The 520,879-nt window shown below is 40.2% G+C and overlaps 4 protein-coding genes, 1 long non-coding RNA gene and 1 other non-coding gene across 19 annotated transcripts; 3 read left to right on the top strand and 3 right to left on the bottom strand.

Moving 5' to 3' along the window:
- Positions 1–91,603: 91,603 nt before the first annotated feature.
- LOC105093564 (KLF transcription factor 7) lies at positions 91,604–297,250 on the bottom strand. Of its 2 annotated transcripts, none has more exons than XR_010380646.1 (6): positions 297,119–297,250; positions 289,788–290,003; positions 288,329–288,380; positions 173,929–173,990; positions 134,571–134,717; positions 91,604–91,732 (listed from the first exon to the last, which is right to left on the bottom strand). It is a non-coding gene; the product is annotated as a KLF transcription factor 7 (transcript). The 2 variants fall into 2 exon arrangements; XR_010380647.1 differs by having other exon boundaries at positions 289,897–290,003.
- A 3-nt stretch (positions 297,251–297,253) lies between these two features.
- On the top strand, positions 297,254–354,874 carry CREB1 (cAMP responsive element binding protein 1). Of its 9 annotated transcripts, XR_004136798.2 has the most exons (10): positions 297,413–297,669; positions 315,620–315,741; positions 321,500–321,646; positions 322,371–322,412; positions 328,930–329,030; positions 332,839–332,981; positions 337,011–337,193; positions 339,099–339,249; positions 346,530–347,119; positions 348,412–354,874. XR_004136798.2 is itself a non-coding variant. In XM_031451915.2 (9 exons), exons 2-8 carry the CDS (start codon positions 315,628–315,630, stop codon positions 338,231–338,233), a joined length of 777 nt encoding a protein of 258 aa, XP_031307775.1. In that variant the 5' UTR covers positions 297,403–297,669; positions 315,620–315,627; the 3' UTR covers positions 338,234–338,250; positions 339,099–339,230. The 9 variants fall into 9 exon arrangements, 8 of the variants coding, with proteins under 8 accessions (XP_031307773.1, XP_031307775.1, XP_064341118.1 ...); XM_031451915.2 differs by lacking the exons at positions 346,530–347,119; positions 348,412–354,874 and adding an exon at positions 338,187–338,250 and having other exon boundaries at positions 297,403–297,669; positions 339,099–339,230; XM_031451912.2 differs by lacking the exon at positions 348,412–354,874 and having other exon boundaries at positions 297,409–297,553; positions 346,530–347,432.
- Positions 354,875–357,619: 2,745 nt separating this feature from the next.
- Positions 357,620–367,379, bottom strand: METTL21A (methyltransferase 21A, HSPA lysine). 4 transcript variants are annotated; one of them, XM_064485051.1, is made up of 4 exons: positions 366,173–367,209; positions 364,515–364,626; positions 358,834–359,150; positions 357,620–358,000 (listed from the first exon to the last, which is right to left on the bottom strand). In XM_064485051.1, exons 1-4 carry the CDS (start codon positions 366,317–366,319, stop codon positions 357,980–357,982), a joined length of 597 nt encoding a protein of 198 aa, XP_064341121.1. In that variant the 5' UTR covers positions 366,320–367,209; the 3' UTR covers positions 357,620–357,979. The 4 variants fall into 4 exon arrangements, with proteins under 4 accessions (XP_064341121.1, XP_031307784.1, XP_010983748.1 ...); XM_031451924.2 differs by lacking the exon at positions 357,620–358,000 and adding an exon at positions 367,216–367,379 and having other exon boundaries at positions 358,507–359,150; positions 366,173–366,352; XM_010985446.3 differs by lacking the exon at positions 357,620–358,000 and having other exon boundaries at positions 358,507–359,150; positions 366,173–366,352; positions 366,791–367,209.
- On the top strand, positions 366,875–426,949 carry LOC116153084 (uncharacterized). The gene is made up of 4 exons (XR_004136801.2): positions 366,875–367,012; positions 369,235–369,349; positions 423,584–423,958; positions 425,827–426,949. It is a non-coding gene; the product is annotated as an uncharacterized LOC116153084 (long non-coding RNA).
- Positions 426,950–429,852: 2,903 nt separating this feature from the next.
- Positions 429,853–467,028, top strand: CCNYL1 (cyclin Y like 1). Of its 2 annotated transcripts, XM_064485046.1 has the most exons (10): positions 429,857–430,468; positions 440,639–440,713; positions 442,609–442,643; positions 447,838–447,938; positions 451,193–451,228; positions 451,856–451,907; positions 452,730–452,849; positions 456,514–456,680; positions 459,970–460,132; positions 461,260–467,028. In XM_064485046.1, the coding sequence occupies exons 1-10, from the start codon at positions 430,243–430,245 to the stop codon at positions 461,374–461,376; spliced, it is 1,092 nt and encodes a 363-aa protein (XP_064341116.1). In that variant the 5' UTR covers positions 429,857–430,242; the 3' UTR covers positions 461,377–467,028. The 2 variants fall into 2 exon arrangements, with proteins under 2 accessions (XP_064341117.1, XP_064341116.1); XM_064485047.1 differs by lacking the exons at positions 447,838–447,938; positions 451,856–451,907 and having other exon boundaries at positions 429,853–430,468.
- Positions 467,029–474,762: 7,734 nt separating this feature from the next.
- Positions 474,763–478,677, bottom strand: FZD5 (frizzled class receptor 5). Its single transcript, XM_031451909.2, has 2 exons — positions 477,990–478,677; positions 474,763–477,693 (listed from the first exon to the last, which is right to left on the bottom strand). The coding sequence occupies exon 2, from the start codon at positions 477,439–477,441 to the stop codon at positions 475,672–475,674; it is 1,770 nt and encodes a 589-aa protein (XP_031307769.2). The 5' UTR covers positions 477,442–477,693; positions 477,990–478,677; the 3' UTR covers positions 474,763–475,671.
- Positions 478,678–520,879: the final 42,202 nt, after the last annotated feature.

Genomic DNA, 520,879 nt, shown 5'->3' with positions numbered 1-520,879 from the left:
AAACAAGAATAGTGGTATCTGCCTTGCCTGGTTGTTATGAACAGTCAAAGTGTTATAAAATAATGTCTGTAATTCACCTAGCCTAGCTTCTGGTGCTGTTAGGTGAATACTAAGTGTTCGCCATCATTATTTCCTGGCTTTAGGTAAGTGAACTAAATAATATCTAAACTAATCAGACCCATGGGGGGATATACCAGAGTCTTGGAGAAAGAGGGAGGTAGAAGCCCTTTGCCCATTTAGAATAAGGTCTCCCTCTATCCCCCTCGAAATACTATTCCAATTGTGTGTGAGGATGGGGAGGAGGCCATGGAGAAGTACTGGGACAGAAGCCATGTTCAAGAGTAATAGGGGAAGGAAAGGAACTTAAACATAGGAAACTCAAGAGGCAAAAAAAGGCAAGGCAAGACCAAAGAATATTATTTGATGTTTGAGACTCAAGTGAACTTATTTTTTGTTTTTGTGTTACACTATTACCATTCTGAACAAATATGACATACCTGTTAACTTATAAGTTTGAAGATTCTACAAATAATAGTTATCACCTATTAAGTACAATATGCCAAGTTGTATGGGCACATAAATGCTTTATATGCAATGTCTCATTTCATCTTCATGACAGCCGCAAGGTAGGTATTTTTATTATCCCCAGCTTTATGGATGAAGATACCCAGGCTTAGAAATATTAAGTTGGTCAAAGTCACACAACCAAGAGGCAGCCAAACAGGGTTTCAAATCCAGGAGAATCTGACTTCCAAGACTGCTCTGCACAAGTCTCTCTGCATGGTGAAAGACTGAGTTCCTTGGTTTTAAATCAAGATTTGTTTATAAAAATTGGGTGTGGAAAAGGGAGGCTTCCACTGAGGTTTATCCCACATATGTATCAGCCATCGAACATACAGAAGAACTCAACCGAAATTTTACAGTGTAAATCCTAAAAGCCTCATTATGACTTTTTTAAATGCTTTATAGATTAGAATTCATTTTAAGAGATTTATGCAACAAGGCACTCCTAAAGGCACATTTTCAATATTAGTCATATTTAGCTACTTTTAATAGCCTAGAGACCCTTGGTTCACATTGCAAAGCACATGCAAAGAATCCGAATGTACAAAATAATCAACAAATTAAGATCACAAGGGAACTTTGGCACTCAAACAAACCAAAAATAAATAGCACTGCTATAGCCACCATATATTGAATGCCTTCTCTGTGCCTGACATTTTACGCATGTTCACATCTGATCTTCCCCACAGACTTGTGAGGGAGCTATCATTGCTCCATTTTCCCAGATGAAGATACCAAAGTTCAGAGCAGGCACACAATTTGCCTATTGTCATATGTCTCTTAAGTGGCAGAAGCAGATTCTGACTCCAAGTTGACTCCAAAGGTTGTGTCATCTACATATGCTTCTTTGGAAGACACTGATAATACTTCTAATGATATCACCCTTTGGAAGTGATCCTATAGGAAACACCTAACAGTCAACAGTAAGTCACCCCCCACCAAGAACTCAGAAATGATGATATTTTATGAACAAAATAGTAAAAATTTAATATGTAAGTAGAAACAATGAAGGGATCAGGCTGTTACTATAGGAAAAGTTTTGCTTCATTAGTAGGAAGTCCTTATTATCCTAGTGTGATTAGCAGTGGGAAAGCCTCCTTAAAGTAAGTCTACTTAAAACAGGGACCAAATTTCAGAAGTTAGTGAAAAAAGGTTTGCTGGGAACTTTTTTTGAAAATAAAACTCTAGTATTAAAATATATTTATTCTATCCTATATTGAACAAAATTTATAAGTACAACTATGTGCTAATTATAGAATGAATAAATAATAAATCAAGATGATTACTGTTGGCTTAATTTTTTTCTACACAGTGTGAAGCACCTTACAACACACTTTATTTCATATTTGACCTTTAGAGAATAATCAAAACGAGGGTCATTTCTGTAAAAATGTTTGAGGGCTACTTCAGTTTTCCCAAGGGTCTCAATTAATTCTTTGATATTCAAACTGTTCTCTTCTGAAGCATCAATATAGTCATCATTCCAGTTGATTTTGCCTTCATTCGTTTGTTTAACTCTATAGGTCTTTGTTTGCTAGTTTTACCAACTTCACTTTCATTGACCTTACACCTTTTGCAAGATTTGCAATTTCACTTTGTAATAGAATTGAATGTATCGCATTGTATTGTAAATGTTTGCCACCATGGGGTTGGTGGCAGTGGTGTTTAAAAGAGATGTTTGAATGGGGGAGTAATTTATAATTGGCCATATCGTTAATAAGTACTTTCATATACTATTGACTTTTGCTTCTTTTTAAAATCTTACTGTAGTGAAAGAAAGTGTGAACTTAGGGAAGAGGCTTTGTATCAGAGAAAACAAGAGTGCCAGAGAAATGGAGGTTTGTAAACAAGACTCTCTGAGAGACAGTTTGAATCTGTAAGAAAATGTATGTGGCCATTATACACACATACACACAACCAGATAGTTATTTTGTGATTTTTAAAAAATAGTGGCAGCTTCATCAGGCCTCTCATGTTCTGGATAAAATACTCCTTGAGAATACATATCTCTTCTTGTTTTCATTCTCTGCTTACTCTCTGCTCATAATTTGGCTTCCTACTTGTTCTACCTACAGGGAAAGAATGTGCTGGTTACAATCACAGGAGCCTGGTGGTCATTGTGACAGTTCTGGTTGTTACTGTCCATGGGGAGTTATTTTAGTTATACATGTGTTCCTTGTGAGTTTAGTTAGCATGGGTCTGACTCCCTGAGTATGTTCAGTTTTGAGACTCTGACATATTGAGGTTTCTGGACATCATGGGCAAAAAAACAAACAACAAAAATCCTGTTCTTGGTAAATAAACCAAAAACTCTTGGTATGTGGCCTACTGATCAGAAAACATCCCAATCTTGCCATTGACTTTTCAGAATTCTATGGGTATGTTACAGTTTAATAAAAACATCTATTTTTTAATCAAATGTTAAAACCAACCCTGAATGTTGAATTTACATTGCAGTGGGTTATACTCAAGGGGTTAAGGGGATACCTGGGGTGCACGTAGTAGGTTGCTCTGATTCCAGTAGTCTGTCTATCGCTTACCAAAAATTGGCTTACTATAATGATAAAGGTAAGAAATTCAAGAATTCAGCAAAAGTTCACTGTCAGGAATGTCCTGTCCAGACCTTCAAATGTTGGACATTTAATGCCCTTATGACCTGTGGTGTATAATTCCTATGGAGATTAATGTCTGTAGTCACTTTTCCAGTCTGGGCTACCAGCACTTAGAAGCATCAATATTCTCTAATGAAGAACAAAATCATCATCTAAATTCAATCAGTCATTCAACATATATTATGCAAGATATTCGGTCATTCAGCATATATGATGTAAAATATTTGGTCGTTTAACATACATTATGCAAAGTGCAGAGGGTGAAAGTAGAATGGTAAACACAGGCACGTTGGCAATGTCAGATAGTAGCACTGCATCTCAGAAGTTAGGAAAAGCACTTGAAGCCTAGTCCTACTTTCACAGATCCACTGCTTCCCTCTGCAACATTCCTTCCAGGAGATGCCCAGTTCCTCCAAGGATGGGGATATCCCCCGCAGGCACTTGGATAAACCACCCTGACTGAGTCTGGCTGGCTAATTTTCCCCATCTGACAATAGTATCACAAGCTATTCAGGGGTTCCTGGACAAAGATTTGGGGGGGGTAGCCAGTAGAAAATGAGAAAAGATTTTAAATAATAAAAAGAATTCCTTTGGCTATGTAGTGATAGAAATGCCAAGACAGTTGTGAAGCTAGTGAGAAATTAAATTGCTAATGTTTTAGGGATTATTATCCTTTGTGAGGGACAGTTTATAGGATTGTGTTGTTTCAATCTGAGCAATATTTATTGTGACATGTTCAATACAGCACAGCATTACTATTAATGTATTAAATATCACCGTCAATGTTTTATCAGGACATTATCACTTTTCTTTTAAACATACTATTTCCAAAGGGTTTGGTACACACTTAATGGGATTTAACAGCAGAATGCAGCTCATATTTGGTAATGGAAATCAATGGGAGAATAAGATTGATTTAATAGGAAGTCTGGACTGCAAACTTTGCTGACAATGACCGTTCCCTTAAGTGAGGGATACCTATTCCACAAGTGCCCAATGATGAGTTTTTATGTGGATGATAGATCTGGGTAGTCTGAAAGATTAAAAATGTCATCTGCAGTTTTTTGCAGTCTGGTTGCTCATTTGAATTTCACTGAATTTTCTTTACCAGAAGGATGCTTATTTGAATGGTTAGAAGGAAGAGTCAGCTGAGTCACAGGTTTTAATACTGGTTGCTGCTTTTCTCAGAAGTAGGCAAGGCAAATGCCCTGACCTCCCATTTATGCAGCCCAAATGTGGGGGAGGATACTTGTGTCCACCTCAGACTGCTTCACAACCCTCTCCCAGCTCTTAGCCTCTTCTCCTACTGCTTTGCGATGCTCAAAGATCCTTCTAAGCAAACATGGCCATGCTTTACACAGGCTTATCTCATTTTGGCCTCGCCCTAGCTGGGCCCCATGTGTGACATGCTCTTCTGCTTTTCTGGGAAGCTAGGGAAATCCCATTTGTTGCAGGCCCAAAGTCTGTGTAACTCAGAGAGGCTCACTCCCTCGACCCAACTTATTCAAATGTGAGATCTGACCCAGCTCTCTCTGTGCCATACATTCACCCACCCTTTGTTTTTCTGCAGTATCGATTCTTCATCTTTGAGGGATGTCTATGTTAAGCCCCTCTTAATTGCTATTGTCCTTTCCACATGTCCATGTGCATCACTGCCCTTTTGAGATTGTAATTCCTAGGGAACATTTGTCTGATCACCTTATAGAGAATCCAATATCTGTTATGATAAGCACAAACTTTTTTAAACCAACTTTTAAGAGATCATATAAAATATGTTTAATAAAATTTTAAAACAATATTACTCTTTCTCCAGTATTGTTTGGACACTTTATTGTTTGTACTGGCTTCTGTTAGGCTGGGGGAAATGGCATTACCTAAAATGATGTCAAATGTGGTTGAAAGAAAATAGATCTAAGGCTCCTAACAAAATTTTCTGTAATTAAAATTACCAAAATCTACATAAAGTATATGAGATATGTTGTCAAAGAGAACCCACTTTACAGAGTTTACAGTGGATTTAGAGCTAATTAAAAAAAAAAAGGTACTACCCAGTCTACCAGGAAACAGCCCCTGTTACTTTTGTTACATTTTAAGAGAGGCTGTAATCTTGAATATTGTAATATTTCACAAAGTGATGTAATAACAGACTTATCTGGGAACTGGTAACAACAATAGCAAAAGGAAAGCTGGAGAACAAGAATTTGTCAAATTCCAGTTTCTTTTATTACTGTCCTGGGGTAGAGGATGCCCTGATGCTAAATGACCTTTAAAGATCAATTAGACAGAACAGAAAGAGATCTACTTTAGTAGTTTGAAAGTAACTTATTTGGCAACCTCAAATTTCCCCTTTCTGACTTGTCTTTACCATGGCAACCTTCTGATCTGCAATTTGGTCTTCTGAGTGGACTTACTTGTACAAGATGGCCCTTTGTAAACACGTAGTTTCAATTTTTATTTGTTTACCTACTTGTTTATTATTTCTTCTACTTCTAGAGAGGAAGTATGAATAAAAACATAGGAAACAATACAGAAAACTATTGGCATTAAAGAAAGACAGACATTAAGTACCAAAGGAAGGAGGAAATATAGTAGGGATCCTTTATCATTCCAGCTGTCTCCCATTAAACACTGATGAAGGTATGTTGTTTATAAATTAGTTTCTTGTAAATTTGCCTAGCATGAACCAATGCACAGAATCTTGCCTCTGTGAACATAATCATTTGTTTTTAAAACTGGCAAAACTGAGCGTCATATTTTTCAGTTCTAGTGGACCCATTAACATGTGCCCAGGTGGTCTCATTTAAAGCTAATTTCATTTACTCAACAATTATTGAGCATCTATTTTGCCAAGCTCTAGGGTTGGGGATGGAGCTAGAAGTATGAGTGAGAGATGATTCTTTCTCTTGTGGAACTGACATGTTAAGTGAAGAGAGATTTAAATAAAAAGTAACATGGGTAATATGGCAGACTAGATTATTGGGACAGATTCCTTTCATGGAAAACAACCAAAATGCTAGGACATAAGGCTTGATGAGCTGACAAGATAATAAGGAATTATTGGGCTAAAATCTAAGTGAAAGCAAGATTCAACATCACTTTTGGCAGTGAGCACTCTTAAACTCAATATTCCCAGCAGTAGCTTTATATTAGAAAGAGCTTTAAAATTACCGTGTGTGCTTCCAGCAAAGGTAGACTAGCTGGTGTTAGATGAACCCCTCCCTTCTCTGCCTCAAAGAACAACTAGAAAATCTAGACAAAATATAAAAATTACATGATGAAGGGATTAGAGAAGTAACAATGCAGAAATAACTCATCAAGCCTAGATCCTGGAGACAAAGGAAGCCCAAAGAGATAAACTAAAAATCAGCATGATTTTATCCCACTGGAAGTAATTACCTAGGAGAAAGCTGAGAGGCTATGAATCTGAGCAGAAAACACAGCTGAAAATCAGGAAGATGAGCAAAAGATTTGGTAAATTCAGAAGGTGGGAATATAAATATTAGAATTTAGAGTTGACCAGGAAGTTGAGGGAGGGGAGGTGTGGAGGGCAGAAATGAACTCCCCCTTACCAAGACAGAAGTCTGACTTTGACATATCACAACATTTGACTGGAATAAAGTCATCTACCCCTAGTCAAGCTGTCTTCAGGAGAAAAGAATAAATCCTCTCTGTAAAAAGATAATCCAGAACCTTGAACTGATCGGCAATTTCTTTTATATTTAATGTCCAGCACTCATTTAAAAACAAATAGGAATGAAAAGGTAAAACTTCCCCCAAATCAGTATTTTAAAAAAGGCAGACAATAGAAACAGATCCATAAGAAACCCAGATGTTGTCATTATGAGACATACACTTTAAAATAACTATCATTAAGGTAGTCAAGAAATTAAATGACAAGATGGAGAAGCACAGAACTGGAGACTATAACAAAAGAATAAAATTCTGGAAATAAAAATCACAATAATTGAAAACGAAAATGTAATAGAAGCATTTGTGATGGTTAATAGCATGTGGCAACTTGATTGAATCGCATGGCTCACAAATATTTGGTTTTAACATTGTTTCTGAATGTGTCTGTGAGGGTGTTTCAAGATGAAATTAGCATTTGAATCAGTAGACTCACTAAAGCAGTCTGGCCTTCCCAAAGTGGATGGGTATCATCCAATCCCTTGAGGGCCCAAACAGAATAAAAAAGTGGAGGAACGAAGAATTTGGCCCTTCCTGCCTGCTTGCCTGAGCTGGGAAATCAATCTTCTCCTAACCTTGGCACTCCTGGTTCTCTGGCCTTCAGACTTGGACTGAGTTATACCATGGGCTTTCCTGGGTTTCTGGCTTCTAGATGACAGACTTTGGGGCTTCTCAGCCTCCATAATTGTATAAGCCAATTCCTTATAATAAATTTATATATACATATACCCTGTTTCTGTACAGAACCCTAACCCACAGTTTAACAACAGATTAGACACAGATAAAGAGAATTTGAAGTTGATTAGAAGAAAATCTTCAGACAAAAGTATCGGGTTGCAAAAGATGGTGAAAAGGAAAAAGAGCATAAATGGCAAGGGGACAAGATGAAACATTCTCTCATATGTATAACTGGATTCCATAAAAAAAGAGAGAATAAGAGAGAAACAAATATTGAAGGGATACAGACTGAAAATTTTCCGAAATTAAACAAAAGATGTCAAAAGTCATGGGCAACAAAGAGCTATAGACCCTGAGATGGGTAAATACAATAAAATTATTTCTAAGAAATTCATAGAAAAATTGCTGACAACCAAAAAGAAAATTCTGAAAAGCATTTAAGTAAGAGAGATTTTACTTTCAAGAATATAAAAATAAGATTGAATTACTTATATAATAGAAACATTGGAAACAGAAGGCAATGGAATGACATAGTCGAAGTGCTGAAAGAAAATAACTGTCAATTTAGATTTCTATACCCAGTGAAAACGTCCAAGAATTGTTGAGGGCAGATCCGCTCTAAAATATTACTGAAGAGATGTCTAAAGTCAGAAGGATAATGGTACCAGATGAAGATGTAGAGATGGGGGGAGTGAATACAAATATTGGTTCTACAAAACAATAATAATAAAGTCTACAAGGTTTTAAATTATGTGGAATTAAAATAGCTCAAAAGTAAGGAAGTAAATGGAGTTAAAATATTCTTATACCCTTGCATGGTCCCAGGACATATTAAAAAGTTCAAATGTGTATCAGACTTTAAAAAAATCAAAGAGAAATGTTATAATTTCTAAGGTAATCGCTAAAAGAATATTTAAGAATGTTAAATAACAAACTAATAAAGGGGGAGGAATAAAATTATTCATCCTTTAGGAGAACTAGAAAGGAGAGAAAAAGAAATAGATTAAGTAGTACAAGCAGAAAACAAATAGTAAGATGGTAGATTTAGGCCCAAATATATCAGTTATTTCAATATCTGAAAAGAGACTAAAATGTCCAATTAAAAGCCAGTGTCAAACTAAATAAAAAAGAAAACTCAAGTACAATAAAATTTCTATTTTTGTAGATCAGAAATGGTCTAGTATTGACAATGTGAAATGCTTCAACCTGAAATGTATGCTGCTTTCGAGAGATACTTATAAGGAAAAAGAAAGGTTGAGAGTGAAAGAAAGAAAAAAGATAAATATGCATATATAATCAAAACAAAGTTGGCTTAGTTCTAAGAATATTAGACAAATTAGACTTAAAGCTAATAAACTGGAGATAAAAAGGATAGTTTATAATATAGTTCACCAAAAAGATAGAACACTTCCAAAACTTTTAATGTAGCCTCAAGATAATACAGTCTCAAAATGATAAAGTTAAATGGAAGAATTAAAGGAGAAGTAGAAAAATTTACAATCATACCATTAGATTGTAAAATTCTTTGAGCAGCAAGATGTCTATCTAATTGTCCAGGAGAGAATATGGCACTTAATGCCTATAGAAAACTTATTTTCAAGTTTATGTGGAACATCTACCAAAATAAACCTTCTGTTGTACCATACGCAAGTCTCAGTGAATTCAGAGTGAAACTATACAGAGTAGGTAATTTTACCATCGTGGGAATTAAGCCAGAAAACCACAGCAAAAAGATCCCGTGTGTTTGGCAATATATTACTAAATATATTGGGTTAAATACAATATCACAAAAAAAATTCTTAAAGTATATTTTGAACTATTTAAATATGGTATGTAGACAGAATATGTAATAAAGCAAGGGTAGCAAAATGGTAATGGTAGAATCTAGATGAATACATGGTTATTCACTGGAAATTTTTGTTATATTTGGCTCAAGTTTCCTTTCTGTCAAAAAATCTAAACCTAAAATGTTCTTGATTTTTGTAGTCTAACACATCTGCTATCCCTCTCAATTAATTCCATGTCATCTACAAATGGGATAGGCCTAACAACAACAGCTAACATGTATGAAGTTTCCCATGTGCCAGGCACTGTTCTGGGTGTTTTACATGTATTACTTCCTACTCATAATAGTACCCTGAGTTAGGTACTGATTGTACACTCATTACGTACACAAAAAACCCCAAGGCACAGAGAGATTAAGTAACCAGCCCTGGGCCACACAGCTCCTAAGTGATAGGCCACATCTGAATCCAAGGCCTGCATGCTTAGTCACTGTCCTATGCCTTGTCCTTTCAAATCTCTGAGGGCAATTTATACAGACAAGACTAGAACGCTGAACACTTTTAAAGACTACTCTCCAAGTTGAGCGCCCTTGGTGGAACTATGAAATCAGTGTTTCGGTTAGCACACATTCTGTATCTTTCATCTTGTCCATGAGGATACATGAAAGATTTCGTTGGCTGCTTTGCATAGATGTGCTGTTTCCACAGTCTCTCTTAAATAGTCTCATCACTTAAACAAGCACTTTGGGCTGTTTCGGCCTGACTCGATCTGGGGCATAGATGCTGGTTCCCAGGGATTGTGGCTTCCCTTTTTGGGTCCATATAAATTATTGGTTTAATAATTAATTCTAGAATTTTGCTAAGAAATGATGTCAAGATTCAAAATACAATCTGACCTAGGAGGGGATTTCATACAGACATCCCTCAAATAGACAGTACTAAGGAAAACTGGATTCTTGGCCATGCGTCTGTCTTCCGCGTACCTTAGCACTGCTTATTAAAATGTAACTAATTTTTAAATAACATGAAAATGACTTTTGAATAACAGATCACTCTGCTCTAATGCCTTCTAGGCAAGTCTACACAATTTATCTATAATTGTCCTTGATTATATGTCTCTCTTTCCAAGTTTTACACATCGATTTAGAAGCTGAGCTTATTGAAGCTACTCTAAGGCAGTCAAGGCAGTGTCTTTAGACTCCTTACATTTTTACCCTTAGTAGAGTCATTCATCAATATGTTGTCAGAATTTCAGTTTGGAAAAATTCCTATCTATCCGTCTTGGTTTCAGCTTCCCTTTCAGTGATGTACATTTTGCTGTTAAAGGAGTGAGTCATCCTTGGACCAGTGGCATTGACAACACCTGAGAGCTTGTCAGACTTGCAGAATGGCAAGCCACACCCCAGGCCTACTGAACTGCAATCTGCATTTTAACAAAATCCCCAAGTGACTTGTGTGCATGGAAAGTATGAGAAGCACTGATACAAGCCAAGGACTCATGACTTCTTTTTCACTGCACTTGTTAAAAATGGCTTCCTGAGGCCTAGAGCCAATTCCATCTGGCTACACCCACCTACCTGACACCTACTTACTCTGAGATAATGGAGTTGTTTCCCATAGTGTCACTACCACTTCATCAATTGGTGCTTTCTTGTTGATAGATTTAGAGGAAATGCTGTTCCCCTTTCACTTCCTCCAAGAGAAGTCTGTTTTGTTCCAACTTTCTTTCATTTCCAAGACACAGAAGCTGAAATATCTCCTTAACTATCTTTTTACATCTGAACAGACTATTCAGAATGTACTGTATGCTAGTTCAAAGGTACTTTCATATCTGCTGTTTCCACTTGTCCTCACAACAGGTTTATGATGTAGCTCGCGTAAAAATACTCAGAACATAGATTATTATTCCCATCTGTGAGATTACAAAGCTGAAGTTTGAATGTTAGTTAAAGCAACTTGTGTGAAACCACATAGCAAGTAGCGGCAATGTCAGTGCTCGTATGCAGACCCCTTGCATTCTTGCCTCTGCTCAACCAGATCTCCAAGGTATTAACTGAAATCTCTGAGCCACGTTGGAGGGAGAGCTACCCATCCTAGCGCCACTTACCAAGCACAATACTGTCTCCTACGGACAATGCTCTTGCTTATCTACACGATGTCCAATTTCCTTTTTAAAATTTGCTACCAGAATCCTAATGCTTTGGTTGGATTATGTTCAGCTACATACATACTAGCTCAGCCTCCCTTATAGTTAGAGGTGGCCAGGGGCACGCTTCTGGCCAGTAAGATGTAAATAGAAGTTTTTTGGAACTTATTTGTTTGCTAGGGCTGTCATAACAAAGTACCACAAACAGGGTGGCTTAAACAACGGAAGTATTATCTGACTGCTGTGGAGGCTAGAAGTCTGAAATCAAGGTGTTGGTAAGGTTGGTTCCTCCCAAGGGCTATGAGGGAAGGATCTGTTCCAAGTATCTGTCCTTGGCTTGTGTTTGGCTGCCTTCCTGTTCACCTGGTATTTTCCCTGTATGAACATCTCTGTGTCCAAATTTCTTCTTTTCATAAAGACATCAGTCATATTGGGTTAGGGCCCACCCTAACGACCCCATTTTAACTAGATTACCTCTGTAAAGACCCTATCTCCAAATAAGGTCATATTCTGAGGTACCTGGGGTTAGTACTCCAACATATCTCTTGTGGGGGGACACAGTTCAACCCTAACATGGGGCAAGTAGGGGTCTCTGGGGAAGCTTCTGCTTTCTTCATAAAAGGGGACAGTCATAGTGTGCCATCTTTCCACCCTCCTTCCTTCTTTCTGTCTTATATACTGTCTCAGTAGCTGGAGCTCCCTGACCTAATTGGTATTAAAAGGAACAGACCCAGAGAACTAAGGAGTTGAACCAACATTAGGAACTGCCTGACTCTTCGCATCTTGTTACATGAGACAGGTTAACCCCTCTGCTAAAAGTCCTTGTGGTGGGCTTTCTGTTATTTATAGCCCAACACACCCTAATATATCACATTCTCCAAAAACAGGCTTTACACGATTTTATCAAGTAATACCAATTAATCCAGAGTAAAAGTGCTTTGTTACAAATGATTTAGATTGAAAACTTGGTTGACTGAGTTGAATAATGAAAATATTGTATGTTTCCAGACATTCTGGAAGACAATGTCTAAGAAAAATATATGTGTTGGAGGCTGTCCACCAACTGCCATCAAACTCCCTTTTGTTGCTAGTTCTTGAAGGTGACTGGGTCTTCCAGCCCCAGTGATATTCTTGACAAGCCAATAAAAAAGATCCTGCTTGCTATTCTTAGCGTTTACACTGAGGCTCTGGTGTGAGAAAATGAGGTCATGACTTGTAGCCCTCAACAGTGGAAGTTTTAGCAAGTCCCTCCATGTACTTCTTTGATGACTGAACATGAGGTCATCTCAGCAGTTACAATTTATGGTCTTAAATGCACCTCTGTTCCCTTTCACATGCAGCATCCCATAATGATCTCTTGGAATTCTTTGGGAAGTTAAAGAAGTCTGAGAGCAGAGGCTGTTGTGTTTCCAGATGCTGTAAGTGTTAAAAAAAAAAAAAAAAAGCGCTGGGGGAGAGGGCAAGACACAGTACCAACGAGGCAGGCAGGATGTCCCACCAATGGGACCGGGACTAGAATAAGGCAAGAGAGAAACCTCGGGAGAAAACTTTAAGGAGGTGCTCAGTCTCAGCACCGGGCAGTGCAGGGTCAGTACCTCTAAATGTTTGCCCTGGACGTTTCTCCTACCTCACCCTCGTCTCAATCCCACCTCCGAGTAAGAATGATGTCTAATGGACACTATTATCTCCTTGGATTCATTTCAGTTTTTACGGGTCTGTTTTTTAGTTCTAACCTGTACGTTTTATTACGTTCAGATGAACAGTTATACTTTCAACTATAATCCTGGTAAGAACACAATCACAGAAAAAGCTAATTTTCTTTTCTTCATACTTAGGCAATTGATTTTTCACAATGATAACTCCAAATAAGTGAGTACCTATGAGTCTAAACTGTATAGATATTTTACATACACCATGGGTAATATGCACTAAGACATCCTACAGCCTAGGCATCGCGTACCCCACGTGGCAGATGAGTCCCAGGGAGAGTAAGTGACTGGCCCCTCGACCCCACAGAAGACAGGGCCCCACCAACAGGACTGCCGTATCTGAACTTGCTGCCTGCACTCTCTGCAGGCCTCAAAATCCCTGCTTTCTAAGCTTTCCTTCTTTAAATTTCCTTAATCACCACAAATTCTACCTCTTTATCTCCTGGTCAGGTTGTTCTTACTTGACTGAGAGATTTTACTATTGCTTTGCTTTTGTGGTTTCTTACTCTTTTCCAGCTTAAAAAAAAATTCATTGAGTTTGAGAGTAGATCAGTATGTCAAGTTTTCTCAAAACATTCTTTAAAGCCATTTTCTGACTTAAATGTCTAGAGGGCAGAGCTAAATGGGGCCACCAGGTAAGAAAGCAGGACGCCTCCACACACTTAGAGGGGATGAGGAGGGAGAAATGGAAAGGAAAAATCTTATTAGGCTTTGTAGGTCAGGGAAATCCTTTCTAGCCTGGATTTTTAAGCCTTCTGAATTTTAATTGAAAGTATTTCTCCAGGGTATTTACTTTAACATGACTGTGCACTCTCAAAAAAGTTCCCTATCCATATTAGAAAAATATTACAAATTCCAGGAAGACAAGATTGGATTAGAAGGAAGAATTTGATGATGTGCCCTTTCTGCTTTGGACAGTAACCATGAAATTGCTGGCAACTACAAAAGCTGCCAGACTTCTACTGAGCATCTCTGCTGGGAAAAGCCTAATGCTCGTGGGTATGATACATAACTATCTGGCCCCCACCTAGGAACCACCATTAATTCTTAAAAGAAATGAGAAATACTCCTTTCAAGAGATTTATGATCATCCACACCAGAAAATGCTCCCAAATTAGACAGTAAAAGATGGGTTTTAAGATACCTGGGAGTGATTATTAGAAAGATATGAAAATTGGTGAACAAAATTTGAAGTCACCTTTTGACTTTGAATGCAAAATATTGCTTATTCTTTGTATAGTTCACACCCACACACAAACACCTCCAAAAGGTAGAAATTCTCAATTGATCCCTTATAACAAATGCAAAATCAAGAGACAGCTAAGTGTTGCTATTCATCTTTTCTTAATTTGTATGTACATTTTTGCCCAAACTAGAAATTGTTCTCTTCCTTCTGCACATAGGCGTATTGCTACAACTGATTATTAGTAATAATGTGGATTATAATAATACACTTATTTAAATAGTACTTTTTGTCTTTCTGACTCAATATATCTTTTTATATAGTATCTTCTTATCTTCATTATGTTCTCATAAAGGAGACTACTTATCATTTCTGATTTATAGATGTAAAAATCAGGGCACTGAAAAGCTGGATGACAAATCATGAGGTCAGTCATGAAAAATTGGTCTTTCAACTCATTTCCTATATTCAAATTATTTAGCTCTCTTTAAAGACAGAAAATGGAGTATAGTCATACATAAGAAAGAATTTTCAATCGAAAGAGTGCTTCAGCATTAGAACGTGTTTCCAAATTAGGGATCTTCCTTTCCAAATGCCTTTAAGCAGAGCACAGAAGACTGGTATTTTGGATGGACCCACCTGAGCCAGGGCATTTAGTAGACAACCTTGTAAGGACTCTTGGGTAGAACCCTTCTGACGCTATGACTAAGTGATCATGCGGTGCCGGCTTCATCCGCCTCTCACTCACACTTTCCCAGCACTCTGCTTGTGAAGAAGCACTTGGGCACCTCCTTGGAAACGTACTTTCCCAAAGTACCTCAGAGTTTTTGCCGCAACACTGCTGTGGTGTTCCCGCTGTGGGATTAGAGGGAAGTCTCCCTTCCATGGGACTCCACGCTGTAACCAGTCTCAGCACCAACAAAGGATGCACAATATGGCCATTGCTCAGCCATCTGTTCTGATCGGAGGCCTTGGGTAAAGGTATTCCTCCTCTTCAGGTTGCTACCTGATTCATTGGAGCCAACTCCCTCCCTCCATTCAACTTTGCTTCTTTTCTGCAGGGCTCAGTGATCTTTGCAGTCACAGGAGGCTCAGAGATAAGAGTATATGGACATGGCCATGACCTCCACTGTCAGCATTTAGAATACAGGATGATTCAGCCTGGCCATGAAATGAAAAGGTGGATGAGGGTAGAGATGGGAGGCCAACCATCCACCATCTGCAACTGTGAGACTGTTAACCTCCCACCTTAGCAGAGGCAGGGTGGAAGGGCACGAATCAATCTATTATGCAGGCTACCTGGGTTCTAACTCTAGCTTGGGTGCTTTCTTTGCTGCAGTTTTCACACTTACCCTAGCAACACTGTCTTCTTGGTAACGACTATGCATCAGGTACATGTTCCCTGCTGGTACCTGTAATATTTCTAGCAGATAGCTATTGAGTTTTGGTTCTCTAGCATCCTGAGTTGCCTGGTTTGATAACCCTACTCTAATTTTCCTCTGAGAACTATCTCTCTTCCTGTCACAGCCTGTGAGCTTCCGGATGTACTCCACCCATTCTCAGCTCCAGGGCTGGAGCATGCAAATTAAACCTGGCCCATCAGAATTTCATATTTCCCTAGATTATGTGGGTGATTCAGGGGTGGGAGGCCAGTCAGAGTGAATCCCAGGACTTCTAGGCTACCTGAAGAGACTTGCTTGAGCTTTATCAATCTGGGTGTTGGGTGTCGTCATGCCAGGAGCCCAGAGTCACTGGGCCATACCACAAAGAGGCCAAGAATGAGCCAACCCAGAGAATCAATGAAGCAGAGCCAAGAAATGGATCCTTATAGCAGCTTTGTCGAGGACTGAATCACACTAACCTGAAGCTGTAACTATTCCTATACTTTAAGTAAAAAAAAAAAAAAAAAAAAAAAAATCCCTTTTTACCTTAAACAGTTTGAGTTGGGTCTTTTGTCACAATGTCATTTTGCATATTTGCATAAAAATTGGTTGAGCTAATACACAATGTTGTTGTAAATAGCAAAATGAGATTAAGGAATATAAGGGAAATTTCAAGAGTATAAACAGAAATATGAAACCATGAGAGATTATTGTTGATCTACCATAAAGGTAACTTCCTCTTGCTCTTTTCTCTCTTCAATCATGATCTTTAAAACCTGATTCCTGTGAAGAAATTGCACAAGCTGATGTATGGAAGAAAACCTAGCTTAATAAAGGTGACTTGGCTGTTTTTCCTTTCATTGTGCTTGGAACTGAGCTCAGTAAAACATAAACCAAGTGAACAAGCCTCTCATCCTCAACTCCTGTCACTCTACCTCCCCGCCTCCTGTAACCAAGTCTATCAAATACTTCCTTAATGCCTACTTAGCCATTCATTTTCTGCCACATCTATTGCCACTCTTGTAAACAAAGTCCTCATTATTTCTTATGTGAATTGCTGAAATCAGATTGTGGCGTACATGTCTAAGGAGGGAAACATGGGGAATTTTCGGTTTTGTCGAAATACTGATTACATAGTTGCTGCATGACCTCAAACTTAGTACCCCAAAACAACTGTAAACATTTATCATTTCACAGTTTCTGTGAGACAAGGTTTGAAAATGGCTTAGCTAGATGGTTCTGATTCAGGGTCTCTCATGAGGTTACAGTCAAAATGTTGGTTGGGGCTGCAGTCATCTGAAGGCTTGACTAGGGCTGGAGATCTCCCTCCAGCTCGGCTCACTCACATGCCTGGCAAGTTAGCACTGGTTGTTGATAAGAGGGGTCTTCCATGCCACACAGTCCTCCCCATAGGGAGGCAGAGTGTCTTCATGACACAGCAACAGGCTTAAGAGAGACCAAGAAAAAAGCCACCATGTCTTTTATGCCTAAGCCTCAGAAGGCACTCTTCACTTTTCCACAATGTTCTTTTAGCTACACAGGTCAGCTCTATCCAGTGTTGGAAGGGGTTTGAGGGAATAAAAATCAAGAGGTGAGGATCATGGGGGTGGGGTCAGCTTGTGGCCTAGCTACCACAGACTGGGACAATGAAAACTTTAGACTGGGATGTTCAGTTTTGAACACAAAGTGCTTATGTAGTGTTGAGGTAGGGATGGATGGACAGTAGAGAGCTGGACTTATGGGTTGTGAATCAGAAGAGAGATGTGCACAGGGAGTCATCACCAAAAAGATGGGGGTGAGTAAGACCACCTAGAAAGAGTGAGAAGAAAGTCAAGTACTGAACCACTGATATCTGAGGATGGACAGAGAAAGAAGAGGCTGCACAGAAGACTGAGAAAAATCAGCCAGAAAGGCAGAAGAAAAGCGAAGATAGACCGAAAACATCAAAACCAAGGGAGTTTCAAGGAAGGAAGATCGCCAGCTTCCCACTGAACTCTAGAATTCTAACATCCCAGTTGATGGTTGTTATGATATTCGGTTTTTCTAAGAGACTGATACGATTGAAGTTGAATGGGAAAAATCCAAATTTTTTTTGGAAGTCATTACCTAGTGGATTAGTTAAATTTCTAATCGTCTTTGCAAACACAAAATAAAGAATTAGGTTGTTTCATTTTTGGTGGAAGTGACAGATTTTTGTCATTTTGTCTTACAAGTTGAATATGTTTATTCTCTACACATTCTGCCCACATTTTTTCTCAAATTCTTTCCTCATTATTAAAAGAATACTCATCATTATCTGAAATACCAGACTTGGTTATCAACCTCTCTTATTCTTCTCCTGTCTCTTGAGGTAGCAATCACTCCATTATGTTCTCTGTGATTTTGAGGATTTCAGAATCTCTAGACCACCTTTCTGGTCTAGACATCATGAGATATCAAAATCTGTAATTCTGTCAGGCTCACAGTTTTGGGTTGGTTGATTGGTGTCCTGGGCATCGATAATTGTGAGAATAAAGCTTTAGGAAACATACCTTTAATAGAAATATGAACTGGTCATGAATACACTACATGTTTTGGTTTTGTTTGTTTGTTTTGCCTTTGAAAGTCTTCAGGTGGGATGTATGTGGTTTAGAGATTTGTTTTGTTTTGTTTAGGACTGTTTTAGTCAATCTATGATCTATTTATCCTGCACCTGACCAAATATATTTGCTCTGACCCATTTCGTAGATAGCTGTTTGCTGTTTACTTTCCAGGGAGAAAAGTGTTTGGTCAGCCAAGGAAAATACTGCAAATGTTAGCAAGAGAATCTTGTGTGACCACTTAGCAAACCAATTGTATTTTGACCCTCTTCTCTATGTTCTAAAGAGTTTAAGTTCAGGAGGAAAATAAACCAAATTTATGTTAATGTAGAAATCAAATTCTTTTCATGAAAAGAAAACCTACAAATAAGATGAAAACTTTCACTCCTAAATACCTTATAATAGTAACTGACAGTACTGTTCCCAATTTTCTTTTCTCTCCATCTCTCATTACAGAAAAGGCACCGGAAACATTTCATTCATTTCTGGAATATGGCCACTTCTGGCATGGAAAGCAGCAAGCTTTATTTAACAGCTACACAATGAAGCATTTTGCAATAGTGTATAAGGACAGTCCAGGCCAAAGAAAGCCACTGTCAAGTGTGAATTTAGCTGTAACTTAGCTGGAATGCTGTCGGGCTGAACTTGGCCACTATTTATGGATTGAGTTGCATCCCCCGCAAATTCACATGTTGAGGTCTTAACTCCCAGTATCTTAGAATTACTGTGTTTGGAGATACAGTCTTTAAAGAGGTAAAATGAGAGTTGAAATGAAGTCACTAGGGTGGACTGGTATGTCCTTATGTTGTATATGTCTTTATAACATGTCCTTAAAAGAAGAAACTGGGACACAGACACACACAGAGGGAAGACCATGTGAAGACACAAGGAGAAAATAGGCATCTACAAGTCAAAGAGAGAGTCGTCAGAAGGAAACAACCCTACTGACACCTTGACCTCAGACCTCGAGCCTCCAGCTTCCAGAACTATGAGAAAATAATTTCTGTTGTTTAAGCCACCCAGTGTGTGGTGCTTTGTATGGCAGCCTAACAAACTAATTCGGCCACAGCGCCAGGCATAAATAGTTCTGCAGCCTGGATTTATTGGGGGATTGCATTTCTGAATCCCAGAAACACAAGACACGTTCCACATGGTGGTTCTCTCCCCTTCTGCCCCCATCAGTTCTGCTCCTGAGTCTCACTTCAATTCACTCTTGAACTTAGTTATTTTTTAAATTCACATCTTAGATATTATCATCGAAGCTAGCCCCACAATAAGTAGCTGGAGAGTTACGTTTCTCTCAGCATGTGCACACACGCACGCAAACACACTTTCTGTGTTAATAACTAATAAATATTCTAGTAAGCGTTCTAATGGCCAACAAGAGGCAAATTCTTAGCAAGCAGAGGTACTCTTGTAAATGAGCTACATGGGAGAAATTCAGAGTCCATTTATGTGATTCCGTTTCAGTCATATATTAAGACACAGGGATTTAATATGAATCTGTCGGGTATAGTGAAAAGCCTCTCCTAGACTTTTTTTTTTTTTTTCTTTTTGGCTTCTCAATTTAACTCAGAATATCTATTTGGGATAATGCCCACAAACATGAATTAAACATAGGAAATGTAGGCCATTAACATATGAACTAAAATAAGTGCTATAAAACAATTTTTAATCTGAATTAAATTACCCCAGTTAAAGCAGATTGTTTATGGAATTTTTGCTCTTTAGGGCAGCAGTGTTCTCTCTGGACCACCCAACTTCTCTGGAAGGGAGGGGCAGAAGGTAAAGGGAGATGAGCTTCAGTTTACAAATAGGGAGACAGAGGCGCAGAGAAAAACTGGCCTGGCTCCCACCACTTAATGCAGGAGTCTTGACTGGGCACACCTACCTCTAGGAAAATTTTAAGTATGCACCCTCAAAGGATATCTTTTTATTCGTTTCTTTGCATGTGATAGATACTTGTTTCACTGCAGTGATATTTTATGTACATTATAAAGCATGCACTAAAAATAGAGATTTTGTAAGGATGAGTTTAAAATTCATTTTCTTGTCACAGATTATCCTGTGTTCTCTCTGCTTTGGAAACGACTGAATTATTGAGTGGGGTGAGGGAGTAGGGCCCCCTTCAATACATCTGTTTGAACATCCTGCCTCTCGTCATAATTTTGTTTGTGCAAAGGAGCACAAGCCATGCACTGCTTGTACTCAGGGCCACAATATCCTGTCTCTAGAAACTCCCTGAGGATCAGACATTTTAACACACACATACGGACATTCTATCCTTCGGGCTTGGCAGTACCTATCCTGATGGTACCAGTATAAATGCTCAAGTTTAACTGGAATCACACTCTAAAGTATAGGCGTATGTTGCACTTAAATATCACATAGAAGAAAATAATCAAGTGATAAGAATGAACTCAGCATTAAATGTTTCAGTCTCTGTACCTCCTTATAAGTGAATGTAAACGTGTGGGATAAACTAGGGTAAAGGTCTCTTCCCCACAGCAGATTCATTGTTAAGCTCAGCAATTCTTTCTGTTTCACTTTGGTTTGTTTTTATTTGTACTGAATTTGAATTAAATTAAAAGCAATTCCTCCTGTTTAAAATAGTAAGTATAATATGACCCAGTGTTATAAAAACATTTCTATTTACCTATTCTCTCTTAGATAAATCATTGATTGCTTTACCTGATTTCTGGGTTGTGAGACTTAGTGTGGTTTTTCTTTGTTTGCTTCGTTTTGTTTTTACTTTCTGCCTTTACTCTTCTGTATTGCTTACAATATCTTAGTAATATAGAAATATACATTGTATAAAAACCATAAAGTAATTTTTCTCTAAAAAAATAAGTCAGATACGCCTATCTAAGTGGATGAGTAAATAAATCTGAGAAATTGGTTGCGTCCAAAATTGAAAGGAGACTTTGCAGATCAGAGCAAAGCAGAGGATGTTGTTCTTTGGGGGTTAGTTGCATATGCTCTCCCTGTGGAGATGAATGCATGGTTAGCTTTGAGGCCCCCCGCACAACAGGGGAGACAGGGTCCACATTTCTGCATTCTTCTGCACTGTCTACATCATGATCAATGGTACCTTCATCTGCAAGATAACTGGCTAGACTTACAAGATACTCTTTCAGCCCTAAAACCAATTTTTTCTTTATATTCAGCTAAATGATTCATGAAAGCCCTAAATCCTAGAAACCTGGAATTTTAAAGCCGGTTGGTATTTCAGAAACCATCAAAGAATGTATTCCCTGTACTTTCCAGGTGAGGAAGTCATAGCCCAGAGAGATGTAGCATCTTGCTCAAGGCCACCAGAATGCGGATAGACCCTGGACCATAACCCTATCCTTCTGACTCCAAGTTCAAGAACAGCTCTTCTGCTAACTCGAGGCTTGGTACATTTCTGGTTCTCTCTCTTTTTTTTTTTCCATTTGTCCTGGCTTATTACTTCCACTTATGGCTTTATTATTGTTGCAATATTGTTGTAAGTAGTCCCAAACCATTTGTGGTAAGAGGTGGGGGACTAAATATTTACATTGTAAAGGTCAAGACAGCTCTCCTAATCCCCAATGCAAATGTTGTCTCCAAAGAGGCTAGCGTGTCAGAAACCTGGGGCTCACTGTTACCTCATGGTCACCGGACAATACGTGTTGTGTGCCCAGGGCTGTGAAGACTTGCAGTACTGAGCCACACGCTGTGCACACTTACAGGCTTCCTTCCTAGTTGGAAATTCCTAGAAAATGATTTTTTTTAAATGTTTTACAGGTTATTCATATATCTACTCAAGAACTTCTTTTTAAAAAGAACTAATTTAATAATTATGAATAAAATTATAAAAGGTGAGAGTAGAAATCTTTGTTAGAAACCATGACAATTAGGATATTTGGAAAATAATAAATAAGCATTTATTGGGGGGAAGGGAAATTTGTATAAAGTAGTTTTGTATTGACTTAAGAACTCAGAGATAAAAGCTAAAAGAGAAACGTTTGTGAAGATGGTTTGAGACAATAAGGGGAGTAGATGTGGTAGATGATGCTTAGAAGACGAGAGCTATTCTTTTTTGGGAATCATATTTGATCTTCTATTCTGACATCTCTTTACTTTCCATGGAAATATACTATGATATCAGAAAGACAGGAAGGTGGAAAATCACAAGGCCTTTGACTGACTACAGAGTCAACAACTAAAATCTATAAAAATATTTATCTATATAGCACTAGAGTGGTGGAAGGATAGGAAAAAAAATCATTGACTATTTCTGACCCTGAAAACACAATTAATTAGCAATAACACCAAAAGGAACAGTAAGTTGAGCTTCCAGGTCTGTTAGGGTATTAAATTAACAATGACTTGCAAAAATTCAGTTATAATCCACTTAATTATCTCATGCTACATGGCTGCTCAAATTGGTGTCAATAATCTTTTAACCAAGGAAACTCAGAAGAAGGAAAGAACCTATTATATTAATATTTCAATATATTTTTATTCTTTGTCTATTTCTACTCTTTGTTTGAAAGGCTATAACTAATGTTATGGATTGTAAACCTTCTATAGACCATTCACATCCTGATAGGAAGTAGTGGCCATCTTTGAACAAACTGCCTTCAACTTACTGGTCTTAAATCAAGGCTGTCAGTCATTGTTGGAACAGAACAAGGTGAATTTGATGCAGTGAACACACACACATTAAATTCAAGTCAAGGAATATAAACTGTTTTAAATAAGGCTTAAACATGACACAGACACTTCCATGGTCAAACACTGAAACAGGGCTTTTAATTATTCACTCTATTGGGGTGGTGGCAGGCGGGTGGTTACATACCATTAAAATCAGATATAAAGAAATGCTGAATTCCAAAGCAAAAATTTTTAAACATAAGAATTATATTGAGGAGTACCAGTTTTATTTTCTAGATTAATATAGAGAAATGCTCATCATCTTGTTGAAAAATAAAAACTTATTATGTTGATTTATTTGATTTAACTGATTTGATTTAATCTCAATAACAAGATCAACAGTAAAAATAATAATTAGATAGTTGTCACACAAAAATTAAAGATTTTAGATATTTTGTTTGTGTTTATTATAATAATCATCATCATAATAATAATAGAACCTCAAGGTGTTGCAATGAAGAATTAGCTTATTTTAAAGTCATTGTGTGGGAGGCAGCTAATAAAATTATACTGACATTGTATACACTTATCTTTCCATAAGAATCATAGCAATCAAGTCAAATTAAATTTAAAAGAATGCACTAAAATAGTCACTGTTCAAAGGTGATCAACAGATCTTTCTTAAGCATCTAACTGTGATAATTAGGAGGACAATGTTTGATTTGCCTATAAAACTCATTATTTCTTTTTCTATTTCTGGGATTCATTTATCTCACTTACCTGTGACCTGTTTAGTATGGATCTGGGTCACTTTTAAATTAAAGACTATGCATCTAAGGGTAATGAAAAGTCCACAAAAAGACTGTGGATATAAATAAAATGCAGGCATTCTCTAAATTACAAATATCCAACTTATGAACACACTCACATATGAGCAGAGCCCTGGAGAATAAAAGGTACAAGTTTTGCTAACCCCAATGTCCACAGCATCGTACAGGTAACATACATGAAGAGAGCTCTCTCTGAATGGAGGCAGCCACTATCCAGGCCACCAAATTGTTGCCACATTGAAAAAAGGAACAACAAATCCACTTTTCTTTATAAAATCTCTGAATGTTTGAATGTGGGACACACCAATTCAAAACTTTTAAAAATACGTCGTAGGCCACACAAAAGACTTCTATAAGCCACTATAAACCTTCTTTAATGTAAAACTGATGATGTTCAAGAGAAATAATTCTCCAGACAATCTTTATTCAAAATGTGTAAATCTAGTCTGTTCTACATCTAAACAAGTTTTCAGAATGTAAAAGAGCTGCTCTGACTGGTAAATAAGGAAACTGTGTTAATAGAACATAAACGACACACTGGTTTTCACAGAGTTTTCTGCCAGCATGTTAATGTTTTGTGTCACATAGTAATAGCAGCTGGATGCAAAGTATGTTAGCCCAGCTCAATGTAGCAAGACACAGAGGAATACGGTATTGTTCCATTTACCCTGATCTTAGAAGTGATCGTTTACAGTTTTCACCAATCTTTTTGTATTTTGGCCTTACAGCCATCATCTGCAGACTCAATACTTTCATCAAGCCACTTTCATTTTTAAAGTCTTATATATGCTATAATGTATTTATGAAGAAATGAGAATGGCATTGATTTATAAAATACGGGAATTTAATTGAAATTACTGTTTTATTAGTACTTGTTTATAATGTTGCCTCAGTGTTACTTGGTCTGCCTCAATCTTATTTTTCCAAAAGCGCTGCTATTTTTGGTATGGGCTTTTGCAGAATACAGGGTTTTTTTAGGAATATGGATATCACATTACAGCAGAAATATTACTCACTGTTAAAATATGGATGTAGGTTTTCAAGTTAGATCTGCTCACTAATTAATATCATTAAACTCTCCTTTTACTGAATGTGATTCACTTTAGGCTAAGCTTTTTATTCTTAGTTCACACTACCATAATAGAAATACCACAGACTGGGTGGCTTAAACAACAAGCATTTATTTCTCATAGTTCTGGAGACTTAGGAGTTCAGGATCAAGCTACCAGCAGATTGGGTATCTGGTGAGAGCCTGCTCCCTAGTTTGTAGACAGCTGCCTTCTTACTGTACCCTCACATGGCCAAGGAGAGAAACAGACAGACAGACAGACATGTGGTCTCTCCTTCCCTTTATAAGGGCACTAACCCCATCATGGGCGCTCTACTCCCGTGACCTCATCCAAACCTAATCACCCCTCTCAAAGGTCCCATCTTCAGATACCATCACATGGGGCATCAACATATTAATTCTGAGGGCACACAAGCATTCAGCCCATAGCACCTTTCCATATATTATTTCACTTAATTTTCTCATCTACCTTACCCACTCAGCAGCTACAAACTGGTTACACATGGTGCCAGGCAGCCTGCCAGGCTCTGGGCACATGGTGGTAGACAAGGCAGATCTGGCCCTTACTCTCATAGAGCCAAGCTCCCTTATCAGGTGGATGTGATAATCCCTGTTACAAATGTTTACCCGCCCTGGACTAAAGGCTTGTCTACGGCAAGGGAGCACTCTAGTCCCCAGAGGCCGGAGAGTGAAGGGCCCGTTACTGAGTTCCCTGTCACTGCCTTTGGAAGTGGGTATGGGGGTTCTCCCACACTACGTACCTCCCCCACACCCCACCCCATCACCTCTACGAAATGAGGCCATCAGCTCCCAGGGACTCTTAGTTGCTGACTGACTCTTGCTTCACTCTGAACTCTCAGCTGCATGACCCTTGCCCTCTGACCTCAGAACTGGTTGTCGGGATATGGTCTTTCTGGGGCTTGAACGTCAGCTTTGCCTGTACCTGTTTAGCCTAAACTGCTCCTCCACTCACGGTTCTCAGCATTTGGTCTTGCCTGAGGCAAGTATCTTCTATTCCTTCTCAGCCCTGCAGAACTAAAGTCTGTGTTTGGTCAAAGCTGGCTCCCTACAAAGAGGATGTTTCGACACTGGGCTCCATTTTTGCCAAGTCTGGGACTCCTACACAAGCATTCCTCATTCCTCCACGATTCCTCCTTGCCAGGCTGTTGGAACAACTGTCCCAGGGAAACAAGGTGTCTAAGCGCATGACTAGTTCTTTCAACTACGTTCAATTTATAACCTAAGAAACTTATGCTTTGAAAGGTGTGGCTTGGAAGGGAGATGTGATGGAGCTTCTGAGCAGTGAGATATCTCATGGAAAACTATAAAAGAGGAAGGAATGAACTTAGGAGGTAGCAGAGAGTACACAAGAAGGAGAAATGTTGATGATTAAAGAGAGGGATAGAGTGAGGGGGTTAGCTGCAGTGAGAGGGAGTTTGTGAGGGAGTTTGTGAGGGACTTCATGTTAGAGTGAAGAATTTGAACCTGTTAATGTAAGCAATAGGGAATTCTTGAGCAGAGGAGTAACATGATGGTTTCTGAACTTGAGGACAGTTGCATTCTAACTGGTTTTAGAATGGGTTGGACCAAAGAGAGGTAAAAATTGGAGTAACAATCTAAGAGGCTGTTGCTATCTATCTACCTACCCACCTACCTACCTTTCACCTACCTATTCCCTGTTTATCACCTATCTATCACTTACATATCTATCTATTTTTCTTTTATCTATCTATCTGTCTGGCAAAGAGAATCCAAACAACCAGGGGAATTTGAAAATTAAAAGGAGTCACAAACTCAAGGGACATTGTAAGTTTTTAGGAAGGAATTAGGAGGAACTTTGTCCTCCAATTATCACTCCATCTTCAAAATGGAGACCTCAAGCTAACGAACCTCTCAGCATTATTCCCATCTTTTAAGACCTTCAGAAAGAGGAGACATGGGAACAAAAGAATTTCCCTAATGAGTGAGACCCTTGGGCCCTTCTGCTCCATGTCCCATTGACCACAGTAACCTGGGATACCCTGAGAGTACCTGCTTCTCCTCTAGGAGTCCAGATGTGGGGTCAGAAGACCACCAAGTGTCTATATACACCCCCAAGGTCTCAGGCTGCTGAGATGCTGAATGCAGAATATGTCAGAATGCAGGCCAGGAAGGCATGTTAAAGGACTCCCACATCAGTGACAAAGTTCCACTTCTTATAACATGAGAGTCTTAGCACCAGCAAAGCAACATCCACTCAGGAAGGAAGTGCAGATACGGAGCTATTTTTTTCTGCTTTGTGCATGTAGGAGGGTTGGTCCTCTCTAAAATCACTACCAATCCATTTCCCTCACTTTCAGCATCTCATCTAAAACTCCATTCATCTAGGAAACTTCCTGAGCTTGGTGTTTCTCCTGGCCCAGCAGCCCAAGTATATGACCTATGTCAAGGAACAGAGTCATACACTTAAGAAATTTTAATATCAATAAGTTAGGCTATAAGAAAATCACTTTACCATAAAGGACCCCTATAAACAGTTATTTTTTAGTGCCTCACAAGATTCAGTGCCCATTCATCTTTTCAAGATACAGCTATTGAACTATGTCTGTGATGCAACTGTGTCTTATTTAGGCATTTCCTGATACTTGTTTTGTAATTATATTCTTTGATCATTTTATGAGTGCCTTCTGTCTAACTATATTGTAAACTCCCTTGAGGCCACAGACCTCCTGTATTAATCTTTTGGTATCATCCACAGTTCCCAGTGCTATTTCTTGGTACACAGTGGGCATTCGATAAATGTCGTTCCCATCAGATCAAGTTGTTAAGTCAGAAGAGAAGTCAAGGGTTTATAGTTAGGTCTAAATCTTTTGTGACTAGAGAAGAAAAGAAATGGGCAGGTATTTCAGCTTTAAAATGGCATGGGAAATTTGTTTTTTTTCTCTGTAGCAATTCAAGTAGATGATATTGGATTTACCATGTAGCAGGCGTCATGGAAGTACAATACAAAACCCAGATGACAGTAGAAAATGTATTTTGTGTGTATTCACAAAATTCCACAGAATCAATCAGCATCCCTTTGACCAAGTTAATATGAACTCCAGTGGCAGTAACCCATGGACCTCTAATAGAATTCACCGATGGGAAATAGTAACAGTTCCCATGGAGGCATTACCTTCACTGCTCACTGTGATCTATGGATGACAGCCTCCCAGAAAACACATTGACACAATAGGCTGTAATGGCTCAGATGGGGCCTTTATGTGATATCGGGCCAGTGATCCGCAGACAATGTCTTGCCAGGAGGTTTCTCAATTGCCTTCTCCAAAGCTTTCCCTCATGCTTTCAGGGCCTGTCCAGGTACTTTCCAGAGCTCCAGGATGTCTGTCTGTGCTCTAAGGCTATCGAAGCTTGCCTCAAGGCATCTCCATTACATTAATGAGCGGCTGCAAAGCCAATGAGAAAATGAAGAATAGCTACAGATGGAAGATTTTCTCCAATTTGCAGTGATGTAGGTGTAGATATGTTTGCTTATAAATTGTAATTAAGCGCTGACAGTGAGATCTGGACCTTATTTCTTATTAAACCCTGTTAACCAGCTTGAAAGCTGCTTTGACCTTACCTAAAGAGGCCCTGCTACCCCTAGGCCAGTTGGTCAGTCAATAAATGTTTGGTAAATGCACAAGCTCATTCATAATTGTGCTAAGCATTGTTGTAGATGTAGGAGAATAATTGGCTTCTGCCCTCAAGGAGCTCCTGACTGAGTTAGAAGTGAAACTGACCCATGCAAACCCATATATAATTATGGCTAAATTGCTAGGTTGGTGTATACTTTGATCTGGACTGTTTTGATGATTATGCATTCCAAGCTGCCTAATAAACACTTGTACTTCACTTGTCAGTGTGAATCCAGTGACACATGGGCTCATGACCTAGCACCGAGCAATAACTCAGGTAGCACATGGCAGGGAAAAGAGTAGATTCACCAGAGGATGCTAAAAAGACCTGAACCTTACATTCTTAGAGTAAATCAAGAGCACATGGGAAAAGGAATGGGGACAGGGAAAGAGAGGGAATAACTGACATTTACAAACATCAGTTATGCCCCCAGACACTTCACAAGTTGCCTCATTTTCCCTTAAAAAGTACCCTGTGAAGTAGAGATTAACATCATTTTATGGATGAAGAATTAGCAGCACAGAGAGATTACCCATCTTGCCCCACGCCGCACAACAAGAAAATGAGTGAACCAGGATTCTAACCCAGATCTGTCTGCCCCAAAGCCCACAGTCTTTCCACTCCCCCATTATCCCTTCATAACTCTATCATCTTGACCAAAGCATATGTATCACTACTGTTCCTCCCACCCTCTTGTGTGAATAGTCTTCTTCAAAATAATACTGGGCCCCTGATTCTGGGTTGGGTGGGAAAAAGGAGAGATCAAGCACAAGAAAACAAAGGTGAGCAAAAGATTTCAGGGAATACCTCCTGCCAGTTCACAAAGTTAAGCCCAGGATTGGTGTCCTGCCAGGATGCCCCAGTCTGGCATAACAGCCAGCATCCATTCTAACTGGTCAGTGTAAAAGTTATTGAGGATATGACATACTGTAAAAATTTCATCCTCCATATATCCTTAATGGGTTTCTGAAATTTGAAGACATTGAATATTGGGTTTTGAGGGGAATAATGTCAAATTCGAAAGCAGCTCTAAGGTTAAAGGAAGGCAATCTAAATAACACTTATTGCTGAGAGAAAATTTGTATGAGAAAAAAAATCAACTCTTTCAGTCATATACTTTATGTATTTTTAAATACCCTTAAGATTATTGGGAAACAATCATAAGGTTTTTATATAAAATTTTAAATACACATTAAAATTGATCTAAACTTATGACATAGAGGGCTTAGATTTTTATTTGCTGTATAGATTTTTAAAAACATAATAACTATTCTTCTAGCTACCCCAATCCATTTCCAGTACCCAACTTCTCAAAGATAAGTACCTTTAACAGTTTAGTGTGTATCTAGATTTTTTCTGTCCATAGAAGAACATAAAATATATTTGGAATATGTGTTTGCTTTACAAAAATTTAGTCATATTACTCTGCAGCTTGTTTTTTGTACATAATGTACCAAGGACATCATTCCTTGTCAATATATAGAGATCCATTTTGTTCTTTTCAATAAGTACATGGTCTGCTTGTGTATGGATGTATCATAACTCAAGCTTTATTGACATATATTTAGAGTGTTTTCAATGTTTTGATTTCTTAAGCAATGCTACCAAAAACATCTTTGTGTATTTTTCCCACTTATGTGAATATTTTAGTAAGAATGATGCACTCTTTTAAATACCCTGCTCTCCTTTTAGCAAATTAATGTCAAATATTCATCTGTGCCCATTTTTATAGAAATTCATACATATATTTGCTATTACTCTATAATTTACTGACATAATTATGCCAACATGATAAATTGGTATTAGGATAATATATCTGATGTGTTCTTGATCAGCTACAACCACCAAATATAGCATTGCACTTATAGTTAACAGCTATTTTCTTCCAGTCACAGTTGATGGGTACCCATTGCTGTGAAAATCAGGCACTATCATAACAGGTTTCAGAAGCACTGTCAGAGCTCAAAATAATAACTCAATGAGAACTGGAATAATCAAAGAAGGTTTCTTGGAAGAGCTGGAACTTCAGCTGTACGTTGAAACATAAGGAGGATTTGGGTAGGCTAAGAGATGGGGGAGCCGAGAATGTAAACCTGAGAAGTCAGGACCACGGACAGAGCAGAGATGGTCCAATGGAAGAGTATATTTTGAGAGGAGCTGTGAGAAAAGAGGTAAGAGAGGAAAAGAGGTAAGTGAGGCTTTATGATGAGGATTTTGAAAAACAGATCAGAAGGTTTACATTTGATGTAGAAATGGGAAATCAGAACCAATGATCAGTTTGGGAGAGTATTTAACAAAGCTGGCCACTATATGAAGTAGGGCTTGAGGAAGAAAGAAAGTGATGTATTAGATCAGTAGGAAATCCAGGGCCCACACTAGGGTAGTAATCCCACAAACAAAAAGAGATAGTTAAGTGAGACATTCCATAGGAAAAACCAGCACAATCCACAATAATGGCTACTGCTTAATTAGAACTTGCTCTGTGCCCAGCCCTGTACTAAGTAGTGCTCATCACCTCATTTAATGCTCCTCATGATGAGTCTGTATGATAAGCAGCCTCATGGATGAGATATGCTGAGACTCAGAGAGGTTAAGTGACTTGCCCAAAGTCACAGAGATTACAAATTACAGAGTCAGGATCCCAATCCGTGTCCATATCTAAAGCCAGGAATCAGAGCTGAAATGTAGATTTATATTCCAAACATTATGGAGGTCTCATTCTATATTAGTTCATAGCTTCAATAAAGGAGATGATCCTTCATTTTCCACAGTATTTCCTTCCTTCCATGGAAAACTATGAAAAGTTTGTTTCCTAAAAAAAAAAATGCCTGAGTTCAATTCACTTCTGGGATAGTTCTACCCAGGCTTATGAAGCCCTTGAGAAGTGAAATAACCTAAATTCTAATACTAGCTTTGTTAACTCACTGAGTTACCTCACATAATGTCACCTAACTTCTTGGAACCTCACTCTCCTCATTCACAGTGAAGGACAGTAGATGATATATAAGGTCCCTGCTAGCTCCCAAATACCATGGTGCTCCTATTCTTTATATTTTTTGTTGCCAAATGAAGCTGGATAGAGGACTGAGCTAACAAAATCTAAATCTTACTTGGTCCCTGGGACTGGATATAACCTCTTATTCTCTTATGCATTCATTAATTTAATCATTTATACAGTAAATATTTATTGAGTACCTACTATATGTTGGACACTTCTCTAGATGCTGTAGGTATAGCAAGGAACAAAATATTGATCTTACCTTTTAGTAGAATAATGATAGCTAACTTTTACAGAGTGTACCCTTTGTTCTTATATGTGATTTAAGTATTAACTCATTCAATCTCTACACCAACACTATAAGGTATTTCTTTACAAGAATGAGGTACAATGAGAGTTAGCAACTTGCCCAAGATGACACAGCTATATAGCAGAATCAGGCTTTAAACCCAGGCAGCTGGGCTTCAAAGCCCTAACTCAACCTCAATGCTCAAGAATCATCACACCTTGTTCCCCGGGGAGTATCCCATTGCCTTAGAGCCAGTACTTGGCCAAGGTAGTGAAACGAAAGCCTTCAAGAAAGGCCATAGGATTCTATGGCTTGAGTTTTGGAATTTCAAGATTACTGAATTCCAGTTTTCATACTTGCTGGTCAAATTCGTGATTTAAATTTCTCTGAACCTCAGTTTCCTCATCTATAACATGGAGATAAAACAGTCTACCCCATAGGGTTGTCATAAGGTAGAGGACTATGTTTAGTGCCACAAAGGGAGTCAGAATAAGTACCCAAAATACTTTAAGTAAATACCCTACCACTTGGGATGTTGGAAAGTATTTATAAATACAGAACTATCTTGACTTAGTCATCTAATTCCCTACTCTGAAGAAACCTCTAGAGTCTAATATGTACTAACTGTAAGCATTTAAACATTGAAGTGCAGTATCATAGAAGAGTAAATTCTTAGGGATTACCCATGCATCCTATAAACACTATAATCTCCAAGAACAAGGGTGAAAATGTGCAAAGCCATGGAACATTCTAGAACTATCCACAATGAAGGGAGGTTAAATTTCCTCTCTGATGGGGACATGCTGAGTATTAAAGATGCCTTATGTTTTGTGTACCATCAGTTGTATAATAATCTCCAACATCTCAGGACCATTGTGCTGGCACCAGAACAGTCCCATAAGGGAGAGAAGCAGAACTATTTTGCACTTTAATTGATTCCTTGAAACATTTCCTAGATGAGGCCATTATTTGCATTTTCCTGATGGCTAATCCAAACGTAGAGTTTGGGGTAAGACACACAATAAGTTTGTGGCAGTGTAAAGTAAAAAGAAAGAGGAATCACAATACCTAGTCCCATTTCTCCAATGCTAGACCAATTTCTCTTCCCAATAACTGCTTATATAAACAAAGAAATAGGCAGGGTCCTGGAAATACAATTTCAGAGTATGAAGAAAGTTCAGCTAAACTTACATGGAAACAGGTAATAGATGAGACATACTCAAAACTCCTCATACTAGAATTATACAATACAAGGCAGAATCTAAATCACAAACATGACTGCCATTTACCCAACCCTTCTAACAGTCTTTAGTAAAACAAGATCTGGGGTCAACAGATTAGGAGTCAAATCCTTATTTTCCAACTCACTAGCTGTGGAAATCACTTCAACAAATTACTTCTCCAAGACTCAGTTTTCTTACCTGTCAAACGGAATAAAAATACTACTTACCACCTGGGGCAATTATGAGAATCAAATGATACAGTGCACGTAAATTGCTCAGTTACAGGGCCTGGCAGATAACAAAAACTCAAACTTGTTCTTATTACTATTTTATATGCATTTAATGTATTCTATATGACACATTAGATCATATACAAATAATGTATTTTATACATTATTTCTGATCTTTAAACAATCCTTCAAAAAAGATGGTGTTAATGCCATTGTATCTATACGCCAATGCAGGTTCGGACCAGCCATGTGACTTGCACCAGATTAAATAGCTGCCAAGTCTCAGAACCAGGTCTTTCTGACCCCAGAGCTCAGACGTTTCATGCTAGGCATTCTGTCTCTCAGTCACCTTGGCCCCCATACAAGCCACCACTCTGACTGAAATGTTGAAGTCACTCCCAGTCTTAGTCAGTGTCCACTGCCAGCCCACTACTTAGCTCTAAGGATGATACTTCAGCAAGGCTCGCCAACAAGGCAAAGAAACGCCAATGTGGACATGTTTACAAAATGTCTTTCAACCCCAGAAACTGGCCACTTTGACAGGCATCTTTTAGCAGGAAACAAGGTAGCTTGCTTTCCAAGGTGCTTGCTTTTACACCTCATAATCAAAGGAGAAGAGCAGCATCTTTTTTTTATTGGCCCATAACTTTTCTGTTAGATGAGTTTGGCACAAACTGACAGTTGTTAACACAGCAGGCCACCTCTTGGCATTCCAGTGACGGCTATATTAGTGCTACCACAGGCCCAGGCCTGTCATAAGCCCTTCGTGAATCAAAGTGCCACCAATTTTCCCCTTATAAAGACCACAAGATGGTATCCAGGCTGTGCCTTTCCATTTATATTGTTCTGCCATGCAGCAGCAAGATCATGAATTTTAAATGCCTACTGTGATTTGGTCCTATAACTGCACCATGGGCCGAGGCCATTACTGAAAGAATGGTGCAAAGGAAGTATAATAGTGTTTCTACAGTAAAATCTACGTACAATAAATCCTGGGAACTGAGAATAAATTTAGGTGAGGATCCTCATTAAATATGAATTCCCTTTTCTCCCCCTGCCCTCGCCTCACCCTCTCACGCGTTATATAAGCCTTACCTTATAGGATGCAGCACAAGACTAAAACAACATCTTACTGCCTTCCATAGAGGCTGATAATAAAGGGGAGAGATAGTGGGGATAAGATAGAGGAGAAAGAAGAACTTCAGGCTAGTGTTGATTGTGGCTTTATTAATAATTCATAATCTGTCTCTCCAAACCCAGGCTTCTTCTTAACTTTTTTTCTCAATTGTTGTTACCACCATTCTCCTAAACATCCAGGCTTGAAACAATAAAACCAAATCTTTGCCTTGTCCTTACTTTGCCAATCACACTTAGTTACTAGGTCTGTGGATACCCCCTTGACAATATCTCTCACCTCCAACCTTCATTTCCATTCCCACTGCCATCCCTCTAATTATAACCTAACAACTGAATTATTGCAATCATCGGTTGATTATAAAGTAGATAAGAATTCAAATTTGGATGCAAAAAAATCTGGGTTCAAATTCTGAACCAGCAACTTACTAGCTGTGTGATCTTCGACAAGTTACTTAATATTTCTAAGCCTCATCAGAAGAACAGAGGTAACAATAAGTGACTACCTCTAGAGTTGTTAAAATAATCAAGATAATACGTCCAAAGCGCTTACGTTATTTAACTATTTTGCATAATCCATTTCCTCCCTCTTTACTACACTCTACATACCTATTTTAAGTTTTTCTCACTAAAATAAAGCAGCAACAGGGCATCTTCTGTTCCAAAACCTAAGCCAAGGGACCTTGCAAGCCAAGGAACCATCTTACGAGTGAAATTGTCTTAGAATAAAGCTTTTTGATTCTTCAGTAACTGATTTCTTTTGGATGCAGTCCAAAACGTACACATCTCACATGACACCTCATTTGAATAATTTCAGAAGAAAATGCCTTTAAACAATGTGAACTTGGACCCAGAAAGGACTGAGAAGAATTCAGTATTCTCAAGGCTGGCTTGGTAGTAGTCAATGGTGACTATCTCAGGCTGAGGCCCTTCTTCAAGGCAGAGGAGGGTTCTTCTCCCAGATGCCTAAGGCAGGTCCCTGGAAACAGGGAAAGGGTTCTTTGGGCTATGGCCATATGTCAATGGACAGAAATAGAATCCTTATCTCATGAGGCAGAGACCAAGGAGCCATAGCCCACCTCACATGTTGAGGGAGCAAAAGGAGGGAACCCCATCTTAGCTGACATCCATAGTATTTCTGTTTCTGATAATGGAGTTCATACTACAAAATATGTTGTTTGAATGGAGACTTTTTATATACAATGAACAATAATGAATAAGAAATAAATAAGGTACCAGTGTGAATGGATTATATTTTATAAAGAGATGAATTGTCTTCACCCTCCATGTCCTTCTTCCACCCTTACTTAGCAAGCCATCTGTTCTTCCCAGCCACATTGAACAAGAGTTTGTCCTGATCCATTTGACAAGTTACAAAGCAAAGTTCCTCATTCCCAGAAGCCACTGACAGTTGGGCCCAGAGTACCAGAGAGTGAACAAAATCAAAACCAGGAATGGACAGAGCATTACCAGGAGCCAGGAGAAAGTGGTAGTAGGTTCTTCTCAGAAATTGTGTCACAGTGGCAGCAAAGGAACAATACAGGAAGGTCAATGGGAGATAAGGTGCCAAAAGCATTCTCATAAGAACTAAATGGTATAACCAGGAGAAGGAAGCAAGCTAACGAAAGGCAAACATATTTAGACTATGATCATTATCATCATCATCATCATCATCATCATCGTCATCATCATCATCATCACCACAGTCCCCTCTCTGGACCGTTAGCCCTAGATGTGTTTTGGAATTCTGAATTTTTGGCCTTTAGATCCATTGATTATATTAATTTTAATGCACCTATATTTCTGCAGCAAATCACACTAAGGGGGATTAAACAGAGCCAATAAGAAATCTCATGTCAGTTCAGGTCAGGATTTGCCACCAAATGAATTTTGACTCCAATTTACAAACAAAGCAACTTTCGTTTTTTAGACTCCAGGGAGTTTCAGAATTATAAATGAGAACTTGGGCTAAGAGAACACTTATGAAGTGTGAAGTTATGAAGGGTGTGAGGACCTCCCACATACCTGGTGGATTGAACCTTGGATTCTGGGCATCATCTCTACTGCAAAATGAGGAAGCCGAGGCCCCAGGAAATTAACAACATTCTCACAGTCATCTCAAACTCTCGGAACTTGGGTAGGTGTAGGATTTAGAGCTAGAGGTCCTGCTTTTATTTTGACTATATAGGTAGTCACATGGCAAAGCCATTTATGTGCAGTGAACCCAGATTTCCAGGAAAATTTTGATTTGATGCAGCTCTATTTAACTATATTCTGGAGTCTATATTCGTCTTATATTGCCACTTTATTGGCATTGCCATTGCTCTTAACGTCTCTCGCTATTTTGGAATTCTTCCTTGATGCCTTTGGGTTGTATTGGAGTAAAGAGGACCTCTTATTCTGATGTTGATCATTCACATCAGTGACTCTGTTTTCTTCTTATGGCCATTTTTAGGGAATATATCTAAAGTTATTTAAAAAGCATTTGATTCCACAATATCACCAGCAATAATCTGGCATCACGAGGTCTGCAAAAGAGAATTTTGTTCAAAAAACTAATTTTTTAAAAGTGGTACAAGAGGAAAAGGAGATCATGTTGAGAGGGACTGGAGAGTAGTCCAAGGGGGAGGAAGCAGAAACCACCCATCTTCCCTGCCTTCTCTCCTATGCCTACTTTCTTGAGCTCCTGGGCCTTCCCATCAATGACCTCACTCTAACCAGGCACCATTCAGAACAATTTAAAAAGCCATGACCCTCTAGGAATTTATCATCCAGAAGCTTCTCCAAGTTTCATGGTGTCTAAACTCCTTCCCAAGATATTTTCACTCCAAAAGTAGACAAACCCTTTTGGAAAATAAATAAATATCTTTTATTTGAGACTTATTTTCCCCAAGTATTGGTTTTCCAGAGTATAAACTGTCACTTGCCACATCTATTTCCCTTTGGACTTGAGTGTTCTGAGAAGTAAGTTGATTTCTCACACTTGAACTTACAAAAATGCAGTCTGGATAGAATGGAATATAGCTAGGCTGGGAGGCGGAGGAGCAGTCCTCTTGCTAATGAGTGTGAAGACTTCCATTTGACTACTATTAATAGTAATGAGGGTGATCTGCCAAAAATCCCTGTGCACTGAGATGAAAATATATGCTTTGGTATAGAGATTTCCTGTTATGCTGTTGATAATTCATTGTATGATGTGATCAACTTATACTATAATAATGGCACTTATACATCACACTTTGAAGATGCCTTTTATTGACTTAATGTGAATATTATTGCCATCGTTTATTACCCAGAAGTATGTTGTAGTAATTGAAATACAATATGGTGTCATTAATCATCCTGAATACAAAATGTTAACTTTAAGCTGGTCACACTGTATTAAATGCTCCTCTACCCATAAAGCAATTTGATTTGCAAGTCTGTAAAAAGCTGGATGTTTAGGATTTAGTGGAACTAGCACTTGGAACACATTTCTTTGTTAGATTTCTCAACAGTTTACTTTAACCGAAGTAAGTTTTATTGTTTTGTTTGGGTAGGTTTTCCTATCCAATGTGTACTTCACTGGATAAAAATGATTGTTTGAAGTCATTCTCACAGAACATAAGAACAGGACTGTTTTCCCATCTCTCTGAATTGACCCTGAGAACTAGTTAGCTACCTTCTCCATATCTGCAAAATTAAAACACAGGGATCTTAAATAAAGAATGTGGTACTGTCAGATGGAAATAATTCATTGAGACTGGAGGGGTGATTAGAGATCTCTGCCCACACATCATTCTAGTGTGCACTGTTCCACAAGCCCTACTTGTTACCGAACTGTGACTGAGATTTTATAAGTTAAATGATTTGGGGCTGTCATGATTTTTTTTTTACACAGCTGAATGTATCTGATTATAAAAATCACTTACAATCTGCAAACCACAGGTACAGGTAAAAAAAAATTCTTTTTTTCCTTTGGCATGAGTAATACACAAAGGGAGAATTGTTTGGTTTTGGATATAATATTTACCTATAATGAAGAAACATTTCAGGCCATCTTTAACTCATCTTTTATATCAGAAAATATTTCTTAGGCAAATGACAATTTATTGACATTATTACCTAGTTCAGCATTAAGAAGCTGCTTTCTTTATTTTAAAAATAACTCCCTGGGTAGTATTTTTATATTTTAAAAATATGTACTGTAATTCCATTTTGGCTGAAAGTCTTTTGTGGATTATGGACATAAAGCATACTCATTACAGATAATCTACAAAATACAAAGAAAAAATTAAATCACCCATAGTGCCTCAAGGCAATATTTTCAAAGGCCCATGTAATCATTTTGAATGGTGCAGAGACATTTAAAACACTCACTGAAGACTGTTGCCTTTCCTTTTTATTTGGAATAAGGCTATAAGCAGTTTAGGACCCGCAGTGTGATAGGTAACAGAGTGATTCTGCGTCATTTTAAATTCAACTTTTGTCAGGAGTACTTCTCTTCATAAGGACATTTATTTTTGACCATTTTGAAAAGAGATTAAAATGAAAATGTATGAAGAGTCCCAGAAGGTAGTCTGCTTTGAAAAGCTGTTTACTTGCCTTGGGCATGATTTGGGAGGGTAAAGGTCAAGGATGAGTCACAGGAAAGCCCCACGGGCTGTCCATTCAGACGTGCTCAATCCTCTTTCATCTTTCTCTGTTTTTGTTGACACCAGCTGTGTCTACCTTAATCCTCCCTGTGAGTTTACATCTTTTTTCTTAATAATCTATAAGGAAGCCATAGAAAAGGGGCATGTGCTGACTAGAATGCAAGGTGGGGGGGGGGGGCAGGTGATGGGAAGAAAAGGCAAAGGAGAAAGAAGTGTAATGAGCAGTAAATTTCTCTTTATGGAATGTCAGAGAAACCAACAGCATATTTGACAAGACTTGTTTTGACCCAGAGCATCAGCAGAAGCTGTGATCATAAATATTATGCAATACCTGAAACAAAGGGGAGTTAATATGCTAAATTTCTTAAAGAATCTCAACATGCTGCCTACAAATTTTCTCTTTTGTAAGCATAATAGATGACAGATATGTTTTCAGGATTTGAAGGCTTTGGTAATCATCAACATAAACACAATTAGCCTGGTAGATTATATGCAATGCAGGTATCTTGTATGTGTGTTTCCAGTAAGTAGAACCACCTAACTAAGATGTTCTACTTTAATCCCCTCTTTCCTAAAACATAAAAAAAAAGTAGGGGTGACATGGCATTTAATGGATTTCTAAACCCTTCAATGTGGGAAGAGTGGGAAGTAGGTGGTAGAAGGAAGATCAGTGCCTCTTAGTCAAAAGAAATATGTGAATGCATTGACAAGATAACAGGAGAGGGTTTAAAAGAGAAAGAAAGGAAAACAAGAACAAAGACAACAAAAGTCCTGAAAATACTGTCATGGCCAACTATCTGAAGAATCCAATTAAGAACATATTAATTGTTTGACTCTAAACTAACACATTTATTTATGGATAATGACCAACTGCGGCCCCACCTGTGGAAGGCAGCTGGTTGGAACCCTGAGTTGAGGTTTATAGAAAATGTGGTGCTGCTGCTGTGATCTACAGGAAAAAACAGAGGGCAACAAAAGCATCAAAGACAGAGATACCCTAGGTGACATCTAGGGAATTTTCAGCATATTATTATTTCATTTTCCTTTCAGAGGAAAAAAAAATCTTTAATATGAACCACCAAGGTGGGGGTGTGATGGGGAAAGAAAAGAAGAGTCGTCTCCCTAGAGAGATGGGGCTCAGCCTGGAAGTGATGGGTAAGGCTAAGATGCTGAGTGCCCTGTGGTAACCCATGGCAACAGCCATTTCCAGAACAGCTGTCAAGCATTGACTTAAATGGATGACCCAAGTGTTGGGTTTGTTTTTATTTGGTTACTTGTTTTTTAACCCTGATAAATGACTTTGAACACTGACTCTCTTTTTTGGAAGAAATAAGCCGGCAAATATTTCAGGTTGAGAAGGTACATTTTCTTAAATACCCAAGGGAAACAATTTCACTTCCAGGAGCACCAAAGAACTAGTTAATATATTACCCTTAAAAGCCCAAATCCCAAAATTTAGTACATGCTTTGTGCAAGTACTATCATTCTAATTAATGTTTTCTGCCAGTTTTAAGAAAATAGTGCTGCAAGGACCATTTCTCCCCTCCTGTCCTAGCCTAGCAGAGGCACACTACCTGGACCCGAGCCTTAACTCCTGTATCAGTTATAAGCTACTTAATTCAAGGTAGCATGGACTTTCTCCACACTTCAGTTTGTGCATCTGCAAAATGAGGGTAATCACAGTAACACTATGAGAATTAAATGATTTAATGCAAGTATAGCACTTAGCAGAGTGCATGCCTTATGATTAATGTCCAGTAAAAGTTAGTTAGCTATTGTTACCATATTTTATCAAATGCAAAATGCCATCATTGTATGATATGCCATTATTTTATGTGCCACTATGAAAAAAATTGATGCCAATAAATATAACACAATGCATTCTTAGTTTTTATTTTATATTTTTGCAAAAGTTCTTTTTAAATTATTAGATATGTATTTTATCATATATCACTCTTTTGCATACATTAAAAGGGAAATGTACATTAAATAAATAATGTATTCCTAAATTTTTTTCGCACTGAAGCTGATTCTACTGAAATTCTTTTTGAATTATCGACGCTCTGTACCTAGACCACCAGGGAAAATTGCTGATCACATAAAACAGAATTTCCTAAATTGCTGAGCAAGAGGAAGCACCACCTTGATCGAGTCTCAGCTGTGTTTTCAAAAAAGGAGTCAGGGAAGGGTAGTTGTAGGATTTAGGGAAGTCTCCGGGTGGTTTGGGGCAGAAGAGAGTAAGCAAGGACTGGGCAGGGATAGGTCAGAATCTGTAATGAGATGAGTTGCTGGAAGTCAGTGGTCTTATTCTGGAATGAGTGGGTCTGAACAAGCTGATATTAAAGCATTTAGTTTGCTGTGTATATCATGGTTTGTACAGTTTATCTTCTTTGCCAATCATACTACAGTTTTGCAAGCTGTGGTTTCTGTTTTATTTTTGACCCACGGTCATCAGTGTCCACATTTTTCCACCCAACATCATGCACTGTGCCCTTAAGAGTGTGGGTGATGCAGTGCTTATCGCCTCCAGGATTTCCTTTGCAGTAGCTGGCACCCACTCTGAAAGTTTCAATGCCGTGTATAGTATTGACAGCCACGTCACAGTCTCTGCCCTGCTGATGGTGATCTTGATAGGCCCCCTGATTTCAGAATTGACAAAATATGAAAAAATTTGCACCTTAGAATCAATGAAATACAGTAATAATTTGACAACAATAAAATCTAATTCTCATCTTGGAGAGTAGAACCAACTGTATATTTATGTTCCCATTAGAGAACTAGCCACTTATGGGACATAAGTGAAAAGATCTATCATAAAATTACAGGACAAGAATACTTATCCATGTAGATAAGCCCTTATATAGCCTCAGTGAGCCTAAAGGGGAGTTTTTATTTTTTGTCTCTTTCTGATCCTTATCATTTTAGCATTAATTTTGTTTTCTTGTTTCTTCAATTTATCAGTTCACTACTTTATCAAATCTTATTCTAGTGAGAAGGTATCTGATCACAGAAGAAACAATTTAATTCATGTAGACAGGAACATTCGACGTGTCTTGCCTATAGAATTGTTATGTCATACAATGAAATTAGAAAAGATAAAGATGCTCAAAGATACATTTTTAATTAGATTTTTAAAGACTGGATGGATTTGAACTTTGTTCCACTGTAACTTTCCCCATGACAAAAACTAAAAATGAGCACAGTGACAGCTCCCAACAAGGTAAGTCCCGAGCAAACAGTCCATCAGGACCCTGACCTCTGACTTCACTGTGATTGCCAAGAAACACTGAGTGAGTATGTGTCTGTGTGTGTGCCTGTCCATGTGCTGGATGGGAATGCAGAGGGAGAGAACTGAAAATCTATTTCTGCTGTCAACATTTTATTTTACCCAAAGCGTCAGGCTTACAGGAAATGGTTACGCCCCCTTATGACTAGAATGGCTCAAGGAAGAAATCTCATCTATTACCAGGGCACACAAAGCTCTTTGGGGGTCCCATATAGTGGATAGATGTTGGGGCTTCCTCTCCTCCCACTTCTGATAGGAATTCAACTTAATGTAACGTAAAGTCAGAAAATAACTATTAAGAAACCCAAAAGTGTCCTGATTTCTTCATGACTATCTTGATAAATTATTTGAGATATAAAAAATCTGTTTTTTTTTCTTTTTTAACGAAAGAAATATGAGCTACCCCTGCATTGCTAATGTCCTGAGCATATGCTTTGTCTGCCTGCTGGGTAATCCACACTGGGTAGCATCCTGGTTTACTTCTGAATCAGGAATTGCTCTCAGCTTTAGGCTGTGCAGAATGAGACATTCAAATAAAACTGTGAACATTCCTTTATGCTGATTTGTAAGCAAAATCCCTCCCCTACCCCTTTCCTAACCCAGTGTCAAATGGGTTATTTCTCCAAGTACAATTCAGATTTTCTTCACTGCAGATTATTCACCCTGTTAGGTTTCTTTATCTGAAATTATCCTGGGGAAACTTTGTGTTTGAAGCGCAAAATGATATGAAAAGTCAAGTTAAAAAAAAAAAAAAAAGGCAAACCTAAAAGCTAAAGGCAGATGTTGGAAGCAGGAAAATCATTCCTTGAACTCCCCAGGAGTTGATCAAAGAGACAGCCACAAATTGCAACAAAGGCAGAGATCTACTCCGCTCTGAAAGCCAGCCAGAAACACTGGAAATGTTTCATTATTTATTTCATTAGTTCTGTGATAGCAATCTCTACTGACAAGATTTGCAAATCTAATCATTTATTAATGAAACGTGTCTGGTGGATTGTGCCCAAGACCATCCTTAGGTCCCAGCCTCTGAATGGCTGAAGCCCTTTGCTAGCTGCCAGCTTGCTCTCTTGCCACAATGTGACATTGGGATTTCCAAGGGCCTCACCGGGGAATTTCTGTCTGAGCTCACAAGGATATTCAAAGATGGCTGCCTGCACAGCCCTGCTCTGAGGACCAGCACGATGGCCACTTTCCAGTATGAGTATAGCAAGCGTAGTTTCATCTACTCAAAGAAAACATTCTCTGAGAATCCCAACATGGTGTGTGTGGTTTTAAGTCATGGGGCGCAGACAGGAGTGGATCTTTCAAGCTGTGTTTGCATTGGTGCTATTCACCCTGATGCAGAGACGGCTTAACCAGACTCTTGACTAAGACATTGATTTTTCCTGGAAATTTCACCATGGTGAAATTTCAGATATTTCCAAAATCTCAGCCTGTTTCCTTGGCAACTGTCTAAGCTTTATTCCCTATGAATCCATGTGGCATGATTCATCAGTAAACAGTGAAGCAGCAGCCACCCAACTCACAGGCTTCCTAAAGATTTCCTGGAAAGTGATCCTTGCCCTGAGCTATTTCACAGGCACTGTTGTTGATATTTCACGGAGTGCAGCTAAAAAAATAATAAAAGTCCCATAACCTTGTGCATGGGGAACCACAGCATTTATGGAGATAATGAAATGCAGAAATGAAAACCCCTCAGCAAAGCCCCTTTAGATGTGCCTAAGCTATGTTCATTAATCTGTGATAATTAGACTTATTTGCAGAGGTTAACAGCAGTGGCACGTGGTAATTAAGCACTCTCTCTCTACCAAAGGGATTGAAAATGCTTCTCGTACGATGCGTGTCCAGTCTTCAAGACATTTTATGTTTGCTTTAGGGCTCAGGTTTCCTATAGGGGAAAGAAATTGTATTTTATACAGCCATGACCAGGTATTACTTACTACGGTGAGTGGCAGCATCGAATTTTAGTTGTCAGCTGTGGAGTGAGAGTGACCTAGGGTTAGAACCATTGCCTCTAATACTGTTTGGCTGTATCAACTTAGCCCAGTTAGTAAACCCTTTTGCCTCAGTTTCCCCATCTGTAAAATGGGGATAAAAATACCTTCTTCAGAGTGTTGTTGTGATGATTTAATACTGACGATGATGATAATAGGGAACATTCACTGAATGTTTACAATATTCATGCACTGTTGTAAGCCCCTTATATACACTCATTAAACTTCATTTTACAGATGAGGAAATTAGGACACAGGAGATTGAGTAGCTTGCCCAAGACCAAGCTTTGGGAGCAAATAATTTAATTCACTGAGAGGCATCTAAGACCCTTGTGAGCAAACTTCTCCAAAATGAGCATAGACTCATTGTTTTGAAAAACACATCTTCCCTCTTTCTTTCAGAATAATAATATTTATGCACTGAAACAGCTTTATCCTTGGCAACAGTCATTATGTGGCTTTAGGCGAGGTGTAGTAGCATAATCCTATCTATGAAGGACTCCATTAATAAAGAATGACTGGAATGCAGAAAAGAGATGTTCCAATTCTCCCCAGTTTTAGTCATTGCACTAAATAAGAAAATATATGCAAAGCTCTTTGTATAGTGCTTCGTGCATACTAAGTACTCAATAAACAGGAGCTATTATTATAGAAGAGTGTGCAGGACAGCTGCACAAAGGGTGAGCCATTTCTCACTTCACATATGCCCATGAATGCGGACTTACTCAAGATTGCAATCATCCCTAAGTTCACACACAATGGGATTTTCACAGTCAAACAGTAGCTAGATCATTTCCAGTATTTAAAAGGACGAAGGAATGAAACTAGACCCCTGTCTTATGCCATACATAAAAGTTAACTTAAAATGGATTAAAGACTTGAATTTAAGACCTGAAATCATAAAACTGGTAGAGGAAAACAGGTGGCAAGCTCCTTGACATTGGTCTTGGCAATGATCTTCTCAGGTTTAAAACCAAATGCAAAGACAACAAAAGCAAACAAAACAAGTGGGACTACATCAACTAGAAAGCTTCTGCCCAGCAAAGAAAACCATCAGCAAAGATATATGATGAACTCATGCAATACAGTAGAAAAAAAAAAAAAAAAAAAAAAAAACCCTCACAAACAACCCAATTTAAAAAAGAGCAAAGGACCTAAATAGAAGTTTCTCCAAAGAAGATGTATAAATGGCCAACAGGTACATGAAAAGGTGTTCAACATCACTAATCATCAGGAAAATGCAAATCAAAACCACAATGAGATATCCCCTCACACCTGTCAGGATGTCCGTCATCAAAATCAAGAGAGAATGCTGGTGAGGATGTGGAGAAAAGGGAATCCTTGCACATAGTTGGTGGGAATGTAAACTGTTAAAAATGTACTATGGAAAACAGTATGGAGACTCCTCAAGAAATTAAAAATAGCACTGCTATAAGATCCACTAATGCCATTTCTGGGTATATATCCAAATAAAATAAAATCACTATCTCAAAGAGATATCTATACTCTCATGTTAACTGCAGCATTATTTACAATAGCCAAGGTGTGGAAACAACCCAAGTGTCAGTCGATATATGAATGGATAAATGGGTGTGTGTGTATATATATACACACACACACACACATATATACACAGTAGAATATTATTCAGCCTTAAAAAAGAAGGAAATCCTATCATTTCTGACAACATGGATAAAACTGGAGGGCATTATGTTAAGTGAAATAAACCAGATACAGAAAAACAAATACTGCATGATATCACTTCTATGCAGAATCTAAAAAGAAAAATTGAACTCATAGAAACAGAGAGAGTAGAATGGTGGTTGCCAGGGACTGCGGACCAGGGAGGATTAGGGAGAGGCTAGCAAAAGTGTATAAACTTTCAGTTACGAGATGAATAAGGTTTGGTGATTTCATGTATAACATGATGACTATAGTGTATAATACTGTATCATATAATTGAAATTTGTAACAGAGTAGAATTTAAGTTTTCACACACACACACACACCTACAAAAGGTAAATATTTCAGATGATGAATGTATTAACTAAATGGTAAAAATCCCTTCACAACGTATATAAATATTAAATCATCATGTTGTACATTTAAAATATATTACAATTTTATCTGTCAATTATTCCTCAATAAAGCTGGAGAAAAATAAGGGAGAGGAGAGGGAAAGGGAGGGAAGGAAGAGAGAAGAGAGACAGAGAGGGGACAGACAGACACAGAAGGAAGAGAGAGAGAGAGGAAGGGAAGGAGGGAGGAGAGAGGGAGAGAGAGAGGGAGAAACAGCTAAAATTAGTAACCAAACTTTCCTGTCCTGAAATCCTGGAAAGAGGCATTTAAAAGGTCTCTGATCCTAAGAAGGAGAAAGGGGTTTTGCCTTTATCTTAAGATGTTATCAGATGAAGTCCAAAGGTAAATGGGCTTAACAGCTGCTTTGCTTCAAGACAAGGTTCTTTCTTTAATATTTCAGGAGCGCCTCACTTTGTCACCCTTGTTCTTTATTCCTGCTCATTTCTCACAGACAGTCTAGAATAAGGATCTGAGCAGAGAAATGAAAGCCCAAAGCCGGAGCTTGGCTGATTTTCCACACACAGCTGGTACATTCATTAGCAGTTCCTGACTCCTCTCTCTGCCCGAGTGTGCAAATGGGCAGCATGGCACTTGTTTTTGCAAATCGTTTTTTTTACTTTTTTTTTTTTTTTTGGCTTTTGAAAGACAAGCATTGACACTTTCCACAAAGAAAGAAAATCCCTTGCAGCACTGAGGAAAGAATTAAATGAGCTCTAAGGAACGATCTGGGAAGTTCTACCAGTCCTCATTCACGTGGGAACCAGTCCCGCACCTTCCTGCACGGATGAGAGCAGAAGACAGTCTCCAATTTACTCTTGGTTTACCCGCACCTCACCTTTGTCATCTGACCTGAATTTCCCCTGCAAGATCAACTTATTCAGCTCGGGGCGTGCTGACACTGCTGTAGAAAACAGACGACACTGACACCAACACAGCCCTGATTGCTTCAGCTCTTTTTGGGGGGCGTGGAGGGAGGCAATTTTCTAAACTGGCAATGAATGGCATCTTTTGGTGGGGTTTTCCATTCCTATATTGAAGGGAGACACAGGATTTAACTAAGTAATTGTTCACGAGGAGGCCTTTTTACGCCACCATTGTGTGATATTGAATAAACTCAGTGTGGTGGAGCGTTCTAAAAAAATCTGTAAATCTCTTTGGATTGCCAAATTTCCAGCATTTGCAGGATTCTTTCCACTTTCTTTTCATTAATTGGACCAGATAGAATGTGAATTCTGACCTTTACCTGCTCTCTAAACTGTCTTCTCATTTGATGGCCCCTTTACTTAAAATTCCTTTTCCCCTCAGTTTATGACAGTGGATTTCGTGATGCAAAATAAGAGATACCCTGAGCCTCACTGGTAAGGTTCTACATGTGATTATTAAAGTAATTGTTGTGTCTTGGGTTTGAATTAAGAGAATCTAAGCTGGAAGGACAAAGATTGAAAGAGATAGGAAAAGATTCCTCCTGTTAAAGTAAATTAATTAGTTGGATTTATAAGAGGAGACAGAAGGGAAGAAGCCAGGCTGTGTCCCATATTAATAACTCACTTGGGAGAAGCCAGATTGGATTGAAAGCAAAAGATGGGGGGAGGGGGGACACTGTGCCACCGTATACAAGAAATGGCCTCGGTTTTCCTCTCTTTGCACTCCATAACCCTTACACACACAAACACACAATCTCATTCCTGACATGAAAATGATGTCATCCTTCTTTTTGACTCACCAACCCGACTACATTAATCCCCTGCAGTGTGAGGGCCAGCAGGAGGCTGCTTAAGGGACTTCAGGCCTGTGAATAAATGATGACCCAGTGGTTAGGGGCGGCAGCCTAGATACATTCAGGATGCATTAAAGCAATTAGCTGGAAGAGGAGTGAGCACAATTTCCAATCCCCAAGAAGGACCAGGCCATGTTTGGAACAGATTGAGGTGCTTTACCGCCGAGGGCTGGTAAGAGCCACTTAGCAAAACGGCTGCACATGAAAGGAGTGTGGAGTTTTCTCCCTCAGCCTTGTTTGATGCTAGAGCCATTTAGAAGGGGATTTCAGGATCATGGGGGCTGTGAAACTACTTCTTCAAATTGGTGGAGACAATTGTGGAGACAAATTGGTAGAACCAGGCTGACAAGATGATTCCAAATCATGGTTTGCAAACCGGTGTGCCACTGGTTGAATCTGGTCCATGGATGCTTTTTGCTTGGCTAGACTGTTCACTTTAGGCTAATACTAAAAAGCCAAGAGACTTCACAAAAAACCAGCAAGTCTGGAAATGCTGCACCACTGTTCCTGCACGATGCTAATTTGCTGGAGCCAAGTATCAGTTTTCCTTTTGTACTGGTCACATGCTCTCCAGTTTGCCACAGTCCTCACCACTCCCCACCACCTTACTCTCAACCCACTTCACTCGTTTACCTCACTCATTTACATCTACCTGGGCCTGGTAGGCATTTGAGCTTGTGACCTCTGGTAAGGCCTCTGAGTTAGGTTCGACTAGAAATGGAAGGTTAAGTTCTAGAGCTCCTAAGCACAGTTTATACACGAATACTCCTCAGTCCCTGCTCCTGCCAGGTTTACCTTTAGCCTTGCTGGGGAGCCCTCAGCTACTTGTGAGGGTGCCACCCTCACAGAGGCAGAGACGCAGCTCTGGCATACACACACCTGGCTGGTTCAACCTGGTCAAGAATGGTGGCCAGGAAGTGGCAAGTAGAACAAAGGGTATCTGAACACGGTTTAAAATTCAGTGATAATCACAGCCTTGGGCAGTACTGATGCCCACCAGAATCCGAACAGTCAAAAACGTCACAAGCTAAATAAAATGCCTGCCAAAAGCAGCCCCAGAGATCCAGAAACTTGGCACGTTTTGTGATGCTCACTTCACAATGCAGCAAGATATGAGTAATAGCCCCTAACACACAAGAACTCCCTAGCCAAAGTCCACAGGTCTATTTCTCTGAATCGGCATTAGCCTCTTTCCATGCTGTTCCCTGCTTTTTTTCTTTTTCAGATGAACTTTCAATTGGAAATGTCATTTAAAGACAAAAGAAAGAGCTCCAATGACATCAGGAAACCAAATCCCGCATCTTCTAATGAAACCTCCGCCCCCTTCCTGCTCCCCTCCAAACTGGCAGATGCTTTTCTCACTTCTTGCTTTCAATCTCCCTTCTTCACCCTCCCAGTCAAGTAGCCCTAACGGGAAAGAAGTGCTAAGTGGCTGCTCCCTCCCTCCTCTTGGCTAGGCCACATTTAGTTCTCCTAAAAGGCATCTTCCAGACTGCTGTTGACACAACAGCCCGTGTCAGCAATCCCTTTGCTTAAAACTGGAGGACCAGGCACGTTTTAAAAAGATGGCTGAAAAATGCGTGTGACTACAGTGCCCCAAAAGAGACTGTAACAGACTGCAGTAAAAACTACGTGGTACAGGGTCAGAAAATGAATAATTCAGTTTCCTCACATGCTGAATTAACCTTGACTTATTTCATGCTTCCCCACCCCCATCACCCTGACTTCTGCTTCTCTCCAAGCTGGAGTTGGCTGGAGTCATTCAGGTGTGCATTTTAATCCCTCTAGGAAACTTCTTCTGCTCTATTTGGATCACAGAAAGTGAGAGCAGTTGGATAAGCTTGTGCTGCGCCTGACAAGAAGCGGTGTCACATGGAAGCCTGCAGTGACAGGGCCCTGGGGGCACCTGCCACACCAGTGGAAAATGACCACCAAATGTCCTTCCACTAATACTGAGAGCCAGAGGCTAAAGCAATTTGGGGTTTACAAACTGTCCCTCTTTCTAGTTTCATGACACTCACTTTTCTTTAAAGACTCTTTTTTCCTCAACTTCCTCCCTCACATTACCGACAACAGCAACAACCACCTCCTTCAGCACCCCCAAAAACGAAAATCCTCTCTTCTCACTCAGCTCTTGGAAGGCGGGCAGAAGCAGGCACTCTCACCAGTTTAAAGTCACCTCTCCCATCTCCCAATACATTACAGAGTGTGGCGTTTCCTTCCCTTCGCTTTCCAGGCACAAAGCCATACAGGGAAGCAAGGGCTATGAAAGCTCACTGTTCACCTACACTGTACTCCCAGGCCTCCCCTTGAACTTGGCCGGAAGAGTGGAGGCTGGTCCAAAGACATGCGTGCACATGTGCAGGGCTGAGAGGAAGGTGGGAGCATGGCTGCGTGTACAGTATGTTTTCTTGGTTATGGTTTGAAATAAATACTATCTTGAAGGCAATGTCATTGCAAGAAGATGGTACAGTCCAAGGCAAAAGGCAGTCTGGGTTTTACCTTTAGAAACGTGTTCTTCAAATGTCCCGTTCTGGTGTGGGATGTTGACTGTGGGGGAGGTGGTGCACCTGTCAGGGGCAGCAGGTTTATGGAAACTCTGTACTTTCTACTCAGTTTTGCCGTGAACCTAAAACTGCTCTAAAATATAAAGTCTATTTTTTAAAAAAAGGAATATGTTCTTGTCATTATGGTAATGTCCATAATAATTCTTTCCACATTGTCCAGTAGGACTATCTGCAATGATGGAAATGTTCTTTATCTGTGCTGTCCAATGTGATAACCACTAGCTACATGTGGCCACTAAACACTTGGATTGTGACTCGTGTGACTGAGGAACTGCTTTTTAAAAATTTTATCTTAAGGAACTTATATTTAAATAGCTACTTGTCGCTATTGTATTGGATGGGGCAGGACTAGATGTCAAGACATAGCCTGTTCTTTGATCAGTTCTTTTGTTGTTATTGTTAACCAGTCTTAAGTGTATCTAACTCCAAACGCTTCCTTCAGAAATTCTTTCAGTATTATCAGAAATGAGGAAAGAAGGAAGCAAACGTTGGATTCACCTTCCTTTAGGCCCCAGGCCTGGGTAAAGTGCTTTGACATGTGAACCCCATTTACATGTGGTTGAAATTTTGCAACTTTGCTCTAAGTGATAATTAGCCCCGTTTCACAGCTGAGGAATCTGAAGGTGCTGAATCTCGGTAAATGGCCTAAAATCACAAGATGAATAGCTTGCAGAACTGGAATTTGAGTCTTGGGATCTAGTCCAGTAGTTGTTCCACCATAAATAAGTGGTGTTATTCCTAATGCTATTCCCATTTCACAGAGGTGGGGGGGCATTAATTACAAAAGAAGAAGTCGGAGAAATTACTATATGAGTGGTAGGTTTGGAGGTTTGTGGTCTTCAGCTACAAGTTTTTTTTAGATCCAAGTGTACGTTGGAAGAATTCAATGAAGGAGCGTACAGTGAACTTGTACGTCTCTGTGCAATGGTGTGGTCTGAAATGACCAGTTCAAAGTCACTTTTATTGCTACTGAAAGATGTTTGAGTCCTGCAAGGAAGAGGAGGCGTGTACTACACAAAACCAGATCAAGAAATTTGGAATACTTCCAAAATGAAAGGTCCTAAGAGTCATGGAGAAAGCACCCTTCATCCAAAATGACTCAGTGCCTTGACTGGGGGAGAAAATAGGACAATTACCAAAGTTTGGGCAAGTCCTGTTGAAAGAGATGTATCTCTCTTTTCCTAGGCTATAGCTGGAATCTCTGGCTACAGTACTAACCACCGGGAGGGTGGTGAGGAGAAAGCTGTTCTCTGCTGGTAGCCATTCACCCAAGTTTCCTAGAAGGTGATTTTGATTGTAATTAGAGCCTTGTCTCTGAGAGGGGGGTTGTCTCAATTCCCAGTCCTGCAAATGCAGCTGGTGGCTGGGAAGCTGCCGCCTGGCACTCTCTCCAGGGAGAGGCTCAGCTGCTCTTGCCGGCTAGAATCATCACTTGGTTTAGTTTCCCAGGGTAGGGGTTGAGTGGGGGTGGGGGAGAGGGAGAAGAGGGGGAGGTGGTGGCACTTCGCCTTGGAAGAAGCCAGTGACCCCCACGTGGGCGGCTTCTCACAGTGTGCGTCTGCCCCTGCCCAGGCAGCGGGCTTCAGTTACTCCCGATCTCTTGCTGGCTGTTCACTTTCTACACCAATAGGCTCTGAGGTGACAAGTTCAATTCCCAGTTCTGTCAAACCTGCATTTTCTTCCCTGACCTACTTTTCCCACTCCGCAGTGTTGGAACAATGCCTCGCTCTGTTCCCTGTTTAGACCCATCTTTTGCCTGAGCTGGTGCAGAAGCCCGGGCCTTTGCCAGGCTTTTTGCCTTGAATCCCTGACAAGTGTTGATGAGAAAAGAAAAAAGAGAAGAAAAAAAAAAAAACCCTCACTATAAAACAGAGTTCGGCTCTCCCACAGATACCCAGATTCCAGCGGGAGTAAATGGTCCTGTTTGGTAAGGAAAGAAAGCAAAAGGTCAGGCTTCTCCATTCACTCCTCTCCCCTTCACCCCCTACCCCCACCCCAAGTTCCCAGGCTTGGTGAGAAGCAACTAAGGCAATGCCAAGAACACTCCTGACCCCATGAGCATCAGAGAAAATGCTGCCGCCTTTGCTGGCTCTAACCGGGGCACCATCCCAGACAGCTCTCATCCACACTCGCACTGCACTCCCTCTGTGAGCTGTTCCATGCAAGGAGCACAGGGCAGCCTCTCACAAAGGCAAAGGGTCTGGCACCACCAGAAGGTTTCTGAGGCTCATGGCCCCCAGGCACTGTAAAGAGAGCGGTGTAACTGAGGAGCCAGAGAGGCAGCACAAGTGAAGATTCTTTGTGATCTGTGAGCGTATGTGAAGATGTGCAAATAAACGCAGGAAAATCTGACACGGGGAAGGGGTGAGAGGTAGAGAGCTCCAACCTTAGTGAGTGAGTGCTGTATGTCCAGATTGTTCTGTGTGCGTTTACGTATACTAAATGTCCGTTTGTCACAAGACTCTATGAGACAAGTACTGTTATCACCCCCACTTTATAGACATGGGGTATAGGACGGTGCATGGCTAGTCAGTGGTCAGGCTAGGATAGGCACTCGCAGTGTCTGCTCCGGTTACATCCAGCCTGGACTCTGCACCTCTGCCCTGCTAACACCATCCTCCCATCCAGCTCTCCCCTCTCCGTCCAGCTTACACTCTGCGGTGTCCTCCCTGGCACTGCAGCAGCCCTCCTCCCACTCCACCAAACCCCGGCCAAGACCCACATGATCCTGAAACAACAGGCCTCTGGACTTCAGTTATTCCATGAGTTTCCCCTCCCAAGAGGACCTGGGCAAGCATGTCACAAATACCCAAGCTGGACAGCACACGTAGAACTCACATCCTCCAGCTCCTCCTCGTCCCTCCCAGTCCAGGCTGCACATCTAGTCAGTCCTGTTCCAGGAGGTGTATGTGGAAATCTGCTGGTGGATTCTGGGGGAAGGTTCTCCTCTCAGAGAAAAGGAGAGTGTTCCACAAGGAAAATGGGTTTGGTTGCATCCTCATTCCTGCTATGTCTGCCGCTGCGAGAGGACAAAGAGCTTAAAACTACGGCGTCTCTCTTGCAGCCACGAGGGAATTCACCTCTGACATACTGGGGATAAAAACGAGGAAAGAAAAGTGCCAGGAACTTGATGATGCTGTTGAGCTACTGCACCAGCCTTGGAGCTGACAACTTTTTGATGTAATGTTTAAAAAAAAAAAACTGTAGAATTTTTATTATTAATTGACCACCAGTTAGGTAATCTGTTATTTACAGCCCAAAGCACGTAACTAACAGAGATACCTATGAGCAGCCCTCCAGAAAGGGTGTGAATGACTTATTCTCAGTGCCAGTCCCGGTCCCTTTGTGACGCACCCTGACTCACGTCTGCTCACCTTCCTAGGACACTCCAGGAAAGATAACTTGACCATCACCCTGCCTCACTTCCTGGCCTTTGCCATCACTACTCCTTCTGCAGAGAAAACCTCTCCCTAGGTCTTCAAGGGGCTGCGTTCTCCTTTTCCCTCAAATTTGTCCTATACACTCTGTGTTTCCTTCACAGAACATCTCATGCTATGTAAGTATCTTAACTGTTTGTTTAAAATCTCTCTGCACTCGACGGTTTGCCCATCTTACTCACCTAGAACGTTACCTGGCCCACAGCAAGTGTTCAGACATGGGTGTGCAATCCCCAGGTAACCCTTCTGTGTTTGCTAAGGTGTCTCAGTGTGTCCTTCTCCTCCTCCTCCCACGCCTCCCACGCCTCCTCCTCCTTCTTCTTTTTCTCCTTCTCTTCTTCCTTTTTAAAAAATCTCCTTCTTTCTTCTCTTCCTTCTTCTCCCTTGAATCTGACAGATGCCTTTCATCCTTTTCTGTGTCCTTTGGTGGTACCGATGAGCTCTCTTCCAAATTAATCTTCCCAATTTTTTAGAATCATTGCTCGTGTTCAACAATTGAAATCTCAGTTTGATCATTTCCAGCAAGGCTCGGGTTTTAGGGTACCGTCTCAAATTGGGATGCTTTGATGGAATGACAAGGATGTTTTTAAGCTCCTTGCATTAATTTCACTATATCATTATGGTGGTTTTCAGTCTTTCAGACATTTTAATCTATGCTTAATTATGCTCCTTCCCAGAGGCTCCTTAAAAGCAAATGACACATTTTTTTTAATCAAATAAATAATACACATGAGGCCTGCTAAGACTAGATAGAAGCTTGTCTGATCAGCTGAAAAGGATGACTGTGATCAGAGGGCCTGAGAAACAGGGGTTTCTGGAGAGTCATCACCTTCCTCTCTGGCATTTCTAGGCACTCAAGAAGAATCTTCAAAGCCTGGGAAGATAGTTTTAGCCAGCTTGTACCCTAGCCTCTCCTCTCAGCTGGGATGGAATCTGCTAAACCTGATTCTTCTTGGTGGTCAATTTTCTATACAGAAGGGTAAGTGAGGTTCATCTTCCTTCTGGTGGAGGCAACATGGAGTCCATCTGGCTACTCTGGGAAAGGGGGAAAGAGGTTCTGTCACAGTCAGTCCCAGCTGCTATAACAGCCTGGGTGGCTTAAACTACACACGTTTATTTCTCACAGTTCTGGAAGAGCCCAAAGACTCTTCCAAGCAGACTGAGGAGTCCAAGGTGAAGGTGCTGGCACATTTGGTGTCTGTTGTGAGCCCTCCTGCTGTTTTTTAGGTCACTGTCTTCTCATTATGTCCTCACATGGCCTTTCCTTGATGTGTACACATGGGGGGAGAGATCTCATTTCCGATCCTCATTTTATAAGGGCATTAATCCCATCATGAGGGCCCTACTCTCATGACCTAATGTTAATTATGTCCCAAAGTCCTCACCTCTGAAAACCATCACACCAGGGATTAGGGCTTCTACATATGAATTTGGGAGGGGCGTAAACATTTAGTCTATAGCATACTCTCCTGCTACTTTGTTGTAACGACAAGAATCAGTACAAGATGAGGGTAATGGACATCCCTTTCTAGGGCAATCTGGAACCTTTCAGTTTGTGATGGGCATCTTCTGGTTTAGCCTGTCCAGAATTTGTTGCCCTTCCTCTGCCACACATTGCACTCTTCCCCTGTTGTGAACAGTGTTAGAAGGACCATCAGTTAAGGCTCCTCACCTTTATCTACCCACAAGGTTGACACAAGGCCCAAGCTGGGTCAACCAGATTCTCCTGGGAATTTTAACCTTGAACAAAACAAAGATGTAGATTGAAGATGACTCGAAACAAAGATGTAGATTGAAGATGTAGATTGAAAATGTAGATTGAAACTTCCCTAAAGAGACTGCCCATTTACTTCATGCTACCTAAATTATCTGGTTCTAATTATTTTCTGGTACTTGGTCTTCAGCTTTAGCTTTTACCAAATGACTACTACATATCCTTCAATTAATTGCTTTCTTCCCTTGTGAGCTGCCCAGTTAATATCTGTAATGTACAATAAAAGGACCCTAAGTTATAGACTTTTTAAATGATGAAGACCAGAGCTCTACACCTGCTCCCACCACTGAGGCCTCATAGTATGTGTATGTTACAGGTCCTCTTCTAACTGGTAATCAGTGTGAAAAAAGGCCCAAATAATTTTAAAAAACAAACAAAACAAAAACAAAAACCTGGGTCACTATCACTCTGGTCTGCCATATCATTCTCGAGTAGAAAACAAAAATGGCAGTCCCAGAAGCTAAGGGGAAAAGAGTCTTTAAAAAAAAAATCTTACCTGTCTCCAAAGCCATGAATGAAATAAAGGAAACTGTGTTCATTGTACCTGACTCACATGATTACTGTGGGTCAGCCATCAATATGTAGACAGAAACAAAATAATTGGCATAAGCTCCTTGAAATTTCTGCCTACAGCCTCCCCAAGGAGGCCTTGGGGAGATTCAGATAGCATTTGAACAGCCAGGGTTTCGTAATGAGAACTGACATTCTAGTGTGTAGTACAAAAGACACTTCCCTCCTGGAACCATGAAAAGTACTTTAATCAGCCAAAAAGTTGTTACTGTTAAAAAGGGGGGGAGGTGGGGGGCAAAATAAGCCCCTCATTTGTTGTTTCTCCGCCACTGCTGTGCCTGGCTCCTTGTGGCGGTCCCAGCCCCTGCGGTATCATCTATGCCTTCCTCATTAATGCCACTTGCTCATTGCTAATGCTAGAAAGCCCAGCTGATTAGCAGGAAACCCTGAGCTGAAGGTTGCCTGGGTTTCAAGTTACTTGTGCACACAATTCACACTCCATGTGTTAGGAGTCCCCTCTTCTCCTCAAATCACTCAGTGAGTCTGGAAAGTGGGAAATCGCCTTTGAATTGTCTCTGGCTTCTCACTGACTGGTCAAACCCCAGGGTGCCTGTGGAATATTTGATTAGTTGTAAACTCAAAACAACCACCACAAAGAAAGATAAAAGGTTAAAACCACAAGCAAGGCACCCTAGAGTGAAAAGCCGGAAAGATTGGAAAAGGTAAGCTGAGAAAATACTCAGACCCCTCTTGCAGAAGCTGAAGATAAAACGAGGCATGTTTCATGCCCAAGGCAGAAAATTAAAAATTGAGCAGGATCCATTCCATTCTGAGAGGTGTATTGTAGGTGAGGTCTCCTCCATACCCTACACTCAGCCCCTGTCATCCTCTCTGGAGTCTAGTCTTACCTGCTGGCATGCTGTGTTTTCTTTTGTCCCTTCACTTCTAATTAAGATAAATACCCTGCTACCATATGTGTGGTTACCAATGTCTTCCACAAACAATATTTTCAAGATAATAATCATAGAAAACCTTAGTAAGACATCAGATCCTGAAGGCTTTGGGTATGCACCTGTGGGTATATATGCAGACCCCTCCATCAAGTGGCCAAATGCATCCCTGAATACAATTTCTAAATCTAAAAGCTGGAACATGACCATGGTGATGCCACATTCCTGAAGGCATCCTGCATCAATTTACTGATCCATGTGGAGTACAAAGGCCTGGCCCCCTTGCCTTATGTCAGACATCTCTGGAAAATCCATTCCAGCCCCAGAGTGCCCTATAAAAAATGGTAGAAAAATGCTGCGACAGCATTGCAGTTCAACATTTCCCTCTCCTCAATCCTGTTTTATTTACTCCCTCAACAATGTTGATCCTGAGAGTATTCCCTCAAAAATCTTATTGCAGTAAAAAAAAAAAAATTTTTTTAAGGTAGAGTAGAATGAAGGGGTCTTGAATTATAACTTCTTACCCAGTCACTGTAGAGATCCCTCTTGTGATATCCTTAAGAGAGAATCCAGTGGACTTTTGCTGAAACTTCCCAGTGTTTGGGGTTCTGCATTCCCACCCAGGAGTTAAGAGGAGGTGGTGCCACATTGGAGAGGCCAATCTCTGACACCAGGGTAGCCATGGAACCTGGTAATGTGATGAACTGTGGGCCAGAAAAAGAGAACAGCTTCTTGGAAGGGGCAAAAGGATGGTATGTAAGGGTATTAAAATGTGATAGTCCAGTAAATATGAGTGTCCAAAAGCTAGCAGAAAAATAAAAACATCAAATGGTACCCTGGCATCCTTTTCCTTACAATGATGAGCTAATAGAGGAATATAGTGGGCCATCCTGCCAAGAGTGGTATAGAAACAACACAGGGAATTTATGATAAAAGGCCAAGGAAATGGGCAAGAAAAAAGGAGCTAAAAATACAAGGACACTACAGAGAGAACCGTTAAGTAAGCATCATGCCCCTGGCTTATCTCCTTTACACACTGAGATCCCAGAGACTTCCAACAGAGCTCAGCACAGTGAAGACTGACACACAGAGGGTTTCACTTGTCACATATCTAGCAAGGCAGGGAGAAGTGAAGGAGAGCCTCTGAAATACGGAGTCAGCCAGTTTCTAGTAGTCAATCAGGATGCTAATTTTTGCAGTTATTATCTGCAGACACAATCATCAGACTTCATGATGGTGGTCTAAACTCCCTCGGGCAATGCCAAGATGAAGCCTAAGGGAGCTGGTGATGAGTTGGTGTAGGTCTTCTTTTGGTGAGAGAACCTCCATACAGTAGTTTCTACTGACATCAGAGTATGTATGGATTGTTAAACTCCAAAAAGGGGACAGGCAGTTTGCATACGGGTGTCATATGTACAGGACAACAAGGAGGGCTGAGAGCCGTGGACATCTCCTAGGCTTTACCTGGCAAAAACATTTTCAAATACTTCACTGGCTAAACTATTATGTTTGTGGCTGAATTTGACTCCCAGGCTGCCAATTTGCAACCCCCATTCAAAAAGATGAAGACCTTCCCAGATTATCTTAAGCAATCACCTGCTGCTACCATTGCTCACACTCACAATTGAATTGGTCATCTCACAATTAGGTTTATGTTTATTCCATCTCAAAGAATAGCCTCCCACAGACCCTTTTCTGTGTCTTTGCTGCCAACTTCCCTATCACCATTTCTAGCTAATTAAAGTAAGTTAATGTAACTGCCAAAATGGAGGGGGAAGAAATTGATGAAGTGGAAAAAGAAAAATGTTGAATAACATTAAGCAGAAAAAGTGAAGGGCAGGGTGAAGACCTCTAAGATGGTTCAGACAGATGTAATTTCCCATCTCTTTATTTAGAATCAGACCTCAGCATCTAAAGTTGGCTTCCTCCTTCTTAAAGAAATGGAAGACATGAACGTCCATTGAATACCTGGACTGTGCCAAGCAAACGCCAGGTATCTTACCTAGGAACCAGAAGAAACTAGGGTGTGGATGGGACTATAATCTACATTTTACCTGTGGGCCATGCAGACTCTGATTCTCAGGCCATGTAATCAGCAGCTGCCCAGCTGATTTTCAGTATTTTACAAGTTATTATGCCCACGAAAGCAGGAATGCAGGAACAGTCTATACAGTAAATGTTTGTAACAAATAATAATACAGAACAAAACTAACACAACGTAAAAGCGGAAACTGTGAGAACATGAGTGAGAAATTTATTTCTATTCCCGAAGCTCCTAAGCAAGGGTTTGTTTGACTGATGCTGTACGCTGTTCAGTTCTCTGAGGCTGTGATCAAAGGGCCGTCCAGGCACCAAGAGGAGATGGAAGTGGGAGGAAAGGCAACGAATTCAAAATCTAAGCCAAATGGAACCACTTCCAGTGGGACCACCCACACCTCACACTGGAAACAAAATGGAGGATTTTTTTTTAAAGCAGAAGGATCTTCCAGATTGCTTCCCATTCATTTTACAGACAAAGGCACTGAGGTCTGCAGTGGTCACAGGACGAGGCCAGGTTTACATGCCAGCTACTGCTCCAGAGGCAGAGGACACTGATCTACGGCATAGCTTCCGCTTCAGACTCCAATTTGTTACATAATTTTGCCTCATTCCTGAGATTATTTGGGCCTCGGCCTCTCTCTTATTTTTAAACACCCCTTCAAATCCAATTGATTTATTTCACAAAGACGTACTGAGCACCTAATGTATACCCAGCTCTCTTCTAGGTGCTGGAGATAAAGTAGAGAAGGGTCGGTGGAGAACAAGGCAGAAAAACGAGGACTTTGTGTTCCAGAAGGAAGACGTCTGGCAGCATTAGTTGGCCAAGAATATCAAATTTATTAATAACCTTACGTTGAAGTCAAGTTTTCCATGTAACTTTAATCATCGTACTTCTTTACATAGGAGTTCTTACATAAGAAGAACTCAGGCTTTCTTTATAAACTAGATCCAGACTTAGGATTTCTAACATGTAGCAGTATTATTGTTTTCACAGTAGTAAAAATAATTATGCTAAAGCAGGTCACTGTCACTGCTTGCACCCACCCCATGACTTCCGAACATCAGCCTACATTAGAATCTAGCAATGTCTGGAACCCATCACTGATGGGAAGGGTATTAGAGACAGACTGGTTAAAAAGGGAAAAGAAAAGAAAAATGGAGAGAAACAGCTAGGAAGGAGTAACATAATACAAATAAAAAGAGAGAAGATGGAGCTAGCGAGTGAAACAGAGCGCAGGTGTGTGTGGGTAATAGGACCAATGGAGAGCCATGACCAGGTCGAGGGAGCTGAGGCAGCCAGGCTGCTAAGCTGAAAGAGGTCACTCTCAGTGTCTTCCAAGTGCCTAGACATCTTGCTTTCCCTTCCCAATCCCAGCACGGATGCCCAGTGCCCCTTAGTAACCACATCAGTGTCAGTGGTACCCAGCACGGGCCTGTATATGTGCAAAACCATCTTTAGTTTATCCTTCCTGGATGTAGGGGCAGAAGGCCTGCTGAGATTCCAGCTCTTTCTACCTCTTGTCCCACCCCCTTCCTGAAGCTGCTCTCTCATTCCAGGCTACACTGAACTCTCCCTCTTCTCTGTTCAGGGTAGTTGAGCTGTTGAGCACTTGCTAATTGTGTCATGGGTTTAACTTCTGTATCTCCCACTGGTGTATGAGCAATTTGAGGACAGGCACCATGTCTAATAGTCCACAAGGCCAGGAAAAGTGACAGGCACACAGTAGGTTCTAATTAAGTGACTAAATGAATAATTGATTGGTTGGTTAGCTGCAATGCTGCTGCTCAGCTGTAGTGCTAGAAACAGAGATAATGACCTTAGGCTCATAATTCACGGCCATGCAAGTCACACCTCATCCCCTGAAGTACAAAAAATTGTCACTGTCCCATTTCCCTTAAGCAACCACATTGTCACACACAACAGGTGTTGTGAGAAGAGAGCAGAGGGTGATATTAAGGAAGCACCAGAGGCCACAGTGGACAACAACAGAAAAAGACAAGCAGAATATAAAACAACTCTCTTTGTGGAAAAAAGGAGATTTGAGAAAACTAAGAAACTATTATCCTTACTTCAATAAGAGAACGCCCGATTGCCATACATCTCCACCTCTTGGGGGGGGGGGGGGTTCTACTGTGTATGCAGCTGAAATTCGAAAGAAAATCTACCTCTGCCATCCAAAGCCTTCTCTTGCTCTAGCAAAGATGGCGGGAAGCCTTTGCTCTACGTGTGTATCCCACGAGAGCCTTGGCATCTGCAGTCAGACGCTGTCTTTTTGCACTCTGCCCACCTCCACCCAGAGAGGAAGACAGGCAAAGCCTACCACGGGTGACCTTTCCATGTTTCTCATCATCCCAGACATGCCTCTGGTTTCCTCCCTGGCCCTCCAAGCTTACAATCTGTTTCCTTCTGTGGTGAAGTTGGGCAAGTTCTGCTGCTTGGGGTGGAGAGCCATGAATCATGAGTGAGAGGCTCTGAGAACACGGAGTCTCTCTGCTTCACCCACAACAAGTCCCAGCAGCCTAGTGGGATCCAGCTCTGACCCCACAGAGCTCTTTACCCATGACTGGTGCCTTCAGGAATGTGTCTGTGGGAAGCAAGAAAAGTTTCAAGTACAGTGGAACAGAGTCATTGATTTTTTTCTTTTCTTTCTATGCCGGATTGCAAGACAGCCCCAAAGATTAGTCGGCTCCAAAATTAAGTTGGCACAGAGAGAGACCTGGGTCCAACTGCTGAGCCATTTCAATCTGTTTTGGATCTGATTTGCTCAGGTTGTGCAAAGGAACAAGGCTCCCAGTGGAAATATCATGTAGCTATGGCCTAGAAGTATTTTTTTAATAGGTGAAATTTAGAAAGAATTTGAATATTTTATGTTGGGGAGGTAGATTGTTGAGTGAAATGATTGGGGAAAGGAAACATTCGGTTCAAGTGATTCCAAAGGACATTTAACTGATCTAAATATTTGTCAAGCTGACTCACTACATTCACTCTCACCTGCCTGAAATCAGTATGTTCCAGTCAAACACGGGCGTCTGCATCTGAGTGTGCAGAAAGAACTTAAACCTGAACTGGCAGCTGGGAAGGGGAGAGAAGCACTGGACAAGGGGCCTGGACAGGGAAGCTTTTCCCACTAAGTGAGAGGCCTAAAACAAGCTGTTAACCCCCCTGGAGTCAGCTTTTAAATTCTGTGATCTGAACGCAAACTTCAGGTCCTCCAGATGTCATGAATAACAGTTAAATACTGAGGACAGTGTATGTATTTTTTCTGAAAAATCTAAGAACATATCTGTTAGAATAAATGCTTCCTCTTTCTGCTTTAGCCTTGAATTCTCAGATGCAGACATACCGCTTTGCACAGAAGGCATGGGCAAGGCTGAGCACGCTGTTTTCCTCACTTTTTAAGGAGTTCCCTTCAGACCTGTGTCAAGGCCTTTTCATTCTGAGTCATTCGAGATCTATTCCAAAAACAAAACAAAACAGAGCCCTTTGATTTAACATTGTTTTTCACCAGCTAGATGCCTGCAAGTGGGGAGCCGTCTGGCGCTGAAAGTGTCCCTGGTGTTTGCCACCTTCTGAGGTGGGTTCTTAGAGGCATCAGCACCTCGTCAGGCTGAGTGAGACATGGAATTAGGGACTGGCCGAGAGAGGGGAAGCCAGGGAGGACGGGGGTCTCGCAGCTCCCATAGGCCACAGGTTTGCACCCCAGGGCCAATCCCTGCCGCTCTTCAGTCGCTGCCTCTGTGCGACCAAGGACATGCTGGATCGTGTGCTTGTAAGCAGATGGAAACGCACTTCTGGGCCTCACACAGGCTCTTTATGCTCTCCTCTGGAAAGCGCAAGTAGCTAGGAGCAGTGACCACTTTTGTTGTCATCCTTAATGTGGCAGAGAGATTGCAAAAATGCCCCCAGGCCTTTCCCTCTCCCTGTAGCCACACCTTTGCAATGTGACTTTGTATTTCCTCCCACCAATACGCGGAGTTAATTTCCCCACCCTTTTAATCTGGGCTGACTTTATGACTCACTTTGACCAACAGAATGTGGGGTAAGTGACAGTGTGCCCGTTCCAAGCCTCAGCCCCAAGAGGTGTTGGGCTCGTCGGCTTTCTCTTGAGCTCTGTGATGACATGAACAGGCTGGGACTGCTGAACGAACGAGATGCAAATGCCAGTCCCACTGTCACCCTTGCTGACAGCCAAACCACTGCCAGACTTTTGAGAAAGTGAGGCCCCCGTAGACCAAGCAGCCCACAGCCAACCTGCCAGCTGACCAGATACATGAGTGCGCCAAACTAAGATCAATCAAACCTGACCTTGGTCAGCAGAACTGCCCAGCTGACCTGTAGACTTGTGAGCGATAATAAATGCTGGTTAACTAAGTTTTGGGGTGACTTGTTACACAGCAGTAGTCAACTGATATACTTACTCATTTAAGGGAAATGACAGGGTGTTGTAACACTATCTTTCAGGAATTCACATACTCATTTATTCTACAGATGTTGATTGAACTCTTAACAGTAATCAGGTATCATTCCAAGCTCTGGGGATAAAAGCCCCTGCTCTCTGCTCTCTTAGAGTTTGCATTCCAATGGGTGAAGACAAACTACGAATACATAAATGAGAAAATAAAAATATCAGTAGTAAGCAACATACAGACCATTTGAGTAACTGTGTGGCTACCTTAGGTTTACGGCCAGGGAAGTCTCACTGAAGAAACATTTAGACTGAGATCTGAATGTCAGTATTTAGCAAGCTACATGAAGATGAGGAAAAAGCACTCCAAGCAGAGGGAAGAGCAAATGCAAAAGCCCTGAGGCTGGAATATGGGGCGTGCCAGGAACAGAGAGAAGACTGTGTATCTCCTGCGCAGTGGGAAAGGGAAGAGGGTGAGTGGGGGCAAAGAACAGAGCATGTGGGGCTTTAAAGCCAGGAAAAAGAATTTGGACTTAATGCTAAATGCACTAAGCAAGCTCTCACCATTTTTTTAAATCAAGAGAGAGTAACATAATCTGATTAACGTTTAAATGAATCCCTTTGGCTGATGGGCATAGAGTGGTTATTAAGGGGCAAAAGTGGAAGAACGGAATCAGTTAAGAAGCTCCTGCAATAATTTAGCCTGAGCCAGGGTTATAATAATGGAGATTAAGAGAAGTATGTTTTAGAGGAAGAAGTGACAGGACTGAGATGAATTGGATGTGGGAGATAAAGGAGAGAGAGGAATCAAGGGTAACGCCTAGTTCTTTGTTCAGTAATTGGATGAGCTGAAATGCAAGAGGCTGGGGAAGGCAGGCTTGAGGGCTTGGGACAGGGGAGAGGCCAGGTATGTGAGTGCCATGTGGGCCTGGAGTCCAGGGAGAGGTCAGCACTGAAGGAGTAGGTTGGGGGTCACTGGCATGAAAATAAGTCTTGGGTTGCAGGAGGTCACCTGAAGACAGTGATTAGAAGAGACAGGAGCCCGGGACAGAGACCTGGGACATGTCAACATTTATGGGTTGAGCAGTTGAGAAGAAGCCAGCAAAGGAGACTGAGAAGGAACAGCTAGTAAATGAAGGGGCAAATGAGAAGGTACACACAGTTTCACCAAAACCACGAGGGTACGATGGGCAAGAAGAGACTGTGGTCCATTGCACTGAATACTTCTGACTGATTTGAAGGACAGGAACCTTCCTGCAACCTTGAATGTGGCAAACCTTCAAATGCCTTTTACCCTTTGCAGGGCAATAACACATCCCACAACATGGAATGGATTGTAAAATTAGTTTCTGGTCTCTGTCTCTATAGGCTTCTACCACTGGATAGCTGGGATTTCTTAATACCAACTGCCCCCACCACTCTTAATCCCTGACCTCTTACATTCAGTTATTCCCCAAACTCCACCACTCTCCACAGCCTGGAAATACAAAGACCCATCAAGTTAGTCAATACAGATTCTCTGGAAACTATAAGCTTCATGAGAATGAAGCTTGTGTCCATCTTGTTCACACTGTATCCCGGTCCCTAGTACAGTTCTCATCCAGAAATGAATTCAAACACCCTGTTTGATCTCCTACCACCAGTGCTGCACTCGGATTCTCCTGGTAACCGTGCCGCCCCCACCTCATCCCCCTGGGGACAGACAGAAGGCTTTTTTCAACAACCCCCAAACTGAGGTTTCTAAAGTTCGAGGTCCTATCTTGCTCTTCAGTCTTTACAGGGTAGGATACGCTGCTGCTGAGGCCAATTCCCCTAGTACCACTGCTGACTTCTCTGATGAGGACTTCTCACTGGCTGGTGGGACTTTCTCGGGAGCCTGCCCATCCCCATAGCTGGGACAAGTCATACCCTTAACCATGTTTAAGGGTCTCATCTCCCAGGACCTTGCCTTTAAGATTTTATAAGTGTTTATTGTTGCGGAATTTTTCAGCTGTTTTGTATTCAGTTCACACATAGGCAAGGTCTGTATGGCGGGATGCTAGGATAAGTCTGTGTCAGCTTGACCCAAAATGTTGTCTGTGTCTAAAAGTCAAGGTTGGAATACCTGGCATTGATATCTGGGAATGTCCACATGACTTTTTGACCCCTTAAAGCGTATTACTTTTTGCCTCCAACTCCGACCTTGATGCTTATGTATGACTTAGTATTCAAGTCTACACTTTCAGCAGGTCATTTGGACCCTCTCTCAAAGGAGGGCATTCAGTAATCATTCCAACTGAACCAAGAACAATTTATCTGCTAATCCCAGGGCAATTCTGGCTCCTGGGACAGTCAGGTGTTAGGAGGCAGAGCACGGGAAAGTTAACCTCTTGTGACCTGAGCAAAAGGCCATCCTTTTTCACCTTTAAAATAATTTCACCTTTAATCATGAGGATTTTTTTCACCTTTTAAAGGCTTTAGTAATTATTTTGGGCTTAATCCTATAACTGTTCTGCTACCACCTTCTACTGTAAGGAGCTCATATTTGTTTGGCCTGTGAAAGGAAATGATCACAGAAGCAAAATCAGATTTTAGCTGAAGTCAAGACACATATTAAATCTGATGCTTCACAGCTGAATACAGGCCCCTCCACCTCCAATAGGCTTCTGCTGGCCGTGTGCAGACACTTAATAAATGCTTTTGATGAAGGTCCCTCTGTCTTAAAAGGAAATTAGATTGTTCTGACAATATCTCCTCATCACTAAACTGTAGGTTATTATCCAGCAGCCTGTGATCCTCTCGGTGTTTGCAAATTGATTGTTTAATGTTTTGCATTCTGCTCTGTCCACATTTCCAGGGTCAGCAGCCACATCTACAATTCCCAGTGTAGGTGATGTGTTTGTCCTTTGCTGGTCTTTGGGCATTTCACTGAATAAACACACACACACCCGCACGTGCGTGCACACACACACACACACACACACACACACTTTTTGTTTCAGAACAATTTCCCAAGCCCTTCCTTTATTCACTTCTTAGTAGTTATTGAGTACCAAACACATATGAACTAGCACTGGGCTAATGACTGGGGATACACTGTACGCAAGATGGTGTAGATTCATGTCCTTATGGAGCTTAAAATCTAGTGATTGTAATTTCAGATCATAGATAAGACTGTAGATAAAATAAACAGATACTATGATGGAGAATAAATGGGAAGGCCTCTGAATAGGAAATTTTTTTAAAATTCCAGTATTAGTGGTTGAACTCAGGACCTCGTGCAAGCTAAGCCTATACCCTCCCCGCTGAATAGGAGAATTTTAAGCTGAGATTTAGAGAATAAAAGGGGGGAGGGGGAGCCTTAAAATGTAGATGGAAGGAAGTGATGAATGCAAAGGTCCCAGAGTGAGAGTTTCATTTGGTCCAGGACCTAATAATGGAGGGCAAAGGGGAGTGGACTTCGGGAAAAGGGTGTCAGGTAGGATGAACATAAATCACAGTTTGCCATGAAAGGTCCTGGTTTAGAACTTTGCCTCTGTGGTGATAACATCTCCTTTCTCTCTCAAAAGTGTCCTGGTTTTGCATGATAAATTACATGGTCACCCTACCTAAACGCATGTCAAAGAGTTTTATGATATATAAGATGGGCAATCATTGAAGGGTATTAAGCAGAGGTATGATACAAATGGATTTATGTTTCCAGATTGTCCCACCTATGGTCTGAAGGGGGCCAGGTGGGGAAGTGAACTATAGTAAGGCTATGACAGTGGCCCAGAGAAAAGTGGATGGTCAACAGAGCATCACATTTAGGAAATATCTTATGTTAACACCATCCTTTCTCTCTTCCATCTTCCCTCTTTCCAAGCCCCCAGTTCTGCTTCCAGTAGATTAGACACGGCAGTGCTCTGTGGAGAGCCCTCACCCATTTAGGACTGAGTCACTGGCTCCCCCAGCAGCCAAAAGTGTTAGCTATTGGCGGCTGACAGCCGAGTCCCTCCCCAGGAACTGCTGAAGAAAGCTGCCTTGCTCTAAGATGAATCCCTGCCCTGGGGGCAGCACAGATCTAATTAATCAGTCAATATAGGGGTACAAAAGTCCCACCCCCTTGCCTCAATTCAGGACATCTCTGAAGGGTCATCCCAGCTCTAAGCCTCTGTTGCAGCTCCATCACAGTTCAATTTCTCCTCCACCCCATCCTGCATTCCCCCACAAAGACTGTTCCCCAGAGCACTCCCCTAAAATCACCTACATGCAGATATCCACTGCAGGGTCTGCTGCCTGGGGAACCTGGCCAACAATTCCAATGTTGGCATAACTTTCCATTAAAATGTGTCTTCAGTGTTATCTATCCTGGTATCTCCACATCTAATCAAGAGGTAGAGCGTCCCCTATGCTTTTCTGTTGGGCTTATGAAGGATCTTTTCCTATTGTCTTTTATGTCCTTTGAAATTTGAATCACCTAGTTTGTTGTGACCTGAATAATTTTATCCATAAATGGTTGTATTGGTTCACTGGTTGTAGTGGTTCTCTGTAAGCTGGCACCCTTCCCGATTTTCATTACATTCCAAGTGGTTATTTCAGATCTTGTGAAATAGCAGCTTTTCTTTAAATATCTTGATTTTTGATTACTTGAATTTAGTTTCTTATTTTGGTACTTGAATTATTTCCTTAGAGAATGTAAAGATGTCATAAATTCCTTTTTTTCTTTCTTTTATTCATGAGATTATTCCTAGTATTTCTATATAGTAATTTGAAATTTATTAAAATAAGTTACAATGGGACCCCATTCTTTATAGCTCATTATCACCAAGAATGCAATATCATGGATTAAATCATGCTACTCCAAAACATAACTACAACCAGCAAAAGATGGATGCTGGATCATTAAGAGTATAATAGGAGAGAGAGTTGATAATCTTTGCAAAGTAGCACATCAAGTCCTCACTCCCTCACAGGTATAAGAGGGATACATGTGCGTGGAGGTGAAAGGGGGTGGGGACCCAGCAGGGGGAGGAGGATGTGCATATGCTTTGAGCACTGGGGCTGGCCTATGCATCCTGGTGAAGCCTGTTGACTGATTTCCAGTCACCAAGCCACTTGAAGTCTCCCCGCCCTTGCCTCTGCTCACAGCAAAGGGCATGTGGGAAGGAGGGGCTACATAGACTTGCATACTTCAGTTCTCCCCATTCATTCATTCATTCATTCAGCAAATAATCCTGAGCACCTATGACGGTGCTACGCCTGGCCAGGGCTGTACTAGGCAGAGAGTTGAGCATCTCAAAAAACCATTCATGTCCCCTCCACCCACCCACCCGTCCACCACCACCAGTCATTTTACCTTATGCCTCTTGGTCTTGACTCCTCAAACAGGATAATAAAAATATTCCACTTCTTTCTTTTGTTTTTAGTAACTTTCCTTTCATTACAGTTTAAAACTTCTTCTATTTCAAATCATCTGCCCTGAGCATATTATTGTGAAAAGTTTAATCCTTCAGTTAATTTTTCTAGTGATATAAAGACCAAACATTGTTTTCAATACTTTTTAATAACTTGCTTAGATTCTTATTTCTAAAACATTGGCTATATTATGCACTTATCACCTCCAGTTTGTGTCATAGTGGAAAATATGTGGAAACTGGCTAGAACTTTAGCTCTGTAATTTATGGACTGTTGGATTGGTCTCCTTATTTAGTCTCTCAGAGCCTCAGTCTCTCCATCTGTCAAATGGGGGTAACACCTAACTTAAAGAATTTTATGAGGATCAGAATGAATCCTGCTGGCAAAGGCTTGAACCTTACCTAACACATTCTAACTGCAGGTTCCTTTCACCTTTCTTGCTCAGAAACTCGTTGTTCATTCACTTGACAAATACACAGTGATGCTTAAATTGTGCAAGGCACTGCTTCAGGCCCCAAGAGTACGAACTGAATAAGTAGGATAATGTACCTGGTGGTATGTAGTTTCTATCCTAGTGGGAGGAGACAGACAGTGAATGGATGAAAAGAGAGCAGGCAGTGATAAGTGCTAGGATTAAAACTAATCAGAATGATATAGTAGGAAATAATTGGATATGGATAGGATTGATAGAAAATAATTATTATATATAATAATGTAAGAACAATAATAATTTATGTTGGGTAGTCAGAGAGGGCCTTTCTGGAAAAGTAAGATCTGAGCTGAGACCTAAATTATAAGAAGCAGTTAAGCCAACTGAGCCTCTGAAAGAAGAGCTTTCTATAAAGAGGGAATAGCTTGTGAGAGCTGAAGGGCAGAAATAGACTTGGAGGGCTTTATACAAGGAACAGAAGAGCAGTGTGCAGACGCCCATCCATTGTAGGCCATTTGGTCAGAGTAGAGCTCCCCCCCCCCCAGCACAGTGAGGAGCTGTGGAGAATTTAAAGCAAAGTGGGGAGCAAGGTCTGACCTACCTGACTCTGAACACCATCAGGAAGCATAGTTTTGAGGTAACAAGAGTAGAGGGAGAGAGATCATTTCGGAGGCTATTGTAGTCATCCAGGTGAGAGGGGCTGATGGCCTGGACCACCGTGTGGGCCACAGGGATGGTGATAAGAAAACAGAAGCTGGAGAGATCTTAGAGTAAGAGGCAACAGGACTTGGCAAGGTAGTCCTGAAGGGGATTAAGAGGTACAAACTATTAGGTATAAATTAAGTGACAAGGATAGAATGTACAAGACAGGGAATATAGCCAATATTTCATAACAACTTCATACGGAGTATAAGCTATAAAAATCACTTTGTTGTACAAGGACTTCATTTGAACCACAGAGGTGCCATTTACTGAGGAAAACAAAGGAAGGAGCATACTTCTGGGAGAAAATTAGGATGTCAGTTCCAGATATTAAAAGTTTCAAATGCCCATTAAACATTCAAGTGAAAATAACATATAGTTAGATACATGAGCATAGGTTTCAGGGGAGGGATCAGGGTTGAAGACACAGAGAGAGAAGTCTGAGAGACATTAGCCTAAGCATGGTATTTAGAGCCATGGAACTGGATGAGATTCCCAGAAGAGAGGATGCAGATGGAGAAGAAAAGGGGTGAAAGTGCAGGTCCCAGGGCAGACCAGCAGAGGATTCTAAGGAGGAGAGTCTGGTGGAGAAAAACCGAGAGAATATGAAATTACAAAAGCCAAGAGAGTGTTGAGCAATGAGGATATGATTCACAATTTTTATAACCACTGGGCTTGCTTCACAAATACCTCATTAACAGCAAACCAACTTTAAACCCAATCACCAACCTGTCAACCCCAAGAGTCCCTTCAGTGTTCACTTCTCAAATATCTCAGTGTTATGGGTTGAACTGTGTCAACACAATAAGTTATGTTGCAGCCTTAACCCCCAGTACCTCAGAATGTGGCCTAATTTGGATATAGGATCTTTACAGAGATAATCGAGTTAAAACGAGGCCATTAAGGTAGATCCTAATATGACTGGTGTCCTTACAAAAAGGGGGCACAGAGACACACACACAGGGAGAATGCCATGTGAACGTGAAGGCAGAGATCAGAGCGATGGAGCAAAAGCCAGAACACCAAAGATGGCCAGTAAAGCACCAGAAGCCAGGAGAGAGACATGACTCCAATTCTCCTACACAGCCCTCGCTGCCCTCAGAAGGAACCAGTATCTTGATTTCAGACTTTAATCTCCAGAACTCTGGGACGATAAATTTCTGTTAAGACACCCCGTTGGCGGTACTTTTGCTAGACGGTCCTAGCAAACTAACACTGTCATCATGCCAGAGGGGCAGCCACAGGTCTGCAACACTCTCCTAGCTGATGTCTCCTTTTCTTGTATGCAAAGGACAAAACAGACTTTTGGGGCAGTGTTAGCCATAGTGGGACACATCCATGGCCTTTGTTCTCACTGTCTGAAAAATAAACCTTTGCTGTCGGCACTTGTAAAAGCACTTGGAACACAATCACCCAAGGTGAGTACTGTCAGCTAGTGGGTTGATGGTGCAGGAATCCCACTTCTGCCAAGAAGGAGAGGAGAGGAGGCTGCAATCTTCAGGGAATAAATGAAACAACATGATGGAGTGAAACAAAAAATGAGTGTGTTTATTCCACACAGAGAAGTGAGGAGAGCCGTCCATAAAGGAAAGCCTGGCCATAGGGCATTCAGACTCAGAAGTAACCCTAGAGGAAGGGGAGGCGCAGGTCCTCCTCCCGATTTGCCCAAGTTAGACACGGCTTATTTTGACAATGTATACACTCTGAAAGGCTTCTCTTTCACTCTGTCTATTTCTGTTCCCACAGGGTACACACTTGATTTCTATTTTTATCCTAAATGTATAAAGTTTAAAAGAAAATGTAACTTTTTTTGGAAAGTACCCACAAGGTGTTACAGTTAAGCTGTTTTTGATCATAAGGAGAAGCTACCCACAAATGTGTTCAACTTTAGATGGAGTCTTGGGGGGGTTGGTGACTGCTGTCAGGACCCACGTGAGGTTGTATGAGAGACGTTCAGTTGAAACTGAAAACTTTGGCAGTAAAAATAGATCACACTTACACAGTGTGCCAGACACCTCTGATAAGCACTTTGTATGTGTCAAGTCATTCGTTTCTCATAGTATTCCTATCAGGTGGACACTGTCCTTATACCCATTTTACAGATGAAGAAACTAAGGTAGAGGAGGTTAAGTGCCCTGCTCAAAGTTACAAAGCTAGTGAGGGATGAGCCAGGATTTGAACCAAGAGGGGCTGGCTCCTTCAAATGTTAGTCTATGCTGCCCCGTGGGAACCTGAGTGCCACTGATGCAGATTAGGGGTTCTCCTTCCCCTCATCCCTCCTTCCACCTTTCTTGTCATCTCTTTCTCCCTCTCCTGCTCTCCCTCCACCCTTTTTCCACTCTTCTCCCTCCACCTCTTTGTCTCTCTCAGCATTTCTGTTCCCCCTCCTTTGGGTATCTAGTCCATTCTCTTTTGGCCCCTGACTATTGTATTCTTTATATTCTAAGTCACCTTTCTCTAACCAACATACTCTTACTTACTCCTAGTTTCTGCTTCCTTATACCTTCAGCCTGGACCTGGCCCATCATGGCTACTCTGACCTCCCATCGCTCACTGTCTCACTGAGGTTTCTGAGTTCAGAATCCCAGTGGACAAAATCCAGTCCATTAGGTGCCCCCCAACTAATATGTTGCAGGCACATGCTGCATCATTAGGAACTAAACGTGGCAGCCCATGGAGGGCCAGGCCCAGGGCAGCCACCGAGATTGATGCCTAGTAAGCAGACTGTCACCTTTGATTTTGTCAGAAAAACCATCTGCTGATCAATTCTGTCACAGATAAGCCTGCCGGTCCAACCCTAGCCGGCCCTGGCCTGTGCCTGAGCTTCCGTGCCCCCGGTGTAATAATGCTTGTGCCTGTTGCGTGTCTCTGAGCGATGGCAAGAGCTGATTGCGAGGGAATAAATGAGCATCCTGTCTGGCTCTTCCAAGGGAAGACAAATGGCCTGGAGTTGCAAGGCATATCTGATCAAAGGGGAACCCAGGCCATCGGGAGGAGGCAAGAGACAGAGAACCACGTCAGCCATCCCATGCGGAAACTCAGCAGAGACCTGCCTCTTCAATACACCAGAGTGCTCTGTCTGGGTTGGGGGTTAAAGCTGGAAACCAGTAAAGAGAAACTGCCCAGGTAAAGAGACAAAAGGAACTCAGCCTACGCCAGGGCAGGGGTAAGCTCGTGTTTGAACTGGAAAGAGAATCTTGATTTCTCTGGGAGAAAAGAGGAGAGATGCTGAGCTACAAGGAGGCTGGGCTCTGGGAGCCAGACGAAGACATCTTAGTCATTAGAGCACGTGGCGTCTCTCTATCAGGTTTCTGCAGTCACCAAACAATGAACTAGGCTCTGCAGTACGTATCTGTACGTGCTCACCTGAACATAGAAGGGTGTTTAAAAAGCAAGTCTGCCAGCAATTTTTTGTCTGACTCTATCCCCAAAAAACAGGTACTTCAAATGATACATTACTATGTTGCCACATATCTCTTAACAGATGTGAGCAGATTTGTTATAGTGCTGGACAGGGTTAGTATCTCAGTATTCCCAGCCTTTCACACCTTGCACATCACTCAGCCTTCCTTTTAGAAATTTTGCTCTTTGCGTTGATACACTAGATTGACTGAAAACAGGTTTTCCATATTCTTAGAGAACAAAAATACCTTTTGCATTAAAAATAGAATCACAACAGGCACATAGACCAATATTTAAACAAAGGATCCACCAAATCTCATATGCTGACACTAATCCATTTTTCAGTACTTCCAGAAACACCAAACAAACTATCCTACCACTAAATCAGAATTTGTGGAACTAGCATAATGTGTTGATGACTAACCTTGTCAACTTGTTTTTTAAATAACCCTCATCATGTATGCCATGGTAGTAAAGGGTTCCCCTCTCCTGTGCATAGAGTTCCGCAATGAAAGTGGGCTGTTGCCATGGCAACAGAATACAAGGCAGAAAACTTCAGAGAAGGGGGAGGTTTCTGTACTCAAGGCCACGGCCACAAGAAAGCCCCAGGCCCCAGAGTGGTGGCAGCAAAGAGAAGCAACCTGCTATGACTTCGCACTGCCAGATGGCCCGCTGTTGACACAGGGTTCCCCCAACTGCTAATTATTTGCATAACTCTGGATCATTCATTTGAAGAAAAATAAAGACTTCACTTAAGTATGCATTGATGTACTTACCAGTTTTTCTCTTCGAACAGCCTAGTATTAGAAACTTTCTCCAAACACCTAAGCACAGTGCCTTACACATGGAAGCTACTTAAGTGTGTGTTTAGCTATGTACTGAATCCCTTCCCAAGCCAGGTATTACTCAAGACACAGAGATGAAAAAGGCAGGTTCCCCCTCCTCTGAGAGCTCACTGTCCAGTGGGTGGACAAGCATGTATCAAGAGCCATAGAACCTTACATGTCAGCTTAATGCCACAGCCTTGCTCAGTTTATCACAGGGGAAGAATCCCGGAGACAGACGCACCCCGGAGAAAGAGAGGAAGGCGGGAAGGGTGGACAGGGTATGTGCCATATGATCTGAGTCCTGAAGGATAAATAAGGAGTCATGAGTGCTCCTTATCTGTCTGTTCGCTCCTTGTCCTGCTTGCTTTGAAACTGTACTGGCAGAGAGGGCAACAATGGGCAAAGGTTCAAGGTAAATAGCCACACGGCCCAGGGTGGGAAAGCGTATGCAATTTGCTTTTGCTGAACAAGAATCTGTAAGGCAGGGAATGGTAGGTGCTGAAGCTGGAGATACAGGCAGCGAAGGTGTGAGCAGAGCATGGAAGTCCCTCCCTTGAGAGGGCCTGGACTGTATCTTTTGAGTAACAGAGGCCCTGACAAGGCAAAGCCTGCTTTCTGGAAGGACTCTCAGCAGCAGTGTGGAGAATTGCTTAGCAGATAACACTGGAGTCAAGAAGACCAGTTTCAAGGCTGCTACAGACATCCAGACAAGAGGCAGTAAGAGCCCGAATCAGCGTGGGGTATTAGGGATGGAAAAGTGAGGACAGCTTCTAGAAACATTCCATGAGTAAAACTGCACAGCTCCTCGGTATGATTCACCTCCCCAAATCCCTAAGACTCAAATCTCCATTCTCCTCTCCATACCAATTTTAATGCTAAGAAAAACCTGGGCAAGGAAGGGTAAGACTGTCAGTGACTAAATCTCCTTCAACAGTACATAGCTTATAAAATCACTGAACCACTGAAAATGATCGTAGTCACTTTAAAACATATTGGCTGAGTTGATGGACAGGCAAAAATATTTCTTTCTTGGATTTATTCCAGTACACTGTTTCCCCATCATTATTGGTCACAGGGGTCAGAAAAAGAAAGGAGATTTTTAGAAAGATTCTGAACAATATATCATTGCCAACTTGGAGTGGCAGGCAAAACAAAACTGATAGTGCTTCGTATTGAGATAGGATCATTCCTCGGAGGCTCTCCTGGCTTCACAGTGAATATTAATTTTTAGAGCATTCCTATAAAGTGAACAAGTGGCAAAAGGGGTTGGCTCCATTTCAGCGGGGCGGGGTGGGGGTAGGGTGAAGGGAGGGAGATACTGGTGCCTGGAGAGATGTACTGACTTGTCAGAGGTAAGGCTGGTTGGAGACAAGCCTAAGGGCAGAGTTTGGACTTCCTGGTTTCTTCTGGTTTTATCATCTAAACCCATCCTAATTAGGTTATAGTATTTAACACAGCCTGTCCGGCTCTCACCTGAAAAGAGGATGCACAGACCTGGGTAATTTTCCAGATAATTTCTTTAAAAGAAAAAGACACAACAACCTCTTTTTCCTCCAAATTGTTTATAATTGATGCAATATAGGAAGCCTCACTGCTTTTTAATGAGTTCCCAAACTCAAATTCTGCCACTTAATTTTTTTTTTGAAATTTGCATTTGCCTGAAATATCTCAGTAATTCAAGTGGAAGGGGAGGTTTTGCCTAAATAACGAAAATGACCTCGATTTACTTTTTGGTGTAGCTAAGGGAGAGGTGGGCACTGCATGGTATGTGGCCGCAGGGTCCAAGCCCTTCCCTGGTGGCCTGAGGTACGTGGAATCCCTTTGGTGCTGAGATGGGGGCAGAGGGAAAACCCCATGCTCCTGTTCAACACTATGATCCTTTCTGTTCTCCATTAAACATTTGTGGGTATTCCTCATTCACTCATTTTGCATCAGCAGACAGCAACAGACACCACCTGCTTTGTTTCATTGATACACAGGTGAACATGTAGGACCTAGACTGACAACTGGAAGAAACGACTCAGTTCTTACTAAAGGGTCAGCCTTGGACTCGGTTTATGTTTTTCCATATTTATCTGATGGGTAAATTGAGCTAGCCGTGATGAAGAAAGGAAATGACTGCATTTCCTGCTGTTTTGCCAAAGCACATGTCCCAGTCCTTTGTCTGACTCTAGTCCCTGTTATCTACCACGCTGCTTTTGTCTCTCCCTCATTCAGCCACTCTTCCCTTACTCTTGTCTTCTTGTATCTCTCGGGAAGTCACAGGCCCCTGGATGCTTTAGTTCAGTGAAAACCTTTGATTACCATGTGGTCCAGGAGCAACAGTTCAGGTGAAAAGAAGAAACCCTATCCTGAAGCTATTTTGGGGGAAGGCTGCAAGTCTACAGAGGGACCCCAACAGTTTGCCTTAGTACTGGGGCTCATAAACAAAAGCTTCAGATCTTGACGTGAATAGAATCAGCTCCTTTGGGCTGGTTTGCGGGCAGTCCTGCTGCTCCTGGCCGTCAAAAGAGCCAAGAGCCAAGAACAAAAGACGCTTGCCAGGCCACCCTGGTACACAGCCGGAGCCGCTGGGTGCCTGACATTCCCGGCTCCCCTGCACTTACACTTCCAGACACCCTGGCTGGCTCCCTGCACACACGCCCAGGATGGAGTTCTCTCTTCTGCATGTACACATCTCCCAAAAGAAGGGCCCCTTTCTGAAACTGAATCACTTCATTTTTACACCCTAAACAATTAGACCCGATTTCCCAAAATGTAAGAGCAGTCAGCAGACTCTGTCCAAATAATCAGCTCTGCGTGGCTAAGGCAGGAGGAGAGGAAAGGAGGGCGGAGGGAGAGGAGGGGGGGAGGAAGGCAGGGCTCCAGAGTCTTTGTTTCCCTCCCATCTGGCTGGAAGCCAGAGGCGAAGATCGAAGAGACCTATCCTTTGTCCACTGATCTGACAGTCATCCCGAGTTCCCACTCGGCAAAATCAAAGTGGAATGCATTCACACATTCATGTCCACAGCCCACAAGGTTACTGAGAAATACAACTCTTCCCGTGCCTAGTGGAAGCAGGATCTCTAAGCAGCATTTCTGTTTTCAAGGTCACAATAAAATGAAGAGGTCTACTTTCTCACTGCAGTCTGTCACTGTTAGCACTCTCCTAGTCCTCCAAGGGACCAAAGCCTGTGCTCTGTGGCTTTAAGGGAAGAGAGACTCCTTCTCAGGCTCTCTCTATCAAGTCTGGTTAGGTTTTAGCATGTAAAGTTCCAGGCCATAAATAATTCAAAAGGCATGAAGAAGATTTTCTTCATTCTCCATCTATCCCTGCATACAACACCCCTCCCCTTCCTTTCTGGCTTTTAACAAATGCTAATTTAATCAACTGGCAGTAAATTGTACTGGTTGCTGACTCATGCCAGACACAGCCCCTATGGACATCACCGAGCTTAGCCATCTCATTTGGAAATAAACAATAAAGAGGTACAGCCCTGAGCTGCCCACCTTTCTTCTTTTGTCCTCCTTTGTTTCCTCCTATCCCTACCCCCTCCCCTCAAAAGGATTCTTTGCAAAGTACCGTGATGTACATGCAGGGAATTCACATCTCAGTCATGCTGCCTACAAGGGTCTGCGCTCCCTGCAAGTTGTGGAGCCTCCCAGCCGCCCCTGATGACAGGGAGGGGGGTGTCCCCAGTGCTCCTGAAGGCTGCTCTCTAGATAAAGCATGTGGCAGAAGACAGGAAGAGGGGGGACTGAGAAGAAGGGTGGGAAGGGGAGTGAGGAAGAGCCAGCCCTCGTTAGTCAAGCTGTGAAAGCATGTGTGTCAGAGAGCTCCTTGATAAAACCAATAACGCCGCATTGGAAGCTGATTAAAGGGATGGAGAAGCAGCTCCCATCAGTGGGCCCTTTTCACCTCTCCAAGCCAGCAGAGTTGGGGAGTGGGGAGCTCCTCCTCCCGGGGACAGTTGGAATGGAGGGTGGAGGGGACGAATTTCCTGGAGACAAGGCAGGAGCAGCAGATAGGGGGCTGAAGCTGGCAAGAGTGGGATGAAAAGAAATGCCTCCAAAAAAGAAAGGACCAAGAGATCGGAAGATATTTATGGGAAGCCTAGGGTCTATTTCCTTTTCCTTTTGCTCTTTTATTTTAGCTATAAATATTTATCTTATAAAGAAGCATTCTCCATCCCCACCCCAGAGGGATTCCTTTAAAACCCTCCCCATCATGATCATCCAAATATGTGCTGAGCACTAATGCATAGGGAGGAAATGGAAGGTCCCTTACCCTCTTGTCTTCAAACGCCTTGGAAAGCACTTACAGTGTTCCAGGCACCACCATGCATTATTTTGTTCATGTTTTCCTCCTGACCACCCTGTAAAGTACACAGCTGGTAGCATTAGGTCCCTTCTACAGACAGGCTAGGCTCCATGCCAGGGCTGGTAGATGAAATAGTCCTAGCCGATGCTGTTTCCATCAGGCACCCTGCTACCTGCTGGTTTGCACACAGTAGGTCTAACTGCTTAGATGTTAGGCTTATTGTTCATGAAGCAAATGGAATAACGGCACAGCAGCACAACTTCTGACTCCCCAGTCATCAAACCCTGCTCCCACTGCTGACCATGTGTGCTTCAACTGTCAAAGAGCTGTTTTGTGTTTAATTGTACGCATCTGCCTCATTGGATCATAAAGTCCTCTTGGCCAGGGACATAGTATGGGGAGTTTTTGTGTCCCCTGCAAGGTGAAAAAGGAGGCATGTGCTACAGAGAGCACATTCAAAATTTCTGGTTGGTGGCAAGGACACCTGATGGCGTTTCAAGTGGGAAACCCTGCAAGCAGCACCTGATTTTCAAATCCCCCCACTGAGGTTGATTTCTTCTGTGGTCCTCCCTCCAGTTTGGTGGCTATGTATGTCTCTGTTCCCTTGGGTTCTTTTTGGAGTGTGTGTGCATGTGTGTGCAAATACATACATGCATATATACATATGTGTCTTAGATCGACTGCATTGTTTCCTGACCCTCCTGAGGGTTTTTTCTAGAAGGCCTCCTGCTGACAAACAGGATATACATAGTGGCAAAAGCACTTTTGCCTTGGAATGCACAATCAACTTCCTGTAGGAAACTCAGAAAGCGGAACAGACAGGGAGCCCTCTTCTCCTCCAGCACCCTCAGTCCCTGCACAATGCTCTGCACTTCTCTCTTCTGTTTCACAGCTCTACGACTTTGGGGTCCCTGGGGAGCCAGGAAAGAGTTGGCCTGCACTGGGGGAGGCTTTTGCCCCCAGCACAGGGCGTTCTAAGGCAGGTACCTCACTGCCAAGAATGGAAGGCGTGGTTCACTTTGTCCTTATTTGACCAGAAGGTTCGGCAGGGAATGCTGCCTCAGTGCCTCGCTGTAACTCCCCGGTGGTGGTAAATAAGCGCAGGGCCTGGTATGGCTTCTTGGCTAAACGTTTGTACAGTAACTCAAATGAGGCAGCAGACATGAGTCAGGAGAGAGAAATAAGCTGAGGAAGAGTGGGAGCGTGGGGAGATTCAGCTTCCCAAGCCAGCGAGATGGTGCTTTACCCAGAGACGCTCGCTGAGTCTCCGGGGACAGACTGCAAGTCCTCCCCCCGACACTGCACCACCTGCTAGAGCCATTTGCAAAGCAGCTGGTAAGAGCAGCTAAGTGAGTGAGCCACTTGTCCGTCGTACTCCATGCACGAGGCCGGCCAGGCCCCTGCACATTGCTGAGAGGGGCAATAAAAAGATACTAAATATTTTATCTATTTTGAAGACTCACAATTCAAACCAGGGCAATATACAAGCTGAGAATGTGAAGCTCGGGGATAACATTGGCCGGGCAAGATTAGGTTCAGCAAAAACGTGAAAAGATGATTGTTACTGAATTCCAGTGATCATGGTTATGTGTGCAGTAATCAGTGGATCACCAGATTGATCCTGGCCTCTCAGAGGCAGGGCACCAGCAGCTGGTGGCCAGAGTTATTAAGTCTCCATGGTGGGCTTCATTTTCTCTACTAGAGATGATGGAAAGGAGGGCTTCTATCAGCCGCTACGTGCCACCCTCTAAGGGTCAGAAATCAAAGTGTGTGCTGAATGGATGAACAGGTTCCCTCCTTTGTTCACTCACAATAAAACTCAGGGCTGCCCAAAGTTGTGCTTCTCCGTTTTAAGTCTCTCTCTCTGCTCCTTCTCAACAGTTACTTTAGCCTGCTTGGGTGGCTTAACAGCAACTTATTTTCTCGTGGTTCTGGAGGCTGGAGGTCCTGGATGAAGGTGTCCACGGGGCCGACCTCCTCTGAGGCCTCTCTCTGACTTGTGGACAGCCTCCTCCTCCCTAGATTTTCACATGGCCTTCTCTTGGTGTGTGGCTGTGTCCTCATCTTCTCTTTTTATAAAGACACCACTCACAGACGATCAGGACCTACCCAGACCTCACTGCACTTTATTTACCCTTTTAAAGACCCTGTGTCCATAACACTCTGAGATCCTGGGGTTTAGGGCTTATATGAATTTGGGAAGGGCACAATTCAGCCTGTAACAACAATTGTGATTTTTCGTGGGTCTCAGGACCAAATATGTGAGTCTCTGCATAAACGTTCTGGTGAACACATATCCTGCCGCTGACCCAGGAAGACTCAGGCTCTGCCCTGCTGTGTCTGCTTATCCACAGGCACCACCTGCTCCTCCTACCCTCCTACCAAGGGAGACTGCACAATTCCAGTGTTTCAGGTAGTAAGAACAGAAGGGAAGGGGTTTTTCAAAAAGTATTATTTTTTTCAGTCAGTTGTTCCACTGGTGAAGGAGAGAGGGCAGCAAGAATAATTATGGTGGGATGGGGGACGGGGGCCTCTCAACTCCTTGCCCTTTACTGCTCCATTCCTGCCGGGGGACTCCCTCACTTTGGTAGCCTGTCCCTTTGAGTAAAGGCAGTTTCTGCCTGGCTACCTCTTTATCGGCGCTACAAACAAGCAATCTATTTTGGTCACAGAATGAGGCTCCATTTGTTTTGAACATAAACTGGAATTCAGCATGTGACCAACCCAAGTTACAGGAAGACTCCAAGTGGCAGGTTTAAACCTGACTCTGTCCATTTTGTGTTTTCTCCTTACCAGGATATCTCCAGCTGCCATCAGGTAGCTGTGTCACCGTTACCCCAGCCCCCAGCCAGAAGTCACTGAAGGAGACTCTCTCTACCTCCCAAGCATACGTCGATCTGTACCATCTGAAACTTCTCCCTGCTAGGGGCGTCCCAACCACCTACCCAGCCTATTTCAGGACAGAGATGCTGAGACTTCTCAGGCAGTGAATTCTGGCCTCACAGCTACAGAATAGTTAAATGGGTAAGAGTCAACAGAGAACACCCTTGCGAAATGTTTTAATGCTTCAAAAACTCCCATTTAAAATTGTTTGGGCCCTAAACCCGTGTTTTGTGTGTGTGCGTGTTTTGTTTTTTGAAATCCTCCTCTGAGCCTGCATGCTGGAGACATGACAGATTTGGTATTTCAATCCATATGTCCATTTGAATTCTAGGAATGCACCCTGGTTAGGTTTTAAGAGCATCTTCTGGTAAATTAAGTCAGATATCGGTGCTGATATATACTCAAGCAGACAAGGAAAATTAATTGAAAAAAAGAGATAGGAAAATATCTTGCATTTATCTTCCTCATATCTCATAGTTTGAACTTATATTTCTAGAGATCTAAAAATATTATCATAGGGAAGTCAACTGAGAAGGTTCCAAGCCGAAGAGTTTAATCTCAGTGAAGTAATACTATTTGTTTATGCACTGTGTACAGGGCACAGAACTGTACACTGATTGATGGTTAGATACATACATCTTTCTCTTCCAGGATCATGGAATCAGAGTAAGAACATTCAGAAATATAACACCACAATCAACAACAGAAAGCAGGAAAACCTGAACAGTTCCAACTGAGTGTGACAGACACTCAGTGCTATTGGGTTTCAGAGGCGAGAATGATAACCACAGTGAAGGGGTCTCAGAGGAGGTGATATCTGAACCCAGATTAGCAGCTTGGACCTGCTTCTGCTTTTAGTGAGTATGGGCTTACTGAAGGCTTTTGAGCAGGAGAATGATATTATAACAAAATTGGTATTGGAGGTGAGTACCCTGGCACAGGGCACAGGATGAGCTGGAACAGGTAAGAAATATGGCTAGGAGACCAGCTTGCAGAGTCTGGTGGGGGCCCAGGCAGGAGACTCATACCTGAGCTGAGAGTTGGCAGTGGCGAGAAGAGGAAGAGCCTGATGCTACAGACACCAGGAAGAAGAAGCTGAGCTTCAAATCCTACTGATTGTGAGGGACAAGGGACAGGGTCTTGCTCACTGACCAGCTCCCAGAGGAAGATGGCTGTCCAGAAGGAAGGTCTAGGTCCTGGCTGGGCAGCTCTCCCAGACTTCCCCTTCCTTTTCCCACCCCGTAGAAACAGCAGAACTGCCCAGCACACCAGGCTCTCCAGTGGGAGTCTCAGGTCATCCCAAGAATGTAGCCTTGCCCTCTGAACAGACAGAAAGAATGTTCAGGGCACAGGCATTAACTATGTAAGCCCATTGTCAAACAAAAAGTCCCAGAGCTCCCTCTGGCTTCAACCCAAAACCAGTCCTCCATCCTGACTGTACTGAGATGAACAAAGTCTGGCTATGACCTTGGATCATTCAGACTTCAGATCACATACCTGTGTTCCCCTTTGGATTTTATAGTGATTTCTGGCTGGCCCTGTTAGGCATCCAGTGTCTTCCTTTCCCCTCTCTAGCAGCCCTTATTTCTATGTGAGTCCCACACAGGATCCTGGGGGTCACAGGGTCTAGATTCAGTTCTTCAGGGCCCTCATTCACCTGTCCTTGTTGACCTACTTAAGCCCATGTTCAAGTGCCCTCTGAAGCCAGACACCTCTAAACTTTTCATTTATCGGAAATAACTTTTTTGTTTGAGCTCTGTGTTCTGCTCCTTGCACTTAAGCCCCGGACATAGGTTTCTTGTTGAATGGTGTCATTGTGGAAAGGGCTCTGGGAAGGAGGACAGAGCACTGTCGCTCTCAAAGGAGCTAGCCATGGGACCCTCGTCAACCCTCTTCGTGTATCTGGGCTTCAGTTTCTTCATCGGCCCCGAGAGGGTTTGTACAAGCCAGGCTCTAACGTCTAATGATTCTCCCAGCTTTGACTTTCCGACTCTGCAGCCCCTGCTGTGTTGCTGAAGCCCTAGGGAACTTGACTCTTCACCTCCTGATCTGTCCTCCCAGATGGTCTTGCCACTGCCTCTGTCTGACCTCACACTGTGGCCCTTCCAAGGGGGCTGAGGAACCAAATGTGGTTCCAGGGTTTTGAACACATGCAGACAAGAATCGACAGTTCCATGTACAGAAGCAGAGTCTGTGTTTTTTTTCCCTTCGGGGTCAGGGAGGATACTGAGAAGAGTGAGGGAGGCATGGGTTGGGAGCAGAAAGCCAGGCCACTTTTAGGCATGTGGACCTGGGGGGAGTGGGAGACAGCCCAAAAGGGACGTTCGACTAACTGAGAGAGATTCCACACTAGAGGCGAGATTCCCAGACTTGAGCTTAGAGATAGCCAGGTGATTCTTAGGTGGATGGGTGCTAACACAGGGCCAGCGCTGGAAAGAGAGACGCTACCTGGAGAGGCTCCGGTGGAGGTGGTGACACAGAGGTGAGAGCTGAGGGTGGGGACCAAATAACTGGCTAGAGGAGTGATGAGAAAAAAGATGAGTCTGCAGAACTTAAGCCTGACAGGCAGCCATGTTTTATGAGGAAAAGAAAGAGGAAAAGGAGAGGTCAGTAGAAGGTAAAGGAGGAGACAGAGAAGGGAACTGATTTCCCCTGAGTTGCTGCTACACGCTGGGCTCTTCACATGTATCAATGCAGGGAGAACCTTGAGAGTGACTGTCATGAAAGCCAAGGAGGAAAACGCAGTGTAGGACAGGCACCCTCGGCGGACCAGGAGCAGCAGGGAACCGGAGAAAGAAGGGTCGTGAAGCCAAATCCTGGTCAGGTCAGCAGCGCCCAAGAATGACAGATCCGACCACTTGCACTAGAGATGGTAGCAGATGCGGTAGGTGACCGACATCGTAATCCCTCACCTACATTCAGACTCAAGCCAACACGCCCACCTCCAGCTTACTCCTCCAGGCAGCTTGCTCTGCTTCTCCCCAGAAGCCTTAGGGCCTTTTCTGAAACTGCCAGAGCTTCCCAGGGGAAACTCAGGCAGGGAGAGGAGTTAATGCTCCCTTCCCCCAGCCTGCCACTACCGAAAGACAAGAGCCAGCGCATAAGTGCCGCAGCCCCTTGCTGTTCCACGGACAGCGGAGACCTCGGGTACACACCCAGATGCTGGCTTTTCTTTCTTCCCTGCCTCAGTCTCCCCACTCTCACTCCTGTTTTCTGGGATCGGATCCCAAATAATTATCTACACTCAGTCTTTGACGGAGACTCTGCTTTCAGGAGAGCCCAGACCAAGACAGATGACTCAGCCTCGTGGTAGCAGACCCGGAAATGTGGGCAGAAACACGAGCTCTCATTTCCTCTAAAGCTCCGAAACACTAAAGAAAGAAAGCAGATTTCTGTTCATCTCTGTAACGCCCAAAGGCTGAGCAATGTCCTGTGGGGCAGGCAGAGACGTTACTTTGGCTATGATCCACAGGCCCCCAGTCATAAATCCCCTCTTGAGAGGGTGAACAGGCAGGGCTAGTTCTCAGGACTTTGGGTTGAGAACACAGACAGGCATGATTTCTATCCCCGTCATCTCAGAACGGCACTCGCCCCCCTCCCCGCTCTCCCAGAGTTACCTTCCCCAGGGCACAGGCCACAGCCCAGAAGCCTGGGGCAGTAGGAAGCCCAAGAAAGTGTTTTGTTTCACTGTCTGACACAATGTCTTAAAAAGCCAAGGTAACTTCGTAGATGTTTCACTGCAGTAGAAGTTGTTCAGCACGAAGTTTGCAGTAAGCACCTTCTATCCTTCGTGCTACTGGCTGGCCCCCACAGGCTCCAACGCTAGCACATTTGAGAGAAAGGGCTTTTGTCTCAGTCCACTCCTGCGTGGGGTCCTGCAGCTTGTCCTCTCTACTGCCAAGCACCTAATTCTCTATCTCTGCCCGACCTCGGACTTCTCTGATGCTCTTGCTGTTGGTCACCCCCTTGGACCTGCCACAGCCACCTGTCTTTAATACAGTGCTGCTTTCACCCTTCTGGGCGGGAGGTCCTGGCAAGGTTCAGCAGCACTCCTCGTTTTCCCATCCCAACTTGGACTCTGACCACTGCATCATTCCCTGCACATTAGAGCTGGAGCAGGTCACTGACCCCACTGGAGCACGGAGAAGATCGCAGGGAGTTTCAAAAGCCAGAACAGAAGAACACAAGTCAAAGCCTGATAGCTCTATTCCCTGACTGCATCAGCACCTACTGGTCCTGTCTCCTTCTCACGGCCCATCATGTTGTCCGTGGACCATCATTCCTCCTCAGGGCCTTTTCTGCCTTACTATCTCTCTCTCCCCTCGCGGTTCTGGTTTCCAGACACCAATGCTGGGCTGCTCCTGAGATGTCCTTCTCTTCCCTTTTGAAAACCAATCAACCATCTTTTTGCAGAGGACCCTCTTACCCCGAGTTGAATTTTTTTTTAAGTTTTTCATTTAAGAAATTGCCTTAAAACTTTAACAAATTAAACTGCCTTAATGAAGCAATTTTAACTCTTCATTGAGCCAGTGTACTCCTTTGAAAGGAGACCTAGATTTTGTATATCCAGGGGTTTATCTGAAGATTTTTCTTAAAGAAAATAGAGTGGGGTGGTATTATTGCAGCACGAATCAACACTCAGACTTTTGCTCAAACCCGGACGGGATGCACTGCTACTATGCCATTTAACCCTTATAATGCCAAACACATCCTGTATCATCTATAAAGGTTGTCAAGGCTTAAAATTAAAAGAGAACAAAATTGAAAGAGAATAAAACCTGTGGCCCATCAAGAGCACTTGGCATTCTCCACCCAGTGCTCACTCAAAGCTAGGGATTTGATAGCTGCCTTAGAGGCAGAATGGTCTGAAGGCCAGACATCTGCACACAGATCTCCCTTCTGTTTTCTCCTTCCACCCAGTGCAATGATTTTAAATTTCAATGTGGATAGAAATTAGAATACAAGGGTGTATGTTTCATGGGTGCTATAAGTGCGTTTCAAGGGCAATCCTAAGTTTATATGATGTTCACGTTAGGTGTTGATTATAGAAACTAAAAATATCCCTCCTAAGATGTGACTCTTCTGTTTGGAAAGATTTCTTCAACTTGAATTCTGTCTTCAGACTAGAATTTCTAAATGGCTGCAAAATTTTAAATGGAGATTTTTTTTTTCTTTTTGGTCTCACTACCCTTGGAAAGAGAACTCAGCCCCTCGGGCTTGGAGTGTCCTGTTGAAAGCCACCCCTTGCCCCCACGTCACCACTTAGCAGCTTCTCCCTCTGCTGTAGTTAGAGAGAGAGAAGGGGAGCAGGAGGCTGGCTTCCTTACTAAACAGCCGGATGACTTGGGGCTGCAAAACCCGATGCTATCCATTTCATCTTGGCATTTGAAGGCAGAGAGCTCCTTGAGCCCATCATATGTGTCCTGAATTTCCCAGCTTTGTTTCGAGACTTATTTCATCTGTCGCGGCTTATACCTCTGCTCAGGTTCATGGTAAATGGTCTGTTTCTGTCAATGACTTTTTCATCTATGTCAGGGAAAGGCCCATTAGACAAATCCAATGGGACAAGTTCAGAGAGTTTGTCAGTTCCCGTCACTTTCAGGTCTGGCTGTGCAGTGGAGCACAGACGCGAAGCAGACTTGTCAAGATGGGCAGCTTCCTCTGGAAGAAGTTTATCTCAATGAAGAGAAACATGTGATGGGTGAAAAACGTCAAAATAACTTCAGCCTGGGAACAGCACAGGGAGCTGAAATGAGCTGTCTGTGAATAAATTAAGTCTCAATCCCCTGCACACAGGAGGAGTAGGGGGACAATGGTGCATACCCCAGGTATTTGGGGGTGCTTGGCAAGAGTCTGCTACAAATGAGAAAGCTATCATTTCTTAACATCGGTTATTCTTTTTAACTTAATAATCAATAATTATTGATAAGAAAAGTAAAAGCATTTTATGTGTGAGAAGGTGGAAGAGAACTTCCACACCTTTCTGTTGCCAAACTGACTAAGCCCCTGTACCCTCAACGTCATACACTGACCTCCCCTCTTTCTGCGGTGAGCGAAAGGTCCTGGTGGCAGTCTAAGCCCAATCCCCCTGTCCACTGGAGACTCTTGCCTTTCCATCTTGTCAAGCACTCCCTCCTAGCGTTGTCCTCTGCCTTCTGCGTTACCAGTTCCTCCTCTGCTTGCTCATTCCTTTCAAGCTTAAACATGCTGTCATAACTCCCATTAGAAAACCGAGAAGTCTTTTAATTCCATATCCCCTTTTAACTGCCACTCAATTTTTTCTGCTCACTTTTTAGTGAAGTTCCTTCTTCAACTTCCTCCTCCTTTCCCCATTCTCTTAACCCCCAGGGAACAAAAAGTTGTTATCAAGGTCACCAATGATCTCCACATCACCAGATTCAAGGACTCAGTTTTACATTTGCCCTAATTGATTGCTTCATGTGAAAATGATATCATACAACACAATACTTTATTGCGTATCCATTCATTATCTGCCCCCACCCCACTATAATATAAGTGATTCTCAGGGGCAATGGCAACTTTGTTTATCATGTATCCCCAGCTCCCAGGACACGGTGCTTGGCACATGTTAGGTCCTCAACAAATACTTGTGAATAAATGGTTGAATGAACAAATCAATCAATTGATTTGACTCTGCTGGTTACCTAGAAATTGGTAAAGATCAAAATTTCTTTGAGACATAACTGTAATTTCTTTAGCCTAATATTTTGCAATGGTCTGGGAAAGAGATGCTGTTTGTTCTCAGAAGTGGAGTGGTGAAGCAAGAAAAATGAAGCTAATATATACTGAGTGTCTATTATATTGCAAATACTGGACCAGCCCCTTTCATATACCTTTTTTCATTTACTCCTCACAACAACTTAATAAGATAGGTGCTCTTGTTGTCTTCATTTTTGCAAATGAAGAAACTGAGGCAAAAAGAGAGGTGAAATAGCATGTCCAAGTTTACCCAAACATGAGCTCAGCACTGACGAACCCATGCAGTTTTCTAGTTCCACTGGTGCTAGATACTGAGTGCTGTGAATTCATAGAAAATCAAAATAACTGAGCTGATAAAGCTCTAAGTCAAAGTTTCTAAGTAAAATATATATTCATTTGGGAATATTTGTGTTGTTGTTTTTATTATCAAGGAACATCGAAGTGTCACAAAAGTAAATAAAACAACAAGAGTTCAAAGTGATTTTGTTGCTTGTTTTCTTTCCCAAGCACACTCACCAGAGGCTTATAACCACTATCCATAGGCTACATGTGGTGGTTGAGTAGCCATCTGGCTGGGGCTGCCAGATAAAAACAGGATGTCCAGTAAAATTTGAATTTCAGATGAAACACAAATAATGTTTTGGCATAAGTATGTCCTAAATACTGCATGGGACAGACTTATTCCTAAAAAATACGTAAAAAATACGTATTGTCGATCTGAAATTCAAAATTAGCTGTGCTTCTGTGTTTTTATTTGCTAAATCTGGCAAACCAGAAGGCCAAATGCACCCTTCTGTCCCTTTATCTGCCAGACAGTTTTACCAAGGCAATAGGGACAGAAAAAGAAAGGAGTGAGGGTCACTTTGAAGCGATAAAAGCCAATGACTGCTGCCTTGGGCTAGGGCTGCTGGGAGACATATTTTGTAATAGGTTACGTTACCTCCAGAGTCCTTTGAGCCTCACCCTCTGCCTCTTGGGCCTTCTTTCTGCTGCTCAGAAACTGAGCAACTATGGACAAACCCCTTATGTTCTCTAGACTCGGTTTACCCATCTACAAAACAGCAGTAGTCTTAGGTGTTAGAAAGGAAACAGGGAGTGTGATGTGACTGACTTCTGTAGATATGGTAGCTGGTCAAGATCTCAGTGATGCTTTTTAACAGAAACTTTAAGGATTAGAAGAAAGCCACGCCGGGAAGGATGTGTGTGCGCGTGTATGTGTGTTTGTATCTGCGCAGCCACAGATAAGATTGGGGAGGCGAGGTCCAGACAGAACAGCGAGTACAAAATATTCAATGAGGACAGTGGATTCCATACTGACCTGTTTTTTTTTTTTTTTCCAAACAAAAATAAAAGAAACCAGACTCAGAGTAAAGTAAAAACTTGACAACTGGGGCAAAGCAAGACTAATCTATAAATCGCATTCCCTGAAGTTGATTTAAGTGGTGAACTGAAACGCATCTTAAGTGAGGAAGAAGATACAAAAACTGGGCATAAATACAGCTTGAAGTTATGATCAAATTAAAGTTACAACAAATTTAACCCCACTGATACCTCACACTGTGGATCCTGAAGGAGGGCAGTGCCATGGACCAAATTGTTTCCCCCCTCAAATTCCTATGCTGTAGCCCTAACTCCCAATGTAACTATGTATTTAGAGACAGGACCTTGAGGGTGGTAATTAAGGTTAAAAGAGGTTATAAGGGTGGAGTCCTAATCCAAAAGGACTGGCGACCTTATAAGAAAAGGCAGAGAGCAAGGTCTCTCTCCCCACCTGCATGCACTGAGGAAAGGCCACGTGAGGGCGCAGCAAGAAAACGGGCACCTGCAAGCCGGAGAGAGAGGCTTGCCAGAACCCAGCCCAGACTTCTAGCCTCCAGAACCATGAGAAAATGCATTTCTGTGTTCAAGCCACCCAGCCTATGATATGTTGTTATGTCAATCTCAGCAGACTAAGACAGCCAGTGAGGAATTAAAATCTGTTCGGAGGAACACTTAGCCATTTTAAGAGCCTTACTGTGTGAAAATGCTACAGTTATTTAGTATCCAGTAGAATGTGGAGCAAGAAAGAGAAATGAAGTCAGTGAGACGGACAAAAGCAGCCTAGCAATTGATGGCATAAATAACCAGGAACGAAGCCTCTTTTCCAGTGTTGGGGCCAGCCTTGGGTTTATCAAGTTCCCAAACAAAAGGAAGTGATCATGGGAGATAAGCCATCTCACGTGGAGGGCACACACTGAATGAGCAAAGGCGAATGATGCACTGGGAGAATACCCAGCGCCGCTTAGAAACATTTGAATTCTAACTTTGAAAAATTCTGAGGCCTTTAATAATATATTAATTCATCCATTCTCATTATTCTTTTTCTTAGGTTGTAAGGAAAAAGAACAAGGCACAACCTCTTGTCCAAAGTTCATTCATTCAAGACATCATGTGAGGGAATGGGAGTATCTGAGATTTGATAATGTGGGGGTTCCTGTTCACAAAGATGTCCAGTTCTGTAGAAAAGATGCTCAGAAAATCTGAGCAATGTAAAGCTGGGTTTGAGAAGACATTGGATAAATATCTGTCATAAGACTGGGTGGATAGATGGATGGATGGATGGGTGAATGGACAAGACAGTAATTGTTACAGAGGTTTACAGAAGGGCTAGAGTCCTGATGCCAGCCTCTGGCTGTGTTCAGTCTATTTGAGCACAGGCATTGATCATTCTCTGACAAACTGATAACACCCTATATATGACTCCTCCTCTATGAGCATCTAGGAAACTTGGACAGCACCTTATTTGCTCTTATTTTCCCGAAAGCTTAGCCTTGGCACCAGGAACTGAGACTCTGACAATCCCATTGACTCTTGAGCCATCTGGTTCCCGTCATTATTGGGAGCCTGTTTACTGAACTCATTTATTTATTCATTCAACAAATAGTCATTAAGTGTTTGCTATGTCTATACATTGTTCTAAGTTCTGTGGATACATTAGAAAGCAAATGAGCTTATGTGCTGTCAAGAAAAAAGACAGAAAATAAACCAAAAAATAAAATGTATAGTGTATCAGACATATAAGTGCTATGGAGAAAAGTAAAGCAGGAGAAGGACAGAGGAAGCCAGAGTCTGGGGTAAGATGTTTAAGGATGTGCTTAGGGAAGACTCACCAGGAAGGAGACTTGTGAGCAAAGACCCAGAGGAGTTGTAGGAGTGGCCATGCAGCTCTTGGGGGAAAGGTGCTCCAGCCAGAGGGAAAAGCAGAGCTTTGAGGTTGGAGTGTGCCTGGAATGAAAAGGAAAACAGCAGATGGACCATTGCATCAGGACAAAGGGAGGGGGGAGACAGAGGATAGAATGTCAGAACAAGGGAAGGCAGAGACCCATGGAGGGCTCCATCGACCTTGGTAAGGATTTTGGCTTAAAAAAAAAAAAATTTTTTTTTTTTATTATTGAGGCATAAAGACATATAATATTGTATTAGTTTCAGGTGTACAACATAATGATTCAATATTAGTATACACTGTGAAATGATCACCACAGTAAGTCTAGTTTCCAGCTACCACGACACAAAATTTTTTTCTTGTGATGGGAACTTTTAAGATCTACTCCCTTAGCAACTTTTGAATGTGCAATAGGATACTAACTACAGTCACCATGCTATCCATTACATTCCCATGACTTGCTTATTTTACAACTGGAAGTTTGTACCTCTTGATGCTCTTCACCCATTTCACCCACTCCTCCAACAACCTTTTCCTTTGGCAACCACCAATCTGTTCTCTGTATCTATGAGTTTTGTTTTCTTTTGTTTGTTCAATTGTTTTCTTTTTTAGATTCCACACATAAGTGAAATCATACAGTATTTGTCTTTGTCTGACTTACTGCATTTAGTATATTACTCTCAAGTTCTGTCCATGTTGTAGCAAATGGTAAGATTTCATTCTTTTTTATGGCTGTGTAATATGCCATTGCACACATAAACATATACCACAGCATCTTTATCCATTCATCTATCAGTGGACACTGAATTGCTTCCATTCCTTGGCCACTGTAAATAATGCCGCAATGAACATAGGGGTGCATATATCTATTCAAATTAGTATTTCTATTTTCTTTGGGTAAATACCCAGAAGTGGAACTGCTGGATCATATGGTTGTCATATTTTTAATTTTTTTAGAAGCCTCCATATTGTTTTCCACAGTGGTTGCACCAACTTACATTTCCATCAAGAGTGCACAAGGGTGGCCTTTCCTCCATATCTTTGTCAATATTTGTTATTTCGTGTCTTTCTGATAATGTATAGGTGCGAGGTGATATCTCTTTGTAGTTTTGATTTGCATTTCCCTGATCATTAGTGATGCTGGGCATCCTTTCATGTGTCTGTTGGCCAACTATATGTCTTCTTTGGAAAACGTCTATTCAGATTCTCTACTCATTTTTAAAATCAAATTGTCTGGGGTTTGGAGGGTATTGAGTTGTATGAGTCCCTAATATAGTTTGGATTCAATTATATACAAGCTGTATATTGGTACAACTCAATACCCTCCAAATCCCAAACAATTTGATTTAAAAAACATATGATTTTCAATATTTTTCTCCCATTCAGGAGGTTGCCTTTTTGTGTTATCAATGGTTTCCTTTGCTATGTAGGAGCTTTTTAGTTTGGTGGGAAGATTTTGGCTTTTACTTTGAGCCACTGAGAGTTAATATGACCTGGCTTAGGTTTTAGCAGGATTACTCTGGCTGCTGGATTGAGACCAAGAAGTTGAGGTGGCAAAGGCAGAAGCAGGGAAACCAATTAGAAGGTATTTTGATAATCCAAGTAAGAGGAGGTGGTGGCTCCAACCAAGTGTTAGTGGCAGAGGTGGTGAGAATATCAGATTTTAAATATCTCTGTGGAAGTAGAGCCAATAGGATTTGCTGGTGGTTTGGATGTGGAGTTTCAATGAGGAGACTTCTATTATGTTGTCAAGCACCACTGGTATCAACACTGGCATTGCTGCATTGCATCTTCTGCTTACAGACCTCAATTAACTGATTGACCCAGTTTGAATTGAGAACATTCCAGCACCACCAGTCCCCACCCCTCCACACCCCCAATCCTAATTGTTAGGATTGATGGTCTCTCCATCCCTATGGCCTCCAATGACTTGTCAACATTTTTGCCACACCCAACCCAGGGTCTATCCTATAACCCTCCATTTCTACCTCGCCCTGTCTGCACTTAGGTTCCCATAAGAATGGAGAATATGGGATTTGAAGGGAAAAAAGGCTTTATCTAGATGAAAATGGATCCAAGTGGGGAGAGCAATTCCAAGCCAGGATAACTGGTAAGGGAAAGCACTGAGAGGATCAGAACAGCAAGGACAGACATTAAAAATTGGCACCTTTCTAGATCTCTACCTGACATCTGTTTCCAGATTTCAAGGCATTCTGGGTCAATATGAGATGTATGCAGTTGCCATCTGAGAGCAAGAATAGACAAAATATCTAAAGAGAGTGGCTCTTGCAAATTGTTAGTTACGATTGTTTAATCAACAAAGAGAGGAAGGAGGGGGAGAGAAAAGAAGAAAAAACAAAACAAACAAATAAAAAAGGTTAGTTCTTTCCCATTAGCTATTTCATAGAAACCAGCAATGGGTTACTACCACATTCTGCACTATCTATTTACCTAACTATTAAGAAGAATCCAAGTCATCAACCCCCTGTATATTATCTTATGATTTAAATCATGCCTTTTTTCATACTCTTTTTCACCATAAGTTATTACAAGATATTGAATATAGTTTGCTGTGCTATACCATATGAGCTTGTTGTTTATCTATTTTATATATATTAGTTACTATTTCCAAATCTCAAACTCCCAATTTATCCCTTCCCACCCCATTCCACCCCACTCCCACCCCCAGAAATCATAAGTTTGTTTTCTATGTCTGTTGAGTCTGTTTCTGTTTTATGAATAAGTCGTTTGTCTTTTTTTTTTTTTAACTTAGATTTCACATATAAGTGATATCATGTGGTATTTTTCTTTCTCTTTCTGGCTTACTTCACTTAGAGTGACAATCTCCAGGTCCATCCATGTTGCTGCAAATGGCATTATTTTATTCTTTTTTTATGGCTGAGTAGTATTCCATTGTATAAATATACCACCACTTCTTTATCATCTGTCAGTGGACATTTAGGTTGTTTCCATGTCTTGACTATTTTAAATAGTGCTGCTATGAACATTGGGGTGAATGTATCTTTTTGAATTAAGGCTCCCTCTGGATATATGCCCAGGAGTGGGGTTGCTGGATATTATGGTAAGTCTATTTTTAGACTTTTGAGGAATCTCCATATTGTTTTACCTAATGGCTGTACCAAATTACATTCCCACCAGCAGTGTAGAAGGGTTCCCTCTTCTCCACACCCTCTCCAACATTTGTCATTTGTGGACTTTTTAATGATGGCCATTCTGACTGGTGTGAGGTGATATCTCATTGTAATTTTGATTTGCATTTCTCTAATAATTAGCAATATTGAGCATTCTTTCATGTGCCTATTGGCCATTTGTATGTCTTCACTGGAGAATTGCTTGTTTAGGTCTGCTGCCCATTTTTGGATTGGGTTGTTTGTTTTTTTCTTATTAAGTTGTATGAGCTGTTTATATATTCTGGAAATTAAGCCCTTGTCAGTCTCATCTTCTGCAAATATTTTCTCCCATTCTGTTGGTTGTCTTTTTATTTGCTTATGGTTTCCTTTGCTATGCAAAAGCTCATAAGTTTAATTAGATCCCATTTGTTTATTTTTGCTTCTATTTCTATTGCCTAGATAGACTGCCCTAGGAGAACATTGCTAAGATTTATGTCAGATAATGTTTTGCCTATGTTTTCTTCTAAGAGGTTTATTGTGTCTTATGTTTACATCTTTAAGCCATTTTGAGTTTATTTTTGTGTATGGTGTGAGGGAGTGTTCTAATTTCATTAATTTACATAGGGCTTTTTTAAAGCAACAATTAAGAAGAACTCTCAAAGAATGAGGCTGAGCTTGCTAAGTCTAACCAAATCATTTTTTGGTATTAAAACGTACACGGCATGAACACTGTGGAACAACTGATGCAATAGATCCTGACTGTTTTTCAAATTCCTGATCAGGATTTCCAGACATTCAGAAATGGAGGGGGTGGGGCGGGAGTGGCAGGAGGGGGTGGTGTGTACACATGGTGTTGTTTTAAAGGACCCAATACTATAATTCTTACATGTGGAAATTTTCCACTGACTTCAGATTTGCTAGTATGAACCACCAAATCCTCAAAGATTGTGCTAGGGCAATTTGGAGGCATCCTTCCAACCTCCTGGTGGAATAAATTATAAGATGCAATGAAGTAGTTATTTTCTAGGGCTTGTTGTGTTTTTATTCCTCCCACAAACAAAATGCAAACTATCACAAATTAAATAGATTCCTCAAGGTCAGAAGGAGGCTTCTCATGCTGTTTTTCTACACTCAGCAGCGTGTCGCAACAGATGTTAAAGGGCCAGCCCCGAAAGGAGACTATTTTAGCTATAAGAACTAGAAGCAGGGGACTGAAGGCCTTACCCCAGAGAGATTTTGGTAGTGAAGTGACATGGTGTGTGCATCAGTCTCAGCTCCTACCTCTTTTTGTGTCTCCTGGAAGATTCTGAGGTCTTTGGATTAGAGCAAAGTGACAGTTTCAACAGAACACTAGCTCCTTAGAACATACCCATTTTCCCCCCACCTTAATGATTGAAAGAATCTTTCCAGACAGCTACTATGGTGATGGACTTTTTCCACCAGATGCTACCCTTCACCTATGTCCCTAATGAGTATCTCTTACCTAGTTTTTCCTGAGGCCAGATTCACTGCAAGGTAGAGGAGGTGGCCCTGCTCATTAACTCTGAATCTGTGGAACAGAGACTTGGAACTCAGGACTCTGAAACTGCATGTGGACAACACCTCCATGCATGGCCGACATAGGCAATACCAGCGGCAGGCATGGGGCCTGTGAAAGTCGTAATGTGGCCTTGTCTCCATGTGCCTCCCTGCCCTAGCCTTCATTTGTGAACAAAAGATAGTGTCCCTGATGACCAGCCTCCCTCTTACTGTATATAATTCGGAGGCCATAGCAGTAGGGTGGCCCAAGGACACCTGAAATAATTCCAGCTAAGGCCCTTCCTCCTTCATTTTTGCCGCCATCTGTCCAGCTCTGTTCCTGACCCTCACTTTACACTGCTGAACAGAAACACAGGATGGTGGTTGGTTTTGGGGGTGCCTATCCACCCACACGCCTTTTGTAGGATCTGCCCCTGCCTCAGGCCACTGCCTCAGAGTTCTAGATATCTGTGCCAAGTGAGACTATGCATGACAGATAACCGACTTCAAACCTAAAGTCTGGTTAATGTGGCCAGAGAAACTAATAGGCTCCATATTGTCTTACTACCTCTGGCTGGAAATGATAACTGAAGGCAGAATTACAAGCTTCAGTGAGCAGATTAATGAGAAAACTTTGAACACTTGGGAGACAATCAATACGGTAGTTTGAATAGAAAAATCTTTCAGTTAGAAATTAACATCTTGATAAATGTTTAAGAAAATAATTATTGAATATTTACATACCAGTTACCATAATTTAAGCAGCATCAACCCATTGTCTGTACTTTATCTCAAAGTTTCTGCCTAAGCCTGTTTCTTACTGCAAAGAGATTTCTTGCCATATTAAAAAGTTTGTTTTAACTGTTCTAAGGACCGTAACCTTATAGCCTTGAAACTATAAATGTTCACTATGGGAAACTACATGTTTGTTGCAGAAACGTGTTATCGAATATTGTGATTTGCAGTAGAAAATATTGTGTGTTTACTCATTCTAATCTATGTTGGTCCTAGGAGGTTGAAATAACCCACCAATCTTGTGATAACTAATTCAGTATTAGTTCTCTGCTCTAGATCTAATCTACTCAACCACTCTAAGAGGGCTTGCTGTATCTCTTAAAATTAAGACATAGCCAAAGGCATATCTGTTCATAAAGATTTGTTTTACAAGTATAATTAAAGTGTTGATAACAGTTTATCTTTTAAACACAATGAGGACAAGATTTGCCACATTAGTAACAAGATTTTAGGGATTCTACTGTCTTTAGTTCAGAAAAACTATGTCTTCTACATTTAGTTTTCAAATAAACACGTTGGTAAGTTGATAAATGAAAAGAAAATCACTCAAAGGATAATTCTCATGACAAACTGATTAAGATGAGGATATGGGCATGTGAGACTGTGCACCAAAACACCTAGCACAGAGGGTGGCCCATGGGGGCGGACTGATAAATGCAGGCTGACTCTGACTTGCAGCAATTGAGGTTCCTCCATGTGGAAGTTAGTCTATTGCTAGAGACAAAGGGAACAGACGTGCCCTCTGGGATGTTATCTAACCCCACCCCCGTCCTCAGACTTCCCTTCAATCCTCCAGAGGAAGCTATGGCAAGTAGGCCGACCACGTGACCCAGGGAGAGGAGAGGTGCGCTGTCTCTTCTCCAGCTCGCACCACCGCTCTCTGCTTGCTCCTTCAGGAGCCTTTCCCAGGCCCCGCCGCCCTGAGCCTGGTTTACGATGCTTCTGCTGCCCCTGTTAATGCCTTCCTCTTCACAAGACAGAGGTAATCAGTCCACACGCATGCCCCACACCCCTGAATTTCAGTATCTATCTTGTAGACCCACAGATGTGCACCCAGCTTCTCCCTCGGGGGAGGGCTTGATGGGAGGAGTGCCGGCAGCAGTCATGCCCTGGCTGTCAGCTATTTCAGGGTTGCCTCGGCTGCAGAGGCCCTCCTCTCCGAGGTCATACTCTTTCCCGACATCCCACAACCCTTGGCTGAGACAGGCGCCCACCAGAGCATGACTCCATCGGGATATTCACTCCAGCACACCTGGAAAGACTGGTCCAGGCCTTCGTGGGCCTGCATCACAGCTTCTTCTGCTGCCCATGCCGTCTGCAGCTCCTCCCCTTCACAGAGCTGAACCCAATGAGCACACTGCTCCAGAAACTCCAGCTCAGCATGTTCCTAGAGAGACCAACCTGGGACAGCTGTTAAGTATTTCAGTCTCTTCAGGAGGTTACTGCCAACCTGATTACTACAATGCATAAATTCAGGTGAAGAGAGGGGAAAGTCTGGAAGTTCATCAGACTCCATCAGTGGTCCTAAATATTTTAGCCTTTAGAAATAGAACTATTTCTTTAAATAAACTTTTTGTGAAACTGTAAAGCAGAATCAAACGGGGCGTCTCAGCTGAAAATTCTGTGTCAGGCCACAGAGTCCTGGAGAGATGAAAATCAATGGGCTGAATAAATCAGTGGTTCTCAACCCGCATCAAGGACCCGAATCCACTGGGGGCATCTGAAACACAAATGTCAGGCCCTCACCCCTGAGATTCAGCTTTAACATTGTAGAAGTCCTTCAGGTGAATTTAAGAGACTACTTGAGCTGAGAACTCGGTCTTCAGGTCTTTCATGAATAACACAAGATGGCCCTTTCTCCAGTACAAACATTTAAAACAGGGCTTCCACCATCCAAGGCTAAAAAGCCAATTTTAGCCTTTACATAAATACGGGGATTTATTTTTCAATTGCTTATTAATATCACTGGCTATATTTTCTTCCAAAAATCAAACAAAAGAAATGACAGATAAGCTAAAGTACTTTCTGACCTCCCTCCACCCCAGTATTAAAGGGTTTCTCCTAATGCTCCTAGATTCCATTTTTCTTACATTGCCAAACCTACAAGAACAACTAGGACCCACAGGTCCCAAAGTTCCCCCAAAGAGAGGAGGTCATCTAACTGTGGGGAGATCCCTTACCGCTCTTACCTGGCCTTCCCAGGGGCCAAATCCACAGGACACTCCAGTAGAACTCTTTGCTTTGTTGTTATCCAGACCCCGATTTAAGGAGTTAAATTGCATTGGTTCTCTTCTACCCCCTGAAGCTGGAGACAGAAGCACAGAGAGCCTTTCCCAGTCCTGACTTGGCTGTCCCAGTTGGCTGTCCTGACTTTCCCCTTCTTTACGGGAAGTTTTCACTTTCTGTATCTTGTCAATAGAGGAAACAGTCAGGATTTAGGCAGTTCTCAAATATATACTGGCCTCATATTTATTCTGCCTAGCCCCCAAACTGCCTAAAAATTGGTATGACTGGATTTCCTCGAGTTATTTATAAAAGAGCACCCATTTTATAGAATTTGATTGGTTCTCTTTATAGACATATTTTTGAATACTTGATTTTGAATGGGTTTTTTGGTTAAAATTGACAGCTAGTGTTAAAGTAGTATGTATAATGTTTGAGATTATTCATAATCAACTGGTACTCAATGATCCTTCAATTTCTGACCAACTTATAATTTCAGCTCTATTTAGGGCTAGGAGAAGAGGAGCTTCCTGATCACCCCTTTTGCTAAGAGTCCCTCTCTTAGGAAACTTGGATATACCCAGTGATATCTCCAGTTTGATCACAACAGTGATGGCAGCAGGATTGTGAGAATAGAGCCAAGTAAAGACACTTTGATTCTAAAAAGCCAGCATATGATGAACACTTAACATCCTCCCTAGATATATATATGCACCTATGTGTATGTTCATAAAGAATATGTGGTATTATTTTGTGGGTACTATGTAAAAGGTTAAAATATATATATGTATACACACATATATTTTTCAATAATTTGTACCCAACAGCATATAAATATCTGATTTATTTTTTAAATAAATATTTATTGAAAATAATATACAGTAAGAGAAGGGCACATATCATAAGCATACAGCTCAAAGAATTTTTGCAAGGTGAACACTCCTCCAGTAGCCAGCACCAAATCAAGAAACAACGTTAACACACCAAAGACTTCTACCTCCTGTCCTCTCCCTGTTTCCGGCCCTCAATCTCTAGCCTAACTTGTATTGTTGTGTATTAATTTTGCTGCTTGTGTACTTTATGTCAATGGAATTACAGAGAGTACGTTCTTTTGTGTCTACTTTCTTTCTTTCAACTTTATCCTTGTAAGATCCATTCATATTTTGTATGGTAGCAATTGTTCATTCATTTTCGTTGACTGACTATAACACAAATTATTTACTCATTCTACTACCAAAGGACATTTGTTTGAAGGAGGTGCTATTATGAATACATTTTCCATGCACAATCTTGTATGTATGTATGTATATATGTATGTGTATGTATATGTATTTTGGTAAATATATTCAGCCTGGTAGATACTGCCAAACACCTTTCCAAAATGAGTGCACCAGTGTATGTTCAGAAGTATATGAAAGTTCCAGTTGTTTCACATCCTCATCAACATTTGTCTTTTTTTTGTTGTTGTCAGTTTTTTTTTTTTAAATTCTAACCATTCTGGTAGATAACTAGGGGTGTCTCATTATGGTTTTAATATATATTTTCCTTGAATATTAATAAGATTGAGTACTTTTTAATATGTTTTTTGAACACTTGGATATCCTCTTCTATAAAGATCCTGTTCAAGTCTTTTGCCTATTTTAAAGCTTCAGTTAACTGAGACAATGTGTATTGGCATAAGGATGGACAAATAGATCAGTAGGAAAGAATAGAACTTCCACACACATATAATCACTTGATTTGTGATAAAGCTGGAAGTGATGAACAGTGGGGAAAAAATGTCTTTACAGTAAATCATGTTGGGTCAAAAGGATACTCATATGGAAGAAAAATACATTTTAATCCCTACCTCAAACCATAATCAAAAATAAATTCTAGATAGACTGTAGATTTCAATGTGAGAAATAAAGCAATAAATTTTTTAAAGAAAACAAAGAATAGTATCTTAATGAACTTGCATAGGGAAAAGTTTTCACAAACAGGATACAAAAATCACTGACTATAAAGTAAAACAAGTGATAAGTTTCTATTTATCAAAAGGCATCATTAAGAGAGTGAAAAGGCAAGCCCCAAAAGATATTTACAAGATCTATATTTAACAAAAGATTCATACCCAGAACAGAATAACTGCTGCATATTATTCCATAGTATGTATGTGTCACAGTTTATGTTTATCCCCTAGTTATGATAATTTACTGTTTCTAATTGTTCACTATCTAAAACAGTGTGGTAATGAATACATTTGCACATCTTTGAGTGTCTTCCTAATGAATTTATAGGATGAATCCACTTCCTACCTAGAAGTGGATTTCAGAGTCATGGGATAAAGCAGTTTCAAATCACAAAGGCCAATGGAAAGACATTTTTTTCCAGATGAGTTTTGTCCCATCTTATGAATTTCACTCTGAAACTAATTGTCTGCACTCTCTTGGCCAGGGTCCTGCTCAATTTTTTCTCCTTTTGAAGACCCTGGCATAGCTTAGCCAGAGTACACAGGCTTGAGGAGAAGAATTAAGAATTCTGATTAGGGGGAAATAAAAGGACATAAGAAAATGTTTAAATAAGAGTTCTCTAATATTCTCTGAAAGATTTTCTTCTTGGCTTCTCAGCTTCCTAAAAGAAATCATATTTATGATGTAGGTATTGACTTGAGCAGTGTATCATGTATGTTGATGATAGTCAAGTATCCTGGAGTCTTTTGAAATAAGGAACTTATCAAAAACAAACTTCAATTAAATGATTAAGTTTTTTGGTTACTAAAGAGAGATTGGACATCTCTGCATTTTCAACATTGTTTATTGAAAGTATTTTTCAAATATATGTTAATCTACTTTCCTGCTTCGGTAAATACAATGTCCTGACTATAGCTGATTATTTCTTTACAGGAATAAAATTTTAAAATCCTCAGGGTCATAATTCGAACACTAATTTCATCACACATGGCATTGATATAGAAAGCATCCCTGGCACATTCTGCCTTATAGTAGACTATAAACTTCTTAAAGGCAAAGACTACATTCAAATTCTGATTCTGTCAGGTATAACGTTTGTGTTCTTGAGTGAGAGTATCCGATTGCCAGTGTTCCCATCTGCAAGCAAGAAGAAACTACCTAAAACACAGGTTGTTGGAAGAATAAAAGTTCCTAGTACAAAGTGCATGGCACATAGTAGGACTCAGTGAATGCTCCTTTCACTTCTCTGAAATAATTTTTTCCCAAATTGAATTTAAGTAAGTGTAGGAAATGAGAATAAATTTTTTCTGCTACTAGGGCATAAAGGAAAAAAAATCAAGCCTAATATGATTTTTTTGCCTTGTGAATTACATCTCATTTGAAAGTGAGGTGGCACAGAGAATTCCAGCATTACTGAGATTTCTAATTATTTGGTTCCCATTAGTAATCGGACAAACCTTCAGGCAGGCAACTTGGCAAAATGTATCACGTTTCTTTTGCCCCAGCAATTCCACTCTACTAGTTTATCCAAAGGGAATAATTGAGTATGAACAAACAATGAATGAACGAGGAAATTTATCGTTTAAGTTGTTTATAATATTAACAATCAGAAACAACCTAAATGCTCAATAGGAGACTGGTAAAACACATTTTGGATCATCCATATGGCAAAATATTATGAAGTCTTTAGAAATTACAAAATAGCTTCATATTTATAGATTTATAGGATGCCCATAACATATTGTTAAGTGAGTAAAATAAATGACAAAATAGTATATATCAAATACTTTATTCCATTTTTGTCAAAAACATGTGCATCTGTAAGAATGTATACATAAAAAAGTCTTGAAAAATATATACCAACATGCTCATATGTTTATCTACAACGGGTAGAATTATGGATGATTTTCTCTTTCTTTTTAATACTTTTATGTTTTACCAAATTCTTTTACAATAAGTATGTGTTATTTCTGTAATTAAAAGAATACTAAAGCTAGTTTCATTTTGAAAATTTAAAAAATTTAGTTGCCAAAAAAAAAAGCCAACTGACAATTTGGTACTAAGAAGTCCCAAAAAATTCATCTCTCTATGGACCTTATCTCATTCACCCTCAAACAGAAGAGAGGAGTCTCATTACTGCTGTGTGTGACAAGGCTTCTCAACCTCGGCACTACTGACATTCTGGGATGGGTAATCTCCCTTTGTTGTGGGAGATTGTCAGGTGCCTTGTAAGATGTTTAACAGCATCACTGGCCTCTACTTCACTAAATACTAGTAACACACATCACTCCCACCCCATGAGGTTATCCAGAAAATGTCTCCAGCTATTGCCAGATGTCACCTAGAGGCTAAATTGCCCTGGTTGAAACCACTGCTGTAAGGAAACTGAAGACCTGAAATTAAACCTCATGCTTGCCACTTACTAGCTGGATGATTCAACCTCTCTGGGCTTCCATTTTCTCATCAACAGAATGACTACATCATCTTTAAGGTATCTTTGGTCCTAAAATCTAGTTTTATGGGTTTGCAGAAAATCAACTGATCCAAAAGGAAAGTGGTTGGTTCAGAATTATGCAAAAAGCCAAAAGTACAGACAGAAATGTAGTGAGGTTTGCTGACTGTAATCACGTACTTACCCATTCATTTGTGTGACAAATATTTATTGAATGTCTAGTATATCCCAGGCACTGCTACTGGCACTGGGAAACAGTAATAGACAACAGGATGAGATCTTTGCTTTCCTGGAGCTTACTTCTATTGAGAAAAGCAAACCATAATCATGCAGTTTAATAAACAGGAGCATTTTAGATAAATGACATTAAGTAGGTGACATGGTAATGGATGGCTACTGGACTGCTGTTGGGGAAAGCAAGTAACATTAGATAAGGTGGCCTGGGAAGACCCCCAGAAGAGATGATACTTGGAAGTCCTTATTAGGACAGAGCCAAGCAAAAATCAGTGGGAAGAATGTCCTAGTCAGAGGGAACTGAAGTGCAAAGTCAGTGAGATGGAGAAGAGTTTAGAACCATATTAATGACACTTATAGCAATACATACATGATGGAAGATTACAAAGAAAATAATGTCAACTTAAATTATTAATAACATGGGGAAAAGGTAAGTGGAAAGTAATCTCTAATTTTTCCACAGTAGAGTAATTATAATAGAAATTAAATCTAGAAAAAGCCCTGGCATCGTGGCCTTCTTCAATAATGCAACTGAAAAATTGCATTTGGGGAAATTCTGAAAACAAATGCCCCCAAAAGCTCACTAATACCTTACTACCATCATTTAGCACTAGGAAGGGGGTGCCCAGAAGATGTCTACTGAATTACTAAAGCAATAAATTGAGGGGATAATCTTTTTGGTGGTTGGTGTGCTCAGGGGGAATGGGTCCAAGAGATAAAATGATAACTAGATTTAGTTGACAATTTGCTTTGAGTAAAATGTCGAGCTTGTAAATAATTTAAAAATAGCCTGTCATTCAATTGCAGCTTGTCCTTTAAGAAATTTTAATCGATGCAAAACACATTTCTCAAACACAAGCGTCTAACCCCTGTGAAACCAGCTATTGGTCTGAAACAAAAAGCTGTGACACACGGTCAGGGGAGTGTGTGCAACGGTTATGAAGGAGAGTGAATTGAGCTACCACCCCAGAATCCAATATATGACAATACCCTGCAACTGAGGAATTAGCTATTTCGACAATATGTGATGTGGAAACACACCACTTGTTCAGCTTTTTTTGCTCAAGGGCAGTGAGAAGCTGAGGTTTCAATCCACTCATCAGAAACAATCAACATGCACATAAACTCTGCATTTTGGCTGCAAATGGATTGTCTATTTGTTACATTTGCCAAAAGCTCAGCATTAGAGAGAAAGAGAAAGGGAGGGGAAGGTGGAGGGAGAGGGGAGACATAATAACTGTCTGAAATTAGGGTATAGTGTCACCTTGAGAATATAAACTCAAGGACAGAGTGGTTTAGCACAGGATTGGGAGGTAGGGGAATCTCTCCTGACTCAGCTGTCACTAAGCTAAGCTCAACCCCTTTCTACTGGGTCATCCATGCTGAAATGGGGAGAAAAGAGAGATCATTCCAAATGGGAGAGGAGCAGATGGCCCCCTCTTCCAGGGTGGCTGCTTCCCTTGGGGACAGCAGGAAGCAGAGGCAGTGGCTGCTCTTCCTTTGTGCTTCCCCACGCTGCCCAAGCCTGCACTGCTGGGTCGCACAGTCTGGTGGCCTTCTCTGACTCAGCTGTTCTTTTCTCGGAGAACTTTTTATCAAAGGAAACCAATCATTGTTCAACCCACAGTGCCAGGAGATGCAGCAGCAAAACCCCAAGGACAATAGCAAGCTCTGTTCTTTTAGGTTGAAACTCCCAGAAAAGATTTTTTAATTTTTTTCCCTGCTTAGATCTGGAGGTCTTTTCTTTCTTTCTTTCTTTCTTTTTTTTCCCCAACACTGACATAGATTATGAAAACATCATCCTAAATCGCCAGCATGGTAGCTCCAGTTTGGGAAGTAAACCAGCACAATTAGAGAATAAGGACACCTCTGAGGGCTCAACTGAAGCTGGCTCGGCATTTGTTTTTAATGAATTGATTATCATCGATTATCAAAACATATATGTATAGATTTTACCCCTTAAATCGTTTATACTAAATAATCTGCAAAGCTGTTAACCCTGGATAGATTTAAAGATAATAGATAACGATGCATTATTCATAAATGTTGTACGGCAGGATATCCATTATACAACTGTTAATCTCTAGCAATATCATTTTCATATTCATCTGTTATGATTTTATTTAAGCCAGATTGTCGAAACTTTTTGAAATGTTGATTTTTAAAATCTGCCGCTATAACGAAACATCAGTTCCTCCTCTCAATTCAGTGCAGCCATGGAGACTGCATGAGGATACTGCTTCCTTCCCTCCACGCCTGGCCCAGTTCACACGTGGCCACACTCACAAAGACATGTGTGCATGCTGCTTGGCTGTGCTGTTGACGTTAAATGGTTAAGCCTGTCTTTGTCGCAAGGTCAACCAGAATCAAGCTCCACTTTTTGTCTTCCTGTAGGAAGTTTTCTTCATTGGTAAGCTGATTTAAATTCCTTTGCAGGTATTGAACCAAATCTGCTCAGGCTGCAGCCCCCTGGGGCCTTTCACTCATGGCTATGTATAAATAAATTCTCATATAGGACAGCTTTTGATGAAACATTAAAGATGTCTCTGGTTACGAAGTGGGAGGAAAGGGGGCAGGGCACAACCATTGGAGGAATGACACTGCCATTGAGGACAGGACAAACTGGTCAGAACCAAGTTGGCAGAAGATGTGACCTCTGGTAGACCTTGAGCCTCACAGCACACCCACAGGCACCATGACAGTTCCCCAGCTGACCATAAAAGATCAAAAAGTGTGTGGGGAGGGGCATTTCCTGGCAATCCTCGCACCTTCCTCAAAGTAGTTGGAGTAATCCTACCCATTAGTATGTGAAATTACCGAGCCCATAAAACCTAACAACTCCCGCATCTCGTGGTCGCTCTCGCTCTCACCTTCTGAGCTGGCCCGCACTCTGTCTATGGAGTGTGTATCTAATTTTACTTTAAACTAAACACCCCACACCTCTCAGCTTCTCTCCCTCTCACCTTTCTGAGATGGCCCACGTTCTGCCTATTGAGTGTGTATCTCCTAAGCCATTCTCCCTTCTGAGAGACAGACTTGCACTCTGTCTATGGAGTGTGTATGTCTCTAAATAAACTTGCTTTCACTTTATCATGCCATGCTCTTGAATTCTTTCCTGCACAAGGCAAGAACCTATTCTCCCCCCAACAGTTATATGGTTTCTAGATTCTCTATTTTCTCTATGAAAAATCCATGGTGGTGGAGAGAAACTTAGCCACGGAAAGGGAATAGATTTCTAAATTGCTGCCTATGGACCCCCTGGGACTTAATGGCACAGGGCAAAGCAGCAGCTGATCTTGGCAAAGGAAGCAAGGTAAATAAAATTAGCCAGTAAATCATCTCCCCTTAAAATACCAGCTGTCAACTCCCTCCAATGTTTATGAATTTGGGGGCATGTTACTGTCATATTGTGTCTCACCCAGGATCAAGAAGCATTGCTCCTTCACTTGGGAAAGGGTCCCAGTTCCCTTTAGCCACACAGGAGAGGCTAAAGCAAAGGGTTTGACTTTTTTCTTTCATCCCCTTTCCCTGTCGCCTGTACAAGAAAGAACCCAATCCAGGCCAACCAATATTTATTGTTCTAATGATTGTAATTTTTGCTTATTTTTAAACTATGCTCCCAGTCATTCCTTCCAAGATTGGGGCTGCTGGCTCCTACAGAAGATTATGCACGACTTTTGGAAACTACCATCTGCTCAAAAAAGTGAATCTGCTGATGGAGACGGGGGATGGGTCTGGATGAGCAGCAATAAGACAAAGGTGAGAATCTTGCAAACTTGGGACGAGGGGTGTTTTATCCCTCTCCCGTAGCTCCGTAGTGGGACCAGGCTTCTGCAGCTTCAGGAGAGAGGCTGGTGGTGCTTGACAAGAACACTGAAACTTCAAGTTGGAGCTCTCCATCCAAGTGAAAATGGGAGACACACAATAGCAACTAAAGATTTAACCTTAGCCAGACACTGCACTAATTGCTTTGTAAGTATTATCTCACTGAGTGCTCAGAACAATGTCAAGATGGATAATATTGCAGCTCCCTTTTAAAAATGAGCAAACTGAATAGTTAAGCAGATGGCCCACCCTCCTGTCCTGGGAAGAAGCACCACATAGCCTTGTAAGCCGTATGAGGCACCCTGCTTCCGCTGGACATGAGGGTGACCAGCAAACCACAGTCACCTCCTGGCCTCGATCCTTCCTACCCAAGCTGAAAGCATGCGCTTCCAGCTGCATATCGATTCTGCCAGGCTTCTACAAATCCTCTAAGCGTTGCTAGGCAGGTCCTCAGGGGAGAATCAGCTGGAATCCCATGGGAATCACCAGGATCACAAGGGGATCTTAGGAGAAAACACTTTAACAAGCCCTATAAAGCCCTTCTCCTTACACCCCACACCTTTTTGAAACCAAAGGAAAGAGCCTGACTGGGATCAAACACAGACTAGCTATTTTACTCTCAATGTGCCCCTAACTATATCCTTTGGCTGGTGGCCAGGTGAAATTCCTATTACACTTTATAAGAGCAAAACCCTGAAGCTTTTCTCTGAATGTTGTTGTTGCTTCTAAAAAAGAAAAAGAAATCTTACTAAGCAGAGTCTGTAGTAGGCACATAAAGACCATATGCTGGCTCATTAAAATAGTAAATTTTTTCTTATTGTTTATTTAAAAATACATGAAGCTTTTCCACTGTGCCTGGATAATCCATAGAACACCACAATATTTACCATTCCAAAAAATATCATACATACAAAATATCAGTAAAATATCAGACTAAATCCATACGTCATAAACTGATTAAAGAACCTGGAGTGAGTGAGCCAGAAGGGCTGGGACAATTCAGGCTGGAAAAAAAAAAAACTAATTTTTTACTCAAGTATAATAAAAATTATAATGCTTTACTCTTATAAAGAGATTTCCAACGCTATTATTTTGTTTGCGCTTCACAAGGCAATGAAGGGAGGTGTGGTCATCCCCATTTCCAGATTCAGACCGGCTAAGTGACTTGTCCAAGGTCACAGTCAGGAATGGAGGGAACTCAGGCTGTACATGGCTGATTATCTGAGTAATCCAAGAACATGAAAGTCACTGGGATTTTCCTGCTTGAACTTCTAGCACAAGAGCTAGTCACTGACACAAATGAAAACACACACTCATAAATGGTCTTTGCCCTTGACTCCATCTGGGCCTAGATGGAAGGAAGTTATGAGCACATATGTCTGTGCTCTTCTGGCCACATTTTCAGTTATTCCATAGGAGGTGAGGGTGGACAGGGGAGGACAGCAGATGAGAGAGCCTCAAGAAGGGCTACTTGAACAAAAGTGGGGGAGAGCAGTGACAGAGCAGGAGGGTTCCCTCCACCCTCCCCTCTTGGAGTGGAGGGGTCTGTTTCTCCCCAACCATGCTCCTTGCCTCACTAAATTACCATGCTAGGCAAGTGAAGACAACACAGAAGGGTTTTCCATAAATTTGAGTTTAAAGGGGATAATACTTGATGTTAAATCATTAAATTAAATCATCCTTTACAAGACATTTTTACAATTTCAAGCCATTTTCCCAACTAGCGCTGCATAGTAAATTAATTACTGTGTTAGTAGTTCATTGGTGACTCTTGTAAACATGTTTTACTCAAAACAAATACACAAAACTATTCTCCAAATATTTGTTCACATATTTGAATCCATTAAAAAGTGCTCGTAATTTTAGAGGGAAAAGTACTCTTGGTAATTCCATTGCTTGCTTCATTTTATTGTGGGGAGAGTTATGCTCAGATTTTAGTTGGCATATAGAATAATTTATCACAGCTACTTATGTGGTACTGGCTAACATAATTGAAGACTTTTTATAAGTTAAGTAGGGTTGGAGAAGGATAGTTATTAATCTAGTAAAAACAACTTCAATAATTTGGTTCATATATATGTTAAGAAGAAGATGAACCATTTTTTCATCCCTAATGGCTGAAAATATGAAAGGTAAAAAAATCTCATGTTAGATAAACTTACAACAAATATCACACACATTGTATTTAGGCATGTTCTTTTCAAAAAAGGATTCACTTCATGTTTGTAAACAAATGCTTAGTTTTATAAAATAAATAATATGTAATAAAGAGAATATGCTTTAAGCAAGATGACCCAACTAAGATGGGTAAGAAGTATAATTTGGGTAAAAATATTTTTTATATCAGCCATGTAAAAGTTTGCTGTGCTCAAATTCTATATAAATAACTTGGTTTGGTTTTATATGCAATTTAAGTTTTTTCTAAATACACATATTTTGTGCACAGCTGAAAATCACAGAGCATCAAAATAACTATGTAGAAGGAACAGATTTTGAAAAGTATATTTACATGTCTTGTATCTACAGAACCATTTTCACCAAACGTGGCAGAACTGATTTGATAAGCTCAAGTACACTCAAGGAACAAGGGGTATATCTGAAATCTGAATATCTGAAATCAGGCTTGAGACCTAAAAATCGATACTCTCTGGCTGCTATATCTCTGCAGAGAGTGAGGTCACACATATGCATGTTAATGTGACACCCCGTGTACACTCGGTGTACACAGGCAGAGGCACATCAAAAGAGAGTTCTCATTCTAAGTGAAGCGGGCTGGAAAGAGACAGAAAAATGCCATATGACATCATTTATACGAGGAATCTAAAAAATAATAACAATAATAATAAGGACACAAATGAACTAATTATTATTTTGATTTCTTGATTATGTGTGAGCACATTTGACTGTCTTTTATGATTGGAGTACTGCATTCTGTTGATTCTTATTTTGTACTTGACTTTATTCCTTTGATAACTATGTAAGTTTAAAAAGCTAAAGATCTAATCTGTTCTTAGAAACAATAATTAGTACATATATGTAAACTAAAAAAAAGTGCAGTATACTGTATATATGTATTTACATGCAATATAATATGTATATGCAGTCAAACTGTAATAATTCTACCTAATAAAACTGAAAAAGGAGAAAAAAAGTTAAAATTCAACATTAAAATCACCCAAATGTCCATAAGCAGAGAAGTAGATAAATGAATTGTGCAGTGTACATACAATGGCCTACTAAGCAGAAATTACAGTGCACAAACTATTACTACCCTCTCAACGTGAATGGATGTCACACTCACAACATTGGGCAAAAGAAGCCAGATATGCAAAGAACAGTGTATTGTTTCATTTCTGTAAGGTTTTTTAAAAAGCGGAAATAATCTATGGTGTTGGAGTCAGGATAGTGGTGACCCCTGGGAGAGGGAGGCAGTTCGAGGGAGGGGCAGTAAGGAGTCTTCTGGACTCCCGGTGTCTCCTATTCATTCATCTGTAGGCTCCTTACACAGACTGGTTTCACTTTGTGAAAATTCATCTAGCAATACACTTAAGATTTATGCACTTCTCTGTATGTAAGTCATGCGTCAATAAAAAGCTTACTTAAAAAATAAAAATAAGAAGACAGCTAAAAAAGCACCCCTCCAAACATAGCTGACCCAGAGTGCTACAGAGGGCTTAAGATCTCCGTGCCCTCTGCAGGGGAGCAGAGCCCTTGTGTTTTACGGGGACTCCAGGGAATGGGAACTCACAATCCTGAGAAAAGCCCTCATCTTCTCATACTGTTGTAGCAAACAAGATCTCATCACTCTGAAAGAAGGGGAAAGCCCATGGCCTCTCTGAGCCAAATATCCCCAAGAGTGTGTTTTTCCAGCTTCTCCATAACCCAGTCACATAGAGCCAGGAAATCCTTGGAGGGTATGTCCATAGATCCAATTAGATGAACTACTTGCCAAACGTGTGGACAGTCTCACTCCCTAGAAGAGATCCTGTTGGCTTTTGACAAAACAACCTGGTCGGGAAAGAACGCATTCTGCAAACTGCCTCTAAGCATCACTGAAATTTGAGAGGATGTTATAAAAGCAATGTTACAGTTCTGCTGCCAGAATTAAGAAATGGAGCCTTTTCATCTGGTCTGAACTTTCTTCAAGAAATGCACCAAAGCTAACGCATCCTGGAATGATTCCATCTGGGGAACACAGAGCTCTGCCGTTCTCATCCACACTACTGCTCTGCTTAGAGCCCAGAACCTCCTCAGTAAGCAAGACAGGGAAGCTGACAAATGGTCAAACAAAGCCCAGGGTTGAAACGGATTGGGGGGCGGCAAGCAGCAACATAAACATGGACAACTGGAAGAGGAAACAGACAAATACTCTGTCAATTGGCGGTAGAAGAACTGCACGTTATTACTGACTCTGGCTCTGCTGTCTCTCTATATCCTACATAAATTCTGTTACCTTCCTGGAAAATGGGTACGGAATGCTTTCTCCAAGTTGGGGCAAGAAATGTTGATGGCTATGAAGGAAGACAGGATTTTCTTGCCTCTCTGAGCATTTAACCTTGCTGCCCTAGTGAGAAATGTCTTTATTCAAGCCTGACATCATTCACCATGATCAGGTTTCTCTGGTTCCTGGCAAGAACACACTAGATCTGCAATCTTTAGTTCTTCTTCTAACCCTAACACTTACTGGCAGTGTCATCTTCAGCTACTAATTTAACTTCCCTGGGATGCAAATACTTTGCCGCCTGAAACCGCCCTTATCTTTCTTCAAATACTCAAAAGAGCTGAATAAAGGATGCCTGCACATTGCCCTAAGCATTCACAAACTTAAGTGATTCTCTGAATGGGAAGGCCAGCCTTGTTCAATGTGCCTTCCCTTCCCATCTCCATGTGTAAGCCCCGCCCAGCTCTACCAAGAGGATTGATGGAGTTCTGCCTTCCACAAGAGGTGGGGCGGGGCCTATAAATTCCCCAAGCTAAGGAGAAGTTGGATCACTCCCAAAATCCTTTCATTTAGAATTAGTGGTCTCTAGTTGCTACCAAAGCTCCTGCCAGAAAGTTTTTGACCCTCTGATATTTTACCTTTCCTTGATTTAAAGAGAATTTTAAAATTTCCAGTTAGATAAATTCAGTTTTTGAGGAAGTGATAATTGCTAAATTATGATAAAGAGAAATTTTAATATGTACTTTTTTATCATGTTTTTGCAGGGAAAAAATTGTTGCAGCCATTGACAATTTAGAAAGAGGAACATACTTTACAACTAAAGTGTTAGAAGTTAGAGTTCAGAGAAGGTCAATGAGAAATAAAATGAAAGCCTTACTGAGATTATAATTTGAGCAAAGGGGAAAGTACAATTCAATTTCACCCCCAAACGGTGATTTTATGTGCACATTTTTTAGGGAACATATCCATGGTAAAAGTGCACTGCACCTGTAGATCACACTCTTCCAGCTCTTTCCAGCAATGCCAAGGCAGCGTGGAGAAAACGAATGCTTCTCTTAGTCAAGCATGTAATCACATATTTCCAGATGAGAGGCACGAAAAATGATTAAAGGTTTGGGAAATTGGATCTATAAAGAAAGACTAATGGAACTGGTTTCATATATCCTTGAGAAGAAGAAAAGACCGGGAGGAGAAGGGGGCTCTCAACCCTGTGTATGAAGGAATATGCACAACCAATGATTCTATGAATGAACTGAAGGCAAAAGCAAGGCTGTTAAAGAACAACCAGATATACTTTACTTACATCTAAACAGGTTTTTAAATGTTCAGGCATTTAAGCTAGAGGGCTACTCAGAACCATCTTTAACAATATCAAAAGAGGCCATGAGTCTGCCTGGAAACCTTGAGCAAAGTCATACCTGGTCTCTTTTCTAGGTTAGCCTGTTTAGAGGCGAGAGAAGACCAGAAGGACTTTGAGGAACTTTCAAAATTGAAGTTTTAGGACCTTGGCTGGCATTAGGCTCAATAAGGTGGCAGTAATCTGATCAGAAAATAACAATAACCCTCAACACAGCCTCCTCAGTTACCATCCAGATGTTGTCATGGGTCTACATCATTTTCTCAAACCACAGGACTGCCCTGGACTCATGAGCTCCATAAAATAAGTTCTTAGTGTGACTTTGCTATTTCTGTACATGTTGTCACTTTTTTTCAGTCATCCCAGCATGACACCACAGAAGCTCATCTGTCTTCTTCACTCCTCACTGCCAGTCCGTCAACAATGCCTCCTGAGTCTTCCCTCTGTCTCTCTCATCTCATAACCATCCCCTCCTTTTCCCTTGCAGGGCCAACATCCTAGTTTAGGTGATCATTAGGATGCATCAGTAAGAAAATTAATTTGACTATTCAATTCCTGTCTCCTAAATTCCAAACTCTTCCTCAGTGTTTCTCAAAAGAAGGCCCAAAGATCACCTCCAAGAAAATCACCATGGGAGTTTGTTAAAATTGTAAAATTCCCAGGTCCCAGACTTCTGTCTCAGAATATCTGGGGTTTGCTCTCAGGGATTAGAATTTTCAACAAGCTTTCTCTGTGTGATACTGGTGTACCCTAAAGTTTTAGAAACCTCCTTTAGCAATTCAAGCCAACTACAGTTTATTTGTTCATTTATTCAACAACACATGCCACAAGCAGTTCTTCTTTTCATCAAGTCACGCCATACACTAAAAAGTTTTAAGTATGATCATCAGTAGTACAAAGCATAAATAAAAGGTGGTATATTCATGTAATGGGTTGCTATTCAGCAATAAAAAAAAAAAAACCCCAACTACTGCTACACATAACACGGATAAATCTCACAGGCAATAATGAGAAGGAACTAGACATGAAAGAATACATGCGATATGATTCCACTTATATGAAATTTAAGGACAGACTACTCTATGGTGATAGACATGATAAAAGTGGCTTGAGAAGAGGCACAAAGGGCACTTTCTGGAATGCTGGAGTTGTTCTACAGTTTAATCCAGGAGGTACTGACATGGGTGTGTATGTGTGCTTATGTATGTTAAGTAAACATTTGCTGAGGTTTGTACTTTTTTATACATGTAAGTTATCCCTCAATTAACATAATAAAAAGAAATAAGTAATTATGGGCTTAAGAGAGTGTGAGAGAAAGGTGGGGGTGCGGGAAGGGAGCGAGGAAGATAAGGAGGAAAGAGGAAGAAAAGAAAAAGGGAAAGCCCTGAATGATTCATTATTGTCCAAACTTCTTAACATGTCTTGTAATACCTTTCACAATATATTCATAACTTAATTTTCAAACTAAAGTACCACCACTTCCCTTACATAAAAACTCTTTTGCATTCAGACTGACCTACTTGTGTTTTGATTTTACTGAATAAAACTCACGGTTTCTTACCTTCCTCATCTTCTCTGTCAATCACACCTCACCCACCTAGAATGTTATTCTTTCTCCATCCAAATCTTAACCATACGTGAAAGTCTAATTCTGTTTCCTCATAACCCCTTTTCCTGATCATTTGTTGCGGGTTGAATTCTGTCCCTTTAAAAGATATCCTGAAGTCCTAACACCTGGTACCTGTGGATCACCTTCTTTAGAAATAGGATCTTTGCAGATGTAATTAGTTAAGATGAGGTGATACTGGATTAGGATGGGAACTAAATCCAATGACTAGTATCCTTCTAAGAAGGCCATGTGAAGATACAGAGACACACAGGAGGATATCACATGAAGATGGATACAGAGATTGGAGTGATGCCTCCATCAGAAGCTAGGAAAGAGGCAAGCAGGGATTCTCCCCTAGATCCTTCAGAGGGAACTCTGCAACACCTCGACATTGGATTTCTATTCTATAAAACTGTGATAGAATAAATACATGTTGTTTTAAATTGCCAGTTTGCAGTAATCTGTTTTGGTAGCCCTAGGAAACTGTTACATTACTCCCATGGTCGTCCTCTTTTACTTCTTGACTTCTATAGCTCCTAAATTCTAAACAAATCATTTGGCCCCTGGAGTAGCCAGCCTCCCACACAGTCCATGGGGATGCCCCCCTCATGGTATTAGTCCCTCCCATATAGATAGGACTGACATATATTACCAAGAGTATATTATGGAAATGATGTGTAGTTTCTGAGGCCAGTTCATAAGTCATTGCAGCATCTGCCTTGCTCTCTTAGACCATTCAGTCCGGAAGAAGTGAGGAGCCATGTCATTAGAACACTCAGGAAGCCCTATGGAGACATACACATGGTAACAATTCTCACAAACTCACCACTTAAGAGAGTGAACCAACTAGGAAGCATATTCTCCAACCCCAGTCAAACCTTCAGCCAGTAGCCCTGGCTGAAATCTTGACCGCAACCTTCTAAGAGTACCCAAACCAGAACCACCTAGCTAATCCACTTCTGGATTTCAAACCCACAGAAACTACACGAGATAATAAATATCTATTGTTTTAGGACACTAAGTGTTGGGTGATTTTTTTCAGCAGCAATAGATAAGCAATATATCTCCTGTTGCTATATAGTAGTTCATATTTCTAACTCTTTTGGGGAGAGTCTTTACTTCTCAACTAGATTGCAAACTCCTTGAAAGGAGCTAGCCTTTCTTGTGTTTCTTTGCATCCTCAACCATGTCCAATAATTAAACACAGATACATACATATATAGAAATAGATATAGGTACAGATATAGATATCTCACATTGTATATATATCTCACATTGTATATATACTTGTGTGTGAAATACATATTTATAAATTTATAAATATTTATATAAATATATAAATAATACATGTATATTTCACACATATGCACAAAATGTGCTCGATAATCATGTGTGCATGGTGAATGAATAAAAGATCACAGTGTATCCCATTAAATAAGCTTTCAAAATACTGCATTGAACCAACACTCATTTAAAGATCAAGTTTATGGAAACTTCTGTCACAAGCAAATCACTTGAGAAAAGCTGCATTTGAAGCCGTTCTTTTTTCTCTCTCACCCATTTCCCTGCCTCTCTGTTGTTGCTTGTTGGCTTCTGAAATGTAGGTCACTTCCAGTAGCATGACCTAATTAGGAGATGTAATTTAAAAGGAAAAAAATAAAATAAAAGAAATCCTCTGAGACGGCAGAACTGAAACAAAGAAAAGCGGTTCTTTCATTTTATGTTTTTGGCAATAGCTTCCCTACTAAAGTTATCCCTTTTCCACCCCCAAGCTACACAATTTGTAAAGCACAGAGAAGAAAGGTAGAAATGAGTTTGGGAGCAGCTGGAAATGATGAATTTATAATGATCACAGAAGGAGTAAGAGTAAAATTTACTTCACTACAGTGGCTCTGCGGGGCTGCTTCTTGGCAGCGCAATGAGTGAGACTTTGGGGGAAGAAGTATTGATGGTGCTGATAAGAAGTACCACAGACTCTTAGGATGACACGAGACCTTATGGCTCAGCTAATCCAACCCTTCAGGAAATGCTGTGACACCTGTTGTGTTTGTAACACAATAAAACTCCATACACAAAGCATCTAAACAATAGCATTTTTCCTTTGTATATTTGGCACACTTGTTTTAGAAAAGAGAAAAATGGTAAGTAAGCTATGCAGATTTTAAGGGTTCATTGCAAAATTAACTTCCAGGGGATGTCATTGGGCCAGGTTGGATTCAGTCCATCTCCCTCACCTTTTCCTCTCAGAGACATGATGCTGGGTTCCTGTAAAAGCTTAAGTGCTTTCTGAATCACCCCAGAAACACTTAACTACACTGATCATAATTGAATGCATTATTAATTCCTTCTTTGAAAACTGATATTCCATGTTTGTCATTAGACAGTTCCATTTATCTGTCTAACAAAACTCAAAAGCCCACTGTGTTTATGACCTGCCTGATAGCTGACATTTATCAAGGTGAAAACAATTATATTATTCCCATTTTACAGAGGTACAGAAAGGTTAAGCAAATTACTGAAGTCAGACAATGAATAAAAGGTAAAGCCAAGAAGCAAACCCAGGCAGTCTGACTATAGAAGTTATGCTCTTAATTCTTTACATTACTTTAACTATAAAACTATAGTCTTCATCTACTTGGGATCAATGGACATTAACTGCACAGGCAGCATATTGAGTTCTCTCTGCAAGTACTTCCCAATTGCAGGAAAGAACCCCAGTTATTTTTAGACTTCTTTCCATCCCAACACACCCATGGGAGATGTCACACTACCACCAATACCGATGGCTCATACACAAGTTACTCTCCGTGTTGCGGGACAGGGGACTCTGATATGCCTTCCTACTAAGAGTCACTACTCTAGAGTTGAAGAGTTCCCCTTTTGGCATTACAGCATGAAGAACTCTGCAGACCCACTCTTTAGCAAAACTGGTTCAAATTGTTTTTACAAACAGTAAAGTCCTTGGAAATATTTCTACTAGTATACAGCAAATAAAGAAAAATTTATTCATGGAAATCTACTAAAACTCAGTAAGAGTTAGTGGTATTTGAACTAAGACTTACACCTTTCCTCCCCTGTCCCATCTTAGTGAAGTGGAGACTCCACTCCAAACTGTTGCCACCAAGAACACAAGGTTCTCTCTCCTTCCAGCTCCCAGAAGTCTATCGTCCTGGGAAGGACAGGACATTGGCATTTCTCACCTTTCCCCCAGCTACCTGTTGTTAAAGCTAAGTACCAAGTGAATAGAGCCAAGAAGTAGGGGCTCCCTTCTTCAACCCTGACCCCATTCATGGGACAGAGGCTCTACCTTGGGCACAGTGCAGTTGAGAACACTGTGTCCCCAGTCATGCTTCCCTTGGCTTGCACAGCTGAGTTCTATGCCAAGAGAAGCAAGGTGAGGAGACCTTGAGTTGCTGCTCTCTCCATTCACCAAGCATTCAGTTTCTAAAGCAGGAGTATCACTAAGAAAGAAGCATGGTACTGTCCCTGTCTTCAGCAACCAGATCTGTGGCTCATAGATTTTTGCCTGCAGGAATTAGTAGGTCATAGAACAGAGAGTTCCAAGTCCCCTTCCAAAGAATCAGACATTTGCAATAGAGCATGAAAAAATGCAAGCCTAAAGTTTCTCTCAAAACAGTGGAAGTTATGGCAAAAGGCAGTTGGAAGGAAATTGGTAGAATCATTGGAGATATAGACTAAACTGCAGGACTGCTAGTTTGCTGTAGAGAAATGGGCAAAAGAGACATATCACCCTCCTGGGGTGAGAGCAAATTGCAAACACCTAATCTCAGCACTGTCTCTTCTAAGGAGCCTGAATCTGATTGGATTAGCCTGTGAAACAGTTTATGCCTCAGGGCATTGTTGGAAACAGAGCAATAATACAGCAATTAATTGGACTTAATAGTTGGGTGTGGTCATTATAAAAGAGAGTCTAAGAGACCCCTGCCAAAACCACAGTCATCACAGGGTTGTGAGCACGCACCTCTGAGGAGCACCATCAAAGACTTCACACTGTGGGAGAAGTGAGATGGTGAGGGAAATAAACAAGTCACTAAACAACTAAAGAAGTAAATAAGAATAACAATCCCTGGAGAGACCAGCACTCAAGAGTTGCATAATACATTATCTAAAATGCTCACTTTCTAACAAAAAAAAAATGCGATACATGCAAAGAAATAATAAAGTATGACATTTAGTGCTTTATAAAACAGGCAACAGAAATTGTGAGAGTGACCAGATAATGGATTTAGCAGACAAAGACTTCAAAGTAGCCATTATAAATGTGCTCAAAAAATTAAAGGAAACCATGATTAAAAAAGTAAAAGTAGGTAAGCTCACAATGTTGCTGCAAATAAAGAATACTAATAAAGAGATAGAAACAATTTTTTAAAAAGTGGAAATTCTGGGGTTGATAAGTATAATACCTAAAATGAAAAATTCACTAGAGGGGCTCAAAAATAGATTTGAACTGGCAGAAGAAAGAATTAGCAAACTTAAAGATGGATTGATGGAGTTTATGCAATCTGAAGAAAGTAGGGGAAGAAAAAGAGAATAAGGAAAAATAAACAAAGCATCAGAGAAATGTGGGACTCCATTACTGGCACCAATATATGCATAATGAAAGTACCAGAAGGAAAGAAGAGAAAAAGAGGCAGAAAAAATATTTCAAGAAATAATGGCCAAAAACCACTAATATACTTATCCAAAAAGCACAATAAACTCCTAGGATAAACAAAAAGAGACCCACAAGTAGTAAAAATGCTGAAAGACAAAGACAAAGAGAAAATCTTGAAAGGAGCAAAAGAAAGTAACACATCACTCATAAGGAAACTCCAATAAGATTAACAGCTGAGTTCTCAACAGAAGCAATGGAAGTCAAGAAGCAGTGGGATAACATACTCAAAGTGTTCAAATAAAAATATTTCAACCAAGGATCCTATATCAAGCAAAGCTACCTTTCAAAAATGAAGGCAAAATAAAGACATTACCAGATAAGGAAAAACAGAGAATTTCTTGCTAGCAGAATTGCTTTACAAGAAATACTAAAGAAAATTCTTTAGGCTGAAACCAAATGACCATAGCCAATAATTTGAATCCACACTAGAAAATAAGGAGCACTGGTAAAAGTAATTATTTAATTTTAAAGGACACTATAAATGCATATTTCCTGTCCTTTCTTCTCTTAACTGAATTTAAACTCAATTCTATAAAACATACAATGTATCAGTGGGCCTCTAACATATAGAAAAGTAATATATTTGCTAATACTAGCACAATAAAATTACTCCCCAAGGTGATCTAGAGTTACAATGTAATTTATACCCTATCAGAATCCCATCTGCCTTTCTTCCAAAAATTGACAGGCTGATCCTAAAGTTCATATAGAAGAGAACAGAATAGCCAAATCAATCTCAAAAATAATAAGATTAGAGGACTCACATTCTTCAATTCCAAAACTTACTTACTACAAAGCAACGGTAATTAAAAAGGTGTGATACCGGTCAGGGTTGGGATATAGCTCAGCGGTAGATCACATGCTTAGCATGCAATGCATGAGGTCCTGAGTTCAATCCCCAATCCCTCCATTAAAATAAATAAGTATAAATAAACAAACCTAATTACCTCCCCACCACCAAAAAAAAAAAAAAAATAACAAAGTAAAAAAACATTTTTAAAAAGAAAATTTTTTTAAAAGGTGTGATACTGACATATGGATAGACACAGAAATCAATGGAATAGAATTGAAAGTCCGGAAAAAAACCCACGTGTCTTTGGTCAACTGACTTTTGCCAAGGGTTTCAAGACCATTCAATAAAGAAAGATTAGTCATTAAATAAGAGGTGTTGAGACAACTGAAGAGCCACATGCAAAAGGATGAAACAGTCTCCTTACCTTACACCTTCACAAAAGTTAACAAAAACTGAATCAAAGATTTAAATGTAAAAACTAAAATTGTAAAATTTTAGGAGAAAATACAGGAGTAAATCTGCATGACTTCAGATTTGGCAATGGATTCTAAAATATGACATCAAAATTATGAGCTACAAAAGAAAAAATAGGTAAACTGGACTTCATCAAAATTTAAAACATTTATGCTTCAAAGGACACCATTAAGAAAGTAAAATAGCAACCCACAGAATGGAAGAAAATATTTGCAAATCATATATCTGATAACAAACTTGTATCCAGAATATATAAAGAACTCTTATAACTCACCAATAAAAAGACAAATTACCCAATTTTAAAATCAAAGGCAAAGGAAAGAAGATATACAAATGGTCAATAAGCACATGAGAAGATACTCAACACCATTAGTCAGTAGAGAAATGCAAATCAAAACCATGAGACACCACCTTACACTAGGATGACTAGAATCAAAAAATTAGGTAACGACAAATGCTAGTGAAAATATAGATAAACTGGAATCCTCATACATTCATTGATAGTGGGAGTTTAAAACAGTGCAACCCCTTTGGAAAACAGCCCAGCACTTCCTCAAATGGTTAAACAAGAGTAACCATACGACCCAAGCATTCTGTTCCTAGGTATACACCCAAGAGAAATGAAATATATAACCACACAAAAACTTGAATGTAAATGTTTATAGTAGCATTATTCATAATATCCAAAATGTGGAAACAACTCACATGTCCATCAACAGATGAACAGATAAATAAAATACGGTATAACCACACAGCAGAATTATCATTTAGCCATAAAAGTATTGATACTTTCTACAATGTGGATGAACCTTAAAAACATTATGCTAAATGAAAGAAGCCAATCACAAAAGACCACTTACTATATAATTCTAATTATATGAAATGTCCAGAATAGGAACATCTATAATGATAGAAAGCAGATTAGGTGCTTAGGATTAGGGAGTGTGGAGATATGGTGCAGGAAGTGGGGGCTGATAGCTAAAGGACATGGCATTTCTTTTTGAGGTGATGAAAATATTCTAAAATTGACTGTGGTGATGTTTCCACATACCTGTGAATATAGTAAAAAAAAAATGTATACTTTATTGGGTAAATTCTAGTATGTAAATACCATGTCTCAATAAAGCTGTTATGAAAAAAAAAACTGAGTAACATTCTACAAAATATTCAACCAGCACTCCTCAGAACTGTCAAGATCATCAAATACAAGAAACTTCGAGACACTGTCACAGACCAGGCGAGGCTAAGGAGACACAATGACTGGTATAATGTCATATCCTGGATGGGATTCTGGAACAGGAAGGACACAACATGGAAAAAAATGAATACACCTACAGAAAACATGCAGTTTAAATAATAGTAATGTAATGTGCCAATGCTGTTTCTTTATTTGGAACCAGCATAATAATGTAAGATGTTAGCAACAGGTGAAGCTGGATGAGAGGTATGTAGGAACTCTCTATACTACCTTTGAAACTTTTCTGTAAATCTAAAAATATCTTAAAATAAAACATTTATTTAAATTAAAAAAAAAAAAGAATTACTACCCTCTCAACTTCTTAATTCTAGGAGTTAGCTTAAGATGACTGAATTTACTATGACCTTTGTGGAGAGGGGTGTGAGATGCTGCTGGAAAGGACAAGGGAGGAGGCATCACACTGTAGGACATCCTTAAAAAGGGGGTAAGAAGTAGAAAACAACATGGCAGAGGTTAGCAGCAAATCCTGTGGCCAGATAAAGCTGAGCCTTACCCACAAATATTAGGAGGTTAGAGAAGAATGACTTGAGAAGAGGGAGGGGACCGTCTGACAGGTGGAAAGGTCCAGGTAGGGACGTTGTATAGGAAGCAGGTTTCCTAGAAGATCTCTGTACAGGAAAGGGTAAAGGTACAAAGAAATCACAGGACCCTCAACAACCCTCTCCAGATCCCAAATTGTCACTTTTCTCTCCACCAGACAATTCTTCACAAGTGTCCACTCCTCACAAAGCAGGAGAGGGGATACAGATAGCCACAGACATCTTCTCTCCTGACACTTCCCACTGGACTAGTGTCCCTGCAGGTCACACGTACTTTGGGAAATGTTTTAGGACATTTTTAGTCCTCATTTTCCAAATTATGAAATTATGACTTAAACAGGTTAAATGATTTGCCCCAGGACACACAGGATAGGAAATACTGGAACCCAGGAAGTCTTTCTCCAGATCCATGTACTTAAACTTCACACAACACTGCTTGGGCAATGGGATGAGAGCTAAAGTAAACAGGTAATTTCCTCATTTTAAAATAAAACCTTGCACAGAGATAAAAGAAAAATAATTAAGATCTAAGTCCTCCATCCTTAAATCCATCCTTAAAAGCAGGGTCAGCCTCAGCTGGTGAAGGAAGACAGAAACAGAAGGAAAAGAAAAATGGTAAATGCACAAGTGTCAGCCACACTCCAGGGAGACCCTGCTGTTCTGCAAGAGGAAGGAGGAAGCAGGCTTCACTCCGAGTTAGCACTTCCCGTGCCAAGTATTGATCCAGTGAGACAGTGACACAGCAGAAAGAATTAAGAAATGTGTACTCAGAGCCATTATTGCTTCAGAATAACATATGCACCCAGACAGTGTGCATTTTAAGGGGGTGGGGGCAGGGAGAGCACAGAAACAGTTTCCCAGGGATAGTGTAAGAAGAGGGGGAAATGCATGTTGGATAAGTTCAAGGAGTCAGAGCAGTTTGTTTGTTAGAGCTGGAGATGGAGGCTCCTTTGGGCAGAAGTCTTTCAGCTGCATCACCGTGTGGATATTTCTGGTAGGGACATAAATGCATGTTTATGGGTTCTGAACATACTATACACAACATGTAGAAACAGATCCATTTACAGTAATGTGTGGAATTGTCCTGGTCATATTTCTGATACAAGAAGATTTTGTAGTCCAAGTAGGAGTAAGTGTGGCACCAGAGACACATTCCAAGAGCTGTCTTTCCGTTCGGCATCACCCAGACATCTGGGGGAAATGGGGCCCTTTTCTACCCACAGACTCCACTTCCAGACCTCAGGCCTCTCCATCTTATCCCATTGTCCCCATTCTGAGACCAAAACTCATTCTCCTATTTGTCACTTTAGCTGTTGCTAATGTGGCTTCATATGACTTAAATCTGAATATACAAAATTTAAGAAATTATATATAAGGTATGAATATCTTTACATGGATGGAATCCACTTGAAGAATCTTTTTATAAAGTTACGTTTGTCAATAAGAACTTCATGATAGATTTTCTTTCTTAAAGTCCTCCCCAGCATATCCATTATGTACTCTGAATCAGAAAAATAAAACATAAACAGACTCACAGACATAGAGAACAAACTTACGGTTACCAGGGGGGAAAACAGGAGTTGGAAGGGATAAATTGGGGGTTCAAGATTTGCAGATACTAACTACTATGTTTAAAATAGATAAATAAGTTTATATTGTATAGCACAGGGAACTATATTCAATATCTTGTGGTAACCCGTAATGAAAAACAATATGAAAAGGAATGTATGTATATGACTAAAACATTATGCTGTACACCAGAAATTGATACAACATTGTAAAATGATTATACTTCAATAAAAAAAAAGAAAAATATGAGTTTGCAAAAGCACATATGTTGTGTAAATTGTGAGCCACGCCTTTGTGGAGGTGGGATGTGGGGAGAAGCTGTGCAACTGGAGGCTGTTTAGGGAAGACATTGGGGACCTAGCTATTGCTGTGGATGATAATTAACACCGATAGTCCTCAGCTGACATTGGGCTGTCTACCTCCAACTGTTAATGCTGAGTTCAGTCTTCAGTGGGACAGCCACAGAACATTAGTACTTGAGAGAAAACTAGAAAACATTTTGTTTGCCCCTCTTACTTTGTAGATGAAGAATCCAAAATCCAAAATGTTCAGTGGCTTACCTAAGATCATATGATACTGCAAGTTTGGTAAACTTCCCAAACATTATAAATATGGTAACATCATAAACATTATTAAAAATGGGCTTAGTCTTTATAGCCCAATCCACTGAGGACATGAAGTGGTTAAAATAATTTCTTCTCATTCTCAGCTGCAGTAATAAGGGGCATTAAAAACTGTTACCAAGAAAAAAAGGAGGGTAACAGGGGTTTAGTACAGGTTCTGTGGGGGCTGAAGTTTATAAAACTTAGAAGCCCCTCTGGGAAAAAAATGCTAAACTACTTAAGGTCAAAATTAGATTTTAAAAAATCAGTTTATTTAGAATGAAGAAATAGAACACATCTAATTTTTAAAAATCAGTGTATAAATACAACATATACCACAAATACAAAGAAGTAATATTTTCATTAATTAACTTCCTGATATGCTTCTATAACATTTTTCCCCCACATTTTTGGCTGCTTGCTCTTTGATGACTTCTTCACATGACAATGATTTTGTCATATCCTACAGAGAAAATAATTCAGTCTTTCCTCTAGCACTGTTGGTCAAAATTTGCCTTTTATTATTAATAGATTGGGAAAGCTTTTTGAGTTCCAGAAGTCATTACTGGTATTGTCATGTAAACTGCTAGGATGGTTGTCAAATTTGGGGAAATCTTTATCAAGTTTCTTTCATACATATGAGCTTTAGGATTTGGAAGAATTTTCCATGGACTAGCTTCTGGCTCGGCACATTTGAAATATTTTTACTCCCTGTATACACATGCACTCCCAAATCTAGGCATCTTATTGGGATAGCATCAGAAACTCCCTGAAACCAAGCTAGAAGGAATCTGTGCTTTGCAGGCTACCCTCTGCTCCTCCTCCCTTTCTGTCCCTCTACACAGGACAAAAAAATCTATGGAATCAAAGAGATGTGTACTTAAAGCCCATGCCTTCCACTCCAGGTATATGGGACTCTAGAATTTCTTGTTCAAACAGGGCCTACCTAGACCTTGTCCTGTGTCTGTCCTCCCAAGAGAAGACTACACCCCAGTGTGAACATCTCAGGCCAACCTCAGCGCCATGGACAGAGCCCTATGCAAATGAGGGACTCTACACATTAAACTTCACCAGGTTTGTGGCAAACCTACCTCTACATGGCACCAGAGTCTCTGTGATGCCACCTTTCCAATCTTGGCCCCCAACCCAATATGGAAACTACTCTACCCACCAAAACCCAGTCTATAAAAACTTTACTGCCACCTCAGCATGGCAACCATGCAGGGGAAACAGATACAACAAACTCAAAGATAGAAATGTACATGGCTCTGAACACTGAACTCTTCCTGGATAATAATTATGTGACAGCAGACATCTCTCTTGAACTGCCATGACTCCATCTTTGCAGCCTCATTGCCATGCAGTGCCTCCAGTGTTTCCATTTGGCAGAAGTTGGGCAACTTTTCCTTAAACCTAACTCTTTCCCAGTCTCTTCCTCCTTCTTAACCCCATAATATATCACATACAAATCCCTCCTGGGCCCTCAACAGCTCAGGATACCAGCAAGTTGACCCCTATGGCCATAGTTGATGGAAGGCACAACTCCACTCCCTACATACATTATACTTTGAAATGAGGGAGGGAAAGGAGAGTGGGACAGCAGTGGTCAAGGAGGACTGTCCACCCTAGTCTAAAGTAAAAAGACTTTAAAGCTGATCCTTTGGGGAGGGCTCCCCTGCACTGAGTATTAGTTGCCCAAGCAGCCACCCTCTTGCTTTCTTTCCCTTCTAATCCTTTGGCCTCTGTGACTCTGCTTTCCTCCTACCACTACCCCATCTGCTCAGAGGACACCCCCTCTGACGAGTGGGGTGATTCCTCCTCATGAAATGAACTTGGAAATCCTAGGCAAGCCAGCAAAGGGGTCTAGGGCTTTTTCCAGCTTATAGCCCTTGGCCCCTCACCCATGTCATCCCCCTGGTGCCTTTGAGACCTCTGGCTCTCTCCCCTGATCCTCTCAGAGGACCAACTTTTGGACACTGTTATTCACATTCAGGTGTATTAAATTAATAGCATCTCCTGCCTGAAGACATGCGTCTTTTAAACAGATGACAAAGTCTTAAGCAAAACATTCAAAGTCAACAAGCTTTAATAAAATGTCCAGTATGTATTTAAGAAAAACTGCTAGGCATCTTAAAATAGAGTATTACATTTAATCATCAAAACCCCCTGATGATTTGGGAGTAATTTAGCTATCCCCAAAGAGGGGACTTGGGAGGAGGCTGGGTGACCTGTCACAAAGGTCAGAGGAGTAGGGGTGGGAACAGGCAGTCACTGGCCTGGATTCTATCTGGCTGGCTCTTTTACACACACACACACACACACACACACACACACACACACACACAGCACAAATGCCTTTGGGAGGGTTCGTGCGGGAGTCAGGGTGTTACGGACACGTAGCCTAAGTCCAAAGCTCTCATTCTGCATCCCCTGCGCTGTAAGGGCAGCCAAGTATATGCAGGGGGTTGGGAGGGGCACCTAGAAGGAGAAGGACAAATTTAAAAGGACAGATTTACGAGGCCATGAAGATGTTTCTCCCAGACTCCTGAGTGCAGGAGTATGACTTATTTATTTTATTTTCATTTGTAACCAAAACCTTCCCCTGACTCCCATTGGCCCAAGCTGAGAGGGGAGAGAGGGCTGGCCCGTCAGGCGTTGATCACCGGGCCAACGGGAGACAGTGTGGCGTGATGCTGACGCAGCCCACTGACAAGCCAGCGAGAGGCCCAGGGGAGCAGCTCTGAGCCGAGCAGCTCGAGCCAGGCAGGTAGGGAGCTGACAGCTGGGGAATTGCTAAGAGGCGCCGGGCTGGTGGGGGCAGGCTGGTGAAACAGTGGACTCAGAGAAGGTGTGATTCTGCGATGCACGATGCACAAACCCTGTTGTTTACCAGCTTTCCTTGGAGCCTCCTCCGCTTCCTCAGCTCCATCGAGCTCACCACTATTTCAATTTCCTCTCTCCCTTCCCCCCACCCACATGATCGCCTGGTCAGGCCCCTCATCTCTATTCTGTAATGTTTGTCTCCTTTGCTCCTTTTGGGAGAAGAAAGGGGGCAGATGAATACACATTAATAACATCAAAATGTCACTTAGTGGTCAGCTAGAGCAGAACAGTCCCTCTGCTGTCAAGACAAACTACTGAATTGAGAGCCGCAGAGCCAGAAGAAAGAACAGGCTGAGGATTAAGGGGTGTCTGCAGTGGGGACTCATGAGGGATGGGCACAGGTTTCGTGTGTTAATGAAGGCTTGAGGACTGCGTGGTCCACAGTCCCTGGAGGGACGCATCCCAGAGAAAAGGGGAGCTGTGTCTCCAGGCTGAGTTCTCTTTTAAGAAAATGCAAGTTGGGAGGGAAAGGGGAGCCAAGCTTCAAGCCTATGGGTAAGACCTGAATTCTCTGCAGAACAGTGACCCCAACATTTGCATTCCCATACTGATTTATTGAGGATCACAGAATCCCTTGCAAAGGGACCCCACGTGGCAAAATCCATCATCCCTTTTGCGCAAAAACAACAAAACAAAACTTCACTAATCAGGATGCATTTACCTATCTCGCCTGTGACTTTTCTGGATGATGTTCAAAACAATATGAAACCCATGCTGACACCTCTCTTGTCACTGAACATAATCACCCAGATCTTTTACACCAGACAAGGCAATGTCATAATTTTCACTTATTAAATGAGCAGAACAGACACTGTCGATATGATGCCTGGATTATGCAGACTATTTGAACCACAGGTGATTCTCAGCAGCCCAAGGTCACATGCTCCCTGCTCCCAAGGTCTCTGGTCCTCCATCTTCCTATTGGATGAGAGGTTATATTATTCCCAATCTATAGATGGAACAGTAAAGGCCCATTTCAGTGGAAGTGACTCCAGGAGTCTGTCTTTTCACCTATTTCAGGAGAACGGGTGCCACTGCAGATATATTACTGCATAATCGGAAGGCCTCATGTCTGAGCTGCCATTTTGGAGCTGGTTTCACTCCATCAGAGGATGGGAGCCTCAGAGTTTAGCTTCTAGTCCCAACTCTGACACCTGCTTTGTGTAGAAGTCCTTAGGTCCAGGAGTCAGAAGGCCTGTGTTCTAAACTTAGAATTATCACTTAGCAATCGTGTTAATCATATCACTTAAAATCCTCCTGTGGCTTCGGACTGCCCTTATAATAAAATCACAACCCATATTCAGAACTCTGCATGACCTGGCTATTGCTCATCTCTCTGACCCCATCCCATACCTCTCTCCATCTCACCCTGACTTCCCAGTCACACAAGCCTTCTTTATGTTTCTGAAGTCACCCAGCCTTGTTTATATTTCATTGTCTTTGTATTTGTTGTTCCTTCTTCTTATATTGTCCTAAAAGTGCCTGGAGTCTGCTAAGCATTTGGCTCTGAACAAATACTGGATTATTCAATGGGTACATAAAGCATAAGTATAGGACAACAATAAAGCAATGTCATCCCAAAAAGGGTTTTAGGGGGAAATAATTTTAAATTTGATATTTTTTTAATCTAAGTAGGTACCATGAGAAAGATAAGAATCTTTCATTTGTTCATTAATTCATTCATTTAGCAGACATTCGTGGTACTTATGAGCCATCTGTCTCCTCTAACTGCAAATTAAGTTCTGTGAAGACAGAAACCTTGTCTGTCTTAGACTCCATCAGCACACAGAAGGTGCTTGAGAAATGTCTGTTAAATGAATGAATGAATTAATGAACAAATGAATGAATGTAATCTCAGGCTAATCACTTTCTGAGCCTCAGTTCTCTCATCTTTGAAGTATGACTAACACTAATATTTTTGTCTACTTCAAAGTGTTGGAGAGAGTCTGAAATAAATATGTGTATGAGACCCAGTTTCCTAAAATACAGAGCCTGAGGCAAGGATTAAGAACTGGTATGGTTTTATTTGGAAAGTACAATCACAGGGCATCCAGACTGAAGGCAAAAGGAAAAGAGACGAGGATTGGGGATTAACAGACACACATTATGATATATAAAATAGATAAACAACAAGGACCTACTGTATAGCACAGGGAACTATATTCAATTTCTTATAATGACATATAATGGAAAAGAATCTGAAAAGAAAATAGATATATATGTATGTATATGTATAACTGAATTACTTTGCTATACACCTGAAACTAACATTGTAAATCCCTTCCCTTAAAACCTTTGTTCCCTTTGGGATATTAGTCAACTATCTTCCCAGGGAGCTGGCCTACTGATTAAACAGCCTTTCCTTTCCCACCAACAAAAAAAGAAAAGAAGAAAGGAAAAGAGATAAGAATGGGAAAGAATGAAATGATGAGTTATCACACTGACCAGTGCTTCATCTGAAGCCACAAAGGGTCACAACCAGTCATTTGACAGGAGTATTCACAGGACCATGCAAGATATCTATGGAGAAACTAAACTTTGAAGCAATCCATCAAGGAAAGATGGAACACTGATAAATATTGACCCACTGGAGAATTTACTGCCCCATAATTCCAGATTGCCCCATTTCCCACCCCCTTGAAAGCACGCAGGAAGTCTACAGCTATGTCCTTTAGTATGATACTTCATCCACATTGGAAGGTGGCCTGAAGGGCCCGAGGCTCCACTCCTGTGGCAGGGTGACCACAGGTGGTGAAAGCCTGCAGCCCCGTAGCTTCAGGAGGGGCAGCTGCTCAGAACAACTAGCTGAGAGGCCGCGGTGTGAGCGAGAATGGGAGAGTCCAGTGAGGATGAAAGGATACACGTAAGGTACTTCTGACAAAGTATCTGAAAGTGATTTGACAACTATAAAGCCCCAAACAATGAAAAGTGTTGTTTTATTGGTCTTTTAAAAAAAAATTCAAGTATGTTTCTATCTCAGTCTCTGCACTTGTATAAGTTTGATAAGCTTTCAACCAGACTGTGCAAATGAAGTCTTTCCTGTTTGCACTGTTATTGTTGAAACAGCCCATCTCTGAATAAGCCACTTTATCTCCTCATAAAAGTCCTTCTGTCCAAAATAGGAACATAAATGTACTCTGTTAAAGTGCGTTTTTTTTTCTTGCAATGTTTAGTTTCTGTTATTGAAAGAAAACACAGCAAATATGAGCAATCCAGATGGGAGATATTTTTTGTGTAAACCTCTTGCCTCTTGATTCTCCCTCCATCACTCTTTTCTTATAGCATCCAGTTCCTTGAGCCCATTCTTGTGCTGGTATATTGCCTACACAGTGACCAATATTAACAGACTTCCAACATGCCAGTAAATGTTAACAGCACAGAGTCCATGTAGTGGTCAGAACAGAAAGATTTCCTAACCTGAAAAGCCTCCATTAGCAATAACTTGTAGACACGAGGCCCCTCATCAGGTTTTATCTACAAATCCAAGACCCTTACTATTAGGGTTAGCCTGAATTGATGTCAGCCCAAACTGAGGAGCCCCATGCGTTTTAGATTTTTATTTCATTCCAGAGCCTAGTAAAATGAAATGCTAGGCACATAGTAGGACGCATGCACATGTGCGTGCACACACACACACGTATTATTCATTAAATAGGTGACTGAATGAATGAAAGCAGTCAGTTTAGAGAAGAAGTTTTAAAAATTAAAAGTACAGCCTCTAGAACCAATCTGGGTTCAAACACCAGCTTTAACATAAAACAGTAACATAAAGTTTGCTTAACCTCTTTGTGTCTCAGTCTGTGCCTCTGTTTACTCACCTGTGAAATGAGGATAATAGTAACAGTTCCTTCACAGGTTTGTTGTGACAATTAAATGGTGCAAGGAATGTGGGTCTCTTAGCCCAGTGCCCAGCTCCCAAACAAGAGGAAAAGCTTAGCTTTGATGGTATTTTTGAGTGTGCTACTAGCCCCCACCTTGCCCATCAAAATCGGGAAAGCTTTTCCATCATGCCATCTGCCTTCACTGGTTCAACCAGGCCCCAGTGTACACATGTTTAAATCCAGTGTAAAGCCTGCCTTTAAAAATGTGTGTAGGCAAAGGGAATCTCATACTGGCCTTGGCATTTACGTTGTTTTGTGATACACTATGTTTTTAAATGTAGTGCTGTCAATTGATTTAAGTATCTTATTGGACAATTTTACTGTTCTGTTGCCCCGAAGCTTTTTAAAGCAGGAACCAATTTTTTAAATCAAATAGATAAATGTAAAGTCGTTGCATTTGAAATAAAGCAGCATAAGCATTAGGGCCAGAATTTCCACTTGGGCTGTTTAATTATTTCCCTGGAGGTTTTCCTAAAATTTAGAGGAACAGCAGTGGGGACAGGTGACTAAACTCTACTGCCAACTTTCTTAACCCTTTACCTGGTGTCATCCAGGCCTCCAAGTCCACTTCCATGAAGTTACTGCCAGGATCCAGGCCACATGGGAGCTCGCTCATCCTCCTGGGGAGAGGTAGTCTGACCTCAACTATTTCTCAAGTCCCTTTGACATCCAGTTGCGTCTCCCTCATCAATGATGGAACAATGGCTAATGAGTCATTATTTTAGACTATTTCTGCAAACCGTTGCTTGTCTCTATTTTGTAAGCTGCAAGTCACCTTAATTTTAGTACAGAAGAGCTCTCTGCTGTCCAAAATTTTAGTACAGAAGAGCTCTCTGCTCTCTTCTTCTCTAGAAGAAAACTGAAGTTAAAGAACTTTAAAAGTTAGTATCAGTAGTAGCAGAATATTCTAACCTTACATGCTTCCTGCTGTGATGCAGTATGGATTGCTTTTGAAGAACTCTTGATGAAAATGCTTAACCTGGATGGAACTAAGCCTTTGACCTAATTTCCAGTATACAAGAAGTATAAGGGATAGAGAAAAAAATAAATAATACCACAATAGAACAATAAGAAAAATCCAGATAGTGGGAAATTCTACAAGATAACTGGCCTAGTCTCTCAAAAAGTAATGTCATAGAAAAAAAAAAAAATAGGAGGTGGGAGCAGTCCCAGACTAAAAGACCAGAAACACCAAATGCAATGCATGACTTTGGATGAATCCTCATTTGAAAAATAACAGATATAAAAGATATTTCAGGGACTACTGGGGAAATTTGAATTTAACTATTAGATGATATTAGAATTACTGTTAATGGTCCTAAATGTGATTATAGTGAAGGATGTTCTTTAGGGGATGAATACTGAAGTACTTAAATATGAAGTATTAATCCAAATGATCAGTAAAATATTAACAATTGTGGAATCTAGGTGGTTGGTATGTGGGTAAATAATTGTACTATCCTTTCAACAATTTTGTATGTTTGAAAATTGTCATTATAAAAGAACTTTTGAAATGCTGATTTTCCTGTGTGAACTTCTGAAGCTATCAACAATTTGAACATTTGAGAATTCACATTTCTACTTCAGGAATCGGGGACTGGTTGGAGGAAGAGGGCATATCTTAAAATCTGGCCTCTATACCCTATTTGGTGCGTTATATATTTCTCTGTCCTCTTGGTCACCATTCCAAAGGAAATGTGTAATATTATTCTTTACGCGTAATCTTTGCTAAGAATTTGATGAGCAAACAGACCAGGTACACAGTATTTCATGTATGGAACGTACCTGGTTTATTATTTATCAGACAGGGCCCGTACAATTCTCCCTCACCACCCCTGATTAAATATTGTGTTCTCATACCCTTCTGTAATACAGATTTCAAAGTCCTAGACCTGTTAAAACTGGGGTCATCCTTCTGTGTTTCTCATAAGAAGATTAGTTTCTAAATCCAAGATGAAAGAATCTCTCAGCACAATAATTGATAAAGAAAATACATCTTGGAACCAAATACTTGGTTTAATCACTGGGGTAAGGGAGAGGACATTCATTTGATTGATGAAATAGAAAGGAGCCAGGATTTGTTTAAATTGGCAAAGCCAGCATTATTTGGGGTTTCTGTGTCTTCCGTGAGTCATAATATTCAAAGTTATTGCAGTCACAAGTAGAGGAGGTCAACAGTGGCGCTATCACTCTTCCTGTGCCTGTCCCTGGGTGCTCTAACAAAATAGGGCACAAGTACACGTGGAATTATTTCAGTCGGGGCCAAAGTGGAACTAAAAACCAGGACCCAAACTACTGAGTGTGTTTTGAATTGTTTTCATTTGGAGGATTTATGCCCCTGGAAAACACTTCAGTCTGCCCCTTTCTATAAAGCACTCTTCTAGCAAAATGAAGCCCCACCTTACAAGACCTCAACATAGAATCTCATCCGGGCTCCTCTTCTGAGACACCTCATCAAGAGAGCATTTTACTCTTTTCTTTAAGATCTAAAAAGAAAACTGTGGACTTTCATTCCACCCATGTTTTCATTCTTCCTTTTACTCTTCGGATTTATTAGATTCCCACTGGATGGCAAGCACTGTCCTGGGTACTTAGAAGATACTAAAGAGCATAAGAAAGTCAAGATTCCTGCCTCCTGGGACTTATTACGAATAGTGAGCAATGAGGACTGGGAGTGAGGGGAACCTACCTTAGATATCATGGTTCAGAAAGGCCTCTCTGAGAAGGTGAACTTGGAACTGAGACTGTTGATCAGAGCCACCCACGTGGAGATCTGAGCAAGGGCATTCCAGGCAGAGGACCCAGCTAACACAAAGGTCCTAGGGCAGGAGCAAGCCTGGTGGATTTGAAGGACAGAAAGAAAACATGAGTTACTGAAGCATGGTGAATGACACAGAGAGAAATGAAGTGCAGGTTTTGGTTAGGCGACTGGACTTTATTCTAATTGTATTGGGCAGCCATTGGAGGGCTTAAAGCAGGAGAGTGGCATGATCTGATTTACACTTGAAAAAGGCCTCTCAGGCTGACGCTTTTGATCAGGGACTATCTCCTCACATTTAGCCCAAACTCCTCCTGCTGCAATTAAAGTGCATTTTCTCTCCTCACAGTGAACAGATGCTACTTGAAGCTGATATTAGTTCAGATGCCTAAGGAAATATCAGATGGCTATATCAGGATCCCCAGAAGGCTGGAATGAACGTAGTAAGAAGACCAGGGTGATGATCATCAACGTGAATTATAATCAGAGGCCACTGACAAAAATAAAACCTGTTTCCTTCCCCACTGATAGTCAGGCCAGTTCCTTCCTGAGCCCTCCTATAGCTCTCATATTCTCTTTGATCCTCAACCCCCACCTCCCCACCAAGCAATCTGTGGTATCAGCAACATCAAAATAGTAGAAGACTGTCTCTAGATTTCATGGTAGGGGAACATACTGTTGATGTAAAAGGATGTTAAACTAGGATGGGTGGGACTTTCAGGGGACCCTCCCTAACATAATTTACCAAGTTTCGTAAGAACAACAAGCATCTGTGGCATGTCAGCCTTGACCTGCTCCTTTAACTCCCATATCCTGGGCATGTACAGCTAAGAAGACAGGTGCCTCCTCTCCCCGAAGTGCACAGCCTGGAGCTATGATATCACCCCAGGAGGGGTACATGGCCAGCAATATTTCTCTTTCCCCTCCCACCCCCACTGCCCTCAGCCTAGTGTTGCAGAAGCACTCTTTCTAGCTGGAATGGCCTAGAGGTTGGGGCTCTCTTCCCCAGTCCTGCACCAGTTGTAGCCCATGACAAGTACTGGGGCCCTGATCACACTTGCCCCAGCTCCATCAGGAGGTTCCATTTGGGGAAGGGTGAGCTAAGAAGACTAGGGCTGGCACTGCCCCCACCGACCAGTGCCCCCGATTGAACTGGAGTATAACTCCTAGCTCTGGTGCAGCAGCGTGAGGTCCGGGGAGTGGGGCTGGCAGACCCGAAGGATGAAGAGTTCTGAAGCTCTGCCTGAGGGGGCTGTTTGGAACAGAGAGTAGAGAACTCCATGCTTAAGGGTGTTGTTGAAAACATTGGAGATCCTGGAGGAGAGTAATTAAGAGGAGAATGATAGCTCCAGGAGACAAGCAAAACAGCGGAGCAGCCAGAAGTTTAACAGAGAGAACTGGGAAAAGAGCAGCTGGGAAAAGCCCTCCTGGGATGAGTCTGCCCTGGCTGGAAGCCTTGCTGGCACAAGGGGCTTAAACACAGCCCCTGACCAAACCGTGAACGCTAAGGTGTTCTGACCCAGGGTAACTCCTAGGTTTAAAACTAAAATCCCACTTACCCCTGGCAAATTGGCAGGTTATGGGCATGCCCAAGGCTGAGCCCTCTTGGGTACCATGAGAGATACAACCTCCAAGCTGCAAGTCCTCGACTGAACACGGGGCAGTAAACACAAATTTCCAGAACTATAATAGCAACCGCGAACCAATATACACATCCAAATGTATAGAGAAAAGAACCTAATTGGCTAAGGAGGCTAAGTACCACCTTTGATCAATAAGTGGCCAATGCCAACCCAGACCCAGAGATGACCCTTACTTAGCCAGGCTAATAGACAAAACAAAGGGAAAAAATGTAAGCATGATAACAGGGGCTATGGGAGAAATAAATGTTGCAGGATTAGTTCAGCCAAGTCACTAAACAAATAAACAACTGACAAAGCCAACAACCACCACCACTTCTGGGGAGTAGACGAGGGAATCAGTATCTAGAGTTGCTCTATTATACTACCAAAATGTCCAGTTTCCAAAAAAATTATGAGACATGCAAAACTGCACTCATAGGCACACCTAGCACCCAGATCTTGATTTTGAATACCATTCTCCAATAAAAGGAAACAGGATTTCCTCGGAGGGGTGATTGAATCTAGGACAGGGGCAAGAAGTATATAAGATGAGCCTGGAGCACCTTGTAATGACACAAAATAACAAAATGCTGAAAAAAAAAATTAAAACGCTACACTGATAGGGATATGCCAAAGGGGTACAGGAGCCAACTGAAAGAGCTCCCGGTGGCCAAGGTTGAAGCAATTTGAGCAAAATAAATAAATACAATAGTATTGGATTATAGCCCACAGTATAAAATAAATATTCATGTGTCCATACTGATAGAAAAAATGATTGAATAAATAAATAGAGCAGAAGAGACAAATCTCCTGGTGGGAGAATTTCAAATAATTTTTGTAGATATTCTGTGCTTAATAAGGGAGCCATAACTTCCCACTCCTTAAGTTCAGACTGCTCACAGTAACTTCCTTCCAAAGAGTCAGTATGGAAGATGGGGGTGGGTGAGAGTAACTTTATGGTGGATAAACCTGAAAAACATTATCTCAGAAAGATGATCAAAGTCAATATCAACAGTGATAAGTCATACTAATAGTACATGCCCTTGATACGATGTAATGAAAATGGCACTTGACCTCTATGGTTCTCCTCGACAAAGCTCACAACACCAGTTTAATCATGAGAAAAATATTAGACAAATTCCAACGGAAGAGAATCCTATAATATACCTGACCAGTATTCTTCAAAACTATCAAAATCATCAAAAATAAGAGAAATCCAAAAACTGTCACTGCCAAGAGGAACCTAAGGAGATACAAAAATTAAATGTAATATTGTATCATGGATGGGATCCTGGAAGAAAAAAAACATTAAGTAAAAACTAAGGAAATCTGGGATATATACCCAAAAGAATCAAAAGCAAAGACTCAGATATTTGTATACCCATGTTCATAGCAGCAATACTCACAATAGCCAAAAGGTGTAAACAATCCAACAGGTCATCAATGGATGAATAAACAAAACGTGGTATGTCCATAAAATGGAATATTATCCAGCCTTTTAAAATAAAGGAAGGAAATTTTGACATATGCTACAACATGGATGAACTTTGAAGACATGATGCTAAGTGAAATAAGGCAGACACAAAAAAGACAAACACTGTATGATTCTACTTATATGAGGTAGCTAGTTAGTCAAATTCATAGAGGCAGAAAACAAAAGGGTGGTCAGGGGCTGAGCAGAGTAGAGGTTGGGGAGTTAGTGTTTAATAGGTAAGAGTTTCAGTTTGGGAAGATGAAAAAGATGGATGGTGCACAACAATGTGAAATTTTAAGTGACTAAAATGGTAACTTTTAAGTTATATATATTTTATCACAATTTTTTAAACTAAGAAAGTCTGAATGAACTATGGAATTTAATTAATAATATCAATGCTTATCCTTTAATTGTGACAAATGTACCATACTAATGTAAGAAGTTAATAATAGGGAAAATTAGGGGTAGCATATATGGGAACTCTATTATCTTCTCAATTTTCTATAAGCCTAGAAGTATTCTAAAAAATAAAGTCTTTTTTTTTTTAAAGAAAGTAATAAAGGAGATATAGAAAAACAAGGAGAAGAAGATATGAGACACAAAGAACAAAAAAATCAGAATGTCAGTTGTAAGTCCAACTGTATCAATGATAGCATTAAATGTGAGTACATTAAACAAGTCAATCATAAAAAAGAGATTATCAGACTGGATTTAAAAATCAAAAAACAGGATCCAACTATTTGCTACTTACAAGAGGCATACCTTAGATTGAAAGATACAAATGAATTGAAAGTAAGAGGATGGAAAAAGATATATCAAGCAAACAACAGCCATAAGAGAACTAGAATGGCTATATTCTTATCAACAAAATAATATGGTCACCTGCTTGCTGCATCAATTTTGTGGTCCCCTTGCAAGATGGACCTGCACCCAAAATTTGGGTCCAATGTTAAGTCCACTAACAACCACACCAAAAGGGTATAAAAAGGCTTATTACTTATATAATGAGGCTATCTGAGAGCAGCAAGGTGGGCTTCGCAAGCTTGTCTGAAAATGGGAAATGGGTTGGGAGAGCAGGAAAAGAAAGCTGGCTTGGGGTTTTTGTTGTTGTTGTTGTAGGCAATGGGGCCAGGATGAAGGTTCCCATGCACTGCCGCAGTAGAAATTCAGCCACTTATGTTAAGGAAACTCCAGGTAAGAAAGTACCAGTGGTGTCTCCAAAGAAGCCAGGGAAGTGTCCAGAAGAGAAAGAGAAAGCACTGAGCATTTACTAAGTCCTGCCTTGAGCTTCTACACTTGAAGAGTCAGAATGCAAGTTTAGAAATATGAAGAGTAAGAGCAGAAAGAAAGCAGATGACCACACCCCCTTCTCTGACTGCTGGCTGTCAGTCAAAATAAAACAAGATAATGAGACGGAGAATGACTGCGAGGAGTTCTGACTCCTGTGATTATGGTGCTGGCACCCGAGTGACACGGAGGAGGCTGTCATGATGGAATCTGAAGAGGAGTCCAGGCAGAAGGAACACGCCCAGCTCCCTGCTGAGCTCACAGCTAGTGCTCCCTCAGTATAAACCCAAGGCTGCGGCTCATAGGATGACTCATGAAACCATTGTTAACTAGACAAAATTCTCTCCCAGGAGCCTGAAGTTTCAGAAAAATATCACTTAAAGTTATCAAGCACTTCACCTTTACATGTATATGCACATAGGCCAAGATTCAGCTCATTGATGTGCCAAGTAAAAATCTTGCTGGTCCTCATACAGGTGATGATAATTTCTCTTCCACCTTGTATGTCATTAATATTATGTAACTTCAACATGCGATTTGATAAGGGAATCTTGCTAACGTCCTGTTCCTCTTTCTTTTTGGGAATAATGTTTTAATTAACTTTGCTCTTCAAGAGCCTTAGCAAAGTGTGACACATAACATTTTTCCTGTGAGAAAGGAAATACAAACTTTGTCATTCTCTTCTTTACTTTTAGAGACAAAATCACTTGATTTGTATCAAGAATTATTTTGCAATTGTTCTGGAAAAACTCTATTGGTTTACCAGAGAGGACAGTTGGCTTTAAAGGGATGCACACAGGTGTAATATTAGTTGTTACTATTATAATAACTAATATTTACTGAGCACTTGCTGTATGCCAGGCATTGTGCTAAAGGCTAACATGACTTATTTGAATCAGACAACAACACTAGGGGGTTAATACTATTATTTAAATTTTGCAAATGAGGAAATTGAGGCTTAGAAAGTTTAAATAACTGTCTATGACCACATTGTTCTAGAAAGTGAACTCAAGCACTCTAACTCCATATTCTCATAGCAAAACCTGACCATCCTACGACTATACCACTCTGCTTAGATGGGAGTCAGGGTGGAGTTAAGAAGAAAGCTGAAGAAGTTGAAGGAAAACTGGGCAGCATAAGCAAGGAAAGGAGAGCTTAAAGAAGTTGTCCATAGTGTTTCAATACCCGGAGAGTAGGAGCCTTCTTCAGTTTTGCACCCCAGGCACCTCTCTTGCTTCAGGCTGTCCTGACTCTGGGGAGGTAGGAGAAGCAGTAGGAGATGAAAACTGATAGGAACCAGAGGAGGATCCTGAAGGGTCCTGTGGATTCTACTAAGAACTCAGACTTTCACTCAGAGTGCAGTGGAAGTCACCAGAGAGCTGAGGAGAAAACAGCATGGCCTGATTTAAGCACTAAAATCTTTGGCTGTAGGTTGATATTAGGATGGAGGAGGGTGAGGGCAGGAGCTAGAAGATCAGTTAAGAAACCACTGCAATCATCCAGACAAGAAGTGATCGTAACTTGGACCAGGTGGCAGTGGGATGGTGAGAAGTAGTTGAATTCTGAAAGATTCTGAAAGTAGAGCCGACAGAATTTGCTGTTGGATCAGATGTGGAATGTTAGAGAAAGAGAGGAGCCAGAGATCCCATGGATGATTTTACCCTAAGCAACTACCCCAGAACCCAAGCAATCTGAGTCCTAACAAAAAGTCTATTGGATTTGGAGTTTAGAAGATGCTAGATGATCTTGGGGAGAGCATTTCCTGGGGAGTGGTGAGGACAGAAGTAAGGTTGAGCTAAGTTAAGAAATAAATGAAACATAAGGAAGTAGAAGTAATGAGTATAAACTATTCTCGTGACTGTTTATGGAAAGGAGACTTAGCTAAGACACTCTAGGTCAGGGAAAGCTGTATATATATTTTTTAAGATGGGGAAAAAAATGAGTGCATTCATATTCTGAGAAAAAGAAACCAATAGAAAAAGAATGATTAAAAGCACCTAGTAGAGGAAAGGGTGATTAATTGAGTGAGCCCCTAAAGAGATGGGGGTGGAAGTGACTGCAATTCAGAACTCAAGTAGAGGGGCTAGATCTGAACAAAGGAGGAGTTGGGGGGTAAGGAAGAGTGTGGCTGTCACTCCTTCTACATGAGAGAAGCAAGATGTTGCTGGATTGGATATGCGTTTTCTGTGAATTAGGAGGTAATATCATGAGCCAGGTTGTTCAGATTGAGAACAGTGAAAAAGTTAAATAACTTCTTGAGAAATGAAGCATAGGATTATGGGTGCAATGAGGACCCAGAAAAGCTGGTGATGGTAAGTATGTAGTTGAACCAACTTACATGGTTGTATGAAACAGACTGACTTAGCAGTAAACACTTTCTGCAATAAAATTTCCATCCATGGACACAGCGGACCACATCCCATGACTTAAGAATTGGTAAAACATGATCTACAAGACAAAAGCCACAATTTCAACTACTTAAGAAGGAATGATGCCCAAACTTTCCCATTCAAGTTATGTGTAGTTGACATCAAAGCCTCATTCTAAAATAGGTTTAGGTCAATGTCAGATTTTTTTTTTCACTAAAGAAAGACTCCCACGTCCCTTGCCTCTTTCACAGTTTTTACGAATATATCCACTTCAGTTTTCAGTCTCATCCATTTCAACATCCAATTTCTGTGACAGTAACAGACATAATACAATTATGAAAATTTTAAATTGCACCTTATTTTTTTAAACAGAGAGAATATTATTTGGTCTTTACCTAAAACACAAATCTTAAACTATTTCATTCTTGAAACTTTTCTAGCCTACTTTTAAGATTCATCAAGTCTTTCCACTTAAGAAAGAGAGATAAGTATAGTTGAAAAATGCCTTATCATTGTAGTAGTTGTATCATTTATTTTTTTCTATTGGGCTATGTGCTTAGCAACTTGCACATTAAGCCTTCTATTAAGACTATATTAATATCATAAATATGCAAAAAGGAAACCACTCTGAAAGTTCAAAATAATAGCAATAACCTTTCCATCATATAAAACCTTTTATCTCAAGATCTCCATGCACTTCCCCCAAAAGCCCAAGTACCCTGCCCAACCACTTTTGCAAGGAGCCAATTAAAATGCCAACCTCACTTTATTCACTGACTCAAAATGCTAGTAAGGACTGCAAAGCAAACGCCCAACATAATCATGGTTTTAATTCTTAATGTTTCCTACGGCAGCATTTATAATCTTTAAGAGGACCGGACCTCTAGTCTGTAAGAAATCTCAAGTGGCTGCCTCCTTCTTGGCTTTATTCTTTAGCCAGAGTTGATGGAGTGTGATGGGGGTGGGGAGGGTGTAGCTGTGGCAAACTCTCAGGTGTGACTGGAGGAATACCCACATCTCTCACTCAGAGACATTCGTGCACACTGATGCAATCATGGCTAGAAATGAATCAGGGCCCTTGAGGCAAAAGCCCATGACTAATGCTCTCCGAGGAGCCCACAGGCTGCCTGGCAAACTGGCAAGACCAGGGCCATTACTGAACAAAGCACAGGTGAGCAATGAGCAAAAAGGGAAAAGGAGGGCCTGACTGATGCATTGGGTTCCAGGGTTTGGAACACGTCATCTTGAGATCATTCCCAGGTAATTACAGGGCACCAGAAAGAAAAACTGAACTTCGGCCTGAGTGGTACATGCAAACTCACTGTGAGATCCAGGGTGATTTCCTTTCCTTCTCTGGGCCTCAGGGTCCTCATCTCTAAAGACAAGGAAATCACATAACCACATCAGGAAGACTACTTCTTTTTCCAGCACCCTATGAAATACTCATAGTCGTCATTTCCTGTTCCCTCGAGAGAAACAGTGTCATTTTTTTTAAAAAGTGGAGGGAATTGTTCTTCAAAAACATATTTCAGATTCTCGAGGAAGTATGACAAGTGTTCTGGCATGTTTCAGCCTGACTTCTTCCATTTGAAACAACAAACCAGCACAAACAGTGGAGAGGAAAAGCATTTCTCTCTTCATCCTGAAGTCCTGTAAATGTCAGTGAAAGGCATTTTACCAGCACACATACACTTCTGTGGACAGAATCAATAGGAACATTTCTGACCACTGCCAGTCTCCTGGAAATGCTTAGTGTGGAGTATCTCTCACTACAATGGCTAATTCTGCCCAGTCACCACCTCCTGAGACATTATTCCTTAAAGTGTCATCTTCCTAGAATTGCATCCTAGGGAGCCATTTATTAAAGAAGTAACAAAAATCCATAAATATGTCAGCCTCGTTTTTCACCTGAAGAAGAGGTAAAAAAGAAAGATAACTTCCCCCAGCCTGGGTCAAGCCAAATTTAGGACTTTAAAACAACAATAAGAACACTTGGGGTGTGGGGAGCCAAGGAAGGTCCCTTGAGAGAGAACAGCAGAGGCTTACACCCAGGCAGTGGCTACAGGACACTTGAGGTCCCCAGATCTCTATTTTGCTTCTGAGAAAGTGAGAGGAAGAAAAGGGTTGTCTCAGATTTTTCCTCTTAATAAATGATGCCCCTGGAAACCATGTTTTTTCCATTGTGGAGAGTGTCTGAGATCTTAGTTACATACTCTCTCCAGGTGGAAGAACAAAGGTCCTATCCGGTAACTGGAGGGAGAGCTGAGCTGAACTGAAATACCAGTTGATCACATTTCGGGGTTTGCTTATAATTGATATCACTTTGGTTACCCCCAGACCATTACTGAAGGAGAAGCCTCCTGATGGCTCCCCTCACTACTTTGCTCTGCAACCACTTCCTGGTGTTCTTTGAAAGTTGTACAAGAAGATAAAACCCAGACACATTACGTCAGAAAGATGAGGTGCTGAGAAAACTTTGTAAGGTAAGAGGAAGCAGGTGTCTGAATAGGGGAGTTTTTAGATTGGGGTGAGAGCCATAGGAAAAAAGGAAGTTGGTTCTTTCTATTTCCAGAGAAGAGGAAAATTATTTTGTTAAAGATTAAGCCTGTATCAGGGCAGAAGCAGACCTGCCAACTTAGTGTTACTCAGGAAGTTTACTGTTCACGCGTTTTAGCACAGGTATTTTCCACTCTCACCTAGCACAGTAACTGCATGTCTAAAACTAATATTTGCAAAGCCGGCCAGATGAGGGGCTGTATTGGTTCAATAAAAAAACCTCCCTAATGCACTGAAAATATGATTTACAAAAATCTATCTTTTCATAGTACCTTTCAGGAGCACAGATATTACAATAAGTGAATACTCCTGGACTCAGACATTAAAAAAAATAGTCAAGATAAATAATTTAGTGTTGTTCAAAGAAATTGCACATTTATATCGAAAACAATTATTTTATATAAAAACTGCACTACTCATGAATTTGGTTTTTACCTAAAATCGTATTATTTGCAATTGTGCTCCTCCCACAAATGTTGACACATAAACTGTCTTTCTCTTTACATATCAAGTCAACAACTATTCCATGCCTTTTATATGACCCAAATTATAAGTCACTGTGAGAGGTATAGAGACAGGATATGCAGAGTACCTCTTGTGAGATAGATTTCAGTGGTATCTGCCAATAACCCAGGTTCTTTCAGGTCCTAATTGGGTTGCCTTTATTTTCTAATAACCCATGTGATCTGTAGCAGAAATTTTCCAGATGGTGACCAATGAAATCACCAACTGTTCACGCTTGTCCAAGACTGAGAGAATTCCTACGATGCCAGACTTTCAGTGATAAAATTGCGAAGGTCCCAGACAAACCTAGATAAATTGTCCACTCTGAAGAGTTGAGGAAGAAATGAAATTAGTAAATCATAATAGTGTAATAGTCAGTATAATTCTGGTCACCAATTCCAATGTGTGGAAGTCTTCCCCACACCACTCAGTAATTCTCTGACACCAGCTGAGTACCCTACAATTCAACTCAATTCTGACCCTACATACTGGGATATAGTGTCACATCTCACAGGTTAAGTATGCAGTTTTACAAGCCTGCCCCCCACCCCACTTCAGACACCAATCATAAGTTCAAGTTGTCACCTGTGCTTCTGACTGACTTGTAGAAGGGGGGTTACCATAACCCCCTCTTTGGGTTTGATGAATTTGCTAGAGTGGCTCACAGAACTCAGAGGAACATTTTACTTACTTAGATTATCAGTTTATTATAAAAGAATATAACTCAGGAACAGCCAGATTGAAGAGATGCAGAGAGCCAGGTATGGGGAAAGTGTGCTGAGCTTCCACGCCTTCTCCCAGCCACCACTTTCCCTGAATCTCCATGTGTTCACAACCCAGAAACTCTCTGAAGCCCCAACCCTCATCATAATGGGTTTTTATGGAGGCATTATCACAAAGATACAACTGATTACATCATTAGCCATCGGTGATTGATCTCAATCTCTAGTCCCTCTCCTCTCAGTGAATGTGGGGAGTTGGTGGGGGGCAGGGGGGTACTGAAAGTTCTAACCCTCTAATCACACAGTTGGCTCCACTGGCAACCAGCTCCCACCCCTCAAAAGTACTTCACTAAAAAAATAACTTTATAACTTTATCATTCTCATTGATTAGGAAATTCTAAGTTTTAGGATCTCTGTGCAAGAAACTAGGATGAAGAACAAATATATATTTCCCACTATAAATCACAGTATCACATTCACACACGTTTGTCCACTCTTTCTCTCTCTCTTTTGCTCTCTCTCCTTTCCTACCCAATCTTCCTCTTTTAGGGTAGCTTTATGGCATATTGACTAAGAAACAGACTCTGGTTTCCAGGTAGATGTGGGTCTAAGTTCCAGCCCTGCCACGACTTTTTAAAAAAATCTTGAGCAACTAACTAAACTTCTGCAGTACTGCATACTTATCTGTGAAATACTGAAAACTATTAGGTTATGACAATTGAGAAGTTGCATGTGAAATACCACTATGCCGGACACTTATGTCACATTTTATACATGGTAAGCATTATTATCTCACAGATCACGTAGTTATGGATACTTCAGAATTTCAGTGTTCTGATTATAGTGAGACTGATTTCAGGCCATGCTGTGGGCCAGCTGGGATTAAATCTTCCACCACAGGGCGTTTGCTGCAGATCAATCCTTTGTCCCTTCATTAGTATGAAGCCAAGAAATGAGTGGAACTAAAACAATGCACTGTTTACACACACCTTTCTCAATTATTCTCACCCAGCCTCTTCAACCAAGGTCGTTGCGTTATTATTTACATACGTACACACATGCGCACACACATACACAGAGACACACTATATAAACACCCACCTCAATACACAGAGGTTTTTATGCTCTTGAGATGGGAGAAGCCAAAAATATTTTTTCCTGTCTTGACAATTTAGCAAGTATGAGGAAAATGCTGTGGCACTAAAGAGGGACAAAGAATTGAAGAGATAGGACCAGGAGTGGAGGAGGCGAGGAAGTATTGAAAAGAGAGTGTGCAGGAAGAAGGTTTTTTTGGCCACAGAGTTCCTGCTAAAAGCAGCTAGGAAGCCCCACCACGCGGTGTCTGTGACCTCTTGGTAATTTCCCTGGAGAGTTCCCCCTGAGAGAACTTTACCTTCAGAATCAGGAGGAAGCTGGGTGAGGTAAATTCCCAAACAGAGGGGGTTTGGTGGGTGATGACCTAAAGACAGACTGGGACAAGTTTCCGGGCGGGTTTCCCCTTCCTGCTCTGACAGCCACGAATGCAGGCTCAGCCAAGAAGAGGGGGACGCCGTGGGCAGGGATTCTTGCCGGTATTTTCCTGTCTCCCAGCTTCCTGGGTTTGACATGAAGGAATCCGAGGCCTTCTGTGACCACTCTTGTTGTCTGGGATTCTTTCCTCAAGAGGCGTTCATGAATTTGTCAGGACTGCCAGGAGAGAGTGTGAGTCATGGCTTCTGAGCAGACAATATTCGGCTTTAGAAATTCCCAGAGATATGACTTGTTTATAGGAAAGGAAACAGAGCTATTCTGAGCTGCCAGGGGAAGAGGAAAGCACTGCTCATTTCTTTCAAATGCCTTGCTGAAAGGTCATACAAGCGACCGGAGTGCCAGCAAGAAGCTGGTACAGACACTGGTGTTAGCAGTTCATTTGTCTGCATGCTGGAGGATATTTTGGGGCTTGGTATTTAAAATGCAAGGCTCATAGCATTGAAATTCCACTCTCGGTCTTAAGCCCAGAGGCCTGAGCAGGCCAGTGGGTACGAGCGAGTTGGGTGGTGGGGTACCACCGAGGGGGTTGTCAGCCTGGCTGAGGGAACAGGGCCTGCCCAGTCCACCAGAGAGCGAGGCAAACACTTAAGGCACGAACCTGGATAACCTCCTAACTTCACACTTCCTGAGCAGGCCACTGATTTTCATTCCCATCACAAGGAATGTAAAACTTACTCCACCCTCCTGTGATCTCCAGATGCAAATGACAAAAGACAGATTAACAGGAGAAAAGTAACGCATATTATTTACATGTAAATAGGGCTCCTCACAAGAAAAATGAAGACCCAAAGAAGTGACTAGACCTACGTGCTTATATACTGGGTTGAACAAAGAGTAGCAGTTGTGGGAAAGTAACTACAACACAAGGGGCGACTGAAGGAAGAGGAGCTCGTCTAACAAGGTCTGTTTGTACAGATTTCTCTCAGCCTGACTCCCCCATCTCTAGTGAGAAGAATGCTTTTTTCTCCTGGTACAGGGAGGGTACCGTTCACATGGGAATGTTATCTCCTGCTTTTAGGAAGAAAAAGGAACATCAGAGTTCCCTTCCTGCACCTGCTGTTTTTCAGGTGCCTTTCACGCAAAGTAATTAATATGCCAAAGCACCATATACTGGGGTGGCGTGTCCTCAACCCCTTCACTGCATTCCAAGCTGTCTCCTCTAACGTCTTTTCTTCATAGTTGTGATGTCAATAGTTATTATCTTAAAAAACTGTCCAAAACTACCAACTTTGGAGAATGTGCCCAAAGAGAGAAACGGGGATTCCCCACTACAACCCCTGCTTCTGTGTTGGCCCACTTTCTTGTGTATTGAGTTTGGCCCTAATACATTCAAACTCATAAACTCACCGTTTACCCATTTACTCTGTTAGCAGAGCCAGTCAGCTGATCACAGAGATTGATTTCCAAGGGAAAAAAATAATCCACTGAGTATTCATTGATTCAACAATAATTAACCTATATGATAATTTTATAGACACCACATTTGATAAAATCAACACCTTTTTCTAATTATGAAGTAAACATTTAAATAGAAATAGGATGCCCCTTAAATGTGATAAAGGTGCTCTTGGCTTAAAATAAATAAAGATTATATTTAATGGGTAAACACTGGAAATATTCAAAATCAGAAACAAACACAGAGGTGTCCTTTAATATTATTATCACTTTAGACTGTCTAGGTAAGGCAGTAAGCTGTGAAACAAAAAGAATCAATTTTGAAAACTAAGATACCACAGTACTTAAAAATCACATAAGCATATATCTGGAAAAACCAAATGAATTAACTAAAAACTTTCTCAATTAATAGAGAGTTATAAAGTGGCCTGGAATAAGGTAAGTAACTGAAAAGCAACAGTATTCCTATATAATGGTAATAACCTAGTAAATAATAAAATGGAAAGGAAAAACTATTCAAATAACAACAAACATAAAAGACCTACCAACTCAATGAGAAATGCATTAAAACTTTTAAAGACTTGATTGAGAGTTATAATTTTAATAATTAATAAGAAAGTTAAATTTTTATTAAATGGAAAAATTCAACATAAAGATGTCAAGTCTTCTCAAACTTATTAAAATAATTATATCCAAAAATACAACAGGACTTTTCTTGGAAGTCATTAGAATCAGCACGGACTAATTGCTAAGCTTGGCGCTTATCTTATAACAAGGGCTGAAAACTTTAAAACAGGAAAAATTAGCAAAATATATTCTTAGAGATTAATCTTGTCAGATATTAGAACATGGGTGTAAAACATTGATGAGTAATGTAAGTTTGACCTAAATGTAAAAATATAAACCAGAGGAAAGTGATCGGAACAGATCCTGTTATGCATAGTGTCACATTCATAGATGGCGCTATAGTTCACAAAGCTTTCTACCTACATTATTGTATGCTTTGAAACCATGCAGTGAAACAAGTATTATTATTGTGACAGTATTTTTATGAAGTAACTGATACTCAGAAATTAAGTGACTTGCCCAAGATAGTAAAATGAAGATGAACACAGACTTGAACCCAGATTCTTCTGCCCTCCCAAAGCAGGACTCTTTTTACTATACTGTTCACGCAAAGCAATGGAGAATGGACCTTATCTTTAGTGATGTTAAAATTTAGGGGAAAAAAATATTTAGACTCACCCCTTATACCATATACCCCTGCTAAAGAAAAACAAACAAAAAAACCTGCAATTGTTTGAAGATATCAATACTAAAAAATAAAATTATAGAACCTTGGCAAAAAAAAAAGACATGCTCCGTACAGATGCCCCCTCACTGAGCTACAGTGCTCCTCTTCTCTCCAGTCCTCCAGGCCCCACAACCTCTGTCTACTCCAAATAAATTTCCCATTATTATGAAGATGTAGAAGTCCCCAAAATGAAGTTGAAACTCTCCAGGAAATAGCTGTTCAAGGAAACTGTAGGCAATCCATTTCCAGGGAGGAAGAGGATGACAGAGAGTGACCAATCAGGAGCACCTATTTAAGAGTAAGAACCAACATAAAAAACAAAAAGGAGTAGACAGCTAATATAGCGCATGCCTATTATGTGTGGCAACTACTCAACCCTGACATGGCAGTGAAAAAACAGCCACAGACAATAAGCGTATGATAGACTTGAATGAGCATGACTGTGTTTCAATAAAACTTTATTTCTATAAATAGGTAGTTGGCAGAATATACTTTGACAACTCCTGTGTTAGACCATTTAAAATAAGTTAGCCTGTTAAATTATCATAAATACCCTTTAGATAACAAATCAGAGGCCAAAAGAAATTACTTAACTTGACCACTTGACCAAGTAAGACAGACACGGGTATTCTCTTTAGTAAGTGGGCAGAGCTAAAAGTGGAACTCAGGTCTCATGACTCAAAACCTGGAAAGTGTGCCTAGTCTTCTCATTGGGCAGCCTCCAATGATTTGGGGGTGTTAATTGGATTTTGTAGATGGGAAATCTCAGGAGGTGGAGGAAAACCCCATACAGATTAATGAAACAAACATTTGTTGCTCTGAACCAGGAGGGGACTATGTGGATGATTCATGCTGTGATCATTTCAGGAGGCAGGAAGCTATAGACTTTCTCATTCAGCTCATATACCCCCTCTCCCATCCCAGACATTAAACCTGCTTTTCCAAATACAAAGGTTTCTTTGGCTTTGTGGAGAGAGGTGTGTGCTTGTGATGTGTGTGAGAGGTGGTTGTTTACAGAAACCAAGAAATCCCCAAAACTAAAGTGATCTAGAGTAATTCATTTTACTTCTCTGAACCCAAGTTTCCCTTTCTGTAGAATGGAAATGTCTTTCCTCAACCTCTTTTTTTTTCAACAGGATATCAGAATAATAAAACAGAAAAAAAAAAAAAAACTCTGGAAGTTCATTGGTACCTCAGGGAAATGTGTTATGAAACGACACAGTCTTATTGTCACCTGATACCTCATGACTTCAGCTGGCTCCACGTCTTTCCATTTCCCTTTCGGCTGGGAGCTTTGCCGTCTTTACATTTAACACATCTCTGTTGAGGGAACAGCACTATTAAGCCGGTGCTTTGACAACCACATCGACAAGAGACCGGGATATATGACATGTAAAGGTGAAAGGACAGTGACTAAGGGGAGCAAATGAGCTTTTAAACAAGCCTGACACCATCCAGCTAGTTTTCATATTGCCTCCTGTGAAAAATCTTGACATATTGGTACATTGCTATGAGTTATTTCTTCATATAACTCGCTATAGTGGCCTTACATTATTTGATCTTGTAAAGTGTTATCTGGGACTACAAACTTATTTTATTTTAAGCTCAATGACATTTCATCAGCAGTTAACACAGCATGAATAGCTAAAACTCACTTCCGTACAGTACATGAGGCCCCCAGGATTTTGCTGCTTTATTTTTGTTTGAATGGATAGCTCTCTGACTTTCTCTACATTTCATAGTTTCTATTTTTATACAACTTTGTGTGTTTTGAGCCATATTTTTTTAGTCCATTATTACATATTATATTATTTCACCACAAGATTTATTTATTACCTGCAGTAGTGAAAACTAATTCACTTCACTTCCCCATGTTAGCTACATCAAAAAAGGGAAGACATTCATTTCATGATCCTGTTTACATGGGTAGAATGAAAAGGAGACATAGACAGTCATTAAGGATTCTCTGGGATGCTTCCATCCTGACAAACCTCTGATCTGGACTAGGAGAACAGGGCTTAAACACAGGCAGGGTTCCGTTGAATCCTTGGCGAATTCTCTCAATGTGAGACTGAGACCCTCACGGGTACCTGGATTGTTTTAATGCCTCATGGAAACTCAGAAACTACCAGTTCTAATCTCTATTCAGCTACCGACTCTCTGGTCTTTTCTATTTAAAGCCAGGAAATTGTTTATTTTCTAGTTGTAGTTTAATTTTGTTTTATTTCAAGCTCTCTTGCTTGATTTCTGCCCAATCAATAAAATTGGGCATACATTTAATCTGCTTCTATCATCCAGACAGCTGAAAAACCAGCTGATTTTTCAACCTACTATGCGTAATTTCAGCCTGTATGGAAACTCAGCCTATGTTTTTTCTTTTTTTATTAAAATATAGTCAGTTTACAAGGTTGTGTCAATTTCTGGTGCACAGCATAGTGTTTCAGTCATACATATACATGCATATATTCCTTTTTACACTCTTTTTCATTATAGGTTACTACAATATATTGAATATAGTTCCCTGCGCTATACAGTAGAAACCTGTTTATTTCATATTTAGTAGTTAGTATCTGTACATCTCGAACTCAGCTTCCTTTTTACTAGCTCTGTGACAGCTTTCTCACCTGTAATATAAGAAAGGAGCCACCTAGGACAAAGAGTCACTGGAAGAATTATATAATAAACAAGACAGCACTGTATTTGATGAATGACAACATATATTTTCCTAATAAAACAATAGCATCATATGCCTCCAAGAAGATGATCAGTAGATTTCTTGGGTGCTCTGTCCATTGCAGTACTTTGCTCATGCTTGGCAAGAATTCATCAGTAAGGGTAATCATATTAATTAATATAGAGAAGTGTTGACTTTTGCAGTTCTTCTGATTATAAGTTAGCAGTCCCTTTAGAAAAAATTTTTATGGATGTATAACATGCATACAGAAAAGGAGGATAAATGTTAAAATGTGACAAATTTTCACAAAATGAATACAGGTGTGTAACCAACTTGGATGAAGAAACAGAGTACTTCCAGAATCCAGAGATGCCCCTGTGACCCCATCCCATGCAAAGAAAACCACTTGCAAAGAAAACCACTCAACTGCCTTCTAACACTGTAGGTTAGTTTAGCCTGTTTTATAATTTTTTATACATGGAATTAGACACAGAACTTTATACGTGGAATTATTAGTACAGGCCTTTCTGAAGCTTACTTAAGCTTACCACGTAAAGAAGGTCTAAACCCTGAAGAAGTTTGTCTTTTCTAGGCTGACTTGAGGAAAGAAAGCTGGAGGAGGACGGTGTGAAGTAGAGGAACCATATAATTTGTCATCTAAACTGGGACACTTTGAGAGTGAAAGGAGGTACTATACATAATGATGCTGGGACAAAAAACATAAACTATGACTGTCCTCAGCAAACCAGGACACATGGTCACCTTGGTGAGAAGGGATGGGAGAAGGCAGCAGGGGCACACTGGCAGGATGATAAAATAGAATCCACTCACATTGCCTAAGATGTATATGAAACTGGAGGTTAGAGAGCAACTTCCATAGAGTGTGGTCACTGGTAAAACTCAGGTCAACATTTATTGAGTCCCAGGTAGGTGCAAGGTGCCACAGTGGTGCAAAGGTAGCTCAGTCCCTGTCTCTGCCCACAGTAAGCTCTAATCCTCGCAATAAATTCACAAATAAGTAAACTGTAACACAGCTGCTAATGGAAATATACAAAGCACTATATGGGTTCCAAGGACATATATAAAGTGGTACATGGATTTCAAGGAATAAGGGATCATGTCCTTTGGGAAGCAGGAAAAAGTTTTGTGGCAGAGGTAGCAGTTAAGACAAATTTAGAGTCTAGTCCAGCAGATTTCAACCTTGACTGCACCTGGGGAGATTTTCAAACTCCTGATCCTTGGGCGGTACCCCAGACCAATCAAATCAGAATCTCTGGGAATGGAACCAAGGCATCAGTATTTTAAAAGCTCTCCCTGGTAATTCCAGTGAAAAGTCAAGCTTGAGAACCACTATTCTAGAAAGATGAGTAGGCATTAGCTGGAAGGAAAGGTGGGCATGAGAGGAGACCATGGAGAGAACAGCTGTTAGCTAGTACATCCCATCTTTGGTAAGCGCACAGAGAAGATGCATCCACTGGGAATTAAAAATGGAGGAAAAGCAGCAGGGCAAAAATAATTTAACCCCCTCCAGGAAAAAAATTAATTAATTATGAAACCATTTGCTGAGGCCAATAACAGGGATGGATGAGGAAAGGATGCACTGAACATCAAGGGAACTCAGAGTGGTAATAAATCCATCATAAATCGTGCAAGCCATCTGATAACTTCTGTTCCTTACATTAGCATCCCATTAAGCTGCTATTAGTGAGAGCAAGGAAACTGAATGAAACCAGCTTCCTAGGTTTGCACTAGCAGCCGGGAGAGAGTTAACAAGGTGCAGTCTTACACTGGCACCTTTAAGGACCTGAGCTCCATTTATAAAGGCTGCTTAGAGGCCCCCAAACCTTGACCTATCACGCTCATGCTGTGGGAGTGGGAGGGGAGGAGGGTGCTAGAATTAATCACAGTGGGGACACAGTTTACCAATCAATACCAGCCAATTAGAAGGCTCCCTGCTGTGGAGAGTTCCCTTGGAATGCCAGATGACCTCCGCCCTTGACTTTTCCTGGGGGCAGTTGTTTCTTTATCACAGCTACTGATGCGGATGGTATCAGGGGGTGTGGAGCTCACTTCACATCATGCCAACCCCGCCAGGGCATCCTGAGGCTAAGCTTTCTTAGGACTTATGTATAAGCCACCTGCCCATAGAGACTAAAGGAAGACAATGATGGAAATTACATAGGTGATTAATTCACAGCCAATGTGCCACTTTTTCTGTGAACTCCGCCGCGATCTTCAAAAAGCCATCGACAACAACAGAAAGTAGGAAACTCAGTTTTTCAGTGAATTCCCTCTGGTGTCGCTCTCCTGCTCTACTGCTTCTAACACCCGTCAGGACAGAGGAGATTCTGAGGCATGGAGCACAGCCAGAGGTGGCCAGGTTTATATCATCAGTTTTGCCAATGGCCTATCATAGAACCACCTAGTGGAAGAAAATCCTAGTAGCTACCATTTTGTCCTATGATCTGGCCTGGGGACCCAGGAAGAACTTGAGCATGGGCCCCAGGAACCCCCATCCTCCCTGGGATTATATGAAAACTGTCATTGTTTACAGAGTTGGGCCAATATTTTTCTATCAGTTTTCCAAGATCTTTGCCACAGAGGTAACATGCCCCAGGACATAAAAGTTTAGAAGAAGAAAAATAACTAAATAATTCTGGAAAGTGTTCTGAAGTTTATCATTTATTTTTCTGTCATTTACTTTTTAATTTTTATTTTAAGGAGAACAGTCTATGGTTTACAGCTTTTCCTGGAGACGCTAGGACTTTGGGCATTTGACCCCAATCTCCCTATTTGTTTCATCTACTCTTAGAGGACTGAAAACATGCTTTCTTCAGATGCCTGCTTAAGGGAAATGTCTTATGTCTCCTCCTCCTAAGTAATCTTCTGCCCCCTGTCCTTAGAGAATCATGGTTTTGAAATGAAAAATAAAACAAAAAGTTTTGAGCTGACTTTAGTAAGTACAAGGCCTGGAGCAAATCATACTGTGATTCCCTCCCCTGCTCTTACCCCAGTCTATAAATCTTATTATTGAAGTCAAACTTGATATAAACGTCTATCAAAAACATTCTTGAATGGAACAAACAAGCTTTTGGAAGCCCAGTCTAGGAGTTGTGAGTAGATCTGGTAGGAACAGTGGCATATATTTTGCCTTGGAAATGTAGGAGAAGGAAAGCTTCATGAACTGATGATTTATGTAAATTAGACCCAAGAATATCAAAATATTTAAATATGCCACCTGGCAGGAGTCACCGTCTTTCTGTCTTGACCCTTCTCATCCACTAAAATCCCTAAATGACTAACTCTCTAAGCCCCTCCCCAAATGTGCAACAGTCACCCCATGTCCCCTGACCTGAGGGAAGACTCTGACCATGTTATTTACTTCTATAAAAAAGGACATTGTCGCCTTCCTACCTCATCTCAAAGCTTTGCAACCCTCTGCTGTGTTGCGGTCTTGCCAAAAATGTTTAGCCTGAATCTTATCATGAGAGAAAAACACAGACAAATCCAAATCGAGGTATATAGATGCATTGTGTATGCAGGCACAAAGCTGGCAAAATGTTCAAACAATCATGGAGTCCAGTAAGGATTATCAGGATTATATTACTTTTTCAATTTTTCTGTAGGTTCAACTTTTTTCTTCCAAAAAATCCAAGGTGAACCTCTAAATGACACAGTGCTCAATCTGCTGCATATAGCAGTCCATGGATTAACTATAACAGTCAAAAATTTTTTTTCACACAAATATTTGGCACAGGAAATGAAATATTATTAAACCAATTTTAACAAAATTGGAGGATCTTTGTGAAAAACTAAATTCCCTTTATCAGGAGACAGACCCTCAAAGGAAAATAATGTCCATGGGACCAACTTCCTCATGAAGAGAATTTAGGGACAGTTCTTCCCTTCATGATAACAAATCCTGTTTAAATTACCTCATCAAAAGATGAAGGGTTCTCAGTTAACTAACTCAAAGATGACAAAATGGCAAATTTTCAGGAGGAAGCCTCTGCTCTAGATATGAGAGGACCTCAGAAGTAGTTTTATTAACTACATTAACTGGTAAATAGGTTTTCTGCAATAAAAATGACACCAAAAATGGATAATTTATTTTTGTCTAAGAAATGTTAGACTAAATTATATTTTAAATTTCTTGATTTAAGGTGGCCAGTTACAGATATTTATCTGTATAGATACATATACACACAGATACATGTGGCATGATACATGGCATGCCACTAAGTGCAATTCGTTAGATTTATTTACCACACTGTTTACCAGTTTTGTGCCCAAAGAAAATTATTAAACAACTTATAATTTTGTAAAAAGTATATTTGATGAGATCAACAAAAATAATAAACAAGCTGGATAGATTTTCATATTCTAATACAAGTTTATCTAGGCAATTACATATATTTATTTACAAATTTACATTATATATTCTGTATTTTGCTATATATTTATGTTCATGTTAGTTATTTTATTTTTACATAAAATTGCCTAATAGCCCATATCATAAGAGAGTAATAAGAAGTATAAGAAAGAAAAGATAAACAATGGGTAACACCATCACAAACTGTGTATTTATGAAAGGAAAATATGCAGGACATTGTGTATTTCCAACATGATTAACAAGGCTAATAATCTGATTCAGAAGCACGTAGTCCACGTAGCACACACTACTTAGGGCTCTCAGACTGATGATCAGAATAATAATCATAAGTAATTTTCCTGAATGCTTACCCAGTGCCAGGCACTACATTAAGCACTTTGCATATATTGTGTGTCTCCTTTAACCCTTATTTTGTAGAGGAAGTTCCTTATACTCAGAGAAGTTGAGTGATCTGCCCAAGGTCACACGTTTGATAAGTGGTCAAGCTGAGGTTCAAATCCAAGTGTCTAACTTAAGACCCCACACCCATGATCATTCCAGGCACTGCCTTGAAGTCTCTTACAAGTGGCCCAGAACAAGGAAGTGAGTGAGGACACTCACGCACAGGTCACATCACAACATGACAAAAACCGAATAGGTGTTCTGTTCTCCACTTGTTTTCCAGACCAAAATCTCAACTATAAGGCAGAAACCACACAGTACTATCTGCAGCCGAATTGCTTTGTTTGGGGAGCGAGTCATCTGACTCGGGCCAGCTACCCGCCACTGCTTTGCAGGATTCTAACACTCCAGCTCTGACTGAGCTAGCATCCCTCATCCTGTCACTGGCAAAGCCTGGGAAATAAAAATAGAATATGGGTAATGAAATAAAGTCTAACCTTTTTTTCTTTTCCTTTGTGCTCAGTCTAGTCTCACTTGTTCACAGGGGGCCGAGTGCAGAAGCCTTGTCCTGGGCACTTCGGTCCCGAGCTCCTAGTGTGAAACAGCCGCTCCAACACCTCAGCTCGGCACCGAGTGTGGGAGCGCCATGCACGACACTCAATTCAAGATGGTGACAGCGGGCGGTGTGCAGAGACACTGCTCCCGATCTGGAGCCGAGAGCAACGCGCCTGTGCCAGACCCTCGGGCGCTCTGCCCCCTCCCCCGCCGACGAGGCCCCCATAAAGCAGCCCCACAGTCAGCCCGTCTGGGAGACTGTGTCCTCCTCACACCTCTCCGTGCTCTGATCCAAGAGTAACGCTTTCCTTTGCTTCTGAACCAAACTCGGTCTGGTTCTGCTGTCCTGAATGACACCAGGCAGGAGGACCCTTGCTGGAGACCAACTCGGAAGGGTCAGTAACAGACTCCCGCCGAATCTACCCTCTGTGAGCTTGACCATGAGCAATGCTTTTGCCAAAGCATGGAAAGACCCTGCTCACAGAGAAAAGGCTTAACCTGGAAGCTAAATGGGGAAGAACCTTTCTCTTTCAAAGACCAGAAGTGCGGCTAAAGATGTCGGTCTTACCTGACTTGTGAGGTTGAGGGATAATGAAGAATGAAGAACACACCAGGGACTGGGCTTGGCACAAAGGAAACATGCAGTGAATGACTGTCATTGCTACATAGTTTTTATCCTCATGGTCTCTGTAACAGAGTTTAGTCATGCATCTGAAAAGATCAGTGTTGGACTCTAGTGCAGGGGAGAGGGGAGGGTTACTATAAATATAGTCTGAGAGTGGCAGACAGATGGAACCCTGGGGACCCACAGTTTGCTGGGAAAAACCCCAATTCTTCCAGCCCTTAAAGTAGTGGTACATAGAAAGGTGAAATCATTCACTGGACAAGTGGATTAGAACATGTGGCTTGTATTAGTGGGATCTTTGCCATCATAGCCTACACTGTCTCAGGCTGGATAAAAGCCATTATTTCATAATTCTACTATTAACTCAGCTACCAAATTTCCTCAAACTACACATTTTCCGTCAACTACAACATCCTTAGTTTGACATTGTAAGTATGAAAGAGCTATTTTCTAAGAAAAACATTTTTAAGTTGATATATCATTTTCAACACACCCTATATATAAAGCTTCTGTGTTTCAAGGGTTACTTAGATTACTTTAATCTATTAAAAAGAAAAGCTAACATCATACTTTTGAATACTTCAGACTTCTTTCTCTTTGCTTTAATGATCTTCTTTTCTTCCTTTAGTTTTATCTCTGTTCAAAAGCAAAATTTTAAATCCTTTAAGTAAAAATTGGAAAAATTTCTGGGTTTCACACAGCACCTGGCTCATTCTTCAGAATATTCTTTGTTCTATTTTTTAACATACATTTTTAAAGGTAATAATATAATAAACTTTGACCTTTAAAATCTTCAAATAAATCATTATCAAGAGAAAGGACTATGTCATGAGCAGGATGGGAAAAAAATCTAGCAAGGGTAGGAAGTCATAGAAAAGTCCTAAAATGGAGTGTATGTGTGTGTGTGTGCTGTTGTTTTTGTTCTTGTTCTTTTGTGTATGTGTGTTTAAAGTGAGCAAATTTTGAGTAAAAAAGGTAAGAAATGAGAAAAGTGGTAAGCTGCTTCTGAAGTTCTTTCATAGGCAAAATTTTGTGAAGCAAAGGAGAAAAGAACTGTAAAAACCAGTGCAGTTCCCTGTGGCATCTGTTTACACATCAGGCTCTGACTATTGTAGGCATCCTATTGTCATTTGGGCTCCTTGTTCTCAGCCAGGAGGAGGTGGTGATGCTTTCTGTATTTCTCTTCCTTTTCCTTTATTTTTCCTCCTCCTTTCGTTCCTCCTCATCTCTCCCCTCTTTATTCTCCTCCCTTTGCTCTTATATTCAGTTTCTGATAGAGGATTTTTCCTGATTTCCCTACAAACATTGTTCCTTTTCCTGGTACAGATAATGTTTTGTTTGATCAAAGTAAAATCAGTGAATGAAAACTTCTGAAGCCAAAGTTTCTTCCATGTCATTTCATACTGAAATCTACAACAGGGTCCCTGAAGCTGTTTTCATGCTGAAACGAACATAGTCAACGAGCCAAGTCAAAGCCAATACAAGACGAGTTCAACTGCCACATATATCTGAGGCTAAGGGGAAATTACTTCTGAGAGAAGTAACGTGTTGGCTTAAATTCACTATGAAATATAAATGACTGATGTCAAATTCTTTGCGGAGGCAGAAATTGATGAAGGAGAGAGTAAGGAGCCCTCTAAGAATGGAGCGCTCAGCAGAGGGGAGAAAAATATGCAGAAAAAGGAGGCCAGAATGTTGAAGGTCAGCTATGCCTGCACTTCTACTTTGCCTTGAACTTGCTCGACCCTTCATAGATGTGTCAAAGCGTCCAGTTATAGTCATTCAAAATCAGAAAGCAAACACTTATCTCAGAAAAATGGAAAGTATCTACAGAATGTCAGGCAGTCATGGCCTAATTGAGTCTTGGGTTTGGCCCAGCCAACAACTCCCAACCCCAACTCAGCTGCTAAAACCCCTACCTGGGGTTGGGCAACAGCTGGCAGAGTTGGGCAGAGCCAGAATTTCTGAGTTTATCACAGGACAGTGTTTGGGCGCTCGCTCATCTCTTGTTCTCTGAGCAAGCAAGTGTTCTCACACAGGCTTTGTTGCGTTATGGAACACCTGCATTCTCCAAAATTTAATAGTCCTAATTTTGACTATTGCTGTCTAACTCCAGAAGTCCACGGTAAGATCCAGCAATCCTATCCTGGGCATATATTCAGAGGGAACCTTAATTCAAAAAGACACATGAACCCCAATGTTCACAGCAGCACTATTAACAATAGCCAAGACATGGAAACAACCTAAGAAGCTGTGGTATACTTATATAATGGAATACTACTCAGCCATAGAAAAGAATAAAATAATGCCATTTGCAGCAACACGGATGAACCTGGAGAATGTCATTCTAAGTGAAGTAAGCCAGAAGGAAAAAGAAAAATACACATGATATCACTTATATGTGGAATCTTTAAAAAAAAAAAAAAAGACAAATGTAAGTAATTACAAAACAGAAACAGACTCACAGACACAGAAAACAAACTTATGGTTACCAGAGGAGGAAGTGGGTGGGAAGGGATAAACTGGGAGTTTGAGATTTGCAAATACTAACTAATATATACATATATTATATAAAATATATATATATTATATATATAAATAATATATATATAAAATAGATAAACAAGATTATACTGTATAGCACAGGGAACAATATTCAATATCTTGTAGTAACTTATGTTGGAGAAGAATATGAGAACGAATGTATGCATGTTCCTATGTGACTGAAGTACTGTGCTGTACACCAGAAATTGACAAAACACTGTAAACTGACTGTAGTTCAATAAAAATTATTTTTTTATAAGTCCATAGCAAGAAGCAATTTTTCATTTTCTGAGCTCTAATTTGATGTTGCACCTTCTAGGGGAGAAAGATGGTTTGTGAAACTAGAATGCCTCATTGCCTCTTCCTCCCCAAAGCAGTAACTTATAGGAAGTAAAGAAAATTTTGCTTCCAAAGCTGTTATGGCATTATTCCCAAATTTGAAGATTACTAAAGGTCTCCTGACAAAATCTTCTCCATGAATGTCAATAGTAATATTATGTATTTATATATAATCATAATATCAATCCATTTATTGAATGTTTATTATGAATCAGAACTTTACATATATCAGCTCATTTGTAGTCAAAATAACCCTATAGGTCCTACTATATCCTACACATATATAGGTCATATATATATATATATATATATATATATGAGGACTGATCCCATTTTATAAGTGATAAAATCGAGATTCAGTGAGATTTAACTGCTAATTAGTGGCAACAGGAAGATATGAACCCAGGCAGTCAGTCTGACTTCAGAAGCCTGTGAGCTTAAGCACTACACTCAATGCCTCCATGTATGCCTCTAACCACTATCTAATGCCTCTACACGGATTCTTCATGATAGACCAGAAGCTCCTCACATTCAGCTTATGTCCAGATTTACTTCATACGCTCGGTGCCAAGGCCAGGCCTATGGGAAGATGGTCAACATATCTGGAAGTGAATGCATAGAGGAGCCTCCCTGGTTGGTACACAGAACACCCTCCTGCACCTTCCCATTATGTATCTGGGGTCACAGCTAGCTACAATACTATTGGAAAGATGCACTAAACAAGTCTCTGTAAATGTGATTTGGAAAAGTTCCTTTCTTCATATCTGGACCTTGTACTAACTTAAGGAGCCTTTGGCAGCATTTACTTGGAGCTAACATGCCTATTGCAATGGCTTTTAGACCATTAAATAGATGGCTTATCTCACCTTAATCAGAACGTCAGTCTCTCTCTCTCTCTTTTTCTCTCATATACACAAACACACACAAATACATACACACACACACACACACACACACACACACACACATATACAGACTCCATCTGCTTCCTTCTTGATTAAGGTTAGACTATACTAGGTGTGGTTCCCAAACTTCCCAAACAGAATAACTGACCCAACACTTTTCCCCTAAGCCTGCGTTCTTACTTCTTAAAGAGAAACAAGCTTGGAGAAGCGTTGGGAATTCCCTCTCTTTGCTTCCCCACATTCTTACCCTTGCAGGCTACTCTGGTTCCAAACGTGAACATTGCTCAGTATGGTCATTTCTGAAGCCCGAGGGAATTTTACCCACAAAGGACGCTATAGTGTTACCTCACCTACATGAGCAAGGCAAACTTGATTTCTCTTCAGTTGGCTACTACTCCTGGTGATGACGCTTTTAAAAGTGACTAGAGCCCCCTTAGAAAATTTCAAATGTATTTGGAATCTAACAACAGAATGCATTTTCTAAAGTTATGTATAACAAAGCTATTTCTCCACCAGCTATTTCAGTGGATCAGAGTCTGCTTATTTCAGAAGCCCCAGGATGCCTTACGAATATTTGTCTCATTATCCCCATTATTTTCTCCTCTAGGGAACTGTCCCTAATAAACTTTGCTATGTCTCTTCTCCTGGCTAGTTTTAATATGAGCCAAGGGAAAGATTTCAGAGAAGCATGAGTTCTTTTCTGCCTGGGCTTGCAAAATTGTCTTGCTGCAGATGCATCTGTTAGTAATGATTGAGACAATCTGTGTAGCCTAAGACAACTTGTTGAGAGATGACTCTAAAGAGATCCTCTTCCAAGGAACATTTAACCTCTTAGTACCTTTTCATGACAGCAGGATCTTTAATTTAGTTGTTGCAGAAAAATAGAGGATGCCTTCTCACTAGCATAGCCATCTTAAAGTAATGCTTGCACCTTGAAACCAAGAGGACCTTGAGAAATTCAGGGCCCCAAAACTGTAAATATTACCTGAAAGGATATTTCAAGTACCATTTCAAATTCTTATCCTCCCTCAGGGGGCCTAGGGTGATTGAGTTGGATAAAGATCTTCTTTGAGAGGACTAGAATCCTTTGGCATTCTTTACATGGCCAAGAAGACCTCAAAACTAAAGCCAAATTCTTAGGATGCTGAGAAGCTCAGAAAACCTCTAAATTAGTTCTATAACCCACTTCTCCTCTTATCACCTTTTTGACTCAGTCTGAGAATAAAATCAACATAGTTTCTAGCTGGAGACTTAGAGTAGCCTAGGTTTGAATACCACGCCCAATGGCCTCAAGACAAAACTGGAGTCCTATTTCTTTTGTAGCCGTATTTGCTAGCGTGTTAGTTGATACAAAAGGCCACCCCACTCAAGCCAGGGATTATAGACTCTGAGAAGTATATGGCAACGTGCCAGGAGGACAAGAAGCCACAGGATAAACACTGTATATTTTCCTGGAGTGCCAATAATAGGGGAAACACCATTTTTTTAGAGCATTACAAACTATAGTAGTATGCAAACTTGGAGTAAAATGCAAAATTCACAGACTTTTAAAATAAAATAAATCATAAAACTGCACATAAATTTTGAGCTTGAGGCGAAAGCTTCCAAATCCTTCCCCGGATCTCAGGGGTCTAACTGTTTATTTTCCTCCTCCATTAGGGGCACTTTGATCAGCATTTGAGAAAAACTTATCTTAATGTACCTCTCCTAGAGACACTGACATTTTAAAAAGATACTCTTAATGAAAAAAAAAAAAAAACTGTTACCAAAAAAAGAGAGAGAGAGAGAATGAATTATGGAAAAGAAATATTTTCAGGTCTTTACAGTACATACATATTTATGGCATTAGTCCTCATTTTATGAAGGTGGAATCTGAGATCCAGAAGGGTTGAGAAATTTGTCCAACACCACATTAAGTGGCAAAGCCAAGGCAGGCAATGAATAGAAATAGTGAGGTAAGGAGATTCTTTTCCAAAGCCCCCATATCATTGCCCACAGTCAATCATTCACGTCACCTACATGAAAGAGTCCCCTGGATCTGCGATAGTTGGTACTAGAGCACTGCCATCCTGCTCTAGGGAAAACCCTTCCTACATCCCTGACAGCTCAGCAGCCAGACTCACAAAAGGAGAATGAGCTTAGGTTAATTCCCTCAAAAGATATTTCTCATTTTTTTCAAATTTTATTGAGATATAATTGACATATAACACTGTATTAGTTCATCATATTAGCGTACAGTGTGATAATTTGATATCCGTATACATTGCAAAATGATTATCACAGTAAGTCTAGTGAACATCTATCACTCATATAGTAACAATTTTTTTCTCATGATGAGAGTTTTTAAGATCTACTCTCTTAGCAACTTTCAAATATATGATACAGTGTAGTTAACTATAATCACCATGCTGTACATTATATCCCCAGAACTTATTTATCTTGTAACTGGAAGTTTGTACCCTTTGACCCCCTTCCCCCACTTCCTCCACTCCCTATCCTCCACCTCTGCAACCAGCAATCTATTCTCTGTTTCTATGAATTTGGATATTTTAGGTTCTACATATGAGTGAGATCATAGAGTATTTGTCTTTCTCTGTCTGACTTATTTCACTTAGCATAATGCCCTTGGGGTTCATCCTTGTCACAAATGGAAGAATTTCCTTCTTTTTTATGGCTGAAATTTGTATGTATATGACATTTCCTTATCCATTGATGGAGACAGGTTGTTTCCATGTCCTGGCTACAGTAAGTATTGCTGCAATGAACATTTGGGTTCTCAGAAGATATTTCTGTTGACCTCTGTTTATCCCTCCAGCCAGACTGAAGATAGTTTTGATGAGACGGACTTAACTACTCTTGGCAGTGGAAAGGAGGTCTTTGAAGGGATCACATGGAAATTAAAAAATGAGAAACCTGAGGATGCCTGACCATTTTAGCGCTCAGTCTCTGCTTCTCTCTGTGTCGCTCTCTGGGACTCTGAATCTTAAATATACCACTCTGTTTCTTCCTCAGTTTCTATTTCTCTCTGTCTCTGTTTTTTTCTTTTTCTTTCTATCGATTTTCTATATCTTCCTTTTCTACCCATTCTCACTGTAGTTGATCTGAAAAATATGCTTAAAGATCTAAATGTAAGAGTGAATACTATAAAACTTCTAGAGGAAAATGTAGGTAGAACACTCTTTGACATAAATCGAAGCAAATTTTGGGGGATCCACCTCTTAAAATAGAGGAAATATAAACAAATGGGACCTAATTAAACTCAAAAGCTTTTTCACAGCAAAAGAAACCATTGACAAAACAAAAAGACAACTTACTGAATGGGAGAAAACATTTGCAAATGCCATGGCTGATAAGGGATTAACATCCAACATGTATAAATAGCTCATACAACTCAACATCAAAAAAAAAAAACAATCCAATTTTTTTAAAATGGGCAGAAGAACTGAATAGACATTTTTCCAAAGAGGAAATGCAGATGGCAAACAGGAACATAAAAAGATGCTCAACATTGCTAATCATCAGGGAAATGCAAATCAAAATCACAATGAGAAATCACCTCACACCTGTCAGAATGGCTATCATCAAAAAGTCTACAAATAACAAATGTTGGCAAGGATGTGGAGAAAAGGGAACCCTTGTACACTGTTGGTGGAAATGCAAATTGGTGCAGTCACTGGGAAAAACAGTATGGAGGGTTCTCAAAGAACTAAAAATAGAATTACCATATGATCTAGTAATTCCACTCCAGGGTATACATCCAAAAAAACCCCAAAAAACAAAAAACACTAATTTAAAAAGATACATGCACCCCTATGTTCATAGCAGCATTATTTACAACTGCCAAGACATGGAAACAACCTAAGTGTCCATTAACAGACACATACACACAAATTTTGCCATTTGCAGCAACATGGATAGAATCAGAGGGCATTATGCCATGTGAAATAAGTCAGACAGAGAAAGACAAATATCATATGTTATCACTTACATGTGGAATCTAAAAAATAAAAAACTAGAGAATATAACAAAAAAGGAGACTCATAGATATAGAGAAAAAACTAGTAGATACCAGTGAGGAAGTGGGGGAGGAACAATTTAGGGGTTGGGAAGTGGGAGGTACAAATGACTGAGTATAAGACAGGCTCAAGGATGTATTGTAGAACACAGGGAATACAGCCAATATTTTGTAATAACTGTAAAAGGAAAGTAATCTTTAAAAAGTCTATAACAAAATTTTTTAAGAAAAATTGTATCATTTGCTAACAAGCCTGAGGATATAAGCATCACAATGTGTAATTAAAATATGCAAAGCAAGTGACAGCCCTAGTTCATTGCTTGGAGTTTTGTTGCATATTTATTAATTATAATTTAATTTGAAACATTTCAGCCTAGACTGTGAGATATTCTGCATATGCTAGTTAGTTTAAGCTTCCACTCCAGGGGCAGTCAGCTGCCTTAATGGAAAATCTATACTCCTGGGGGCCCAGTTAGCATCTTATTTGGAAGGACTCCTCTAGAAGCAGCTACTACAAATGTTTCTGTCTTCTGTATCTCAATCAGTACCCAAGGTTTTCCTAATTAGCATAGTGAATTTTAGACATATTTAAAGTGATGATTTATTAAATAAATTAATGGCTTTTTAGTTAGTGCACCATACAAGTCTCCACATATTTGTAACGCTACTCTCCTCAAATACCTCATTTTACAGAAGTAAAACCTGAGGTTCAAAAGGTTTAAAATGTTCTTTATTGGTGAAGTTAAATGTACTCAAAACATATAGATTGGCTAAAATATTTGAGACTCTCCACATCCCTGCTTACATAGGGTATCAGAATCTAGCTGGACCCAAAGCCTGTCTCTTTGAGATGATGCCCAGGGCTTGATCTCTGAATGGTCCCAGGTCCAGCCATTAGCCAGGAGGATTTCTGTTGTCTAAACTGTAGAGGAACAGAATCCTACCTCTGGAATATCACCATATTTGCCTCAGTGGACCTTTCATGCAAGTGGGGGTGAACACAAACAAAAAGATAGAACCCTGGGATGGCATCACGTTTGCAAAACAGATTGTATGAGCTACTTTGTGTCTGCCTGCTTCTCTGACTGTTTAATGTTCACATGTGCCCCAGAATTTGCCTTAAGACAGGTTGTCTTGAGGTCAGTCTATCAACTGATTGAAAGGTCGTGCGGGAATAACTCTCACCCACCTCAAACTTCTTCAAGGCTCCTGCAGTCTACCAAAGAGGACATGAGAGTTGTGCATTAAAAATAGGCTTGGGTTAGTTAATAACAACAATATAAAGAAACAGGCAAAGGCAGCTTTGTTTCATATTTCTGCTGCCTCCAGAGGACTCCGAGAAGAAACTCTGATAAGAACTGCTAATAATGACAATCCTGCACTAAGAGGCTGTGGGAAGATCTAGGTTCCCCATCATGATCACCAGTTATCTGTATGACTTTGGGGCAAGTCATTTAACACTCTGAGTCTCAATTATTGTGTCTGTAAAATAGGAATAATTGCTTACTTACACCAAGTGTCTCTTGAGTTTTAGAAATTATTATTCAAAGAAGTTGCAGCTTTGATTTCGGGGAAGGGTCACCTTCCACAACTTCAAAATGCTCCAACTTATTTTTTTATTTTAAATTATTGGAGATTATAGGTTTTCTGGATAGCAGTTTTACTGAGATATAATTTACATGCCATACAATTCAGATATTTAAAGCATTTAATTCAATGCTTTTTTAGCATATTCATAGTTACCCAATCATTACCACAATCAATTTTCAAACATTTTTTCACCCCCGAAAGAAACCCCATAACCTTTAGCTATCACCCCCATCCTCCCCCATTCATTTGCCTCCAGCATTAGGCAGCCACTGTTGAACTGTCTGTCTCTACTTTCTGCCTATCCTGGCTGCTTCATATAAATGAAATCACACAATATATGGACTTTTGTGACTGGCTTCTTTCACTTAGCATAATGTTGTCAAAGTTCATCCATGCTGTAGCATGTATCAGTACTTCGCTTCTTTTTATGGCCAAATAATATTCCACTGTATGAATATAACACATTTTATTCATTCATTCATCAGTTGATGGACATTTGGTTTATTTCTACTTTTTAGTTATTACAGGTAATGCTGCTATGAACACTTCATGTGCAAGTTTTTGTGTGGACATATGTTTTCATTTGTCTTGCATATACACCTACAAGTGGAATTGCTAGGTTCTACTCCATATGGCATCTCTAAGTTTAATCTTTTGAGGTACTACTAGACTATTTTCCAAAATGACTGTAACACTTTACAGTCACTTACAGGATTCTAATTTCTCCACAGCCTGACAACACTTGTTACTGCCTGTCTTTTTTATCATAGCTGGTGTGAGGTGGTATCCTATTGTGGCTTTGATTTGCATTTCCCTGATAGTTAATGATGGTTAGCATCTTTCCTTGAGCTTGTTGGTCTTTTGGTTATTTTCTTTGGAAAGGTGTTTACTCAAATCATTTGCCCATTCTTAAATATGGTTGTCTATTATTGAACTGTAATAATTCTTTATATATTCTAAATACATATTTTAAGTATACTTATCAGATATATGATTTGGAAATATTTTCACCCATTCTGCATGTTGTCTTTACATTTCCTTCATAGTGTACTTCAAAGAATAAGTTTTTAAAGAAGTCTAATTTATCTTTTCTGCTGTTGTTGTTGCTAGTGCTTTTGGTGTCATATCTAGGAATCCATTGCCAAATCCAAAGTCACAAAGATTCACTTCTATGCTTTCTTCTAAGAGTCTTATAGTTTTAGCTTTTACATTTAGCCCTTTGATCCATTTTAAGTTAATTTCTGTACAAGTGTAAGGCAGAGATCCAACTTCATTCTTTTGCATATAGCTGTCCAGGTGTACCAGCACCACTTGCTGAAAAGTCTGTTCTTTCTCCATTGAATGATGTTGGCTTTTTTCTCCCAAAAAACTAGCTGACTGTAGATTTACCTCTGGGCTCTCATTCCTATTCCATTGATCAATATGTCTATCCTTATCCCAGTACCATACTGCCTTAATACTGTTGCTATGTAGTAAGTTTTGAAATTGAGAATATAAGTCTTCCAACTTTTTCTTCTTTTTCAAGATTATTTTGATTATTCTGGGTTCCTTATATTTCCAATTAAATTTTCAACTCCTTTCTAAAATTTCAAAAAGAAAAACTCTTCTAGTATTGGTGGGCTGTAAGATCTATAAATGGATTTTGATTTTTTTTTTTTTTTTTTGCCTTCTGGGGACTTAGAAGCAAAGAAATCAAAATTTCTATAGTTATGTGGCTTCTATATAGCAAGAATTTCTGCAAAACAAGTTCATCCAACTGAATATTCTTTAAATATCCTCTTGCACTGTTTATCCTCCTCTTTCCTTAATGAGAGATCCTTTCAAACTGTTCAGCTTGAGAAGCTTTGCCTGCTAAGAATGATCTTAGCCACATACTTGGCCACATCTCCCTTAATTTCAAGCTTCTAGAGGTTGTCACTCGTTAGAGAAGCAGAGGCAACAAGAATAGCCTAGTATCAATTACCAATCTGAAGAAAAAAAATATACACATATATATTTTCAAGAAATGTGGGAGATGCCAAGATGGCAGAGTAGAGAAACTCACAGCTAGCCCTATTCCACAAATACACCAAGAATTACATCTACAAACCCACTGAATCGCACAGAACACCTACTGAACTCTGGCAGTGCCTCTCATTTCGAAATATGGGAAGATTCTCACAAAATCTGATAAACAGCAAGTTCATACTGTATAGCACAGGGAACTATATTCAATATCTTGTAGTAACTTATGGTGAAAAAGAATATAAAAACGAATGTATGTATGTTCATGTATGACTGAAGCATTATGCTGTACACCAGAAATTGACACAACATTGTAAACTGACTATACCTCAATAAAAATATATATACAAAAAGAAAAAAAAAAAGAAAGAAAAAAACAATTGTTCCCTGAAACCACTCTCTTATTTTGAATTCTTGATCTGGGCATCACCTAATTAAAAGCTGTATGCCCTTACCCGCCTCCTTCATCCCCCACCGGGTAATGCACTGGTCTCAAGAATCCATCTGAGCACAGGGAAATATACACAAGATCTTATGGTGGCTCACAGAGAAAAAAATGTGACAATGAATATATATATGTTCATGTATAACTGAAAAATTGTGCTCTACGCTGGAATTTGACACAACATTGTAAAATGATTATAAATCAATAAAAAATGCTAAAACAAAAACAAAAACAAAAACAAAACAAAACAAAAAAGAATCCATGTGAACCACCACCAACCCCTCAAATGAGCATATTGAGAGGCAAGGAAATGGTGTTGAAAGCAGTGGAGACCTGCAGAGAGAGGAGAGGAAAGGATAAAGAGCAAGATTAGAGCAGAAACCAATAGGAACAGAGATGGGAAGAGAAAGAAGAGGGGAAGGGAAAGGGGAGCTCAGAAGGGGAGAGAGAAGCATATGGCAGGTATCAATTATTTACCATTTATGCACAATAAAAAAAAATGCACTTTAACTGCAGGAAGAGCACCAAATCCACTCAATAACCATTTAAAAGCATATGGAAATAAAATACCGCCATTTAAAGGGCTATAATAAATGTGCAATGCTCTATGTAATGCCCCTGAAAGAATACAAGTGTTAAACCTTGGTAAATTACACTTAAAAGTAAGTGTAACATAAAAACGAAATTAGGCATACAAATAACCTTACACTTAGGCATTTTTTAAAAGTCTCTTTCAAACAGTTAATTAGAAAAGCCTCTAAGGAGCATAACTTTTCTTCTCTCATATTCTCTTCTCCTAACAATAGAGCCAACCGAACAGCAGGACCAAATAAACATAGATTCAGGATGCAGAGAAGGTCTGCATTATGTCACCTGCCCTGGAAAAAGAAAAATGGGGGAAGGCAATAAAGAGAAGGCACTGTCAGAATTGTTCCCTTCACTTATTAGAGAGCTGAATGAAACCCTTTAAATATGGGTCACAGAAATATGTAGATGTCATCAGAGGCTGTTTCCCAATTGCAAGCTTTAATAGCTTCAATGTTCTCTTCAAAATGCAATAAGCCAATCAAAAAGTACTATTAACCTCATGTGCCCATTCTTCATTAACATCTGCTGTATAATAATATAGTCATGTTTCCAGTACACCCGGCCCCACATGTTCCAGCCTTCAAAGGGAGAGAATCAAAAAAGTTTGGCTCCAAGAAGGCCATAGCCATTAGATACCAGACTAAAGCAGGGACAGGGTAGGGTGAGGCTGCTGGTGGAATCTGCTGTGTTCCAGCCTGCGAAGTCCACACAAAAGTTCTAATCACAAACAAGAGTCCTCTCAGCAGTCGATGAGTATCACATGTCTTTTCCACCCTGTCCAGTCAGCCCCCAAATCTTCTCCCATTTGTAGCACAGCACATAACACCTGCGTAATCTCATGAATGTTGCCACTTGGGTGCCCCAGGAAGCCGACTCTCAGACAGAGACTAGTGTGCAGGACACTTTTAGGGGGTGCTCCTGGGATACAACAACTATGGAAGGAAGGGAAGGAAACAAAACTGGGCAGAGAGAGAAGTCGGGATGCAATGCAGTTTCAACAGACATCTCAGCCGACCCTCTGCGGAGTTCTGAAGATGACTCCACTCAACACTGTTCCATATGGGTGAGAGGGCCAAGGAACCCTACCCTTCCATGAGTCAGTCATTGGATGCAGTTGCCCCAGGAAGAGGTCATGGCCTTATACCAGCCTGATCTCCCTACCCAGAACAACCTGGGGCTGACAACCCAGAAGGGGCTAGCAGCTTGGGGCATCAGACCTCAGGAAAGAGAGAAGATCTAAGCAGCACATGCCCACATCCACCATAGCAAGCAAACAAAAAAGGCCTTTTCCAGTTCATCTATTCATTCGGAAAACATTTGTTGCGTCATCTCAGTGGGCACGGCACTGATCTATGAGGACTGATTCGTGTTTCCAGCACGCCTTCCCACATAGAGCACAAAGATCTTTATACTCATTGTGTCTCCCAAACTTTCTGTGAGGCAATACTGTATCAAGGACTCATCTGCCCATTTTACACACAGGAAAACTGATGGAGAAAAGTGATCAGCTAGAGTCTTTTCCAGGAAAGCCCTCCAGTATTTGAAAGAAAAAAGGCATCCTGAGATGATAGCAAACCTTGCCTACAAATGTGGACAATCCACTGACTTGGGGTTACAGATGGACAGGAAAAGGAGAGATAGAACTAATGAGAAATTTCCTGAGCTCTGGATTCTTTCCTCCTCCCTGTCTTCTTTCTATCTTTGCAGATGCCGGAGGGCAAGATTTGGTCCATAAATTATACTCTGATCCCATTTTCTAAATTTCATTAAAAATATTTTTTTCTCTTTTATCTGAAAATTCCTTTTTCAACTCTCATAAAGACACTCCTGGGTCAGTCTTATTACCCAATAAGTAACCTGCTACTGTTCACACTGACGATAATCAAGCCTGCGCCACTATGCTAACAATACACCAAAGTGTGCCACAGACCACCAGCGCTCACCCTCTTGTGTCATTGCACTTAATTAATAAGTGGAACAAAGATTGCAGAAAAGGAAGAGATTTGATTATGCAGCATTGTAATGGCACTCTAGTCTCCTGCAAAGGCTGAGTGGGGTCTGCCCCCTTAAAATCTCCATTTGCTCCACCATTGCACCATGGAAATGTCAGCACAGCTCCCCCCACAGCCCCCTCCCCGAGGTGACCTTTAGCTGCATCTCTCAGTAATACTAACCCATTAGTCATGCCTGGGTCAGTGATGTGTCAATAACAGAATAATTATTGAAGAAAGCCTTAAGAGGAAGGACAGCAGCCTCGATTCAGAATTAGCTCGACCCAAACCGGCACCACGGCTTGTTGAATAAATGAATGGATGTCGAATAAATGGTCCCTTTACATCTGGAGACCTAAAGACTGTTGATTCCATTAATCCAGGAGGTTATTTGTAGCTGCTAAATACCTTTTTAGACCAATAAGTGGCATGGCTTTTACTCCTGCTGACTACAACCCACCCTTTCTAGTAGAACAAATTTACTGTATTCAATGGTTGTGGCATTTTGAAAGGAAGTCAGTCAGCAGCGCTGTTGGCTCGCCTGCGCCTTTTGTAGGGGCAATGGATACAGAGAACCTCTCCCCACACATGGGAGAGACAATCTTGAGATCTGAAATTAGAGATGCTTCCAAACTGTATGCTAGACCTCTTGTAGAAACCACACAGTGCGGCGTGGATAAAATAAATGAGGGACAATGAGAGAGGCAGTGTGGCTTAAGTGCCAAGGGGGAGCACAAAGGACAGAGGCACACCCAGGGAGAACGCCCTGCAAGGACTGGAGTTATGCTGCCACAAGCCAAGGAACTACCAGAAGCTGGGAGAACGGCCTGGAACAGATCCTTTCTTGGCTCCCTCAGAGAGAGTACGGCCTTGCCGACACCCTGATCTTGGACTTCTAGCCTCCAGAACTGTGAGACAATAGGTTTCTGTTATTTAGTTTATCGTACTTTGTCACAGCAGCGCTAACAAACCAATGCACTGGGGTAATAACCTGCAGCCAGCAGGCCCCGTATGGAAGTCTGTCCTTGTCATTCACTTGTGTCATCTTGGGCAAGTTATTTAAGTTTCTTACCCCTCTACTTCCTACAGAAGCGAGACAGTAATACATGGCCTACCTACCTCACGAATCTAGTGTGGGAGTCAAAACCTCACGTACGTGAAAGCACTTTCCAAACTCTAACAGAGCATTATGTACATTGTATATGACATAAAAGGATCTAATATGACATTCTGTATGGTGGCACTTCCCATCCCTAAGGTATGTACAAATTAGTGTCTCCAAGATTCTATAAAGAGAGCTCCAAAAGTGTTCAGAAAATAAACAAATGTATGAAAAACTCCCTCTCGCTAGCCTAGACAGGCAGGATGGATCTGAGTAGGGAATGGGAAGCCTGCTGAGGTGAAAAGGAGAAGCCAGATCTAGAGTTACCTCTTCCTAATATTAGAGCCCAAATGAAAATGACAGCTGAGCAAGGGAAATAACATACCAAATAGGCACCAGCAAGGACCAGCTGCCCAAGATCCATCCATCCCACAGGAGCAAAGAGGCCTAGGGAAAGAGAGAGAGCTGGGGTTAAGGAATATAAGTACAACACTCAATGGCAGCTTCTAGAATGTGACAGTCTTCATTAGAAGCCATATATAATATTTTTTATGATTTTTTTAATAAGCAGATATTTCTTCTATATTCAGTTGCAACCAGAAAAAATCCTATGGTCCTTCAGTTCCAACTATTACATGAAGCTGAATTTTTTTAAAAGTCCAAGAAACAAAATGACAATCCATTGACAGTATGTGCGTGCCTTGATATGATATGATGAAATTGGCACTTTACCTCTGTGGTCTTCCTCCAGGTACTACAACCCTGGTCTAATCATAGGAAAAACAGGAGACAAATAGAAGGATATCCTACAAAATACCTCCCCAGTACCCCTCAAAATTGGCAAGGTCGTCAAAAACAAGGAAAGCCTGAGAAACTGCCACAGCCAAAAGGAGTCTAAGGAAACATGACAGCTAAATGTCACGTGGTACCCTGGATGGGATCCTGGAACAGAAAAAGGACATTAGGGAAAAACTAAGGAAATCTGAAGAAACTAGGGGCTTTAGTTAATAATAATATATCAATATTGGTTCATTAATCATAACAAATGTACTATACTAATGTTAAGATGTTAATAATAGGGGAAACTGGGTACAGGTATATGGGAACTCTGTACCATTGTCTCAGTTTTCCTGTAGAGCTGAAACTAGTCTAAAAAATAAAGTTCATTAAAAAATTTTAAAGGCAATCCAAATATTGCTTTCATCTTTTGAAGAATATTAGAAGAAATCATATTTGTCTTATAAAAACACTTCTTTAAAATCCCCTTTTCTCTTTTCTTCAGATATTACACAACCTAAAATTTCTCCAGGGCTTCTTGCTCTCTCAAATCTCTACACACACATATGTGCATATGTGTGCACACACACATACGCTCTGCCTGAAAGCCAGAAACCATGGCTTTTTGTCTCTCATCTTTCCTTGCTGATACAATGCTATCTCCACTGTCACCATTCCCCACCTGCTGGCCCTTCCTGAATGTGTCACCACCAAGACTTCTGTCCAGCCAACTAGTCACAGCCCCTCTGGAAACCTGGATGACACAGTAGTTTCATGTACCTGTTCTTCCTTTGCTGCTTGTGGAAAAAAAAAAAAAAAAGGCATAAAGCATTCCCTGGAATGTGTAGTTCTTCTCCAGGTCTGTCAGATTCTCTTGTAAGCAATTCTAGTGGAGGATGTGTAACAAATAAAATTTTCTACCTCAATATGTGATAAATATTTTAAAATACAAAAAGTAAACATGTCACTAATTTCATTCTCCTACTACCTAGATATATGAACTAGTGTTGAGTTTTTAAAAATTGGCGATACCAGAAGACTATATACAAAACTGGTACTATTTCATAAAGCTCAAAAATAAGCAGAGCTAAATATTGTTTAGACATACTGAATAGGTGATAAAACTAATTTTTTATATTTTATCATATATATATATATATATATATATATATATATATATATATATATATATATATTCTTTGGTATTTATAAAATAAAAAGATGTATTTTTAAAAGATAATTAGAACCCTAATGATTTACTATATCAGTCAGATTCCTCCAGGCAAGGAAACCAAGCTTAGCTTATTTATGCAGAAAAAGAACTTATTAAGAAGATATTGGGTGGCTCACAGAATAGCCCTGGGAAGACACTGCTAAACACAGACACTACAGCTTACATCTCCAAGCCACCAACACAGGACACTGATAAGAGCACTAAAACCTCACCACACTGCCCTTCAAAACTGGATAGGGGGACAGCTGCTGCCACCAGGTCCCCTTGTGACTCCTGCTTCTTCTCATCTTCTAGCTCTAGTTTCCAACTCTGGGTGGGGAATTCTGATTGGTGGAGCCCAGGTCATGTGCCTGTGCCCTATCTGCAAGGGAGGCTGGAAAAGTGCTTGGCTTTTATGTAGGAGGCAGTCTAAGCCTCCCTAAGACTCATAAAGTAGTGAATCTTCCACACAGAGATAGTGATTTTAGATACTAGATGTCAAAACAGTTGACAAATGTCCATCTCATCTTTTCCATATCAACATACATTCTTCTTCCCATGCATCTGCTTTTTTAAAATACGGTGGCTTAACACAATGTAACTATCCCTCATATAATCAATGAACTATCACCTTATGCGCAAAGTGTGGAGACCACCCAAAGACCCAAAGTTTCATCAGGCCCTGCACCCAGTTTCAAGTGCAAGATCACTGAGTGTTCATTCTTACACTAGTCCCATCATGATCTTCTCCTGATATTCTGCACCCTCTAAACCAAAGTATTAAGCTAATTCCTATGAATTGACCCTATAAACATAACAGAGGAAACAGAAAAGAAGGAAGAAGGAAGGAGGAAGAAAATTAAAGTGTAAAAATGCATGTTTAACTCAATCAAAAAGAGTCAATAGGTGGTACTTACAGATACCTACCCAATTCCCTACCCATTCTAAGGTCCCTCTTCACCCGAACCTCAGTTAGGGATTCTTGACCTCACTGAGTGATCCAGAGCTTCACTCCTGAGAGACCTGAGTCTTTGGTGGTCCTATCTGTACAGGATGATTGAGTCTTCCATTAACTTTTGCCTCTGGGTGTCCACCCTCCTCCCCGTCTCTCTCCCTCTGTAGCAGTGATCCCATTTTCCTTTTAGTGTCAAGATCAGTCAATCCAGTAACACTATATCCCCTCTCTGGCCTTTTCACTCAGTGGCATGAAGCTGTAACTGGAGTCTCCAGCGTGGTGGTGTTTTCACAAGTATATTATGTGTCCAGGGCTGCTGTAACAAATTACCTTGAACTTGGTGGATTAAAACAGCAGACACTTATTCTCACACAATTCCACAGACTGTGGAAATCTTTTCTAGAGATGTGTAAAGTCAAGATATCAGCAGAACCATGCTCTCTTCAAAGGTTCCTTGGCCCGTCCAGCCTCTGGTGGTTCCAGGTATTGCCTGGCTCACAGCAGCATAACTCCAGTCTCTGCTCCTGTTTTCATATGGCCTTCTCCCTGGTGTGCCTCCATGTCTCAAATCTCTTCTTCTTTCTTATAAGGACACAAGTCATTGGATTTATGGCCTACCATCTAAATCTGAGATGATCTCATCTTAAGAGTCTTAACTGAAATACAACTGCAAAGACACTATGTCCAAATAAGATCATATTCATAGTTACTGGAAGTCAAGATTTGGACATATTTTTGAGGGGGACACAACTCATTACAAAGAGCATCAACACAGACACACAAATTCTCTAACTCTGGGTTCATTCTGAGACTTCTAACTATATTTCTGTTCCCCAAACCTCTAAGTCAACAATCTTTCATTCTTCTTGCCAAGTCCCTACCCAACCTGCAAACCATTATACCTGCCCATGAATCAGGGTATATCCTTATCTCAGGCTCCCTCCATTCAGACAAAGTGGGAAATGAGATGTAATGAACTGAAGGGAATGTCTACAAGCCAGATCCTCACCCCAAAATGGAGGAGGACCATGAAAGAAGCTGCACGGAACTTGCTGCCGCTCCAAATAGACAGGACAACTGATATTCCACAAGTGATGCTATTCAAGATGCCCTAAGCCAGTCAGCGATTATTAGAGATTAATATTTGTAGATCGTTCAGATTTGGAACAACTACGCACTAAAGTGATTAGTTTGTTGGAGACACAGGGCTAACATACACCCCACTCTATGCAGTGGGACTTCCCCTGAACATATAAGTATTTTCACTATTCTGAAAAGAAGCCCACCCTCTGGCCTTGAGTGGCTGAGGGCTAGGTTTCCGGAAAGGTGGTTTTCAGCTTCCAAATACAACCCATTTTCTATTACATTGTATTGCCTCCCACAATATCCCCTAGACAAGGGTAAATTCGGCCTACCCCCAATGATGGGCCATATTCAAGTATCACATAGTCATGTGCTGAGAAAATATTTAACTGTACTTTTCAGGTCAGCATTTTTCTCCTCATCCTCACAGATTATTGGAATTTTAGAAAAATGAGACCAAGAATAGAAGAGACCTTTTTGTTCCATTACTTCTGAATCAAGAAGACCTTACTATCCTCCTCCTTCGTATTTCTTTTCTCTTTACTAAGAAATTTGTCACTCATGCTGTTTCTCTGACAATCAATTCATTGATCTTCACTATTCCACTCCAGGAATATTTGAAATGCAAATAAGGTCACAGGTCTCTTTTCCACTTAAAAAGGGTCATTCAGAAACAGTAAAACAGTGCAGTTCTATAAATCTCCCATCTTTCTAGTATGTGTGCATACCACTCTTTATTCTTCCTTAATTTTTCTCTTTGTCAAAGCAGAAAAATAAACTGTTAGCAAAAGCATACATTAGTTAATCTTCCACAACACAGGAAATCACTATACTGGAAGAATCTTTATTCATTTGACTGAAACCCTTCAATTTCTCAGACACTAAACATCAGCAGACTTAGCAAAGCTCTTTGTATCTATCATCTACTCATGCATCATTCATGTAGAAGGTGACCTGGGTCCCATTAGTTGACTAGCTGATCTGAATCTTTCGGGTTACTCAGATAAGTCATTTCTAGTAGTCCTCCTTTTAAAATTAATGGAATAGAACAGAATACATGCTACTTAAAAGAATACCCTGCTGGGAATTTCTCACTAAAGTGGGGCTAATTCTTTTCTGTATTTCCCCTTTCTTTCCCACCCTTATTTCTGCTTTCATTCCAAAGGGCTATATTTCTGAATTTATTTCAGATCCCGGAGTACAGAAGATCAATGTCAAGGCCCCAGCTGGGACTGAACACACATGAATTTGAATCAGTACCCGCCCTCTGGTACAAAGCCTCCTTCTCTCAAAGTGCTGTCTTTCTGCCCAAGGCCTTTGGTTAAGCCCCATGAGAACAATGACCCAGTCACTCCTTGGAAGTCCTGTTGATCAGAGCCTAACAGATAGTCAAGGTTTTCCCTATAACACCCTACAGATAGGAGTAATTGCTCATTTCCTTATTTGCCATGCAATTATGACTAGCCCCAAGTGTGGTCATGGTTAAAAAAAAATGTCTTGGGAGAGTTAAATAAATGGTCATTGTTCTGTTTAAAAGTCCTTCTGTGTACCCCATAAATTGCAGCCAGAGTTCAAATTCTGAAGCTTAACAAAGTCCCTAGTGGTTGGCCGCTGCCTACTTTCTACCATCATCTCCCACCCCTTCCACATGCGTATTTCACTTCCACCATCCTAAGCTGCTTGGTGTCTCCCGTGTTTCTGCATTGGTGATGGCTGGGATGCCCTCAGCCCCTCCATCATCTAATAACTCTTACTTATCCTCCAGTATCAGTTGAAGCTTATCCCCCAGGAATCCTCTGACACCCCCACTCTGATCTAGGTATCTCTGCTCTTTGCTCTCAGTTGCCTTTTGCCTACCTCCAAAATAGTACTTACAACACTGTCATGTAGTAAATGCTCATTCACTTACCTGTCTGCCATACTAGTTCAGAGCTTCTTCTTTTCTAGTCAAGAAAAGCATAACTTTTTGCCAACCAAGTCTGTGTTCAAGAAATGGCTGTTGGGACTGCCTGGTATTTAAAATGAGAATGGCCACCCTGACCAAGAATTGATGTTGTATTTATTAATATCCTCAATACCAGAATTTTTTAATTAACTAGGTGATTTATCATATGGTGCAGGCCTAAGAATAATTCACATTATTCAATTAAATTATTTATATGTAAAAGTTATTGTAGTTTAAAATTTTTTAATTGTTTTAATTTTCTTACATGCATTCTTTAAGTCACAACTGAAGTTCTGAAAAACTGCTTTTAGCTGCTGCCTTACAATCTGATCATCTCAACCAGTAGCAAAACAACACCGTACTGAGGAATTATTTCAGTGCTCTGTGTTTCATGCTGTAACATCTTCCTCATGTCTCCAGACACAATAGTTTTTGCTTTGTTTCAGCCCCCTCTATAATCATAAACTTTTCTACCTCTTCACTGGGTTCCTGTGTAATTTCTTTATTAGTCAAAACCCAGTTGCAAGTGTCAGAAAATACAGGTCAAACCATCTTAAACAGGACAAACTGAAAAAGAGGTGGGGGTGATTTTCCTGGGACATATAACTGAGCAATTTAGGGCATGCAGCTCCATTCAGGGGTTGAATAGATGATGTCAGGAATCAGCCTCTTTTCCTCTTTGTTGATTTTATTCTCATCAGGCTATGTAACAAGAAGAAGGGATGGTCTCATCCACAGCTCTAAACTTACATTGCCCTTTCTGCTAGCAAGTTTCATAATAAACTATCAGGTTCCAGAGAGTTGAAGCAAAAGTCACAAGGGGAATCTCATTGGTCCGGCTTGAGTCACATGCCCATCCCTAAACCAACTGCTGCAGCCAATGAGATGCATTAGTCTGCTTGGCTAGGCTGGGTCAAGTGCCAGGCCCTGGACTGAAAGTAGGTCAGCCCCATTCAAAGAAGAGGGATGAGATTCCTCATAAGACAGAGGAATCCTATTACTAGAAAAAGGGAGAAAAGAAAAGTATGCTGGAAAGACCAGAACTAGTGACAGATCCTATGTCTCCCCTCCTCCCAGTATTCTGAAAAACAAAAAGGAAAGGCATTCCTTAGTATTCTCTAAACATTTCTGCTGAAAAGCCACTCATCACAAGGGTAGAGTGTATCAGTCAAGATTCTACCAAAGACATAGAACCAATGAGATACATGCAGATTTTATATATGTGTGTGCATTTACACACGTATAAATACATACATATCCAGTGTCTGGTGAAGGCCCACTGCTTGTGATGTAGATGGCTATCTTCTTGCTGGGTCCTCACATGGCAGACAGCAGAAAAAGCAAGCTCTCGGGTATCTCATCTTATAAAGATACTAATCCCACTCATGAAGGCTCCACACTCATAACCTAATTACTTGCCAATAGCCTCACCTCCTAGTACCATCACACAAGGGTTAGGATTTCAACATGTGAATTTGGGGGGGGCACAACATTCAGTGAAAAATAGGATCACATTCTCTTTGATCTCCCCTCACTCAGTTCTTCTCTCTCCAACACAGCCAAGTGCCTAGTACCATGCACAAAATAAATACTTAATAAATATATGTGAAACAGATACATGAGCAAACCGCACTTTAAGTATCTCACTTGCCCCACCAAATATGAAAGATTACTACTTTTCTATTTGTGCAGCTTCTACCACATTGAGTAAAATATTACATAAAAAATATTTTGAATAATGCAAAGCGTCCAACAATCTATAAAATAAATTTTCCATTAATAATAAAGATTTTACAGCAATTCATATGTTCAGTCTTACAATTAGAATTCCCAAATGCAATGAAGTTTGTAATTTTAATTAACTTACAAGCTTTTTGTATGGCACTGTGCTAGGTGCTTCTGAATGTTTTTATCAGGAGACTAGCATTAAGAGAAGGGAAGACTAATTCAGTCATGGTAGCATGCAGGATAGATTGTAGAGTGAAATGCTTTAAGGCCAACAGATTTTAGGATTATTGTAATAATCCAAGGCTGAAGGAGGATAGTGACAGTGAAACTGGAAAGGGAGGATGGATTTTAAAAGACACGGCAAGGGAAAAGTAGAGGCGATTCAGGTTAATCAGTTGCTATGGGAGAAAATTCCATAGGCTTGTGGTGAGAGAATGATGATGCCTTAACAAGTCTGGAGATGGAGCTGCAGTGGGAGGTATTTTGATGAATTAGTTTTACACTCATTAAGTTTGAAGTTCCAGAAACATTCAAGTCGACAATGTCTATTAGGCAGTTGATAATGTAGTAATGAGACTCAGAAGTCTACTAGAGATTCAGAATAGGCACTGCAGCATGATGGGCACCAGCAAAATCCAGTTTCCTTCAAATCCTGGCCTATGTGCCTATGTGTCTGAGTGACTAGACAGGTCATCTCCAGAGCATTTCCCAAGCAGAAGGTTCCTTCAGCCTGGGTTCTTCTGACTTTTACTTGAGTGACCTTCTACATCCATAACCTGGAATAGGTAAAAATCAAGGAGAGAGCAGATACTGTCTTCAAAGCAACTATGCCTCTTCAGCTACCACTGTTGTCATCTCCTGGTCACTAGGAGGTGCACCTTCCTCAGCAAGTCTCCATCAGCGCACTTACACCAGTCATACACAGTCTCTGCCATCTGTGTTCTAGCTTGACGGGGGCCACTAAGTTGGCTCAGCATATAATATGGTTCATGAATCGTGTTCACATTTAGGAAATAAAGATTTCCTGCTTAGGCCTACTCTCTGCCCTGAAGAACTATGCGTCTGTTAGGAAGACATAAAAACAAGTAGGTATGGACAGTATGTGGAGTAAAGGATGAAGGGATTTGACCTGCGTCTAGGGTTCAGGGAAAGCATATTTAAAAAGAGGGGCCTAATATATCCAGAGGAAACTCTAATTTGAAATGACACATGTACCCCAGGGTTCATAGTAGCACTACATACAATAGCCAAGACATGGAAACAGCCTAAATGTCCATCAACAGATGACTGGATAAAGAAGATGTGGTATATTTATACAATGGAGTACTACTCAGCCATAGAACAGAATAAAATAATGCCATTTGCAGCAACGTGGATGGACCTGGAGATCATCATTCTAAGTGAAGTAAGCCAGAAAGAGAAAGAAAAATACCATATGATATCACTCATATGTGGAATCTAAAAAAAAAAAGTACACAAATGAACTTACTTATAAAACAGAATCAGACTCACACAGAAAATAAGCTTATGCTTACCAGTGGATATAGATTGTGGGAAGGGATAAACTGGGAGTTCAAGATTTGCAGATACTAACTACTATATATAATAGATAAACAACAAGTTTCCTCTGTATAGCATAGGGAACTATATTTGCAGTATATCTTGCGGTAACCTATAATGAAAAAGAATATGAAAACTAAGATATGTATGTATATGTGTGACTGAAACATTGTACACCAGAAATTGACACAACACTGTAAACTGACTACACTACAATAAAAATTTAAAAAATTTTTTTAAAAAGGAAAGAAATTAAAAAAAGAAAAAGAAAAAAGAAAAAGAGGTGCCTAGAAGGACACCTAGGAGACCAGCAGGTGGAGAAGGTGAGAAGCAGCAGGGCTTTTCAGGTGAGATTGTGTGCGAGGCACAGGAGCTATGAACCATGTGTTCCATTAAAGGAACCGAAAGAGACTCAGTTGGAGGTTGACTGGTTGCTTGGTACATAGGATATGAGGTAGCAAGTGGCTGGAGGTGAGGCTTAAGAACAAAGACCAGAAAATGGTAGATCTTGTTTGGTAAGGTTTTTGAATTGCAGAGCATCAACCATGTATAGTTGAGGCCCATCACGAGTAACTCTCATATCAAGTTATAAACCTGGAGCACTAAAGATTATTTCCAATCACTAAAGGTTTTTGTGAACCTTCTGGCCACAAGTCACTGGCCCAGACTCAGCCCTTGGAATAGGGGTAGGGGTCACTGAATTTTTTGTTCATCTAACCTGCTTTTCCTCCCAATCAAGATCTCATTAGTCTTCATTCTATCTATCTTAAACCATTTTGATTCCTATCATGTATTAGGATTGTTTGATTGCAAGTAATAGAAACCAGTTTGAACTAATTGAAACCAAAACTTGAGTTTGTGGCCAGTTAGAGCTGTTGAAGTATTCATTTGAATTGGGTAAATCCTCTAAGGAGTTTCCACAAAAGATCATAAATCCTACCATAACAGTCACTTAGGCAACTAATTCAAAGAGACCCCCCAGACTTTCTCCACACAGGTCTTTTACTGGCCTCCCCCTGGTTCTGGGGAATGTCCTGATTGTCTTGAGTTGTACCTCCCATACCATATCAGTCACCACACCCAGCATTCTTTCTTGGGTCTTCAACCTGTTTTCACCACCTAACTCTGATCCTTAGCCTAGGTCTTTGAGTCCCCACTCTACTTTTCACTCACCTTCTCTAGCATAGAAGTCCCATCCTCCCACCATGGGTCCACCCAACCCAGGTGATCTGTATCTTTCACCCTAGGTAATAGGTTAGGACGTGATAGAAAACCTCATTTAAATGTTTTTTCTATTCATTTTTCCATCATCACCACCACTCTCAAATAATCTGATAAATCTCAAGTTAACAAAGATTTGTTTACAACAGACTACTGGCAGTCCTCGCCTTGCACGACACCACGCTAACTCAATTGTGTGCACATCAGAGCCATGTCCTCTCTTCTGTGCAATTCCATGGTAACAATCTCTGTTATCACTGAACCATGGAAAACAATAACACGTGCCGATGTGCACACGTTTCAGTTAACGTGTTATCATGCAAAGTGAGGACTGCCTGTATTCTACTTAGATTAATGGACTAATGGACAAAAGATTATCCCAAATAGTCATGTATCCAACACCCCAAGAGTTCCCCTATTCTATTCTGCTTCCTCCTCAAATCTTAGAGCCTTTTCAGCACCAGAAATTAGAGTTGGGTAGGTGGCAGGGCTGGGAAGTATCTCAGGCTACCTTTCTTGTTCATTTATCCCGTCAATTTTCATTGTTACTTTTTTATTGTTATCAAGTTTATGGGAGCAAAAGACAGCATCATATTAAGGCATAATTAGGATAATAAACGGGAGCTGTGGTTTGTTTTTGGACTGATTCCAGTTGGGTAGCACACATAATCACCTCTAGCTGACTGCTTGATGATTATGACTTTGACAAAGTGGCATTATTTGCTGCTAATGGATGAGATGATGATTTATTACTAATTACTCTCTTTTTCTACAATTTTTATATTATGTTAAATGAGGGATTACAGTCAGGGTAATAAATATTCACTAGGAAAAAAAAAAGTCTAGCAGCAGAGTTCATGAAACTAGACCCTGAATAGAGAAGCCATTTTAATTACTCAGGACCAGCCGTTAGAGAAAACTGTGGACTAGACAGCATATCATTAACCTCTCTCCCACCTCTCCTGTGAGCTTCTCTTTCCTTCCTTCAGGAGTCCTCACCCCACTCCAGGTTCTTTAAATCACTCCATCCACCTACCTTAGTTTCACTCTTCCTCTGTCCTGGTAAGACCTTAGTGAAAACTCCGGCGAAAGAGCTTACGTTGTAACATAACACCCACCCTGGGTCACTTCGGACTTCAAGGGTCTTTTAAAAAAAGAAAAAGAAGAAAGCAAAAAGCTTTCTAAATGTAAAGAACTAACAGTAGGATTACGGTACAGAAATGATATTGTCTAGAGAAAAAGACAGAGGGGCAAAATAAACATAATTAAATGTACATGAGGGGTGCTAATTTTTATGAACAGTAGTGAGACCACCACTGGGGCAAGATGGGGATTACATCAAACAGTTAAAAATGTCCTTCTTGGAAGAGGAACAGATGCAGACCAGGGTGGTCCTACCTGGAGGGGACTTGATGAGCTAATGTTGCAATGCAGAAGAATGTATGAACACAGACAGTGCCCGTTAATCAAAATCTTGTGTACAGCGTTAGGATTCACAATCAGAGATGACGCAAAGTTGAGCAAGTGAATAGAATGAAAGCCCCTTGAGGACAGGAACCACCTCTTTACCCATCTTTAATTCTCACAATGCCTATAGCACAGTGTCCAGTGCACAGAGAACACTGAAAACGTGTGGTGACTGATTTCTGGTGACTGACTAAAGCAGTGAGGAGCACTATTCTCTGCATGAAGATTAACTAATAAGTAACATGTTTAAAGTGTGCAGACCACATTTGTAAAAGATGCTATATTTTTATTATTGGGAAATGCAATATTACCAATTTAAGCATTATTCTTTTATTTTCCTTTCACTAGCGGTTTTAATTACAAGCTAAAACTCCATATACTTTATAATTAGCACACAGCAATATCTGATTTTAATATTGTACCTGTGATCAAATTTTATTGTTGAGTAAGTTGCTTTTGAAATTGGTTTATGTTATTTTTCCTCGATTGAATTTGTAGACCTCTGATTGCAAAATGTGGTTTCTTACAGCATTTTTAATATTATATGCTTTGTTTGAATTCTGCTTTCAGATTTTGAACATATGAATTACCTTCATAAGTAATATAATTAAATGAATGTAATAATGTTTTGAATTTTATAGAATGTTTATGTGTCATCACTGAGCTGTCAGTAGAAGGGACCACTTACCCCTACCCCAACCCTTAAGAACCACTAGATAAGCATACATTCCAACAGTAGACACAACACTGGACTCTGACCAATGCTACATGGTCAGTAGATCTGAAGAAGGAATGTGTGACCTAGGTCCTGAAGGATGAATGGGAGTTCACCAAGTAGAGAAGAGAGGGCAAGATATCCTAGATAGAGAAAACTACTTTTTAAGGCAGAAAGGCTTACAGAAGACCAAGTGTTTGGGCAATGATGGAAAGGTCACTATACCAAGAATGTAGAGTGTATGCGGGTGGAGAGGAAGAAACACTGGCTAGTAAGGTTGCTTGGAGATAAACTGTGCTCAGTATTTGTATGGACAGATTCCAACCTCTGGGCAACTGGAGGCTTGGACACTGTATTTGTCAGGTTCTCCAGAGAAATAGAGTCAGCATTACTGACTTACAATACTTAAAGAGAGACTTTAGAACACTTACAATACTTAAAGAGATTTATTATGAGGAATTGATTCACACTACAGAAGCTGAGCAGTCCCACTGTCTGCCATTGTAAGCTAGAGTCCTAGGGAAGCCAATACTATAATTCAAGTCCAAGTCCAGAGGCCTGAGAACTGGAGCTGACTGTTAAATCCCAATTCCAGGGCAAGAGAAGACAAGTTTCCCAGCTCAGCATTCAGGTAGAGACAGGGAATTTTCCCCTTCTTTCACCTTTTCTTCTATTCAGACCCTCAATGGATTGGACAAAGCTCATCCACACTGCAGGGAGCAGGAGATACTCTGCTTTACTCAGTCCATCAATTCAAATGCCAATCTCATCCAGAAACACCCTCACAGACACACCTAGAATAATGTTCAACCAAATATCTGGGTAACCAACCCATGGCCCAGTCATGTGGACACATAAAATCAACCATCCCAGAGACTTAAGAAGGAAAGTAATATGATTATATCTGTACTTTAGAAAAGTAATGCTGACTCAATGTAGAAGACAGATTTGAAAGAGAAAGTGGCTGAAAAGACCAGTTGGAAGTCATCCTAGTGTTAAAGTCAGAGATGAAATGTCCAGAAAGGAGTGGATGGCCTCCAGCAATAATTCAGTGGTAGAATCAACATCAATCATAACTTACTGTGATCAAGAGAAAAAAAGGTGACTCCAACATTTCCAGTGTGACCTACGTGTGTATGAAAAATTTTGTGTAAAATTGTTCCATATTTTTTGAACAACTGCCCCACCAAAGGCTTTGTCTTCTAAAGAACTTTGTGCTAAGTTGAGTAAAGAAATATTTGTGTATGACAAAGGAAGAAAAACTAGCATTCTTTGAGCACCTACTAAGTGCTGGCTTTAGACTACCAGCCATATTTAATCCTTACAAAAACCCATTGAGACGGACATTGTTATTCTCTTTTTACAGACTGAGGCACAGAGAAACATTAATAACCTACACAAAGTCACACAGTTGGCAAATGGCAAACCCAAAGTATTCAAACTCAGGGTTTGGGGCTTTGGAATAAATTTTTTTTCACTCACTTATGTTGCCTTGCTAAAGTAAAGTACATCTTCATAAAACTTTACATATGTGTGAGCAATTTCATCAAAGAGAATTCAAAAGGGGTTTGAATTTCTACTCTGGAAGTAATAGGGAAAAGGAATTAAACAGTCCTTCCAAAATTCTGAGTACACCCAAAACTCAAAAGCCTCAGTTATTAGCAGCTTTGAAACTGGCTAGTGGAGCAGCCATTAGAATTGTTTTGTGTTGGTTCATTTGTATTTCCCAGTGCTATTATTATTAGCAATAAGAATTACAAGTAAAATGTACCACCTATAATGCATATTCACATTTAGTCAGAAAAGGATTACTTAAAAAACTCCAAGAGACGTAAGTACAGTTTTTAAAAACTTGCAAAAATAGATTTCTAACAAACAGGATCTAGATTTGTTTGTTGGATTAACATATTCCACCAGATTCTTCCAGGATAGTATAATGAGGATTTAATACAACAGAGATGGTTGATTGTATTGGTTGAATGATTGATTAGCACAACTGGATCCTAGTGATTGAAAATGTGGAGTGATGCCAGCTTTCCCATATCAACTTTTCTTTATGGATTTTGAACCCTCAGGACTAAAATATTCTATCCATTCATTCAATAAATACATATTGAGTGACTTACATGCACCAGGCAAGTTGTGTTTCCTGGAAATATATACAGCAGTAAGCAAGATACTCAGGCATGGAGTTTACAGTACACAGAGTAAAGGTGGGGAGTGGGGCAAAAGGAATGAGAGTGGGGAGAAAAATGGACAATAACTAAGTAATCAAAGATAATTGCAGATAGTTGATTCATGCTGTGAACTAAACCCGGCGAGGCAGTAGAGGACTACACTGGGTAGTCAGGCAAGGGCTCCTGAGGGATGGTATTTAAATGGAGACTTGAGAGTTAAAGAGAGCTACCCAGGAAAAGGTCTGAGGATAAAACTTTCCAGGCAGAAGGGAGAGAATACAAAAGTCATAAAGCAGGATGAGCTTAAGATGAGAAGAGGAAGAAGGCCAGTGTGGCTGGAACATAGCCAGGGGAAAGTTTATGAGAGGGGGCTAGAGAAGTGTGTGGGGCAATTTGTGAGCAGTGTAATGTGGTCGTATTAGTGCCACAGCAGCTAAGAAGTGGTGTGCCTTCTCCACCCGCTCTCCCTCGTTGGCCAGCTGGATGCAGAACATTCTGAGGCAGCTAGCAAATGACAGGACCACAGGATGACCTGAGTTCCTGAATCACCAGTGGAGGAAACCGGCTCAAAACCAGGATCACCTGCATGAACTGTTACATGAACCAGAGATAAATTTTCCTGTGTGAAACCACTGATATTTTGAGTTTTATTTATCACTGCTGCAGCTAGTATTGCTTTAATTTATATACCATGATAAGCAACTTGGATTTTATTCTAACTGCAAACAAATACCACTGGAAGGTTTTAGGGAAAAGATGGAAGTGACTTGCTTTATGTGTTTAAAGACCACTGTGGCTGCTTAATCTGGGCAAAACTTAAAAGAATTGGTGGTAACAGCACAGGTGGAGGGGAATGGACAAATCTGTATTTCTCTTTGGAGTTGAGTCAAGGATTTTTGAGTTGATTGGATGTCACATTGAGGAAAAGAAGAGTAAAGGAGACTCCTGGCTTGTGACTTGGTGTCACATCCTCTGGTAGGAAAGTCTGAGGAACACTTCAGGAGATATGCTGAGTTTTGTTTTGGCTGTGTTATTGTACCCATTGTCCAAATGAGAAAACGAAATATAGTTAGTAGAATTTAGAAGTCGTACAAAGTAAATAAATAACTTGTTTATTTATAGTATACAGTTTAAAGGAGACTCTTAGTAACTTGTTTTACAACCAGCAAAGGGAAAATACTAGTCCTAGATTAAGTGTTTCATTAAAGTCATTGATTATTAAACTTTCCATTATTGAAAATATAGCAAAATTAAGTGATAAAATTAAAGGCTACATGAATTATATGGTGAATGATGAAATTCTGTCTAACAACACTATTGACAATGCAAATGTTGACTCAGATATTTTTTTAAAAAGCAGGGTTTTTTTTAAGCTGGTCTTTTTCAATTTACACCAATCCAACTATATATTATCCAAGTGTTGTAAACTATTAGAGATCTGAAGGACTTTAAAAATTACCCAGTAAGATCTCAATTTAAACGCAACTTAGTCCTGTAAAAATGCCTTGTCCAATGTCATGAAACTAAGCAGTTTACCTGACTTGAAACTCATTACTCCAAATCCAATTCTCAGCAGTAAGACATCTCGAAACCATGTCAGAAACTAGACTCTCTAAAGCCAAGAATCACAGACAATACATTTTAGTTATTTAGTAGGTTTTCTCAACCAAACAATAATTCAGTGAAAATAATTGACTGTTCAACTGGAAAAGGAGTCAAATAATATCCAATTCAAACATCATTCAACAAGTTTACACTCTAATTTTTATCTAATTCCTGTTTCTTTAATCATATACATTGAATCTGGTAATAATAGTGTGACATTAGACTATGAAAGCAAACATCTAAGCTTTCAAAGTGCCTTGCTTCATCTATAAGAACCCTATAGAAGAATCTGGAATAAACACTAAAAGAATGTGCACTCATACTGTACTTTTCATTAGGGAAACATAAAACCTTTAGTGTCACAAACTGTTTTTTGTATCATGACATGGTGTTAATTAGAATTTCATCTGATGAACAAGGAATTACACAACTCCTATGCCAAAGACTTAGGACTAGCTCAGAAGTGGTCCTGGAAGCGATAGCCCATCACCCATAACCTGGCAGCAAAAAGAGAGAGAGACAGAGAGAGAAAAGATTCGTTAAAGAAATTCATGGGAGTGGATTTTCCATTGCCTTTTCCATGGAGAAGAGAATGCGAGGGGCGGGGGTGTGCTCTGCCTCCACTCCCCCCATGCAAAACACCCAGCCAGCTGGAAGGGGCTTCAACACAACTACTTGCATACAGAAATACCAGCACCTTAGTCTGTGACTGACTGATCACAGAGAATGGAGCTAGAAAGCGTTTTTGAGAGAATGTGTACTATCCTCCAAGACAGCAGCTCTCCCTGGAGAATAAACAAACAGAGAAGACGCCAGAATGAGCAAGGGCATTTCTACCCGCCCCAGCGGGATAAAGACACTCTAGACCTTGGGACTGCCATGAGGGGAGCCCAGCTGGCCCCATCTTGAAAGGGTTCTGCCTGTGGGGCACTGGGACCCCAAAGAAAGAAAGCTCGATGGGTATACAGCCTGAGCACAGACCTGAGAGGGCATCACAAGAGATCAGCCAGAGAATAGATTCTCTGTGCAGAACAAAGTTCCCACGAAACATACTCCTGAGGGAAACCCAGCACTGGGACTTGTGCTGCAGAGAGAACACTGGCACCATTTATACCAGTACCAGCCAAGTTCAAGACTGTCACCATCTACCTCTCCTCCCTTCTCAACAGCCCAGCTCTGAGGAGTGTGGAAGCAGCAGCCTTCTGAGTGGAGATTTGGAGTCAGAGAGCAAAGTGGAGAACCAGAGGGAGGCCAGGACGTGCCTCACAGCCCATTTACCACACTGAGGGCTCCTGTCTTCTCTGAGCCTTGGGCAGGGAGGTGATGGCAGGAGGACACAGGAGTGTTAGAAGAAGGAGCCTCAATTAGATGAGAGATTGAAGTTGCTATTTCATACTTGAAAGTGAGCCTATTTATTAACACTTTGACTGAAAAAGCTATGAGATCTGTCTAAGTTGTCACCCACGAGGCAGAGAAGAGAAAACTGACCAAGTATAATCAAGGGCAGTTGAGAAAGAAAAATAAATGTTGTTTCTTGGTTAAACTCTACCAAGTTAAGCACATTTAATAAACCAGTCAGCATGGTAACAACAAAAAACTACAAACAAGATGTTGAGATAAACACAAGGAATATACCCAGTCACAGCCCATACTCCTAAGATTCCTTTCTAGTCGAGTCCAGTTTCAATCTATTTGCAACCAGGTGAGATTAGCTTACAAGAGCCTGCGAATGGCCTTTAAGCAACTTAAATATTAATTACAAAAAATAAATTTGAGGGATGCCTTTCAGGGAAAGAAAACTAATGCAAATGAAGCTAAGACCAGAAAACAGATGTTACTGGGGAAGCATTTTTATTAGCCATCTTTCATGTGGTAAGTGGTATTTAGAGACATAAGAAGAATTAGAAGGTATGGCTCCTATTCTTGGAACCAGCTGGATAAACTAAATCCATGCTTAAAACAAAAGAAAACACTAGAGAAGAAAATAACAGAGCAAAGTACGTATAATCAAGTGCTGTAATAAGAGCAAGAGGATATAGTCCTGTACAGAAACGTACACGCATGAAGGTGGAAGCATGGTGAAGAGGATCTGTAGAAACAGACCATCCAGAAAGACGGGGGGTATTGAAAATGCTTTCCTGATCCAGGTTACAAAGCTCGGATAGAGATGATCCCCGGCAGTCAGTGCAGATTTCCGCTCTACCGGCATCTGTTGGCAATCTCATTATGGAAAAAATGAGCACCTAAGAAATTGTTAAGTAGCCTTGCTGAGGTTTTTATCACAGGGAAGGGTACAATGGGAAAATGGTTAACAGGATTTTTTTTTCTGATCAGAAAACGAAAGTCAGTTGGTAATCTAAACCTATCAGGATGCTTCTTGACAGGGGAAGGAAAGTGGTGATGGTATGATAGTATTTTGGACTAAACACCAAAGGAAATGAATGGACATAGACTGGACTTTAAGAAAATAAATGTACCTAAAGCTACATTAATGAAATCATGAAGACTGACATGCAACACAATTAAAGAAACTCTGGAAAATTTAGTTAGCAAGAGGATTTCTTTGAATTCAAGTTTGATGAGGACGAAAAGCCCTTTTTCTGTGTAAAACTCCAGCAGGCTCTTTGCTTGCCACAAGGATGCATGGCCTTAGATTTAGGTCTACCTGTGAGGCATTACTAGGTCTGGGTTTCTCTTTGAACCACCTTTGTGATACCAGAAAGACATTTCAATCTGCGTAGGTGGCTCGGTGGTATAAATGCCTCACCTTTAGGGAGAAGCCTTTGTGCCTTATTCTCAGACAGTCTGTCATTGCATAGTAACCCTGCTACCTGCTTGTTGCAACTTGGATTTGCTGTCCACAGGCCACATTCCGAGAAGTTCTCCCATTCTTTGGGTATCACAAAGCATTTGAAAGAGAGGAAGAGAACACTGGACATTGAGCAAGGCTGTTCATGTTAGATTTTTTGTTAGCTAGCGCACATTAGTTATGCTGACCCAGATATTCTGATTTCAACTGTTTTCCACATTCACTAGAAAATCCTAATATCAGCAAGCATGTGGCCTGGCAAGCTGGGAGGATTAACCTGAGGTCCCGTCAGGATTCTTCATCATTTTAACATGGTTCAGCTGTAGTTAGCAAGCATGTAGTATTCTCCCACTTTGAGTGCCATACTTGTTGGTACTTCCACTTATAACAGATGGCAGTGATACCTGCGCATGGGGGAAGGCCATCTCTGTCTTGATTTTTTTTATCTGGAAGTTTTCAGTTAGAAAAGACAATATTCCTTTGCACATAAAAGGGCAGCACTGAGATCTAAAACACAGCTCTGGGTCTGATTATTTTCTGAAGAAAATAACATCGTACTCCAGTAAAATGAGTTAATCTGTCCCTTTACCGCAAGATGTAAACTGTAGATTATAATGGACCACTGAACAGTTCAAACCAAAATTATAACTTCTGATTAAGTAGTGTGGCCTAGCCTGCTGAGTCACCAGTGTGGAAACTCACCCCTGAAGAATGTGGAGCCCAAGATGACATGGGTAGCCACTGTTTGGGGAAACATGATTTTTTTTTTTGGTCTTTTCATTTAACTCTTTAGTAACTAACCTCATCCTCCAAATTCTGCAGCAAAAGCCCAATAAAGGTGATCAAGGAGGTGTGACTAGAGTCAGGAAATAACAGTAAGTTATGGAGAGCAATAGGCAGTATTCACTGATTTATTCCACCAGTGTCACAGATTCATTCCACCGGTGTCAGCGGGCAAGCACTGTGCCAGGCACTGGAAAGAGCAGTGAATTACACCTGTGAGACTGTTGCATCTGATTGTCTGCAGGACTAATGTGCACCATCCCAACTTTGGAAAGATGTCTGTATTCCCTGTATAATCTCCAGCATTAACTTTGAGTGACCTTAGATGTTATGAAAACTAGTAAATGAATTACTTAGAATGTTTTTGTTGGGAAGTAATAGAAAACCTAATTCAAACTGGCATTAACAGTAAAGTTAATTTATTGGCTCACATAACTGAAAAGCCTAGAAATTATATAGACTTTGGGGATAATTTGATTAGGGCTCTGGCTCCAAATTTTGCTATTCTTTTGGCTCATCCTTCCTCCAAGTATCAGCTTTATTTTCAAGCTAACTTCCCTCCTGGTGACTGTGATAGTTAATTTTATGTGTCAACTAAACTGGCCATGGGGTGCCCAGATTAAACATTATTCCTGCGTGTGTTGTGAGGATGTTTTGGATGAGATTAGCACTTGAATTGGTGAGCTCAGTAAAGGAGCTTGCCGTCCCCAGTGGAGGTGGGCATCATCTTGTTTGATGAGGGCCTGAGTAGAAAAAAAGGGGAAGGAGAAATTTGCCTCTTTTTTTCCTGCCTCACTAGGTGAACTGGGACATTTCGTCTCAACTTCTCCTGGCCTCAGACTGGGATTTACACCCATCGGCTCCCCTGTGTCTCAGGTCTTCGGACTCAGACTGAGTTACACCACTGGCTTTCCTAAATCTCCAACTTGCAGATGGCATACTGTGAGAATTCTTAGGCTCCATGAGCCAATTCCTCATAATAACGATCTCTCTCTATAGGTAGTTAGATAAGTAGATAGATAGATAGATAGATATAAACAGACATAGATATATGTAGATAGATATATATTTGTGTGTGTGGTACATATGGATATTATATATTAATATATTAAATATTAATATAAAATCTCCATGGAGTTGTGTTGAGCTGACCCTTGAACAATGCAGGGGTTAGGGGCACCAACCCCAAAACAGTCAAGAATCCATGTGTAATTTTACAGTTGGCCCTCTGTATATGTGGTTCTGCATTCATGAATTCAACCAACCATAAATCATGTAGTAGTGTAGTATTTATTGAAAAAAATCTGCAAACTACTATGTATAAAATAAATGATACAAGGATATAATGTACAAAACAGGAAGCATAGCCAATATTTTTAATAACTTTAAATGGAGTATAATCTATAAAACATCAAATCACTATGTTGCATACCTAAAACTAATATAATGTAGCAAATCAACTATACTTCAATGAAAAGGAAAAAGATTAAAAATCCACATATAAGTGGGTTCATGCAGTTCAAACCTGTGTTGTTCAAGGGTCAGCTGTATATATATATCCTATTGGTCTTGTTTCTCTAGCAGAGAACCCTCACTAGAACAGTGACAAAGTGGAAGATATAATTGAGATTCACATCCAGAAAAGACAGAGAGCTTCCCAAGCAATGCCTGAAAGTCATAGGCCATCCTATGCATCAATCACAGTAAATAAAAGGCTGATTGATTTATACCAATGAGAGTCCATTCCTGAATCTGGCAGCAGAGGTAACCCCAGCCAACTGCACAGCTGCTCTTCCAATGGTGGAATAAATGCCAAAAGACAACCTCTACAGTGAATCTGAGCAATCATCCCCAATTTCCAGTATTAGGAACACAAGATTTACCAAACGCTTCCTCTGTAGGCAGAGAACTGGTAAGTTGCAGAAGAAGGCATACACTCATCTTTGTTCACAAAAATCTCAGATTACGCAGGAGAATTAGGTAAATTTACTATTTCTCAATGATATTTCCCTGGACAGTCTGTGAAAGGTGCAAGTTACAATGTCTGCTTCTGAGAACTCCAAAGGGTTTGCCAAGCTCACAGCCCCTTTCAATGAGTTCTTGTCCCTCATTCACTGCTCCCAGTGTTTGAACAAAGTGACTTGGAAAAGTTGGCCACAGGTGGCTGGTGCAAGCATGAGTACCTGATCCAAAGGCAGCAATCTATTGACTGGCCGACAGTCTTGCATAAGAAGAGCTCAGTGCCAGGAGGAAAATTGGATGCAGGCAGGGATGAACTTTTAGTTATAAGATAAAGAAGTACTAGGGATGTAATGTACAACATGTTAAACATAATTAACACTGCAGTATGCTATATATGAGAGTTGTTAAGAGAGTAAATCCTAAGAATTCTCATCACAAGGAAAAAAACTTTTTATTTCCTTGATTTTGTATCTATATGAGATGATGGATGTTCACTAAACCTATTGTGATAATCATTTCATGATGTGGGTAAGTCAAATCACTAGGCTGTGCACCTTAAACTTATACAGTGTTGTATGTCAATTATATCTCAATAAAACTGGAAGAAAAAAAAAAGAGGTCGGCACTACAAGGGTTCTCTATAATTGATCGTGATTAACTGACCCAGTCAGATCTTCTCAAGGGGTTTGCATGTAAGACACACATGTCAAGAAATGTGAAGAAATCTGACCTTCCTTATAAGCTAACAGTTTAGCCTGCCACACTCTATGGATGTTGACAGAAGATACAAGACACTTGGGTTAGAGACAAAGGATTTAATACGCACAGCACAGCAAGCAGCATAAGTTTCATATTTGCTTTGGTTTCCCTTGTCCCTCACCCCTTTAGGTCCCAAAGGGGTGACACAGAGCAGCCATGTGAAGCAGTAGGTTTGAATCACAACTAAGGATCCTCAGACTTGGGAAATCAAAATCTTTTATAATGGGTTACTAGCAATCCTTCCTATCTTTGCCCCTAAGAGAGACATTATTAGACTGAACAGCAAATAAAGCTGCCCTCAGCTCCTGAGGGAGACATTATCAATATCTTCTAAGTCTGCTCTCTCTACAAACATTTATGAAAAGAGAGTCCGGAACAAAAGTTGTCAATGCCTCTGCTTTGCAAGATGTGCAGAAATGTAACAGACTCGCAAAGAATTGTCTCCCAACACCAACATACAATAGAAAGTTGTGTAGAAAGAAACTTAGAGACACACAAAGAGTGGGCAGCAAGTACCAACACGAGGCAGCAGAAGCAGAGAGAAAGAAAACAGAAATAGAAACTATTTGATAGCAGAAGAAATAAGTAAGAAAGGACACAGTATCTTCACGCCAGTGGAAGCCTGGTGGTATTTATACACATGAACTAGAACCACATTCCCTCATTGAAACCGAATCATGCAGCATTTGTACAGAAGTTATCAGTGAATGTGGACAACAGCCAACCTTGAGAATCATTTTGTTTGAGGGTGGAAATTCTCATACTGTCCACGAAGGCACCCCCATCATAGTTAAGCAAGGCAAGCTACACGCTCTGGCTGTGTCAGGCTTGGGGTTTTGTGGGGGATTGTATTGAGTGGATGTGAGCCAAATACCGGAGGTGATTCACCTCACAAAGCTAAGCATTGGAAAACCATTTCTATCACAGTACCATTTATGTTAAAGAAGTTGCTTTGAAACTGTTTTTAGCTTCCTGCATTTTATCTCTTATTTTGCTTCTTAATCCAACCTGCTTCTCTAGACAAGAGGTGTTTATTGTTATTTGTCAGGGACAGTAATAGCCAGATGATTCTAGATATATCCTTGTTAAAGTCAACACAACAATTATCTCCAAGGAGAATACATATTTATTTTAGACACTAACTTGGCCTCTGTTTCCTATTTGTCTACTTATGGTTAGTTCATTATACTTTATTTCCGAAAATACAAATATCTCACATTTTTTGCATTATGTGTACATTCCAAGCAGGCACCTTAAGTTGTTACTACCTCTTATTTTTATCACATTAAGTATTTTATTCACTCCTACAACAACAACAATAAAAAAAAAACCTTCCTGTTCATTGATAATTAGATGTTTTGCTTCATTTGGATTTCCTCCAACAATCTTCTGTTCAGATTCAGCTCTTATAATTAATTACCCTCTTGCTGAACAACTGAAAGCTGAAGTCTGACCAAAGTACATCTCATCCCACACAGATGTCCTAGTTACTCCACAAAAGGTTAATTAATCATAAGAGGTGCTTTAGAGCAGGAGGCGCTGGAAGAAATTCAGACCCAGTTTCTGGCAACATAGAAAAACCACCATCATGCCCATTGCTATTGAGCTCACACTGAGAGAATCGTTCCAGTGGAACAAAAATTCAACTGCACAAAATAGCTGGTGGATATAATATCATGCCTCAGACAATGGAGTGCGCCACTTCCCAGTCACTGATGATTCAGAATCCCAGACTGCCTGTGAGGGCAGGTCAGCCCTGTTTATCCTCATTTAACAGAGGTGCCTGAAACTCCCGAATCACAACAATGGCAGAAGCGGTCTTCGTGGTGCTCCTCTCCCTGGCTGGGTGCCATCTCATCACATGAATGAATCTCCTCTCCAGCCAAAACCATCTACACACAGTCTTCCAAATACACCTTCCACTTTCCCGACCTGTGGTTTTAGCCATGCTAATCCTCCCAGTCCAGGAATAGCCCTGCCTTCTTCCACCGTCTAGCCAAAGCCTATAATTCAGTCAAGAGCCAGTTCAAATACCTCCTCCTTGTGAACCTGCCCCTAGAGCATTCCAACCCACAGGAAGTGCTTCCTCTTTTGACTTAGGAGCAGCTATGATACAGTAGAAGGAACAATGTCGTGGGAAACAGAAAACATATGCAATACTGGCTCTGTTAAATGTGTAACTTTGAGCAAGTTGTTTAACTCCTGTGAGCCTCAGCTTTTTGCACAATAAAATGGGAAGAATAACAACTACTCTGTGGGCTTTATTATGAAGATGAAATAGAATAAGGTATATAAAAATGTTTGTCATTTTGTTGCTGCTCAGCACATATTTTTTTGCTTACTTGATAACTGACCATTCTCATGCTTTCCTTTTCTTTCTTTCTTTGTTTTTCTTCCTTTTAACAAAAGGTGAGAAGGAAGGTCATCTTAGTGGTCCTTAAGAAAGTAATCATCATCAAAGTAGCCACCCTTAGGAAAATAGGAAGATGGTTCCATTTTTCTGGGAATGTGGATTCATCAATTATGTGTTTTAAAGATCAATGAGAAGACATTTCCAAACCCTGGGAAGGAAATTGTCAGGGTTGCAGAGAAGGAAAAGAGATCAAGACTCTGAGACCAAGAATCTGAACCCCTCGAGGCCAAGCATTGGGGGATCCATTGTGGTACTGGGAGTGGCTGTGAATTGAACAGGGAGAGAGTCAGCTACAGCGGGTCATGCTGCTAGGGGTAGCATCCACAGGAGATGACCCCCATTCTGGCTCCCTCATCCAGGCAAGTTGCCCTCCTGCTGCCAGCACACTCTCATGGATGATGAGAGAGACCGCATATGGAGTCCCAGGGCCCCTGAGAGTCAGGAAAGAGGGCTCCATATTCTGGAGATGGAAGGCAAGGGAAGCTCTGGTGACAGCTATAACTTGTCTCATCATGTCTCATAAACTTGCAGCACGCTTTTCTCCCCAACTAGATTTTATGCTCCTGGAGGCCAAAAGCATGTTTTACATTTTGAATATTTTCCTCAGGACCTGGCCCAGAGCTCAGTGTGCATATGGTAGACTTTGAGCTCTTTCCTGGGCCCTCACTAGATGAGTCACTTTTCTCTTTTCCCTCTTCTGTGCCTTGTTTGTTTAGTCATGATTTAAATCATAAGAAAGTACATTCTAAATCAATGTTGAGGATTCTGGATGGTTGATGTTTTCTCCTGCTGAATGATTCACTCCCTTTCTCTTAGAAGCTCCCATTGAAACAGAGAATTAATGAGCTTGAGGGAAGGAGAGAGTGAGAAGAGAGCAAGAAAGAGGTTGGGATACGTGGCTATGTATTAGGAGCAAAAAGAGCAACTTGTCTTTCGAGAAGATTCCGTGAGAAACAGATGGCAATTCTAGTTCACAGTGGCAGCAAGGTGACAGTGCTGCTTCTGGAGAGAGTCAGATCTCCCCTGTCTCCTTGTCTACTATGTTTATTTAGTTCTCATTTGGAAGTCAGTCTTGATCTGACAGTATAAGGAAGATTTCCTTCCTATCTAAGATGTCAACCTGTAAAACATACCAGTGGAAATAAATAACAATTTGCATTCAAAGCACCTGTGTTTAAGGGTTCAAATCTCTTTCCAGGCATGACTGTGCCCAGTCTTCAGAGATAACAGAGTACTTATCAATTATCTTTATTTTAAAGATGTCAAAACTGAGTCAGCAATGTCAAATACCAAGTTTAGCTGAAGAGAATTGGAACCTAATTCCATCCTTTGTGTATATACAATTATTATCATTACTATCATTCAATGGCATTTCTGATGCTAATACAACCCACTGTGCAGAATTCAGCCTGCACCTGAAATGCAGCCAGGGAGACGATGTTTAACAAAAAATAATTTTGAGACCACAGCACTTCCAGTTTCTGAAAGCCGTAAAATGAATCCCAAATTTATTCCTAATGGAAATAAATCACAGAATCCAAGGTACAAAATTATTTCCACAGCTGCTCCAATAAACATCAGAAAAGGCCTTGCCAACTCTTGACTATTCAGGCTACTGCTGTACAAAGAAGGAGCTTTTTAAAAGAATAACCCTTGTCTATCCTCATGAAAGGCTAATATGTAGGCATTACCAGATTCTAAAAAGAACATGTTCAGTTTCAAATTTTCTCAAAACCTTCTGGTTATATTTACTCACTTTCTCAATTAGCAGGTGTTTGAAGCCCTGAAAAATTTTCTCACTGCTCTAATTTTATAGTCAATGACATGGATATAGAGATAGAGATCTAGAGATACAGAGATAGAAGATCTTGTCTATTCCCCTAACCAGATTGTTACGCTGCTCACGAATCCTAACTGTAGCTAGAGTCTTCCTGTATCTCCCAGGAAGATACCCACTATGGTTTGCTCATGGAGAAACCTTTATAAACGCATGTTGATTGATGACTCAATGTAAATATACAAGTTAATTCTGAATGGATGGAAAAATAATGGTGACCTCAAGAAATCACCCCCTATCCTTACCTTTCCAGTTGTTAAAAAACAGTGATTTAAACTATAGAGACTGTAAAAAAAAAATCAGTGGTTTCCAGGGACTGGGGGACAAGGAAGAATTTATGAATAGGTAGAACATAGAAGATTTTTAGGGCAGTGAAAATACTGTGAATGATACTATAATGATGGATACATGTCATTATACATTTGTCCAGAGCCATAGAATGAACCCTAATATAAACTCTGGACTCTGGGGGATAATGATGTGTCTGTGTAGGTTCATCTCCTGTAATAAAGGTACCACTCTGGTGTGGGGTGTCGATAGAGAGGCTATGCGTGTGTGGTGGCAGGGGGTAGATGGCAAATCTCTGTAACTTCCTCTTAATTTTTCTATGAGCCTAAAACTGCTCTAAAAAAAATAAAATCTTTTTAAAAATGTCCCTTCCTAATTCTGTGTGAAGACATGCATGCTGGTGCCATGCACAACTCCTAAAGGAAGGCAGGCCTGCCATACTCAGGATGTTCCCTGGAGCTACCCAGCAGTAATGAGGCTTTCAAAAGCAGGGAGACAGGCGGGCAAGGGAGCAAGAGAAAAGACACTGCTGTGACAAGTGGAGAAGCAACTCTACAGTCCACAGTTATGTAGGTTGTAGATTTTTTTCCCCCCAGTGATTTAAAGTGCTATAATTGAGCTACATTTGGCATCAGAAAAATCTGAGTTCAAGTCCTAATTCTGTCTCTGACCAGATGGGTGTACTTGAGCATATTACTAAATCTTGCTAATCCTCATCTTCATTATCTGTAAAATAGGTGAAATAGCAGCTTTGTTGTGAGAATTAAATATGCCAATTCACTCCAAGTGCATTAACAGGAACTGAACATTCAAGTAGTGTCAGTTTCTTCGCCTTTCTGACTTCCTCGTCTACCAAGGCATGGTTTTTCCATAAAAGCAGGGCTGGAGAGATCACAAAATGACCCCACTTCTCTCTGTCACAGTATTTCTCAACTTTTAAAAACCCACATGCCCCTTGATCAGACAAAAGGTTCAATCTCCCACATCCCATGTTGAGATTTATAGCTTTGACCCCCTAAGATGGGCTGGGAAATTAAAAAGGCAAGTAATACATGAATATTCCCCAAATCTCTCCAAACCACAAAGAGCACTGTGGATGAGCCCACATGTCTGCCTGTGGGTGAGTGTGGGTGTGTTTCAGAGTGAAATTTTCATTTGCTACTCTCCGGTTACTTAACCCCCGCCAGAAGAATTCAATTATTCCCAGAATTCAGAGACATGTCAAGTCAGCTATTTTGCTTAAAGAAACAAGATACAACTTAAAGTCCCAAACAGAAAACTAGGGAAAGAAGAAATTGTTTGGGTAGCTCTATAATCGCTGAAGTTCTTGCCAGCAACTCAAGACAGGCTATCACCACCTGATTGTTTTTCAAGAAATGCAAATGACACATCAATTTCCTTGCTCTGTGACGTATCAGTAAGCCAACTTGCCTGGTGCTTGCTAAGCCTCTGCACTGGACTCTATGGAACCAGCATTGGGAAGGGAGGAGAGGAAGTGAAACAGGCATCTTTTAGATTTCCTTCGCCTCTTGCTCTATCTGCATCCTGGCAGGAATCCGCCAGGCTTGTTCATACGCATTACCCAATTTGTACTATTTGTAAGACAAAGGGAGCCATGCCGCCCCAGGTGCCTGTTGCAGTGCATGGGGTTTAGCAATGACAGGAAAATTTTTACACGATTTTCTGTTAGTCTGTGCTGGAAAGAAGGATGCCAGCAAAGTTTGTATAGCATACCTCCAAAGACGTCTCCTTCGGAGCTGTGGGGAGACTTTGAGAAAAGAAGTTTTGGAGGAAAAAAAAGATGTGATATTCGAAATAATTTTAACAAATGTAAAAAACTCTAATCAAGATCTCTAAGCCTACCTGTAACTGGATACCCCAGGTTACCTTTTCCACATTCTGCAATTTCATTTTCTTGATAGAAGCTACATTCTTCTAAATTGGTCTGGTCCAATGCTAATCACATATTCACAGCCATATTCAAAGAGACTTTAAAAAATCTATTCTGATCATTAAATCGGGGCTACAGTAGTGATAGAACACCTCAGGGTAACCTAGGATTTGCGGCTTTTTTCTTTCTGAAACATACCACTTTGACACACATAGGTCATTCTCTGGCAAAGAAAGCAGAGCTCAGCAACTGCTTTATCAGAAGAACTCACAGGCATTAATTTCTAACAAAGCTAACCCATCCCCGAGCTCAGCGACACAATACACCCAGATACCCACATAGGCCTGCGTGCGTGTGTGTGCACACGCGCATACATGCACACTCTGAAATTCTGCTCTATCAGCCTCTAGTCCTTCCTGCTTGGGTCTGGAGGAAACAGACTAAACATGTTCACCCACATTACATTTTCTGTACTCAGAACAACAAATTAGAACCACAGTCTCACTTTTTATTCTGTTCTTTGAGCCATCTTCCAAAAAGAAAATCCACTTGTGCAGGGAAAGTGTGGAGCAATACCTAGAAATAGATACTGGGGCTAAACATTTTGCCTTTGACCTGAATTAAAAGAGGCAACAAGCAAAACTGGAAAACAGAATCACTCCCTCTCTCAGCCATGTCCTGGCTGTCTTCTCTCCATGTTTAGTGCTAACGGTACAAGATGAACCAGACGGACCCAGTATTTGCTCGCATCAAATTTACAGAACAGCGGCAGAAACAGACAAGTCAAGAGGCAATTTCAGGACAGTGTGGTAAGTGCAGAAAGAGTGAGTTAAGGATGCCCTTGGAGTGCAAAGAGGACATCTAACCCTGGAAGATGATTAGAAGTTAGACCGAAGAGGGGAGAAGAGCAGAGACCATGGCCAGCAAGGAGAGCCCTTCTGGTTCCTTGTGGCTGGGGATCTGAAGAGTGCCACAGGGGTGTAATGAGTCACCAGGCTGCAGGGCTAAGTGTGGATCAGATGAGGAAGGCCTTATAGAGCAGAATAAAGATTTGGGACATCAGAGAAGTACTTTAAGCAGGGGAGTGACATGATCAGATTTGCTGTTTAGAAAGAGCACTTTGTCTGCAGCAGAGAGAACGAATTGGAGAGTAGTACGATTAAAAGCGAGGAGAGCAGTTAGAAGGCAGCTGGAGCAGTCCCGAGGAGAGCTACGGCAGCCTGGCTCACAGGCGTGACAGTAAAGATGGAGAAAAGTGGGTAAGTCAAGGAGCCAAATCTCTACCTTCCCTCAGACAGGTGAACGGAAATGATGCACTGCAGCAGGGAGAGGGACGTGACATTTTGCCTAATGCTCTTCAATACAAATGATCATTTCACATTTTCTCTTAGAAAAATCACCATCTCTCATTCATCTTCTTAAATTCTTGGTAATTGAAAGAAATACGAAATCTATCATTTATTTTGAACACAGAAAGGTCAAACAGTTCTCCTGGCCGACACACACAGCTCATTTTGTAATCATCCAGCGTGTATTTTCCACGGGACCTGCACAGCCACCATTTCACTCCTGGCACTTGTTCATCAGTCCACTTTCTCAAAGCGAATGAGTGAGCAAATGGCAATCAATGCTCCCAATAAAAGTTTTAGGAGATAATTACAGTGACGGGAAATGCAGTCATCACAATAGTCATGCTGGGTTTGTTGTGATGCTACTAATCACACCAACTTTTCTGATTTCATGTAAATTGCAGGGACCTTTATTCCTGTAGGAATCTCTATTAATAGATAATATCATTATGCTAATAGCTGCTTAAAGTATAATTTAAAAATTTAAGCCAGGTATTTTAAAACACTGTAATAACCTAACAAATATGAGCCAAAAAATAAGGCTTACCACATTTAACGAAATTATTTTTAAAGAGAGACACCTGCAATTTACCCATTAAAAAATACTTGGGACTGAGTGATTAAATGTATGTATGCTTTTTCAATTACTCAACAAAACAGAAAGTCTAAATGTTCCACTATCTGAGCTCCTGTTTACTGCTAATGGATGAATGTTTATACATGCACACCACAATTATGGACTATACATAGGTATGCTACTGTTTATTCATTCATTCAACAAATACTAGGCACTTACCTTATGCCCAACACTATGCTAGGCATTGAGGACCCAAGAAAAGAAACGAACGTACTGACAGACCAGAAGGGGTAACTTATATTCAAATAAATATGATATTGACATCTGTGCCAAATACGGACAAGTGCAAGACACCAGAATTCTATGGAGGAAGATGTCCTTAACTCAATCATGGAAGCCTTCCTAGAGGAGGTGATTTTTAAGGTGGCTCTTAACAGAAAAGTCAAGCACTTGACAGACAAGTCCAAAAGTGGGGGATAATTCAGGAAAGGAAGAAAAGGCTTTTCAAGGGTACAGAAGTCCAAAAGGAAACAGTGTGAACTGGGAGCTGCAAGGCTAGAGCACAAGGCCCATTAGAGAAGAGTCGGGGAAGACTGCAGAAAGCCTGTTATGCCAGAGCAAGGCCATTGGGGTAGGGAAGAAGCACAGATAGATTTTCTTGACTTGCTCTGTAGAAAAAGAGCATCTATGCAGCTAGGACACCATCTTACAGTTAATGGTATAGTAACCATGTTGTCCAAATTATGGCATGGAGTAGACCACTGGAAAACAAGGCTGTCCTTAGAAATCCAAATATATCCCCTTTCTCTCCTACCTCCCTTACCTTGCTAACTCAGACTCAGCCTTCTTTGGCTTCAATATCACTTAAGTCCTCCCTAACCCCTCCGATTGTTCAGTGACCCCACATCTGTGCTGAGCCGTGTTGGGAGTAGGCTGTGGCCTGCACAGGATCAAGTGCAGGCTGCTGAAAACACCCTACCCTTTCTTCCACTCTTTACACACACACACACACACACACAAAAACACACGAAGTGTTGAAAAGTCTGAACACTTGCTAAGGGCTTGGTCAGTGTTATCTGGGAGAGTCAGTTAATTATCTATCTGGCTTCCAGTTTAACAGGAAACAGTTTATCCACTTAACTCTTGCTTCATAGTCCTAACTTAAAATCAGGACACAGGGAAACTCCATTTGACCGGGAGTGTGGGTGAGGGGTTCTGGGGAGGCCGGGAGCAACAGGGTAGCAGGAGAAACACTGGGGAAAGAAGCCTTAGTGGAGGGACAGTGGGAGGACGCAAAGGGAGCCCTGGGAATGGGGACACTGCAGAGGAAGGCGCAAGACCTACTGGGAACTAGAGCCTCAGTCCTGCATGTAGAAAATTCCAGATATCCAGCGGCCTGACAAAATAAAAGCTGGGGGAGAACTTCCTGCCTGAATCTGGTCTCTTCAGCTTCATCAGGAAGTAGTATCCTGTTTTCACATCATCACATTTCTGCCACCTGCGTCGCCCTTCAACCCCTTTGAAGCGGTCCTACCTCCATTGAAGTCGGCAGCCTTCCCACGGGGCGATTTGCAAATACCTAAAGCCCCACTCAGTCAGGGCAGCACTGCCATCCATATTTAGGGATTTTAATCTTTCCACATAAATCACTCCCTCCAGCTCCTTAATCATGTGTGACAACTTGCAGTGACTGCATCTCGTGCTCTAATTTCCCTGAAAGGTCTTGCAAGCTAAGCAGGGTTAAGCTGAGTCAGTAACTTAGATGGAAGATGCCAGAACCACACAGGAAATGCACAAAATGAGTCAACAGACAGCTCATGTCTTTCTGAAGTCTGCCTCTCACCATCTGGAAGAGGGGCTCCCTGGGTCCAGAAGCCCGCTGTTTTCTGAATGAGGGGCCAGCTGCGAGCATCATAGCAGGCTCTCCTGCTATGGAAACTGGAAGTCGGACGAGGATCCCAACAAGCCCTTTTAGCTTTGCTGTGCTCTGTGCTTATGCTCCCAACTTCCTTCAAGAGGCAGAGTAACACCAGAACCAATCAAGTTGGTATGGTAGGAGGACTTTGAACCAAACTAGGAAGAATTCTGGCCTTTATCAAGATTCCCAGACCATAGCTGTGGGAATGAGGCTATGTCCCAGCCCTTTATTATTCTGAACTGAACACTATTACAGCCCCATACTTCCTTACCTATTAAACAGAGCCTCTTGGCAATGACATATGCTTCCTTTGCCTTAACATTTGAATGTGACGTTAAATTCCACGTAATTCTGTGTATTGGCTTGATCTACTGAGAGAGGACAAGAGAGAGGTCACCAAGTGCCAATTCTTTTAATAGTAAGTAACATTTACCTGAGTGCTTGGTCATAACAGGCACTTTTCTAAGCACTTTATTCATAAAGTTCTTAACAGGGAGAGGAGAATTTGAGACACACAGAGGTTAAGGAAAGTGCCCAAGGTCACACAAAGAACAAGAAGCAACGCTGGGATCTGAACACAGATAGTATGATCCCAGAGCCCATGGTCTGCATTCTGCTGTTCCACCTAGATTCTTTGGTACTACTGACGTTTCTGCCTCTCAAAGAAAATTGGGAATATAATAAGAGTTTACAGGGGAATTATTAAAAATACATTTTTATAAATAAGGACGATGAAGGATGATACCCTCTAAAATAGATGCAAGAGCATTGGCTTGTCCTGGAAATGTGGGAAGGAACCCAGGGCAGTGAGGCTGATTCGGTGGGAGGTGGGGACAAACATTTACCAGTGGATCTCACAGCCCCCTTCAAGGTGGGGAGAAGACAGTTGGTTAAAACCAAAGAACACTGGGCAGGAAGTGATGTCATTGCCCAGGGAGTGGCTGAAGCAATGATCAGGGATGTAAGCTGGTTGGGGGAGGAAGCAAAGGAAGTTGGCACTGGAACAAAGTAGAGAGATCAAGGTCATGGGTGTCCCGAGACATGAGTTATCTCGCTTAATCCTCATCACCATTTTAGGCTTCTCAATCACCTCCATTTTTAAAATGAAGAAGTTTAGCCACAGGAAAATGAAGTAATTTGCCTAAGGTCACAGAGAAGTGAGTGGCAGTGCCTAAGGAGTAGGCCCAGGGTCAGGCAGCCTGACCCAGAGGCTGGGCTCCTGGTCCTAGGCCACCCTGGAAGGGGCAGCGGAGAGGAGAGAGGTTCCAGGTGCAGAAACTCCAGAAATAACTGGGGAAGCGAGCTTGGAGGCAGCACAAGGGGAGGGGTTGGCAGGCACACATGTAGGGTGAATCTTCAAAAGGAAGATTGAAGTTTTTCTTCCTCCGAGGTAAGAGGGAAAGAATAGAAATGGTGTGAGCACATCTGAGCAGAGTGTTCTAGCCAGGCAGGAGAGGCTAGCTCATGTCCCAGAGGTCTCATTTTCTCAGCGAATTGGAGCAGAGGTATCTGCCAAGGTCTGTAACCCTGGAGGGGCTGGGTCAGAGCTACAGCTTAAGACCCTGGCACGGCTGAAGCAGCTGCTGTGCTGACCCCCCCCCCACCCCCGCGAGTGCGAGCAACGCTCAGCAGCTCGGCGCCCTTTCTGAGCTTATGTTGCCTTTACAGTGAAACCATTTGCCCCGATTTTGTGATTTTCTACAGCAACGGCTGCAGGTACAGGAAGAGAATTAAAGAAAATGACTGAGGTCCTTTCCTCAGTATTGGGTTTACTGCTTGCAAACCCCTGGATGCCCCAGAGTGCTAAAATTATCTAGTTTCTTCCAAAGAGGAAAAGTTTGAGGGCAGGTAATCCATAAAGGGCAAGGCCAAGGCACAGAATCTGAGGTGTAGCCTGTGGTTCACAGTAGACACACTGGCACCAAACTTGGGTTCAGCTCCCACTGGCACCTCTTGCTAGCTGGTGACCTTGGACAAGTTACTTAACCTCTCTATGCCCCCATTCTTTGGTCTATAGAAGGGGGTATTACCTAAGCTTACTTCAAAAGTTGTTGCAAGGATTAAATAAAACATATGAAGCACCTAGCATCATGTCTAAAGCATAATAAGTGGCCAATAACTGTTAACTTTCATTAAGACTCAAACAAGGACTTCACTGATGCGCAGGTTCCTCAGTGTCCTCCCCGATCAGCATTCACTACCAGAAGCACGGCATCTCATGCATATACATGTGTGCACTAAATCATGTGAGAGACCAGAACCTCTCAGCCATCAGCGGTGGCTTTAAGTTGTCCAGCTGTGCTGACTAGTTCTTGTTTTCAGATATAAGCAAAGAGGTGGTATAATGGACTATGAGTTTGCTCCGAGGGAAAGGAGCCAACTGTTTCCTATTTGATGCCAATAAGACCTTGACCTTTCCTGCTTTCTATGTCAGGCTTCCTCTCAGAAAGCAAATCCAGACCACAAGTCTCGCCAGAGAGTCGATATTAAATTAAACCTAGAATTTTAAAACATAGCTCAGGTCTTTCTCAACAATTACAATCCTTTTTAAGCATTAGATTTTCTGTATGGGCTCCCCAAAAGAGTTGCAGAATAGAACTAGTATTGTTTATCCTTCTTCCAAATCTCTACAGTCTATTCAGTATGATTTCTTTTTATAGTCTCTCAGGTTTAAGTAATACTTGTTGCCCAGGATTGGGTTCTTTTTCTGCATGAACAAAAAGATTTTCTTGAAAATGCGATTAGAACACAAATGCCTTATGCACTTAGATGTGCTGAATAGCTACATTCTAAACTTCCTAAGAACTTCCTTTTCATGAAAGAGAAATGCTTTTTCTGTTTTTCTGGAAAAGAGAAGCAATAAAATTCAGAAGAATATCAATGGAATTCCTTTCTCTAAATTCTTGTGTTGACTTGTGGTCTCTCTTAGGCCATGCCTCTAACTGTTGCACATGTCACTACCTTCTTCCTCACTTGGGCAGGAATATTATTTGCTTCTCCCACTGTACCTAACAAGCTCCAAGCTCCCAATAGAAACTTTTTGATTGACGGAAAATACTTTTTGTTTAACTAATCCATGTAGATCAGAAACCCAGGCAGGTAAATGAATAATGAAGCAGGTTGGGTGTGAGACAATATGAAGTGATGGGGACAGAGAAAACTGAGAAAACATAAAAAAAAAAACAAAAACAAAAAACTGCATGTCCCATCTAAGGGGACAGCTGGAACTCAGCTGCACCTCACCCCTGTCATGTAGCAGTATAGGTCCTGTGTTGCTAGATGTTTCAATTTTTAGATAGAAGATATTTTAAAACAAACTGTGGTTACCAAAGGGGAAAGGGGGGAGGGATAAATTGGGAGTTTGGGATTAACATATACACATTACTATATATAAAATAGATAAACAACAAGGACCTACTGTATAGCTCAGGGAACTATATTCAATTTCTTGTGATAAGCTAGAATGGAAAAGAATCTGAAATATATGTATGTATGTATGTATATGTATAACTGAATCACTTTGCTGTACACCTGAAACTAACATTGTAAATCAACTACACTTCAACAAAAAATAAAATTAAAAAAAGAGGATAAACTTTTAACATGGAATCTCCCAGCTTTTACATGAGGGCAACCAATTTAAAAAAATTAAAATGTCAATACAAAGCAGGCCCAATAAAATACATTTGTGGGCCAGGTTCAGCCCAGGACCAACAACACACAATATCTTAGTCAAAGGAAATTCCTGAGAAACTATGATGAGTAATTCAGACTCTCCTTATCTCTCCTTTACACCAGACACCTTCCAGCAGCTTTGCGACCACGGCCTGCAGTCCTACCCTCTGTCTTTTCCGGCTGCCAGTCACAGCTGGACTGGCTCACCTCTCATACTAAGACTCACCCTGAGTCAGTTCAGAATGACAAACCATGCCATCACACAGCCCGCTGAGCCTTTTGACGGTGTTGTACAAAACTGAAAGGATGGTAATTGGTAGAGAAGATGTTCAGGTTAAATGTTGTGACAAACTTTTTATAAAGTCTGGGTGATTTCATGATTCTTACAGAGCCCCAGCAAAGCCACCTGAAGAAACGACATGTCCAGTCAAGTGTCATGCTTCAGACGTCAGCAGATAGTCTGCAGAGGCAGGAAGGGTCAGAAGGAAAATTCCATTCTCCCCCACCCCCGTCAGCCCCAAATTAGTTGGTATAAAACAAAGATTTCTACTTTCCTGGGAAGCTCAAAAACAAGTTCTTGCTAACGGAAGAATATTTAACCCAATAATAGGTTTGTATCCTTGTCAGAATTTATACGTTTTCCTTTGGCATAAAACCCTGATTTCATTCACGACTTGGGAGCCTCAGTAAGGCTCAGTACTTGTTCTGAAATAAAGCACTACTGAAATTCCTGAAGGTGAATCCGACGTCATACCAACCCTCCTTTCCCCAGCACCTGACACAATACCAGTCACAGACTCAAGACTCAACAAATGTTTATTAATAAATTAATTAATGATGGAATGATTGAACTCAATCCATGCCTCGAATGGTCTCACACAGTAATGCTGGGGGAAGGGGATAGAAGAGAAAGAGGGCAAAGATCAGCATCTTTACATGCAACGTGCAGTGCTCTGTCTTTGTGTTTAAAATACTTTAGAGAATTGTGTGGTGATTTATCTAATCCACTCTGTCAGGAAGAATCTGAAGATGTAATCTCTGGCTCCCTGCTAAGTCTTTGCATGTGCTGATTGGAGGTGGCTCCAGGAGTGAAGCTAAAACAATTAATTGCACTATTAAATAAACACTTTATGTTCCCTTGAAAAGCTTGAACAAGAGCCTTGGCATCAGACAGGAAAAGATGCTGAGGCATCAGAATCATGAAAGAGACGTTAAATCTCTTTCTGCCTGCAGCCCTGTGGATTCCACTGTCTGCTCCCCAACCCTGCAAAGTTCACAGTTCTTTAACATGACACTGAGCTTGACAGAGAAATTGCAGGTACTCAAGTGTGTATCTGCATTGCAACAGATGTCAGCATCACATTTAGAAGGAAATTGAATTACAGATGGAAGGAGCCTGGGAGTTGAGAGCATCTGTTATAGGAATCTGGATTTGAAAGAATACATTTGAAAAATAAGTCTCTTCAGCTTTGGAATGAACTAAAATTGTTCGTGATTCCTAGTGCCATTCTCCCTCGTCTCTCTCTTTCTCTCCAATTTTTAGAAGGAATGAGAAAAGACTGAAGTTTTCCCACACTGTCAAGATGGAGAATATTATTAGAAAACACCGCAGAGAAGAACGCATGCTTTTTATCAGTAGTGGAATGCCAATTAGAAATGTTAGAATATCCTAAAGATTTTCTTCAAGGAATCCTAATATCCTTGCCCTAATGAAAAGCACAACGTTGTGTGGGAGTTTTTAGAAGTGACTTATCATGCTTGGTCAGCATAAAGCATCTAGAACCTGCAGGTGACCTTTCTTGTTGCCACTGTCCATTTTGTTTTAGTTAACTTGAGAAGGAACAATTCAATCCAAGCAGTCACTATCATTTTATTCCACAAAGAAGTCTCTCTTTGAGCAAATAATTCTCAGAGGATAGTTTATGGCCCTAAGTAAAATCATTCCTGATAAATATGACCCTTCGACTGCATACAGGACATAGCTCACTCCTTCCCAATCATGTTCTGACAGCGGTTCAGCTCACACCTGACAGAACCCGTTACAGCTACGTGGGCTGCAGGCTGTGGAGGAAAGGACTGAGAGCACACACTCATTTTCACACCGGTCTGAACAGCAGCTTCCAGGCTCTCACACCCTTCAGTTATCCCAGTCTCATCTCCAGTCGTGAAAGACAGCATTCGTAGATTCTAATCAGAAGGACAGTGATAATCTGTGACTTCTTCATAGCACCCTGGAGATCAGCTCATGCCTAGACCAGGATAACTGTGCGAAATGCCTTTAGGCCCTGCTAGGACTTCAGCCTGCCCAGCCCCCCTCGACCACCACCACGAGCTTCAGTTAACCCCTCAGTGTCCTCTACAAACTAGTTGAGATCCAAGGTCCTTCCATGTTGCCCTCAGCATAGTTCACACACCATTTGGTGTTGATTCAAGCTTTTCACCAATCAAAAGTGGGTGAAGGGAGATGATAGGAAAGTGGAAAGTTTTACTCCCAAACAGAAAGCTTAATGCAAGGATAGATTTGTACCAAGGAGGCAGGAGAGTTACAGGATCAGAGGTGGCTGCTTAAACACGGCTGTGCAAAGGGCTTTGTAAATGACCTAATGGAGATCATTGGAACTTAGAGCTGGGATCAGTTGTCCATACAAATAAAATGCACACCTCCTTTTAATGGACTTTTGAAGAGCCTTCAACATTACTCCCTGCCTCTGAGCAGCAACTCCCCTCAGGAGGGGCATCTCCCAGTGTGAATGAGCTGGGCATCAGGGATCCTGTGGCTGTGTTGTCTGACGCCTGCCCACCACCTTCACTCTAATCATGATGAATGGGATGGTTTGGGCACATCTGGGCTAAAGACAGGAGTGTGAGGCGGCCACATCTGGAGCCTGAGGTTATTTCGTCTCTAATTTAATAGCTGACTTCCCAGTTCTGAAGCTGACAAAGGACTTGAGCGTCGAAAAATGAAAGGATGATCACTAAACTTTGTTGGTTTCCAAGCACTTGCTCTTGCCTTGGGAAAATTTATATCCTATTTCATTGAAGACACTGCTCAAGTGACAGTCATAACTCAATAATACTGCTCACAAGATTTTCCAAAGATTGACATTCTTACTGATATTCCTTTAACCTGTGGTTTGGGTCAAACCTATACTGTGGAAATACCCCTTTATGCCAAGGGCTGAGGTCATCAGTTCACTAAAGAAAAAAATGCCCATTCTCACTTTCAAACTTCACAATCCACTTTTATCTTCTTTATCTTCATTGACCTTTTTGATCCTCTTACTTCCTTGCACTTGTCTTGAAATCATCAATTATTTTATTTATTTAGCTAGGTTTTTGGTTTTTGGTTTTGCTTTTTGGACAGCCTCAAGAGGTCTCTGCTAAAATTTTTCTTAAAGCTGACACCAGTTAAACTAATTTCCTCTTCACCTTCTCTTTTTTTTGCATAACGTTATCTCTTAGGCATACCTTGATCTTCACACATAACCCCCTCATTTTAGGCCTTTTATTCACAGAGTTTACAATTTAACTGCATAATCTTTGCACAAAATTTGACGGGCCAAAGAAATTCACTGTAAGACTCGGGGTTTCTGTTTACTTCTCTTTGAAATAGAATTCTTTATATGGATCTAGTGTGACTTTATTAAAATCTCAAACTGAAAATATGAAGTAAAATACTATGTAACTGCTCCTTGTGCAATAATCTTCAATAAATGAATTCTTCTATAGAAGTATGAGATAAATTCCAAGGGTAGCTGGATTCCAAGAGTAGTCATTCAGCCACAGAAGTAGCTGGATAGTAACAGACATTATCTGACCATCTGAGACACTCAACTATTCTGTTCCCCTTGGAAACATCTAATGAGCTCACAAAATGTGCAAAGTGTGAGGCAAGCAGGGTGCCAAAGGGGTAAAGAGGGAACTTTGGAGACAATCCTTGTCCACCTAGTTGCTCATAATCTAGGAGAAAAAGTAGACTCATAAATACAGTACCAGACAGTAGAACCAAGGCCAGAGAGAACAGGAAGGCTAAGTGTGAGCCAAGCTTTGAATAATCAGATTCTAAAGCGGAATATGTATCTGACTGTGTTTGCTCTAAATCCTGCCCCAAGAACTAGTAGCTTCCTATCCAGGTCTATAGCTGGGACAGGTGACTTTAGCTGAGGACCATCCATTCCAATTGACTGTATTACTTCTACCTGAAGAAATGCCGGTGAGAATACACCCACTGGTCACCTCTACAAAATACAAATGGAGTAGGTGAGCCTCAGAAAGGGTTTATCAGTCCCCGTGTCAAAGGTGAAAAGTCAGAGAGCAATGCAGCCAAGGGCCAAGACCTGAGAGTGGGTGAGCGGGAGGGACACTACGTTCGTTGGTTGACTGCGCCTTCCTTTCATCGCTCTCGAGGCCGGGCTGCCGGGTCAGGAACAGTGGGAAACTGAACGCCTTGCTCCTGACCGTGCAGAGAGGCCTCTGATCCCCACGGTCACTCTTCAGACACAGCAACCCCTCCCGCAGCATTTCCAACAATCTACTTCCGACTACCTTTTTATGACTTTACAACACAGTTTTTCCTCGAATTTTATGGCATTTCATTAAAGCCGCCAGAAGGTGATACTGCCCCTTTTCTAGGAGTGAAATAAATTCAAGTTTTATCGCTTCTGGAAATGCCCGAGCAGCTGTCAGGACATTTGATAGATTTTCTCAATTACAGGACTTGTGGAGCATTTTATACTTACATCTGCACCGAAGCCCAATATAGTAGATATTCGTCTTGCCTCCCTCTCTTTTATCTCATGCATCTTTTTGCATTTAATGACCAATTTGTTATTTTTCCCCTTTTAATTCCCCTTACCTCTTTTTGTCTGCATTTTGTTTCTCTTTTTGCTGTTTGGTTTAGAAAATGATGCATTTCTCATACAAACTTACATTGTTTGTTAAAGAAAAGAAGGTGAGGTGGAAAGCCTAACTAGGGTCTATAGGAGAGAAAAGAAGTCAATTAAAATTTAAAAACAAATCAATTTTCCATGGGGGAATTTACTGTTAATACAAGGTACACTTTGCACATGCAGTATTTATTAATGTGGCATGACATATGTTGAGTTTTTTCCTAATGGGATAGAGGCTTTGGATTGTGTGACTTTTTACACTAATAAGGCTGTTCATTGGTGTTTTTCTTCATTATCAACAGAGAGAATACCAACTTTCAGTGACTATTTCGTGGATTATTCAAAACTGCAGAACCTTGGTCCCAATGGATGCTAAATAAATAAAAAAGGCTAATGTATTACATAGACCATGCCAGTAGAATGTACAGACAGACTGTGGGTCTGGCACGTTAAATTTATGCCATTGACTTTGAATGTATCATCCTGCAGACAGAGCACAGACTTCAGAAGGTAAATGGGCGATCAAAATGTCTTTTTTCATAGAAATGCTTTCACTTAAATAACATTGTAAGACACTGGAGTACTTTTGCAAACATTACCAAATGTAACCTCCCCAGCAATCCTGGAAGTAGGCTAGATTAGTATAGTTATCCCCAAATAAGAGATGAAGAAACTGAGGCTCACAAAGAATCAGTGCTTTGCCCAAGGTCAAAAGCAGAATAACTCCAACCCAGCTCTTATAAATTCCCATATTTCCTCTCTCGTAGATCCCCCACAGTACCTGACACTCTCAACAAGAAACAATTAATTCTTCAGTTTCTATACAGAACACCCTAGCAATTCCTCAGAAGCACATGTGACTTCAAAGTCTTAAAAATGTGCCTCTCTGAATTTTCCCACAGTCACTCTTTATAGCATTACCCTATTTGATTTTTTTATAGCCCAAATCACACTCTAAAAATTTCTTTCTTATTTATTTACTCACCCATTTATTACCTGTTTCGGTTATCAAATGCTGTGTAACAAACCACCTCCCAAAACAACAATTTATTATTGGTTTAAAAAACAACAATTTATTATTTCTCACAAGTCTGTGACTGACTAGGCACAATTGGGTGGTTTTTCTGCCTGACATGATGTAGATGAGGTCACTTAATTGGTTTCATTGAGCTGGGAGCTTGGCTGGGGCTAAAACATTCAAGATGGACTCTCATCCTCCAGGTACTTCCTGTGTTGGCCTTTCAATATTCAGTTATTGAGTCCAAGCTTCTTACAGCATAGTGGCTGGCTTCCAGAAAGAAACATTCCAAGAACTAAAGCCCTAATGTGCATGCATTTTTCAAATTTTCTGCTTGCATCCTGCCAATGTCTTATTGGCTAGAGCAGGTCACATGGCCAAGTCTAAGTCAATGTGGGCAAGAACTACCCAAGGATGTGAGTGTCATATAGTGAGAATCTTCGGGAACCAATAATGTAACAGTGTACTCCAGTATTTAGAGAGGAAACTACTAGAATGTCAACTCTATGAGGGCAGAAATGTTGTCATGCATACTGCTCTAACCCTAGCATTAGAACAGTTCCTGGCAAACAATAGAAGCTCAATAAATATAAACATTTATTAAATAAATGAATAAATGGATGAGATACACCCTATAAATTAAGACAGGTTTTATTAACTTCACCTCCTTTTATAAAGCCTAACTCCCTTTGCCCCTTTCCAGTTATTACCCGTCTTAAAAGGTAACTACTATCTTGATTTCTAACACTATGAACTAGTTCTGCCTATTTCTGGAATTTTACGTAAGTGAAATCATACGGTACATGCTTTTTTGTGTCTGGCTCTTTTGTCATCACTATGTTTGTGAGATTAACCTGTGTTGCTGTGTGAAGATGTATTCATTCTCGTTGCTGTATAGTATTCCATAGTATGAATACATAGTCATGTATTTATCCATCCTACTGTTGATGGATATTTGAATTGTTTCCAAGTTGGAGCTAGTAGAACAGGTTATTATGAACATTTACATTCATGATTTTGAATAAAAGTGTGCATTTCCCTTAGATATATCTTATATTAGTGGAATGGCTGAATCATAGAATAAGCATCTACTGAGCTTTAGAAGATACTCCTAAACAGTTTAGCCAAGTGGTTTTAACGTACAATTCACCAGTAACATATGGGTGTTTAAGTGGGTCCACATTCTCACCCACACTTAAAATTATCTATCTTTTTCATTTTAGTTTTCTGGGAATAGGTAGAGGTATCACATTGTGCTTTTCATTTGTTTATCTCTGACAATAGATAAAGACAGTTCATCAGTTTGCTATGGCTGTTGTAACAAATTACCCTATGTGTGGTGTCTAAAAACAACATAAATTCACTCACTTACAATTCTCGAGGCCAGAAATCTGAGATCAAAGTGTCAGCAGGGCTGTACTCTCTCTGAAGGCTTCAGGGGGAAATCCTTCCCTTGATTCTTCTAGTTTTTGATGGCACTCCTTGGACCATGGCTATATCCCTCCAACCTCTGCCACTGTCTGTGTACGTTTTCTCTCCACATGTTCAAAGTTTATTAATGGATCAATGGGGATTTTCAGGGCTAGAAAACCACAGGGTATTTATAAATTTTTCCTTTAGCACCTAGAGTGTTTTATAAGTAATAAATTTTTTGAATTAAATTTTTAAATGTGTCTTTTCAAAATTCTGATTGGATTGTTGCAGAAATTGACAAGATGTTCCTAAAATTCATATGGAAATTAAAAAGACCCAGAATAGCCAAAATCTTGATAAGGAAAAATGAGTAAGAGGACTCACACTTCCCCATTTCAGAACTTAATACAAAGCTACAATAAATAAGATGGCATTGTACTGGCGTAAGGATAGCTCAATAGACTATAGATCAATGGAATAAATCTTAGAAATAAATCCAGAAATAAACCCACATACCTTGGTCAATTGATTTTCAATAAGGGTGCCAAGACTATTAATGGGGAAAAATAGTCTTTTTTAAAAATGGTACTAGGACAAATAGACAAGCATGCAAAAAGAATAAACTGAGATAATCTCATACCATATACAAAATTAACTCAAAGTGGATAAAAAGTCTAAATGTAAGCTCTAAAACTATAAAATTCTTAGAACACAACAAGCAAAAATCTCCATAATTTTGGATTAGATGATGATTTCTTAGACACAATGCTAAAAGCAAAAGCAAGAAAAGACAAAATAAATAAATTGGGCTTCATTAAAATTTTTAAAATTTATGCTGCAAAGGACATCATCAAGAAAGTAAAAAGACAACTGACAGAATGGGAGAAAATATTTGCCACCATATAGCTTCTAAGGGACTTGTATCTAGAATATAGAAAGAACACATACAATTCAATAATTAAAAGACAATTAAAAATGGGCAAAGGAGTTGAGTAGACATTTCTCCAAAGAAGATATACAAGTAGCCAATAAACACAGGAAAACGTACTCAAACCAACAGGAAAGTACAAATCAAAACTACATTGAACTACCACTTCATACCCACTAAGATGGTTAGAACAAAAAAAAACATATAATAACAAGTGTTGGCAAGGATGTGGAGAAATTAGAACCCTCATACACTGCTGATGGTAATATAAAATGACTATATTTATTATTATAAATAATTATTCTTTTTTAGTAATACCACTTTGAAAAAGAGTCTAGCAGTTAATCAAAAGATTAAACACAGAGTTACCGTACGATCCAGCAATATCACTCCTAGGTATATACTCAAGAGAAGTGAAGACAAACATGTCCACACAAGGCTTGCACATAAATATTCATAGCAGCATTATTCATAATAGCCAAAAAGTGGAAACAACCCAAATGTCCATCAATTGATGAATGGATAAATAAAATGTGGTATATTCATATCATGGAATATTACTTCTCCTTAAAAAGAATCAAGTACTGACACATGCTACAATATAGATGAACCCTGAAATCATTATGCTAAGTGAAAGAAATGGTCGCAAAATTTGTGGTTGCACATATGTGAAATAATCTGAATAGGCAAATCCATAGAGACCAAAAATGTATTAGTGGTTGCCTAAGGATAGGGAGACTGTGTGGGGCAAATGGGAAATGACCACTACTGAGTACAGGGGTGATGGAATGTTCTAAAAGTGATGGTTGCACAACACTGTAAATATACTTAAAAATACTGAACTGTTGCACTTTAAATATGGGGCAAACACATTCTTTTTGTTCTATAGTAAACCACCTTTAAGTTGAATTTTATTCATTTGAAATGTATAATAAATTTGGCAGGACATTATCTGACACAAAAGATTTATAACATAAATGAACAGTGTAAACACAAAATTTTATGAAAAATGTTTAAAAAAACTCACTGTACTTTTTTTTAATGCAACTTTTGTCTACCCATAGTTTTACTTACCAGGTTGCATTGTAACTGCCTATCCATAAAGTCTCTTTTCCTGTCCATAAAGAACTCAGAGCTTCCTTATTTTCACATTTCCAGCACCTAGTACAGTGCCTGACAAATAGTATACATTCATTCAATAAAAATTTATCAAAAGCTCACTGTTTCAGAGTACCACACTCTGAATATTTCTGACTCCATTTACCTAAAAGCAAATGACATGCGTATCAAAAATGATTCCTTTTGATTCGCTCTATAAAAATAACTTTATTAGGAAAGTTGTTGCTAACTTTCTTCTAGTTACATGTTTCTGTAAGTTATTAAACCTCACATCCACATTTCTTTACAAAATGTGATATAATTTACATTTTTCACTAATTCAGTCCTTTCCAAAAACTAATCTGAACTTGTAAAGCTTCACTGTGTTAAACCAGCATTTCTGTTTTCAATTTTGGCTTTAAGTGTACATATTCTTAGGTCCAGACTTCTCATCCCTCATATATTCATCCCTGGATCAGTCATAATGGTCCATGAAAGTTTATGAGATGGAAGTAAACATAAACTATTGGTTATATTTGCTTTAGAACCAATGTTAGCACTTACTTAGTATGAGAAGTACACAAATGTTTGTTAGAATATCTTTCGTATTTCCTGCACATTTTTTTAGTTTTTAAAAATTAAAAAAGGAAAAAGAAACAGTAGGAAGCTACCTTGAAGTGTATTGAGTGAGAAGTTGTTCTGAATTTGACTGGAAGATCTGGCAGTAGGCAGGAAAGCCAAGTGCAAGCAGGTCAAACACACAGAAAGGAGGTCAGTGACACATGTGGATGAGAGGTCTCGTGCTCTGAAGGCCGGCACTGGGCCCATCTTTTAACTGCAAGTCATAGGGAGTTGGTGGTGTTTTTCATTTGTGGATCAGTGTTTTGTTTTGTTTTCTTTTGTTCTATGGTCAGTTGGCTTTTATATCTGTTAAATACCCAGAAGTCACCCTTCAATTCAGTTTTAAATACATTCTCTTTAAAAGGACAGATATGCTTACAAATTGTGAGCTTTCTATATCAGGCTAGAATCCAGTTCTTCTATAGCCTTCTTTCTATTTGTGTTTTCTTAAGCTCCTCCAACTACATTTCCTAAGTTGTTGAGGGTGTCGCAAGAAAAAAGAAATGAAGATAGATGGTCAGATAGGTAGAAATTTTTATAATACTCAGGGCAACAGCAAGCTAAGAAAGAGAGAGAAAAAAAGACCTTCCTGGTGGTAATTAGTTTTATTCCACACATGAGATTGTATTACCCTTGTTTTGGCAGGCAAAAGTTAGCCTTCTTCATAAATTTTATCCCGCCCACAGACCAATCTAATTATAGTAAATAATTTTCTCAATCCACAATTCTGCTTTTCTCCAACCTGCCCATTATTTTCTATAGTTTTGCAATAAGCTGCCACAAAATTGCATGTTTCATTACCAATTCAACAGCTCTCCAAAAGCAATGCATCCCTAAGTCAATTCCTTCCTCACCCAGCATCAAGAGCACTGCACTCCTCAGTCTTTCACACCGTAACGTCTCTACTCAATAAAGAGAAGTTAACTTTTGATCAGGGAAGTGGGGGCTGCGATATTTTTACCACACTGGTGATATTACAGAAACAGAGAAACAATATTTTATTTGTCATTGTACAGTGGTAGAAAAAGCATCAGATTGGGAGTCAGAGGACCTAGAGAACTATTCGTTGAGTGACCTTGGGCAAGTCCCTTCACATCTCTGACCTTCAGGTTCATCATCTATAAAAACATCACCTCTCTTCTAAGGTTATTTGGGGCCTCAAAAAAAAGAAGTAAAAATATTTGAAAATTGTAAAGAGCTACATAAACATGAGATATTATTATTGTTGTTGTTATTTAAAATAACATGTAACTCTAAAAGCCCAACTTCCACTCCGTTAGCAGGTAGCTCTACAGTCTTGAAGAACATACCCAAATCGAACTTATAATATGTGTCCCCATATTTATTATTTGGCCCCAAATAAATCCTCCTGTTATCTCCTTGTGTGGGTTTGTTTTTGGTTTTAGTTTTTGAGGGGTTGGATTTGTTCTTTTTTGTTTTATTGTCTTGCTATCTGAGTTATTGATTTTGTAACTTTCCTCAATAAGAAGTGAAAATTTTCATAGGCAGAAATTCATCTCCATACAAGCTCTCATTCCATCATTGCACAGCACTAAGGGAGACAGCCTACAGAACCTTAAACCCTGTTTTAAAGACCCCAGTGATATATGAACATTCATTTCCAAGTGTTCCCACTAGAGTCGTTCTAATCCGGGGAGCTCTAGGGACTGTTTGAACGCGGTCTATATGAAGTCGTTTCTCAGGCACTTCTTCTCACTGTCATGTAGCCAACAGGCTGAATCAACCACATGCAGTAATGAAAACATCCTGTATTTATAGGAGTATTTCTCCAAGGAACATCCTTCAGCAGGAATGCCTGAAAGAGTTCTAAGAATTGAAGGACATATTTCAGACGTGTCTAACCTGTCTCCGAACCCCTATAAAAATGGTCAGGATACCAAATTGTGCCTTTCCCCGCCTTGTGCTGTAAAATGAAATGGTAGAGTTGTTTGGCTTTATGGCTCTCCATGTCATTGTGTCTTTTTGCTATTACATGGGTGTAAAAAAATAAATAAAAATAAGCTATATTAAGCATTATGCCATGTCACTACCTCACCAAGCAGCTACATAACTTCAACTGTGAATTTTGTTTTATCTTAAGGGATATTTTTAAACATCAGTTGGCACAAAAATAGTCTACAGGCGTATAATTTTTAGATCCCCCCCAAATAAAGCTCTTGGCATCCAGAAATACTAGAAGGAGAGAAAAAAAGATACAAAAGTTTTGTAGCAAACCAAAGTTTATATTTTCTCTTCTTTAAAGTAAAGGGGAATTGGACTACATTTGCTTTAAGATCCTTGTACTGCTTAAATTCTTGAAATACATAAACAAAGAACAAACTGAGCAGTTAATTATTTCATAATAGAAGATAAAATAGATATTTTTCAAAAGCTTTCCCATGGGTAGCCTCTATTGAAAGTGACCTAAGAGAATGGTTCCCAGGATTTCTAGACAAGTGGTTGTTGATCATGTCCATGGTCATGGGCTGGGATAGGAGGTTGTGGAATTTCCCTGAAGGAAGTTACTCACACACCAATGGCTCTGAAATGGGCATCCATGTCAGGAAGGTAGACAAGATATCAAATCCTATTTGGAGACCGATGAAGTAGGATCCAATCCATTGATCAAGGATCTTTGCCCAAGGGTTGGTGCTGACCCAAACTGTGTAATTTTCAACCATCTTCTTTGCTGTCCTTTCCAGATTCATTTGCCCAAAACAAGTTTAAACAGGTAAAGCAAGTAGAAGTAAAGAGTGTCCCTTGACCACTATCTAACACCATGAAGACTGAACACAGCCATTATGTCTTGAACATCCTCTATTTTGGAGGGACTGGAAATCAGAATGCATTGCTTTAGTCCAGTGTGACTGAAAGTGGTTCTCTGTTCTCTCCATGCCCCTTATGCCTTCCTGGTTTTACTACAGGTGCTGACTTCAGCATAGTTATTCAAAATGACATTACAAGAAGTGGTCAATATAAGCAAAAGAATGTTCTACTCTGAGAGGTAAGGTATAGTGCCAATGGTAGAGTGCGTGCTCAGCATGCATGAGGTCCTGGGTTCAATCCCCAGTACCTCCATTAAGGAATAAAAGAAGTAGGATAAAAAGAATGTTCTACTTTGAACAATTATGGCATGGGGAACACCCACACCTATAACATGGAAGATCTTCAGGACCTACTGTCTATTCCAATGATCCATCATTATCACCCCTCAGATGGAGACTGGAGAGAGTTTCACCAGCCTTGGCCAATCCTATTACCAGAAAAATGGAGCTAGGACTCTGGGGGCTGAGGAAGGGAGAGTGAAGGTTAGAGGCAAAGAGAGAGAGAGGGAGGGAGGGAGAGAGAGAGAGATGAGGGGGGAAAGTCTGCTTTGATCAAAGTGGACCAAATAGGCCTAAAAGGCAACCCAATGGAAGAAGTTTTACACCTCATCTTGGACTTAGTGTGTATTCATGATGATCATCTTAGACTGAGCTCTTTTAAATAATATACTGTTCCTCAAGGCCTTCTAGATGTTTCAGGGTACAAGATTCTTAGTACAAACTACAAGATCCAGAAGAGGAAACTGAAACCCAGAGAAGTACAGTAACTTACACAAGGACACACAGCTAACAAGTAGCAGAGCCAGGATTCCAGCTTGGGGCTGCCTGACTCCAAAGGCTGTGTCTCAGTCACCACACAACACACTTCTCACTAATAGCAACCCTCCTGCTGTGCTTCCTCTGCCCTACAAATGTGCATGGGCTGTATAAAAATTCAATTTTCATCATTCTTTTAAAAAAGTTATTTGTGTTGATAGTATGTTTATTTACATATGTCTCGGTGCACCATAATATTTGAAATAACTTCTTCCACTATTCATTTCACATTTATTCAACACATAACTCCTGAGTTTCTAAGCCAACCCAGGTATTGTGCTGGGTGCTTTAGGAAGTCACAGTCCACTGGAAGAGATCACATTAAAATGAAAATAAGTGCTTGGTTTCCCATGGTACAGTAAGGCGTAACCAAGAGATTAGAGCTTGCTTATTGAGCTGCAATCCAAAACCACATTATTGGGCTATAATTTCCTATTTGATTGACAAGAAAGGACTGAGCAACTGGCCCAAGGTCAAGTAGCTAGTCAGCGGCAGTTCATTTCACTTACTTTATTGTCTCTGACATACCATGTTTTCATGATTCACCCTCTCTTAATAGCCTTATGTAATGTTCAAAACATATTTTATGTTTAACAGACATTTTTAAAATTTAAGGCCAAAGAAGCAAAAGCATGAAAAGCTAACAGTGGGCTAGATCACATTTTGACTGCCTGCTTTTAGGACAGCAGAGAGACTACAAGGTTTGGCTTTCCCCCAAGCATGTTTCCAGGCGATGGGAGCAGTTAATTTTGTCCTAAATGCATGCTGTGTGCTCATCTCCTCAGTAGCCCTCTATATGGGCTAAGACTTAATTGGTTTGGGTTGGGTAATTCATAGTGCCTCATTAGGGCATCAAAACACATACTAGGCTCTCTAGTAATTTTCTCCCCTGAAAGAACATTGATTGCCTCCTTCATTGGGAAAGGAATTAGCTAAAGGACTCTTGGGTTTGCGCAAAGAGATTAAGTCCACAATGGATAATTTCAAAGTGTATTCTACAATCAGATTTCTTTGAGACTATCTGTTGATCAAATCTCTCTTCTCTTGCTAAAACTTTTTACATACCTACCAAGAGCAAGTTGAATGTTAGGTACCTTGCAGAAGTTACATAAACTGTAAGTATTTTAAAGTTTTCACTTGCCAGTTTTCTTTTGTCTGAGATGAACTTTGCTAAGGCACTGATAGGAAAATCACCAAAAAATGGCTTTTCTGCAGATCTTGCTTATTAATTACTCTGCTTCACACTCTTGTTTGTCCATACCCACTCACCTCTGCACATCAAAGTATCCTAACTGAATGTCTTCAATTCTAGGCTTAGGTTTTCTGGCTCCAAGAGATGGGTCAGCCCTCCTATAGGACAGGCCAATTGTCCTATAGGTTGAGGCCCCTAAAATCTACCAATCATAGAGGGTACTTGGTAGATGCATATCCCACTTCCTCACTTCTCAGCTGGGATTGCTCTGAGATGTCCCACACTCTCTCCCAGAGTTCCTGAACAGAATAAGCTCCAGTTGCCCAAGTGATGACTGGCCTGATAACATACCCTTTATTGACCTATCTCACTTCCTCACTCCACTGCAAGTATGTCCTGGGGTCATCTCCCAGAAATATCACCTCCATTTTACTCCTTGTCTCATGCTCTGCTTCTGGGATCTTAAAGGAAAATACTTAACAATTGTCCTGTCAATCTTTGACTTTCACCATCTGACATTTAAATCTTGAGGTCACTGAAAAGCTATCCTGCTGTGATGGCATGGACCTTTCTAGGTTGACTCTGTGTTCATCCTACAATCCAGACATATCTGGTTGGATCTGGGGACTAATGGAGTAAACACACCAGGAGCCTTTTTTGATTAAGGTTCAAGGAATTTCCTAGGAAATAACTTATCCAAAAAGAAGAAAGAATTGAGACCTACCAAGTTGGTCTAACGACTTTAGATCATTATTGATGGGAGGAGAGGATGTGTGTTGGGACAGTTTTGAGTAGTATGTTAATATACCTTCTACATTCTCTTCTCAGGGTATCCTTACTCCATCCCACGATCTTCTGAAAGCCCTCTAGTGGAGAATGGTGGGGACAAGGGGAGGGAGAGCAATGAAAAAGGGAGTAAAATCAACTAAAATAAATTAAACAGCTGCTTTCCTTACAGTTGCTAAAGGAGGTCAGAACAAAACTTTACTCTGTTTTTTTATATATATCCTATTATGTCCTCAGATCACTGTGCCATGGGGGAACATTAAAACTTTGATCAGCATCCCATAAATAGAACTTCCCTGATGGTAGCTTGGCTTGGAGCAGCCAAGACATCTTATTCCTAAAAACCTACAAACTCTTCTGTCACGGTAATATTCTAGGGCTTTCCTACTGGAAAACAAAATAAAGCCACTTCCCTCCCTCCAATCACAGAAAATATGTTTTAGGCATATTGCCACTGATAGTCTTGAGAGGGCTGACCTGCTGGCTTTCTTTCTTATCCCCTGCTTTCTTATAAAACTGATATGACCCCTAGTATCAGCATGAACAAAATTGTGAATGGGACCTACTCATGGGCTTATGGATTCTGAATCCTCCAGGAGTGTCCCATAATGCCCCTGTCAGTTGGTTTTGCCCTTGGGTATCTAATTTAACTGACAAATCTGAAGAATCACATGGAGGCAGCCACCTCCCCAGTGACTTCACAGATGGGAGCCCTGCAGTGAGTAAGTGATTTCAGCAAGTTTGACATTAGCTTATGTCGAACATTCTCTTGACAGGTCTGCTCATTTCTTAACAGCATAAAACAACTCACTGTTATTAGGCATGAGTTTCCCTTGACTTGATAAATACCATGGCCCCATTTCTGGCTGTTTTTATGGACGTCCTAAAGGCATCTGAATATGGCATTTTACATTTGGCAGATGCTAATCAACAACAATTTTTTCTAATGAGTCTTGGAAGCCTCAGCCTTAAATGCACAGGGTCAAATATTCCAACAAGTGAAGGATATCCAACTCTATGGACAAGTGCATTTTTGAGGGTAAATGGAGGTAGGCAGGGCATTCATACTGCCTGAGCACATGTGCGCACATTTTGCAAAATCAACTTAGCTGCAAATTTAACTTGAAATCAAATCATGTCTTGGCATTATGCCTAGCAGGCATTATATAGTTGTTAGTTTCAATCACAAGAACAATTACTTCAAGTTATGGAACAGACCAGTTTTTAAAGTCCTCAGGCCAGCAAAGTCTTCCTAGGATACAGCTAGTGGCAAAAAAGAAATCCATAGATGAAACTGCAATACTTTATACTTTCAGCTTTTATTAATATTTTGTCAGTCAATTGGCAATAGACACATAGACCTGGCGCTACACCAACACCGTGTGCACAGTGCCGAGAGAGTGCAAATGAATGTGGAAAACATGACCTGTGGGCTTGAAAACTGTGAAGTCTACATGGAGAGTCAGACCTTACTGAACAAGCATATCCAAAACTGAAGAGAAAATATAGAAGTCTATGTAAAGATGAGATAATGAAAGCAAAACACTTAGTTCCGTGCCAAGGGGAGCCACAGTAAACACTAAGGGAGGAGTAGCTATTATGTTTATTTTATTAGAAAGCTTAAATTCATAATCACATAAATACTGAGAGGAAACAAACTCAAGTTGGAGAAGGGTGAATTCTGAGTCAGGTTATAAAGGTTTGGAGATTCAGATTGGAGCAGAGAAAACACAGGGCCCCTACCCAGCAGAGAGAGCTACTTAAACCACAACGCAGTTGCAGAAATGAGTCAATTTCATGCAAGGGCAGCAGGTCTGGCTAACCTCAAGCAAAGATTCCATCAGGGACAGGTTAAAATAAGAGGTTATTGAGGCCAGAAGCTGTATGTATATTCGCCTTAGTGGTGAGGCAGAGGAATTTAGATTTAATAGAGTCAGAAAATAAGGATCTTTAGGTAGGCCAGCCACATAATTTTCAGGGGCCAGAACAAAACAAAAATGTGGGTTCCCTTATTCAAAAATTATTCATAACATCAGGACAGTGACAAGAGAGCATAAAATCAAGTGTGGGGCTCTTCTGAGCCTGAGCTGTGTAAATGCACAGGTCGCATGCCCATGAAACCAGCTGTGTCTTTCAGAGTGTGATGGTGAAAATACTTCCCAAAGACTATGATTCTAGCATCTACTCGTTGGATGTATTGGAAAAGGAAAATATTTGAGGTAGAGAGATTCACAAGGTGACTCTTTAAAGAAACATTGCAGAGAAAAATCTGGGAGAAGTTGATAATAGAAAAGACATAATGCGTAAAGAGAAAGAGGGTTTGAAATTACCTCAAGTTAAGGAGGAGGTTTTTTTAAAAAAGGAAAATACAGTAAGAGAGCTTTTAAATGACCAATTTGTTTCATTAACTGATGGTATTAATCCCTCTGTAAAATGTGCTGACTTATGTCCCAAGACACTGCATGTTAGCACTAGATGGAAGCTCCAGAAGGACAAATGATTTTGTCAGTTTTGTTCATTTCTATGTACCCAGGTGCCCAGCATACAGTACTGTCTGGCAAACAGTGCCTGTCATGCAGCAGTCACTAAATAAAGGTTAGATGAATGAATGAGCCTGTGTTAGTATCCTCCTCTCTGAGAGACTCTGTGATGCTACTCTAAATTGGACTTCTTTATCCTTATCTAAAGTTGGTTACTTTCCCAAACCTGTTCATGCCACTTATATTTGTTATTGTAATCAAAGTAACTGAGATCTTCCTACTATAAACCTAATTTACTTTCCATTACATCAAGTTAACTGAATGTTTTAATGAACTGACCAAGCACAAGGTTTGATTGCATCAGAAAAGAATAAGTCAAAATAAAATTCAATAAATAGAAGAATACATAAGTGAACTAACTTAAAGAAAATAAACCAAAATGTCAGCATATTAGGTCAATGGCCTAACTATAGATCATAATTATATGTAATATAATTATAGTTATAGATAACAGATTTATATTTTATATTTCTACTTTAATTTCTTTACTATGTTACACTTATATTTAACATATATTTTAAATGCAATTATTTGCATTTTCTATCCTGGGAAACCCTTTCCTGATACCAAGTTACCTGGGAGGTAGATTTAATCAGAATGCTGACTGGTGAGCATACAGTTAAAACTGCTTTGGGAGGATGTTTTATGCCAACTCTAGAAAAAAAACCAATGAAGTATCCCTAGTCCATAACTAAATACATTGTTCTTAACACCAGATAATGGAATTCCCAAATTCAGTACCCTATTAACATCAAAAGTATGAGTTCCTTTGCAGTGAAGAAAGTGATGAGGAACAAAATGATAAGCTATACATAATAGGCAGAATGACCCAACAAAGATGTCCAAGCCCTGATCCCTGGAACCTATGAATATATTTCCCTACATGTCAAAAAGGAATCTGCAAATAGAATTAGGATTATGGATGTGGACTACCCAGGTGGGCTCACTCTAACCACATGAACCCTTAGGAGCAGTGAATTGCATTTTCTGTCATATGCCTACTTATATGTTCTACATCTCAACATTGAACATTTATTTCTTATATAACCAGGAAAAAAAAGTGTTGTGAATTTAGATGGAAATAAAAAAAGGAAAATAGAAAATAACTCCCAAAACTATAGGATCTGAGAATGGAGCAGGCTGGCTGGAGGTAGGCAGAGGAGACGGCAGACATTTTATTTGTCAAGACTATTTAGGTGCAAGTGACAGAAACTAACTTCGGGCATGTACCCATCCCTGGGTCAACTATAGTTTCCAGAAGGGCACACCAACTCTGGGTAGAAGAGCCACTAAATCTAGGTAGAGTGTGGGTGAGGCAGATACCCAAAGAAGGGGAGAGGCAGCTAACAGAAGGAGTAAAGAAATGCTTACTAGTCGAAAGAGGCTCCCTTCCCATGTCTCTAACCCTACTAGAAAAAGAGGCATGGCTGAGGGGACGTAAAGAATGGTCAGAGAGGAGTAAAGATCGTGATGAGCTCAGTTTTAAACACATTCAACTCTTGGTGTCAAAACTTGCCTCCAGTGTAGACACTCTAAAGGCAACTCAAAATGGGCTAATAGAGAGGTAACGGGATTTGCAAGTCATCTGCAGTGACATGGTAACTGAAACAGTTTTATTAGGACTCCTTCTATGTCAAGGGACAAAAGTCCACCTCAAATTACTTTAAATGAAGCAACTGAAAAAAATCCAGGATAAAATCCAGAGGCACAGCTGGATCTAGATGCTCAAAAAATGGCATCAGATGTCTGTCTTGCCCCATCTTCTCGGTTCTGCTATGTCTGTGCTGACTTCTTTCCCATGTGTGCTCTTCCCATGAGATGGTGGGAGGACCCCCAACAATCTCTGCATTCATCCTACCAGCTTAGTGACACCAGCGGGAAGAGAGCACCACCTCTGCAACTATTCCCAGAAAAGCCCGAGTGCTCTTTGACTGCTTTTTTGGTCACATCTTGAACCAATCCCTATGGAAAGAGAGAAGAAGAAAAAAAAAAAAAAAAAAAAAAACATGAATAGGCCAGCCTGGCCTCAGGAGGAAGGGCCAGCAAAAGTGTGTCAACTGAAGATGAGTTACAAGCAGAAAACGTGGGCCCAGAGAAAAGTCTTTCTCTCTCCCCTCTTTCCTTTCACTTCACCATGGTCCCCATCCAGGATGTCACCTGAGGTGTTCTGAATCTTCTCCTGGGCACTCTGTGACTGCTCACACACTCACTCACTCAAATTAGATTTGTACATTCACCTCCTCATCACTATAACCTAGGGAGTGGTTCAGTGTCCTGGACCCTGGTTTGACACCTGTATATTTCTTCCCTGATGAATTTCCTTATGCAGTGGGTTTTCCTCCAAATGTATGCAAAACATATTATGCTCCTTTGATCAAAATTATGCAAAGATCCAGATGTTTACTTTCCTTTATCTTACAGATAACGGTTGGCATTTGAATGACCTACTTGGTGTTTCACTGTCCTTGTCCTTTGAATTCTGTTTTTGGGGGGTGTGTTCACCTGCACAACTGTATTATTTTTCTGAAAATCATCTGAGATGATTTTCCTAGATTGAACTTGAACGTACTAACACAATGTTCTGCTTTTCTACCACTACAGCAACAAATTATCACAAATTTAAAGGTTTAAAACAACATCCAAAACAAGACATTTATTATTTCACAACTTCCATGATCAGACGTCTCGGCAGAGCATGGTTCAAGGTGTGGGCAGCGTTGCTTTCCCCTTTCTAGAGGCTTTAGGAAAGAATCTGCTTCCAAGCTTATTCAAGTTGTCAGAATCTCGTTCTTTGGGGTTGCAGGATTGAGGCCCTGCTTAATGACTGTCAACCCAGGGCTGTCCTTAGTTCCTTAAGACCTCTCTTCAATCCTCGAAGGTGGCTCCCTATACTCAGAACAAGCAACAGCACTTCAAACCCTTCTTATACTTGGAATCTCTCTGATTCCCTCTCCTGCCTCCGATCCCACTGCCTGTCTCTGACTCCAACCAGGGAAAATTCTCCACTTTGAAGGGCTTGTGTGATTACAGTGGGCCCACTGGGATAATCCACATCCATAATCTTGGTTGCAGATGCAAAGTCATTTTTGTCATGCAAGAAAACGTATTCACAGGTTCCAGGGATCAGAGCTTGGACATCTTTGAGGAGCCATTCTACCTACTACATATAGCTTGTCAATTTTGTTCCTCACCACTTTCTCTACTCCAAAGGAACCCATACTCATACTGAATTTGGGGATTCTGTGATCTAGTCATCAAATCACTGTATTCAGCTGTGGAGTACAGATATTTCATCGGGTTTTTCTAGCGTTTACATAAAACTTCCTCCCAAAGCAATTTTCACTTTATGCTCACCAATCAGCACTCTAATTAAATTCACCTCCCAGGTAACTTGTTATCAGGAAGGGACATCTCAGGGTAGAGAATGCAAATAATTAAGTCAATAGAAATTAAAGTGTAACGGTAAACTAATGCATAAATGTCAAAGTATAAATATGTTTGGATAAATTAAATATAAAATAAAATGATGACATTCTGATGTCAACTGAAATTGATCATATGAGTCAATAATCAAAAAATGATCATGTCTAGGGAGTACTTAAACACCCAGTGTCCTCACTCTAATATGGCAGCTCAGATGAGTTGATCCCCTGAGAGACTGTGTCACTAGAGCCATACAGCAGTCTCATAATAGTCCCCCTCCCCATAAAATCACCATTGAAGAGAGATATTGGAAAGAATTTTTATACAGATACTAACAGATATAACATAAGCATAGGACCTTCTCCAATAGTGTCTGTCAAGACAGAAGAGTCAGTAGACCAGGATCTTGAGGGAAGACACACGTTATTAGTGGGCAGGGATGAAGAAAGGGGTATAGATACCCCAACCAAGGAGGAATGAGCTGTTCTGTAAAAGGCGCTACTTAGCCTGCCTCTTAGCATCTTGACTGTAATTGTTAATGAAACCCACTTGGCATCTTGAACAATCCCTGGGGATGTTATTTATCGATGCATATTATAAATATAACTAATGAATCCCACACTGTGGAATGAGAACCAAACCTACATACACATCTGTATGCCATATACATGCATACACATATTATACTTGTGTGTATATACTTAAATCGGATTCTGTGTGGGCTGGATGCAAATTTACATTCCCTCGGGGCTCTGCTGCATCCCATATCTCATGCCATCTCTGCGGCCAATGGGTCTGCATCCAAATCCTAATTCTTGCCCCTTTTGTAGTCGTGCCATCTTGGTTTTCAAGCTGCCATACGTTTATGTTGTCAATTGACACCAAACACTACTTTTCTTTATTTGTTATGGCTAACCTTCTGGAATGGAAGCTCCCCATCCACTGCTTCATCACCTCACATCAGAATTCTTGGAATTGTACTACTTTTTTTACTGTATTACTTTCTTCTGTGTTTTTTTTTTTTTTGAAGCTTTTATACTTTTTGTTTACAGTTATTTATTGCTGTATTACTTTTTTCACTCTGCTAGAATTTATGTACTAACTGTAGACTCTTAAATCACCAGTTTAGGAAGAGAACCAGGAGGTCAAAGAGGAAAGAAGAGCCACTTGCCAGACTCCAATTGCAGCTGGACACCAGGAATATATCATAGAACAGGTTGACTGCCTAGGACTTTCATAAAAGCTTGATTTTCATTAGATTTCCCCTCCAACTTTTTCATAATCTAGGCTTCCTGCCCTGTGTTAATTATATTTCTGACCCAAAACCAACAAACTAAGAGGCTGCATGTTGTGATGGAAAGTGTGTTGGACCAGACGCCAAAAACTGTGAGGTTTAGGGCCAATTCTGGAGCTAACCAGCTGTGTGACCTTGAAAAAGTCACTTCATCTCTCAGAACTGTTCTTCCCTCACTTCTTTAATGAACGGTTAATAAAATTACACCTATCATAACTTCCCAGTCAACCTTATGTTATTCTTTGACCCTGACTCCCTTTCTTCTTACAATTGATATACTATATATAACAACATAATCTACAATTCTTATAAACCAGGCTAAGTTTTATTACTACTTCCTACTAAACAAAAATTACTACTCATGAGTTGTATAACACTAAAAATGAACACTACATGCTCTTTCAAAAACAATTTTGTTAAATTTATTTCAGGTATGATTCAGCAAATGAGGTATTTAACATACTACTGTGAGAGTAAACCTTGGTTTTAAATCCTAGCAAATAAAAACTGGATCTGAAAAACTGGGGCTACAATTGGCCAGGGTCCATCATCTTTATGAGAGTAGAGACTTAGAATATACCATTTGCCTAAGAACCGGGCAGATAATCTGGAGCAAGAGGGCAGGGGGTGGTAAATTGGTGGGAAAATTAAAGATACATTTTCCCCAGCTGTTTGATTTTTCGCGCTGTTGAGTTTTGAGGTTATAGTATGTAACTCGAATATGAAACATTGCTGGGAGGAAGGGAACTCATTTAAAATTATGTTAGTTGTAGAATTATAACTAGGTGTAAAGCAAAGAAAGTAGTTATCTATTATTCATTCCTTCTGAATAGACATTTCCTGTCTGTGAATACAAAGCATGACTAGAATTCACTTGCTGAAACTTGGAGATGCCAAGAGAGAACATTTCATTTTTGTTTGAGCTGACCTTGTGTATGATAATGGAGCTTCTTTAAAATACTGTGACATTTGTCTGTTCTCCCTATTATTGCACCCCTGGGAATTATTCCTACCCCCTGGCCTCATAGTGGGGAAAATTCACATCAGAGTGTTTCAGGGTCTTGTCCAAGGTCATTCCAAGGCTCTGTCTCTTTAGGCAATCCTGAACAGATCTGGCCACAAAAATCAGTCAGGTTAGTTATCTACATATCTATATGTGACTGCTATATTATGTGAAGGATTTTTCTTACTGATATCTGATCTCACTCAACCAGCAGGACCAGAAATTAACCTACCTCCTTGTTCATTTCAGGTGTCTCTAGGTGCTGAGAGAACCTGTGAAGGTGGCTTCTCTTTAGCATGGTTATAGAAAAGAAGTGTCTTGGCCAAAGATATTGTGTGCAACACAGATATACTGGACATGGATGTACCAGACATAGATGAGCCTCATGCTCAACTGCTCACTCAAGGGCCCTGTCTCCTGACTAAGGCCTTGATCTGAACCAAAGCACAAAACCACAAGCTGTAAGAACCTCAGTGAACAGAGATAAGATTCTCCTTGGTTATCTTCTTTTGTTTTTGTTTTCTCCAGTTAAATTATGCAGTAAATCAACTTTAGTATTCAGTCAGATTTGACCTGGAATCTAATCAGTCAGTTTTGACCTAGAGTCTAATCTACTCATTTTCTAAAAATTATTAAATCAGAACATAATCTCATTGAACTGATGTGTCATCCAGCTCAAGCTCTCCAAAAATTGATGGCTAGATGGCTAGATGGATGGATGGATGGATGGATGGATAGATTGGAAGGTGGGAGGATGGATGAATAGATGGATGGATGATGGGTGGATAATAGGTGGATAGATTAAATGGATTAACTCCCTTTCCTGGACTACAGTTACTGATTCCAGCCTCTGAGAGTACAGAACGTACCTCTTCACGTAGATAACCCCTTGCTAAAATCCTGCACTGATTGAAAGTCAATGCAAATTTTCTCTGATGAGCTTTTTATCATGTTCATAAGAAGGAGAAGTCTGATATAAAGTAGTAAAACAAGAATAAACAAACCTATAATTTGGAGCAGCAGCTCTGGGGACAATAACAAGGTTTCCAATCTCCCAGATCATAATTAACAGTGTAAAGAATTAAAGAGAAGTTCAGGAAGGAGTGCTTAAACCTTTTTGTAAATTTAAAAACAAGTAATGATCTCCATTGCTGTTCTCCAGGTTTATTCAAATTTGGACAATTAGGACAATTAAACATAAAACAGAGACATTTCTAAAGAGGGAGCTGCAACAAAGCAGAATAATTGCTGGTACAGGCTATCAAATTTACATAAAAAAAGATTAAAAAGCTGATTTCCATTTAAAAAACAAGATCAGGCAACATCTAAAATAGATAACACAACCCGCTGAGAAAAGCTCTTTTCATCAATAAAGGAGAAGCAAAGGTGATTATACATAACAAAACTAATCTTCTATATTGCTTTAACCACCTAAAACTACTTTAACTGTTTATTTGGGAACTGTTATGTGAAGAAAAAAAAATATTGCATGTAAAATTGTCTAATTTCCAGGTTTCAATAAAACGTAGACACCATCAAGATCATGTTCACACGTTCTCTGTTCATTTCCTGCTCTCTTTAGATCCTCTCTTCTCTTGGTTACCAAATTTTTCATCAATTACAAATCCACCCATTCTAGAACTTGAAAATTTGCCATGTAATTGGTTTAACAGATGCTTCCAGAACAGCAGTTCTGTTTATTGTTACAGCATCTCATGAACAAAGTAGATTGTAAAGCCTTTTCCTTCCTGGACTGAGTGCCTACGTGGCATTTTCCGTTCTTTTCAAAACAGAGAAAGAGTATAGTTACCTGAATTTTAATATGTGCCATCACCAGATCCTTTGTTAATATTTACTATCGTGTGTGTGTTTTCAAGAATAGTTACTTATTCATTAGTTCAGTACTTTTACGATTTGAGCTTAAGGAATCAGAAACACTTAAACAAATCTCAAAGTCAGGGAATCAATTGCCATTAATACATATTGTTGTTCTTAAAGCTTCTTGTTAAATCCCCCTAGAAGTTAAGAATTACAGTTATCCCAGTCATGAATTTGGGTTGATTAAAAAAAAAAGGAAAGAAGCTAGAAATTGGGAGACATTCTCATTTCAGTCTATATTATAAAGAAGCAATGAAATGCTGATGATATCAAGAGCTTTCAATACACCACATGATGGGGTTCAGAACAAGCTACCCCCAAATATAGCACCTTGGTATGTGGAATAGTTTAAGCTGAAGGAGTCTGAGAAACAGCAGGTGCAAGAAGGACTTTCCGACTTTCCTGGAAGCAGGTCATAAGACCTTCATGTGAGAGGTGCCCTCCCAATACCCTGAGGAAAGGAGCATCCTTATCTGCAAAGAGGGAGGGATGCTGAGAAGAATGTGAACCTCACTAAGTGTCCTGCAGTTTACCATCCGTAGGTCATGCCCCTTTGTTTTATCACATTTTACCACCACTCTCCACTCTTCATCAAACCTAGTATAAAAAGACTCATGATTAGTGTTTTCTTCATGTCTGCATTCCCCTAGGAAGGCATCCATGTCACATAAAACTTACATGAAATAAGTTTGTATGCTTTTCTCTTGCTCATCTGTCTTTGTTAAAGGGGACCCAGCCAAAAACCTAGAAAGGTAGAAAGAAAAGATATTTTCCTCCTCTGCACAACAAACCACAGATCAAACAACAAGAATAAAAACAAAATCCAACAATAGGGGAGGAAAGGAAGAGATGGATTTGACTTTAAATTGTTTTACAAATTTTCTCACAACTTGTGCATACGCTTCTCTAGCCCCTATGTCTTCAGACGCTTCATGTAAAAAGTGACTATTGTATGTTATTTACATGTAAAAGTTCCAAATGCAAATGCATGTATTTGTGAATGTAAATTTATCATGCCCCATATCTGATTTATGTAGAAGCAACCCCTAAAAAAGTATCACAAAAGATAGAGGACAAAATAAATTTAAAGGTAGGCCGTCAACCCTTATATACATAGAATGAGACAACAGCAGAAGAACTCATATAATAATAATAATATTCCAAAACTTTAAATGTCTCCTAAATATTTGTGGTTGTACTAATACATCTCCTTCCATGGGAATAATCCTAAAGCACTTGCCAAGGATGAGAGCAGCCTGGGATTGAATCCAAGGGAGAGGTTGAGCTAAAACTAGATTATTCCTTCAGTTTTGCTACTAACGTTCTCTAGGGTTTGGGGTCAGTGGCTTAACCTCAGAGCATCTCAGCTTCTCCATCGGCAAAAGGACCTTGATGGCTTGCCTGCCAAGCTCTAAAGGAAAATGAAAAGATGAACTAGAAACTGCAAGTCACTCTGAATTCCTCAGATAAAGGTCCTATAAATATCTATTACTGCTGCTATTATTACTGTAAAACATGCCTCAGCCCCAGACACAACTATTTCAACTACACATGCCATGCAACCAGAGAAAGAAGACAAAAGCTTGCTTTCACTAAGTAGCCATATGAATTGGAATTCACTCATGTAATATTTTTAAAGGTCCATAATATGCTAATATGTCTAATGCATAAAAGACACAGTTTGCACTTTAAGAGGTGTGCAAGGTAAAAGGGAATATAGGGCAAACCATAAAGAATAATAAGACATAAAAACAAATAACAAGAAATGTTATAAGAAAGAACAAACAATGTATTTGAATCTCACTCATCTTTAACAACCAGAAGAGGCCAGATAAATACTGTATGATTTCATTTATATAAAGTTCAAGAATGTGCACAACTAATCTATTATTAGAAGTCAAATAGTGCTTGCCTCTTATTGGTGGTGGATGGCAACAGACTGAGAAGGCACACAGGACGCTGGAAATTTCTAGATCTTGATCCAGGGGTGGTTTCCTGAGAAAGCACATACGTAAACATTCATCAACCTACGCACTTAAGATCTGTGCCCTTTATGTATGTTATACTGCATTTTTTTTCATTTGTAAATAAAGAAAAGCTATTGGTGCCAAAAGTTTGACTGAGCAGGGTTCTGGGGAATTATGATGAATGTCAGGGGAAGCAGGAGTTGGCTGGAGCAGTGGAGAAGGGCAGGGCCCCTCAGACAATCTTTCAAGAGTGTGGTTTCTGTGTGATGAGAGACTTGATTTGGCAAAGAGGAAGGGAGAGAGCATTTCCCACAAAGGAATAGCAAGAGGTTCCCAGTGCGTCCAAGGCTACGCTCCCAAGTCATCACAAATACCATGGGCCAGTGACTGCAATGGAAGGCTGGCTCAAGGAGGAAAGGTCTGGCCAAACCCTCTCAACCCAACAAAAAGCGAACAGTTCTATGACTCAGTTTGGGTGACATACACTATCCCAAGACAGTAAATCCAAGATTTAGGGTCAGAATCTGTAAAGTCTTCCTAGAGCTGGGGAAAGCTGGAACGTGAACAACTGCTGCTGTCTACAGACGTGTCAGATGCAGTCATCAAAACGGTGCCTGTTGACCCAAGAGCATTCTGGGAGGCAGCCACGGGCAAATCAGCCACACTCACGAGGAAGAGCACCTTTCTCTCCCCACCTCTCCCACTTACTATGTCTTCAGCAGTAAGACTGGAAGAAGGGCTGGGCTCCCTGAAGCAGAGCCAGAGATGGCAATTCAGGGATATACAACTTACTAAGGATGTACTTGAAAGAGAAAAAAAAAAAAGCTGTCAGGAGGTGAAGGAAGCAGGTGGGGGAAGAGAAGGGAAGAACAGTGGAGGAGGGAGACCCTTGCAGAGGTGGACCCCTTTAGGCAAGGCGTTTTGCCTTTTGTACTCACCCTGTCAATCATGTACCACAGGCTGGGTGGAGAAGACAGTAACTGTCCAGAAAGAGGCTCCTGTTGGCCAAGGACAATTCTTTGGAGAAAAGGACCGTATGCTAGCCTGGTAGAGGCATCTAGGCTGGCCGCTGGCCACTGGCCACGACAGTAGCTACTAGAGCACTACATCCATCATCTTTAAATCAGCACTTCATGTTGGCAATCTGATCAGCCCATTACTTTCACAACATCCTTGTGATTTGCCCAACTGATGTCTAAAAAATCATCAGGTTTTCCTACAAAAGAAATCGCATTTCAACACCAAAGATGCAAATTGGTTTCGATGAACCTTCAGACCTCTTGTGCTAGCAGCAATAGTAAAACAAAGTGATCATAATTAGTGCTGGGCCGTAGCAATAGGCTCAAATTTGCCTTCTGAAAAGAATTTCCTTCAGGTCCCAGGAAATTTGGGAGTAAGAGAGAAACAGAATAAAATTCGGGAGGGGGATAGAAAGTGTCTTTTCTCAAGCCATAAGTCATAGAAATTGAATTAGATCATCTCAAATTGAGGGACAAAAAGCCAGTTATAGATCCATTTCACGACACTGGCTGACATGGATTCCATTTGTGACTCACTGAGTAGCATTACTTATTCTGAGTGCTCCTCTGACAATGTAAGCACTTAACATGAAGACATGTGTAACGTTACAGGAAGAGAGAGGAAAAGCAAAATCCGACCGGTTGCCTAGAAAGCAAAACCTGAGCGTCAAGCATTTCTGAAGCGTGCTCTCAGTGTCTCTGTCAAATTCTGCTTTTTGCATAGCGCAAAATTTATAAAATCCTATTTTCTCTCCAGATACAATCAACACAGTCAAACCTTTTTTTATCCAAACCTTAGGGCAATAGGTCACCAGAAAACTATATGGTAACTGGATGAGTCAGGAATCCAGATGGAGCAATTGAGGAGACTTTCATAAAAAGCCTATCTGTGGATGTGGGTAGGGTTAAAAGAAACCAGCTATGATGGTGAGGAAGGCACCCTGGGGCTAACAACAGCCGAGCTGTCACCAGCTCAAGGTGAGGAGGGGGAAGGGGGCAGCAGGGCGGCAGAGAGGGGCTGGGACCTCTGAGCTGTGGCCTCCAGGTGAGGACTGCACCCCCTGGGAAATATCCCAATTACCCTCTTCTCCCACCTTTAATCACCTGTCAGTGCGACCTTTGAACCCGGCCAGAAGCCAGGGAACCAGAGTCTGCTAGGTGCAGCCCACACAGGGGACAGAGCAGGTTGGAGAAGGACGGAGAGTGCACTGGGGGCAGCAAACAGATAATACCCAGCACAGTATCCCACTATCCTAAGCATGCAGTGGATATCTTTTATATATGGGTTAGAAGTCATAGTTAAAAAAAAAAAAAAGGAGTTCCTTTAATTTATTCCTGGCGGGAAGCGCTTCATGTATCACTGGTAATAACAACTGCTGTATGTCAGGCATTGTACTAGATGCTTCATTGTAGGTTATTTATGTTATTTAATCCTCATAATAACCCTGTGTGGTGGGTAAAATTGGCTTTGTTTCATAAATGGTCAACTTGCAGCTTAGAGGGACTAAGGAGCTGGCTTCACATTACACAGCAAGGAAGGGAAGGAGTGGAGATGAGACCCAAGAACGCTCTGAGGTCGTGGCCCAGGGGCTCTCCTCCATCCCGCTCCGCTGTGACAAAGATGCTGCCATTGTTCAGAACACTCTGGAAGCCCTCCTCCGCACTGCTTTTAAAGTGCTTTAAGGGGCCTCCCGCACTTCCCCAAGCCAGTCCCACTACTTTATAGTCATACATTTTCAACAACAGCAGAAGAAGATGGTGATGATTCATCCTCACCGTGTTCACCAGATGTAAGGCCAGATGACGCTTGACTATTTCTAAAAGTCAAATTAGATTCCCCCTCAGAGGACTGGAGATATTAAAAAATAAGCTCTGAAAGGTAACTCCACAAGAGAAATCTCAAAAACAACATCTGCAATGCCGGACATCTCAACTGAGAACGTGGTGCCTTTAAAGCCGACGGCGGGTTTCCCACAGGATGATCCCAGGCCTCCTAAAGAGGACCACTGCTTGCTTACGGGAGCTGGAGCACTGGAAACAAACGTGTTTGTGTACAACCTGCCTCCACCCCATTCCACCCTTTGTCAGGTGGAAACCATCATGGGGGCAGGAACTGGCTGCCTTGCTCACCAGCTCTGTGCACTGAGCCTGGCACGTGGAGGATCCTCAGATGTCTGTGGAATGAATGATGGAAGGAGGGAAGGAAGGGGAAGGAAGGAAGAAGGAAGAAAGGAAGAAAGGGAGGGAGGAAGGAAGGAAGGAAGGGAATTCCTCTTCTCTCCTAAAGCATAACCTTCGTGTAAATATCCCATGCCCTTTGGTGTCATTCCACATGAAGCACTGATAAGAATGATGAATCCACAGTGTTTTGTTCCCTCACTTATGAGGCCAGAATTACCTATGGGAAAGCAGGAAAATAAATAACCCCCTACTCCTCTCATTCTCCACACCACACCCCCACACCAGCTCCCCTCTCTTCCTCACACACTCAAGTGTCAAAACAATCACCAGTTCTGTCTGGCAGACACCAAGCATCCTTCCCTTGCAAGGCCATCCAAAAAATAATGAGTACTACCCCATCCCCTCCACGGCCATGCCATCGGCTAATACTAAAAGTGCTAAGAGAGATGGCATTTTGCTAGTTCACATCTAAAATTTAGACAATCAACCATGAATGCCTCAGGCTGATTACATGCTGGGAGAAGCAATAATAATACGTCTGGCCAGATTTGCCTGCCAACTGGAAGGCCCAGGTTGGGGAGCAGATGTGCTGTGGAGGTGATACATTTGGTTTTCAGTGGGGAGGGTCCGTGGGTCTCATCTGTCTTCCGCACCCCCACTGGTCAGCTCCGAGCTCAGCACTAACGCCAGCTGCTTACGGCCCTGCTCTGTCTCGTGTGTACCCTCCAGTCAGGGAGAAAGAAGCGTATGGCAAGGAGGAGACAGACCCCAAGTGCTCTGTGCCCTGGTGGCACTGCCAGTTGGCTCTGCCAGGTTCACAGTCTCCTCTCTTGGATGTGGGGTCAACCCCCGCTTCCCTAGAGCCAGAGTTTGGTGGCACTCTTAGGTGACTGCAGTGTCCCCCGCCACGCTAGGGAAGTCGAGCTCCTGCTTATACAGTCAGCCTGCAGATCCCGCGTCGGCTGGAAGCCGCAGATGACCAACTGCAGAATCAATAGGCCTCTGTCACTGCCACGTGAGGGAGACCCCGAGCTTATCAGCAGCATCATGATAAGTACCTATTTGCCTGACATCTCCTCAATCAATAACTTTGTTATTGTTTGCATTATCTGACTATAAGTTTGGTCAATATACCCAGCTAATGGGTAACATGAGACTGGATTGCATTTCCATTTTTTTTTTCCCCAAGTTTAACTCTCTCTGCACCAGCTAGGAGTCACGAAGTGGACTTCGCCAGCTCGACCTCTGCCTTTGCTGAGTTTCACTGAACCCCTCCAAGACGTGGGCTGTTTTGAGACTAGGAAAATAATGTTGCCCAGGTCTAAACCAAATTGAATAAGCCCTGCCTTTCTTTGCTATTATTTTTATTAGGTTTTCACGAGGATGGGCAGATGGTTGTGTGTGTGTTTCCTTTACTTAACGCACTGAGAGAAGAAAATCAGCTTGCTAGTGTGTGGATCAGATGTGCAATGCAAATGGTATTAGCTGGGTGGAAAACGGGTATGGGCCTAAAGAGGTTTTGAACCCCTCTAAGGATTAGCTTAAGATAGGTATGGTAACACCATAAGATGAATAAAATAAGTAGAATTAAAATATTCTTGTAACGTGTCACACATCAGCTCTGTGCACCATATTAGAAAGGCCCTGGCCATTGTGTTGTGAGAATGACTAGCAGATGGCCCAGCATGTAGAGATGGCTCCAGCTGGCCCCTCACCCTCAGGACTGCACAGGGCTCTCACGTGAAATCAGGCCCAAAAGGTTATTATGACTGATAGTAAAAAAAAAAGAAATAAAACTTGTAGTAACAACAGTGTGCAATGCACAGAATGCTTTGATTTTCCTGTCACATTAAAAATATTTACTGGTTTCTCCAGTCCAGACTTAGTGGCAACCCCAAGTATGGAGGTAATAAACAAATTACTCACTTATCAGAATAAGCCTGGTAGTATTCATTGCCCACTTCATCATTCAGCCTCTGGGTGCTTTTTTTTGCTTTTTTTTTTTTTTGGTTGGTTATAATAAGTTATTCACATATAACTGCATCAGTACTAGGGTATAAATAGATAGATCACAGAGAGGTTTCCCTTTTAATAAATTAATTTTGAATCTGTGCTACAGGATTTTCAAATGTCAAAGTGCTGCATCCTAGTTGATGAACTCATGGAACCCCAGAGCCAGCCTTACAGCATGTCCAGTCTGACCCCTGGGTTTTACAGCTGAGTGACGGCCCACAGCAAACATTTCGTCATCTCAGCCCTAGATCTCAACTTCCTGCCTTCAGCTCCCCAGCTCCCGGGCCTCCCACACACCGTTCGACTTGGCTGTCCTGATTTCTCCACGTCTGATCCCTCAGCTGTTCATTTCTTTGCCTTTCATTGCAGAAGGCACGGGGATGAAGGGGAGCTGCTTAGAGTGAGGCAACATTTGACCTCTGTCACAAACCCTGAGGGTCACTCAGAGCCTCTTTTTCATTTGTAAGGGAGAGGAAAACAGGAGGAGAGAAGAGGAAGACAAACAGGTGCCAGAGAAAAAGGGATCAGATTAAGTAAAAATGGGGGAAGGGAGTGGTTTGTGTCTATCTGCTCAGACCCAGGAGATGTGAATAAATGCCTTCCCACAAAGCTCTCCTTCTCTCCTCCTCTGACTATTAACTTAACCTAAAGTCCTAACAAGAATTGATCAGCTAACAAATAGATCCAAAGGGGCTAACAGGGTGGATGTAGATGTATCATGGGAAATAATGAGTCATGGAAAATTATGAATGAAAAACAAGTGTGATCAATATATGACAATAGATGGGGGGGTTTGGTAATGATTCCAAGGCACCAACTCCTTTGTTTCACATCGTGACTGACGGAGTTTGGGACACAGTACCCCCAAATCTGGCACCTTGGTATACTGAGCGTTTTAAGCAGACAGAGTTTGAGGAAACAGTAGGTGCAGGAAGGACTCTCTGGCCCTGATCCGTTGCCCCTCTCCCTCAAAGCAGGTCACAGAGCCTCATGTGAGAGGTACCCTCCCTGTACCCAGAGGAAAGGTACATCTTTATCTCCCGAGATGGAGGGACACAGAAAAGAACCCCAACCAGCATGCCCTGCTAAGATCCCCCATTACTACGTTGAGCTCATACTCTTCACTCCGTCATATCTCTCCACGAGTCTCCACTCTTCATCCAACTGGCATAAATACACTCAGTTTTAACCATTCTTTCAGGTCGTTATTTCTTTATGGAAGCTCCTGTGTCACATAAAACTTATATGAATGTATATGCTTTCCTCCTATTCATCTCTCTTTGCATGGATTTAATTTTCAGACCCAGTCAGGGACCCTACTAGGGTCAAGGAATACTTTCTCCCTCATCTATGTCACATTCATCACCAGAGCCAGCGGCCGTAGACTGGGACGGACCTCTGTGACAGGGTTCTAGTACTTACACTGATTGGCTTGACTGAGTTAGTTGCCTCTTCAGCCTTCTTGTCTTCTGGCTAAAACCAAATGCTGTGATTCCACATTTAGGTCCTGCTCTTTTTCAGTCACATGATCCTGTCTTTAAATTTCAGGAAGCATGGAGAGTGAAGGCCATGGAGAGTGAAGGCCATGGAGAAATGCTGCATAACAGCGATCACATAGCCCATGAACCTCAGAGAGAGCTCAGTGAGAAAGGAGGGACCAACAAGGTGGCCTTCCTGCATGTGCCCTGCTGGGCTGGTGACATCCTTGGTACCCCAGCCCTACTAACAATCTGCTCATGGTCCCTTCTGTGTGGACAGGCTTCCTTCTGTGGCATACTCCACGGTCTAGGATTCTAACCAGGCTTCCTCATTCAAGAAATGGTAGCTTTTAGTTGCTAATCTAGCCTTTGAAGCACTGAGTCCTGATACAGGATTGACTTGAGGCTTCCCGAGTGTCTGCTAGTGAATAACAGGATTCTGTAGAAATCAGTTCTTAAAAAAAGAAAAAAGAAATCTGTCCTTTGCATTATAATCTGAAACACAGTGATGCAGCCTCCCCAGCCATCTTCACGTGTGTTTCTCGCACACACAATTAAGGTGGAAAGTCAGCGCTGTTGGCTGTCTCTACATCCGGGTTCTTGCTTGTTAGGCAGGCAGGAGAATGCCTTACTCTGGGATGTTCACGTTAGTCCCACTAACACATTTCCAATTCTCTAGCTGCCACGTTACTTGAACGGGGTCTACTCTGGGAGGGAGAGGTTTGCTTTTCCTTCCTGTAACCTCAAGACTGATTTAATTAAGCATCTCCTCCAGCCCCGATTTATAGTCTGAAAAGTGTTCTCGCAGCAGCCCATCTATGTGCTATGTTTTTCAATGAGCTGAAATGCAATAAGTTAAGTCGAAACACCATTCTGAGTGTCTGCTGCCACCCCGAGAGCAGTTCTAACAAGCGCACTCGTCTCTGAATGTTTAGCTCCAAAGTGTTCATGTAAATGAGCGGTGGTTTTCTTTGGTAACTTAGCACAGTTCTGGAAGTGGGGCAAGAGGATGGCTAAATTCCCCCACGGGCTCCTGGGGAGGGTAAAGCTTCCTACCTAGCCTCGTGTGCAAGGAAATAACCTTTTTAACCTTATTTTATAAATCACAAATTCTTTTTTTCCCCAAGATTAAAACAAACGAAAACATAAAGCCAACACACGGGTGCAGGGGAAAAGGAGAAAGGATGTCACAGTGTCACTGTCCTCAGTCTGTCCCTGGGGACTTTTTGTTCTACCATCAGGCCCCAGATGTCCTTCTCTGTTTAACAATCCTGACCCCACAACCTGTCACCTAGGAATGAATGAAGCCAAATTTCCCATAGGAAATGCCCTTTCCTAGTCTCTCAAAGGCTTCAACCTCAAAATGAAATCTAACAAAAGAAACAAATTAGATTAAATTGCAGCGCTAAGGGCTTCAGATTGCTCAGATAAAAGACTGCAGAGCTATTGGGACTAAGCGCAATCATCCTGTGCAACCTGGGGGAGAAATACAAAGTTTCCCTTCCTTCAGTGTTCTTGCTGGCCATGGTGCACTTTTATTATCCAAAGATAACGAATAGACAGTGGGAGATGGAAGAACTCAGGAAGGGACATGAGCCCAGGTGTCCACCAAAGCCAGGTCAGTAACATGAGTGAAGGAAACTGGATCACTGAGAAATTTCACGTGATCTCTCCAGATTTGTAAACGTTAGCAATCCATTCGATTGAAAGCAAAAATCCAGCGTGGTTCCTTCAACGTTTATTGAGCACTTTCTGTTTTATACATCCATGCTGTTACTACCTTCTGTTCACCGATGGGGAAAAGCAAGTCTCCAAGTGGCAGAACCAACACCTGCCCTTAGCTGTGGCCACATTTTATCCACTAAACTGCCTGGGAGTTTTATAGATAGAGAAACAGAGGCTTCCTGGGGTTAACTAATGTGACCAGGATCGTAAAAGAGCCAGGTGATTTTTTTCAAAATAAATCATCAAACTACAGAACTACAGAGAGTAAAATGTGAAGCAGACATGCGGAAAAGAGAAAGACACAAGAAAAGACACATGCCATCGCTGGATTATAACATCCTCATCCTAATGGCTGCTGAGACCAAGAGATAAAGATGTTTTATTTAAAAAATTGCAAATTTTCAAATGTAAATAATGCTGCTTCTATTATTAGTCCTTGTGTTTGAAACCGAATGGTGGAAGACTGCCAGGTTCAAATTTTGTCTTCATTCTTGGATTTATGTAGGCAATGCTGCCCTCTCATGGCCAATGTTCTAATGACATGATTCTGTGTTTAAATTGGAACATTCTTATGTTCCTATTTTCCCAAAGTACTTAGAAGAATTTTGCATCCATTTAGCATCACGTATGTGTATATAATATATTATTTACACAGCACAATACCCTCTCAAATTTTTATATCTAATCTGGAATTCAGTTTGTATCATTTTTACATGTGTTTTACAGGGCTCTGGAGGAAATAAATGAAAAATAAATCATGGTGTTACTGGGCTCCTGGTCTTGCAGAATTCAGTTCCTCGGAGAAGAAATGTTTTCCTCATGACAGGAAACTTAGAAGATCTCCAGAGCAGAAAACATTTGAGTGTCTCTAATCTAAACACCATCTGACAGAAACAACTATCCCCTTCCATTGTAAGGAAAAGGGATTATTATATTTGAAGGAAACAACAGACCAGTTCATAAATATATTTTTAGGTAAAAGCAACTGTTTGTGTTTGTGAATAGACAATCACCTTCTGGTTTCCTGCAGGGACAGATCATCTATAATTAGAGATACTGCAGGCCAGGAAGAGTTTGTCAGGTAACAGTTACAATACTGAAAGTAGACACTGAAAGGCGATTTTCTTAGACCTGAGTGACAACTCTCAGAACCACTGAACTGAAGCCTGCTGCCTCCTAGCCTGTGCCATGAGCCCTTGTCCTCTGAGAGCCACCCCTGCATGGAAGTCATGATGTGGATGGCAGGTAGACAGCGACCCTACGGAGAGAAATTGCCTTTAACAGAAACAAGGTTGGGCCACCATCAAGGTCCAGCTTGAGGAATATCTGCAAGTGAAAGGATTTTCACCCACCAGATCAACTGGTATTCTTGGTGGAAACTTACATCTGAAAATATATGGAAGCCAAAACTCAAAAATGCCAAGAGTAGCCTGAGAGCTGCAAGGCAGTCTTCGCTTGGCTAACACACAAGTGTGGCCTGTTTGTTAGTTTGTTTGATCAAAATATTTTACATAAAAATTCAATCGTTGGTTTTTCAGTAAAATCAGAAGATCTGGCACCACTGGTCCTATTTTTCCATGAGAATGGAGGAGTGGCTGTCCCCTTAGATGGAGCATGCCCATTGTGGTTTACCAGTCCCCACCACTCCCTGACACACACCCAGCCCATGTCATTGATTTACTTGTCTGTGGCTTGTAAGTCTTTAAGTTATATACCTCTTTGTTCTAGCTCAGAGAACTGTGATGCACACATTTATTCTTTAGCAGCCACAGAACTCAGCAAATTTAAATAGCACTCCAACTTGAGGAAGGGGAGAGCAAGGTTTACAAGCACTAATTCTGATTTATCTCTTTTCCTTTCACCTACACTTTTCCTCCATTGTCTTCTTTCTTGATTACAACTTCCCATAAGGGTTTTAAGCATTATTTGAGTTAAAAGTTCTCTCTAAGGCATCGAAAGTTTTGTTAAAGAAAGTTTTAATATAAATCTATATTTAAAATAACTAAATCAGACTAATGGAAAGCCCATTGAATTAGGAAGCAGAAAACCTGGGATTTTATTTAAATCTTTCCCCTTGATAAACTCTGTGGTATTAAGTAATCCATTTAAACCCTCCTTACCTTTTAATACCCATAAATAAGAGATAATAATACTTGTTCCTTCTACCTCACCGGGATTTTGTAACAATAACCATAAATCAGAAGACATCTGAATCTGCAGAAGAATATCCTATAAAGACCAAGACAGCATTACCATGATGCAGCATTGGATATAAAGTGAATATTAAAGTGTTATTTGAAGTGGACTTTATGAAAAAGGAAGCGGTTACAATATAATCATATCTTTGGAGAATACATATCAAAATGTTAATGGTAGTTATTTCTAGGTAATGAGATTTGGGATAATTTCCCCCTTTGGCTTTTACCTAGTTTTTACTCTCCCTATAATGAACATATGTTAGCTATGTAATAAAAAATATAATAAACAATAATTTAAAAGACAGAGATTGGGACATAGAAAATAAATCTCTTTACATTTTCAATTTTAATGAACTTTAATCACTGATTTCAACTGCTACCATATGTAAAATTTCTTTTTATAGTAAGTATTGGTCATGTTAGAAACCTGAAAATTGAAATATCCTGAGAAATATTTTTTAATATATTGCTAACTAGCAAGGAAACTGGACTAGTCAGGTGAACTTTAATTAGCTGTTTTGTGCCTTCCCCTTCCTAGTATTTATCTGATCAGCATCAATTAGGCAGGCTGATCCAAGCACTGCAAGTTTACATTTCTTTTCTTTTCTTTTTTTCTTCGAAGTACAGTCAGTTTACAGAATTATGTTACAATTTCTGGTGTAAGTTTAAATTTCCGATTCCCTCTTTTATTACACACAAGGCATGTGTAAACTGTGCCTGTGTTTTCACATAAGTAATGTAGGGTTTCTAATTCTTAACATCCTACAGTAAGTTTGCCCTTTGTAGAGAAACTGTCACCATATTCCCAGGTCGAGTATCACTGTAGACCAGTGGTTCTTAACTGAGGATGGCACTGCTCCCCAGGGGACGCCTGGCCATGTCGGAGCACACTTTGGATGGTCATGCTGGGGGACGGATGCTACTGCTACCCAGTGGGTAGAGACCAGGGGCTACTCCATGCTCCGTAATGCACAGGACCGCCCCCACAAGGAAGAATTAGTAGTAATGGGTCCAGAAGTCTTGCTTAAGTAAAAAATACCCTAAGCTCAGATATAGTATCACGAAGGTATTTGTGGAGTCACAGGGATGAAGGTTATCAGCTTTGTGCCTTATAATCAAAATGGAGGGAGGAAGGACACCATCTAGCAGATGTAAATTACCTTATAATTTGGTATTTCACAAAATATTTACTAGTCCTTTTCATAGTAGCCATTGCTTACAGTCAAATGAGATTATTTCTTCTTAAAATCTCACTTATTTGAGCTCTGTGGAAGGTGACATCACAAAGAAAAATCAGGGAAAGAGTTGTCAAGAGCTCAGTTTGTCACTGTTTACATTACTCTCCACCCAGGAAGATGAGAGAAAGAATGAACTCAGTGCTTTGCTGGAATAGAATGAAACACACACTCTCAACATCAAACATGCTGACAAGACATCACTCCTTTCAAATTCAGAGGGAAAATACTCTCAACAAGAAATGTGGAGGCTTGGAGTTGTATAAATAAAACTTTTTTAAAACTTATTCTGAAAAACAATATCCTTAACAAAGGAAAATCAACTCTAAACCAGAATTTAAAAAACACACAGGTGGAAGTAGAACAAAAACAAGAAGATACATTTAGACGCAGATGCTGTAACTGTTTTCCTTTGAAAATCACTCTCCAGAAATTTCCCTAATTAGGCAAATAAAAGGGTTTTATATGCCTTCTCAGATTTGTTTATTAGTGTAGATCATTGTTCCTTTTTTGCTTGCAAACAGTATAAACGGGCCTCCACCAGTCAAGGAATTATTCAGGATAAAAGTTAGCAAGTTATTTCTGAGGTGAGAACTTTTACTCACTTTTAAAAATCTTCTCACCACTCTACCCAGAAGTAAGTTATGAAGTAACTGGAAAAGGGAGAAAAGACTTGTGGAGCCTTTGCCTTTATTGTCGTTGAGCTGAATCTTTGATATTCATTATTAATATATTATGCTCAAAATAGTCATTATAATCAAAATTCATTTGCCTGATTATTCCCTTTTTGACCCCTAGGTCACAGAGCATCCTATTTATAATTCTGGTTCAGAAGGAAATTAAAGAAGGGGAAGAGCATGAAACAGCCTCATTGCTCCGTTGATTAACAAGCTCGTTAGGCCTCACTCTAGATCTTTGGTGCAGCAGAGAGAGGGAGCTGAACATGCAGGAGAGGTCGGGGCAGAATGTGGGCCAAGTGTGTGTTACTGGCTCTCCTGTAGCTTAGATACCAGATACCAAGAGAAAAAAATAGATATAAGGACTAATGAAAGTCCAATAAAATCCACTTCAAACCATTACAGAGCAGGGTCAAGAGTCCTGGGGAGAATCCAAAAAGGGAATTGTGTGACAGCTAAAATCAACATCTCTCCTGGCAGGTCCCACTGCTTTACTTTGATTGGCACCCAGCTCAAGAGCCCATCACACTGGTTCATGGCACTCAGTCCACAGGGCTGCTTCTCCCAGACTCCAAAGACATCTTCGCTGATCCCTTTGTCCCCTCTGGCCCAGTCAAAGATGTCAAAGCTGACACAGGAAAAATATAGGAGGAGGAGCGGGAGGGGGAGAGAGATGGAAAGGGAGGGCAGAGGTGATCATGGAAGCACTCATGAAAACATGCATGGGAGAAAAGCCCATACTACTAGACTGATCCTGTCTTACTTCTAAATAAACAATTGGAAACACTTTATAGCTAGTAGCTAACTTTGAGTGTTTACCATGTGCCAAGTTCTTTATAAACACTTAGTGTATATTATCCCACTTAATCTCCACATCAGCCCTCTGTTGTTTGTACCACTATCATCCCACTTTACAGATAGGGAAACTAAGACACATTTCCCTGGTTACATAGCTAGTAAATCACAGACTTGGAAAAGGAATCCAGGTGCTCTGATTTCCGAGCCCATACATGCTCCTCGCTGCCTTCTTAGCTTCTCTGTTTTCCAGTACTTATACTGGATGGCCATTGCTACATCCTGCATTTTATAAGAGAAACTGAGAAACAGAAAGGCTGTGTGACAATCCTACAAACCATGATGCAATGAGAATCCAAGTGTCTAATGCCCCCATTATGTTTTTCTGCAGCTCTGGTCACATTTACCCAAATAATTTGATGAAAAAAATCCCTGGAACCAAGCCTAGTTCAACAGGTACGTTAACATTATCAATAAATAGAAGACAAAACACAAATGGAGATAATATACCCTTTATGTCATCTTAGTTGTTCTCTAATTATTTTCTGTATATGAATGTCTGAAATTGCAACTGTAAGTCCCTAGTATATTCACATGAAGTATGCTTGAAAATTTCTGGTGAGATGAGTCAATTAATCTATTAATCAACCCACGTTCATTGAATGTCTACTATTAGGTGCAGCAGGAGATGAAAGGTACTAAGATAAATGGAACCCTAACTTCCATTTAATGGCAAATAGGATAAACTAAATACTTTAAAGATCAAGAATAAAAGCATTCTCCCCTTCTTCCTTATTAAGAGAACTCGATCCTATTTGAGGTGGCAAAGTACTCAGTTAAAAATCCTTCTCTCTTCCAGATTCCTTTATGGTTAGAGGTGGCCATGGAAATCAGTGCTGGCTAATGGCCAATGAAAGCAAAAATCACAGGGTGGAGCTTCCACAGTACTATCTCCCCAGGCTTCATCTTCCCCCTTTATCTTGCTTGGTGGTGGAGCCAAGGTGACCAAGGAGCAGCGGGAAGGAGCCCAGGTGCTTAGTGACTTCCTCAGGCACCAGCACCTGCTCTGGACTGCTCTGCCCAGATTCCTCATTGCAGGAATCTTTGTCTAAGCCAAAGAAGCCAGGTCTCTCTTCCATGCAGCTGAACATAATCCTAACTGATGGTAACTGCTTATTGGTTCTGTCTTTTCTCTCCCCTTACTGATATTGAGGAGCACATGTCTTCTAATTTCTGCCTATATGGCCACAGGCAGAGATGTCAGAGGGAAAAAAAAGAAAAACCAAAAGAGATACAATAAAACATTACTAATTGCACATTATTTAAATTTTACAGGTTTGATTATTTGGGGAAATTATTTGGAAGGAAAACAGTAGACTTGTTATAACATTTTTTTTCCTGCAATGTCCTCCCATCTGTTTAAGTTTCACACCTCATTTTGATGAAATCACTGTTCGTGTTATTTCCTTTCCTCTTCAAGTTTCTTTAATATGAGGCTTCTGAATGACCTCCCACTAGACTTTTCCAGTCAATTTTAATACTATTTCTTGCTCCAACGCTAAACTACCATGACATCTAGGATCTTCTAGACCATAATAGATTGAAACATTATATAATTTATTTTACAGTTGAAATCTTTATTACTACTAAATCATAGCTGTTCCACTAAAAAGTTTTCATATAACTTCAGGGCCGGAGTATAGCTCAGAGGTTGAGGACATGCTTAGCATGCATGAGGTCCTGGGTTCAATCCCAGGTACCTTCATTAACCAATAAATAAAAATTAAAAAGTAAAAATATTTATTTTAACAAGTAGTGCAGCTTTATTTTAAAAAAAAAGCTTTAATGTAACTTCTAAGGAGTTCACTAAAATAACTGCTCAAAAAGTACTGCTAAAAGAATCAACATGCTCTCTCAAATGTTTGTTCAGATCATATCCTAGGCATAAGTTAGTCAGCCTTACACTCATATAGTAAAAGCAAAAATATTTAAATCAAACTCAGTATTTTTTAAAACTTAATGTATTTTTTAACTTCACAGAAGTTTAAAAAGTTAAAAGGTTAAAGAACGCTTTTAAACACCTCACAAAGTTGTTATGTCAATATAGATTCTGCTAAATCTACAGTCAGTTTATTCATATATCTCAAGTGAAAACATCATCTCATTTTGTTTAATTGCCTCATCACTGAGAGAAGAGTTGGTTTGGGATTAGGAGTTGTCAGAATGATTGCTTTATTTAACCCAACTATGAATACTCTTCACTTTTTAGTGTCTGAACCTAACTTTTAACTTGTTCTTAGGGAAAAAAAATAGTCCAAAATAAACTTACTAAATGAAGAACTAAACTCAGAAGAATTTGCCTGGCATTTATTCAAGTTATGCAAACTCATAAATAACTGGGAGATGAAGTTTGGGGCTGATGAATTGCTGCATAGCATGGGAAATTTATTTTCTAGGACCGTCTCTGGGTTTCAGATGCCTAAATTATGTACATCTCTTAAATACAAATGACTGCACGAGCCAGTTGGCTCCAGCTTTTCCTCTCCTCTCCACTGCCATTATTTGGGATTTCTTTCTCCTTCTATCTCTCCTCTCCACTTCTCCTTCCCAACTAGAACCCTTGTGCTATTGCAAGATAAATCTTAGGGACAACAGAGGAGGAAGCAAAGGAAAATGTCAGGGAAGGAGAAAGAGTAAAACTTCATCACTTATTTCTTCTGTCCTTTCTGTCCCTTATAACTTCTTACATCGCCTGCTTGGGGCCAGGATTTGGGAAACCCTCCTGTAACAGCACAAAAGATCCTTCATGCTGGAGAGGCTGTGGAGAAAAGGGAACCCTCCCACACTGTTGGTGGGAATGTAATTTGGTGCAGCCACTATGGAGAACAGTATGGAGATTCCTTACAAAACTAAAAATAGAGTTGCCATATGATCCAGCAATCCCACTCCTGGGCATATATACAGAAGAAACAATAATTAGAAAAGATACATGCACCCCAAGGTTCACAGAAGCACTATTTACAATAGCCAAGACACAGAAGCAACCTAAATGTTCATCAGCAGATGACTGGATAAAGAAGATGTGATATATATATATGATGTGATATATATATATATATAATGGAATATATATAATGGAATACTACTTAGCCATAAAAAATTAAAATGCCATTTGCAGCAATATGGATGGACTTAGAGATTATCACACTAAGTGAAGTAAGTCAGACAGAGAAAGACAAACATTATATGATAGCACTTACATGTGGAATCTTTTTAAAAATGATGCAGATGAACTTATTTATAAAACAGAAAGAGACTCTCAGACATAGGCAATAAACTTAGGGCTACCAAAGGAGAAATGCAGGGGAGAGATGTATCTGCTAATCCCTAATTGAGTCTTGGATCAGCAGATAAAAACTATATACAGAATAGATAAACAACAAGATCCTACTGTATAGCACAGGGAACTACATTCAGTGTCTTGTAATAACCTATAATGAAAAAGAATATGAAAAAATATATATGTATGTATAACTGAATCACTATGCTGTACATCAGAAACTAACACAATACTGTAAATGAACTAAACTTCAATCTTTTAAAAAGTGAATATTGAATAAATAATAATCCTTCATGACCTGGCTCTTGCATTTTCTGGTGTAATGTCATGGCCTCAGTGGACTAATTCCCAGGAGGACCCCTACCCAGCTCTGTTTGAACATCAGTCCAGATTGGGTTAGGCTTCTCCCTGAGCCCCAGGATGTTCATTCTTCCTGTGTACTCTTTCCCCATTTAACATCTTCCTCTCTACACAGTGAGCAATTGAAGAGCAGAAAATCTTTCATCTGTATTTTCGGGGCCTAGCAGCCTTGCTCAGTGACTGGTTCAAAAAACCCAATGGTGCTCAAAAAATATCTGTTGTAGCATGAACGGACGGCCCCAGGACTTTTCTAATTGCTTATCCCAGAGCCTTTGCTCTGGCCCTCCCACTCCCTCACCTTCCACTGGAAGTTACTCTTCCCTGGTAAAGAAGGAAGATAACGTTAACTGAGCTACCCTCCTGAAATGGAGATAAAGCTACTTAGGTCCTTTTCCTAGCCAGAGATCCCGAGTTATCAACTATGTGTACCTTTGTCTTTAAACGGGAAAATAAAGGGGGTGACAGGGTGTTACTATAGGCCAGAGGCCCAGACTTTCATTAAATGGGTGGCACTTTTTAAAAGAACAAAGGTGAAGATATGGTTACAGATAATAACAGCCAACAGCCAACATTCAGGCAGCCTTTACTCTCTCTAGATACTAGTGTAAATACACTATAGTTATTGTAACTTTTCATTTTTGAATCAACTCTATGAGGTCTTGGTGTTCTCCCTGAGTTAGAATGCAGACCACTTTCTCTAATCCATTAATATCCACTCAATAGAACATTACCAGGCCTTAAAAAAATAAACATGTATATTTGGAATCTAAAAAACTGAACTCATAGAAACAGAGAACAGGCAGGGGTTGGGGGGGTGAAATGGGTGAGGGGGTCAAAAGGTACAAACTCCCAGTTATATAAATAAGTCTTGGAGATGTAATGTACAGCTTGGTGACTTTATGTGTATATAGATACTATATTACGTATTTGAAAGTTGTTAAAAGAGTAGATCTTAAAAGTTCTCACCATACACAAAAAAAAATTGTAACTATGTATGATGATGAATGTTAAGTAGACTTATTGTGGTGGTCATTGCTCAATATACACATATAGCAAATCATGATGTTGTATATCTTAAACTTATACATTGTTAGTGTCAGTTATGTATCAATAAAATTGGAAAAAATAGAGCTGCTTCCAAAAGAAAAAAATAAATAAATAGGTGTGAGGACTAGGTAAGATCCTAAAGACATATGTATATAATTAGTGGGAATAGTAAGATTAAAAAACATATACCCCTATAGTCTATAGCCATATAAACATATCGATGAAATAAGGACTGGAAGGAATGTCCAAAAAATGAGAGCACTTGGGTTGAAATCATGAGTAGTGTCTTTTTTATAAATTATTATTATTATTGTTTAAGACATAAATTTAAATTGTAAATTTAAAACATACTTCTAATGAACTGGACCTATGCTTCAATGAATATCAGGACCAACTCAGATCAGAGACTCAGAGAATTCTTAAAATTCTTAACTTTCCTTTTGCTTTTTACTTTTATCCATACCTTTCCTCCCAAATCCCCAAGCTGAGTACTAGTTCGGACATTGAGAAGAGTGGAGGAGGGGAAGGAGGAGAATTAACTCTTGTTGAGCTGGGTAGGAAAACTGGGGGAGGGGCAGGGAGGGGCAGGAGGTGGGGAGAGGTGGGTATCTTAGCCTCAACTTCCATCTCTCCATCAGCTTCCACCCTATTTAATAGGAACAACAGATGTTGCCTCCATCTTTTGTAAAATAGTACATAAACACATCTTCAAGTCCTTCCTTTCAACCAAATCAGCACCCTAAACCCTGCTTATAAGGAAGTTCTGGAGTCACTAGCAGCAGGATCTACTACATGGAAGGCCCCAGGAGACTCTATGGGACTGTAGCCTTTTTCTAAATTGGAACAGAGGAGAGAAACTCAGATCAGAAACAACCAGAGTGTCAGTAAAGGAGTTAGTAAAAGCGCTCTTAGCAGAAAACCAGTGAGGGAAACTCTAAAGCTGACGAAAGATCAAGACCTATTCCAACTTAGAGATTTCAGCTGGCAGGTTTGGCCCCCCATATCTCCTGTCCCCAGATCCCCAGACTATCCACCCACAGAACCACGTCCCCCAGACTGTCCTGCCAGATATTGATCCCACTCCTGCCAAGCTTGACTGGCTCAGAAATGTGAGAATCCCCTCTCCCAAAACCTGGCTGGAAAGGGAGGTAGAGGGTAGGTCAGGCCAAGGCTGCCCAGGAGATGATCTGGTCCTGGCTTTCTAAGTCAGAACAAACTTTCCCAGGAAACTACTTCTCAACCCTGCTGATCTCTTTCTATTGGTCAGGCAGATTGTAAAGTTGATAGGTTTCTGTGGGCCGGAGAGATGAGCCTAGTCTAGGCAACTTGCTTAACGGTTTCTATGGGAAAATCCATAGTAAGCACCAGAGAATCAATTACAAATGAGCCTCTAGAATCTAGCTACCTAGCTGCTCCTAACTGGACCCTGATCATGCGGTCAACGTGAGTGAAGGAGTTGGGTGGCAGAGTTGGGGGGAGGAGAGGTCATTGCCCACAGGCTTTCTGCAGAGTTTTCATTTTTTATTGTCATGGCCTTTTCCTTGCCATAGTCTCCTTCCCAGCTAAATAAATGCTTAAACAGAATTTTACTATTTTTAATTCAGATTTCTTTAAATAGGTAATAAAACATTACAGGTATATTTAAAGTCTCCCCAAACTCCTCCCTGGTTCATTCCTGTCCTCATTCTGCAGGGTAACCACTGTCCTGAATGTGGTGTTTCTCATTCCATACATGACAGTAAACTTTCACTGCATGTGTATGTATCTATCAGCAACATATACTTTTGTTTGGCATATTTTCAAACGTTACATAAATGGTACTCTGGATTTGCATCTCTTTCACTCAGTTTTTGCTCAATTTTGTTTTTGAGATTTATTTTTATTAACATGGCTCTAGGGAATTCATTTCTAATTGCAGCGTTCTATTATGTAAATATATCACATTCCTACTATTATACTATTTTCTATTACCATTTCTGTTCATTTTATAATTCAATTGTAGTATTCTGTTATATAAAGATATCATCATCTGTTTCTTAATTCTCCTGAGGAGTGGAATAGCTGGGTAGTAGAGTATGAACGTTTTTAACTCTAAAGAGAAATTTGGTAATGCCTAATAAAGCAGTTGAACCAATTTATACTCCTGCTAACACAGATTGAGAGCTCCTTATGTTTCACATCCTCAGAAATGCTTGATATTGTCAGACTCTTTAAATTTTGCCATGTGGTAGAGGTGGTATGTAATATCATGTTAGGCATGGTATTTATTCACAGATTGAAAGAAAAAATTTTCAAAATGATCTTATTGATCATTGGTTCACAAAGTGTGGTCTGGGGACCCCTGGAAGACCCCTGAGACTTCTTCAGGCAGACATCAAGGTAACAGCTATTTCATAACAGCACCAATTGCTATTTGCCGCTTTAACTCTCATTCTCTTACAAGAGTATGACAGAGTTATCTGGAGGCTACCTGAATGTGATGCTGCAACAGACTGTACCATCATCAAGCCACCTTCTATTAGGCCCAACATTAGGGAGATTTACAAAAATGTAAAGCAATACAACTCTTCTAATTATTTTTGTCTTGGAAAAAATGATTATTTCTCATTTTAAAAATATGTTAACATATAATGGGTTTATTATTGTTCTCACATAACTCATAAATATTTTTAAATGCTTCCATTTTAGTTTCTAATGTGATAAATATCACTAGATATGACAAACATATAAACAAAAGCTCTCTGAAGTCCACAATAACATTTACAAGCCGACAGGGACTTCCAGATACTAAAAAGTTTGAAAGTTGCTGTTTTAGGGCATACTCTTTTATTGTTACTTCCCACTTAAAGTAATGACAGCTGACTTTTCGAGGGTGCTGCCTGTGATGGGCCATAATGCTACATGCCTGAAGGTCACTTTCCTTTCAACCTTCATGATACTCTTGTAAAGCAGATGCTGTGATTGGCCCCACCTGAGAGAGAATAAGCTGAGATTTGGGGCAGATGAAGGACGTGCCTGAGATCAGGAACTGGGACTGAAGTCCAGCCTTGCTGCCTCCAGAGACCTCCCTGCCTTTACCATCACAGCTACCGTCCTCTGCCCTTACCCGCTCCAGCTCTCTTCTCTTAGTCATTCTCTGAGTCAGCCATCTTGAAACTATCTGCTCATCTTTGAATCATCCTCTCCTTTTTCCCTGAAATGCTCTGAATTCCCTTCCCAAGGCAGCAGAGGCAAGAGGCTCTAGGGCTGGCTTCCTAAACGTGGCCAGGCCCCAGGTTTCCAGGCAGCAGATCAGGAGCCAAGGGAGACATGCACGATGGAGGCCTGGAAACAGACCCTCCAAAAGGGCGGTGCTAAGAGGGAAAATATTTGCTAGACAGGTTCTGGAAGGAAAGATTTGCAGAGGCCCAAAAATAGAAAGGCAGATCCTTTTCCTCTTTTTTTTTTTTTTTTTTTTTTTGCCTCAGGCCCAATGCAGAGGAAGTGTTATCATCAGACCTGCCTATTAATCATATCCACCTCTTAATCTCTGTTCCCTCTCACTGATTTTCTTCATTCAGCAAATACAACGGTGTAATAAGTGGGTTGTGATGGGTTAATAGTAACAGCTAACTTTTATTGGTGTGAAAGGATGCAGGTACCTCAAAATGGGGGCTGCAGAGGAAAATGGGAGCCAGCTCATGAAGGCTTGGGATTTTACATGGAAGGTTTAAACAAGGGAGCAACATGCTCAGATTTGCTTTTACAAAAATCCTCTTGCTTCAGAGTGGAGAATGGGTTGCAGGGGAGCGAGGTAGGGGGCAGAAAACAATGGGGCCTGGAATTAGCATAGTACTAGTAGGAATGGATGAAATCAGTGATGGAGAGGCAGGAAGCAAAGATGTGGATGGTTTATGGAATGCCTAGAATTACCCCCATAGCCTCCTAACTGGATTTCCCATCACCAGACATTTTTCCCTTCCAATCAACCCTGGGCATCACCACCAGATGAACTTTCTTTAAATACCACTTACCCATTGAGGAATCCTAAACAGCCTACTGCTTAAGTGCACTGGCAGTAGGGCCAAACACCTTGGATTCAAATCCTACCTCAGCCACTTTATTGCGTCCAGTTTCTTCATCTAAAAAATGAGATCCTGAAAATGGTGTTTACATCCCAGGGTTGTTATGAATCAATATATATAAAAGCATTTGCATCAGTACTTGTGTATAGGAATCCTTCAATAAAAAATTAATAGTAATTAATAATAATAGGTATTTCTCTACTCAGAAATCTTCCATGGGGGGTGGGGCAAGGTAAGGGTATGGGATAAGAGATACAAGCTACTAAGTATAAAATAGATAAGCATCAAAGATACACTGTACAGCACAGGGAATAATAAACATTATTTTGTAATAACTTTTAATGGAGTATCATCTATAAAAATACTGAATCACTATGCTGTACTCCTGAAACTAAAATATTATAAATCAACTACACTTCAATTTTAAAAAAGAGAAACTGTCCGTAGAAAACTTTCTATTTCCATTTGCTAGAATGCCAAGGATTGCCTCTCCAGATCCATCATAATCCAGGCTGACCACATGGCTCAGCCTCATCTATTACTATCCCCCAAATATGTCCCCCAAATATACCAAATATAGCACATTTCTATCTCAGTTAAGCTGTTTCCCTCATTTCAAATGCCTTTCTTTTCCCCATCTACCCTTCCACTCCTCCTGTCCCTTAAATGCTTATCATCACTTCCAGAAAGATGACTCCAAATGCAGTGACCAGTGACCATAGCCAGTATCATCATTTTCCCCCAAGCAGGACAGCATGTCATTCCAACCAGGAGGTTATCATTCCAAATAACTCACAAAGCCACTCATGCTCCTACCTGTCACTGCTATCTAAATGCTAAGCACTCACAGAAAGCCCAGAGCATAAACTTGTCCTTCCCATGCTTCATGGAGCACTATGGATGCCCCCAGAAGCCCATAAATAAAAGATAACTTTGGTACAAGTTAAGTTTTCTTAAGGACTATCAGCTATAAAATATTTAAAGGTGCTCTTGGGCTACTAAACCAAACTAATGTTGTGAGTTAAAAAGAGATAGGACCAAAAGTATATGAATTAACTGACCAAAATATATTTTAGGGGATGCAAAGTCTTAGTCTTGCCCTAAGCAGGACTTCGTAAAGCATATGTGACCTGTGCTTCACGTCTTGTTTTCACAGCTTCATTGAGTTACGATTGGAAAAAATATTCTGCATGATATTGAAGTGCACAATTTGATAAAGCTCACATCTTTTTAACCATAAAGCTCTATAATAATCAGCATTTGTGTCAGGCTACTTAAAATTCTTATATATTCTCAAATATGATAGTGTAATGATAAAATCAAGTTTGCCTACTTGTGAGTGAGGCCTTCCACACCTGTAAGTTACTAGCAATTCTCCTTAATTGGGAAAAATGTATTCCAGAAAACAGGGGGATTTCTTTTTCAATGAAAAATGATAACTTTGCATTTTTAAACCAGCACACTGCAGACACTTGCTTTGCCTTTGGCTAGAAATAAAAGATGTTTGTCTAAATTGGGTCCCTCATTAACTATAACCTCTCTATAGACTGCACTCAGCTCAGTGGAAAGTGTTTGGAGAGACAGAGGAGAACTTCTCCCCATGCTGTCAGAGAGATTCAGAGAGGATAAGAGGGAGAGAGTGCATCAGAGTGATACCAAGAACCAGACCCCGGAACATATTTTCTTTTTACTGATTCACTTATTCAACCAACATTTACTGGGTCCCTGTTTTTAACTGGGCTGCATAGCCTTGCCCCATCACCAATTTGCAAAATATTTTGAGACAGAAGACACGAATGTTCAGTCCTTGCAGTGACCCAGCAGGCAGGTGCATCTATGAACTGTAGGAAGCCAGCTGCTGGGGAGTGAGAAGGAGATGGTAGTGGTGAGGGACCCTGTATCCTACATACATGCTTCCCCTACTCCATCATGATGGCTCAGTCTATGTGGTTTGGTTTCTGGCTCAGTTTCCCAGATTCTTAACTTCTCAGTATTTTCTCCTTGAGAATATCCCTTCTGGGACTGAAATATTTCCATGAATTCTAGCCTGCTTAGATGAGCCCCATTTGTTAATGCCAAGAACTGGCTCTTATTTCCCGAGCCCATATCTCCTGGCCAATGTCCAGTTGCTGGCCAATGACTCATCATCCAAACTTGCCTGACCATTAAAAGTCACCTTGGGCCCTTGTCAAAATTATAGATTCCTAGTCCCTGGCCCCAGCCTATTTGAATTAGAAACTCTGGGGGACAGTAGATTTTCCACATGAGGAAACTGAGGCTCAGAGAGGTGAAATTATAGGCTTAAGTTCACACATGTGAGTGCAGAGCCAGGAATAGAACCCAGATCTGGTCAGGCCCACCTTTTTTGTGTGTTAAAATTAGAGAAATGAGAGGGTATAGGGCCATATTTGCATCAGCCCCACCCCCTTTCTTCAATCACAGCCTCTTCATTCCCTTTCCTGGGGTCATACACTTCCTCAGTTTCTTTGAGAATGTAACCCTGTGTCACAAATTCTGATGCCCACGATAGACAGAAGGGTAATGACTGAAGCAGGCTGCGGCAGCCCAGATGCAGCATCTGTGGAAGGTACAGTCTCTAAAAAAAAATTGGAGTCCTTTCATGTCCAAGCTCCTACCTGCTGGTCCTAGTCAGCTCCTACCAGCTGTTTCCCAGAGAGAAACTTTGCTGAAAGATCTGGATTATTCAGGCAAAATCTCAAAAACGTCCCCTGCATGATCATATTACAATATATAACACTCCATCCTAGAGACTTGAGAGAGACACTGTGAGGTTAACCTTGAAGAAGCAAGTTGCTGTGATATGAACCGCCTGTGGAGAGGGCCACAGCAGGGAAATGCAGGTGGCCTCTGGGTGCTGAGGGCTTCAGTCCTACAACCACAAGGAACTGAATCCCGCCAACAACCGTGGGAGCTTGGAAGACAATCCCAAGTTCCAGAAGAGAAAGCAGCCCAGCCAGCATTTTGATTGCAGCTTTGTTAAGTCCTCCACCAGAGAACCCTGCCCGGGCTCCTGACCTACAGAAATTGTGAGATGATAAATGTGTGTTGTTTTAAGCTGCTACGGTTGTGTTAATTTCTTATACAGCAATAGAAAACTGATACCCTCTCCTAGGCCTGCCCTTCTCAGGGAGTACTTCAAACTCCAGAGGTTCCTGCTCTCCATCCACCATCAACAATTCCATCCCTAAATGCCCTGATCTCAGCTGGCTGTCAAGAGAGGAATTAACTTGGCAAATTGATTTACTATTTATGATTTACTACCCCTTTGCATTTTGTAAGAGAGAGGTACTGGCTAAATCAAATGTATGACTGATTCAAAATGATGAAATTTCAGAAAATCATGCAGAAAAGTAGAAGTAATTTGGTACCTAGAGATTGTCCCAACCGGCCTCAAGCCACAGTGTAGTCCTCACCTAGGAATATATCTAGTCCAGCCAAAAACACTCTAAACAATGGGACCAGGAGCCAGAAACTGCATTGCCACTTATTAGAAAGATAATAAGGAGAAAGCTTTAGTGTCCTTCTCTGTCAAATAGGGGCGAGACCCACCCTGCCTGCCTCACATGGCTACTGTGAGGATCATGCCAGGGGGCATATGTGTGTGAGATAATGGGAAATATACATCAGTCTCTGCCCCCAGTGACTGGCACAGAGCTCCTGAAACCCTTGTGATTTCCTGGGTGACAGGAGTGTCTTTTGTTCTAATGAGGTGACTCTGGGTGGGCTCCTGGATAAGGCTGGTCCCCAGAAAGATCAAGCCATGATTAGAAGCTTGGAATTTTCAGCCCTGCCCCCCATTCTCTTGAGAAGAAAGAAGGGGCTGGGAATGGAGTTAATAATTGATCATATCTACATGATGAAGCCTCCACAAAAATCCCAATAGTATGGAGTTCAGAGAGCTTCCAAGTTGGTGACATACCCCAACTCCATGGGACCAGAAGTTCCTGTGCTTGGGACCATCTCAGACCTTGATCTATTTATCTCTTCATTGGCTGTTCATCTGTATCCTTTGTCATATCTTTTCATAAACTAGTAATTGTAAGTAAGTGATTCCCTGTGAGCAGCTTTAGCAAATCAATGGAACCCAAGGAGGGGGTTGTGGGAACCTCCAATTTACAGCCAAATCAGACAGAATTTGTGGGTGACCTCAGGACCTACTACTTGTGATTGGCATCTGAAGGGGGGCGGTCAGTCTTATGGTACTGAGCTCTTAGCCTGAGATAGTGTCAGACCAAGTTAAATTGTAGAACACCCTGCTGGTGTCAGAGAATTGCTTGGTAGGGGGAAAAACCCACACATCTGGTGACCAGAAGTGTCAGAAGGGCTGTGACTGTGATAGTCTTGTGAGAGTAAAGGAGAAACACAGGGAGGGGAAGACAGGGTTTTTCTACTTGGTGTGAAAGCACTCTGTCAGGAAAAAATATATTCACAAAAATAGACTGAAGCGATGAAGCAATCACAGATAATTTAAGCCAAAAAGATCCCGGCGCACATTCTGCTTTCAGCCCTGCAGCCTCAGCACTGATCTTGCCCGTGTCTGTTGTCAGGCGTCCATATCCTTGCCACCTCTCAGTTTCAGCCAGAGGCTGACATTCACTTTCCCAGCCCCCATGCAGCTGACGAAGGCCAGGCAGGGAGGGCTGAGATGCTGCTCCTCTCACATCCCAGCATGTGACTAGCGAGAGAAGAAGAGGCCTGCAGGAAGGTCACACGGATGTCAGGGGAGTCCCCCCACACCAGACCAAAAACGGCCCCATCAAACTCCCCAGGCTCCAAAACCAAAATCATCCTTACTGAGTCTGAGACTGCTGAGTCCTTCAAACCCGGGCAGTCAAGGCCCTGAGAGTTTGAGAACTCTGTCTCACCCAGCAGGGCTCCTCTGTGTCCAAATCCAAATTTCAAATGGCAGAAGCAAGCAACCACTTTCTTCTGATGTCTCTATGGCTTAGAGCGAAACCTACACTAGGCAGAGTTTTATTGGATTTAAATAGACAAGAGAAAAAGTAAGAAGAAAAGGAAGAAGATGATTTACCCTCCTTATAGTCAAATAAACATAAAAAACCATATGAGAAGAAATAATAATGGCTTCCCATTTTAAAGCCAGAGGTTGAAGGCAAGGATTACATGACTGACTGGAGGAATGAAAAAACTCTCATTCTGCAACTAAACTGAATTATTAAATTACATAAATTTAATAATAATAATAATAATAATAATAATAATAATAATAATAATAATAATACAGCCATAACAATACCAAACATTTACTGAGTTTACCCTGTGCCTGGCACTGTGCTAAATGTTTTCCATGCATTCTCACTCAATCCTCACAATGACACTGAAGGAAAGGTACTGTTTCTGTCCCAATTTAACAGATGAAGAAACCAGGGGTTGGTGAGTTCAGTGATTTATACAAGGTCATGCAACTAGCAAATGGCAGAGCTGGCTCTTGAAGCCAGCTGAGCCTGCCTCCAGAGCCTGTGCTCTCCATCATTATGCCATCTTGCCCCCTGAAAATGGATATGCACAACATGCCCCTACTTCCCAGAAGGGCCAAGGAGGCTGAACACAAATCTGCCCCCTCTACAAGCTCAAGCCCCCTCTGCCACACATGCTCTTCCAAGAACCTCACCAAACATGCCTGAAGAAGGGATTCTCTCCCTGGCTCCCCAAACCTCACAGTGACCCTCCCCTCTTCAGAGAAGAGATAATAAGCCCCACACAAGAGCTGCTAATCTTAACATTAGCATCAACAACACTGGTACATTTTCTTCTCTAGAAATAAAATATTAATTTTATTAATATTTTAAATTAGTAAGCAATAGAGACTGTGAAGCCAATAAGTTTACAGTAGCATGAATAAAAAAGCACAGGTCAAAAATATTAAATGTTTGCAACCTGAAATTAATATTCAGTGCATTGGGAGAATGTACAGTTAGGCAGAAATGAGGGTGAAAGCAATAATTAAAACATTAGTAGCCTCTGTGTGGCAGAGAAGAAAATCATTTAGATGGCACATGGAAGCCAAAAAAAGGTCAGTGCTGGGTTTAATGCTGCCTTCTCAGAGCCGCTGTTTCACAAAACACATCTAGTCCTTCGTGCTGTGAGTTTCATGGATACAGTTGGGAGGTATACTTAATTATAAAGAAGGAAGGGAGGAAGGAAGGAAAGGAAGGAAAATCAGAAGAGTGGAATAAGGGGAGGGGGAAGAAAGGAGAAGAAGAAGAAAAACAAAAATGTGGACTCTGAGTTAAATCCAACGTGGGCAAATAAAATCGGTATAACAACAAAAAGATTTTTAAGTTTCCAGATATAAAAACTCATGAATCTATACATTTAAAAATACAAAACAAAAAATATTGTATATTTTTATGTTTGCACTCTTGGTACCAGAACTTGGCCTGTAGTTAAGAAAACAGCAATGTTTAAGGCCACACGAAGGAGTGGAAGAGCGTGGTAACAGAATATTATTTTTGGATGATATTTGTGCTTTATAGGTAAACTAAATAGCAGTTTCCCAATTTTGAGCTTTCATGATAATAGCTATTATTTATTGAGTGCCCTGTGTATCCATCTCTGTGCTAAACACTTTTTGTAATAGTCCATTTGATTGAATCTTCCCAATAAGTCTACCAGATAACTGTAGTTATTCTTATTTGTACATGAGAAAAACTGAAAATGAGAGAGGGTAAGTTGCTCAAAGACATACAGATAATAAGAGGCAGAGCTGTTCATCAGTACCAGCTGCATGTGACTAGACTGCTCTCAAGCCTGCTCCATCCTAAGCAAAATCATCACCACCACCAGCACTTATTGAGCAATTTACATAGAGTACAATTTTTAATCCCCACCTCAGCTCTTTGAGGTGGTAACTATTGTTATACCCATTTTACAGAAGGAGAAATTAAGGCTCAGCGAGGTTAAATAATACCCAAGATCACCTAGCTAATAAGGTGGTAAAGTTGGCATATGAACGCAGACAAGCTGACTCCATATATTAAATCTGTGCAGGCTTCAATGTTCTGTGCATTTCAGAAATACGACGAACACTTTAAAACACTGTTGTACAAATAATACAGAACTAGTGTTTCAACAAACGTTAATAAATGGTTTGTTCCACTGCACTCTGAACATGAGAATTAGCATCAAAATCAGGTCAAATTCAGTTACAGCTAATTTAATGCAGAGACCTATTGGGTGTGTTTTATATTCGTTTTCTCATTTTGATGGAAATATGCTATAATGAGTCAATTGTAATAAATTGCATTAATAGTTTATTGGAGTTAGAAATAAAAGAGCTGATGCTTAGTCTTACTATCTTTCTAAAGCAACAGCGAGTTAAGAAATTAAGAAAAATATTCCAAAAACAGTAGGGGAGGCGCCTGGAAACCTCTCCTTCTACAGGCTTTGAGGTATACGCGTATTTGCAGACACACACCTGGGCTATTAGGTCTTGGCAACTGGCTGGGATTTTAGGTATATTTGTCTGGCAATAGACAGGAAGAAATAATGAACTTTGAAGAGCTCAGCAAATCTTTCTTTTCCACTCTCTTCCTGTACTTTAATTTTCACAATAAGTTGGTTAAGTTATAGGTGTTTACCTAACAACTGAGAGGTACTCTAGAAAAGAACACATTTTATAAAACATGAATTAGCCAGGTTTAGATAGACTGTGCTACGTTAAAGCATGACCCAGCGACTCATTCAAGAAAGTTTAATTTCTTGCTCATGCAGAGTGTTCTGTCAACTAGACCACTCCCCAGAGCATCCGTCCTTCATATGGGGACTCAAGAATCCAGGCTGCTTCCATTGAATGGCTATGCTATCTCAAGACATGGTCTCCAAGATCACAGCAGCAGAGAAAGAGAGGGAGAGAGGGAAGCTGAAGGATCACACACAAACTCTTAAATGCTTTGGTTGAGAAACGGTACATGTCATTCTGCTTACAGCTCAGTGGCCACTTTGCTTAAAGGCTCATGGCCAAGAGGGCCTGGAAAAGAGGAAAGTACACGCGTATTTGGCAGGTAATAAATGTCTCTGACATAGAGCATTATATACCTGTTTTCTTAATACTACTATGACCACTACTATTAATACTAACACTACAACTAATAATAATACATACACTTACCACAACCAAAGTCTGTTTGTGTTATTTATCTTTTTCAAGGAACAAACTTTTAGTTTCATTAATCAATTCCACTAAGGCTATTTTGCTTCATTAATTTTGTCTTTATCTTTAACCTGATGTAAATATTTCTACTCTTTAGGATTTTTGTTGTTCTTTTTATATCTCCTTGAGCTGCATACTTTCAACCTTTCTTACTCTTTAAAAGAAGCTTAAGGCTATAAATTTCCCTCTGAATGCAACTTTAGCTATTTTTTATAATTTGGATGTGTACTACTTTCATTGTGGTTTCATTCTGAATATTTTGCAATTTTACTCTGACTCCCTCTTCATCCAGAAAATTAACTATTTAGAAATGTGCTTTGTTGATTTCCAAATGTATAGATTTTGAGAGACTCTCTTTTATTGTTAAATTATAATTGTATTACATTTTAATCAATTAACATGGTACCACCATAAAAAATTGTGGTTGCCAGGGGGACAGGGGGTGGGAAGGGACTGGGATTTCAAAATGTAGAATAGATAAACAAGATTGTACTGTGTAGCACAGGGAAATATATACAGGATCTTGTGGTGGCTCACAGAGAAAGAGAATGTGACAATGAATGTATGTATGTTCATGTATAACTGAAAAATTGTGCTCTACACTGGAATTTGACACAACATTGTAAAATGACTATAACTCATTAAAAAATGTTTATATATTAAAAAAAATACCACCTATATGATATCAAAAAATGTTTAACTTGTTGGCAGGATGTAGCTCAAGTAGTAGGGTGCATGATTAGCGTACACAAGGTCCTGGGTTCAATCCCCAGTACCTCCTCTATAAATAAATAAAAACCTAGTCATTTCCCCCAACAAAAAACAAACAAACAAAAAAATGTTTAACTTGTTGAAATTTCTTTGGCTTGTTTTGTTTGTTTTACTATATTTATCTCACTTTTTAAAGCAAGGTAAAGAATTACCCAGAGAGTTTTTACAAAATAACCATAGTCAAATATTCCTCCAAACTACTGAGTCAGAATCTCCAGGGGAAGATCCAGACATTGTATTTTTACCTGCCCATTCAAACCCACCACAGCAATGACTCTCACATACACCACTGGTTGAAAAACCCTTATTCCAACTATTCTGTAGATTTGGAGTTTAAGGAATTGGGAGATTAGGAAAAGACTACAGGAAAAGCAGATTAGGTGGAAGTGGAGATGAAGAATTCTGCTAGCTCGTATTAAGTAACTGTATCTATTTCGTCTTTGTATCTCATTTATCTTTATATGTGCAATGCCTGGCACAGAGAAGGCATAATGAATGTAGATGGTTAGATGACTCAGTAGTCACCGATGCAACTGTGAGTGCCACATAATGATAGCTAAAGATCTGTGTAACAGATATAAAACCCTATTTCATCTTCAGAAGTAGCAATGGTTTGTGAGAAGGTTGACATTTACACTACTTTTGTATCTTCTCACCATGCACAATGTTGAGTACAGAGTAAATACATCATAAATATATCTTAAATGTAATTTATGAACATGTGTAGTAGTTTCCTACTGCCACTGGAGCAAATTACCACAAACTTAATGACTTAAAACAACACAGATTTATTATCTTAGAGTTCTAGAAGTCAGAAGTTTGAAATGGCTCTCACTGGGCTGAACAATATAGGGCTACATTCCTTTCTGGAGCCTCTAGGAAAGAATCCATTTTCTTGTCTTTTCCAACTTCTACAGACTGCCAGCTTCCTTAGCTGCTGACTCCCTTCCATTTTCAAAGCCATCAATTGCAGGTCTTTTTCATAATGCCATGTCTCTTTTTCTAACTTTTTTGACTCTGCCTTGTCCATTTAAGGATTCTTGTGATTACATTTGGCCCACCAGATAATCCAGGATAATCTCCTTATTTTAAAGTGAGTTGATTAGCAACTTTAATTTCATCTCCAATCTTAATTCCCCTTGCCATATAACATAACATAGTGATAGGTTCTGTGAATTAAGACATGCACATCTTTTGGGGGACCATTATTCTGTCTACCATAGCATGTAAGACCAAAAACCAAAAAACAAAACAAAACAAAACAAGGGAAGAGGAATAAATGACAATGAATGAACAAAATGGAGTGGTAACATTAACAACAATAATAAGATTACAAATATGTAAGAATTAATGCATTAGACTATAAGAATCTGGAAGAAAGAAAAAGAAAATCTCTGTTCTATGCTATTCCAAGCACACACACACAGAGTAATGGCTTGGTTAGCTGATGCCACGGCTGGAATACTACTGTTTACTAGTTAGACAGACTAAACAAGAAACGAATGACATGTTTGCTAGCTATTGCAATTTTATAGAAAAAGTTCCCAAATGCCTTTCTTCCTGGCAAAGCATTCTTTTCTTGCCCGTTCCCTTCCAGCTCACCTCTAACATTTCTGGAAAATTTCTAGGAGAATGGATAAAAGTGTTTTTTTTCACATTTGCCTTCTCAGCTTAATCTGTCACAGTGCCAGGATGGATGGTGACTGTCCAAGTGCACTCCCAAGACAGCACCGCTGGCCTGAATAGGAGATGAAGGCTGGTCAACACCGCCCCCTCGTGCAGAGAGGTAGAGAAATCATTCCCTCTGGCTAACCAATCAATTTGCTGGAGGAAATTTCTTGGCTAAAACTCCATGGAAAATGGTTATTTGGAGAGTGAAATTCCCCAGAGCTTTTAGGATCAACTTTTTTTCATCATTTTAAACCTACTTATTGGGAAATCTCTCTGAAATATATTACACATAAAGAATAATCATACTGAGTCAATACCGCATGAAAGAATGTAACAGCATTAAATATATTATTCATCCCCTTGCCTTGTAAAGAGCACTCCGAATGCAATTTTAACAATTCTTTTTGGCTGTGAACCTCAGTTCATTTACTGTTTCATAGAGTAGATAGAACAACAATATTCTTTTGCATGTTTATGACATTTTTGCAAGTTTTTTTCATTATTCATGTTTGTTTGTTTGTTTTTTCTTTCTCTGTTACTTGTCAGTGGTCACTTTCTGATTTTGAGTTTGTCAGTGTGGCTTCCTTTAGCAACTTCCCTTTCTCATTTGCTGTGGAAATAGTAACTAGGATACCAAGCTGGTTAGAACTGTAAGTAAAAGGAGGTTAAACAGTCTCCCAATAAAGCCCTGTCCTACAAGTGGACAGTGTGAGATTTAAGACAAAACCAGAGTGACATTGCACACAGGACTGCCTGTTCCATTGGAATTTGTGACTGTTGACATCTATTTGGCTACTTAGAAGCTATTTTTACCTCTTTTCTATTTTGGTTCTGAATAGGTTAGTGTGAAATAGTTGTGTTTTGGCAAGATGAAATATTGCTGTATTTTTCAATGTGCCAAAACCTTGAAATGGGATAAAATTTCCTCAGTCCTGGGATTGGAGGGGAAAAAAAAAGAAGAAAAGAAAAAAGCAAAAAAAGAAAGAAAAGCCATGTCCCTTTCAATGCTTATGGCAACTCGATATAAAACCAGGGCTGCAACTTAAATGTGTATTAATAGGAGAAAGCCCAAAGGGTGGCTCACCTGTATAGCAAAATACAATGAGCTATGAACCGCGTATACCATGGATACATACACTGATTAGAAACATGCTCATTGTTGTATTATCTAGTTTCTACACCCATAGAAAAATGCTTCTCTCTTCAGTCCCCCACAGACAGTTCTGAGCAGTATTTCAGAAGGCCCCTCGGGAGGTGCCAGCAGGATCTAGCACCAGTCACCCATGGCATTGTTCCACTCATCCTGACATTAGCTGTCCCTCTTTCCCTGCTTCACTCCCCCAGTCCTTACCCCTGTTCCCTGCAATCATTGCCCCAAGTCAGTGCACACAAGCCTTTGTGTCAGGCTTTGTTTCTGAGAGAAGCCAGGTAAAGCTAGACCCTGTTGAGGGAGGAAATGATGTAGAGAGCCCCTGTACCCATTTGCAATTGTGAAGGGCAGACCAAGAGAATGGCCGAAAAACTGACCTGGAACCATGGCATCATTGGGCTACAGAACCATCTACCTCTAGACATCTTGTTCCATGAAAATAATAAACCCCCTAGTAAGTTGTTGACAGTTAGGTTTACTACTATTTGCAGCCAAAATTCTTCTTGGAAGTATTTTACGTAGAGCTGAAGGCAGAGGGATAAGCCCTCTGTGAGGGGAAGCCTAGGGGGGTCGGTAACCAGAGTTCCAGCTTATGGAGAACGCTGTTCTGAGAGAAGCAGACAAAAGACAGAGGGAGTGGGTCCCGTGGTTTAAACTCTTCTGCCAGTGAATTCTTTTTGCCTAAAATAGTTGATGAAGATTTTCTATCACTTGCAAACAAAAGTCCTAATTTAAGTGTGAGCTCATTCTTATTTTACAAAAAATGTGGGTATGTTAGCGTATGTTCATCTAAGCATGGAAAAATATGAATGGACATACTGAATGGCTACCAGCAATTATTTCTGGGGAGAAATGGAATAGAGGGGAGTAGGGAGGACATATATATCATTTTTACTTTATGAACTTCTTAATATTTAAACTTTGTATAACCAGCTTGTATCATTTTTATACTTTCAAAAGACTAAAAACTGTAGAAACTCTGATAATGTGTTTTATGCTGTTGAGTTTGAGGTGTGTAGAAAGTCATCACAAACCTGAGAACAACTGCTCACAAACCACCCAACAAACCTCAGTCAGACAACCACAAATCCCAAGGCCCAACACACACAGTAATAAGTGCCGAGTGAGGACCTGATGCTGGGAATCTGTGTCCAATTCGCCCATGACCTTGACCCCCTACCCTACAAAACATGTAATTTCCATTATTTCTCCTATAATCCAACCAAATCAGCCCACGATCTAAGTTAAAAACAAACATAAAACAGTGTGCTTTCTATGCAAATGCAGCTTCAAAGCAAGCTCATTCATTGACCCCTTCCCAACCCAAAGCACTTCTAGGCAGAAAAATCTAGAGTGGCCATAGATCCAGAAATCAGTGTAAATAGCCAGGAGGGCTAAAGATGGAAAGTATGCTGGGTTCCCCTAAGCACACAGGCTGATAGGAAGGAGCCAGGACCAGAGAGGATAGGGTCACGGAAGACGAAGACAGCTGGCTCAGCCACACGAGCCACTTGGTCGATGGAGCAGAGCAGAAAATCACAGGGACATGACACTCTTAGGGTGGAGGTGGTGTCAGCAAGTGGAGCACTGACAGCTGAAAGAGAAAAGCAGGTGACAGCTCTGCATGATGCCAGCAGAACCCCAAAATGTGGCTGGAGGGTGCCAGGAGCAGAACACAGGGATAGGACCAGCAAGATCTTTCTTGTGTGAGGCTGGGGGTTGGGAGGCAGCATCTGATGACAGATAAGACCCAGAATTCCAGGCAGATACTGAGGCAGAAATTCAGGGGTATGAATAGAAAGAGCTGCATACACATACTTATTACATGCTAAGTGCTCTACACTCATATCTCACTTAATTCTCCCAAATACCTTGTGAAGAGGGAACTTTTACCTTGCCTGTTTCTGAGATGAAGAAACTAAGGTAGACGGAAGATATGTGATTTGCTCAGAGCCGCACAGCTGGTGTATCAGTCAGCTTGGGCTGTCGTAACAGAATACCACAGACTGGGTGATTTCAACAACAGAATTTATTTTCTCAGCGTGCTGGTGTCTCAGTGTCCAAGATCGAGACGCCGGCAAGGTTGATTTCTGGTGAAGGCTCTCTTCCTGTCTTGCAGATGGATGCCTTTCTGCTGTGCCCTCACCTGGGCTTTCTTCGGTGCACATGCGGAGAGAGATCTCTGGTGTCTCTTCCTCTTCTTAGAAAGGCCTATCAGGTTAGGGTCCCACCCTCTGATTTCATTTAACCTTAATTACCTTCTTAGAGGCTCTATCTCCAAATACAGTCACCTTGGGAGTTAGGGCTTCAACATACAAATTTTGGGGGAAGGGGACAAAATTCAGTCCATAAGAGCTAGTCAGACACAAACACAGACAAGTATGAGTCCGGAGCCTAATATTCTTTCTATATTTTTATATTTTATTGAGGGATAACTTAGAGATTATTCAGTGAGTTTAGTGAGTTTTGAACGAATGCATACATCCATGTGACCCACATTTTTAGCAAGAACTATACAGTACTCTCAACCATTACACTCTACCAGACTATGTGTTGACAGGAAGTGATGCCACTAGTAGATTTCATGGCAGCCAGAAGTCACCCCTGGCACTGTAGACATCATGTTCACAAGCAGTAAGACTTGATTCTGAGCTCCCTCCCATACACACCACGTGGGGCTCCCTGTCTGGGCCAGCCCTCACCCTCTTCTGCTCTGCTCTGGATTCCAGGAGACTGACTCTTGTGAACCATGTTTCCCGGACTCTTTCTCCCCCTCCCTCTCTGTATAAGGCAGAGTCTCTGCCATCTCGTCTGTGGCTCTAGCTCCCATCAGACAGTCCCATGATGGTTTTCCAACAGATGACCCTAGTGCCTGCTCCACTTTGGTAAAAAAGCACCTACTCCCTGTTGATCTGCAGTTCAGAACTATCAGTAGCTTCCTGCTGTTACTATTCTTTGGGTTATCTCACCATCCATTGTTTGGCTTCTCAGCTCTTCCACTTCTTGTATAAACAGTTAACTGCATTAAACTCCCCCGTTTCAAATACTCATCATGGTTCCTCTTTCCCTGGTTACACTTTTATGGGACACTGATGGACTCCCTACTTGCCAGGACTGGCTCAGAAGCTGGGGCCGTTTTAGGCTCTGGGTGGAGTCCATGTACAGAGGCTGGAAGGTGGAGGACTCATCAGCAGAGATTTCTCCTTGAGAATATCAGAGATTGTATTTACATCTGTTGTCTACTTGTTGACATCTTGCTGGTCTGTCTTGTTAGCAAATTAGAACTTTCCTTCAATTCATGTGTTGCCCATGGCTCACCTGTTTTTCAGGTGGACCTCTACAAGCTGTCAAGACTAGAGATGCTTTTATCACCTAGTTCTTCAGCTACTGTCAGGACACTAAGCTACTAATTGGATTTGTCAAACTGCCACATATTTTAAACAAACAAACAAACAAACCGTGCATGTCTATATGAAGTGCTTGGGGAGAAAACAGTGACTTCAGAGTGCAAATTGGGACACTCCAAAATCAAGAATCCTTCAACAGCCTATGGGTATTCCCTGGGATTCTTCCAACCAGCTGGGGTGTCAGGGAGGAAGCCTTTGGAGAGGCTTAAAAGAGGCAATGTATCTGGTCAGCTCTAGTTCCAGTTTACAACAGGCTCTGGCTAACTGTAAAAGCCATACTGAATAGATCACCAGGACTGCCACAGAAGGACCTCCATCTCTAGTTTGGCTGCAAAACTAAGTCTTGTCTTCCAGGAGCCTTTGGCTTTAGAGGGAGAACCAGGAGGCAGACTGCACCCACTGGCACACTGCCCTGTATCCGGGGACTTCTCCAGAACTGCAGTAGTTCTGAGTCGAGGTTCCTTTCCTCAGCTCGCACCACTGAAGCGACAGGCTGTTGGCCTGTCCTGATTGCAGGAGTAGAAGCCCTGCTGTCAGGGGTAAAAGGAAACCAGACAGTTCCCACTGCTCCTTCACTCTCTACGTGATAAATCACTTCAGCTGGGAGAAGTGTCACGAAAGGACCTGGCAGCTAATGGGAGAAATGTAACCCAAAAAAAAGAAAGAAAGGAAGAAAGAATCCTGTTAGTCACAGAGCTTTTCATCTGAACCAGAGAACAGGCTCTTGCCTGTGGGAATAATAAAATCACAATCCTGTACTCCATTAGCTCCTCAAACAAAAGCAGCTCCCTAGAGTGTAACTCTTTGGGGCTTCTGAGTTGGGTTTAGTTTTCACTGGATAAAGGCATACATTAAAAGGAAAGACTGGGTACCCTTAAGGAAATCAAAGAAGTAAACAAGCTTGCTATTCAAACGAGGACAACACAGGCTGCAGGAAGCTCCGCCCCGTGGCCGATTTAGCACCTGGTGAACAAGCAGCACGCCTCCACCCAGGCTGGACTTCCCCACAGCGGTGGGGAAGCTGCAGAGGTCCAGCGGAATGCCAGGGCTGGCCTCGGACCTGGGAAAGCAGGGTCAGAAGGGAGGCCCGGAAGAGATACTTCATTCCAAAAAAAAGTCACAACAGCTAAAAATTAAAGAGAAGTACCTCAATGCAGGCAGCTGGAGATATTTTAAGGGTAAAGAAATACTCTTTATGGAGAAGTTGTTTAGGAAAAAAACATGAAGAGTGAATAAATATCATATTGTAGGAACAAAATATTCTCTCCAAAATAAAAAGCCGACATGGAATCGGTTGTTTTAGTGTCACAGAAGCGCCGTGCGTGCCACCTTGGCAGCAGGTGTGTGAGGTGGAGAAACATGACTCAGTGTCCCTCTCTCACCATTCTTCATCCTCCCCACCCCCATCTCTCCTAGCTGCCGCCTCCTGCACCCTCTCCCTCCAAAGGCATCCAGGACTCTCAGAATTCTCTGAGAAGAGTGTCCCTGTAAATTATTCATAGTGCAGTGCTACTGACTTCCTATCCTCTCCTTCCCAGAAGTATCTGCTGTATAAGAATCTAGTGAAAATGAGCAATGCTTGGAACAAATAATGAATCACTCCTGGTAAAATTTCAGGCACCTGTAGAGATTTCATGGGGGGAGGAGTGTCTCTTACCCACATCTTAAATGATACCACATATAAGTACACTATAAACCTGACCTCTTTTACACCATGAATTCCCATAGTATGGGTGTGAGAACATTATTTTAAAATGCTGACTTTCAAAAGTTGAGGTCACAACTTTCAATCAAAATAGGCATGTGTCTAAAGAAGGTCAGTAGAAAAATGTTTATAAATTTATTTCCACTTTGTGTTCTCCTCGTGTGTGAACTTTTACATTGATAAAGGTATAAAAAATGTTTTCAATAACCAAAAAAACCTTTCTAAAATCCTGTTTGGTCTTGTCACACTTCTTTTCTATCAAAGCACAAAAATATCTTCGAAGTGTTTTATTCATACCATACTCTAGTCCTGCTAGGGATAAAACACATTGATTGACAGGTCTATGACCCTATTTACAATTATTAGGGAATTCCTGCTGTAACACTGACATTCTCAGTCCCAACTATGATAGACGATTCCCAGAGACACACAATAATCCCCCTTGACTGCATGCTCTTTTTCAATATGACTCTGCTACTCTTTCCATCAATAGGTGGAGACTGCTTCCTCTCCCCTTGAATCTAGCTGGCTTTGTGACTCACTTGACCCATAGAATTTGGCAGAAGACATTCAGTGTGATTTCTAGGCATCTTTATGGAGCTGCAAACCTCCATGTGAGGAAGTCCAAGCTGTACTGTTAGTTAGGCAGAGTCTCTTAGAGGATCCCGAGTGACCCACCTGACAGCCACCCCTAGACATGTGAGTGAGGCCATGTTGCATCCTCCAGCCCTAGTCATGACCAGCCAACACAGGCAGAGCAGAGGCAAGCCTTCTCCACTGAGTCCTGCTCAAATTGCAGGTCTACAGAATCAGAAGGAAATTACTGTTTTAAGCTACTGTGTTTTGGGGTAATTTGTTACCTAGAAGTAGATAACCAAAAATGACTAAATTGTGTACAACTACTCAGATTTGGTACATCAAAGATGAGATATTTGACCTCAGAAAGCATAATGTCTCATTACAAAAATGTAAATGATCAAAGTCCAAATTATGCTCCAAATCAGAGACCACACCAACATCCATGCTCCCCTTCTTCTATGACAGTAGTCCTCAAAGTGTGGTCCTAGACCAGAAGTATCAACAACTCATGAGAACTTGTTGGAAATGCAGATTCTTGGCCTCCTACTGGAAGAGAAACTCTGGGGATGGGGCCCAGCAATCTGCATTTCAGCCAATCTTGCGGGTGAGTCTGATGCATGCTGAAGTTTGAGAACCACTGTTCTATAGCAATAAAACCTCTGAACTGCGTACCTGGCCACCTGGATAAAGACTAGGTAAGGTGGCTAGGTAAGGCTACACTACAACTAAGTTCTGACCAGCAAGAAGTAAGCAGAAATAGAAAAGGGGGTATTCCCTTTTCTGTCTCTTTCACCTTTGTGCTTGTTGGAATTCAGATGTGTTGGCTGGGGTTCCAAAAACTATCTTAGATGATGAGGTGATCCTGGGAAACAAAGCCATGTGAGCAGAGCAACAGGATGGAAGGAGCCCAGGACCCCAATACTATGATCTGCCAAATTAGTTCTGGACTGATTACCTGACTTCCGGAACATGAGAGAGCAATTCCTATCTTAAGCTTCTGTTTTTTTAATTTTTCTGCCCCTCACAGTTAAATCTGATCCCATCACTCTAATAAAGCAGTCCCTGTTCCCCTCAGCAGCTGAGATATTCTTTAATATAAGAATATTTTATTTTCTTCACTTGTCATAAGCTATCTTTTAGGTTGTTTATTTTTTCAATTACCTATTGTCTCCCTCTTTGACTGAAAGCTCCATGAGGGCAGTTTTGTTTTGTGTATCAGTGAATCTCCAGCATCCAATATACTTCTACTCTCACGATAGGGATTTGGAGGTTATTTACTGAATCAAATAGACAGATAGAAGGATGGATGTAGGCAAACCACATTTTTTCCACAGTCTTTAAGCAGTGGTAAAATGATCAAGCCTCAAATAAATCTTTCTTTTAAATACTGAATGTCCAGCAAAACTATCCCCCTACCATATCCTACCTCTGTTCCACAATGTAGTCTGAATACGAAGCAATGATAATAATAACCAGTACTTGTATATAGCGTAAAGTGTACCAAAGACAAATTCCAACAGAGGAGCATCCTACAGTATACCCGACCAGTATTCCTCAAAACTGTCAAAATCATCAAAAACAGGGAAATCTGAGGACCTGTCACAGAGAGTCTAAGAAGACATGACTAGTAAATGTAACCTAGTATCCTTGATGGGATCCTGGAACAGAAAAGGACATTAGGGAAAAACTAAGGAAATCTGAATGAACTACAGACTTTAGTTAATATTATATCAATATGGGTTCAATAATTGTAACAAACATACCACACTAATGTAAGATGTTAATAACAGGGGAAACCAGGCATGGAATGGGGTGAGGGGAAGGGATATATGTATATATTCTCTGTACTATCTGCTCACTTCTGTAAATCTAAAACTGTTCTAAAAAAAATAAGTCTATTAACAAAATAAATATGCAAAGACTGACATTAACCTTTATGACATATAAGAGTTCTCATGAAGCCTGACATAAGTACTACAGTGAGCCCCATTTTTCAGATATAAAAGAGTACACTAAGCTCAGTTTCCCTCAAGTCCTTGAGGCTTAGAGTATATGTTTCTCTGGATCAAAATATATTTGACTCAGTCATTTAAATAATGTGTATTGATTACTGCATGCCAGCCAGAGAACGAGGTTAGGTGATTCCATGGAAAGAGTCAAAATTAGGAAGGCAGAAAGAGCTTTGCATCTACCTACTGAAATTTAAAGGGCACAAGAAAACATTTTAAAGAGTGCACAAGTCTGAAGTGTGTTATATTTACATGTTGACAGCACATACTCTCCTCCAACAGCTAGAAACCACTGAGCTTGACATCCAATTATCAAGAATAATGATTTAAATATGAAGCCACCAGATGGCACAAATTGTTAACAACACATAAATCATACATCATAATTTACAAAAATAGGAGTGGATTTGTATCTTATCCCAGACACCAAAATAGCTAAGGCTCTGTCTCCAAGGACAACCCCTGGTCAATGCTGAAGGAGCACCTCAGATGAGAGAAGTCTGTACATCGTTACATTCCTTCCTAAGTATATTGGCTGTAAGCTTCCCTAGCCACTATTTTGGCTAGCAGAACCTTAACATTTTCATTACTGATTACTCTGCTGTCCAAAACAAAGATTTGGCACTTTGCCTGATCAAACTGAAATTCCTGGTGCACATAGTCTGACCATGAAATGTTACCAGTATTCACTATGATAATGCAATACACCTAGACAGAAATAGGCTTTGCTGAAAATGTTTTTGCAAAGTGTGTATTACCAGTGGGGTTTGACTTCCATACCTGGAACTGTAATCAACAGGTAGCGTCCAATCTAAATATCCACCTGAAACAATACCCAAGGGAGTACTTTGCATCTGTAACTTCACTGCTTCTCGTGATTCCTTTAGCTACCTCATTGTATTTATCCTTAAAAGATAAGCTGAGGCATCAGGTCCTTCACAAAGTCTTAGCCTGCTCAGTGTTGGCCATGGCACCTCGTGCAGACCTAAGTCACGGGATTTACCACAATTCAGTACAATTCAACAAGCACTGAATGAATGCCGATGAGACACTATTCTGGGCACCTGGGATACATCAGTGAGCAAATCAAAGATGCCTACTCTCATGAGGAAAAACAGATAATAAACAATAAACTGTAATAAATAAGTAAATTTTATAGTTATGTTATAGTGCTAAATGCTATGGAAAAAGAAACTGTGGAGTGGGTTAAGGAGGCTGGGGTGGACTAGGGTACAGAGGAAGGGTCAGGATACAGGATTAATCAGAGTAGCCAAGGTAGGCTTCAGTGAGAACATGAGTTTTGAGCAAAGACTAGAAGGAAGTGAGTAAATTAACTCTGTAGGTCCTGGAAGAGGAGGGTTCCAGATAGTAGAAAGAACTAGAGCAAAGACCCTGAGGCAGGAGTATGCTTAGTGAGAAACAGCCTGGAGGCCAGTGAGTCTGGAGCAAAATGCTCCAGAAGGAGTGGAAGAGAAAGAGAGGTGAAGCAGGGAACATTGATTATGTAGGGCTTGGGGGCCATTAAAACCACTTCAGCTTTTACTCTGATCAAACAGGGAATTATTGCTGGGTTTTGAGGTGAGGAGAGACATAAGATCTGACTTATTTTTGCAGGACTCACTCAGGCCACTGTGTGGAGAATAAAACTGTAGTGGTGCCAAGACAGAAGCAGAAAAACCTGTTAGGAGGTAATTATAGAGGGGAGACTATGATGCCTCAGGCCAGAGACACAGTGGTAGAGAGGAGCAAGTGAGAGCAGTATTTTGGATTCAGAATCATGGTGGGATGGACATGGGGAGTAACAAACAGAGGAGAGCCAACGATGACTCCAGGGATTTTGTCCTGAGCAACTACTACAATGGAGTGGTCATGAACTAGTATGGGAAGATCATGGAAGAAGCAGGTTAGGATGTGAAGAGCAGGAACCACAAAAGAATATGACTTTTGTTGCTGTCTGAAAGTGCTTTGTTGACACTTTCTGGTAAGATGGAACAAGCACATGGAGAGTGATGTCAGTGGTTTGAAAGAAAATCTGGGATTCAGCCAAGGGGCACATTTTCAAAGTGCTTCATTTCAAATTCCCAACACTTGATACCAGACAACACTGTGAGAAAAAACACAGAACTCAATGTCTCTGAGTTAAAAAGTGATTGTGAGGAATTAGACTCTGAAAATGAAAAAGTTCTAGAACTATCTTAAACAATTTGTTTACATTTACCTTTTTATATATGGCCTGAGAATAAAATATGATTTTAAAAATCCATCTAAATAGACTTAAATTTTCAATAAATAGAAAATAATTTTGGTGAAAAGAAATCATCATGTAATAGTTTAATGGGTAATGTTTTTCTTAGTGAAACAAAAAATGTCTTTTAATTGGGTACAATGAAATACTATAAAAAAAAAAAAAAAAAAACCTAATACTAACTAGTTACAATGAGCCAGGAACAGTACTAAGTGCTATACATGGAGATTTTTCTTTCACTCTCACAACAATCCTGTAGTTACCAATTTCCCCCCTTTTAAGAGAAAACTCAGAACAGTGAAGAAAACTTGCATGTTTTCTGTATGTCTCATACAATCTTTGTACTTTGCTTATTTTTTTTCCCGAAAAAAAAAAAATCAGCTTCTTATTTAATATTTCCTCACCTTTAAGAATTTTAAGAATGAAATCTTTAGCGTGGGTCTTCCATGCCTGTTCCATGTTACTCAAGGCTTGGTGGGTCTCTCTGCTACACATAGACCTCTAATTCCAGTCCTTTGTGTCCTGTGTTTTGGGTTTTGCCTGGTTCCCTCTGTTCAGGTCAAAAGCAGGCATTGAAGGAGGTGCTGAGCTAAAGGGAGGAGTAAACCTTTGTCCCCGCTTGAGGCACTTACAGTCTAATGGGTTAGACAACACATGAATGGATGATTGACTTCCTACCACGTGCCAGGTGCCCTGCCTCTGTGTGCAGCAAGCTCTGACAGCAAAGCGACAACTTGGGACAAGCCCTAATGGGAAGAGAGAGGGTGTTTCCTAAACTCCTTCGGCTTCGTGCTATATTACGGGCAATTCCAGTAAACATTCCTGGGCTGCAGTGAAGCATTCAGGGCGAATTTTGAATATAGCTTTTCCACATTTTGTATCATGTAGGTCACAAGAGCATAAGCTATTTGTTAAATCTTGGACTATTGTTAAATCTTAAGTCTATCTTAGAAGATAGACTAATAATATAAAAGTCCTAAAAATGATTCAGTTCTGGCTTCCCAGAAAAAAAATACAAGAAACTCTGATACACAATTACAAAAGCATTCTACTGATTGGGCTCAAAACAGTTACAAAAACTATTTAGCAATGTAGCACAGAGTAGACGTTAGTGACATTTACAGAGCATTAGACAATAATGTATTAAACAATAACATTTGCAGATTCATTACATGAATCTATACAGGGTAACTGTACTGGGAGGTAAGAGGTGGAAGAAAAAAAAAAAGAAGAAAAGATTTAGTCCATCTTGGAACAAGATCAGTCAAGTCAGGGAGACTAGGTGAACACAGAATAAGAATTAGGGCTGTCAAGAATCAGGGGTGTGAGCACACCAGATTCTAGCAAATTCAATTCCATTTCACTGATGTTTATAACCCTTATTCATAGTTTGAGAATGCATGTTATTAGGGACCTCTCATCTCAAGAGATCTCAGAACTGTGACAGTATCTCCTCAAACCACTGCATTAGAATGAAACAAAGTTTTTTCCTGATCTACAAATGCAAGACCCTAATGATACAAAATCTGCTTGTGCAGTGGAGGCATGAGCATGTGAATCCTCTAAGTTCAGTTGGCAAGGAGATATTTCTGGGAGAAGCAACACTGTATTTAATGCAGTTTACAGACACATGTTAAATCATTGTCATTTTTGACAGATCCCTTTAAAAATGTGTGTCAAATACTAAAATATAAGAATTTAGCTGAAAGGACTAGATTCCTTGCTAAGAAAAGTCTGCACAGAGAAAGGACACTAGCAATCCTTTTTTTTTAAAGGTTCATACTCTCATCTGTGGCCTAGGGATGTGTACAGATGAAAAAGATTTACTCTCTCCTTCTCCATCTTCCTTACATACTCAAACAAGTAAACTCTTTCTAAATTCCTTGTAAAGGAGGGAGGGTAAGGAGGACATAAAAGTCTAGGTGGGAGAAACTTTTGAAAATAGCGTCCTTTCCCTGACTCCACCTTCAGATGTTATTGATGGAAAAGTATTGTCTGTGAAAAAGATAGAAAACTTGAGAATCACTCATTAAGTATCGAAGCACACAAACCAGATACCTTGATACAGTTAGTTTTAGGAGATACGGTAACTCCTACCTCATAAGCTAACCTTTGATAGCCTTGATAGCCTTTCACTATGCAGAGATGGGATGCTTTTAGAGTGTGGTTTGAACTGCTGTATCCTGTACCTGAGTTTAGGCAGTAATAATTCCTGTTAGGGATGAGTCAGCTGTGTTGTTTTCCAGTGTCACCAAGGCAATATACATGACTGAACCACAACTAACACAGAGATCAGGAAAGTTGTATAAAGATGCATGTGAATGTCGGCATTAAGATTGACAGAATTAACGACCACTTTATCCTTTTTACCCATAATTGAAAGAAACATTACTCTTCTGGAGAAGAAATGTGCTCTGGTACTTCTGAAACACATCCTATGATAAACTGTATTTTACTTCAGTAAAATGTATTTTATTGATGCTTTATTACAGAAAAGCACCAGTTTTTAAGCCCCAAAAGACATTTAGTGTGGATGTTTTATTTTAATGAGCATCAGGCAGCAGGGGCATAAAGTCTGAAGGGAAGGGAATTAAGAACTTAATAAGGCCAGAGAATCTCTATCTTTTTATATTATTATCACTAATGTCTTAGATACTTGATAATTAACACTAGTATGAGAGTAGTGCAGTCAAGAATACAGAATTTGGACAGGGCTGCAAAAAAGAAAGTTTGTTATCCTTAGAAAGCCAAATGTCTCCACCTTCTCAGGGTTACTAATGCTGTTTTCCCATGGTTTCTTGGAAGAAACCACTGTTTTCTTTGGGTTCTTTCCAGGTGCTTTATTGACAGAGCAAGATGGAGGAAAAGGAAAATAGTGAAAACAGCTTTACCATGAAAGGACGGGAAATGCTGACCTCAATATGCTTCTGTTCTTTCTACGTAAAACTGTCATAAATATAATTGTGGCGGAAGAAGGATGGTCAGAAAATGTGGCATTAGTCACTTGCTGATTTCTCTAGCACAATAATTCTCAAATATATTCATCCTAAATTCTTATGTTTATACCCTAAATCAGCACTTCTAAAACTTTGGTGAAGGAACAAATTTTAAAATTTCCAATCCACTGCAAACTTTTGTAAAACACAGTAGAAATGAGTTACCAGAAAAGTAAATTTTTTTAAAAACAATGAATACAAAATATAAGCACTCAAAGTTTACATTATTGATTTCAACAGACACAAAATATTCTGTCAAATTGCTATTAAAGTTTATAAATGCTTATTCTCAACTTCTATACCTACCTTGCTGCAAATGGGTAACAAACTATTGCTAACTACAGTCTGAAAAGAACTGTCCTAATAGCACACATATCCACACAGGACAAAAACATCACAGCAGCACATACACAAACACATCAAAATATAGTTAATTTCTATCCACTTAAAAAATAATTTAAATTTATATTAAATTATTATATTATGTATATTTAACTCACTTCATACCAAAAAAGCTAATGAGAAAACAGCAGTCTCCTTCCCCACCTCTCCCTGTCTTCTAATGCCTACCTGGAATGGCAGATAGCTGCCCAGCTACCTAACAATCACACCTGTCAGACAGGCTATCAATGCCAGTCCCCCTCCCCCAGCCTGATCTTCCTCCTAGAGCTCTCCTCTTCCTCCCCATCACAGCTGCTGCCCTGGCTGTTCCCTCTGCCTCTCTTCTACTCAGGGATTCCCTTTGAGATAGACTGTACTAACCATTCAAAATATTTGCTGCTCCTGTACTGGGATCGATTAAAACTTCCTGATTAAAACATCAGGCTTGGCTATGACTCTAGGGAAGGATTTTACATCTCTGCCTTGTTAAATTCAGAAGTGACCACATGACTTGCTTTGATCAAAGATATTCCAAGGTGGAATTTAAGAAACAGATCTATCATCTCTTTTCCCTCTGCCACAAGACTAGCAATTTCTCAGATAAAGGCTCTTCCATCAGCCTGGGTCCCATTATGAAGGTGACAAGGAGTAGAATTACACAGTAGACACGTTGGGTGAGAAGAAATAGGCTTATGTTGTAAATTATGGAGAGTTTGGTATTGTTTGTTTACTGCATTCATGGCCTAAGCTGCCAGATACACCCTTGTTTCCTAGGTCTTCTTTTTTTGGTTTTACTCCCTCATTTTGGTAATGCATACCTTCCAGTAGTTTCCTGAGAAAGTGTTTATGACAGGCGAAGACCTAACGTGTCTGAAAATAATAATTTGAAATAATTTTCCGTCAGAATTAGAAAGCATCAAGACTGCGTCTTCCAGCTTCCAGTGATGCTGCTGAGACCAGTGTTGTTTTCACTTCTATTCCTTTGTATGTACTTTCATCCCCTCCCAGAGGCTTTGACTGGATGTTCTAAAATTTTATGGGCATGTGCTTTGACATCCCTTTTTCAAGAGATCTGAGTATCTCTTTCTATCTCCATGCTCATGTTTTTCAAATCCAGGAAAGTATCTTCAATATTTTTCCCCTTAAGATCATCTTTTATTCCTTTTCTTAAATAAGAATTTAGTTTATTAAAGTTATACATGCTCATAGTTTGCAGTCAACTGCCCTCTCACTGAATACTTACCCTTCCCCAAACAGCCACGGTGAATTTTTTTTAGCTAATTCTTTGGAATTGACCTCCATATGTCTATACAACATGTTTTAATTGTAGTAACTTGATATTCTGCTTTAGGCATTATTCATTGACTTTTCATTATGGAAATGAAGATTTATTCTCCTCTTCCTCTGCACACTCACCACATACATGCTCCTTTTACTATCTGTCATAACTTTAATTAGATTAATAATGAATATTTACATTATTAGAACCCTGTGTTCTAGTTAGATTTGAGCCATACAATAACTGATTATTTTTCCTCTCCTGCCAAAAGTTTTCTTTTCCCTGGAGTTAATAACTGTATTTCCTTTTTTGTTTTTAACTGTTTCCTAAGCACATATCACTAATTCAAAACTCTCTACTACTTGCCTAAATCTCATCTCAGTACAACAGACTTCTAGTTGGTTGGTTGATTGTACAGTTTATTGGTTTCTCTCTTTCATGCTGAACAAGTTCCTTAAATTCACTGGAATACCCCCAAATGAAGGTCCTTTCTTTGCATTTCTCAAGATAGAATAATTGAATATATTTTACTTAGCAGTTTGTTAGCTTGATTTATAACTTTTAAATATTTGGACAAATGTTCTGTAGGTCTCTCTTTGTACTCTTTTCCTGGGCTCTGAAAATGGGATAAAGTAGGTATGGCTGCTAATTCCTGAACCCTTCTAGGTTTCTGTCGGGCAAATTGGCTTCCTTCTCATCCATATCCATATTTAGGTACCAGTTTCCCCAACTCTGCCAAGTCAGTTACACCTCTTCTATCCATCCCATTTTCTAAACATGTGCTGAATTCTCTCAACTGCCACTGTCTGCTCTTCTGTTCTTTTGTCCTTGAGGGGTTGTGTATCTTATTGCCGCTGTAACAAATTACCACAAACTTAATGGCTTAAAACAACACAAATTTATTTTCTTATAGTTTTGGAGGTCTAAATTCCAAAATCAATCTATGTGGACTAAAATCAACATGTTAGCAGGGCTGCATTCCTCCAGGAAACCCTAGAGGAGAATCCATTTCTTTGCCTTTTCTACCTCCTACAGGCTGTCTGCATTCCTTGGCTCGTGACTTCATCCTCTACCTTCAAAGCTAGCCGCAGAGTATCATCTAATTTTTCTCTCTCTCTCTCTGACTCTAATTATCTTGCCTCCCTCTTTCCCTTATAATGAGCTTTGTGATTACATTGGGCCCACTCAAATAATCCGGGATAATCTCCTCGCATCAAAATCCTTAATTTAATCACTTCTGCAAAGTCCTTATTGCTATGTAAGATAGCATATTCATAGGTTCCAGGAATTAAGACATGAGTATCTAAGGGGGAACCATTATTCTGACTACCATAAGGGTTTATACTCCTTACTCCTCTACTGTGGGTGCCAGGAATGAGCAAAGCAAAAAGTACGTGTTCAATCATCTTGTTTGATCAGGAGCCCAAATGGTATTTGTCCTGTTTCCAATCTTTGGGACTCTTTTCATATTTTTTTCTCAAGTAGATATAATAATAGTGTAGGAATAATAATAGAAATAACTAAATATCACTGAAGCCCTTAACCCATACATGAGATTAGGATAGGCCCCAGAAATGTTTTCATAAACACTGTTTAGGAGAGAATTTGGCTGAGTAGACATGGGAAGAAAATGAATAAAAGTGGAAAACAGAACAAATGAGTGGGGAAAAAAACTTTTTTGAAGAAGGTGTTTATAAGCTCAAAAAATATGGTTGTCACTCAGTAATATGGGTGTTAACCATGGATTAACAGACAAGAATCAAAGATGGGAACAGAAAGACAACATCACATATGAAAAAAAGAAAAAAAAAAGAAAGCTAAATTTAGAATTGGAAGTTCTAAACTCAAACCCCAATTCTCAAACTTACAGTTTGATCTTGCACAGGTCAATTAGGTATCATGGTTGTACAGCTGAAGAAGCTGAAACCCAAAGAAATTATCTCAATTTAAATTAGCATATAAATATATATATATACATGAAAGACCCCAGGAAGACACTGACCACATAGCATTTTAACGTCAGTTGAACTTGAAGCAGAAAGAGGAACTAACTGAAAACTAGCATTATGGCAAATCCAACAGCTGGAAGACAGACTAAAAGAAAATTATCTTCCCCATTTCTAAAAAGATGGACCAGTCTGGTCACAAGAAAATTCACTTTCATGCATGGGTTTGATTGCAGATATTCTATATTTATTCATTCAAAAAAATTTTATTGCAGTCCTCCAATGTGCCAAACACCATACGAGGCATTAAGGATAAATCAGTGAATAAAGCAGACGCAATCTCTGCTCACAGACGTTACGGTCTAATAGGGAACTAGAAAATTAAATAAATATGACACGTAAGGGTGATCGGTGCTTTGATGAAAACCAAAACATGGAATTCAGGCACTTAAACCAGACTGGGGTGGGGAGTTGGGCAGAGTGATCAGAGTTCATGACACACCGTTCAGAGCTCAGCTAAAGAGTAGGAACTAACACCCTTCAGAGCTCAGCTAAAGAGTAGGAACTAGTACAGCAAAGATGAAGGGGAGTGGTTAGGCAGAGTGTTTCAAGGAGCCTACTCCTTTGCCTAGGAAGAGCGACAGGGGATCCTGGAAGCTTGTTAGCCTGCTTCTTGTGTCATGCATGAAAATGGCAATAGAACTGATATGAGAAGAAAGTGCGTGGGTTACTATGGTGCTTTCAGAATGACAGACTCACAATGATGAAATTATAAGTACTTTGCTTTCTTCTCAAAGTAAATTCCCTCCCCTACTTTTCATTCTACAGGTGGGCAGTGGAGCACAGTAGCTAAGAGGGCAGGCTCTGGAGCCAGGCTGCCTGCCTGGATTGACACACTGACTCTGCCACTCGCTAGTCTAAGACCTTGAAGACATTTCTTCACCCCTCTATGCTTCAGCTTACTCATCTATAAAATGCTCCTGCTGTTAATATGTTCCTCATTGAGTTATTATGAGGGTTAAATTAGTTAATAAATCAAAAGTGTCTAGAACAGTGCCTGGCACAAAGTAAGTGCTCAATAAATTTTCACTTGTTGCTGCTACAGGTTTTGCTTTTTTGGGGGAGAAGGGGAGGTCATTAGGTCTATTTATTATTAGTTTTTTTTTTTTAATGGTGGTACTTGGGATTGAACCCAAGACCTCGTGCATGCTAAGCATGCACTCTACCACTGAGCTATACCCTCCCCCACTGCTACTGGTTTTAATTGCCATCCACTGGCCTTTTGTAATTTCTAGAAGAATAAGAGGCCATTTGACTTTGTTCACACGGTACTGCTTTCAGTCACAAGGAAAATGAGAATGCAGCAGTACTAGCAGCTTACCATTTGGTCCACAAAATAGAAATTAAAAGCAACCAGAATCTTGTTGATCAGTTCTTCAGTTCTGACTCTGGAAGGTGGGGAGATCAGAAAGCTTCAAAGAGGTCCTCACCTCGTTCAGGCTATATGGAACTGAGGCAGAGATGGCAGAGAGCGCAGTCATGCTGAAATCAGGCCCCACAAGAAGGCAATAGTTTGGTGGACCCACCATGATTCAGGCTGCAATACAGAAACAACATTTATAGATACATACAGAGATGATCAGCCTGAGGGAGACCTTTTTATACAAAACAATGCCAGGATATTAATATTAAATTCAGAGTTTCAACTGCATTCACTCAACAAACATTTGAGTGCCCGTTAAACACAAGACACTATTCTAGATGTTAAGAATGTAGCAGTGAAAAGAGACAAAAGGCAAACACAATAAATGAGTTAAGCACACAGCATACCATAGCATAGGTACTCTGGAGAAAAATAAAGTAGCAAAAGAAGAATGGGAGGGCAAAACAGCAAAGACAAAGGTGGGGTACAGGGTGAACGACTTTCATCAGGGTAGTAAGAGAAGGCCTTACAGAAATGGGGATGTCTGAGCAAAGACCTGAGAAGGTGAGGAGGACATGGAAACATCTGGAAGGAGCATCCTGAGCAGAGAGAATAGCAAATGTAAAGTACTTGAGGAGAGTGTGTCCAACGTGTTTGAGGAACAAGGTGGTCAACGGACCTGAGCAGAGACAGGTAGGGGAAGAAGAGCAGGAATTGAGATCAGAGAGGAAGTGGGGTCTTGCAGGCCAAGTTGTAAGAATCATAGCTTTTTCTGAGTGATATGGCGACCTACTGGATAGTTTTGAACAGAAACATGGTGTGGTCAGCCTTATGGTTTAAAAGGATCACTCTGGCTGCTGGGCTGGGAAAAGAATGAAGGTTAAGGGTGGCTGATATAAAATCCTACTAAAAGGTAACAGTGGCTTAGACCAAGGCTGTATCAGTAGAGATAAGAAGGGTGGTCATACATTCTGAAGAGACAGCAACAGGATTTGACGACAGATTGGATGTAGGGTGTAAAAGGGTTGCTGAGTAGGTTTTAGCAATGGGAATGATGGAGTTGCCATTAACTGAGATAGAGAAGGTTAGAAGTAGAGAAGGTTTTTGAGAGGGGAGATCAGGAGTTTAGTTTTGGATGTAATAAAATGGAGAGGTCTGTTAAATATCCAAGTAGAGACACAGAGTTTCTTGGATATACAAGACTGAACCTGAGGCTAGGGAGTTGTGAGCATATTTATCACATCTAACGCCAGCAGACTGAATGAGATCACTAAGGGAGAGTATAGAAACAGACGAGGTCCAAGGACAGAGTCTTGAGACATTACAGTATTAAGAGGTCAGTAAGCAACGGAGATTGAGAACAATGACCAGTAGTGCACAATGAAAATCAGGAGAGTGAAGTGCCCTGGAACACTGAAGAAACAAGTGTAACAAGTGAAGGAAGTGTTACAGAGAGGAGGGAGTGATCCACTGTGTCAAATGCTGCTGATAAATCAAGTGAGATGAAGACTGAGAACAGGCCATTGGATTAAGCAACATGGAGGGCAGTTTCGTTCTGGGGGCAAGAGCTAGCTGGAGTGGATTTAACAGAAAATAAGAAAAAAGGAATTGGGACAGTAAATATAGAACTCTTTCAAGGATATTTACTGTAAAGACAGCAAAAAATGGGTCATTAGCTAGAGGAAAAAGTAGCTGTGGAGAGTTTTTTGTTGCTGTTGAAGATTAATTGTAAGAAGCAATATATTAATTCACATAGGGAACTGTAACTAGTAAACAGACCAGAAATAGATGTAACAGATCAGTGCCTTATCTTCTCTGTTGGAAAACTATTTGGAAAGTACACTTAAAATCACAGGATTACTTCATAAGCACTGACAACAGCTCCACCTTGCACTGTTTCTGATTATGAAGTCTCAAGCATTTCTCTGCGCTGCAGGGGAAGAGCTGCTAAGCAGAACAGACGCTTTAATCAGCTGGGCTGGGTACCTCTTCCTTGACCAGCACTGGAGTATCTCTAAACATCCACTCATTCTTTCATTCAAGAAACATTACTGAGTGCTTATCATGTCAGTTACTAGGGATGCAAGTTCAACAAAACAAAACTTTGCCCTAAAGGAGCCCATGGTTCACTAAAGGATGCAGATAAACAAATAAACAGTTCCAACGTAATGTTAACAGTGTACATGTAAGGGACAAAAATTGAATTAAATAGTTAACTGTTTCGTATGGGGACATTTGGGTTATTCCCTCCCCCCCTCCTTTTTTTTGCTGTTATAGGTAGAGGGGTGTCCAGGATTTCAATTGCTTCCAGCAATACTCATTGATATTTGTTACATCAAGATTATAGGAAATCTTACCAAATGAGAAGGAAATCTATCATATACTTCTTAATTTTAACTGCAAAAACAACCATGAAAATAAATCTGAACAGTATGAACTGCCTGAACATAGACAAGTTGGAGATTCATTCCACAAAGATACAGAGATCACCTATTATATCATGGTATGGTTCCAAGTGTTTGAGATGTATCAGTGAACAAAACAAAGACAATGCTTTTTAGAATGTGTATTTTAGCAGGGGAGCCAGTCAACAATAAACATAAAAAGAAGTAAAAATGGATAGTATATTTGAATACAGCAATAAGTGACACAGGAAAAAATAGAGGTGGTTGAGTTAGGTATCAAGTTGTAATTTTAAAGAGTATTGTTAAGACCTTAGTGAGAAAGTGACATTTCAGTAAAGACCTGAAGGAGGTAAGGGAGTTAGCTCTCTTGCTATCTGGAAAAAGAACATTTTAAACACTGAAACAGCCCCAAAGTGCTAAGGAGGAGTGTAGCTTGTGTCTGACAAAAGGAAGAAGTAGGGGACCTTATTTAGAAGCAATTGCAGTAATCCAGACAAGAGATGAAGGTACTGTACACCCAGCTCACTTGCAGTGGAGGTGGTAAGTAGTCAGTTGTTGGATAAATAAAAGCCAATAAAATTTCCTACAGGAAAAATTCAGGATGTGAGAGAAAGGAAGGTACTAAGAATCGTAACAAGATTTCTAACCTCAGCAATTAAGATGGGAAAGGCTGCAGGTACAGATGTGGGAGGGAAAATTAGTTCAAATTTGGACATACTGAGTTTAAGATGTCTCTTAGACACGTCCATAGCACCTAGGATCCCCTTGACTTCCTTGCTTATGAGCCTTTCGCCACTTATTTTGTCCCCACTGCCATGACGGACCACCCTCAGGCAGTAACCACTCAATACTGTTTTGCCTTTCTTAGACCACACAGCTCACACAAGAGTCCATTTGGTGCCCACACAAAATGGAAGTATGTGTGTGCTGAGGATGACAGTAGTGTTAGCATCCACTGACTGAATCTTAATCCCCTTTCCTGACTCACTTCTTTTGCCTGCCCTCCTGCCCTTGGGGTTGTACTCCCTAAGAACACAAAGCCTTTGCCTCAGATTCTGCTTTCTGGAAAAACCAGCACTAAGACAACATCCAAGTGGAGGTGTGAGTAGGTTGTTGTTTAAATGAGTCTGGAGTCTGGGAGAGTGATTTGGGGAGAAGATATAATTTTGAAAGTTGCAATCATGAGACCAGAAAAGAGCATGAAGGAGTGAACAAAAAAGAAAAATGAAAATTTTATTCTAGTACCCTTCAGAGCAGGAATAATGTTTTATTTACTGTTATAGCCCCAATCTGGGGAGTGCAGGCACAAAGTAGGTGTTCAACTGGTACTTTTAGAATAAATAAAATAGGTCACCATGGCCTTGGGGTTAGGAAAGAAAACAAATTAAGTCATGAGAGGTGATGAACTAGAATAGGCAGGGTTCATGGAACTTGAGTTCACAGTGAGGGTGAAAATTAGGTTCAGCAGCAGAAGCAAGAGAGAAAAATAACAGGAAAAGGAAGCTGTGGTTAGAAAAAAGCTCTCAGATACCACTTTCTCCTTGAAATCTTTTATAATCATCTCATGAGACTGTCCCCCTTTTCTGGACCTCTCTCAAGGCAGTGATCTATCTTACCTATCTTATACCAGGTCAATGTATATCCATGTGTTCTTTGTTCTCCCCAATTTCCAAGTGAAAAATTGAGTCAAAAATGGGAGTAGCTTCCAAGCCCCAGAGATTTTAAAAAAGGATGCTAAAGTTTGACATTTCTAGCTCATTTCTATGGTTTCTGAAGATGCCAGAGTGAACATGAAATTGGGAGACTACATTTCAAATCTGAAGTGTAATCCAAAGTGTTCAGTAAAATAATTCACGCTTGAATGGATGATTGAATGAATAATGAATAACAAATTTAGGTGAGAACAGAGGCCAGGAGAATAGAAGTTAAGGAGAATACATGAATTAGTAACTGTTTGAGACCCACTGCTCTGACAGTAGGGCACAAGTGATTAGGGGAAGTGGGTCTGCCCTCAGAAAGCACCTAGAAGTTAGCAAAAGTAACTAAGGCATGAAGAGGGACTAAATGAAGGTCAGTGTGAATAGAAAGGAAGAATATGGGAAAATTTTACAAACACACACACAAAAAAGTTCCATTATTTCGTGGGTAGTACGTATAGGCTATGAATAAATAATTCCAATATTTTGGAATCATGTATAGGGCCAGGGTAAGAAGAGCAGGGAGATGCTAAGCTCAATTTTGAAACTGTATTTGACACAAGAGTGAGATACACAAATAAAACAGGCAACGTTTTAATTAACATTTATGACATGTCAAACATTGTGTCAAGTACACTTTCCATGAATGGTCTCACTTAATTATCAAAATAACACTATGATGGAGGCACTATTACTATCTTCATTTCATAGATGGGAAAACTGAGGCACAAGAGTGAAAAGTATGCCCAGTCACCCAGCTAGTAAGTAGCTGAGCCAGGATTTGAACTCAAAAATATTAAGAATTTTTGCCCAGGACCACATATTCATTATTTGCTCAATAAATATTTAATGAGCACCATTACATTCTAGACATTGTGCTGGGGATACAAGGGGTGGAGAAATGCTGGTGGTGAACAAGACAGACATGGTCCCTACCCACAGAGACCTTTACGTGGACATTAAACAAATAATTAGAAGTATGCTGAATCAGAAAAGAAAGAGTTAAGTTACAGTTAGATAGGATAAGTGTGTGACAGAAAAGAATTCCAGGGGGAGGGAATAGCACGTATAAATACCTTGAGGTGAGAGCCAACAGTAGAAAAAAAGAGAAAAGAGGCTGGAAAAAATAAAAAGACTAATATGACTGGAGTGCAGAGAGCTAGGGGGACCACTGGGGAGGCTGGAGAGAAGACAAGCCCAGATAATGGAGGGCCTGGTTACATGATAAAGACTGGGATTGTGCTCAGTAAGCAAAGGGAAGCTACTGAAGGAATTCAAGCACGGTAATGACTTGATCAGATTTGTATTTGTTAAAAATGACTCTGGCTGCAGTATGACAAATGAATTGGAAAGGGCCAGAAGCAGTTTCATAGGACCTGGATGGTAGTTACAGCAGAACTTCAAGCAAGAGATAAAGGTAGTTTAGACTCGAGTGGGATTTAAAAAAAAAAAAAAAAGTGGTCATAAGAACCAAGAGAATCTAATTTTTGAAGGCAGGTCAAGGTGATTCTGACACGTGTTGGGGTGTTGTAGGTTTCTGGACTGAGTAGATGGACATGATGCCCTTTACTGATCCAAGGGCTATGACACGAGGGTTCTGGAGAGAATATGGTATATGAGTTGAGTCTGACACACCCTAGTCATCCAGATGAAAGTATAGCAAAGGCAGTTGTAAATATAAATCTAGAATTCAAGAGCAAGATCTAGGCTTGAGTTATGAGTGGGACAGTCTTTGGCAGAGGGTATTTGAAGCTACTGGAAAAGGATGAGCCCACCTAGGAAAGTGCATATGGTGGGACTTAAGAAGAGAGCTCACCTCAGCAGGATTCCAGTATTTAAGAGTTGGCTAAAGGAGGAGAGACTGGTTGTTAAAGAACGACCAGAGAGGGAAGGGGAAAATGCTAAGAGCAGAGGGAAAAGGATGTGTGGATGAGGGTGTGGGCAATGGTGTAAGATGCCACAACGAGATCTTGTAAGATGAGGGCTGAAGCTTGTCTGTGACAATTCAGAGGTGCTTCAGGTGTGTGGTAAGAACAAAAGCTAGACTGGAAACGGCTGAGGAGTGGGACATGAGAGAAAGTCCATGGGGTGAGACAATTGTGGTTGCAGAGGGATGTAAAGAGAGAAGTCTTCTCAAAGAAATGAGAGACTGAAGCATATTCAAATACTAGACAGAAACGCCAGTAGCGAAGAAAAAGTTGAAAATAACGGAAGGAAAGGGGGATGTTCTTGAATCCAAAGAGAAAGCAGGACGGGATCTAGAGTACCAGGTTAGAATACCAGGCTAGGGAACTCACTTTTCAACAAGAAATCAATATGGGGCGGGTGCTCAGATTTGAATCCGCTCTGCTTTTCAAACGTTTTCTTTAAGGGACAGAAAGAGAATTATAATAGACACGAAAGCCGAGGAGAGGGCTGCCGAGTTCAATAAAAAAAAAAAAAGGATAATGGAAAGTCAGGATAGTGGTCTTGGATGACCTCTGAGAGAGCAGCTGCAGCAGCTTCGAGGCAACGGAAGTCACACTACGGGTTTAGACGGGGGGTGGGGAGGTTAAGAGAAAGGTGCAGCGCGTGCAAACCAGAGCTGTAAAAAAACGGCTGTGAAAAGAAAGCGACACAGGATGGTGCCAGGAAAAAAAAAAAAAAAGGCGGGTAGGTGGGGGAGGAGGGGAAGACATTTCGAAGGTGCCCAAGGGCAACCTCAGTCAGGGCAGGTCTTGGCTTGGAGGCCGAAGTAGGCCTCAGATGTGACCTACGGGCCCGGCCGCCCTCGCTGCGGGGCTGAAACCCGCCAGGTGCCGCCAAGTCCCCGTGCCTCCGCCCCCCGGAATAGAATAGCCCCTCCGGCGGCCACCAGCCTTCTCAGCGGATTCGCAGAGCCGGGCAGCCCGGCCTCCCAGAGAAGCGGAAAACCCTCCCCGCCGGGGCCTCACGACGCCCCCGGGCCGCGCCCCGTCCCCGCCGCGGCCTCGCGTCCCAGTGCCCCGCCCAGGCCCCAGGCCTCGCGGGCGACCACAGAGCCGCAGCAGCCCTTCCTCTCCAGCTCCCAGGACTCCGGCACTGAGCTGTGGCCCCGACCCGGCGGCGAGTCTCCCTCTTCCCCGCAGCTTTTGAAAGTTCCCGGGGGCGGCGGCGCGCCGGGGCCCAGGCCCGGCCTGCCGCAGCCGCCCTAGAGCCCGCCGCTTACCGCCTCAAGGGCAGCCCGCGCGGGGGTTTCCATCAAGCGTCGACACCCCTCGGGAATTCCCCACTGGGCCACACACAAACCCCACTTCTTCCTACAAATTTCCGCCGCCGGTTTTATCCGCCGATACGCGGTAGTGGGGGGGTACTCAGACCACTCCTCCCCACCCCCCGCCCGCCCCAGCCCACCTCCGCCTTCCCTCTCCCCGCGGAACCCCTCTGCCGAGCCCGAAGGAACCCGAAGGTCTTCGTCAAGTTCCGCCTCCAGCGCAGAGGGCGGGGCCGCTCAAGCTCCTCCGGGCCGAGCTCGGCTGTTTCCGTACGCGGCCGCTGCGCACTCGGCACTGGGCGGCGCTGGCTGGCTCCCTGGCTGCGAGTCCTCAGTCGGCGGCGGCTGCTGCTGCCTGTGGCCCGGGCGGCTGGGAGAAGCGGAGTGTTGGTGAGTGACGCGGCGGAGGTGTAGTTTGACGCGGTGTGTTACGTGGGGGAGAGAATAAAACTCCAGCGAGATCCGGGCCGCGAACGAAAGCAGTGACGGAGGAGCTTGTACCACCGGTAAGAGGAGCAGGAGGAGGAGGCAGGAGCCGGAGAGAGCCGGGGGGACGGAGGGGGGACGGGGAGGCGCCGGACACCCGCGCTCGGGGCCTTCCCCTCGCAGGAGGGGCCGCGGTAAAGATGGAGCCTCCGCCCGAGCCCCACACCATCGCCGCCGCTCGCAGCGAACAAAGAATAATGGCGGCGGACTGGAGCCAGCGGCGGCCGGGGCGGCAGCGACTCTGCCTGCAGCCAGCGGCGGCGCTCATGGCGGGGGGCGGCGGGCGGGGTGGGAGCCGGCGGCCGGGGGTGTGTGCGGGCGGCCGGCCGCGGCGAGCTGGCGCCCGCGTTCTCGCCGCCGCCGCCGCCGCTGCCGGGCCGGGCCGGGCCGGGCGCGGAGCCGGGAGCCCGGAGCCCGAAGCCGCCCCGGGGGAGGCCTCCCGCCGGCCCGGCCCGGCCCAGCGCTGCCCCCCGCGCCGCTCGCCCGGCCCCCGCCGCCCGCCTCGCCCCCGACCCGGCCCGCCGTCTGCCAGGGCAGCGCCGCCGGGGTGCCCGCGGGGGGTGGAGGAGGAAGAAGGCGACAGTTGAGGGCAGAGGAGGTGAAGGTGCCTGCCTTCCCGGTCGCCTCCGTGTCTGCCATGCCCGCCTCGCGAGGGGAAGCGCTGCTCCGTCTGACCTACTCTCCTCTCCACTCTCTTTGTGCAATAAAGTTCGAAACCCAAGGTTTCCTCTCGTGCTGTATTTTATTCACGCCCTTTCCCCCCGCTCCCACCCCAATGGGAAAATGCTGTTTTCTGTGCTTTTCTGCTTAGATGGGAAGATGAGAAGTCGCGCTTTTTAAGATAATTTTTGATTCTTTCTCTCACCCTCTTCTTTTTTTTTTCAAAGTTAGTAGTCATGGAAATGCATTCTTTTGGGGAGGAAGGGGGTACTAAGAAAAACGTATTTGTAATAACTTTAAAAAAAACTGTTGGGATCTTGTAAAAGGGAAGCTGATGTTTGAAAATAGTTTCGGTTTTAACCCTTTTCAATAAGGTAATTATCACTTGAGATCTATCATTCTGAAACACTGTTGAAACGAATATTAGCCGATGTACTTTTGTTTTACATCACCTTTTTTTTTTTTTTTTTTCTTTTGGCCAGCCGTGCCTTTGGCGTTTGGATCCTCTGGATCTCACCTCGCACCCCCTACCATGTTTCTCACATCTTTGTGTCTAATCGTAAATAAGAGATTGGTTAATACTAATTATAAAAATAGATGTTTTAAAGTGTCCATTATTTGTCTGGCATGTAGTAGGTAACCCCAGCCACAGACCGACAATAATTTAAGCCACAAGGTTTATTTTTTTCCTTGTTGGGAAAAAGGGACAGCAGAAAAGTCATTGGCACATCAAAGATTAAACGACAATTTTGAAGGACCTGGGATATGACCTATTTAAGTTTGTCTTACCTTCAGAAGTTAGAATATCATGCTAGTCTCAGCTTGCATCAGTTCTGTCTTATAAAGATTTAGTATCGAAGATACTTTTGGTTGCCAGCTATTGAAATCTTCTACATTAACTGCTCATTTCCTGATTTGAAAGTAAAGCCGAACAGTTATTTTAGGTGGTGCAAAATATCAACAGGTTATTTGTTTTTAAAATACCTGTCACAGAATGATAGAATTGTGATTGATACAAGGTTTCTTGTTAGGAATAAATATTGGTATTAGAAGCACTGTTTTCTGATTTTCTGTATGCAAGTCACTTTTCCAAAACCTACTTTGCTGTATTGCAAGTCTTAAAAACCACGTTAGCAATTTGTCATTGATAAGAAACTTAAATTAATAAGATGTAATAAAGATGATTTTTCCATAAGGATTGGGAAGATGGTTTTATTTCCAAATACTGAAGAAATTATAGTATTGATGATGATGTAGATCACTGATTTTCCCTAAGGATTTTCTGCAAGCCAGCATAAGTTGAGTAAAATTTATTTTCCTTTACAGAGAATGTATGACAATGACTCTTCCTTTCTGAAATTTTTTTTAAAAAAAGATTTTCCAATGGGTTTTTCTTTAGTCTTATCCAAAAGATCTTTTAAGTTTTGTTTGTTTGTTTGTTTTATAAATTCACAGCCTGCAATTCTTAGCAATTTCAGGTTAAATTTTTCAGATTTTTATGTTCATTAATGTTTGAGTATTTATTAGCATGGTACTAAATTATACTTCTGCTCCTTCCTAGAGATCGGCAAAAATTAGTTAAATCTGCTTGAACCTTTTTTTTCTTTTAATGGACATGTATTCAGAAAGCCAATGAATCTTTGACAAAAATTGACTGAAAAATGTTAAGAGGACACTTCTTGTGAAATTTAAAACTCCTTTTGAATTTTTTTTTCCCACAAAGAGCCTAAGGAAACTTAGAAACCTGATTCATAAAATGGCACCTTCCTTTTTCTGCTTTTTGAAATTTTCATTTTCTTGATTACATCTGATTAATAGAATTTTTGTTTCTTCACAGAGAAGAGACAATAATGTTTGTTTTGTCATTCATTCTAAAACATTAGGTTTTGTTTTGGGGAGTATAATATGGTTATAGTAAAACCAAATGTGTATCCCCCACTTCAGCTCATTTAAAAAAATTTCCTTTTTTATATACAATGAAAAAAATTATATACTTGTAACCTAATGCTTACAGTGTATCACTGAAATTTATAATTTTATTTATTCCATAAATATCAGCTATGGTTATATAAACTTGTTTATATCCAGCCTGTGACATAATCTTGTAACCATATCTTTCTTGATATACAGTGTCACTTCCAGTGATGGCTTCTTTATTGAATACTTAGAGCTCAAATTTGAATTTAAAAATATAGTAGATAGTTGGGGAATGAAAACAATGAAGGGCTTTTTTTTCTCATCCCTACATTATCACTTGAGACACAATTTGTGATACCTCAAATATTCAGTTAGCACATACTATGGCAAAGAATGTAGTTAGTGGAAGGAGTAGTGGGTTTGCAGTCTTAGGCCTGTGTTTGAATCTTGCTCTTGCCACTACTGTAATGTGCCTACTGTAGGAATTTTGCGACCTACTGGAAGTCTCTTGATCTTTCTCAGCCTTAGTTTCCTTATCTGTTAAATTAGAATAATACCACCTACTTTATAGGGTTGTGAGATAATTATAAAGTACTTCCTTAGGGATTCAATTAATGATAGATACTTATTTTTAAGTTTTATTTTAACTTCCTAGGTGTGGAACCTTCGGCAAGTTTATTCTCCATACCTCAATTTCCTTGGTCATAAGTGTATATAAAATATCTACCTCATAGAAATGTGGGAATTAAATAAGTTAATACATACTAAATGCCAGGCATGTCACAAGTGTTCAGCAAATATTTCTTATTACTTTATAAGTTATTCATCGTTGTTATTACTGTGTTTTATACACTGGGCCAGAAGCTGCAGCAAATCCAAAGATGAATTACACTGTCGTATCTCTACCCTCAAGGAACTTTTGGGGGACATGATGACTAATAAGGCAGAATATATGTCATAAGAAAACAATCAAAGGAAAGAGAGATCACATCTGATGAAGATGGAAGAAAGGAGAATTCTTTTTATATTTCCAGTTTTATTTTTTAATAAGTAATTCAGATAGTCCATAATTCAAAACACATAAAATGTAATACAGCAAAAAGTCATGTTTGGCCAGCACCCTCCAATCACCCAAGTGTTAACCAGTTTCTTACTTGTCCATACAAAAGCACATATGATGTATGTACTCTTCCCCCCAACCCCCTTTTTATAGAAATGCTAGTATACTATATACACTCCTGTGTTTTGCTTTTTTCACTTAATTTGTCTTAGCAGCTGGTTTGTGTCAGTACATAAAGAGCTTCATTCTTTTAAGTATGAGGCACTTCATCATATGCATATACCTGTATTAACCAGTTAGTGAATTAATTTTATTTTTAGATCTTATGTGACCTTTTAAAGTAAGAGAATCTGTCATTATGCCTTTATTTCTTTAAATGAAAGATTTCATTTAAATGAGAGATAACCATAACATAAATGAGGATGTTATTTGAACTGCCTCAAATACCTTTTTAGTTTCTGTTTTTAAAAAGTTTAAGTAAAATGATGGAGATGTGCATGAAGAGGGAAGCAAGCTAAGAGTTAACTCTCAAAGTGAGTTTAGTCTGAATTTGATTCTCTTGTTGAGGTTCTTGTAGCCCTGTACAGACTACTTCCTCGTATTATTTCATTCCAAAAAAGTCTATATAATTTTCTCTATAAATGAGAAAGAATATCTCGTGTAGTCCAGACCTGTTTTTTAAGCAGACTGTTCTCATGGGATATTATTACCCAGTAATCCTGATTAGTGTACTAGCTTTCTCCCTGACTTTTTTATATACTCATTATCTTACTTTTTGATTTTCTAATATTTCCTAGTATAATTATCAGTGACTTTTATATTTGATACCTAAATAAATAGTGAGTTTCACTTATATGATTATCTGCTGAGACTTTTCACTGCTTAGATGAATTTTTTTTCTTTTCCTTTTGTGTGGGGTTTTGTGTGTGTGTGTGAGGCAGTCCTTGGTCATTCAGTTGGACCAAGTAACACTCATTTAAACTAGAGCACAAAACCAGTTTCAGTCTCTTTCCTTTTCTTTTTTGGCTCTTCTAAGTAGCATTTAACCATAGTACATTTTAAATATACATGCTGTTAGTGTATTTTAAGTTAATTAAGCTTAGAAAATGATAACTAATAATGTAGCAGCAGGGACACAAAAAGTCGCTTATCTTTAAAAAAAAAATTTTTAAATGAAGCCGTCATGGTGTATCTCATTGTTTGGATGTTAAGTTGAAAGTTACGTATATTAGAGCTTTTAATGTAAGAATATTGTCTTACTATTATTTTGAGGAGTTAGTATTTTATATAAAATACTGATGTGTGCTATTTTTACCTACTCAATGACTAAAATGTTTACAAAGCATTTACCTTTACTGATTTGGTGGAGGTGGAGATAGATAATTAAAATCTGTAAAGGCAGAAAAGTTTTCTTCTGGAACATACCTGGCAGCTACCAGACAATGAAATGATTTCTCACAGTATTATTGTATCAGTCAATTGCCTTTTGGGGCAGAGGTAAAGCTCGTGAACTAAAACAAGAAACTATTTCTGTGAAAATGGCTGCTTGCTTTCCTCTGCCAGTTTAATGTATATGCTACCTCAGTCATTATGTAAGAGGTTAGTTATGGTCAACTTCCTGAAGTTGTAAGAAGAAAGTATGATTTTAAACTTATTTTACACTATCAAATCTGTAAATGCAGGTTCTTGAGACACATTTGAAACATAAATATGAATAGCCGTTTTGTTTTTTTCTCATTCAGCATGTTCCTCTCCCCTTAATATAAGCACACTCTTGTGTCCTGTTTGTTTTATTTTGTTTTGCATTCTTCTCTTTTCTTAGCTCTGCCAGCCCTGTAAAGATATGTTTTGTTATATTTTACCAAGTTTTACTCACCGGCCTTTAGGTTACCAATAAGAAGCAAGGGGAAAAAAACTATCATTTACATTCTGATGTTTATTCCAACATATAAGCAGAAGGCTGTATTTTACAAATACAGTGATGAAAAATTATCTTTTTATACTTAATCAATTTTTCAGGCTAGTTACATGAATCACAACTTAAATAGTATCTCTTTCTAAACTTTTAAATGCCTGAGTTTTTCTCAGGGTTGAAGGTAATGAATCAATAAATGAGATGGGCTGTCTGAACAAATTTTTCCTGATTGGATTAATCCAGGATCTCTGAATAATCTAACAATCAAGGTTTAGAAAATAAGAGGTCTGAGGGAGTGATGGTGTTTTTTTCCAAAAAGGAGAGAAGTGAAGACTGACATTTGGTTGGAGAAGAGAAAATTGAGTAAGAAATTAAAATAACTAAGTAATGGGGAGGGTATAGCTCAGTGGCAGAGCTGCATACCTAGCATGCAGGAGGTCCTGGGTTCAATCCCCAGTACCTCCATCAAAAAACCAGATAAGTAAATTAATTAACCTAATTACCTCCCCCCTGCAAATAAACAAATAAATAGGTAGATAGATAAATAGATAATTTAAAAAAAAAAGTAATGACCCTGGAGTTGGTCTGAAAGTTGGTTTATACCAATGGTAATAGAAAATGTCTTTCCAAAAGATTAGTGAATCTTCCAGGAAACTAAGGTAGATTTCCTTCAATTTTAAGTGGATTCCTAAGGAGCTCGTTACCTGCATCTGAGTTTCTGATTATAATTATAAGACAGTATAGATGTAACTAAAAATGTTTATAACCTAGCCAAAGCTGAATAACTGTTAATTTTGAGGGCTGTTAATTCTATTTGTGCAAGTGATTGGCAATAGGAGACTCAGAAATCTTAAGGAGACCGAAGTGAAAATTACTGCTTGTTCTAAACTGTGTGCTCTGAAAGGGTATCATTTTCTTAAAAGTATCAGTAGTCTTATTTGCTGTTACCAGTAACAGTAATACAGTTTTACTTACTACCATTTATCAGTCTAGTCATTTATTCAGTAAATATTTATTGACGATCGATTTTTTATAGTTGATGAAATCACAAGAAAATTTACTCAGGTATTTATAGGTATCAAATGAAATACTGTTCTAGTTGCTATAAACAGTAAAGCCTGAGTATGTGGCTTAGCTGCTCTCAAGGAACTTACAGTGTAGTGGTGACAAAAAGAAGTATGAGAAAGAAGGATTTATACGTGGCAGAATATGAGTTTTCACTACTGTCTTGAAGGACTATAAGGTTTAGAAGAGAAGTTCAGTGAGGAAAAGTTTTGCCAGCAAGAGAGGATTCATATTGCATACTGAAGACCTTGGAGAGTAGAGGTACAGGGGAGCATTCCAGGTAGTGGCATGGGCAACAAAAATGAAGATACGAAAGTAGGATGAACTTGGTATGTTCACAAGTTGGTGAAGAAAGTGTTAACATTAAGTATAAATCCACTTTATGAGGAACCCTGAGTGTGAGGCAGGAAGCTTTAAATTTTAAGAGGAAGAACGATATAAACAGAAATGACATATATTGGGCTAAAATGTAGATATCCTGACTCCTAATTCTTTCTCCTTCATGGTGAATTAATTGCAGTTTAAAAATTGACATTATAGATTCTTTTTTTAACAGCTTTATTGAACTACAATTCACATACCATACAACCTACCAGTTTTAAATGTACACTTCTATAGTTTTTAGCATGTTCACAAGATTGTGCATCTGTCACCACAGTCAGTTTTAGGACACCTCCGTTACTGCAGAAAGAAACTCCGCATGGCTTAGCCATCACCCCTCAATCTCTTCATATCCCCAGCCCAAGGCAACTACTAATCTACTTGGTCTCTAAGGACCTGCCTGTTCTGAACATTGCATATAAATGGACTCATACAGTATGTTATCCATTGTGATGAGCTTCTTTTACTTAGCATAATAATACTTTCAGGGTTCATCCATGTTGTATCTATCAGTACTTCATTTCTATTTATTGCTAAATATTCCTTTTTATGGATATGCAGTATTTTATTCATGAACTCATGGACATATGGGCTTTTTGGTATTGTTAATCATGCTGCCATGATTGTTCATTTATTGCACGTTTTCAATTCTTTTGGGCTTATACCTAGCGGTGGAATTGCTGGATTATATGGCAACTGTGTTTAACCATTTGAGAAACTGCCAGACTATTTACCAAAGCTATGGTACCTTTTTACTTTCCCACCAACAACGTATAAGGGTTCTAATTTCTACATGTCCTCACCAACACTTGTTTTTATTTTTCATTACAGACATCTTAGTGGATATGAAGTTGTCTCACTGTGGTTTTGATTTGCATTTCCCTAATGACTAATGATGTCTGACATCTTTTTGTGTACTTACTGGCCATTTGTATACCTTCTTAGAAGTGTCTGTTCAGATCCTTTGCCTATTTTTAAATTAGTTTGTCTTTTTATTATTGAATTGTAATAGTTCTTTATTATTATAGATAGTAAGTTTCTTACCAGGTATATATGATATACAAAATTTTCTTTCATTTTGTGGATTGTCTTCATTTTCTTGGCATGAAAGTTTTTAATTTGATAATTTCCAGTTCATGTGTTTTTGTTGCACTTTGTTTTCCACTTGTTTTGTTTTGTGTGTTGTCATTTGTGCTTTTTGGTGCCATTTCTTGGACATCATAAATTCTTACTTAATTATTACAAGCATTTTCTAAATATCTCTGAAAACCCAGGCAAAAAGGACACCATTATTTAATGAAAAATAACTAAATCTCCTAATGCATATTTAAAGTTATACGCCACCTATTCTGGTCTTCTCTTTTATCCTGTGTCCAGATCCCTTAGTTGAGTGACTGATGAAAAGAAGCAAATATAAAAACCAAGAAATAACAACTTTGAAACATTTTAATTCAAAGTACTATATTTTGAGAATTATTTGTTAAGAGAGAATGTATTATGATGTTTGTGTGGGTGTAGTGTATTACTCATAAATGTACTGTATTGGGGGAATTTACACTTAGCAGACCTTGACCATAAAGGCAGTAGTAATTCCTTCATTTTTTCACAGATGACTAAACTGAGCTCTGGGGAATTTAAATGATATACTTGCTGGTAGAGCCTTTTCCCTGTGCAAGAAATAACAGTAAAGCATGGTTTGCATCTCTCTGAGTTTTAATAGCATTATCTCTTTGTGAAGAAAGTTTTCAAGATTCTAGCTTTATTGTGATTACTGTATATTTTTTTCCTCAACAGTAGTTAAGTTTAGGTCTATAAAAGTTCACTTGGAGGAATTATTGTAGCCAAGGTCTTGAAAAAATATATTGATTTCATTATGTTACTAATCAGATCTTCATCAGCAGATTACCATAACTGGCCAGCTCTTGCCTTCCTTTTTTCCATAATTTGTGTTTTCCTATTATTTCATAATAGAAGTTTATGATTTTAAATCATTGTTAACTATAATACTTCTTTGGAGGGAGTTTACAGGTAAGCTGGTGGTAGAGATTCATTTTTACTTCCCTAGATCTTTTATATATGATACATATTTTATCTCTTACTTGCTTGTAAGCTCTTCGAGAGAAAGGTTCTTGTCTGCTTTAAACTATAGTCCCCTTACTTTTTGGCAGAACGCTTATTGTGTACTAGGCACAGAAAACTTAACTTGTAATGAACGAGTCTCTCTTGGAGGGTCACAGATTTAAAAGGCAAGATTAAAACCAATTTCTTCAGATTTGCACAGGTTAAAGGAAGCAGGCATATATACTTAGATGATTCAGACACTGAAATTACAGATTTATTTTTTTAAAAGCCAAGGAAATTAGATTCATTTTTCATAGCTTAAAAAGAAAGTTTTCTCCTTCGAGTTTTTATTAATTCTGATGCTTTACAAATACTTCACACCTCTGAAACATGGGAAATAGCATGAGATTGTATTAATCAAAGTGATTACCAGAAATCACTACCAGGATGGGTTTAAAAAAAAAAAGTACACTCACCTGAAAATTTGTACTTGATATTGACTCTTTCAGGATTAGAGATAAAGAAACCTACTTGAAGTAAGTCTTTATCATAACTGTATGTAAGTCTTTGCTGTTGTCTACATGTCATTTATCAGCTTTGTAGATTAACCATGGCTAATTTTTAAAATATAGTCCAATATATCCTTGGTGCTTTGAGTGCTTGGCTTTTTCTAGTAAGCGAACCATAGTTAAAAGGATTAGCATGTTGCTTAATAGTCCATGCAATTCCATTGGCAAATATTTCCTCACTTTTTGTGATATGGGATTCTAGGTAGTATAGCCCTAAACAGTCTTGTAAAGTCCTTGCAAACCTCTTAACATCTCTAGTTCTCCATCTGTGAAGTCAAAGCTAAAACCAGAATTCCTGTCTTATTACTCCTACTATGTAACATGTGCTGTTCTTACCTCAGGAGCACTGATTTTCACTCTTTCATTCTAATTTGTAAATAATTCACCAAGAATAGCATTTCAAAATTTATTTCAAAACAGAACTGTTAAAATAATAAACATTAACTTTATAAAACGTGTTTTTTGAAAACACTTGGACATTCATTTTCCATTTCAGTGTAGTGATTTTCACATAGCCCCCTCAGGTTTTGTGGAGTAAATAAAAGCTATAAATATTTAACTTCAAGGCATAGTTTTGTAGGTCCTTACAGTACCACCCTTGAGGTAGTTTATGAAGCATAACTTAGAATTTGAAAATAGTTTCACTCTTTAGTCAACACAAAAATTGCTTTTCTAAAAGTAACTGTATGTAGGAGGTGCATAATCCTTTTTTCCTAAAAAAAAAATCAGCTCCAAAAATTATTTAGTAGAACTTCACATATAGAAATTTACATAGGATCACTTTGAAAGGCTCAATGTGTAAAAAGCTGTTAAAGTGGTATCAGATGGGTGTTTGGAAAGAAAAGAGAATGGGAAAAGATGGGATAAAATGTTACTATCTAAAATAATGCATAGTCATAGTTGCTGCCTTGCTAAGCAACACTGTCTCTTGGTGACCAGATACATGAATGCTTGTTTCAGAGCCTTGAGTAGTCTTACCTGAAGGAAAACAAGGCAAATACATTTTGCCAGTACTTAAAAAAACAATAATAGTAACTTTGATTTGAAAAAGCACTAAAGCTTTCTTATTGAAAGATACTATAGAATTAATCATATTAGAATATGAGGATGGCTGTCATAAATCATGTAATGCATTTCTATAATCAAATGATATTTTCCTAATTCACTTCTGTTAAGTACTTCCGTTGATGATAGTATCTTTCTCATAGGGCATGCTACACAGTTTAAAATAATTTTACTCATTAAAAATAGTATTCAAATACTCTGATAATCACAAAACTGCAGTAAATTATAACATGTAAATATTGAACTTAAAGCAGTTTCTCTGAGCTCAGGGTAATATACACATCAGGGAATTAGTTTTATTAAATAACATTAAAAGATTCTCCTTTGCTGTATGCCTTCTTTTTTGGTAGTGGTTGAGTTATACTGGTATTTACTGTTAATACAGAGAATTTATAAAAACAAACATTCTCAAGCTTTTATTTTTGTAACAGAAATGATTAAATCTCATCACGTTCAAATCACACAAAATTAATTTCATATATAACTTTTCATGCCTTCTTCTGATATCTAGACTAGAGGCTGAAGTAATAGATTTGTATTCCAATTAAGGGAGAGCATAAAGAAAAGTGTTTCAGAAAATTATGTCAGAATTTTCTTACCTTGATAAAGACACTAGTTTATTTTCATTTATCACATTGCCTGTTCTGTTTCCATAAAAAAAAAATATATATATATATATATTTGGCCTCATTTTGTTAGGGTGTGGTTAGTCTAATCTAATAAGATTCTTATAGCTGAAGTTGATATGTGTGTTGAGTTGAGAAGTGTGTGTGTGGGTACATACATACACAGTCCACACAGTATACATACAGCATTTGAATATGCTATTTTCCTATCTGGTTTCAGTGAAAATACGCTGTGTTTAATACCAAAAGACTAGTGTTAGCATCAGAAACCTGGAGCACTAAATTACCAGTATTGATTGCATACATCTCAGTTCTGCTAGATCAAACATATGATAAAGATAGATAAGGTATCTCAAGGTTAATAACAAAAAATATATGCGGGAGGAAAAAAGGCAGTGCAAGCTTGTCACTGATACCTAGAAAGCTGAAGTCTGTTGTGCGGTGCCTGAGCATTTTGCCACTCTCTTTAGTAAATTAATCATAACACTTGAGAAGATTATCCAAGACATGTTGAAAGTATAAGCATATGTTAGTAAGGCTTTCACACAATTATAATATACTAAAAACTAACAGGTATGAAATAACTGTGTAGCAGTGTTGTATATTACTCACAGATGTTTCTAGGTATACTTCTGCAAAATATTTTTAGTGATACATTTGACTGTGACAACAGACCAGTCACTCAGTTTTAAAGCCATGTACCAAGTGGCTGCCGTGGCTACCCTGGAGACTTGAGACTTCTGCTCATGTGATTTCCTTAAATTCGTGGACTTCTGGATTGGTGAAAGAGTTTAGGAGGAGTCACCCATTTGCTAGATGCAGGAGGTTTTTTTTTTTTTTCTTCTCATTTATAATTAAGGTTATTTGCATTTTTAAAAACCACAGCATATATTCATATGTTCCATTAGTTATGAATGTATTATTTTTTCTTGAGAGTCAAAATTCACAGTTCATCTCTCTGAATACTTACCTTCCCTCCTAAACTGAATTAACTTTGTCATAGAGTTAAGGGATTTAAAAAGTAAACTGTGTTGTGGGGGAAGTGGGTCTGTTTTTCATAAACTTGCACTGGAATGTTTAAGATCATAAAGACTTGGGCACTTCTTAAAGGTCAAAAATATTTGAGGAAAAAGAATAAGGTGAAAATATACAGCATTCTTTCTTTTGCTTAATAGTTGTTTATAAAAGTGATGATACGGGCTTGCTTTCTTAGGTGATGACCTTTAATTCGCCTGACTTGATAGAGGCAGATAAATACAGAATTATTGCTGCCGATATTTGTCCCTGGTTTGGTATAGTTTTGCATAGGTGTAGAGTAGGTGAACGTAAATGCCACCTTATCAATGAGGGTTTCACTGGTCTGCTTTTACAATATTAAAAACCCCTCTAACATTCTTTCCAGTTTTATTTTTCACCCAACACTTTTACCTTCTGATTTATTATACATTTACTTGTTTACTTTTCCTCCTCTATTTCTATACACTAGAATATAAATTCCACAAAGGCAAAGTTTTTTAAAACTTTATTTTATTTCTTCATCACCAGGAACTTGAACAGTGCCTGACATATAAATAAATGCTTAGACATGACACTACAATGTCAGAATATAATACAAATGTTTAGATATGATACCATAATACAAGAATAATGTATATAATGTAAACTGTTAAAACTGAAGATCCTGTTGGTTTTGGAAAAGTGAATTATTCACTTGTGGTAAATTACCTCATGGTATATTATGTAGAGTAGAAGTAAATACATTGCAATATAAAAATTCTAAACCCAATGAGTGACTTTAAGAGACATCATTCTCATAGTCTCATTTTGCTCTAGTAGTTCCAGATTGATTTTGAATGACTGTTCTTTGTCTTTTCTCCTTGCTTCTATACAAAATCAGATACCAGCCATTGACTCACTCATTTTTCTGAAGGCCTACTGTAATTTAATTTTTTGCTTATACTATTTTTCTTACCAGAAAAGTTAATATACCCCCAGATTTATCAGTTCTCTTATTTGTTTTCAGTGTTTCTTTGGAATTCCACCACTCTTAACTAATGCAGCATACTCTCTTTTTTTAAAAAGTGATGGAAGCAGTCATTTGACACTTTCCTGGGACGTTTATCTAAACTACATTTTAAAGCTTTAAATATCTAGTCTTTACTGTGTAAAGATGCAAAACTGGCACAGTCCTAGTCAGATAAATTTCTTGATGCTTTCTAAGATGGAAAGAAAGAATTGCTTTATCATGTTGGAAAGTTAAGAAAAGGCCCTGTTAAACTATCTGATAACTGTAACAACAGCTGTTACCAGAGCAACATATAAGTAAACAAAGCACTGTCCACCGTGTGAAAGAGAATCTTTACTGAGTAATAGTCTGGTCTTGTGGCTTTTTTTAAAGTACTGCTAATTATCTCAAGTATTGTATTCTCATCTTACATATATAATACATATAAATATACATACATTTTATATATTATATATGTATATGAATGGTAAAGTTTTTATATTTGCCCAAGATTAAGGAGTCGAGTGACCTATTCTTAATCTGTCTTCTTTACTATGAACCATATAGTAAAAAGAAATACATATATTATTTTACTAAGTGGCCTGCATAATTGTGTGTGCATACATTTTGTTGTCAGTTCCTAGGATCACAGCATTTTAAGTTAGGAGAGATCTCTTCATCCATCTCCCTTGTTTTCAGATGAGGAAACTGGAACACAAAAAGCTTAGTTTGTCCAATGACTACTTGGTGACATCCAGCTTTCCCCCAGGTGTTAGGCTCTCTTTCCCAACTACTTAGAATAGCATTCTTTGTTTCTCTCAAGATTGGGTGAATAATACTGCAGAATCACTCCCTTTTTCATATTAAGAGTTAGAACTCTGAAGACCATTATAGCAAAATGGCATGTATCTTTGTGGATTTATTTTTTAAATTTTGTTTCTTTCAGGCATGACACTTTTGAAATTTGTTTTAAGTTCATAGTTTTCAAAGGATTGTGTTAATTTTTAGGAATAAATTCATGAAAATACTTATATCAATCCCAAAATAGATTTTGGAATTCAGAATTATTGAAAGAACTCTTTTAAGAATCACAAAACTGTCAAGCTAATACTATAGATCTTCCGTGATTTCCAGGATCTATTTGTTTGTAATATTCCAGGCCCACTATTTGCACATTTTCCCTGAGTTCATATGTACCTGATCTTTTTCTTGTTTTATAGTAGTATGGTAGTACTAAGCCTTTGTTGTTGTTGTTTGCATTCCCCAAAAGCATTCATTTGTGTAATGAATTAAGAATCTCCTTTCTTCAAATAATTTTGAAAACCCGCATATTAGCTCTGTTAACTGATCCTGTGTCTGGAGACTACACAGCTAGCTAAGACTGCTCCTGGGGTAATAGAAAAATTGAAGACTGTACACAGAGCATCTCTTCTGTCCCCACCTGAATATATAAAGAAAAGAGAGTAAAAGCTTTCAAAGTCATGACTAATGCATTCACTTTAAATGCTAGTTTAGTTTAGTTGAGTTTCAGTACCTTCAAGGTGAAAACCAAAAGAATAGTTTCTGTTTTAGCTGAGTTGTTTGAGTTTCTTATCTGAAACAAATTGTTTTTCCTTAAGTAGTTCTAACCTGCACTTTGAGAAAGGCCTGAATTATCTGATGAAAGACAGTATTTTACTGTTGCCCACATGGTTGACATCTACGCAAACTAATTAAGAAGGCTATCCCCCACCCTGAAAAAGGATTGATAGTCTACCTGAATGAAATGATAATAAAACACTGGCAGTTCACATGGGGGATCCTGACCTTTGGAAATACCACGCTTTGTTTTTAAAAGAAAGGGAAAAATAAGTAAATAAAATGAGTATTATTTAGTTGGGGAGAGAAGAAGGATGCAAGTCACATTCTTGTTTTGAATGTGTCCTTGTAGCTATAATTACTTATGTTAGCTAATGGTTTTGTTCCTTTATTATAGAATCATAAATATTTTATTTTCTGAAACAAGAAGTTGTAATGATGCCTTGTACCTTAGTGTCAAAAAAAAAAAGTTAAGTAGCCCTGACATATTGAAGAGAAAACAAAGACAAAAGAAATATGATCTGTGCCTTAAATTAATTTTAATCAAATGATGGAGTGAAATTATAATGGATGACAGCATAGGTTAAAAAGAAATATGGCTTGGAATAAAGTCTTTCAAAAATGGCTGTATATTCTCTGCCTACACAGGAGATATTATGATGATAATTTTGTATTTCTCTTCATTCTCATTAAATTGATGACTTGGAGAGGATAGAGAAAATTTATGAGTTTCTGCTCTTATTTAGCTTGACTCAGGACTGTCCTCAAAAGGATTTATTTGCTTATTTTATTGTTGTTAAGATTTGATTTTTTTTTCTTTGATGTGCCATTTTATTCCAGACCAGAATATGGACAGTATTTAGTATACAGAAACTATTTTGTTGTTGATATTGCTTTGTTACTTTTGATGTCTTTCTTAAATTATTTAGTTTAAAAGAGCACAGATTTTAAGTATACAGTTCAGTGAATTATCATAGGTAATAAAGTTATTTGATAATTTTTTAAATGGTTATTTTTACTCTCAAAATGAAGGATAAACCATTTAGGCAAAATTTAAATAAAAATAGTAATTTTATATAAAAATGTCTGGGATTTTAAAAATCTTTGTCAACAGGTATCTCAAAATCATGATTGAAATACAGTTTTTGGTTCATAGTTTCAAAATGTTATCCATCATTTCTGGCATTAAATCTTTTTAAATGGTGCAAGTAATCCTGAATTCTGAATCTCACAGAAAGAAAAATTAAAAGTAAAGCACCATAGTATGTAAAAAGAAAAAGGTGAAAATCATCCTCCTATGTAATTCTAACAAATCTTTCTCTTCAGAGCCACCACTTACTACAGTTCGGTGTATAACTTCCTGCACCTTTTCTCATGCATATACCTTTACAGCAATTTATTTTACTTGTTTTCTTTACATAAATGGAGTTCTACCTTATAATATGTTCTATAACTTGCCAATTCACTCAGTCTATCTTGGAAAACGTTGTATGGCATTGCATTATAGATAAACTTCATTGTTTTTCATTGCTGTAACTTCTTTAATGGTCCTCCTAATGATAGATCCTTGTTTCTGGTTTTTTGCTACTATAAAAAATTTCTGTCCTTGAACATGTATCTTTGTGAACTACTCAGTAAGTTCCTTACTGACTAGTAGTTTCCCTGTATTCTAGATGTTACTGTGTTGATTATATGTAGCAGATATTTTCCCCCTGTGTACTTATCTTGGTGGCTTTTGTCATATTAATGTTTTAAATAATTATGTAGTCAAGTCTGTTGATCTTTTCCTTTGTCATCTGTTTTGTGGATTTTGTATATTTATATTAATTTCCACAGAGTTATTTTCATTTTTAACTGTCACTTGTAAAACACTTCCTTTTTATAGAATCCTGTGAATGATGGCAGAATGTTAGTATGTGATACAGGCTGATAACATGCAATAATCACATAATGATCAGTGACAATTTTGATAATCAATTTTGGAATTGTAAAATAAATGTAATAAATTCTGGAAAAGCATTGGAGTTTTTGTGTTATTTATGGCATCACCATAGGTAGTCCTCACTACTAAATTTATTTTTGACTTAACGTGCTAGGCACTGTACGGTAACAGTAGCACACAAGTAAGAAATGACCCCTTTCATTGTGACTCCTTTAGACACAGTTGCTTCCTCAGTTATATCTGCTACATATAATCAGTTTCTGTAACTTCAGTGTAGCTGCTGCTGCTAGGTATTTCTCTTCACTTTTGCTGTCATCCAGTGCCAGCTCTAACAAATATACTAAACTCTTAGCAAAGCAGGGTCTGAAAAGTAAGAAAGATCAGTCTTGATTATCTTATCCAGAATTTTGCAGTTAAAATTTTAAAAGATGTTTTAGTGTATGGAGGGGGGTGGCACGTGTGCACATATGTGTAGGGTTGCACACTATACATAGAGTACAGAGTCAGAACCCAAAATAACTTTTTCACTGTTTGAGGTCTCCGATTTGACTGCGTAGCTTTTTCTACCTTGATACCCCATAACTTGGGCTCTTGAAACTTGAGCTAATTTTGTCCTGCCTCCAGTAACTTCCTGTGGAAGTAGCTTATAATTTTTCTGTTTCTTCCCTATAAAAAGAGGGAATACCCTTATAGGAAGTTCCTTGAAGCCAATATCTCCTAGACCCTGTCAACAGCTCTCTTCTACTCTCTACCCTCCCTCCTTACCTGACTGATAGATTTTGAAAAAATTGTAACTTTGCTGCTGCCCCTCCCCCCCTTCTTAGTAGGGGTGATTCATGACAGAGAGGAATCCCTTATTCTAGATGGAATAATATCCCATTGGGAAAAAAATGGTGAAGGAAAAAGAAAGGTTTTTTGCTTTTTTGAAAAGACTAGGACTTTTATAGCTCTGCAAATTTGGACAAGTCTGACAATAATTCAACTACATTATAGTTTAACCAGATTTCTTGAGTGCATCTGCTAACCTAACCACCACATATACCTATTTATAACTTGAAAATTGCCTTTAAAACCACAAAAGCACAAAGCACTGTAGTGCTTGTAACACTCTTCCATATTATTGTAGGTAACTAAATGACCATGGAATCTGGAGCAGAGAACCAGCAGAGTGGAGATGCAGCTGTAACAGAAGCTGAAAACCAGCAAATGACAGTGCAAGCCCAGCCACAGATTGCCACATTAGCCCAGGTATAAAATACATGGAGAGAGTCCAAGTTGTGTCTCTTCTAAGAGGAATATGTTTTAGACAAGAGAACTTAGTTTTTCTTACAGAGATATACATAGAATGAGCAAAGACATTTTTAGAAAATCAGAATTCCTAATTATTTAATATTAGCCTAATCTTAGAAATGATAGTATTAATTCAATAACATAAAAGAAAAATGTATTGTTAAACACCAACACACTATAGTGACATGATTCATAAATACATTTAAACTGATGGGTAGATTGTCTCTTAAACAAGGGAAGACAATCTAATATGATAACTGCTTTTTTTCACATGTAGATTAATTGGGAGCATGGGAATGCAGATAGTCTGAAAGGCTAAGTTTACATATGCTTAAACTAAAAAAATAGGATAAGCAAATAAATTGACACAGGTAAATTTCAAGTATGATAGTTTTGTTCCCTATATATTTTAAGTATAATTTATGATTTTGTCTTTGTCTTAAATATTCTAAGATTATATTCTCTTATCCTTTTTTGTTCTTATGTATTTTTCCTCAAATGTTCTACTTTAATAACCATTGTTTGCATATATATGATGAGAAAGGTAGTTAATATAAAAGCCAAATAGCAAACAGTAACCTGCTAGGTAAGAAAGTGGGATATCGCCTCTTTCAGATGAAATTCCCAAGAGAAAATAATCCTGGCTGAGGCTCTGGGATGTCGAACTTCAGCTCCCCAAAGAGTTTTAAAGCTCCCCTAGAGGAGTCACTGAGCAAGAATGCATCTTGGGAAATAGTGGGCTAACCACAGATGGTTACCACACTGAGCTAACATATGGGCCAAATACTAGACCTCCAGCAGGAACATAGTCAGAAGCAGTGAGCTGTTCTGTGTTTTCTCCTAAGATCACCAGGGTCCCCTCCAGCCTTGAGGTGTAAGGCAAAGCAGAATATATTTAGGGATGAAGTATGTACTCAGATGAAGCAGGTGCAGGAACAAAGGGGAGACTTCATTAGCACATAGTCAAGGCAAATGTGCACATAAGAATCTGGGCTCATCCAAGCATTCACCCCTCTGGTAAAAAGAAGATACATTGCCAGCAGGGATCTTGGTGATGGCATCCCTGACGTATCTACCTCATAGGTCTCTATTCTTCTGGGTGTCCTCCAAGTCTGCTATATAATGTCATCCTGGAAATTCCTTTCTTCCTGCTGTCTTTCTCTCTTAGAGTTTTTGTTCTTGATATATTAAAGCATGTTTTCCAGTGGTTTCTTGAGCGAGTTTGAAGGGGTAAAGAATTCTTGGTAAAGAAATAATTTTTCTTTCAAATTTTGAAGGTGTTGATCCAGTGTCAACTTCTAGTGTTGCTATTTGAAAGACTAAATCCATTTCTTTGTATCTCTGTTAGCTTATAAAAATCTCTCTATTTACAGTGCTTCACTATTTCATTGTCAAGGCCTTGGTTTGGATCAGTTTTCATCCATTGTGCAGTTGTTTTCAGTGGGCCCTTTTATAATGGAAACTCATGTCTTCAATTCTGGGCAATTTCTTTAAGTTATTTGGTTGATGATTTTTTTTTCCCCTCTCCTTTCTCTTTTCTTTCTAGGATCCTTGTGATCCAGATGTTTGTCTAATTTTCTCATTTCTACTCTTCTGGTTTCTGTCTCTTTGTCTTTTTGCTCTGCTTTCTGGGAGATTTCCTCAACTTCATATTTCAGCCCATCTGTCAGATTTTTTATTTCTGCTGTCACATTTCCAAGAGTTCCTTTTGTTCTCTGATTGGTCCTCTTGTGTTTTAATAGTGTTCTGTTTATGTTTCACAAATGCAATATTTTCTCTCATCTCTGAGAATATTGATTTTGTTTTAAGTTTTCACTGCCCCACATAGATTTTCCTCTATATGCCTTTACCCCCTTCCATCTCTTTTGCTCCAGCTTTCATATTAGAAGCTTTCCTCAAATGTTTGACAGCTTGTGGTTGTCTGCTCAGGCTTAAAAGTACAGGACCAAAAACCTGCATTGAAAGCTCTGTGGACATGTTTGAGGCCTAACATCTATGAGTTGTGAGCTTCACTTTAGGGTGATTGTGGCATTCCCAATGTTATTATCTCTTAAGTCTTTCCTCTTCCCCTTGGTGTTGATCAGGTTCCCTAGAGAAAAGCTTTACTAATCCCCTGAGCCAAGGGAGAGGAGATGACTGGGGTTTATTACCTCACCTCAGCAATGGCTGATGGTAGGCAGTCAAGAAACCCTCTATCCAGATAGTAAACCTCTGTTTTTCTGTCAGCATTGGGTAGATTAGTTGTTCTTCCACAGGGAGTTGAGGAGGGGTTCCAATTGTTTCTCAAAGAGCCTTTAACCAGCCTTCCTTATTTTCAGCCTTTTCTTTCACTCTACCTTCCAGTGTGCCTTAGATCATGAATCTCTTAAGGATTTTGTGGCATAAATCAGGCTTTCCCTGCGTCCATCTTATAAGTTAGCCTTCTGAGGTCTTCCAAGCTCATTACCATTCATCCATCTGTTTCCAGCCTCCAAAACTCTTGCTGTTATCTCCTTTCCCATTCTTCAATACTGGTGTGATTATGCCTGTAAAAACAAAATCAGTTTCATGAAGCTCAATTGGAGATTCAGGAAGGAACAAAATTATATGCACATGTTCAATTTGCATATAATCACTGATAAGTAGAATGACATGATATTTCAGTTTAGAAAATCTGGTATCTGTTCCCATTTGTATTTTTTGTTGTTGTTCTTTTTATACCTAATTACACAGGTTTTTTTCAATTGCTCATCCAAGTCCTTAACATGTGTATTAATACATCTTTGACATAATTTCCTCATAATTCTGATACCTTTTATTTTTTTGTTGTCAGTCTTTAATACTAGAAATATATAATAAAGTTATCAAATCCAAGATCATTGTGATTTGGTCAAAGAACAGTAAAAAAAAAATTCAGCCTAACTAATAAAGGAAGAAAGACAATCTAAAACAATAAATGAAATGCCTTATTTTACTTGTGGAGTTTACAGAGATTTTTTTAAAGTGAGAAAAGAAACAGTGTTGGTTTTGACTATGAGATTGTTAATTTTTATGTATGGATTTAACTAAAGAGTTGAGTAAAAGAATGATTGTTGTAAAATCCCTTATAATAGGCAAATCTGAAAACCTAAATATCCAATAATAAGGAATTTATTAAACAAATTTTGTAGTTTCTACCATTATACAGCCATTAAAACCATTAAAGAAGACTATTAATGGCATGAAGAGGTATTTATAATGGCCTTGAAAGATAAAATAGATGCCATGATAGTGTTATAAAAATTGAGTGTATATAAGTTTAAAAACACCTATTTATCTACAACAAAAAAACTAAGTGGTTAGCTCTGAGTGATAGGAATATAAGTGATTTTTATCTTTTTTTCTGTATCTGTATATTATAAACTTACAATGAGAGGCACCATTGTGTAGAATGAAGAGGGTAGAAAGGGGATTATTTGTTGAGTTACCTTGTTATGTTTACCCTAGAGAATACTCAGAGAAAAGTACAAAATAATTGCTTCAAGTATTAGAAAACCTTTCATATGGAATTGAGATGAGATACTCTGAATAACTTACGGTTGTGATCCTCAAACTTTATAGTGTAGTGTTGGGTCCATCAGAGATTCTAACTTTATAGACAGACACCCTGTATAACTAATGGAGGTAGTTCATGGACCACATTTTGAGAACCAGGTAAAACTAAGCAAGATTTACAGTGGCCAGAGAAAAAAATGATTGATAAGGAAGGACTTCTTAACTGTACAAAGATGGAAGCTCATGGTTTAAGCCTCTACCTTCAATAGGGATCTTTCCCACCAGTAAGCTTCTCCTTGTGTTCTCTGTTTCTGTGGCATATTCTACCATTTCTCACCCAAACGTGAAATTTGTTGGTCACCTTTGATTTCTCTCTCACCACCTTCAACTAGTCATTCATAAAGCCCTTTCTAGTCTGCCTCCTGAATTTTCATTAAATCACTTCTCTCGTTCCCATCCCTACCACAATTAGTGCCTTATTTCTGGCCTCTATCATCTCACCTTAACTAGGATGTATAGACTTTCTCAGGGAGTCTCACCTCCACTTTTTTCTTCCTCTGAAATACATATCTTTCACACTGCCACTGAAATAATCTATCCAAAATGCAAGCCTCACCATGATATTCGGGAGTTCAAAAGCCCTCAGTGCTTTTCCCAATCTCCTCACCATAAAAGGCAAGTTCTTTACTAAAACATACATAAGACTTTTCATGACTAGCCCACCTAGCCCCTGCCTACCACTGTTATTTCTTCTCTCTACACCTCTGTATCATACAGTGACACAGCTGTGTGCTCCAGTAGTACTGACTGCTGGTCATCCTTCTCTGTACACTGCTGTTTCTCTTTCCTTTTGCTGGTGCTATGCTCTCTGTCTGAAATTCTGTGACTCCCCCTGCAAGTCACAGTAATATGCCTTACTTGCACTCTTTGTTTCCAATTCACATTCTTCTCTGGTAGCCTCCCCTCCCCTCAGTGTGTCCATTTTTCTCTTCACAAACCTCATTACTTCATTGAATTATGTTTGTTCTTTTCCCTAGTCCTTCATACCATGCCCCAATAATTTCCGTAGGGGCAGGGACCTATGTCTTTCTCATTTCTGTAGTTTCAGTTCTGACATTGTTTTTGGCATACATATCCCCAATAACTGTTTACCAAATTCGCAAATAACATTGCTATCCCTGAACACATTTGAACACAGAAACAATAAATACCATCTAATAGACATGTGCAACCTAAGAGTGCTTTTAACCTGGTATTGACTGGTAAAAGGCCTTCTTGGGGTGGGGGGCATAGCTCAGTGGTAGAGCGTGTGCTTAGCATGCATGAGGTCCTGGGTTCAATCCCCAGTATGGCCATTAAATAAATAAATAAACCTAATTCTCCCCCTCCCCCCCAAAAAAAATATTTTAAAAAAAGGCTTTCTTTGTGCCTGAAGAGAAAATTGGTTTCTATGTTCTCTCAACTCTTGCTCTTTTGTTCTTTTAAGAAATAAAATAAATCCTTAAAATATCAACTATTACCAGTTCAGTGATGGAGAAGATAGAAATGTTCAGTTTATCATAGCTAGTAACACTTTCTCACTGATGAGAGGCATACTTGTAATTAGTTTACAAGAGAAAAATATGCATTATAGTATAAGCTCTATATTTGTTGTAGACTTGGTAGCTAAGTTTTGCCCAAGTTTGGGAGCAGTTATGTTTTTAGAACATGGCTTATTTAACACATGATATTCTGAAGACTTTGTTTCTTCAAATCTCTTGACCTTGGGTGAGTTAATCTCTTTAAGCGCTTGATATTTCTGTCTCTAAAATGGAGATAACCCTTATTCTGACCTAGTCTTGATATCTTCAAAGGGCAAAATGAGAAACTGAATATGAAAGCAAGTAGGAAAATGTAAAGCACCATACAAATAAAGTGATAGTTGGTGATCAGAGGAAGTCTGTGTTACATATTTTGGTGTTACATTAAAATAGTGTTTTGGTTTCTGTCATTTGGGAGGAGTTTAAAAGTGGAGGGCAAGGAAGGTATTTGTAGTCTTTTATTCAAAAAGGATATTTAACCACTAGTTTCTTTCACACCAGTGGAATAACTAACCCAGCAGAAAGGTCATCCTTTTACTGCTACAAAGTTGCTTCATATTGACCATGAGTATTTCCAAGGAGGTGTCTGTGATGGTAATTGTTTTCCATGTTCAACACCATAGGTATCCATGCCAGCAGCTCACGCAACATCATCTGCTCCCACCGTAACTTTAGTACAGCTGCCCAATGGGCAGACAGTTCAAGTCCATGGAGTTATTCAGGCGGCCCAGCCATCAGTTATTCAGTCTCCACAAGTCCAGACAGTTCAGGTATGTGTATAAAAAGTTCTGCATCTACTTTCATAACTGTTGTTTATAGCCATCTCTCTCCTTTCATTATGAAAATAGGAACATATCTAGTTCAGAGTTTATTTTACTTTACTGTAATTATGGAATATGCTGCATCTGTATAGTCAGCTTAAGTATAGGAACATATATACACAAGAACAGATATATAAGAAAAAGACTGTCTTAAAGAAGAAAAAGAATTGATTGGGAAAAATCGAAGTACATGGGATAAAGTAGAAATGTTTGGGAGAGACTGTAAGACTGCTGTACCTCAGTTAAGGAAAATTGAGTCATAAAAATAATAACTTTGTAGTTATTTTCTAAACATACAATTGGAAAAAGTAAACCCTTGTCAAAAATTAATAACCTTACCTAAGATATTATTTAAATTTAAAGAACACAAAGTGTAAACCCAGCATTGTTTATGATTCTAAGTTAGCATATATAAATTTGAAATAATGGTATATTTGGAAAGTGTACCTTAAGAATCAGGGATTATTCCACGCATGTTATCTTACTCTTTGGAGAGGTTGTTCCTTTGGGTTGGATCCAAAGGGAATAAAGGCATGTAAACCTCTACTTAACTGTAGGGAACCTAGGGCAGTATACATCTTTGCGATGAGCTTATTGGGGAAAAAAAAGACTTGAACAATCATTCAAGTAGGCCATAACCCCAGCCTCCCATTTCATATTTTTTGCTTCACAGTCTTCCTGTAAGGACTTAAAAAGACTTTTCTCCGGAACTCAGGTGAGTCCTAGGTCCTAGATTTGGAGAGAACTATTTTTAGAAAGGAAGGTGAGAAATTATTCTTTATATCTTTGTCCTTCTCTATAAACATTGAGTTCATAAACATCTTAGCTATCTTGTAGGTATAGGCTAAACTTGAACCCTTAGCCTATTGCTTAATTTCCCTATATATCCTTTCTCCCCTCCTCTAAAAGGTAGTCTAGCATTACTTGAAGACTTCAGAGAAAGGAAGCTCTATCTCCTGAGGTAATTTATTTATTGTTAGGGATAATTGCTAAAATAATCTTCCCTGTGATGAACCAGAATGTCTTTCTAAAATTTTTACCTAGTAGTCCCAGTTCTGTCCTCAGAAACTAGTTAGCAAATTTACCTCCTTTTTTTGTTGGACTGCTTCCTTTTCCCATCTCCCATGCCCTTCTCATTAAAAAAAAAAGTGAAGACTAAATAAATGTTTTTCTTCAGTCACTTATATATGACATAGCTTTGATTCCTCTTCACCATCCTTGTCATCTTCTTGTAAGTGGGAGCTATGGTATTTTCTTTGAGTATAGTAGCCAGACTGATACTTGTAGAAGGGAGGAGTGCCTCCTTTGTCCTGGAAGCATTCTATTAATGTCATCAAAGGACACATTAGATTTTGTCAGCCCTATTATACTACTGAGTCGTTGAGCTCCTATTACCCACCTCTACTTCATTCTGTCCCTGTTCTTTTAGTTTGCATGGACATTTAAGGGGAGAGGGGGGCAAAGAATGCTTTAATGTGAAATCAGTTTGTTTGAATTTCCATACTGAAAGATATTGGGAATGGAATTCGTTGTTACCAAGTGGTAGACAGTATAATCCAGGTAAAGACTGAAGGATTTGGAACCACACTGACTGAACAATATCCTATCCTCTGCCTCAGTTTTTATTTCACTGAATGCTATGAACGATAGTAATATTGTTCCTACTATACCATTGTTAACTCTCTGTTCATATCTTCCTCTTGATAATAGTGGAAAGAACCTGACCTGCTAGTCAGAAGACCTGCTAGGTTCCAGACCTCACATTAATCGTTACTTTTTCTTTTTCCCTTATAATAGGAAGTCTTTCTATAAAGAATGTACCAAAATTTCCACAAAATTTGTTAAGGTTATAAATTTTGGTAATAATTTGTGAAATTTAATTGTTGATCATATTCTTAATTTTAATCTTTACTTTGTGATAATGATAATAATAATTTCGACCTGGGGGTTATATGACCATCAACTTTATAGAAATGTGTGTTCATCTTTTCTGAAATACATTTTTCCATTAAAGTGAGCTATGCTTAAATTTAAAAGCCTGAATTCTACAAATAGAAACACAAACAGTATTTTTTTCTTTAAAGGCCCTAACCCATAGAGAATCTATTAAACTTTAATGGTCATTTCAACTGGTTAACAGTGATTAGTATTAATAACTAGGAAGTGGTTCATATCAGAAGTGATCAAACTAGGAGAGAAATGATCCCTCAAACTTCTAGAAGGGAGAAATATCAGTATTCTAGAACAGCATTTCCAAAATACCCAAGGTACATTTCTCTTGATGTGAGAATAAGCTATTAAAACTTGTTTATCTTTTTAAATCTCAGAATATTAGAAACTAAACTGTACTAAGATTTCATATATGGCTTGATATTGGTCCCCTAACTTTATATAGATGTGTAAGTTAAACCTCACAGGTTATGTAAGAATTCCCACAAAAGTAATGGGAGTTACACAGATATATAAAAGTTAACAGTGGTATCCTCACTTTTCATTTGCTAGTTTTTTTTTAATGCATTTTTAATACAGTGGAATTAAAACATGTCAGACAGAGGATTTATAATTATGTTACCTTAAATTATTACATTCATTCTTTCAATGAATTTTACTGATCACATGCAATGTGCCAGTCCCTGTTCTAGGTGCTATGAAAGACAGCAGTGAACAAATAATACTTCTCTATTGTTATGAAGGTCACATTTGAGAGACAATGAAAAAATAAAATATGTCAGGTGAGGATAAGTGCCAGGAAGATGATAAAACAGGGGAAAGGGATAGAGAATAGTGTGGACAGAAGGGTATTTTATTTTATTTAGGGTGGTCAGGGAACATGGTGAGCAGAGAACCAGAAAGCAATGAAGGAGGCTAAGCCATACAAATTGTGAAAGCAAGTCCAAAGGCTCAGAAGTGACAGTGTGCTTCGCCTATCTTCTTCAATATGAAGAGCAAGATGTGGCCTGAATAGGATAAGCAGGAGGTGTAGTGGTTGGAGGTGAAATTTTTGATAGAATCTTTATAATACTTCATAATGTTATGGAAACAACAATAAAAATCTTTTGTACAACATAGAGATTCAGTGGTTACCATATAACAAAATATTTAAGAGTTGCTTAATAAAAGGATGAGTTACTTACTTGTTTTTTACATAAGACCAGTGTTCCAAAGTTTCTAATCTTTTTAATGATGGCAAGCAAGGGATGACTTGCAAGAGATATGTTACCTAACATATTTTTGAAAAAAATAAATCCCTTTCAACTATCCTTTCTGGGAGAAAGTGACATTTTAACAGTGCATGAGGGAGTAACTGCTTTTTGAAAGAAACTTGTGCTGTGGAGAGAGCATTTTGAATATAGAAGTTTGGAAATGTTCCCATACTTTTTTCTTTTAACTACAAACAGTATAAATTTGTCACCTAAAAACTTAAATCTATGTACTTTCAAAACTCCGGAAATAGAGTTTTCTAAACTATTTAGAAGTCTTTTAGAGTTTTGTTAGGTGTTGAACTTATTTGTTAAAATATGAAATTTTTTATTAGCATACAATAACTGACTAAGAGCCAGGGAGATGACAGTATACTGGATTAAACTCAAAAGTTTGTGTAATTGGTGGATGAAAATGAAAAATGATTGTTTTATTTAGTAAGCCTACCCAAAAATGCACTTTTATATCTACATCTCATAAATTCTTTTTCAACAATAGTAGATGTTAAATCACATTTTAAAAAGCCCGAGCTTAGAATCAGATTTTTGAGTCACTGTTATAAAGTACTAAATGATTTTTAATAATCATATTAAAGCACATCATTGTTATGAAATATTAATTTAAGAAATTTACTTTTTAATATTTATACTTATTCTGACTCTTAAAAAAATTAATTTGTTTTATGATACAAGTAACATTTAAAGTTTGCAAATAAGAAATATACTGTATAGCACAGGGAACTGTATTCAGTATCTTGTAATAACCTTTAATGAAAAGGAGTATGAAAATGAATATATGTGTGTGTATATATATAACTGGGACATTATGCTGTACACCAGAAATTGACACACTGTAATTGACTATAGATTAAAATACAAATATATAGAGATATTTATTTATTTATGTATGTAAATTTTTCTTACTTATAAGAAGACTTGCAGATCAAAAGAGTTTGGAGATTATTGCTCTAGACTTTTATTAAAGTTCTTGACCCAGTGAGTAAAAAAACTGTACCTAAACTTAAGTATGAACTCTACCCAGGGAAAGTGCTTACGTTTCCAGGGGACCAGGTATAGTTTGAGAAAACATATTACCATTTTAAAAATTTTTTTCTAGTCACTGTATATTTTATTTTGAAATTTTAAATAACATCAAAATAGATAGTCTTTCCCCCCCTTATAAACAGGAGTTAGGGGGTTTTAACAAACTAAAAGTTAAGAAATACAGATCTAAAACTTTACATGTATCGGTGGTGGTTTGGGTTTTTGAAAATTTCTTGACTTATAAATAGCCAAGGTTAAAGACCTGTTTAAGGAGCTCAGGAAGGGGTTAATAAGAGAGGTGACAGGAGATAAGGACCAGAGGAAAGAGCTCTATCATTGGAATGTGATGGTAATCTGTGATACTTAAAATTGGAATATAATTTTTCATATGGTTATTTTTAGTAACCTATTAAATATATATTAAATTATAGTTATTACTTATGTTTAAAAGGATTTTTGACATGATTTTTATTAGTCTTAGAAATGTGAATTCAGTTTGTTTTTGTTTTTTGGTTTTGGTTTTGGTGGTTTCTTTGATAAATAATCCATTAGGAATTGGCTTCACATTCATAGTTCAAAGTTCTCTTTGGATGGTATTCCCAAAGAGGAACTGTTAGATTCCTTATGTAGTATTGAATAGTTCTGAACTCCCCTTACATTTAAAAAGTTGCAGTCACTTATAACTTGTATGTGTAGTCTAAAAAATACAACAAACTAATGAATATAACAAAAAAGAAAGACTCGCAGATCCACAAACTAGTGGTTACCAGTAAGGAGAGAGGAAGGGGAGAGGCAATACAGGGGTAGGGGGTTAAGAGGTACAAACTACTATGTATAAAATAAATAAGCTCAAAGGGTATACTTTACAACACAAGGAATATAGCCAGTATTTTATAATAACTATAAATGGAATATAAGCTTTAAAAGTTGTGAATCACTATACTATACACCTGTGACTTATATAATATTGTACATCAATTATATGTCAATTTTTTTTTTAAGTTGCAGTCACTACATAGTGATAGTTAATTCCTTTTGTATGAATTGACAAATTCAGATCAAAGGATGAGGGGCTTTTTTTTCTACTAATAGAAAAAGTTTGGGGGGGATTAAAGGCCATGTATTAAAAAGCACTGTTAATTTATTTCATTTCATAATTGTCCTATGGGTGGTTTATGTAGCATGTTTTAAAGTTGTTGTAATGACTTCCAACTTGAAAGAGTGTTCGTAAAATCATTATGTGTCCTTAAAAGAAGGTTGTAAGGATGAAGGTCAAGCAAAAATGGCAGAATAAATAATAGAAAAACTAAGGTTCTGAGAAGCATTAATGAGGGTCAACACTTGTCATGGTACTGTCCACTTTGAGTTCAGTCTTTTTGTTATTCCCTGAAATTCTGCTTCTCTCCCGAGCCCTTTGCATAGGTCCTTATCAGCTCTACATCTCTGAGAAAGTCTGCAGAGACTAGGCTGAGTGGGCTAGTTACAGCAGCTATGGTAGTGGAACGTTCTGTGTGCTGCTTTGGCAGTAACTGTAGTGTTACTGCTCTTTAGAAAGTCAGAGACTAAGTTCAGCCTTCCCCATCTTTGTACCTGGCATTTCTGGATTCATTAAATGTTGCCTGTTAATTTTTAGGCCTATAGGACTACAGCTTATACTTTAAAGTGTTTGGAGGGACACATTATTGTAGATGTACTTTGTGAAGCATTATTCAGTTTAGCAAGTTTCATTTTAAAGTGAGTATGTATCATAAAGCTCTGTGAAGATGAATACCTGCTCTCCAGAATCCTTGAGCTCTGACATGCAGAGTTCTACACAGACCCTTTTGCCTTGGTTAAATCTAATTCTCACTGTGACAGCATCATGCTCACCTAGTTCAGGAGAGAACAGGAGTCTCCTGCTGATTAGACTAGAGAAACTTGGCAGTGTAAATTTGACAGACGACCTTGCCTAGGTGAGTGAACTTCTAATCTAAAAATGGTCTAAAAATGCCTCTGGGTTGCTGCTTCTGACAAAACTGGCTTGAGATTGGAACCAACAAGATTTTGATGCTGGTAAGGATATCTAAAATTGAGATACCAGGCACTGACAGTGGCTTCACTACTTTCTAGCTCTGTGACTTTGGTGAGTTACTTAACCTCTGTGCCTTAGTTCTTCCATCTATAAGATGGACATTATAATTGTATTTATCTATCACCTAAAGTTACTGTGAGTATTGATAATGAGTATTAAGTACTGTAATACATGTATGTGTGTTAGCATAGCACTCAGCATAGAGTAAGTTCTCAGTAAATGCTAGTTGCTTTTATTATTACCCCATGTAAAATCTTTATTCAACTTACCTTTATTACTTCTCAGTCCAGGGATACTTTCCAGAAATGCAGTTCTTCACCTCGAGGTTTTGCTTTAAAAAAGTTATAGAATGCCAGCTTTGAAACACGCTTGTATATAGAAGAGGGCTCCCTCCAAGATTGCTGGAAACAACCATCTGGAACATGGCTGAGGGATCACCGATCTTATTTGTACAGTTGTAAATATATTCACAAGTGTTTATACAATAGTTAAAGGAAAATATTTGTATAGTCACTACATTTATGGCCAAATATTTAGTCATTTTTCTTTCCTTCGTGTCAGAAACTTTGTTTTACTTGGTAGTTTTGTTCTAAAAACTGTAAGAGAACAACTGACAAGTAGTATTGATGCATTCAGGTTTGGCTCCATGGAGTCCTGAAAGATTAGGCTGAATTTGGATATCACAAAAGTTTGATTTTGACAAAAATAATTTGGGGTTCTCTGACTTCTATAGGATGAGTAAAGAGGAGAGGGAAGTGATGGTATGATTGTCTCCCATAAAAACTGATTCTTTTTTTCTAGTGAAGCAAGTGTAAGATTTATAAATGTCCTTTTGTGTTTGACTTTCTCTTAAAATTCATAAAAATTTTATGGGAATTAAATTTGATTATCAAGATAAAGTTCTTCTTTATTTTCAGATTTCAACTATTGCAGAAAGTGAAGATTCACAGGAGTCAGTAGATAGTGTAACTGATTCCCAAAAACGAAGAGAAATTCTTTCAAGGAGGCCTTCCTACAGGTATGGAATTTAATAGTTAAAAGAATTTAGTATCAAAGGTATAAAGATACCCTTAGGTAATTGCAGGTGAAGATTTGTCGGAAAATCAATTAGCAGCTTGATTCAGGATCATACAGAATACTTCTCTTCATCTTGAGTTGCTTCTCTCAAAGAAGTTGAAGCTTATCGTACAGAATGAGAGCACTTCTTACTCTGAACAGTCCTGGATAAACACTGATAGAGAGAGAGAGAGCACACTTCTATTTTTGTAGACTGCTAGCTGCTGCTTTTTTCTGTTAAAAAGTTTGGAATAGATTTGATAAGGTTATATAGCATTTTCTAGTTACATGTCAGTTCTAAGACTACACTATCTACTTTGCAGCACATTTGCAAACCATTTCTAATGTCATGGTACTTAGCATAACTGCTAGTTAACTTAATAGTTGTTTAGGGTGATATTTTGCTGATATCCCCTAATTTTAGGGGCTCCTTACTGTAGTTTTTGTGTTCAGCTTTAGAGGTTGCCTAGTCCATGCGTTGCCTCCAAGATGGATCAAAACCAATTTTTAATACATAGAAATTGATTCCATATTAAATATCTCCAGGAAGAGCTAATTCCATAAATCTTCGTAAGCTTATTTCAGAGTTTAATAAACTTAAAACTTATAATTTTTTCATGTTATTAGCCTAAATTATTTATCTATATTTCTGTTTTTCAAAGGGATGTTTAAAGTTTTTTTTCCAATTTCTGGGCTATTAAACTAGCCCTTTTCTCTATCCTCATAATTAAGGACCCTAAATAAATACCAACAAATGATTTTGAGGTCTTAAATTTTATGTTACCAAGTATGTGTTAAATGTATTTATATTCATACTTTTAAAAAAATAGCTAGTTTTAGATTTTAACTTTGAAGTATATTTCATGTTAGCATATAAGGCACATCCAACCAGGTACTAAGAAACAAGCCTGTGTCTTCTCTGTGTATAAATTCTAGGTAAATCTTAGCTGTAGACTTTATAAAATAGTTTCATGTTGAAAAAAAATCTTTCATTTGCATTAATTGGCTTATAGCATATATCCCAGCAAAGATCATTTAAATAATAACAGTTTAGTTATCAAATAGAAGATGCCTGAGACCAAGCATGTATAGAGCAAGTGTCACTTTTATCAAAGACAGTGGTATCTTCCCTTAAAATCAAATCCCACAGTGGAGTGTACCATTATTTTGCTTTTAGTTTATGAACTCTTCAATCCTAGCCTGTATGTCTTGATTAGAATAAGATCTTTAAAGTCCTTATGATATTCTTGTGAAGTTGGAGAAACGGGAATTAAATAATACAAGCTGGGTTTTTATTGGAACAACCAGCTTTGTAGTTATCAATTTTTACCCAGAGGAAGTCCTTGAAGAGTTCTCGCTTGATCTCATCTGGCTTGGTATTTTTACCAGCAATTTAGCTGAAAAACATCTTAGAAGCCATGCTTATCAGATTTGCAACTGACAGGAACTAGGTAGCCTAATGGATAGTAGAATAAATACTTTGAAAGATCATAGCAGCCAAGGGAAATTGTTTGAAACAAACAGGATGAAATGTTGGTGATACTTATAAAATTGTTTACCTATATATAGGTATCTGAAGCAAAAGTTAACACAAAATAATACTCACCCTTATCATGTGTGATGCTTAGCTATTTATTTGTTGCTGTATGTTAGTTGCAACACACTTAATTGTTTTCATGGCCCATGTAAGGGTTATGACCCCAGTTGGAAAAACATTGCGCTAGAGACCAATACCACTCAAATATGGTCGGCAGACCAGACTGGTAAATCAGCATCTGGTTAGAAATGCAAATTCTCAGGCCCCTACCCCCATACCTAATGAATTAGAATCTCTAGAGAAGGGGACCTAGGAATCTGTGTTTTAACATGCTCTTCAAGAGCTTCTTCAGTATACTGCAGTTTGATAAACGGTGTTCTAAAACAGCAACACCCAAATCATGATCTTTTGGCCAGCTGTCAGTTCACAAGTTGTTTAAAATAGTTTTGTTTCTTGTTTGCAAAGGGAGAAGAGAAAATCATCCTCACTATAAGGAGTTTACTAAATAAGAACAGGCAGATGTGGGAAAAAATGAGTAAGAAATCTTAGAAATGAGAAATCCAGTCGGGAATTTTAAAAAATCTGTAAATGGGATAAACTTGATATAAGTAAGTGATGAGAGAATTGGTGAACTAGAAAGGAGCTGAGAAGGTAACTCAGAGTGGAGAACAAAAACAGATCAAAAATGTGAAAGATGGGTGAAAAGTCATGGAAAATAGAATGAGTTGCTCCAACAAAAGCATTTCTAGAAATTCCAGAGGGGAAATTGGGAGAAAGGAAATATTTAAAGAGATAAGAGTAGAGTATTTTCTACAGTACTAATAAAGGTAATTACATAGGTAAATATAAAAGCCAGTATTATAGTTCTGCTCTGTAACTCCTCTTTTTTTCCTCCATATGATTTGAAAGACAAATGCATAAAACAATAATTATAAATCTGTTAATAAACACACAGTGCATGAAGACATAATTTGTTACAATAAGTACATAACGGGAAAATTTCTGGTAGACTGTTGAAGCTAAGTTTCGAACTGCTTTGTTAGAAATTTAAGATGTCAAAAATTACTTGGGTTAGAGTTTTTTCCCCTCTTCTGTGATTATGTTATTCATCTGAAATATGGTAAGGTTCTTTTGTTTTTGTTTGTATTCCATTTTAGAATTTTCCCCCATCCTTGTTCATAATTAATTTCTTTTTTGAATATATGAAACATTAACATGGTTCCGAAAGTCAGAATTGTGCCAAAAAAAATATATATATACACACTCAGAAGTGTCCCCTCCATCCTTTTTCACTTTGCCATCCACCCCTAGTAGATAAATAATCACATTAAACTCCATCTGGTTTTTCCTTTCTGATCTTTTTTCTTGAGCAAATACATAAATATTTTATTTCACTTTCATTCTTATACAGAAGGTACCATGATATATCCATTATTTGGATGAGCCATAGTTTATTCAACCATTCTCCTGTGTGTGGGCACATAGATTGTTTCTAGTATTTTGCAATTACAATCAGTGCCCCCATGAATAATCTTAATGCATATGTATTTTCATACTGTTGAAAGTATATCTGAAGGGTAAGTTCCTGTATATAAGGTTGCTATGTAAACATACTTGGTTTTGTTAGATGTCACCAAATTCCCTCCATAAGGGTATGCCAGTGTTCTGCTTCTAACAGCAGTGTACAAGAGCATGTGTTTTCTCACAGCTTTGCTAACAGAATATATTGTTATACTTTTTTATTTTTACCAATCTGAGAGTTGAGAAGTTAAAATTCAGGTTTTTGGTCTATTTTTTCCCCTCAGTTTTTAATAATTACTTCTATATTTGGGATATTGAACCTTTATCTGTAACATGTAAACATTTTCTCCTAGCATTATTGATCATCTTTTGACTTTATTTTTGCTGTTCTTTATCATGCAAAAGGATTTTTTTTTCTGTAGTCAGTTTTATTAACCTCTTCTTTAATTGCACCTGGATTTTGAATCATGATCTTTCTCTGTGTTCATTTTAAAGAGAAATACATCTATGGTTTTTCTAGTTCTGTTATGGTTTCATTTTGACATACGGATACCCTGATCCATTTTTAGTTTATTGTTGTAAATTTTTACGTTTTAAACTTCTGTCCTCAGCACTATCAGCTTTCTGCCAGTTTTCTGATCTTTTCCCCTTCTTTATATTTAGCCAATAAATGTTACTTTTATTTTAATTGATGTAATTCTCTGTTTTTTAGGAAAATTTTGAATGACTTATCTTCTGATGCACCAGGAGTGCCAAGGATTGAAGAAGAGAAGTCGGAAGAGGAGACTTCAGCACCTGCCATCACCACTGTAACGGTGCCAACTCCAATTTACCAAACTAGCAGTGGACAGTATAGTGAGTAATAAATATTTCTGTTTTGAAAAAGGAGATGAAAAACCAATGACTGCATTCTCCTTAAAGTAATCTTAAAAGTGCCAGCTCTTTTCTCAATTTCAGTTGCCATTATTATATTTCCTTTGCTATTCAATAAGCAAAGTTCTGTAATGGAAGTATTTTCTTCAGGGTTTAGTTAGGACTGCTCAAATATATGACTTTTAAATGGTCCTTTGTTTTGTGCAGATGAATGGAGAGTCTTACAAGTTTTTCGAACCACTACTTGAAACTCATTTGAGTTAGTCCTCAAGTAATATATAGTCCTTATATAATATATGGTAATAGAAAACATGAGTTTTTTAGATAATCATTCTTTGATTTTGTTTAAGGCCAAAAATGGTCTCATTATTCATCTGTTTTAATAATTCATCTTTCCTTCTAAAAGTAGCATTTTGAAGTTGTATTAATATTTCATGGATGGAGAGGCTTGGTTACAGTCTACTAGCACATTCAGTTATTACTCCTTTTAAGATAAAAGGTAGTGTGGTGAATTATGATAATGTAAACATGAGGACTGCTGAAATTAAGAGAACACTTTGCTTTTTGTCTCACAGAAAGCAAAGATTTCTTTTGCAAAATTATCAAAGTTTCCATTTCTCTGATGTCTCTTGACACTTAGGTCTCTCTTCTTACCTTTCACCTAAATCTGTTAGAAAGTACTTTTGAGTTCTACTTTTGTTTGATCAAAGACATTTGTGTAAATGGTACCTTTTCCTCTCTTTTTCCAACATCTCTTTGACTCCCAAAGTGCCTCACACATTAATGTCTCCATTTTGATTTGTTCATTAAATTCAGTACTGCCCATTATACAGTTTTCCTCCCTCTCTTCCTTAATTACAAGTTAAATATACACATTGAAATTCCTTTGTTGCATTGGTTTTCTGATGCCCTAGGGTAGTCTGTGTCAGTAGTATGTATGAAAATTTGACTCCCAAGTTCATAGTTTTCCAGTTACATCTCAGCCTTAGTTTGGATAACTCTAATTTGCATTCCAACTGTACTGAAAACAAGTAGCAGACTTTTTAGCTCTCCCAAAGGTGAAACTTAATAGTAAGTAGAAGGCAGGCATTTTTGACTAAGCTTCTTGCCCATTCTGTAAGCTTGTTAGAGTTCAGTCATCTTTTTCCTTATTTGTTGGCAGAGGTAGGTACTATCTTTGTAAGTGTAAGTATGTGTTTTTTAGCCTTATATCCAACCAATTTGAATTATTTAAAATTGTGTTCTAAGACATTTATCAATGACCTGAGGGATATAGCATACTCCTGTTAGTAACAGTGAAAATTGGCAGTGATTCTCACTTGAACTAGAAAGCATGCTCTTTAGGAAAGAGTCTTATCAGAATCTCAAATAGGGAAGTGAAGTTGAGAAAAATAGATGTTTCATGTGGCATGCCCCTCTCCTCCAACTGACAGTTGCTAGTTTTGAGGGTTGAGACATTAAAAGCTTTATGTATTATCTTTATCCCTTATTCTCTTCTGTATATGCACATATGGCCTTGATGGAACTGATTTAACATTATGTTCTTGGTTGTCATTAAGAATCAATATAATGACCACTTAGCATGTACAACAGTATTACATAGTTCTTAACTTATAAAACAAAAATATGGTTGTGAAAATTTAAATGGTAGAGGTTTATAGTAGTAATAAAAAGTAAAAATCCTTTCCATCCTTCTCCACTAGTAAGAGTTTGGTATGTATCTTTGCATTCTTTTCCATTCTTTGTATACATACACATATCATGTATTTTTATACAAGTGAGACCTACATTATTTATATACCATAGACAAGCATATACACATATAGTTATGTATATACATATGGTTTCTCTAATAGCTACATTGTGTTTCACTGTATAAATATAACATTTTAAAATCACACATACTGATGAACATTAAGGACATCTCTACTGTTTCAAACTGCTGCATGAACATCCTTGTATATATATACTGTCCTTTCTCAGTGGGATAGCACCAGAAGAGTGGAACTGTTGGATCTAAGTCATCCTGCCCAAATACCCATCCCAGTGGCTAACCAATTTGTACTCCTTTAGTAAATTGGTTATTTTTTTAATTAATGCTGTTATTAGTTTTATTCATTACTTGGTTCACAGTCCCTGGTAATATAGTCTTATTTGAGAGATTCTAGTCTTAGGTAGAAAACATGTTCTATCATTTTGAACTTCAGTTTTTTGTTTCACTAAATAAAATGTAATCTATGGTATTTTCCTCTTCATTTTAGCTACTCAAAAATCTTGGCTAAGTTTGTTTAATTATATTCTTTCTTTCTTCTAGATTTTGTGGTAGAATCAGTATATTCACCTAAAGATACATAGGTTGCTTGACTTATGTCTTTTTCTTCTTGTTTTAATGAATGCAGTTTTATTGAAATCTATCTTAATAAGTCCTTTTGGAATAATTGAGTGTATAAATATATATTATAGAGAAAAACAATGATAGGATCAGACTTCAGTTTTCAGAGTACTTTCACATCTATACATGGTCTCATTTAATTTTTATAACAATTTTACTTAATGGCTAGAACCAGATATTTTTATTTTCACAGAAGAGATAACAGATTCAAATAACAGTTTAGTGATGGAACTTGGACTAGAACCCATACCTCCTGATTTTTAGTTTCCTTCTTGTTTCCTTCCAGCTTGAGTTCATTGGTATATAGCCAAGAAGAAAGTTGTGTTTGTTGAATACAATGGAATTTGCTTATTAACTCTATATGAGAAATTGTGGTTTGATTCTGTTAACCTTCTGATTCTTTCAAGTCATCCTGCAGTACTAATGTCAAAATAGTTCTTAGATATTCCTTTTTAGCTTTGTCTAAGATAAGTAAAATTTATGCAATCTAAAGTTAGATGGAGTATATATGCCAGTATCTTAATTTCCAGAGATATCATTTGCTAAATCAAATCTTAGCCATTAACTGTTACTGTTTCTTGATTGACCAGTAAATAATCCAATTTTCCATATACAGATGACTCAGGATATTAGTTGGCTGGCTAACCATTGATCTCAAACTAATTCCCTTGTAATAGACAAAAAGTAATGTGCTTAAATCAGACATGTTGACTTACTCAGTTAAAATCCATTATGTAATTTTATATGTAATATTGTGATTTTTAGTCCTTTTTCTGGAAAACTTGAACTCTCAACAGAGAGAGTGTCTTACTAACTTTCTCCATGTACTATAGCATAAAGATTAATTCAGTTTTGTTTTGTTCTGTTTTTTCATAAAGTTAAATATCAGTATGAGTGAAAATTGATTATAACAGATGAATGACAAGTGTGGTTAATTGTGAATGACATTATAACAGATGAATGACAAGTGTGGTTAATTGTGAATAATCAAATGATCCTATAGGAGAATGCTTGGATATTTAAATTAGAAATAGTAGTAAAATATTCTTTTCTAAATGATGATCTTGGGCTCTAATTTTACACTTCATGAGAGGTCTGTGCTAATTAAGTTCCATAGGGCATATCAGTTTTTTAACTGAATGGACTTCTGTTATACTTTCTGCTTTACTAACTGAGTTAGAGAACAGAATACACTACTGAACTGCTTTATTAATTATGTATTAAAATAATAATTTATTGAATGCTTATTACATGCCCATATCTGTGCTAATAAGTACATGAACATGAAAAAAATATTATGCAGTTAATGCAGAGTGATACCTCCTCTGAACCAAATAACTTCGAAAGGAATTTAACAATTTCTCATTTATCTTTTTTTTAACAGATATTATTATAAATTATAATGTGATTCATAGAGTGCATTTGCATTCTAGAAATTGGATGTAGATTCCGAGCAGAAATTTACTTGAGTATACAAAATCCTTCTTGGTGATGTTATTTGCTGTAATAATTTCTCCTAGATTATGTCTTTCAGATAATTCTACTTTGAATTTATTATGTTGTATAAGTTTTATATGGTATTAATTAATCTTGTAACAATAAAATCCATTGGGTTTTAGTTGCCATTACCCAGGGAGGAGCAATACAGCTGGCTAACAATGGTACCGATGGGGTACAGGGCCTGCAAACGTTAACCATGACCAATGCAGCTGCCACACAGCCGGGTACTACCATTCTACAGTATGCACAGACCACTGATGGACAGCAGATCTTAGTGCCCAGCAACCAAGTTGTTGTTCAAGGTAAGAGAGTTCAGAATTCACAGGAGTGGTAAATTCTTTGAAAGGTTAAAATTTTATAAACTCAGAAAAAGTAAGTATGATACAGCAAAGCACTGTTAAAATATAGTTAATTTTTCTTCATTATATAATGATAGTATTTTCCATGAACTCTTCCATTATTCCAGTTGGACCAAAATGTCATGGCATAAAAACAACTATTTTCAGCTTTAAAAATATAACATCTATCTTTAACACCTTTAGCATTTGGGTATGAGAGAAACAGGATAGGTTAAAGGGAAAGACAATAAATTAGGAGTTAGGAAAGCTAGATTCTGGACTTAACTATATAGATTTGCTTTGTGACCTTGAGTAAGACTCAGCCTCCCATTTTTGTTCATGTGTCAAATGGAAAGTTGTATTAAATCACTGAAAAGAATTAGGTTCAAAATTCTGTTTTTCTGCTTTTTATTCAAAAGAAATTTCCATCTTCATTTCTGAGATCATCATTTTTTATTTCAAATGAAAGCATTATATTCTGAAAAATCTTATACCAGTATGCAAGTCTGCTAGTCTATGGGCAAAAGTAGTAATTAAATCCTTGGTGAATTATAGAAATAGCTTTTTTCTGTTTTACTTTAGTTTTTTTTGTTTTCTTCCTGTTTCAGGAATTTTTATGGATAGAAGTTGACCATTTTTCTTTGAATTCATTTGAATATTTTAAGAATATGATATATGCCAGATTGAAAATTTCTATATTGAAGTAATAATAAATCTGTTTCTAAAAATATTTTCATTAATAATAAGTTTTGCCTTGGCTAGGTAATGACAGATGTGCCGCTTCACCATGGATAATTAATTTTGAATAATCCTAAGACACCATCTAAAGAGTCATAATTTATTTAAAGGGCCCTAATGTATTTACAGAATATATTCTGTTACTAAATAAATAATATTTGAAGAAGATAATATTTTGCTTATTAATGGGAGTAAAACACCTTTTCACTTTACATGCAGGTACTCAAAAAGTTGTAAAGCAGGATGTCAGTGAATTTGAATTCTGAACGTCAGTTTGAAGATGGTAACATGTTTAGTATATAAATCTTTTCCACTCAAACTACACATTTTAATTGATATTAATAACAAGTATGGATGATTTTATAAATAGCTTCAAATTCTCTCAGATAATGTTAGGTTCCTTATTCTCAGGATGGCATATTATTAAGCTGTTTTTAGAAGTGGTATGACAACTAGTGATCTTGGTTTTTTTTTCTTTAATAAATGATGGATCATTTAGTTAGAAAAATAAAATTTCAGTTTATTGAGCCATTATCTAATTTACATTAAGACAATGTTTACAAATAATATAATTAGCATCAATGGTACACTTTTTCATACTTTCAGTTTTGTTACAATTAGAAATTTATAATAGTTGACCATAATGCTTTATTTTCTCTTCCATTTTGCTACTTTATGAAAAATCATGGTCGTTTTTATGTCGTGGCAAGAGTCTACTTGAAATTTTTTAATATGAATTTACCAATATCAAAGGAAGACATTGAGGACTATACTCTATCTAGGAAGATCATCCAAGCTGTGCCCTACTTACCTTTTAGACTTAAGGTTGGTAAGCATGTTAACAACAGAATAGAACTACATTCCAATGAAAGATAAATTTAAGACCCCCAGACATAGGTTAAGACCTCTTTCATCCAAATGTCTATACTAATAAACACACTAAATTGGGAATTATTTCTGAGAAATGACCCAAAGAGTGCTGATTCTCTCTACATTTTAGTCAGAATCATCTGCTCCTTTTTTTCCCTTTTAATTCCAAAATGTATATTTAGATTGATGATTGACACAGATAGTTTTACCAAGTCATGGTGCTTAAGTATCTTATACCATGCTCACTGTTACTCTTTTCAGCTGCCTCTGGAGATGTACAAACATACCAGATTCGCACAGCGCCCACTAGCACCATTGCCCCTGGAGTTGTTATGGCGTCCTCCCCAGCACTTCCTACGCAGCCGGCCGAAGAAGCAGCACGAAAGAGAGAGGTTCGCCTAATGAAGAACAGGTACACATAATGCATTTACTTAGATTGTTTTAGGTCAAGTACATCTTCATATTCTGTCACAGATGTGTCTTTTACATCTGCTGACAATAGGATCTTTGCATTGAGATTTTTTTCTGGTAAAAATGATGGATTTTGCTAAAACTTCTTTATTTAATAAGCTGCCCTTATGAGATGGCTAAGGGATCAGGTGTCAATCTTTGATGATAGAGTAGTTTTCTTTCATGCAAATTCCCCATGAGAGATTTAATGCACAACTTTGCTATTTTTTCACTATTATTCTAACCAACTAGCAAAGTTATTTTAAAATTGTTTCTTTTCATGAGTAGTATTGTTCAAAAAGATCAAGAGTTTCATGTATATATCTTGAAATTAAATGTTAAGCTTTATTTATATTAAATGTATTTATAGTGTGTGATAGCCAGTCCAAGTTTTAATGCATATTATCTTTACTCAAAATAACAATTTAACACCTAAAAATTCTTCAAAAATAGATTAATTTGAGAACATCTTGTTATTGACAGAAATCTTAATATAGAGTTAGTCTTCAACAATGAAAATACTGCACTATCAAAAATGTGTTAAATGTGGGCAAAGTAATTCCCATAAAGTGAATTCATAGCTATAAATAGTTTTGTCATCAGAAAAAAAAACCAGAATAAAATAGTTTTATTTACTTATGTTTACCTTAGTATTTTTATTTATTTAGCTTAGGATTTCAATATTTAGCGTAGGATATGGAAATGACATAAGACAAACTAAAGAAAATGAAAATAAAGTTATATAAAGGTATTAAAAGTTTGAAACAGTGAAATATCCCTCTGCTGTTCACCCCAAGATTCTTCAAATGCTATGATAAAGTGAAAGAAATAGATTGAACTTAGAGGATCTGGATTCAAGTCCTGGATCTACCCCTTCTCCTGTGACTTTTGAAGAACATAACCTCTAAAGCTCAGTTTTCTTTTTTGTAAAACAAGATCCCACTATCCACCCAAAGCATTGCTCTTTGGGTCAAATAAGAGAATTCTTTTGAAAACATTTTGCAACTGCAGTGCTCTGTAGAAATAATCTGTTTTCGTGTAGTTTCATGTTTCAACTCAGGTCAACCTCTTTCGTTCTTAAAATATTTCCAGCTGTTGTGGAATATTAGTAAATTACATCTAAGCTATGAGAAATGGCAGTTTTTTCTGGGATATTAGGCAAAGAGTAACTTTTATCTGTGCTCCATCAATCTGTGATTTTCTTCAAGTATTTAAGTTATAAACAGAGCATAAAAGCTGTGTTCATATTTAAATGTATTTTAAAATATAAATTAAACTATGCATTTAATTTTTTTCAGTTTTAAAATATTTGTAAGGACATTTTGTTTGAAGGACAAATGTTTAAAATATTCAACTCTTTTTAAAATTAGAAGCAAGTTTGACTAGAAGTCTCAAGTAAAGTCTAGGTTATAAAATTTAACACAACAGCACTTACTAAAGAAACCAGTTCTCAGCAGATAATAGCAGAGCAATCAGATAGAAAATAAATCCTCTTGGTTATAAAAACAGGGGTGGGGGAAGGGTATAGCCCAGTGGTAGAGTGTGTGCTTAGCATGCACAAAATCTTGGGAAATCCTGGGTTCAATCCCCAGTACCTCCTTTAATAGATAGATAGATAGATAGATAGATAGATAGATAGATAGATAGATAGATAGATAGACAAACCGACCTAATTACCCCCACCCAAAAAAAAAGTTTAAAAAAACAGGAGAAAGATTTTAGAATGTGTCTACATAGTTTGTCTCTGTGGAACAGAAATACTTACCCTTATACAGAAAAGAGTAAGCAGCAGCATAATTATAGTGAGTAGGTAAGGAGGCAGCACTATAGCTTCTTGTCTGCTCTGCTGTATAGGGAGTTGCCCCATTTATCAAAACACATTGATTTGACTAGTATACCAAATTTCCCAGTTTCTCTATTCATTTGATTTATGCCCCCACCACACACACCAAGTTGGGGACAGGGCACACATAGCTACAGTTCCTAATAACCTTTGCTTGCCTGAGATCTTCAGGGAAGCTACCTGACTTACTCTGGACTCTTTAGTAAAATACTTTGGCTTGGATTTAATTACACCCTAAGGAAACTTCCCATTGTCCCTGCTGTGGCTCCCTTTCCCCTTTATTCCCAGATTACTGCTGGCTCTGCTTTTTCAACTTCCATTCACAAGAATCTGGCTTCTGTGACCACCATTACCACTTCTATGTCTATAGAAAGGTTCAGAAGCCCTCCCACTTGGCAAATCTAGTATTCTCTTTTCATTTCATTTTACCTTTATGGGAATATTTGACACTTCTGACTACTCATTTTCCCTTAAACTCTTCTTTGGCTTACTCACCTGGTCTTCTACCTACTTCTTAGATTTTCCCTTGGAACTTTCATCCATACCCATATATTTCAGGTATCACCTATATGCTAGTACAGCCTAATTATATATATTCTGGCTTTGACCTTTCCCTTGAGATATTATTTATTAGTGTCCAGTATGTGCTGGACACCTGATTTCTTTACATATTTTATTAGTTCTACCTATAATGAAAGAGAAGCTTATCTCCACTTTACTGAGGAGATATGGTTCAGAAAGAAGTTAAATATCTTACCACAGGTCACACCTTTTAAGAAACAGGTAGAACTGAGATATGAGCTTGGGTCTGGCACCAAAGCCTGTGTACATGCTGCATAGCAGATTCCAGTGTACAGCCATCATCTCCTGCTCTGCCACTCAAACTGGAACACATGGCAGTGTGCTGGAGACATGTAGCACCAAGAGGCAAACATAGAACGCTTTCCTTGAATGTTTATTTCGCTCAAAAGTTTTAAGGTAACAATTTTAAGGTAAAATTAAAGATTTGAAAGAAATTCACACTAGCAGTAGTTGCTTTGGACTGTGCCCCCATATTTAGTTTTCTGCCATTGTGGGTACTTACGTGGAAAAGTTAGAGAAGTACTCTCCTGAACATATTGACTAGGATAAATGTCCCAATAACGACCTATCTTCTTAAACTAAACTTTGATAAAACATTGTGATCCCCAAATTCTATAACATCCAAATTGCCATTTACTCAAAAACGAAGATAAGTAATAAATATTGTAAAACCAAATATAGATGGTTACATTATTTTGTGTTGCTGCAGTAACAAAAAATTAACAAAATCTCAGTGTCTTAGAACAGTAAAAATTATCTCCTCACTTACGTTACATTTTGGCAGCCACAGGTCAGCTGCTGTTGCTCTCCACATGCTCCCAGCCGGAGGAGGAGCACCTCTTTGAGGCCTATTATTCATGTAGCAAAAGGAAAGGGGCATTGCTTTTTAAAGCATCTGCTTGATTGTGGTGAACATCACATCCACTCAGGTACATTGGCCAAAGCACAGGCAAGGACAAGCCCAAAGTCAGTGAAGTGGGGATGTGTGCTCTTTCCACAGGGAGGGAATAGTAAAAAATTGTGGAGGTAATACTACCCACTACCCCTAGCTTATTTTAGAGGGCAGGAAGAGTTTAGTAGGTTTCTGAGAGGCAGAAATAGTAAAGGAGAAGGTTAAGTAGGTTTGATCACTTAAAAATATAAAATCTCTGATTAGCTAAGGAAAGGTAAGCTAGTAAAGCAAACAGACTTGAAACATTTTAACAAATAAAATCAGAAGACTAATGATAAGGGGCAGATTCATGGAAAATGAGTTAGAAAATAGGGCTTTTTTTTAAAGTGAAAATTCAAAATAAAGTATATGCTATGTAAATTAAGGTACATCTTTTCAACTGTATAAAACCAACCATTAATAATAAAGATGTGTTCTGTATTGAGAAGGGAAGATGTTCACCGTGGAAAAGAGCAGGTTACCAAAGAATATGTATTATGATCCCATTTTTACTTATTTTTATTACAGAAGTAAAACATACTCATTATAAGCACATCAGAAAATATTTAATCACCACTAATTGTGCCACCCAGAAGAATGTTAACATTCTGGAGTATAGTTTTGCCGCTAATATATATGTGCAAAGATAAATAATATATTTTTAGTATACATTTTTTTATTTTGAAATAATTTTAGCTTATGGGAACAGCTGTTAAAATAGTACAGAGTTTCAGATACTCTTTATCCAGCTTCCTCTAATTTTAGCACATTACATAACCAGGCTATGTTTATCAAAACTTAAGAAATTAGCATTGTTATATATTATGTATAGTAATTAACATAGGTTTTTTTGTCATGATACAATACTATTAACTGAACTATCCATATTATTTTAATTTCCTGTTATTCCACTTCTATTCCTTTTCTCTGCCAGAATCCAGTCCAGGGTACCACATTACATGTAGTATGCATGGCTCCTCATCTCCTCCAGTCTGTGACAATTTCTCTTTGCTTGTCTTTCATGGCCATGTCACTTTTGAAGAGTAGTGGTCAAGTTTCTTTCAGAATGTCCCTCCGTTTGGGCTTGTGTGGTGTTTCATTGTGATTAAAGGAAGGTAATGGATTTGGGGGGAGAATACCAGAGGCGTGGTGTATCCTTTTTGTCACATCGTATCAGGGCACACATATCAATATTACTCATTCCTGGCAGTGTTAACTTTGATCACTTGGTTATAAAGTGCTGTCCAGTGTCCCCTCTGCAGTTACCATTTTTCTCTTTTTATGCTGTTTTCCTTAGAAGCAAGTTACTAAATTTGGCCCACATTCAAAAGGAGAACTAAATTCCACCTCCTGGAAAGGAGAGTATCAAAGAATTTGTGGTCATAGGTGAAAACCAACAAAGTAACTGGTGTATTTTGGGGGAGATACTTGGAGTCTATGCCAATATATTTCTCTTTAAAGTTTTGCCAACTACCTTTAGTATTCATGAGTGAATCTTTCCTGCAGTAATTATTACTGTGATATTCTAATGAGGATTTTCTATTTCCCCATCCCTTCTACATTCATTAACTGGAATTCTTCTATAAGGACATTCTGTCCCTTCTTCCCCACGTATTTATTTATATCGTTTGACTTATGGGGAGGTTAATAGCTCAGTGGTTTAGCACGCGCTTCACATACACAGGGTCCTGGGTTCAATCCCCAGTACCTCCATTAAAAATAAACAAATAAACCTAATCCCCCCCCCCCCAAAAAAAAAAAAACCTAAAGACAGTCTTAAGGATATTTATTCTTTGGGCTATAGTTCAATATTATTTAATTATGGTGTTGTTAAGAATATTCCAGCTTTGGCCATTGGGAGTCCTTACAGGTTGGTTTCTGTGTCCTTTCAATGATGTCTTACTTTTCTTTAAGCACATTTTTACTTTCTGGCACTACAAGATCATTCAGCTCAACTTCTTACCTTGTGTTTTCCCTGCCTTAGCCTTGAAATCAGCCATTTCTTCAGTAAGCCATAGTTTATTTTATTGGAAGATGGTATTTAGAAATCAGCTGGGCATTAGGTATATGTGAGGTTTCACAGGCTCTCCTGAAAGACAGAGCTAGGGTGTGTGTGTGTGTACACACCTACACACTAGCGCATGTATGCACACACCTATATTTCTGTACCTGTTAAATACAAGTTTGTACTAGCCCCTCTGATTCTAATATGTAACCACAGAATTCATTTTAACCTTCTCTTCCCCTCTTTGCTTGTTTATAACTTTGTTCTTTGACAGAAACTTGGCTTCCCATTAAGGACAACTTATTTACATATTTGTTAAACTCTAGTATCATATAATACAGTTTCAGAATTGCTAACTTGTACCCCTGTGAGAAACAAATGTGCAATACAGTATTTATGGACAGTTCTTTTTGTTTTTAGCCTTAAACTACCAGTGAAAGACTATTTCATAGTTACTTAGGTCTGCTTCTTTTTTCCCCACCTTCTTCAGTGAGGTTATGTCATACATTTATAGTACAGTTAGATTTGTCAACAACATCTTCAATCCCAGTTCTGGGATTCTCAGCATCCTGTTTTTTATTTTTTATTTTTCATTACTTTCCTCTTTGTGTTGTATAGCTCTGTGGATTTTGACAGATGTATGGTGTTCTGTATCTGCCCTCACAGTGCCATACAGAACATTTACACCACCCTAACAAGAATCCCTTGTGATACTTGGTAGTTATCCTCTACCCCCTCTCCCAGCCCCTAGAAACCACTGACTTGTTTTCCATCTGTTTAGTTTTCTGTTTTCCCGAATCTCATATAAATACAGTGTGTAACCTTCTGAATCTGGCTTCTTTCACATAGCAAAAGGTATTTAAGATGTATTGATGGTGTTGCAGGAATCAGTAGTTAGTTTTATCCCTGGTATTCCATTGTATGGATGTGATTTATTTATCCATTCACCTTGAATTTCCTCTGTAGTTATTTCCAATTTTGGAGGATTATGAACAAAGTTACTGTAAACACTTACATACAGGTTCTTATATGAACTTTTAATGCACTTGAGTAAATATCTAGGAGTGGGCTGGCTGGATGGACTGTTAAGTCTGTATTTAACTTTATAAGAAACTGCTAAACTGTTTGCCAAAGTGGCTGTACTATTTTGCATTTCCATCAGCAGTGTATGAAAGTTCCAATTCCTCAATATCAAGTGTTATAATTTTATGTTTTATGTTTTATATTTAGGTCTATGATCCCTTTTGAGTTAACTTTCATATAAGGTGTGAAGTGTGTCAGGGTTCATTTTTACATATGGACACCTGTTTATTCCAGCACCGTTTGTTAAAAAGACTGTCCTTTCTCTATGGTATTGCCTTTGTACTTTCATCAAAATTTAATTGACCATATTTGTAAAGTCTGTTTCTTGGCTGTTTAGCTTGCTTCATTGGTCTGTTTGTCTGTCCTTTCACCAGTACAGTCCAATGGGAGAATCTTTTCATTCTCTTCTAGTCTTAAAAATATTTAGATGGAAATTTTTGAGAAACTTCAAGAGGTATCCTCCAAGTTAAAGATACCTTTAAAATTTTTATTTAACATTCATTTGAATGTTGTATTCTACTTCAAAATATAGTAATTCTTATTTTAATATGCGAATGCTTGCCACCCCTCTGTCCCATCAATTGATGCTTTAGAATGTTTTTTAATCAACTTTCCATGTTATGTTAAAATTTTATATAAAACAATTTCCCAGCCATTCTTTATATTTCTCCAAATGCCTAATCTATAATATATTAAAATGTTTGTTGCTTTAAGCTATATCTTTTTTTAAAATGTATTCTATCTAACTCAAACGTTGTAGAAATATTGCATCATTTTTCTTGTCCTTTTTTGCTTTAGGGAAGCAGCACGAGAATGTCGTAGAAAGAAGAAAGAATATGTGAAATGTTTAGAAAACAGAGTGGCAGTGCTTGAAAACCAAAACAAGACATTGATTGAGGAGCTAAAAGCACTTAAGGACCTTTACTGCCACAAATCAGATTAATTTGGGATTTAAATTTTCACCTGTTATGGTGGGAAAAGGACTGGCATGGCCACAACCAGAAAGACAAAATAAACATTTTATTTTCTAAACATTTCTTTTTTTCTATGCGCAAAACTGCCTGAAAGCAGCTACAGAATTTCATTCATTTGTGCTTTTGCATTAAACTGTGAATGCTCCAACACCTGCCTCCACTTCTCCCCTCAAGAAATTATCAGCACCAGGAATCATGAAGAGACTTCTGCTTTTTATCCCCCACCCTCTTCAAGAAGTAATAATTTGTTTACTTGTAAATTGATGGGGGAAATGAGGAAAAGAAAATCTTTTTTTTTTTTTTTTTTTTTTTTTTTTAATGATTTCAAGGTTTGTGCTGAGCTCCTTGATTGCCTTAGGGACAGAATTACCCCAGCCTCCTGAGCTGAAGTAATGTGTGGGCCACATGCATAAAGTAAGTAAGGTGCAATGAAGAACTATTGATTTGCCAAATTGACGTTTTCACATTTATGTTGTAAATTATGTAAAATTGTTGAGACATACCCTCCAAAAAAAGAATTTTAGAATGGTGTTGAAGAAATTAAGAATGAATTCAGAGTGCTTTCTATGTACATTCTTTTCAATACTGAAAACTTGTCCTTGGTTCTTAAAAAACATTCTGTATTAACTACAGCTCTTCCATAGGGCAGTTGTTGCTTCTTAATTCAGTTCTGTATGTGTTCAACATTTTTGAATACATTAAAAGAAGTAACCAACTGAATGAAAAATCATGGTATTCGAATTTTAAATTAAATCAAAGTAAGTAAAAGTACAAAGCTTGTTTTAGTTTAGTACTAAATTCTTAGTAAAAAGATGCTCATTAGTAAACCAATCCTTTGAGTTATATTACAAGGTTTTTAAATAAATGTTTTTGTCATCGCCTTCAAAACTATTTATATTGTCACTCATTTTACTTAAAAAGATATGTCTAATTAAACTGTTCCCCTTTGCACTTATATTATACCACCATCAGGAAAGCCTTCAAGATGTTAAAGCAAAGTGATATATTTGTTTATAAAATGTTATGTGTTGTAGAAAAATACTGATTTTAAATCTTTTCCATATTAACAAACTGACAGTATCCAGTGAATTTTTTTAATGAAAAGAAGTTATAAGGATTTAGTTCTTTAAAAGTACAGTATATGCCCAAGGAAAATAATTTTCTTCAGACAAATTTGAATGACTGCTGTACTGTACAACATTTGGATTGTCATTCTTGCAAACTTTTTTTTTTGTTTTCTTCTAAAAAAGATAGTTATACTTTAGCTTTCCAGTATAATGCATAGCCTTTGTTGTTCTGTAAAGGAGCTGCCTGTTTTAACTCCTGACTATAACAGCCTGTATTTGAATGTATCATACATTGTTTCTGATAACTACTTTTAATTATTATTACTCATTTTATTCACTAAGCGTGATAAATTTAAAAGTTACCCTTAAAAAAAGACTGAGGTGAATTTAAAAAATTGGAAACTGACATGTTAGATTATATAATTTCTTATTTGAGGTTATTCCTTTTAAAAGGGAGTCTAGAATTTACTGTTTTGTATTTAGTCATGGGTTATTTTTAAAAATTAAGTTTGTTAATATGTTAACAGAATATGCAGATATGGGTGTTAATTATTGGGTCCATTTTGAAAAGTAAGATTTTTAAATTAATATTTGTAAATGGTATATTTTGTTTATAACAAACCATTGTCTTTTTTCAAGGATGAACAGAGTTTATGAAGGAACATCATTCTAAGAATTGAGTGATGTAGTCTTATATTTGGACAGTTCACCAGATTCTCAAGAAGGCTTTCAAATGACTGTAAAGTTTGTTGTTTATCCTGCTGAGCTAATGGGGAAAGTTATAGCATAAAAGTTATTTGTATACCAGCGTAGATATATCATTTTCCAAAACTGGTTTAACAGAAACCAATCAAAAAATCATAAATCTATTCACAAACTTAGAATACTTTCTTAATGAATTAAAATGTCAAAACTGGACATTTTGAAAGTCATAAGCTTTATATAAATGAAAATTGCCTAGTATTTAGCAATTCAGTGTTTTTCAAAAGTTGAGGCTTTCTGTTTAATTAGAAAGTTGGTGGTCCTCTTAGTCCCTGATAAGTCAAGGCAGTCACATCCATTTTAACTGGTTGGATTTGTAAGTTATCAAGACCAGGTCCTTTGTACCTTAAGGATGATTGCACTGGTTTGAAGTCAGTTGCTTAATGCTGAGGTAATATATTCTGTTGCTGAATCTGTTTAGACCCTTGAAGAGACTTGAAGATTTCAGTTTATACAGGTAGAAGAAATTAAGCATCTTTTGTGCAGACTTTTTTTAATGAGAATTGGGGTGGGGGGGTGTTTGTTTTTAAGCATGCAGCTTTGAGAATCTTTATTAAGAAAATAACAATTTAAAAAAAAATCTTATAGCCAAGAATATATGTGGCCACATTATAAATGCTTTTTTCTCTTCATATTGGCCAAAAGGGAATAAAAATGTCATCATAGGAATCTGTATATATGCTACTGATTTGCCTAGAAAATAGCAAGTTTGGTATTGCTCACTTTGCAAATATAGGGCCATGTGGCACTTTTATCTATAGGACAGATTAACTCTAATAAAAATGAAGTGGGAGGGATTTATTTTTGATATATTGCTCTTATGAGTTTTCAAGCTTTGATAGTGTTTAACTGAAAAGTGGCTTAGAAAGGGCTAGATCCAATGTATTGACATTAGAAAAAACTGGTATCAGATGTAATTTTTAAGTTCATTCTTTCTCAAACTCAAGTACCATATTGGCAACCATAATATTGTCATAGGTGCTCTGTTCGTTTAGATATTCTTGCGGGGGGGAGGTGGCATTTGTATAATATATGTGTACATATATATATATACATACAGTATATAATCTGAAGCTCTGAGAGCTCTTACGTCAGGAATGCTGAGTATTATAGTATATTGAGGTCAGATGAAATTTTACATTTTTGCGTGTTCTGTTGCATCCCTTTTGGTAGTTCCTTGGACTGCATTACTCCAACACTCATGATTGATTTTTTTTATCTCCTAATTTCCTTCCAGGTTATTTCTTTTATTGTTGATTTTCTTTGGCTTGATACTTTTAGATTTTAGTCACTCGAGCGCCCCCTTTCCCCCAAAGTATTTGGTTTTTGTGCTTTGTCTCTGGCAGCTATGTAACAGTGGTGAGAACACTTTGAAGACAGCTTCTAAAAGGTACCACTGATTTTTCACAAATCATCCTGGGGGAGAAATTTTGGTGTTTTTATTTGAGCAGGGATTTTTGTCAGAAAATGTGTTTTGATGGTAAGTCAGCAGCAGTGCTAGTATCTGAAAGCACAATACCAGTCAGGCAGGCTATCCGATCAGAAGTCATCTGGCTGAAGTTTATCTCTGTCTCTCAGGCCTAATCCCTACTATCATTTTGACCATTTTGGGGTGACATGTGGAATCATACAAAGGCTTAGGAAGAAACAAGTTTATTTAAACCAGGATGCTTTTACTTACTTGAAGTAACGTCAATCTAGGTTTCTTCTTTCATTTCTAGTATGTTTTTAATTCTGTAATCAGCTGCAATCAGCTGTTAGCATAAATTGGTCTCTTTATTTTGAAGATCAAAAAGCTGCTTCATTTTGCAGGATTAAAATAAAGGCTAATATCTTAAAGTTAAGATTTTGAATTAAAATGGGTTTTAGAGACAATTGTTAAACACCTTTTCAGTTTTTCCAAGAGGCTTTATTTGTTGCCTTTATACCCTGAAAACTGTTGGTATATTGTTTCCCATTGACTTATTACAAAAGTTGTATATTTATTTGGATTATATTTACATTATGTATTTTGTAAATGTTTGGTGTAACTTGCACTTTTAAAAACAACCCAGTTTGGGTATTAGCAAACTTGAGAAATTCCCTCACCAATTAATTGTCATCTGACTTTTTACATCTTTTCTCCTCTCGTCAAATCATGTGGCTTTTTTATGGAAGCCTTTCATTGATTAAAATATTTTAGCACCTACAGGCTAGCCTTATAAACAGCTATAAAAGAAAAATATCAGGAAATTAAATTTGACTAGCTCAATTAATTAAAAGATGGGTTCAAACCCTATCTCACTCATTTTCATCATGGATAAAGATAGAAGGAAAAGCAACTCTCAAGTGAATAAATATTTATTTCCAATTTTAAATGAGACTCTGTCCTCACCCCAACATTAATACTGTTTATAGAATCCCAAGATATCCATGAATTTGTCTAAAACAGTAAAAGATTTTTCAAGGCAATTAATTATTATCATCATGAAGAACACATTTGACTAAGTTTTTTCACTTTAAATTGGCATTGTTAACGTCAAAGAAATGCTACTGAAATCTGACTGATTTCAGATGAGATGGGGAAAGTGAAGTGAGTAAGCCTGTGGGTGAAGAATTGTGGGATAAACTTGTTCACTCAGTTGTACAAAGCACAACTAGAATTTTTTGTTGGATGGCTTACATGTATCTTGAATACTTTTAATGTTGATATGTTGACTTTTTTAAGTTGACTGCACAGTCGCTGTATGTACTAGGAACTGGTTTCCTTGACTTTCAAGAATCAATGGCTAAGAGAGGCACTAATCCCTGAGGGGTCGAACATATCATGAAGCTGAGTCAGTATGGAAGACTTTCAAATAAATCAAACAGGGTGCTGAAGTTCCATCTGTCTCATCTGCTTGTGGTAAGTTCTTACTGATTAGTGAATGTAGCTTAAGCCTTTGTATGTGTCCTCAGGGGACAGACAAACTTTTAAGAGGGACCAGATAACGTTTGAATGGAGGGATTATATTTCAGGTGTTTTAGCTTGAAATTTATTTTTTAAAAAAATAAAAATAGAAAAAAATAGAACAAAGCCTGTGAAGCAAGTTGATATTATAAACAGGCAGAGTTGTTTAGCACAGAGAGAAAATATTGACCTGTCTGCATTCTGGTACTGTGCATACAGGTCCTAGCTGGGTAAAACAGGATACATTTTGAATTCTCACCAGCAAGTAAAAGGAAAATGAACAGTCTTCAGGAAATGCCCTTGAAAGGGTCAAAACAGTAGGAAATTCACATTTTACCTACTTTATACAGGCATTATATAATACTTGCCTACAGAAGTATGGCATTTCCAAGCTTCTGTCTGAGGAGCATCTCAGAGATGTGAGTGAATCTGAGATGGTTTAAACATTGGTAGGGAAGGAAGAAGATCCCTGCAGATAATGATCTTATGTTTGTTGGCCAAGTGAAATGGTCTTGCATTGTGTTGGGAGCTTTTATTTTCTTAAGTTTTTAAAGTTCAATTGGTAAATAAATGCTTTATAGACATTGTATTTTTATCCAGGTGCCACTCCAATTTGTATACGTAATAAAATTACTTATATTAAAAGTGGGAAATAATTTGTCAACATTTTTCCGTGAGTATAGATTAGGGTGGCAAGGAAGAGTGCTAATTCATAGTTTTCCATGTAAAGTCATCCCCAACTGATTTGTCACATGTCAGCTGTCATCCCCGCCCAATAAAGGAATTATTTCTAACCTAACTCTATCACTTGAAACTTTTTAGAAACAAAATAATCAGGGAAGCTTCTAGAGAGAAAGGTGTTTGGGTTTTTCGTTTTGGTTTTTTGGTTTTTCCTTGAGGATTGGGGTAAAGAATACCTCCCCCCAAAACTGTCAGCACAAAACAGGGTATTTATTGACTTTTAACTCTGATGCTGCTATTGGAGTTGAATACTAAATCAATAACTATAGTGAGGGAAATACATTTCTAATAAAATTCCCTACATTCTAGAAACATCCCTGTTTTAATTTTTTTACCTAAATCTTCTTGTGCTTTATCTGTGTAAAGAGAAAAAATGTACTGAGTTATAATTCATTTTATTAACACTATGTACATATTAGCTGCTTTGTGTTCAGAATGGTAGCAATTGCTTTGTATATTAAAGTGATCCTTGTGAATTTGTGAAATATTGTCATAAAGTGCTTTTTCTTACTGTACTCTTTGTGGTATCAACTGTCATAATGCCCTTTTTACACAAACATTTATGTGCAGACACATAAACATGCTTTAAAAAACTTTGTAAGTCTCTTTTTTGGGGATGGGATCTCTGTTTTGATCTTTTCTGGTCATGTTAAGCTATGTTTTGTGGACTTGGGTTTATTTTGTTAAAGAGCAAAAGTTATATTAGAATATATCATAAACTTGTGCTTCACAGGAACAGAAAACCAATTCAAGCAACAAGAATATATCTTCAGTTACTGAATTTTACTGTATTTCTAGTTTTTAGCACAAGATTTCTTTTTTCAGTAAAGTTGAACAGTGCCTATTTGAAGATTTGGAGATATTACTGCACTGTTGAGACAACCATTAGGAGACATGGCCAGCTGTCTCTGATGTCATAAAATGCATGTTTGCACTGGAAGAACGTTAAAAACAGATGACTTCTTAGATCCCCTTGTAATTCTAAAGTTCTGTGATCATATAAAATGGAAGGAAAGGGGAGGAGTGTGATTAATCTGCTCTTTGCTTAAAGCACAAGAATAAAAATTCCTCTCCTGTACTATTGATTTAATTTCTGGAAGTAAGTGGTTGCAATCTAAAGTACTTTTTTTTAAATTGCCATGATGTTAAGCTTGTTACACCTGCCATTGTATTGAAGGAATTAGATGAGTTCTGTTCCCTTTTTTTCTTCTACAAGGAGTGGCCACATAATTTTTTGTACAGACATTTTTGAGAGTGAAAGATGATATTACACAGGGACAACAGGTGTACACCAGGATCGTGCTAAGCAGATCAGGACCTCCCTGTAAGGCATGTTCAGGTGCTTGGACCTCCAGTAAAAACAGAGGGTCTTATCTTCTCTCCATCTGTACCTTTGCTGTCACTTGCTCACTTCACACATACTTGCTGAGAACACACTTCTGGGTACTGAAAAGTCCCTGTTTTCAAGAAGCTCTAAGACACGGCCAAGGAAACAATTCCAACATGTTTGTACCATTTTAGTCCTGAGCTCCAGACCCGTATTTGTCATTTCTAGTCCAACTGCAAAACAGGTCTAAAACAACTTAGTTTCTCCTCTAAATCTCTTCCTTCAGCTGATTCTCTTCCATCTTGTAGATACCATTATCCACTGAACTGGTCAAGGCAAAAACCCAGAAAAGTGCTGCTTTAATCAGTGTTATCCTTCCTCTCGTCATGCATTTTGATTTCTCCACAACTTTTAAGCACATTGACCAAACTAGGGCTTAGAATTCTAGTGTGGGCCTAACAAAGAGGAAAGGTAATTCCCAAGAGTTTGAATGTTACTTCTGTTTTTTGATAGAGGTGCAATTAGCATAACAAAATTTATCATTTTAAAGTGAACACTTCAGCGGCATTTAGTGCATTCATAATGTTGTATGACTACCACCCATATCTAGTTCCAAAACATTTTTGTTACTCCAAAATAAAAGAGTTGCTCTCAATTTTCCCCTCCCTCCAGCACCTGTCAGCCATCAATCTGCTTTCTGTTTCTGTAGATTTACCCATTCTGGATATGTCACATAATTGTACAATGTGTGACATTTTGAGTCTGGTTCCTTTCAGTTAACAATGTTTTTGAGGTTCCTCCACACTAGCATTTATCAGTACTCCATTCCTTTTTATGGCTAGATAATATTCCAATGTATGTATATGCCAGTTTGTTACCTGCTCATCTGTTCATGGGCATTTGGGTTGTTCCCACTTTGGGGCTATTGTAAATAGTGCTGTGGACATTCATGTGCCAGTGTTTGAGTCATACTGAGCATCTTTTCATGAGTTTCTTGGCCATTTGTATATCTTCTTTGAGAGAAATGTCCAAGTTCATTGCTCATTGTTAATGGTTTTGTTTGTTTTTTGAGTTCCTCATATATTCTGGATACTAGACCCTTACTAGATAATATAATTTACAAATATTTTCTCCCATTCTGTACATTTTCTTTTCACTTTCATGATAATATCCTCATTCTTATTTTTTTAACTTGGTACATTTGGGGAAAAACAACTACAAAATGGGCAGGCCATAAAAAATGCAGTTTATGTGTCCTTTTACTGTCAGTCTGCATATGTGCGCAAATGCAATGTATATTCTCTACTCCCTTTTTTACATAAATGGTGCTTTTATTCACTGAATGTGTATTGGCAAAAGTTAACATTTCACCATGTGTACATTTACCTCAGTCTGACACGTATGAAGTATCCCACTGTACAGACATAGGTTATTCATTAAGTCTGGTTTTCTTAATATTTGAAAGTTGTTTCCTAAGCATTATTAAGAATCTGCTAATAAAAATATCTTGGTATTTTTTATGTCAAACTTCATAGTCTATCTATATGATTTTTTAAGGAAAACATTAGAAGCAGCAGAACCAGTCTTAACACAAGGTTATGAAGGAAGCAGTCCCCTTTTTCACCTCTGTTATACTGTCTCCCTCTTCTAATCTCCCTGAAAAACGGTTGTTCTCAGCTAGGGAACAATTTTTCAGTATGCCATCTTATCTAGTGCTACATTTTAACCTTTCTCTGGTTGTAGAAAGAAAAGCATAACATGATTTTAAAGCAGAAAGAAACTTGAGCTAACAAATTCTCAACTTTTAAAGTGACAAAACAGAGGACTGCCCTGCTTTCCCGCAGTGCTACGTCAGTGCTAAGAGAACCCACCTCTCCAGCCTCCCCCAGCAGGGCCCTGTACTCGCCGAAGCTGATCGCCTCGTTCTTGCTGAAGAGCTCTTGAGCATGCTGCTTCTGTCTTGGTAGGGGTTCTAGGGAGCAGAATTACAACTTTCTCTGACACTAAAATAAATCCCACGTCTGTTTCACCAACTATTATGTCAGGCCCTATATCTAGACCCTCTTACCAGTATTGGTACATTAAAAAGTGATTTTTAAAAGTATTTAAATTATTTTTGTTTCTTGATTTAAAAATTGACAGAAAATTCTATCATATGTATCCTCTATTTTAAAACCACCATAAACTAAAATCTCTAGTTAAATGGAAGATGAGATGGAAATGATGTTGGAGGTGAATCTTTTACATAAGTTCATGACAGTTTTGTTACTGAGAGTATGCTTTATGTTTTGATACCCCTGAGAATAGGCGATGTAATGAGCTAACTGATCTGTTAAAGGAATCTGTTTTTCATGAGTATATGCTTGTTGAACTCCCTTTATGAAGAAGACACTGTGTTAACACTTGAAATATAAAATATGAGGTACAGTCCTTGTCTTATAGGAGCAAACACTGTATTTGGTAAGATAAAACATTTCAGACAATATTGTTATTCGGGCCTCAGTTTTCAATCTAGTGTTCAGTTCATTTAGATAAAGTATTTTGATCGATTAGAATGCTGATCCTTTAGTATGAAAGAATAAATGTACCACTAGAATCTGTCTGAAGATGGTACCACGGCTTCAAGTAGTACTATTAGGAACTAAAGCAAGATAACCTTAAGAAGTAATCTGCTTCAAAAAGAACCACGTACTTTGTGGCGGTGGCTCTAAGAACCTGATGTCATATGTGTATTTTAACTTAGCATCTTGGCAGCAGTATTTGATTCTAACTGGCAGCAAAGTCACTGACACCAATGGCTAAATTAACTGCGTAACAGTTCAAAGGTTTAGATGAGACTATGTTTCTAACCTCAGCTTGAAGACAAAGCAAGCACATTTAAAATGCACATTTATGGGATAAATTAATCTCTTTACCGTAAGTGAAAAATGTCGCAACTTTGTTGACATTTATAGTGGACTGTGTGGCATAATATCCATATATACTCTTACCCCCTCGCCCCACACATGCCCCTGAAGCACTCATTCCCCAGCCTCTGTTAGTGGCTGATGGCTCTCAGCTGTGTTTCTCAGGTATTCTCTTCATCCCAAGGATATGCTTCTGGGATCCAATGACTAATCTACACAAGGATGTAAGTCCCACCCCCTTGCCTCAGTATGGCCCAACTCTGGGCCATCCCAGCTCTGAATTCCACTGAGGACTTTCCTGACAGCATCCCAACCCAATTTCTTCCTCTTTACCTGTCCTGCTACTTTTACTCCCTCGGAGGTATTTGCTCTTGAAAGCATTCCTATGTAAATTTTCTGCACCTTAACCTTCATCTCTATTTCCCCAGGGAACCTGATCTCTGACAGCAAACCCAAAGTCAAAAAAAAAAAAAAATTACTAGATGTTCACTTTGATAACCGAACTATTCCTGCTGAATTTTTCTCACTTTTTCTTCTATTTGTAGGACAAGGGGGGAAAAATTACCTTCAACTATTTTGATTCTTAACATCTTATGAAAATGTAAAACAACCCAATCATTGCTGACTTCACTTGGTAGAGCATCCAGGCTCTCCAACTCATCCCACTCTAGCCCATCCATACTCAGAGACATTTTAACACCTCTCTCCACAGTTAGAGAGATTAAAGTAAAGGCGCTGAACTCCAGTTAATATATTTATTTCTAATAACATACCTAGATGGGGTTGGCCTTTCATTGTGGTGCTGTTGATACTGCAAGGCTTTTATTTTACTTGTTTTAAAAGACCTTCCATGTCCATAGTGCAGTACTGGCACTATATGGATTTGGTAAGCTGTGGATATTTCTATCTCATGAGTATTATTCAGAATTGTGTTTAAGTGGTACATCACAGAATGCTCAGAACCTTTAATTCGCCTTTATTAAAGTTAAACCTCTGTTTAAAATATATGTAGAAAACAAAGTATTGGCTGTGTTCACATCCAGGATACGCATTAAAAGGTTAAGAGGGAGGAGGAGGTCTTGTTTCTATTGTTCTACAAAGGAAATCTATCTCTAGTGCCAAATACCATACTGAGATTATAATATTCTCGTGGTCTAAATCCGTTTAAGCTGTAGTTTGAGCTTTTACATTGTAAAAAAAAAAAAAAAAGAAGGGAGGGATGGGCTTTGTGTGATTTCATAAAGTCTTATCAAAGAGAATCGTAAAAGAATGTGGCAATCAAATTAAACCAAAGATCAGTTCCCTCTAAACGGAATGTATATTTTTCACTCAACAAACATTTGGTTATAATATGCTAGATACTGGGGGCAACAATGAAAGAGGCAGAAGCATTCCTGGCCCTCAAGAAGCTTACAGTCTTCTGGGGAACACAGACATTGAATGAGCAATTACACGTACAATATGAAAGGAGCTTCTACTTGAGGAGCTAACCTCCCATGAAGGGATGAGATTTAATACTTTTTTTCATTGTCATCCTGTGCATTATAAGGAGGCAGGGAAAGCCTAGGAAAGAAAGACAAAAACAATGTTTGAGAAAGGGTAAGGCTGAAGGGAGAAACTACAGCTTTTGATTTGAAGACAGTAACATTTCCAGCACATGGAGGTCCAAGATGTTAGGTGCTATCAAAAAGTAAAATTTTATTTTTATTTACTCCTTTGTTTATATACCTAAATCTGAAATTAAGCCAAGAAGCATATGGGACCTCAGAAAACTCACAACCTAATCTCAAACAAGCAAAAGTATTTAAGATCTAAATGGGGCTGACAAAAGATTTCAAGGGCATTAACAGCTCAGGGAATGTACATTAAACCTCTTGTTTTACACTCAGAAAATTGGAAAGCGGGGCTAAACATATGTCTTAACAATGTGTTTTAAATGATTTGCATGATCTAGCCTCACCGAAATAAGCTCAGTGCTTTGAAGATGACTTTATACCAACCCTTCATCAGAGATAACCTCAGTGAAAACTGTTTATCAAGAGGGAACAGCATGGGATACAGAAACAACATAAACCAAAATCTCGCACTTTCCTTTAATGTTAAATGAATTTCAGAGTGAGTAACAATATAACTAAAAAGTCACAGTGATGGGACAAAGTGCTGCTTTGTTTTAAAACTGCACGTGTGTTCTGTCTTTTGAGAACCCTTGGTTAGTCTCTTTGCACAGTAAGCCACTTCATTAAATGTGGTTATATTCCCAGTCTAAGACCTTAATTGACACACTCGATGACAACATTATTATAAATTATAGCCAACTACAAGTCCTCCCTCAGGTTTCTCTTCCGTGCTTTGTAAATATGTACATCTTTTTCAGGATCATAGTGAACCTTACTCACAGTAAATTGCCTCTCCAGCATCGCTAAGAAGTTGTGATCCCGTTCATAGCGAATTCGGCAAGCTAAGAGAATCACAGAGTGCTTGCTACAGAGATGTTCCAATGTTTGAAGAAGATCTGTGAATGTTTCTTCTAAATATATGATATCAGCTCCAAGTATCAGGTCAAATCCTCCAGGTGAAAAACTCCCCAAATTCTGTCCCCAAGTCAGCTCCTTAACAACAGCTCTGGGTTGGATATGGGGAGGTAAGTTGGCTTGAACATTTGATTTAAGAAACTCTAATGCTACTTTCCGATCCGTGATAGTCACATGAGCACCTAGAATGTGGGACAGAAAGTAATGTGCACATCAGTACAACTAATAGGTAGAGGGATGAAGTTAACAGCAGGGTAAGTACCTCAAAATATTCTGCCTGAGATGCAGAAGATCATGCCCTTCGTGGACAGTTGCACTACATCAGAGCAATGGCCAGGACCTCCTTCGCATTGTCTAGAGGTGGTGTCTACTGTTATACTTCATTCAATATCAGATCACTGTCTTTAAGTCAGTAGGCCTCAGAGTAAAATGGAATCCAAGGATGAAAAATCTGGGCGCAAATGATTATGAAGATGATAAGATACCAAAAACAGGGAAAGGCTCCTTCCTGGGGTTAAAGCTTTAAAAAAAAAAAAAATCAAGGAAAAGATGAACTGGCTACTAAGAAATCCCAGTCTACCTCTCCTTATGCTGTTACAAGTATTCATGTAATACATATACACATGTATGTAATACATGGGTGATTACTGAAAAATGGTAAACTTAGAAATGACTACGTTGTATTAAAAACCTGTAGGTCAAAATGTGAGATCATGTTCTCTAAGTGCTAAGTTTCTACATGTAATGTATAAAATGAGGCAATATTTTATTAATCTGTTTCTTGTGGGTTGTTTACCATGTACTAAAAGACCCAACTTTAGGAACCAATATGGCTGAGAGAAGACTGAACTGGTAGTTACCCCTACGGTGAACCACATCTGTATTGAAACACCTCATCTGTATTGTAATAACTCTGTAAAACATGTGATCCTGTTTGGTTTAGGCCCCATAAATTCTGAAATGTAAAACTATGCTTCATGCTTTCATACAGTGACTTCTCATTTGCATCCTTCAGTCTGTATCCTTCATTGGGAATCCCCCACAGGATCCCAGACCAGCTGCTGGAAGCACCGTTTCAGTGGCAGCTTATATTGAATGTTTCTTGTCTTGACGTGTCACATCAGGACAGTAGGTAATTCAATTTGACGTTTACAGTCCTGAGTGTGATACTGTGAAAATGGGCAAGCTGTTAGATTTTACACGCACACACCTACCACTTTGACCACTCCCTGCTGGACAGAGTGCTGCCTGATGAGAATTCAGTGGTACTTTGCATCTCTTCTGAGAACAGAAATCACAGACAGCCTTTTCCTGGGTTGACTTAGACCTTTAACTACGGATTTCTTGACAGTCTACAGAGCTCTCTGCCGGCAGTACAGAAGTGATCTAGTCTTTTGCACATCACCTTGGTGTTCATTTTAACAGCTCTTAGATGTAGATCCTCTAATGCCTGTCTCAGGGATTTCTGAGGCTACTTCTAACCTGCCAGGTGTTCCAGGAGTTTCAGCAGGATCTTAATGTCAGTTGACCATCCCCTGTAACATCCATCAACTCTACAAATATCCAAGTGGCTACCCTGAGCCTTGAGATAAAAACCCCTATCCTCATAGAGCTTACCTTCACGTAAGGGGATAAGCAGTTAGAGGTGTTTTGAAAAGTAGGATGTCCTGCAGGTTAGCTAGAGATACACACTAAGGAAAAAAATAAAGCAGGAACGAGAGACATGAAATGTCAGGAAGTAAGAGAGGTGGGTAGAAAGGGGAGGCCTCTCACTGAGGAGGTGCCAGGTGAGGGAATAACCGAATGCCTGTCGGGGGGAATCATATTCCTGGCAGGGAGAAGAGTGAGAGCCAAGGCCTCCGGGTGCGGGTGAGGAGGCAGCTAGAGTAGCTGGAGTGAGTGAAGAGGAATGAAGTCGGAGGAGACAGAAGGCAGAGAAGTAAGAGGAGAAGGCGGATCACCTAGGACCTCACAGGTCATGTTTCAAAAAGGCTTTGGCTTTTTCTGAGTGAGATGGGAAGCCACTGGAGACTGCTAAGCAGAAGTGCTAATGACCTGACATAGGTTTTCACAGAATTCCAGCAGCGGGGCAGGGCCAGAAGCAAGGAGACCTGCGAGGAGGCCAGCACGGTGGTGCAGGTAGAGGAGCTGCTGGCTCGCACCTTGCTGAAACCCCTCCGGACTCCCGGCACAGGCCAGGCCACGGCCCAAACACAACCCACCCTCGGGTAACCTCTCCTCCGACTCTCGTGGGACTCACTCCCTTACTAGTTACTCAATTTTTATCACCCAAGTATCCACCCACAGAATACTATCATCTTGCCTATGTTTTTTTTTGGGGGGGGGTCATTTGTTTATTTAGGTAAACGGTATCTTAAGTTTCTTTTAATCTATCAGTTTCCTTTATTTTTTTTCTCTCCTGCAATTTAGGGAAGAAACAGATCCTCTGTCCTACAGTTTCCTACAATCTAGATTTTGCTGATTATGCCATTTACATAGTTTAACATGATCCTCTTTCCCTGTAACTCCTGTAAATTTGTTTGACTTGAGGCTGATTTTTTGAACAAGAGTATTTCAGAGGCAGTTGGTGGTATTTTTCATCAAGAGGATGTAACATCTGGTAGGCTCTGTTTTTGCCACGTGAGCAATCATGTATCTTCAATGCCCAGAGCCTTAATTTATTAGATTCCTTTTGCATTTATTTGTTGAGAAAGCTTCTTTCAATTACTATTTGGTTATTCATCTTGTATAGGAATTGTTTGAATAGGAAAGGCAGGATAAATTTTGCCCCTTTCTCCTCTTTTATAAACCAAATGTCAAAGAGTCAGTTTCTAAGCATCCTCCAAAGATGACTAATTGGGTTTATTTTGTTGTTGTATCATAAACTCATGGATTAAACATATTTGATGTATTTAAACCCATTGCTGTCATCACTATTGACATTCAACTGTCCTATCCTTTGCCAGTGGACTTGTGACAGAAGCCCAGTCATCCTTGATAGCGTCCTTGCGATCTGATATGACAAGACATTTCAGGATCAACTTATATATTTCCTGCCACAGAACTAGAATCAGGCAATTAAGAGGCTCTAATTTTTACTTTTTGGATGGAATAAAGAATAGCAAGTCTGTGCGCTGAAGGGAATGATCAGGCAGAAAGAGGGAAAAGCGATGGTCCTCTGCAGGAAAGAGGACCACTGAAGCCACGTCCCGGAATAGGCGAGAGGGGGCTGGCCCAGGGCAGGACAGACAGTCCCTGTCCCTCGACATAAGGCATCAGAAGCAAAGGCTGACTGTGAGGCTTGATGCCCACTGGACAGAGGCAGTGCTGGGAGGTCACAGAAGTTCTCTCCTGATTGCTTCAATCTTCTCAGCGAGAGAAGAAGAAACATCATCCGCTGAGAGTGAAAGTGGAGGAAGGAGGACTAGAGGTTAGTGGAGGAGAAGAGGTTGCAGAGGGGACCTCCCCAGCAGCACGCAGAGCCACCCAAGGGTCCTGATCAGGATTTCAAATGAGACCTGGCAGTGGTCTGTTTCCTTGCACCACATTCAGCTGCCCGGTGCAGGCCTGGAACAAGCGGAGAGCTGCACTTAACCCTGTTTGTAACATGGATGAAGAGGATGAAGAAGATGAAGCGAGGAAGTCCAGGCTGTGGACTGTACATGGAGATGGTGATACAAGGACTGCTTGTGAGATTTACGCTGGGTGATGGGGAAAGATGAGATAATGTTTAGTTCATGAAAAACTCATGGAAACTGACCCAATAAGACAACATAGCCTCCTGTCACTCACTTGGTAAAGGAAAAAGAACGTGTAAACAATTGTCATCCCTTTTAGTTTGTAGTTTTGTAAGCAACACCTTAATGTACCCGAACAATGGAGCACATACTATGTACTGGAGACAGAGATGAGGAAGAAAGTCTGTGCTCTCTAGGAACTGAGAGTCCCATGAGAGAGACATGTGAACATAATTATGAAGCAATGTGGGGAGTAAACATAGGAACGTGGGTGTGCCAGCCAATGTGGCCACAAAGGAGAAAGTCTTCGAGAGGGGCAAAAGTCGAAGAAAGATTTCGGAAAGAAGGGAAATGTGAACTTATTCTTGAAAGATGTGGTGTTAACCAAAGGAAAAAAGGTGAAGAGAAGTCATTCAAGGCAGAAGCGACAGGCCAGAAGCAGTGTGTGTGGCACTGGAATTTCAAACTGCGCAACTGCACTGAAAAAGAGTGAGGCTGAAGACTCAGGCCGAATGAGACGACAGAGCCTTCCTGGGCTGTGGCCTGCGGGCAGCGGGAAGGCACAGGGATGTTTCAGCAGGGGTCACCTCATCACTTTTGCATCTTAGCTGGGCCACTCTGACAGCTATTGGGAAAAGTGGGTTTGATAAGACAGGCAGAAAGGTCAGATGGGACTGCAGAAAATCAAAAATATACCTAACATACACAGGGGTGATACAAGGTTAACTTGAGGAGAACACAAGGTGGTGTATGGTTAAGGGCCTCCCCAGTGACTGAAAGTGCCATGGGATCCCATAGATGGACCTAAATCAGTTTATATGTATATCCTGCCCACAGCCCCTGCCCATGCTCCCCAGCGAACTTTGGAAGGCAAAATCTAATCAGAGAAAGGAATATTGAAAAAGAAATGTTACCCAAAAAAAGGACAGGACAGAAGTAGGGCTCCAGTGGGCTCTCAAGCACCAGTCCACATGTGATGGAATTCTAGATCTTTACCACCCAAGTGTGTTCCACATACACTGCATCATCGTCACCTGGGAACTTGTTAGAAATGCAGGCTCTCAGGCCCCACTCCAGACCCATGGAAGCAGAATCTGCATTTTAATAAGAGCCCCAGGTGACAATATTGAAGTGGTGAATATTATATATTGTAGCTTAAAGGCTGGTCCATCCAGTCATCAGGTAGCTTGAAGTGTATGAGCCAAAAGTTGTAGGAGGGAGTCAACAGTGAATAATAAAATAAAAATAAAGCTTAAAAATGCTCTAGGCGTAGATTAATGTCTGTATGCCAAAAAAAAAATTTTTTTTTCAAAACTTTACATGAATTCAGAACTGCATACTGTTTAATACAAGATGTCAGTACAAACTCCAGGGGGGCCAGCCCTCCCTAAGAGAAAAAGACCAGCAAAGTTTTCTCAGCAATGAAGGTAAGAGATTATCTGCTCTACCCGCCTCCCGGGGTTAAATCAGAGAGTATATGGGAAAGCACCTCCACTGTAAAAAAACATGTACACACACAAGGCAATTCTCTCTGAACTCAAAGTCACCTTAAGATCATATTATCGGCATCACAGAATTGCATGGGGCAAAGCAATCTCCTATGAGAAGTATAAATAACAGGATGGGAGAGAGACAAGGAATTAGCCTTCCTGGAGGTAAGAACACAGCAGTTGGCCTGTGACTCATAGTAAGTACAAGGCAAAGAAAAGTAATCCAGTAAGAGGAAAACTAACAGTGGTTTTGCGTCAAGAAAAGGCACCCCTCTATGAGTCCCCCTCACAAAGGCGTGAGCTAGCGTGTCACACTCACCCAGCAGGGCAGCCACTATGCCCACCAGCCCTGTGCCAGCACCCAGCTCCACGGCAGAGCAGCCCCTGAGCTCCACAGCTCCCATCTCCAGATACGTGGAAAGAACGACAGCCTGAGTCAAAACACAGCATTTCGATTAAAGTCAACATGTGCTTTAGGGGCTGAAGGGTTTCAAGCAGGCTCTGTGCTGGCAGGAAGACAGCACACACCCCTCGCCCACTGCAAGTTTCAATTCCCAGCTTAACAACACCACAGAACTCAGCTGCTGCTGGGAGGTCATCTAGAGCACAGACACTAAGTCCCACAGCACAGCTGCCCCAGGCCCCACCAGATGCCCTTAAGTGGACAGCCATGGTCAGGGACACTGCCCACCCAAGACAGGGTCCTGCTCAATCTAGGAAGTTTAAATTCCTTAGTGTGTCACAGCACTTTTAAACTCAAAGTTTACAAAATGACTCTGGCAGAGCTGACATGAACAGTCTCTGTGATTTTGCTTAAAGGAATGTCCAGTTCCTAAACCAAGTTCAAATCAGCAAGACCACAACATCACCCAGAGGGGAAAAGCAGAGAAGCGCCAAGCACCCCAGAGCTGCGCTCCTTCCTCCTGCTCTCCCGCGTTCCTAACAGTCATCACCCCCCACCCCGGGGCCGGTATCAAAAGGTAAGGTTTTAGCCAAAAGTCTGGACTTGGTGTGTGAGTTAGCGTTTACATACAATTCTATAAAAGCAGTGTATACTCTTAACATAATTTTTAAATATACTTTGCTTTTCATGGCCACATACTACTAGTATACTTAGCAATTCCTCTTCTTGGTGAGAATATAGGAGGCTCACCGATTCCTCACTATTATGTATCCTTTTATTACCCATTCTGGGAAAACTTTTCATGTAGTTACCCTAGACTGGGTTCCTAAAAATGATGTTACTCAGTTAAGATATCTCAAGATTTTTATTCCTAAATGTTTTTTCCAGCATCCCTAATACAATGTTAAGACTGTAAAATTGTATCTATGCCAATCATTTATCCAACATTAAATGAGCTCCCACAGAATCCCAGGTGTGATGCTAGATGCTGACGGCAAGTCTCTGTCACAAGAAGCTGACAAAACAGTAGTGGGAGAGGAAGAAGCAAAGGAGCAATTATAGTACAACTTTTTGATCATTACAGCTATGGAAAACTTAAAAAAAACACATGATCTTCATTTGGGGCATTATCACTTTGCAATATTCTTTGTGCAATGTTAAACTTAATGTAAAAACTGATTCAGTGACCAAAGCAGTTAGGGGCCCCAGCTTTCTTTTCAGTCCTCCCTCTTCACCGCTGCATAAACTACTGGCAAGTGATTTAATTTCTCTCAGCTTTCTTTACTCACCCTTAAAATGCAATCTATTTGGCAGGGAGGGTGCAGGGAAGTTATTTTAATGGATATAAGTTTTTTGGGGTGGGGTGGAGTGATAAAATGTTTTAAAATTGAGTGTCGTGATAGTTGTACCACTCTGTGAATTTACTTTAAAAAAAAACTCATCACTTTAAATAGGTGAAATATATGCTATATGAATTATATCCCAATAAAGCTGTTATTTTTTTTTTAAAGAAACACCAGTCTTAAAATAATGAATTGTGGATTTTTTTTCAGAGGCCCCAGGGGCTTACTTACCGCGTCCCAAACCACCGCTGCGACTCCCAGTTGCTTCCAGTCCTGCCGTATCTGGATCGTGCGGTTTGCAAAGGAGAAGGTGGCAAGAGGCTTGTGGAATCTCTGCAGCCCCACTCCCGCGGTCTCCTCATAGGGCACCAGGGCCATCGCGCCTGCGCCCAGCTCTCTGCTCCTGCAAAGCTGTGGGGCAAAGGATTCCTGCGTGACGCTCTAGCCAGAAAATGCATTCTCTCTTAAGTAGCTCCAAATGTTTTTAAGGTCGTTTACAAGTTCAAAAGAAGAAACAGATCTGGGGGAAGGCTTTGTCTACTCCTTTTTTTCTGAGAAGTGAGATTTCGCTCTGAATTCGTACAAAGGAAGTCTTTGGCATTGAGAACCCAGACTGTACGACTCCTGCAGGATGTCAGGTGAATTCGCTGAGGGGTAAGAAAGAGTGAGCGAAGCCGGGTGACAGCCCAGGGCCGCCTAGAAAGTAGCGCTTTCTAAACTGCCCCGGTCCCGCGTGGACTGCAGCAGCAACCTACTGCGGTTGGCTGGGCAGTTTTCGTTGTTTTGTTTTGGTCTCCCCTCACTCCCTCTAAATCAGTGCATTCAAGAGTGACCACTATGGACCCGAACCTGAACTTAAACTGGGGGTTTAACGGTATGATTTTCCTGCTTTTTGACACCCGTTGGATATACAAGGTCGACGCCGTTCCATCTCCTGGAGACCGGAAGTGAGACACTCGCGGATTCCCAGTCGCTCCCAGGTTCAGGGTGGACTCGGACACTGGCAGCTCGGAGGCCTGTCAGGAGTCCCCCCAACCTGCCCCCAGTCCGCCCCACTGGAAGGGCCGACAGGTACGCACGTCCCTTCCGCCGGCCCCAGAGCTGCGGGAACCGGCGGGGTAGGAGCGGGAGCTGGGGGAGGGGCCCCCTGGCCGCCCGTCCAGCCGCTCGAATGCCCGCAGCCTCCCTGCCGAGAGCCGAGGGCGCGCCCGCGCCGCTCCGGGAGCCGGGACTGCCACACAGTGGGGCCCGCGACGCAGCCTCGCCTCACTTACGGCTCCGGAGGCGGCCCCCGCGTGGCGCGCGCGTCGCTTTCCCCGCCCCGAGGTCGGTGGCGGAAATGACAGGCCTTAAAGGGCCGGAGAGCCGGGAGACCCGCCGGCAGGCGGGCGGAGCTGGGCGGCCTGCGTTCGGGGCGCGTGTTTCCGGTCTCCCTACCCGAGACCGCCGGACAAGTGCTCCCGGAGCGCTGGCGGCGCGATTCAGCGAGGGTGGGGCAGGGGGCCGGGGCCAGGACGGTTCGGCGGGGTTGGGGTTGGGGCCGGGGCGGGGGTGGGCCTTCCCCTTCCCTCGGTCCCCAAGGTATTCAGGCCAACAAGTCAGTTTCCTGGGCCGCCGAGAGCGGCGGTGGCGGGGAGAGCGAGGTGCTGAGCCGCGGGCAGGTGCGCGGAAGGATGGGTACCATGGCGAACAGGGAGCGGGAAGCCGCCAGCCCAGCGCTGGACGCGCTCTGGCGCCGGGTCCACTTTTCTTTGTACTCGTTCTCGCACGCGCGGTTTTTAATAGGTGTTTTTTAAATCTGTGCGCTCTCTTGTTTTTAGTTTTAAGGGTGACCACTTAGTGGGCGTAGGAGAAAATTCTTTCCGAAGAATACATGGTCGCCCATTCGTCCTCGTGTCACCCTAGTGAGGTCCGAATTGGTGTAATCGCGCGCTCCGTGGCAGTAGAGTGGGAAACGTGACAAAGCCCTTCTCAACTAGAGTGCAAACGCGGAGCCCGCACGTGGCTCCCGGACCTGAATTGCTACATGCAGCGGGGCGCGGGGTCTATGGGAGATGTGGGTCTCCCTCCTCCTGGGGCAGATGGTTAGCACATCTGCCTGGGGACAACCCATTCTTGATGCGGAAACTGCTGAAAGGGTGGCACCTGGCCGCAGGCCCTTGGAAAGCGCGCGGCTGGAGTGAACACCCAGGAATGTGACCTCGCCGGGGAGGGGGAGCGCATCCTCTGGGGAAGGTTTTTTTCTCTCCAACGTTGATTCCCAGCCCCCGAAACCCACCCACCCCTGGTCTCTCTTGGCGATTCTCAGCTCTGCCTGCACGTTATAATGAACAGGAGCGTTTTTCAGTTCCGTATAGCTGGACTCTGCCCCCGGAAGAGTCTCAGTTGGTGTGCGATGAGGCCCGAGCTTTGGTATTTTTTAGAGTGCCCTGGTGATTCCTGCCAGCAGCCACCTGTAAGAGGCTCAGGCCAGGCCTAAACCACCCCCTCTCGTCACCTCTCTTATCCCGCAGGGGGCGTGCCCCACTCTGTCCAGATTTCCTTAACCTTCCAAGTGAAGGCTGGGGGCCTGGGGCTGCAAAAGGTGACTTGAAGTGAACTTTGAAGGTCACCAGTGAAGATCTTTTACCTTTTTTTTTTTTTTTTTGGCTTTGCTCAATTACTTATTATTAACTTTGTATGTGATGGAGTTTATTTTTGAGAGCAGTTTTAAGTTCATAGCAAAATTGCCAAGAAAGTACAGAAATTTCCCATACACTCTCTGTGCCAAGCACAGCCTTCTCCATTATCAACATCTCCCACCATAATGGTACCTTTTTTACAGTTGATAAACCTACACTGACACATCATTATCACCTAGAGACCAGAGTTTACACATTAGGGTTCACTCTTGTACACTTTACACTTGTTCACTGTTATACATTTTGTATCTGAACAAATGTATAAGGCAGGTATCCACCATCATAGTACCATACAGAGCAGTTGCACTTCCTAAAAATCCTCTGTCCTCTACATAGCCATCCCTCCTTCCTCTGTAACCTTTGGCAACCACTGATTTTTTTTTAATACTCTCCATAGTTTTACCTTATCCAGAATGTCATATAGTTAGAATCGTATAGTTTATAGCCTTTTGAGATTGGCTTCCTTCACTTGGTGTGCATTTAAGGTTCCTCCATGTCTTTTCATTGTTTAGTAGCTCATTTCTTCTTAGTGATGAATAACCAACATTCCATTGTGTGGATGTAGTACAATTTATACATTTACCCACTAAAGGAAATCTTGGTTGCTTCCAGGTTTTGGCAATTACGAGTAAAGCTGCTATAAACATTCCTGTACAGGCTTTTTTGTGGACGTAAGTTTCCAGCTCCTTTGGGGAGATACCAAGGAACATCATTGCTGAGTCATATGGTAAGAATATGTTTAGTTTTGTAAGAAACTGCCAGACTGTTTTCCAAAGTGTCTGTCCTATTTTGCAATCCCACCAGAAATTAGTAAGAGTTCCTGTTATTCCACATCTTTACCAGTATTTGGTGTTGTCAGTGTTTTGGATTTTGACCATTCTAATGGGCCTGTAGTGGTATCTTACTGTTGTTTTAATTTGCAGTTCCCTAATGACATATGATGTGGAGTATCTCCCCCACTCAGTTTTATTAAGATAAAATTGACATATAACATTGTATTTAAGATATATAACATAATGACTTGATATGTATAAATATTGCAAAATGATTACCACAATAAGTTTAGTTAACATCCATCACCTCATAGTTTTTTTTCCTTGTGATGAGAACTTCTAAGATCTACAAATTTCACAAATTAAGATCAGCAAATTAAGATTAGTAAATTAAAAATGTACAATGTAGTATAGTTAACTACACTTACCATTCTGTACATTACATCCCCAGAACTTATAACTGAAAGTTTGTGCATTTTGACCACCTACATCCGTTTCCCCCACTTCCCACTCTCTGTCTCTGGCAACCACCAATTTGTTCTCTGTTTTTATGAGTTCTCTTTTTTAAGATTCCGCATGTAAGTGAGATCATACAGTATTTGTCTTTGTCTTACTTATTTCACTTAGCATAATGCCTCCAAGGTCATCCATGTTGTCTAAATGGTAGGATTTCCTTCTTTTATGGCTAAATAATATTCCAGTGTGGTGTGTGTGTGTGTACACTGCATTTTCTTCATCCACTCATCCGTTGATAGACATTTAGGTTGCTTCCATGTCTTGGCTATTGTGAATAATATTATTCACAATATTATTATTATAATAATATTGTGAATATTGAGGTGCTGTAATCTCTTTGGACCGTGATTTTGTTTCCCTCAGATGTATACCCAGAAGTGAACTGGATCACATGGTAATTTTGTTCTATGTTAAATTTTTTGAGGAACCTCTACACTGTTTTCCACAATGGTTGTACCAATTTACATTCCCACCAACAGTGCCCGAGAGTTTTCTTTTCTCCACATCCTCGCCAACACTTATCTCTTGTCTTTTTGATTATAGCCATTCTAACAGGTATAAGGTGATATCTCATTGTGGCTTTGATTTGCATTTTCATGATAATTAATGACATTGAGCACCTTTTCATGTACTTGTTGTTTGAACCATTAAAAAAATCAGATTGTTTTCTTATTGTTAAATTTTAAGAGTTCTTTCGTATATTAGTCCTTTATCAGATGTGTCTTTTGGAAATGCTTTCGTGCAGTCTGAGGCTTGTCTTTTTATTCTCTTGATGGTTTCTTTCACAGAGCAGAAATGTTCATTTTAATCAAGTCCAGCTTAGGTTTTCTTCTATGTTATCTTCTAGGAGTTTGTAGTTTTGCATTTTGATTTAAGCTTGTGATCCATTTCAAGTTAATTTTTGTGAAGGGTGTAAGATCTACATCTAGGTTTATTTTTTGCATGTGGATGTTCCAGTGTCCCAGCACCATTTGTTGAAAAGACAGTCTTTTTCTCCTTTGTATTTGCCTTTGCCACTTTGTCAAGTATATAGTCAGCTGATTGAAGTTGCTAAGTATATAGTCAACTGATCTTTGTGTGTGTGTGTGTGTGTATACAGCCAGTGGTTCCCTGTGAATACTTGAAAATAGATTTTTCATCCTCAAAAACAAATTAGATATGTGGTAGATCATATTATTTTAAATACCCAGTCCACCTTCTACAGGCGTGTCCTTGATGTCCTTTCCCCAAGAAGAGATGTCTCCCTACCCTGTTGAGATCAGGCCTGGCCATATGATTTGCTTTGGCCAATGGAATGTGGGTGGAGATGACACTTGCCACCTCCAAGCAGAGCAGGAGGTGCCTTGCATGGCCCTGTCATTGTACCTTTTCCCTTTGCTAAGACCTGCAGGCCCCAGATGGGTGTGCTCCCTAACCCCATCCCCAGGCGGAACAGAGCCACAGCCGACCTGTGAAATATGTGAACCATAAGTGAGAAACCGTCATTTGGCTAACCATTGAGATCAGGGGTTATTGCTACAGCTCTCAGCAGAAACTAACAACATAGATGTGAAAGTGATGGACATTTCATAACAGGTAGAAGCTTTTAGTGTATGTGGTTTAGTTTCAGTAAAGTCGATCCCTTTTTGGAGCTCCACCTGGCTCTTAATGATGCCTTAATTGCTCCACACCTGCCCCCTCCCCTTGTCAGCATCAGCATTAGCCTCAGCCTGAGACTACTGACTGCTTTTATCCAACTGTGATTCTAATACTTGAAGATCATTCTTCTACTGACAGTCTTGTGGGAGATGTGAAAAAAAGTAGATTCACTTTCTGGATTATCTGTAATTCCAAAGTGCAGTTCAATCACAGTATAATAATTTATAAATCTATGTGGTTTTTCCTTATAGCAATGGCCTTCATTGTCTGGTTTTCTCCTGGACCCAGACAACTACAAGGGACCCTGCTTGGACGTCCCCTTCAGCTCCATGGTTCTCTATGCACCTTTGGTCTTTTGGATGCTTCATACCCACTCACCCATGGTGGGGAGCAGAATTTAGGGTGGGGTAGAATGTAAATATGTACACCCAGGGAACTTTAGCTGATACCTTTTCCTGTTTGTCCTCGTGACTAAAATTGCATTTCCCCAATCATATGACACCTCACCAGAGAAGAGTGGTAGAAGGGTGCTTATTCCTTTGTCCCCCTTTGTTTTCTGGAACTAGTCCATGTATGAGGTCACAGCAGATGCCGCCACCTTGGTATAACATGATCCTGCCCCAGGCCAAGGGGAGTACCCAACCCAGTCTGGCAAATCATTCTCTCTGCAGAGTGAGAATTCAGGGTGGCTTTCGGATGTCTCTTGTTATTATCTTTATTAGCTCAGCATCCATTTCCCATCTTGTTGGTAGTGGTTCCCTTTTGCTAATGGAGGTTAGCTTCTGGGGCCTGAAAGTCTGGATCTAATTCCAGCTCTGCAACTTAGCTGCAACCAGCTGTGAGACCTTGGCTACAATGCCTTCACCTTTGCCTCAGTTTCCCCATCTATAAAATGGGGATCAGTAAACAAAGAAGATAAGCTGAGGTTAAAATGAGTTAACTTATCTAAAGCAGTTAAAACCACGCCCAACAAACGGTAAACTTCATGAAGCATTTGCTCTTACTATTCTGTGTTTGAGGTGGGACTGACCTTGACCTTGGCTCCAGGACCAGGCCTGTGCCCCAGTTCTGGCCAATGAGTATTTTCTTCCATCTGGCCACAGGTGGTTCACAAGTAGGCATGTGACCACTTCTGAGACCCACGTGCTAGGCTCTCGGAGAACCCAAGGGTTGGGGCAGGAGAGAAGCCGGAGTTCCTGTTAGTCAGCTGATCCCAGGAGGGCTGAGCCAGCAGAGAACGGAGCCGGCGCAGGTGCCAGTAGAGGGAGAGGCTGCCTTAAGTGGTGCTGTGTGACCACCTGGATCCAGCTGGCCAGGAAGTTTTAGTTATTTGAGCCGTTAAATTCCCTGATTAGCTTAAGCCAGCTTGAGCTGCCTTTTTTTTTTTTTTTTTTTTTTTTTTGTCCCCTGCAGAAGAAAAACAATCCTGACACTTTGAGTCTGGGCTGGTTCCTTGAACAAAGGAGATCTAAAGTCGATCCTGCGCGGGGCCATCCTCAGTGTGCTATGCGTGGAGAAGCCAGACTTCCTGATGGTTCTCCTGCCCTGAGCCTTTGCTGGCTGCACCTGGGCTCCAGGGCCTGTAGGATGCTGGTGTAGCCTGATCATAAAGTTCCTTTTCTTGCTTTAGCTGGCTTGAGTGCCTGACACATGCACCCAGAGCACTAGTGAAAACTGATATGTTTTCTGTCTCATGTTTTTAGGAAGTAATGTGGGCAGGATATAAACATTCTATAAGCCCTCATATATGGTAACTTGCTATTGTATTTGCCAAACAACAAATATGGTCCTAATAGATGGACCTGTGTTTCAAAGACAAGTCTCCTCTCCACAACTCACGGTCAGCAGATGACCTCAGTTCACACACGCCTTGATAAATGTTGGCGAATCAGAAGCGTGATCTCGGGCTGCACCTTTCATGTCCATTCTTGGTGGTCCCTCCCTGCCCACCTCTCCTCCCCCTGCACCACCCCACCTGGCCCTAGGAGTTCTGTCCCCTCCCTAGTCCTGGGGATGCTTGCTCCACCAATGGCTTCTCCTTTTTGCCTTCAAGCAAGTCCAAGAGTCGCCTGTTATTTAAAAATGCAGGATTTTAAGAGTGATGCAGGCTTGCCACTTCTGGGTTCTCACTGCTCGTCCTGGCTGCATCCTGTCTCTGCAGCCTCCGGATGTGTTCTGTTCTCTCAGAGCTGCTCTGGCCAGTGCCAGGTCCTGCCTCTGTCCCGGACACCAGACTTTTCTGGGCACCGGACTTAAAGAGGCCCTTCTGTCTGGGACGTCAGGGCACCAGTCTCTGGTCTGCCCCTCTCTGGCCGCCTCTACTGTCCCTCCAGGCTCCCCAAGACTGCTACAGCTTCTTGGAAAGTTGGCCTTCCTTTCTTCCCATGCTCTTGCCTACTTAGTAGCTTTACTGGGATACGGTTCACCATATCCCAAAGTACTGCTTCCACACAAGCCCAAGTGCTCTGCGCAGTGGCACAGTGGGGCAGTGGAAGAGTGGGGAGTTTGGAATTGCAGGATGTGAACTCAAGTCCTAGTTCCTCTAGGCCTTAATAACTCGACCTTAAACAAGTCACTGCCATGCCTTGAGCTTCGGTTTCCTCATCTGTAAGTGGGGTTGATGATAACATTCACCTCACAGGGTTACTGTGGGCATCAAAGAGGGTGATGTATGAACAAGCTTACCGAACACTGCAGTGCATATTACTGAGTATTGTTATAGCAAAGAATTAAGAAAACAGGCTTGGGGTTAAAGGACTGGATTTAACTCCTGGCTGTGTCCTTTCTTAGCTGTATGACCTTGACCAATGACTTAGCATTTTTGTGCCTCATTTTCCTTATCTGCAAAATGGGCATCTTACCACAAGCCTTCCACCTCGATGTGAGGAGGAAGGTGGTTACCACATGCCCAGTGCTTAGAACAGTACCTTGCACACAGGAAGCATTTACTAAACTGTTACTTTGCTGTTACTTATTTCCTCACTGGTGTCTGCTGCCCCTGCCTCTTCCTAGTTCAGGATTTGGAACTTACCTTCCTTTCAGTGCCCATCTCTTTCAATCTGTTCAGTCAGTGCTCATGGAATCCCAGGTGGCTTTGGTGACCAAGGTGTTTTCAAGCCACTGGCACTGGCAGTGTACACCCGGGGAAGAAGCCCGTGGTTGCCCTCTCCTTGGCCTCATCCTGACCTCCTTCCACCTGGGCTGCTTGCCGTGGGGTCTGCCTCAGACCTGAGGACACCACGAAGGATTTGCATGGTCTGCTGTCCTTCCATTTACTTGTCTGAACTTCAAGATACTTGATGTCTGGCAGGGTCTTTGGTTTCTCCCTGAGCCCTTCTTTCCTTCTCTAAGGCAAATCCCTGTGTCTCTAGACTGGCCTGGTCTCCTGTCCGCCACCCACATCAGGACACATGGGGAAGCCCTGCCGGTGGGTAGAACACTGCAGTACGGTTCAGCTGGCTGCCTTGGGCTGTCTCCCGGCCCCCTACCTGCTGCCACCCTGTCCTTCTCAAAGCCCACTTCTAAAAAGGTCACCCTGCCTGCACATAATCTTTACAGCCATGCCTTTCAGGGGCTCCCCATTGCCTGCAAGTTCATTGCAGCAAATTCAAAGACCTAATTTTTTTTCTTTTTATCATCCCTTGTTCCAAAACGTATTTAAGGTAATATCTTTATTTTTTTTAAGATTCTCAGTGATCTCACTCCAAAACTAGACCTTCAAAATAGTCTCAGAACCTAAACCAAATTATTAGCTGGCAATAATTTGGTGATGCCCAGGTCATCCTTTCATTTTCTGGCAATGTCTCTGGGGGCACCTACTTGACTTGATTACATCTGCAAAGACCCGCTTTCCAAATAAGGTCACATCTACAGGTACCAGGTATTGAGACTTCAACATATCTTGTGAGGGGACACAACCCACAACAAAGCAGTAAGGACAACAAATGACAAAATTTTAATGAAAGTACATTTAAAAAAATAAACAACTCTATGAATTTGTTTAAAATTCTCAGTTTCATAGTAGAAACCTGTATAGGATAGTGGTTGAGAGCATGGACCATTGAATCACAGCATCTGAGTTTCAATGGACGGATCCATTTCTTCCCTTTCGTATAAATAGATTCATAGTAACGCCTGTGTCATTGGACTGTTGGGAGGTGGTGGTGGTAAATGAGCATGTCAATTTAACCTGCTCAACATGGCGTGGTAAACATGTCAGTCACCACGTATAGCACCTGTACATGGAAATTTCTTAATAATATTTATTTAATAATATTTATTAACTCAGTAGCAGTGTTTGACCATTTATTCTGGTTTACCGTTTTTAATTTGTTATTTAGAATCTTAATTTTTTAAAAAAGCTGGAATACTTTAAATAAACGAACTGTTATTAAGCCTTAAGTCAGGTGTTGTGCACTTGGGCAAGCCTTAGCTGTTGCTTCATAAATAGGCTGCTCTGTGTCCATACAGCTTGCCTTCTGTTAAGGTAACAGGGATTGTAAATACCAAGCTATTTGGACATTGTATTCCATTGCAGTGAACGTTCTGCTCACATGGCCTAATCTCTATGTGAAGGTGAAACAGATTATAAATATCAAGTTATTGTGACATTGTATAGTCACTGCAGTGAACGGAAGACAGTGCCTACTTGATGCTATCTCAACTGAAATTTACCGTAATGACAGCAGCATGGGACAACACACAAAGCCATCAGTCAAGTTCAAAAGCTGTTTACATAGCATGCAGGTAAAATGGGTTTGTTACCACAAAGTTTCACCTGTAGTGATTTTTCATTAATATGGGCCAAGGTAAAATGATTAGGCTATTAATCTCCAAAAATAAGAAGCTTTCACTGATTGAATGTTGTGGTGAGTGCAGGTTGGACACATTCCCCCACTGTTCTTGAAAAGAATGGAGTTGAGAGAAACAGGAACAGAAAACTGAGGACGTTTCTTTGAACTTATTATTAAATAATAATAGTCCTCTCCGTCTTGGGTTTTCAGCATGCTTGATTCTAATCCGGTCTCCTATGGTGGATGTTATAAATGATTCTTTCATTCAATGTTATAATGTAGATTATTTGTGCTATGTTATAGTTGTGCTATAACCTTATTTTAAAGATTAAGAAATTAAGAAATAGGCATTTTAAAAAGATACTTTTTAAACTGAGACTCTTGATTGCTGTGCACTAAAGTTTACACTGAGATCGGAAGACACATTGCCTTGAACACCAAACCCAGCAGCAGTTCTCAAACTTTTTCGTCTCGGGATCCTTTATGCTCTTTAAAATTACTGAGACCCCTCCCCCCAAAGAACTTCTGTTTGTGTGGGTTATATCTATTAATATTTATCATATTAGAAGTTTTAAGAAATTTTAAGAAATAAAAACTTAAGCTATTTGTTCATTCATTTTAAAGTAACAGCCACGCCTCCATTACACGTAATCATCACAGGAATGGTGTCGTCACGCGTAGGGAGCTTCCGGAAAACCCTGTGGTACATTCATGAGGGAATGAGAGCAAAATCGGTGAATAACATCTTAGTGTTGTTATGAAAATAGTTCTGACCTTGGGGATCCCCTCAAAAGGTCTCCGGGTTCCCCAGCGGCTGCAGACCTCACTTTGAGAACCATTCATCTCAACAGCTCCTTGGCCTTCTTAAACTATCTTCTTTGTCTAAACTACCGTTATTCAGGAAATAAGTAACAGGAATCCTTATAGAGCTCTGGGTTTCTAACACCGAATATAAATATGTAATTGGTAGGTTTTCTTGTCATCTTTAACATGGAAGCAGCGTAGGCAGTACAGAGTTTGCGTTCTGAGGGGACTCTGGAGGCTGGTTCTCTGGGTTCTGATCCAGCTTCACCACTTAACTGCGTGGCCTTGGGTGAGGGCTGGGGGGGCGGTCACATGGCCTTTCTCAGCCTCAATGTCCTACCTGTCAAATGAGCAGGCTGTTACTGTTTGTCTCAGGGGCTTGCTGTGAAGATTAACTGAAATCATCGCTGTAAAGGAAGACTGCTTTCCCAGCTCCCTTTCACGTAAGCTGGGGCTGTGTGCCTGGGTCTGGTCACAAGGGTGAGGCCCCAACACCCCTGCCCGCAGGGTGTCTCCTGCCCATCCTCACGCCCTCTGGGGTGGACAGACCGGAGGAGCTGGATCCCTGAGCCACTGGATTGCACCACAAGCAAGAAATAAATCTTTGTCACATTAGGCCACTGAGATTTGGAGTTTATTCACAAGGGCAGAGTTGCTGGGCCCATCTTCACCATCACACAAGGGCAGGCCATCGGAAGGGGCAGAAGGAGGGGGCTCTAAGGGGGTGACATCTGAGTGGAAATCTAAAAGATTAGAAGGAAACTACTACTTAAAGGGGTGAGGGAGAGACTTTCCAAGCAAGGGATTAGGAAGCGCAAAGACCCCCCAGGCTGAAGAGAGATGTCCAGAGACCAGCTGTGAGCTCGGGGAGGTGACAGGAGTTCAGCCTGAAGAGGAGACAAATCCAGGGCTGAAGCTTCTGACGTCCCCAAACCCTGCGGACTGCTCAGCTTACACCCAGTAGGAGTGGCATGTCTGCATCATTGCTTCCCCACTCCTCCTGTGAGTCACCCAGCCCTGGGAGACTCCGGGGTGAGGCCGACTGCCCTTGACATGAGTACAAAGCCAGAGTTACAGTCTTCAGGCTATTCCGGAAGCCTAAGGAACAAAGCTCATATTGGTGCCACATAAAGGTAACCATATCGAGAGTCCTGGCAGAATCGTATTCACCACTATCTCGCCGCAGTTCTCCCCTAGCTTCTGAACATCAGAGTTTTCACAGGCCCTCACTGCAGGGAGGCAAGGATCCCATGCTACACTGAAGGGGCAGGCAGCACCAACAGCATCTGGATTTTCCCTGTTGCGGTGACGTCACCCTTGTTCACAGCCACATGGCAGCTGCGGCTGAGCCAGACGTCCTCGCTCAACAGCACAGCAGAAGCAGCACAGTTTGGGTAGGGGATTCCACTTTGCATTCTGGTGGGTTTTGCAGTCACAGCTGTGGTTTTTAGAGAACTGCTGAGAAAATATGTGCTGAACGAATGAATGTTATGACACAGAACCATCCCACAAAATCATTGCCCACCTCACTACCAGAGTTTTTAAGTTCAAATTCCACTCATCAGGCACATTTGAGTCAATGATGCTGAAGAGTTAGCAGTGTTTTATTAACTTGGGGTTCAGTAATATCCACAGGTGTGGTCCATGTTTGGGTAAGAAGCTATTGACTTTATTTTTTTAATGATTCCAAGAAGAGGGACGGAGCTATTTGCCTTTTTATATTGGGCCTGTTAACTTGTGTGTAACTAGTATAAAGGTGGATACATTTTAAATAAGTCAGATCAAAAGATATCATCAAAAGGAAAGTAGTATGTTATTAAGTGAAAATGGTGAGTCTGCAGTTCCAAAATAATCCCTTAACTTATAGCAGTGCCCCTCCTCAGATGACACAGGGTGTTTGGAGTTCAAGTTTGGCTGATGGGGTGTAAGGAAGTTTTCCAGATGGAATGATGGAAGTGGAATTACATGCAAATGTGACCGGGGAGGATGCGGGCAGCTGTCCTCGACTGGCAGCCTTCAGACAGCCTGGGCGTACAAGTGTGTTCAGTGTGTCCCGTACCAACTTGGCTCTCAGGGTTTTTTGTTTGTTTTTTAAATTTTGTTGTCAGTGTTTAAAACTGGGCAGATGTCAGATAAAAATCAAGATCTTTGGCCTTCTTTCAAAATTTTGAAATATCTGGCAAAAGTGGGTCCGCATGCCCACAAGATAGCAGTGAGCTAGAGTCGATCTGGCTCTCCCCTCTTTGGACGGCACAGTCTCTCTTAGTTTGCACAGTCTCTTCCACTCCTTACTGTCTCTCCCTTAGCGTCACCTGTGGACAATACCACTGGAGTCCTTGAGGCGGTCCCGATAAATAGCAACTTTTTTTTCCTCTCTGGGTTGTAAACAAGCTGGGAAATAAAACAGTGAATAAAGCTGAAGGCAGAAATACCCCCTTGATTTACTAAGAGAGAAGAGGCTGAAGGGCATGAATTATATCTTCAGGCAAAACCAGGCTTGCAGCTTGGTTCCAGGAGACACTGGCTGAGGGCAAGACTCGCAGGTGATTCTCACAGCAAGGAGGAGCAGCAGAGGGTGGGGGCTGTGTGTGTTCAGGCCTGCTCCCAGAAGGAAAAAGGACAGAACTGAGCCGCATCTCAGGAGTTTGTTCTTTCCAAAGTGTGTCAAAGGGCAGGGAGGCCTGGAGTGACGGTCCTGGCGCTGCCAGAGAGGAAGGAACGCTGCTCACTGACCTGGCCCTGGGGCGCTGGGGCTGCCAAGGCTGGAGGAAGCTTTCTGTAACATTTCCAAGCCAAGAACACCCTGTGTCCTCCTCCCCACCCCCCCGTGGTTGTGATGATCTCTTCAAAGCAGAACTCACTGTCTGCTGGGATCAACTGGAATGAATCAACTGGATCAAACTGGAGTCAAAGCAACTGGGAAGAAAAGCTTTGAAAATGAAGGCAAAAGAATAAAAAGGCAAAGAACTGAAAGGGAATCCAAGATGTGCTGATGAGATAGGTAATGAATTCAGGAAAAGAGAGAGAGAGCCCCAGACCGGGGACCAGCAGAGATGAGGGCCAGTGGCTGCAGTAGAACCCTCGTGTGTGTCGAGCACCAATAGGTGCCCTGCACACTTGGACCCTCGGCAGGCCTTGCTTTATTATGCTTCACTTGATTGTGCTTCACAGATAATTGCATTTTTTTTTTAACAGATTGCTGGTTTGTGGTCACTCTGCCTTAAGCATGTCTCTTGGCACCATTTTTCCAGCAGCATTTGCTCACTTCATGTCTCTGTGTCACATTTTGGAAATTCTCACAATATTTCAAACTTTTTCATTATTCTTATATATGTTATGGGAATCTGTGATCAGTGATCTTTGACGTTACCATGTGATTGTTTTGGGGTGCCACAAATCTTGCCCATGTAAGACACCAAACTTAATCCATAACTATTGTGTGTGTTCTGACTGCTCCACCCACCCACCCATCTCTGCCTCTCCTCAGGTCTCCCTAATCCCTGAGACACAACAATATTGAAACAATAAGTGATAGGGTTAGCCTATCACTAACCCTACAGTGGCCTCTAACTGAAATGGAGACTCACAAGTCTCTCTCTTTCAATCCAAAGCTAGAAATGAGGAAGCTTGGTGAGAAAGGCATGTTGAAAGCTGAGATAGGCTGAAAGCTAGGCCTCTTGTGCCGAACAGCAAGCGGAGTCGTGAGTGCGAAGGAAAAGTTCCTGAAGGAAATTGAAAGTGCTACTCCAGTGAGCGCACGAGTGATAAGACAGCAAAACGGCCTTGTTGCTGACACGGAGGAAGTCTGAGTGGTCTGGATAGAAGATCAAACCAGCCACAATATCCCCTTAAGCCAAAGCCTAGTCCAGAGCAAAGCCTTAACTCTCTTCAGTGCTGTGAAGGCTGAGGGAGGTGAGGAAGTTTTGGAAGAGTGTGAAGGGAGCCGAGGTTGTTCATGAGGTTTAAGAAAAGAATCCGTCTCTGTAATACAAAGTGCAAAGTGAAGCAGCTAGTGCTGATGGAGAAGCTGCAGCAATTTATCCAGAAGATCCAGCTAAGAGATGAACGAAGGTGACTCACTACACGACAGATTTTCAGTGCAGACGAAACAGCTTAATATTGGAAGAAGATGCCACCTAGGTCTTTCATTGCCAGAGAGGAGAAATCAGTATCTGGCTTTAAAGCTTCAAAGGACAGGCTGACTCCCTTGTTCAGGCTAATGCAGCCGGTGATTTTAAGTTGAAGCCAATGTTCTTTTACCATTTCGGAAATTCTAGGATCCTTAAGAATTATGCTAAATGTACTCTGACTGTGCTCTATAGACGGAACAACAAAGCCTGGATGACAGCACAGCTGTTTACAACAGGATTTACAGAATATTTTAAGCTCACTGTTGAGACCTACTGCTTAGAAAAAAAATTCCTTTCAAAATATTACTGCTCATTGACAACACCTGGTCACCCAAAGGGCTCTGATAGAGATGGACAGTGAGATTAATGTTGTTTTCATGCTGCTAACACAGCATTCATCTGTAGTCCATGGATCAAGGAGTAATTTCAACTTTCAAGTTTTATTACTTAAGAGATAGATGTCGTAAGGTTATAGCTGCCATAAATAGTGACCCCTCTGATGAATCTAGGTAAAGGAAATTGAAAACTTCTGGAAAAGCTTTACCATTCTAGATGCCATGAAGAACATTTGTGATTCATGGGAAGAGGTCAGAACTTCAACAATAACAGAAATTTGGAAGAAGTTTATTCCAGTTCTCATGGGTGACTTTGAGGGGTTCAAGGCTTCAGTGGAGGAAGGAACGGCAGATGAGGTGCAAATAGCAAGAGAACTAGAATTAGAAGTGGAGCCTGAAGATGTGAGTGAATTTCTGCAATTTCAAGGTAAGACTTTAAGAAATGAAGAGTTGTTCCTGATGCATGAGCAAAGAAAGTGATTTCTTGAGATTGAATCTACTCCTGGTGAAGATACTGTGAAGATTGTTAAAATGACAACAAAGGACTTAGAACATTGCAGAAACTTAGTTGATAAAGCAGCATCAGGATTTGAGAGGACTGACTTCAATTTTGAAAGAAGTTCTGCTGCAGGTCAAATGCTATCAACAGCATAGCATATTACAGAGAAATCGTTCATGAAAGGAAGAGTCAATCGATAGAGCAAACTTCATTGTTTTCTTACTTTAATAAATTGCCACAGCCAGCCCAGCCTTCAGCAGCCACCACCCTGATCAGTCAGCAGCCATCAACATCGAGGCCAGACTCTCCACCAGCAAAAAGATTTCGACTCACTGACAACTCACATTATGGTTAGCATTTTTTTTTTAGCAATAAAGGATTTTTAAATTAAGGTATGTATGTTGTTTTTCTAGACATAATGCTATTGCACATTAATAGGCTACAACATAGTATAAACATAACTTTTATACACAGTGGAAAACCAAAACCTTCGTGGAACACACTTTATTGCAATACAGGCATACCTTGGAAATATTTCAGTTCAGTTCTAGACCCCGCAGTAAAGCGAATATGAGTACGTGATATATTATGTACCCTTCAGAGATGAGGAAACTGAAGCCCAAAATCCAAAGGGCCAGTGGAGGGAATCCAGGGCCAGTCTCACTGGCTTCAAAACCCTTCCCCTCTCCCTGCCAGTACTTCAGGCCAAGTGTAAGTGGTTTCCCTGAGAGCAGGTGGCCAGGGTCAGCTCCCTTAGTCAGGGCCCTGGGCTGGCTGGGAGGTTCCTGACCGCCCCGCCCCTGGGTGAGGAGGCATGCTGGCTTCTCTCCACAGCAAGTTGGTTACCTCTTGTCTGTGGTGCTTGTACCCAACCTTTCCCACCCTCTGGCTCCCTCCCATCCACTCCCTGCTTCCCACAGAGGGAAGAAGGTGAGCAGAGGAAGATGAAACTGACCCCACACACACCGGGTTTGACCTTCTCCGATCATCAGCAGCAAATTTCCCAGAAAAACAGGAGAGCTGCGAGCTGGAACTTTCCCTGTGGATCTCCCTTGACTCGTGGTTCGGTTGGGATGCCACCGGCAGACCGACCTCACTAACACTTTCCCAGAGTCATGTTCACTCGGTGGTACTCCAAGAGATCAGCCATTGAAAGTTCCTTAAAAGGGAATGTTTTTTGGAGGAACATATGGAGAATCAACAGGGGGCTAAATATAAACCTGTATTTACAGAACTGAATCAGGAGCAAAGAAAAGCTGAACAGAAAGAGCTAGATGGAAAAGCTTTCTCCTAAAACAGGTTTTCTCAGTGGATGTGGGTGTGCATTTCCCTGTATATGTGAATTTCTAGAACACTAGAGTTACCTGTAATTTAAAAAAGAAAAAAAAATCAGCTTATGAGACCAAAAATAATTCTGCTGCCAGCTGCATTTGGGGGCTGTGTCCGCTGTAACTTCCTTCTGAGGGAAACCCACGTGGCTGCATTACAGACTTAGAAATGGTCAACTAGGACAGAGACTTCTAAAACAGAAGTTTCAAATTTAAGACATGTTTTATTTAAGGAAAAAAATTTCTACATCATTCATGCTGAAAGAAAAAGAGGCAAACTTTGAAGTTAGGGCCTAAGCAGGCAGGAAAGAAATTCTGCTGGTCTAAAAAAGGTGAGGAAGAAATAAGCAAACATTTACTGAGCAAACACAATATGCAAAATGGTTGGCAGGCGTCCTCTCATTTAATTTTCATAATATTGTAAGGGAAGGGGATTATTATCCCCTCTTAGTAAAACCAAAAATCTCAATGTCAGAGGTCACACTCCAGCACATGGCAAGCTTGGGGTCCCGACTTAGTTCAAATCCAGTTGTGTGGCTCCAAAGCCCCTTGGCTTTTCAAATACAGCTGCCTTCACACCGCCCCTCAAAGTTTTCCACCAAAGTCTGTTGGAGGATTTTTCTTCTTTCTTTCTGTGAAGGAAAGGTATTTCCTTGAGAGCATTTGGTGGTAAATTTTACTGTAAAGAAATTCTTCTTAACATTTATTTGCAAACTGTTTCCTTTATTATTTCCATTAAATTTTTACATTGCATGTGTATGTCTCTGCGCAGAGACCTTACATGTTTACACGGTATGATGCGGTATCAGTATTTAGCTCAGTTGGATCATCGTGATGCAAAATCTAACAGCAAAGCGTAGGTCCTGAGGAGGCTCCCGCTGTTGCGTTCCTTTACTCAACTGTCATGGCAGTTTTTGAATAAGCAGGTCAGCTCCTGATTGTGAGGCAGCAGATAATGAGGAGGGTGGGAAAGACTGCCAGTGCTGTCACTTTTCTGGATCTGGCCCTCATATAAACTTTGCATCAGAGGTCACCAGTCAGTTTACAGAGCAGTAATTATCTATAGAAAGTGCTGGTCTACATAGCCAACCGGACAGTGGAGGAGGAAGTCTAGCTCTCTAAGAATTGTGTAAATAACTCACTTGCTCAGACAGGGAACAACCCCAGAGCACTGGACTCCAAAGTCGGGGAGCCCAAAAGGAAGTATCACTGAGCAAGAAGGAACATTGGAACTGTCAGTTCTATATTTTTTTTATTTGATTTTTTATTGAAGTATAGTTGATTTACAATGTTAGTTTCAGGTGTACAGCACAGTGGTTCAGTTATACATATGCATACATATATTTTTTCAGATTATTTTCCATTATAGCTTATTACAAGAAATTGAATATAGTTCCCTGTGCTATACAGTAGGTCCTTGTTGTTTATCTATTTTATATACAGTAGTGTGTATCTGTTAATCCCAAAGTCCAAATTCATACCTCCCCCATATATCATTTTAATCTCACCCTTTACAATGCTGAGTTTCATGTGATAGCTTTACATATATTTAATTCGTTAGTGTTATAGGACATACGTAGTCTTTATTAGTTAACAGGCGTATATTGGAAAGAGATGCTTGAAAATTGTTTGCCAACATGGGTACCAAACTAAAAAAGCTTGGAGACTCTGCCTAGAGGAAGGTGAATGTCAGTGGAGGTGGTGGCAGTGAGAGCCCACCCCAAGGTTCCTAAGATCCAAAAGGTAAACCTAAATTGCCTAGGTATGGTGCCGGAAGCCAGGTACAGTCAGACCTCTTCCTGCTTTTTTTCTTATTCATGAGGATGACACCTTGTGAGATTGCCTGAGAAGCAGGTGGGTTGTGACAGTCACAGAACAGCCCTCTCATCCCCTGAGCAGCCCCAGGTTGTGGCCCTCAGGACTCAGAGAGGCCAGCCTCCCAAAGTGATGAGCTCTGCAGGTCAAAGGAGGAAATGGCAAAAGACATTAAAAAGTTCAACATCACTGTCCTAAAAGGAATGTACATTAAAACTGTTAAGCATACCTTATTCTTCAACCATCAATTACATAAATTTAAACAAATCAGTAGTTGGCCAGAGTAGAGAAACAGGCATTCCCATATACACCAGTGGGTGTGTAAATTGGCAAAATCTTTCTGTAGGCAGTTTGAAGATACTGGCCAAGGGCTTAAAAACTATAGATCCACCATCAATTTCTTCTCTGAGTTTTTTTTTTAAAGGAAATAATCTCATTTGTAAATAAAGGTTTAAATAAAACCTTGTTCTTCAACCATTTACTCATTCTGCACACGCTTATTGCTGCCCTTTATGAGGCAGACCCTGTGCTAGATGCTACAACACAACAAAGAATAAAATAGACAGGGCTCCTGCTCGCCTGGAGGTTATTGGTTATCATTGCAGTGTTATTTATATGTAATAGGGAAAAATTGGAAACTAACAAAATGACCAGTATTTGTGTTTCCTTTGTAATTATGAATTACTATGCAGCCATTATAAATTGTACTGTGGAACACACTGGAAAATATTCACATTAGATATCTGAGTAGAAAAAAACCAGTTAACAAAACAGTGTCTACAATATAAGCCTCCTCATGGCCTTGAGTGTTGCAAGAAGGGTCACAGCTCAGCCTCACATTAGACAGATGAAATTTATTAATTAATTAATTTATTTAAAAAATTTTTTTGGTGGGGAAGGCAATTAGGTTTATTTTTATTTATTTAGTTAGTTAGTTAGTTGTTAATGGAGGTACTAGGAATTGAACCCAGGACCTCGTGCATGCTAAGCATACACTCTACCACTGAGCTATATCCTCCCCCGAGACAGATGAAATTTAGAATAAATAGACTTCCCTTTAGAGAAATAAAGCTAGACAGAACAAAAAAGCATTGGGAAGTACACCCATCATTTCTTCCTACTTAATGAACGCTTTCTGGGGGTGATTCTAGGAGGAACTAGAGGTAACAACAGCATTGATAAAGGATTCTTAGAGTCAATAAGATACATCTAAGGAGCTACAGCCCAACTGAAAATAAGTACCTCATCCAATAATTTAAAAGAATGTCCAGTATAATCAATTAAAGGTCCTTAAGAGAAACGGGCTTACTCATACATTGTTGATATCATGGTGCCTTGTTATAAACTTTTGAGAAGGCAATTAGTAATATGTCAAAGTTCTTAATGTCACTACCCATGACCTAGTAATTTCACCTATAAGAAAATACCTGTAGGAGTATTTATTCCTGTATTTAAAAATCTGAATAAGGGGATACAAATTAACCAACATATGCATCATGGGGGTCCCGAAAAGAGGAGAAAGTGAAAAAAGAGGCAGAAAGAATATTTGAAGAAATTATGGCCCAAAATTTCCCAAACTTAATGGAAAAGATTAATCTGCACATCCTAGAAACTCAACAAACTCCACTGGGATCAACTCAAAGAGATCCACACTGAAATACTATCTAAAGCCAAAGATGAGGAGAGAATCTTGAAAATAGCAAGAGAAAAATGACACATCATGTGCAAGAGAGCCTTGGTGAAATTAATGGCTGACTTCTCATCAGAAACTATGGAGACCAGCAGTCAGTGGGATGACATATTTAAAGTGCTGAAACAAAAAAGACAGAATTGCACATCCAACAAAATGTTCTTCCAAAATGGAGAAGACATTTAAATAAACAGATGTAAACAAACTTGAGAGAATTTGTTACTAGTAGACCTGCCCTACCAGAAATAATAAAGGGAGTCCTTCAGGCTACATGAAAGGACACTAGACAGTATGAATCCATATAAAAAGATAAAGATCTCACCCTTGACCGTACTGAGTCCCAAGAATATAGAGGAAAAGGCCAAACATGCCACACAATTGGAAAATCTCTACCAAAGACTTCCTACTTCTACCTTTTAGAACAATATCATGGTATAGGGAGGAGGAATTGGTTTTTCTGATTGGTCCTCACTTCTGGGCTTTCCCTATTTTCTCAGAAATGCATCCACTCAAAAAAAAAAAAAGAGAAAGAGAGAGAGAGAGATAAAGAGCACCAGTAAATACAGCATAAGTAAATATAAATAACAGTATAAATGGGAGTTGTGTGTGTGTGTGTGTGTGTGTGTACCTCTTTTCCTATCTGATTTAAATGACAACTGTACAAAGCAGTAATTATAACACTGTGTTCATAAGCTTATAAAATATAAAGATGTCATTTATATGACAATAATAATACAAAAGAGGATGGAGGAAACAAAGCTATATTGGAGCAAAGTTTCTGTATTCTGTTGAAATTAAGCTAGTATTGATCCAAAATATATTGTTTCAAGTTAAGATGCTAATGGAAGTCCCAAGGACAATCACTGAAAAAATAACTGAAAAATATATAGTAAAAGAAATGACAAGGGAATAAAAATGGTAACTAGAAAATATTTAACACAAAGCAGGCAATAATTGAAGAATAGAGAAATAAACAAAGATGTGAGCTATATGAAAAACAAATAGTAAACATAGAAAAAATGAAAGAGAATTGGAAAACATAGAAAATCAATGAAGCCAAAAATTGCTCTTTGAAAAGATCAGTAAAATTGACAAACTTTTAGCTTTACTAACCAAGGGGAAAAAAAGAAGATGCAAATGAAGAAGGGGATATCACCACCAACCTCACAGAAATAAAAAGAAAAGAATACTATGAACAACTGTATGCCAAGAAATGATAACTTAGATTAAGTGTGTCCTAGGAAGACACAAACTACCAAAACTGACTTAAGAAGAAATAGAAAACCTGATTAGACCTATAACAAGTAAAGATTTTGAATTAGTAATTTTAAAACTTACCACAAAGAAAATCCTAGGCCCAGGTTATTTCACTGGCCGTTTAAAGAAACATGTAAAAAAGAATTAATACTAACCAGTCACAAACTTTTTCAAAAAAGAGAATAGAAGGGACCACTTCCTCCTCATTCTGGGCCATAATTACCTTGGTACCAAAACCAAACATCTTAAGAAGAGAAAACTACAGATTAATATCCCTTATAAATACAGATGCAAAAATTCTTAATGAAATAAAAGAAACACAATCCCAGAAATACATAGGAAGAATTACACACTATGACCATGTGGGATTTATTCCAAGAATGCAAGGTTACATCCAAAAATAAATCAACATAATACACCATGTTAGTGGAATAAAGGACAGAAACATGATTCTCTCTGTACACACAGAAAAAATATTTGACAAAATCCAACACCCTTCTGCGATTTAAAAAAAAAAAAAACAACAACAAATTAGGATAGAAGGGAACTAGGATAAAGGGTATTTATAAAAAACCCACAGATAACACTGCACTTAATGGTCAGCAACAATGCTTTCTCCCTTACTGCAAAACTAGAATGTTTGCTCTCACCATTTCTGTTTTATATTGTACTAGCGGTTCCAGTCAAGACATTTTGGTCTCTGATCCATTTTGAGTTAATTTTTGGGTATGCTATAAGATGAGGATCCGACTTCATTCTTTTGTATGTAGATATCGGTTGTTCCCACACCATTTGTTGAAGACTATTAATTCACCCATTGAATTATATTGACACCCTTGTCAACAATCTGTTTACCATAAATATAAAGGTTCATTTCTGGAATTTCAGTTCTATTCCATTGGTCTATATGCCTATCTTTATATCAGTACCACACAGTCTTGATTACTCCAGTTTTGTAGTAAGTTTTGACATTGAGGGTCATGAGTCCTCCAACTTTGTTCTTTTTCTTCAGTTAGTTAATGTGGTGTATCACATTGATTGCTTTGCAGATATTGAAAAATCCCTGCATCCCTGGGATAAATCCCACTTGATCATGGTGTATGATCCTTTTAAAAATGTAGATGTCTAACACGGACTTGAAAAGATGCTCAGCATTGCTAATCATCAGGGAAATGCAAATCAAAACCACAATGAGCTGTCACCTCACACCTGTCAGAATGGCTGTCATCAAAAAGAACACAAATAACATATGTTGGCAAGGATGTGGAGAAGAGGGAATCTTCGTGCACTACTGGTGGGAATGTGAATTGGTGCAGCCACTGTAGAAAACAGTATGGAGTTTTCTCAAAAAACTAAAAATAGAATTACCATTTGACCTAGCAATTCCACACCTGGCTATATATCCAAAAAACAAAAACAAAACAAAAACACTAATTCAAAAAGTTACATGTACACAATGCTCATAGCAGCATTATTTACAATTGTCAAGCTATGGAAGCAACCTAAGTGTCCATCAATAGTTGAGTGGATACATATGTATAGATTCATTTTCATATTCTTTTTCATTATAGTTACTATAAGATATTGAATATTGTTCCCTGTGCTATACAGTATAAACTTGTTGTCTATCTGTTTTATATACAGTAGTTAGTATCTGCAAATCTCGAACTCACAATTCTGTATGACTGAAACATTATGCTATACACCAGAAATTGACAAAACACTGTAAACTGACTATATTTCAATAAAAAAGAATGCAAAAAAAGATGGAAAAAGGTATCTACTGCAAATACTAATAAAAAGAAAAAATAGATGAATGGATAAAGAAGATGTAGTATATATACACACAATGATCTTAGGACAGTGTGGTAATTTCCTTATGAATTTTATGGATGTTTTAGGAAATTGGCTTCAAAGTTTTTCATTGCAAAAAATATTACTAAAGTTTTTATTCTATTCTTCAGTGAGGAATTATTTCTATTTCTTCATTTTACCTTAAGAAACAAGAATAATTATTAAAATCTTAACTTTCTCCTTTTCCCTTCTCCCCAAGAAACCCCAATAACAGGTAGCTAAATTATTAAGTCAATAATAAACAGAAAAATATCTGCTAAAACAATAGGTTTCAAACTTTTTTACTTCAACCCACACTGAGAAATATTTTATTTTGCTTCATAGCACATACCAATATATAAGTAACAAATAGAATTTTCATAAATCAGTATTTACCTACCCTCTAATATGTATAACACCTGCTGATATATTTTGCCTATTCTATTTTATTTCATTTTGGAAGTGCTGGTTGTGACTCAGTAAACTGATTTTTATGAACCACTAATGCGCCCCCAAAGTGAGTCTGACTCATAGTCCACTTGCTATCAGAAAGTGTAGGTTCAGCTTTTAGAGAAAAAAAAACAGAAAATATTTGGAAAAATTATCAGAAACAAATGTATACATCTTCATTGATGTTTTTATGAGAAACTATCTGATGGTTCAGTGGGCCAGCCGGACAAATCAAATAATCTAGGAATACAGATAAAGAAGAAGAAAATGTCTCTGAACAGAGGCAGGAATAGGGCTCCATGTGGATGCTTGTTTATTGAGGTGGAGGAGAAATAAAATGGGTAAAGGAACTAAAATAAGAAGGGGAAGAAGAAGCACACTTAGAGGAGATTAAAGAGTGTAACGCCAAGAAAAGCTGTATGCCAAATTCTGGTTACCTTAACACCTTCCTCTTCCTCTTCAAGCTCTATACTCTGATTGTCTAATGCAATATTCAGTCATACTGAATAAGTCTGAAGTTTGACTTGGAGGGCTGACGACCAAATCTTGTTTTGGCTTGATGACATTTTGGACTGAGAGCTGATTATCTCCCTTTTGTATAACTTAGCTCAGCTTAAAAAATAATACCAGCAATAATAGTATCATTTTACAATGAAAGTCTAATTGGAATGTGAATGGAAGTGCTATTGGCCAAGGGCACCTCTCCACTAATTACGTCATATTTGAAAGTCTGACCCCAGTATCTGACAAAGAGGAATATCTTTCATCTTGCCATTATTTGTTCACAGTTGTGCCATCTGGCTAATATAACCAGAAGACAACTTGGCACCCACATCCAACCAGAATGACTGTCAGTTCTCAAAACATCTTATTTTCTCTTTATCAAGACTAAAGTGGCAACTGATTTCAAAGTGTAAGGTCTTATCATGTAAAACAAATGACTTGGGGTGAGGGGGATTTTTTTAAGAAAATAGGGTTGGTGGGGTGTAGCTTGGGGGTAGAGTGAGTGCTTAGCATGCACGAGGTCCTGGGTTCAATCCCTAATACCTCTATTAAAAAAATAAACAAATAAACCGAGTTATCTCCCCCGCCATGCCAAGAAAAAAAAAACAAACTAAAAACTAAACAAAAGGAAAATAGGGTTGGAAGAGCATTTTGGTGGCAACAGATATCCTTAAACTCTATTCTAGCAGTATAACCTAATTTATATTTCTTTGTGTTTGTCTCTGAATTTTCAGTTTAATTTAGCAGATACTTTTCAAGCACCTGCTGTATGAAATGGAATGAGCCAAGCAGTAAAAGGATATACCAAGTTGTATTAGGGAAATGGCTCTAGCTCTGTAAGAAAGAAATCATCGGATTTCAGGGGCTTAACTCCATAGACGTTAATTTTATGCTCACTTAACAGCAGCCAACTTTCTTCTACCTGATGATCCAGGAATTCTGGCTCCACCTGTCTTGAGTTCCTGGCATGCTCTCAGGTACCAGAATCTTTGGCTTCAAGCTGCCCAAGAGGTGGAAGAGTGAAGAAGGCAGGCACACTTCTTAAAGCGCCCAGCCCAGGAGTGACACCCGTCACTTCCACTTACATTCAGCCAGTAAGAACTAGTCATTCATCATACCTGGATGTGCATATTGGCCATTGTAGCTGCTGGCTGGATAGCCACTTCTCTGCAAAAAGTTTACATTCAGGAAGGAAGAGAAAAAACTAGAGGTCTCTGTCATTCATATTGTTCAAGGTGTAGTTTCAAAGAACCTTGGTCAGAGTAGAGGGGAAGGTTAACAAGGGAAATGTCATGGAGGAGGTGACAGTTTGAGATGGTTCTTGATTGATAGACAGAATTACCAAACAGCATTGGTAAGAAGGGCATTCCAAATGGAGTAACTGGCACCAACAAAGCATGGAGGTGGGGAGGGAAAGTCAGGTGACTAGTTTTCCTGGAACACTGCTTTGCATAAGGGAGAGATCAAGCTTACAAGGCTGTTTAGGTCATTACATAAGGCCTTGAATATTGCGAGAAAGGGTTTGAATTCTATGCTTCCATTATTATGATTATCATGCATTTATAATACAAAGGCCCCAGAACAATGATAGCATTAATCCCTGATGAGTAACAGTGACAGACAGACAATACATTCAGTATGAAGGGAGTTCGTGTTTTTCAGATGGGAACACTAATGACAGCATCATATTGCATTCACAGGCTGTAACAGATTCCAGCGTTTTGCATTTGTTCCCATGTGTCTTGGTGTTTACGAAATACAATCCAAACATTTCCACTTCACTCTTGCTCCTTCTCCCAGGATTGTTTCACAAAGTAATCTAGAGATGTTGGGGCAGTCTTACACATTGACAGCACACAACCAGCAGTGCCTCCCTTCAGGTATGGCAAAGGACCTTCCCAGGCTGTGCGCTCTGAATGCCGACACCAAACACTGCACATTCCAAAAATGTGATTTCCCTTCCCCTTAAAGCGGTGGTGCAGTCGCAATATTAAGGTCAACAATGGAGTGTAATTTATAATGAACATTTAATAGGCATAAGTATTTGTTTTTAAAAATTCAGATGCAAAAGGACAGGAGGGGCACATAGAATAGTATTGGGGAGCCTTAGGAAGGTAGTAACTGGACTAGAAATTAAAGAAAGTATTTAGGTTTTCTGACTCTAGTATTCTGTGAATTGTGACTTTGATATATACCCCTCCAAATCAGTGGTGGCTTTAAACTATACCCAAGGAGAATATTGTTAAAAATTCTGATTGCTGAGGGAGGGTATATAGCTCAGTGGTAAAGCACATGCTTAGCATGCATGAGGTCCTGAGTTCAATCCTCAGTAGCACCATTAAATAAACAAACAAACCTAATTATCTCCCCTTGCCCAAAAAAATTCTGATTGCAGGTGGGATCTGACTGTTTGCATTATGCTGCGTATATCAACGCATTAGTTATCTTCCCTTTTTGGAATACAGTAGAAAGGAAAGAGATAAATAAATAGATTACAGAGAGAGGCTGCCTTCATCTCTTCTGCAGAAGTCTTATTTAACTTGTCTTACCTAGTACTTTCTTGTTCTTTCAGTTCCATTCAATATAATGCTGTTTTGCAAAACTGTTTTTTAGCCATTGCTATCTTGGTTTAAAATAGTCTAAAGAGGCATGATGTAAACTAGAGTTCAGTTGTGCAGAGCTCTTAACATTATATACTCTTTTTCCTTCATAAAATAAGACAATTATAAGCAATTATTTTCACAACCATCAACATGTATTTTTAAGTTCACGTTTATAACCACTTTCCCCCAACTATAAAATTAACAAAAAAAATTTTTAAATAATATTTAAAGTTGGTGAGGATGTTGTGAGGTGAACATTTTCATTCCTTGATTCTGTTAACTTAAGTAAGAAAAACTTCATGGAAAGCAATTTGGCAAAAATATGTCAAGGGTTGAAAATGTATATTCCATTTGTCTCTATTATATACACACATATGAACAGCAAAAAGACACTCTTCCCTCAAAAAAAAAAAAACCCATTAATGGTTGTTATCTCTTGGTGATGGATATTAGGCAGTTTTATTTGGGATGTATATATTTTTAAAAATATTTCCCCAATGAGAAAGTATTAGTTTTATGGTTATAGTAAAAATCCTTTCCATCATTTGAGAATATTAACAAAGAATTTTAATAAAATAAGAAAATATATAATATTCAGTGAGAAGGGTACCATATTTTATAAAGAACATGTTAACTATATGTGTGCATGTGTGATATATATACAAATATATAACTATTCACCAAATAAATACATCTGTTTTCTAAGGCCTAAAATGAGGTACGAATGAACTAAGTCTTAAACCATGTTTATCAATGTGTTAGGATTATTAGAATATAAATTGTGAATTATCTTTCATTTTTATGTTATTTAATTTTCAGTTTTTCAGTTTTTCAGTTTTTCAGCACTGAGCTTGCATTGCTTTTATATTCAGGAAAAAAAAACACTTAAAAATCAAATAGAAAAAACATCTTTACAGAGCATGATTTATATCATTCTATTTACTGTATGGTTTATAAATCATGTCAATTGTCAGCTTCCTCATTGTAAATTAAGGGGATTAGACGAGATGTTCTTTAAGATATCTGCCAGGCCTAAAAGACTCTCAGTCCATGAAGCACACAGCAGATAATAACAAACGATTATGACAACAGTGGACCACGTCTGTCATAAATCTAAAAGGACTCCGACCTTGGGTGTCATGATATAATAATCAGAGCACAGCCTTAGGAGTAAACTTGACTAGTATCCTGGTCAGGTCTCATTTTCCTCATGTGAAAAGTGGGGATAATAACAAAGTTCCCAGAGGATGGAAAAAAGTTTGAAATGTGATAACAGATCTGAGGGCCTTGGCTTGTTGGCTGGCATGGAGTAGATGCTTCATAAAGGATAGTTTTCTCAATAATCTAAGACTTGATCAGTACATTTGCCAGATGGTACTGGACCATCATTTGCAGTCCCTAGATCTAAACTCCCATTTTGAACCCTGCAGCTGGAAGTAGAGGGTGACCTTGGTGAGTACTGAGCCATTTCAGTGTTGGGATGTTCAGACAGGGGTTCAGGGGGAACCTGAGTGCAGCAGCCTGGGTGACCAGGTCTTCAGGGTTCTCTAGTCCTGGGCAAAAAAACTGGGCAGCACAGGGCACAAAGGAGAAGCCTGGCTATGAGTTTCCCTTGGCGCCTCCTTGCTCACCTGCCCACCAGACTTCCTTCTTCCTCCCCTCCCTTCCTTCAAAAAATATTTAACTATACAGATTCCGTGGCACTCTCCCTTCTTGGCATCAGAGTCTGAATATTAAATAGGATTGGCACTGACCTTAAGGTGCTTATCATCTCATAGGGGAGGCAGGTAATAATAAAAATCACAAGTCCATGTGATCAGCCCTGAACACAGGATTGATGGTTCAGGAAATGGAGAACTTGGTTCTCTTTGGAGGGGGTAGTAGGTGGACTACAGGACACAGTGAGAGAAGGCTTCTCAAAGGTAATTCCCTCAAAGTAATTTTTCTTTCTGACAGAAGTCAATTTTGCTCCAGCGGTCAAGATGTGTTTGGGGGTAGGGAGGGGAGCACCCTGTCAGGAACAGCACATGGAGGTGTCAATAGTGCTGCTCCTCCAATGAGGAACTTCTAGGAACTGAGCTCACCAAAGAGAGGTGTGCAAGGTAAGGAGAGAAGGGAAATGAGGCTTACAACCAGATCGGATCAGGAAGGGTGTAGACAGTGCTTAAGAATGAGGAGTAGCAACTCAAAGAGAGAAAAATAAAAAACCAGATTGAAAAACAAAGGACTTGACAAGACATTTCTCCAAAGAAGACATACAAATGGCCAACAAATATGAAAATATGCTTAGTTTCACTAATCACCAGAGGATGGCCACATCTCTGCCGGCATCACTACTCCTGCACTTTGGAACCATTATTAAGTAAAATAAGGGTGACTTGAACACAAGCACTGAGATATCATGGCAGTTGATCTGATAACCAAGATGGCTATTAAGTGACTAAGGGGCAGACAAAGCGATGATTCACATCCTGTGTAGGTCAGAGCAGGATGGCTAAAGATTTCATCATGATACTCAAACCGGCTGGAAATTTAAAACTTACTAATTGTTTATTTCTGGAATTTTTCCATGTAATATTTTTGGACTTTGGTTGACCATGGATAACCACAGATAGTGAAACTGTGGAAAGTGAAACCACAGATAAGGGGGGACTAACATAATAAGTGTTGGTGAGGATGTGGAGAAATTGAAACACTTGTGCACTGTTGGTGGGAATGTAAAATAGTGTAACCACTATGGAAAACAATATGGAGTTTCCTCAAAAAATTAAAGAGAATTATCATATTATCTAGCAATCCCACTTCTTGGTATTCATCCAGAAGAACTAAAAGCAGGATCTCGAAGAGGTATTTGCACACTTTTGCTCACAGCAGCATTATTCACAATAGCCAAGAGATGGCAGCAACCCAGATGTCCATCAGTGGATGAATGGCTGAACAAAATGTGGTGTATACATGTAGTGGAATATTATCCAGTCTTTAAAGGAAGGAAATCCTGTCACATGCTACAGCTTGGATGAATGTTGAGGACATTATGCTAAGTGAAATAAGCAGTCACAAGAGGGCAAATGCTGCATGATCCTACCTAAGAGGAATCTAAAGTTGTTAAACTCATAGAGACAGAAAGTATAATAGTGATTATCAAGGACTGGAAGGAGGGGAAATAGGGAGTTGTTTAATGGGTATAGAACTTCAGTTCTGCAAGATGAAAAAGTTTGAGATCTATTGCACAGCATGCACATACTTAATACCAATGTACTGTACACTTAAAATGGTCACAATGGTAAATTTCATGTTTTTTTTTTTTTAACCACAATAACAAAAAAAAAAGGAAGAAAGAATTGGGAAGTCTCTTCAAGGCAATCGGCCATTCCCTGAAACATTTTAAAGCTGGGAGGGACATGGCCACACTAGCATTTTAGACAGCAACCTCATGGGGAAGTGTTTGATGGATTGGCCATGGTACAGGCTGGAGCCTGGAGGGGCCAGCTGGAGAGCCTGCCATGGTTCAGATATGGGTTAATGATAATGCGACAAGCTCAGGGAGAAACAGGAAGGAGCTGTGACAGCATGCAGGAATGCAGGTGTGGCTGGGAACCGCTATTGTCATTCCTGAGGTGTGTAACCTCCAACACTGTTCGCCTGGGCAATTCAGGGCATTGTCCAGCTGGGCATGCTGTTAATTTTGCCTGGAGAGATCATTTGAGTCAACAGGGCTCCCTGTCAGGAATCACACTGACTGCTTGTGATTGTTGCTCTGTCTGACTGGGACAGAGTCCTCTGCCTCTCTGTCTCCCTCCTTCTTTTCTTTTTATTCTTTTCTTTCTTTTTTTTGAAACAGTAGCATTGATTGATTCCCTTGAATACTGTTACTCATATTCAAAGTTGCAATTTTCCTAGAGCTAATTAGAGAGAGTCATGATTCAGGCAATATCTCTAGAAATTCAGCAACTTCCCGTTTATCTTTCTATTATCTCCATTCTGTGGAATTTCCCAGCAATGATATCATTCTCCAGAAATATAACCTGGGTGAAACCTTTTTGAATCTCCACATTTGAGAAGAACCATTGCCGTAAATGCTCTCCTTTGTACAAATGCATTACTGTGTGACTTCTGGAGAGAAGTGTGTCACAACAAGGGAATAAGAAGGACAAGGCCACCTTGAAACTCAGGTGCTGGGGGTCAGATAGGGTATTTTCAAGTGAGGGACTCTGGTAGGCATACCACGCTCTCAGCATAATTCGAATTTTGATTCAAAATAACATTGTTCTCTATATCATTGGCTTTACGGATTACTTGTGAAATATGGACATTACTGAATTCCAAAGGCCAAGAATAATTTATTAGATTAGATAAGTTATAATTTCTCTAAAGATCCCATAGCTGCTTGTTTCTGTTTTCTGCTGCTTGGCTGTGACTTGATTTAACTGTTTAATTGTTAAGTCTATCTAAAGTTTTTTTGTGTAATGTAAATTAAATTGTTTTTCAATATTGCTAACATCAAGAAATAAATCCAGGAGGAGTTTTACTTCTCCAGAAAGCAGATAATTTGTATGTTTTGTAAAGTGCTTAGCACAGTATAAATGACAGGTAATTGAAAATTTTTTTCACTCCACCTCTCCCTTGGAAAATATTTGAAGAACAGTAGTCACATATCTAACTTTCTTTGAAGGTACTTTTGGAGAGAATCCAGAACCCTTTGTAAAACAGATGAACATTTCATCTGATAATTTGGTCCGCTTAAAAAATACTAGCTATCGAGTGTGTTTAAGTGTCTGTGTTAGTTACTATGGTACAAACTCTATTCAATAGAAATTTCCTGCTGAGAAAAACCATGAAGCACATAAGATGAATGCCTTCGCTGTGATTATTCTCTTCAGGAGCTAGAAAATAACTACTTAGAAAGATTATGCATGAGGGTAATTGCTATTTAATGGGGGAAAAACTGAGGAAAATAATTATAAGAGTGAAGAAGATATTTCCTAGCCATCTGTCATTTAAAAATAAGAAACAAAAAAGAAGACATAGTATGTTTTTCAGAAAGACTTGGAAGTGATGCCAAAAGGCAATACTCTAATGGTGCACACACAAAAAGAACTTTCCATGAAGAAATCTGAGATTACTGTGTGTAAAAGCTCTTTCCAGAGCCATCATCAGGGTGTGATTTACGATGACAGTGAACCACCTTTATCTGACATCTCGACATAGCCAAGGTGGAAGAACACACCCAACTGAGATGTCAGTAATTGGAAGCAGGAGATGCCAATAGAAAGACATTTCCTCCTACCAGGGCAAAAAAAGGAAGCGGGGTAGTGCCATGGAGAAAAGCAATCTTTTAATCTCTTATTCTGTTTAGTGCATTGGAGAAGTATTAGTAAGCTAGTAAAGGTCTTTATTTATGAGCATGGATAGACTTTTCAGATGGCATGATATTGATGTTCTCTTCCATTGGAGCCAGCATTCTTAAGTCTACGGATAGTAGTAGCCCCTGCAATCTGCCTGTCAGAGTCCTCCCGCCCTGCCTCAGAGGAGCTGATGGTCTGGATGTGGAGGAAGGAGCAGCTCCGTGAATTAATCAGCGTGCCTACTTTGCTGTTGTTCAACAATATAGGAGTTAATAACCAGACAAGATGATGATAGAAGAGACGTGAGGCAATGTGTGATTAAGGGTGCAGCTGCAAGCAATCTCTCTCTCCTCTAAACTTCCAGAGCACTTTATCCATGCCTCTTATGGCACCTCCTCCTTTCTCTCTGATGCCACTGTTTCTCTCTTTTCCCCCTACTCAAGAGTGGACAACTTGCAGGCAAGCTCTGGGGCTGATTCTTCTTCCATCCCCCACACAGAGCCTAGGCTGGGCCTGCCTAGCGTCACTACAAGCAACCATTTGTTATTTGAATAAAATAAGAGACACAGACAATAAGTTTGGGTGTAAAGGGTATGGAGGGAGGGCATGGGTTTGTGTGAAGATTCTCACATTGGACAAAAATAGATTTAAAACAAATGATAAATGTCTGAAGCGGACATTGTTTTTACCTCTAAAGCATCCATTCATCTTTTTTCTAGTAAGAACAACTTGATTTTCTTTTGGGGAACTACGCCTCCCCTCCCCTGTTGCATGTCCCCTTGGCCAAGACAATCACACTCACATGGAGACAGAACTCAGGCAGAACAAAGACAAAAATTGCCAGTGACTCATCCCAGTGACAACCTATCCACTGGGATAATGGAGACTATCCATTTGTTTGGCCATCCTTTGGCAGATTAGAGATGGCTGCCCATTCTCGGTCACTCCTCTCATCGCGATGTGGAGTCTATGACCCTTCCCTTCAGTCTAGGTAGGTTCTGCACCTGCTGTGATCAGCAGAATAAATGAAAGTGACTGTGCCAGTTTCAGTGCACAGTCTTCATAGACTGGCCTCTTCCACTTCCGTACCTCTACTGTCTTTGACCATGAACTGGGTGAATTCCTTTCACCAAATCAGTAGTCCTCTCTTCACATACTTCCAGCCTAAAGTTCATTCTTTCTTTTTCTTTTTTTTTATTTTAATGTCTGTATTTTTTTCTATTTGTTTCTTTTTCAAAACATCTGCCTATATCTTGTTTCATTATTTATTTCTTTTTGCTTCATACTTTTGTTCTTTTTTAATGGAAAGATTATTTTCATTGATTTCTTTGAGCATCATTGGCACATTTATTTTCCAATTCCTTATCAAACAGCTCCATAAAATTAATTTTACCTGAAGTGAATTGGGGTCCAGCTGGGGCGGCAGGGTTCAAAGTCTTTCTAATGTTAGCTATCCTAATGTGGTTTTGGAATTTTATTTTGCAGAAGGCTCATTTTTGGTAGAAAGTTTTTTAGTCTTTTATTTATTTCCTCTCTTTTCCTTTCCCTCCATGTTTACCCCTTCCTATCTGACAGTATTGCTTTTGCCACATAGCACCCTGGGACCCCCAGTTCAGAACTGGGTACGTGGTAGTATTTTGGTATTCCTGACTTCCTTTGATATTGCAGATATCACAGAGGCCTTTACTGTATCAGGTGTGTCTTTGAATTCCTACTTCCCAACACCTGCAGCTCCCTGTAAGTACGTGTAAGCAATGGCTGAGACCGCTCTTTTTCTCAGTGTCCTATAACTAGAGGGAGCCCTAGTCCTAATCCTCATCCTCGGTGCTCTCTGTGTGTGGTTGTACCTCTGGGAGCTGAAGCCTTGGACATGGGAGAGAAGGCCAGTAGGGATACAGCTGCGATTCAGCCCCCTTCGCTGTGGTATTTTTTGTTAAATGTTCCATGGTAGTGTTTATATTTCTATTTTTTGTTTGTTCGTTTGTTTATTGAGGTAAGGTTGATTTATAATATTATAATAATTTCAGGCATACAACATAGTGATTCAAAATTTTTGTAGATTATTCTCTATTTAAAGTTATTGTTTAATACTGGCTATACTCGCTGTGCTGTGCAATATACCCTTGTAGTGTGTTTATTTTATATGTAGTACTTTGTACTTCTTAATCCCCTAACCTGTCTTGCTCCAGCCCCCTTCCCTCTCCCCACTGGTAACCACTAGTTTGTTCTATATATCTATGAATCTGTTTCTGTTTTGCCATATTTGTTCGTTTGTTTTATTTTTAGATTCCACATATAAGTGATAACATACAGTGTTTCTCTTTCTCTGTCTGACTTATTTTACTAAGCATAAGTCATGTTATTGCAAAAGGCAAAATTTAATTCTTCTTTATGGCTAAGTAGTATTCCATTGTGTGTTTTTGTGTGTGTGTGTGTGTGTGTATATATATATATATATATATATCAGATCTTTTATTTATTCATCTGTTGATGGACACTTGGGTTGCTTCCATATCTTGACAATTATAAATAATGCTGCTATGAACATGGGGATGCATGCATCTTTCTGAATTAGTGTTTTCATTTTCTTCAGATATATACCCACAAGTGGGATTGCTGAATTATATGGAAACTCTATTCTTAGTTTTTGAGAAAACTCCATGTACAAGGGTTCCCTTTTCTCCACATCCTTGCCAACATTTGTTATTTGTGGTCTTTTTGATGATAGCCATTTTGACAGAAGTGAGGTGATATCTCATTGTGGTTTTGATTTACATTTCTCTGATGACTAGTGATGTTGAGCATCTTTTTGTGTACCTGTTTGCCATCTATATGTCTTCTTTGGAAAAATGTCTCTTCAGGTCTTCTGCCCACTTTTAAATTAGTTTGTTTGTTTTTTTGATATTGAGTTGTATGAGCTGTTTATATATTTTGGACATTAACTTCTTATCGGTCATATCATTTGGAAATATTTCCTCCCATTCAGTAGGTTGTCTTTTTATTTTGTCAATGGTTTCCTTGCTGTGCAAAAAAATGTTAAGTTTAATTAGGTTCCATTTGTTTGTTTTTGCTTTTGTTTCCTTTTTTGAACCCAATGATATCATTTTGATTTTTTAATTTTTATATCCTATTTATTGTTACTATGTGTTTGGAATGCATGTGGGCAGTAAAGGGAAGGGAGCATTTTATCAGAGCCCGAAGCTCCTGCACCACTTGACCAGACATCAGTTGTTTACTTCTGTTTACATTTAACATGCAAAACTTTGAAACTCATGTGATAAAATTTTACTTCATCCTCTTTTGATTCCTCTTCATACTTCTAACCTTAAATAATTCTTTCCTCCAGACACTGAATAAATATTCACTTTTTCTACTTTGTCTAAGGATTTTACTATTTTATTTTAATCTTTAGCTTTTCTTATTTAAGTTTGGTTGATTTACAATGTTGTGTTAATTTCTGGTGTACAGCATAGTGATTCATTTATACATATATGTATGTATATATTCCTTTTCATATTCTTTTTCATGATAAGCCATTACAAGCTATTGACTATAGTCCCCTGTGCTATATAGTAGGACCTTGTTGTTTATCTATTTTATGTATAGTAGTTAGTATCTATAAATCCTGAACACCCAGTTTATCGCTTCCCCAAATCTTTAGTTTATAAATTCTACTTAGAACACATTTACTATGAAGTATGAAATAAGGAAGTATGAACTTCTCAAAAGAGCTAAAATTTTCTCATCACCATTTATTGAAAAGTCCTTTCTTTTCTCATTATCATTTCCTAAAGTACTGTATATAGTAAGATTTATTTCTGATCTGTCTCTTCTGTTCTGTTAATTTACCTCTATAGTCATCTTTCAAAAGCATTCTGCTGTGATTATTGCAGCTTTTATATGTTTTGGTATCAGGTAGGACTAATCCTACTGCATATTCTTTGTTTTTCAAAATGTGTTTTAATTCATGCCTGTTTAGCTTTTCTCAATAAACTTTATTTCATTTTTTAAATTTAAAAATTATATTGGAGTTTTTATTAGTACTTGCATTAAACTAACATATTAATTTGAAGACATTTTTCAAGAGTATGTCTACATTAATACATCATTTTTTAAATCTTCCATTAAAATGTTTTTGATTTCCTTCTTGTAGGTCATGTTCATTTTTTAAGATAATTCTAGCTTTTTAATCACTTTCTCCCCTCTTTTCCATTATTTTTGAAAGTAATAATTTGTCCATAGGGCATAGGACAACTCTATCTTGTTACTGCTTCCTATGCTGGCCAGCATTTCTAGGTCTTTTTTTCTTATTAGTGAAAACATTTAAAGGTATGAATGTACCTTTTGGGTACTGAAAGAAATTTCTTGCCCTTTTCAAAGAGCTATGTTCAAGTTTTATTAGAGAAGCTATTAAATAGTTTTAAGTTTCATTAGATATGCTGTTAAGTAGTTTTTAGTTTTTATTCCTCATTACAGAAGCTATAACCCTTAATTATTGGAAATTATGAAAACACAAGAAAGGGGGAAATTCCAACTTGGAGATGATCTGTGGCTAGCTTTATGAATGCCTTTTCTTTGAAGATGTACCTTGAAAAACAGATTTCTTTGGCAGTGGGATTGGGCAGAAAGGAAAGATAGAAGGGCACTCCAGAGAGCAAAAAAGGGTTTGGAGATAAAAATCTTCGACATGGTTCATGGACGTTGCTGGGTTCACAGAGTAAGGATGGACATAGATAAGACTAGAAGTGAGTTGGGATGAGATTTTGGAGATCTTGAATGTTAGGCTAAGGAATTTGGCATTTATATTCTGCAGGAAGTGAAAATCCAAGCCCCACATTTGTCCTTAAAAATCTCAACTTCCGGAACACACAAAATTCCTGTAAAGCTCTTTTTGTGCTACAGCGCATAGAGGCACAATGTTATATTTGAGATTCACTATTTGTTCATTTCCTGTAAGACGTATTTGAATGTAAAATGGGAGGAAAAGCCTTGTGTTTGAGTTCCTTCCTGATTTTTTTTCCCCAAAGGGAGGCGGGGGGAGTTACAAATTCATCTTCTTGATGAACACAAGCAAAACTCCACGTCTGCCCAACTGTAAAACACAGTCACAGAAATGGGACAGTAAATGTAAACACAGAAAAAGTTTTATGTTACTGGAAGAGCAAATTTACAATCAGTAAAAATTCTTTGTAATGTTATCTGAAACCTGAGACGTCTGTAATTTTGGTTGTTTGCCCAGTAAGTTGAAAGGACTTTTTTTTTAACCTGGAATTTAATTTTTCTTGGTCTTAGGCCCAGTCTTTCCCTAGCGGTGAGTCAGAAGGGATGCCTGAAATAGTTCATGTGCAGGTTTTTGTGTTCATGTCTTATCTTCCTTGGCTGGCCAGAACTGTTTCTTATTCATCTATTTATTTCTCAAAAACCCAGCAAAGTGTTCATAATTAATTCTTTGCTGAACTATATACATAGGTTTCAACTCATCTGTCAAAAATGTGAGACAACAAATAGCATTTTGTGACGTGTATATTGATGTGAACTTGAGACTTGGTAGTTAAAATCATAACGACAGAAGTAACCAAGAAGTTTTTGTATCCCTTTTCCTTGTCTGGGAAGAACTGCCTGATGGATGCTGTTATTAGCTGATAAAGAAAGTGCTGATAAAGATATTTTTTCAAAATATTAATAGAAGAGTAAAAACATTTACTTACAGGAAGTGATCCTCATAAAGTAGAAAGAATTACACATGAAACAGTGATATTGTCTAGAGGGGTAAGACAGAATCCCAGAAGTCCCCTTTCCAAAACCCTTTAAAAAATGAAAACTAAGTCAGCCAGTAAATAATAATACTAGTGGTGTGCAAACAAGGCAGGCCGTAAATATTGAAGAACGGCATCCTGAGGTAGAATGAGAGGGTTTGACTCCTCCCACTTCTCACGTGTACACTACCCTCCCCAGGCCATCATGGCCTCTCACTTCTCAGAGGTACCTTTTGTGCTTGTGTAAGAGGGTCTACTGGCCATACACGTGGGTATCAAATCAAGAGAGCGTGAGAAGTTGGGCAGGAAGAGTCCAGGAAACATAGTTACCAAAGATTGTCACTGACACCAACCTAAAGAGAATAAAGACCCCTCGCCCTAGATGTTTTTGTAGGAGGTAAGTTGGTGTTGCTCTGAACTAAGGAAACAGATGGGACTCTGGGAATGTTTCCTCCTTGAGGCTCCTGGACAGTCTTTATCTTTTCATCATTGCCACGTATCTCCCCTCGACCACTCTTCAGTGCTGGATTAGAAAGTAGCATAAGACATGGTTCTTAAAGTAGATTGGTGGCTGCCAGGGGCTGCAGGGTGGGGGAAATGGGGAGATGTTGGTCAAAGGGTCCAAACTTCCAGTTATAAGATGAATAAGTTCTGAGGATCTAATGTTCAGCTTGGTGATATAGTTAGCAATACTGTATTATGTACTTGAACATTGCTAAGAGAGTAGATCTTAAATGTTCACACACACACACACAAATGGTAATTATGTTGGGAAACTGATATGTTAACCTTATTGTGGTAATCATTTTGTAAGATATATGTTTATCACATCATCACATCGTACACCTTAAACTAACACAACATTGTATGTTAATTACATCTCAATAAAACTGGAATGGAAAAAAAAAAGACATAGCTGTCAATTTCTTACAGTATCGTGGTGGAGATTTATTTATTCTTTCAATAAATTCGTGTGCCACGAATACAGGGCAAGAAGGCAGGGTGTTTGCCAAATGAATGGTGCAGCTACTATGTGCAGTGGGGTTTAGGATGCTATGTCTGTAAGTTGGATGCCCTGGGAAGGCTTTACCAAAGGAGTCACAATTTGACTGGGACTTGTGGAACAGGTAGTGTTTAAACTGGAAGAGAAGGTAATAGCTGAAAGTGTGGAGGCATGAGTCGGAGACCTGAGAGAATGCAAGCCGGAAAGGGAGGTTTAGGCGGGGTTAGGGAACACCTCGGGGTTAAGAAATATGGGAGGAAAGGGAAAGTGCGGTAGGCAGAATAATGCCTCCCCCAGAGATACCCGTGACCGAGTATGTCACCTTACATGGCAAAAGGGACTTTGCAGATTTAAGTTATGGATCTTGAGATGGGGAGGTTATCCTGGATCATCGGGTGGAATCACAAGAGTCCTTATGTATAAAAGGAAGGCAAGGGGGTCAAAGAAAGAGAGGCGACCATAGAAGCAGAGCTTGGAGGGATGGACAGAGGGGGACCACGAGCCATGGAAGGCCAGCAGCCTCCAGAAGCTGAAAATTCAAGGAAACTGATTCACCCCGGAGCCTCCGCAGGGAATACAGACCTGCCATCACCTTGATCGTAGCCCAGTGAGACCCACATTAGACTCCTAACCTTAACAACTGTGAGTTACCAAAGTGTGTTGTTTTAGGCCTCTGCGTTTGTTCGTGAAATTCATACAAAAGAGAAGTAACATTAAAGGATTAATGAAAAGCACATCACATTAATACCTTTAAAAATATTCCAACGTCCTTACGGAGCTGGAACTTCTCTTACAGCCATTTGACCAGGAGGAAAGTGAGGCTTAGAGAGGCTGTGAAATTGTTCAGGATCTATCACGTAGTAAAGCACAGCTTCGCCCTGGAGGTGGGTTCTGAGACAGGGGAAAGGGAGTCTGTCCAGAGGTAGGGCAAAAAGAAGTGAGGGGGCAGGGAAGCCAAAGAGAGAGACAAGGAGAAAAAGGACTGTGTGTGTGTGTGTGTGTGTGTTGCAGGGGAGCGCCACTAAAGATAAACTTTGTTTACTTCTACTTTGGCTGAGGTAGCCAGGCTCAGATGAGTCGCTACCATTGTTAAGAAAAGGACCAGAGCTTTTCCCATTGGTTTCATCTAATCACTTTTCTTTCCAAATGTTAAAAATCTGAATTTCCTTTTCTTTTAGACAAATTTGTAGACTTATTTGAAATGAGAATTCTTTTTTCACTGTGGATATCCTGCACCACGTTAAAAACTGATCATTAAAACCAGATTTTTATGCTATGTGAACCAGACCTTAATTTTTTTTAAATTTAGACTATTTAGTTAAGACCCTTGGAAGGAATTACAGTAAATGTTAAAATTTAACCTAAAATCAAAGCTAGAGTCACTTCTTACCCAAAGGTTACATCCTACACAGCAAGTCCAATGAAAATGGTGTCTGTTCAGTGAAAATCACTCTGGAAAAGCCCTTGAATTGCCCAGGGCATTGTAACAGTCAGGATTCGTATATTCTTTACCATTTCTTAATAAGTCCGGCATGGCCAGTTTTTCCGACAGCATTGGAGCCCATCACTGTTTCTCTTGCTAGGCAACAGTTAAAGTTGTTGGCTTGCATTTCAGGCCTAGGTTGTACGAAAAATGCAATTTGAGTGTGCATAGTTGACTTATCAGAAATTAAAGACATTTGTTTGCAATTTCACTGTATTGTTCAGTTCTACTATTTACTTTATACTATTTCATCTAATCCCTTTCCTCACTTCTATTTACTTTATAATTAAATTCTACTATCTAGTCCTAGTGAACCATCACATTCTCTCTGTATATAATGCATGCCCCTGCAAAAAAGGCAAAATCATAGTTCCTCCATGAAGATACACGTAATCTTAACATTCTCATATATTTCCTTTATTATCATTTTTCTATATTTTTAAACAAAGTTGAGATCATCCTATACAAATTGTTACACATTTTTTATTGCTTTTAGTTTTCTGATATTATAAATAATGCTGCAGTGGACATATATAAACATAATTCTTGGGCTTTCTGACTGTACTTGTTCATTTTTTAAAGTTTGAAGTAGCAGATTTAAATTTTGAAACAATTACAGGAAAGTTGAGAGTACAGTTCAAAGAATTTTCTTTTCTTTAATCATTTGAGAATAAGTCATCAGCCTGATGCCGCATCACCCCCTGAATTTCTCTGTGTGCTTTTCTACAAATGAGAACACTCTCCCACTTACCCATAAATAACAACCCAAATCTGGAACTTAACATTGGTACACTACTACCGCCTAATGATTTGTAGTCCCCATTCAAGTCTGGCCAATTGTCCCAATATCTCCTTTATAGCAAAAGCATCCAATTCAGAGTCAGGTATTGCGTGTAGTTGTCATGTCTCTAGTCTCCCACATACTGGAACGTTAGTTCAGCCTTCTCTTGATCTCATGGGCTTGATACTCTGGAAGGGTACAGGCCCATTATTTTGTTATTTTGTCAATTTGGGTTTAACTGATATTTCCTCATGATTAAACTTAAATTTATTATGAATCTTTGACAAGAAAAGCACAGAACTGATGCTGAGTTTTCCTCTTCACAGTCTACCAAGTGGTGCATGATTTAAATTTGTCCCATTACCAATGGTGTTCACGTTGATCATTTGGTTAAGGTGGTATCTGCCATGCTTCTTCATTAATAAATACTTTGTAGGGAGATACTTTGGATCTAAGAAAACATTCTATTTCTCATCAAACTTTTAATTTATTCATTCATTCATTTAGATCAGTATGGAGTCATGGATTCTTATTTTATTCATTGGATTATAATTCATTATCATTATTTCTGCTGATGCTCAAATTGACCCCAGTTTGGCAGCTGGGAGCCTATTCAAGCTGTCTTCTGTGTCATTTTGACATGTCCCCTTTATTTTTTGAAAACCTCTTTGTTTTCTGGTACAACAAAATGTTCTAGGATTGCCTTGAACTTTTCCTTCATCAGCTCTGGAATTAGCCATTTCTCCAAGAAAACCGGATTCCCTTTGTGGGAAATGGCATTTAGAAGCCAAGACCTGTGTGCTAAGTATGTTCGTTGCTATGGGGATGTTGCTGGCCAGTAGACAGCATACACACATACACATTGGTAAACATTTTCATATTATTTCTATACTTACATACTGAAGACCATAAGTTCACACTGACACACCTAATTCCAATCCAATGTCTTTTCATATTGTTCTCCAGTAGGAAAAACCAGGTTGCCATTATATTTAGAATATTTGCTTATTTGATCAATTCCCCGTTATGTAACTATAGTGGATTGAATGGTGGTCCCCCAAAATACATGTCCACATCCCAGTCCCTGGTACCTGTGAATGTGACCTTATTTGAAAAAGGAGGCTTTGCAGATATAATCAAGTTCTCAAAATAAGATCATCTTGGAGTATCTGAGTGGACCCTAAATCCAATGGCAGGTGTCTTATAAAAGATACACACAGAAGAGGGACACACAGAAAGAAGAGGGGAAGTCCATGGAAGGACAGAGGCAGAGACTGCAGTTCTGCAGTCACAAGCCGAGGAATGCCTGTAGCCTCCTGAAGCTGGAGGAGGCAAGAAAGGCTTCTCCCCGAGAGCCTTCGGAGGGAGTGTCGCCCTGCGGGCACTTTGACTTCCTGAGAACTTCCTGCCTCCTCTGCTGCCCCGTCTCCTGTGCCAGTGTCTTCTTTCTCTGCTCCAGCTCTGACTCCCCATTTTGAGCCACTTCCCCCCTTCCTCACAGAGGCCCTCCTCACCCTACTTGAACTCCGGCTCCCCACACCAGGCTGCCCTCTGTCAGTGCCTTCCTCGCAATGTTGCTAGGTAAAATACAGGATGTCCAGTTAAATTTGAATTTCAGATAAACTACAAAAAATTCATGCAAGATTGGAGACATATTTGTACTGAAAACTATTCACTGTTTATCTGAAATTCAAATTTAATTGGGTGTCATGTTTTGCTTTGTTGGCTCTTTTTCCTTGGCTAAATCTGGCAACCCTACCCCCTCACCCTAGTTAAGCCAAGACCTCCACCTCCACTACACCAGGCCACTCCTCCATGGAGTGTTCTCTGTACTCCACTGGGGCTGTGACATTCATACCCGGCTGGCCCTTTTCCTCTCTGCTCAGACTCCAGCACCCCACACTGGACCACCATGGCTCGCCACACTTCATCCCTGCTTCCGCAGACACATGCCCTGCTTTGTCTCACCTAATGGCTTTAAGACTGAATTGCTTAGGAAGAGAGGAGAAGGGAAGGAAAGGACATAGAATGGAAGGGGAAGAGAAACCTGGCTATACTTTTCAGTGTGCTTCATATTCTCCCTGTGGTAGAATAGTTTTTATATGAAGAAATGGCCTGTATTAGAGTTCTCCAGAGAAACAAACCAATAGGATGGATGGATGGATGGATGGATGGTTGGATGAACTGAAGAGAAGATTTATTGTATGAATTGGCTCACACAGTTTTAGAGGCGGAGAAGTCCCACAATCTGCACGCTGCAAGCTGAAGAACCAGCAAAGCTGGTGGAATAATTCAGTCTGGGTCCGAAAGCCTGCAAAGTAGGGGATGGGTTGGGGGGAGGAGGCACTGGTGTAAATCCTTGAGTGTGAAGGCCTGAGAACCAGGGGCAGGAGAAGATGGACATTCAAGCTCAAGACGAGAGAGCCAAGATTTTGCCCTTCCATTGCCTTTTTTGTCCTATTCAGATCCTCAACAGATTGGATGATGCCCACTCACCCTGGTAAGGGCAGATCTGTACTCAGTCTACTGAACCAAATGCTAAGCCCTTTTAGAGACACTCTCACAGACACATCAAGAAAAGTGTTTTGCTGGCTACCTGGGCACCCATTAGCCCAGTCAGGTTGCTCTAACAGAAAGGTAAACATCACATGGCCCTACATGAAGAATTGATAGCCCTTTGTCAGTCACTAAATGGAAAATAAATTATGTTTTTTGACAACTGCCTGAGGATAGTGAGATTTTAAAAGATTCAAATGCTAGGAGAAATTGTACTTGAAGTGTGTCCAGTGGCTTGTCTTTTGATCACCTCATCATTTTTCAGCTACTGTCTTTGTTAATGCCTCTCATCTCTTTATACTGTGTCTACCCAGGATTTTCCTGGGATTTCTGAATAAGGACCTGTAAGTGCCAAACTCTAAATTTCCCACCTTTTCTCACAACAGTCGTTATCTCGGCCTCAGCCAAGCCTTTGATTAAAAAAAAAGCGGGAAGATTTAAAAGAGAGCTCGAACATCTGCTAAGTACTACAAGTAAATCACTACAAATCCCACTCATAGTTATTTTTTTCTGCCAAGTTCAGCTGCTGTCCTCTTTAGTCTACCCTAACCATCCCTACCGACGTTACGCGCCAGCCACCCGTCGGTGTCACGACCTTGGAGTCTGTTTTTCTTTTGTTCCCTTCAGACTGATGCTGCACCGCTGTTTGTGTGCCCAGAGCCGAGGACCAGGCCTCTCTCCTCTCCGTCCACTTTGTGTCACCGCCGCAGGTGTTTTCATCTTTGTACCAAAGACTTGTTACTCACAGCCCCGTCCCTTTTGTCCCCCGGCTCCTTCCTGCTCCTTACACACAAAAGTGTGACCCTGGACAGATCCTTCTCCTCAGGCTGAAGCAATGTGAAGAGACCTCATGGCCTTTTCATTACTGAGTTTGCCCTTTTGACTTATCTATATCACTTTTATAAAGTTCCAGGGTGAAAAAAGAAAAGAAAAGAAAAGAAAAGAAAAGAAAAGAAAAGAAAAGAAAAAAATCCAAACTCAAGCAGAGTTTGGGGCTAAAATAATGACCAATTAGAAACTCTAACTTAGGGAAGCAGCTCGATTTCCTAAGCGCTGTCTAATTATGTGTTTTTTTGTTTTTTCATTTACTGTCAAATCAACTGTGACCATAAATTGAAGTGCTGTGGTTAGAGGGCACATTTCTGATCAAATAAATCACAAATCTAAGTCAGCCAGTCAAGGCATAACATGCTCTTTTCACTTTTTATAGTCTCAGGAAGCAATAAATGACAAAGGCTAACATGCAATAAAGCTGTTAACGGACTGTGAGAAAAAAAAACCCATACACTATTGGTTATATTATAGCTATGCCAAGCTAATAAATTCAGATGCCGTTTATATGCTAGAATATTTTCCCATCACAAATGAGGTACCAAGTAATGTTTGTCTTTCCGAAGATTTGCCACAGCCATTCCTACCATTCCTGCATGAATCACACTGGCTCGTCTGTTACGATTTAGGGGATTGTGGCCAATGGTCAATACAATCGAGGTGATAAATGTGCAGTTGGCTCATGTGAAAGCCCATGTAAATTCATTTCAGGAAAAACGGGGAAGATTTATGGTGAGAGGGCAGTGATATGTGTGGGAATTTCAGTGGTGGGGGAACTGAGACACAGAGGAGTCAGAAGGAGAGGGTGAGACCCAACTACTGAGCTAAGAGAAGCAAAGTTTAGGAAGAACTGCTGAATCAAGCTCATGGCTGCAGATGGAAACTGGAGTCAAGGAAGGTTTCAGGTCAGTGCTGACCCAGATGCCCCAGGTTTGCCCAGGGGACACCTGAGGGCCTGTAGCACTGGCAGCTTCTGCTGTGAAATGAGTAATAACTCCCTCTCCTTTTCTTAGAGGACTCTCTTAAACCCAGTAAGGTGTCCAGTGATAAAAAGAGCTTACAAAAATCTTGGTGATGTCCCACACAACAGGAAACAAATTTTATGTTTTTTTTCAAAAAGGTAATTCTTACCATGATTCTCTTTTAAGGCATCATATAATTAAAGAAAACTCATTTTAGTGGCATTGCTAAAAATCAGAACCTACCAACCAGCTGCCCCTGGGTTATGCTGATCTGTATCCAGTCTGCTCGTTATAATTTTCACCACCAATAAGATGAACATAGGTGCAAATGGCCGCAATCTCAGGAGCAAGAGTGGCCACTGGCAGGGAGAAAGGGGCACAAGGTGAGAGGTGCCGCATTAAGGTAGCTTTCATTTTCCCCCCGTTGGGCTCTTTGCCTAAGCTCAGGACTGGATTTGCAGTGAGGGAAGAAGCCCAGATCATTTCCCTATTATGGTAGCTGGGCAGCTACAGCACATACTTTATAAATTATGTTTCATTTGGGTGAAACTTCACTTTGGAATTTCTCATAAGTACAGTCTTGGGAAAGATGCAGAAAGTAAACCTAGGTTTCTGCTTGTCATTATGAAGCATGGTGTCTACTTTTAAAGAATTTATTTGATCATGGTTTGGTGGTGACGGTGTCTTCAGATGTCTAAGGGGGTGGTGAATACAGAGTAACTTCTTAGCTTCTTTGCCCACCTCAACATACATAAAAGATGATGCTGTAGAGCATTTCTACCTAGGAAAGAATTTAAGGAGATGAAGATCATGTTTTCGTACAAAAGAGTCCAGAATTTGTTTTAAAAGGTGAAAAAATGAAAAACTTAGATGCTCTGACTGTTGTTAATGAGTGACTTCTTGTGACTCTCCTCTAAATGGATGGCAACATACCAGGTGTGCTAATAATATAATCTGAGATGCTCTTGTCTGTAAAACCTCTAATCCAGCTGAGACAACTCTTCCCACTCCAGAATTCCAAGAGTTCCAAAGACCTCTTCCCACCCCAAACCTCAGGATTTCTGGAAAAATGCAGTCACTTAAAAAAAATATATATATGTAATATATTTATTATATATATGTGTGTGTGTGTGTGTGTGTGTGTGTGTGTGTGTATCACTCTGGAAAGGGAAATACCTAGGCACCAGAATAGAAGATGAAACTCAAAACTAGAACAATATATGTATGAGATGACATCAAAGTTCCTGGGACGCTGTGCCCAGACATAGGTCATCATGGATGTAGGCTGGCATTTTAGTATCTATATAGGGATGAAGGCCACAACTGAGGGCTCACACCACATAGGGAGCTGGAACCAAGACCTTTGCTTCAGAGTGGAGTCCAGGAGGGCTGGCCTGGCGTCTCTGTGAAAAGAGTATTAGATGCACCACACCCCTGGCCTAAAGGAAGCTTGTGCCCTTGGCACTTTATGCATAAGAAAAGAGTCTCCTTTGAGAAATTAAAACCCCATGCAGAGGTATAAGATCTGGATTTTTGCTGTCCACATGGTATGAGAATCCCAAGCCCAAAAATTGTATAAAAATGGGTCGCGAATTGGGTAGAATCCCCAAGAGCCATGCGAGAAGCAAACACAAAATCTGTCCTTGAGGACACTTTTATAACTCAAGGCACCTACTAAAGATACGCTTACATTTAAAATTACAGACTACAGGGGGAAATGACTCAATGTGAGGGAGAGTCACAATAAATGGGAGAATTAGCACCCCAAGTACTTGAGATAATAGAGTAAAATAAAACAATCAAGAGATAATAAAATAAGAAAATGCAAGAAAGAAAAGATGAAATGAATAGGTTATTTAGTAAAAGAAAGATGTTAGAATGTGATATAAGTACACATATTCCTACAAAGACACTAAGTCATAATGGATTCAAACTGAAACCAAAGAATTGGATGTAGACTTGACATTTTTTAATTTATACCTTGGAATCAATTACCTGCAGGGATAATGAAAGCTCAGTTATGTGACTCTCATAGGATTATATTTAAAACCATATGTTGGGCTTGCTTTAGATGATAAATGCATAAACTTTTCATTGCTTTGAGCTGTTAGATGAATAAATTTTCATCCATAAAAATTTTATATTTTTCTAGTTTTTAACTCTTTTCTAATTATCAAAATAATGTGTCTTTATTATTCAAGACAAATTCTGAAATACAAAAAGAAGCAAAAAAAAAAAAAATGAAAACCACCAAAAACCAATAGTCTTACTACCTCAAAACACTGTTCACATTTCAGTGTGCTCCCTTCCAGTTCTTCTTTCTGTGCAGTGTATCCTTGTAGAGCTGAACTTGTACTGAAATACCACTTACTAGGCCCTTTATCCTATAAATTTAATATTGTTATAAGCATTTCCCCATGTCCTTAAAAGTTGTTATAAATATAGTTTAAAGGGTTGCATAATATTTCCTCATAGATGTATCACTTATCTCATAAGTCTCTTATCATTGCCTATTTAGATTGCTTCTGTTTTTTTCATTGCTATAACTCTGCAGTAAATAGTTGTGCATAAATCTTTGTTTATGGAGTTGATTATGTCCTGAGGCTATATACATATATATATATGATTTTTAAAATCAAGGGACAAGCCTCGATTTTATAATTCATATTTTCAAATCTATTTTATTGCCATTCAACAAAATTTATTGAGTATCTACTATGTGCCAGATAGCCATACACTTATTACTGTGTGTTTTTTCCCTCTGATTGTCAACATCTTCACACACACTGTAGAAAATTTGGCAACCGGCAACCGTACATATGAGTGCAAGTGTGTGTGTGCATGTGTGTGTATAAAAGGAAAAAGCAAGAAAAGGGAAGCATGAGGGAATTCACCTACTTTCTGTCTATAGGATCGAAGCCAGCAAAGAGAAAACTCCAGTTAGAACATTTGCTGGGCACTTAGAAAATTTATGAAACAAGTTTACTAGTTAGATATAAAAGTGCTGGTTTATTTCATCTGATCTTTAGAATACGTCTGCCCTGAAACAGGTCAATTAGATTACTTCCTTCCCAGACTTTCTCCCATCCTCATTCTAGGATTTGATGACAACTTTCGCAGCTATGTTTGAAAACAATGTTAGCTTACCAAAATGTCCATTCAACCAAAACATCCACCCCTCAGAGCCGTCCGTGTTTGTCAGCTCCTGCTCTTCGTTACATTTCAGCTAAGAGAAGAAACACTACCTAGTGCCAGCAAATGAATCCAACTTACCCCACAGCAACAACTACCTGAAAAATTCATATTAAAAGAAGATGAAGTTGAACCTGTTTTGCTTAGACAAACAATTGATTTTTTTGTCTATGCAGAGACAGATATGCTATTTACCTATCTGTTCAGGCTTTGCACTACAGAAAAAAGAATTTAAAAGTCATAATGCTAAAATCTGGAAGTAAAGGATTGTATATAAAGCAGGGGGGAAAAGTCAAAGGACAATAAATTTCTGTTATTAAATTCTCTGGTCTAGTGCTGGATTCTTCTAGACAGAGCTCTAACTTTGAGGGTACTGTGTGTGGGTATGAGTTTGTGCACTGAGCAGTCCTAGGGGGCACCGCTCACAGTGAGCCCCAGTTGAGGACTCAACCTCAACTGGCTTTGTAAGTCAATTTATATTTATATGTATATATAAAATTCAACACATATGTAGTAAGTTTTTGTGAATATGTATGTATTTATACATAAAACACAACAGACTGAGAGGACCTCAGAAAGAAATGACAATGGTTTATTGCATGAAGGGACTTATTTCTGAAGAAACAAAAGTCCTGTACACAGTTCAGGAAAACGAAACAATTTTTTTGCAGGGGAAATGTCTTTTGCCCAGTGCACCAGGCTGGGCTGGCACCACCACCAAATTTTTGAAAGGTGGCTGTCAAAAACCGAAGCTGTGTATTAAAAAGGTGGATTCCGTATCTTTATACATGTGACTTTTGTGTGCTGGGAATGTAGTTTCTTCCCCTTGAGGATAGTTTTAGGTGCTATCATTCCCAAATATACTGCCTATGAGACTGATTAACTTACCAAATATTTATCAAACACCCACTTTATGGAATGTAAGATGTTAGGTCCTATAAGGATTAAAAGGATGAGTAAGATACAGACTTCATGTAGTTTGTGCTTGACTTGGAATAGAAGTGTATAAGAATACATATGGTAGAAAAATACAAGATATAAAAAAATGCTGAAGCTATGAATGTACGTAAGAAAGTAATTTAAGAAAACAGAAATTTTTTAAAATGAAAATTACTGCTATTTAGTACTGAAATAATTCCTTAAACAATGTCCATTGGTAAGGAAGAGGAAACTCAAAGTGAATAACAGGAAAAACTACAAGCTGGTTTTCACTCTACAAAAATAGTTTCTCTTGTGCTTCTTCTCTCTGCCCGTGACTTGAGGCTTTTCAAGCCACTGGCCCAAACAAATGACTCAAAAATCTGAAAAAACGTTTGGAATTGGGATCCAAGAGGATAGATTCTGACCCTGTGTCTCCAGCCTGGGCAAGCCCATAGAAGTCGGAGTGGTGGGTGCCGTCTAGGGCTGACTTCTGCAGATGGCAGCTTCTCTGCTCTCTGTCGCTGGGGCCAGCAAACTGGAAGGTGCAGGAAGACAGAGAGACATGTAGTTTTTAACTCTTGTTTGTCTGCTGTGTTTATGGGGTGTTTCCCTGACTTCAGGACCTGATTAATTGGATCCTTGCAGTGCATTTGCTTTTCCTTCATAGTCACGATGCACCTGTCAAAGTTATACCAACTATTTTCTGTGCAATAAAATGGAAGGAGTATGAGCTTGGGGGTGAGGCAGGACTGGGTTTTGAACCCCGAACAAGTGGCCTGTGCCTTCCTTTCCTCACCTGAAAAAAGTGGGAAAACAAGAAACTCCTCAAGGAAAAATAATTAACACACTGATCATTTGTCACAGTGCCTGGTACACAAAAGGGTCAAGGGAAATGTGGCAGGTGTTGACAGCTGTTTAGTAAGGAAGAGATTGAGCTTGGAGCCGGACAGATGGAGTTCGAGAGTTGGCTACGTCACTTACTGTTCGTAGCCCTGGGTACTTCACTTCAGCTCTGTGCCTCAGTTTCCTCATCCCTAGAATGGGAATAATGAGAGCACCTGCTTTGTGGGCAGTTATGAGGGACAAATGAGTTAATATGTGTTCAGTGCCTGGCACACAGTAAATTCTCAGTAAAAATCTTAGCTATTCACTAGAATAGGAGTTAGCAAATTATTTTACCGATTGTAAGGCTGTTGGGAGGTTAGTATAAACAAATCCATAAAGGTACTTAGCAAAAAGCTTCTCACTTATATGAAGTACTCAGAGTTAGAAATTCGTTTGGTGATTATTATTACTACGATTATTGGTATTTCACTAGATAAGACAGATTTCTACATTTTCAGCAATGATTTATTATTAATAATTAATTAAATGCTATCTAAGTTGGTAAAAACAGTTTTTCACATATGGCTGAGAAGAGATGTGAATTGAAAAGAGTTACCATAACATAATTAAAGAAAACTAAAAAAGCCTTTCTGGAAATGTCTTACTTTAGTTTCTGGCCCTTTGTAATACAGATTTTTTGAATTTTCAACAGTCTCTCATCTGAGTTACTTTAAGATATATTTATTTCCTCCACAGTAATTTGAGTCAGTCCCCTGGTATTCAGCTAATTTGAACTCCGGTATTTTGGAAGAGTGTCTGTTGACACAAATATATTTGGCATCACTAGGGAATTTAAAACTACATACAGACAGTGTCATGATCCCTCAAACTCAAGATGACCCAGTATTATTATGGAGTACAAGTATTACTAAAAAGTTTCAGGCTGTCATTTCTACACTGAATATATGGACACGTTAGCCGTGCTTAGCAATGGCAGTTACAAAGATTATAGTTTTGCAAACATATTTAACAAAATATATTAAGTACTTTGCTATTTTGCTTTAAAAAAAAGAAATAGAAGGGAGAGTCTGGTAAGATATGCGGCAAGTCTTGAAACTTTTACTCACCTTCTGTCTGATTCTGAGGTGACTGTGTGGAATGAAAACACATCCCTCACTCGCTTCCTCCCAGAGGCAAATCTGATTCTCACTCAACCTAGAAGAGACAGATTGACACTTGACATTTTGTTTTGGTCTTGCCAAGATATTTCCAGTCTAGACAATTCCTGATGGCTAAATTAAACTAAAAATCTCAGCATTCAGAAACTGATTTGCCTGGGAAGAACATTTGTGGCCCTGGGTCTTCTGCAACAACATTTTATTTTCCTAAGTGAAGAAGTAACCTGAGGAGGCCCTTGGTGCTTAAAGACCAGACTTCGTCACCTTGCCTCGGTTTCAGGTTTTCACGGGGCCTGTCAGAGGTCGAGAGAGAGGCGCAGGCCACTTCCACATTAAACCAAACCAAACCAAAAAAAAAGAAGGAAAAGAAATGTGAAATAGAGTTACAAAATTTGTGGTATATTTTAAATGTCAACATCTAAGAAGTAAGCAATTTTAGCCCACACATGCACACATGTACACATTCAGTTCAATATAATTATGCCATTCCCAAAATGATTAAAGGAGTTTTTAGAGGATTTATTAAAAAATATTGATTCATCATGCACAACAGACATGGCCCAGTAATAAGACGCAGAGTTAAGATGGGCAGTGATATCTTTTTCCTTCAAACATGCTAATGCTTCTCTGTAATGATAGGTACAACCTGGTGGTTTTGAGACCCTTTGTGACAAAGAGGATGGGGCCAGTTGCCCTCCTGGGGTTCCCCTTCGGAGGTCCCGGGCACTTGCACTTGGGAATATCCGGCTTATGCAGGTACCACTGCCTGTCCTTTTCATGTCAACTCTCTCCTGAGATCAAGAAGTGGATCAGCCCATGAGTCTGGGCTGACGGGCACACTTACTAATGGAGTCTGTTAGTGTTTTCCAGTTCTATGTGTTTCTTGCTTTTTGAGAAAGTGGAGCGTTTGATCCCTCGTTTTCAGTGAACAAGAGTCAAACTGCAGCCTAGAATAGAATGACAGGTGTACATTGCTAGACGGTAGAGGACATGGAAGGACTTTGAGCAGGAGGCAAAAATAAAAACACACTTTCTTTAATGTCGTTACTGATGAGGGCTCTTTTCCATAAGAGAGGACCCCTCAGTAGCATGAGCAGAGTCTGGAAACTAACAAAAGCCTCCTGAGAGGAGCACGCGGGCCGAAGTTCAGTCCAGCCCTGGGCTGTGACTGCCCACACAGCCATTACCTCTTATTTGTTAGGAAGACGTGAAGTTTCTAAGTTGGGTGGAGCCATGACTTCAGATGGAGATTATCCACTTCTGTGAAATTTTATTTGCAGATATCAGAGGAGGCTTCCATTTCTCCATTTTCCAGAGGAAGCTAGGAATGAGGGGAAAGTCGGGGTGGCGGGTAGAGAAAGAGAAGAGTAAGATGGAATCTTGGCAGATGGCAGTTGGTGCCGGTGAGCTCAGAAGGCTTGAAGTGGGTGGAGGGAGCCTGAGGACTGGGAACCTGGGTGTGCGTCCCAGGGAGAGGGAACAGACAGAAGCAAAGGAAGGGATAGTAACCAGCTGGCCTTCAAAAGGGGGAAGAGAGGTCCCACTGAATGACCCTGTGGAGAAGAATTCATGGAAGTGTCTGAGGCTGGTTTAAAATGACAGCTTATCCAGTTTGTCAGATGGGGAGTAGGATGGCCAAGTGGGATGGTGGGATTCAAAGAGGGCTCAGGAAGTGGAGCCAGTGTCCCAGAAGCCCCTCCCCCTGCTTCTCACTCCTCTCCCCAAGTTGCACTGCTAAATCATCTAACTGATTAATAAGAGGGTTACAAACTTTTTGATACGTCTAGTCTGGGCTCCACACAGGAGCCAAGGGCTTTTGTTAAAATATGTCAAGTCCAATGGTTTCCTGTTTCCCCGGAGGATAATCTGAAGTCCTTTCCAAGGCCTGCGGGGCACTTCTGACCTTGTCTGCTTTCTTTCTCCCCTCAGCCAGCCTTCCAGGCCCCTGGGCCATTTGCTTTCCTCTAATGCCTTGGCCCTTACTGGTCCCCAGACACCACAGGGCTCGCACCCTCTCACTTCATCTGAACTCTTCCTCTGCCCCATATTAGTTTCCCAGGGTGGCCATAACAAAATGCTACAGACTGGGTGGCTTAAACAAGGGACATTCGTTAGTCTAAGATCAAGACACCAGCAGGGCTGGTTTCTCCTGAGAGCTGTGAGGGAAGAATCTGTCCAGGTCACTCCCCTTGGCTTACAGGCGGCCTCTTTTTGTGTCTTCGCATGGTCTTCCCTCTCTGTGTGTGTCCAAATCTCTTAAAAGGACATCAGTCATGGATTAGGGATGACCCGAATCACCTCATTTTAGCTTATTACCACTGTAAAGACCCTGTCTCCAAATACAGTCACATTTTGAAGTACAGGGGGTTAGGACTTCAACATATAAATCTGAGGTAGGGGGACACAGTTAAGCCCATAACAGCCTCTTATCAGAAAAGACCCCCCCAACACATCTGAAATAGTGTCTCTATTAACTGATACACATTTATTCATTTATGTTTCAAAGGCCTCCCTCTACTTAAATGTCAACCCTAGAGGGCCAAATTCTTTGCTTTGTTAACTGATGTATCTCGCGTGCCAAGCCGATGTCTGGAGAGTAGCAAGCCCTCAATAAATATTTATGAGTGTATGAATGCATATTATGAAGCCATTACAAATTACTCTGCAAAAAAGCAATGACAGAGAAAGATGTTCAAGGTATATTGTTAAGTGAAGAAAACGCATCAAAAAAAAAAAACTGCATGTGTAGCATAGTTTCATTTTAAAATCATATACATATAATGTATCTTCATTAAAATAAAGCTTGGAGAGATATGCAACAAAATGCTAATAGTGGGTGGCTCCGGGGGTGGGATTTTTATTTATTTTGATTTCTCTCATTTACTTGTAGTTTCTAATTTCTCGTCAGTGAATATATATTACTTCCATCAAAGAAAAAAGACAATATATTTATTAAAAGTTAATAGAAGATATTTCTCATAACTTTCAACTGACTGTTATGTTAAGAGAGGAAAAATACACTGTTTTTCTTTTTCAATGGGGAGCGGTAAGAAACACACCCAGTGGGCAGTCCCTTGGAGCCCAGTGGCTGAGAGCCCAGCCCATGGAGTAAGCCGTCTGGCTCCAAGTCCTCATGTGCCACTTTCTAGACTGGGCATCTCAGGCCTCCCTGTCAATCATACTGAGTCTCAGTTTCTCATCTGTAAAACGGGGTGATAATGGTACACACAAGGCTTGGGACTGCCATCCAGCTCTGGCCCCAGATTGGAATTTGATTCCTTTTAGCTCAATGATTTGGAAATTTTAGGACACCAAAAGTCAGAGACCAGTCCAAGGATCTGACTCTCCCTTTATTCTGTCAAGGGCGGGCCAAGCAACATCCAGATACCTGTCGCATTGCTTTTGGGTACAGGGGCCCGGGGTCGGGTGGTGGACATGAGAGAGGCACTTGTTGCAGGTGCCAAATTTAAAGTGGCACCAAAACACTCAATAATCAAGATAAATAATATTTTAATAGAATGTTTTAAATAAAAATATGTAAAGGAAACGATACTGGACAAAATATCAACAATTTTAATAGAGACAAATAGATAAGTATGACTGATGTTCCCTTTGTTTCAGGTTCCATTATGGCTCAGCATGGCACTGCTGCCAGCCCACTGCCTGAAGGTGGGGAACCTTCAATTATTCAAATCATTATTAATTGCTACTTAATTATAATTAATTATCCAAATTATCCTGAGCCTCAGAACCAGGATTGCTCTCTCTATGATTGTTTGGCCTTCAGTCAAGGCCCTGTAAGGATACTTGTGGAGAATGTGTATCTTTCTGATCCTGTTTGTTTCTTTCTCTTCTGTAGCCCCCTAGTCACAGTTGCTACCTAACCCCAGCTTTCTTATCTCACTGAGGACTCTGAGGGGCAGGTTTCTCCCTATTCTTTTATAGAAACATAAAATGCCAGCAAAGCATGGTTTCTACCGTCAAAGAGTGCTAAACAGAGTTTGCACATGTGGCAGCCTCCTCCCCTGATACTTCTGGGGAAAGGCACACAGACCTTGGTATACCTTACTTCAAAAACAGGCAAGGGCACAGAAAGAGAAAGAAAAATGCCATATGATATCACTTATATGTGGAATCTAAAAAAGAGACACAAATAAAATTACTTACAGAACAGAAACAGACTCAGACGTAGAGAAGGAAACTTACGGTTACCAGGGGGTAAAGGGGGTGGGAAGGGATAAATTGGGAGTTCGAAATTTGCACCTCTTGGGGGTGATGGAAATGTTATTTACCTTGATTGTGGTGGTGGTTTCATAGGTGTACACATCTATCAACATTCCTCAAATTGTACATCTGAAATATGTGTAGTTTACTGTACAGAAATTATACCACAATAAAGTTGTTTTTAAAATAAAAAAATAGGCAAGAGCAAACAGCATGTTCATTCTGTCTGTTTCCCAGGAGAAGGGAAGAGCCTTATGTCATGGGGTCAGCCAGCCCTTTGGTCCCACGTGGAGAGTTTCCCTGAGGGGCTTTCGTATTACTGTATCATGGGAGTTTTGTGGGTATCAGTTTATGCATGTCAAGCACTTCACAGTGCACATTCACATGGAAATTGCTAGATAAAAGTAAACATCCAGAGTCTTGTTTTCAATCAATGGTTTCATTTTTACATAGGATACATAGAAACCATAGATTCTAAGTTGCTTTATCAAAGTAATCACTAGAAAAATAAGACATTCTTAGCATGGAAACTTTAGGGAATTCCCTCTATCACTCTCCTCCACTTGATTGAATGTACTGTATGTTATCTTCAAACATGTAAGTTGGAACATCGCAAAATGGCCAAATGGCCATCACAAAATGCCTTAACCTGTGGCAAATTTGTTTCTGAAAGCACCTGCAGAAATCTAGGTTCTTTCTAGCTACTAAGAAACTCAGAGACCACGGTGGGGGTGGGGGAGGGAAGGGACTATTTAAATAGCAGGTAGTGCATAAGACTTAGATTTGGTTACAGTAAGTTTAGCATAATCCATTGTAAGGTGATGGTCTGGATGATCTTAACACTGAAGAAACTGGCTTTGTGGGTTTTTTTTTTTTTCTTTCTAATTGAAGGAATGTTGCTCACCACACCTCCCCTTTTCTCCCCCATATTTTTAGATTAATGTGTTTACCAGAGAAGTGAAACACACTAGGATTACATATCTGTGTCCAGCAACAAATCTGACTACTCAGGACCACCGCGTGGTCAGGGATGTCCAGCCAGTCCCAGATGTCCCAGCCTTCGCAGGCCAGGCACCTGACATGAGCATGAGGAAGCCACAGTGAACAATCCAGCCTTGGGAGACAAGCCATGGAGGGGAAATGAGGAACCCAGCTGCCAGCCAGGACAGACACTCCAGCTGGGTGGCCCCTATGTGAGCCATCTCAGCCACGGCCAGGTGCTAGATCCACTCCAGCTGAGGCCCCAGCTGTCCTGGAGCAGGGGTGAGCAGTCCCCACTGTGCCCTGCCTGATTTCCTGACCTATAAAATGGTGAGCATTAGAAAATGGCTGTTTTTTAAAATGCAATAGGGGAACAGAAACTAGAAGCAGAGGCACAAAAGAGAATGGAGAAGATTGAAAAATAAAGAACAATTATAACCATTCTCAAATTGTGATTGTTGGTACTCTCAATTCAACTTTTTCATTCATTTATCTGTTCATTCAAGAAAAATGTATTGAGACAGCTGCAAGCCAGGCATTGTACTTAGTGCCAGGGATACCAAAAAGCTGAATAAAATAGTTCTGTCCTCAGGGGAGTGCCTAGTTTAATGAGGATGTCAAACAAGTAACCAACTATCATACAAGGTAATACAAGGCTGGTATATAGTAAGGGTTTACAGAAGGAGCTGATTGTACTGAAGATGCAGAATCTCACAGCCCCAAGGAGGTCAGAGAAGCATTGCAGAGGAGGCTCTGTTTGAGAACCTCAAAGAATGAGTAGAGGTTTACCAGATGGCCAAGGTGGGGCACAGCAAACTCTGCTTACAGAGGGCAGGGCAGCTGCTCCTGTGGTCTCAGCTTTTCTTTGCCTCTCCTGGGCAAAGCATTGATTGCACACCCAGAGTATTATTTTCAGAGGAGTATTTTATCTGTGTGGTAAGTACGACTGAAAAGAAACAGCTCATGGGTGTACGGCACTGCTCAACCAAGACTCATCAGGTGAGCACCCTACAGAAGCCAGGCTTGCTCAGCAGAGGGGCCAAGGCCTTAGCACCCACCCCCTACCCCCACCAACTGTAATCTAAGTTGTTGGCTTTTTCTAAAGTGTGCTTTCTATTCAAATGCGACTCTTAAGACAAGATCCCTGGCCCCTACCTCCATCCAGTTTACTCTAATCCCTTCTGATAGAAAAATTCCAGAGGTATTCCAGGGTGGATGCCATGTGATGAGGATAAAAGCTGATTTGTCTCCAAAGTAGGCTGATGGAGCCACGGTGAGGAAAAGTTCATGTCCTAAAAGCTTTGTTTCTAGGAGACAAATTTGGTTAAAAAGACATCTTCAAACTTTTCCCTGCTGTCAAGTTGAATGAAACTCCTCCTCCTACAGTGTTTTTCACATCAGCTTCATTTGATGAGGCTGCTGTCAAAAAAGGCTACTGGAAGAAACTGAGGGGAATATGTTTAATCACTGCAAGAAGATGGTTCTAACTTCAGTAAGGCAACTTGGCCAAGGATTCCATTTCAAGAGGGTGAAAGTGTACACTTAAATGTACCACGATGTCACACAAAGGAAACAAGGGGAAATAGTGAAACATGGAAATGCTAGGGGGAAAAGGAGTATTGGCATGATTAGGAAAAAACAATTGAAAGCATTTAATGCTTTTTTTTTGCTTTTTTTTTTTTTTTTGTACCCTGCCTTGTTCTAAATGGATTTGGCAGTGAGTTTATTTCCTGGGCAAGTGTAGAGGGTAGCTCTCTTACGAAACTCATTGAGTGCAGACCGCATGCTGTTAACAGTCTTTGGAGCTGGAAGCAGAGCTGGCATCTGCTTTAGAAAACCAGGAGCTTGAACAAGGCACTTCCAGAAGAGAAAGACTCTTCTATCCCGACTCAGGGGTGATCTGAGGAAGCACCAGCAGTGGGATGAGAAAGACTTTAGATTTTCTATAGCACTTAGACAAATGAAAATGGAAGCAAGTAAACTATTAAATGGCAAAGAAAAGTAAAGGTCCCCAAAAGGCAAAAGGAAACTCCTAGTCTCTCCTAAAACTTCAGGACCTTCCTAGAACTTGTCTCAGGAGATGCCCTGATGTTTGAAAATGTAACCACAGTGGACATTTGGGGCCAGAACTGACCTGTTCAATGAGCATTACCTTCCCTGATGGTATGGCTTACTAACACCTTTTTTCTTTTTTTCAGAGCATCATTTCAAATGAATCAGCATTCTCATCTCAACAGACTCAGTTGGCAGAAAGAAATCTAGATGCTGTGAGAAGAGAGAAGGTGAAAGAACAGTTCAGAAGGAGTGGGAAAAGACAGGTGGAAGAGACACTGGATAGTTTACTACAATATGACTACCTATACCATCAAAGGGCCCACTTACTAAAACATCTGGATCACAATGTTCTAAAGTTAGGAATGAGAGAAGTCAAGTTGTTCCACATCTAATCAGGTATAACAGTAATTCTTAACTTTTTTTGTGCCTTCGAGAATATGACAGTAAGAGTAGGCCCTATGTCCAGAAAAAAAAAAATGTACATGAAGAACAGCTAGTCATAATACTCAAGATGGAATAGAGTTAGTCCCTTTGCTCTCCCAGACTTGCCACTGTCATAGTAGGATAGGGTTTTTTTCTTAATGCTTTCTGTTCTCTTGAAACAAAATATTTTCAAGTCTATTTTCATAATGATGATTCCCAATATTTTTTCCTGCTTAGCAAGTTTAAAATTCTTTAATTTTCAAGGTCATGCATATCTATTTTTGTATGTGTCTGTTGTTAAATGCAGCCACTATTTTGTAACCTAATTTTAGGCATTGTCTCAAGTCTACAAGAATCATTCAAAATGGTATCTAGTGACATTCCTACGACTTTAGACAATATTATTATTATCGTGGAATGTAGTTACTGGGTCCTAAGGATTTAACAAGATGCTGTTTACTGAAACTGAACTTCATTGAATCCTTTCTCATTCCACTGTGGTTTCCACATTTCAGTATATTTCCTATTTTTGTCCCCCAAACCTTACTTATATCTTTTAAACAATTAAATACAATCATCCCTGCTTCCCTGATTTTTGAGGTGACCTTTTTCTCCTGGTATCCTTTTAATAAAGGAAAATACTCCCTCTGGTCTTTTTTTGGTCTCTTATGTGACTAAAGGGTTTGTAAATGGTCACACATTTTGCACCTACATGTCATTTTCTTCTTAATTTTTCAAATTCTTTCCCCCCAAAGTTGTTGCTATTTCTGTTAACTATTTGGAGGAACAAATAGTTCCCATCTTCCACTTTTGTGACATACCTATTTATACTTGAGCTCCTTGGTTTTTGCTCAAATTCCTTTTCAATTTACCCACTTTGGGGGAAAATATGATTTGGTTTTTGTTAGGTATACTGATCTTTTCTGAAGTAAACTTCTCTCTACACATTATCCTCTCTTTTCCAGAGTAGCTTTCCAAGTAGAAGCCTATTATTATAGAGAAAAATAGAGGTCATCAGATGAGCTCTTCCTAAACCTCTCCTCTACTAGAAATATCTCTGTTTCACCCAGGTCCTCTCTCCTTCCTTGCCTTTCTCTCAGTCTAAAGCTAATCTGTGCCTGCTCTGGAGTACATCCACTTCTGCCTTCTTGGGGACCTTGCTCTGTCAATTCTCCCATCTCCTCCAACTTCAAAGTCCTTTTGTCTCCATTGGCTCTTACCCTTTAACATATAAATATTACTCATATTTTTTTCCATCTTTAAGAAAAAAGCATTCTTAACTATACATCTCCTCGTTACTACCACATATCTCTTCTCAGCCAAATGTTTAAGAAGAGAATCCCTGTCTTCACTTTCTCACCGCCCATTCATTTCTTTACTCACTGCCTGCCTTCTGGCTGGTGCACATCCCCAATCACATGTCACAGCCAGTGATATTTGTAGCCTTCCTGTTCTCTGGACAGCACTGAACTCTGTTTAGGGAATTACGAATGGAGTGTCTACTGGCCAGATACTGTGCTAGGTTCTGCTGTCCCAGAAATGGGAGGCAGATGTGATCCCTTCCCTCATGGGACTCACCTGATCAGCCATTCCTGATTAATGCTCAGGCTCCTTGACTTCCACTGCTCACCCTGGCAGGCTTCACTTAAATGCCACTTAAATCTCCCTTTTCTCGAGATCTCCTCCCTTCCTTCCTTCCTTCCTTTCTTCCTACCTACCTATCTTTCTTCCTTTATTATACACTTCTCAAGGCAATCACTTCTATACCAGGGCTTCAATTACTTTGTATATATACTCTAATGACAATACAATTTTAAATGTTGTTTTCCTTTAACAATTTTATTTTACAGAGGAGACCTCGTTTACTAAAACCATAGATTCCAAGTTGTTCCATGCAAAATGTTATATTCTTAGATGTCAACATTAGGAAATTTCTCCAAGCACATTTTTTGGTTGATTTAATATGTGTATTATTTTCAAAAATGTAAGTTGGGCTATCACAAAATAGACTTAGTCTACAGAGGTTTACATCCAGCTTTCAACCAGAGAGCTCTATTTCCATGTTCCACTTGACAGAGCCCAAAATGATCTTCCTCCGCAAACCTCTTCCTCTTGCTGCATTCTCCATCTAGGAGAAAGTCACTGCTCTCTACTTAGTTCCCTAAGCCAGAACCCTAGCAGCCCATGTTTGCCTCCCTTTTACCCCTCTCTCTCCATAGCTAGTCACTGAGCACTTCTTTTCTACCTCCCAAATGACTTCAAATCCTTTCCTTCCACTCCAGTCTCTGCCACTGCCCTTAGTTTGAACCCTCACTCCTCTCTTAGATGAATATAAAGTTCCTTAAGTGGTCTTGTTGCTTCCTTCAACCCTTCTTATTGTCCAGAGTGACCTCACTTCAAACCACCTGATAGTGACTCCTTAACTTCACAACATTCAGTGGCTCTCATGTTTCTGCAAAAAAAAATTCACTCTTTACTCCAGCATCTACTTTGGGGTTAGGGTTTGAATTTCAGGTTCAAGTACTTTGCAGCAGTGTGACCTCACAATAGGACTTTCTAAGCCTTTGTTTTTTCTGGTTGTTGAACTGAGGGCAGGGCTGTTCTGACACACAGTGCCTGGAACATAGAAGGGACTCATCAATTTGAATGAAGGGAAAACCTTTAAAAATCCGTATCAAAAAATTGTTCCTCCTTAAAAAACTAAAATCCTAATACACTACTTCACTTCCAACCAAATTTGCCTTCTATCTTTATTTTCTGATAATCACAGTAAATTGTCTTTGGTGGGGGATCCACACTATCTGGGATCAGATCCTGGCCACACCCCTGAGCAATCATGTGACCTTGGGAACGCTACTTTAACTTCTGTAAAATCTGTAAAATGAGGGTTTTCTGTTCGAGGGTTAAGTGAGTACCTCATTTGGAACGGCGTCGGGCGCATAGTTAATGTTTGCCAAATATTAACTATCGTTACATAGTCATCAAATCAAGACCGTGGTACACCACTTTGTGACTCTCAATTATATCAGAAAATCGTGCTTTATGCGTTTTTGTTGGCGAAAGGAGGAAAACCTGGAAACTCCGGCCGTGGAAGGGAGAAACAAGCGAGAAAAGCGAGTTGCTGAATCCCAGCATTTCAGAGGTGGGAGGGACGAGTTCGGTCCCTATTTTACGGATGAGGAAGTGGAGGGGTGACGTGTCCTCCAGTCTCATTCAAGACACAGACACAGCTCTTTATTGAGAGTAGGACCAGGGTCCTGGGGGTTGCTATGGTAAAACTGCAGGCGGAAACTAACACTCTCTGGAAGGCAGGACAGGAGGAGCATTCAGTTACAAAAACGGTCAACAATTCGGGTGTAAGTTCGGTGAGCAATGCATCAAATGAGTCAGCTGTCAGACCCGGTGAAACCGAGTTGCTAACGCAACTGGCTCTTGACTTTACTAACGGGCGCCTTCTATAGAGCCCACTGACCCAGGACAGCTTCCATTAACAAACGCCCGTGGCGCTTCCCGCAGTACCGGAAAGCTTACAGCCGCGCGCGATGAATGGAAACCGGAGTCCCGGGCGCGCCGCGAGGGGGGCGGGGCAGCCGCGGGGCGGGGCAGCTGTGGGGCGGGGCGGGGCATTGTGAGTCACGTGCCTGCCCTCTAAGGCGGGCTCGTGGAGGGAACTCTGGTCGTGATTGGTCCGTCGTAACCAGGTGATCAAAGGACGCGTTCCGGTTGGCAAGCGCTGGCCCAGGCTAGCGGGTTTCAGTCCAGAGGCGGCAGCGGAAGGAGGAGGAGCTCTGGTCGCGCTCTCTCCCGGTAGTGGCTGCACGTCTCAGCGTTTGTCGGATCCCCACCCCTTTTAAATAAGCAGGGTTGGTCACCGCCCTCACAGACTAGTTGACTCCGGGGAGGCGGCAGCGGCGAGGCGGCGGGGGTGCGGCCGGGGCCGGAGCCCTGCCAGGGGCCCGGCGGCGGCCGGACTGGCCAGCAGCGAACGAGGCCGCGTTTACACCAGCGGCGCAGCCCCGACATAATCCGGGGCTACCCGTGCCGGCCGCGCCATTGTTGGGGGAGGGGGCGGCTGCTGAGCGTGGCGGAGTCGAGGGTCGAGCGAAGGCGGCGGCAGCCAGGAGCGGAGGCAGCCCATGGGGAACACGCTGACCTGTTGCGTGTCCCCCAATGCCAGCCCCAAGCGGGGCCGGCGCGCGGGGTCGGCGGAGCCAGACTACGAGGCTGAGATCTACGAGGCAGCGGCTGGGGACGCGGTGGCAGTAGCGCCGGCGCCGGCTACCGTGGAACCCGCCGAGCTGGATTTCGGAGCCGGCGAAGGACACCACCTGCAGCACATCAGCGACCGGGAAATGCCCGAAGGTAAGAGGCCGGCCCCGTCTGCTCTCGGGCGTACCTCTGGCCTCCATCGCCCCCCGGGTTCCCCGGGAGGGAGCCGCCGCCTAGGGCTCCTTCCTGCCCTGAGCTGCCTTTCCCAGGGCTGGGCACCGGGGACGAAGGCTGGCTCTGCCTGGCGTCCCCACCCCTTATTCTTTCCCCATCGCGTCCGGCCAACCTCTTTCCCTCTTCCCTTCCCAAACGCCCAGTCCTTTCCCCCATTCCCATTTCCCACCCCGGCCTGAGACCCTCCAGTCCGCGGCCCTTCCTGTTTGTGGCTCTATTTAACATCTCGTGGGACTTTTATAAAGACTTTTTGGTATAGCCTTTCTTTTCTCAATGAAAACTTAAATGCCCCAACTTCGGTGTATCCGTCCCACCTCCCTATCCTTATCTATCCAGATGGTGTGAAGTGAAGGAACCAGGTAAGGGCCTGACGATACTCTTCCACCGGTTAAGGTAGTTTGTGCTCGGGACAACTGAAACATTTTAGGATTTGTTAAATTTAAAATAGAGATTGACAAAGTCTATGCGATGTTTTTAAGTAAAATTCTTGAAATTTCAGTGTTTTCAGTCGCCTTCATAGAAGCTGCTTTACTCCTTCTAACTGTAATTTCAACACGGAAGGAAAGAAAATGGTGAGAAGGGGGCTTAAAATAACTGTGAACAGTGTGAAACGTTACTGCCACGGCTGCAGAGAATAGTTTTTACCCAAAAGAAAACTCGTGGAGTTCTGATTACTTTAAAATTCCCACCTTGACACAAATGTGTTCAGCCCAGCAGCTTTAACAGACTTCATTTACACGTTGCCTATTCTGGGGGAGAGGTGGGGTGATTCGTGAGACTGTTCGTCAAAAGTTTCAAAAGAGAGAAAACAAATTTAGATTTTAACTTGTAAAATAAACTTTCGGGAGTTAATATGCCGGATCCTGCAGAAAAGTGTCTCCATGGTTCCCTCTCCTTTCTGCCCCCACCCCCCACCTGCCAGTAGAATCCTATTCAACTTTAAGAATGTTCAAGGAAAAAAGAAGAATGTTCAGGTAAAAGTTCTAGAGACTAAACGGCCTGGGGAGGGGGGTGGGGCGGGCTTGTCAGGAAGGACAGGGAGTAGAAGAAATGTTTGATTTTTGCCTCAAGAATTTTGGAAAGGAATGACCCTAGATTAAAAAAAAAATTCAGCTAGCAACGGTGGCTCTTTAATAAAGACTGTATTCAACTGTATCACGAAGATGTTAAAGCTCCGCTAGCCCTTTTGTTTCGTTTAAATGCCAGAGATTACTTAATAGAAGAAATGTCGTATAGGTCTTATATTTAAGTTTTAGTTGAGTTTATTTACTTTTTTAAAAAATTAGAATAATGAAGCCTGTGGATTCCCATATGATGGACAGGGGTTTGCAACTGGGAAGTACTCCCTTGTCAGAATATTCACATATTGTGAAAGAATGAACAAATTATGTGAATTAATTGTAGCTTTAAACACAAAGCATGTAAGTACTTGTGAAAACTTCTATTCTGCCTGTTGCTGTAAAATAAGCTTCTGAGTGATTTTACAGACCAGTTAGTAATTGGATAGTGTAGAATGAGAGACCAAAGTAGGACCTTTATATAATTCTTTTAAGATTTACAACACATTTTCAAGTATATTTCATTTGGACCTGCCATCCACAAATGAAGCCTGTGTATATTCTCCATGTTGCCGATGAAGAAACTGAGACTTAGAGATCTGAAATGACTGTATAATACAGCTACTAAATGAAGAGAGGGATGTGGTGGTGGTAGATACGCCAAGTTCAGTGATTGGGGTGCTTAAAAAACTCTTAGATTATGGTTACCATGGGAGGAAGGGGGTGGGAAGGGATAAATTGGGAGTTCGAGATTTACAGATACTAATATATGTAAAATAGATAAACAACAAGTTCATACTGTATATCACAGTGAACTATATTTAATATCTTGTAGTAACTTATGGTGGAAAAGAGTATGAAAACACATATATGTATGTTCATGTATGATTGAAGCATTATGCTGTACACCAGAAATTGACACAACATTGTAAACTGACTATACTTCAATAAAAAAAATACATACATACAAAAAAAAAAACCTCTTAGAATGCACCTTATATTTTATAATTTATACATAAGATAGACCTAGCTCAGCTTCCTCCAGTTTTGGGTATTTCCATTAGAGTTTAATTGTACGCAACTCAGAAGCAACATTTACCCCTCCATCCTATGTCTGTACATTCATTACGATGGATAAGAATAAAAATAGAAGTCTTGAAATAGTCTAAATTTACCAGTCAGGTAAGCAGGTTGATACAGTTTAAAGAGTTTATTCTGAGGACCTCAAATTGGAGCCTCGAATGCCCTGGACAGAAGGACATTAGGAGAAGCTGGTAAGAGGGCAGGTAAGATACCAAACATAAAGCATAGGACTGTATATAATAAAGAGTGTTAAATCAGGAAAGTTGGAAAAATAGAGTTCATGAGTATAGAATTTACCTTTTTATGTTTAGCTTGATTGTTAAAATTTCATTTCACTTTGTCTTTTAAGGTTTTTTTGGATTCAATAACACGATAAGAAACCTCAATTTCAACATTTGCCTATTATTAAGTTTCCATAGAAATAAGTTTAGAACACCAAATATAAAGTACAGGCACATTGAAAGTTTGCTTTTAACATATTTATTTCAGACAATCTTATATCAGTTTCCTTGGAAACTGAGAAATACCTACTTAGATGTAAAACATGAAGAATTATTTGGTTACTTGGATAAAATCATACATAAATGATGCTTTGTCTTGTTGTTCTAAAACATTTAAGAAAAACATGGTTTCTTCAAGCCATTTCAAAGACATTATTCCTAAGAACCTGATATAGATATCTGATAGACTCAAAAAGAATTTTTTTTGTTTGTTTGTTTACTACCTTGCCTTTATCTAACAGTATAGCTAATATAATTGATGGTAGTGTTAGTAACACAAAATAAGATGCTATGGTCCTGTTATCTGATTGTATTATTACTCATCAACTTTCCATACAGTCTTTATGTTTCGACCTTAGGAGCTTTGCTAATTTTCTGGCAAAAGGTGGTCTCTCAAGTGACCCCTTCCTCTTCTCCTACCTGAGGAGAGGGTCAGGAAGGAATTGGCAATATGATGTGGAAAAACCTCTGAGCAACAGATCTTTCCTCTTTCCAGTAGCTATTTTAAACCCTCTTTTTTTTTTAACTTTTTTTTGATGGCAGTATTAATAAACATTTGATGTAAAAAATTTAGAAAATATAGAAAAGTCATTCACTCATAGTCAGAAGAATTTTTGTTAATATTTTGGTGTTGATTCTTCCTGAACCTTTTGTATCCATATAAACATAACATTTTGTTTATTTTACAAAAATGAGATCACTCTTTATGTGCCACTTTGTAATTGGTTGTTATAAAGTAATGCGATGGAGCTCCTGGAACTGTGCTGACACCTAGGGAGCACTGCAGGATGTATTTCCATGCAACTGCGTGTAGCTCTACCGCCTGCCTTTTAATAACTGTTTACTGTACCATTGAATGGTTGGTGCATCATTCATTTACCCACCCTTTATGGTTGAGCATCTTTTATAGAAAAACTGTACATAATCCCATTTTAATGCTTTATTCTGGGGACACAGACAAAAACTGAGGGATTTTAATGGTAGAATTCTAATGGTACACTTTGTCTTATGACTTTATAATTAAATTCATAGAGTGATCCATTTTGTGGTTAAGGTATTTTAACATTGATTGTTCTTTTCCAAAATTAAAGTTACCATTGATTTTTCACTGAACATTAGATTCCCTCTTTTAGTTTTTTGTGTTTCTTGGTAACCTGTTCTTGTATCTTTGATTCTGAGTAACTAAACTTCTACCCTAAGAGATCTGAAATTAATGCTGGTCTTAGGTGACAGATAAATCGAAAGACAGCATTAGAAGAAATCTTAGATATGGTGTGGGAAAATTGGGAGAAACCTACCTGGTTTTGGGTATGCTGAAACAGATGATTATTGGTAGTAGTCCAGATGCAGGACAAACAGTGGTTATACAAGACAAAACCTGTACCCTAACTCAAGTCCTTACTTTTTAGAGGTGCCTAGGGGCAGATAGCACATGAAGAATCAAAAGCATCAGATAGTGAGATGCCAAGAAGAAAGGAAAAGAGGGTAATGGGCTGGGGAGGAAGGCAGTTTTACGTGGGGTGGTTAAAGGCAGCTGCTTTCCTTAAGTGACCCTGTGAGCAGTCCTAAGAGTCAGTGGGAGCCACGTGAGGATGTGGGAAAAGAGGCTTCTGTGCACAGTTGCTCAGGTGGCAGTACACTGTGAGGCAAAGGACAGAAAGATGGGTGGCTGCAGCTGAGTGGGAGAAGGCCAGGGTAATATGGGGGATTAAGACCTTGTATGCCTAGTGGGCCTTGACAAAAAATAGGGATTTTAGTCCAATTGTCATGGGAAACCATTGGAGGATTATATGCAGGGAAATGATGTTATTCTTTAAGAAGGGAGTAGGGGCGATCAGACCAGCTACTGTGTGAGAACAGACTAATGTAGGCAAGAGTGGAAGCAGGGAGACAGCTTAGGAGGCTTGTGCAGTAAGTAGTTCAGATGAGAGCCAACAGTGGCTTGAACAACAAAAAAACCCCAATACTAATAATACAGGCTTTCTTGAAATTGAATCTAAAAGTAGGTTAACAAAGATATGAATGGACAAGTCACAGAAAAAGAAGTGCAGATGGCCCTTACACATGTCCTCACCACACGTAAGAAAAATGCAAAATAAAACTATATTGTAGTTTCTCTTCTGTTGGGAGAAAATTCGAAAACTTGGCGCTACATTCTTTTGTGAGACTGAAGAAAGTTACATTCATATGTTGCTGGTGGAAATGCAAAATGGTTCAACTCCATGAGGGGGAAGTTGGCACAATCTCACTTTATCCAGAAATCCTACTAAAGCAGTTTACTCTGGAGATTACACCCCACAAGTATGAAACCACATAATTCTCAAAGTTTTTGTTACATTATTTCCAGTAGCAAAATATTGGAAATAATTCAGATGCCCAGTAAAGGACTGGTAAAATAAACTGGTATATCCACACAGAGAAGAACTATGGAGCTGTAAGAAAGCCCTCTCCTGCTATGACTTGATCTCTGGGGTGTGTTACGTGAAAAAAGCAAGGAGAGAACATACAGTAATCTACATGACAGAAGCAGGAAAAATAATATGTATTTGCTTATTTAAAGAAAAAAAAAAAGAGAAATTCTTGCTGGTTGTGTGACTATTATCATCAGCTTTCCTTAGTGGTTAGCCAAAGCACTGTTTGCCCAAGATGATATCTGGGTGTGGGTAATGAGTGGACATACACTTACCTGTGAAATGCTAAGTAATCACTTTTTGCTTTTGAGTTAATTGTGAAAGCTTTGTTTTCTCATGTATGTTGGTTTATATAGTATATAGATTGCTCTTGGATTTCATTTAATCCTTACAAACAATGTTTTGAGTTAGGTAGTGTAGGAATTATACTCAGGTATAAATTGAGTTGTCCAGGACTTTAAAAATGAGACTTGATAGATCAGGACTGTAAATTCCAAGTATGTGGCATATAGGAGCAGAATTTTTTTTTTAATTTTTTTTTTTTTTTTTAGGAGCAGAATTTATGATCACTCATTATGTGAGCTGCTTTGGATACTACCTTTTTTCCTCACTTTTTTTTTTTTTTAGTATATTAAAGTAGTAAAACTTTAGAGTTAAAACAGTAATATTGCATAATATTGAAATGAAATGGAGGTAACTTGCAACCCAGAAAGTTTCTTAAAAGTCGAAGCAACTGAGCAAAGTGCCCTTTGAAAATACATAAAGGAAGACAGGTACACTTAACTACATGTCACGTCTCGGTCATGGTCGCTAAAACACAAATTGAGGGTTAATATAAGGTAAGACTGAGAAGCAAGGTAGAGGCAGGCACAGAAGCAGTTGGAAACCAGAGTTTGGAAGTTCGGGATTCAGGATGTCAGAAGCTAGGAAAGCAGAAGCAAGGCTCAGGCACACAGTAGACTAGGGGTGCAGGAGCACACTGCGTGTGCTCTGGTGGGACAGCCCAGCTCAGGGCCCTCCGGGATAAGTACCTGATTCGGGTAGAAAGTGTGGGTTCAGATAAAATCATCAGTTTACACAGTAATTCCAAGACTTGAAATGTTTGTATTATGAGCCATGAAACGAATACACTGTGCAGCATAGGGATGATGGGGCAGTTTAGTAAACCCAGTAAACCTTTAAACTGGTGCCCAGTATTGTCCCAGAACTGCTGACATCTTCTGTTTAGTTGGAATATATTGAAATCAATATGTTTAAATCAATCTCTTTCTGAAATACACTGCTTCTGTCAGATAATTTCTTGGTCAGTGCCCTCTCCTAATTTTTTGACAAGGGAAAATCATTTATTGACAGTTTCTGATAGCATAATTTTAACACTTTTAGCCTTTAGTAATGCATTTTATTTATTCTAAGTTGCTTATATTTTCACACTTAACATCTGCAATTGAGATTGAGATTGATCTTAGAACTGATAAGAATCTTAGATTGGAGGAAAAGGAATATTCAATGTCAGTGGTGTTTTACAGATTTCCTCTGAAGAATATTTACTTTAAGACCTGGGTTTAATTTTTTTCTAATCATGCTTCTTCTACATTGACCTATGATGTCAAATAAGTTGCAGTTTAAATTGACAATACGAAAGTGATCAATCCTAAAATAGTTTTAATCATAACCCTTAATCATGAGCTCAAGAATATTTCTCCTGAGTTAAAATATTTCTAGAGGTTTGTAAAGAAATAATTTTAGGAATAATTCATATATAAGATGCACAGTCATTTCCTGAAATGTAAATTATTGTGTGTGCATGTTGAGGGGGAAATGGAGGATGAGAGGGATGGTGTTTGGTAATGCTTTGCTTAGTAACTGGCAGCTTTAACTTGCTGATAGTGAAAAGAGTGTAGTAGGTTTTACCATCGTCTCCTTAGGCTCTTGGGAAAACAGTTACTGGAGAGTGCAGAAATACTATATGTATGAGTTTATTGTCTAATGACTTACATGTCCATTCTATAAAAGAGTGATGCGGTGTTTTTAATTAGCAAAAAGTGCAAGTTACACAGAAATTGTTATAGGCTGTGAACAGAAGATTAATATTTTCTGACAACTTCATGCAATTGACATTAGGGCCCTAGCATGTACAGACATTACATTACAAATGATAGGCAACTGGTGAAAGTGGAAATAACACCGTTAACTATGGAAAAAATGGTCAAAACTGTGCAATCAAAAGAAATACAAATCAGATCCACAGTGAGGGTCTTCATTCATATCAGTAGGAATTTTTTTCAAGTATCCAAAGCTGGAGTAGGAACTACAACTGGTATGATTGATAGCATTATACACTAATATGCCCCCACCTTCTTTGGAAAGCACTTGAGCACTGTACATTGAGCGATGAAAAAGAGCTAACCTTTTGGCCTAGTGATCCCACTTTTGTAGATCTTTGCTAAGGAGATAAAACCATTATTTAAAAAACTGTATACATGAAGATGTTTCCTTACATTTTAACAATAGAACTTTGTAAGAAGCTAAACTCCAGCAATAGGAGATTGGCTAAGTATAGTATAGGAGTAACACTTGATGGGTCAATATGTATTCATTAAACAGTAAATATGCAGCAATGGGGTGGAGAACACTTATTAGTAACAATAAGATATAAATTGTACACTAATTAGGGCTTTTTTTCTTTTTATAAGAAAAGTAAAAATAAAGATTGTGAGTTTATGGGTTAGTTATTAAACAGAGCATTGTTTTGGCTCATGCAGATTTCTGTTCATGATAAGATATTTATCAAAGGAATGAGCAAGTGACCTTTATCTATCCCCACCTTTAGTGGGGTCATCAATACTGCTGATGAACCAGGTCTCTTTCAGTTGCAAATTACAGAAAATCTATCTCAGAATAGCTTAAATTAAATTAAAATAAAAAGTATTGACTTGTATAACTGGAGTTCACAGAGTAAATTTAGCACTTCTTGACCAGGAGTTAAATGATCTCTCCTCAGAGCCTGTCTCAGGTCTGCTCTCCTCTGTTGATCTCTCCTGAAAGGGCTTTCCTCTCGTGAAGGCAAGAGGAGCGTCCAGCAGCCCCTGCTAGCTAGGGGGAGTGCCAGATTTTTTATGGTCACTTGGGCTAATTTTGCTTTTTTTTTTTTTTTTTTTTTTGCTAATTCTTCATGTTATTTCTTTTATCCCAGCTTTCTTGATTTTTATATTTAGATCTTTAGTGGCACATCTTGGTTTGGGGGCAGAGAGAGAGAGAGAAAAGAGTGTGTGTGTGCGTGCGTGCGTGTGTGTTTAATCCTGCTCATCTTTGATTCTGGTACTTAACTTTTCCTGGGCTTTCATTGAAGATTGTTAAATTTTACCATACCATAGACACTGAGAAGTAATATGGCTACTTTGCAAACATTTCTGCTTATTTTTTAGATTCAAATGTAGTCTGCTTTCTTTTTGGTAAGAAGTACTCATGAATCCTTTCAGAAGCCTTAGGATAGAGGCAGCTGTGTCAGTCTCTGCCTGTCACTTTGTATACAACTGAATTTATTTTCCCAAACAGCTAACATTGTCTCATTTTTCAAATGTGTATGGGGGAAAAAACCTTTAAAATAATTATATGGGTCTTTTACATAAAAATGTTTAATAGAATAGTTTCTCCAAAACCAGCTTAATAAACTTCAAATTTAGTGAAGGAATTTTCATGAAGAACAAAGCAAGTTATTTTAGCTATGTAAATTTCTAGTGCTGGCAATAGCATTAAAATGGATGGCTCAGATTGCTGTTAAACCAGGAAGCCCCAAATTATTTTTGTGCAGGATTCAAGCTGTATTGCTTGCGGAGGAAAAGGATTCTAGGTGGATACATTTGTGAAATGCTGAGTTAGACAGTATTCACTACTTAGACTGATGAGTTTTTAATATATCAATGTGTGTTTTCTTTTGATTTTCTAAGAGCCAGGGATGTAGTGTATTATTTGACCAGCAAACCCCCTTTTTAAAAATAGAACAGTTATCATATAGTTTGGGAAATACTGCCTTAACTGAACCATTCCTCTATATCTGGATCTTGGCCCAGTTTCTCGAAAGACTGGTTAAATGGTTTGAGATGGACTTTACTGAAGTGGTGTCATAAGGGTTTTTGTTTTTATGTTTGTTTTAAACGACAACTTTACTCTCCCATATGATAGCTTGTATATGTTTTGTATTCCTGCCTAAGTAGACGACTGTCCCACCTTGGTGCACAGTGGATTGCAGACAGACACATCTTTACATCAGTATGACCAAAATTATTTTCAAGCAGCCCTATGATCTGCTCCAGAAAGTACTCTTACTGAAGCCCCAAGTTAGTCACGCAGCATGGAAAGAGGAAGTGGGAGTTTAGCTTTGGAAATAGAGGGCAAAGTTAAAAATCACTTTCTATCGTGGAAGTGTTCCTATAGATTAAAACATTGAACTTTTATGCAGTCCTCTTAAATCTGCCATGATGAATAGCCCCCAAATAAACCGCAGCCAACTAAATGAGTTCATTTGTTGAATGGAGTTAAAATTTCCCATTTGACTGTCTAAGAACATTTCCCAAAAGCAACTCGCTTGGTTTTGGCATACTTGTTACACTGAGCTGGTATCTGACAATAATTGGCCACAGCATTACTTACTTCTTGAGATTGTTCCTGGAATGTGCTAGTAATATCAGCATAAAGGAGGGGGACTGAATTTTTAATGGATAAGTAGGAGGGGAGTCACATATATGATTCATCTAAAAGTTGCATAGATTATTTAAGTGCAAGTTAAAAAGTCTGGAACAAAGCCCTGGTTTTATTCCACATGTATGGAGAGTTTGTACAATTTTGCTGTTTCCCAGTAGAATTTTTATATTGCTGCCTTTACTAAAATTGCCTTTTTGTCATTACAAAGCTCTTCTCAAGACTGAAAGCTCTTCTCAAGGCTATTAAAAGTGATTAAAATTAATGTGCAGCTATTTTAAAAATCGTGTTTTTCTACTCAACTAAATTATCACACCTCTCTCTCTCCTTCCTGTATAGACTTAGCTTTGGAATCAAACCCTTCTGACCACCCAAGGGCAAGCACAATTTTCCTGAGCAAATCTCAAACGGATGGTAAGACAGTATTTTTTTTCCCCTGAGAAAAAGACTGAAAACTGATTTGTGTATTACAGAAAGTATTGAGAAAAACTCTTAGAGTGGTTTAAATGTTTCACTTTTTCACGTATTCATGTGTCTTATTTTAATATATAAGGATACACTTTCCTTTAGCTGTCACTGTTTTAGTGAGGAGAACACTTAGACTATCTGTTTATACATTTTGTCACCTCTTTATCAACATAGTTAGCTGGCCACATGATTACATGTGGTCTGTTTCTCCATCCTACTTTGTCCTTTTCCCCTTGCACCGAAAAGCATGTGTGTTAAAGGTGAATGATAGGGTTTAGGTCACAGTTAGGTTTTCATTTGATCAAATCAAAAAAGTTAGTTGTTTACATATGGGCATTGAGTCTTGTGATTTTGGCCCTATTTCACACAATACTCAACCAGACAAGCCTGTCTCACATCCAGATTTATGCTATTCAGAACTTTAAGTTACTCAAAACTTTCTCATCCTAATGTAGTGCTGTGTCAGGGTAATCAGAGCAAACCTACCTTGGATTTCCCCAAAGATTGTCCTCAGCATGTAAAACTAGTATAAATCTCCTGTGTCCTGTTTGTTTTAAGATGAGAATCAGAACTGTAGAATTTTTTGCACTCCTGCCTTCCTGTTTATTTTTCTCAGTAAATCCTAGTTTATTTGCTAAGAAGCCGTACATGACCAAGTTTTTCAGTTGGTTAGGACAGCAGGAATACAAGAATTGAGTGTCTTTTTAAAGTAATGCAAAAGGAAAATAATACAGCACAATAAAAAATGGAGGGTTCTTTTTGTTTTTCTGTTAGATCACTAGTTTATTATAAAAGGATATAACTCAGGAACCACCAGATGGAAGAGATACAGATGCCAGGCCCAGGGAAAGGGAGCAGAGCTTCCATGCCCTCTCCAAGTGCACCACGTGCTCACCAACCTTGGAAGCTCCTGGGGTTTCTGACTTGCATTTTTATAGCATGTGTGCTTTGCCTATCTTGAGCTGATCATTTCTGGTTAGGATTGCTGTATTTCTCAGTTTCTTCCAGAACCATGGGCTGCTCATATAGAGAGAGACTGGAGACAGGAAAAGAAAAGCTATCTCGTGCCCTTTTGTCTACTCAGTCTTAAGGAATCGTGCCAGTGATGCTTGTCCCGAGTTGAAGGGGGTGGTGTGGGAAAGAGTGTGGCCCAAGACCCTCTTGAGGCTTTTATTCTTCTGGCTTTTGTTGGGGCAGAACAGTTTCGTGTGCTATAGATATGCTCAGTTAGGTCAGCACACTCATTTTAAAATTTAAATTTAAGATAGGTTACTTTCCAGTTATATGAAGACCCATTTTTTTAGTTAAGTATTTTAGTAAGTTACCAATAAGTGGTTCAGGTTCCTTCCAGGGATACAAGTGCAATTAAAGGTGGGTACCTGGCCAGAAACTGGTTCTTAGAGTTATCATCTGTTAGATCCTGGTAATTAAAGTAAGCTGTGTATAAATGTAGAATTAGAAAATACTACTGGGTAGTGATTCAGATATGCAACAGGTAAACTTCTTTATTAGCTGAATTTCTCACCTGGCCTAATTTGCTTTGCCTTTTTTTTTTTTTTTTTTTTCTTCTTTGTAAATGGAATCTTTCGTTTGTACCTAATGCAGAATATCTGTTAGGTCAAAAAATAAAAATAAGTTTTTAGATTTTATTTATTTATAGGACTCATCTTTTGTCTTCTTAGGTGATTTAAATTCTGTATCTTGTTGGAAATTATTTTTAAAAATAGAATGGAATTTTATCTCATTTTGTATATTGATAATCAGTCAGATAATTAGCAACTACTTTTATTTTTATATGGCATTTGTATCAGAATTGATCAGTTAATTTTTTTTATTCTTAGTGCGAGAAAAGAGGAAGAGCAACCATTTAAACCATGTAAGTAAACAGTTGAAAAGTTAAGAAGTTAATAGTTTGAATTAAAAGTATGTCTGCCATGATTCTAAAAAGTTATAATGGATCCACTATTGCTAGCATGGACCTCTTTTTGTAGATTTTCTAAATCTCTTCTATTTTTCTAGTTGTCAAACATATTCGGGAAAGTCTTTGGCTTAGTAGTGCCCATTTTTAAAGGGTTCTGATAGTTAGGTTAAATTTCAATAACATGGTTGTGTTATAAAGATCTGCCTTGAATTCTTTTGCCTTGATTTGTTACTTATTTTTCAACCAGAATAATAAAAGTAGAATAGGTAAGTTAATTTTTAGCACTATCCATTGACTTCTTTTCATAGCAGGTAAAAGCTTAGCTTCCTCACTGCACCATGACCTTATTTCTGTCCCTGTCCCTCTATTCGCTCAATATGCATCACAGTTTTTATTAAGTCAGAATGTTTATGTTATTATGACTATGCAAATACTGTTCACTGCTGAGCCATGTAGTTCCTGAATGTGCCTCCTCCTTGTGTACCCTTCATTCTTTTTCTTAAATATTAATGAAACCTGAGCCCTTCTGCACTTCTGGATAATCCAGCCCCCCTTTTCCTAGCCAACATGATCTCACACAGCCAAATGGAGTAAGTAGCTTCCTGGCTGGTCTCCCTGCATTCTTCATTTTTTTGTGGAATTAATTTCCTGACTGTATTCACTTGCCTGTTTTCTAACAGCTATTTTTTTCCCCAAATGTTGTAACATTTGTCACATGCCTGTCAAAAATATTTTCCATCTACTAAACCACATCTGTTCCATTTTTTTCTTGGAGACACCCTTCCCCAGCCTTTTGTCATCCTACTCCCATGCAGACTGGTTTTCCTCTACGCCGGCTTTGTGCCTGTTTTTCTGGGATATCTGTTTGAAGTCATCTGGGATCTCACATAACTGCTCTGTTGTGTTGGATCCCCTACGTCCTAGATTCTGTGTTTCCCTCTGTCTTGTTATACTCCCCTTGTTTTACTGGAGCACATTGTCCTGGGAAAAGAAATAGAGGCAGAGATTTTATAGAGATCTAGCCTCTCTGAAACTCCTGTTTGATAAAGTATAGAATTCTAGGTTGAAACTAATTTTTGCAGTTCCAAAGACGTTTCTCTTGTCTTCTCATTTCTTTTGTCATTCTCAACACTTCTCATTTACAGTGTTTCTTTTAAATCTGTTGACAATGTACATTATCAATTTTATTCATTTTCCCCCATCCGTTCCTTCTCTGGAGCCTTTTAGTACCTTCTCTCGCCCTAGCATTCTGAAGTTTCTTATGGTTTGGTAGAGACCATTTTCATTTTATTGGAGCCATTAAATAGGACGTCTCTCCTTCTAGTGAATTTTTGTGTTTCTTTGATATTCTCTGTTGGTTTTTTTCCTGGATTCCTATTAGTCAGATGTTGGAACTCCTTAGACCAGTATTCCTGCACAGATCTCTCATTTTCTTTTCCCCTATTTTCCATTTTGTCTTTTTGTCCTCTTCCTGGAGATTTCCTTAACTTTATGCTCTAACCCTTCTATTGAATGCTTCATTTTGTCTATCTTATTTTTAATTTATAGAGTTCTCTTACATCCTGTCATTCTTTTTTTCACTGATGCAATTTCTTATCTTTCTGTGGAAGTTTAAGATTTTTTTTTTAAGTTTTTCATTTGCTCCTGAATTTTATCACTCCCATCAATTCCTTCTTCCTGTTTTGATCTCTTGTTGGAGGCTTCCCTCAAATGTGTGGTGGTCCCTGACTGTCTTAAGTTCTAATTGGAAGCATCATTTAGAGGACTCATTAACTGATGGGCCTCACTGCAAGGATTTAAGGACCAAGCCTCTCAATTTGGAGCCTGCCTTGGGTTCTGTAAGACAAACTGATTTTCTTATTCCTGTCTCAGTCACGCTCTGTAGGTACTGAGGTTGTGCTTCCTCTGTTCTGCCATATCAGTTATCATTCCTTTATCTAGTCTTTTTTTATCTTTCAAACATTAAAAATCATCTGCAGTTTGTCCTGTCTTATGTATGGCCCTTTTTTTTTTTAATGCCTTTAACTCTAATGAGATAATATCTCTCAAAGAAGGTGGAGCAGAAATAGATTTGTGATCAGTCCCCCACGTTTAACTCAAACTTAGATTTACACTCTAAGTATAGGTTCTAAGTTTAAATTTTAATTCAATAAATTAATGATATTAGTTTGGCAATTTTTTATGATACCTATAATTAAAATATTAGACTTTTCTACTAAGAACTTTATTCAAACCACTCATCCTGTCATATTGTCCATTAATGTGCAACATAGATGGAAAAATTTTCATTAATGCAGAATGTTAACAAATTTTTAAGTTAATTAAATGTCATTGATTCTTAATAAACATATCCAAAACTTGTCCTGTGAAAAAGAGGAGAAAAAAGTGAACTTCAGCTTTATTTTCTAAAGAGTTAAAATCAGAGGCAGTAGGCACAATGGGAAGTCTGGGTGGGGACAGGATTTCAACAGGTACTTGACCTTTAATGATAAGTTTTGGGGGTTGTTACTTGTTAGCCTTGTCCATATGATTATTTTCTGGTCTTTGCCATTAAACCCAAAGTCTGCTAAGTAACCCTTTCCTTTTCATGTAAAGATTCTAAAAGTTCATCTATTCCATCATTAGTGCTGAATGAAAATAAACACGCTTCCTCAGCAATCAACTGAAGTAATATCTATGAACATTAAGCTGTCAGTAGTGTTTTTTGCTGTTTGATTTTTCTTTTTGTATTTGCATTTTATGTTCTTATGTTCGTCAGTGTAGTTTATTGAGATTGTGAGCCAGCAGTGGTAAAGCATGAATCATAAAGGACAGTTATCTTCAATTTTCAAGCAAGAGAAGGGGAAGGTAACCTCTGGCAGCTAGTATATCCTGACTTTGCTCAGAGGCCTAATTCTGCCACCCTTCAGTGAATACTAGATACTTAATGCTGAAACGTTTCAGTAGTTTTGAGTAGGCCTGGACTGATGGGGAATTGAGTGTTTCTTTGGTAGGATCTAACAGGTAGACTGTAAGTTGCTGATGCACTAAATGAGCCTGTGAAGGACTGTAAGACCACGTCTAATGAAAAATGTTTAATGTTTTAGCATGAGTATTTCTAAAGACAAAACCAATATATATTCATAATTTTAAAAAATTTAATAGAGGAAAATGGGATAAGTATCACCCAGAGCTCTAACAACTAGTCTATATTTTGGTGCATTTCCTTACTGTTTTTATTACCCTCATATTTAGGTATTTGGTCAGAATTGACTTTTATTATGTGTAGTTTATACCCTATTACACCCTAATAGTGACCTTGAAAGATAATCTTTTTTAGAATAAAATATTTGAATGAATGAATGCTCATTTTTCATGCTGTATTTGTTTTTTGAGATTCTAAAATTACACATTAACGAATTAGCTTAAGGAACATATCAGAGTTTTAAGTACAGTTAAAACATCTCTAGCTTGAGGGAGGAATTAGTCCTCCAAATAGTGATTCTTTTCAAATATGTAACGTCTGGAACTTTTTGTTAATATAAAGGAATAAGTGGTTTTGCAGTAAAACATCTGAAACAAGCAAACTGGTGTTTTATATGCCATTTGGATATTTCTAATTATTGGTTACCAGCAAATTTTATTGGAATGCTCTGTATTTTAAAAAGCAGACTAGATTTTCTCCCTGCTCCACGTTTCATGTGTCTGTGGAGGACACTGATAGGAGAGTGTGACAGCATGGTGAAAACTATTTATATTAATAGGAGGAAGGAAGGCTCATCTGAATTAGTCAAACAAAAACCAGAAACAAATCCAAGCATTAAACTTGTTTGTATTCTGTGGTATCAAAGAATGATTACTGTTACTTTCAACTGCTGACAGTGACTGGGATTTGGTTATTAGCCTTACTTTAAGGAAGAGGATTATCCTAACATAGTTTAGGCGAATTTAGTATTTGACTATTGCTATCTTCTTGGGCTCCTCACAAATAAATGGATACTTCTAAAGTGTTTTAAAGATAGTTTATTCTTTAGAGGTTCTCAAAAAGTTCATTGTCTCCAATATGATTGCAGATAAATTCTTACTAATTTGTATCTTTAGGAAAATTTACCTTCCAGTGGTGACTTGAATTTGTCAAACACTTGTTGAATCCTGATTTGTCTGAGATTCTGTGCTCAGCAGCTGGGGATGGGAGGAATAAGTCTTCCCTTCTCTGGAGAAGCTTGCTTACGTAGGAGTGGATACCATGCAAGCAGTTGAGACCGTGTGACAGTTGGTAAACTAGATGTGTGAGTGTACAGAAAGGGAGTTTTGTGATTTGGCTGCAGGCAGAGGTATCCTGGAGGTAGATGGGGTCAAGCTCGCAGAGACGAGGGTGGGGAAAGGGCAACGTAGGTGGAGAGCAGCATGAGAGACAGGAAGGTGTCGTGATGAGTGTCAAATAACATATAGAACAGAATTAACACAATTTTGGAATGAAGGTATTCTCTGAGGTCCTCACTTGAGTAATGTAATGGCAGTCCTACTTAAACATGAAGTCAAAGTTGAATTCTCAGAGTTGTTTCATCTGTTTTTTGGAGTGAGAGAACCTTAAAGTATACCCTTTTGTCCTCCAGATAAGGAAATTGAGGCCCAGAGAGACTTAACGGCCCCCAGCTTGTTAGTGACAGAGCAGCTCTGGCACACACAGCCTCTGATGCGAAAACGTTTTTGTCACACTGTCTCCTGAACTAATACATTTATTTTTGGCATTCATTTACTGCAGTGAAATGCTCTTGCATCAATATTATATAAGGCATTACGTTTTATTGTAGTAAATGAACAGAAATAGAAAACCTCAGCTGCATTTCATTGCTTAAGAAAAAAAACACTGACATCTTATTCTGAACTTTTTACATTATTATCAAGGTAATCTACAATAGGTGCTTGCCAGGTTTGATTATAGGTTCTATAACCAGGGCCACATTTTATAACCCATTCCTCAAATCTCATCTGTGGAAGTTAGCATATAGAGGTTTCCCATAGAGCTGCACATACCACACCCAAGCAGTTCATGGAGTGTAAGAAAAATCTTAATGCTTTATCGTTTGACATTTTAACCAAGGAAAAAAACACACTTTTATAGGTTTAACTTACTGTGACATTTTCTTCTATTTCCCTTCCCCTTCAGGTATCTCCAGGGCAGCTTACTAAAAAGTATAGCTCATGCTCAACCATATTTCTAGATGACAGCACAGTCAGCCAGCCTAATCTTAGAACCACAATAAAATGGTGAGTACAACTAGGTTGCCAAGGGCTGAGTGACAGACCCCCTTATGCTAAAAGCAGCCTAGCCATACGTAATTTCTTTCATTTGAATTGTCCTTTTCAGTGATCAGGTTAAGAAAACTGGTGTCAACTATATATTGATTTCAAGACCTAAATATAAATTTTCAATTTCCAGTTAGCAAATAAAAAGTTCTGGAAAAAGTATAAATCTTTATTTGATGCATTTCTGTTGTTAAGACATTGTTGAACATAATGAGAAAGAGAGATGCTTTTTATTGGATATGTCTAGAAAAAAAATATTTCTTTATGAGTTATAGCCCTCAAACAATGTGTACTACTTTGGAAGCTACTCTTGGAAGAAGGAACAGCTTGTCCCCTACTGGCACCAGAGTGTATCTGCATTTAAATTTAACTGGATTTTGTCAGATTTATCCCATCGTGCATTTTTTTTTCTGCGCCATTTCTGTATAAAATTTCACTTCTCCTGTCTCACAAAGAGGGGGAAAATATTTCAAACCAGTCTTAAGGAACTCATTCTCAAGCTTAATTTCTTTATAGATGAAATTTGTTCAACTGAGGTTTTAACTTAATATGTATATTTAATTTTATTTATGTGTATAGATATATATAAATAAATCTCCAGGACGCTATGTCACTATACATGTAAGACAGTCCTAGCAGAAGACAATGAAAGAGATGAAGTTTGGAAATATGGCTGCAGTCAGGTTTATACTTAAGAAAACATGAGCAGTGTCATGATGATGAAAACGATTCCTTAATTTCTGGGAGCACCTCATAGTCCAATTGGAGATGCACTGTCAAAACACCCTAAGATGAACGTTTCAGGTTTACTTAAGAGAAAGAAAAAAAACAAACAGGTGCAGAACTCCCTGATTCCCGTGGGGTTATCCAAGGAACATTAACATCTTAGGATGTATTGATTTTCCAGAAAACAGTTTGGGAAATAGTACTCAAAAATATTAATATCCTTATCCTTAATTTTATTTTTAGTCTTGAAAACATAATTAGCTTATAGACTTAATTTTATGTGCCAGCTTTTTTAGCTAATTACATTATCAGTAAGTTCTACTTTATTTAAAAACAGGAAGTTCACAATCATAATAATGTAACCTTCCTCTCGCGCTTACAATAATAGTTGCGGTCAAATCGTATTTCAGCACAAACTAAGCTCTGTCTCTCTCTAAAGTCCTCAGTTTTGACACTTACCGTATAATCACTGAATGTTTGCATTCAGCCAAGACACTAAATCCATGGGTAAAAAACCACTGTACTTTGTTTAGAGTCACAGCTTTTGAATTCAAAAGATTCTGATGTTTCAGTATATAGTTCAAAAGTAGTTTTAAAGATTAACCTAGCTCAGACAAGTAGGTTTCATGCTTTTTTTCCCCCAACCTAGTCTAATTTTTGGAACTACAGTAAATTTTAATTTGCTCTCATTAGGTTATGAAAATGACTGGTGGGGAGAGGGCTTAGCTCAGTGGTAGAGTGCATGCTTTGCATGCACGAGGTCCTGCGTTCAATCCCCAGTACCTCCATAAAAAAATAAATAAACAAACCTAATTACCTCCAAGCCCCCCCAAAAAATATAAGCTCAGATACATGAATTTTTAAAAATAAAAATGATCATTCAGTACATTCATTATTGGTGAAATAAAGGTTTACTGAGAAAGTTATTTGTGCAAATTAACATTTAGGAATTATTTTGAAAAATGCTTATCATGAGGTTAGTTCTCAATGGGATAGTTGTTCTCAGTGGGGTAGGTGAACCTTAATAGAATCACTTATGCAGCTTTTTCAAAATATATCTCTAAACACATGCATCCCACCCCCCAAAACACAGTCTCTATCGTCCTCTTTCTCGCTCCAAGTCTCTCGTGCACACACACACCCTTTTGACAAGCTGGGGAAGGATGTGAGGCATGATTATACGAACAAAAGCATCCCAGGTGATTCTGATCTTATCTGTAACTTACTCATTCCTAAACTTTGCCGCACATTGGAGTCACCAGGGGAGCTTTAAATACAGTCCTGATGCCCAAGTCATACCCAGTGCCAGTTAAGACAGAACATCTCGAGGTAAAAGCCCAGGCAGTTTTTAAAGCCCCTCAGGTGATCTCAGTGTGCAGCCCATCTTGGGAACCACTGGTTAGAGTATAGAAGAGAGAGAACTGCTTCTGATAATTGGTGGGACTTTAAGCAAGGCAGTTTTAAGCCTCGGTTCTCTTATCTGTAAAATGGGTTGTTTAATTAAATGTCATCTAAGGTTCAATGGTCCTTTTCATCATATAATTTCTAATTCTACGATTTTAAAATCAATTTGAAGATGAAACTGTTTGAAGCACTATAGAAGTATCCATCTTTGATGCTAACAATGTTACAGGCATTTTTATAAGTGCTAAGATTCTATAGACCTTGTCATAAAATTCAGATTTGCCTTCCGTCAGTTATTTTGAGCTTCATTTTAGACACTGAGGACAAACGGAAGCATGTAACTTAACCAGAGAACCCCTTTGTTGCCTAATATACAGTATCTGTGAATAACTTAGGTATATGATAATTTACAGTATCTGAGGTCTTGTATCTCTCTATTCATTAATACTTTATTTAAAATAATTTGGAAATACCCGTCATTAATATATTGTGTAGTAGTATGCTGCATTATTAGCACTGCTTATTTCCGGATAGCTAGACCTAGCATCGGTTTTGTGGCTATAGAATTTTGCTGTTAAACTTTCTAGTTATGGAAAATGATTTTAAATCATTTTATTTGGTATAGAGCACTTTGATTATTTACTTTTAGGAAACTAATGGGAAGTAAATGGGTAGGTAGATAACGAACTTAATCAATTGAAATTCAGGGCCTAACAAAAAACACAGAAAAACCAATGTATGGCTTAAATTTAAGCATGTGTACAAATAGATATAACTTGTACAGGATGAAAGGTTCTTTGGGTAGAAGGACAAATGGTGGGAAATGTGTAATAATTTATATATTATAATAATCAACCCAAACATATGTTCTAACAGCATGTCTAGCATTTTGGGTTCTCCTAATTTTGCTAAAAGCCGAAGAACCTAAAACAAGGGGGAAGCACCCACACGGCACTATTCTGAATTAGAGGACTTCAGGGGCACCGGGCATCTGGAAAGTCCCTGCCAACCTGTTTTTGAAAAATGTATTCAGGCCTAATATAATAAAAATCAATTGTTAACATTTCTTTATTTTCCCTCCACAGTGTGACCTTAGCAATATATTATCACATAAAGAACAGGTGAGCTCTTTTAAAACCTATCTGGTTATTCTAGCTAATTAATTTATGAGGTGTCAAGTTTAGTGTTGGGTGGTAACTATAGGCATTTAAACCGCTGTTTAAATGAACACCATGTATTAGTGTGGTGAACCTTTAAATAAAAAACCTGGTCTATCAAAATAAAAAGACAATTACATTTTTCATTTAAACTATTTAAAAGAGACAAGAAGAAATACACAATAAGTTTATAATGTAAAGAACTAAGCTAGGGAAAAAAACATGAATTTCATACTCACATTCATTGAAGTTAGAAGACTTTATTGCCCACCACTACTGCCCTATAAAATGTTGTAATATATTCCAGTTGGAGTTTAGAGGAGTGAAAATATATTTGGTTTACTGGCATTGCCTGTTAGGGAGGGTCAGTGCTTATAAAGGCAACTCTAGCTGGTTGTTGCAAAGAGACTTCACAGAACTTGATATGCTGTGTAAAAATAGGAAACCTTTCTAAAGGCAGAATCCAGAAAAATTTATGAACTGTTTTGTTGAATGTTAAGCTTCCTCTATCCTCTCTCTACTCCCAGTAGATATTTTACTAAGATAGTAATTCTTGTATTAATTTTTTCAATGCACATTCTTATTTTATAGAGATGCAGATAGATCCTTGGATATTTTTGATGAGCGATCACATCCACTCACAGTAAGTGTCAGTTTTACTGAAGTTGTATTTTCCTCTTACATAGTTGTGTTTATTTCATGTTGATTTGCTTTGAAATTAATTACTAGAAGAAAATTACTCCCTCCAGTTTGAAGTCAAAATCATCTTCCTTTAAATCTTCCCCACCCCATGTTGTGTCTAATCATTTTACAAAAGGCACGTTGCATAAGAGGTGTGACTAAGAACTGAGTTTCAGCTTTGTATGATTAGTGAGCTAAGGTGAGTAGACATACCCAAATAACAGAAAATGTTTCCTTTTAAAAGATAATTTTTAGTAGCATCAAGCAATATAAATATTTTAAATAAACTAGCAAATACGGTAATACCTCTAAGAAGAAAACTAGAAAACTTTAAAAATTTTAAATCAATTAAAATGACAAAAGTGTAAAAACTCGTATGGCAGGTGACTGCTCTATAGGACAGAACAGCCTTAGAGCCTTATGGTTACAGGACACTGAAAATGTTTTTTCAAAGTTGATTGCAGAGAAGTATGATGACATATGGTTGATCAGCAAGACTTCGGAGTCTAAAAATAGTTTACATTTGGATAGAATTCTATGGGGAGGAAGGTGGAAATACATATGTTTTCTGAGGTTGTGCCTGTGTTTTTCTTGAATGAATAATGGTGAGTATTGAATCACTATAGTATTTTAGGATCCTATTATTTATGTTCAAAAGACATGTCACCCAATCAAAATTATTTCAAGAGGCACACGGGTCCAAGTGTGAAGACTGCTGTCATTAGGGTACTTTTAAGTATTTTTCTTTGGTGGATACTTACATTGCATTTTTTTCTTCTTTCAGCGGGAAAAGATTCCAGAGGAATACTTTAAGCATGACCCTGAGCACAAATTCATTTACAGATTTGTTCGTACTCTTTTTAGTGCTGCACAGCTCACAGCTGAATGTGCAATAGTAACATTGGTAAGATACTGTTTCTTTCATAAAGCATCTATAGAAATTTCTGTCTTGTACACAAAGCATGGTCCTGTTTTTCAAATGGAAGTAGGTTCCTGAAATGATCATCAGAACTTTATTAAGAGAAACCTATCAAAGGAAAATACATGCATTTGAGCTTAATCATCATCATGATTTAAAATGTTGCCATTGTTTTTCTCATCACAAAACAGTTGCTATTAAAGGCAGCAGGAGAGATTTCTGGTTTCTCCCGCCACACCTCAGGACACACATGTGCATATGGTGCAGGCACACACACACAGACGAGGTGTGCTGGGGGTGGTAGGACGGGGCGATGACATGACTGCCTGGTCCACAGGCAGAGGCAGGTGTGTAGTGCTGGGCCGAGCCCCAGGCTGCATTGCCCAGGCAGTTCCGACGTGTGTCCCAGTTGAGAACTCGCCCGCAGACTCTCTGTCCCTCGGACGACGGTGTTAATCCATCCCCGCTGTTCTCATGCGCCCGCCTGTGAGGCTGCCTGGGAACATAGTGCCAGTAGTGCTTGGAAAAGGCTTTGCTCCGCTTAGCCTGCTAAGCTAGAGCTGTGTAAGGACCTCTGTGTCATCCATACAGAATTCCTACGGTCAGATTTTATCGTCTGAATAATAAGTCATATTCCAGTGAGAGATAGTTGAGATGGCTAAACTCCTCCCTACAGCAGACCTATAGGGGAAAATCAGCTGCGTGGTCTGGAAGGAAGGAATACTTAGGTCACTGCCTACTCCTCTAGTATCCAGGCAGAACTTAGGAGAGGAGGCTTGTGCTTTTGAATAGAGACCCTTCAGTGGGCACTGGATCAGACACGGGCCTTTTCTGGGAGCTGCAAGCCATTTGGAGTGCTTATCACGTGCTGGCGAGAGGCAGGAGTGGCACTTGCACATGGAGAGCTGGGAAAGGCAGGAAGAAGGGCATCTGGGTTGGAAGAGGGGCAGTCTTTTGTGGACAAGTTAAGCTTGACGTACCTGTGAGACAGCAAAGTGGCAGTGTCTGGTAATCATTTGAATATATGCATTGGACCAGGAACCTCAGCCAAGGGTAGAGAATTAAGAGTACCTGTTCAAATGCAGGGAAAGTATATAGAATAAAAAGTGGATAGGAGATAGATCAGTAAGGATTATCAGCGCTTACGGGACAAATCCCCAGAGGAGTGGCTAGAATGGTAGGAAAACCAGGGGAGAATCATAAAAGAGGTTCGAGAAGGAGAGTGTGGTCCAAATGCTACATGCTGCCAAGAAGTTGCTCGTGTCCTAAATACCCACTGAAAACCTTTTCTGTGTCACTATTTTAAGTGCAGGGGTGAGGGGAGAACAGGTTGAACGAAGTTCTTGCCTTTATGGAGCAGGTGTGGAAGACACGAGTATTTCTTTTAATGAGTGTTTTTAAAAAGATGAGTATTTCAAATAGTGGTAAAAACCAAGAAGAGAAAGCAGGGTAAAGGGATAGTGATTAGAAGGGCTTACTAGATAGAACGATCAGGAAGAGCCTGTTTAAAGGGGTAACGTTTAAACCCGTGGCCTGGCTGGACTGAGGAAGATAAGGAGCACCAACATTACAGGCAGAGGGACCAGCGCAAGACTTCGAGACAGGAACTTCAGGGAACAGCAAGGTCAGCAAGGTGGCCACTGTGGTCAGAGTGGGGAATGAGGGAAAGAACTTAGGAGATGAGGTCACAGAAGGGCAGTGCTACCTCACAGGGCCCTGTAACTTGCAAGCCATGGGAGGAAGTTCCTTGTTTGATAGGAGATCTGTGGCAGATCTTGAGCAGATCAGTGAAGTGCTCTTAAGAGGCTCTCCTGGCTGCTTTGGGGAGAACAGACTAGTTGGGAGTCAGTGGAGGCAGAGAAGTTAGGGGACGATGACAGTGATACAAGTCAAAAGTGACGACGAGAAAGCAGTCAGGCTACCAGTGAAGGTAGAGAAAACAAGAATTGCTAACAGACTGGAGCAGGATAACTCAAGTGGAGGTTTTTGGTCCCAGCAACTCAGCGTGTGGCAGTGCCCTTTCTGTTATTAGGGAGGCTGAGGGGTTGGAGCATTGGGATGAAGAGCTCTGGTTTGTTAGTTTCAGTAGAGGGATTGCAGCAGGGGCTGACCACAGTAGGTTAGGGAGAGAATGGGGGATGAGGCACCAGCATCAGGGCATTTACTGAGGAGGTATTCTGGGGTCGTGAGGGCCAGGCTGGGAACACATAAACATTCACATTGGAGAAAATCTCTGACGGAGGGGAGAAGTTGTTCAAAAAGAGATTAATTACAAGCACGGTGTTCTGCAGAAGTGAGATGGGATCGACTTCATTCACAGAAGAGTTAGTTTCAGTGAAAAGAAAGGAATCTCCGCTCCACTGATACAGGAGGCCAAGTGGTGTAAATGAGTATTGGCAGATACCAAGTTTGCCAGTAAAGGAGAGAGGAAATTCAGAGAACGCCAATGTTGTCTAAGTGCCTCTAATTATTCCCATAGAGAGTTGCAGGGAGGTTCATTCTTAGGGTATTGGAGAGTGCTGAGTTCTGGGGAGTGGGAGCAGAATTTCACTAAGAACATATAATCTCAATATCCATGTTTGAAAACACAGTTGAGTTTGGAGAAAATTGGCAAAATCTGAGCTGTCAATCTGATAACCTTCAGATAATAAACATACTCTTTAAATTGGCTTTTTTTTTTTTTGTCAAATGGCATATATACTCTTCTGCAGAGCACTCTTTGAGATAACAGCAAATCACAAGGTAACAGCAAATCACAGCTTACTTCTATAATCTTTACTCAGCTGTTAACTTCACCCAGTTCTTTGTGGAATAGACATTTGATACATGTAAAAGAAGTCATGAATTGTCGCACAAACTGCTGGGCAGGTTTAGAAGAGCCCCAAGGATACAGAGACCAGCAGCTCTGTTAACCACCTTAAAACCAACAGAATAGACTAAGCTGCACATTATTAAGAGAAATGAATTATGTAATGATAATGGAGATGTGAAAAATAGGGAATATGACAAAGACTATCCTTTGTGTGCATGTATTCCTTAAAAAGACACTAAATACAGGATTTCTGGACAGTTGTAAAGCCCCTGTGTACTGCCTGTCCTGCTGTGCCACACAGCAGCCACTGGGAGGCTCTCTTGACCACCAGTTTTTTATCTCTTAAGTTACAGCCACAAAAGGACTAGTTACTGTGAGGAGAAAATAAAGATGTGCTCAGTTTTCCCAGGGTTTTACATGCTCAAGCATAATGTAAAATCACCAGGTAACAATCACCAAGTACGGTAGGTACATTGCCCACGGCAGGCACTCAAGCGTTTACTGAACAGCTGGAATCTATGCTGAGTCTGTATATGCTGCCCTTTACAAGTGGGAAAGTAGTAACACAATACCTGTCTTTAGGATGCCCTTTGCTGAGATGTCCTTTCATTCTTGTGACCAAAATTGGGCTGGAAATACACATGGGCAGAGTAGGCAACAAAAATACCTGACTTACAACTGTGACCTGGCCTCTGGCCTTGGCTGGCTGAGCAAAGTCTCTGTAGAACCTAAGAATAAAAGACATGTCAAAATCAGATGAAATCTGTCACTCCTAACAGTTCTTATCACAGCTCTTAAACTGAACTAAAATCAAAGACCAGTGCTCTACTTTTGCAGGTTTACTTAGAAAGGCTTTTAACTTATGCTGAGATCGACATTTGTCCCACTAACTGGAAAAGAATTGTTTTGGGAGCCATTCTTCTTGCCTCCAAAGTTTGGGACGATCAGGCTGTATGGAATGTGGACTACTGCCAGATCCTCAAGGACATTACAGTTGAGGACATGTGAGTTTGTAAGGTTATGGTGAACTTTCTAACCATTTTCCACTACCTCATTTGCTCCCATAAAGTTTACATTTTAAGAAATGTTACATTTTAAGAAAGGTTACAATGTGCAGAGAGCTGAACTAGGCATAAAATTACATCTTTCTCTCTAGCTGTGGTATAACAAATCATATTTCCCATCATTAATTGGTAGGTCTTGATGTAATGTGTTATTGTTGTAACAATCTGCTTGATAAATTGAAATTATTTTTCTGGTGGTTTTTAGCATTTTATAAGCTCACTACCAGAACAACACAGTACAGTAAATAATTTCATAGATTTCTCGAAGCTGTCTACCAGGTCCAGTTCATCTTTAAGGGGCACACGTTTGGCCTCTGAAATAAGTGGCCACTATTAAGGTCTTCTAAGACTACTGAGGTTACAGCTTCAGCCTGAGTCGCACATTGTATATTTACTTTTGCTGGTCTTTTCTTCCTTTTTATCTGAGATTCTCTTGTTACAGAAACCATGATACAAAGATAGCCTCATAGAAAGTTTGCAGATGCCTATGTTCCTGCCTCGTCCCTTATTAGGAGTATTGCCCATGTTTAGAAATAGGTCTGATGAGTTAGGAAACGCCTCCCTTCCTCTCAGGCAGTCTGAGAAGCATCACTGGTGCATCACACAGGGCACTCAGCAACCACACCAGCGCCTGGGGAGTTGGGGGGCAGGGGAAGCTGAGTGAACTGTGCTCCTCACAGGTGCGCATCAAACACCATATTGAATGAGGGCTTCCAGTCTGGCCATCCTGGGTGCTGTGGAGGGCCCTGAGGCTGGGAGACAGGAAGAGCTAGAGAGGTATTTCCAGCAGACTGTCAAAGTGCTAACTTGACAGTGGAAACATCTTTGTGGGTGACATTCAGGAAAATGTGAAAGGACACCTCTTGATTATATTGAACAGCAGAGGCCGACCGAGATCACGGCAGGCAGTGACAAGAGTTTGTTTTTGTTACCTTTGCCCCTTAGTCTAGATAATTCAGAATTAACAAAGTACATATTTACAACTGAAGTGAGGAAACTTGTGACTAAGAGAAGGGACCAGTGATTGTCGGTAGCTGTTGAAGAGGTTTTTGGTGAAAATGCCCACTTTGGTGATAATGTAAACAAAGTATTCTTGGTGATATTGCTGGTGGCCATCTTGGCAAACAGTGTGACAGCAGATAATGAATTTGAAATTAATTAGAAGTACTTTTGGAAGTTTAAGAACCTAAGTGACATTTATCACCATGGTCATCAGTCTTCAGACTGGTCCCTTGAAAGAAGGAAAATCTATGATCATGAACAGTAGCCTTGCTGTGAAGGCAGCTGAAATTTTCTCAAAACCTGCAACTAAGCTGGCTGGGGTTCTGGTTCTGGGAAACATGTGGGTTTTCATAGATGTGAGCCCGGGAGCAGCAGCGGCAGTGTCTAGCTACAGGAAGAAACTAGTTCTAGACAATGCTTTTTTTGTGTATGACTAGAGAAACACCAGGAGCTGTTTTTAATAGGCTGCTTTTGTTTATGATCTTTGGAAATTGAAAAGCATTACAACAGAATGTTTAGTACATGTTTGTTTTATCCCCCTGCGGTTGACTACTATTTGTAATGGTCTCATCTTGAGTCTAAATTGAAAAATTGTGTCTATAAGCTTTTCCTTAAAACTTTCCAACATCTATGTGTCCTGTTAGAATATATTTCCCTTCAAAACAATAAGTTAAACAGAGCAGCTGCTTTTCAGAAGATGCTGTGCCTGTAAATGGTGTGGTATTCAGCCATCTAGCCATTTAAAAAACAAAAAACGCAGAAGATGCATATTCTGTAGGCATAATACTTTTCTTCAGTGATTAAACCTCTATTAATAGACATGTTAATCCTATGAAGTACTGTATTTCTACACAATTAAAACGTATTAGTGGAGAAAATATAAAAGGGATAGTGAAGTGCATTTATTCCTGCAGTAAATTAAGTCCTGATTAGTTGATTATCAAAACATTATCTGATTTACATTTCTATAGACTTATGGCCATTTGAACAGGAAATTAATTTTGGAAGTAGGTTCAGTTGGGTTTAAAGTTCAACAAAGGAGAAAACCCCATTTCTGCTCATATTCTGTTCTCCATTCAGGAGAATCTCAAGCATTTGTTGATTTCTACAGTGGATAAAACGTTAACACTTTAAAGCCAAGAAACCAAATGTAAAATAAGCCTCTCTCATGTTTGTCCAGGTATTTATCATTTTTATGTAATGAACTCTTCAAAGTGATTAAGATTTACTCTAATTTGATATTTATTTACTTAAACATTTGATAAGCAGATGGCTGTATGGTCATGCAGCAGAGGCCAGCTCCCAACATTTTGCTTTCCCACCTCACTGAACTCGCTTCACCCCCCCCCCAGGCGTGAGCAAGGGGCAGCGGGTGCTCGGCATCTTGGGCTGCTTTCCCGGCGCAGGAGAAACAGCTGCTCTGTCAGAGGTCGTATCATAGAGTGGGCTTCGTCTAGCCAAGACATCTTATCTTTAATCTTACTGCCTTCCAAAGCTTAAAAAGTGCATCCTGTCCTGTCACGGGTGACAGTTTCTCATGCTAGTGAGGTTAAGGTGAACTGAAACTTGCATTATGCCCTTTGACATACCCCCATGCACTGGGGCAGAGGCAGGGAATTCCCTTTCCCATAGAATGTAGCTTGCTTATTTATTTATTTATTTATTTATTTATTTATTTATTTATTTGAGATGAACCCTTGTTGCTTCAAGAGTTTTCCCCCCTCGGAGATAATAGCAGTGGCTCTCGATGGATCCATTTGTTGCCGTGGTGATGTGCCCACTCCTTTTGTTGGCGCGTCTCTACTTCAATAAGCCCCTTCCTGTTATCGGCCCGGTGAAAATGTCTGCAAGTTCTTCAGAGCTAATAAACAGCATACATCATTCCTTTCATCTGATCACTATAGCGGGGCCTTGTAGTGAGCTTGGAGCATGAATCGTACAGCTGCACTAATGGAACTCTGAAGAATGAGCCCCCGAGTCAGCAGCATGAGTGCATAAGAGGGCCGTAACCTCTTCCCCCTTGTCCCAAACTCAAAAGTGCTGGGGTGCAGAAAGGACCACAAATAGCTGTACCGTTTTTGAACATTAGTGTATTAATCCAGCTGAGTAGCCATTATTTGTTTCAAAACAGAATATAGAGCCATCCCAGTAGCTCAGAATATTTTTGAAGATAGCCCAGTTGACTAAAATTGTCCTGTGTTGGTTTTGTCTTTTCCTCCTCCCCCAGGAATGAGATGGAAAGGCACTTTCTGGAGCTACTTCAGTTTAATATTAATGTTCCTGCTAGTGTTTATGCCAAATACTACTTTGACCTTCGCTCCTTAGCAGATGACAACAACCTGAATTTTCTATTTGCTCCTCTTAGCAGAGAGCGAGCACAGAACCTAGAGGTAAGGCTGTAAAATCACTAAGCATGGTTTTCTTTCAGCCACCAAAGCCAACATTTGTGGCTAAATTATATTAAACAGTGATTAGGAAAAAAGAAAGCTGTTAAATTATCAGATTGAAGAGCTTATTGACCCTTTGGCATCATATTTTCTGTGTCTTTTATGGTTTATACAAGGAGCTTACATTAAAAAACTACAGATATTATAATTCAGAATATTTTAAATCAGATTTAGTCTGTTCTTAATAGTTTTCCATTTGAACCTCTACACTTATATATAACCATACATGAATAATTTCTTACAGTTGAATCCCTAATCATACCTACATAGTCTACTTACCACTCTTAACTTTAACTCAGTTTGCAGTTCATGTCAGTGTTTTCTGTATATATATCACAGTTCAGTCCCATGAGTTTATTAGACAGAGCATCAGTGGCAAACCTGAGAGACCTGTACTTGGAATGAATAATACTGAGTGTACATGGGTTTTTAATGGAAATGGTAATGTATGTGGGATAAAGTAATATTTATGGCTTATGACTTTTGGTGGGTGTACAGTGAAATTCACCACTGAAATGGACACATTTAAAATTGACACTTTTTGTGGTACCTTGGTGGTACTTTAGAATAAGATGTTTCTCTACCGTAATTAATGTGTAAGTGCAGCAGCACCTCCGGTGTTTTCAGTCATTAGACCTCTCCTACCTTCCAATCAAGTCCACACTCTTGCCTCACTAATATTTTCTTAGACTATAATAATAACTAATGAAGATTGGATAGAAATAGAATTGCTGAGTAAACACTGATTTTGTCCAAGTGTATGTTTGTTATGTTTTTAAGGAACAAGTGTGTAGGTAACAGTTGATACTGCAGTTAGGAGCCTATCTTGGGAACCCAATTTTTAAATAACTCTAAATTTCCCCTTGCCCCAGCAATCTAATCCAGTGAATTGGCAGTTTGTAGCATCCCATAATCTAGGAGTGTAGACATCAGCTGTGCAAAGTAGCAGCAACTAGGAATTATCCAGTCAGGTATGGATGTGTGGCTCATTGATGATGCTTTTTTTTTTTTTTTTCAAGGTTGGGCCCTTTTTTTTTTAATTATACCTTTGTTCTGTTTGACTTTCCCAGGCTATTTCCAGATTGTGTGATGACAAATACAAAGACATGTGCAGAGCCGCTATGAGAAGATCTTTCAGCGCTGATAATTTCATTGGTATTCAGCGCTCCATTGCCATCCTCTCTTAAGGGAGAAGTGAGGGGTTGTAACATCATAAACCCCTCAATAACAAGGACTGGAGAAATATCACCTCTCCTGCTCAAAAACCAGCAAAGTTAGTATTTTCATCTAAAAGAAATACATTGAATTCAAGAGATTCATAGACAGCAAGGATTATGCTCATAGGAAAGAATGGGACCTTGTCAGTGCAACACACTCTTCTGTCCTTTTTAATGTAAACAGAGTTACAAAAACCACTCCAAGCTAAAAGCTCCCAACTCTGCTCAAAAACCAGCAAAGTCAGTATTTTCATCTAAAAGAAAGATACTGAATTCAAGAGATTCATAGACAGCAAGGATTATGCTCATAGGAAAGAATGGGACCTTGTCAGTGCAGCACACTCTTCTGTCCTTTTTTATGTAAACAGAGTTACAAAAACCACTCCAAAGCTAAAAGCTTCCAACTCTGCTCAAAAACCAGCAAAGTCAGTATTTTCATCTAAAAGAAAGATATTGAATTCAAGAGATTCATAGACAGCAAGGATTATGCTCATAGGAAAGAATGGGACCTTGTCAGTGCAACACACTCTTCTGTCCTTTTTTATGTAAAAAGAGTTACAAAAACCACTCCAAAGCTAAAAGCTCCCAACTCTGCTCGAAAACCAGCAAAGTCAGTATTTTCATCTAAAAGAAAGATACTGAATTCAAGAGATTCATAGACAGCAAGGATTATGCTCATAGGAAAGAATGGGACCTTGTCAGTGCAACACACTCTTCTGTCCTTTTTTATGTAAACAGTTACAAAAACTACTCCAAAGCTAAAAGCTCCCAACCCACACACACAGATATTTCCTTACTGCGTAGGCTGATAGCTGTGAACTATGTGAGGTTTTTAAATGAATATTTTAGATTTATAGACTTTAAAGACACTAACTGTGTAACTTTTATGATTTTCCTATTTTTCATCCCCACTCCCCCATATTGCTGCACACTCCTATAGAATCAGTGCAGCATTACCATCAAAACATGGGCCATTGCTGCACACTCCTATAGAATCTGCAGCATTACCATCAAAACATGGGCCATTGCTGCACACTCCTATAGAATCTGCAGCATTACCATCAAGACATGGGCCATTGCTGCACACTCCTATAGAATCTGCAGCATTACCATCAAAACATGGTCCACTGCTGCACACCCCTTTAGAATCTGCAGCATTACCATCAAAACATGGGCCATTGATGCACACTCCTATAGAATCTGCAGCATTACCATCAAAACATGAGCCATTGCTGCACACTCCTGTGGAATCAGTGCAGCATTACCATCAAAACATGGTCCATTGCTGCACACTCCTATGGAATCAGTGCAGCATTACCATCAAGACATGGGCCATTGCTGCACACTCCTATAGAATCAGTGCAGCATTACCATCAAAATATGGTCCATTGCTGCACACTCCTATGGAATCAGTGCAGCATTACCATCAAGACATGGTCCATTGCTGCACATTCCTATAGAATCAGTGCAGCATTACCATCAAAACATGAGCCATTGCTGCACATTCCTTTACAATCAGTGCAGCATTACCATCAAAACATGGTCCATTGCTGCACACTCCTATAGAATCAGTGCAGCATTACCATCAAAACATGGGCCATTGCTGCACACTCCTGTGGAATCAGTGCAGCATTACCATCAAAACATGGTCCATTGCTGCACACTCCTGTGGAATCAGTGCAGCATTACCATCAAAACATGGTCCATTGCTGCACACTCCTATAGAATCAGTGCAGCATTACCGTCAAAACATGGGCCATTGCTGCATACTCCTTTAGAATCTGCAGCATTACCATCAAAACATGGTCCATTGCTGCACATTCCTATAGAATCAGTGCAGCATTACCATCAAAACATGGTCCATTGCTGCACACTCCTTTAGAATCATTGCAGCATTACCATCAAAACATGGTCCATTGCTGCACACTCCTGTGGAATCAGTGCAGCATTACCATCAAGACATGGTCCATTGCTGCACATTCCTATAGAATCAGTGCAGCATTACCATCAAAACATGGTCCATTGCTGCACACTCCTTTAGAATCATTGCAGCATTACCATCAAAACATGGTCCATTGCTGCATACTCCTATAGAATCAGTGCAGCATTACCATCAAAACATGGTCCATTGCTGCACACTCCTGTGGAATCAGTGCAGCATTACCATCAAAACATGGTCCATTGCTGCATACTCCTATAGAATCAGTGCAGCATTACCATCAAAACATGGTCCATTGCTGCACACTCCTATAGAATCAGTGCAGCATTACCATCAAAACATGGTCCATTGCTGCACACTCCTGTGGAATCAGTGCAGCATTACCATCAAAACATGGTCCATTGCTGCACACTCCTATAGAATCAGTGCAGCATTACCATCAAAACATGGTCCATTGCTGCACACTCCTGTGGAATCAGTGCAGCATTACCATCAAAACATGGTCCATTGCTGCACACTCCTATAGAAGCAGTGCAGCATTACCATCAAAACATGGTCCATTGCTGCACACTCCTGTGGAATCAGTGCAGCATTACCATCAAAACATGGTCCATTGCTGCACACTCCTATAGAATCAGTGCAGCATTACCATCAAAACATGGTCCATTGCTGCACACTCCTATAGAATCAGTGCAGCATTACCATCAAAACATGGTCCATTGCTGCACACTCCTATAGAATCAGTGCAGCATTACCGTCAAAACATGGGCCATTGCTGCATACTCCTTTAGAATCTGCAGCATTACCATCAAAACATGGTCCATTGCTGCACACTCCTATAGAATCAGTGCAGCATTACCATCAAAACATGGTCCATTGCTGCACACTCCTTTAGAATCATTGCAGCATTACCATCAAAACATGGTCCATTGCTGCACACTCCTATAGAATCAGTGCAGCATTACCATCAAAACATGGTCCATTGCTGCACACTCCTATAGAATCAGTGCAGCATTACCGTCAAAACATGGGCCATTGCTGCATACTCCTTTAGAATCTGCAGCATTACCATCAAAACATGGTCCATTGCTGCACACTCCTATAGAATCAGTGCAGCATTACCATCAAAACATGGTCCATTGCTGCACACTCCTGTAGAATCAGTGCAGCATTACCATCAAAACATGAGCCATTGCTGCATACTCCTATGGAATCAGTGCAGCATTACCATCAAAACATGGTCCATTGCTGCACACTCCTATAGAATCAGTGCAGCATTACCATCAAAACATGGTCCATTGTTGCACACTCCTGTGGAATCAGTGCAGCATTACCATCAAAACATGGTCCATTGCTGCACATTCCTATAGAATCAGTGCAGCATTACCCAGCATTACCATCAAAACATGGTCCATTGCTGCACACTCCTGTGGAATCAGTGCAGCATTACCGTCATAACATGGGCCATTGCTGCATACTCCTTTAGAATCTGCAGCATTACCATCAAGACATGGGCCATTGCTGCATACTTCTATAGAATCAGTGTAGCATTACCGTCAAAACATGGGCCATTGCTGCATACTCCTTTAGAATTGGTGCAGCATTACTGTCAAAACATGGGACTCCTAACAACTCATAAGGCCACTTAGGAACAGACTGTTGTAGCATTGTTAGATTTTGAAGGATTCTTCCTCCCACTATATCATTGAAGCTGCTAGTCATTATTGGCAATCGATTTAAACCAAAAAGCTGCTGAATAACACCTGTCATTCAAATTCTTCGCAAGCACTACTTATTAGCATGTTTGAGATCATAAACGGAGAAAGTATTACTTCTATTGGGTCCATGCTGCATTTTTTTGTGAACTATAATGGTGCTTCTCATTTTCTGATGATTTTCCTCTTAGTTAAATACTTGTATTAAAAGATATTTTCATAATTCCAACCAACGTGGTGATCAAGTGGTTAACATTTCATAATTCCAACCAACATGGTGATCAAATGGTTAACGAGCAGGTAGTGAAAAAGGTGTCCCAAAAGTCTTAGTGCAATTTTAAGCTTTAATATAGTGTGCTTGGGCACTCCAGGACACTGCTGCAGAAGTATAAATGCTACAGACTGGCAGCACATCACTTGAAAGTTTAACCGAATTCCTTCTAAACATTAAGCTTTTAATTTTAATTTCTTGTTTCAGCCCCTCACTTGAAAGTTTAACTGAATTTCTTCTAAACTCGCTTAGTTTTGCAAATTTTAAACATTAAGCTTTTAATTTTAATTTTTTGTTTCAGCCCCTCACTTGAAAGTTTAACTGAATTCCTTCTAAACTCGCTTAGTTTTGCAAATTTTAAACATTAGCTTTTAGTTTTAATTTTTTGTTTCAACCCCTCACTTGAAAGTTTAACTGAATTTCTTCTAAACTCGCTTAGTTCAGGGGCTGAAACAAAAAATTAAAAGCTTAATGTTTAAAATTTGCAAAACTAAGCGAGTTTAGAAGGAATTCAGTTAAACTTTCAAGTGAGGGGCTGAAACAAAAAATTAAAACTAAAAGCTTAATGTTTAAAATTTGCAAAACTATAAGCGAGTTTAGAAGGAATTCTGTTAAACTTTCAAGTGAGGGGCTGAAACAAAAAATTAAAATTAAAAGCTTAATGTTTAAAATTTGCAAAACTATAAGTGAGTTTAGAAGGAATTCTGTTAAACTTTCAAGTGAGGGGCTGAAACAAAAAATTAAAATTAAAAGCTTAATGTTTAAAATTTGCAAAACTAAGCGAATTTAGAAGGAATTCAGTTAAACTTTCAAGTGAGGGGCTGAAACAAGAAATTAAAATTAAAAGCTTAGTGTTTAGAAGAAATTCGGTTAAACTTTCAGGTGATGTGCTGCCAGTCTGTAGCATTTATATTTCTACAAGTATCAAAGCTTAAAATTGCACTAAGACTTCAGGGGATACCTTGCATCTTCATAGGCCTGCCCGCCTCTTTTTAAAATAGTTCTTTGCAGGGCTGGGCTGTTCACCTGCTTTGATCACCGAAATTTCTTTTTCCTAGATTTGGTAAAGGAATTATGAATATGAAGAACAGTGTTAATTCACATGTAATACGTTGAAAGGAACTGGACCCTAATAGTAGTGATGTGAAAGCAGGTGATATGAAACAGCTTTTCTATCCTACATGTTCACCTGGCTATAGGTGTCTCATTTCAAGTGCTGCTTGAGAGGAAACATATAAACCTTAAGAACCCTTACTTCAAGGCTTTAAGAGGCAGGGAGGTTTAAGTATTAGTCTTTTAGGAGATTGGTAACGATGTCACCTAAACTTGAAATCTTTTTAAAAGATTAATGTTCTCAAATATGTGAAATCTTCCTCCTACCTTCTTAAATGTAATCCTAGGAATTTTGCCTGTAAACAAAGCATTTCTGGGCCAGGAATACTTTCTCTTCTGTATAGCAAGGCTACACATATTGAGTGCTGCAGGTTCCATCATTTTTAAAGGACAGAGACATAAATGATAAATAATGGTATATAATATACTACAATCTACCACCTCAAAAAATAATTGTTTATGGAGCTTGGAGATTGAAGTATTGATTGCAGTTTTATTTTGAAAAGAATGCTACAACTTAACGTGGTTTTTCTTTCTCATGTTTATATTAAAAGAAAAGCTAATAAACTCTATTTTAATTAAAATATGTGGCTACTGTGATTGTAACTCTTCTCACTATTCACATAACATTACACCATGCCTAACCTTAGTGTTTTCCATCCGCTCCGATATTCGAAACTTAAAGCATTTTCAGACTAACTTGTTAGTTCATAAGTTGATTTGACCCTTGCCTTTAGTTAAGATATAGTCATTTATTCCTTTGGCTTATGCTCTTTTCAAACTGAAGATAAATTTATACACTTAAAATTAACACCACAGTGCTCAGTTGGTGTAGTACTTTCGATGGCATCTTTGAATTGTGTCAAGAGGGAAAAGCACAGTGGAAGATAAAAAGTATGCCATAGAGAAAGGAGTTACAGGAATACCGTAGACTCAGAACACGAGTTATTTGAGGATTTCAAGCAGTTAAACAGAAAAGAAAATGGAAGAACAGGAAGTAGAATTGTGATTGCTGTAAAGAGGGTGACTTTAAACAAGCCACATATGACTTTAAAATGCTACTTTCAAACACAGAAATACACCAAATCTCCATAAAATTAAGCCCTTACCCACTGTGCCTGAGCAATATGCCATCTGTCCTGAGACAGTACTGCTTTATTTTCATCCACCTTCATTCACTACCTAAGGTCAAATCTTTAACTTTGTTCTTGATAAATTGCTGATAAGGAGAAACTATCTGATTTAGTTCAGAAGGGAAAAAATATCGCAAATACTGTTTATAAGATAGTTTGCACCCTGTAATAATATGCCAATTACTAGGCAGAAATCTGACATATCTTGAGTGGTGAAAGTTGAAAAGAAAAGAAAAAAAAACCTTGGGGGAGGGACATTGGACAGGACTGTAGCTTCAAGAAATTGGTAGAAAAGAAGGATTGCTAAAAATTGCTCTTTCCCCTTTGGCTTTAATTCTAGAAGGCAATACAGCCATTTTGAGAAATGGGAAATTGAGTCAATTTAGGGTAAAAATATAAACATCACTGTAAGTAGATTCTCTGACAAATATTGTGGGGCATGGAAACTAGTTACCAGTAGGTGGCAATTATGACAGTTTTGAGGGTTCTATACCTAGGAAGGGGGTTCCCTAAAATAATGACTAAAAGAATATCTGAGCACCTCAACTCCCAACTTATTTTCATTTTTAGTTTTTTTTTTTCTATTGGAATACTGACCTCAATGAAATTTTAACTCTAGTATATTGTGAAATGAACTTTTGAGTATTCTTTACAAGGAAAAGACAAAAGGTTTGAAATTACTTTTGAACCAAATGGAATTGCCACTTTAGCAGGTCAGAAAATGGTTGCCTATCAGCAATTTCATATGGTTCACTCTAAGACAACTTCTTAGGGCCCAGTGTTTCTATCCTGTGTCAGATTCCATTATGACGTTCTTTCCGCATTTACTCCTACATAACCCATATACCCATACATTACTGAAATTCAGCAGCACTAAATCCTGGTTTTATAATAGCTGAAGGTTCATTTCTTGGTTTAGTTTTCCCCATCTATAAAATATACCATTCCTTAATTTAAAAAAAAATGCTGAAGCCAGAATTTACTGGAAAACAATTCATTCTGTATTCAGGTTATGCAATGTTTTTGGAAAGAAATGTTTACCTACAGCATGTAGGTTAGCTAAAATCTTTCATCACCCAAGCCTTCTTTCTAACCACATATAAAATGACTAGGAGTGTTCCCTCACCCAGAAGCTGCATTCTTGAGTATGGACCTACTTGGAAAAGCACTTGACAGCTGGCATAGGTTCTCCCAAGTAAGTGCTAGTTTCTATGCAGAATCATAGAATATACCCAGCATGTTTGAAAATAAGGATCAGATTACCTAAAATCTTAACTGTTAGCCATTTACCAACCTGGTCAGCTTGACACTACGCCAGCAGGAATAAAAAAAAACCTAGGAGCCCTTGGGTGAAGCCCATTCCTTGAGTACACAGGTGCCAACTGTTTGGTTTCTGAGGCCGTTTCCACTATTCTATTTTAAAGAGATTTGGCAGATGAGAGAACAGGTACTGGATATGAAGCAAACTTTAAAAGTTTGTGGTTTAGGATCTCTACGGTGCAGAAAGAACTAACAAAGTGAAATTATAGAAAGTAAGAGGAATCCTGAGTCAGAAGAGGTTATTGTTCTTTTAAAAAGAAACATGTTGGGTGATTCTTGTTAACTGCTGTGAAGGGATCTAAGTAATGTGATTAGAGAAATTCAGTGACAGTCTCAGGGCCTAAGGTCCTCAAGAACGTTATCAATAGAATCTACCTCCACCAGTTTATTCCTTTCTGCTTCAAAATTGCATTCATCTTCCCAACATGAAGATAGGGCAATTCGACCTTGTTCAGTCCTTCACATGTCCTAGTGGTTTGCAAACTGGTCCCCAGGCCAACTGCCTCTCACAAGCTGAAAGTGCCTGTAAGAAATGAAGCTTCTCTAAATGCAATATGGAATCCTGGAACAGACAAGGACAGAAAATCTGGTGAAATCCAAATGAATTCTGGAGTTAACAGTAAGTGTTAATGTTGACTTTTTAGTTTTGACAAATGTGCTATAATAATTTAGGGCAAAATGGGTGTATCTTTGCAACCTAAAATAATTCTAAAAGTTTACTAAAACAAAACAAAGACCCAGCTTCTTGGGCCCCAGACCTACTGAATCTCAATTCCTGTAGCTGAAGCCTGGGAATCTGCATTTTTAAAGGAACCCCAAAGGATTCTTATGCAGACTGAAATCTGAAAAACTAGGCTTTCAATTCCCTTTCTATTCCACACCTGAATGGCTCCTTTCTCCTTGTTTACTTACCTTAACCTGACTTAGTCCTTAAGATCGTCTCAACCCTAAAATATAAGTATTATTATTATCCCCCTTTCACAGATAAGAAAGTAGTAAGATCAAGTGCACAGATTAAGTACTAAGAGGTTAAGTAATTTGTCCAGGATCTTATAGCCCATACATGGTGGAGCTGGAATCTGAATCCCTAGTTTAACCCCCAAATATCTGCACATGATTACCTACTGCCTTTCATTCTGTTAGAGGTGACAAATGAAAGGGCTCTGTAATTAAATCATTAAAAGAAGCATTATCTATCTCTCCAACCTAAGTCCAGTAGTCCCCTCAGTGGAAAAGGTGACAGTGACAATAAGCAATGATAAAGCACTGGGAAGACATGCCAGCTACAGAGACCTGTGCATGTAAGACAGCGGCTCCTCCACCAGGACCAGCTCAACTGCTGTATATTCTACTCTTCTCCCAAATTCCCTAAAATTTACAATCTAATTATGCTCACAGCACTCACACTAAATTACATTATCTCAGGTTTACTACGCCTCTGTCCAGATTATCAGGGAGAGGCCAACTCTAAATCAATTTACAGTTGGCCCTTTGTATCCACAGATTCTGCATGAATGGATTCAACCAACTGTGGATTGAAAATACTTCGGAGAAAAAAATTTCCAGAAAATTTCAAAAAGCAAAACTTGAATTTGCTGCACATCACCAACCATTTACATATCATTGTTATATTTACTGCACTATTTACATACCATTTACAGTGTATTAGGTATTTTAAGTAATCTAGACATGATTTAAAGTATATTGGAGGGTGGGAAGATACACATGTGTAGGTTTACAGGCAAGTTCTACCACTTTATATAGGGACTTGAGCATCTGTGGATTTTGGTATCTGGGGGGAGAGGGAGACTCCTGGAACCAATCCCCCACAGATACAGAACTATATATCCTCTTATCTGAGCTCCCTGACCAACTGTATTAGACCTTAATACTAAGTGGTGGGTCTAACTGCTGAGTGATAAAGTTTTGGGAGTTCCTGTCCCCCAACCAGACACACAGAACAGCACCACCTCTATTTAAACTGCTTCAGAGAGTATAGACAGAGGGTTAATAAAACAGAATACAATCTCACGCAATGTCTCTGTTCTTATGCGTATTTCCCTTCATTCAAGTGAATCGTAAAGCAGTCACAGGATCAGCAGGAGACACCTATGAAGTATATTCAAGTAAAACATGTTTTCATTAGTTCTGCTTCTGGTGATTGGAATTTGCTTGTTTTTATTATTAGTAAAAACATTGCCACTTATATTTTAAGTACATCTGAGAAATATGATCATGAAGTTAGAATCCACATATGTCCTTCAGATACTCTTAGAAAGCAGTGCATCTCTCCGTAAAAGCACGAGGAGAAAAATACGTGTACAGCATCTTTTTATTTTCTTTGCCATTGCTTTAATGCACTTTAAAATTTATCTACATTAATTGGGAACAAAGAAACAAAAATAGACATTTCTTTGTTTTTCATAAATAACTACTCTCCATATTTGATAAAAATCTCAAACCATTATTTAACCTTCCCACAAATATAATACATACAAAATTTTTCTGAAATAATATGGTCAGTAAATTAAGTATTTTGAGACTAACATAACCACATACAATTACTATTCTACTGACCCAGGATCCAAGTGAAACAAAAAACTTGTTATCAGGATGCTCTGGGTTTCCTTTTGTTAGTGTTAGGAATTCAAAATTATAATCATCTGCCAGTAATAATTTACAGATTCAAGTTGATTGTCTACAAATAAAGTATCGCTGGCTCTTATTTATGAGTTCTGGATTTGACAATGACACTGACGACACTGCATGGGATAGGCACTATACATATATGGAAATCATAAAAAGTACTGAATGCCCTGGACTTGAACTACTGACTCGGTATGTGCCTCATTTGGCTCAGTAATAAATTCACCTGCACCAAACCCGTATCAAAAGTCACTAAATCTCTCATATATATAGTATATTATTTATATACATACCCACAACACATACATACTATACATACAGTTTGTAACAACATGAAGTAATATTGTCTTCAAATGATGTACCACAGACATTATCCTGGCTGAGATAAATCCTGTAATTGTCATCAAGCTGCTAGAAGCTTTTGAGAGTTGAGTCCGGTTACTTAGTTACTTTCATCCTGCCTACCCTTCACCCAGCTTTGATATCTTGGTAGCTTTTTCTTTCAGAACCACCCTCCTTAACCCAGGCATATTTCTTTCCCGGAATCACTTGACTGGACTTTGGAGGCAAGAAAGGGCATGCAGGGGGAGCAGGCAATCCTCAGCCACTGTACCTCACACCTGCCTAGATTTGTGATGTTCTCTGTCCTGTTTGCCACATTCGGTGTTAGAAAGCAGTTATTCAAAGCTTTGTCTCTCCTACCTCCCTCGGTGTTTCCCTAGAGCACAGAAGTGAAAGAAGCCTGTTTAGCAGGAGAAGTAGTTCATTAAAATACACAACTACATTTCCTAGCTCTGGGGTTCCCATTCTGTACTTGGGAGTGCGGGTCATGGATGCTGTTATTAAGGTTCCATGTGGGATCCAGGAGGTTTTCTCCTGCCAGCTGGTGTCAGGATCAGTGCAGCCCTGGCCCAGGAGGAAACGGCCTAATGAACGCCAGCTTGGAAACAGTGCTGTCGGCACATTATTTAAGCTTGTACATGCGCACAAATTGCACACAACACACACACACAGGCTCATCACTGGAAATGATCACGTGAAAGAAACAATGACAAAGGTTTGCGAGGATAAACCAATAAGGCAACAAGAAAACTTATTTTCAGCCAATTTAGACAACTTCAAAATGTGAGGAGGGAAATATAAATTAAAAAGACTACCTAAAGTCTGGTCAACTGATTCACTGAGTGGTCACATATTAGTTTCTTCTAAATCTTTAACACCTGATCTATGAGGGAGATGTTGCTTAAAACTGAACTGTGAAAGGGAAAGCCTGGACGCTGTACATGTGAGGCTAAACTGGGCCCTAAATCCTCTCCAAAATCACAAAGCTGGCTGTGAAGAAGTTGCTAAACCACCCACAACCTTTCATTTTATAATTTTCAAGAGAATGGATCATTTGCCTAATAAAAATGCAAATCAGGAGAAAACAGCGTGTGGGATGGAAATAGGGGCTGAGCATAAGTAGATCGGACCTCTCTGCCTTGGGTAGCAGGTGGGGCAGATCTTCCTTGATAGGACTTCAAGGAAGCAGGTGGGCTCTATCTTTGACGGAAGGGAGAGGGAGAGCAGGGGTGAGAACAGAGACTGAAAAGGAGAGGCACCTCTGAAAGTTGGTCTGGAACTAGACCCCAAATGCATGACCTGTACTGCTTCTCCTTGGCTTAGTAGCCTTTGTCTTAACTGTCTTATTTTTTTTAAGTAAATGGGTCTTTTTAGGTTTGGCATGTTGCCAAAACAAAAAAATTAAGTTTTTAAAGGAGAAATTAAATCACTTTGCCCACTTCATCCCACAACTTTCAGATACATTCAGCATCATCTTTAGATTCCTCCACAAAGAAAAAGCAGGAAGCAAGAGAACCCAAATTAAGCATAATGACCAAAGGCAGCAGAATAACCTATGTATTTTCTGGGAAGACAAGTTAAATGAGGGAGGAGGTCAAGGTGATCAGAAAAGGTCCTCATTTGAAAACTTGGAGAGGAATTGGCCCACAGGCAGGGGATCTATTTCAAGGTGCTAAGAAGCTTCTGAATAAGCAGAGGAATTAGATGTTAAAAAAAGTTCTGTAGTTCTGTGTACTAGGTTTTGTTTAATCTACTGACATTTGAATTTTGATTCACAGGATGAGTGCATAAGGGCAGTGAATTTTTATAAATGTGAACAGCTTTTGAGAGTCCATTAAAACTATAATACCAGGCTTCTCCCCACCAGCAAAGTGCTTAAATCCACTATGAAAACCATGCACTTGTTCTTCATAACCATAAAGTAAAAATTGACTTGGGCTTAATCTTACTTTTCCAACTTTGGTATAAAAGAAGGGCAAATCCCTAGACTTGTTTTCTAAGGGAGGCATTCTCAAATTGTAATTGCTTTTGCCATTTTAGCTTCTTAAACTTAGTCCCCACTCCATTCTGGTCATTGGTATTTTGCTGGCCAATGCACCATCACCCACTTCCCCAGTAATGGCCTCACACTCTTCATGAATGAATAGCTAAACAGATTAGGAAAGCAAACAGAATTTTTAATAGTGAAGTGTATGGGGGGCAGGTGTGGGGGTTTGTATGTGTGTATTCATCAATACATAGGCTTTCATATATGAATGAGGAAATGGTTAAACAGATTAGAAAAGCAAACAGAACTCTAACAGTAAAGTGTGTGTGTGCTCATCAACATATACAGGCTTTCTCAGAAGAGGAGGAAAAAAATGTATTCAAGTGTGGTAGGGGTAGGGACACCTTTCCTATTGCTACACTGATCCCTACTTTAAAAACTTATGCAAGTGTGTTACGGGTCTCACTTATTTTCAGAGACTGCCGAGTAGTGTCTTGCTGCTTTTGGAATATCTGGCTGTAAACTAGTCCAAAGTCCAGGGGCACTTACTTTCCCTCACCGCTGCCAGTGTTTGTTCACAGGTAGCCAGCCAACCTCCCCTCCCCCACCTGCCCCCTTTAAGCACCTCATTCAAGGGTGGGTGTGGTTTCTAATCACAGCTCTCCAGGAGAGGAGGAATAAGAAAAGCAAAAAGACTGTTTAACATGATAAAAGAGGTGGGAGGGGGTGGAGCAGATAAGAGAAGTGTTGGAAATTTACTTAATTACAGGAGGTATATCCATTTTAGTCCTTGAATTTAAAAAGGAGCCCCCTTCAGCACAATCACTACTTACTGAAGAAGGGAGCAGGTTTACTTTTATCAAAATTATAACACAAGTTTCTTTTTTTCCAAAAGTGGGATCACTGAAGCCTATTAAGAACCACCCACTCCTTTGGCACTAAGCTGCCATCTTAGTCTAGAATTCAGATTCAACCAATCACCATCCCTCAGGTTCTCACTGTTCCAAATATTTATTCCGGCCGGACACTGTAATGCCACCCCTAACTTACTGAAGTAAAGCTCGCACTGTTAAGAATGAGAATAATTACAGGTAAGACAGAACAGAAACTGAAGCTTGCTAAACAAAGCTAGGATAGGATGGACACAAAATCTCTAAACACTTCCTAACCTTGTCACTTTTGGGAGGCCCTAACCACACTATGCTCCCCGCTCCCCCTCCTTGGAATGACTTGGGGTTCCCCCTAACTTAGGAACCATGATCAGGGACAAGTAGCTCACCTTAAAGCATCTTGGACACTTTAAGCAGTGGGAGGAGAAACGAGCTGAAAAAACACACGGGACAACTTCCCAGTCACAACAACCCAAACTTTCACTGTTCACATTATTTTTAAAGACACAAGAATAGGAAACTATTTTCCCAATATAGACCACACAGTTCAAGGAAACCTGAACCCAGTGGAACGTCGTTATAATGCCAACCTTAGGACTGTAAAGCCCCCAAAGCAAAGGTAAATTTTGTTGCCAAAATGCAACAGTTAAAAATTAAGAAAACTACATATAAATTAAAAACAGGGTTCCCCTTGAAAAGGCAGTAAGATAGAATAGACGTGAGCTGAGCCCCTTTGCGAAGTCCTGGGGCAGGTACTCCCCTTGAACCAGCCCCTTTCCCCTTCTCTCCAAGTTGCCCCAGGAGGGGGCATCAGCACCATGAAGGTAAACGGAAGTGACCTTGGCAAAGCTACCAAACAAAACAACCTCCCTCCCTCCCTCAACTCCCGGCCAGGTCCCTCTCGGCCTCCTACACGTGCGACAAGGACACCTGCTTGTGGTAGGCGGCGGCGGCGGCGGCGGCGGCGGGGCCCGGCGTCCCGGTCCTGCCAGTGAGAGCTGCGCTCGCCTCGTAGTCCCCGGCAGGAGTGGCGCCGCCGCTCTTGTGGCCCCGCCGCGGGCGGCGGCAGCAGCAGCGGCTGGTGAAGCGGCGCCACGACTCCACAGTCTTGCCGGACCAAATCCAGACGCCCGACGTGATGCCCACCACGAGGCACATGAAGTACTTGAGCATGAGAACCCAGTACTCGGGCTTGGCGCGCGGCTGGCCGGCATCTGGACCTGGGCACGCGCAGGTGAGCGCAGCCTCCCAACTCTCGCGATAATGCTGTTCGTACAGGTAGCAGGCCACCACGATGCTGGCGGGCACCGTGTAGAGTAGTGTGAAGATGCCAATACGGATCATGAGCTTCTCCAGCTTGTCCGTCTTGGTGCCACCCTGCTTGATGACGCTGCGGATGCGGAAGAGAGACACGAAGCCGGCCAGGAGGAAGAGCGTGCCCACCAGCAGGTAGAGCACCAGCGGGGCCAGCACGAAGCCGCGTAGCGAGTTCAGGTTCTGGTTCCCCACGTAGCAGATGCCGGCCACCGGGTCCCCATCCACGGAGCTCAGTGCCAGTGCAGTGATGGACTTGACACTGGGAATGAGCCACGCGGCCAGGTGGAAGTACTGCGCATAGCCTGCAATAGCCTCGTTGCCCCACTTCATGCCAGCCGCCAAGAACCAGGTGAGCGACAGGATGACCCACCAGATGGAGCTGGCCATGCCGAAGAAGTAGACCAGTAAAAAGACAACAGTGCACAGCGCAGGGCCCGTTGTCTCATAGTGGATGTGGCTGTGCTCGCGGCTGCAGGCGACGCTGGCATGGCCCACGACCAGGCGCACCAGGAAGCCCAGCGACACGCACAGGTAGCAGGCTGACAAGAAGATGATGGGGCGCTCAGGGTAACGGAAGCGTTCCATGTCTATTAAGAAGGTGGCCACCGTGGTGGAAGTGGAGATGAAGCACAGCACAGACCACAGGCCGATCCAGAAGGTGGCGAACGTGCGCTCGTCGGGGCTGAAGGACGGCTGGTAGCAGGGTACCGCACAGTTGGGTACCTGGCCGGTCCGCACCTTGTTGTAAAGCGGGTGCGACTCCTTCAGAATGGGCACGAAGGGTTCGCGGCACTTGCACATCGCTGGGCCCCCGGCGGCGCAGTCGCCCCCCGAGGCTGGCCCCGGCTGGCCTGGGAGGGTGGGTTTGGCCGGGAAGGGCCTGGGGGGCGCCGTGGTGGCCTCGCTGCGATTGTAATCCATGCACAGGACCTCGGCGTCGCGGCCCAGCACTGGGAGGCGGTCGCAGCTCATGCGTTCCGGCCAGGCGAAGCCGTACTGGCGCATGAGCGGCGAGCAGCCGGCCTTGGCGCGCTCACACACGGAGCGGCAGGGCGGCAGCGGCTTGTGGTAGTCCGGCAGGCAGATGGGCGTGTACATGGAGCACAGGAAGAAGCGCAGGTCCGGCGAGCAGTGGATCTCCACCAGCGGCCAGAACTGGTGCACCTCCAGACCCGCCTCGTCCTGCGTGTCGTGGTTGAACTGGTTGGGCATGTGCGTCAGGTTATAGCCGATGCCGCGGCACATGGGCACTGTGATTTCCTGGCACACCGGGGCCTTGGAGGCGGCCGCCGCCCGGCCGGCCAGCTGCGCCAGAAGCAATAGCAACAGCGAAGGCGGAGCGGACGGGTCAGGCCGAGCCATAGCCCCCTCCCTCCCCTCGCCTGCCGCAGCCCGCAAGGGGCCAGCTCAAGCAGGGGAAACCGGGACCGCGGCTTCCCTCTCTGCAGACTTGTGTGGCGCCGGAACTGGCAACCTGTTGGTTTCTTTTTCTTTTAAAGAAATCCGTCCAAAGATAAACTGTTTCAGAAAGGCGCTGCCTCTGCTGCCTCTCCAGCTCTTCGCCGAATAGGGTTGAGAGGGACGGTTAGGGCTCTAGATTCCAGCGCAAGTACTCTTTAGAAAAGAAAGTAGGGAGAAGAAAAATGGAAACCACTCCCAGTTAGAGGGGCGATAACGGCTCAGTCCCCGCAAGCGGGCTCCAAATCTCTTAAGTTAACCTCTCTCCCTTCCCTCCCTCCCTCCCACCTCCTGAAACTAAACTACCAACTCCTCGCCTCCCTCCCACCCCACCTCCCTTTCCGCTGGGCCTTCCAGGCTGTACCCCAGCCTCAGAGCACTCAGTCTCCCCAGGCAAATGGCTGAGGGACCGGGAAAAGAATAGGGAGAAAGAGAAAGGCGCGGGCTCTCACCTCCGAGGATCCCGAGATAAGCAGATAGTCCGTAGCCAGCCTGGGTCCTCCGTCTGTGGGACACTTCACTCAGAACCGCGACTCAGAGCTGGGCTGGCATCGGGAAAGTTTGGAGATAGGCTGGGTACCCAAGGAGGTAGCACATGGCAGCGGGCGGGGGCGTCTCAGAGAGGGAGCCGCCCCCTAAACGAGGTCGCCGCAGACCGGTCACTCGCCCCCTCCTCCTCCGGGGCCCCCTGCATGATCCGGGCGGGGCAGGGCGGGGCGGGGGCAGGCTGTGCGTTTCCACCAGGGTGCGGGGGCCGGACGAAGGGCGAGCGCGCCTGGCAGCACCTGGGCGAGAGAAAGGCGGTGTGCGGCGACCGGAGGATCCTGCCGCCTCACAGCACTGGGAGCAGCCGGCTCTGGCCCCGCCGGGACTGCATGGTGGGAGCCCGCCGCCGCGTCCCGCCAGCCGCTCCCCTCCTCCCCTGCAGGGGGCTCCGCGCTCCAGCGGACTCCTGGGGGCGGTGGCGGCGCTCCCAGGACGCGCCGGGATCGACTCCTCCCCCGCGCTCTAGCACCCTTTCGCCCACCTCCGGAGGATAACAAACGGCGCGCAGCAGCGGCAACAGCAGCTGTAGCTGCAGTAGAGTCACGGCCGCGGGTTGCCTGGCCTCTCCAGCCCCGCCCGGGTCACCTGCTTCTAATGCCCGTCGGGAGGCTCCGCCCCAGCCCCGCCCCCTCGCGCTGGGGCTCGGTTGGTGGGCCGCCCTGCCACGCTCTCCGCGCGTCCCCGCCCACTGCCCCGCAGGCTCTGCCTCTCCCGGGGCGCCCTCGGGCCCCGCCCGAAGCGTGCAGCCCAGGAGCGCTGGCCAATCGCGGACCCGGAAGCGATGGGGGTGGGGCGCATGCTAATCACGCTTTTCTTGAGACCCGGGGCGGGAAAGCCTAGTTAGAAGTCTCTCCTGAGTTCTCTCCCGGCGCCCACCGGTGCCGGGCTCACTTTCCTGTGATGTTCTAGCTTATGAACCCTTGCTTCCAGTGCCCCCTCTGCGGCTAAGCATTATTAGAATCCAGCGCTTGTTTCAAAGAACTACTCAAAAGAATCGGTCTTAACCGTGGCTCCTGTCTCCCCTCTGCGCTATCCTCAGACCAGGTGAGCTCAAGTTGAGAGAACAAATGCTTACTGAGCCCCTACTGTGTGTCGGACAGCGCGTTAATTGTTTACAACTTAATACAGGATGTCTCAAGTTCTTACAACAATTCTACGAGGCAAGTACACCTCACAGGTGAAGAAAGGGAGGTTTAGAAATTTGATCAAGGCAACCAAGCTATTTATAGTTCCCCCCAAAAAGCCACAACCTAGACAATCTTGTTCAGCGCGGTATTCCGAGCGCCCGGCACAGAGTAGGCGTTCAAATCGCCACGGCGTCCACAATTTTATCCACCTCCTCCCCGCCCCTCCCCCATGTGCTACCGGTTATCTCCCAGGCTTTAACCTTTACTTCTGCATTTCGTAACAAAATCTTACTGTTGCGACAAGTGATTTTCTTTCTGTGTTGGGAAGACTCGAGACATGTTAGTCCTTTATCCGTTTATCAGGTTAAAAATCCAGGCAGTTCCGAAGTCGCCCGCAGAGAGAAGCAACACTGGCTCCAGGCTCTGTAATGGGCAGGGCGCCGCATACCACCCACCCCCGCTCGGGGGCTGCCCGCTGCTTCACCGCGCACCCGCGCGCCGCGGGGAATTGGGGACGCACCGAGCTGCCGAAGCCCGCGGGAAGACCTGCTGAGCGCCCCGACTGCTGGGACGCACAGTGGCGCTCTCCAGATGGGTTACTGTGCTGCAACTTTTAAATGTTCTAAAAATGCCTCTTTTCTAAATGTTCTAATTGGGTTGAAAGACTGAGGTGTTTAGCATTCTTGAAATGCATTCACACGCTTACAAAGAGGGTTTGAATTATTTCCCGCTCCCCCACCCCTTCCTTCTCCTGGGAAGAAGGCGGAAAGAAGGCAAGAGGGCCTGAGTTCTCGAAGAACTCAGGACTGGACTAAAGGGCTGAGATAGACCGCGGTTACTGTGGTTCTTGTGTCCTGGATCCCATTTATACAGACTGGGAGACTAAATTGCAGAACAGCCCTCTCCCTCCTGCTTATCAGTAAGACTTTGCGGAAAATAATGAAGAATATGTGTATTAATCCCAGCCTCAAAGTTAAAAGAAATACATATTAATCGCTTCACAAATATCAAAACTGTTAATAAAGATGTTTAAAATGTACATTACTCTTCCATTCCCTGGAATTCTACAGGTGCTCGTATTTTATCTCTTCTGTTTTTTGGAACTACTTGGCACTCAGTGTCGGCAAACATCCCAGGGTTGAAAGTAATGGGAGTTGTAAAGCTATGGAATAGCAATCAAAAAGAAAGGGAAATCCTCAGTGGAAAGTATGCACAGATAGTGAGCATGCCAAGGGAGACTGCCTCATTCTGTGGCCTTTATGCAACATGTGTATTATTGGGGAAGGACAAGTGTTGGCTAATAATAAAAATTATTTGAAGTTGGAGAATGTTAATCACTCATGCTGGAATTTAGCCAGAATACTTTTGTTATTTCACTTGGTTCTGACTCAAACGAGGTTATCTACTAGTCCGTAAACCTCTCCCTTCTTAATCAACAGCAAAAGGTTATTTTTGCTTGGAGATCTCTAATAAGAGTAGTAATAACAACAGGAAAACTTTACCAAAAGAAACTTATTTTGCGTTGTATAGCTTTTCATATCATTTGAATTTGGGGTTTTTTTTGCATATATTACTTCACTTTAAAGGCAGTTTAAAATATGCTGACTGTTTGACATGGATTAGGCAGGGTGCTAAATAATTCATTTAGGTTAGCTCATTGTTAACCCTGATGACAATCAGATAAAACTGGCACCATAATAACTTGCTTGAAGTTACATATTTAACCCATGGAAAGGACAGAAATAAAAATTTTCTCCTGAGTCAGGGTTTATTGTTTGACAAACTGGAGAACACCAAATTATTTTTAAAGATGTAATTTTTAAGCAACTAGAACATTGCAAAGCATTCTCCTCTGTTCATTCATTCATCTGTTCTGCCATCTAGCCATCCATCCATGAAAAACACCAAATTTCTGAGTTGAAGACACTACTGCTATATTAGGCATGTTGCTACAAAACCAAATTCCTGAGATGCAGCTTAAATTATTGTCCAAGGTGTATTTATTAATTGATGAAAATACAGAGGATAGTGCTAAACATTCAAACTAGTTAAGTGTGTGACATTCCAGGAGTCTTGAAGTGTTGGTTTTGAATTTTGTTAGAAGGGAATAGTTACTACATTTCTAATCTTACTATACTGTGTTGATTACATATGTATATTCTGCTGAGACACCTGAGAGTTCAATGCTGTAAGAATGACTAGACAGGTAGCCTCTATACTCTTCAAAATCTTGATAATTAAGATGCCTCCAATAAGTAATTGTGAAATAAGCAGTTGAGTGAATAGCAACTAAGATTAACTTTTAAAACTTTAGCAAGTGGCATTGAATCCTTGGATAAAGCTTACCTCATGAGCTGTACCTTTGAGGTTGATCATACCCCGTTAAATGCAGTATGAGTCTAAACCTTGGTTCTTTACTAACTGTGGACAAGTCACCCAATAGTCACCTCTTTCCTCATCTGTAAATGGAGTTCGAATAGTGATCCACCTCACAGAGTTGTAGTGAGGGGTAAATTTATATGGTTAAGGGCTTAGAACCATGTCTAGAACCTCATAACTCTATAAGCCTTAGTTATTATTTGTTTCTACTGGGTTCATTCTATTTTTCTGTTCTCCTGATCTTCTTTATTTTCTTTTGTATATCACTTTAATAATGGGGAAAAGAAGTTACAGGTTTTTAGATGTACAGGCATGCCTCAGAGATATTGTGTTTGGTTCTAGATCACTGCAGTAAAGCAAATACAGCAACAAAGTGAGTCACAAGAATTTTTTGGTATCCCAGTAGAGTATATAAAACTTATGTTTACACTATTCTTCAGTCTATTAAATGTGCAATAGCATTATGTCTAAAAAAATCAATGTACATACCTTAATTTTTAAAACATTTTATTTCTAAAAAAATGCTAACCATCATCTGACAACTCAGGGCTGTTCACAAACCTTCAATTTGTAAAAATGGAGTATCTGCGAAACCCAGTAAAATGAGATATGCGGGTTCTTTATGTCTGAGCACACTCCCAGCTGTCAGCAACTCTCTCCATTGAGATATTTGCTAGATTTTATGACAAAGCAGGGATCACTTCACTTGCCCCAGATCAAAGTGCACACACCTGACATCAGCAACCAGCCCGCCATGGAATGGACACCCACGAGCCAACGTGAATCCCTCACGGGTATTTCCAGCCTAGCATTTTCCATGTCCTGGAGCATTTATGATCACTCCTCTTCTCATCAGATCAGACACCTCTAGAAGAGAAACCAAGACACTAACCAGAGGATTAACATGATGAGTCATTTATCCAGGTTCATAATAAGAATGCCTTGTTCACATTATAAGTGGAGTAATTCAACTATAATCTTCAGTCCTCTCCCCTCCCCCACTGTGGTGGAGATTATAGAAAAGTAAGAGCTTCTTTCTTCTCCCCCAGAGGGGATGCAAGTGCTAATCTTTCCCACACTGAGCAGTGGCTCTCAGCCGCACATTACAATCACCTGGGGAGCCTTAAGAACTACTGAAGCTTGGGCCTTATTAAATGAGAATCTCTGGTTGGTAACCCAGGCACTGTGTCTTGGTTTCATTCTGTTTGCTTATTTTTGTTGCTGTTTTGTTTTCAACTCTCTGGGCGACCCTGATTTTCAGCTAGGGTCCAGAGTCACTGACATAAGTGGTTTTGTTCTTTCCTCAGCACAGCCCCAAACTTGAGCCTAGATAGATCTTCTGCAAAAAAGGGTTACTCACACCACTATGGAAAATGGAATACCTCTGGGGGGGGAAGTATAAAGCAGAGCATTCTAGCCTAATTGCATGTGAGTCTGTGTGGGCTGAAGGAAAAAATATGTCTATAAAATCTGTAACAGAATTGTGGTACAGTGATTACACAGTCGACACCAATGGTGACCATAATAATAGCAACTGGGCATTTCCAATGTGCCTGCACTGTGCTGTGAGGTTGATATTATTAATCCCATTTTATAGATGAAGATTCTCAGGTTCAGACAAGTAACTTGCTCCACAGGTCACACACCTTCCATCTTGGGTTTTCCTGACTCTAAAGCCTATGCTGCCATTGACTGCTGGCCTCGTTACAGGCGCAGCAGTAGAGGGTCCTGAGAACCACCAAATGGTAACTCCAGAGGTAAACAACTTCCTCATTCCTCAGCATCCCTTTCCCGGGGATCAGGTCAAATCTTCAATTCTGGTGGCCTCTTGTGTGTGGAGCTGAAGTATGGGAAAGCTGAGGGCTCTGGATTCATCTAGAATCCCAGATATGTCTAGAGCCAACTTGTTCTTTGGGGTTTGCAGATCTGGCTTAAGAATGGGTACTGCTTAGACTAGATTTCAGAACCTTCCTGGTATCTTGGCAGAGGAAGCTTCAGTTCAGCAAATATGGACACTGCGCATGCTGAAAGCCAAGCCCTGATGCCAGAGGAGCAAAGATGAAGAGGCACAGACTTGCCAGGGCAGGCAAGGTGGGAGCACAGGGGAGGCACCTGGCCCAACCTGGTGGCTCAGGGAAGACCCAGGCTCTATCTGGAAGGCTGAAAATGAATTAGGTGATATTTCAAACAGAGAAAGATTTAATACTGAGAATCAAGCATGGGCTTACAAAATTGATGGGCTGGAGGGCCAGAAGTCAGGGGGCTACCCCTGGACTATTGAATTAAAGGGCTCACCACAGAAGCTGTGTTCCAGAAGTCGAGCTGGTGCAGCTGCTGTAGCTGCTCTTCACACCCATGAAACTGGTAACTAGACACGGAGACAGGACATTGAGTCCAACAGTTAAAATGACACTTAATGTTACTTGGTTGCCAATAGCAACAGAGGCAGAATGATGCCTTGTCCCTGCATCTGCCTCCAGGTCTCACAGGAGCACACCTGTTGACTGAACTTGTTTCCGATCTAGACCCTAGCTGCAAGGGAGTCTGAAAAAAGTAGTTTTGCAATTTCCAATTTCAACTAAATTGCTAGAAGGCTAGAATGGAGGCTGGAGAGGCAATCCCCAGTATCCACTACTGGTGAGAAAACTGAGAAGGACTTCCTAGACAGAGGAATCAGCACAAGTAAAGGGCACAAGGTCATGAAAAAGCACAGTGCAAGTGATGAACAGCTGGGCATGACTAGGCTATCAGGGAGTAAGAGAAGCATCTGAATCAAGGTTTTTACCTGAAAGTACACTCATGTCTAAACACCATATTTTTGATTAATTAGATTTGTATGTACACTCTCCACATAACACTTTTTCCTGTTGATACAGTGCTTGATTTATTCAGCTGACTACTAGTGCAGAAGGAGAAAGGAAAGGAGCAAAAAGCATAAACAAGAATAAACAAAAGTGTTAGGTAGTATTCATCCACAAAGAGAACAGAACCTTAACATTCTCCAAGCCTAACTGCCGCAAACACTGTTGATTACATACCTACGAGTCATCTCCCCTTTCTCCTTCCTAACAAGACCCCAGTTTTGTTTTGTTTTGTTGGGGAATCCACCTGTTTCTGCACAGCCCTGTGCTTCAGGACAGGCAGGAGCTTCAGGTCAAGCCCCGAGACCTAGTCCAACTGCTGATGTGGCTCCTCTTCTTATCAGCATTTAGGTTACACATGTGCATGGGATGCAGTTCTGGCCAATAAAGGATGGTGTGTGGGCCAACGGGAGTTAAGTATGTCAGGGGCTTATGGGAAAGGTTTTACTTCAAAGGAGAAGCAGTCCTTTCCCCTGAGGGGTATTGCTTTGTCTGCATGGGACGGCAATCACTGTGGGCGCCATCTTGCAATATGAAAGAGCTAAGTTGACCCAGTGAGGAAGGGTGGTGTTGAGGCTGCCTGAACTGCCTGCCCCCAGCCTTCTTGTTATGTGATACAATACATTGCTTATTTTTTAAGTCATCTGAGTCAGTGTTTTCTTTCACTTGCTACCAAGGACATTGTAACTACTACATGTAATGCAGTCTGTACTCTTAGGATGAGAACCACTTAAACTTGGCTAATGGAAGTCTCTGGAGGAGATTTAAGGACAAGAAGTTATTCCCCTTTTTTTAATCAGAAGAACTATTATTCATCCTTCAAAAGCATTTGAGACCCACTCAATTGTCATTTCCGTCAAGCTGAGTTATTTGTGATTGCCTGTACTCCCACAGCCCGTCACTACTTCTCCATTATGGCCCTTTACTCATCGACTCTTTCAACAAATATTTATTGAGTACCTCTTTGGGATTTGGTAATTCTTTAGGCACAGGGGTTATAGTAGAGAACTAGATACGTGGAGATTCCAGTCTAGTGGAAGGCAGAAAATGAATGAAAACAATTTAAATGGGATGACTCTTATCAAAGGAAAAATAAAATTCTTATGGCGGCATTTAAAAGAAGAGGAAGGGAGGTGAGGGTAGAGTATGCTCAGTGGTAGAGTGTGTGCCTAGCATGCACGAAGTCCTGGGTTCAATCCCCAGTACTTCCATTAAAAAATAAATAAGTAAAAAATAAAAGAGAAGGAAATAACTACCTTGAAGTTTATTTTATTGTACAGTGATCGTCTGTTCATACATCAGTTTTTTTCTACTCGATTGTGTGTTCTTGCAACCACACGTCACCCATCCCTTTCCTGGGAGATCGCATTTTCCAAAGATGGCTGCAAAACCCTCTCCCATCCCACATGTTTTTTTCTGCAATCTGATCTTACCATTTGCCATAGGGGAGGAATGTAGGAGGTCCTAAGTCTCTGCCTCTTGAATCTCAATGGGCTTGTGACCCAGAGACTTTGTTGGGAGTGATGCTATGGGGCTTCCATGGAAAGGTCATAAAAGGCCATGCAGCTTCCACCTGGTTCTCTTGGAATATTTGTTTTTTGGAAGTGCTTTTTCTTGGGACACTCCCTCTTGGCACCTACATGTAGATGCTCCAGTTGACAATCCCACTTGAGTGAGCCTTCAAGCCATCCCAGGCCAGGTGTCTGACATTTGAGTAAAGAAGCTTCCAGATGATTCCAGTTCCCAGCCTCAAGTCACCCCCAACTGTTCCATTCTTCCCAACTGAGGCCCCAGACATCATGAAGCAGGGACAGGCCATCCCTGCTGTGCCCTCTCCAAATTCCTGACCCACAGTATCCAAGCACATAATGAAATGCCTGTTACACCACTGCTTTGGAGTAGTTTGTTACACAGTAGCAATGACTGGAAGACCCCCAAATCTGCCTTTCTGTGAAATCTTAACAGAGTAGACAACTTTTTTCTTTTTACCTGACCCAGTTGGTGATCAACTTAAGCACTGAAGCTTGAGAACTTTCATCCATCTTACTTTCATCCTATTGAGTCTCACTGTTGATGATATGCATGGGAAATGTCTAATCTTCTAAAACACAAATCTGCACCATTGATCTTAATATCCTGCTGAAGTTAGTTCCCCAGGTCAATTGTGTGTAGTGGGAAAAAAGTACCTCCTTTTATCCATTTTAAACATGCTTCCTTTTCATCTCATCTTGTCCTCTTGTTCTTCCCCAAGTGAAGTGATTTCCATTTTGTGGGTACCTAGACACAGAGAACTGAGTTGAGACAATAATCTTTCTTTGGTCATCCAGAAGGCCTCGGGCGTGCTGCGACGTGGAACAGTGGGTTTTAGCTGGTGACTTAAAGGTGGTGGAATGCTGTATTCTAATTAGTCACTAGTTTAGTTCCAAGCTTTCAAAAAATAGTCTGAATTCTGCAAGATGCAATGGGTATCTTCTTGTGGTGCTGGGAAATGGAACATAGTGTAGTGGGAAGAGAATTGGCCAGTACACAGGCAATCTGGATTCAGATCTTATCTTGTGAGCCCGCTGTGCGCTCTTGGGCATAACACGTAACCTCTCTGGACCTCATTTTCCTCAACTATAGAGTGAGGAGATTCAATCAGAGGGTCCAGTAGCACTCTTTTGCCTCTAACATTCTATGTATTCTATGTATCTGCTAGTCATTTTGAAATGTCTACTACACAAATTCACGGGAAGAAAAAAAATCTGTACTCTAAACAGTTTGCCTTTTTAGCTCTAAAATGGGACTGGAGAGAATCCCCTTCCTCCCCCCAAAAATACTCTAGTTTCTAAAAAACAAATGCTATCATTTTCCAAAAACAGAATCCAAATTGGGCTTTAATTACCAACGATATATTCCCGCCGTGACTGTTAAGTGACAGTTCTTGCAACCCGAGTCCTTTCAGTTTTGGGGTGCACCCCTAGGGCTCCTGTCAGTCTTGCTTTCATGAACCTGTCAATTCTCAAGGCGCCATTGCTGAACTTTTGTGCTGGGACACCTTCATGCTAAGTGAGGAGAATGAATGGGTGAACTGGCCATGTTGGGGAGAAAAAAGAATATTGTCCCAGTGAGCAATGCAGTAGAAACTATTCAAGTGAATCTCAAGAAATCTGAAATCTCTTCCCAATCCTTTTTTTCCATAAAGCAGAAAACAAAAAAAGCAGTCACCACGTGGGACTTAAGGAAAGCATTCAGTTTCACTCCGCCTGGACCTATTTCACTTATTTTCTGATCTGCTAAGTATTTCTTCAGCGGCTGTGATCCTTAGGACGTAATGGGCTCTCACCCCCTTCTGAAGCTCTGCCTCCTATTTTGTCTTCCTGAATTTTCACTTTCCAATCCCAAGTGGGAGAAAAGCTTCTTGTCTCTGATTTTAAGATTTGTTACAGAATCTCCACTCTTGGGAGAACAGATGGCTTTCGCTGTTGGGTTAACAAACTCTCAACAGCAACAAGTAGTGAGATCAGGCTCCACTCAACAGAAATTTATTAGCAAGTTTAAAAAAAAAAAAAAAAAACCCTGAGGTCCTTATAATTCATGGAGGGTATAGATGCTAAGACAAAACTTCAGGTAACAAGTAGAAGAAGAGCAGCAGTGAAAGTAATAAAAATATCTAGTGCTTAGAAGAGCTTTTGGAAAATATTCTAAAGAACCTCCCCTTCCGTCCTTAATAAGATATCTCACATATGATCACACATAGCCACTTCCTCACCGTCATCATATGCAAGAATGTTTCGATGTTTTTGTGAAGGCCTTCAAGGAAGGCTTGAAAACAATACAGCAACAACCAAATAATACTCTCGGTTGTACCAATGGGAAAACTGAAGACCATGTGTTTACTATTTGCTTATTTAGGTAATTTAAGTTATTTGGGCAAAAAAGCCAGTCACAAGTGTGGCTTCTTTCTGAGTGGTGCTTTCGCCACTAGGCTGCCTTCATGTGCTCGATGACGCTCCGGTTCTGGTGAAAGGGGAGCCCAGGGTTCCACACACCATGTTCTGTCGCCCCGCCTGTCGGTCCTGCTCACACTCTAGTTGGGATTTGACTTTGAAGGCTCATGGGCTCCAAAATCCTGCGCACGTGGGCTATGCTGCTTGTTGCCCAGAGGCACTCTGCAAAGATAATTTACTGTTTACGAAAATGATATGTACAGGGCTGGTCAAGCAATGGGGTGCACATTTTAAAAAATTAATAGACTTAATTTTTAGAGCAGTTTAGGTTTACAGAAAATTGAGCAAAGAGTACAGAGAGTTCCCATGTATCCTCTCCTTTTCCCACTCACAGTCTCTCCTATTACTGTGATACATTTGTTACAATTGATGAACCAGTATTGATAAACTATTATTCACTAAAGTCCATAGTTTGCATTAGGATTCACTCTTTGTGTTATGCAGTTCCACAGGTTTTGACAACTGTCTTATGTCCATCAATACAGTATCTCACAAAATAGTTTCACTGCCCTAAAAATCTCCTGTGTTTTACCTAATCATCACTGCCTCACCCCCGGGACCCTCAGCCCCTGACTATCACTGATCATTTTACTCTCTTCACAGCTTTGCCCTTTCCAGAAAGACGTACAGTCGGAATCGCATAGTATGTGGCCTCTTCAGACTGCCTTCTTTCACTTAGCAATATGCACTTAAGGTTCCTTCATGTCTTTTCAGGGCTTGATAGTGCATTTCTTTTCTTCTCTTTCTAATATCCTTTTTTAAGAACAAATTGCAAATAATAAAACATTAGCAAAAATGAGCAGAAAGTTTGAAGAGACTCCCTGCCTTCACACATGCACAGCCTTCCCCATGATCAGTGTTTTACACCAGGGTGTTACATTTGTCACAATACATGGACTTACTTGGACACATCATTATCACCAGGGACCCTCAATTACATTAGTGATTAGTGTTGTATTCTATGGTTTTGATACATGTTTAATAACATGTGTGCACTATTATAGCATCACAAGGAGTATTTTCACTCCCTAAAAATCCTCTGTGCTCCACCTATTAGTCCTTTCTCCTCCCAATCCCTAGAAATCCACAGTTTTGCCCTTTCTCAGAATGTCATATAGTTGGAATCATACAGTATGTAGCCTTTTCAGATTCGCTTCATTCACTTACTATTATGCATTCTATGGTTGCTCCATGTCTGTTCTCGTGGTTTGAACAGCTCTTTTCTTTTTAGATCCGAATAAATTTCCATTGTCTGGATGTACCACAGTTTATTTATCCACTCACCTACTGAAGGACATCTTTGTGGCTTCCAAGTATTGGTAATTATAAGTAAATCTGCTCTAAACAGCAGTGTTCAGGATTTTGTGTGGACTTAAGTTTTCAACTCTTTTGGGTAAATGCCCAGGAGTGTGATTGCTAGAATGTATGATAAGAGTGTGTTTAGTTTTGTAAGAAACTTCCAGACTGTCTTCCAAAGTAGCTGTACCATTTTCTATTCCCACCAGCAGTGAATGAGAGATTCTCTTGATCTACATCCTAGCTAACATTTGGTGTCAGTGTTTTGGATTTTGGCCATTCTAATAGGTATGCAGTTTTGGTTTTGTTTTAATTTGCAATTGCTCATTGCTATTTTAATTTACAGTTCCCTAATGACATATAATATGGAGTATCTTTTTATATGCTTATTTGCCATCTGTGTGTCTTCATTGGTGAGGGAAGCAGAAAGTGCAGACAGGAGAAATTAGGGTCTTCTCTCAAGGGGTGCAAAGTTGGGTTGACTTAGGTAAGCCTCACCAAAGATACTAAAGACAAGGGGCAGCCACACAATGGCCAGTTTCCCATCCATGTGCCTGTGAGTCTGTGCGTTTGCAAAGCAACATGTAATGAGCAAGTCACTGATTGCAACAAAAACAAATCACTGCCTCTTCCTTCCTTGTTGATCCAGTACAAGCTGGTGAGTTGTAGGAACAATAGCAGTGAAAATGTAAACATACTTCTAGCAGCTCTGCCAGAATCAGAGGCAAAGACAAAATGGCTTCTTTCGGGTCCTTTGCAAATTTGCAGCATCTTATAATAACAGCTCATTTATAGAGGGCTTGCTGGATGGGAAGGAACACCCAAGGAAGGAGGAGTCCTGGTGTGAGCTCCGGTTAATGGATGAGGAAGCAGCAGTTCTGTGAGGTTCTCTATGTGACTAGCCCACAGTCTCTCAACCAGAGTGACAGACGCTATCAAACCCAGATTTCTATCCAGGTCCAGAGCTCTTGTCCCCATAATACCACACAGTGACTTTTAGATTTGGGACCTACTTAACAAATCCCAGCTCAGTCCCGACTGACTCCTGTCTGCTCCAGAAAGGCTTGCTACGATTGGCTTGAATGCCACTTCTGAGATCTGGGCCCACTGTGGCCAGTGGGACCTCTGCGGCAGCTCTCAACCTTGGCTGCATGTTGCAATCACCTGGGAAACTTTACCAATACGTTGATGCGAGGGTCCCACCAGTAAAGGTTTTGATTTAATGATTCTTCAGTGCAACTTCAGGCAGAGATTTGTGTTTAACTTTTTGTTGAAGTATATCATGCACATAGAAATGTGCACATACCTGAGTATACATCACAATTAGCTTTTAAAAACTGAAGGTGCCTGGTAACCACCACCTACCTCAAGAATCAGAATGTCACGAGCACCCTAGAAGTATGCATCGTGCTTCCTTTTAGTCACCCCCCTTCCCCAAACCCCTCAACCTGACTTCTAAGAGCTTAGATGGTTTGGGCATAGAGATTTTTAAAGCTCCCCAAATGATTATTGTGTGCAGCCACCACTGAGAGCCATTATCTCACTGGTAGAAAGCAGAGAAGTAGGATGAATTCAGCTAAATGCACAGAAACAAGTAAACCAAAATGAAAGCAAATAAGAAGAGACCCAAGCCACGCTTATGCCTCAACCCAGGCTGCTGCCCACTGTGATGCATGTGGAAGTCTTATTCCACATCAGCAAGTCAACAAGGGTGAAAAGTTTTGTTTTGTTTTTTAAACAAGATCTTTCATTTATAAACCACTTTTCTCAGCACTCACATCTTCGTGAAAGAACACTGGCCATCCCAAGTGATGCCAAAATCATTTTGCTGATACTAATTAAAAACTGTATGGTGGGCTGCCTGTGTATCAAGTCCCTCACTCATGCCTCATGTATGACCTCATTTGGTCCTCACACCTCACAGCACCCAATACTAGTAGGTTCTCTTCTTTCCCCCATTTTGCCGATGAGGAAACCTAGGCGTAAAGAGATGCGGTAACTTGCCCAAAGGTGCAGTTTGTAACTGGCACAGCTTAACCTGCAGAGTGTCTTCTTGCTGCATCTTCATGGTGGCTTTTATTTTAAATTTGTGTGTCAACTGACTTCTGCTATTAAGTATCCAGACAGAGATTCATGCCACACTGAGTTCATTCTTACAGTGTACTGTGGAATGAGCTGGGATGGTGGTGGAGAAAGGTCACAGAATTACTTAGGAGTGCTGAGGGGGACCTTGATGATCGTGGAGTTTTACTTCCTTCTTTCACAGCTGAGGAAATGGGTCAGCAAAGAAGACTTGGGATGATTTAAGAAGCAAATGAGAGAAAATTAGGGAAAGACCAAACCCTCACAGGGCAGAGGCTAGGCACCTACGGGCACTGAGCCATTCCTCTCACCCACAGGTGCACACGCGTGTGGCCTTGTCAGCTCAGATTTGTGGCTGGTGGCGTTACTGTTATGATTATGACAGTCATAGTATAGTCATAGGTGAATATTATTATTTGTGTAATTATGAAAGTCTCTGTATAGTGAGCTTCTAAACTGATCCAGAAAACTGATGATCACAAAGTTATCTGAGCTGGAAGCTGGATCCTCTCAGGTTTCCCTGAGTTTGTTCAGGTTGTTTGGATTTCATGTTATATGCCATGGGCCTCCTAGTGTATTTATTCTGGGAACAGAAGTGTACAGTGTGCAAGAAATCTCTTGGAGACGTTCTCCTTAAAAACTTGATGTTACACAAGGACTTCCTTCTTGAGCATTTCCAGAAAGCAAAACAAATCTCAGACAATGTGCAGCTTGTTGCTTTTTCCATATTTCTCCTTTACAATTATTTTGGAGATTCTTAGTAGGATTGCTGATTGTTCTTCCTGTTCTTAGATCTCTCCCCCACCTCTTACCTCCGCACGGCACCCATCTGCCCTTCCAGTTCGCCGCATCCCTTTTCCTGCTTTGTTCAGTTTCCCAGGACTTTTGGTTTGAAACTCCCTTCAAGTCAGAGTGTTTGGTCTGTTGATCTCTCCTTTTTTTTTTTTTTTTTTTTTTTAGAGCAATTTTCCCAATATAAATTACACCCCCAATTACTGCACTTTTCCTAGAGCAGTGAATCACATTCCAAGAACTCACTAGGGTGGGGGCTGCTGGATACAGAGCCGGGAGGTTAGAGCCAGTGCCGGCTTGACACCCACATTCTCTGATTACCCTGCTGCGGCAGGCCAAAGTGCAGCCTTGTGCTGAAGTTACCGGCAAAGGAAGTACCTTCAGGGCCCATTCTTGCTACATCCATGTGCTCTGGGTATCTATGTGAAGGGGAGACCATGCTTTAGAGAACTGGCCTATGCTTGGAGGCAAGAAGAAAAATTAAGTTAACCTAGGACAGCTTGATATTTGAGAGCTGGGTAGATTGTATCAATGCCCCCAGTCTTTATCCCTCCCTGTATCTCTACTCTCTGCCATGTGACTTTGTCATTCTTCCCATCAAGAAATCAGTATATTCCCCAACCCAGTGATTCTGACCATGACACCTCCTTTGGCCAACAGGATGTTAGGAAAGGCTTGAAAGTGTTCTTGGGCTTGTGTCATTGGACTTGTTCTCTTGCATCTTTACCATTTCCTTGAGAAGAGTATGCCTGGGCTGGTCCACTGCTCCCAGGAGGGAGATGAGAGATACGTGGGACAGAGCTGCCCCAAGGAAGCTGCCCCAGCCCAGCCCAGCCCAGCCTAGAACAGAGCCATTCAGCTGACCCACAGATGCACAAACAAACCCAGCCAAGATCGGCAGGTCTGCCTAACCCACCTTCATACGGACTGCAAATGCAGGAGCTGGAGTAGGAAGTGATGGTTGTTTTAAGCCTCTGAATGTGGAGGTGGTTTGCTCCCCAGAAATTACTATAAGGCCATGTCCTCTGAGACTATTAGGATCATTATATGAGCAACTAGAAACAAAACCACTTTGTAAAATTGTGGGGAGTGGACTGTTGAATAAGCTCTGGATCTAGAACCTGAAGACCTGAGTTCAAATCCACCCAGGCTCCCAATTCACTCTGTAAACTTGGGCAGATAATTTAAATTTCCTGGATCTTGCCATAAAATCCCAGAGCTGGATTGCAGACTCAAAACCAAGACAGCTTGAGATAATGTCGGAAAATTAATATGGGTCCTAGAACATCATTGGCAGAGAGTTAAGAAACAGATAGGGGAGGTGGGAGAGAGGCCAGAGGTATTTTATTTGGGTATAAATATAATGTTACTCAAAGAAAAGAGATAGATCCACTGCATTGGGAATTGAACGTTTTTATTTATTTATTGCTTCTTTTTTTTTTTTTTTGAAGTATAGTTGGTTTACAATGTTGTGTTAGTTTCTGGTGTACAACATAGAGATTCAGTCATACATATATATACATAATGTTTTTCATTATAGGTTATTACAAGATGAATATAGTTCCCTGTGGAATTGGATGGTTTTTAAATAGGTCTGATCTAAGGCTAAGAGGTAGAGTTGGAGCCCAGATATAAAATAAAGGCTCATTTCTCCAGAGACCAAAGACACAGTCTTAAAAGAGTGGGACCCATGAATAAGGAAGGAGAGTGATTCTGAAAATACTTACAGAAAGTGTCTTCCTGACAACTCTTCATCTGGAATAAAACAAAGTTGAGGACAATTATGAAGTCTTTGGTCAGATGGAGAGATAACAGGCCAGATCAGCAGTCAGACACAACTGTGTGTGCTCCTGCTTTCACTACCTTTAACTTTTCTTGGTCATTTGTTACCTGACCTTGAACAAGTCACCTGTCCTATGGACCAGTGGAGACAGACTTCACTCATTCATTCCACGTGGAGTAGCTGCTACACCCCAGAAACTGCTCTGGACACAGGGGATGAAACAGTGAGTAAGAAGTGGTTTCTAAGTTGGCTGTCAACTCAGGTTAGAAGGACTTTCCTTACATTGTCACTCATGTCAAAACATGTGATACTAGATTCTTTTTCAGAGGGGAAAATTATAGCTCAGAGAGATTAGCTGTCTTGTTTAAAATCATACAACTTAGAAAGATGAAAAACTGTGCCTTTTGACTCTAAAATCTGTGTTTTTTTTCTGCTGAATTATGCTGAATCCTCTTGTTAGTTTGATTTTATTTACAAGAATTTTTTTTACACATCATTTTAGGAGTACATGCCTGGATATACAGCGAAGTAGAGTTTGGCGATTGGGTTTTTATTGTTCAGTGGAGAAGCTGAGTGATTCATAAGTCAAAGGATCAAGTTCTCAATTTCTAGGGCCATGGAGGTAGGTCTCTTTATTGAACAGGGACAAAGCTTACATGTACAGAAATAAGGGAATGGCTCATAATCAAGTATGGTTCTTCTGTTCAGTGGAATGCTTTGAAAACATAAATACAGTGACCGTCCCTCAAACTTTATAGGTGGAATTGTAGATATTACATTCCCTCAAGGAAGGCAATTTGAAAATAGATTTCAGAACTACAAGTGAATATGTCTTTGTTCTAACAATTTTAACTTAAGGAACTTGTTCTACAGAAATATTCACAGATTACAAAGTTACTCAGAGCAGCATTTTTTCCTAGTAAAATATTGGAAATAATCTAAAAAACTATCAATTAAATTATGTAAATTATGGTACATCTTTAAAATAGAATAGCCTGCAATGATGAGGAAGGTAGGAGAGGAGGAGGAGGCAGGGGAGAGGGGAGGAGGAAGAGGAAGAAGAGGAGAAGGGGAAGATAAAGGAAGAAGCTCTTCGTGTATTCACGTGCAACATTTCCAAGATGTTTGGCTAAATGATGATACAGTATCATAACACAATGGAAGAGGACAGACCGAGTCTCCAGGAAGAGAAGAGCACATGGCTCGACCTACTTCATCAATCTGTGCCGACTTTTATTGACTATGAATCATATGGAAGGTGCTCACGTATGTTCTACAGAAGATATAAGATAATATGAGAGAAGATCCTTTTCATCTAGTACAGTCTCGTTGGGGTGATCTTTGTATGTAAAAGATAACTAACAATTGAAACCGTCACAAGAATCATTGTGGAATCAACCTTATGCTGGGCTGAGGGAAACGTTTGGGCCCAATGGGCCAGGAGTCTTCAGGAGAATGTCATCTGAGTTAGGGAAGGATTTAGATAGAATAAGAGGACTGTGGGAGCCAGGTGGGAGACTCTCTTAGTAGAGGCAGAGTCTGGAATGAGCAAGGAGAGTTGGGGGCAGAGAGGACCACATTGGCTGGAGACAGGGAGATGAGTTTAGAGAGCAAGTCACTGCTGAAACCAGAATAATAGGTTGGGGCAACACTGGAGGAGGAACTTGGATGCCAAGATAGAGATCTGGAATTTTTGTTCAGGTATTTGGGCCAGGGGCAACATGCACAAGACAGTGTTTGGGAGTGTATTCTGGCCACCCTATGATTGTAGCAGAGGAGATCTGAGGTTAAGAGATTCCTGGAGACCTGGACAGGAGTCCAGGGACAAGGTGAAGAGGTCCAAGCTAGGTCAGTGGCTGGAAAAGTAGAAAAAGAGGGGCAGACACTAAGGCATTATTCCTCAGCCTATCCTGCCTGGACATGACTTTGACATTCCCTGGCAAAGTCGTCATTCTTATGACAGTTACCCTCTCGGGTTTCACAGGTGTGTAACACTGTTGATTGTGCAAGTACACTGAGGGCCAAAGACAACTGTGTTCAGTTGCATCTCTAGCTCTTTGTCTGCAGACTGCTAGATTGAAAACTGATGTGGGACCTGTCTTCCAACACATCCAGAGCTGCCCCTAGCCTGCTGCTGTGTCCACAGAGGAATAAACAGAAATCCATTTCTGAAAAAAGGGTTCAGGGTAAACGTGGTTCTTAACAGTTATTTTTCTAGTGTTTGATCAGAACTTTAATTGATGTTTTTCATTGAAAAGGGGGTTACTAAAATAACATGCAGCTGTTAAAAAAAATAAGAAGATTATGAGTGCTACCATGTAAAGCGGTCCATGCTCTATTGTTAAGTGATAAAAGCAGGTCTCCTGACAGTATCATTATGTACTGCTTCTGCTAAAAGCATTATACATGCTTTAGGTATGAAGTCTGGGAGGCCACCCTCCAGCTGGGACACAGGGGATGTGGGGAAGGAGGATGTGGAGTGGGAAAGATGCTTTTTGATTTTGAATTGTAGAATTTTACAAGCAGGTTTGTGCTTATAGTGTTTTTCTGTTTGTTTTTGTTTAGGGAGAGGTAATTAGGTTTATGTATTTACTTATTTTAATAGAGGTACTGGGGACTGAATCCAGGACTTTGTGCTTGCTAGGCACACACTCTACCACTGAGCTAGACCCTCCCCCTGTTTCTTAAAGGCATTTAATACATCCCAGAGAAGGGGCGCCCCCACACTGCCTTCCTCAGGCTCAAGCCTATTATAGGACAACAGACAAAAATGTTAGAGAAATAATTAGAGGTGGAAGAGCCAGAATAAAGGTCATCCTTGATCTGAAAGATCGCTTCTCCAGGCTGACTACCCCATAGAGTCAAGTGTGGTTAAGACCTGGCACTCGTTTCATTGAGTGAGTTATTTATGTCTCCAGCCTTCAATTTCCTCAACTGTAAAATGGGGATAGTATGATATAATGAAATAAGATATATAAAGCCTTACTTCGCACATGGTGGCCACACCTACTAGGATTTCGGTAATCACTGTCTATTATTATTATTGTTGTCTATGTGACATTCCAACATCTAACAATGACCTTGTACTTTTCCTTGACTCTTTAGTTATTTACCTAGAATGTGCACCCCTCCAAAGAAGGGTTCTTTTAATTGTTTTTCTCCCCTGATGACAAAAATAATCTAAAAATCTGCCTTCATCTCAGCCACTAAAGATAATCACTGTAGACTGTGGTTTCTATAGATTCCTGTAGAATAAAGGTTGGTGAAACTTGGAGGTCCCTTTTCTGTTAAGGGCCAGATAGTCATATCTTTGCAGACATATGGTCTTTGTTACAAGTACTCAGTTTGTCTTTATAGCAGGAAAATAGCCATCGACAACACCTGCACGAATGGGTGTGGCTGTGTTCCAATAAAGCTTTATTTACAAAAACAGGCTTCAGCCCCATTTGGCCCTGGGGGACATTGTTTGCTGGCTCCTGACCTAGAATTGTGCTTGCTGTCTAATAGAAGTAAAATGTGAACCACATATGTGATTTTACCTTTTCTTGTAGATACAATTAAAAAAAAAAAGTTTTTTTAAAGTAAAATTTCAATAATAGATTTTATTTAACCCAATATCTCCAAATGTTATCGTTTCAACATATAATCAAAACAAATAATTATTGAAATATTTCTCATTCTTGTTTTCATACTAATTGTTTAAAATTTGCTGTATATTTTGCACATAGAGCACATCTCAATTCAGATTAGCCACATTCCAAGTGTTTAATAGTCACATGTGGCTGCTGGCTACCATGTTGACATTCAGCTGTACAATCTAGTTAGATTTTGTATGCATATAATTACACAAATTTTAAAGGAAAGCAGCATCATACACATGCTTTTTTACTGAATAATCTTTCTTGGCTATCTTTCCTTATCATTCCATAAAATCGACCCCTTTTTTTGACAGTTATGGTATTCCATTGTTTAGATTTTATCAGTTCCTTATTGGTGGGCATTTAAATTGTTCCTAGTTTTGAATTGCTATTTAAAATAGTTCAAGGATTGTCTTTTTACATGAAAGTGTTGGCACCTGTGGGCATATATCTTTTGAATAAATTCTTAGGAGTTAAATTGCTGAGTCAAAGGTTGTGATGATATTTAACTTTTTAGTAACTATTGCCAAGCTGGAAAGCAGGAATGCTATCTTGTTTTCCTTTACATCTCCAGCATGTTGACACTTGACAGGTAAATGTTAAGTAAACGAATATATAAAAATCGCACACCATTGAGAGAGAGAGAGAGAATGAGAGAGACAGATGGAGAGACAGAGGGAGAGAAGTAAAGTGGGAACAGGTAATTACATATTCAGGAGGCACAAGCTGAAACGGCCCGGATTGGTATAGTGAATGCTGTTTGTCTAATAACCAGTTAAGCTCCTCCTGAGCTCAGCCCGGTTTCTATCCCTCAGACAGTCTCCAGGCCTTGGGTCTCGGGCTGTGGCATTTTGTGTTATGCTGGGAAATTGTTCCCTATGTTTGAAGGCCAAAGTGAGCCCAGTCTCCCTGTTGTGGGCAGGACAGAGTTTCTAGTTAAGGGTGGGGGTGGGGTGGGGAGGGGTGGGGGGTGGTTAGGGCGCTGCCTTCTCCCAGGGCCAGTGGGAAATCCCCTGCTTTCTAGGATCAGACAAGCTTCCTGGATTCTGGAGTCGGGCCTGTGGCAGTCTCTGACACCAAACCCGCTGCCCTTCTGGAATGAGAGGAGGTTCCCTCCCCCAGGCCAAATAACCTGTTCCCATGGGACAAATGAGTTCCACTTTCTGATGGCCAAGTGCAGGGATGGCAGATCGGATGACAAAAACTTGAATTTATCCTGAAGTCTTCCCTGTCCCTCCACCTGCTAAGAGTTCTCCCCCGGCCTGTCACCCCCACAGCGGCGCTGGTGCACACACAGGCCACAGCTGGGCCTCTCTGCTGGCCTCCCACCTCCAGCCTCCTTTTTCTTCTCCAGTTCATCCAACCCTTGTTTCTTTTTTGAAACAAAATCAAAGTCCATGGTGTTACTGCTCCTTGGGTGGCAGTTCCTGAAGGAGCTGCAGTGCACGCTACCATCAGGCCATTGCCTTCCCTCCTGCTCCTGTGCTTCTCACAGCTGCCAAATCGCCTCCCTCCCGAGGTTATGCCTTCAGGAGCAAGAGTAAGTCATTTCAATCAAATAAGAGCTGAGAGACCCGGGAGAAATTATTGTGATCAGAGCCACAGACACTGCACCGGCCAGGCTGGGAAATCTGTAATCTGTAAAATCCTAATGCTCACATCTCCTCACTTTTCCTACCCCCCACCTCGCTCCTTTGCCCAAAGTTCTACTTTGTGCTTGTCCTTTTCTGCCCTGACGATGTTTAAGATTGTGCCAGAGGAAGGAACACAGTGGGAAAATACTCCTGCCTATAAACAAAGGGTAAAGTTTCATGGAAGGGACTTAGAATTTGGAGGCTTACATTGGAACAGGCAGCAGGAAAGTCTAATGCTCTGGAAATAATGATCCCAGCATTAGGTCACTTGGGCAGTGCAGCCATCCTGCACAGCCTTCAAAATGTTGCCTCAGCTTCTTTTCTTCCCAACTGGAAGCCACAAGAAGGATGGCTCATTTATTGATTTGATAGTCAATGGACCCTCACTATTTCCAGGGGACTTGATGAGATACGAAGTGCAAACTCAGCTCCCTGACCTCTAGGAGGTTCCAGTGCAGCAGGGAGACAGTGTGTTCAGGAGTAACTACGGGGCCTGGCGGATGGTGATCAGTGACCCACCAGGGGTCCTCTCTCAGCCTCTGCTGTGCTCCTGTTGGCACTCCGGGGCTGAAGTCTCACCAGCAACGCTCCCCTTGCCAAGCACTGAAGGGCATCCCTGTATCATTCACGCAGCACGCCCCACTCCACCAGCACCCTAGTTCATCCCGCCGGAGAATTTAGATACTGGCATGGGAAGTTTGGGCTTGGAATGCCCTGCTCTGCTGGATTGTGGAGGAAAGAAAAAGAGGTGCAGAAGACAGTAAATTGGTCCTGGTAAACTGGGAGCTGGAGGCCACACAGAGCTAGGCTCATCACACATTCTTTCTTCCTTGGCTACATCCAGAAAGCCACGACGATCGGCATCTGTCCCTCACTTCCACTCAGTGATGGGAATGCTACCGTATTTCCCTACCTCAGGGGGCAAGAGGTCTGATCACGACCCCTCCCCACATTCTTGGTGTGTCTATCTGAAAATGTCCCCTCCTACCTTCCATCTCTAGCGTTATTGCTCCTTTTTTCCAGGTGAGAAAACTGGGACTCTGAGTGATTGATTTGCCTAAAGATAAAGAGCCGGTTGGAGGTGAGGACTTCTAAACCACAGTCTCTGGCATCTTATTCCTTAAAATGCCCCATCCTCCTCATTCCAGGTTTACTTTCTGCCCCCAGTTCTCTGCCTCCATTTCATCTTCACAGTGGATCATGAGGCCCTGAGTGGGAATGCATAAAACAGTCAACCTCCATCCAGCAATTCCACCCCCAGATATTTGCCTAAAAGAGAAAACATAACCCCCTCACCCTGCAAAAGGCTTGGGTGTGATTTTTTGCATCTTTATTCACAATAATCAAGAACTGAAAACAACCCAGGTGTCCACTGACAGATGACTACATAAACTGTGGGCTTGGCCCTGGAATATTACTAACCAATAAAAAGGAATAAATTACTGATAAATGTGACCACACAGCTGACTGTCAGACATTATTATGAATGAAAGAAGCCAGACACAAGAGTACATTCTGTATGATTCTAGTTTATTTTAACTGAAGTATAGTCGATTTACAATGTGTTAATTTTTGGTGTACAGCACAATTCAGTTATATATATATATATATATATATATATATATATATATATATATTTCTTTTTATGTTTTTTCATTATAGGCTATTACAAGGTATTGAATATAGTTCCCTATTCTATACAATAAGACCTTGTTGTTTATCTATTTTATATATAGTAGTTAGTATCTGCAAATCCCAAACTCCCAACTTATCCTTCCCCACCTTTCCCCACTGGTAACCACAACATTGTTTTCTATGTCTGTGCATCTGTTTCTGTTTTATAAATTAATTAATTTGTCATTAATTCATTAAGTCATTTTTTTTAGATTCCACATATGAGTGATATCATATGGTGTTTTTCTTTCTCTTTCTGGCTTACTTCACTTAGAATGATCTCCAGTTCCATCTGTATTGCTGCAAATTGCATTTTATTCTTTTTATGGCTGTGTAGTTTTCCATTGTGTGTGTGTGTACACCACATCTTCTTTATCCAGCCATCTGTCGATGGACATTTAGGTTGCTTCCATGTCTTGGCTATTGTAAGTAATGCTGCTATGAGCACTGGAGTGCATGCATCTTCTTGAATTATAGTTTTTGTCTTTTCCAGTTATATGCCCAGAAGTGGGATTGCTGGATCATATAGTAAGTCTATTTTTAGTTTTTTAAGAAATCTTCGTACTGTTTTCAATAATGGCTGCACCAAACTACACTCCCACCAACAGTGTAGGAGGGTTCCCTTTTCTCCACACCCTGTCCAGCATTTATCCTTTCTGGACTTTTGAATGATGGCCATTATGACTGGTGTGAGGTGATACCTCATTATAGCTTTGATCTGCATTTATCTGATAATTAGCAATATTGAGCATTTTTTCATGTGTCTATTGGCCATTTGTATGTCTTCATTGGAGAAATATTTGTTTAGGTCTTCTGCCCATTTTTTGGATTGGGTTGTTTTTTGTTATTGAGTTGTATGAGCTGTCTTTATATTCTGGAAATTAAGCCCTTGTCAGTCTCATCGTTTGCAAATATTTTCTCCATAGGTTGTCTTTTCGGGAGAGAAGAGGTAAAATTGCCACTATATGTGGATGACATACATGATTCTACTTCTGTGAAGTCCTAGAACAGGCAAAACTAGGAATCAGACCAGTGTTTGCTTGCCGGGGCTGGAAGGGTGAGAGGATGGATGGGGTGTAGGGGGAGGAGAGGTTTAACTAGTTCAGGGCATGAGGGGGAACTTTTTGGGGTGATGAAAATGTTCTGTATATTAATGGGAGTGTGGATTACATGGATATATGCATTTGTTAGAACTGATTAGTCTGTATATCTGTGCACTTCAACATCATAAGTTACATCTAAATTTAAAAAACAGAAAAAAGTAGCCTATGACTGTTGCAAAACTTTATACCAAAGTAATGAAGTAAGCAAAAGGTATTATTTTCTTATGTCGAAATTTTTCACCTCTGACCTAATAAGCTGTTACCTTCCTGAGACTCTTTTTAGGCATATACTTCCACACAAACGTGCTCACCTTGTGCTTTGTGCTGTTCCCTTCTCCATGTCAACGCACAGAACCAAAGGAAGGCTTTCTGTGCCTTAAACCCCAAGATAAAGATGGCCATTTCTGAGTGACAACAATTTCCCGTTGTCATGTTAAATATTCATTGTTGTTTCATGGTAGAGTGCTTAGAAAGAGTCTGTAGCCACCACTAAGGGGTGAAGGAGTGCTTCGGTGACACCATGTTTTTCTAAATGGTTTTTCTCTTAAGGGAGGTACATCCTCCTATCCCACCTCATTCCAGGCTCCCGTCTCTTCATCCCTGCCTCTCTCTGACATCTAAGGTCATGCTGTTTAATCTCCATTGCCTTTTTTCCATTTCAACAGTGCAAACCAACAGTCACCTTTCACGGGCTCGAGCCCTCTTGAGGTGCATGGAGAAAGTGCTGATCTCTCATAGGCTAGGTCAGTGGTTCCCCAGGAATGAAGAAACTCTAAACACCCCAAAGACACTCCCTGTAACACTTTTAGTATCTACTGAATGAGAAAATACATGGAAAGGAAAAGGTACTGTTAATTAAATGTAATGTCTTTAAGTGGACTTGCATTTTATTAACTATGACCATATCTACATGCATTAAAATAATAATAGTAGCTACTATTTATTGTGGACTTATTATGTGCCAGATATTTTGCTAAGTGCTCCACCTGTATTATCTTTAATTCACCCCATAACCCTACAGAGTGGAAGCCATTGTTATCCCCATTGTATAGATGAGGAAACGGAGGCTCAGAGAAGTGAAACAACTCATCCAAACTCACACTGATGGGAAGTGGTAGCCTGAGAACTCAGGGTCTGATAGGCATGAAACAGCCATTCTATCATGCCTTGTTTATTTCCTTATCCTGCGGGCAATGATTGCTGTGCTTATGAACTCTCTGGCTTGAACTCAGGGCCTCCTAGGAATCTGAGATGGCCAGGAGGGGGCCACAGGCTGTCTGGGAAACTAATTAATGTAGGTGCTGAGCCCCCAGCCTGAAGCTGCGCTTCAACTTGTGGGCTAGTGATGGGCCTTTCTAAATCCAGCCTTGTTCTTTTAGCATCTCTCAACCCCTGAGCCCCTGGGGCTTGTGTTTGCTTCTGCCTGGTCTGGCTTGGCCCAGTGTCCCCAGAGGCTGGAGGGGTTAACAGTTGAGAACGTGTTTGCAGACCATTAGAAACAATAATCACCTTGCCGAGTAACCTGATCTACCTCAAAAGAAGGGTCTTGATTTTAGCAAACAGTTTAAGTGGCCTCTGTGTAAATTGGAGGGACGGGGCAGGCCTGAATCAGCTCGCCTGAAGTGCATTTCTTCTGGGCAGTTGGAATTTGTGCGGTGATCAAGTCAAGCCCAAGAGCCAATTTCTGGGAGAGCTCACACCTTTCTGGCTGCGGCTTCCCTTGGAATTCTGAAAATGGCCTCCCCTGGATCCAGTGATCTGATGCAAGCCCCCACATGGCTCTTCCCCTGCCTAGCCAGGGGGAGCAAGTAACTATGTGGTGGCCATCTGACCAGGTACACGAATTGAATCTTTACCGTGTGCTCAAATGCACCATCTCCTTTCACCCTCACCACTAAGCAATAATGCTATTATGCCTCTCATTTCACAGGTGAGAAAGATGAGACTTAGAGACAGCTGTGTGCCAGAGCAGCACTGACTGGTAAACTTTCAGGAGTTCAGCAAGCTAGTGGTTAAACATGGCTGTTACTAACAATTAAATACATAAATGTATAATTACGTAAATTATATCAAAAACAAAGGTAACAAATAGTGAAAAGTCATCACTTCCTAATTACTCTATTACATCTCACTAGCGTATGTGCTTTGGAGGTTGTTTCTGTCTGTTGTACCTGTGTGGTGGGCCTATTGTGTACCAAATGTGCCACCACACACCTCTTCCCAACCTTCCGTTTTGTGACATCATGCTGGTGGCTTGAATCAGCCTTGGTTGGGGCACTTACATCACAGAAATTAGCAAATGTACAAATTAGGGCTTGTATTCCACCCCCGCCCTCACTCCCACTCCCAGACTGGTGGTTAAACATTTACCAGCACCCCTGTGCTAAGAGAAGTGAACTAACTTGGCCAAGGTCACAAGGCTGGTTGTGGAGCCAAGACTCCAGAGAGGTTTCCACCATACTCTTCTACCTCTTAAAATGTCATTAAGGTCCCTCAGCAAGTTAATTGCCAGGAATAAGAGTCATGGGTTAAAGATGAAAAGAGACTTAAAGACCTATCACACAGTCACGATACGTGCACCTTATTTGGATTCTGATTAAAATAAACAAAACTTCTTTTAAAAGTTAAGGCATTTATGAAGTATTTGGAAATTTGAACACTTACTAGGTATTCGGTGGTATTAATAAGTTACCATTATTTTTAGTTGTAAGAATGACTTTTTTTTTTTTTTGGTAGGGAAGGTAATTAGGTTTATTTATTTTTTGGTGGAAGTATTGGGGATTGAGCCAGGGAACTCATGCATGCTGGGCATGCACTCTACCACTGAGTTATACCCTCGCCTTGCCCGCATTGTCTTTTAGAGCACTGAATAGTTAAGATGAAATGAGATGCTGTCGGAGAAGGGGTGAGTGGGTATAGAGGTATGTGGTTCTCAAGGTGTGCTTGCCTGACCAGCAGCAATCAGCAACACCATCACCTGGGAAGTGGAAAATGCCAATTCTCAGGTCCCACCTCAGACCTACTGAGTTAGAAATTCTGAGGGGTGGGCCCAGCAGTGTGTTTTAACAAGCCCCCCAGGTGTTTCTGATGCCCGCTCAAGTTTGAGAACCACTGGTTCAGATGAAACAAGATTCAGGAGTGGATAATTGAAGTTGAAGTCAGGGGTTGTCATATGTATGCTTGAAATTTTCTGTAATAAAAAGTGTTTTAAAAAAATTAAGCGTGTTGGACGAAAGTAGTGTAGGTGTGATGGGGAGGGATCTCAGCCGGACGGCCTTTGGATACAGAACCAGACAAAAAGATTCGTGTGATGTTCACAGGCTTTGTACTGGCGCACGTGTCTTTATTGTCTTTTAATTAAAACTCCAGGTTAATGGCTGCATTAGCTACTGCCTTTAATAGGCCCTCTCCTCCTCCTGGCCAACCCCAACTCCTCGTGTTTCTCTCGTCAACCTCGCCCCTTCATTTGAAGCCCTAGTGTTAATAAGGTTTGATTCTGGAGCCTCAAATCTCCCGGAGAAGTAACAATTTTAATTTTCGACTTCCACCTAAAGCTGTGTGAGTGTAAAATAGCCACCCCACTAGACCTGCTTTATCAGCTACAGACGTGACACAATTAATTAACATTACGCAGCCTCCCGGCCACACAAGCTGCTTAACTTCTAGCCCATTGTAGTTCTGGTTTACTTAGCAGATAGGGCCTAAGAGCTCGTAACTGTTTACCTGCCTCTGGAGGGGCTGTCCTGGGCAGATGAGTTCATTAGCTGGTGTTTGCAGAGCTGCGAGGAACCCCCAAAAAGCATTAGGTGAGTTTTTATTTTTATTTATTTATTTTTCTGTTTAAAAGGTACTGAGAAAAGGACCTTTGCCTTGGTCTGAACTCACATCCCAGTTATGTGGCTACGCCTCACGGTTGTCAGTTTCCCTCCCTCCCTATCCCACCCCCTTCCTCCAGCCCAGGTTTTTTGTTTGTTTGTTTTCTATCTCTCATTTCTGCTATTTCTCCCAACTAGAAAACACTTTGGATTTTGTCCCAGAGGACAGGAAAGGTCTGTCTGCCCAGCAGATGGGATATTTAAGGATTTTTAGTCTTTTTGGTTTAAATGCCAAAAGCTTCCAAGTCCTCTGCTTTCTCCTCCTGCCCCATTTCCAAGAAGCTGTCATTTTTCCCTTCCTAACTTCCCCAATTCCCTCTCCTCCCCTCCCTTCTCTTTTAAAAACTGACCCGCTGAGACTTAGTCAAGAAACAGCAAGGACATCCTTTCTAGAAACTGTGCTTCCCAAAACTCAGGAAAAGGAAGAGAAGGAGTGGTCATTTTCCTGTAGAAAAGGAGAGGATGACAGAGTAGGGAAAAGAACGTTTCAGTGGGGAACATTGCCTCCTGTTTTTCAAATACTACTCCTAGAACAGGATTTCTTAACTTTGAAGAAAGTTCGAAATTTCTTAACACCAAAGGTAAAATGCAGATACCGGGGTCACGTTCCAACCCAAATGGATCACAATTTCTGAGTATGGACTCTGAGAATCTGTATTTTTAATAAGCTCCTTAAATCATTGAATGCCCACTGAGGTTTGAGAACCGTCGATCCAGAGGGTGAGGCCCAGGGTCCTATTTACTGAATGCCTTCTAAATGCCATGAAGGAGAGAAATAGCTTTGGCTTTGATTTTTGAGAGATCTTAACTCCAGGTACTCTTTTAAAGAAATGAGACTTCATTATTTTATATTGATGTTATTTATCAGGGGCTTGGTATATGCTGGGTGTTTTATAGTCCTCACCCCTTGACAGATCTGTGTGTTTGTTACACTCATTTTAGAGACGAGGAAACCGATGCTTGGAGAGGTTAAATAGTTTGCCTACTTCACACCAATAAAATGTGTATTTAGATTCCTATATTTCTGGCTCCAAGCTGAGTTGTTACCTCCCAAGTAGAACTGTGGTGAGCATATTTTCCACACCGAAAACTGAGACTGGTGATTTCACAGATATGCTTGAATTTTTATAGGCAACGGTTTATGATATTTGCAGTTAGAACGGTCTCCTTTACCCCTGGCAGGCATTAGCCTGTTTTTCACTTTGTAGGATGTTGTCAAAGTCAGATGTGGCAGTCCGAGGCCTCACTTGCCAAGCCCACTGGGCAAGAGACCCCAGCCTTTCTCCCCGGACTAGGAAATTAGGGGTAAATTTTAAAATTATTCAACAATACAAATAAATCAGGAGTTCCCAATTATCTCCTGTTCTCCTCAGAAGCAATTTTTGTGACCAGTTTAGGCTATTTCCTTGGAGTCATTTCTCTATGTTTTTATACATATGGTGTGTTTCTTAATATACATGGAAAATATATATCAAAATATATATATCAACCTTCCAACCAGCCTTTTTCATGTATTGATTTACCTTAGACCTCTCTCTTCTTCCTTTGTCTACCTTGTTCTTTTTTCCCTCTTGCCTTTTTAATAGCAAAGGCTCACTGAAGAAGTTCAATGATGGGAGGGAAGGAAGAATAGTCCATTAGCCTAATTAAAGATTAAAAAAAAATAGTTACTTCGGAATCCAAGTTTAGAAATATTTTTAAAATTATGATTAAATATCTATAACATCATAGTGACTGCTGTAACCATGTTTAGGTGTACAGTTCAGTGACATTAAGTCCATTCACATTGTTGTACAGTCATTACCACCTTCCATCTCCAAAACCTTTTTATTTTCCACTGAACTCTGCACCCATGAAACACTTAACTCCCCAATTCCTTCCTCTCCCAGCCCCTGGCAGCCACTATTCTGCTCACTGTCTATGAATTTGACTACTCTAGGTGCCTCCTGTAAGTGGGATCATACAGTGTTTGTCCTCTTGTGTCTGGCTTAGTGCACTTAGCATCATGTCTTCAAGGTTCAACCAAGTTGTCACGTATGATAGAATTTCCTTCTTTTTAAAGGCTGAATAGTATAGTGAATTGTGTGTATGTGCATTTTGTTTACCTACTCATCTGTTGATGGACGCTTGGGTTATTTCTACCTTTTGGCTTTTGAGGATAATGCTGCCATGAACACAGGTGTGCAAAGATTTGTTTGAAACCTTGCTTTAAATTCTGTTGGGTAGGGTGTATACCCAGAAGTGGGATTGCTGGATCATATGATAACTCTGTGTTAACTCATTCTTTTTAAATACTACATAATCTTCCATTGTATCTTTGATGTGTTTATTGGCAATTTAAGTTCTCTTTTCTGTAAATGGCTCATTGTCTGGTATGATTTTCAGTGGGGTTTTAGATGATCTTTATATAATCTTGATAATCTTTCTTTTATCTGTTACATATATGGCAAATTATACATACTTAAAACTAAGTTTCTACATCAATCCAGATCCAAGACCTTGTCCATATCACTTTGATTATTCAAGGAATGGTTATTGATAAGAGTTTTTAGTATTATAAAAATAAGAGCGCACAGGCAGGCAGCCATCTCTACATAGCACGGAGCCTACCTCAGAGTAGATGCCCACAAATATTTATCAAATGACTGAATCACTTTTGAACAGCACACAGTTTCATTAGTGTTTCTGTTTTAGGACTTATATGATCAGTCAAGTCCAGAACTAAACTAAATTCTTCATAATACCTCACAGCACAGTTTCATATAGTCTACCAGTCTCAGAAAAAAAAAATTAAGCCACACTGCTCTGAAAATAGCGGATAAGTCAAGTTTCTGCTATTTGAAAAGCACTCCAGGGAAACTGTACTGCAATGGGCTTTGTCAAAATGAGAATAGTTAGTGATTAAGTAACTCAGATTAGACAAGAGTGGAAAAGGGACAGTGGTTCTTAACTCGCTTGCTACCTCTTCTCCAGGAAAGATGTCAATCTTAATTATGGCTTAATATGTACCAAATAATTTGCTGAACACTGTACATCTGTTATTTAATCTTATTTAGTCTCCAACAGGATCCCTCAAGGGAACCATTATCATCCCCATCTGATGGATGTAGAGGGTTCAGGATGGCTCAGTCACTTGCTGGAGGTCACACAGCTCTTGGTATATCAAAGAGCTGAGCTGGGAATTAATTTCTGTCCCTTCAGTGGCAGGCACTGCAGTCTTCTTGACTGTTTTCCTACTGTGTTTATGGTTCCGCATCGCTGGATCAGGGTTACTAACAGGAACCCTGGCCAGGAGTGGGGGACATTGCCTGTATGCACGTGGAAGGGGAGCAGGAAGGGAATCGGGGTTTTGGTCGGTGCCCCAGGGTTGGGTGTGGGGATTCGAGTTGGAGTGACTGCAAGTCCTTGAACCTCAAAGGTCCACAGCTTGACTGGCCGAATACCTCCTCCTTCTGGGACTGCATCCCCAAGGTGCTGCAAGGTCCTGGGGCTGCAGGAGCCTCCTAAGGCCAGCTTGATGTCCCCAGTTTGTCATCGCTTGGGAATGACTCTGCTTATCTCCTCAGCGATGCTGCCTTCTGACCACAGCCCACAGAGGTCTCTGCCTCTCCCAAGTCTGGTTACACTGGGAGTTTGCAGCTGGTAACTTATATGAACTTACATCCTTGTGTTGCTCTCTAAACTTTGTTCCTTGTCACACCAGACAAATAGTGACGCCTCTGGGGTCAGAGGCCTGGGTTAAGTTTTCGGTACACAACCTCTCTTACACACAGCCCTGGAGCCCTATGTTGACAGATAAAGTATATTTTTAGTGAACCACTTCAGAGCCTCTGTACCCTTAGAGTCAGCTGAGGATAATTAGTGTGAACAACTGTTCTCAGAGAGAAGAAAGATGGGGAAGACTTCCTCAAATTGAATTTTTTATTTCTGGGGAGAATTCTTGGTGAACCTGTTTTTAAGTGCAGATCAGCAGAATCTTAGGGAAAGGCCCACAACATCAGCTCTCATTTTCCCCTGTTCTTAGCCTAACTTCCCAGTCTTAGATGTAGCTCATTTTCTAGAATTGCCTGTTCCGGGGCCTGTGAAAACAGGGAGTGTGCCCCTAGGGAACCTGGAGGCTGGGGTGGTGGAGGCGGGGAGGCAGTGATGGTGAGGGGAGGACCCATATTTTACCTGGAGGCCTGAAAATTAATCTATTCTTTTGATGATAATTTTTTAATTCAAGTATGGTTGACATATTAGTTTCAGATGTATAACATAGTGATTCAATATTTATACATTATGGACCATACAAAGTTATTACAATATTGTTGACTATATTCCCTGTGCTGTACATTACATTCCTGTGACTTATTTATTTTATAACTGGTGGTTTGTACCTCTTAATCCCCTTCACCTATTTTGCCTACCTCTCTACCCGTCTTGATGATAATAATTTAAAATAGCATTTGGAATTATAATCCAAATCCTGTAGCGGTTTTTTCCTGCAAGTTTGAGGGTCATTTTTAAATACAAAGAAGCCAAGGGGCTCACTCTGCTGTGATTTGTCTGTGCTGTCCTGATTCTTGGCCGTCTAGACTTGTGATTTCTACCTACCCAGCTGCTCCCATCTTTGAAATTGTCCCCAGGTGATCTACTGTTACCCGTCTCGGTTACAGAAGTCCTCACTGAAAGAAACAATGCACCTTGAAAATAGAACCTTCTCCCTCTGTCTCTGTTTCACTCAAAGTCTTAAACAACTCAGCATCCAAATGATCATCCTCTGGTGTTGCCCGGAACTGTGGTCTGGTCTCACAGGAAGAGCCATAATTAACCTTAGTAGAAATCTTCGACAACCTTGGAGAAAAGGAATGTAGCCAAGTCTGATTCCCCTTGGCAACCAAATAGAAACCTTTGACTCCCACAGGTACTTCCCTCCCAGGTGTGGAAGGCTTTCTAGTCTCACTTCCCAGGTAAGACCAGGCAGGTGTGTCTATATCAGGGAGCCCCAAATTGTGATTGTCAGCAGAATGTGGATGGAGAGAGGTTGCTGATTTCAATCAAGGGAATCAGAAAAGACCGTTTTCCTTTTCACTAAAAATCTGTCTTCTCGGGTTGTACTCAAGGGCTTGTGATTTGCATAGAAGTGTCTCCGAAGCAACAAGGTTTATGAGCAGACTTGCTCCCTGGCCAATGGCAAGGATCAGTAACACCATGGAGGGCTGCACTGTCCACTGTGGGAGCTTCAGTGTGGCTAGGAACATTTAAGTGAACTAAAGGGAAATAAAATTCAACATTCAGGTTGTTGGTCGCACTTGCTGTGATGTAACATGCTCAGTAGCACGTGTGGCTGGTGGCTTCTATACTGGACATTTCTGTCACTGCAGGAAGTTCTATTAGACAGTGTCACTCTAAGGCACACTGCTTTACTAGTGCCAGACAGTGGTGACCTGCACTGTGGCCCTGAGGGACCCAAGTGAGGCTAGAATGAGAATATAGAGTCGCAATAAATCTGCATGCAGAGCACAGGAATAGTCATTGGAGTGCAAACTTAATGATACTTTCAACAAAGACTTATTTCTTTAAATATAGCACATGATTCAATGTCACTCAAACGAGCATTGGAAATCCTGGTACTTGTGTGAGGTACCATTTGTATCGTCTGGGAATTCCTAACCTGTCAGTTGAGCAGGAAAAAAATAAGAGTAAGCTGTGATAAGCTGAAAAGTGGACAATTGCAAAGGCAATACATTTTTGGACAGGGGAGTGTGAGAAGATTCTCAGAGAAGGAGACACGCAAGCAAAGTTTGATGGGTGACAGGAAGCTTGGCTAAGAGACAAAGAGAAAGTTCAAAAAGAAAGAACTGCACAAAACTTAGGAGAAGTGTAAGAAGTTTGCTGGCAGAGGAATGTGAAGGGGGAGGAGGGAGAGAAGCGGGACCAGTCACCGCATTTTGGGGCCTTGTGCAAAGTGAAAGTGTGGGGCTCTTTGTTCAGAAATGCTTCAGAACTTCTAGACAGCTACAGCCGAGCATTAAATCCAGCAAGGGACCCCTCACAAATGCAGCTCACAGCCCACGGGGACATTCCCATGGCAGGAGATGAAGTTAAAGGGAGGCAGGACCAGACCATCAAGGATTCCTGGGCCATGCTTTGGAGCTTGGACTGTGTCCTGATGGTGACCGAGAACCTTAAGAGATTTTTAAGAGGAGCTGAGGCAAGATGAGGCCTGCATTTGACAATAAATAACCACATTGGAGGCAGCACTCGAAGGGCCTGGCAGGAAGGCTGGTTAAGAAGCGATTGAAATGGCCTGGAGGGAGAGGACGAGGACAGAAGTGACAGCGGGACAGAGAGGAGATGGGACTCAAACATGTGTAGGTGGTGAACTTGATAACAGATCACTGATTGGATAGTGAGTATGTTGGGGGTGCCTGATGGGGTTGTGGACGTGAACTTGGGGACTCACAGGTTTGACTGAAGTCCCGTTTGCTGTGGCCATGGCTGGGCTGTCCTCCCCAGTGACACGTGCCTCCTTCTTTGCAGGTTCTGGAGTCTTTGGGTTCCCATGACCCCTCCCAGAGCTAAAGGCTGAGGGTGGAGGAAAGTGGGAGGTGCTGGTTTGCACCCCAGCCCCACCAAGAACCCTTTCGGGACCCAATTTCTCTGTTTGCCATGCAGGGCAGATGTTTCCCTAACCCAGACCTGGGGGACCCAAATCCACCCCCTCTCTGCTCCAGTCCGTGAAACCCAGCCTTGAGAGGAGCCTCTGTCAGCATTGTTTCAGTACCGCCTCCCTCGGATTTGCATTTCCTGACTTGGGTGTTTGTGACATTCCAGGGCCCACTATCAGAGGGTTTCACTTTTTATTTCCTGACTGAATCAGGACATGTGCTTTTTTGGGGGGTGGAGGTGGGGCTGAGGGAGCCAGTGTGTGACAAGGCAATCCACCTAGAGCGGGAAAAAGCCCACAGCGCAGCAGGGAGGGAAGGGAAAATGAACACCTGAGGGCCCCTCCAGCGGCCTCCTGACCAGCAGACGACTCGGAAAGAAGGAAAGAAGGAAGGAAGGAAGGAAGGAAGGAAGGAAGGAAGCCAGTGTGTATTCAGTGCCCGCACAGTGCGTGCCAGGGCTCCTCCTTTTCATCGCCTGTCCCCCTCATCCTCATGACAATGCCTGGAGGTGAGCGCAGGGCCCCCCTTTTGCTCATGCCTATGGCAGGATGTGGATTAGAACTCTGGTCTTCACATTCCTGGGTGCCCACCCACCCTCCATCCCTCCTGCCTCAGCAGATGCCTGGGAACAGCCCCCAGTTTCCTCCACTTCTGCTTGACAGATGGAAAAACACAACAGAAGGCACAGCAGTGCTGGTCCTGGGTGAACTGTTTCAAAGGTGAGGGCGATTTTATTTCAACCTCACATGAAATGGATGTCTCCATTACTTAGCTTATTTGTAAAATTTAAAACAACCAAAAACTAGGACTCTGGTCTGATTCAGAGAGAGTGGAAGGGGAGGCACATTTAATGCCTCTGAAGGGAAATAAAAACTCCAAGTAGTAGAGTGAAGTGGGCACAAGTTATGAATTGGCTGCACTGGGCTGCCTTGTTCCAAGAAAAATTTTAAAAACAACACAGGAATATCCTTGTTAGGTGGCAAGTCTGACGTGGTGAGTCTTGGCACTTTCTAGAAATTGGAGGGTGTGGTGGGGCAGGTGGGAGGGGAGAGTGACTTGAGCATCCGGAGAGCAGCCTAATGTGAGGGTGGCTTCTGGGCCCAGAGAGCACCCCTTGTGCCTGTGGCTCCGACAAGCAGTGAGGAGAGAGGGAGTTAAGACCCGGGGAGCTGTTTCCAGCCCAGAGCTCTCTGAAGAAGGCTCCGAGTGGATAACAGCTCAGAAGCCAAGGCTGCTCTTGCAGGCTGGTTGCATGTTTAAACTGGGATATTAATTTTACAAGCAGAAAAAAGCTCTCCTGGACACGAAAGATGGGCTGCCAGAAGTCCACCGCCCGTGGGCTCTGGATGAAAGGACCGGGTCTCCAGGGGCATCTTCCGGGCTGCAAAAAGGGCCAGGCTGCTCGAAGGGCACTTGAAACAAATAAAATAGTGACTCTAAAACGTACCCATATGTCACGTTCTTCCAGAAAAGCACCCTCTGTAATTAGTTACAAGCTTTAGAGAATAAAATCCAATTTACCTGTCAAAGGGAAAGGCCGAATCCCCCCACCCCAGACGGCCGGGGGCAAGGTTGGCTGCCCGCCTCTTCCCTCCCCCGCCCACCTTTCTCCCCCTACCTTCTTGATTTGTGAAGAATGAAAAAAAAAAACAAAAAACAGAAAAGTTGGGAAAATCCTCTAAAGACACACAGTGTTCCAAGCACAATCAGACCACTAATTACTGTTAAGCCCGAGCCCCTCTTTGTGTCCTGAGGGGGGCTTCAGTGTGTAGCGACCACTTGGGTCTTTTCATGAGTTTGGGTGAACTCCTGAATAGCAGATTTTTTTCTCTTCTCCTTTTCAGCATTTGCTTTCTGCCCGCTTTTCTTTTTCTTCTTCCTCATCTTCACCTTCTTTCCTACTGCTTTTCCTTTCTTTTCTTTTTTGGTGCTTTTTTTTTCTTTCTTTCTGGGTTTTTTTTTTTTTTTGCTTTTCTGATGGCATTTTTATTCTGGCGTTGTGTTTTAAGTCTCTAAATGAAACTTGACTGCCCCCACGGCCGGCTGGAGAAGCACAAAGGCCTCCCATTCCACTGGCTACAGTAACGCCATTGTGTGTCCTAACAATGCACTAATTGGCGGTGACAATTGTGGAGTTGGGGAGGAAGGGGGGGCCTCTTTTCCAATCAGCGGGCCACCGAATAAAGGGACAGGAGGAGGAGGACGGGAGGCCCTGGTTCCTGATGGAGAGGGGGAGAGACCCACAGAGTGGGCGCAGTGCTGGGGCTTGTGTGGGCTTTCTAAATTAATAATAAAGCGGGAGAAAATTATTGGGGGAAAAAATACAGGCTTTGCCACAGACAACTTCAGGGTCCTAGGGGTGGGGCTGAGGTGTGAGTGAGCGCCCCTCCAGGATGACTCTGTGGGAAGGGAAGCTGGAATCAGCCGACTTGCACATCCAGCACTCCCGTGTTCCTGCAGACCGATGCAAAAGTGGGACACGCTGGTGAGAAGAGGCTCTGAGCCAAACTCCCGACAGGATGGTTGAAAAGCAGGTACTGAGCGGGTTGCCTGGTGAAGTCCTCGCTTCAGCCACGTTTCTCAAGGAGGTAGACGCCAGACAGGGAGAAGTTGACATTTGATGGACGGTGGATTAGGTTTTCATAGAGTCCAGGAGCTGCAGGAGGTAACTCTGATGTTCACAATGGTCCAAAAGGGGAGCTAGGCAGGATGGTAGAAAACGAAATGGTAGCCCAACCATGCCGCTGGGCCCCCAGGGAAACTCACAGTGTCACCTGGAGCCCCAGAGCCACCTGGTTCCAGCCCACATCCCTGCTGTACACAGGACAACACCTTCCCAGGCCAGCCTCAAAGGGGCCCTCTCCCTGAAAGCTTTTTCTGGCTGCGTGAGATCAACCCACATCCTTGTTCACACACTCCCTCTGCACCCAAAAGTAACAGCACTTGACCTGTGTGCCACGATATTTCCACGTTAGTGTCCACGTTATTTCAATGAAATCTCACAGCACCCCATAACCTGATGTCTATTATTATCTCCAAAGAGAAGGGGATAATAACTTGCCCAAGGTCACTGGGTACCAAAGCGGAGGAGCCAGGAATCTAACAGTTGCAACAACAGCACTGGTTAATGTCACCCTCTTGGCTTCCGTGCTCACTTCTCCCTGTTCACTCTGTGTATCGGGGTGTCGGGGTCGGGGTGGGTGTGGGGTGCAGAGAGGCTGTGTCTTTGCAACCCCAGTAGCTGACAGAGTACTTGGCATGTGGGAGGCCTCCTAACAGGTTTGCTGACTGAAGGGGAGGCAGGGAGGGTTGAGTTATTAGCAGACATCCTCTGTGTCCTTGTAGGTCTCAGACTTTGGCCTGCATTAGAATCCCCTGTTGGGGGGAGTTGTTAAAATATAATTCTCCCCTCTTGCCCTTCTCCATCCCCTGGGTCTAGTTCGAACCGAGAACGTGCACTTGTAGTCCATTCCCACTGATGCTGCTGGTGCTGTTTTGGGACCGCAGTCTGAGAACAGCTGCTCTGGTTCTAGCGTAATGTTCACACTGCATCAGGGATTCCATGCCTGCCATCATCTCTTTTTGTGTCCTGAGATCGGAACTTTTACTAAGGAGAAATTAAAGTGGAAAAGTTTTGACCATAATGATAGATAATCTTAGGCTCTTTTCTGCTTCAAATAACAATCTTAATCAAATAGCCATTTATATCTGATGAAAAAGAAAAAGATGATCAGTGATGTGTCCAACTCACAACATTGCCAACAATGACATTTTCAGAAAACATCTAGACAGAGCCTTTTATTTGGGAAGAAGACTCTTGGAGAGCCCTTCTCTCTCACAGATTGTTGTGCCTTTTAATTTTATGTCACAAATATCAGGTACTTTAAAGTGAAATCCTCATCCAGTGGAAGAACTGAATAAAGAGCATTTTAATTCTCAAGTCTTTTTGGTGACGGCATCTCAGGGGATGGGTGAGGAAGTGAGGAACCTGCTCCCGGGAATCAGGGTGCTGGCTCAAGACCCAGTGCCAACATGGGTCCCAGCGTGGTGCTAGGGGACAGATGGGACCTTCTGAAAGGGGGGCAGCTGCCATCCCTGCAAATGAAGGGTTCTCTGTCCACTCACTTCCTGTTTCTTGAGCCAGTCTTTTCAATTAGTCAGGTGTTCATCATCCATTGCTAAGTCACCACCATCGTGCTGCGGGTGCAGCAAGCTCCTAAAGTAGCATCTCTTCTCAATTAAAGAGCACTTGCCTCCCAGCCTTGGTACAGCTTCCAAGCAAATCAGCCAGAGGTCATGAGTTCACCCTGGCAGATGTATGTTCATGCTGCAGTGTCTTGTCGGCTGCATGGCCTGGCATGACTGGGGTGGGGGCGGGGGTGCCGTCCCCTGAAGGGGGAGTGGGACACCTGCACCTTGAAGAAGGAAAAAGGGAAGCTGGGGAGGCACCATAGCCCTTTACAATTTATCAGGCCTTCAGGTGGGGTATCTCGTATTCTTATTTTTAATTTTGCAAAATCTTTGCTGCCGGAACAAACAAAACAAAAGAAAAAAAGATGTTTTGGGGACAGTGGGAAATTTTATTTGGAACTGAGCATCAGACAATAACCAGGAATTATTGTTAATTTTGTTCAGTGTGTAATGGCACTGTGACTACGCAGGAAAAAACAGGCATCTTTTTTAGATGAGTGCTGAAGCACGTGGGCATGAAGTGTCATTATGTCTGGGATTTTCTCTGTGATATTTCCTCAAAAAAAGTAAACGGAAAACAAGAACAGATGGAGCAAACAAAGCAAAATCTAATCATTTTTACTTTTGAAAATGTTTATTTTTATCTTTGAAAATCCTAGTTAGAATTGCCCTGTAGTAGTAGGCTGCCCACGAGCAGATGAGTTGGGTTGCCCCGGGGCCAGGTTTGAGGGCTAGTTTCCAGGGCTTGCTGGCTGTCAGACCACATGTTGACATGTGTTCACTATAAGCTTTGGCACTTGGCAAAATCTATCTATCAGCCGGTGCCCGGCCTCCGCTGCCCTCTTCACTTTGGTGAGGAATTGAACCTGCGGGAGCTGAAGTTACCTCCTGAGACATCTGTCAGCGGTCTCCTCTAGGCACTGGGGCTGCCGATGGCTGCTTCCCCAGTTGCCTCACCCTGGGCAGCAGTGAGAAGACCATCTGGGGAGCTTGACCCAGTTTAGAATTCAAATTCACTTCCCTGCCTGTGTAATTGGAATTTATTTCCTCTGCAAAAGGCTCGACTCTCAGAGCAAAATACCTCTCGCTGGGCTTGAGTCTGTGTGCAGTGATCCTAATGGAGCGAGATGCTGGTTTATTTTCATAACAGTGTGCGCCTTGCGGCATCCTTGGAACCCGACGTTATTAAGAGTGTGTCATCACAATACAGTGTAGGAGCTAAGGCAATTTGGATGTCCTTGGGCCCAAAATTGATATGAGCTTTGTATAGTCTTGTAATTTGGAAGGCAATTTTCCATAACACAGGGAGAGATGTTCCTTTATACATTTGAGATAATTTAGCTCAATGTTCATTTGAAAAAATTACAGTGCTAATAGCAGCTCTTCGGCTTCAGAACAACAGACCATCCTGGGAGAACACGGAAGTCACTGAGAGTGATTCTCATATCATTCTGTCTGGGAGGGTCTGGACAAAGGCTGGAGGAATTTCCCCCAGACCGACAGCTGCCCGAGGTTGTGTGGTGGGATCTGAAATAGTGTATGAACTCATGAACTCTGGCTGATTTGCTTAAAACCAGTAGCTCCTAATGGAGGAATATGAAATAGAGGCAGGAATAATGAATTTCCTGATTGTCCAGGTAAACCGGAAGTCATTGCACATAAATCAAAATTTCTGTATGTTCAGCTATGAGAACAATTTGTTCTTTCTGCTGGAACTTTCTGCCCAGGCTATGAAGGTTAGAGGATAGGGAGAATGAATGAACCTTTTTGCTGGGTATGTTTTTCCTTGGGCTTCCTGAGTATTATAAGATGAGAAGATCACATCTTTTGTGGACTCCGAATCTTTGGAAAAGTGCTCCATTAATGAAGAACACTTGTCATCTTCAAAGTCACTGACCTCATACAGAGAGGAGAGGGTAAGGATTATCTAAGTTTCCATTCACCTGTAACTGGGCAGTTGAGGTTGAAAATTGTCCCTTCAATAGATGCCTGGATTCAGAATGATTCTGGTTCATTTTAAACTCTTGTTCTTTCACTGAACCAAGGAAAATATGGACACAGCTCAAGATTTCCTGAATTTCCCAGGCCTTTCTGGGCAACAAGCATCTAATGATTTCCCATTTTAAACACCATTCTCCAGTCTGATGAGGTTCGTGTTCGTTGGATGGGCCTGAACTGGGAGCAGACTGTCACATGCATTTGAGGACAATTGCAGCATAACCAGGAGGAATGAAAAAAAGAAAAGGAGGGTACAAGGCTCCCTTTGTAGGCCGGCTTAGTCACCTGTAGCCATGACTTGGCCAATTCTATTCAGTAGGCTGTCTGGCATCGGTATATACTGGATAAACAGACACTAACCACACCCTGGAAGGAAATAAAGAGGGTATAAAGGTAAGGTTTTTGAAAACAATGGCAATCTATGAGCAGCAAATTCCAAAGTACTGTTCTGTGTCTGCTGGGTGGATGGGAGGCAACAGCTGTTGGCTGGAGGGCAGCTAAGACCGTCAGCCCCTCTCCATCCCTTTGACATTCTTCCCACTGTGGACCACCAGTATGCCAAGCAAATGTCTATGTTGGGGCAACTTGCTTCATTTAATCTAGTGATTCTTAATTTTCAGAACACATAGAAATCACCGAGGGAGCTTTTAAAAGACACAAATATGCATGTGCCATCCAGAGAGATTCTTATTCAATTGGCTGTGATGGGGTCCTGTCATTTTGCTTGTGTTTTTGTGTTTCTAATGTGGGGACCACTGAATAAAGCCATCCTCTTGAGCCATCATCAAAGGACAGGATGGGGAGGCGACAGTTAAGGGAGATGCAAATCACCGTCCCTCCTGAGGGTGGGGAGAGAGGAACACAAAATGGTGTCTCTTTCCACCCTCTGGAAACATCTCTTTTTGGTAACATGGAAACTTCCTGCAGTCATCCAGCCACTCCAGCTTACCACCCCTGGGGGGAAAGCTAACCTGTCCTGTGAATCAGACGAAGCAGGGCTCTGCCTGCATCGTGTCGTTTGGTTCAGTGAAACATTAACTCGTTTCTATTTATTGTGGATTGTGGCAGGTTTCTAGTGAAGACGAGGTCCAGTTGTTCCTTGGGCAGAATGGGCATGAGCCCCAGTTGGTTTCCTGAGGGTGGGGGAGGGGCGGCTGGGCATGAACTGGTTTAGGTGTGTCTTGGAGAGTGAGGCTCAGAGTCCACCGCTGGTAAATGTTTAACCAGAAGCACCTTTGCTGGTCTCCTCCATGGCTTTGAGAAAGTGAGTTTAAATGGTGCTTCTGAAAAGTCCCAAGTGGACGGTTGTGCCTGTGACTATTTTGGTGGCAGGGAGAGGGCCAGCCCAGGGAAGGTCGTGCAGATATTCCCAACCGCCTCTCCACCCCCAGAGGGCTGCTGTCCTCACAGAGGTCACTACTCTTTCCTTTCCACTCTTTGCTCCCAAAACATGGTCTTCAGGAATGACTAGTGTCCTTGCCTGCTGCCTACTGCCTGGCACTTGTCCCTCTAACTTGGAGAGTGCAGTGGCGAGACGAAACCGGGGCAGGAGGGCTGGGGGAAGGCTGTGGCAGGACGGTCCTTGGGTGGGCTTGGCGGATTTGTCTCAGACCTGAAAGAAATCTCCGCCTGATCTGAGAAACGAAGCCTGTAACACTATATCTGCTTCTTTTGAAAAGTTACACTATATTTTTCATAAGCATAGGAAGGGCTGATGAGAA

Source organism: Camelus dromedarius, chromosome 4, assembly GCF_036321535.1.
Source record: "Camelus dromedarius isolate mCamDro1 chromosome 4, mCamDro1.pat, whole genome shotgun sequence".
In the NCBI taxonomy this organism is placed as follows: Eukaryota; Metazoa; Chordata; class Mammalia; order Artiodactyla; family Camelidae; genus Camelus; species Camelus dromedarius.
The sequence above is the reverse complement of the archived record's forward strand: the minus strand, read 5'-3'. Positions and strand labels throughout refer to the sequence as shown.

Coding starts and splice junctions, on each gene's coding strand:
- CREB1 (XM_031451912.2), top strand. CDS start 315,628: ATGACCATGGAATCTGGAGCAGAGAACCAGCAGAGTGGAGATGCAGCT. Junction 322,413..328,929: donor GACTTTTCTCCGGAACTCAG/GTGAGTCCTAGG, acceptor CTTTATTTTCAG/ATTTCAACTATTGCAGAAAG. Junction 339,250..346,529: donor GTTCGCCTAATGAAGAACAG/GTACACATAATG, acceptor TTTTTGCTTTAG/GGAAGCAGCACGAGAATGTC.
- METTL21A (XM_031451924.2), bottom strand. CDS start 366,319: ATGGCCCTGGTGCCCTATGAGGAGACCGCGGGAGTGGGGCTGCAGAGA. Junction 364,627..366,172: donor CAGCGGTGGTTTGGGACGCG/GTAAGTAAGCCC, acceptor GTTTTGACTCAG/GCTGTCGTTCTTTCCACGTA. Junction 359,151..364,514: donor CATAGTGGCTGCCCTGCTGG/GTGAGTGTGACA, acceptor CCCACATTCTAG/GTGCTCATGTGACTATCACG.
- CCNYL1 (XM_064485046.1), top strand. CDS start 430,243: ATGGGGAACACGCTGACCTGTTGCGTGTCCCCCAATGCCAGCCCCAAG. Junction 430,469..440,638: donor CGACCGGGAAATGCCCGAAG/GTAAGAGGCCGG, acceptor CTTCCTGTATAG/ACTTAGCTTTGGAATCAAAC. Junction 456,681..459,969: donor GACATTACAGTTGAGGACAT/GTGAGTTTGTAA, acceptor CTCCTCCCCCAG/GAATGAGATGGAAAGGCACT.
- FZD5 (XM_031451909.2), bottom strand. CDS start 477,441: ATGGCTCGGCCTGACCCGTCCGCTCCGCCTTCGCTGTTGCTATTGCTT.